Below are 524,760 nucleotides of genomic sequence, written 5' to 3' on the forward strand. Positions count from 1 at the left end.
ATTCCTTCAGGGCCTGTTAAGTTGTGAGACTATCTCCCCCTCACTAATGGGGTCCTGGGCTGCAGCACCTTCATAGCTCTATCAGTTTTGTACTGTTATTCATTACCTAGTATCTGTTATTTCTTACTTTTAAAAATCATTCACTTACCACCTTATAGCATGGAAATTGCCCCACTAAAAGAAACCAGGGCCTCTTACAGAAATGAGTCATTCCAGATCTGGGGATGGAAATGTACAACATGATCCTGGAATACCTCTTTTTTTTTTTTTTTTTTTTGAGACAGAGTTTCGCTCTTGTTGGCCAGGCTGCAGTGCAATGGTGCAATCTCAGCTCACTGCCACCTCTGCCTCCTGGGTTCAAGCAATTCTCCTGCCTCAGCCTCCTGAGTAGCTGGGATTACAGCCACCCACCACCATGCCCAGCTAATTTTTTGTATTTTTAGCAGGGACGGGGTTTCACCATGTTGGTCGGGCTGGTCTCGAACTCCTGACTTCAGGTGATCCACAAACCTCGGCCTCCCAAATTGCTGGGATTACAGGCATGAGTCAACGCACCCAGACTGGAATACATTTTATACCAGAAAGCAGGGAAGCCATCAAAGACTACTGGGGTTGGTTAAAAAAGGACTCAGAAGCTAACATGGAGAACCTCCTACTTGCTAAAAGGAGGATAATTTGAGCATCAATAGGCTAAAAACATCAATGGATGAAAGTATATTAAGTGTATTTAACTCTGTGAGTTTATAATGTTACTAAAAAAAATTTTATCAGTCACCACTGAAGCATACTAGGAAAGCACCTAATTATTTTTAAAAACTGGTCATTAAAGAGAAAGAATCAGGTATTTATTTTCTTTTCCCTTTGTGATCTGTTCCAAAGGTACCTAAATAGTTGAAGGAAAAGTTCTCTTGGAATATGAAGTATTCTAACTACTAAATGGAAAAGAAATGGTAGAATGAGAACATCGCCGATTTGCAATCCGTAATGATTTATGGGTGTGGCAATGATCATAAACAGTTGTTAATATCACAAGAAAGACCATCAGACACTGGATCCTTCAGATAGCAGTAAACACCACCCCCGAGAAGTTTCTTCGTCTCTTCTCCCACTGTACTGCACAGACAAAATAAAAAACTCCGAGTCTAACCAAGCCTCTAGGTCCAATGAAGAATTTACAGGAAACAGACGAGGGACATGCTAAACAACATCATGAGCTGCAATAACAAAACCAAGGCTATGGCAAACTCACAGGCAAATGACCCGATTTCTTCAACAAAATATTACATGAAAAAAAAAGAGATGGAGGGAGAGCCTGTAAGTAAAAGAGATAAAATATATAAAACACATAAAAACACAGGGCAATGTGAATATTATTTGGATATTTGATGATATTAAAGAATTAACTATTTTAAATTTAGGTATGATCGTGGTACTGTGGTTGTGGTTTTAAAAAAAGGAGTCCTTGGCCAGGTGCAGTGGCTCATGCTTGTAATCCTAACACGGTGGGAGGTCGAGGCAGGAGGACTGCTTGAGCTCAGGAGTTTGAGACCAGTCTGGGCAACATAGCAAGATCCTATCTCAACAAAAAATTAAAAATTAGCCAGACGTAGTGGCATGACCCTGTAGTCCCAGCTACTGGAGAGGCCAAAGCCGGAGGATTACTTGAGCCCAGGAGCTCAAGGCTACGGTGAGCTATGATCACACCACTCCATTCTACCCTAAGCAAACCTGTCTCAAAAAAATAAATAAATAAAAAGGAGCCTTTACTGGTTAGAGAAACGTGCCAAAATATTTACAAATGAAATATGATGTTTGATATTTGCTTTAAAATAATGTGAGGGAGAAGGAATATGACAGGCAAGTCTGGCTTTGTGTTGACAATAATTAAAGCTGGGGCAAGTTCATCTCATTTTTCTGTTTTCTCTACCTTTGAAAATGTTTGAATTTTCTTTCCTTCTTTTTATCTTTTTTTTTTTTTTTTTTTTTTTGAGAGCGTCTTGCTCTTTTGCCCAGGCTGGAGTGCAGTAGTGCAATCACAGCTCACAGCAGCCTTGACCTCCCAGGCTCAAGTGATCCTCCCACCTCAGCCTCCCAAGTAGCTGGAACTACAAGCATGGGCCACCACATCTGTCTATAACTTTTTTTATTTTTTGTTTTCTTTGTCTTTTAAAATTTCTTTTTCTTTTTTTGTAGAGACAGAGTCTTCCTCTGTTCCTCGGGCTGGTCTTGAACTCCTGGGCTCAAGCAATCCTCCCACCGTGGCCTCTGATATGGTTAGGCTTTGTGTCCCCAGCCAAATCTCACCTTGAATTGTAATCCCCATAATCCCCACACTCTCCATGTGTCAAGGGAGAAACCAGGTGAAAGTATTTGAATCATGGGGCTCAACAGACAAACAAAGAAAAAATTAGCCAGGCATGGTGGGGTGCACCTGTAGTTCCAGCTACTTAGGAGGCTGAGGTAGGAGGTGGGAGGGTCGCTTGAGCCCAAGAGGTCAAGGCTGCAGTTAGCTGTGATCACACCACTGCACTCTAGCCTGGGTGACAGAGCAAGACCATGCCTCAAAAAAACAAAAACGAAAACAAAAAACAAAAATAAAACTTCCTGAAGAGTAAGGTTTTTGGGAAAAGAGGAATTCCACCTCACTACTGGTAGGAACAGAAGTGGATGTAGCCTTTCTGGAGAGCAGTTTGGTAGTACTAAACACCTGCAAATGTTTATATTCTTTTTAATAAGTAATTCTACTTTTAAAAGATTTTCAAGAATGTGTATAGCAACAAATTTTTAGTGAAAATAGAGCACTGATTAAGTAAATGTTAGAAACTAAAATACCATTGCAAACATTAATAATAATATTTTAGAATGTTTAATGACTAGAAAAAATATTATCTTTTTTTTTTTTTTTTTTGAGACGTAGTCTCGCTCAGTCTCCCAGGCTGGAGTGCAGTGACCGGATGTCGGCTCACTGCAAGCAAGCTCCGCTTCCCGGGTTTATGCCATTCTCCTGCCTCAGCCTCCCGAGTAGCTGGGACTACAGGCGCCCGCCACCTCGCCCGGCTAGTTTTTTGTATTTTTTTAGTAAAGATGGGGTTTCACCGTGTTAGCCAGGATGGTCTCGATCTCCTGACCTCGTGATCCACCCGTCTCGGCCTCCCAAAGTGCTGGGAAAAAAAATATTATCTTAAGAAAGCAGGCCAGGCGCAGTGACTCACACCTGTAATCTCAGCACTTTGGGAGGCCAAAGTCAGCAGATCACTTGAGGTCAGGAGTTCGAGACCAGCCTGGCCAACATTGTGAAACCTTGTCTCCACCAAAAATACAAAAATTAGCCAAGTGTTGTGGTGGGCACCTATAATCCCAGCTTCTTGGGAGGCTGAGGCAGGAGAATCGCTTGAACCTAGGAGGTGGAGGCTGCAGTGAGCCAAGATTGAGCCACTGCACTCCAACCTGGGCAACAGAGAAACTCCATCTCAAAAAAAAAAAAAAAAAAGGCAGATTACAAAACAATATTCCCAGCTGGATTTCTATTGTACATATTATTTAAAAGGCTCAAAGGATATACTATAAAATGATAATAGTGATTATCCCTGCAGAGTAGGATTATGGATAATTTAAATTTTCTTCTTGTACTTTTCTGAAAATTCCAACTGTCAGTTGAAAACTTGTAGAGCATTTTATTTATGAAAAAATTCAGACTGCAGGTGGTGGCTCATGCCTGTAATCCCAGCACTTTGGGGGGCTGTATTACTCCGATTTCATGCTGCTATCAACAACTGCCTGAGCTGTTATAAATTACTGGGTAATTTATAAAGGAAAGAGGTTACATTGACTCGAAGTTCGGCATGGCGGGGGTGGCCTCAGGAAACTTACAATCATGGCAGCAGGCAAAGGGGAAGCCACGCACCTTCTTCATAAGGTGGCAGGAAGAGGCCGGGCGCGGTGGCTCAAGCCTGTAATCCCAGCACTTTGGGAGGCCGAGACGGGTGGATCACGAGGTCAGGAGATCGAGACCATCCTGGCTAACACGGTGAAACCCCGTCTCTACTAAGAAATACAAAAAACTAGCCGGGCGAGGTGGCGGGCGCCTGTAGTCCCAGCTACTTGGGAGGTTGAGGCCGGAGAATGGCGTGAACCCGGGAGGCGGAGCTTGCAGTGAGCTGAGATCCGGCCACTGCACTCCAGCCCGGGCAACAGAGCGAGACTCCGCCTCAAAAAAAAAAAATAAATAAATAAATAAATAAGGTGGCAGGAAGGAGAAGTGCCAAGTGAAAGGGGAAGAGCCCTTTATAAAACCATCAGATCTTGTGAGAACTCACTCACTATCATGAGAACAGCATGGAAGAAACGCTGTTTATAGAGATGGGGTCTCACTGTGTTGACTAGGCTAGTCTTGAACACCTGGGTTCAAACAAACCTCCTGTCTCAGTCTCCCAAAGTGCTGGGATTAAAGGCATGACCCACAATGCCTGTCTTGGAAGTTTTTGTTTTTGTCTTTGTTATTGTTTTTTTGAAACCACTCCCGGGCTGGAGTGCAGTGGCACTATCTCAGCTCATTGCAACCACCGCCTCCTGGGTTCAAGTGATTCTAGTGATTCAGCCTCCCAAGTAGCTGGGATTGCAGGCATGTGCCACCACAACTGGCTAATTTTTTATTTTTAGTACAGAGGGAGTTTCACCATGTTGGCCAGGCTGGTCTCAAACTTCTGACCTCAGGTGATCCACCCGCCTTGGCCTCCCAAGGTGTTGAGATTACAGGCACAAGCCACCACACCCGGCCTCCTGGAAGTTTTATGTTTGCTCTGTTTAATAATAAGGTAAGGCCAGGCACGGCGGCTCACACCTGTAATCCCAGCACTTTGGGAGGCCAAGGCGGGTGGATCACGAGGTCAGGAGATCGAGACCATCTTGGCTAACAGGGTGAAACCCCATCTCTACTAAAAATACAAAAAATTAGCCGGGCGTGGTGGTGGGCACCTGTAGTCCCAGCTACTTGGGAGACTGAGGCAGGAAAAGGTCGTGAACCCGGGAGGCAGAGCTTGCAGTGAGCCAAGATCGTGCCACTGCACTCCAGCTTGGGTGACAGAGCAAGACTCCATCTCAAATAATAATAATAATAAAAAGAAGAAGAAGAAGAAGTTAAAAGACCAATTGATAAGTGTGCTGGAGCCAGTCAAGGCTACCTTTGAATTCCGTTAACTGTGTGATACTGGGAGAGTTACTTAAGACCTGCGGACCTGTTTCCTCATCTCTAAAAAGAGTAACACTGGGAGATCATGGCCATTGAATAAGATCATTAATATAATGATATATTATCTGTAAATGCCTTAGCACAGGGACTGGCTTTGTAATTGTTATCTATAATTATCAACAACACCATTATATTATTATATCATCCCGTAGAATAAAATTCATAGTTTTGTGACAGTTATTTTCCTTTTCATGAAGAGGACTTTTTACGTGCTTCTGCAGCCCAGCCAGTATTTAAGATAGCTTATGGATAAGTTAGGATGCTTTCAGAGGTCACAAATAACAGAAACCCGAAGTTAAACTGATATAGCTGCAGCACTTAGGAAGTAAGAAGGACTCAGACATTCTCTGACTCTGTTCTTAGTGATTCTCTTGGCTCTGCCCTTCTGAGTGTTGTTTTCTTTTTCTTTTTCTTTTCTTTCTTTCTTTTTTTTTTTTTGAGATGGAATTTCACTCTTGTTGCCCAGGCTGGAGTGCAATGGCACAATCTCAGCTCACTGCAACCTCCACCTCCCGGATTCAAGTGATTCTCCTGCCTCAGCCTCCCGAGTAGCTGGAATTACAGGCACCCACCACCACGCCCAGCTAATTTTTTGTATTTTTAGTAGAGACAGGATTTCACTATGTTGGCGAGGCTGGTCTCGAACTCCTGACCTCGTGATCTGCCCTCCTCGGCCTCCCAAAGTGCTGGGATTACAGGCGTGAGCCACCACCCCTGGCCTTTATGTGTGTGTGTGTGTGTGTGTGTGTGTGATGGAGTTTCACTCTTGTCACCCAGGCTGGAGTGCAATGGCCCGATCTCGGCTCACTGCAACCTCTGCCTCCCAGGTTCAAGTAATTCTCCTGCCTCAGCCTCCCAAGTGGCTGGGATTACAGGCGTTAGCCACTATGCCCGGCTAATTTTTGTATTTTTAGTAGAGACAGGATTTCACCGTGTTTGTCAGGCTAGTCTCGAACTCCTGACCTCAGGCGATCCGCCTGCTTCAGCCTCCCAAAGTGCAGGGATTACAGGCATGAGCCCCTGCACCCAGCCGTGAGTGTTGTTTTCAACCCTACACTAATGTGCCTAGAATAAGGCAGCTGTTGACAGCACCTAAATTTACATGCTTTTCATTCATGTCCAGGTGGAAAAAGAAATCTTGAGATTTCTACTGATTGGGAAAATGGTTTTGTTCCGTTTTAGGGTTTTCTTTGTTTCTTTGTTTGTTTCTTCATTTGTTTTTGGTGGAACTTAATTAGCTGATTCTAAAAAGGATCAGGACAAAACACTATTGAATAAGGAGAACAAGGTGGGAGGACTTACTGTAACAGGAACAAAAGAAAGAGCCCTCAAACATACCACCAATACATGACGTTTGCTGCCTAACACTTGCTACTTGACAGAGGTGGTCTGCAGATGAGTGAGGAAAGAACAGGCTTTTTAATAAATGGTGCTGATAAAATTGAGCATCTATGTAGAAAAAATTGAAATTGCACTCAGTCCTATATCAGATCATGCACAATATTCAATTCCAGGTGGAAATGACCTAAGTGGAAAGGAAAAACTGTAAAGCTTTTACAAGATAAGACCTCAGGACAGGGAAGAATTTCTTAAACAAGACACAAAGAGCACTAACTACATTGGAAAAGATTCATAAATTTGCTTACTTCTGAATTAAATTTTTTTGTTCATCCAAAGATACCACTGGGGCCAGGCACGATGGCTCACACCTGTAATCCCATCACTTTGGGAGGCCAAGATGGGTGGATCGTTTGAGGTCTGGAGTTCGAGACCAGCCTAGCCGACATGGTGAAATCCCATCTCTACTAAAAATACAAAAAAATTTGTCAGGCATGGTGGCAGGCACCTGGAATCCCAGTTACTCGAGAGGCTGAGGCAGGAGAATCACTTGAACGTGGGAGGCAGAGGTTGCAGTGAACTGAGATAGCACCATTGCACTCCAGCCTGGACAACAAAAGCAAAACTCCATCTCAAAAATAAACAAAAACAAAAGATACCACTGGTAGAGTAGAAAGTCAAGCAGAGTAGTAAAAGATATTGAAATAGATAAAAAACAACTCAGTACCTAAACAATGTGAAGAATTCTCACAACGCAACAAGAAAAAGTCGTATAACTCAGTAGTAAATGGACAAGAGGCTTGAACAGGAATGTCACAAGAAGGAAATCAAAGGTGCTCCTCCTTATCAGTAACCAGAAAAATGCAAATTAAAATTGATGCTGTCATTACATACCAGGGTAAAAGTTTAAAAGATGAGCATATCAAGTATTGGAGAGGTTCTTACTGGAGGTGGGAATGTAAACGGAATCATCCACTTTGGAAAATGGTTTGGCATATCTGTAAATATGCAGGTAAACATACCCTGTGCTTCAGCAATCCACTCCTAAGTGTGTACCCTAGAGAACGTGATGCACACATATTCCAAGCAGCATTATGCATTTGTAACCTCAAATTGGAAACAGCTCAATGTTCATCAAGGGCAGAACAGATAAAGCCTTGGACAGGTTAACCATTCTCAACTCTAATAAAAATAAATGAATAATAATATTATTAATAGCTAACACATAGGGCACTTACTATGTGCTAAATACTATGCTAGGGGTTTAATATATGACTATTAATATGTATAACATATTAATGTATAAATAATTATTACAAATACTAACACAGGATTTACTATGTGCTAGGTACTGTTCTAAACATCGTTCATGTCTGTGGTCATTTTAGCTTTACTCTTAACCTATGAGGAAAGGACTGTTATTATCCCCATTTTTCAACTGAGGAAATTGAGGTCAAGAAATTAACTAGCCAGGCACGGTGGCTTACGCCTGTAATACCAGTACTTTGGGAGGCGGAGGTGGGCAGATCACCTGAGGTCAGGAATTCGAGACCAGCCTGCTCAACCTGGTGAAACCCCATCTCTACTAAAAATACAAAAATGAACCAGGCTCGGTGGCAGGTGCCTGTAATCCCAGCTTACTCTGGAGGCTGAGGCAGGAGAATCGCTTGAACCCAGAAGGTGAAGGTTGCAGTGAGCTGAGTTGTGCCACTGCACTCCAGCCTGGGCAACAGAACAAGACTCTGTCTCGGGGAGAAAAAAAAAAGGAAGTTAACTAGGCCATGAGGCCAGGCGCAATGGTTCACACTTGTAATCCCAGCACTTTAGGAAGCCAAAGTGGGAGAATCGCTTGAGCCCAGGAGTTCAAGACCAGCCTGGGCAACATAGTGAGACTCCATCTCTACCGGAAAAAAAAAAAAAAAACCCTAGTGATATGGTTTGGCTGTGTCCTCACCCAAATCTCATCTTGAATTGTAGCTCCCATAATTCCCACATGTCATGAGAGGGACCGGGTGGGAGGTAATTGAATCATGGGGGCGGGTCTTTCCTGTGCTCTTCTCATGATGGTAAATAAGTTTCACAAGCACTGATGGTTTTGTAAAGGGGAATCCCCCGGACACACTACCTTGCCTGCCGCCATGTAAGACGTGACTTTGTGCCTCATTCGCCTTCCACCATGATTGTGAGGTCTCGCCAGCCATGTGGAACTGTGAGTCCATTAAACCACTTTCCTTTATAAATGAACCAGTCTCGGATATGTCTTTATTAGCAGCATGAGAACAGACTAATACACCTAGCTGGGCATGGTGGTACGTGCCTGTGGTCCCAGTTATCTAGGAGGCTGAGGTGGGAGGATCACTTGAGCCCACGAAATCGAGGCTGCAGTGAGTCATGATGGTGTCACTGAACTTTAGCCTGGGTGACACAGTGAGACCCTGTCTCTGAAAAAAAAAAAAAGAAAAAACAATTTTTTTTGGCCAGGCACTGTGGCTCATTCCTGTAATCCCAGCCCTTTGGGAGGCTGAGGCAGGCAGATCACTTGAGGACCGGAGTTCGAGACCAGCCTGGCCAACATGGTGAAACCCTGTCTCTATTAAAAACACAAAAATTAGCCGGGCATCAGGGTACACGCCTGTAATCCCAGCTACTCAGGAGGCTAAGGCATGAGAACCTCTTGAACCCAGGAGGCAGAGGTTACAGTGAGCCAAGATCACACCATGCTGCTCCAGCCTGGCAACAGAGTGAGACTCTGTCTCAAATAATAATAATAATAATAATTTTATAAATAAATTAATTAACACACTATTAAACATTTTAAAGAAATTAAGTAAAGAGAGGCTCATGAATTTTTGTTGTTGTTGTTTAGATAGGGTCCCGCTCTGTTGCCTGGGCTGGAGTACAGTGGTGCGATCTCGATTCACTGCAGCCTCTGCCTCCCAGGTTCAAGCAATTCTCCCACCTCAGCCTCCCGAGTAGCTGGGATTACAGGCATAACACCACACATGGCTGAATATTTTTTTAAAATAGAGGAGAAAGAGGGAAAAGTCCATGGTGATTCCTGGTTATCTTAGGGGTAGTCGGAGGAAACCTGGAACAGATAGATATATTTTTAAAAAACAGATTTTTTTTTTTTTTTTTTTGAGACAGAGTTTTGCTCTTGTTGCTCAGGCTGGAGTGCAATGGCACGATATTGGCTCACTGCAACCTCCGCCTCCCGGGTTCAAGCAATTCTCCTGCCTTAGCCTCCCAAGTAGCTGGGATTACAGGCATGTGCCACCACGCCTGGCTAATTTTGCATTTTTAGTAGAGACAGGGTTTCTCCATGTTGATCAGGCTGGTCTCAAACTCCTGACCTCAGGTGATCTGTCTGCCTTGGCCTCCCAAAGTGCTGGGATTACAGGCATGAGCCACTGCGCCTGGCCAAAAAGCAGATGTATTAAGATATAATTCACATACCATAAAATTCACCCTTTCAATGTGTAAAATTCAGTGGTTTTTATGATTATTCACAGAGTTGTACAACCATCACCATTATATAATTTAAGAACCTTTCAATACTCCAAAAAGAAACTCCCATCCACTCACTGTTCACTTTCTCAGTCCCTGCTTCCTGCCCCACCTCACCGGCCCTATCCCCAGGCAACTGCTAATCTGCATTCTGATGGTTATGCCTATTGTGAACAATTCAAATAATGGAATTATATAATATCTGGTCTTTGTGACTGGCTTCCTTCACTTAGCATTATGTTTTCAAGGTTCATGTAAGCTTATCCCATATCAATACTTCATTTCTTCTTATTGCCAAGTAATATTTCAATGTATGGATACACCACCTTTTGTTTATCCATTCATCAATGTGTGGTACATTTGAGTTGCTTCCACATTTCAGCTATTATGAATAATGCTGCTGTGAGTATTTGTGTATAAGTTTTTGTATGAACATATGTTTTCATTTCTCTTGATAATATTAAGAGTAGAGGCTGGGAGCAGTGGCTCACACCTATAATCCCCCTCAGTACTTTGGGAGGCGGAGTTTGAAAGATTGCTTGAGTCCAAGAGTTTGAGACCAGTCCAGGAAACATAGGGAGATCCCATCTTTACCAAAAATTTACCAAAAATTAAAAAAAAAAAAAAAAAAAAGCCAGGCATGGGGGTGTGGGCCAACTACTCGGAAGGCCGAGGTGGGAGGATGGCTCCAGCCCAGGAGGTTGAGGCAGCAATGAGCTGTGATTGCATCACTGCACTCCAGCCTAGGTGACAAGAGTTAGACTCTGTCTGAAAAAAAAAAAAAAAAAAAAAAAGAATGGAATTGCTTGGTCATATGGTATATTAAGAAAAGAGGTTTAACTGATTCACAGTTCTGCAGGTTTAACAGGAAGCATGACTGGGAGACTTCAGGAAACTTACAATCATGGCAGAAGGCAAAGGGGAAGCAAAGCACCTCTTCACGTGGTGGCAGAAGAAAGAGGGAGCAAAGGTGGAAGTGCCACACACTTTTTTTTTTTTTTTGAGTCGGAGTCTCACTCTGTCGCCCGGGCTGGAGTACAGTGGCCGGATCTCAGCTCACTGCAAGCTCCGCCTCCCGGGTTCACGCCATTCTCCTGCCTCAGGCTCCCGAGTAGCTGGGACTACAGGCGCCTGCCACCTCACCCGGCTAGTTTTTTGTATTTTTTTAGTAGAGACGGGGTTTCACTGTGTTAGCCAGGATGGTCTCGATCTACTGGCCTCGTAATCCGCCCGTCTCAGCCTCCCAAAGTGCTGGGATTACAGGCTTGAGCCACCGCGCCCGGCCGCCACACACTTTTAAACCATCAGCTCTCACTCACTATCACAGGACATCAGAACTCACCATCATAGAACAGCAACCGGGAAATCCACCCCCGTCATCAAATCACCTCCCGCCAGGTCCCTCCCCCAACATTGGGAATTACAATTCAACATGAGATTTGGGTGGGGACACAGAGCCAACCCATATCATATTACGGTAACTCTCTGTTTAAAGTTTTGAGGACCTGTCAAACTGTTTTCCAAAGTGGCTGCACCATTTTACGTTCCCACCTACAATGTACAAGCATTCCAATTTCTCTACATCCTCACTAACTCTTGTTATTGTCTATTTGGTTATAGCTATCCTAGTGGGTAAGAAGTGGTATCTCAGGGTTTGGAGCAGAGTTCATGACTGTAGATTGGATTTCTACCTTGAACTCCACAAATAAAGTCCCTTTCATCCTCAACCTTCACCCAGCCTCTGCCAAGTCTCTCAGATCCCGGGTGGGAATGGGCTTCTGTCTGTGAGCAAGGATAGGCTTAAGTCAGTTCCACCTGTCAGACCCAGGCCTGCTCTTTCCCCTGTGGGATATCCTCCAAAAAAATCAGGGGTGGGGGTCTTAGAATCTACCCACTATGAAGGAAATTATTTTTCCTATGAACTCAGCCTGGCCCTGCCCATTTAGACAGGTTTCTATCCTTGTGTTGGAAGGAACTAGACTCATTCTCCCTCAACTTTTCTGGATTCCCTCCAGAGAAACACTCTCACCTATGGCAGCTTCTCTTTATTGCCCTGGGAGGAATTTTTAATTGGTCTTTGTTATAAACAGGCATTTAAGGGTGGTTCATTTTGTACATGGGCTGTAAATTCCACCTGCCACACTGACTCTGACTTCTATTTTAAAACTAACATATTCTCAGCTCTTCATCTGAAGGAATAGCCCTGTGTTATCATTGGTACATAACTGGGTGATGGGTGTAAAAAGTCCTACTTTAGGAGCCTGTGTTGATGGCATTTTGAGGGGTGGTCCCCAAGGTACATGTATGTCTGGTGAGCCAAGAAGAGCCTAGAGATGTGAGTGCCACTAATATATGGAGGCTTGGCCATCAACTGGGTTCAGTTATCTTTCCTCTGCCAGTGATGAGATTGCCAGAGACACCATCCCCCTTGAGAAGGGGCCTGGGTAGGAAGTTCAAGGTCAGGTGAATAGATCAAAATCTCCCAACTTATTTTATATTTTATTTTATTTTTTTGAGACAGAGTCTCACTCTGTCACCCAGGCTGGAGTACAGTGGTACGATCTCAGCTCACTGCAACCTCCACCTCCTGGGTTCAAGCAATTCTCCTGCCTCAGCCTCCCACGTATCTGGGATTACAGGTGCCGCCCCCATGCCCGGCTAATTTTTGTAGTTTTAGTAGAGACAGGGTTTCACCATGTTGCCCATGCTGGTCTCGAACTACTGATCTCAAGTGATCCACTTGCCTTGGCCTCCCAAAGTGCTGGGATTAGAGGTGTGAGCCACCATGCCCGGCCAAAATCTCCCAACTTTTAAATGTCTGGAACTAATTCAAAAGTTTTAAAGCATGTGAAGGACAAACAGAATATGTATGGGGGTCAGATTCAACCCGCAAGCCCCAGCTCTACCAGCCCACTGGTTTTGGTTTTTTGTTTTTGTTTTTTGAGATGGAGAGTTTCACTCTTGTTGCCCAGGCTAGAATGTGATGGCATGATCTCGGCTCACTGCAACCTCTGCCTCCCAGGTTCAAGCGATTCTCCTACCTCAGCCTCAAAAGTAGCTGGGATTACAGGCACCCGCCACCATGCCCAGCTAATTTTTTGTATTTTTAGTAGAGATGGGGTTTCATACGTTGGCCAGCCTGGTCTCGATCTCCTGATCTCATGATCTGCCCACCTTGGCCTCCCAAAGCACTGGGATTACAGGTGTGAGGCACTGCACCCGGCCTAGTCCACTAGTTTTTAGGACAAGACTATACAGTCTTTAACTTTGAATTCCCCCAAATTAGTACAGGGTTTAGTACAGAGAAAGAACTTGATACATTTTTATATACTTTTGAAGAATAAATTGATATTTATTTAGTACTCACTGTCAGCCAAGCACTTAAACACTTTACATTCATTACCCCCATGGCATCCTCATAGCCTTCTGAGGTAGAAAGACTTACTGAAGGTTCAGTAAAGTGGGGAGGAAGGCACGACTTGAACTCAGGTCTGTCTGACTCCAGATTTCTTAGAAAGGTAGAATCTTTCACTTGGGAGACAGTATGGTTAAGATCATGTTCTCTGGGCTGGGCACAGTGGCTCACATCTGTAATCCCAGCACTTTGGGAGGCTGAGGCAGGAGGATTGCTTGAGCCCAGGAGTTCAAGACCAGCCTGGGCAAAATAGTGGGACTCCATCTCTGCAAAACATAAGAAAATTAGCTGGGAGTGGTCGGCCACACCTGTAGTCCCAGCTACTTGAGAGGCTGAGGCAGGAGGATATACTGAGCCCAGCAAGTCAAGGCTGCAAAAGAGTCATGATTGCACCCCTGCACCCCAACCTGGGTGATAGAGTGAGACCCTATCTCAAAAAAAGAAAGAAAGAAAGAAAAGAAAGAAAGAAAGAAAGAAAGAAAGAAAGAAAGAAAGAAAGAAAGAAAGAAAGAAAGAAAGAAAAAGAAAGAAAGAAAGAAAGAAAGAAAGAAAGAAAGAAAGAGAGAGAGAGAGAAAGAAAGAAAGAGAAAGAAAGAAAGAAAAAGAAAGAAAGATCATGTTCTCTGGGTTTAAGTTCCAGATTAGTCACTTTCTATGTGTCATCTTGGGCAACTTACATATCTAAGCCTCCATTTTCTTTTCTGTAAAATGTGGATAAAAAGAGTTAACTACTCACAAGGCTGTTACAAGGGATAAATGGGATAAATTGGCACAGAGGAGCTAATCAGTAACTAATAACCATTATTATTATCCCAGTGTTTATCTCCTTAGGGTTATTAAATCACCACCTTAGCCTACAAACAGGCATATTCTAGTGGAATATCTTGTTACTAGAGAAGAGAGGGAAGAAATGTAGGCAGTCACTTCAGCTATCAGATGGCTGCCTTCTGGGCCAACAGCACGTTTGATAGGAACGAAAATGATCAAAACAAATGACAGGGCTCAGGGCAAGGGGCAAACTGTTCCCCTGCCAGGCTGTTTGATAGAAAAAGGAATGGTTATCTTGGTTCTAAAGCTTCAACCACACTGGATCCTTGTGTTTTCACAACCCTTAAGGTTAGAGCCAACTTTCAAAAAGAATAATTAAATCGGGAAAGAAATGGGGTCAGCAGGTTTCGTAGTGCTTTTAAACAGAAAGTCTCAGAACTCATGGAGGGAAGTAGCTGACAGCAAAACTGCTTTCCTACTCATCAACCCAAAGAACTGCTTAATTCCAGAAGACAGAGGAGCACGTCTCACCAAACACAAGTTGACCCTAACTCTTAAGCCATCTACAGCCAAAAAACTGATTCTGTACCTGGTTGATCATGCCTGTAAAAAATAAAAAATAAAAAAATTGATTCTGCCTATAAAATGACTGACATGTTTCAAAACATTTTCGGCTTGCTTAATAAAAATTACTGTTCTATTTAGTAATCACATAAAAACAGAGATTGCATTCATGATTTTAATAATGAAATGCCAAAATTAATATCCTGAAAGATGTGTACAATCTACATAAAGACAACTTCAAAATGTTATTAAAAGATATGAAGGAAGATTTTAATAAGTTAAAATCTAAACAGTGTTCCCGGCCAAAAGCGGTGGCTCACGTCTGTAATCCCAACAGTTTGGGAGCCCAAGGCAGGCAGATCACTTGAGTTCAGGGGTTCAAAACCAGCCTGGCCAACATGGTGAAACCCCATGTCTACTAAAAATACAAAAATTAGCCAAGTGTGATGGTGCACGCCTGTTAATTCCAGCTACTTAGGAGGCTGAGGCAGGAGAATCGCTTGAACCCAGGAGGCAGAGGTTGTAGGGAGCCAAGATCATGCAACTGCACTCCAGCCCAGGCAACAGAGCAAGACTCCATTACACAAAAACAAAAACCAGTGTTCTTGAGAAGACATAAAATTGTAAAGATATTGGCTCTCTCAAAATTAATTTATGGACAATTCAATGCCAACCAAAATGCCTATAGATATTTTTCATAGAACGCAACAAAATAATTCTAAATTTCATGTGGAAAAAAAATGAAGAGATACTATATTATACTTTTTATTCACTTATTCATTTTATTACTTTTGCATTTTACTTAACTTTGCTTCTACAGCTTTATTGAAATGTAGTTCACACATCATAAAATCACCTTATTAAAGTATGCAGATTAGTGGTGTTTAGTATATTCAAAGTTGAACAACCATCACCACTAATTTTTCAACCCTCCCCCAAAAGAAACTCATACCCATTAACAATTATTCACCTTTCCTAACACCCCCACACCAGCCCTAGGTAAATACTTTTTGTCTCTATGGATTTGTTTATTCTAAACATTTTATATAAAGGTAATAATACAATATCTGGTCTTTTGTGACAGGCTTCTTTCATTTAGCATAATGTTTTTAAGGCTTCTGTAATAACAAATTTAACCTTGTCCAAAGAGAGATCTGGCTTTGCAGTGGCCGGATCTCAGCTCACTGCAAGCTCCGCCTCCTGGGTTCACGCCATTCTCCTGCCTCAGCCTCCCGAGTAGCTGGGACTACAGGCACCCGCCACCTCACCCGGCTAGTTTTTTGTATTTTTTTAGTAGAGACGGGGTTTCACCGGGTTCGCCAGGATGGTCTCGATCTCCTGACCTTGTGATCCGCCCGTCTCGGCCTCCCAAAGTGCTGGGATTACAGGCGTGAGCCACCGCGCCCGGCCGTGTCCTTAACTTCTTGGAAGTAATCTCTAAACTCCTGAAATGTCATGTCTAATAGGAATGTCTTTGTTTCCCTGAAGGTCTTGGGACTTTTCACTTTCTTGATGATGTCCTTTGAAGCACAAAATCTTAACTTTTTATTTAGTCCAATTTCTCTATGTTTTCCTTTGTTGCTCATGCTTTTGGTATCTTACCTAAGAATTCTTTGCCAAATCCAAGATCATGAAGATTGACTCCTGTGTTTTCTTCTAAGAGTTTTACAGTTTTAGTTTTCACATTTAGGTCTTTGAGTTATTTTGAGTTAATTTTTGTATAGGGCGTAAAGCAAGGGTCCAACTGCATTCTTTTGCATTTAGACATAGAGTTTCCCAGCACCATTTGTTGAAAAAACAATTTCAATAATAGTTTTAGATGGTCTTGGTACCCTTGTTAAAAATCAGTTCACCATAAACATATGGGTTTATTTCAGGACTCTCAATTTTATTCCATTGATCTATGAGTCTATCCTTATGCCAGTACCACACTTGGATTACTATAGCTTTGTAGTAGGTTTTTGAAATTGAGAAATGTGAGTTCTACAACTTCGCTCTTCTTAAATTTTTATTACAAAAATTTTCAGGGCTGGGTGCAGTGGCTTATGTCACTTTGGGATGCCAGGCAGGAGGATCACTTCGGTCCAGGAGTTCAAGACCAGCCTGGGAAACATAGTGAGACCCTGTCTCTACAAAAAATAAAAAATTAGCCAGGCATGGTGGCACATGCCTATAGTCCTAGCTACTTGGGAGGCTGAGGTAGGAGGATCACTTGAGCCTGGGAGATTCAGGCTGTAGTGAACCGTGATCATACCACTGAACTTCAGCTTGAGCAACAGAGTGAGACCCTGCCTCAAAGAAAAAAAGAGTTAATTTTCATATATACATATAAAGTTGAAACAATAGTTCAGTAAACACCTATACAGTCCATACTCCCTCATCTAGGCTTAAACAATTGTTAACATTCTGCTTTCCCTTTCATGCTCTCTCACACTCTCTCACTATAAATACACACACACACACACACACTTTTTTTTTTTTTTTTTTTTTTTTTTTGAGACGGAGTCTCGCTCTGTCGCCCAGGCTGGAGTGCAGTGGCCGGATCTCAGCTCACTGCAAGCTCCGCCTCCTGGGTTTACGCCATTCTCCTGCCTCAGCCTCCCGAGTAGCTGGGACTACAGGCGCCCGCCACCTCGCCCAGCTAGTTTTTTGTATTTTTAGTAGAGACGGGGTTTCACCGTGTTAGCCAGGATGGTCTCGATCTCCTGACCTCGTGATCCGCCCGTCTCGGCCTCCCAAAGTGCTGGGATTACAGGCTTGAGCCACCGCGCCCGGCCTACACACACATTTTTTGTTGTTGAGATAAACTGTTTGAAAGTAAGTTGAGGCTGGGCATACTGGCTCATGCCTGCAATCCAAGCACTTTGGGAGGTCGGGTGGATGGAGGACCTGAGGTCAGTAGTTCGAGACCAGCCTGGCCAACATGGTAAAACTTTGTCTCTACTAAAAATGCAAAAATTAGCCAGTTATGGTGGCAGGCGCCTGTAATCCCAGCTACTCGGGAGGCTGAGGCAGGAGAATCACTTGAACCTGGGAGGCAGAGGTTGCAGTAAGCCAAGATTGCGCCACTGCACTCCAGCTTGGGTGACAAGAGCAAAATTCTGTCTCCAAACAAAAAACAAACAAAAAAGAAGAAAGTAAGTTGACACATTTCATCCCCAAACTCTCTGGCATGCATCTCCTAAGAATAAGGACGTTCTTCTACTTAACTACGATGTCATTAATACTCCTAAGATATGTAGCAAAAATTCCATAATGTAGTCTATCACCACTCCATATGCAACTTTCTCCAAATGTTCCACGAATATTTTTTATAGTTTTCCCCAACTGAACCAGAATCCCATCAAGGTTTACTAATTTTATGTGGCATGTCTTTTCAATCTGTTTTCATCTATTCTATTGACATCCACTCCATGACATTGACATTTTGTAGAGTCTCAGCCAGTTGTCTTGTAGAATGTCTCACATTCTGGATTTTTCTGATTGTTTCCTCATGCTTTTAAACTTGTTACTCTATCCCCTGAATTTCTTGTGAACTGGAAGTTAGGTCTGGTTTGGTCAGAAAATTGGGGAACTTCCAGCCAGGGGCAGTGGCTCATGCCTGTAATCCCAGTACTTTGGGAGGCCAAGGTGGGCGGATCACTTGAGGCCAGGAGTTCAAGACTAGCCTGGCCAACATGGTGAAACCTCATCTCTACTAAAAATACAAAAATTAGCCGGGCGTGCTTGCTCATGCCTGTAATCCCAGCTACTTGGAAGGCTGAGGCAGGAGAATCACTTGAACCAGGGAGGCAGAGGTTGCAGTAAGACGAAATCACACCACTGTACTCCACCCTGGGCAACAGAGGAAGACTCGGTCTCAAAAAAAAAAGAAAGAAAACTGGGGAACTTCCTATTAGAAGCACCTAGTGTCAGACTGTTCCACTGTTAGTGAAGCAAAAGTGATGGCAGCCAAGTCTCTCCATCGTAAAGGTATGTTATTTCTTTCGCAGTTCCTAAGTAATCATTGACTCTAGCCTTTTTAACTATACTTTAATGCAAACCAATATCTTAATTTTAAAAAAGTGATTTTTTTTTTGAGACGGAGTCTGGCTGTGTTGCCCAGGTTGGAGTGCAGTGGCCGGATCTCAGCTCACTGCAAGCTCCACCTCCTGGGTTTACGCCATTCTCCTGCCTCAGCCTCCCGAGTAGCTGGGACTACAGGCGCCCGCCGTCACGCCTGGCTAGTTTTTTGTATTTTTTTTAGTAAAGACGGGGTTTCACCGTGTTAGCCAGGATGGTCTCGATCTCCTGACTTCGTGATCCGCCCGTCTCGGCCTCCCAAAGTGCTGGGATTATAGGCTTGAGCCACTGCGCCTGGCCAAAAAAAAGTGTTTTAAACATTGAGAGGGCATGCAAAACACATCCAAAAAGTAAGAACAGTGAGGTGGGGCAGCTCTACTTTTTATCAGAGAATGATTATAATAATATAGCCATAATAACTAAAGCATAATGGCATCAGAGCATAAAGTACTGGCATTGAAATACATTTAAACATACATCCTATAGTAGAAAATGTTAGTTGGAGTGTACCCCAGAAATAAAATTGCGTTCAACTGCCTCACTTTGCAGATGCAAAACCTGAACCTTAATAAATTTTATTAAGGCCAATTCATTAAGGTCAGAAAGCATAAGTAATTTTTGAGTGCTTATTCTATGCTGGGCATTGTTCTAAGCACTTCACATGATTAACTCATTTAATCCTCCCAATAGTTTTATTGAGGATAGGTTATACTGATTCCACGCCCCCTATCTTTTTTTTTTTTTTTGGCCAGTGAGAAAACTGAGATGGAAAGAAGTTAAGTGACTCATCCAGGATCCACAGCTCATAAATTAGGGAGCTGGGCTCAGAAGTCAGGAAAGCTGACTCTAGAATCTGTGCTTAACTGGTCCTCCCTATCACCTCACAAGCTATATTACTTGTGGCTGCATAGCCACACCTACTTAGGAATCAAATTAGGCCCTAGATTCTCCAAGAACAATTCTACTCTCTATCCAGAATTCTAAGACTGGAGTGAATTGATTGCTTCTTGCAACCTGGCGCATTACTGATTCCAGCATGCACTGGGCTCTCTATATGAGTAGGCCGCTGCTAATTACCTACGATAATGAGGGATGGATAGGCACTGAAGATTCAGCATAGCTGAACACCAAACCCCCTCCCCCAAAAAAACAAAAAGAAAGCACTTGGCCTTTGGGTATAATATTGTATCACGTTTGTAGTAGATTTGCTTTCTTAATTATGTTTTGATAGGATTGCTATTAAAGTCAGTTTCTATTCTCTACACACCCCCAAAACAGCGAGGGACTATGACCGGTGGAAATGTCTTGCATGATATGCCTCTGTGGAAAATGAGAGTGGATTGCAAAAGCTCTTCTCCACCCTGTTCTTTTCATCCTGCATAGGTCTTGGTCTATGTCTTACTGATTTCCCATGTTAATTATTTTAACCTTGTCCTCAGTAGCCTCCTTTGTCTCTCATTGCCATAGAAACCCATTCTGCCTTAAGAATGTCTTTCTTGCCTATTCCTTTGACCCAGGCCCTCTACTTAAGTCCTTCTTCAGCTGCAAATCACCTGCTGAATTAAATCTAAGCTCCTTGATCTTGGCTTCCAGGACGTTCTATAATTTGCTTCTCTGTTTTTCTCCTTTTACAAATAATACATTCCTGGAGCAGAGGTTAAAGTAGATCACTGTCAACCAAAATATTAACTGTAATAACTAACATATTTACATAGAACTTAAGAATTAAGTAAAAACATATCCACCTACATTACCTCATTTAAGGCTCATACTCTGCTGTATTATATATAATTATTTTACATTTATATAAATATAGATAAAGCAGATAACATGATCAGCATTTTAAGTTCAATAAAACCGGGGCCCAAATAAATTAAATGACTTGCCCTATAAGAATTTATTGGTGCTATGGGTGCTGACGAGTTGGTGGGTGCAGCACACCAACATGGCACAAGTATACATATGTAACAAACCTGCACGTTATGCACATGTACCCTAAAACTTAAAGTATAATAATAATAAAAAAATTAAAAAAATTACAGCTACGAAAAAAAAGAATTTATTGGTGCTGAAGCTACATCTTTCTTTCTTTCTTTTTTTTTTTTTTTGAGACAGCATTTTGCTCTTGTTGCCAAGGCTGGAGTGCAATGGTGCAATCTCAGCTCACCACAACTTCCGCCTCCTGAGTTCAAGCGATTCTCCTGCCTCTGCCTCCTGAGTACTGGGATTACAGGCATGCACCACTATGCCCGGCTAATTTTGTATTTTTAGTAGAGACAGAGTTTCTCCATGTTGGTCATGCTGGTCTCGAACTCCCGACCTCCGGTGATCTGCCCGCCTCCGCCTCCCAAAGTGCTGGGATTATGGGCACAAGCCACCATAACCGGCCAAAGCTACATCTTAAACTCTAATCTTCGGGCTCCCAGGCCATGCATGTTATATTACACAATGTGATGAATAATCCTGTATTTACCAAAAGTTTTTTTGGTTTACATGCTGTGGCAGGCAGAATTCCAGGATATCCTCCAAGATCTCCTCCTCACCCCACCCCCACAGTACATGACCTACATAACCCCTGGGGCCGTGACTATGAAGAGAGATCACTCCCCTGATTCTGTTATGCGGTGTGGCAGAGTTGATCTTTTTTTTTTTTTGGAGACAGAATTTTACTGTCATGCAGGCTGGAGTGCAATGATGCCATCTCGGCTCACTGCAACCTCCACCTCCTGGGTTAAAGCAATTCTTGTATCTCAGCCTCCCTAGTAGCTGGGAAAACAGGAGCACACCACCACACCCAGATCATTTTTGTATTTTTAATAGAGACAGAGTTTCACCATGTTGCCCAGGCTAGTGTGGAACTCCTGAGCTCAGACAATCCGACCGCCCCGGCTTCCCAAAGTGCTAGGATTACAGGTGTGAGCTACCGCGCCCGGCCAAGAGTTGATCTCAAAACAGGGAGATTATCCAGGTGAGCCTGATCTAATCACATGAGCCCTTTAAAAGCAGAGCATTTTTCTCCAACAGTGGCAGAAGAGGAGACAGAAAGATGTGCTTCAGCTGGCCCGGGAGCAAGCAAACATCCATGTTGTGAACTACCAATAAATAGGGTTCATGTGGGAAGGAGTTGAGAGTGACCCCTAGGAGCTGAGGGTGGCCACCACTAGCAGCACACAACAAAACAGGGAAGTCGATCCCACAACCGCCAGGAACTGATTTCTGCAAACAAGAATGAGTGAGGAGATGGATTTTTCTCCAGAGCCTCCTATGAGATTTCAGCCTTGTCATACCCTGGGCAGGGAACCCAGACGCTCGGTAAATTACCAAGGATTACAATATATCTCCCCAGGAGATTGTTTTGGGTGGTAGGAGGATACGGTTTAAAGAAAAGTTTTGAGTATGAATGTTTTCAGAGTCCAAGAACTCTCCATTAGCCAGTCTCACTATTATCTATCGTTTTAAACTCCCTATCACCCTTTCACTTACAGTAGCTGTCCCGGGGAAGCTTTTGTATTTTGTACCCTTTCTGGGGGAATGGGGCTGAGTAAGGAACGTAATAAAGTGGCCTAAACAGCATCTCCCTCTATCTTTGATATTTTGCCTAGAGAACGCCCTATCATGTCGCATATAAGCGATCGAGTTATGTATTTGTTGCTAGCTGAAGAGATTATTCCTTGATAACCGCTTGGTCCGGTCAGAATAGAAACGAATGGTACTCCCGTTCAAAGAACTACAAATCCCAGAAGGCCTTTCGGCCAGAGCGCCTGCGCATCGCGCGCTCCTTCCTTTCCGCTCCTCATCATCTGGAAAGACCCGCCCCGCGGTGCTGTCGCTCGCGCTGGAAGAAGCGGAAGAAGATGGCGCTCACCAGGTGGGTTGTTGATTGGGGTCCTCGATACGGAAGGGTCTGGGAGTACCAATCTTTTTCATTTCTCTTCCCATACTCTTGGGGCGGTGACCTGACCCGGGGCACAGAATGACGTGGGCCAAAACTACGGCTACGTCCTCCCGCTGGCCGCCGCTACGACTAGGCCTAGTCGAAGCTGGGGTCTTTCAGCGGTTTCCCGGGTTTAGTTCACCCCTCACCAAGGCCGAAAGCCGCGGCGTGGCCTCAGATACTGAAGACTGCATTTTTCGCTTAAGCATCTTGAGGGGAGCGAACAACGCTCCCTCAGGTCCGCGGCTCGGGCGAACAAGAAGGGGTTGGGGACGGTAGTGGCTTATTTGGGCGGAGTGAAGCGCACGGGCTGCGACTGCGCGGCTTTCCGGCCGTCTGCCTGTGTCCCGAAACAAGGATTCCTGAAAAAAGGGACCCAGAGCTTGACAGAGATTTAAATGAGCCACAGTAGTGGCAGCTGTCTGCTGATATGCGCCACTGCTCCGCACTTTAACTTTGGAGCTTAGAATTTCTTCCGTAGATAGAACCACCTCAGAGTTTTGCTGTTTCCGGTTACCTTAGTAACTGTCTGTAAAGTGCTCCTTGCCTTTAAGAAAAAGATGCTTTTCAGTGGGAGAGTCCGAGAAGTTACGCTACCCCTGCTAGTCCCCAACCTTGCTGCCTCACCTTAAGTGGGAAAACTTTCCATGCGAACTGAACAGGAAAAGTCTAGTGTTCAGGAAGGTTGTAGAGAAAGTAGTCCTTTTAGGACATAAACTTGAGCCCTCCTAACACCCTTCATTCTCCTCACGCATGTTTTTTTGTTTTTTTTGTTTTTTTCTGGGCGATGACAGTATGAATCCAAAAAATTACTTTGGGAATTACTGTTGGTGCTTTGCTCTGTCCTGGGGATTGTGTACACAGAAGAAAATCTGTCTTTGGCAACAGGGAAGATGGGGTACAAGGTATACAGACATAAAACAATCACAGAACACAAAATGCACATTTGTGTTATACTAACCTTAGTGCAAAAAGAATTAGATGGAATAAGTTGTGTGGGCTGCAGAGTTTTCTTTCCCCTCTCCTTTCTAAAAATTTTTTTGCCTTTTTTTTTAAAAACTATTTTTTTGAGATGGAGTCTCGCTGTGTTGGCCAGGTTGGTCTTTAACTCTTGGCCTCAAGCAGTCCTCCTGTTTCGGCCTCCAAAAGTGCCAGGCGTGAGCCACCATGCCCGGCATCTGAATTTTTTTTTTAATAAAAAGCTAGAAATGGGGTGTCACTGCGTTGGCCAGGGTGGTCTTCAACTCCTGGCCTCCATCAGTCTTCTCACCTAGGCTTCCCAAACTGCTGGGATTGCAGGCATGAGCTACCATGCCCAGCCAAGAGTTTTTTCTTTAGTAAATGTTACAGGCAGCAAACATTTGAGTACCCTCCAGGTGTGAGACACTGTGTCATAGACTAGTAAAATTATGAGGGGAGACTTCGTGGAAAAGGTGGAATTTGAAATGGACACACAGGAAAAATTTCTAGAGATGTGATGGGTATTTTTTTATTTTATTTTATTTTTTGATGCAGGGTCTCACTCTTGCCCAGGCTGAAGTGCAGTGACCCAATCACAGCCCACTGCATCTTCAACCTCCCAAGGCTCAGGTGATCCTCCTGCCTCAGAGTAACTGGGACTATAGACGCTTGCCTTGATGCCCAGTTAATTTTTGGTTTTTTAGTAGAGGTGGGGTTTTGCCATGTTGCCCAGCCTGTTCTTGAACTGGGCTTAACTGATCCACCCATCTCAGCCACCACATCGTGTGGCCTGCAATGGGTATTGTGTGCTTAAAATTGCAATGGCAGAATGCAGTATTCAAATGACCAGTCTTGGGGACTCCAGAGCTTTCCATACCTACCATCTGGGGTTCCTCAGTATTCTTTGTAACATCCTTTAAACCAGTAAACGCATTTCCCTGAGTTCTGTGAGCTACCCTAGCAAATTAGTTGAACCTGAGGATGAGGTCATGGGAACCCTGGTTTGTAGTCAGTTGGCCGGTGACCTGGACCTACTATTGGCATCTGAAGTAAGGGCAGTCTTGAGGGACTGAGCCCTCAACCTGTGACATCTGACACTATCTCCAGGTAGATAACATCAAAAATGAATTGAATTAGAGGACACTTGATTGGTGTCCAGTAAACAATTGATAGCTTGCTTGATACGTGGGGAAAAACCATCATGTATCTGGTATCAGAAGTGTTGTGTGTTGTTGATTGTTGAGTGAAATAATAGGAGAAACTGAATTTGTTTTAATTTTATACTCTATCCACATGGAGCTTACATTCTACTGGGATAGAAAGACTATGAGTAAAATCATAATGCAATTTCAGGTAATACACGCTAGGAATAAAAGAGGGTTAGAGGGTGACTCAAAGTTTGGGGTGAAGTGGCTATTTTGGGTAAGATGGTCAGAAAACAGCTCTAGAGAGAGGTAACTGAGCAGAGACATGAGTGCTAAGATGCAAGCTGTTGAAAGATCTGGGGCTACTCTAGGCATACTGCCTATGGGATAGCCCTGCTCCTCAAGGAGCAGTCAAAAAAGAAGAGATCTGGAGAAGAGTTTTCTATAAAAGCATACGAACGTTTGTTCTGTGTTTTCATTTTTGTTTTTTTGGTTATGTTATGTTTGTTTTGTTTTTTGAGGCAGAGTCTCACTCTCACCCAGGCTGGAGTGCAGTGGAGCAATCTCAGCTCACTGCAAACTCCACCTCCCAGGTTCAAGTGATTTTCCTGCCTCAGCTGGGATTACAGGCATCCACCACCATGCCTGGCTAATTTTTGTATTTTTAGTAGAGACAGGGCTTCACTATGTTGGCATGGCTGGTCTTGAACTCCTGGCCTCAAGTAATCCACCTGCTTTGACCTCCCAAAGTGTTGGGATTACAGGTGTGAGCCACCTCGCCCAGCCGGAAAAATTGTAATTGATTGAGACAGACAGATTTTATGGCAGAAAGAATAGCCAGTGTAAAGATCCTGAGATGGCTTAAGGAAAGATAAGAAGGCTATAGCGAAATGAAGATGGTGAGTGCCGGGGAAGACTGTATTTATTTCTCCTACAGCATTTAAGGAGCTCCAGCTGTGAGGTTAAAAGTCTTGGAGCATTAGGGATGAAAGAAGTATAAGGTGTGATTCCCACAGAGCTGCTCACAGTCTTGTGAAAACAGAGTAGATAAATGAGTAGATGATTGCAGTACAGTAAGATAATGTTGTAGTAGTGGTATATAGAGGGTTGTCCCTACAAGAGACGGGCATGTAACCCAAACTGGAAGAGTCATGGTACAGCCCTAAAACTATCAAACATACGGAACCTGTATTGAAAGTGCCTAGATACTATGCCAACAGGTTCATGGATTTCTCTCATTTAATATTTATAAGAACCTTATGAAGTAGATACTCTTATGAACTATTATTACAGATGAGAAAACAGATTCAGAGAGGTAAGTAGCTTATCCAGGTTAGTAAGTGGCGTAGGTCAGATCTGAATTCTAAGCCTAGCCATCACTTACCGCCCCGGACTGGATTAGATCCCTATCATGTAGACTCATAGCATCTGTATCTTAACATCATAACTTAACATGTGTAATTATAGATTTGTGTGATTTTTTTTTTTTGGTCTCTGTCTCTGCAAGACTAAGCTGTCTTTCTCCGTTTATAGTCTCATGCCTAGCATAGTGCTTGAACCCAAATAATAAATATTTTTGAATAATTAATAAGCTCTGCTACTTAGATATGCTTACTATCCAAGAATCACAAAGGAACTAAGGTTGTTTTCTCCATATTCAGCCATCAGGATCCTTTTGTAGTACTTTAGAGTATCACTATAATACTTTAACACTTAAAAGTTGTTAAGAACAGTTTAGTAGAAAGGTTACCTTGACTAAAGAATAAGCTGCATCTTCAGGGCTTCTGCTTTGATTCTTTGGTCTCTAAGTTTTTTTGTTGTTGTTTGTTTGTTTTAGAAGGAGTTTTGCTGTTGTTGCGCAGGCTAGAGTGCAATGACGCAATCTTGGCTCACTGTACCCTCCACCTACCGGGTTCAAGTGATTCTCCTGCCTCAGCCTCCCAAGTGGCTGGGATTACAGGCACGCACCATCACGCCCGGCTAATTTTGTATTTTTAGTAGAGACAGGGTTTCACCATGTTGGTCAGGCTGGTCTTGAACTCCTGACCTCAGGTGATCCACCCACCTCGGCCTCCCAAAGTGCTGGGATTACAGGTGTGAGCCACCATGGCTGGCCTGGCCTCTAAGTTTTAAATTTCATTCTAGATTCCCTTGGCACTTAAATATACAACTTGTGTTTATTTTATCTACCTCTTTGTTCTAATCCTAGTTCTTTTGTATTTACACTGAAGTAGTTTAAGGAGCATAAGGGTAAAAATGTTAAAAATAAGGAGTAGCCAGGCATGGTGGCTCATGCCAGTAATCCTAGTACTTTGGGAGGGTGAGGCTGATGGATCACTTGAGGTCAGGAGTTTGAGACCAGCCTGACCAACATGGGCCAACATGACAAAAACCTGTCTCTACTAAAAATACAAAAATTAGGGGTGTGGTGGCACGCACCTGTAATCCCAGCTCCTTGGGAGACTGAGGCATGAGAATCACATGAATCCAGAAGACAGAGGTTTCAGTGAGCCGAGTTTGCTCCACTGCACTCGAGGCTGGGCAACAGCACGAGACTCTGTCTCAAAAAAAATAAAAGGAGTATAAGAATAGCAAGTATATACTGGACAGTTTATCCCTGGATTTTTAGGAATGTTTACTTGCTTGTTATAAGAAATATGGAAACAGGCTGAGTGTGGTGGCTCACACCTGTAATCCTAGCACTTTGGGAGGCCAAGGCAGATAGGTCATCTGCGGTCAGGAGTTCGAGACCAACCTGGCCAACATGGTGAAACCCTGTCTCTACTGAAAATACAAAAATTAGCCAGGTGTGATGCCGCACATCTGTAATCCCAGCTACTTGGGAGGGTGAGGCAGGAAAATTACTTGAACCCGGGAGGTGGGGACTGCAGTGAGCCAAGATGGTGCCACTGCACTCCAGCCTGGGTGACACAGAGAGACTCTGTCTCAAAAAGAAAAAAAAAAGACAAATATGGAAGCGTGGCCAAATGTGGTGGCTCACGCCTGTAATTCCAGCACTTTGAGAGGCCGAAGTCAGCGGATTACTTGAGGTCAAGTTCAAGACCAGCCTGGCCAACATGGTGAAACCCCATCTCTACTAAAATTGCAAAAATTAGCGTGGTGTGGTGACACATGCCTGTCATCCCAGCTACTTGGGAGGCTGAGGCAGGAGAATCACTTGAACCCAGGAGGCAGAGGTTGCACAGAGTGGAGATAGTACCACTGTATTCCAGCCTGGGCAACAGAGTGAGACTCTTTCTCAAAAAAAAAAAAAAAATGGGAAATACGGAAGCATAAATGCTTAAGAGTTTGTCTATTATATGAAATATATGTTAATTTTTTATTCTGGACATCATTTGCTATTGTCCTAGTCAGATGTTTTTACTGTGTGTCTTTGAGTACTTCTGTCTTCCACATGTTATAAAATGACTAATATTGAGTACTACCATAAATCATTGAAAAATCGGCTGTTTCGCTGAAAAGTAAAAGCATTGTAGGAAAATTTGTCTCTGTGGCCAAGTTGCAGTGGTCAAATTAAACATAAGCGTTTTTTAAATTTCTGACTTTTATTATCTTTGCTTATAGCTTTTTACCTGCACCTACTCAGCTATCTCAGGACCAGCTTGAGGCTGAAGAAAAGGCAAGATCCCAAAGATCGCGGCAGACCTCACTGGTCTCCTCCCGAAGAGAGCCTCCCCCGTACGGATACCGGAAAGGCTGGATACCTCGGTTATTAGAGGTACATATGGATCTTAAGTTTAAATTTATTAAGTTGTACTGAAATTTATAGCACACTATAACATAAATTTAAATGTTAGGACCTCTGATTATGAATGTCAGTGTGATAGAAATTCTGGTTATGCGCTCTCAAGATGTATATTTTGCTCAGAAGATGTATCATTTTCTTTTTGCTTATTATCTGTCACTGCTTTGTGGTCACTAGAGAATTGTACTATTTGTCTATTCCTATACCAAACTATTAAATATTTACAAGAAAACTAACATTTTGTAAATCCAGGAATTACAGCATATGGAAAATAATGGGAAGGTTTTAAAAAGATAAGAGAGATGAAAGTGGATTTCATGTTTGGGCTCCTCCTCCTCCCGTCCAGTAATATCACATAACCCTGAAGAGAGAACTTTCCTTCAGGGAAAACTGCAGTAGCACTTCCTTTGCTAATTTCTTTCTCTTCACTTGTTTTCTTATCTTTAATTTGAGAATGTTAATATATATATGATATATAGGTTAAATATGTTTTTGTGGGTATAAGAGACAAAATTTGGTTGATTTGAAGGCAATGAGGGAGAAGGAACCATCTGGAATAGCCCTTTCTATTGCTAGCTTGTTGCCAAAGAACAAGCCTCCTGTCGGGCGCAGTGGCTCACACCTGTAATCCCAGCACTTTGGGGGGCGGAGGCGGGCGGATCACCTGAGGTCAGGAGTTTGAGATCAGCCTGACCAATATGGAGCAACCCCATCTCTACTAAAAATACAAAATTAGCCAGGCGTGGTGGCTCGTGCCTGTAATCCCAGCTATTCCGGAAGCTGAGGCAGGAGAATTGCTTGAACCTGGGAGGCGGAGGTTACGGTGAGCCGAGATCGCACCGTTGCACTCCAGCCTGGACAACAACAGCAAAACTCTGTCTCAATAAAAAATAAAAATAAAAAGAGCAAGCTTCCTTGGCAGCACCTATTCTAATTACTCAGGATCCTTTACATTAATTAATTAGTTTTATTTTTGGGATGGAATCTCACTGCATTTCCCAGGCTGGGGTGCAGTGGTGTGATCTCAGCTCACTGCAACCTCCGCCTCCCAGGTTCAAGTGATTCTCCTGCCTCAGCCTCCCAAGTAGCCAGGATTTTACAGGCACAGGCCACCATGCCTAGCTAATTTTCTGTATTTTTAGTAAAGACAGGGTTTCACCATGTTGGCTAGGCTGGTTTTGAACTCCTGACTTCAGATGATCCACCTGCCTCGGCTTCCCGAAGTGCTGGGATTACAGGCCTGAGCCACCGCACCTGGCCTACATTAATTTAATACATATTCCTTTCCCTGATTCTAGGGCAGCCTTCCCATGCTTGACCACTGTCTTCACTAGGGAGAAAAGCAAACATTTGAGACACGTATTTCCTCCTCAGGACTCCCTCCACTTTAATCAAGCCTTTTCCTTCTCTCTCAGTATTCCTTCTGATTCCTGCATATTTTGCTTCTTCATGTCCCAACAAATATATCTGCCCTATTAAAAATCTGAAGTGCCTATATCATTCCCAGTTATTTTCGTTTTATCGCTTTTCTTTTCTTTTTTTTTTTTTTTTTATTTTAAAGACAAAAATCTCGCCCTGTCACCCAGGCTAGAGTGTAGGGGTGCGATCTCAGCTCACTGCAACCTCTGCCTCAGCCTCCCAAGTAGCTGGGATTATAGGCGCGCATCACCATACCTGGCTAATTTTTGTGTTTTTAGTAGAGGCAGAGTTTTGCCATGTTGGCCAGGCTGGTCTTGAGCTCCTGACCTCAAGCAATCCACCTGCCTTGGCCTCCCAACGTGCTGGGATTACAGGTGTGAGCCACTAAGCCCAGCCATCACCCCATCACTTTTCTTTGTTCTGTCCTTACTGGTTATGATTTTTACTTCGCAAGTATGAAGGGCTCATGCCTTTTTTCACATGCCTTCAAGTAGTGATCGTAGTATCCACTGAATTGATAGTTGTAGCTTAGAGTCCTACCAGAAGCCATCTGTATTCTCAATCTCTTCCATATCTCAGTCCCCTGGCTACCAGACTTTTTTTTTTTTTTTTTTTTTTGAGACGGAGTCTTGCTCTGTCACCAGACTGGAGTACAGTGGCACAATCTCAGCTCACTGCAACCTCGCCTCCCGGGTTCAAGCAGTTCTCTGCCTCAGCCTCCCGAATAGCTGGGATTACAGGCGTCCGCCACCTCGCCCGGCTAATTTTTTTGTATTTTTAGTAGAAACGGGATTTCACCATCTTGGCCAGGCTGGTCTTGAACTCCTGACCTCGCGATCCACCTGCCTCGGCCTCCCAAAGTGCTGGGATTACAGCTGTGAGCCACCGCACCCGGCCCATACTCTTTATTAGAGTTTATAAGAGGAACACCCAACTAGATCATATCTTGTCCTATGTATTCCAAAAAACCCACATGTAGGTTTTTTTGTTGTTTTTTTGTCAGCTTTCCTCTGGTCCTTATGAATGCTGGTGTCTGAAGGCCAGTCATATTGCAATTATTAAGGGATTTTTGTTGCTTTTGTTTTCTCTGATAGTGTAATTTGTGGGAGGCAGAGCAAGATGAAAGATTATCAAGGAGTCTTACCTGGGGAAAAAAAGTAGTGATTGGCGGTGTCATCTAATAGAGGAGTTGAGTGTCTCTGTTGAGGCATTATAAATATTGTTTGGTCTGTCAATAGGTTGCACCATGAGGGTGACAGGCATCACCTTACATAGAATGGAAATCTCATCCATGCATTTCAGCATTACGATACTTGGTTGCTATTAGGTTTTTAGATTCCTACTTGACTATTAGTGGTTTCATATATCCTGGTGGAACAGAACAGTTTATTTGAAAATCAAGTTGAAATGGCCAGCTAATCTGGAAATGCTATAGATGCTGCTTGAGGGGAGTGAATGTTCTGTGGAAGAAGGCATTTTATTCTAGTTTTCAAAATAAAAGCTATGATTTTCTGGCAATCTTAATGACCACATAATGCTACGTCTACAGTTCTGAAGTGCTTATTATAGTTGAAAAACTCTAGCAAATCCAAGCATGTGTCAGATTGATGGCCTGGGTATGGGAAGCACTTTTCTTAGGAATGCTTTAACTCTTTCTCATTTACAAGAAAATGTCTCTCAGCGTTATTCTCTTGGTTTTCAAAAACTTCAAACATCTCTTTAGCAAATAAGCATATTGTACTTAGGAACTCATATATCTTAGATCTAATGGAGTATTACTTAAAGAGGTCTTGTAAAAGTGAATATTTTTTTTTTCTGTCAAACCCCCTCTAAATGATTAAATTTAATTTGTGTTTTCTATCATTTCTTAATAGTACTGGTTTGGCTGTTTTGAGCTAAAAGGTATTTCATAGTAGTAGAAAATACAAAGCTTTTCGGAGTTTCAAACGATCTGGTTCAGGTGCTGCATATAATACCTGCGAGATCTCAGGAAAACCGCTTAATTTTTCTAAACCTGAATGTTTCCATTAAAATACAATGATGTTAAAGAGTTACAAGGATTAAATGAGATAATACAAGTGTGAATCATGTTTAAAGTGTACTAAGCAAATACTGCTAAATTTTTTAACACTACTTAAAAATTATACTTGATCCTCATGTTTGCTTGATAAACCTTTTCAAAATATTACATTTCATCAGCAAACTTTATTTAGGTTGTTCTACTTTAGCAGTCTCAGTTCTCTCTCCTAAATAATTATGTATAATCACTAGTAGAAATGTAGTAAACTCATTTCTGGATCCTTCCTGTTGTATTCATTTGCTTCTCACATAACAATGAATAAATAATATGTTAATAAAATCTGATTCCGAGAAAAAATCTTTTATATTTCTGCCCCAAATGTAGCTTTACCTGTTCCTCACTAAAATATGTATATATATGCTAAAATATATGCACATATATTTTGCCTTGTCCTAGCCATTTTGCTTAGTTTTGTCCTGCATATATGAAATCCACATTGTCTTGCTATATTCTGTAAGTCCCTTCATGATCTGGTGTTTTTTACTCATATAACTTGTGCCTCAAGCTCTGCTGTCCTTATTAAGCTGTTAGCCCCACTGAATTCTCATTTCCTAAAATATGCCAAGCTCATTCTTGCAGCAGGGCCTTCACATTGGCTATTTGATCCGTCTAGAAAATGCTTTGTGTGTGTGTGTGTGTGTGTGTGTGTGTTTACACACACATCTTCCCATGACTGCTTTCTAATCATTCAGGCTTTAGCTCACATGTTACTTCTTCACAAAGGCTGTCCCCAACCACCCTATCAAAAGTAGCCCCTTTTCCCAGTCTTGATCTTTATGTTACCTTCATGGTACTTATCACAAGCCAAAGAATGTTTTTTTTTCTATCTTTGCCTACTAGAATGTAAACTCCGCAAGAGACAGGGACCTCTGCTGTATCTCTAGCATCTAACATACTAAGGACTCAACAATTACTTGTTGAATGAATGAATATATCTTGAATGTCAAATGATGATTAACTATTTTATTTAACTTCTAATGTGTAGGATTTTGGAGATGGAGGTGCCTTCCCAGAGATCCATGTGGCCCAGTATCCACTGGATATGGGACGAAAGAAAAAAATGTCGAATGCACTGGCCATTCAGGTGGATTCTGAAGGAAAAATTAAATATGATGCAATCGCTCGACAAGGACAGTCAAAAGACAAGGTAATCCTCTCATGTTTTTCCCTCAGTGATATTTTAGGAAACATTTTAAATTTTGTGGACATGATGAATCTCTTGCTGTTTGAATTATGTTAAAAGTAGCAATGGCTGGACCTGGTGGTTTGTACCTATATTCCCAGCTACTTGGGCGGCAGAGGCAGGAGGTTTGATTGAGCCCAAGAGTTTGAGGATACAGCGAGCCACTGCACTCTTGCTTGGGTGGCAATACCTTGTTTTAAAAGGGGGAAAAAAGTACATTTTAAAACAGTTACTTTATATTACTAGCATTCTAAAACTGCCAGTAAATTTTTTAAAATCTGCAATCCCAGAGCCTTACCATCAACTTTTAATTTCTCCTGTAGTTTCTTCTAGTTTTTTCCTGTAGTCTTTACTGATTTCCTCCATGTACTTAGAGTACTTAGGTATTTAATAGTTCATTTGAATATAATAAATTACACAAACTTCCTTTGCCCTAAATTAAATACAAAACTAGCATTTGCTATCCAGATTTAGGATGGCCCTGCTACGAAGTAATCCATAGGCCAAAAATAAAATTTGCTTAAAATAATCTCATCACAGAACAGCTACACTCAGGGCCAAGGAACTATTTTTAAGAAGACCTAGTTTTTTTTTTTTTTTCCTTGTAAATAAATACTCAAGATAGAAGTGAAAGATTTCTTTAGAACTGATGATGTTTGGAAAAATACTTGAGAGCTTTCAGTACCTATCATTTGCCTCTCTGTCCCCCGCAAACTTTTTCAATTTACCCTCTAAAATAACACTAACAACCCATCCTTTTCTTCTGCATCATGGCTGCTGAGCTTTGGGGGAAGACAATTATGCAGTCATGCAGATTTATATCTCCTGTTTCAGCTCAGCTCCCTTGGTACTCCTGCCAAACTTTAATTCCTAATCCTCTCATCCCATCTCATTCTTAGCAGGTGACTCCCCCATCTATTTGGATATAAAGACTATTGGAAGAAAATTGTCAATTTTCTTCATCCTGCACTGTGTTTTTTCTTTGACTTTTACTTTTGTTTTTGCATGAAATGCCTTCTTCTGTCTAAGCCTAATCTTTTTTTTATTTTTATTTTTTGTTTTTTTGAGACAGGGTCTTCTTCAGTTGCCCAGGCTGGAGTGCAGTGATCATGATCATGGCTCACTGAAGCCTCAACTTCCTGGGCTCAAGCAGTCCTCCCACCTCAGCCTCTCAAGTGGCTGAGACCCCAGGTGTGCACCACCATGCCCGGCTAATTTATTATTTTTTTGTAGAGGTGGGATATCCCTATGTTGCTCAAGCTGGTGTTGAAGTTTTGGGCTCAAGCAGTCCTCCTGCCTCCACCACCCAAAGTGCTGGGATCACAGGCGTGAGCCACTGCACCTGGATCTACACCTAATCTTGCCATATGTGTTCTGGATCTCAATCCCTTCCCTCTTTCTTTAGGAACTTTACCTACTAGTTAATCTCAACAGTTCTTCACCTCTCCTCTTCTAATGGCTCTTTCCTGTTAGCATTTGAATGTGCTTGTTTTTCTTGTCATTTGTTTGTTTATTCTTTTTTAAATTGTAGTACCATGGCACCCTCATAGCTCATTGCAACCTTGAACTCTTGGGCTCAGGCGATCATCCTACCTCAGCCTCCTGAGTAGCTGGGACTACAGGCACGCACCACCATGCCCAGCTAATTTTTTTATTTTTAATGGAGAAGAGGGCTCACTGTTTTGCCCAGGCTGGTCGTGAACTCCTGGGCTGAAACAATCCTCTCTCCTTAGCCTCCCAAAGCACTGGGATTATAGGTGTGAGCCACCATACCTGGCCTTTGTTTTCTGCTTTATTTTTGCTTCATAACAACCACCTCAGTAAAGCCATAACTTTGCTAAACAAATGATCATGGCTTTAACTTAATTTTATTTTTTTGAGATTGGATCTTCCTCTGTCTCCCAAGCTAGAGTACAGTGGTGTGATCATGGCTCGCTGCAGCCTTGACCTACAGGGCTCAAGTGATCCTCTCACCTCTGCCTCCCAAGTAACCGGGACTACAAGCACACACCACCACACCTGGCTACTTTTTTTTTTGTTTTGGAGACAGAGTCTTGCTCTGTATCCCAAGTAGCTGGTACTATAGGCGCCCACCACCATGCCCAGCTAATTTTTTGTATTTTTAGTAGAGATGGGGTTTCACTGTTAGCCGGGATGGTCTCAATCTCCTGACCTTGTGATCCGCCCACCTTGGCCTCCCAAAGTGCTGAGATTATAGGCGTGAGGCTGCCTGGCCTTTCTTACCTTTTGAAAGATAGGCTTTTCCCTGAGTACCTACTCTCAGTGTTCCCTCTAGCTACCACCTAATTTTCTTCACTTTTTTCAGACTTCTTTCAGGAGTTGTTTTTGCCCTATTCTTCACTTTCCTTTCACTCTTCAATTCACTACAAAATGGCCTCACCTAAACCAGTTTGATGAGGTGCTCCCTGGCAAAGGTCTCTTAACACATTTTTTTACAGCCCATTCTCTTTATATATATATTTTTTCTTTTAATCATTCTGTGACTCTAACCAAAAAACACAGCACATTCTCTTTAACTAATGTAATTTGTTTGCCACTCATATGCTGATAGACTGTTCAATACTGTCCAGCCCAGTATTCTCTGCTGGGCTGTAGGTCCTTATATCTTACTGTCTACAAGGGCAAGTGTATCTGCATTTCCCTAAAGTGCTACTTAATCAAATCCAAACTTAAATACATAATTTTCCATTTAATCTACCTGCTATTTCTCTAACTCAGTAAATGATAGTGGTATTTTCGTAATTGTTTATGCTGAAAGCCTGGGAGTCATTTTTTCTTACTATCATATTGATTTAAAAAAATTATACAAATAGGCCAGATGCAGTGACTCACGCCTATAACCCCAGCACTTTGGGAGGCTGAGGCGGGTGGATCACCAGGTCAGGAGATCGAGACCATCCTGGCTAACACGGCGAAACCCAGTCTCTACTAAAAATACAAAAAATTAGCCAGGCGTGGTGGCAGGCACCTGTAGTCCCAGGTACTTGGGAGGCTGAGGCAGGAGAATGGCATGAACCCAGGAGGCAGAGCTTGCAGTGAGCTGAGATGGAACGACTGCACTCCAGCCTGGGTGACAGAGCGAGACTCTGTCTCAAAAAAAAAAAATTATGCAAATAATATATTATGATAAAAGATACCATAAGTATATGTCACAAGTATATGCAGTCCTGCCCACTTTTCTCCTATTTTACTTCCCAGAGGTAACTGCTGTTAACTACAGTGATGCATATAAGTCCACATTTTTGTTATGGATTTAGATATTTATATCCTCATTTTACATATACATACACACTTAGAAACTTTTGTTTACATGAATGGGATTCTAATGCCCATAACTTTCTTTGACTTGGTTTGTTTTGTTTTGTTTTGTTTTGTTTTTTTGCTTAACATATTTGACAATTTTTTTAGTACATATAGGTCTACTTCATTTTTTTTTTTTTTATTAATCTGTATAGGATTCCATCATGTGGTTATCTGCTAGTTTTGTTAAGCATTGGTGGTTTTTAGTTTTACAGACAAATATATTCAAGATCCACATACATCTTGTTGAACATGATTATTTGTTTAAAATAAATTCTTAGATGTGGACTTACTGGCTCAAAGGCTATTCAGATTTCACATGTGACACATACTGCCCATATGTTCTCTCTGCTTAGCAATCATTCTGGTTCTTGTTTCCCTCAGACCTTCCATCTATTTAGTCTCTGTAAACTATCGTATTTTCTTAACACTTCTCAAGTATATTCCCCCCTCTACTACTTAGTTCAGGCCGTTTTCATTTCTTGCTTGATTTACTGCAGCCTGGAACCATCTCGTTGCCATTTGTCTTGCTGGCGTGAACAAACAAATTCATCCATGTCTGTTTCTTTCTCTCTCATCATGTATATACACATACACGCAAGTGTGCACAATTAAAATCTTTCTATGGCTTCCATGGGTAAGGACTAAGCTGCTGTGGCATGCTTGACCCCTTACTCACTTTTCTGGCCTAGCTTCAACTCTCATCAGAATACTGAAATCCAGAAATAAACAGTTCAGTTTTAGCCATTCTGTTTGTTTTCACTATAAAATAAATACTATTATACGTGTTCTTGTTTGTTTTCAAGACACAGTCTTGCTCTGTCACCCAGGCTGGAGTGCAGTGGCGCAATAACGGCTCACTGCAGCCTTGAACTCCTGAGCTCAAGTGATCCTTCCACCCAAGCCTTCTGAGTAGTTGGAACTACAGGTGCACACCACCACACCTGGCTAATTTTTGTATTTTTTGTAGTGACAGGGTTTCACCTTGTTGCCCAGGCTGGTCTCAAACTCCTGAGCTCAAATGATCTGCCTGCTTTGGCCTCCCACAGTGTTGGGATTACAGTTGTGCACCACTGCACCCAGCCAAGGTGGTTAAGAAGAAAAAAACTTTTTTTCTGAGACCGAATCTCACTTTGTCACCCAGACTGGCGTACAGTAGGGCAATCTCAGCCCACTGCGACCTCAGCCTGTCCGGCTCAAGCAGTTCTTCTGCCTCAGCCTTCTGAGTAGCTGGGATTACAGGCACTTGCCACCAGGCCCAGCTCATTTTTGTATTTTTAGTAGAGATGGGTTTCGCCATGTTGGTTAGGCTGGTCTTGAACTCCTGACCTCAAGCAATCCACCTGCCTCAGCCTCCCAAAGTGCTGGGATTACAGGCGTGAGACACTATGCCCAACCAAGAAGAAAAAATGTTCAGGCATTCCCTGTAAATGTTTGCCATGAGGAACTACTTGTAGCTCCCATAATATGACACATTCTCTCTTGAGACTTCCCATGGATATTCTTTTTCCTAGAAAATTCTACCCTTATTCATTCTCTGACTTAATTCTATTGCTTTCCGTTCTCAATTCATTCTTCAGTATTCCAGGGTGTTGTCTTGGACCTTCCCTGGCTAGACTGAGTGTCCCTCTTCTCTACTCCCAATGTTTATCATAGCAGTCATCACCTTTTGTTGTAATTGTATGTTCACTCATAATCTATATCATTTGACTATAATGGTTTTAAGGGTAGGGATTATATATTTATATTTCCCTCTTTGGTGCCTTACTGCCTGAAAGTTTGACACATACGGCATCCACCAGTGTTGGTTCAGCGAATAATAGTGGTTTTCATTGTATAACACAAAACCATTTCTCCTGAAGCCAGTGAGGAAGTGTAGTCCACTCCTGCAAAAGGAAAATTAGGCCCCTATACGTGGAGAACATATACTGGAAATGTACCCTATATCATGGAGGCCTTCACTTCACTTCAGTTGCCTTTGTTTTGGTGCATCTCTCCTTGGGGGTAATCACTCTTCTTTATTGGTATGTGCTACCTCTCCAGTCCCATTTGGTAGCAAAAAGCAACATCTAAGGGCAACAATTTGGCATTGGCAGGTTGTGTTATTTTGAATGAAATACAGCTTTGGTCCATTTTGCATTATATTTCAAGGCTAGAAACCAAGAGTTTTATCTGATTTCTAGGGAATGATGTTTAAATCACTGTCTGTATTGGTGATTATTTTGTATTCGAAATAGAGTAGAACTGTTCAGACTGAACTGTTTATTTTTGGAGTTTAGTGTCTTGGCCAAATAAGGTCTCCAAAGCATTGTTCCTTTTTTTTTTTTTTCTTTCTTTTTTTTTTTAAATTTATTTGTTTGTTTGTTTGTTTTTTTTGAGATGGAGTCTTGCTGTGTTGCCCAGGCTGGAGTGCAATGGTGCAATCTTGGCTCACTGCAACCTCTGCCTCCCAGGTTTAAGTGATTCTCCTGCCTCACCATCCCACATAGCTGGGATTACAGGCGCATACCACCACGCCCAGCAAATTTTTTTGTATTTTTAGTAGAGACAGGGTTTCACCATGTTGGCTGGGCTGGTCTTGAACTCTTAACCTCAGGTGATCCACTCACCTTGGCCTCCCAAAGTGTTGGAATTACAGGCATGAGCCACTGTGCCCGGCCAGATCATTCCTTTTGTCTATAATGCAGCCACTAGAACCCCAAACTGGGACCACTTTCAGGTTTATATCTTTTTGTTTGTTTGTTTTCTAGAAGTGGATAGATTCATGCATGAAGTTTGGAATGCATTGAATAATTCAACATTAATTGAGTAATTATTACATGCCATTGGCATTGGGGGAGCACTTCTTTTTTTTTTTTTTTTTTTTTTTTTTTGAGACAGAGTCTCGCGCTGTGTCACCCAGGCTGGAGTGCAGTGGCGCGATCTCGGCTAACTGCAAGCTCCGCCTCCCAGGTTCACGCCATTCTCCTGCCTCAGCCTCCGAGTAGCTGGGACTACAGGCGCCTGCCACCACGCCCGGCTAGTTTTTTGTATTTTTAGTAGAGACGGGGTTTCACCATGTTAGCCAGGATGGTCTCGATCTCCTGACCTCGTGATCCACCCGCCTCGGCCTCCCAAAGTGCTGGGATTACAGGCTTGAGCCACCGCGCCCGGCCTAGGGGGAGCACTTCTTGATTGTTTGGGACTGTCTTTAGCATTGTACAGTGTTTAGCATAAGTGGCACAACCTATAAATCCTAGTGGTGTCCCCATCCTACCCCCATTGTCTTAACTAGAAACACCTCACACATTTACAAAGGCACTGGGAGAGAGGAGTTAGAGGTGGCAGTGATGCCCTGTTTGACAATCACTGATTTTCCTGTTTTAGAAGAAATAGAAATGGGCTGCATAATATATAAAATAGGATTTTAAAAATTTGTTATTCCTGAGACTGAACAGATTATTGGATTTCTGAATTTGGACCAAGATTTCTGATTTACTTCCAAGAGGTCTGCTATTCTTCAGAAACCAGGGAGTTCTCACTGAAATATTAACAGTGAATGAGAAAGAATGGAAAATGCTAGGTGGTAGGTATACGAGGTGAGAAGAATCAGTGAGGATTCTAAGACATAATATTCTAGGACAAGTCTAAGGCAATTGATCTCTCTACATGGGAAATGAGTACTGTGTATACGACTTATTAGTAATGCAAAATTGGGAATGAAAAAGTTTTTTTAGTGTAAAGCTTGATACAACCAAATGTTTTTTTTCCTAATTATGATTTGAGTGATAAATCTTTTTTTTTTTTGAAATGGAGTTTTGCTCTTGTTGCCCAGGCTGGGGTGCAATGGCCTGATCTCGGCTCACCACAACCTCCACCTCCTGGGTTCAAGTGATTCTCCTGCCTCAGCCTCCCGAGTAGCTGGGATTACAGGCTTGCACCACTACGCCTGACTAATTTTGTATTTTTGGTAGAGACAGGGTTTCTCCATGTTGGTCAGGCTGGTCTCCAATTCCCGACCTCAGGTGATCCGCCCACCTTGGCCTCCCAGAGTGCTGGGATTACAGGTGTGAGCCACCGCACCCGGCCAAGTGATAAATCTTGAAATAAAGGGCTTGGTGTATGTATTTTTCCTTCTGAAATAGTTATGTAAGAAATATTACATACGGGACAAGTGCATTGGCTCATGCCTGTAATCCCTGGACTTTGGGAAGCTCGAGGTGGGAGGATCATTTGAGGCCAGGAGTTTGAGACTAGCCTGAGCAATATAATGAAACCTTGTCTCTTAAAGAAAAGAAATGTTACATACTATACCCAAAAGAATGCCTTCAACGTATTACCCCTAAAAAACTGTAACAACTTTAAACTGACCCCATGATAAATTACATGTTGTTTGTATGATTTCACACAGTAGCTAAGCTAGATAGCGTTTTCTTTCTACCTCACATAGTGAATGTTTTGACAGGCTTATCCTTTTAGTCTAGTTATTTGCCTGTTTTCTGTAATATCTGTTTTACAGATGAGTTACTACTTTATCTTGTTCACAAAGCTTATTTGTGCTTCTGATACCTTCAAGAGTATATTGAATTTTTCAGATAATGCTCCCCAGCCCATTTGCCTCCTGGAATGTACTCAGTTTCCTCAGCACATTTAATTCTCAGACTATAAAATTTGGGGTTTCGGCCAGGTGCCATGGCTCACGCCTGTAATCCCAGCGCTTTGGGAGGCTGAGGCGGGTGGATCGCCTGAGGTCAGGAGTTCGAGACCAGCCTGGCCAATATGGCGAAACCCCATCTCTACTAAAAATACAAAAATTAGCCGGACATGGTGGCATGCGCCTGTAATCCCAGCAACTTGGTAGGCTGAAGCAAGAGAATGGCTTTAATCCGGGAGGCGGAGGTTGCAGTGAGCCGAGGTCACGCCATTGCACTCCAGCCTGGGCAACAAAAGCAAGACTTTGTCTCAAAAGAAAAAGAAAATTGAGGCCGGGCGCAGTGGCTCAAGCCTGTAATCCCAGCACTTTGAGAGGCCGAGACGGGCAGATCACGAGGTCAGGAGATCGAGACCATCCTGGCTAACCCGGTGAAACCCTGTCTCTACTAAAAAATACAAAAAATTAGCTGGGCAAGGTGGTGGGCGCCTGTAGTCCCAGCTAGTCGGGAGGCTGAGGCAGGAGAATGGCGTAAACTCGGGAGGCAGAGCTTGCAGCAAGCTGAGATCCAGCCATTGCACTCCAGGCTGGGCTGAACAAGACTCTGTCTCAAAAAAAAAACAAAAGAAAAAAATTGGGGGTAGGTTTTATAATTAATTACTATGGAGGAACCTTGCTCTTCAGATGTCCTTCACTGAGCCTTGTGAGATGCTAGAATCTTACTGATGTTCATTTGAAGGGTTATTAACTTTGGAATGCCCAAATAAGGAGCAGCAAATGACTCTTGTATGCTAAATTAGTATTGACACTTTATGTTGAACACACATGACTAGCAGGGAGCCATTTACTTAGAATCCTTTGCTTATAACGATTGCTGTGGAGAAGTGATAAACTCTTCATGATTAACTCTTCATAGAATTGGTATTTTTTTCTAGTATTGTTATGTAATTTTCAGCTTATGGTTGTATAGGTTTTTCCATGCTGAGAGGAAATAAGACTTTTCAGGCAGTTAGTAGCTGTATGATCTTAATGTACTGAACCTCACTCTTTTCAGTAGAGTGAGCTTTTATGGTCCCTTCCAAAATCAACACTCTTAGAGTATGGTGACACTAATAACTCACGTATCAGTAGTACATGTTTTTTGCTAAATCATCTTAGGCTTTCTTACCTGATCCCTCTTCTCATTCCTGAGAAAAACAAGCTGGAGATTTTAGTGTATAGCCATGAGATAGTTTTTTCTGGGAAATCAGTAGCTTATAGAAAGTTCTGTAGGGCCTAAAATATAAACTTATTTATTTATTCATTCATCTATCCATTCTTTAAAATAGAGTTGGATCTTGCCGTGTTGCCCTGGCTGGTCTCAAATTCCTGGGCTCAAGCTATCCTCCAACCTTGGCCTTCCAAAATGCTGTGATTCACTGTTCCCGGGCGTGAGTCACTGTTCCCAGCCTATAAACACCTTGCGTGTAACAGAATATCTCTAAAATTCATTTATTTATTCACTTGTACAAAAAATATTGATCAAATATCTCCTGTGGACCAGTCATTATTATAAGCACAGGAGAGACTTTTTTTTTTTTTTGAGACAGAGTTTTGCTCTTGTTGCTCAGGCTGGAGTGCAATGGCATGATCTCGGCTCACCGCAACCTCCGCCTCCTGGGTTCAAGCGATTCTCCTGCCTCAGCCTCCCATGTAACTGGGATTACAGGCACCCACCACCATGCCCAGCTAATTTTGCCATTTTTAGGAGAGACAGAGTTTCACCATGTTGTTCAGGCTGGTCTTGAAATCCTGACCTCAGGTAATCCACCCGCTTTGGCTTCCCAAAGTGCTGGGATTACAGGCGTGAGCCCCCGCTCCCAGCCCTGTTTTTATTGTTTTAATAGGGGAGACAGATAATAAACAAGTAGATAATTTCATGCTGTGAACGGTCTTGATCACAGTAAACAGTGCTATGGAGCAAATGGTTGGGTCGGGAGGGATTGCTACCAAGGCAATCAGAAGAAGCCTCGGTAAAGGAGGACCTTCTTTGATCTGAGACGGACAGATTGAGAGCTTACTTGAAGAATGATAAACAGAACTCTGTAAAGGCCTGGAATTGGGGAAAAGTATGTTATATTCAAGAAACAGAAGGTGAGCTAGTGTGACTGAAGCATAATTAGTGAGAAAGTGAGAGTTGTAAGGGGAGATTGAAGGCATAGGCAAAGTCAGGTCAAGTTGCATAAACCATAAAGTGGCTCACACTTTTTTGCTCTGTTGTTTGGAGTAGAAAATTAGAAATAGCATGCATTTCCTTTAAATTGTTTTAAAGAATGATGTATGATAGACTTATTAATGTAAGACTTTGGCAGTGGTAAACAATTCTACAAAAAATAATTTGTTGAAAATCTCAAGTGCCTATTAATTTCATTTTCTTTGATATTCATAAGTTGTCCTTTCTTTTTATGTACCTCAAAGAATTTCTGATGAAAGCATTAAAGGTAGAATGCCTATTATTTATTGAATTTTCTGTATCTCTCTTTTTTTTTTTTTTTTGAGGCGGTTTCTTCCCCTGTCACCTAGGCTGGAGTGCAGTGGTACACTCTTGGCTTACTGCAAGCTCCACCTCCCGGGTTAAAGCCATTCTCCTGCCTCAGCCTCCCGAGTAGCTGGGACTACAGGCACCCGCCACCACGCCTGGCTAATTTTTTGTATTTTTAGTAGAGACCCGGCTTCACCATGTTAGCTAGGATGGTTTCGATCTCCTGACCTCATGATCCACCTGCCTCAGCCTCCCAAAGTGTTGGGATTACAGGCATGAGCCACCGCATCGGCTCCTCTGTATCTCTTTTTTACTTTAAAATATGCCATGTAACTTTTTATGAAAATGTTTAAGAAGTATAGATGGACCTGAAAGTAACCAATATTCTATTTGTTAAGAGCCTGCCACATCAGTGTCAGCCTAATAGAAACAATGTTGGGCCTAGTAGAAGTCATGTAACAGGCCTCAATTTGGATAATGGATATAAAATAAGTTGTATATATAGAATATATTTTTCTTTTACTTTTTTTTTCTTTTTTCATGGAAGAAAGCGTTCTGGGTTTTTTAACTATGGCACTTGTTTATTTTCTTAGTCTATAAATAGAGTTGATGGCATAAAAGAGAAGCATTATAAGTAGGATGAGGTCAATAAAATTTTCCAGGCCCAGTGAATTTGGAAATTATTTGGTAACCTGACTTAAATTCTGATGAGTGTGTAATCCAAGATAATGGTGCTATAGGTAATTTATATTATCATTAATTTCAAGTTCTAGTGATCATCGATGCACGATTTTGTTGGCATGGTTTATTTGGATACTGACTTGATTAGAAGATCTCAAATAATTTAAATGGATGAGGTCAAGGGAAAATTATTGACTTACAGCCAAGGTAGCAATTTGTGTATATATTTTTAACTTCCTTGGTTTTAAAATCTAAAAGATAATATCTGAGTGTCCTAAATTTTTAAGTGTGCTGAGAGAACATGTTGACATCTGAAATGGCTAATGAGGTTCCTTTTCATTGTTTGCTTTTCTTAAGCCTGCTTGTGTTTGAACATTTTAGGTCATTTATAGCAAATATACTGACCTGGTTCCAAAGGAGGTTATGAATGCAGATGATCCAGACCTGCAAAGGCCCGATGAAGAAGCTATTAAAGAGGTAACTGGGAATTGATATATTCGATGACTGTTTACATCCTGATTAACTTCCAGACTCTCAATGTGACATTTCCTATTTCAGATAACAGAAAAGACAAGAGTAGCCTTAGAAAAATCTGTATCACAGAAGGTCGCCGCAGCCATGCCAGTTCGGGCAGCTGACAAACTGGCTCCTGCTCAGTATATCCGGTATGAATCATGCCTAGAAGACTTAGTTTCATTTTGAACTTGATTCAGCTTGGGGGTTCATGGTATTCTTTCACTAACCCACTTAGCAACCATTATGAATGCATTGTTTTGAATAATGACTTGAAGCCTGTATACTCTCTTTGCAGACAGTTGAAAGCAGAATTTTTTAAGGTGTCCACTTTGGTTTTTGTTTGTTTTCTGAGATAAGGTCTCTCCGTTGCCCAGGCTGGAGTACAGTGACACCAACATGGCTCACTGCAGCCCCCACCTCCTGGGCTCAAGTGATCCTCCTGCCTTGATGCCACCATGCCTGGCTAATATTTTAATTTTTTGTGGAGACAGGGTCTTGCTGTGATGCTCAGACTGTTCTTGAACTCCTGGGCTCAAGCAGTCCTCCTGCCTTATCATCCCAAAGTGCTGAGATTACAGACTTGAGCCACTACACTTGGCCTCTTTCTATGCTTTTTTTTTTTCTTTTTTTTTTTTTTTTTTGAGACAGAGTCTTGCTCTGTTGCCCCAGCTGGAGTGCAGTGGTGTGATCTTGGCTCACTGTAACCTCTGCTTCCCAAGAGAGTCTTCTGCCTCAGCCTCCCGAGTAGCTGAGATTACAGGTGCCCACCACCATACCTGGCTAATTTTTGTATTTTTTTTAGTAGAGACAGGGTTTCACCACGTTGGCCAGGCTGGTCTCGAACTTCTGACCTCAAATAATCCATCCTCCTCAACCTCCCAAAGTGCCGAGATTATAGGCGTGAGCCACTGTGCCCAGCCTATGCTCTTTTCTTTCTTTCTTTCTTTTTTTTTTTTTTTTTTGAGATGGAGTTTCGCTCTGTCACGCAGTCTCACTCTTTCATGCAGGCTAGAATGCAATGGCACGATCTTGGTTCACTGCAACCTCTGCTTCCTGGGTTCAAGCGATTCTCCTGCCTCAGCCTCCTGAGTAGCTGGGATTACAGGCTTGCACCACCATGCTCAGCTAATTTTTGTATTTTTAGTAGAGACAGGGTTTCACCACGTTGGCCAGGCTGGTCTCAAACTCCTGACCTCAGATGATCCACCCACCTCGCCCTCGCAAAGTGCTGGGATTGCAGGCATGAGCCACCCGGCCTGGCCCTATGCTATTTTCAAATTATATTTTTTATTTTTAGAAATTAACAATTACTTGTGGTATATGACCTAAATCACAAAGTATTATTTATAGGTAATAGATATCTTTATAATACTTCTAAATTTTGAGACGTTTCACTTGACTAAATCTGCATAGAGAGATGAATTACATACAGATATTAAGGGAAAATTCAGAGTTGGTAGGGCTTCTGTCATTGTTTTTTCTCTGTTTTATAACCTATGATTAATCAAAAACTACTAACTGTAAGTTGCCTGCTGGGATTATTATGAGTATTTTTTCCTCAGATGCAGGCATACCAAATAGGTACTATTTTCTAGACTGCTTGTCTGTGAAACTGAACTCTGCACCTTCCATGTTGGAAAACATATGAGGATGGGTTATCTGCAAACTAATACCACTCAAGTTTTTTACTGTAACTCGTAATTTATGTTCTTTTATCCCTCTTGCTGTCTGCTTTGTCTAAATATTGTGTTAATTTTCTGTTAATACTTTGCGAAAGGAATTGAAAATGTAGTCTAGCTTAAGATTGTAATAGAAGGAAAATACCTACTGAAAGCTTGAACTAATTACACCTTTAGTTTTTATCTGCTTTCTTCAGATATACACCATCTCAGCAAGGAGTGGCATTCAACTCTGGAGCTAAACAGAGGGTTATTCGGATGGTAGAAATGCAGAAAGATCCAATGGAGCCTCCAAGGTTCAAGTAAGTAAAAAGAAATAGGCTACTAATACACACAATAACATGGATGAATCTCAAAACGATTATGCTGAGTGAAAGAAGCCAGACGAAAACAAGTACATACAGTATGATTCCATTTATATAAAACTCCAGGAAATGCAAACTAGCCTGTAGTTACAGAAGGATCAGTGGTTGCCTCTGGGGAAGGAGGTAGGGACAGAGAGGAGATGAGAGGGACAAGAGGAATAGGCAAGGGGCAAGCAGAAACTTTTGGGGATGATAGACATGTTCACTATCTTGCTTGTGATGATGATTTCACAGGTGCATATTTGTGTCAAAATTTAATCAAATTATATACTTTAAATATGTATAGCTAATAAATGTCAATTATCTCAATAAACCTGCCTTTTTTTTTTTTTTTTTTGAGACAGAGTCTTACTCTGTCACCCAGGCTAGAGTGCAGTGGCGCCATGTCAGCTCACTGCAAGCTCCGCCTCCTGGGTTCATGCCATTCTCCTGCCTTGGCCTCCCAAATAGCTGGGACTACAGGCGCCTGTCACCACGCCCTGCTAATTTTTTGTATTTTTAGTAGAGATGGGGTTTCACCGTGTTAGCCAGGATGGTCTTGATCTCCTGACCTCAGGCGATCTGCCCACCTCGGCCTCCCTAAGTGCTGTAATTACAGGTGTGAGCCACCGCACCCAGCCTCAAGATGCTTTTTAAAATGGAAAAAAGGTATATTACTCTGCAAAATGACAGTAATGTTGTGGAGGTGGGGTGAGTAACGATTTCAAAGTTGGCCAAGTTTTATTCATTGTAGAAGTGGAGTGGTAAGTGTATATCATTATACAATCTCTGTTTTTGTCTATGTTTGAAACTTTTATGCAAGAAAAAGGAGGGGAGACTTGGTATGATGACTAAATGGGAGGAAACTATATCACTGTGTGGTTGTGTTTTGATTTATACTTCAGGATTAATAAGAAAATTCCCCGGGGACCACCTTCTCCTCCTGCACCTGTCATGCATTCTCCTAGCCGAAAGGTATTCTTTGCTGTAGTCCAAAATCTTTTTTTCTACTTATGGTTATTAATTTTATAGATAACTTCCCTATGCCTGTACAGGTGCATGTCACCACATTGACTTGTAGTTTCTTTTTTTATTTTTCAAGATGAAGTTTCAAGAATGCTTATGAGAATGTATATAACATGTTAGCTGTACGTTTTGTTATTAGTAACCCAAACCCTACTTTTAATGGAATGGACAGGGTCTGCTGTTTCAGTTAAAGGATGTTATTGGAAATGAATATATGGGTTTATTAGGTCCCTGATAATTTGAGTGACTTTTTAAGATATATTTTGTTAATCAAAAGAACAATTTTTCATCCAAAAGAAGTCACATTGGCCAGGCATGGTGGCTCACGCCTGTAATCCCAGCACTTTGGGAGGCCGAGGGGGACGGATCACCTGAGGTCAGGAGCTCAAGACCAGCCTGACCAACATGGAGAAACCCCGTCTCTACTTAAAAAAAAAAAAAAAAAAAAAAAAGTTAGCCGGGCGTGGTGGCGCATGCCTATAATCCCAGCTACTTGGGAGGCTGAGGCAGGAGAATCACTTGAACCCAGGAGGTGGAGGTTGTGGTGAGCTGAGATCGCACCATTGCACTCCAGCCTGGGCAACAAAAGCGAAACTCCGTCTCAATAAAATAAAAAAAAAAAAAGAAAAAAGTCGCATCGCTTTAAATATGGAAAAATACTAGCCAACATTTGTAACTATCAAGAATAATTTCTAGATTACTTTCCATTTTTCCCAGTAGTTCAAAGGTATTACTAGAATTATATGGTAAACTAGTGCTAGCAAACAAATGGACTGTTGGCCTTTTACTATGTCTGTGCATATATCAGTGTATATGGAGCTATCTTTGAAGATAAAGATTATACTTAAGATTTACTTTGTAGACTATAAATCTAAACCTGTCTCTTCTTTCACTCTTCTCTCAGATGACTGTAAAGGAACAACAAGAGTGGAAGATTCCTCCTTGTATTTCTAACTGGAAAAATGCAAAGGTAATTAAGTTGTCAAATCAGTCTCTGTTAGTATTATAACCTACTGGAAAATACCAATAAAACAACTACAGCCTGCGTAACTGTAGTTGAAACAACACATGGCCTAACTGAGTATTTTCAAAAAGGAATGCCCAATTTGGTGACTTTTTTAATGTAATAGAAATGTTAGTATGCCAGGCACATGAATACCGTGGAATACCGTGTCAGTTCTTTTTTTTTTTTTTTTTTTTTGAGATGGAGTCTCACTTTGTCACTAGGCTGGAGTACAGTGGCATGATCTCAGCTCACTGCAACCTCCGCCTCCCAGGTTGCAGCGATTGCCTTGCCCCAGCCTCCTGAGTAACTGGGACTACAGGCGCATGCCACCACGCCCGGCTAATTTTTTGTATTTTAGTAGAAATGGAGTTTCACCCTGTTGGCCAGATGGTCTTGATCTCCTGACCTTGTGATCCGCTGGCCTTGGCCAACCAAAGGGCTGGGATTGCAGGTGTGAGCCACCGCATCTGGCCCCATATCAGTTCTTTTAGTGAATTGTAGCTAGCAGAAACACATAGAGAAGGAATAAGTATAATAAAGTGCCATATAAATACAAGATGGTATTTAGAAAACTCAAATTTATGTCTAAAAATGGTTTCCAAAAGAAAGTAAACTGGTGTAAAAGATTATATGACAAGAACAGAGTAAATGTTTGGATACTTTAAGTGCTTTTATATTCAACTACTTGGCTCTGTAGTAGTGAAGGCTTAAGCTATATGTCTCTAATAATCGCCAAAGTTTCTAGGAGTTGTTAAGAATCTGTTGATTGTGGGATAGATTCCCTAATTACTCTTTCCTCTTCCCTGAATCATAGTTCATGGTTTTACTTCTGATGGATAAAGAAGGCCATTTCAGGTTTCTTAAGAGAATTTATGTACTCACCCTAAACAAAGAGGTTGTTGACTGGTCTGATTCGAGTTCATGAATATTATGTAACTGGATGGTATCTTGAGCTGGTTCTGTAACGCTTCATTTTTATGAAACCATGGACTTAAAGGTCAACATTTGAGAGACTAGTTAGGTATCTGGAAAATAAAACTAAGCCTGAAAATTACATAGATATTCAAGTATAGTTCTTGAGTTATTGAAATGGGATGCAAAGTTTTAGAATGTAGAATGTCAGTGGTTTAGCAAACGGTTTTTTTCTTTTTTCTTTTTCTTTTCTTTTCTTTTTTTTTTTTTTTTTGAGACAGGGTCTCGCTCTACTGCCCAGGCTGGAGTACAGTGGTATGATCATGGCTCACTGCAGCCTAAACCTCCCACGCTCAGGCATTCCTCCCATCTCAGCCTCCCAAGTAGTTGGGACCACAAGTGTGCCCCACCGTACCTGGCTACTTTTTTGTATTTTTGGTAGAGACAGGGTTTCACCATGTTGCCAGGCTGGTCTTGAACTCCTGGGCTAAAGCAGTCTACCTGCCTTGGCCTCCCAAAGTGTTGGGATTACAGGCTTGAGCTACTGCACCCAGCCTTTTTTTTTCTATTTACTAAAACTTCAGGGTTTTAAGAATATAACAGATCATTAAGAGAGTACAGCAGATTTAACTTCCTATAGATGCTAAGATTATAGTGATTTATTCTGCCTTTGTTTGACTGTTACATTTATTTGAGGAGCAACTGTTGAACTGTTTGACACTGATTTCCTTTTATTAAAATCCACAATTATCAGCACAAGTATCTATTTTTCCAGAGGTTGGGTTCTGAAATCCTACTGTCTGAGTTTAAATCCTAGTCGTCCACTTATTTTAACGGTATGACCTTGGGGATGTTACCAAAGCATCAGTGAAATGGACACAATAATGTTAGAAGCTTTATAGAGTTATTATGAAGGTTAAATGAGACCATAGATGTGTTTGATCTTCTGCATAAAGCACTCATTGATAGCTGCTGTTATTTTGCGTCGTTGTGAACAAAGATATAAGGAAAAAGAACCCCAGTTAAGTTTAAGTGGGTCTTAAAATGTGGGCATATTTTAATTTAATTTTAGCCAGGCTTGATGGCTCGTGCCTGTAATCCCAGCACTTTGGGAGGCCGAGGGTGGATCACCTGAGTCAGGAATTCAAAACCACCCTGGCCAACATGGTGAAACTCCGTCTCTACTAAAAATACAAAAACTAGCTGAGTGTAGTGGCGCACGCCTATAGTCCCAGCTAGTTGGGAGGCTGAGGTAGGAGACTCACTTGAACCCAGGAGACAGAAGTTGCAGTGAGCCAAGATGGCACCCCTGCACTCCAGCCAGGGTGACAGAGCCAAGACTCCAGCTCGAAAAAAATTAAATTAATTTAACTTCAAATAATTAATTGAAGCACTTCTGTGACTGGGTTTTCTGTCTGCTTTCACCCTAGGGTTATACAATTCCATTAGACAAACGTCTGGCTGCTGATGGAAGAGGACTACAGACAGTACACATAAATGAAAATTTCGCCAAACTGGCAGAAGCCCTCTACATTGCTGATCGGAAGGTTGGTTGGTTATAATTTGTTTAATGCTCTTGTTACTTTTAAAATCCATTCTTGGTTACCTAAGGTACTGATAATTTAACTATAGTACCAAGCACCCAGAGAGAGTCTCACCCATGGTACGTGTGTCAGAAATGGCAGCTGCTAGTTGGCAGCTCTCTGCATGCTCCTAGCCTTTGTAGATGTGTACATACACCCCACAATGGTGATCCGGCTCCCTCACAACATGCCAGAATAATGATTTGCTGGGGATGATCCCATTTTGTGAAGACTGCTAGGTTTCGTAATTCTTGATTTCAAATTTTCCTGTATTTTAGATGTAGCTGTCCCACAAAAAGGCAGTTGCAGGCAAAGACAGATAAACATTCTGATGAATTGAATGCTACATAAAATGGCGTTCATAGCATTGGCCATCTATTAATATTGCATAATGTATTAAATATTATGAAATTAGGCCAGGCACAATGGCTCATGCGTATAATCCCAGCACTTTGGGAGGCCAAGGCTGGTGGATTCCTTGAGATCGAGAGTTCAAGACCAGCCTGGCCAATGTGGTGACACTCCATCTCTACTAAAAATATAAACATTAGCTGGCGGGCACCTGTAATCCCAGCTACTTGGGAGGCTGAGGCAGGAAAATCTCTTGAACCCAGGAGGCGGAAGTTGCAGTAAGCCAAGATCGCACCACTGCACTCCAGGCTGGGCAGCAGAGTAAGACACTTCATCTCAAAAAATATATATAAATATAAATATTATGGAATTAATAAATGATACTGAAGTTCACATGCATCATAGCATGTGTTTAGAACATAAAAAAAAGTCTTCTGTATCACAGTGAGTACCCTTATAAAAATTATCTAGCAGATATAAGTTAAGATTTTATCTTGAGTTGACTTGATTCATTTTGAAAATGTAACCAGTCCCTTTTTTATTATTGATTTATTTTGAGATGTATCTCACTATGTTGCCTAGGCTAGTCCCAAGCTCCAGAGCTCAAGCAGTCCTTCCACCCTGGCTTCCCATAGTGCTAGGATTACAGGAGAGAGCCACTATGCCTGGCTTTACTTTTGTTTTTTAGATTGTTTCTGAGAAAGCATTAGTGAAACACTTGATTTACAAGAAATTAATTGGGGTCACTATAGTTTCAATCACTAAAATATTCCCAGAGAAGAAAGCTGACCTTGCAGTGTCTTCCAGGCAGGATATCTTTTAGTGGACAAGATTCTTTGTTTTAATTAGCAGTAACAAATCTGAATTCTGTATGATTGCTCTTACCAGCCAGATTTTAGGGAGCTGGATGACAGCCATAAATATTTATCCCATGATAGTGTCCTGTTTAACATGTGACTTTACTAACAGGCTCGTGAAGCTGTGGAAATGCGTGCCCAAGTAGAGAGAAAAATGGCTCAGAAAGAAAAGGAAAAACACGAAGAGAAACTTAGAGAAATGGCTCAGAAAGCCAGGGAGAGAAGAGCTGGGATCAAAACTCACGTGGAAAAAGGTATGACATTCTCATTACTGAATTGAATTTTACTTGGTGAACAAAATACATCTATTTTAGAAAATCTTTTTTTTCCTACTGCATATAAAGTTAGGTACATCTAAACAAAATTTAGATACTTCAGATATAGTGTAGAAATGGAGACTAATCTCTGCCTTAGTAAACTGAAGCAACAGGAGATAATAAAAAAGTGGGTCTTCAGTTTGGGACTGTACCAGAAGTTTTTAAACTTCTGAGCAATGTACTTTTAAAAATTGCATTATTACTCAAATGATAGTCTTGATTTTCTCTTATTTTAATCTCAAAACTTAAGAGAAGTTAGGTATCTAACTGAATAATTCCACTCCCTCATATGGTGAAATAATCCGGAGTTTTTCTACCTTGTAGGCTCTAATGCATTTCTCATCATTAAATCTGCCAGTATTTTCTCTCTGACTTTACTTAGTGGTCTACATTGGTGTATTAATTCAATTAGAGTGGGAAGTCGAGTCCTAATTATAATTCAAGAAATTCTGTGAGGGTGGTTTTTTTCATTACTGAATTCTTACCTGGTACGTTTATTCATTCTTTCATCTATTTAGTTCATATTGAGCATCTGCTGTGTGCAAGGTTCTCTTTTAGACACAAGGTGTTTTTGCTAGACAGTGGGTAGGGGGATGGGATATAACAGTCAACATTCTAGTGAGTGTAGACAGACAAAAGTTAATGATGTAGTATAGTAAAAGGTAATAATTGATATGGAAGAAAAATAATACAGGGAAGGAGGATATAAAATTGCTGGAAGGTGAGAGTGGTCAAATAGCCCTCGCTTCTGAGATGGTACTGTTAGCAGAAATACTTGAAGGAAGTAAGGAAGCAAACCATGTGGATTTCTGGGGGAAGAGCATCCCACACAGAAGGGCCAGCAGGTACACGACTGAGATGGAAGTATGCCTAGTGTGGCTCAAGGAAGAGCAGGCAGGCCAATGTGACTGGATTGTATGAGAAAGAAGGGGATAAGCAGGAGATGAGGTGTCAGAATATTTAGGGCAGATGGGAAGAGTAGTGGCCAGATCATGTATGGCCTTTTAACCTAAAGATAAAGCTTTTACGACAAGTGAAAAGGGAAGCAATTGCAGGGTTTTGAGCATAGTGATGTGACCTGACATATTGTTTTCCAGCCTTATTGTGGTATAATTGACAAAAATTGTATAAAATATACAACATGATGTTTTAATATACACTGTGAAATATTCACCACTGTCAAGCTAATTAACTTATCAGTCATCTCTTATAGTTACTTTTTAAATGTTTTGGTGAGAACATTTAAGATCTACTCTCTTAGCAAATTTCAAATATACAATGCAGTACTGTTAACTGTAGTTACCATACAGCATTTTAGATCTCCAGAAGTTACTCATCCTGCGTAAATGAGATTTCGTACCGTGTGACCATTTCCCCAACATATATTTTTAAAAGACCTCCCTGGCTGCTGTGTTAAAAACAGAATACTGTGGAGTGGGCATGGGCTAATGCCTTCCAAATAAACTGTAAGAGAGATGGTAACAAGAGGTAGCAAAAACATGGTCCCATATTGGACGTATTTCGGTGGTAGAGTTGACAAAATTTGCTTGTGGATTAGGTGGAGATACAAAAAAGAAGTAGGAGTTAAGGATGACTCCAGAACTTTTATCCTAAGCAGTTGGGAGGGATTAAATTGCCAACTTCTCAGGATAAAAGTAAATATTACTTTTATTTACTAATATTGGGAAGACTGCAGGAGGAACATGTTTGGGAGGGAAAGAGGAAGAATTTAATACAGTTAAGGATATGTTAAGTTTAAGATGGAGGTGCCAGATAATTGGTTACAGGAGTCTAGAGTTCAACCATAGGGAAATAACCAGAGTTTTAAGTAGTGAGCTACTTCCCTCAGTTATATATGAATGACTTAATAAGGTGAGATATAAATACCTGCCTGGTTGTATACCTAACCATAGAATATAATTAGAAGTAAAACTTACTGCATCTGAGTTCTCTAATAAGAAAACAACAACAGAATGGTTCTCAAGAAATTAAAAATTTTAATGAATCTCTTGCCAGATAGTAGTAAAAACTAACATTTATCAGGTGCTTATTATGGTGGGCACCACTCTGAGTACTTTATTTGTATTATCTCTTAATCCCTGGGGTGACCCTATGTAGCGGTACTATTATTGTGACTGTTTTACAGAGCAGGAAACTGCAGGAAACTAAGGCTCATAGTGATTAAGTAATCTGCCCAGGTCACATGGTTAATTGGCTATAGAACCAGGATTTGAATCTAGACAGGCTTGTTCCAAATCTTATGCTGTTAACTGTACTCCATTCCCTCAGACAGACGAGGGTAGAAAAAAATGAAGATAGATATAAACGCAGTGGAAATCAAGATCCAGCCAGCCCCTAAGGGAAATAAGCAGACAGTTCTTTATTCAATAGAATCTTTGAAAATATAAGGGAAACATTATGCATAATTCTTTTTTTCTGATTTTTAAAGTATTATTATTATTATTTTGAGACAGAGTTTCGCTCATGTTGCCCAGGCTGAAGTGCAATGATGCAACCTCAGCTCACTGCAACCTCCGCTTCCTGGGTTCAAGCGATTCTCCTGCCTAAGCCTTCCAAGTAGCTGGGATTAAAGGTGCCCATCACCATGCCCAGCTAATTTTTTCTATTATTAGTAGAGATGGGGTTTCACCATATTGGCCAGGCTGGTCTCAAACTCCTGACCTCAGGTGATCCACCTGCCTCAGTCTCTCAAAGTGCTGGGATTATAGGCATGAGCCACCGTACCCAGCCTTTCCTGACATTTTATTATGAAAATTTTCAAACATACAGAAAAGCTGAAAGAATTATATGATGAACACCCATATCTCCTGCCACCTAGATTATACACTTAATTTTTTTTTTTAAACAATTAACATTGCTCCCATGAAAGAAAAGCTTTAGGACTTGACAACTTCACTGCTGAATTCTTCCAAACATTTAGAGAACTAAATACCAGTTCTACTCAAGCTATTCCAAAAAATTGAAGAGAAGGGAATGCTTCCAAATCCATTCTACAAGGTCATTATTATCCTGACACCAAAACTAGACAAATATACAACAAAAAAGAAAACCACAGGCTAACATCCCTGATAGTCATAGATGCAAAAATCCTTAACAAAATTCTAACAAATAGAACACATTTAAAAAGATTTAACAACACATTAAAAAAGATCATTCTTCATAATCAGCTGAACTATCCTTCATCCCAAGGATGCAAGGATGGTTCAGTATATGCAAATCAGTAAGTGTGATACATCACAATAATAGAACCAAAAATAAGAACCATAGCATCATTTCAATAGAAACTGAAAAAGCATTTGAAAAAAGTCCACATCCCTTCACGATAAAAACTCTCAACAAAGTGAGCTTAGAAGGAACATAACTAGGCCGGGCGTGGTGGCTCACGCCTGTAATCCCAGCACTTTGGGAGGCCGAGGCGGGCGGATCACAAGGTCAGGAGATCGAGACCACGGTGAAACCCCGTCTCTACTAAAAATACAAAAAATTAGCCGGGCGCGGTTGTGGGCGCCTGTAGTCCCAGCTACTCGGGAGGCTGAGGCAGGAGAATGGCGTGAACCCGGGAGGCGGAGCTTGCAGTGAGCCGAGATTGCGCCACTGCACTCCAGCCTGGGCGACAGAGCGAGACTCCGTCTCAAAAAAAAAAAAAAAAACACAGAAGGAACATAACTAAAAATATTTAAGGCTATATATGACAAACCCACAGCTGACATTATACTGAATGGAGAAACATTGAAAGTCTTTACTCGGAGATTTGGAACAAGGCAAGGATGCCCGTTTTCACCACTGTAATTCAACATGGGACTGGAAGTCCTTGCTGGAGGAATTTAGGCAAGAGAAAGAAATAAAGGGCATCCAGATTGGAAAGGAAGGTTGGTCACAGTGGCTCACACCTGTAATCCCAGCACTTTGGGAGGCTGAGATGGGCAAATCACTTGAGGTCAGGAGTTCCAGACCAGCCTGGGCAACATGGTAAAACCCTGTCTCTACTAAAAATACAAAAATTAGCTGGGTATGGTAGCGTTCACCTGTAATCCCAGCTATTCTGGACGCTGAGTCACAAGAATTGCTTGAGCCCGGGAGGCAGAGGTTACAGCGAGCTGAGATCACGCCACTGTACTCCAGCCTGGGCAACAAAGCAAGACTCCATCTCAAACCAAAAAAAAAAAAAAAACAAAACAAGGAAGACATCAAATTATATTTGATCAGAGACAGTATGAATCCTATATTTAGAAAAACTTAATGACACCACCAGAAAACTTAAAACCAATAAACGAATTCAGTAACATTACAAGATACAAAAGCAACATACAAAAATCTGTAGCATTTCTATATACAAATAGCATACCCAAGCTGAAAAACAAGAAGACAGTCCCATTTATAGTAGCTACAAAAAAACTACCTAGGAATAAATTTTTTGTTTGTTTGTTTGTTTGTTTTTTTGAGATGGAGTCTCACTCTGTCGCCCAGGCTGGAATGCAGTGGCGTGATCTCAGCACATTGCAACCTCCGCTCCCCGGGCCTAACCAATCCTTGTGTTTCTGCCTCCCGAGTAGTTGGGACAACAGGCGCACACCACCACGCCTGGCTAATATTTTTCTTATTTTTAGTAGAGATGGGGTTTCACCATGTTGGCCAGGCTGGTCTCAGACCTCAGATGGTCTGCCTGCCTCGGCCTCCCAAAGTGCTGGTATTACAGGCATGAGTCACTGCATGTGGCCTCCTAGGAATAAACTTAACCAAAGAGGTGAAAGATCACCACAAAGAAAATTATAAAAGACTGATGAAAGTAACTGAAGAGGAGGCTGAGCATGGTGGCTCACACCTGTAATCCCAACACTTTGGGAGGCCAAGGCAGAAGGATTACTTGAGGTCAGGGGTTCAAGACCACCCTGGGCAACATAGTGAGATCCTATCTCTTTTTTAGAAAAATAAAATTAAATGTTAAGAACAGAAATTGTAGAAGACACACAAAAAATGGAAAGATAGCCCATGCTCATGAATTGGAAAAATTAGTATTGTTAAAGTGTTCATACTACCCAAAGCTAGCTATAGACACAATGCAATCCCTGTCAAAATACCAATGACATTCTTCACAGAAATAGAAAAAACAATACTAAAATTTGTATGGAACCACAAAAAAACCCAAATAACCAAAGAAAACTGGAGGCATCACACTGCCTGGCTTCAAAGTGTACTACAAGGTTATAGTAACCAAAGCAGCATGGTACTGCCATAAAAACAGACACATAGACCAGTGGAACAGAATAGAGAACCCAGAAATAAATGGATTGGCTGTAAATGCATGGAATTTTTGATTGTTTGGAGACAAGGTCTCACTCTGACATCCAGCCTGGAGTGCAGTGGTGTAATCTTAGCTCACTGCAACCTCTGCCTCTCAGGCTCAAGCTATCCTCCCGCCTTGGCCTCCCAAGTAACTGGGTCTAAGGCATGCACCACCACGCCTGGCTAATTTTTGTATTATTTGTAGAGACAGGGTTTTGCCATTACACCCAGGGTGGTCTCAACCTCCTGGCCTCAAGTGATCCACTCGTCTCGGCCTCCCAAAGTGCATTACAGGCATGAACCACCACCATGCCCAGCCAATGCGTGGATTTTTAACACTGATGCCCAAAGCATACATTGGGGAAAGGATAGTCTCTTCAATAAATAGTGCTGTAAAAACCGAATAGTCACATGCAAAAGAATGAAAATAGACCTCTATTTCTTACCACATACAAGAATCAAATCAAAATGCATTAAAGACTTAAATATAAGGCCTGAACTATGAAACTACTAGATGAAAACATTGGGGACATGCTTCAGGACATTGGTCTGGGCAAAGATTTTTTGGGTAAAATCTCAAAAGCATAGACAGCAAAAGCAAATATAGACAAATGGGATTGCGTCAAGCTGAAAAGCTTCTGCACAGCAAACAGTCAACAGACTGAAGAGGCCACCTACAGAATGGGAGAAAATGGTTGCAAACTATGCATTTTAGAAAGAATTAATAACCAGAATGTACAAGAACTCAATAGCAAAGAAACCAGATAATCTGATTTTAAAATGGGCAAATGATCTGAATAGACAGTCTCAAAAGAAGACATACTTATGGCCAACAGGTGTATGAAAAAATGTTCAGCATCACCAATCATCAGGGAACTTCAAATCAAAACCACGGTGAGATACTATGTCACCCCAGTTAAAATGGCTATCACCAAAAAGACAATAACAGATGCTGGTGAGGATACAGAAGCGGGGGGAACTTCCACTAGTACATTGTTAGTAAGAATGTAAATTAGTACAGCCACTGTGGAAAACAATATGGCAGTTCTTCAAAAAACTGAAAATAGAACCACTACACAATCCAACAATCCACTGCTGGGTATATATCCAAAAGAAAATCAGTATATCAAATCAAAAAGGGATATCTGCACTCCATGTTCATTGCAGTGCTCTTTACAATAACCAAGATACACAGAATATGTCCAGTGGGTGAGTGGATGAAGAAAATGTGGTCTATATACACAATGGGATGTTACTCTGCCTTAAAAAAGAATGAAATGTAATTTGCAACAATATGGATGGAACTGAAGGTTATTAAGTGAATAAGCCTGGCACAGAAAGACAAATACTGAATCTTCCCACTTGTATGTGGGAGCTAAAAAAGTTGGTCTCAGGAAGGTAGAGAGTAGAATGGTGGTTACCAGTGGTTGGGAAGGATGTTAGGGATAGGGAGTGAAGAGAGATTGGTTGATGGTACAAAAACACAGAAAGAGTAAGTTCTAATGTTCCTAGTACAATGGGGAGAATAGTTAATGATAATTTATTGTATATTGCAAAATAGCTAGAAGATTTATGTTTCCAACTCAAATAAATGTTTGAGGTGATGGATATCCTAATTACCCTGATTTGATTATTACACATTTTATTGATGTATCAAATATATATACCCCATAAATATGTATAATTATATATCAAATAAAAATAAATTTTAAAAGCAATTAACGTTGATAAATTTGCTTTATCACATATTTGCCCATCTGTCCGTCTATCCATCTGATTTACTGCATTGCATTTCAAAGTAAGTTGAAGATGGCAGTACGTTTTGCCTTAAATATTTTAGCTGCATGCTTGATTCTAGAATTTACATTCAAAAATTAATATTATTTATTAGACTTAAATTAATTGCAAGTAAGGTTTAAAAGGCTGAATGTGACTACAAAGAAGTTTGGAATATTCTCTTTTTCAAAATATTGGCTGGGCGCGGCGGATCACTTGAGGTCAGGAGTTCGAGACTACCTTGGTGAAACTCCATCTCTACTAAAAATAAAAAATTAGCCTGCATGGTGGTGCGCGCATATAATCCCAGCTACTTGGGAGGTTGAGGCAGCTGAGAAGCAGAGGTTGCAGTGAGCTGAGATCACTCCACTGCACTCCAGCCTGGGCAACAGAGTGAGACTCCTTCTCACAAAAAAAAAAAAAAAAAGGCTGGGCGCAGTGGCTCACGCTTGTAATCCTAGCACTTTGGGAGGCTGAGGCGGGCACATCACCTGAGGTTGGGAGTTTGAGACCAGCCTGACCAACATGGAGAAACCCCGTCTCTACTAAAAATACAAAATTAGCTGGGCGTGGTGGCGCATGCCTGTAATCCCAGCTACTTGGGAGGCTGAGTCAGGAGAATCACTTGAACCCAGGAGGCAGAGGTTGCAGTGAGCTGAGACCGCACCATTGTGCTCCAGCCTGGGCAACAAGAGCGAAAGTCCGTCTCAAAAAGAAAAAAAAAAATTAATGGGGCTGAGTGCAGTGGCTCACACCTGTGACTGACTCCAGCACTTTGGGAGGCCTAGGTGGGAAGTTCACTAGAGCCTGGAGTTTGAGACCAGCATCGACAACATAGAGGGACCTCATCTTTACAAAACATTAAAAAATTAGCCAGGCATGGTGGCACACACCTGTGGTCCCAGGTACTTGGGAGGATGAGGCAGGAGGATCACTTGAATCCAGGAGGTAGAGGCTGCAGTGAACCATGTTCATGCTACTGCACTCCAGCCTGGGTGACAGAGTGAGACCCTGTCTGTTTTTAAAAAATTATATACACACATGTACACATATGGACACATATAATAGATATTACAGTGAAGTACTTTTCAACTGTTCACAACAGAGGATGGGGAGGCACGTGAGAGGGATGAAATCCGGCATGACAGGCGAAAAGAGAGACAGCATGACCGGAATCTTTCCAGGGCAGCTCCTGATAAGAGGTAGGTGTTATTTAAGATACGTACCAATCATGGAGGCTGGGCGCGGTGGCTCACCCCTGTAATCCCAGCACTTTGGGAGGCCGATGTGGGCAGGAGATTGAGACCATCCAGGCTAACATGGTGAAACCCCGTGTCTACTAAAAGTACAAAAAATTAGCCGGGCGTGGTCATGGTGGGTGCCTGTAGTCCCAGCTGCTCGGGAGACTGAGGCAGAAGAATGGTGTGAACCTGGGAGGCGGAGCTTGCAGTGAGCTGAGATGGCGCCACTGCACTCCAGCCTGGGCAGAGTGAGACTCCGTCTCACACAAAAAAAGATAGGTACCAATCATGAAGAGTGGCCTTTTTGTACCTTTTAGAGCAGAGTTTCTAGTCCACTAAGATCAGTTTTGCTTCTCTCCCTTTCTTCTTCAGTTTGATAACTTAATACATTAGCACTTAATTTTCTTATACTTAACTTTGTCTTAGCTCTAGTTGACTGTCTTTGGAATTAATCTTTTCTTCCATCACTTAAGTCAGAATTGAGAATGATGGGAATATGGAAAATAGAATTGAGATCAGATTTTTGAAAAGGATGTAGTAGTGGACTGTTATAGTCGGTTCTTTTCCTACCTTAAATGGTGAGACAAATGGATTATGTGCCTCTTTAGACGGGAAATAAGCTGTCACGCTTTTACTGAGATCATTTTATATGCATAGTACTTTATATGCATCTAGTGCAATTGAGAAGAGCAGTTTTGAAAGAAGTGAAAATCAGCTCATTCTTAACAGAAGTTTAACTTACAGTTCAGAAAGACAGAGCTATCCATAAAATAATTTGAGAAAATTTGCAAAGCACTTTTAGTAAATATAAATGTGTGGAACAAACTAAATACATATACGAGGGCATAAAGTACAGATTGGGGAAGTTTATGGCTCACCAAAGGCTGAGGACTTAAAGTTCTGAAAAGTAGAGGAAATGCTGCAATACAAAGGTAGAATTCTGAGTGAGGGTTAAATGCAAATATAAAATATTTTCTTCCCAAAGGAACAGTGTTCTATGCTCTGATCATCCCATGAGCCTAATACATTTTTCAAGTCATATTTTAAACACAAAAAAGAGGCTGGGCACGGTGGCTCACACCTATAATCCCAGCACTTTTGGCAAGCCAAGGCGGGCGAATCACTTGAGGTCAGGAGTTCATCCAGCCTGGCCAACATGGTGAAACCCCCATCTCTACTAAAAATACAAAAATTAGCTGGGTGTGGTGGCACATGCCTGTAGTCCCAGCTACTCGAGAGGCTGAAGTGGGAGAATCATTTGAACCCTGGAGGCGGAGGATTCAGTGAGCCAAGATCGTGCCACTATACTCCAGCCTGGGTGAGAGCGAGACTGTATCTCAAAAATAAAATAAGCATTAAAAAGATTCCTGCTGGTGTTAATTGGCATATTTCATCTCCCTGGATAAATGACGTCATAGAGAAGCAGAGACTCTTACTCTTGAGTTGAGGGTAACGTACATGTAGAAGGAGGAGCAAAGTGTGAAAGTGTTTAATTAATGACAGTCTTGGTTAGTAATTCCTAAGTTGTAAAAGTTACAATGGCTCTGTGGATAAATTGGGCCCTCAAAACCAGTAAAGTGGCTATCAGAATTGACAACATAGAAAAGCTGTAAAATTGTAACTGGATGAAAATCAAATAGCCTGTAGAAATCATTTTGTGACCTGAGTTTTTAGTAAAATAAGTAATGACAGTTACCATGGTTTCATTGGGATATAGATTGCATGTATAATGAAACAGCCAGGAAACCAAATTAATTTGAATGTCAAAAATCATACTAACTATTTCAGTCATTGACATGTTTTCCTCAAAATTCTAATGGGATAAAATTACTAAATGTAGTTAGATAAAAGAGCTGTTTCTAGCTTATTTAAAATGATTCCTGTGCTACATCTAAATTGTATCCACTTCCCCAACCCCCAAACCATCATATGATAGTAAATATAGACCATAGCAATTTTATATCTCAGTATGGTTGTAAGGTGATTGCTTATATTAAAGAATTCCACGTCAACGAATCTGTTAGATGTTCTTTTGAGCTAACAGGATGTCCTAATTGTAAAACTCTTCCCTCTAATCTGAAATGCTTTATAAGGGCTGCCAACTTGATTATGTATTATCAAGGAATATACGTTCACAAGATGTGAATGTGACATATTCATGTCCTTTGCTTCTGAGATTGGTTGTATTTCTATTGAACATACTCAGTTTGTCTATAAAGAGTTTTCAGTTAGTGATGTCGTATTTCAAAATAGGTCGAAACTTCAGAGAAATGAAAATCGGGATATCAGTGAAGTCATTGCTCTCGGTGTTCCTAATCCTCGGACTTCCAATGAAGTTCAGTATGACCAAAGGCTCTTCAACCAATCCAAGGTACAAGTTTAGGAACAGCATATTGTTGTGTTGATGTGAATACCTATCCTCAGGGAAACGAAAATTACCATACTTCATATTTGGATGTAAATGCCAGCATGATGACAAAAAAATTGGAAGTTGTATGTTGAAACTTGAGACAAGAAAGATGAAACAGTTCTGATTTTAACTTCTTACAGTGGACTGAAATTTGAGACACTAGGAGAAGAAAGAAATTAGGTGATTAAAAACTTGGTGCTGTACTCGGGAGGCTGAGGCAGGAGAATGGCGTGAACCCGGGGGGCGGAGCTTGCAGTGAGCCGAGATTGAGCCACTGCGCTCCAGCCTGGGCAACAGAGCGAGACTCTGTGTCTCAAAAAAAAAAAAAAAAAAAAACAACTTGGTGCTGTGGTATGTCAATCTTTTGTTTTTAAAATAGAACCAGGGAGGCCAGGCACGGTGGCTTTTGCCTATAATCCCAACACATTTGGAGGCCGAAGCAGGCAGATCACCTGAGGTCAGGAGTTTGAGACCAACCTGGCCAATGTGGTGAAACCCCAGCTCTACTAAAAATACGAAAATTAGCCAGGTGTGGTGGTGCATGCCTGTAATCCTCACTACTTGGGAGGCTGAGGCACGAGAATTGCTTCAGCTTGTGGTGAGCCAAGATTGTGCCACTGTACTCTAGCCTGGGTGACTGAGACTCTATCTCAAAAAAATAAAATAGAGCCAGTGTCCTACAAAAGTGCCTCTTGGGTTTTTTGTTGTTGTTGATTTTTGGGTTTTTTTTTTTTAATGCTATAGAAATATGTCAATTTGGGAATCTTTTAAAAATGAAGCTGTAAAACTGGATTAAAGTACTAGGCTGGCTGTCAGGAAATCTGATTTCTAGTACCAATTGCCATTAGCTAACTAGGACACTTTAAGCCTGGGAAAACACAAGGCGGGTGCGTGCGCGCACACACACGCACACGGTAAGAATACAAAGGTGTAAGTTCTACTGGAAAGTGGAGTGGGAAACTTTATGACTTGGAGGTTTTAAGTAAGCTCTTCTAAGTGATAATTTATTAGGTGCATTTTATATTCTTGGCATTGTTCTAAGTCTTGTTATTATCTCAATTCTTACAAAAATCCTTTGAAATAATACTATTCTCTCTTATAGATGAGGAAATTGAAACACAGGTTTACCTTGTGACTGATGGAATTAAGATTCAAGTCTTGATTTCAAAGCTTTATTTATTTATTTTTTTTGAGATGGAGTCTCACTCTGTCACCCAGGCTGGAGTACTGTGGCGCCATCTTGGTTCACTGCAACCTCCACCTCCCAGGTTCAAGAGATTCTCCTGCCTCAGCCTCCTGAGTTGCTGGGATTATCACAGGCACATGCCACCACGCCCGGCTATCTTTAGTAGAGAGAGGGTTTCATCATGTTGGGTCAGGCTGGTCTCAAACTCCTGATCTTGTGATCCTCCTGCCTTGGCCTCCCGAAGTGCTGGGATTACAGGCGTGGGCCACTGCGCCCAGCGCATTTCAAAACTTTCTTAACCACTATACAGTGGCAGCTTACCAGCTGAGCAAAGGGATCTAGGGGTGAAATTTCACGTAAGTAAAATATTTTCAAGATAATCACCCGTTAGAAGCTTAAGCTTAAAACATTTAAAAATTGTGATGAAAATATTTCTGGCTGGGCACTGTGGCTCACACCTGTAATCCTAGCACTTTGTGAGACCTAGGCAGGCAGATTGCTTGAACCCAGTTTAAGACCAGCCTGGGCAATATGGCAAAACCCTGTGTACAAAAAATTAGCTGGACATGTTGGCACACACCTGTACTCCTAGCTACTTGGGAGGATGAGGTGGGAGGAACACTTGAGCACAGGGAGGTTGCAGCTCCAGTGAGCTTATATAGCGTTTTGTGAGACCAAGGCAGGCAACCACCTGAGGTCAGGAGTTCAGGACCATCCTGGCCAACATGGTAAAACCTTGTCTGTCCTAAAAATACAAAAATTAGCCGGGTGTGGTGGCACGTGCCTGGAATCCCAGCCACCTGGGAGGCTGAGGCAGGAGAATCGTTGGAACTGGGAGGCAGTGGCTGCAGTGAGCCAAGATCACACTACCGCAGTCCAACCTGGGTGACAAAGCAAGACTCCGTCTGAAGAAAAAAAAAAAAAAGAATCCAAAGTTATGAAGTTTATGTGCTAGCAGTTTTTTAATGAAGACCTTTAATTTGCAGTTCAGATTGTTGAAAATGTGAGCTAAATTAGCAAGGGTTTACTGTAAACATGTTATGATTCAGCTTTTGATAAAGTGTTTACACTTTTATTTAATGTCATCCATTTTTCCACAGGGTATGGACAGTGGATTTGCAGGTGGAGAAGATGAAATTTATAATGTTTATGATCAAGCCTGGAGAGGTGGTAAAGATATGGCCCAGAGTATTTATAGGCCCAGTAAAAATCTGGACAAGGACATGTATGGTGATGATCTAGAAGCCAGAATAAAGACCAACAGGTACCAATCCATACAACTCAATTTCAGTGTTTACACTGGTGAAAGCAAAGTAGTTCATAGTCTTTTCTCTTTTTCCCTAGATTTGTTCCCGACAAGGAGTTTTCTGGTTCAGACCGTAGACAGAGAGGCCGAGAAGGACCAGTTCAGTTTGAAGAAGATCCTTTTGGTTTGGACAAGTTTTTGGAAGAAGCCAAACAGCATGGTGGCTCTAAAAGACCCTCAGATAGCAGCCGCCCCAAGGAACATGAGCATGAAGGCAAGAAGAGGAGGAAGGAGTAGACACAGGTCTCTTCATAGTGAATGAACTATTACCCATTACCCTAATGATGCAAGTCATATGGGGGAACACTTTGTAAATGGTCAGGATAAAAAACAAATCTGGGTGTCAGATCCCAGCACTACTTTTTATTACTGGAGAATGGGGGGGGATAGAAAATTCTACTTTGAATTATTTAGTTTTTTTAAAGAGTGGGTTGTGTTTGTGCTTTTCCCACCTTTCAGCATTTATAGAACATGCTGCCCCACATACAAAGTCAAGACCACTTCCTTTTGTGTGACACTAGTAGTTTGGGGTTAATATTTTGTGTAAGAACAGCTGCATATGAGTAAAGTTACCCCAACCACAGTGAGGAGGATGTTCACATACTGGAACTGTCCTGCCAAATAAATTTTGCCCCTGTTGTGCTCTGTTTTAATTTGGAGTGGGCAAAGTAACCTCTTGCTTGGTGCAACTGTTTGTTTCAAATAAAAACATTTAGACAAAATTCTCAGTTATGTTAACTTTATTAATAGGCTGCGGTCTCAAAAATCTTTCTCTTCATCATCAGATGTCAGCAGAACTTTCGGCTTTTGAGCTTGAACCTGGACCTGAAAAAAATAAGCACTGTAAGGAAGGAAAGGCAATGTTTGCAAAAACATTCAAACTGAAAATCACTTTTTTATTAGGGAATCAGTATGAATAACTCAGGCAGTTTTTATTTGTACCTTGTTCTTTTGTTTTCTCCTCAAATTCCTTTTACCATCTTTCTTGATATTATGACTCCCTAACCCTCAATTAAAAATTGTAAATCAGGCCAGGAGCAGTGGCTCAGGCCTGTAATCCCAGCATTTTGGCAGGCTGAGGCAAGAGGATTGCTTGAGGCCAGGAGTTCAAGACCACCCTGCAACATAGCAAGGCCCTGTCTCATTAAAAATAAATTTAAAAATAAAATAGTAGATCAATTTGGCCCAAGATCACATGGTGGGAAAGCCAAGATTTCAGCCCCAGCTTGCCTGACTTGAAAGGTAGACTGCTGGCTGGGTGCGGTGGCTCATGCCTGTAATCCCAGTGCTTTGGGAGGCCGAGGCGGGTGGATCGCCTGAGGTCACGAGTTCGAGACCAGCCTGACCAACATGGTGAAACCCAATCTCTACTAAAAATACAAAAAAAATTAGCTGTGCGTGGTGGCACATGCCTATAATCCCAGCTACTCAGGAGGCTGAGGCAGGAGAATCACTTGAACCCAGGAGGCGGAGGTTGCAGTGAGCCGAAATCACACCACTGCACTCTAGCCTGGGCAACAAGAGCGAGACTGTCTCAAACAAACAAAAAGAAAAAAGTAGACTGCTATGTCCACTGTGTTATATAAACTGGTTACTCTACCACCCCCCATTCTTTTTCTTTTTTTTTTTTTTTTTGAGATGGATTTTGCTCATTGCCCAAGCTGGAGTGCAATGGCGCGATCTGTCTCCCGGGTTCTTCTGCCTCAGCGTCCTGAGGAGCTGGGACTACAAGCATGTGCTGCCACCATGCCCGGCTAATTTTTTTTGTATTTTTAGTAGAGACGGGGTTTCTCCATGTTGGTCAGGCTGGTGTCAAACTCCTGACCTCTAGTGATCCCCCCACCTCAGCCTCCCAAAGTGCTGGGATTACAGGCGTGAACTACCGCACCTGGCCTACCACCCCATCATTCTAACAAGCATTAAGGTAGCTTCAGTTACAAATATCTCAAAAGTCCCCATCATTCCACATTTATGATCTATTTGATACATAATTAAATAGTACCTACATGTATATCATACATATGTCTGGTATAGAAAAACAAATTTACCTTCACTCCATCTATAATATGATATTCCTGTTGTAGTGCATTCTGAAGTTCTTCTTCTGAAGAAAACTGAACCCAACCCAAACCTCTGTGAAAGCCAGTCTCCTTGTCCTAAAAATTCAAAATATAGGAAAAGATTAATCATGAACTTGAGAAAGTTTCCATGAGCTCCAAATCAAACTACCAACTTTTTCATCTGCCAAAAATCAGATTTTTTTTTTTTTTTGAGGCAGGGTCTTGCTCTGTCACCCAGGCTGGAGTGCAGTGGTATGAGCCGGACTCACTGCAGCCTCAACTTCCTGGGTTCAAGCAATCCTCCCACCTCAGCCTCTTCAGTCGCTGGGATCACAGGTACATACCACCATGTCTGGCTCATTTTTTATATTTTTTGTAGAGACAAGGTCTTGCCATCTTACCCAGGCCGGTCTCAAACTCCTGGGCTCAAGCAGTCTTCCCATCTGGGCCTCCCAAAGTGCTGGAATTACAGGCATAAGCCAGCATGCTCAGCCAAAAATCGATCAGACATAGGTGTCAGTAACCTTGCTTTACACCCTTCCTGATTACCCAAAGCTAAATCCTTGTTGTTAAACTTCCTGTTTTCCTTGCTGCCATTAGAGAAGATATGGGTCATGAGCTTTCTGTATCATTCTAGATGCAAACCATACTAACAGTAATAGCTAAGGGAAATTTTGATCAGTACTTTTGTTCTAAGCCTCGTTTCTGGAAACTAGAAAATTAAGCCTCAAAGGCTTGTTGCACTTATTTCTGAATCCAGTCACCCTCATCACCACCATGACTATCATATGTTCCTAATGAAAAACAAGAAAAGATAATATTTAGCCCTTACTTAGCCTAGTTATAGACTTCGGGTTAATTTAAACAATTTTGCTACTTTCCCTTGTGCAAAAGTTTCAACCTATACATCACATACGGAAAACAGATTCTAGAGTGCTTGGATGTACCCTGCCCCTCCAGCCCTTCAACAGAAAACAAGTATTAAGATGTCTAGTCCCTGTAGATGACAAACTGGTCCTCGTTAGTCTCATTCAAGTTATGCTGTGCTTTGCCGAAGAAAATCAAAATCTTACAATTGCTCCTATACTTCAAGGATAACTTTATAAGGAATAACCTAGAATACAAGAGAAGTTTCTGGTGATGTCCCAATGATCCATTCATTGTAGATAAGACAATTTCTAAAGCATTCCTTTACTGTCATGTGACCACTTCCACAGTCAAAGGCATTAAGAAATTTGTTTATATTAAAACAGGCCAGGTGCAGTGGCTCAATCCCAACACTTTGGGAGGCTGGGGTGGGTGGATGGCTTGAAGTCAGGAGTTCGAGACCAGCCTGGCCAACATGGTGCAACTCCCATCTCTACTAAAAATACAGAAATTAGCCAGGTGTGGTGGCACATGCCTGTAGTCCCAGCTACCTGGGTGACTGAGGAAGGAGGATCACTTGAACCCGGGAGGCAGAGATTGCAGTGAGCTGAAATAGCACCTCTGCACTCCAGCCTGGGCGACAGAGCAAGGCTGTCTCAAAAAAAAAAAAAAAAAAAAAAAAAAAAAAAACTCAGTCCAGGTGCAGTGGCTCATGCCTCTAATTACAGCACTTTCGGAGCTAAGGTGGGTAGACTGCCTGAGTCCAGGAGTTGCAATATGGTGAAGCCCAATTTCTACAAGGAATACAAAAAACTAGCCAGGTGTGGTGGCACATGACTGTAAGTCCCAGCTACTCAGGAGGCAGAGGCAGGAAGGATCCCTTGAACCCAGGAGGTCAAGGCTGCAGTGAACGTGATTGTGCCACTGCACTCCAGCCTGATGACAGAGTGAGACCCTGTCTCAAAATAAGGAACCAGGATTTCCAACTTGAGTACAATGAATTTAACAAAAAATTATTTTTTGTCATATTTTATTTTGTTTTATCAACATCAAAGCTGCCTTTTATTTAAATCTAAGATCTATTCTTTCCAGGTCCTGTTTTATTTATGGACCAAGAAAAACCTATTAATTTTTTTTGCAAGGAACTTTTAAATGCTCTTGAAAAAACTGAAGTTTTCATGCTTATAGAAAACATTTCATGTCCATAATACATGTGCCCAACTTTTCTATTCAACTATATAAAATTCCATTGCATCAGTGACTTAATATCTAATCAATCCCAGTGATGAACGTTTAGGTTTTTTCTTCTTACTTGACATTAAGCAATGCTGCTTTGGAATATTCTTGACCACACATTTCTGTAGGATAAATTCTTAGACAAGTAACTGCTAGATCAAAGCAAATATAAATTCTTAACTTTGGTATTTTGTCAACTACACATCAGAACTGAAGGTACCAGCTGAACTTCTCAACAACTTGAGTGCCAGATTCCCTACACCTTCACTGGTACTATATATAATTAATCTGTTAGTCTTTGGGAGTCAAGTAACATTAAACCAAGAATTAAGAATTTAAGTTCCTTTATGTTTTTATTTTACTACAGCCCTTATAGTGCTGCAAGGAAAAAAAGGTTTCAGTCAAGTGTGTGTAAACTATATACTCACATCACACCCTAAAAAAGCCCACAGAAAAATACAGTCTAGGATAAATTTATAGGCTGATTTCTAGACCCTCCCAAGAAAGCAAAGGAAATGTAATTAATATAAAAATACTGTTTTATTAGTTATAAATCTAAAAAAGAAAATGGTACTCAATGAAGATAAAACTTAAAATATCCTCTGCCAATTATTAGAAATCTCAAATCCTTATTAGAATACTGTAGTAGGCAGAATTCTAAGATAGGCCCTATGATCTCCATGCATTCCCCATGTCACACCCTATATAATTCCCTCCCCTTGAGTGTAGGCAAGACCTGACTTGCTTCTAACCAAAAGAACACAGCGAAAGTAATGGGATGTCACTCCTGTGATTACGTTCAATGTAAGATGCCATCTTAGCATACTGGAGAAGCCCTTGCTGGCTTTAAAGAAGCAAGCTGCAATGTTGTAAGACAGCCTACAGATAAACCAGGTAACAAGGAACTGCAGGGAGTTCCTAGGTGAGAGCAGCTCCCAACTCAGAGCCAAAGGTCAGCAAGAAAACAGACCTCAGTCCTACAGTTAAAGATGAATACTGGCCGGGGGCAGTGGCTCACACCTGTAATGCCAGCATTTTGGGAAGCCCAGTGGGCGGGTCACTTGAGGTCAGGAGTTCAAGACCAGCCTGGCCAACAGAGGGAAACTCCATCTCTACTAAAAATACAAAAATTAGCTGGGTGTGGTAGCGCGTGCCTGTAGTCCCAGCTACTCAGGAGGCTGAGGCAGGAGAATGGCTTGAACCCAGGCAGCAGAGGTTGCAGTAAGCCGAGATTGCGCTACTGCACTCCAGCTTGGGCAACAGAGCAAGACTCCATCTCAAAAAAAAAAAAAAAAATTTTTGTCAACCACATGAGGGAGCTTGGAAGTCAGTCTTTTTCCCCAGTAGACCCTTTGATGAGATGCACTACAGCCCCAGCTGACACGTGGAATATATAGCTATGTAAGACCCTAAGTAGAGGACCCAGCTAAACTGTGCTCAGCTGTGAGATATGTGCTGTTTTGAGCCATTATGCTTGTGGTATTTTGTTACACAACAATAAAAAAACACAAATACCTATGATAAAGCCTTTTCACTTTTTAATCGGTATCACTCAAAATGTTATCAATGGACTGTAGGCCAGGCATAGGCCTGTAATCCCAGCACTTTGGGAGGCCAACGCAGAAGGATTGCCTGAAGCCAGGAGTTCAAGATCAGCCTGGGCAACATGGCAAGACCCCCATCTCCATAAAAATAAGCCAGTACAGTGGCTCGCACCTGTAATCTGAACACTTCGGGAGGCCGAGGTGGGCAGATAGCTTGAGCCCAGGAGTTTGACGAGACCAGCATAAGCAACATGGCCAAACCCCATCTCTACAAAAAATACAAAAATTACCCAGGTGTGGTGGCACATGCCTGTAGTCCCAGCTACTCAGGAGGCTGAGGTGGGAGGATCACCTGAGCCTGGAAGGCAGCGGTTGCAGTGAGCCATGATCGCATCACTGCACTCCACCTGGGGTGATAGAGCAAGACCCTGTCTCTTAAAAAAAAGAAAATGAAAAAATTTTCCACCCTGGGTAGTATGGCAAAACCCTGTCTCCATTAATACCAAAAAAGTTAACTGGGCATGGTGGCACATGTCTGTAGTCCCAGCTACTCAGGGGGCTGAGGTGGGAGGATCACTTAAGCCTGGGAGGCAGAGGCTGCAGTGAGATCAGGCCACTGCACTCCTGCAGGGGTACAGAGCAAGACCCTGTCACAAGATAGATAAATAAGAGTTTTTTAAAACACTTTAAGCTTTTTTTTTAAACAATTTTTGTGAGTGCATAGTAGGTGTATATATTTACAGAGCACATGAGATATTTTGATATAGGCATGCAATATAAAATAAGCACATCATGGAGAATGTGGTATCTATCCCCTCAAGCATTTACCATTTGACTTATGGGGTATCCAAACCCTCAGGCATTTATCCTGAGTTACAAATAATCCAATTACACTCTTTGAATTATTTTAAAATGTAAAATTATTATTGACTATAGTCACCCTGTTCTGCTATCAAACAGGTCTTATTCATTCTATTTTCTTGGTACCCATTAGCCATTCCCACCTCCCCCTACTTTTTCTTAATACTTACAAAAGGTACAATACACCTTTTTACATGGCCAAACTGTGCAAAGTATTCTTTCAGCTCACCTGTGTGGCAGAAGAAAACGTATTAAAAGCAGTTACTATATTTTGGATTCTCTTAGATTGTAGAAAGAAACTAAAAGTGATCCCACGGTCACCAGACTTCTTGTGGACAGGAACTACTTTGCATTTCCCTAAAGGCTTAAGATTTAGGAAGCAGCTATGGTACTGACTATAAAGTCACAATGTACCAGACTTGGTGGTGAGGAGGGTAGATGGACAGACAAGTTGTTGAATTGGCTGCAGTCTCCATCCTCAGCAAACATCAAGTGTTTTCATCATATCAGTTACTGTGCTATGTGGACTATGATCCCTGTGAGCAGATCACAAAGAAGAAAAAGACCAATTACAGTCCAGTGTGTTTCCAGGTATACTGAAGATTTCCAAATAAAATCCCAACTTACTGGTCCTTCACAATTTAGTAAAATGAGTTGACCTCACCTACTCTTCCTGCCTTATTTCCCACTGCTGGTCCCTAGTTACTCTCTAGTACAACAAATTGAATTATCTGTATCTGTCCTGCGGATTACCCTCTGCATATGTTGTTCTCTCCCCTCTGTATGCTGGTAATCCTATCTCCCCCTGCCTAACTTACAACTATAACTATTCTTCAAGACCCAAACCAAATACATCCACTGAGTTTTATTTTATTGGGCTCCTATCACAATATAAGACAATGTACTAGCCCTGTAGGACTTCAAAGATTTGGAGTATATAAAGACTAAAAACTACACGATCTGTTTCTCTTGTGAACTACAGTGCCTGTACTTCACTGAATTACTTTTTATAATATCTATTTAGTTCTCCTAGTTCACCAAAACCTCACTGGTTCAACAACTGCCTATATTTGTTCTAAGTCTCTTCATCCCCACCACTACTACACTGTAAGCTCCCTCAGCATATAAACCACCATGTTTACCGTGACCAATAAACAGTAGGGCCTCAATATTGGCTAAATGAGTAAGTAAATGTCCACTAATCCTTCCAACAATCCACAGAGACTAAATTTTTAAGGGATCTAATGTTTAAGTCAAACCAACTGGCAAGATCAAGGTCTCACAGAATATGATACTGGAGAACAAAATAATGTTAAACATATGTTTTACACCAGATAATTAAAGTCCTAGAAGACACTGATTTCAAAACAAACCAGCTCTGGAAGGTAACCCTCTTCCTAAATTGCCTAAAATGTTGAAGGAAAAACAGCTGTAAGCACCAATAAGAATGCCTACCACAGAATAGATACTCAAATAAGTATTTGCTGAATCAATGTAACAACCAAGAGAAACTGTTTCGAGGTTGTACATAATGCTCACTCTTTTTAAGGGTTTTAAACTCGCCCTTTATTGTCTGGAAACTTGCATCCTCAAGATGCTAATGAAACTCCTCAGCCTTTCCATAAAGTTTCACAGGGCCTACGGGAGACTTTACTGGGCTTGGTCTTCACCAACCACATGTTTAAAAGATGGGGCACAAACCAACCTATTTCCCATTCTACTACTTACATCTGAGCCACAAAAACTAAAAAGAAACTAAATCTTGCTCCATTTTGTTTAAAGGGGCTGACCTGAAACATGAATATCTACAAAAAAAGTGACCACGAATGTTTATATGTTGGTAAGCAAATATAAAAACCTCATCTCAAAACTGCAACTGACAAAAATTGAAGGTGGTGAAAGATTTCAGAACTAATTATTCCAACCTTTATCTCAAGACTAGGCCTCTCCTGTAAGTTTCAATTTTAGCTATCGTGAAAATAACTATCATTTGCTGAGTACTTACACTGTATCTAACGCAAGTCTAAGAAGTTTGCATATAAACTCAATCCTCTCAACAATCCTATGAGCTGGGTATTATTGACTACATTTTATCAATGAGTAAACTGAGGCCCGGTTGTGAGTCATTTTCCCATACTAACTTCAGTTATTCAGGTGATACAACGATTAAATGGCCAAGCTGGAATTCTAACCTCAACAGTCTAGTTTCGGAGTCCACTTCTCAGCCACAATGATACACAACCTCTGTTCAATTGCCTGACAGAAACTTCACAAGTTTCTCAAACTCAACACATTCAAACTTTACTCACCTTCTCTTGGCCTGCTCCTAGCTTCTAAACGAGCAATTCACCAATGCTAAAAACCCAGAAATCATTCCTCCCTTTCCTTTATTCCGTACACTTTCCCATTTAAGCCATCACGAAACGGCATCTAATTTGCTTTTAAAACATGAATGGATCTGACCACCATCCTTCTACCATCGCCCTAATTCAGGTCCTCACCTTTTAAGTAAATTAATGATACTGCTTTTTAGCTCCTCTCCAAGCCTACAATCTTGCCACCTTGAATCCATCCTCCACACTACAGTCAAAATTATCCCTTCTAAATTGTAAATCTTGGTTACCAAGTAATAAGTCTTTACACCAAATCACTCCTAAAGGCAAGAGCTGGTGCATTCGTGACCCCAAAAGCTCAAGGGACATCCCTAAACGGTTAACTGCAAACAAAATTTCTTTCTGCTCACTTGCATGCTCAGGAGCAGTCTCCTAATTCAGCCACCACGCTGACTTAAGTACCCTGCAAAAAGCAGAAGCTTTGAGGATCGCTTGGACCTAAAAATTCCGCTACTCCCACATCTCCCTCACTCACTCGACGCTGCAGTCCAAGGAATTTTTCTCACAAAAGCAACCGGCCGATCGATATTTCTACGCAGCGCCACAGCACCTCTCGCTACTGAGGCCGCCATCTTTAGACTAAAGGACCTCCTTGAAGCGAGGCCGCGGCCCCGGAAAAATTTTCCGGATCCGGAACACGAGAGAATCTGCTTCCGGATCAGAGGGTACAGACCGCGAAATGGGGAAGATGGCAGCGGCCGTGGGATCTGTAGCGACTCTGGCGACTGAGCCCGGGGAGGATGCCTTTCGGAAACTTTTCCGCTTCTACCGTCAGAGCCGGCCCGGGACCGCAGACCTGGAAGGGGTCATCGACTTCTCGGTGGCCCATGCAGCCCGTGGCACGGGTCCTGGTGCCCAAAAGGTACAGAGAGAGGGGCGGCACGCGTCTCTCCATCGCTTTGCGCCGCTTCTTGGAGGGACTTCCGTGTCTTCCTCGCTTCTTTTCACCTCCAGACCGGTTGTTGTTGAACGATTCCTGTCCTCCTTTGGCGGCAGAGTCGAACTCCCCGCTGTCACACTAGCAGTAACGCGTTGAGATGCTCGTTTCTTTAGGCGGCCATTCCTGGCAGGGGGGCTCAGTCAGAAGAGCCTGGGAATCCGTGTTTATTTCTTACTGTAACTGTCTCCTCACATTTCTGTTTGGGTTTTGTAAAACCCCATAGAAAGTCTTCGTAGACGGTAGGGTAGCGTTCTGCTGCTTGAAAAAATGACTCCCGAGGAATCCCAGAACTGACAGATGTGGCGCTGTTTGTTAAGCCGCTGTGGGTAAAACTAGTCCCTGTCTTCTCCCCTGGGCCTTTTAGAAGGAGGTCATTGAAGGATTCTGATAATCCCTCCGTGTTGAAAATAAATGGCAAACAAGTATATATGGAATACAGGCATCGTTATTTCTCTCTACTTTTCCCCCATGGAGATTAAGAAAGGGAACACAGGCCGGGAGCGGTGTCTCATGCCTGTAATCCCAGCACTTTGGAGGCCATGGCGGGTGGATCGCTTGAACCCAGGGGTTCGAGACCAGCCTGGGCAACATGGCAAAACCCCGGCTCCACCAAAAATACAAAAAATTAACCAGTCTCATAACCTGGTCTCAAGTAAATAGATTTTTAAAAAAAATTTTTTTTAAGGGAACATAATAGACAAGAGGGAAAACTGGGAACCAAAACTGTAGTTCAGTATACATTTTCTTTCTTTACAATCCACTTTAACGTTGAGGATATGCAGCCCCTTAATTTGCTCTTGGTGTTGTCCACAGATGTCTAGATGAGGCATCCTTTCCAAGCTTCCTAACAGCTCTGATAAAATTGGGATGCTACAGTATTAACTATTAATGATTGCATACTTGAGCTCAGCTTTTCAGCACCTTCATTTGTTAGGAAAACAATGGTCTTAGAGTTGTCAAAATACAGAAAGTCCACACCCCAAGAATAATATACTTTTTCTTTCCAGAGCCCTTCAGACTCTCATTCAGCTCCTTTTACCCGCATTTTACCATAATATGTACATGCTTTTTAGAATGTCAGCCATCAGAGAATGAGCCATTATGTGTCTAGTACAGGACCTAAAACAGTACTGAGTAAGTACAGTATGTGTTGAGTACATGAAAGCTTGGGTGTTTTGTTCCCCAGCTCAAAGCACATTAAAGTAGTAATTAAGAGAAGTTAACTATTACAAGCCAGCTGATGAGACTAGTGGGAAAGTGGTGGTTAACAGTCTGGCAAGGGAGGAAGCAGAAAACTTTTTATGAAAACCTTATATAAAAAGCGATGTGGTTCAGTTTAGCGTATGATAGAATAGGTCCACTAACATCACCTCCAAGAGTGTGTTAAATTATAGTGCAGTATTAAGTATGGCCTATTTAAGAAATCAAGACAAAATGCTTGAAAGTGTTTTATCAGCCCCTAGGTACCTGGAAAACTCAGCTGATCAGTACTCTCAGAGGGTTTGAGATAGCCCTTTTATTATAGAGACATGAGCCAACTTTTGGTATTTTGTCCAGGAATCTCCACACTTGGAGAAGTTGATAAAATATCATTCTCTTTGAAAGAGAATGTTTCATATTCTATATATATATATATGTGTGTGTGTGTGTATATGAGATATATACATTTTTTTTTTTTTGAGACAGTGTTTCACTGTGTCATCCAGGCTGAAGTGCAGTGGCGCGATCTCGGCTCACTGCGACCTCCATCTCCTAGGTTCAAGCAATTCTTCTGCCTCAGCCTCCCAAGTAGCTGGGACTACAGGCACACGCCACCATGCCTGGCTAATTTTTGTATTTTTAGTAGAGATGGGGTTTCGCCGTGTTGGCCAGACTGGCCCCAAACTCCAGACCTCAGGTGATCTACCTGCTTTGGCCTCCCAAAGTGTTGGAATTACAGGCTTGAGCCACCGCACCCAGCCTGTTTCATGTTTTAAGGCAAGGCAGATCCTAGGTTTATTATTCAGGGAAGAATAAAGGTTTTTTCCGTTAATGTTTTGACGTCAGTGACTGCATAGTGGGTCTCTTAACCAATGTAATGAGCCATCCATTAGCCACTCATGTACAAAGAGAACTTCAGCCCCTGAAATACTAAATTCATTTCTAAGTAATTTACAGAAGCAGAAGTTGTAGTGTCAGTTGGACATTTCATCTAGAAGAGGGCAAACAGGATTTTTTAGCTTTTACTTTTAGCAAACAGGATTCCCAGTGTCTCATTGAAACATTTTTTCTTTCTGTTTACAGCACTCTTATTCTCTCTCTTTTTTTTTTTTTTTTTTTTTTTGAGACAGAGTCTTGCTCTGTTCCCAGGCTGGAGTGCAGTGGCGCAATCTCAGCTCACTGCAACCTCCACCTCCTGGATTCAAACAATTCTGGTGCCCTAGCCTCTCAAGTAACTGGAATTTCAGGCACCCGCCACCACACCCAGCTGATTTTTGTATTTTTAGTAGAGACGGAGTTTCACCATGTTGGCCAGGCTGGTCTCAAACTCCTGACCTCATGATCCGCCTGCCTTAGCTTCCCAAAATGCTGGGATTACAGGCATGAGCCACTGCGACTGGCCTTCTCTTTTCATTCTCTCACCCTGCCCAGCTTGGTGTTCCTTATAGCTCCGTTTAAATACCAGCTCTATACAAGTGTCTCAGAAGCATTACTGTTAGCCCTAACTGAAGTAAATAGCTTTGTGACTCAGGATATTTCAGTACACCAAGCACCTTTCATGATGCAGTCCCATAAGAAGTTGCAAAGGTATGATATCGTAGGAAAAAGTAGTTCTGAAAGCCAAAATTAGCCTGCTTAAATTTTCTTCTTACCATTTTGCCTCAATTTTGGGTACCTCTACTATTACTATATAGATGAGAAACTGAGGCTCTAAGACATTAAGTTACTCATCTAAAATGCCTAGATGAAGTAAGCAGTACAACTAAGATTAACCCCAGACTTAATACTCTTTGCTTTGGCCAGGCACAGTGGCTTATACCTATAATCCCATTGCTTTGGGAGGCCAACACCGGAGGATCACTTGAGCTCAGGAGCTTGAGGCTGCAGTGAACTATGATCAAGCCACTGCACTCTAGCCTGAGCAATAGAGCAAGGTTCTGTATCTTTAAAAAACGCAAGAATCCTAACTTTGCCTTATACAAGAAATATCTTTGGAGGTTTGAGGTTCCCAGAGTTGACCTGCAAAATAGATTTAGCCCTTTAACTTCTGTTTCCTTCCTTTCAGGTGGTCAAATCTCAGCTAAATGTGTCTTCTGTCAGTGAGCACAATGCATATAGAGCAGGCCTTCAGCCCGTCAGCAAGTGGCAAGCCTATGGACTCAAAGGCTATCCTGGTGAGTGTAACTGACCTCAGAGAAGGCAATATCACTCAATCATTTGTGTTTTCATATCTTCAAAGAAGGTACTGTGAGCAAGTAAATAGACAAAGGATACACATAATAAACAGATAAGTGTTTCATTTCCAAACCAATTCTATACTGTACCTTGTCTAAGATGTCCGTTTCCAAAGGATAGAACAGGAGTCAGCAGTGCCTGCAGATGTGGCTGAAAGTGGCATGACCATTGAAAAAATAAGGACATTGCCTCTGGGCTCCCTGCCACAACTCTGAACATCTGATTTGGCAGAAATGCTGTAAAGAATAATTTATCATTATCATTGTAATAAATGTCATATAATAGTTATGAATAATTCATAGTTGTCCCTCTAGTCACATTCTCAAATGGCATAACAACTTAAAACTTGTTGCTATCAAGGCTGAACATATTTAATAAAGAATTACAATTAATGACATCAGAAGTCCTCGCTGAGTACGGTGGCTCACACCTGTAATCCCAGCACTTTGGGATGCCAAGGTGAGTGGATCACCTGAGGTCAGGAGGTCAAGACCAGCCTGACCAACATGTTGAAATCCCATCTCTACTAAAAATACAAAAATTAGCCAGGCGTGGTGATGCATGCCTGTAATCTCAGCTACTTGGGAGACTGAGACAGGAGAATCGCTTGAACTGGGGAGGCAGAGGTTGCAGTAAGCCGAGATCGCGCCATTGCACTCCAGCCTAGGCAATAAGAGGGAAACTCTATCTCAAAAAGAAAAAAAGGCTGGGCGCAGTGGCTCACACCTGTAATCCCAACACTTTGGGAGGCCTAGGCGGGCGGATCACAAGGTCAGGAGATTGAGACCATCCTAGCTAACAAGGTGAAACCCCATCTCTACTGAAAATACAAAAACAAAATTAGCCAGGCATGGTGGTGGGCCCCTGTAGTCCCAGCTACTCAGGAGGCTGAGGCGGGAGAATGGCATGAACCTGGGAGGCAGAGCTTGTTGAGCCGAGATGGTGCCACTGTACTCCAGCCTGGGCGACAGAGTGAGACTCCGTCTCAAAAAAAAAAAAAAAGAAAGTCCTAATAGGGGACAGGTGAGGTGGCTCACACCTATAATCCCAACACTTTAGAAGGCCAAGGTGGGAGGATCACTTGAGCCCAGGAATTTGTGACCAGCCTGGGTAACATAGTAAGACCCTGTCTCTACCAAAAAAAAAAAAAAATTTTCCCAGACAGAGTCTCACTCTGTCACCCAGGCTGGAGTACAGTGGCACAATCTCAGCTCACTGCAACCTCCACCTCCCAGGTTCAAGTGATTCTCCTGCCTCCCGAGTAGCTGAGACTACAGGTGTACACCACCACACCCAGCTAATTTTTGTATTTTTAGTAGAGACACGGTTTCATGCTGGCCAACCTGGTTTCGAATTGCTGACATCATGTGATCCGCCCGCCTTAGTCTCCCAAAGTGCTGGGATTACAGGCGTGAGACACCTCACCTGGCCAAAAAAAATGTTTTTAATTAGCCAAGTGTGGTGGCATGCCTCTGTAGTCTCAGCTACTCAGGAGACTGAGGTAGGAGGATTGCTTGGGGTGCAGTGAGCTGAGATCATGCCACTGCACCCCAGCCTGGGTGACAAAATGAGACCCGTCTCAAGCAATTCTAATAGACTTGTCTGCAATTTTTAATTTAGTAATGTTGGATAGCTGGTTTTACAGAGAATGAAATTCAGAAAATAATGAAGAATATTTTCTAGGCTCCTGGGGCCATAGTAAAAGTTAACATTGCACTTGTGATTTCAAATATGGGTTAAAAGTAAGAGAAATCTTTAAAAAGAAATGTTAGTTTTCATTGTGCCAATGGCCAGGACTCTATGGCTCTGTGGTACAGCTCTGAAGATATAACAGCCTGGCTCCTCTTGAGCTTGGGTAAATGTAGAGCCTGCGTCACCAATAGTCTTGTTCTTGGAGGCCACTCTTCACCTTTCAGCTCTAGCACCTTTTTTTTTTTTTTTTTTTTTGAGACAGTCTTGCTCTGTCGCCTAGGCTGGAGTACAGTGGTGCGATCTCTGCTCACTGCGGCCTCCGTATCCCAGGTTCAAACAATTCTCCTGTCTCAGCCTCCCACGTAGCTGGGACTACAGCTGCCTGCCTGTGTTTTTAGAGACAGTGTTTCACCATGTTGGTCAGCCTGGTCTCAAACTCCTAACCTCAGGTGATCCACCTGCCTTGACCTCCCAGAGTACTGGGATTACAGGCGTGAGCCACCATGCCCAGCCTCTAGTACCTATTTTTAAGGCCATGATTCTCTGTTACTCTAGGCTTTCTCCCCTTAACAGATTGTTCATGCCACAAACTTAACCCCACTTGAGTTTTAAATTGTCTAAAGTGCTGTACTTACTGTCTGAGGCTTTCTAGGATTTACTGCTTAATTAAGCCACATCTTTTGGGTGGATGTCTCATATCCTTGGAGAGTTTATTCTGTCTCTTCTGCCATTATAAGCTGTGTTTGTTTATTCATTTATTTATTTATTTTTTACTTACTTTCCCCCATAAGCTGTATTTAATAGAAATATAATGTCCAAAATATGGGAGAGAACAGTCTCTTCTTACTCTGAGTTGATCAAAAGGATTTTGTTTATTTCTGGATCTGACTTAATCTGAAGGAAGCTGAGTATACTACAACCTGTCCTCACACTCTGGTGTGAGGACACATGATCCTCTTGAACAAGAGAATAATAGGCCTGGAAACCAGAAGCAGAATCTAGGGAAGAAAAGACTTATGGGGGAACATCACAGCATTAAACATTGAAAAATTATCCTGCACAAGAAGTGGTGGGAAGCAGTGCACACCAGTGGTTAAGGCATAGGTTCTGGTGCCAGGCTACCTGGGTTGATATCCTGGCTCTGCCATCTACTAACTGTAAGACTTTGGGCAAGTTTTTTAATTCTTTTGCCCTCAGTTTCATCATATGTAAAATGTATATAAAAATAGTACCTACTTCATAAGGTTCTTATGAGGATTAAATGTTAATGTATATGTTAACTGCTTAGGTCAGTGCATTTATCAAGCACTTAAAAATGATTTGGGGTTGCTCTAGTTGTCAGAACCCAAGACCAGTGACTGAAAATTACGGAGAGGCAGGGTTTTTTTGGGTTTTTTTTGTTTGTTTTTTGGTTTTTGGTTTTTTTTAAACCTGGAAAACATGCAGATGCAAGATAGGCAGATTTTGGTTTTGTTTGTTTTCTTGAGACAGGGTCTCATTCTGTCACCCAGTGGGGTGCAGTAGCACAATCACAGTTCACTGCAGCCTTGGCCTCCCAAGCTCAAACGTTCCTCCCACCTCAGCCTGCCTCGTAGCTGGGACCATTGGCTTGCACCACCATGCCCAGGTAATTTTTTTTTTTTAATTTTTTGTAGAGATGGGGGTCTCACTATGTTGCTCAGGCTAGTCCGGAACTCCTGGACTCAAGTGATCCCCCTGCCTCGGCCTCCCAAAGTGCTGGAATGACAGACCTGACCCACTGTGCCTGGCTGGGAGGCAGATTTTAACCCAATAAAAAGAAGACAACCGTTGTCTGAAATGGACTGCATAAAGAGATACTAAATTTCCTGTCATCATTCAAGCTTGGACTACACCAGAAGTATTATTCCTTTAGTCTGATATGTTTGGGAGTATTATAATACTCTTTATTTCATGAAATTGTGATGATAGCAGATGGTAGGTTGTGGAGGGGAGGGTTCCTATCTTTTTCCAAAATGTTGATGATCCTATCATTCTCCCAAATTATTTGGAGAATTGTACAGATAAATGAAACACAAAATCCAAATGTATTTTGGAGCTACTTTAGAGGACATGAAAAATCAGATTACTGGTAAAAATCTTTGTCTGTATGAGGTTTCCTTGATGCCAAAAGCCCATTGACTTTGATCATTAGGTTTAGTTTTGAGTATATGCTATTGATAATATTAAATGGTGGAACAGGATTAATCAACAATAATGAGGAACCAGGGCCGGGCGCGGTGGCTCAAGCCTGTAATCCCAGCACTTTGGGAGGCCGAGACGGGCGGATCACGAGGTCAGGAGATCGAGACCATCCTGGCTAACACGGTGAAACCCCGTCTCTACTAAAAATACAAAAAACTAGCCGGGCGCGGTGGCGGGCGCCTGTAGTCCCAACTACTCGGGAGGCTGAGACAGGAGAATGGCGTGAACCCGGGAGGCGGAGCTTGCAGTGAGCTGAGATCCGGCCACTGCACTCCAGCCTGGGCAGCAGAGCGAGACTCCGTCTCAAAAAAAAAAAAAAAAATAATGAGGAACCTGTCCACATTGAATATCTCTAAGCTGTCTAGTTTTTTTTCTATATCTGCAAGAATCTAGACAGAATTTTAAGTGCTTTTAGTAAGATTTAGTATGGTAGAGGAATCTTCAGGTTATTTTCTATGTATTTCTATGACGGCATAACCTCCTTTCAACTGAACCACATGTGGTTTTAAATCTCTTTGAAATTCTGATAGTGGACCATTGATGATATTGTTCAGGGATTCATTGGTTAGAGCCTAGTATTTATAATGCAAAGAGCATAGGTTTGTTGCTTGGATGGGCTTACTGGTTTTGCTTGTTCCATGGCCACAAATCCAGCTTTGTTTGTTGTACCCCAGATTGTTCGTTTGTCTTATCCCAAATGTGTGCTAGCCTTGTGATGAGCCAGGAGAGAGGGATGAATCAGTGAAGTCATGTTACCCCTCTGAACTTCTGTTCTCCGACCTGCAAAACTGGATTATTAATTTCCTTATGGAGTTACTGAAGATTAATGAGATGGCATAAGGTTGCTAGCACAGTGTCTGACACTTGTAGGCATCTAGCTATTTTTAGCAGCTACTATAATTAATGACTTAGGAATAAACTTATTTATTGTTAATTGCTGTTATTAAACTTTATCATTATTCTATGTCTAAATTATATGCCAAAGAGAAGAGAGGAAGACTAGTTAAGTAATAACAAAGTTGTTTCTGTTTTAGGCTCTCAGCCCAGTGTCTTTACTGTCTGCTTTCATAGTAATTCTCCCTAAGGATATTTTCATAAAATGTGTCGTTATTGTTAATAGTCCACACCAGGAATTGGCAAACTAGTTTTATTATAAACACAGTTTATTGGAATACAGCCACACCTTTTCCTTTACTTACTGTGTATGGCTACTTTCTGGCTACAGTGACAGAATTGAGTGCTAAAGAGACCAAATAAGGGCTCACGCCTGTAATCCCAGCACTTCGGGAGGCCAAGGCAGGCAGATCACTTGAGGCCAGGAGTTCAAGAGCAGCCTGGCCAACATGGCGAAACGGTGTCTCTACTAAAAAATAAAAAATAAATTAAAATACAAAAATTAACCAGGTGTTGTAGTCCAAGCCTGTAATCTCAGCTACTCAGGAGGCTGAGGCAGAAGAATCACTTGAACCTGGGAGGTGGAGGTTGCAGTGAGCCTAGATTGTGCTTGGGAGACAGAGTGAGACTCTGTCCCAAAAAAATAAAAAATAAAATAAATAAAGAGACCAAATAATTGTCATAGCCTAAAGTCTTTACTGTCTAGTTCTTGACAGAAAACGTTTGCTGACCTATGATATAGACTAGATCTGGAGTTCAACCAGGAACTGAAGACCTTCAAATTATTGCCAGCATTTAATTCAGAAGTCCTTAAGTTTTAGTCTGTTCATCTGTTTTTAAAATCCTTTTGCAAGGGGAAGATTACACTAATATATGATGCTTGGCTTTTATATCATTGCTTGGATTCCTTCTTGTTCCTCAGGACTTGTCCAACCATGCTTACTCTTGCTGAGATGACCTTGCTATTTATGTTATTGGGAAAACAGCCCTTCAGGCACAAACCCTTTCAGCCTTCAATGGCCCCCACACTTATAAGCAAATATTCTCATTTCTACCATCCAGTCGTAGAGAAGGAGGAGTACTTTTAGTTCAAAGCCAGTCTCTACCTTCTTGATCCATCTCACCTTCTTAAACCTCTTCCAGCTTTCAAGACCTTGCTCTATTTCTTTCCTCTCTTTTGTTTCCAACTGGCTCTTCCCTGTTGACTCTTTCTTCACAATCTGTAAGCATACTTAGGTCTTGCCAGTCCTTAAAAACCAAAAACTGCCCTCTTAACTCTTTGTTTTTCTATGACTGTGCCTAAGCTTTTATTTTCTTTCATAGCTGGTCTTACAAAAAGGAGTTTAACTTGTCTTTATTGCCCCCTCTCCAGACAAGGTTTTTTATCTCTTTATCTCTAATTCTTTTTTTTTTTTCTTTTGAGACAGTCTGTTTTTGTCACCCAGGCTGGAGTATAGTGGTGCAACCTCAGCTCACTGCAACCTATGCCTCCTGGGTTCAAGCGATTCTCCCACCTTAGCCTCCCAAGTAGCTGGACTACCTGTGTGTGCCACCACGCCTGGCTAATTTTTGTATTTTTTCTAGAGACAGGGTTTTGTTGTGCTGCCCAGGCTGGTCTCAAACTCCTGAGCTCAAGTGATCTGCCTGCCTCAGCCTTTCAAGTGCTAGGATTACAGGCGTCAGCCAAGCTACCATGCCCGGGTTCTAATTCTTTTTTTTTTTTTTTTTTTATTACAGCAAATGATTTTATTTGTAATTTCTACCCCTCTCAGTGCCTCCTCCCAAAAAACCTGCACATGAATTTACAAACATATTAACATATAAATAATGAGAAACATCCTAACCAGGGTCTCCTGGTTGTCTCTGCTGGAGATTAAGACTGGAGAGGGCGCTATCTTCACACAGACTTCCAGTGACATCAAGAGTCTCTTGGTGGCTGTTTTGGGCCCACAGCTGGCTTTTTCAACACCTCCAGGTTCAACCACCAGTCTGTGTGCTGTGCCCAAGGTAGAGCCCAGGGACTGCGAGCATGTGCAGCTCCATTGCCCATCATTGTTCCAGCTGAGCTCATGCTAGAAGGGATGCTTCCTCTCCTGACAGAGCTTCATGGTGGCCAGCCCCCTCCTGCTGGCACTCAGAGCCTCAGTACCGGGCCACCTGGCAGCACCCACAGATGTTGAACTCCTGGAGCTACTTCTCAATCACTGTGCAGGAAGGGTAATGCTACTATAGTAGGTGTAAGAATTCAACTCTTCCCCACATCTCCATTGGTGTTATAGTACCAGGTCACAGTTAGGACAGGTCACTGCTCTTCTTTGGGGTCCATGGTAAGCTGCTGAATTGCAAGCCAGTGCAAGCTTTGCTCTCTCTTCTGGAGGTTTCTTTGGCTTTGGACCACCAGCCCTACAGCACCAGCTACAGGTTGTCTGGGTAATTGTCCTCAGTGAGGGCATTGAGATGTACCACCTGGATCCCAGGGGTCATGCTGCTTCTGTGCTACCACAGCAACTCATGAAGAAGTCTTCCCAATCCTCTTCCTCAGTGCTTGTCAAAAGCATTCCTGAATATCTTAGTACCATTTCCATCTGCATCTACTTCCATTTGGGCCTCAGAGGAGTACCTCTCCACCAGCAGGATATCTTTGCGCATCTGTCAGTGTATTCAGTCTTTATCTGACTGCATACTGCCTCCACTACTCTCTCCTACCAGAAGCTACAGCCACTGGTGACAGGAACAGAGCTCTCATCGAGGGTAAGGTCCCTGGCTGGTGCAGCTACACAAGGGGCTCCCTCCCAGCCACTGAGCTGAGCTGTGTGATGTCCAGTTTGAAGTCAGTCATGGCCAGGCCTATGCTCTCAGCCAGCAGTGCCACTCCCATGGGAGACGGGTGCTGGGGAAAGGCCAGGGCTAGGGTCAGGCCAGGCAGGCCCTCGGTAGGACAAGACTGGGCCCAGCTTACCTTGTGTCTGCCAGACCTGCCATGCACTGACCTCTAATTCTCAAGAAAGTGCCTGGTACAGACCAGCCTGGCCAAAATGGTGAAACCACGTCTCTACTGAAAATTTTAAAATTAGCTGGGTACAGTGGCAGGCACCTGTAATCACAGCTACTTGGGAGACTGAGGCAGGAGAATCCCTTGAACCCGGGAGGCAGAGGTTGCAGAGAACCAAGATCACACTACTGTTCTCCAGCCTGAGCAACAGGGTGAGACCCACATCTCAAAAAGAAAAAAACAGGAAAGAAAGTGCCAGGTACATATTGTGTGTTTGATGAATGAATGAATCTTTGCCATGAATAGGATTCCGGTTAAATATTATTATTAATCTTTTGTTTTTGAGATGGAGCCTGGCTCTGTCGCCGAGGCTGGAGTGCAGTGGCGTGATCTTGGCTCACTGCAACCTCCGTCTCCTAGGTTCAAGTGATTCTCCAGCCTAAGCCTCCTAAGTAGCTGGGATTACAGGTGCCTGCCACCGTGCCTGGCTAATTTTTGTATTTTAGTAGAGATGGTTTCACCATGTTGGCCAGACTGGTCTCAAACTCCTGACCTTATGTGATTCTCCTGCCTCGGCCTCCCAAAGTGCTGGGATTACAGGTGTGAGCCACCACGCCTGGCCTGTTATTAATCTTTTACCGAGAAAAATGAAGTTAGATTGCTGTCAAAGTCACAAAGATCTTTAACACACATGCTGTAGTTGTTTACAAACACAGATATTACAGAGACACTAACTGCAGGAATTTGCAAACACTGAGATATTACAGAGATAGTAACTGCAGGAAGCAACTATCACCCCTACAGCTGGGAGGAAGAACAAAAGAGCTTGGGATTACTACGTTGAGAAGCTTGGAAAAGGGACTACATGGAACCTGGCGCTTAGACTTCTGAGGAGAGGACATAATGAGGCTGATTCTAGTGATGTGGAAAAACTACATTAGAACCAACTTCTGCCCTCCAGTCTTCCATTAGTGACCCTTATAGGCACAGGTTAGCAGAGAGGCAGCTGGCAAATAAGAAATGTAGTTGGCAGGGTCTCAGCCCCATATTATGAAGCTAAGTATAGAAGAGTGGATTTGAAACTGAGAGAAAATAGACCAATAATCAGCATGCCATTCATTAGATGATGACTTTCAAATCTATGTTTTAGCTAAAATTCATTATAAGATTTCATATAATCATGCCTGTAATAAAGGAAATAGGGAGGTAAAGAAGTCTTGGATGACTCTAAGTAACAAGAGCTGATAAGAATTAGAGGTGTACTTTTGCCACTTTCAGTTCTAAAGTTTGCTTTGGGATAACACAGTTAACCTTGTGGAATATGTGTTTCTCTTGAGAATACCCAGAAAACCAGACGCATTTGCATAGTGGTAGATGTCAAATGTTCATCAAAACCTACCTGTTCGTTAACTTGAAGCATGACCAAAAACATAAGGGGAGTAAGTAACAAAATAGTGAGTATAAAGATGTCAAAATTATTTGAATAACTGATGGAGAATTTCCCCCTCTTCTTTTTTTCCCACCCATCTTTTGTATAGGGTTTATTTTTATCCCAAACCCCTTCCTCCCAGGTTACCAGTGGCACTGGGTGAAACAGTGCCTTAAGTTATATTCCCAGAAACCTAATGTATGTAACCTGGACAAACACATGACTAAAGAAGAAACCCAAGATCTGTGGGAACAGAGCAAAGAGTTCCTGAGGTAAGTCTTGTCAATCAGAATGAAGTGTTAATACTTAGCTCAGATCATCACAAGTCTTTGCAGGAACTGTTCTGTAACAACGCAGTAAAAGTGACTGGCTGGGTTTTTTTTTCCCCTCATTGTTTCCAAGCAAAAACAGCACAATTGTATTCTTTCCCCAGGAACATTTGGACAGATGCTTTGACAGTTACAGTAAATTGAGATCCATTTTAAAGACTTGCTTATCATAGCTTAGATAATTGAGTTCATCCTCATTAATCATCGCATGATCCATTTCCATTAGCTTCAGCCATTGTTTTCTACTTAAAGTGAGTTCCTTTGAAGGCTTGTGGTATCCTAGGAAAAGTAACATTGAAAGCTCTTTGCTTCTACCCTCCTAGATGGGTTCAGTGGTGCTAGCCGTTTTGTGATAGGTCAGTTGTTCCTCATGAGAAGAACTAATATTTTCACCTTCATGCTTCAACATTCATTCATTCATTCCACAAATATTTAGTGAGGGTCAGTAGTGTGTCAGGCATGATGCTAGGCATTGGACACACAAAGATAAAGGCACCCTGCCTGCACTCAACAGTACATAGTCTCTGGCAAGAATGTGTTACCTGTGGGAATAATTATTGTAGAGCTCAGAAAGTGTTATGATGGGGTTTAGAAAAATACTGTGGGAGCATAGAGGAGGAAATAATTATTCCAGGCATGGTAGAAGTGTGAAAGAAGAAAGAATGATTTTTTATTTGTTTGTTTTTGTTCTTTGAGACAGTCTCACTCTGTCGCCCAGGCTGGAGTGCAGTGGCGTGATCTCAGTTCACTGCAACCTCTGCCTCCTGGATTAAAACGATTCTCCTGCCTCAGTCTCCCAAGTAGCTGGGATTACAGGCACCCGCCCCACCACTTTTTGTATTTTTAGTAGAGATGGGGTTTCGCCATGTTGGCCAAGCTGGTCTCAAACTCCTGACCTCAAGTGATCCCCCAGCCTCGGACTCCCAGAGTGCTGGACTACAGGCGTGACCCACCAAGCCCAGCCTGAAAAAGTGATTTTGTAATGGGTTATCCTCTTTTCACTGTCCATTTGAACTGATCTTCAAAAATGAGTAGGGGTTTACCAGTCAGAAAAGTAAGAAGTCTCTACTGAGTAGAGAAAGCAGCCTGAGGAAAGATACAATATTTAAGACAGAATAAATTGTCCTGTGAGACAAGAGCATAGGATGCGTACTTTCTTATGTTTATTCAATAGGTATCTATTGAGTTTCTGCTGTGTGTCAGACACTGTGCTTGAGTGTTAAGAGATTCAAAGGCAGATTAAAAAACAGTTCCTGTCTTCAAGAAATTTGTACTTTAGTTATGGACAAAAACATAGAAACAGATAATTAGATACAATTTGGGTCTGGGCTTGTTGGCTCATGCCTGTAATCTCAACACTTTGGGAGGACAAGGTGAGAAGATCACTTGAGGCCTGGAGTTACCAGCCTGGGCAACATAGCAAGACCCCACCTCTATGGAAAAAAAAAATTTTTTTTTTTGAGACGGAGTTTCACTCTTGTTGCCCAGGCTGGAGTGCAATGGCATGATCTTGGCTCACTGCAACCTCCACCTCCCAGGTTCAAGCGATTCTCCTGCCTCAGCCTCCAGAGTAGCTGGGATTACAGGTATGCACCACCACACCCGGCTAATTTTGTATTTTTAGTAGAGGTAGGGGTTTCTCCATGTTGGTCAAACTGGTCTCAAACTCCCGACCTCAGGTGATCCGCCCGCCTCGGCATACCAAAGTGCTGGGATTACAGGTGTGAGGCACTGCGCCTGGCCCAAAAAAATTTTTTTTAATTAGCTGGGCATAGTGGTGTGCACCTGTAGTCCTAGCTACCCTGCCGGCTGAGGAGCGACTGTCTCTAAAATACATACATACATACATACATACAATTTGGTAGATGCGGGGATAGACATTTTAGGATGTAATGGGAATGGTCACTTAAGTAGCTAGGTTGGAGGTAGATTATAGAAAATGCTTCCTGGAAGCCATGGGTAGACAGAATTGGTAAAATATGAAGGAGGAGAGGTGGATTTGGGCCAGATGGTAAAGGGTTTAGTGATGTAGAGCAGGGGCCAACAGACCCAACCACGTGACCCAACAGTGCCTAACCACAAGGCCGCAGACCTAGACAGCCGAGCATTACTGCCTGAGCTTCGCCTCCTGTCAGATCAGCAGCAGCATTAGATTCTCATAGGAGCGCAAACCCTGTTGTGAATTGTACATGCAAGGGGTCTAGGTTGCGCACTCCTTACTGAGAATCTAATGCCTGATGATCTGAGATGGAACAGTTTCATCGCCAAACCACCCCCCATCCCCACTCCATCCGTGGACAAATTGTCTTCCATGAAACTGATCCCTGGTGCCAAAAAGGTTGGGAACCACTAATGTAGAGCACCAGTTCTGGAGTCAGACTGTGTTCAGATCCCAACTCTACCACTTAATAGCTGTGTAACCTTGAGCAAGTTCCTTCACCTTTCTGTGTCTCATGACAGTCCTTATTGAATAGTATGAGAATTAAACAAGATAATACGTGAGAAGTCCTTTAAAGTGCCTGTTAAAACCATTTTACCAACTTTATGTCCTGTTTGATGTTATGTGGCCTCATGTTGTAGTTTTCAGAAACTGTCATGCCGATTCTAACAGAGTAAAGAGAAGATTTTCTTAAGGGGAAAGAAGTAAAATTCTGTGGTTTTTCTTTAAACCTTGGTCTGTAGGTTATGGTATTGACAGGAGCAGTGAGGAAAACTCTGTCCATAAGCTTTTAGTAGTGTCTTCTTCACAACTGAGAGCAAGGGAAAGGAAGATCATGGTTGAGTGAAATTAGTCCAAGAGAACCTACTGCTATTAAACCAGCCTGTGTTTTCAAGTAATTGATTTTTTTCTTTCTGATATATGACTCTGCAGAAATCACAGCTGTCTTTTAAGATAGCTCAGATGAATCTCCGTAATAAATCATCCTGTAAACAATGGTGAGATACCTTTTTTTGTCTAATAAATTAGCAAAAATAAAATATTTGATGGTCATACCTTATGTTGTCAAGGGTTGGAAGAAATTGATATGCTCAGACATTGTACTGGCAGTATTGAAAATCGATTAAGGCTAAGTTTCCATTGTGTCACTATGTGATATGTGCTTCAGTTTCCTCATGTGAGAAATGAAGGTATTGGACTGGATAAGCCATTCAAGGTAATTGAATCATGGGCAGTCAGGGTCATGTGGACAGTACATGGCAGCTCTCCCAACTTTGCCAGTCTCTCAGAATGGGAGAGAGTCTGTTATTCAAAAGAGATCCCCTGGAGGTTTTGATTAGGTTTCATAACATCCTCTGACATTGAGAACCACTGAAGTAAAGGACCTCTAAGATCCTTTTGGTTTTAATTTTCCAGAATTCTGTGGTCAGGGAAGAAAAAACTTTAAATAGAAAATGAAGAAGAAATACTTGAACTTAAGCAAAAGCAAAAATTATTTTAAAAAATACTTGAACTTAAGAACTGTTCAAAAACTTAGGGTACCTCAATTCTATGGTTTTTTCTTTTTTTTTTTTTTTTTTTTTTTTTTTTTTTTTTTTGTTGAGACGGAGTCTCGCTCTGTGGCCCAGGCTGGAGTGAGTGGCGCCATCTTGGCTCACTGCAAGCTCCGCCCCCCGGGTTCCCGCCATTCTCCTGCCTCAGCCTCCCGAGTAGCTGGGGTTACAGGCGCCGCCACCTCGCCCGGCTAATTTTTGTATTTTTAGTAGAGACGGGGTTTCACCATGTTAGCCAGGATGGTCTCGATCTTCTGACCTCGTGATCCGCCCGTCTCGGCCTCCCAAAGTGCTGGGATTACAGGCTTGAGCCACCGCGCCCGGCCGAATTCTATGGTTTTTTCAAAGTGAATAGTGTAGCTAGAGATTGTTGTACAAGTGTACAAGAGTTATGTGCAGGCTGGGCATGGTGGCTCATGCCTGTAATCCCAGCACTTTGGGAGGCCGAATCGGGCAGATCACCTGAGGTCAGGAGTTCGAGACCAGCCTGACCAACATGGTGAAACCCCATCTCTACTAAAAATACAAAATTAGCTGGGCATGGTGGTGCATGCCTATAATCCCAGCTACTCAGTAGACTGAGGCTGGAGAATCACTTGAACCCAGGAGGCGGAGGTTGCGGTGAGCCGAGATCACACCATTGCACTCCAGCCTGGGCAACAAGAGTGAAACTCGGTCTCAAAAAAAAAAAGTTATGTGTAAACATCTTCCTTGTGACATTGTTTATAACAGAAAAAAAAATTGTGAAGCAGCCTAAGAGTTCATCAGCAGGAGACCAGATAAATCTAACGTGACATAAGTCTAACATGACATATCCCAGACATAGAATGCAGCCACTGTGCAAGGATTAAAAAAACTTTAAATGCAACCCTCTAGTATATATCCCAGACTTCAAAGCCAGAATAAATTCAGTCATTTCTCACCATCTCCATCACAAGTGCCTTGGTCTAAGCTGCCATCATCTCTTATCTAGAGCACTGCAGTAGCCTAACTAGCCTCCCTTCTTAGCACAAACTCAAGTGTGGTTCCAAGGGCCCACCTTGATTAACAGTGACACTTTTATCACTCAGGAAATTTCAAGGATTTAGAATCTCCCTAGCAGGAGCCAGGGACAAAAACCAGTCAAATTCTTTGTTACATAACATCATCACATTTAGAAAAAATCCAGAATTCTTAACCATGGCTGTAAGGCCGAGAAGACCTGGCCCCCAACTACCTCTCTACTCTCATTTCCTACCATTCCTACCTCATTTCCTTTTCATTTGTTCTTTCCCACCATGTTGACTTCCATTGCTACCCTTAAACACATTAGGCATGCTCAGATTTTTTTTTTGTACAGGCTGTTCTACCTAGGAAGCCCTTCCTTTAGATCAACAGTGTCTTGCTTCCTTTAAGTCTTTGTTCTAATATCATCTTAGAAGAAAGTCTTCCCTTATTATTCAGTCAACAAGAATCTCCTACTTCCCATCATTCTTTATCCTCTTGCTTTGGTTTGTTTGTTTGTTTATTGCTACTTTTTTTAGAGATGGCATCTAGCTATATTGCCCAGGCTACCTTGAACTTCTGGGCTCAAGCAGTTCTCCCACCTCAATTTTCTGTCTTATTTTTTGTTTTCTAAATTATTTTGCTTGATTTTTTTTTTTAATTCAGTGCAACATAGTTGCCAAATAACAACTTAGCTTTATTTGTTCTGTAAATTAGCTTATGAAATACTCTATTTTTATGTATATGAAAGGTTTTTTCCCACTGATAACCTCATTGTGGAAGCAGAATTAATCCTCTCCTCTTTCTACTTCTTTAAGACTGTTTATAATGCTAGTATAGCATTTATTCTAGTGAATTGAGTCATCTATCCCTCTCTCCTTCCATTGCCTTCCTCTCCCATCTTGAAAATTTTGTAGCCTTGATTCTTACCACAGTTCTTTGTATATATTAGAAGGTGCTCAGTAAATATTATTTCAATTAAATTCATATTCCCTCTTTATTAGTCTAGTAAGAACAATGCTAAATTTGAGAAGGATCATTTAAAGACTATATAGTTTTCTTATTTTCACTAATTTATTAAATAATGTACATTTGTGGCTTAGAAAATATGTGATGCTAGGATAGCTATGAAGAAGAATAAAAGCCAGTGAGGGAGGGACTGTTAAAGGAGGAACCCAGGTACTTAAATAAGGAATTTACAATACCAAAGCATGTATACTTGAATAGAAGTTGCAGGGTGCTTTGGGGGAACAATATAGGAACTGGCTAGGAGAAAGACTTCCGAGAAGAAGTGAGTGTAAACTGTGTATGAAAAAACAAATTGGAAAAATCTGCTAGGCTGAGAGTGGAGTAGAGCATTTCAGTAGAAAAAACTGTATAGTCAGAGGCACGGCCATGAAAAACGGGGAGAATAGCATACCTTATGGGAAATGCTTGGAGATGAGACTAGAAAGGTTAGTTAGAGCCAGAATATAAATGGCTCTGCATGCCATATAAGAGTGTGGACTTTGTCCTATTAACAGTGGGTATTTATCAGGATTAATAACAGATTATTCCCTTCAGAAAAATAACTCTGTGGTAGTGGAGGAAATGGACTGAAAATACAGTGGTTGCAAAAAGCACAATTAAGAATTTAGGCCAGGTGCGGTGGTTCACGCCTGTAATTCCAGCACTTTGGGAGGTCGAGGCGGGGGGGATCACCTGAGGTCAGGAGTTCAAGACCAGCCTAGCCAACATGGTGAAACCCCATCTCTACTAAAAATATAAAAAATAGCCAGGCATGGTGGCAGACGCCTGTAATCCCAGCTACTAGGGAAGCTGAGGTGAGAGAATCGCTTGAACCCGGCAGGTGGAGGTTGCAGTGAGCCAAGATCGTACCGCTGCACTCCAGCCTGGGCAACAGAATGAGACTCCGTCTCCAAAAAAAAGAATTAGGCTGGGTGCTGTGGCTCACACCTGTAATCCCAGCACTCTGGAAGGCTGAGGTGGACGGATCACGAGGTCAAGAGATCAAGACCATCCTGGCCAACACGGTGAAACTCTGTCTCTACTAAAACTACAAAAATTATCCAGACATGGCGGCATGCACCTGTAGTCCTAGCTACTCAGGAGGCTGAGGCAGGAGAATCCCTTGAACCTGGGAGGCAGAGGTTGCAATGAACTGAGATCACGCCACTGCACTCTAGTCTGGCGACAGGGCAAGACTCTGTCTCAAAAAGGAAAAAAAAAAATTTAATCCATGCAAAAGATGGTAAAGGCCTCAAAAAGATGTTGTCTACAGAGCTTAGTTACCAAGCAATTATAAAAAGTGAGAGAAAAGAAAAAGTTAAAAATTATCTACAGATTTCTACATGGCAGTGAGGGTAATACTAAGGCTTGTAATGGAAGTAAGTATTGAAAGAAGAGAAGAATGAGCAGAGACTATCCTTAGTGTAGTTGGGGCCATACTGTTTTTGAAATGCCTATAGGGTATCCAGGTGGAGATGTCCAGCATGATTTTGGAAATACAGAACTGAGCTTAGGAGTAACGTAAGGGTGAGAGGGATGCGGAGAGAAAGAGATGAGATGAGGGAGTTACACATGAAGGCCATAGTGAAGCGCTGAAAATAGATGTGATTTTCTTTCTTCCTTTCTTTTCACTTTTCTTTCTCATCTATAGAAAAGATGGCTGTTGGCCCCAGGAAGCATCAGCACAGGGTGAAGAAAATAGAGCACGAAAAGACACCAAGCAGCCAGAAGGATATGAGGAAAAACAGAAGAAATGCTGTTAGAGGCTAAGACAGGAAAATGTTTCAGGAAGAGAAGGGCCAGCCATGTCAAATAGGTCTAGGATTTGACAGTTAATTGGTGTAATGAAACTGAAAAACTAGATTCAGTAGTGGTATAAACAAAATTCAGATTACGGTGAGGGGGGAGAGTGAGGAAGGCAAATGTTGAATTATTTAAAAGTTTAATTATAAAGGGAAGGAAAGATGGATAAGGGGTAGAAGGAGATGAGGTATAAGCAAGGTAGCTTGCATAAATGACAGAGAAAATGTTTTTGTTGTTTGTTCTTAAGTATGTAGGAATATTAAACATGTTTGAAGGCCAAGAGGAAAAAAACAAGTTCGGAAGAGGACTTGAAAGTATGAGAAGAAACATTCTATTAATGGAGAAAGGCCTTAGAGGCTGTGTCAGGGAAATAGGATATAGTATAGGTAGAGAATTAGCTTTGGAAGAAAGAAGTAGGACCACTTCTGAAACCAGGAGGAAGGATCAGGTGAAAATTTAGAGAAGTTTAGTGGTGTGGGAGAGGAAAGTTGAAATTGTTCACTGGATCATTTGAGCAGGCTTCTGTTTTCTCACTGACGTAGAAGGAAATAAAAGCAAAACTAAGGACTTGAGATGAATGGTGAAGGTTTAGAACAGAAGATGGTTAGATAAGACAGTTTAGAGGGTTAGAGAATACTGAATATTTGCAAGATAGCAAAAGGATGTTAGCAGTTACGGTGGCGTTGGATGTCCATTTGCAATGAGTGACTGGGAGTGTCAGGTTGAGAAGGGAGAGAAAACTGAAAGCACTCAAACCCTGAAAGAGTGGAGTGGCAGGGCATAGTGGCTTACGCCTGTAATCCCACCACTTTGGGAGGCCAAGGCAGGTGGATCACAAGGTCAAGAAATCGAGACCGTCCTGGCCAACATGATGAAACCCCATCTCTACTAAAAACACAAAAATTAGCTGGGCGTGGAGGCACGCACTTGTAGTCCCAGCTACTAGAGAGGCCCAGGCAGGAGAATCACCTGAACCCAGGAGGTGGAGGTTGCAGTGAGCCAAGATCACAAACACTGCACTCCAACCTGGCGATAAAACGAGACTCCGTCTCAAAAAAGAAAAAACGATTGCTAAGAAAAATGCCAACACTTACACAAGGCGCTTACCCGTGACAGAAACCAAGCAAACTGCTGTATGAGCACATTCACCAGGGGAGAAGGTGGCCAGCCCACCCATCCATCATCCTTCTGCTAGTGCCTGGAGAAGGCAGCAGGGAGCATAGCATGTTTCTTTTTTAGTGAGACCCAATAATTAGGGTAATGGTTGCTTGAAAACATTCTTTTGGATAATTGGATAAAGATGTATTAGGTGCCAGCATATTTCCTGCATTCTTCAAGGTGAGAGTTGTATTGGTACTGATCCTTCTTGACCTCCTTTTGGATAAGTCAGGTTTAAAAAGAGAACAATCCACTCCCTTCAGTGATTCTCTCAGTATTTTATGCTTAAAAATGATCCGGAAGCATGTTAAATGGTGTTGGCCTTACTGTTCACAGTGTTCAAGAACAAATCTTTGAATTTTCATTACCCAAGAGGCCCATGGTTAACCAGAGAGGTCCCTAAATAGTACTAAGACAAGAAATGTTTAGTGCTGGCCAGTCCTGCTCTCACGTATTGAAGGCAGATATTAACAGTTGTTGCTACTTTCCTTTCAGAAAATACAAAGGCAAGAATTGAAACCAAGTTTTCATAAGAGGATATAAAATGAGGGTCTAATGCACTTACATGGGTCTAATACTTTACAAAAATATTTATGTCATTCCCCCCAAAATGGCATAGACACTCAAAGATCAGAATTTTTCTTGCAGTAAGCAAGTTTTTAAGCTATTCTTTTTTTCTTTTTGTTATGAGGACTGAACTTAATGCTTTTCAAGGTAAGACTCAACTCTGCCTTATTTTACATCCTTGAACCAGTCCTCCTCTATAATATAACTCAAAAACTTAAAGCCCTTTTTTTTTTTTTCTTCTGAGACAGGGTCTCACTCTATTCCCAGGCTGGAGTGCAGTGGCACAATCTTGGCCTACTGCAACCTTCTCTTCCCAGGCTGCTGCCTCAGCCTCCCAAGTAGCTGGGACTATAGGCGTGCACCACCATGCCTGGCTAATTTTTTGTGTTTTTAGTAGAGATGAGGTTTCACCATGTTGCCCAGGCTGGTCTCCAACTCCTGAGCTCAGGCAGTTCACCCACTTCAGCCTCCCAAAGTGCTAGTGTTACAAGCGTGAGCCACCATCCCCAGCCCAAAGCCTTTCTTGTAATCACACAGTTAGAGTACTTTGGTTTTTTTAAGATGGAGTCTCACTCTGTCACCCAGGCCGGAGTACAGTGGCATGATCTTGGCCCACTGCAACCTCCTGGGTTCAAGCAATTCTCATACCTCAGCTTCCCGAGTAGCTGGGATTACAGGCACCCACCACCATACCTGGCTAGTTTTTGGTTTTTTAGTAGATACAGGGTGTCACCATGTTGGCCAGGCTTGTATTGAACTCCTAACCTTAAGTGATCCGCCCACCTCAGCCTCCCAAAGTGCTGGGATTACAGGCGTGAGCCACCGTGCCCAGTGAGAGATGTTATTTTGGCTTCTTAGAAAAGGAACTAAATTAGAAAAGGTGTATTACAGGATGATTCTGTTCATGCTGTCACTATAATTTTGATAATTTTTATTGTTAATAACATAAACCTGTGTTAATTATAATAATTATTATATTACTCTGTTCTTGAATATTAGACTAAATCTTTTGGTGGAAAAGCAGTTTGCTGCGGCCATATCAGATGTCTAAAATACTGTCACCTTTTGAATTATTTCCAAAGCTGCGTTATTGTTACGTTTATTGTTTCAGATCAGTCTGACATTGATATGATAATATGGATTCTTCATAAAATGAGGCTGGGCACGGTGGCTCATGTCTGTAATCCCGATACTTTGGGAGGCCAACGCCAAAGGACTGATTGAAACTAGAAGTTCAAGACCAGCCTGGGCAACATAGAGAGACCCCGTCTCTACAAAAAAATTAAAAATTAGCTGGGCATGGTAGCACACACCTGTAGTTCTAGCTACTTAGTAGGCTGAGGTGGGGAGGATTGCATGAGCCTGCAGCAAGCTATGACTGTTAGGAGGCCGAGGTGAGTGGATCACCTGAGGTCAAGGGTTCAAAACCAACCTGGCCAATATGGTGAAACCCCATCTCTACTAAAAATACAGGTGGTGCATGCCTGTATTCCCAGCTCCTTGGGAGGCTGAGGCAGAAGAATCACATGAACCTGGGAGGCGGAGGTTGCAGTGAGCTGAGATCGCGCCATTGCACTCCAGCTTGGGCAACAAAAGCAAAACTCAGTCTCAAAAAAAAAAAAAAGAAAAAGAATAAAACAATCTGTTATTGAGCTAGAAAGAAATGGAAGGTATTGTGTTTTGTTTTTTAGTTTGGGCTAGAATAGTGTTTTTCAAAGTGTAGTTCCTGGACCAGCAGCATAAGTATCATTTGGGAACTTATTAGAAATGCAGTTCTCAGGCCCCACCCCAGACCTGCTGAATAAGAATTTGTAGGCCTGGACCCAGCCATGTGAGTTTCAACAAGCCTTCTAGATGATTCTGATGTACATTAAAGTTTGAAAAACACTGGGCAAAAATTAAGTGGGATACAGACAGGTTCTGTCAAAGGCTTTCTGTAGAGCTCTTAAGACTCTTTGCGCCTTTCAGCTGGAACTGCCATCTTCCAGTCATTTGCCAAAATGACAAACACAAAGGGAAAGAAGAAAGGTACCTGACTGATGTTTTCTAGGCCTTTTAGAAAACAGTTGTTCTTTTGGCCATGTATATGCATATCTATAAGAAAGATGATATTGTCGGCTGGGCGCAGTGGCTCATGCCTATAATCCCAGCACTTTGGGAGGCTGAGGCGGTTGGATCACCTGAGGTCAGGAGTTCAAGACCAGCCTGGGCAACATGGTGAAACCCTGTCTCTACTAAAAATACAAAAATTAGCTGGGTGTGATGGTGCATACCTGTAATCTCAGCTACTCGGGAGGCTGAGGCAGGAAAATCGCTGGAACTTGGGAGGTGGAGGCTGCGGTGAGCCGAGATTGCACCACTGCACTCCAGCCTAGGCAACAGAGCAAGACTCCATCTCAAAGAAAAAAAAAAAAGAGGAGGATGATATTGTCGACATTAAGGGAATGGAAATGGGTACTGTTCAAAAAGGAATGCCCCGCAAGTGTTGCCATGGCAAAACTGGAAGAGTCTACGGTGTTCCCCAGCATGCTGTTTGCATTGTTGTGAACAAGTAAGTTGAGGGCAAGATTCTTGCCAAGAGAATTAATGTGCGTATTGAGCACATTAAGCACTCTAAGAGCTGAGATAGCTTCCTGAAGCATGTGAAGGAAAATGATAAGAAAAGGAAGCCAAAGAGAAAGGTACCTGGGTTCAACTGAAGTGCCAGCCTGCTCCACCCAGAGAAGCACACTTTGTGAGAACCAATGGGAAGGAGCCTGAGCTGCTGGAACCTATTTTCTATGGATTCATAGCATAATAGGTGTTAAAATAAAATACCCCTGGACTGTTTTTTTTTAAAAAAAAAAAAAAAGACTGCAGCTTGGTGTGGTGGCTCACTTGGCACCCTGGGAGGTCAGGGCAGAAGGATTGCTTGAGGTAAGGAGTTCAAGATCATCCTGGATAACATAGTGAGACTACATCTCTCTATTTTTCTTTTTTGTTTTAATTAAACAATAAAAATAGGCCAGGCGCAGTGGCTCACACCTGGAATCCCAGCACTTTGGGAGGCTGAGGCGGGTGAATCACCTGAGGTCAGGAGTTCGAGACGAGTCTGGCCAACAAGGTGAAACCCCGTCTCTACTAAAAATACAAAAATTAGCTAGGTGTGGTAGTGCATGCCTGTAATCACAGCTACTTGGGTGGCTTAGGTAGGAGAATCACTTCAATCTGGGAGGTGGAGGTTGCAGTGAGCCAAGATCATGCCACTGCCCTTCAACCTGGGTAACAAAGCAAGAAGCTGTCTCCAAAAAATAAAATTTTTGAAAAGACTCTTTGCCATTTAGATACTCAGGGTGCCATCTATTTTGAGTTCTGGATTCCAGTCTCAGATGACCAACTTCTTTCATCTTTTTCTACCACTTCTACCATCTATCTCTCTTTTTCCCCTTCCTCAAAAACACATAGATTCAATATTCATATGATCATCATCATCCTTTTCTTCAACATCATTTTCTTGTATCCTAGAGATTACCTTAAAATAAAGAATTGGCTACAAAGTAATATATTTGAAAGAGAGATAGAATGGATCGCCTCTGTAGGGTGCTTATGTAACTCTGGAACTACATCTATATTGCCATTAACCACAAAGTCCACATGAGTCATACTTATTTTTCTGTCTCAGGCTACTAAAATAGAACATGTTCTCTAGAGGAGAACATCAGGAAATTCTTTGATTTGTACCTTTAGCTGAATAAACATTGGTAGACCTCAAGTTGTGTTAATAACTACATTACATTTTTTCATTTTTCAGTTTTTATGCACAAATATTAAATAATATGTGATTGTTATCCATATTGTAATTGTTCAAATCAGCTAGTTGCCGTCAGTGGCCAAGCCTTGTGTTTTTCCCTAAATTATTAGTTGTCTGTCTCCTGTTGTGTCAGGGAGTCCCCAAAACCACACCCAAATCTGATGGTTTGTCAGGAGGACTCAAACAGGACTCAGCATACGGTCATACTCACAGATGAGATTCATCACAGTGAAAGCATACAAAGCAAGATCAGCAAAGGGAAAGGGGCCTAGAGCAAAGTCCAGGAAAAGCCAGGTGTGTGCATCCAAAAGTCCTCTCCCAAGGAAGTCACACAGGATATGACAATGGATTGTAACAAAATCTGTGAAATGTCTACCAAAGAAGCTCAGTGCCTAGGTTTTTACTAGGAGCTTGTCATGTAGGCAGCCTCTGCCTGACACATGCCAAAGTCACAAACTCCCAGAAGCAAAGCAGGTGTTGACCATGAGCCATATTGTTTGCACAGGTTAGGTGCAATAAGCCACTCTTAACAGTTCCAGAGAATTGTGTGAACCTTGCCAAGGACCATCTTTGTAAGCAGACCATCAGTCAAGTCTGCTATGTCTCTTTTCTGCACACCTGTCCTAAATAAATCAGTGTTCGTCCATTCCTTTTTATCTGCTGGTCTTGATGTATGTATGTGTCATGATGTCCTTCTTAGAATGTAAACTCTGTGAGGACAGATAGCTTCTATTACTCTTTGTCAAACATCAAGATGAGTGCCACTTAACAGTGTGGGCCTCAGTAAATCCTTTGCTTTTGCTTGTGCTGTGTGCCTATATTGCCTATTGCATCACTCCCTGTTTAAATGCTGCCCGTTCTTCAGTGCCGTGCTCAACTCCCCTCTGCCAAGAAGCTGCAACTGATTTGACAGCTGACTTTGAGCTCTCCTCTGTCTTAATTTCGTGCCCCTCAAAGTCTGCTATTTACTTTAGTACTAGATTTTATACTGCATTCAGTTTCCCTCTAATTTCTCCTTAGACTTTCTATTCTTATATTTGTCATTTCCTGTCACAATCAGATTCCTTTAAGAAATATGATATTTTCCTTTTCTAAACAGCCATAGTTTTTGGACAAAAAAAATTTGATCAATGATCTAAATAACAGAGAAAAATTAAATCATCAGACCTACCATTCTCATATTTTTAGATATTTGGAGGTGAGCCAAACAAGCTTCCTCTTTAGAAAAGGAGTAGTGGGCCGAGCACAGTGGCTTACACCTGTAATCCCAGCACTTTGGGAGGCCAAGGCAGGCGGATCACCTGAGGTCAGGAGTTTGAGACCAGCCTCACATGGAGAAACCCCGTCTCTACTAAAAATACAAAATTAGCCGGGTGTGGTGGTGCATGCCTGTAATCCCAGCTACTCAGGAGGCTGAGGCAGGAGAATTGCTTGAACCTGGGAGGCAGAGATTGTGGTGAGCCGAGATCGCACCATTGCACTCCAACCTGGGCAACAAGAGCGAAATTCCATCTCTAAAAACAAAAAAGAAGAAGAAAAAAAGAGTAGTTAATCACATAGATTCGATCAGACAAGATGTAATTGCAGAAAGAGCACCTCTCATTTTTACAGAAACCTCCTGTGGTTTGAACAAGGGTATGTCAGAAACCCAATCAGTTACAGTGTTGCCTTAATTGTTAGCTAAGCCTCGGTTATCTAAGCTATGTTATACAGAGTTAAAGAAGTCATGTTAAACCAGTTATTTTTTATTGTACTATACACTATATTTTGCTAAACTTTTTTTTCCCAACCTGCAATTCTGGGACGCCACCATCATTATAGAAACATAGAAATCATTGTGATTAACCATACCCTACTTTTAGCAAACCAAACTGAAAATGTTCTGTAAGTCATATTTTTGGTTGCCCATAGTGCTCTTGGTACCATTTCGCATGGACTGGTAAAGACATTTCTATTGTCATTGTTGTCATTCTTTCTTTATCGTTACCGAGATGCTGGAGACTTGTGATTTAAAGTTGACCCCATTCAGCAGCGGATTTAGAACGAAGAAGTATAAATTGGAAGTGCTAACATGTTTTTCTCTGTTAATGTATTTGTGGTCTACTGATTTGTCTCTTCTAAATTCTCCTACTGAGTCTTGGCTAACAGCTTATACCATGTAATACTAAATTTAACTCCAGAGCCTATACAAACGGCTATTGCTGCAATTTTACATGAATAAATGCTCTTCTGTCACCAATCTTTGCAGGTATAAAGAAGTGACCAAACGGAGACCCCGAAGTTTACTGGAGAAACTGCGTTGGGTGACCCTAGGCTACCATTATAACTGGGACAGTAAGGTATTCAGGTTTTCTTAAATCTTTTGTTTTCTGTTTATAGGCTTCTTTAGCCCACATAGTTGTATTTCTTCCTGGCCACGCTTAAGATATCAAGATTATACATTTGTGGGAGGATCTCTTTCTTTTATTTCCTTAAAAAAAGTCTCAACTGGGCCAGGTGCCGTGGCTCACATCTGTAATGCCAGCACTTTGGGAAGCTGAGGTGGGCGGATCACTTAAGGTCAGGAGTTTGCTGCCAGCCTGGGCAACGTGGCACAACCCTGTCTCTGCAAAAAATACAAAAGTTTGCCGGGCCTAGTGGCACACACCTACAGTCCCAGCTACTTAAGAGGCTGAAGTGGGAGGATTACTTGGACCCAGGAGGTGGAGGTTGCAATGAGCCAAGATCACACCACTGCACTCCAGCCTGGGCAACAGAGCAAGACTCTGTCTCAAAAAAGAAAAAAAAATCTCTCTTTAAGTATCTCAAGAGGAATGAATTTTATTATCCCATCAGATTGACCAGTCAAATTGCCACTAAGCCATGTTGCAAGCTGAAAGGTCCAAAACCAAACTGCCTATAGTATTTGAGTTGCCTTTTTATAAATTAACTTTTTAGTTTAGGATAGTTTTAGATTTTACCTTTGTCTCAAATAGTTAACCAATAGTAATACATTACTGTAATAGCAGCATTTGTACTTCATTTAGATTTCCTTAGTTTTTAGCTAATATCTTTGTTCTTATATCTAATTTTCTAATATCCAGGATCTTACCCAGGATACTACATTATATTTAGTCATTGTGTTTCCTTGGGCACCTCTTGGCAGTGACAGTTTTGAGTTGCCTTTTTACCCTAACAGAACTATCTCATTTACAGATAGAGTATACTATACTAACTAGAGGGTGGTAGAGTAATTGCTTCATGTATAGACTCAATGCCGTATATAGCACAGTGCCTGTTATATAACAGTGCTTGGGTTTTTGAATGATTCATTATTAGATCATTGGATACCTCAAGAATGGATGGTGGCTTATGTCTGTAATCACAATGCTTTGGGAGACTGAGGCAGGAGGATCGTTTGAGACCAGTCTAGGCAACATAGGGAGACCCCGCCTCTGCCAAAAAAAAAAAAAATTAGCCAGGCATGGTGGCACGCACCTGTGGTCCTACCTACTTGGGAGACTGAGGTAGGAGGATCACTGAGCCCAGGAGGTCTAGGCTACAGTGAGCCATGATCACACCACTGGACTTTAGCCTGGGCAACAGAATGAGACCCTGTCTTTAAAAAAAAAAAAAAAAAAAAAAGATGGTTAGATAATGCTGTGTTAATATGTTAATGTGACTTTGTAAGATTAAAGTGGTAATTAATCTTATGCCACAGTTTCCTATATTCCTGAGATCATTGTTTATTTTTCTTATTCTCTCTACATTTACCAAAGAAATACTCAGCAGATCATTACACACCTTTCCCTTCTGACCTGGCTTTCCTCTCAGAGCAAGTAGCCACTGCCTGTGGATTTCAGGGTTTCCGACCCGAAGCAGGGATCCTGAATTACTACCGCCTGGACTCCACACTGGGAATCCACGTAGACAGATCTGAGCTAGATCACTCCAAACCCTTGCTGTCATTCAGGTGAGTTAGTTCCAGGGATTTGGGATTACTTTTTATCATTTAATTCTTTTTTCTAAGGCATTTTACTCTAAACTTTTTAAAAAATGGCTGGACTATAATCTTCCACTTCTGGGAATTTTAACAAATTATAGTTACTATCTCTGTTTAAGACACATGGAACTGCCGGGCGTGGTGGCTCACGCCTGTAATCCCAGCACTTTGGGAGGCCAAGACGGGCGGATCACGAGGTCAGGAGATCGAGACCATCCTGGCTAACACGGTGAAACCCTGTCTCTACTAAAAAATACAAAAAACTAGCTGGGTGAGGTGGCGGGCGCCTGTAGTCCCAGCTACTCGGGAGGCTGAGGCAGGAGAATGGCGTGAACCCGGAAGGTGGAGCTTGCAGTGAGCTGAGATCCGGCCACTGCACTCCAGCCTGGGCAACAGAGCAAGACTCTGTCACAAAAAAAAAAAAAAAAAAAAAAAAAAGACATATGGAACCTACCTTTTGTTTTATTTTTATTTTTTATTATTTTTTTTTTGAGACTGAGTCTCGTTCTGTCACCCAGGCTGGAGTACAATGGCGTGGTCTCGGCTCACTGCAACCTCCACCTCCCGGGTTCAAGCGATTCTCCTGCCTCAGCCTCCTGAGTAGCTGGGACTATAGGTGCACACCACCATGTCCAGCTTATTATTTTTTTTTTGTATTTTAGTAGAGATGGGGTTTCACCATGTTGCCCAGGCTGGTCGTGAACTCCTGAATCCGCCCACTTTGGCCTCCCAAAGTGCCGAGATTACAGGTGTGAGCCACCGCACCTGGCCATAGCCTACTTTTTATAATGAAAGGTATTGTCAGTGCTCTGTGGAATAGACAAGTGGAAGGCCATAAAAGCAAAGTGAGTGACCTTTGGAATAGAAGAGCAAAATATAGAGCAAAGCACAAAAGCCTGAGTGGTTTATTCTCCTTGTCTCCCTAAAAGTAAGTTTAAATTTGTGCCAAGTTTTGCACCTGTATCTCAGCAAAGTGCCTTTTATTAATTGCCTTATCTTTAAAATGAAGAATGGTAAACATAGTAAAGAACTCAAATGATTTTATTGAAAGACTCAAAGACACATCAATAGGCTGGGCATGGTGGCTCATGCCTGTAATCCCAGTACTTTGGGAGGCCGAGGCCAGTGGATCACTTGAGGTCAGGAGTTTGAGACCAGCCTGGCCAACATGGTAAAACCCTGTCTCTACTAAAATACAAAAATTAGGCGTGGTGGCACATGCCTGTAATCCCAGCTACTCCAGAGGCTGAGGCACGAGAATCACTTGAACCCAGGAGGCTGAGGTTGCAGTGAGCCGAGATCGCACCACTGCACTCCAGCCACTCCAGCCTGGGTGACGAAATAAGGCTCTGTCTTTAAAAAAAAGCATCAATAAAGCTTAAATGGATAATGTTAAAGCTAAGTTCTTCATTTGCTTTTTTAACTGCATCAGATTTTATTTTGCAGCAGTTCTGTGGGCTGTTGTAAGTATAGGTAGAAGGTCATGAGTTGGTCACTTACAGACACAAGCCAGAAGAGAAGGATCTTAGCACAGTTTTAAAAGGAGGATTTGGGAGCAATAAATATCAAGTTGAAATTAGAAAATAACACAGTTGGCAGTAACTTTCCCAGTCATAGTTAATAAACAAAACTTACTCTTGCGTGTTGTTTTTACTTATTTTTTGTAGCTTTGGACAGTCTGCCATCTTTCTCCTGGGTGGTCTTCAAAGGGATGAGGCCCCCACGGCCATGTTTATGCACAGTGGTGACATCATGATAATGTCGGGTTTCAGCCGCCTGTTGAACCACGCAGTCCCTCGTGTCCTTCCAAATCCAGACGGGGAAGGCCTGCCTCACTGCCTAGAGGCACCTCTCCCTGCTGTCCTCCCCAGAGATTCAATGATAGAGCCCTGTTCTATGGAGGACTGGCAGGTGTGTGCCAGCTACTTGAAGACTGCTCGTGTTAACATGACTGTCCGACAGGTCCTGGCCACAGACCAGAATTTCCCTCTAGAACCCATCGAGGATAAAAAAAGAGACATCAGTACAGAAGGTTTCTGCCATCTGGATGACCAGAATAGCCAAGTAAAACGGGCCAGGATAAACCCTGACAGCTGAGACTTGGAGATCCCATTCTTTTACTCAGGCACCTGCTTACCATAAATGACCATGTTATTGCATATTGCCATGGACTTCAGCACCCAGACAAGCCAAAAACAGAGACAGGGAAGAACTCATTGATGATCACACTGTTGCCTTGGAACCCATGCAGAAGTAAACTCATTAGCCACTTTGCTCAGAGAAGTGTTTGACATGGTCTCATCCTCGTTACATGTTGGCTGTAATGTTGAGAAGTCAGTCCAAGGGGGTATGTTCTTCCACGACAGCCTTCTCAGCCTCTGCCATTGCCTTTGAGGAAGGTAGAAGCGAATTTGTATGTCTGCAGAGTCTTTAAATACCTCAGATTTTATTAATGGGAAATACAGTACCTCTCCCTCCACTGCATCTGGTAATTTATGGTAAAATTGTGGTTCCGTGAACCAGCTATTAGTCTCATCTTCTTAACTCCCTCCCATCATCAAATTCTTTGGTCTTCTCTGGCTCTCACAGAAGAATTCTTTACACATGAAAACAATGGAACTGGAAAATCTTGTCTCTTAGAAAAGAAATTAATCACAACTATCTCTCTTGCCTAAAAGATAAATGTATGTAAACCCAAGGAAAGGGGAATTTAGTTTCTCCACATGTCATTTCGGTCTCCAAACTCCCTGTTGGCTTTTTAATGCAATTTTAATTGTTGAAATAAAAAAGTCCCAAGGGTGTTTTGTTACTGTTTTCTCCATGAATAAACTCACTTGATTTTAAATTAAAGATCTATATCTGTCTTTGGGGTTTAGTGTATCTGGGATTAGGGTTTTTTTTCTGTTTTTCTTTGCTGTATTGTTCATGCTATTGAAGCCCTCTAACTGTTTCTGCCCTACACCACCCTGCTCTGCCCTAAGTATTCTTTGTGGCTGTCTCACAGAAGAGAGAACATTTCTTGATATTCCAGTCACTGCTGTTTTGTCTGAGGGTAGGCGGCTTGGAAAATGTAGGCAACGCCAAGTTTTAATCTTTGTATCCCCAACAATTTGACTCACTATATTGTGGTCCAGGTTACTTTACAGTTCTCTGGACCTCGGTTTCCTCATTCACAAAATGAAGATATTATTGACTACCATCTTCAAGCTAAAGGGATATTGGTATTTAAAAGAGAATTAAGTGCTCCTTTCTAGAAACATGATATGCCAAAATTGTTTTATTATATGGGCTCTTTGAAACATCCTAACTTCCTTGTGCCGAGGACTGGCTGGAAGCCAGTTTGGTACCTACTGTTTGCAATGCGTATTATTAAATTTACATGTCTCCTCTGTCCTGCCCTCTTTTTAAATTACTGGCATTGAATATTGAGTTCATATGGTAATAGAGTTTTTTAAATGAGTGAAAATTATGGATTGATCTCTTATGTGTAAGCTAGGTTCTTTTTTTTTTCAGACAGAGTTTCACTCTTGTTGCCCAGGCTGGAGTGCAGTGCAATGGCACAATCTCAGCTCACTGCAACCTCCACCTTCCGGGTTCAAGCGATTCTCCTGCCTCAGCCTTCTGAGAAGCTGGGATTACAGGCATGCACCGCCACACCTGGCTAATTTTGTATTTTTGGTAGATATGGGGGTTCTCCATGTTGGTCAGGCTGGTCTTGAACTCCTGACCTCAGGTGATCTGCCCGCCTTGGCCTCCCAAAGTGCTGGGATTACAGGCATGAGCCACTGTGCCCAGCCTAGGTTCTAAATTTAATGTATAATAGAAATCTTACATAATTAAAAAATACCACTGGGTAAGATTACCACTGTTAACCTTAAATTTTCTACAATGTATGTTAAATGTGACCTACAGAAACCAACATACTGTCATTTAGTAAATCCAACAGACAGTCTAGCATTAAGACAAATTATTCTTTCTTCAGTTGCTTGTCAGATAAAGGCATTGGTCTGTGTATAGGAACCATGTTGTGCAAAAAACACATATCCAAATTGTAAACTCACACTCGATGAAGTGAGACGTTTATGCTATGAGAAGCAGGTAGAAACAGGCCAGCCAAGAGAATAACACATTCCTGTCTCCTGGGATGGTGAACAGATCATTCGCACAATTAAATATTCACACTCTCTCTCTCCTACCTCATCTCTCTCCTCCCTCGAGCCGTCCCCACTTCCTCTGGCTGGCTCTCTACTTTTATTTGCGTATTTTTATGAAGCACATGATTGAAGATGTATATAATGTAACTCAGTCTCTGGCAGTAAACAGAAAATTACGTAATCCGGTAAAAAGGAAAAATTGGTTGTTTTTTTACAGGAGCGTGATTGCCTAGGGTTAATTGTCTAAAATACATTTTCTAAGTTAGAGGTCATCAAACTATGACCCACCTCCCATTTTTGTAGTGCCCATGGGCTAAGAATAGTTTTTACACTTCTGAACTGTTGTGGAGAAATCAAAAGGATATTTTGTAACACATGAAAATCATAAAATTTAAATTTCAGTGCCGATAAATAAATTTTATTAGAACACAGCTGCATTAATTGATTTCCATATCTCTGGCTATTTTCATGCTGTATTTTAATAGCAGAGCTGAGTAGTTGCAACGAGACGTATAGCCCACAAAGCCTAAAGACATGATCTAGCCCTTTATGGAAAAAGGCTGTGGGCACCTAGAAAGGAACCTAGACCCCTAGAAAGGACTCTAGAAAAGAACCTGAAGCCAAGAACTGGGACCAAGGGAAAGATTTTCTTCCCTCTGTCCCACCCCTGTTGAGACGGGGTTTCACTCTGTCACCCAGGCTGGAGTGCAGTGGCGCAATCACAGCTCACTGTAGCCTTGACCTGGGCTCAAACGATCCTCCCACCTCAGCCTCATGAGTAGCAGCTGGGACTACAGGCGAGCACCACTATGCTGACCTTGGCCTCCCAAAATGTTGGAATTACAGGCATAAGCGTAAGCCACTCTGCACCCAGCCTTTTTCTTTTTCTTTTTTTTCTTTTTTTTTTTTTTTTTGAGACGATGTTGCTCTGTCACCCAGGCTGTAGTGCAGTGGCATGATCATGGCTCACTGCAACCTCTGCCTCCCAGGCTCAAGCAGTCTTCCTGCCTCAGCCTCCCAAGGATCTGGGACTACAGGCGTGCACCACACACACAGCTAAGTTTTGTATTTTTTGTAGAGATGGGGTTTTACCACGTTGCCCAGGCTTGTCTCAAACTCCTGAACTTGAGCGATCCACCCACCTCAGCCTCCCAACATTTTGGATTACAGGCACGAGCTACTGTGCCAGGCCTTATTATTTTATACTAAAGGAAGAAAAAATGTTAGGTTTGATCTAGGACGTATATATATATAGCGTCAAGAGTAGGCCAGGCTTGCCCGGGCGCGGTGGCTCACACCTGTAATCCCAGCACTTTGCGAGGCCAAGGCGGGCAGATCACGAGGTCAGGCGATCAAGACCATCCTGGCTAACAAGGTGAAACCCCGTCTCCACTGAAAAATAACAAAAAAATTAGCTGGGCGTGGTGGCGGGCACCTGTCGTCCCAGCTACTTGGGAGTCTGAGGCAGGAGAATGGCATGAACCCGGGAGCCGAAGCTTGCAGTGAGCTGAGATCGTGCCACTGCACTCCAGCCTGGGCGACAGAGCAAGACTCTGTCTCAAAAAAAAAAAAAAAAGAGTAGGCCAGGCGCAGTGGCTCATGCTTATAATCCCAGCACTTTAGGAGGCTAAGACGGGAGGATCACTTGGGCCCAGAAGTTCAAGGTTACAGTGAGGTACGATTGTGCTACTGCACTCCAGCCTGGGCAACAGCAAAAACCTGCCTCTAAAAACAGGGCTGGGCGCTGTGACTCATGCCTGTAATCGCAGCACTTTAGGAGGCAAAGGCGGGTGGATCACCTGAGGTCACAAGTTCGAGACTGACCTCACCAACATGGCAAAACCCAGTCTCTACTAAAAATACAAAATTGGCCAGGCGTGGTGGCTCACACCTGTCATCCCAGCACTTTGGGAGGCCGAGGCTGGCGGATCACTTGAGGTCAGGAGTTTGAGACCAGTCTGGCCAACATGGTGAAACTCCATCTCTACTAAAAATACAAAAATTAGCCAGGCATGGTGGCCGGCGCCTGCAATCCCAGTTACTCAGGAGGCTGGTGCAGGAGAATCGCTTGAAACTGGGAGGCAGAGGTTGCAGTGAACTGAGATTGTGCCATTGCACTTCAGCCTGGGTGACAACAGCAAGACTCCATCTCAAAAAAAAAAAGTAAAGTCACAGATATTAGGCCCAGAGAAAGGGGTTCTCTAATACTCTGTTAGTAGGGATGTAAATTGCGATAGTCCCTAAGGCACAATTTGGCATCATGTAATGTGTGACTTTTTATCCTACTTTGACCAGAGTAGTCCTGGATCTCCTTTTCCACTCAGAAGTGGTCTCTCGTTCAATGATAATTTCTGTGGTCATCCTAATAATGTTTTCAAATGTGTACCCTTTGTCCCAGTAAATTTCACTTCTAGGAATTGAGTCTGTGGAAAGTAATCAGAGCTGTCCAGAAATCTTTTTGTGTGAGAATATTTATAATAGAGAAAATTTGAAATATGCTCAATATCCAGCAACAGGGAGTTAGTTAAATTCATGTACTTTTTCAGCACATGGCTACTAAGCACTGTTCTTTAGCTGCACAAGTACTTGCCTTTGTGGAGCTTGTATACTGGATATGCCATAACCCTATGTAGCCTTTAAAGGCCATGTTTTAGTTAGAATAGTTAAGAGATAAGGGGAAATGTTTATACTGTATTTAGGTGAGAAATCCAATTATAAAACTGTCCTTAGTAACCTAATTTTGTATAGAATGTTGATATTTTTATTTTATATTTTTTTGCTCAGACCTCTCAGGGGTGAAATGTTTACATTTTTTTAAAAACTGGAATCATGTGAATACCAAAACATGAATGATGGTGGAATTACAGTTGATACTTATTTGTGCTTTTCTGTATTTCTGATTTTTAATTTTTTTTCTCTTTCTGCATGCCCCCCTCCCCCACCCCATCTACTGGGCACCAGAGTTATTTGATTTTTTTGTTTTGTTTTTTTGAGACAGGATCTGACTCTGTTGCCCAGGCTGTAGTACAGTGTACAACCACGCCAGCCTCAATCTCCTGGGCTCAAACAACCATCCCACCTCAGCCTCCCAAGTAGCTGGGACTACCGGCACCACCAGGCCTGCCTGGCTAACTTTTCTGATTTTTTTTGTAACGACAGGATTTCACCATGTTTCCCAGGCTGGTCTTGAACTCCTGAGCTCAAGTGATCCACCTGCCTGAGCCTCCCAAAGCTCTGCGATTACAGGCATGAGCCACCGTGCCCGGCTTGTCTGATATTTTTGACATTGAAAATCTTTTTATGGCCGGGCGCGGTGGCTCAAGCCTGTAATCCCAGCACTTTGGGAGGCCGAGACCGGCGGATCACGAGGTCAGGAGATCGAGACCATCTTGGCTAACACGGTGAAACCCCGTCTCTACTAAAAAATACAAAAAACTAGCCGGGCGAGGTGGCGGGCGCCTGTAGTCCCAGCTACCCGGGAGGCTGAGGCAGGAGAATGGCGTAAACCCGGGAGGCGGAGCTTGCGGTGAGCTGAGATCCGGCCACTGCACTCCAGCCTGGGCGGCAGAAGAAGACTCCGTCTCAAAAAAAAAAAAAAAAAAAAAAATCTTTTTAAAACATTTTTTTAAGGTTGGGCACAGTGGCTCGTACCTATAATCCTAGCACTTTGGGAGGCCGAGGCAGGCGGATTGCCTGAGCTCAGGAGTTCAAGACCAGCCTGGCCAATATGGTGAAACCCCATCTCTACTAGAATACAAAATAATTAGCCAGGCATCCTGGGACGTGCCTGTAATCCCAGGTACTCCGGAGGCTGAGGCAGGAGAATCGCTTGAACCTGGGAGGTGGAGGTTGCAGTGACCAGAGACCACGCTACTGCACTCTATTCCAGCTTGGGTGACAGAGTGAGGCTACGTCTCAAAAAAAAAACCAAAAACCTGGTTGTTTTTGAGACAAGAGTTTTGCTCTTATCGCCCAGGCTGAAGTGCAATGGCACAGTCTCAGCTCACTGCATCCTCCACCTCCCGGGTTCAAGCGATTCTCCTGCCTCAGCCTCCCAAGTAGCTGGGATTACAGGCACCTGCCACCACACCTGGCTAATTTTTGTATATTTAGTAGAGACAGGGTTTCACCATGTTGACCAGGCTGGTCTTAAACTCCTGACCTTGTGATCCGCCCACATCGGCCTCTCAAAGTGCTGGAATTACAGGTGTGAGCCACTGCATCCAGCCAAAAAAAAAAAAAATTATTATTATTTTTTTTTTTTTGAGACGAAGTGTCGCTCTTGTTGTCCAGGCTGGAGTGCAGTGGCGCGATCTTGGCTCACTGCAACCTCCGCTTCCTGGGTTCAAGTGATTCTCCTGCCTCAGCCTCCTGAGTAGCTGGGATTACAGGCATGTGCCATGATGCCTGGCTAATTGTTCTGTATTTTAGTAGAGATGGGATTTCACTATGTTGGCCAGGCTGGAAGAAGTTTCTCTGCATTTCCTCTTATTTTAAAATATGTCTGGTTAAGGTGGATCCACTCACTACTCTCTACTTATTATTTCGGTAGAGCCTCTTGCCTGTTGCCCATTTTTTGCACCCCATGTCTGGTTTTTCCTAGAAGGGTGCCAGGGCCTCAGACATAGATGTCCTGCCGGACAGGACAGACTCAACGAGACTTGGCTTTCCAGTGTGTCTCAGTTCTTTGGTCACTAAGATAAGCTGGTCTTACCCCATTTCTCTTTTCCCTTAATGTAAAATCTTGGTTTATTAGAGTAAAAAAAAAAAAAAAAAAAAAAAAAAAAGCTACCCTAGGTGGATCCAGTAAGGCAGATTAGAATGGTAATGAGGCAGAAGGGAACCCTTGGGGTGACTTGATCTCAACATGATTGACAGGAGGACCTAGACGGAAAGACACCTCACCTGTTTTCTCCTGTTTCCAAGGTCACAGGAGAAACGATGCAAATCTAATGCCGTAGCCTGAATGGTAAATTTCTACTGATTTTCCTTTTGATCAGCTACCTATAGAAATTTGAGCCCTCCTGGAGATGGGTTTGTTGGCTCTAATTTTATTGGTAAGACAGATTTCTGGCCGGGTGCAGTGGCTCATGCTGTAATCTCAGCACTTTGGGACTTCAAAGCAGGTGGATCACGAGGTCAGGAGTTCAAGACCAGTGTGGCCAAGATGGTGAAACCCCGTCTCTACTGAAAATACAAAAATTAGCCGGGCATGGTGGCTGGTGCCTGTAATCCCAGTTATTCAGGAAGCTGAGGCAGGAGAATCGCTTGAACCTGGGAGGCAGAGGTTGCAGTGAGCCAAGATCGGGCCACTGCACTCCAGCCTGGGCAACAAGAGTGAAACTCCATCTTAAAAAAAAAAAAAAAAAGACTTCTGATTAAGATAAGATGGTACAGTAGATGGAAAGTAACATTGAGTGGTTACCAGAAAAGCTAATTCCAGTAAAAATTCCAACACTTAGCTGTGTGACCTTGACTAAATCTTCAGCTGAGCCTCAGTGAACCTTTTTGAGCCCCAGTGATCTCATCCAGAAGGAGCTTGCCAAGTAATTCTTCTGTTACCTACCACCTCTGCAATGCTGTATTTCTAAAATGAGAAGTTAATCTCACAGAGGTTGGATAAACAGCAAACAAAAGTTACCCTATGAGCAGCAAGATTTTTGGTAAGGAAATGAAGTGTTTTTTTGTTTTTTGTTTGTTTGTTTGTTTTGTTTTTTGAGACGGGGTCTCGCGCTCTCACCCAGTCTGGAGTGCAGGGACCGGATCTCAGCTCACTGCAAACTCCGCCTCCCGGGTTTTCGCCATTCTCCTGCCTCAGCTTCCTGAGTAGATGGGACTACAGTCGCCCGCTACCACGTCCGGCTGGTTTTTTGTATTTTTTAATAGAGACGGGGTTTCACCGTGTTAGCCAGGATGGTCTCTTGATCTCCTGACCTCGTGATCCGCCGGTCTCAGCCTCCCAAAGTGCTGGGATTACAGGCTTGAGCCACCGCACCCGGCCGGAAATGAAGTGTTAACCAGGTAAAACTAAAGGAGAACTAAGCAAAACTGGAAGTGTTCTGAAGAAAACAATACAAATAGCCAATAACCATCTAAAAAGATGCTAACCTCACTAGCAGATAGAAATGCAAATTAAAGCAATAGATGTACACTTGTTCCCATTTATTTGGCAAAATTAATTACATTATCTCTTGACTCTCTTTCACTCACATTCTATTTTTTTTTTTTTTTTTTGACTCTCGCTCTGTCACCCAGGCTGGAGTGCAGTGGTGCTATCTCTGGTCACTGCATCCTCTGCCTTCCGAGTTCGAGCAGTTCTCCTGCCTCCACCTCAAGTAGCTGGGATTACAGGCGTGCGCCACCACACCAAGCTAATTTTTGTATTTTTAGTAGAGATGGGGTTTCACCATGATGGCAAGGCTGGTCTTGAACTCCTGACCTCAAGTGACCCACCTACCTCGGCCTCCCAAAGTGCTGGGATTACAGGCGTGACCCACTGCACCCAGCCCACTCACATCCTACTTCTAATCCCACAGGAAATGTTGGCTCTACCTTTCGAGTATCCAGAGTCTAACCACTTGTGTTTACCTCACTGTTACTGCCCTGGCCCAAGCCACTATCATCTCTCAACTGGGTTATTACAATAGCGTCCTAATAGCTCCTCCTTCCATGCTTGGCCCCCCTCTCTTCCCCCATATTTTATCATCAACATAGCAGCCAGAGTGAGGCTATTAACACCTGAGACAGATCATGTCACTTTTGTGCTCAAAACTCTTATGTTGCTCCTCACTCTAAGTACAAGCCAAAGTTCTGTCAATTGCCTACAAACCCCTACCCATCTGGTCCCCCATTTTCCTCTTGGTCCTCTCACCCACTCTGTCTCAACCACAGAGTGAAACTCTGTCTTGTTTCACTTCTGAAGATGCCAAGCACATCCCTACCTTGAGACTTTCACACTGAACTCTTTCCTTTGCCTGGAATGCTCTTCTCCCAGAGATCTGCACCCTCACTGCCTTCCAGTCTTTGCTCAAATACCACCTTGGTGAGACCTTCCTTGACTACCCTCATTGAAAGTTTCAATTCCGCTGCCATTCCTAGTTTTCTTTACAGAGTATGGTAAATACTCTGTTTTTTCATAGCATTTCTGATAGAACAGTCTACCTAATTTACTAAGGAAATAATCCTTTTAAGGAAATAATGATAAATAATTATTGTCCCCTTCCACTAGACTGTAAGTGCCACAAGGGAGAGACGTGCCCTGGTGTGTACTACAGTACCTGGCACATAGTAGTTACTCAGTATATGTTGAATGAATGGATATTCACTGTAGGTGTGGATGTGTGGAAATGGGCACTCATGTACTACCGTGGGAATGTAAATTGGTAAAGCTCTTTGGAGGCTAATTATCAGTGTTCACATGAATTTTGACCTAGCAATTCTACTTTCTTAGTAACTTCCCTCTGGAAATACATGGACACAATATGTGTAAAAAGATATTTATCACAGTGTTGTTCATAACAGTGAAAAACTGGAAACAACCCAAATGTTAATCAGTACTAAAAAGATTAAATTACGGTTCATACACACTATGAAATATTATGAATATGTATTCCTTCACAAGAATGTACTGACAGACACCAACAAGACTCCAGGATATTTTGGTTGGTAAAAACAAGTTGCAAAATAATAAATACAGTGTAAAAACATGTAAAACTATTATATATGTAAATATATATACAAACTAATATGTAAAAACTAAACAAGTCTTTTTTTTTTTTGAGTTGGAGCTTCACGCGTATCGCCCAGGCTGGAGTGCAAGGGCACAGTCTCGGCTCACTGCAACCTCCACCTCCCAGGTTCAAGCGATTCTCCTGCCTCAGCCTCCCAAGTGGCTGGGATTACAGGCACCGGCCACCATGCCCAGCTAATTTTTGTGTTTTTAGTAGAGACGGGGTTTCACCATGTTGGCCAGATTGGTCTCGAACTCCTGACCTCAAGTGATCCACCCGCCTTGGCCTCCCAAAGTGCTGGGATTACAGGTGTGAGCCACCGTGCCCGGCCTAAACAAGTCTTATCTATATATGCACATATGTTTGTAAATGCATGGGGGGAAAGGATATGTCCAAGGGTAATAGTGGGGAGGAGAGAGATTAGAAGATTATAGAAGGTACTTTCTGCTATGTGATTTTTGGCCTTTGATTTTTTTTAATTTTTTAAAATTTACGTTTATTTATTATTTATGAGATAGGGTCTCACTCTTTTGCCCAGGCTGGAATGCAGTGGTGGTATGATCTTGGCTCACTGCAGCAGTTCTCTTGCCTCAGCCTCCCAAGTAGCTGGGATTACAGGTGCACACCACCATGCCCAACTAATTTTTGTGTTTTTAGTAGAGACGGGGTTTCACCTCATTGCCCAGGCTGGTCTCAAACTCCCGGGTTCAAGCAATCCTCCTGTCTCAGCTTCCCAAAGTGCTATGATTACAAGCGTGAGCCACCATGCCCAGCCCGGTGTTTATTTTTTTATGAGAATTATTCACATGTTACTTATATATTTTTAAATTATTTAAGTCATATGTAGCAAACTTTAAAGAATCATGTGCAGTAATAAAAAATTGAGGAAATTTATCTTTCTCCAAACTCTTAAAGTTTTTGTGTTGTTATAAATAAGATCTGATAGTGGCTTAAATCGTGACTTAAATCACGGGAAAAGCAGCTGATTTTGGCTGCGATCATAAACACTAGTTCTGGTCTCTGAGTTGGATTTACCATGGGCTGGCCAGAGAATGTTCGATTGTACCTCTCCAGGCAAGAGAAGCAGCCCCTTACCTTGTTTTTCTATATCCTAAATTCATGTTCATTGCTGTGCTCAGAAACCCTAATAAAAATAGGAGGCCTTTGTTGCTAAGGCAATAGATAGTCAACCTTAAGGTTGAACCACTTGTGAGGGCTATAGTCCTCTGAAAAAGGTTACTGTATTCTCCTAGGGACATAGCTGAGCAGATAGCATTGATATCCACAGGGCCCTATGGTATATTATTTCTGTTTTCTCTGTGGCGATGGCACAAGGCAGGAGTGGTGGAATCTGCTGTTTTTGGCACACTGAGAGGTGTTTGTGCAGATGTACACTGTGTATTCCCTTTTCTTATTAGGTATTAATTGTCCTATCCCCCAAAGTGAGCGCAGGCCTACAAGTGTGGTCACCAGTGGCTGTCTGCTTCTGTCTGCTCTCATCCACAATAATCAAGCACTTCCTGAGAGCCACTGGATACTGGACCTACAGGCTTCACATCTTCATTTTTAACAGCTGCTCAGCAGAAGGGCTCCAAGCTCAACAACAGGAAAAGCATGAACAAATTGCGTTTCTGGCTATGGAAGATTTTTCTCTGTCTTTTATGTCTGTGTTATTAACCAACTCTTCTTGCCTTTGGAAGGTCACATAGTGTAAGAATTGCCTAAAGGAGTGAAATACACATCAGTATTGCTGCTGTCAGTGAGGTATCAAGCCCTTGTTATTCATCCAGCAACTACTGAGCATCTATGAAGTGAATCACTGTGTTAGGTGAATGTAACAGGCATTGTTTCTGCCCTCGGGTCCTTCCATGAGTGGGAAAAACACCTACGTAAGTAGGGTTGCCATAAAAGTATGCTCCCTTGGGCCAAGTACAAGGTGCAGTGGGAGGGGCATTTAACCCAGATCTGGCAATGACAAGCTTCGTGTAGGAAGTGACATAAAAGCGGATGAAGAAGGAGATAGACTTAGCTTCACTACCCTCCTATTTGGATAAATCCTCTTGTATCATTGGTCTTGTGGGAAAAAGAGCAACTGGAAAATTTTGAAGACCTTTTTAGCCTTAATAGTTTATGATTCTGTATGACTCACATGATAAAAATCGTTTATTTTGTTCATAGCCCTTAGCACTATCTGCTATTATATCTTCTGTTTACTCTTTATTATTTGTATCCTCCAAAGAAAGGCAGGCTTTTTCCTTTTTTCTTTCTTTTTTTTTTTTTCTGTCTTGTTCTGCACTATTTCCCTGACACTTAAAATTGTTCTTGGTACATAGTAGCTGCCCAATTAAATATTGTTGAATGAAAAACATTTCGTCATACTCTTAATGTGACATATATCACAGAAGTCCTTTGCAAATAATTGGCTGGAGAAGGGGGACAGCATCATTTTAAGCATTTGCACGTATCTAAGCAGCCTTTTTTTCTAGGGATTCACTGTTTATCCTGAGTGGGGATGTGGCTCCGAAAGGCACTGCTAGCATCACCAGCCAAACCTAACCCAAATACTCCTAATGCCTTAATCAGGAATCATTCCACTACGAGACACAAACTCACTAAATTACAAAAAACCACCAAGGGCAGGAAGTGCAGCCAAGCCTCACTGGGAACTGGAATTGGTAAAAACATCAGGACCCACAGCAGCTGCCATATTCCACTCTCCCCCACTCTCCCCTACTCTTCCTCCCTCTCGGTCTTAGTTTTTTTCTGCCTGCATGCTTCCTTCTTATTACAACCCTCTTTGTTAATTTTACTTGCACAGGGCTGCCCCTACATGGCACCTTCAGTCCCCAGTTTTCCATGTTGCTTGCATATAGATGACCTAAATCCAGATTGCTGGAAGAAAATCAGCTTGGCATTTTTTGGATCAGTTGTCTACCCCAGATCAGTTACCTGTGGCCCTGATGATACAGAGGACTTAACTCTTCAAAACCAAACAAAGAAAAATGGATGGATGGAAAGGAAGTAATTAGTGGAAGAAATGACTGGCAACTCTAATGGCATTATCATACACATTTTCCTTCTGGAATGAAGTGCTAGGTCACTGGACCAAGAGATGATAAAAGTGGAGTGTGTCGGTGGCTCTCTCCAGCCCCCTTCACCAGACACTACCCTCAGGTCCCAGCCCATCCCCAACAAACAAAATTCACCGGTGCCACCCGTGCCATCACCCCTGCTTATCGCCTCTTGGGCTTTGTCAAAAGGTTGGAGACAAGGGTGAGGCATCTGGTGCCCCCACGGTCCCATTGCTTTGGAGACCAGAGGCAATTGAGGTGCTTTCAGCCAGAAAAATATAATTTAAGGGCTTGGCATCTGGCTGGGAGCAGAGAGCTATGTTGCCATGGCAATGCCTCGCTTCATTTAACAGCAGCATATCCCCGAGTTTGGTCACATCCACACTCAGGCACATATAGCACCCTGTCAGCAGCCTCTGTGACGTGCACACACTCACCTCGGGCAGAAATCCCTCTGCAAGATGCAAAGCCCATTCCCTGCATCCTCCTCTCATCATAGACACCCACACTCCCTCATATCCTTTCCTACAACACCTTGGCCACTCAGGTAGATTCCAAAAACACTTCCAGACAGCACAGAACGCTCCAGGGAATTTTGTTTTGTTTCGTTTTGTTTTGTTTTTTCGAGATGGAGTTTTGCTCTTGTTGCCCAGGCTGGAGTGCAATGGTGGGATCTCGGCTCACCACAACCTCCGCCTCCCAGGTTCAAGCAATTCGCCTGCCTCAGCCTCCCAAGTAGCTGGGATTACAGGCACCTGCCACCATGCCTGGCTAATTTTTTTGTACTTTTTAGTAGAGACGGAGTTTCACCATGTTGGCTAGGCTGGTCTCAAACTCCTGACCTCAGGCGATCCACCCACCTCAGCCTTCCAAAGTGCTGGGATTACAGGTGTGAGCCACCACGCCCAGCCACTCCAGGGAATTTAGAGTGCTCTATGAGTGCAAACCCTCTTAAACAGGCCCACACCACGAAGGCTGCTGGGGTCCACGTTCTTCTTCAGCATCTGTAACATGCAGCTGTAGCTCCGTCTTCCTTTATAAATCGTTGTGTGTCATCTCCAGTCCTTTAATAATGCCCAAGAGGATGGTAACGAGGGAGAGGAGCAGTGGTGGCCAGTGGTGCACAAATCTCTGTTTTCTTGAGAGCAGAGGTTAGCCTCTAGGGGTCAGGTACAAGGATCAAATCCCTGCAGTAATTACCCAGAAGCCCCCAAGAGCCTACTGATATTCTGTTTCTGCCCCTCCCTTAACCCAGGCAGTGATAAACAGGATGGATTAGAGCAGAGAGACTTGAAAGCATGAGATCATTTATTACAATGCTATTTATAGTAGTGAAAAAATAGAAATTGCCTAAATGTCCATTAACAGGAACTAGCTAAATACAGTGTGGCGCATCTATATAATGATGGACCCTATGGGGTTTAAAAGAATTATGCAATCCATGTATATCATGTGAAAATATGTAAGTATGTAAAGTGTGATACCACTGATTGTTTGTTTGTTTGTTTGTTTGTTTTTCTGAGATGGAGTTTCGTTCTGTCGCCCAGGCTCGAGTGCAGTGGCACGATCTCAGCTCACTGCAACCTCCACCTCCCAGGTTCAAGCAATTCTCCTGCCTCAACCTCCCAAGTAGCTGGGACTACAGGCACACGTTGCCACGCCCGGCTAATTTTTTGTATTTTACTAGAGACAGGGTTTCACCATATTGCCTAGGCTGGTGGCGAAATCCTGAGCTCAGGCAATCCTCTCGCCTTGGTCTCCCAAGATTTTTTTAACTTTAGTATATACACATGGATATTGATAATGTGAAGAAAAAGGTCTGAGAAGGCTGGACACAGTGAGTGGCTCACACCTGTAATCCCAACACTTTGGGAGGCCCAGGTGGGAGGATCACTTGAGCCCAGGAGTTTGAGACCAGTCTGGGCAACATAGCAAGACCCTGTCTCTACAAAAAAAATAATAAATAATAAATTAGCCAGGTGTGGTGGCACACACCTGTAGTCCCAGCTACTTGGGAGGCTGAGGTGGGAGGATTGCTGGAGCCTGGGAGGTTGAGGCTACAGTGAACTATGATCATGCCACTGCTCTCCAGCCTGGGCAACAGAGCAAGACCCTATCTCAAAAAAAAAAAATTAATTAAATTTAAAAAAAGAAAAAGGTCTAAGAAGAGTGGGATCGAGAGAGGGGTGATGGTGACAATTTCAGTTGTCTTTGCTGCATGACAAACTTAGAGGATCAGAACAACAATAACTTTTTATTTTTCCTGATTCTGTGGGTTGGCTTGGTCGCTCCTCGACTCACTTCCCCCGAACTCACAGATGCAGCTGCGTTCACCTAGTGCTGGCTGCCAGCTGGGCTTCCCCAGGTGCCCACATGGCCTCTCATCACCCAGGCGGCTAGAGTGGCTTCCGTGGTGTCCCAAGACAGCGTTCCTTCTGAGACCACCAAAGCAGAAGCAGCAAGAGTCCTGAAGGCCGAGGCGCTAGAACTCAACAATATCATGTCTGTCATGCTCTGCTGGTCAAGGCAAGTCAGAAGTTAGCCCGGTTTCAAGGGATGAGGAAACAGACGGTACCTCCTGGTGACATGCATGGCACAGGTACGTTGCCAAAGGGCCTGTGGATTGGAATAGGGAAAATCTGTAGCCACGAAACAAACAACCATTGCGAGCACCTCTCACTTTTTACTCTGTGCAATTCTGTACTTTGTGTTCAGGGTTTCCTTGTGTAAATTTGAAGAAACAAAAATAAGTGGAAGAGTGAATCTAAGAGAGATAGGGAAGAATGGTGAGGACTTTGTAGACACATAATTTAGACAGAAATATCAAAGATGACCTAAAGGCTACCGGTCTGGAATACTAACTCATAGCAAGCTTTTTGTTTTTTAAATCAACTGTGAAGAAGAGAAGATTGGAATATCCAAGGCTGGAGATGTGACAACATTGACTAGTGATTCAGTGTGCGAATTTTAAAGAGCAGAAGAATAGCTATTTCACTGGATTCCCATTTTACAGGAAATAAATGTAATCAGCCTTTGAAATAGCTATACATATGCAGAAGATGTATATATTATCAGCAAGCTATCAAAATGGATGGCAGGTTTTTCATTTTGTGCTGGCTCACTGCCTCTGCTTCCTGGACATTAAGTAAATTCCAGAACCATGTTCCCACCCATAAAACGAAAGCATCTTCCCTTAGAAAGTATTTGGGTTTTTTTTAAGTGAAGATTTCACATTTATACAATATTCTTGCAAAGTTGGTTTGTTCCATCAGCATGGATGATTTAACAAAACAGTGCCTCAAAGGCTTGGACAAAGATGGCCAGGAAAAAAGAAAATGAAACCTTATTCTCAAAATAGCAAGTTCGTTGGAAGCATCGTGATTTCTCCCTGTGTCCTGAGTGAGGGCCTCATCTACATGCGGCACCATGGAAAGCCCCAAGTTAACAGAGAGCTCCCAGGACACAGTAGGGACAGGTAGAAGAATAAGACTATCAGAAAAACACCGGGGACGCAGAAGTCATCTGGGCCCTGATCCCACAGGGAAGAAAGATGTCGCGGGCGGAGGACAGGACCACCGATGTAAGGAAAGGATATGATGGGGGAACCGTCTTCCTCATTTCTGATGTTTCCTTCCTGCAAAGGAAGCTTAATGGGTGGAACTTCTGGAACTGTCTCTGCCCCACTGCTCCCTCCTCCCCTGGTGGATGTGGTGGGGAGCAGTGACTGCTCCCACTGGTTTTTTGGTGGGGAGGGGAGGAAGGTTGTTTGTTTGTTTGTTTGTTTGTTTGTTTGTTTGAGACAGGGTCTTGCTTTGTTGCCCAGGCTGCAATGCAGTGGCACCATCATGGCTCACTGCAGCCTCCGCCTCCTGGGCTCAAGCAATCCTCCCACCTCAGCCTCCCAAGTAGCTGGGACCACAGGCGTGCACCACCACACCCAGTTAATTTTTCTATTTATTGTAATGACGGGGTTTCACCATGTTGCCCAGGCTGGTCTCATACTCCTGGGCTCAAGCAATCTGCCCACGTCAGCCTCCCAAAGTGCTGGGATTACAGGTGTGAACCACCACACCCAGCCTGTTCCCACTGTTAATTTTGAGAAGAATACCTGGGTATCTTTGGCTCAGATCCATACTCTTGTCTCTGTTGGGCATGATTCCACCTGCTGAGTAGAAGTTTTTTCCCCTTCTTCATGCTTCTACTCTGCAAGGGGAGGTCTCTGCTCCACCCAGGGTTCCTTGGGTCTGTGTGGGTGTCTACCTAAATTCTGGGGTTTGGGATTGTCAGGCTCCATTGACTTAAGCCACATCCTGCAATTTGGTCTCTTATCACCAATGAAAGTGATATTTCACCTTCCACATTTGCTTTTTGTTTTATTTCTTGGCTGCAAAACCCAGGAAGAAAATAAGAGCGTGTCCTCTTGAAGCCTGTATCAGTTGTTTATTGCTGGAAATATGGCCAAATTTACTCAAAACGGTAAATCTTTATGTTCTCACACAGTGTCTCCGGGAGCAGTTTGCCTGAGTGGTTGGTGAGGCTCAGGGAGGCTCAGGAGGTTACAGGGAGGACATTGGTCCAGGCCGCAGTCGTCTGAAGCTTGATGCGGCTGGGGCATCGGCTTCCAACCTGGCTGAGGGCAGAAGGCCTCAGTTCCACACACGTGGGCATCTCCACAGAGCTGCCGCGTGTCCTCATGACATGGCAGGGGTCCTCCCTGAGCAATGATCCAAGTGAGAAAGAAGAGGAAGTTCCAGTGCCTTTTGTGACCTAGTTTCTACAGTTGCACACCATCACTTTTGCTTTGTTTTTAGAAGCCAGTCTCTGAGTCCACCCCAGGGGAGGAACTCCCGTCTTCAGGAGAGCAGCAAAGAACTTGCAGATCTTTCTTAAAACCACAGAGACCTCGATAAAGGAAAAGTAACTGGGCTCTCATACAGGAAGCCGGTCCAGAGTTGGAGAAAGAGAAGCCATTCATTCAAACAGCTCTTACTGAAAACCCACTAACTGCTCAGCTTTGAGTGGGACGTTGCCTGTGAAGGCAGAAATACTACAAGATTCTTTTGCTTGAGGTCTAAGCAAGAGAGCACATCCTTGAGAGACACTCTCCTTTTCTCTAGCCCTCCCTATCCGCACAAGGGAAGCGCCTGTCCAGAGACCTTGGCCCCCTTGTGCTCTGAGGACCCAGGACCCCAACATCCTCTTCCCGAGTGGCCCCAAGCCTGCTTCTCAGCCTCTGCAGCCTCATCCTCCAGTTCACCTTCCAACCCATGTACACACCCCTAGGCCCAGGGCAGCTCTTGGTGGGAATTGGCCAAAGCTTGGCCCTGCAGACTGGGCTGTGGAGTGTGCACACTCATGGTGTGGGACTGAGGCAGGGCAGGAGGAGAAGGAGGCCTCACCTCCCGGAAAGGAGATGACGCATGGAGGTCTAGGTCTCCACAGGACATCGAGGTGTTCCTTTCCTTCCTCCTCTCATCTGTAATCTAGCAGGTGTGCCCAGCCTGCTGTGAGGGGCTGCATGCCCCCTCACAGCCCAAGAGTAGCAGCCCCTCAACAACAGGCGGGTGTGGCGCCACTTCTGAGCCCAGACCTCCCTCTAGTGACCAGTTGGGAGACAACAGCCAGAGGGTCTTTGCTACTCTCCTGCACCTCTTCCAGAACCTGCTTTCCAGAACACAGATCTGATCCTGTTGTTCCTGGCTTAGAAACCTCAAAAGCAAATCGCCCAAGCTCCCTGAGTTCCCACAGCCTTCAAGCCCCTTAGCCTGCTTTATGTTACCCCAAGGTCAGCCAGGAGGCCCTTCTAGGTTTAAGCCAGCCTATATCTCCAGCTCAGAGCCAGCTTCCAGCACACACACACACACACACCCCCCTCCCTCCATCACCTGTTAAACACACCCCTCCCACTACCACCTGTTACACAGATATACACACGTGCACACACCTCCCTCCACCACCTGTTACACACACACACCCCACACCTCCCTCCACCACCTGTTACACACCCACCTCCCTCCACCACCTGTTACACACACACACCCCACACCTCCCTCCACCACCTGTTACACACACACACTACACATCATCTCTGTTACATACAAGTGCACACACACACGTTTGAATTCTGCAACCCCTCTCCCACCTGCTCTGCTACACACACACACACACACACACACAGCCATCCTCCACTGCCACACTGCTTGCTGTAGCGAACACACCATAGATTCCCTGCCTCTTTCTTTTTTCTGTTTTTGTTTTTTGTTTGTTTGTTTTTTGAGACAGAGTCTTGCTATGTCACCCAGGCTGGAGTATAATGGCATGATCTTGGCTCACTGTAACCTCCGCCTCTTGGGTTCAAGCAATTCTTGTGCCTCTCTTTTGCTGACAATAAACCACCCACCTTTGTCCGTCAATCAAACAAACCTTGACTCCTCCACAAAGACTCACGTAACAGCTTCCTTGTGGCTTGCTCCAGCCCCTGTGAGAGTTAACAGCGGCTCCTTGCTGGTTCCTGAAGCACTTTTGTGCAAAACAATCACTAACATCTTTTGAGCCCTTAACGCCAGCTGAAGGCTCCACAGGGATTACTTCATGTGGTCTCAGTAACCTCAACGCCAAGCGCTGCTGTCATCCTTGTTTCACAGATGTGGCAAAGGAGAAGAGAGGGGCTAAGTCATGGGCCCGAGGTGACCCGGAGACCAAGAGCTGTGTGGTGCCCACGTGCTCCCTGGGCCAGGGCTCTTCAGCAGGCGCCTTTGCTTCCTACCCACTGAGAGCCCCTTCAGAGAGAGGCCTGTTCTCCTGCCTCTGAATGCCCAGCATGAAGCATCATAGCCCTGCGCTTGGAGCCTACTAGACCCACCACGCATTTCCTGAATTGAATGGCAGACAGGAAGGGCTAGCTCTGCCTACTACCATCTTTCTCAGGCCCTTTAGGTCTGAACCCTGATTCTAAATCTCCCACCAACGGCCAAAAATCTTGTTTCCCTGCACAGAGCCAGTCAGATATACTTAGCAAATGAAGGCAGAAGATGTGGGCACAGTTTGCAGTGTAAGGACGGGGTATAAGTTGAGGCTAGTTATCAAAACAGATGATCCTCCATTCCCCACCTCTAACCTCATTCACCCCAAACCTGCCAGGACAATCGGAGGTGGCGCTCATCCCCAGGTGCTCCCTCAGGACTCCAGAGTGTCCCAGAGGGCTGCCTCCCTGACCCAGGTCCCTGGTCCCTGTTGCCCTTCCTCCTGCCACTGGGGGGACAGCCTACCTTCATCCCCCGTCCTTACTTCCTTTCTCGCCGCTTTCCTGTCTTCTGTCTTCACTCACTTTCCTTTAACTTAGGCAACACGCATTAAATAAACTCCTTTTTGGCCCACCTGGAGTGCTCATTTGCTAAGTTGCATCTGTTTCCTCCTTTTCTTTTTATTTATTTATTTATTTACTTTTGAGATGGAGTCTCGCTGTGTCGCCCAGGCTGGAGTGCAGTGGTGTGATCTCGGCATGGCAATTCTCCTGCCTCAGCCTCCTGAGTAGCTGGGACTAGAGGCGCCCACCACCACGCCTGGCTAATTTTTGTTTTTTTGGTAGAGATGGGGTTTCATCATGTTGGCCAAGCTGGTCTTGAACTCCCGACCTCAGGTGATCCACCTGCCTCAGCCTTCAAAGTGCTGACATTACAGGCATGAGCCACTGCACCCAGCCCATTTCTTCCTTTTCTTCAAAGTGAAAATATGAGGTCTCTTTGTTCTTCCTGATTGTGAAAGTACTATGGTCCACTTGTAAAAAATTCAAACACGCCGTCCATTTTCCCATCAGCCAGGAAGGACGTTGTTGTTGAGGCTGGCTTACCTATCAAGGCGCTGTTGTTGAGGCTGGCGTACCCATCAAAGACAGTAACTACCACAGCTTCTGGTGCTTTGACAAAACCCCAGATGCGTGGCCTTCTGGCCAAGCGCCTGTGCTTTCATCTTGTTTGAGAACTCATTGTATCTGTGGGGGTTGCAGCTCTCTATAAGTAAGCTGTAACTGAACCAAGAAAAAAGTCATACACAGATTTCTACAGTAATTGTGAGTTCAGTGAAAGATTTTGAGGAGATGAGGAAGGCTGGTATCTTTCAGAGTGTGAAGTAATTTGGAAATATAAAAAATTTATTGGGGTTGAATTACCTAGAAGTTTGTCACTGACTTGTGTTTTTGAACTAGAAACATGAACGTGTGGGCTAGGAAATAGCTTCTCTTGATAAAGAAACAATTAACATATTTTTTAAAAAATCGAAACACAGGCAAGGTGCAGTGGCTCACGCTTATAATCCCAGCACTTTGGGAAGTCGAGGCGGGCGGATCACCTGAGGTCAGGAGTTTGAGACCAGCCTGACCAACATGGAGAAACCCCGTTTCTACTAAAAATATAAAATTAGCAGGTCGTGGTGGCACACGCCTGTAATCCCAGCTACTCAGGAGGCTGAGGCAGGAGAATCACTTGAACCTGGGAGGCGGAGATTGCAGTCAAAGAAATCGCACCATTGCACTCCAGCCTGGGCAACAAGAGCGAAGCTCCGTCTCAAAACAAACAAACAAAACAAAAAAAATCCCACAAATGTTTAAAGTAGAAAGTGAAAGTGGCCAGCCCTCCCACTAGAAGATAACCAGTGTTTTCGCTTTGGTTTATAGCATTGCAAATTAGCATGTGTGTGCATGAGTTTGTCATTTTACAGTTTTTGTTGTTGTTGTTGTTGTCGTTGGAGATAGAGTCTTGCACTGTTGCCCAGGCTGGAGTATGGTTGCAGGATCTTAGGTCACTGCAACCTCTGACTCCCAGATTCACACAATTCTCCTGCCTCAGCCTCCCGAGTAGCTGGAACTACAGTCATGTACCACCAGGCCTGGCTAATTTTTGTATTTTGGTAGAGACAGGTTTTGCCACATTGGCCAGGCTGATCTCCAACTCTTGACCTCAAGTGATCCATCTACCTCAGCCTCCCAAAGTGCTGGGATTACAGGTGTGAGCCACCGTGCCTGGTCTAGTTTGTCGTTTTACTTTAATTTGAATCATAAATGAAGATATATCTCTCTCTCTCTCTCTCTCTCTCTTCTCTCTCTCAAGGTAAGTTTATTCCAGCAGTCCTAGATTGAAATCACAATGCCGCCAGAAGGTCTTGGTCAAAAGCCACCCAGATTCATTCCGACAGAACGCTCTGGCTTCAGCTGGGGAGGAAAAAGACAAGGGAGTATTGGAACCTTTCCTTCCAGAGGGCTCCTAAGGTCCTTAGAGCAACTAGTCATAAAAGCTCTACATATAGGCCAGGCGCGGTGGCTCACGCCTGTAATCCCAGCACTTTGGGAGGCCAAGGTGGGTGGATCACCTGAGATCAGGAGTTTGAGACCAGCCTGACCAACATGGTGAAACCCCATCTCTACTAAAAATACAAAAATTAGCCAGGCGTGGTGGCAGGTGCCTGTAATCCCAGCTACTCAGGAGGCTGAGGCACAAGAATCGCTTGACCAGGGAGTCGGAGGTTGCAGTGAGCCAAGATCGTGCCACTGCACTCCAGCCTGTGAGACAGAGCAAGACTCTGTCTCAAAAAAAAAAAAAAAAAAACTCTACGTATAAAATGACCTTTACTAACCCATGGGAAAGTCTTTTTACACCATTTCCCCAGAACAAAACTTCTACTTACTCATATTTACCAAAACTAAGAGATCCGCTGGCATCACGTTTCCCCCTGTAATAATGAAATATCACCACACTCAGGTAATTTGCTGGCTTCCCTTCAGGATGAAGCAGAGGATGGCAGGGAGGCAGCGGGAACTCACTTTAGCAGGCGTTCATTTATTCATTCCACAAGCATTGGCTGAGGAACAATGATAATACGCGGTTCCTGCTCACAGGCTATGGGAATAATCTGTCTCCTCCACAGAGTGCTAGCAGCATCAAGGGTAAAGTACTCAATAGAGGGTAAAATGCCAGACATGGGTAAAGCGATGATTACTGCGACACGCTTCTAGACTCATGAGAGCTTGATGCATAAAAACCGGGGGAGCAGTTACATGGTTTACTAACAAGAGATACAACTTTTTTTTTTTTTTTCCCAAGATGTAGTCTCGCTCTGTCACCAGGCCTGGAGTACAGTGGCACGATCTCGGCTCACTGCAACCTCTGCCTCCTTGGTTCAAGTGATTCTCCTGCCTCAGCCTTCCGAGCAGCTGGGATCACAGGCGCCTGCCACCACGTCCAGCTAATTTTTGTTTTTTTTTTTTTGAGACGGAGTCTTGCTCTGTCGCCCAGGCTGGAGTGTAGTGGTGCGATCTGAGCTCACTGCAAACTCCGCCTCCTGGGTTCACGCCATTTTCCTGCCTCAGCCTCCCGAGCAGCTGGGACTACTACAGGCGCCCACCACCACGCCCGGCTAATTTTTTTGTATTTTTAAGTAGAGACGGGGTTTCACCATGTTAGCCAGGATGGTCTCGATCTCCTGACCTTGTGATCCGCCCGCCTTGGCCTCCCAGAGTGCTGGGATTACAAGTGTGAGCCACCTCGCTCGGCATAATTTTTGTATTTTTAGTAGAAATGGGGTTTCACTATGTTGGCCAGGATGGTCTCCATCTCTTGACCTCGTGATCCACCCGCCTTGGCCTCCCAAAGTCCTGGGATTACAGGTGTGAGCCACCATGTCTGGCCTGGAGATACAACTTTATAAATGGGCCAGGCATGGTGCCTCACACCTGAAATTCCCAGCATTTCAGGAGGCCAAGGCAGGAGGATCGCTTGAGGCCTGTGGTGGGCCAGCCTGGGCAACATAGTGAGATCCCAACTCTACAAAAAATTTAAAAATTGGCTGGGCATGGTGGTGCGTGCCTGTAGTCCCAGCGACTTGGGAAACTGGATTGGGAGGGTCACCTGAGCCCAGGAGCTCCAGGATACAGTGAGCTATGATTGCAGCACTGCACTCTGGCCCCGATGACAGAGTAAGACCTTGTCTCAAAAAAGAAAAAAAATATTGGCTGCTTTTGTTTACTGATCATATTCTCTCCCGCAGGTTTATAATTACAAATGAGAATAAGAACGTATGTAATATAGTGATAATAAGAGTTACTTTTCATTGAGTGTACACTATGTGCTAGGTACTGGGCTGAGCCTGTTATCTTCATTTTCTTGTCCAAGTCTCTCTACAACACTATGTGGTGGGTACTGTTTCTTTTTTTTCTTCTCTTTTCTTTTTTTTTTTTTAATATTTATTTATTTATTTATTTATTTATTTATTTTTGAGATAAGGTCTCACTCTGTCACCCAGGCTGGAGTGCAGTGGCTCAATCTCGGCTCACTGCAACATCCATCTCCCAGGTTCAAGCAATTCTCCTACCTCAGCCTCCCAAGTAGCTGGGACTGCAGGTGTGCACCACCACACCCAGCAAATTTTTGTATTTTTTGGTAGAGACAGAGTTTCACTGTGTTGACCAGGCTGGGTGGGTACCGTTTCTTCCCCACTTTGCAGATGGGGTTCAGAAATGTTTAAGGCAAATAAGTTGAGATCCAGAATTCAAACTCAGTTCTGCCTGCCACCAAGACCCAAGCTCTGAATTGCTCACTTATTGTAACTCTCTTCCCTTCTGGGAAACCAGATTGTAATCTGGACTTGGAAGAAGGGACATTAAATTAGGTAGAGATTCTTAAACACAACTCAGATGTAACTGAGCCTTTTTGGAGCCAGTCTCAACACAACAATGTACCACAAACAAAGCACAAATCTGACTCCCAAAGCCTCTGTGCCAAAAGTCTATTTTCCCAAAGGTTTTATGAAAGAAAGAGCCAAGAGGTTACACATCACAAAACATCCTAAGCATTTCGTTTCAACATGTTTTCCCCCAAAGTCCTCCTTCTTCTAGCAGCTGTCCACAAGCCCTTCCTCTACTTTCTCTCTACTTCATCCCACTCATTTCTACCCTTTTTTTTTTTTTTTTTTAAAGACAAAGTCTAGCTCTCACCCAGGCTGGAGTACAGTGGTATGATCCTAGCTTACTGCACCCTCAAACTCTTTGGCTCAAGCGATCCTCCCACTTCAGCCTCCTGAGTAGCTGGGACTACAGGCATGTGACACCACGCCTGGCTAATTTTCTAATTTTTGTATTTTTAGTAGAGAGAAGATTTCGTCATGTCACCCAGGCTGGTCTAGAACTCCTGGCCTCCTGTGATGCTCCCGCCTCGGCCTCCCAGTGTGCTGGTATTATAGGTGTGGGCCACTGCACCTGGCCCATTCCTTCCTTTTGAATTCTTCCTCTGCTGCTCCTGAGACTTCTCCTCCCTCCTCCAGAATTTTACCCTTGTTACTATCTCAGAGATTACAGACTGATAACTCGAAACACAGCCCACAAAAGTGTTTTGTTTGGCTGTTACCGCTCTTGGAAGTGGGGCAGGTGCTTCAGTTAATCACTGGATCACTGTCCTCCCTTCCCTATAGCCTGTGGACTGTGTGGCTGAGGGTCACTTGCTCTTCGTCATCCTCCTAACCCATGTAAGTAATTGGCCTGACCTCTCGGATCTCGGATTTCCAATTATTGGCCTGACCTCTTGGATTTCCAAGCCCAAGCCCTTTTTCTTCCTCTTTCTTTTCTTTCTTTCTTTTTTTTCTTTTTTTTTTTTTTTTTTTGAGACGGAGTCTCACTCTGTCGTCCAGGCTGGAGTGCAGTGGTGCAATCTCGGCTCACTGCAAGCTCCGCCTCCCGAGTTCACACCATTCTCCTGCCTCAGCCTTCTGAGTAGGTGGGACTACAGGCGCCCGCCATCATGCCTGGCTAATTTTTTGCATTTTTAGTAGAGACGGGGTTTCACCATGTTAGCCAGGATGGTCTCGATCTCCTGACCTCGTGATCCACCCGCCTTGGCCTCCCAAAGTGCTGGGATTACAGGCGTGAGCCACCGTGCCCGACCTCTTTTCTTTCTTTCTTTCTCTCTCTCTTTCTTTCTTTCTTTCTTTCTTTTCTTTCTTTCTTTCTTCCTTTCTTCCTTCTTTGCTTCTTCCTTTCTTCTTTCTTCCTTCCTTCCTTCCTTCCTTTTCTTTCTTTCTTATTTCTCTCTCTCTCTCTCTGTTTATTTCTTTCTAGACATGGCCTCACTCTGTCACCCAGGCTGGAGTACAGTGGTATGATCTCAGCTCACTGCAAGCTCCGGCCCCCAGGTTCAAGCGATTCTCCCACCTCAGTCTCCTGAGTAGCTGGGACTATAGGTGTGTGCCACCACACCCAGCTAATTTTTGTATTTTTAGTAGAGATGGTGTCTCACCATGTTGCCCAGGCTGGTCTTGAACTCCTGAGCTCAAGCGATCTGCCTGTCTCAGTCTCCCAAAGTGCTGGGATTACAGGTATGAGCCACTGCACCTGGCCTCTACTTTTTTATTTGTAACCACAACTTGATAACTAGTGCAGCTAGACTTTGGAGATGACCTTGGGATGGATTTATCTGCCATGTCTATGAGTGTATTTGGACACCTTGGAAATGTGTCACTGATTAGGAAGACTGTAGCTCTGGTTTGTTTAAAAAATTCCAGGCCTGGGCACATCTGGTCATATGAAATTACCCAAGTGGGTGCACAGTGAAGTGTATGCACCCTGCCCTCAATTGAATGCTGATCAAAGTTCAGGCGTATCATCTAGGGACCCACTCTTATCACAGATTAAGAGTCAATTGTGCAATAAAAATGAATGCTTATCATATCACATGGTGATAAATAATACAGGTTGTTTTAATACTCATTTTAAGATTGGATGCTTGTAGTCTAACTTATGATAAGTAAGAATCTCAGGGCTTAGGGATTCAACTTTGAAACAAACTTTCTCCTTTTCCTTTTGAGCTTGGAAATTCATTTACATAGAGACTTCTTAAGATTGCAAGGTTAGCTTTTACATTTCTAACAACTTTTCTGTTACTGCAGATTTCTACAGTATTCTGCTGTGGTAGACTCTATTGTTGTTTATTCTTTTTCCTTCCTTTTCCTTCCTCTTTCTTTTCCTTCTTCTTCCTCTTCCTTCCTCCTTCCTTCTTCCTTCCTTCCTTTCCTTCCTTCCTTCCTTCCTTCCTTTCTTTTTGATTACTGAAGTCTCACTCCTGTTGTCTCAGGCTGTAGTGCAGTGGCATAATCTTGGCTCACTGCAACCTCTGCCACCTGAGTTCAAGCAACTCTCCTGCCTCAGCCTCCTGAGTAGTTGGGACTACAGGCATGCCCCCACCATGCCCAGCCAATTTTTGTATTTTTAGTAGGGATGGGGTTTTGCTGTGTTGGCCAGGCTTGTCTCGAACACTTGACCTCAAGTGATCCTCCTGCCTTGGCCTCCCAAAGTGCTGGGATTACAAGCATGAGCCACCATGCCCAGCCCTCTCATCTGCTTTCTTGAATAGGATTGTATTTCCTTGCTTGTTGACATCAGGCTTTGACCATGTGATTTGTTTGGGCCAAAAAATGTGAGCAGAGTGATGTGTGTTAATATTAGAGCCAGAGCTCTAAGAGCCAGCAGTGGTTTTACATGGTTCTCTCTTCCCTCTGGCACAGCAAGGACAGCCAGGCCCTGGCAGGAGGGCGACCTGTAGCAGAGCTGCGGCTGCCCCACATGGACACAGGGCATGAGTGAGAAATAAACCTTTGTTGTTACATGGCACTGAAATGTTGGGACCATTTGTTATAGCAGCATAACCTCACCTATCCTGACCAAGATGTATACAAGCAAACCAAAACTATTAACGCTGATGCTGAAGCTGACAGGACAGGAGATTGCAATAAACCCAGTTTCATTTTTCCCTACTCAATAACATGATCTAATTGTTCTCATTGATTGAGAAGTAAGTGTTGTAAATTTAAACTTATGAAATAATTATAGACTAACAAAATTATATATATAATATGATACATAATATATTCATACATATACAAATATATAGTAGTCCCCCCCTTACAGTTTTGCTTTCCATGGTTTCAGTTATTCATGGTACGGTTACTCGTGGTACAGTATAGTAAGATATTTTGAGAGATGAGAGAGAGAGATGGAGAGAGACCACATTCACTTCACATTCACTATAGTATATTGTTATAATTGTTCTATTTTATTATTAGTTATTGTTGTTAATCTCTTACTATACCTAATGTCAAAATTAAACATTATCAGAGCTATGTATGTATAGGAAAAAACATAGTGTATATAGAGTTTGGTACCATAAGCAGTATGAGGCATCCTCTGGGGGTCTTGGAATGTAGCCCCAGGAGATATGGGGAGGACTACTGTATACACACATATACATATATACAGTCTCTGTAAATTTTTTTTTTTTTTTTTGAGAGGGAGTCTCACTCTGTCGCCCAGGCTGGAGTGCAGTGGCGCGATCTCAGCTCACTGCAACCTCCACCTCCCAGGTTCAAGAGATTCTCCAGCCTCAGTCTTCCGAGTAGCTGGGACTACAGGCATGTGCCGCTGCATACAGCTAATTTTTTTTTTTTTTTTTTTTTTTTGTATTTTTAGTAGAGACAGGGTTCCACCCTGTTGGCCAGGCTGATCTCCAACTCCTGACCTCAGATGATCTGCCCTCCTCAGCCTCCCAAAGTACTGGGATTACAGCATGAGCCACTGCGCCCAGTCAGTCTCTGTAAATTTTTGAAAAAAAAGTTCTGCTTGTAAAAATCATAAAATTCTCAGGACAAAATTCTGGTGTTTATGGGGCAGATCACCCCCAAGACAAAGCTCAGATGAGAGCTGTCAATGTTGGCTTTTTTGGTATCTCCTTTTCTAAGCATTTGTTGCCAGTCAACCCCTTGCCAATGAACTTCTTTCTTGAAGAAGGTCCATAGCGTTAATTCCCCTACCATGTCAAGTACTACAAACCTGGAAGCCATTCTACCTCTTAAACATAGATGTGTATCTCTGCTCAAATCCACTATGAGTGAAATATTTTAAAATTATTGCAGTAATACATGTACATAGCAAAAAAGGCATACCAGAGATACATGATAAGTAAATTATCTCTCCCTTCCCTAAACCGCAGTGCCACTTCTCAGAAGTAATTATGTGAGGAATTTCTTATCAGGGCCGGTTTCACAGGAGTGTTACCGATACAGTCATACAGGCGCCCCACTCAGAAGGACCGTGCGCACTTCATTTAATGCTCTGCCATAACCATCTTGAATTTTTTTTTTTTTTTTTTTTTTGAGATGGAGTCTCACTCTTGTCACCCAGGCTGGAGTGCAATGACATGATCTTGTGATCTCGGCTCGCTGCAAACTCCACCTCCCAGGTTCAATGGATTCTCCTGCCTCAGCCTCCCAAGTAGCTGGGATTACAGGTGCCTGCCACCATGTGCGGCTAATTTTTGTATTTTTAATAGAGACGGAGTTTCACCATGTTGGCCAGGCTGGTCTCAAACTCCTGACCCCAGGTGATCCGCCCGCCTTGGCCTCCCAAAGTGCTGGGATTACAGGCGTGAGCCACTGTGCCCAGCCAATTTTAGAAATGTTTTCATCATACAGATGTTGAATTCATAATTTAACTCATTGTGAGTGCTTGGTAGAAAATCCACATAGCCTGTGAGTTATGACAGCCTGAGCTATGGGTGTCACTTATAGAGCTGGAGAGCTTATTTTTTGTTTGTTTGTTTGAGACAGAGTCTCACTTTCTTGTCCAGGCTGGAGTACAGTGGCACAATCACGGCTCACTATAGCCTTGACCTCTCAGGCTCAAGGGATCCTCCCACCTCAGCCTCAAGAGTAGCTGGAACCACAGGTGCACACCACCATGCCCGGCTAATTTTTGTATTTTTTGTACAGATGGAGTTTAACTGTGTTGCCCAGGCTGGTCTTGAACTCCTGGGCTCAAGTGATCCTCCCGCCTCAGCCTCCCAAAGTGCTGGGATTACAGGCATAAGCCACCACACCTGGCCCTTCTCAACTTTTCTGTCACTAATTCACTGTATTAAATGTCCTCTGTTTCAAGTGCTCAAAGTGGTTTCTTCTTTCCTGGTTGACCCCTGAGTGATTCTCTATATCATTCTCGCAGACATTACATGCACTATGATATATCTAGCTATAGTCACTGCTAATACAGTGTGCTGCATATGAAACTCATTCTAAAAGTAGGCTGACTGGAGTTTGAATCCTGACTTCAACCATTGCCTAGCTGTGTGACATTAGTCTTTCTAAGCCTCAGTTTCCTCATCTGAAAAATCAGAATAATACTAAAATCTACCCCGTAGGGGAAATCATGCTTGAAACATACTTAGCATAGTGCTTGACACGGAGTAAGTGTTCAGTGTTAGCTAATGTAACAGGAGAAAGATCAGAGGCCTGTGAGAAGCTGACAGTGTCAACCATAATTCCTGGACTGTTCTCATAATTTATGGTGTGTGTATCGTACCGCATTGTAAGCTCTTGTGTAGCATCCTAGAAACTTGTTTATAATCCCCCACCATGCCCAGAACAGTGATTAGAACATACGAGAGCCTCAGAAAGTTGGCTTGTTCTTGATTTTGTAATTACCACAGAACACCTTACATTAGGCCTCCCCTTTTTCTATACTGCTTAAAGCTGACCCTGATCTTTTCCTTAGTTTCTGGGCCTTTGTTTTTGAGACAGAGTCTCGCTCTGTCACCCAGGCTGGAGTGCAGTGGCACGATCGTGGCTCACTGCAACCTCTGCCTCCCATGTTCAAGTGATCCTCCCGCCTCAGCCTCCTAAGTAGCTGGGATTGCAAGTGTGCACCACCACACCCAGCTAATTTTTGTATTTTTAGTAGAGATGGGGTTTCACCATTTTGGCCAGGCTGGTCTCAAACTCCTGACCTCAAGTGATCCACCCGCCTTGGCCTCCCAAAGCACTAGGATTACAAGTGTGTAATCCCACTGCACCTGCCAGTTTCTGGGCCTTTAACCAAAAGACTCCAGTATCTGTGGAGTCCTGTCTCCTCTCCTCACTCACCCCTCACATACCCGTCTCAGACCCCAGCGTTTAAAACCAAAAGAACTGCTGAGAACTCCAGACCAGAAATCCGCAAACTTTTTCTGTAGAGGGCCAGATAGTAAAGATTTTGGGTTTTGCAGGCCACTTATAGTTTCTCTTGTAACTACTCAACTCTGCCTTTGCAGTATGAAGCAGCCATTCACGCATGAATGTGGTCGTGTACCAATGACACTTTATTGCTGAATACTGACATTTGAATTTTATATAATTTTCACACTTCATGAACTATTACTATTCGTTTGACTTCTCTTTAACCATTCAAAAGTGTAAAGACCATTCTTAGCTCTCAGGCTGTATGGAAACAGGCAGCAAGCAGGATTTGGCTGGCAGGTCATAGTTTTCGGTTGGCTTTTGCTCAAGTCCCTGTCTTCTTTTTGTTCCCCTCTTTCTTTCCTTCTTTGCTGTGTGACACTAAGTTACTTAGCCTCTCTGGACCTCGGTCCTTTGCCAGTAACTCTGGAGTGGCAGTAGATGAGTGTTTTTCAAAACCAGATCATCAGTAAGAATGGGATGGAGAGAGGAACAGGAGGGAAACTGTTGGTTTTGTAGTTTTATTGTTTTTCATCTCTTTTATCTGTTTAGGCTTACAGGTAAAATTCTGTTCTTTTTTTTTTTTTTTTCTTTTGCCCAGGCCGGAGTGCAGTGGTATGGTCTCAGCTCACTGCAACTGCCTCCAGGGTTCAAGTGATTCTCCTGCCTCAGCCTCCTGAGTAGCTAGGATTACAGGCACCTACCACCACACTCTACATTTTTAGTAGAGATGGGGTTTCACCAGGTTGGCCAGGCTGGTCTCAAACTCCTGACCTTAGGTGATCTGTCAACCTCGGCCTCCCAAAGTGTTGGAATTGCAGGTGTTAGCCACCGCACTCAGCTCAAAATTCCATTCTTACACACACACACACACACACACACACAGATTTATTTATTTATTTATTTATTTGAGACAGGGTGTCACTCTGTTGTCCAGGATGGAGTGCAGTGTCACAACCACAGCTCACTATAGCCTCAAGTTCCTGGGATCAAGTGATCCTCCTGCCTTAGCCTCCCGAGTAGCTGGGACTACAGGTGCACACCATCACACACGGCTAATTTTTAATTTTTTTCTAGAGATGAGGTCTCCCTTTGTCACCCAGGCTGGTCTCTAACTCTGGGCTCCAGCAATCCTCCAGCCTTGGCCTCCCAAAGTGCTGCGATTACAAGCGTGAGCCACCGCTGCCAGCCTTAAAATTCCATTCAAACAAAAAGTACCCTTCCTACAAATACTTTTGGAAAATTGCCAATCGGTCCGGGGGTTCAACCGTTTTTCCTGCCTCCATCAGTAACATTTCATGTGGCAGAGGTGAAACAGGTGTAAAAGTTACTGTCCTCCTTGAGCAACCCCTTCCTGACCGTCAGCGCATTTGTTTGTGTCTTGAGTCCTGTCAGCTCCAAGTTTCATTCGCTTATTCATGATGGAAACGTTTGCTGAGCGCCTCCGGTGCGCGGGGCCGGGACTGGACGTTCTGCTGCGGACGGCTCAGGCGCAGGAGTGGCTGAAGATGCCCGCCCCGAGCGCCGCGGCCTGAACCACCCAGGAGCTCGGGGAAAGAGGGATGGGGGGAGGGAAAGCTGGATCCAGACAGACCCCAGCTCCTGGGTTCCCAGAATTGTCCGGCTATTCCTCCAAAGCCCCCGCTATCTTGCTTCCGACTTCCTTCCGGCGCTTTCTGCAAACACATCCTTCACTTTCCCGGGCTAGACTCTCGCCAGCGCATCCTCCCCGCCCTTGGCTCTTCCCAGCACACGCGGAGCGGGGAAAGAGGGTGGAAATCACGCCCTTCCCATGCTTACCCCGGCTCCCGCTCGTCCTTCTCGGAATGGCTCCGTGCCCACACCCTCACCGCCCTGCGATCCTCCAGCGATCCTTATCAGGGTTGGCCGCGTGGAAACCCGGCCATCCTCAGGGCGACGTTCTGGCCTCCAGTACAGTTTTCTGATCCCCGTGGGGAACAAGGATCGAGGCCGACCCCAATCTGTTTCAGTGACCTTTTTCTAGAGAGAAAGATTGTTGCCAGCTATTGCCGGGAACACACACCAACACAGTTCTCTTTGGGACTTCAGCCTAAAATAAAGCAGATGGCCTGATTTTCACTCTTTGGGCGGGAGAGGAGGGAATGGGGGATGGTCTAATCCTACCCAGTGTTTCCTCAGTGACAGCTTTTCTTCTCTAGGGCCACTCCTTTCCTTCCCTATTTCTCTTCTCACCACTTCCTCATTCCTCATTCAAAAAAAAGCCTTAGGAGATTGACTTTACTTTTTTTTCTTTTTTCTTTTGTAATGAGTTAGGGCCTCACTCTGTTGCCCAGGCTGGAGTGCAGGCGCACGATCTCGGCTCACTGCAGCCTAGAACTCCGGGGCTCAGACGATCCACCCACTTTAGCCTCCCAAGGACGAGCACAGGCGCACACCACCACGCCTGGCTACTGTTTTGTTTATTAGCTTGTTTTGCTTTTTGAGACAGGGTCTCACTCTGTCACTCAGGTTGGAGTGCAGTGGTGCTGTAACTCTCCAAGGGTTTACCTTGCCCTCTGCCTACAACAAAGCGGATTCATCAAGACAAGGGAATTGCAATAGAGAAAGAGTAATTCATGAGGCGCAGGCTGTGCAGGAGACCAGAGTTTTATTATTACTCAAATCAGTCTCCTGGAGCATTCGGGGAGCAGAGTTTTTAAGGATATCTTGGTGGTGGTGGGGGCGGTTTGGAGCGGGAAGTCAGTGAGCCAGGAGTGCTGACTGGTCAGGGATGAAATCATAGGGACTGGAAGCTGTCTTCTTGGACTGAGTCAGTTCCTAGGTGGGGGGGCTACAAGATGAGATGAGCCAGTTTATTGATCTGGGTGGTGCTGGCTGATCCATTAAGTGCAGGGTCTGCAAAATATCTCAAGTACTGATCTTAGGATCAGTTTAGGGAGGGTCACAATCCTGTAGCTTTCAGCTGCATGACTCCTAAACCATAATTTGTCTTTTTTTTTTTTTTTTTTTTTTTTTTTTTGAGATGGCCAGGCTGGAGTGCAGTGCTGCCATCTCAGCTCACTGCAAACTATGACTCCTGGGTTCAGGCGATTCTCCTGCCTCAGCCTCCCGAGTAGCTGGGATTACAGGTATGAGTCACCACTCTTGGCTAACTGTTTTTTTTTTTTTTGTATTATTAGTAAAAACGGGTTTCACCATGTTGGCCAGGCTGGTCTGAACTCCTGACTGCAGGTGATCCATCTACCTTGGACTCTCAAAATGCTGGGATTACAGGCATGAGCCACCATGCCCGGCCTAAACCATAATTGCTAATCTTGTGGCTACTGTTAGTCCTAAAAGGCAATCTAGTCCCCAGGCAAGAAGGAGGTCTGCTTTGGGAAAGGGCTGTTACTGTCTTTGTTTAAACTATAAACTAAGTTTCTCCCAAAGTTAGTTTGCCCGCAAATGAACAAGGACAGCTTGGATGTTAGAAGCAAGATGGAGTCGGTTAAGTTAGATCTCTTTCACTGTCTCAGTCATAATTTTGCAAAGGCAGTTTCAGTGCAGTCTTGGCTCACTGCAACCTCCACTTCCCGGGTTCAAGCAATCCTCCTGCCTCAGCCTCCGGGGAGCTGGGACCACAGCATGTGCCACCGCACCCAGCTAATTTATGTATTTTTTATAGAGATGGGGTTCTGCTGTTGCCCAGGCTGGTCGCAAACTCCTGAGCTCAAGTGATCGACCCACCTCAGTCTCCCAAAGTGCTGGGATTACAGGTGTGAGCCACATGCCCAGCCTATGGCTACTGTTTTTGGTTTTGTTTTTGAGATGTAATCTCGCTCTGTCTAGCTCAGGCTGGAGTGCAGTGGCAGAGTCTCCGCTCACTGCAGCCTCCGCCCCCCAGGTTCAGGCAATTCTCCTGTCTCAGCCTCCCAAGCATCTGGGACTACAGGCATGCACCATCACATCCAGCTAATTTTGTATTTTTAGTAGAGACGGGGTTTATCATGTTGGCCAGGCTGGTCTCGAACTCCTGACAGGTGATCCACCTGCCTCTGCCTCCTGAAGCACTGGGATTTCAGGCGTGTGCCGCTGTGCCCAGCAGCTATGGTTTTTGTATTTTATTTTTTGTAGAGACAGGGTCTTACTATGTTGCCCAGACTGGTCTCGAACTCCTGAACTAAAGCAATCTGCCCACCTTGGCCTCCCAAACGGTGGGATTATAGGCTTGACAGAATCTTGACTTTTTTTTTCTTTCTTTCTTTTCTTTCTTTTTTTTTTTTTTTTAGATGGGAGTCTTGCTCTGTCACCCAGGCTAGAGTGCAGTAGCGTGATCTCAGCTCACTGTGCTCACTGCAACCTCCGCCTCCCAGTTCAAGCGCTTCTCCTGCCTCAGCTTCCGGAGTAGCTGGGACTACAGGCGCCTGCCACCATGCTTGGCTAATTTTTTGTGTTTTTTGTAGAGACTGGGTTTCACCATGTTAGCCAGGATAGTCTCGATCTCCTGACCTCGTGATCCAACCTCGTGAACTGCCTGCCTCAGCCTCACAAAGTGCTGGAATTACAGGCATGAGCCTCTGCGCCCGGCCAGAATCTTGACTTCTTAATTGAGGAATTTCTTAGCTACCTCCTACCTACCTCTTACCTCTCTCAGCTTTCCACTTGCTGTTAGAATCGGTTCCTTCTTGCCAGGGGCAGTGGTTTATGCCTGTAATCCCAGCATTTTGGGAGGCCGAGGCAGGTGGATCACTTGAGGTTAGGAGTTCAAGACCAGCCTGGCCAACATGATGAAACCTGTCTCTACTAAAAACACAAAAATTAGTCGGGCATGGTGGCATGCACCTATAATCCTAGCTACTTGGGAGGCCGAGGCAAGAGAATCGCTTGAGCCAGGGAGGTGGAGGTTGCAGTGAGCCAAGATCGTGCCACTGCACTCCAGCCTGGATGACAGGGCAAGACTCCATCTCAGAAAAAGAGAAAAGAATCTGTTCCTTCTTCTCAAGCTTAATGTCCCCTTTCCACCCACTCCCTAGCATTCCTAACCTGACTCATCTCCCTTTCTCTCCGCCTCATGAAATATAGTAGACACTTTAGGGTTATGTTTTAGACCATGCATGCCTTTTCTCTGAGAATTTCCTACACACAGACGCATACTCTGCATGGGATGGGCCCCGGGCAGCTATGTTTGGGCGTGTGACTTTGCGCCTATGACATTAACTGGGACAGAGTATACATGACTCACAACTGGGTCAAGCATATTCTCTTTTGTGGAATTTAGAATTAGGCTTGAGAAGCTGGCTGCAGCCTGAGTTGGTTGGTCTCTTGGATGCAGAAACGTAGATAGGGAGGGATTTGCCATGTGAATATTGGATTGGTGAAAACTGGTCTGTAGAAAGTCCAAAGGATCCAGATTCCCAGAAGCACAGATGAGGCTGGAGGAAAGAGGAATTCCTTAGGGGTATGACTGCTTTCTAGTTACTGCCTCCTGATCTTCAGGAAGAGCTGCCCTTGGGTTCCTTGAGACTCACAGTGAATGTGTTATAGTCTGTAGGAATTAAGATGTACTTGCCTGAAAGTTAGAAAATCTAAATAATAGTGACTTGAACCACTAGCACATGTTGTTTCCTTAAGAAGTCTGGGCTGGGCACAGTGGCTCACACTTGTAATCCCAGCACGTGGGGAGGCCAAAGCAGGAGGCTTACTTGAGCCCAGGAGTTCAAGACCAGCCTAGGCAACATAGAAAGAACCTGTCTCTACAAAAAATAATAATAATAGTAATAGCCAGGCGCAGTGGTGGGCACTTGTAGTCCCATCTACAAGGGAGGCTGAGGCAGGAGGATTACTTGAGCCCAGGAGGTCAAGGCTGCAGTGAGATGTGATTGCACCTTGATTGCACCACTGCACTCCAGCATGGGCAACAGAGCAAGATCCCATCTCAAAGCAAAAACAGCCTGGAGTTAGGTAGAGCCAGGGTTTCTTCAGCTCAGTTATGTCATCAAAGACCCAGGCTCTTTCCATCTTTTGGTCACTCAGCATGTTGACTCTTCATTCTTTTGCTTGTTGCTTCATGGTCTCAAAATAGCTGCCATGGCTCCAGACATCATGTCCTCCATTCATTGCATCAAGTCATTGGGAAAGGAGCAGGAGTAAAAGGACTCAATTTTTGCTAAAGAAAAATCTCTCATTTTCAGAGACCCCACAGACTTCCTTATCTCACTGGATAGAACTGTGTCACTTATCTACATTACCTGCAAGGGAGGTTGGAAGAGTAAGTGCCTGGCAAAGGAAAATTGGGTTTCCATGATTACCTTAGACCAATTATGATTCATGGGGCTGGCAGGACATCTGCTTCTCTGAAATCAGTGAATTTCCTCCCTGCCCCTGAACAAAATCAGGAGGGAAAGAGGGGAGAGGGGAAGGGGGAGAGGAGAGGTGATACATAGAAAACAGTATCTGCCACACCTTTCCAAAACTTTCTATTCCATTTAAGCTAGTTTACTTGTATTTGTCACTCTTAACCAAAAGAATTTTGACTAAGGATTCCGGTTAAAGAGAAATGACTCAGCCAGGCACTGTGGTTCACACCTGTAAACCCAGCACTTTGTGAGAGGCCAAGGCAGGTGGATCACTTGAGGTTAGGAGTTCAAGACCAGCCTAGCCAAAGCAGTGAAACCATATCTCTACTAAAAATACAAAAAGCAGCTGGGCATGGTGGCAGGTACCTGTAATCCCAGCTACTCAGGAGGCTGAGGCAGGAGAATCGCTTGAACCCAGAAAGGAGAGCTTGCAGTGGGCCAAGATCACACCACTGCACTCCAGCCTATGTGATATAGTGAGACTGTCTCCAAAAAATAAAAAAAAAGAGAATTCCCTCTTTCCATGTTTCTCAGGCTCACCTAATCACTCTTGACCTCTGCCCAATGCCTTTCTTCTCACCAGAGAGTTGGGTGGGGTGCCTGGTTGGTGTGGGACACATTCCTCCACTGGATAAGAATGATCTATCAATGATCCTGGATTGGAGGATCTGGTCTCTTTCTTCTTTTCTACCAGGACAAGTGGAAGAGCAGCATATGTACTTGCTGGGTTTCAAATTTTCTTTTAGATGTGCTTCATCAAGGTCTAGTCTGGAGATCAGAAATTAACCTCACACTCAAACCACCTTCTCCCAGATCACTTATACCCATAATAAAGATGACATTTTATCAGGTGACATTTTTGTCTGCACTTAATTTGGGGAATCCAGTGCAAAATAAAAATTACAAAGAATTTCAAGATGGCAACAACAGAGCATTAAACCAAGTGCAGGGCCCTATGCAACTCACACAGGTCCCATGCCCATGAATTCAGCTGTGCACTTTAGTTCTGCATATGCTGATCCTTTTGTCTTATTTCTCTCTCTCTCTCTCTTTTTTCTTAGTTGCAATTAAAGCCTATGTCTTATTTCTCAATTGTTTCATAACTATGGTTGTTACAGTAGGTAATTGGTCAGACATGAACAGGGCAGGAGAGGGCTTCTACCAACCAGTAATGTCAGGAGACCATTGGATGTTGGTCAGGCAGTTGTTAACTGTCTCTCTAAAATAATAATTGGTCAGAGCCAGCCCAGGGAAAGGTAGTCTCCGGATAGATAGCAACACCTGAAACTGGTGATCATCAGCTTCCCAATAAGACCTTGGGAGTTGGGTGAGCGGGCTCAAGCATGTGCACACATGTACCCAGAGGCAAAATGGTGGAATTTAACTGGTATATGACCTTCCTCTAAGAACACTTCTAGGAACAAATCAGACATCGTCATCAATAGGAGAAAGCCAAGGGAAACTCCAGAGGTGGCAAGTGAAATTACAAATTTCCCTTTTGGGTTCAAAAACTTCCTACTCTATGCTAATCTCCTTCTCTGAGCAACTCTCCAAATTCTGTCGGGTAATGGGGACAAATGGCACACCCCCTCCAAAAGAAAAGATTCACATTTATTTGGAGCAAGATGGGTGCCTACTTAATACTTACCCAACTTCTGAATTCATCTTTCTCTTTAATAGCCCTATGTCTCATAGAAAAGCTACCTAAATCTTTAACCAATAACTTTAACCTTGTCAGTTCTACCTTTGGGGTTTAAAAACAGCCCATACTTACTCAAACAAGCCCGAACAAGAAATCTAACTGAGCAATTACTTTAGTAGGGGATAACTTCTACCATATATAGGTAACCTCCTTATCTGCTCCCACTTCACAGGACTTGCACAGCAACAAACCATAACTTCCTAACAGAAAGAAAATGATTTTTGTCTAATTCAAAATTTATAAAGGTAAAGAGGTATTTCTGGTAAAGAGTGTTACAAGAAAAGAGATTCTGTATGAAAAAGGATCTTGTATGGTAAATTCTTGTCCTAAAATAAAATAACTGGTTGTTTAAAAAGACAGATATTTAGGACAAGTCAGAAAGTCGAAGCATGTCATAGATGGTCTGTGTAAGCCATGAAAAGATTCGTGAGAGGAATTTACAACTTGCCTTCTTTAAAGCCATTAAATTCGGCTGGGTGAAGTGGCTCATGCCTGTAATCCCAGCACTCTGGGAGGCTGAGGCGGGTGGATCACAAGGTCAGGAGTTTGAGACCAGCCTGGCCAACATAGTGAAACCCTGTCTCTTCTAAAAATACAAAAAATTAGCTGAATGTGGTGGTGGGCACCTGTAATCCCAGCTACTTGGGAGGCTAAGGCAGAAGAATCACTTGAACGCTAGAGATGGCGGTTGCAGTTAGCCGAGATCGTGCTACTGCACTACAACCTGGGTGACGGTGTAAGACTGTCTCAAAAAAAAAAAAAAAAAAGAAAAAAGTCATTAAATTCTAGGTAAGGCCTGAGCACATACAGAGTTAGTCATGCCCCCTGACTATGCTGGAAAACGTCAGACCTTATCTGCACTTCTGTTTAGTGTCCTAGGCTCCAAATCTAGTAGGTAACTAGAATTGTTTTCTTACCAGGTTTTTCAGAAAAAGTAAATGTTGCTAGGAGTTAACAATGTAGGCCAATATGATGAAACCCCGTTTCTACTAAAAATACAAAAATTAGCTGGGCCTGGTGGCATGAGCCTGTAGCCCTCGCTACTCAGGAGACTGAGGCAGGAGAATCGCTTGAACCTGGGAAGCAGAGGTTGCAATGAGCTGAGATCATGCCATGGCACTCTAGCTTGGGTGATGGAGCAAGACTCTGTCTCAAAAATAAAAGAATAAAAAAGAGTTAACTGTGTAACATTCACTTAAGACTACTGGAGAAAACAGTTTTTCATGCAAGTTGTATAAGAAAAGTAGAATGTGCTTTTAGTAAAAGATTATAAGAAGGCACAAGAGCCAGGTGCAGTGGCTCACGCCTGTAATCCTAGCCTTTTGGGAGGCCAAGGCAGTTGGATCACTTGAGGTCAGGAGTTCAAGACCAACTGGGCCAAATGGTAAAACCTCATCTCTACTAAAAATACAAAAAATTAGCCAGGCATGGTGGTGCACACCTTTAATTCTAGCTACTTGGGAGGCTGAGGAAGGAGAATCACTTGAACTTGGGAAGCAGAGGTTGTAGTGAGCTGAGATCATGCTACTGCACTCCAGCCTGGGCAACAGAGCAAGACCCTGCCTCAAAAAAGCAAAGCAAAACAAAACAAAATAAGCAATAAAAAAAAAAAAGGAGGCATGAAATGTGGATTTTTTTTTTTTTTGCCTCGTTTAGAGGGTTAAAGGATAGTTTTAAGTTGAAATAAAGCTGAAGGTTTGAGCAAGTTGTGAAAGGATTGCAAAAGATTAATCTGTATGTGAATATATTGGCTAAAATTAAAGGGGTATATTATTCAGTTTATCCGTAAATTGAACATTTGGAATAAAAGCATAGGCCAGGTGCAGTGGCTCAAGCCTGTAATCCCAGCACTTTGGGAGGCCGAGATGGGCGGATCACAAGGTCAGGAGATCGAGACCATCCTGGCTAACATGGTGAAACCCTGTCTCTACTAAAAAATACAAAAAAACTTAGCTGGGCGAGGTGGCAGGCACCTGTAGTCCCAGCTACTCAGGAGGCTGAGGTAGGAGAATGGCATAAACCCGGGAGGCGGAGTTTGCAGTGAGCTGAGATCCGGCCACTGTGCTCCAGCCTGGGCGACAGAGAGAGACTCTGTCTCAAAAAAAAATAAAAAATTTTAAAAAAAGCATAACATAGTTTTCTTAGAGCATTGTTCTGCTCTTTAACAGAAAATTATAAAGGGTCATAAAAGTTTTATGATAATCTTATCTATGGTTAAATGGATTAAGATTGGATAGATTTGTCTACAAGGATTTATTAAGAATCGGGTTTAACATCAATAGTACTCCAATGCAAAGGTAAATTTTGGCTTTCTTTGAACTGTATTTGTATAAGCAAGTTGTTGGTATGTGTTCCAAAACTGTGTGAAACTCTTGTAATTCTGATATAACTTAGTATATGTTATCAGTAATAATTATAATTGTTATGTTAAATTATTGTGTACCACAGAGGTAACACATTTCCTTGTCAATTGCATCTTTGACTGTGGTGGCCTTAAGACTTTTCGCCATCCACAGACAATCATCATCTTGTTTTAACCCTTTTTAAAAGGTGGGTTTACAGGCTGGGCATGGTGGCTCATGCCTGTAATCCCAGCACTTTGGGAGAAAGACTGAGGCAGGAGGATCACTTGAGTGCAGGAGCTTGAGACCATCCTGGGCAACATGGTGAAACCGTGTATCTATAAAAACATAAAAAAATTAGCTAGACGTGCTGGTGGGTGCCTGTAGTCCCAGCTACTCAGGAGGCTGAGGTGGGTGGATGGCTTGATCCTGGGAATCAGATGTTGCAGGTTGCAGTGAGCTGAGATCACACCACTGCACTCCAGTGTGGGCTACAGAGTGAGACTTTATCTCAGAAAAAAGGTGGTTTTATAATAAGCTGTGAAACAGGTGCTCTTTGGAGATTTTGACATTAAAATGAAGAGGAAAGAACTTCCAAGACTCTCTTGGAAAACTAATATGTTCATAAATATCAAGCAAAACTGGAATTGAGTGAAGTAATCTCTTTTACCTTTTTGCTTAAAACATTGCTAATCCTTTGTTTTTCAAAGCCAAGAAAACTCTTCTTTTGAGCTATTTACAGCTTTGAAAATTGAGTACTCCTGTAAACAAAATGTGGAGCATATTTGTTTCTCTCTACCTGATTTCTCCAGAATTTGGAAATGATTTGTGAGTATTCTTAACTTATGGCAATATAATTATTTATATAAGTGCAGTAAGAATCTGTTTCTTTTGCAACAGGACACAATTGGAGAAACTAGTTATTTTATCAAGGCTTTGACTGGAATGTCATGCTTTCCTTTAAGGAATCAAAATTGACTTAGAGAACCAATAAAGCCCCTTGGTAAAACAGGCCTCATACCTTTTCTCACAGTCCTTGTACAGGATTCTTGACCTGTGGTAAGTAAAGAATGTCACTTTCTAACAGGCCCAGGAGCCCCAAATTATCTTGCAACTTCAAGAGGAGAGAAGTTCACCCAACTCACACAGGTATTTACTGTCATCAACCCATGGCTGTCTTAATGCTTTAAAAAGTCTTATCTGAAGCTGGGCACAGTGGCTCACACCTGTAATCCCAGCGTTTTGGGAGGCCAAGGCGGGCAGAGCACTTGAGGTCAGGAGTTCGAGACCAGCCTGGCCAACATGACAAAACCCCATGTCTACTAAAAATACAAAAATTAGCTGGGCATGGTGGCGCACACCTGTAGTCCCAGATACTTGGGAGGCTGAGGCATGAGAATCACTTAAGCCCGGGAGGCAGAGGTTTCAGTTAGACAAGATCATTCCACTGCACTCCAGCCTTGGTGACAGAGTGCGATTCTGTCTCAAAAAAAACAAAAAGTCTTATCTGAGATTCCTTATGGAAGGAAATTCCATCAAAGTCAATTTAAAAAGGAGCCTATATGTCAAATAATTATTCTTGCTGTGCTTTGTGCAAATAATCTGGCTGAGTATAAAAGACTAAAGTTTATTTTGCAAACAAATCAGTCATATCATGATATGTTATTAATGAAAACAAGAACTGAAGAGAGAAAAATTATGTTTCAAGAACTATGGTACACCTGTTATTATATTCTAGTGTCATCAGTTGCTTTTGAGTTTTTGTCTGTAATTTAGTTTAACTCTGCTTATTCCTATGAACCAACCAGTGATCTCTGGCTGTAGCTCAGAAAAAAACAGAGGAATGGGTAATGTAAAAATCTTGATCAATATTCTAATTCTGGGCTGGGCACAGTGGCTCACACCTGTAATCCCAACACTTTGGGAGGCCGAGGCAGGTGGATCACCTGAGGTCAGTAGTTTGAGACCAGCTTGACCAACATGGTAAAACCCTTCTCTACTAAAAAATACAAAACTTAGCTGGGCGTGGTGGTGGATGCCTGTAATCCCAGCTACTTGGGAGGCTGAGGCAGGAGAATCACTTGAGCCTGGGAGGCAGAGGTTGCAGTGAGCTGAAGTCGTGCCATTGCACTCCAGCCTACGCAACAGAGCGAGACTGTCTCAAAAAAAAAAAAAAAAAATTAGGCAAGCATGGTGGCAGGTACCTATAATTCCAGCTACTCAGGAGGCTGAGGTAGGAGAATTGCTTGAACCTGGGAGGTGGAGTTTGCTGTGAGCCGAGATCACTCTACCACTGCACTCCAGCCTGGTGATATATATATATATATATATTTTAAAATATATTTAATATATATATAAAATATATATATATTAAAAAATATATATATATATAAAATTCTGAGCACATATTGGAATTTGTTAGCAGTCCCATGCACCTAAATCTTAGCAGGCATGACTATATCCTCCAGTTACCTGGGCATGTCAGCAATCTTGAGATATTTTGGAGCTGTCCACACCCCTTATTTCCATTTGACATTCTTCTAAATCTAATAACCTGATTTGTCTCCTCTGGCCTTCAAGCCACAAAGCTCCAGATGATCCTCAGTGAGGGATACCATCCTCTCAATAGTCAAGAGTCACCGTTGGCCAGACTTGGTGGCTCACGCCTGTAATTCCAACACTTTGGGAGGTTGAGGCAGGCAAATCACTGAAGGTCAGTAGTTTGAGACCAGCCTGGTCAGCATGGCAAAACCCTATATCTACTAAAAACACAAAAATTTAGCCAGTTTTGGTGGCAGGCACCTGTAATCCCAGCTACTCGGGAGGCTGAGGCAGGAGAATTGCTTGAACCTGGGAGATGGAGGTTTCAGTGAGCCAAGATGGTGCCACTGCACTTCAGCCTGGGTGACAGAGTCAGATTCATCTCAAAAAAAGAGTCACCCTTCTACAGAGGACCCCTTGATTGCCCATTAGTGGGACACAATAGAGGCAAAATCCTTCCCCTGTCTCTCTTGAACCTGGATGGACACTGCTTTCATTAATCCACGGAGCCATCCTGCCCTGACAGCTAGCAAGAAGCCAAGACTCACAGAACAACCACCACCATCCCTCTGTCAGCAAGAAGCAGTTACAGAAGACTGACCTTCATTCATTTTCCTCAAATAATTGGGGTCTTGGACTCTTGAGGGGGGAAATGTTATAGTAGGTAATTAGTCAGACACGAGCAGGGTAGGAGAGGGCTCTTCCTGTGACCAGGAATGTCAGGCAACCATCAGGTAATGGTCAGGCAGTTGTTAAACTGTCTCTCTAAAATAATAATTGGCTGCAGCCAGCACCAGGGAAAGACAGTCTCCCAATAAATAGAAACACCTGAAACTGGTGATAAGCAGCTTCCTGATAAGATCTCAGGAGGTGGGCGAGTGGACTCAAGCTTGTGCGCTAAGAGGCAAAATGGCAGACTTTAACTGGTATATAACCTTCTTCTAGGAACAGCCAACTGGTAAGAGAGGAACACCTCAAGTGAGCATGTATACAACTTCAGTAAACATACCACACATTTGGCCCCTCCTAAGTGCTAGCAGGCCACTGCAATGTGGATGTCTGACCCCAAGGGAAGAATCAGGGGAGATGTAACTCAACCCTGGAAGCATGCTAATATATAAGACTCCAAGTCAAAGGTCAATTTGCACACTTGAATCTCTCAAGTTGCCCACTTGGCCCTCTTCCAAGTGTACTTTACTTCTTTTTATTCCTGCTCTAAAACTTTTTTTTTTTTTTTTTTTTTTTTGAGACGGAGTCTTGCTCTGTCACCCAGGCTGGAGTGCAGTGGCCGGATCTCGGCTCACTGCAAGCTCCGCCTCCCGGGTTCACGCCATTCTCCTGCCTCAGCCTCCCGAGTAGCTGGGACTACAGGCACCCGCCACCTCGCCCGGCTAGTTTTTTGTAATTTTTAGTAGAGACGGGGTTTCACCGTGTTAGCCAGGATGGTCTCGATCTCCTGACCTCGTGATCCACCCGTCTCGGCCTCCCAAAGTGCTGGGATTACAGGCTTGAGCCACCGCGCCCGGCCTCTAAAACTTTTTAATAAACTTTCACTCCTGCTCTAAAACTTGCCTCAGTCTCTCCCTCTGCCTTATGCCCCTTGTTCAAATTCTTTCTTCTGAGGAGGCAAGAATTGAGGTTGCTGCAGACTCATTTGGATTTGCCGCTGCTAGCATAGTGAGGAAGGAAGTGTTATTTATTTGGTCCTTTTGAACCCCCAAAATATCATAATCATATCAATGCCTTCCTTTTTCATCCTCCTTCCCTCCTTCTATTCCTTTTGCATATCTTCTTTGGTGTAAGGTCTATTCAATTCTTTTGTCCATTTAAAAATGGGGTTATTTATCCTTTCATTATTGAGTATTGTAAGAGTTTTTGTGTATCCTGGATACAAAACTCTTTTTCTTTGAGATGGAGTCTTGCTCTGTCACCCAGGTTGGAGTGCAGTGGCGCCATCTCGGTTCACTGCAAGCTCCACCTCCCAGGTTCACACCATTCTCCTGCCTCAGCCTCCTGAGTAGCTGGGACTATAGGTGCCTGCCACCGCGGCTGGCTAATTTTTGTATTTTTAGTAAAGACTGGGTTTCGCCATGTTGGCCAGGATGGTCTCGATCTCCTGACCTTGTGATCTACCCGCCTCGGCCTTCCAAAGTGCTGGGATCACAGGTATGAGTCACCGCACCTGGCCCTGGATACAAGACTCTTAACAGATATATGATTTGTGAAAATTTTCTCCCATTCTCTGGGTTATTGTTTCATTTTCTGATGTTGTCCCTTGAAAAACAAATTTTTTTCATTTTAATGAAGTCCAGTTTTTCTATCTTTTCTTTGGATACTTATGCACATCCAAAATTGCATTGATTGGTGAAATATCTCAAAACTATTGTCCAATCCACAGTCATGAAGATTCATACCTATGTTTTCTTCTAAGGATTTTAAAGTTTTAGCTCTTACATTTAAGTCTTTGATCCATTTTGACTTAATTTTTTTTGTGTATGGTATGAGGTAGGGGTCTAACTTTATTCTTTTGCATGTAGAGATCCAGTTTTACAAGCACCATTTGTAATTAAGATCATTCATCGTCCTCTTTAATTTTCTTGGCATTCTTGTCCAAAACCAGTTTAATATAAATCTTAGGGTTTATTTCTAGATTCTCAATTTTATTACATTGATCTATATATCTGTCTTCATGCCAATAACATACTATCTTAATTACTTCAGCTGTGTAGTCAGTTTTGACATTGGAAATGTGAATTCTCTAACTTTATTATTTTTTTATCAAGATTCTTTTGGCTATTCTGAGTCCCACATTTCCATATAAATTTTAGGATCAGCAATGTCTCCAAAAAAGGCAGGTTGGTTTAGATAGAGATTTCATTGAATCTGTAAATCAATTTGGGTAGTATTGCCATCTTACAACATTAAGTCTTCCAATCACTGAACATGGAATGCTTTTCCATTATTTAGATCTCTTTTAATTTTTCAACATTATTTTATACTTTCCAGTATACAAATCTTGCACTTTTGTTAATTTTTTCCTATTTTATTATGTTTGATGCTATTGTTAATTGGATTGTTTTCTTACTTTCATTTTCAGAATGTTTATTGTTAGTGTATAAAAATATAACTCCTGGCCAGGCGCGGTGGCTCAAGCCTGTAATCCCAGCACTTTGGGAGGCCGAGACGGGCGGATCACGAGGTCAGGAGATCGAGACCATCCTGGCTAACACGGTGAAACCCCGTCTCTACTAAAAAATAAAAAAAAAAATTAGCCGGGCGAGGTGGCGGGCGCCTGTAGTCCCAGCTACTCGGGAGGCTGAGGCAGGAGAATGGCGGGAACCCGGGAGGCGGAGCTTGCAGTGAGCTGAGATCCGGCCACTGCACTCCAGCCCGGGCGACAGAGCGAGACTCCGTCTCAAAAAAAAAAAAAAAAAAAAAAAAAAACTCCTGGCTGGGCACTGTGGCTCATGCCTATAATCCTAGCACTTTTGGAGGCCAAGGCGGGTAGATCACCTGAGATTAGGAGTTCAAGACCTGCCTGGCCAACATGGTGAAACTCCTGTCTCTACTAAGAACACAAAAATGTTCTGGGCATGGTGGTGTGCACGTGTAATCCTAGCTACTCGCAGGCTGAGGCAGGAGAATTGCTTGAACCTGGGAGGCGGAGGTTGCAGTGAGCTGAGATCGTGCCATTGCACTACAGGCTGGGCAACAGGAGTAAAACTCCATCTCAAAATAAAATAAAATAAAAAATATAAATATAACTCCTTTTCGTTTATTAATCTTGTATCCTTTAACCTGTTTAATTTGATTATTAGTTCTAATCATTCTTTTAGTAGATTCTTCAGGAGAGTTCATGTATAAGATTATGTTATCTGTGAGTAGAGATCATTTCACTTCTTCTTTTTTAATCTGGAAGCTTCTTATTTTACTTTCTTCCTTACTAGCCTAGTATAATGTTGAATAGAAGTGGTCATCCTTGTCTTCTTCCTAATCTTAGAAGAAAGCATTCAGTCTTTCACCATTTAGAATAATGTTAGCTGTACATATTTTGTAAATATCCTTTGTCAGGTTGAGGAACTCCTCTTCCCCTCCTAGTGTGTTGAGCACTTTTATCACAAAGAAGTGTTAGTTTTTTTTTATCAAATGCCTTTTTTGTGTCTGTTAAATGACTGTGTAGTTTTTGTTCTTAATTCTATTAAGATGACATATTAGGTTAATTGTTTTTGGATATTGAAACAATCTACAGTCTCACCCTGTTAATTTGAGGTTTTTAATTATTATAATTATAAACGGATACCTCATTTAAAAAACTGGGAAGTATCAAAAGGCAGGAAGACATCGAACCATTTACATCCTGAACACAAGATTTTCGGGTCTGATTCCTTGGGTTACAAATATCAGGTTCGTGCAAATGTAATTGTGGTTTTTGCAGTTGAAAGTGATGGTGATGACTGCAAACACTTTTGCATGAAACTAATACATGAAAAGAAAAGATACATAAATAACCCCACGGGAGTAACTGAGCATGTTTCACTAGTTCCTACTTAGTGTATGAGAAAACAAACACAATCAGGTACACTAATAGCTTGAATATAAAATAGCACATATTGAGTGCTATAATCTCATTATGGGACTGCAGAAAGTGGACTCCCCCTCTAGGACTCTGCTCAGGAGTGGTGTGCTGTCTGCCTACTTTTGAGGTTGTTTTATTTCTTGGTCACTGCTCATCCTGTTCGCCTTCCCTAAAATTTTCTTTTCCTTTTTTTTTTTTTTTGAGACGGAGCCTCGCTCTGTTGCCCAGGCTGGAGTGAAGTGGCACAATCTCGGTTCACTGCAATCTCTGCCTCCTGGGTTCAAGCGATTCTTCTGCCTCAGCCTCTCGAGTAGCTGGGATTACAGGCGTGCGCCACCGCACCCAGATAATTTTTGTATTTTTAGTAGAGATGGGGTTTCACCATGTTTGGCCGGGATGGTCTCGATCTCTTGACCTCATGATTTGCCCGCCTCGGCCTCCCAAAGTGCTGGGATTACAGGCATGAGCCACTGTGCCTGGCCTACTCCTAACTATTTAACCAAGAGAAATGAAAGTTTATGTCCACAGAATGATTTGTATACACACACACACACACACACACACACACACATATATATATTTTAAGACAGAGTCTTGCCCTGTTGCCCAGGCTGGAGTGCAGTGGCGCCATCTTGGTTCACTGCAAGCTCCATCTCCCAGGTTCACGCCATTCTCCTGCCTCAGCCTCCCCAGTAGCTGGGACTACAGGCACCTGCCACCATGCTTGGCTAATTTTTTTTTGTAATTTTAGCAGAGATGGGGTTTCACCGTGTTAACCAGGATGGTCTTGATCGCCTGACCTTGTGATCCGCCCACCTCGGCCTCCTAAAGTGCTGGAATTACAGGCATGAGCCACCGCGCCCAGCCTGTACACACATATTTATAGCAACTTTATTTGTAATAGCTCCAAACTAGAAACAATCCAAATGTCCATCAATTGGTGGATAGATAAACTGTGTGCATCCATACAATTAAAACTACTTGACAATGGCCAGGCGCGGTGGCTCACGCCTGTAGTCCCAGCACTTTGGGAGGCCAAGGCGGGTGGATCACGAGGTCAAGAGATTGAGACCATCCTGGCTAACATGGTGAAACCCGTCTCTACTAAAAATACAAAAAAATTAGCCGGGTGTGGTGACGGGTGCCTGTAGTCCTAGCTACTCAGGAGGCTGAGGCAGGAGAATGGTGTGAACCCGGGAGGCGAAGCAGGCAGTGAGCCGAGATCATGCCACTGCACTCCAGCCTGGGTGACAGAGCGAGACTCCGTCTCAAAAAACAAACAAACAACAACAACAACAACAAAAACTACTCGGCAAAAAAAGGAAGAAAGATACAAGCAACAACATGAATGAATCTCAAAATATTATTCCAAATGAAATTTTCCAGACAAAGAAAGAATATACTACATTATTTCATTTATATAACATTTTCGAGAATGTTAACTAGTCTATAAGACAGGAAGTCTGGGAGAACAGTGAAGGAGGAGAGGGATTCCAAAAGGACACCAGGAATATTTTGAGGATGATGGATATGTTCATCATTCTGATTGTAGAGATAATTTCACAGGTAGATATATATATATATATGTCAAAACTCATCAAATTATACACTTGAATATATGCAGTTTACTATTAATTATACTTCAATAATGCTGTGAAAAATATTGTACTGAAGGATTGTAATAGTTAAGGTGCTTTAAGTTCCAATTTTTAAAAAACACAAAACTTCAACCAGCATAAACAACTAGAGAGAATTTCTTGACTCAGCGTAATTGAAATGTCTAGTGTGGGCCTCACGCATGGTTTGATCAGAGCACCAGCTCCGTGTGTCTGTGAGCTTCTCTGCTCACTTCCTGATGCTGCTTTTATTCTTAGTAGGGTTTTTCTCTTGGTAACCAAATGGCTGTAGCAGTTGTAGGTCTCACATTCACATACCACACCTTCTGGGAAAACAGATAGGTTTCCTTCCCCCAGTCATTGAACCAAAATCTCCAGTCGTAAGTATGATTGAATCAACTACACTCTTGTGTCTGTCCGTAAACCACTCCCTGTTGTCAGGGCCTGGGAAATAGTCAATCCTCTAATAAATGACTGCTCACCAGTGAAGGAAGAGTGGAATAGATGCTGGAGAAGCAACCACCTGAAATATGGACCAGTAGATAAGGATGGGGTGGTCAGCATGGGAAAGGCCAGTTTGGATTAAAATAAAAGGTGACTCTAAAGTTGTCATTTATGCCTTAAAATATGCTGTTGATATAATAGAGAAATGTACTATATGTTGAAATATTCAAAGGTCAGGCCTTAAAGTCGATACAAGAAAGCTCCTGGCAGGGAGGGGTGGCTCACGCCTGTAATCCTAGCACTTTGGGAGGCCGAGGCAGGTGGATTACCTGAGGTCAGGAGTTCAAGACCAGCCTGGCCAGCATGGTGAAACCCCATCTCTACTAAAAATACAAAAATCAGCCAGCCATGGTGGCAAGTGCCTGTAATCCCAGCTACCCAAGAGGCTGAGACAGGAGAATCGCTAGAACCCAGGAGGTGGAGGCTGCAGTAAGCCAAGACTGTGCCCACTGCACTCCAGCCTGAGCAACAGAGTGAGATTCTGTCCCCCCCCCCCAAAAAAAAGTTCCTTTCCCTGTCAACTCTTTTTGGCATCCCTGTTGCATTCCCATTGCCTACTCTAATTCCCATACTTTTCAGGACATTTATTGAAAGAACCTGTCATGTGGCTTTAGAGTCATTGGGAGCATAAACATCAGAATAGTCTTCTTCTAGATATAGGTTAAAATGACCCCCCAAAATATTAGGCACCAAAAATTATTGGTTTTGGAAGTGGTACAAGATAGAGAAAAAATGTGAGAAAAAGTTAGCAAAATATTGAGAGTAGAGGAAGAACCCCAAAGGCCATTTTAAAAGAAGTTATGTTGTCCATGAATATGTAACATTGCAAAGTAAATATAAAGAAAGTGATGGGGACAATAGCTAAATCTTCTAAGGGTTCTATGATGAAGTGGAAAAGAATGACAGTTTTACCTTCCACTTACTCTGTTTAAATATGCAAATTCCATTACACCATTGAATGCATATGTCACATTGCCTAGGAACATATGCAATTTCTTATTTATGTCTTCTTTTTTTTTTTTTTTTTTTTGAGACGGAGTCTCGCTCTGTCGCCCAGGCTGGAATGCAGTGGCCGGATCTCAGCTCACTGCAAGCTCTGCCTCCCGGGTCCATGCCATTCTCCTGCCTCAGCCTCCCGAGTGGCTGGGACTACAGGCGCCCGCCACCCTGCCCGGCTAGTTTTTTGTACTTTTTAGTAGAGACGGGATTTCACCGGGTTAGCCAGGATGGTCTCGATCTGCTGACCTCGTGATCCGCCCGTCTCGGCCTCCCAAAGTGCTGGGATTACAGGCTTGAGCCACCGCGCCCGGCCTACGTCTTCTTTTTTTAAAAAAAAGCAATTTTTTTTTTATGGAGATATACTTCACATTTGGTGCAACTCAATTTTTGCCATTCACAATATATAACATTCAGAGTTGGTGGTATGTTGTCTTACGAGTCCTTTATTGCTCTTTTTTTGGGGGGGTGGGGACAAAGTCTCACTCTGTTGCCCAGGCTGGAGTGCAGTGGCACCATCACGGCTCACTGCAACCTCTGCCTCCTAGCTTCAAGTGATTTTCCTGCCTCAGCCTCCTTTGTAGCTGGGATTACAGGTATGTGCCACCATGCCTGGCTAATTCTTTGTATTTTTAGGGAGATGAGGTTTCACCGTGTTGCCCAGGCTGGTCTTGAACTCCTGACCTCAGGTGATTCACCCACCTCGGTCTCCCAAAGTTCTGGGATTACAGGCGTGAACCACTGTGGCCTGCCCTTTATTGCTCTCTTAGAGAGTTAATTCTCTGTCTGTATTTCTATTTTTCTTATACAACTACATATACAAAGAATGTTTAATAATGGCTTTAGGATAATGATTTGATGAAGATGAAGATATCAATGACTTAAATCAGTTAAGTAAACACACAGAACAGACAGTGACCATAGGGAGCGATTAATTTGAGATACATTTTGTAGGTCGGATTTGTGGAGAGGGAGAGTTGAAATGCAGTGTTCCTAGTAATATCATCTGAAAATGTTGAGACTGTCCGAGGCATTCCTACTTCCTGCTTCTTACTGTCGTAATCATATGTAACATGATCAGTGCAATGGACATCTGTGACTTATGCCTACTCAGTACCGTGTTTTCTGACAACAGCATCCATCTTCTCCCATTGGAAAACCATTGGTCTTCCCTTCTCTGAGCCTGTGGCTCAGAATTGGTGGAATGGGTGGGCACAAGATTCAGGCCTGGCCAATCAATTCAACACTCACCTGATGCATGTGACCCAAGCTGGGCCAACAGGAGTCTACTTAGGAATCTCGAGAAGACTACAGAAAACAGGCAGTGTCTTTCGGCTGAAGTTTTAAAGCTGACTGAATGGAAGCTTGCCCACCACAAGCCATCTTTGCCATCACATGGTGGCAGCCTTTCTGGGAATAAAGCTAATTCAGAGGGACCCCAAGCTGGGGATGGAGATAGATTTCTTTCCTTTTTTTTTTTTTTGAGCTAGGTTTCTGATGATATCATTTGAGTACCTGGTCCAATCAGATCTACCCTTAGTTTTTGGTTATGTGAGTCAGTAAATCATCTTTATGCTTAATCCAATTTAAATTCGGTTTCAAAACTTGCAACTCAGAGTCTTGGCTAACACCACCACCATTATCATAATCTACATCACCATCCTCTCTCCTCCCTCTTGAAGCCAGAAGCAAAAGTCCACTTGCTTCCTGAAGCAGAACCTGAAATGACTGCAACATTCAGTCAGGTGAGTGCCCACAGGAAGTCCAGGGTGGCAGTGTGGGGTGTGGTGGAGGAAGCTCTCAGGTGCTTCTAGAGCAGAGGTAACTCAAGGCCAGAGACCTGCCATTGAGACATAGGCTCTGGCTGCCTATTCCTGAAGTACTCATCTGTATTATTGCAGAACTCCCATTGCAAATGCTTTGTTGGGTACAGATTAAAATCTCTACTAAGTGCTCAGCTGGCACCCTGGAGGTGTATAATCAGAAACCATCATTCCTCTTAAAGCTTCGTGTTTGCATGCAAACATTCATTTAAATAGCTCAGGCCTCAAGATCATAATGCAATTCTAAACTCTTGTCCCAGGACCTGCCCTGGAGTTTTGTGGATGCAAATATTGCCACTGAAAATAATCCAAAAACATTATCCAAGATTTTCCAGCAAAAGTAGGGTCAGAAACCCAGGGAGAGAATTAGTCTATTTCACTTACTCTATTAGATTAGGAATAATGAAAGGGGAAAGAGCAGATGCATTTCTTGTAAATCAAGACTGAAACCTCCACAAGCGCAAAGACCATGTTTCTTTCTATTTATCATTGTATTTGTGACACCCAACATGATGGCCAGCAAAAAATACTTGTTGTGCGATTGGCCTAATAGATAAATGAATGAATGAAGCATGAAAAGTTTGAAAAGGAAAGACCAGGCCAGGTGCGGTGGCTCATGTTTGTAATCCCAACACTTTGGGAAGCCAAGGTGGGTGGATCACTTGAGGTCAGGAGTTTGAGACCAGCCTGGCCAGCATGGCAAAAACCCATCTCTACTAAAAATACAAAAATTAGCTGGGCATTGTGGCAGGCGTCTGTAATTCCAGCTACTTGGGAGATACAAGAATCACTCAAACCCAGAAGGCAGAGATTGCAGTGAGCTGAGATTGCACCACTACACTCTAGCCTGAGCAACAGAGTAAGGTTCCATCTCAAAAAAAAAAAAAGAAAAAAGAAAAAGAAAAAGGAAGACCAAATGATGCTCTCAGAGTCAGGTTCAAATAATATTCTGCATTGTCTATCTCTGGTTTTTGTGCAAAAGCAGATTACTTCTGAAGGGCCCTTTCCATTCTATCTTGTGGTTCTTCTTTTTTTGTTTTTTCTTGAGATGGGGTCTTACTATGCTGCCCAGGCTGGTCTTGAACTCCTGGGCTCATGTGTTCCTCCTGCCTCAGGCCCCTAAAGAGCTAAGATTACAGGTGCATACCAAAATACACAGCTCTATCTTGTGATTCATCTGCAGCATTAACTGATATAAAGGACATTGGCCATTTTTGCCTGCCCAGTGTCCATTCCCTTTTTCTATTAGGTCCCCCATTTCCTTTTAGGAAATCATCTGTTCTCATTTAATGTACTCTTCTTAAGAGGGTGCGTCTTGGTAGGCACCTCCCACCATGAAAGGTGAAGGAAACTTTTTTCTTCTGTTTGCACCTGTAAGGACCAATGCGACCTAAACTCAAGTGAGCAGATATTCTCTCCAGTATTTGACTCTCGACCAAGTGACCCAAGAATGGAAGGGATAGTTGGAAGTCATTTATTTTGGCAGGGGTGTTGCTAAGAGAAAAAATTCAAAGAAATTAAATTTAGGCGGGGCACAGTGGCTCGCGCCTGTAATCCTAGCACTTTGGGAGGCCAAGGTGGGTGGATCGCCTGAAATCAGGAGTTCAAGATCAGCCTGGCCAATGTGGTGAAACCACACCTCTACTAAAAATACTAAAATTAGCCGGGCGTGGTGGCAGGCACCTGTAATCCCAGCTACTTGGGAGGCTGAGGCGGGAGAATCGCTTGAACCCAGGAGGTGGAGGTTGCAGTGAGCCGAGATCACGCCATTGCACTCCAGTCTGGGTGACACGAGCAAAACTCCATCTAAAAAAAAAAAAGAAAGAAAGAAAGAAAAGAAAAAAAGAAAGAAATTAAATTTAACAGAATTTAACTGAGCAAATAATAATCCTCAAATTGGGCAGCCCCCATTCAGAATCAGAACGTTCAGAGAGATTCCAGCACTGTCACATGGTCAGACAGGAATTATAAATAGAAAAAGGAAAGAAACATACAGAAAACAGACGTGAGACACAGAAACAGTTGGAATGGTTAGAGCTTGGCTTTTGCGTTATTTGAACACTGAACAGTTGGCTGTCTGTTGAGTGGCTGAAGTATGGTTTCTGTGATTGCCTGAGGCTTGGCTACTTGTTTGGGTTTTTTTGTTTGTTTGTTTTTGTTTTTGAGACGGAGTTTTGCTCTTGTTCCCCAGGCTGGAGTGCAATGGCACGATCTTGGCTCACTGCAAGCTCTTGCCTCCCGGGTTCACGCCATTCTCCTGCCTCAGCCTCCCGAGCAGCTGGGACTACAGGCGCCTGCCAGCATGCCCGGCTAATTTTCTGTATTTTTAGTAGAGACGGGGTTTCACTGTGTTAGCCAGGATGGTCTCGATCTCCTGACCTCGCGATCCGCCTACCTCGGCCTCCCGAAGTGCTGCGATTACAGGCATGAGCCACCGCGCCCGGCCCTAAATGCTTTTCTTAATTCTCCAACTCTATGAGGTACATCCCATTTTACAGATGAAGGAACTGAGTCATGGAGAGGTTAGGCAGCTTTGCCTAAATCATAAGGATTCTAAGTGCCGAAACTGGTCTTCAATTATGGTATATCTGACTGCAGAGCTCTTGCTTCTAAGCATTGTGTGTAACCTCCCTCTCAAAGAATCTCAAAGCAGTGTGATATATGCTTACACAGGTGTGTATAAAGTTCACAGAGGAGAAAGCAACTAATTTTGTGGGGAGGTTGGGGTTCAAAATAGGCTTCACAGTTGAAGAGGTTTGAGTAATCTTGAAGGAAGAGAAGGGTTGTCTTCCTGGTGCCTAGGATAGAACTTTGCATATGAACACTGTAAAATGATGATTAAGCAGCTTATGCTTCTGGAAGGAGTTGTTTTCCTGTTTACATGGAGCCTGGGGTGTTTCCTACTGCCTACTGCAGCATCATTTTTGTGATTTAGCAATGGCATGTGAAGTAATCAGATCATCTGTATATCACCGATGCTCACAGAAGCCTGTAAGGTAAGTAGTACACGTATACACTTTGTAAGATGAGTGAGGAAACCAGGGCTGAGTTTGCATGATTTGTCCAAAACTATACATGGTGAGTAAGTGGTAGAACAAGACAAGGGGCCAGCCCCCTGAGGAGGGATTGGCTAACAGGATTCCTCTAATCTAGCCAGACTCCTTTACTCCTCTTAGCCTGCAGTTCAGGCTTTGCTCTTTCCAGACTTGGCATCTGAGTTTCTGAAGGTTTCCTCAGAATACCTTCCCCATCCTTCTCAGTTCCAGCTCTCCAAGTACCACTCATCTTCCAAGATCTATCTCATTGCGCATCTTCCTCGCAAGCCTTCTCTAAATTCATTCAGCTCACTCCTTAAGCTTCAGTTAAATCCCTTAGCCTTGCTTCCATCCAGATTCCTGCTCTGAAAACTTTCTACATGGTTAGACTCATCACTGCCATTCAGCTTCCCTCATCAGAACTCCTGTTGCCAAATCTCTCCAGCCTTAGGTTGGTCTTTAACTGTTGTTTTCTTGTCTCTCACTGAAATGCAAGCTCCATGAAGCACAGCCACATGCTCCTTTTTTAGCCTTATACACTCAGACGTATATTCACTTTAGGATCAATAGTGTTTGTCAACTCAAATAGGGTGTGTGGGATGCATGATCCCACCTTCTGTTAGATTATTCAGCTCCTAAGTCATGCAAAACCCATACCTTGTGGACCTCCTTTCTAAAGCTCCTGCAGGGTGGGGGAAGAATGCACGGATTCTCATAGGTGCATTTAGCAATTACTAGTAACCAGCACTTAATGAATGCTTACTAATTGCTAGGTCCTGTACAAAATACATTACATACATAAACTTATTCAATCTTCATGACAACTATTATTATCCCCACTGAACAGATGAAGACACATAGAGGTCACTCAGCTAGTAAGTGGCGCAGCTAGGATTTAAAACCCAGACCGACTCCAGAGTCCATCCTCTTAATTATGACACTAAATTCTTTTTTTTTTTTTTTTTTTTTGAGACGGAGTCTCGCTCTGTCACCCAGGCTGGAGTGCGGTGGCCGGATCTCTGCTCACTGCAAGCTCCGCCTCCCGGGTTTACGCCATTCTCCTGGCTCAGCCTCCCGAGTAGCTGGGACTACAGGCGCTCGCCACCTCGCCCGGCTAGTTTTTTGTACTTTTTAGTAGAGACGGGGTTTCACCGTGTTAGCCAGGATGGTCTCGATCTCCTGACCTCGTGATCCGCCCGTCTCGGCCTCCCAAAGTGCTGGGATTACAGGCTTGAGCCACCGCGCCCGGCGACACTAAATTCTTTATGGGTAACAGAAAGCCTCTAATTGTAATGTAGATCAATTTCCTTGCTTTCTAACCCAATGGGAAGATGCAACTAAAAGGGTGAGAAAATAATATTTATTATACTCCTACTATGAGTCAAGTATTATAAGAGGTGCATAATGGGTTAATGATATAATTCTTGCAATAAGTCTAGGAAGCAGGAAGTATTAACTCCATTTTAAAGAATTTGGCTTCTAAAGTGGTTAAATACAGTGTTCAAGTTTTAGCTTCCAGTTATGGGCAGAGCTGGAATTAGACCAGGTTTTCTAACTTTGAAGGAAAGACTTTAAAGGAGACTGTATGGAAAACCCTGCCAAGGGCAAATGTGAAGGGCACGTGAAAAGACATCTGAATTATTACTTATAATAATTCAGAAATAGTCAATGTGTGGCGCATATTGAAGAATGGTGAGAGATTGTCAAAAAATCTATTCTGTAAATACTCACAGAGGAATAAGCTAATTAAATACGGGAGCTGCGGGTCTTGGGCTAGGACATAAAGCCCAGAACTTCCCGTGAGGCAAATGCACCGACTGCGCCACCTGTCCTGGAGAACCTGGGAACCCGCTCTAGAGACTTGGGCTCAGCCCCTTTTCTTTCCTCACACTCTAATTGGCTACTTTTCCCTGGGCTCCGCCTCCTTCTCTGTCTGGACCATTAAACAGGCAAGCCCTACCCAGGACCTGGAAGCGGCCTCCAATCAAGTGCCAGGCCCTGGAATCCCTCTAGAGAAGCCCCCTCTCCGGCGAGGCGCTTTGCTCTCGTCCGTGATTGGCCAGGCAGCAGCATGGGGTCCGCCTCCTTCTCTTCCAGATAGGTCAGCGGTCTTCAGGACCACATCCCTTTCGGCCGGTCCCTGCCGCTCTTTCCCTTCGCTGCGTGGCCTTGGGCGAGCCCGGTCCTCTGCGGAGAGCGCCCCGCCCTCTGTGAAGGCCCGCCCGGGAATTGGCGGCGGCGCTGCAGCCATTTCCGGTTTCGGGGAGGTGGGTGGGGTGCGGAGCGGGACTTGGAGCCGCCGCCGCTGCTGCCGCTGCCGCCGCCCACAGAGCCTGCCTTGCGCCTGGTGCTGCCAGGAAGATGCGGCCGGGGCCCGGAGGCTGCTGCTGTCGCCGCACGGTGCGGGCGAATGGCTGCGTGGCGAACGGGGAAGTACGGAACGGGTACGTGAGGACCAGCGCCGCAGCCGCAGCCGCCGCCAGCCAGGTACGAGGGGCCCGCGCGGCGGGGCCGGGGTGGCGGTGCGGGCTGGCGGAGGGGCAGCCGGGCAGGGCGAGGTCTCCTGGCCATCCGCTGGGCAATCCGCCGGGTTGGCGCCGCTCGCAGGTGTGGGCGGCAGTGTCCGGCCGCTGGCCCGACCTCCACGAGCATGGAGGCTCAAGGACGACTCGGGGGCTCCCCACGTCCCCGCGCCTGGAGGTCTTCCTCCCTTCCCCCCGGAGCTCTGGGTTCTGCTCAGAGCCCCGGGTACCTTTCTCTGACCCATCCTGCCAGAAGTGTATGCCACCCCCAGGGGAAGCAATGAGGGACCCCTCGGACTCCAGTGGGAGCCACCCAAGGGCTCCCGAGGGTCCCTTCAAACCCCCGAGGTTGTTGCTTCCTCTTAAAGTCCTGTAGCCTTCCAAAGAAAACCACCCATGGGGTCCTTAAGAGGCAAAGAAAGTTAGGCGGTGGTGTCAGATGGAAGCACACCCAGCCTCTCCCAACCATATTCTGGACTACCACGTTCGCTCCCCAAGCAGGACATTGGTCCGTAGATCTGGCAGGGAATCCAAGCTGGTCCCTCGAAAGCATCGTTCTCTTAACTCTGCCCGTGGTGAGACTCTACCCCAGGCTCCGGGTTGAATTGGGTGGCCCCTTCGACCCTTTTCTGAACACGAGTGCTATCACACAAGGGGATTGTTTAGCTTGGTGGTGACTTGCGATGACTCCGTACTAATTAACCATGCTGAATCATCAACCAAGTTCAGGCAGTTCTAAAATATTTTGAAAAGTTCTAAATTCAAGACAGTGCTTATTATCAACCTTACAGTGCTCTAGACTGACAAGTATTCTGTTGAAATGTGTTTTTAAAGATGAGCTGGTTAAAAAGATGCAAGATCGGTGTTCCTGGAAGAGAGTGTTGGGATAATTTCCAGTTGACTTTAATACGTTTAAGTCTTGTACAGATACTCAGGAACACTTAGAAAGTACCCTGTTCCCCTTTAGCAGGAGTGTGATAGGATGGTGATCTTCATTTGGCTTTAACAGAAATATCTGGCAGGCTCCACCCGAGATGAGTAGTTATGATGGATAGATCTGTTACTGTTTGGTGTGAAGCAGAAAATAATGCGTTTTTCCAGGTCGTGTGAGATATTGAGACTGAGAGTTGAGGGGAAAAATAAGTAAAACAGACTTGACCTCCCCTGAAGTTGTAAGTTGTCAAAGCGAAGTAATACACAGATCAAAAGATTTGTTTTCACTTTTAAAGAAATAATTGTGTGAGGGAGGAAGTGATAACAATGAGCTCATTATAAGCAGTGGAATAGTTTGTCGTTTTCCTAGCAATGTAAACGACTTATAAGACAAAATTGTTGTGATATAGAATGTAATAGGGAAATTTAACGGGTAGGAGTTAGAAAATACATTGTAGGTGAATGAGTGAGGTATTTTTTTTTTTTTTTTAATGGAATTTCGCTCTTGTCGCCCAGGCTGGGGTGCAGTGGCGCGATCTCTGTTCACTGCAGCCTCCACCCCGTGGGTTCAAGCGATTCTCCTGCCTCAGCCTCCCGAGTAGCTGGGATTGCAGGCGCCCGTCACCACGCCCGGCTAATTTTTGTATTTTTAGTAGAGACCATGTTGGCCAGGCTGATCTCGAACTCCTGACCTCAGGTGATCCGCCTGCCTTGGCCTCTGAAAGTGCTGGGATTACAGGCGTGCCCGTCCGAGGTATGATTTTTTTTTTTTTTTTTTTTTTTAATGAAAAAGGAAGTCAAGAGAGGTGTTCATGCTTCAGAGGTGCTTTGTGTTAAAATGCTGCTTTCAATCCCTGTGAGTTATGTTCTGATTTAGTAGGAAATCAAGGACCTTTCTCCCATAATCTCTAACAATTTAGCATTTGTAGAATGATATTTCTTCAGAGCTTGTCAACTAATAAGGTGAATAAATATCAAGGTACTAACATGACATTTTAAAATCTGTATAAATAACATTTGGTTGACTTTTGGGGACATGTTTTATAAAAGTTTCACTCAAGGCACATTGGTGGCATTTAAAAGAATGGTCTGTTGGAATGCTGTGAGGGCTGCAGTATCCCTTCTAGAAAACTTACTTCTCACCAGTATTTTTTTTTTTTTTTTTTTTGAGACAGAGTCTCGCTCTGTCGCCCAGGCTGGAGTGCAGTGGCCGGATCTCAGCTCACTGCAAGCTCCGCCTCCCGGGTTCACGCCATTCTCCTGCCTCAGCCTCCCGAGTAGCTGGGATTACAGGCGCCTGCCACCTCGCCCGGCTAATTTTTTGTATTTTTTAGTAGAGACAGGGTTTCACCGTGTTAGCCAGGATGGTCTCGATCTCCTGACCTCGTGATCCGCCCGTCTCGGCCTCCCAAAGTGCTGGGATTACAGGCTTGAGCCACCGCGCCCGGCCCTCACCAGTATTTTTTAAACAGACTTCAGATCTGGAGCTTTCTACACTCTCAGATGAAGGAATATTGTCTGTGAATTTTTTTCTTTCTTTTTTTATACAAAAGAGAGATCTTGGTAACTACATGAGAGCTATACAATATCTTAACATTTTTTAAAAGTTGTTTTCATTTTAATTAAAGCGATGTGCCTGTGCTCCAACCTCTACCTGTCTTTCCCATTTTTCTGAGGGAAATGTTGCCAACTGTGCCATCAAAAATACGCGTACAGCTGTGTGTCATGCTTTTACTAGAATATGAATTCAGAGTATAACATGGTTGAGATGTAAATTATTTTCCTCACATCTCCCACCATGTCTTTTAATGAACAGGAGAGAAGTCAGAAACGTCTAAGATCACTTTACACTCTCGAGTATGTTTCTATGCTTGAAGGCATGAATGAATGTATATAGTAGAAGAACAACTCTTGGATTTGGGTTTAGAATTTGATTAGCTAGATGCTGTGTTAAGGAGTTATGAAACAATCAGACGTTGCTGTTTAGTGATGACAGTAGACACACAGTTTTCACAATAGTAGCAGCTGAACAATAAAGCAGTAATTTTTCCTCTTTGCTATTCAGATGAGTGGGAGGAGCACAAACCTTTATTTGAGGTAAAGTGTGGCAATTTGCCCAAGGGAAACTTTTACATTAGCATTGGAAAGAACCTTTGAGAGTTTATGTAATTCAGTCCTTTATCTCTTTGTAGGACTTTATTAAAATCAGTCCTGATAGAAAATTCTATGCAGTTTTTTTTTTTTTGAGACAGAGTCTTGCTCTGTCGCCCAGGCTGGAGTGCAGTGGCCAGATCTCAGCTCACTGCAAGCTCCGCCTCCCGGGTTCACGCCATTCTCCTGCCTCAGCCTCCCGAGTAGCTGGGACTACAGGCGCCCGCCACCTCGCCCGGCTAGTTTTTTGTATTTTTTTAGTAGAGACGGGGTTTCACCGTGTTAGCCAGGATGGTCTCGATCTCCTGACCTCGTGATCCACCCGTCTCGGCCTCCCAAAGTGCTGGGATTACAGGCTTGAGCCACCGCGCCCGGCCAATTCTATGCTGTTTTTAAAGATCTCCAGGGGATTTGCAGCAAGTTTTTCTCTATAGCAAATTGCATTATTCCGTGATCTTAATTACCAGATTTCTTCCTGTGGATTTAACATTTGATTAAGTAAATGCCATGTTTTGGTTGTCCGTGAAATACAATAGTTTGTTCGTGTGTTTGTTTTTAAAACTCCATGTTAACAGCTCTTTTTAAAAGAGCTTCCATTTCTGTATAGAACTTTGGAGATTTAGGTTTTCATTTTACTTTCCTCAATTAGTTAATAAGTATGAAAAAAATTAACTACCTTTGAGACAATTTTGACCCTAACTTTGTTCCCTTTGGGCATAGTGTTTTTTTTTTTTTTTTTGAAACGGAGTCTCGCTCTGTCGCCCAGGCTGGAGTGCAGTGGCCGGATCTCAGCTCACTGCAAGCTCCGCCTCCCGGGTTCACGCCATTCTCCTGCCTCAGCCTCCCGAGTAGCTGGGGCTACAGGTGCCTGCCACCTCGCCCGGCTAGTTTTTTGTATTTTTTAGTGGAGACAGGTTTTCACTGTGTTAGCCAGGATGGTCTCGATTTCCTGACCTCATGATCCGCCCGTCTCAGCCTCCCAAAGTGCTGGGATTACAGGCTTGAGCCACCGCGCCCGGCCTGGGTGTAGTTTTAATGAGATATTAGAAGGATGAGAGCTCTCTGGCTGTCAGAATAAAAAATTCTATCTCGAGGAATTGGGGCAAAAGTTATGTTCTTTTTTTTTTTTTTTTTTTTTTGAGACGGAGTCTCGCTCTGTCGCCCAGGCTGGAGCGCAGTGGCCGGATCTCAGCTCACTACAAGCTCCGCCTCATGGGTTTGCACCATTCTCCTGCCTCAGCCTCCCGAGTAGCTGGGACTACAGGCGCCCGCCACCTCGCCCGGCTAGTTTTTTGTATTTTTTTTTAGTAGAGACGGGGTTTCACCGCATTAGCCAGGATGGTCTCGATCTCCTGACCTTGTGATCTGCCCGTCTCGGCCTCCCAAAGTGCTGGGATTACAGGCTTGAGCCACCGCGCCCGGCCAAAAGTTATGTTCTTATGTTAAATAATAAGACAAGCAAAGTAGAAAGAACAAAGTGTTAGTCTTGCTTCTTAGGAGGAGGCAAATAAATAACTAATGAAAGCTGATTAGCTTTTAACAAAAGCTACTAGCTTTTGTTTCCACTGAGGGGAAACAGTAACTGGGGATTTAATGTGATAGTTAAGGAAAAGGAGAAGATAGTTATGAGGCCGTAACAGTAGAAATAGTTAGAATGGTCATATACCTGTTTAGATTTAGCAGGTTCTGATAAGATACCTCAGATTCCTCAAGGTTTTTCAGAAATAATGTAATTACAACTTGCAGGACAACATTTTCGTTTCAATTTTTGCTCTGAGGGGAAGCATATCTTGATTTTTACATAACTGCAGCTGAAGAATTCCAGTTATTTGAGGTACTTAGGAATTTTCTTTAACAGGAATTCTTGGGAAATGTGTAAGCAACTATGTTCTTAAGATAGTATTTTAGAACTAGGATGTTCAGAAAAGTCAGACTTGCCCACTTTTTAGGGTTTGCCCAGGTGCCATAGAAACTTGCAGTGCTTTGAGCAAGACAGTTAATTGGTTGGTTTAATTAGATTCAATTTTTGAAAGAAAGAAGCAGTGTTTATTGGTAGAATAGGCAATTCAGAGGGATGGGTAGAGGCAGTGTTTGCATTCTGAGTGGGTGTGCCACACTTGATTAAATAAATGGTTTGTGGACTCAAAGGCAGTTCCCTTCTGGGTAGTTTCTGAGAAGCTTCTGTAATATAATTCACAATTTGTGACCGATTAAAAAGTAAATCCTTTGCTCTTGACCCATTTACTGTTAGAAAATTTATCTTAAGTTTGTCTTTAAGACTACTTTTTATTACAAAGCTTGACGCGTCTATTTTTCTTTTTTTTTAAAAAAATCATTTTTACTTCTCATTATAGAAATAATACGTTTAATGTGGGATTGTAAAGCATTGGGATAATCTCTGTGTTAGGTTTTTTTTTTGAGATGGAGTCTCACTCTGTCGCCCAGGCTGGAATGCAGTGGCGCCATCTCAGCTCACTGCAACCTCCACCTCCAAGTTCAAGTGATTCTCCAGCCTCAGCCTCCCGAGTAGCTGGGATTACAGGCATACACCACCAGGCCTAGCTAATTTTTGCATTTTTAGTAGAGACAAAGTGGAGGTTTCACCGTGTTGGCCAGGCTGGTCTCGAATTCCTGACCTCAGGTGATCCACCTGCCTCGGCCTCCCAAAGTGCTGGGATTACAGGCATGAGCCACGGCGCCCAGCTGGAGGTTTGTTTTTTAATGTGGTCTATTGTAAATCGGTCTGCTACTTTCTGATAATTTCTTTTTTGTTGTTTGTTTGTTTTCTTTGTTTGCGAGACAGGGTCTCACTCCAGCCTGGCCTGTGATGGTGCAGTCATAGCTTACTGCAGCCTCAACTTCCCGGGCTCAAGCGATCCTCCCGCCTCAGCCTCCCAAGTAGCTGAGTCCACAGGTGTGCACCACTACAGTGGGCTAATTTTTTTATTTTTATTTTTTGAGATGGAGTCTCGCTCTATCACCCAGGCGGCTCATACCTATAATCTCGCTCTGTCACCCAGGTGGCTCATACCTATAATCCCAGCTACTTGTGCAGCGGCGCGATCTCGGCTCACTGCAAACTCCACCTCCTGGGTTCACACCATTCTCCCGCCTCAGCCTCCCGAGTAACTGGGACTACAGGTGCCCACCACCACACCCGGCAAATTTTTTTTTTGTATTTTTAGTAGAGATGGGATTTCACCGTGTTAGCCAGGATGGTCTCGATCTCCTGACCTCGTGATCAGCCTGCCTCGGCCTCCCAAAGTACTGGGATTACAGACTTGAGCCACTGCGCCTAGCCTTTTTTTTTTTTTTTTTGGGGAGAGATGGGTCTTGCTGTGTTCCCCAGGCTAGTTTCTTTTTTACTTAAAAAAACAAACAAACAATAAATAAATAAATATAAAGGAGAGGGAGACAGAGAGAGAGAGGGAGACAGAGTCTCACTGTGTTGCCCAAGCTGATCTCAAACTCTTAGGCACAATTGATCCTCCCACCTTGGCCTCCTGAAGTGCTGGGATTATAGGTAATAGCCACCACACCCAGCCCCCCAGGCTGGTCTCAAACTCCTGACCACAGGCATCCTGCTGCTTCAGCCTACCAGAGTGCTGGGATTACAGCCACTGTGCCAGACTATTTTGTGATAATTTCTAAGTGCAGTGAAATATGCAGTTGTACAGAGACTATGGGTGTGATCCAGTCTTACTCCAAAAGATACATATTAAGGGCCAGGCACAGTGGCTCACACCTGTAATCCCAGCACTAAGGGAAGCCAAGGTGTAAGGATTGCTTGAGCCCAGGAGTTCAAGATCAGCCTGGGCAACATGGCGAGACCCTATCTCTATTTAATTAAAAAATATTAAGGTATATGACCAGACACCGTGGCTCACGCCTGTAATCCCAGCACTTTGGGAAGCTGAGATGGGTGGATCACTTGAGGTCAGGAGTTTGAGACCAGCCTGGCCAACATGGTGAAACCCCGTCTCTACTAAAAATGTAAAAATTAGCCGGGTGTGGTGGCGCATGCCTATAATCCCAGCTACTCTGGGAGTCTGAGGTAGTAGAATCGCTTGAACGGAGGAGGTGGAAGTTGCAGTGAGCCGAGATGGTGCCACTGCACTCCAGCTTGGGCGACAGTGAGACTCTGTCTCAAAAATACAAAACTAAACAAAACCACAGTGAGATACTATTTCACACCACTAGGATTGCTAAAATAATAAACCAGGTATTAAGTGTTCATGAGGATATAGAGAAATTAGAATCCTAATACATTGCTGGTGGATTTATAAAATGATGCAGCCACTTTGGGAAACAGTTAAACATAGAGTTAGCATGTGGACCAGTAATTCTACTCCCAAGAAAAATGAAACATATGTTCCGACAGAAACTTTTATATTAATTCTAATAGCAGCATTATTGATTGATTGATTCAGGGTGTTGCTGTTACCCAGGCTGGCATGACATGGCTCACTGCAGCCTCCACCTCCTGGGCTCAGTCAGTCCTCCCACCTCAGCCTCCCAAGTATCTGGGACTACAGGCATATGCCACCATGAGTGGCAATTTTTTTTTTGAGACAGAGTCTCACTCTGTCGCCCAGGCTAGAGTGCAGTGTGACTCACTGCAACCTCCACCCGGCCGGTTAAAAATTCTCCTGCCTCTGCCTTCCGAGTAGCTGGGACTACAGCCACACGCTACCACGCCCAGCTAATTTTTTGTATTTTTAGTAGAGACGGGGTTTCACCATGTTGGTCAGGCTGGTCTCGAACTCCTGACCTCAAGTGATCCACCCACCTCGGCCTTCCAAAGTGCTGGAATTACAGGCGTGAACCACTGTGTCTAGCCCAGCATTATTTATAATAGCCAAAAAGTAGAAACAATCCAAATGTCTATCAACTGATGAATAGATAAAATATGGTATATCCATATAAAAGGATATTATTCAGCAATACTATTGAAGGAATGCAGTACTAATACACGCAGGAGAATACTACCTTGTTTATGGCCATATGTTTGTATAGTAAAAGTATTTAAAAATGCAGGGGAATGATAAACATCAAATTCCCAATTCCTCTGGGAAGGAAAGGATATACAGTATTTCCCCAGGACAAACTTCTTAAAAGGATTGGAGAACTACTTAAACATGTCAGATCTTGACACTGTCCTGATGTCCAGGATGGCCTCCTGTCACTGATAACAAAATCCAAAATAGGGTTTACAAGGCCCGCCATGAACTTTCCCATCCCTCTCTGACTTCGTATCCTGCCAGGTCACTGCTTTTTAGCCAGTCTGGGCTTTCTGATGTTCCCCAAACACGTTGCCATCAAGCACACCTCCCTGGGGCCTTATTATTATTGTTATTATCATTATTATTATTATTTTGAGATGGAGCCTCAATCTGTCACCCAGGCTGGAATGCAGTGGTGCAATCTCGGCTCACTGCAATCTCCATCTCCTGGGTTCAAACGATTCTCCTGTCTCAGCCTCCCAAAGTGCTGGAATTACAGGTGTGAGCCACCATGCCTGGGGTCCCTGGGACTTTAGCCTTTACAGTTACCTCAGCCTGGAAAGCTTTTTTACAGAGTTCTCTTCCCTACTCCAAGTCCATCTGCTTACACCTTACCTCCACCCTGTTTAAAATGCTCTTTTTCCACGGTTTTATTCTCACTGAAGCAGTGTGACCTGATACGGTGTATCTGTTTGCTTATCTAATGTCTGCCTCTCTGACAGGAGTGTATTTCTAGTGCTCGGATCATGCCTAGCTCATAGCAGGGACTCAATAAGTGTTAAATGAATGAATGATAACTTCAGTGTTTTATTTAATGGAAAAAAGATCTAAAGCATATAAGCTAAATCTTAAGTTTTGATAAAGCTAGATGTTGAGTACAGTTTTATTTCTATTTTTTGATGATAATTTTTGTGTCGTATTTCATACATACGCTCCTGGTTGACAAAAACTAGCTCCCTAAAATAATGTTATAGACATAAGAAAGAAATGAATTGTGGTGATACGTAAGCCGTTAAAGAAACCCATAGCCTCATTTATAGTATATCAGGTTTGCAAGTGGTTTAAAACAATAGCGGTTTGCTGAATGTTCTTACTAGCATGAGGGGACAGCTTGTGAGAAATAGGAAGAGGCCAGAGAAGGTCCCGGGAGTCTGGCACACTCTGGTATACTTCATCACCTCTCCCTGAGCTCTCCCTACAGGGCAGTGGGGCCAGTGGTGACTTCTGCAGCACCCTCTCCATTGTCTTACCTAGGGCTTCAGCTATGAGACGCCGGCTGGTGCTACAAGGAAGGGGAAATGCGTCAGCTCTTTTCTCTGCTCTTTTCTCACATTGATTTCAAACGCCAAGAAGCTGGGCTGAGAAACTGGGCCTGTGATCCTGGTTGGACTGCAGTCCACCATGTGCTGAAGAACTCCGCGGGTTGTGCTAAAGGGTAGTGTCTTTATTGCCTCCTGTATAAGCTTGACTTTTATATAGGCAAGCAGGTTATTTCCAGGACAACTAAATTAGTTGGTGCCAAACCTCATTTCCTAGAAACAGACATTTTCTTAGTAGAGGAAACGCATAGAACCGTCTGTTTCCATCTAAGTGTAGCTAATAACATGAATAACAAAAAGAGCTAATTATTTAACTAGCAAAAATAAGTATGGAAGATGAATGTGAAGTAAAATTCTAATATTAAGCCACTGATTATTTTAAAACAATCCGATTAAATTGTTGTACCTCTGAAATAATTAAAGGAAAATTTGATTCTTAGAACATCTCAATTCATTGGAAGGCCATGGAATTAATAAAATAAAAAAAGAAAATCTCAGGCAATATAAACTAAGGAATGGCAAATGGAATATGTATTGATTGGTGCAAAGTAATTACGTTTTTTGCTATTGAAAGTAATTACTTTTGCCATTACTTTTAATGGCAAAAACCGTGTAATGTCAGTTACTTTTGCACCAAACTATAAATAATTGGACTCTAGTTCCAACTTCGGTATTTAACTTTCCCACAACTGTTGACAAATTGCTTAATCTACTTTCCTTGATTTTGTCAGTCAAGTGAAGAGGAAGAGACAGCTTGAGAAACATTTGTAAGAGAAATGCTTATTACTTTGTATGTGTTTTTCATCTTGCATATTAAATATCAATTCCTTTAGGCGATATTCTTTAAAATGATTTCCTAACTCCCGTTTATATTTACACCCATGTTCTCTTTAAAAAAAGAAATACTGCACAATTCTTGAAGACAAGGATTACCTCTTATTTGTATCATCAAATATAGAGTACAGTTTTTTTGTTTGTTTGTTTTTTTGAGATGGGTCTTGTTCTGTCACCCAGGCTGGAGTGTAGTGGCGCCATCATGGCTCACTGCAGCTTCAACCTCCTGGGCTCAAGAGATCCTGCCACCTCAGCCTACCCAGTAGCTGGTACTACAGGCATGCACCACCACATCCAGCTAATTTTTAAACATTTTGTGTAGAGATAGGGTTTCACTGTGTTTCCCAGACTGGTTTTAAACTCCTGGGAGCCAAGCAGTCCTCCCGCCTTGGCCTCCCAAAGTGTTGGGATTACAGGCATGAGCCACTGTGCCCAGCCTAGAGTACGGTTCTTGACGTATAGATAGAAATTAAGTATTTGTAGAATGAGTGAAAAAAAAAAAATGAAATGATTATGTTGATTTTGAGTTTCTCAGTGGAATAGGGCTTTGGGTTCCTAGAGAAACTTTAATGTCAAAAAATTATTTTGTAGTTTTGAAAATGTTAAAAAATTGAACATGAGAAATCTCCACTTCTCTGGGCACGTGAAATTAAAGGGAGGGATGATCAAGTTGTGAGAGATTGCCTAGAGTAGCAGTGCTGATGCAAGAAGGTGAACATGTAGACTGCTGTATTCTGTACCCCCCCCCCCCCCCCCCCCCGCGCCACACACACACAGAGTCCCCTACCTCCTGGGAAAGCGAAAGTTGTTATTGTTTTTTGAGACAGAGTCTCGCTCTGTTGCCCAGGCTGGAGTGCAGTGGCGCACAGTTTCGGCTCACTGCAACCTCTACCTCCCAGGTTCAAGTGGCTCTCCTGCCCCAGCCTCCCGAGTAGCTGGGATTATGGGCGTGTGTCACCATGCCTGGCAAATTTTTGTATTTTTAGTAGAGACAGGGTTTCACCATGTTGGTCAGGCTGGTCTTGATCTCCTGACCTAGTGATCAGGAGTTCAAGGGAGCCCGCTTTGGTCTCCCAAAATGCTGGAACTACAAGCGTGAGCTACCGCGCCCGGCAGCAGAAGTTTTTGACGATTTCTACACAATGTGTGTAAAGACCTTTAGACTCTAAAGTTAATGTTTTTGCCTTTTGCAGTCTTAGGCAGATACAGTGAGGTGTAAAACACCTCTATCCAAACACCTGAGTTGGACTGGGCTGAAGATTTAAGTCCTTCAGTTCAGTGTAGTATCTCAAGGGTGGGATCCATTGTATGTTTGTTACAGGCCACTCCCTCTAGCTTTATCTGCTAAGCACTGTGAGATTGTGCTTGATTTCACTTTGCCTTTCTAGTTCAGGCCTCCAGCCTCCCCAGCTGGAGGAAAATGTCCTGTGTAGAAAACTGGTCATAAATTTAGGGCTCTTATGGAATTTAGTCTGTCATGCCAACCCATACAGCTGTCAAAAGTTCTGCTGGTTTTTCCTTCTCTTGGAGTTCTGCCTATGGCAAGCCCCAGTTATCATCACTCACGCTGAAGCTCTGCAAGTACCACAAGGAGAGAGAAAATGGCTGGCACTTTCAGCTCACCTAGAAAGGGCTCTTCCCCTGTGGAATTTTAATTCTGCTAGTCCTCTTTGCTATGCATAGAAGACAGCTCTTCAATCTTTAAAGCCATTTATTTATTTGAATAATCTATATGGTTTATCTAGTTGTTACTGTGAAAGCAATAGCTTTCCTCTCTCTATTAAAGCTAACCTAGAAGTGGAAGTCTCATTGTTTTTTGAATTTTTGTTTTCTTTTTTTTTTTTTTTTTTTTTTTGAGACGGAGTCTTGCTCTGTCGCCCAGGCTGGAGTGCAGTGGCCGGATCTCAACTCACTGCAAGCTCCGCCTCCCGGGTTTACGCCATTCTCCTGCCTCAGCCTCCCGAGTAGCTGGGACTACAGGCGCCCACCACCTCGCCCGGCTAGTTTTTTGTATTTTTTAGTAGAGACGGGGTTTCACTGTGTTAGCCAGGATGGTCTCGATCTCCTGACCTCGTGATCCGCCCGTCTCGGCCTCCCAAAGTGCTGGGATTACAGGCTTGAGCCACCGCGCCCGGCCTGTTTTTTGAATTTTTGTTACCACAAACATGACATAAGAATAAATTTGTTCTGGGCCAGGCATGGTGGCTTATGCCTGCAATTCCAGCACGTTGGAAGACCAAACTGGGAGGATTCCTTGAGGCCAGGAGTTCAAGACCAGCCTGGGCAACATAGGGAAACCTCATCTAAAAAAAAATCACCCAGGTATGGTGGCAAGCACTTGTATAGTCTCAGCTACTCTGGAGGCTGAGGTGAGAGGACTACATGAACCCAGGAGTTTGAGGTTACGGTGAGCAATGGTTACGCCACTCTACTCCAGCTTGGGCAGCAACAGAGTGAGACCTTGTCTCAAAATAAATAAATAGGCCAAATGTTTAAAGTAGGAAGTCAAGGTGGCCAGCCATTCCACTAAAGATAACCAGTGTTTTTAATTTGGTTTGTAGCATTCCAGATTAGCATGTGTGTACATGAGTTTGTCATTTTACCTTTTTTTTGAGGAGGGGGGGAGACAGAGTCTTGCTTTGTTGCCCAGGCTGGAATGCGGTTTCAGGATCTTGGCTCACCGCAACCTCCATCTCCCAGGTTCAAGCAGTTCTCCTGCCTCAGCCTCCTGAGTAGCTGGGATTACAGGCATGCGCCACCACACCTGGCTAATTTTGTATTTTTAGTAGAAATGGAGTTTCTCCATTTTAGTCTGGCTGGTCTCAAACTCCCGACCTCAGGTGATCCGCCCGCCTTGGCCTCCCAAAGTGTTGGGATTATAGACGTGAGCCACTGCGTCTAGCCGGGAAATAGTTTTTAAAAATTTCTTGAAACTCTTAAAGTTAACAGGCTCTGCTAACATGATAAATACCCAATAAAAATGTAGAAAAGAAGTTCTAAGAGATTTTAATATAGAATCTCTGTCTGTTAACTTTTTTAGTTGAGAGTAACAGAAACTGACTCTGGTTAAACTAAGCAAAAAGGTGATTTATTGGAAGGACGATAGGTATGCAAAAAAGGGATGGGGGATGAAATTGAACAGGTCTCAGAAAGGCAGGAATTGGCACAGATCTTCGGACCTCAGCGGCAGGAGTTTGTGAACCCTTTCTTCAGGACATTGGAGACCCACTGCCCTTCAGACTCTCTCCCCACTGACATTTTAAATCCCCATAAAAGAGGGTTGTTGGATATCTTTTGGCAGAGGTGTCAGTGCTGTGTCCATCAGTTATGGTCCAGGAAATATGATCACAAAGTGTACACGTGACCACCAGGGGCCCATCCCTACGTATCAGGGAGTATTTCCAGAGAAGGGAAATTGACACAAACCAGGTTGCCTTTCCAGTGGTGTGCACCACAAAACCAGATTGGAGCACGTGGAGGGGGCAGAGTGGAGGGTATGGTATTACAGGCTCAGAACATGTCAGCAGTGGAGGAGAGCTCAGATGAAGATGCAGAATTTGTGGCAGAGCTGCGCTTGTACTCCAGTCTTCCGGCTCTTGCATCTCTTACACTGCGATGCTTATCTAGAGATGGAAAAGTGTTACAGCAGAGGCTTGGGTGGCCAGTGAGTGTGATAACTCCTGGGCAGACATCGGTGCCCAGTGTATACGGGATACCACTGAACTGAAATGGAAATGTTCCACTCCATATGTGCTTGAAGATCTCCTTTTGGGGGTTTTCAATAGGAAAATGATAATGTCAAAATATAAATGTGTTTCACAGCTAGTTTTGGAAACATTTTTCATTCCATTCCGCATGAGATACTTACTAACAAAAATTAAGAAATTTATGCCGATTACAAGAAAAACTGGACTTCCTCCTTTTCTAGATTTCCTTGCTGAAAAAAGGAGACACTTCTGAACATACACATTCAGAGCATGGTATAGCCTATGTGATTTGTGTAAAGCTCCAAACTGTTCTCTTTAATATGTGTGGTATGCAGTAGGGAGAGGCCAGTACATTTCAGTAAAATTCCAAGAAAGGACAGTTTCAGCAGAACGGATTTTAAGGAGCAACAGGAACACACCACTTGAAAATGAGTATGGTTCGTTTAATGGACAAAGCATGATAACAGTTCTTTGATTGCTGAAGAATAATGGGTGGTTCACATTAGACATTAAGTTTTTAAAAATAATGTTCCAAACCATTCACCAGCTAGGCAGGTTCTGTTATCCTGCTGTAGCATGCAGCTGGAATGTGCTTATTTGCTTAAGGAAATCATGCTTTTGTGATTTTGTATTCATATCAGAAATGTGTGCTTCTGTTTCCTAATAATTACTTCGCCATTACTGCATCGTAACATAGTTACTCCCTGCCCTTTCGTGGGATTCTTGAAACCTTTACTCAGGATCATTTCTCCTAAGTCAGTTTACAGTGCACTAAACACTTTTTTATTTTAATTGTTTAAAATAAATTTTTCCTGAGACTTGAGAAAGACAGAAGGCAACATATAATCCAGGGTTTTCTTTTGCTATAGAGGATATCATTAGGACGTTTGGCAAAATCTGAATAAAGTTGTAGACTAGGCTGGGCACAGTGGCTCATGCCTATAATCCCAGCACTTTGGGAGACCAAGGCAGGAGGATAGTTTGAGCCCAGGAGTTTGAGACCAGCCTGGGCAATGTAGTGAAGCCCCCTCTCTACAATAAATAAGTAAATAAATAAGCTGGGCATGGTGCCACTTGCCTGTGGTCCCAGCTTCCTGGGAGGCTGAGGCTGGAGGATCACTTAAGCCTGAAAGGTAGAGGCTGCAGTGAGCCATGATTGCACCACTACACTCCATCCTGGGTGGCAGAGTCAGATGCTGTCAAAAACAAAAACAAAAAAACAACTTTCTACCTCCTTAAAATTCTCTTGTGCCCCACAAGAAGCTCTTGGACTGAAGCACAGAAAGTCATTACTAATTCTATCTGGAAGCCAGAAAATAAGGTGGAGCCAAAGATGACTCCAAACTTGGGAGACTGGGTAGACTGGATAGTGATGCTGTTGACCAAAATAGGTAATAGAAGAGGAGTGTCAGGTTTTCACTGAGAGGGAGGGTTAGGATGGTGAGAAGTTCAGCTTTAGATTTGTTGAGTTTGAGGTGCCCATGAAGTCTAAGTGGAGCTATATAGGAGGCAGGTGGAAATGTGAGTGTGGAGTTCTGGAAAGGAATCTGGGATTGCAGTGTAGGCTTGAGCTTACTCGTAGCATGGAAGGTCTAGCTGAGAACTCATAAGTAGATGAGAATTCACTAGAGAGGCTATCGATAGTGAGGTGACTGAGGTTGTGATGATAGGCATATTTTGCTTTTATTAACTCTGTTTTAGTCCAAATGGTGAATTAAGTCAATGACAAAATTTAGTTTAAGCATTAAAAAAAAGGGCAAGTAAAAATTCAGTAATACATACTCGTAAAAAACAAGAAGAAGAAAAATCAAACCAGTTTAGAAGGTTATGAACAAAAAATATGCCTTCTTTTCCCACCCCACTCCTTACCCCAGTTTCTTGTGTCTCCTTCCAGACAATGTTAGTCACATGGAAATATATGTATTACGCATATGGCTTATCTTTCATTATACTTTCCTATTATTGCTTTGGTTAGGAGTACCTTTTCAGCTGCTTAATAAACATAGTTGACAACCCACAGGCATGTGGACAAAATGGCTCATTAGTTTGATTTTTTTTTTCCTTCTCTTGTTCTGTAAAGTGTTTTACGGTGGTGTGCTTGTAGTCTTGTCTGAAAAAAATTTATTCCTTTGCGTTTGTATTTTCTTCAACAGTAATATTACCGTTCAAGCAAAGATTTCTTGATATTCCTAAATCTTTCCTTGATTAATAGTGCTAAGATAGTGTCACATTCTTCTTTGCTTAACGTGAGCAGACTGTGAACAGACTGATACGAAATGTTATTAAGTGTTAACTATTTATTAAGACTTCATAAATACCACCCTGGGTGCTAGATGTGCAATGATGAGCAAAACAGACCTGGTGTTTTTCCTCAAGGATTATTACCTATGTATAAGAGAGCAATACCATTATTATTGTTTGAATCATGTGAAAGATACGATTTAGCATCAGTTCTTAAAGGTGAAGTGATTTTATTCTCTCAGAGTTTAAAGACTTTTCACCTTTGAGAGACCCGTGTGTCAGTTGGCGTGCCCATCCGTGCCCCCCCCCCCGCCCCCCCAACATCAGTCACTCTGTTTTGACTGAAACCACATTCCAGAGTCACTTCTTTTCACAGGTTCTAAAGGTGGAAAAAAAGAAACCCCACCCACTTCCTAGTTGAACCTTAATTCTTTAAAATACATTTAATTTTGAATAAGGCTTTGGTAAAATCACACCGTTCTTCATAATGGTTTAGCATCCTCCTCCCTAGAGAGTCCAGCCTACGGTATGAATTGACTTGATCCTGCCCGTGTGAGTGTGCCTGAAATTAAGGCGGATATCTTTCAGAGACCCACCCACAGCATTCCTGACCTGTAAACTCGCTGCACGTTGGTTAGAGACTGCAGGGGGGCTCTGTGATTTCCAGGCTTTTTAATGATATGAACAGTTGAGAGTACATAGTTTAAATAATTTCATAGTTAGGGAGAGTTTGGCACTGGTATTAAACAGAGTTCTTAAGGCAAAATATTTTCAGATACAGTTTTTAAAGAGATGATCAGAATGTTAATTTTTTTTGTCTTTTAAATTGCTTTTCATTTTGCTTTGTCCGGCTTAATAACTTTTTTATATTGTTATGTTGTAAATTTTTAAACAATTTTCTGTCTTCAGATACTGGCTCAATTTTAGCTATTCTGTTCTAAACACATTACAACCTTACTCCCACATAAATGTTTAAGTATTAAATATTGACACCAAACTTTCTCCAATGTGGAAGAGATTGATGAAGACCTAAATAAGTTTGTGAATAGTTTTCAGAAGTTATTTAGATCATCAAGTTGAACCAGTACCAACAGATTCCATCCATCTGCCATGCCTATCTGAATGCCTGTCCTTTGTCACATACAACTGTGTCTTTCCAAACTGTTCCAATTTGTAACACTGAAGCAGCTTTCCAAAACTAACATTACCAGGATAGGATATTCAAATATCTTTACCCCTTGGATGTGTATAACAATTGATTGTATAGTTATGTAAATTTCACTAATTTGTTTTTATTTGTTTATATCATATCTCTGATCAGATTGCCTGAGAGGGCAAGAAAGGATCTTTTAGTTCTTTGGGACTTTTCATGATGCTTAATTGACAATATGCCTCCGGTAAATTTTGATTAACCATCCTCACTGCAGTTGTTCCAAAGTTAAGATTAAAGTTAACACACAAACTTGTCTAGCAGATTTCTTCTATAAAGCAAGATTTCCATTAAAATTGACCAAGAAGCAAAAAGTTATCATCTATGAGATCAAAAGTAAAGTAGCTTGGTTTTTGTATATTAAAGTCCAAGTGTCCCAGAAGTTAAAACAAGGGATAATCTCACAATTTTTGGGAATGAATACTTAAGATGAATGGGGACAGAAGAATTCACGACGGTTACTAATAGTTTTTCCCCTTGTTTTGGGTTTCACTTTCTTTTTACTTTTATATAATGCTGGACCACACTTTGGTTTTTTTTTGTTTTTGTTTTTGTTTTTTGAGACAGGGTCTCACTCTGTCACCCAGGCTGCAGGGAAGTGGCACGATCATGGCTTACTGCCGCCTCGACCTTCTGGGTTCAGGTGATCCTCCCACCTGTCTCCTGAGGAGGTGGGACTACAGGCATGTGCCACCTTGTCCAACTAGTATTTTTTTTTATTTTTTTTTTGTAGAGACAGGATTTTACCATGTGCCCAGGCTGGTCTCAAACTCCTGGGCTCAGGTGATCTGCCCACCTAGGCCTCCCAAAGTGCTAGGATTACAGGCATGCGCCAGTGCACCCAGCCTAGACCACACTTATGTAATATAACATCTTAGTTTTTTGCGTGATTTACTTGTGTTATCACTACCGACAAAGGTTAATTTGAACTACGTGTTTCTACAGGGGCCTACTGCTGATAATTATTTGGAATACTATGGCTGGGTGGCTTTGAGAATGTGTGGTAGTAAAACATTTACAAATATTTTACATTCTAAAGCTGAATTTACTTTTGAACTTTTGATCTCTTCGTCTGTAAGCTAATATAGTACTTTTCTTGGGATAGGCTTTCTCTTGTTGATTTACGTTTTTTGCTTTTTTTATTAGAACAAAAGAAATTACGCTAGCATTTTAGGATCCATTTAAGAAAATCAAATAATGGTAAAGATCAGTATTAGGTGGTATTCTTACACAGCCCTTCTTGCTCCCCTTCCTTTACTGTTCATCTGAAATGCATATAATTTATAAATTATTTCTATTGAAAACAAGTAGCCCAGCCGGGCTCGGTGGCTCACGCCTGTAATCCCAGTACTTTGGAAGGCCGAGGCGGGCAGATCACAAGGTCAGGAGATCGAGACCATCCTGGCCTTGATCCAAAAGAAAACAAGTAGCGTTTTCTTTGGGATCACCTCTTAGTGTTACATTTGACTATCACTTACAAAATTCTTTTTTTTTTTTTTTTTTTTTTAATTTTTTTTTGAGATGGAGTGTTGCTCTTGTTTCCCAGGCTGGAGTGCGATGGCGTGATCTCGGCTCATCGAGATCTCTCCGTCTCTCAGGTTCAAGCAATTCTCCTGCCTCAGCCTCCTGAATAGCTGAGATTACAGGCATGCGCCACCACACCCGCCTAGTTTTGTATTTTTAGTAGAGATGGGGTTTCTCCATGTTGGTCAGGCTGGTCTTGAACTCCCAACCTCAGGTGATCCTCCCGCCTTGGCCTCCCAAAGTACTGGGATTATAGGCGTGAGCCACTGTGCCTGGGCTAAAATTCTTTTTTTTTTCCTTGTTTCCAGTGAGGTTGGAACTTAGAAAATTCTTTTTTTTTTTTTTTTTTTTTGAGACAGAGTCTCTGTCACTTCAGGCTGGAGTGCAGTGGCCGGATCTCCCGCCTCACTGCAAGCTCTGCCTCCTCGGTTTACGCCATTCTCCTGCCTCAGCCTCCTCCCCGAGTAGCTGGGACTACAGGCGCCCCACCTCGGGCCTGCTAGTTTTTTTTTTTTTTGTATTTTTTAGTAGAGACAGGGTTTCACCTGTTAGCTGTGATGGTCTCATCTCCTGACCTGCGGATCCGCCCGTCTCGGCCTCCCAAAGTGCTGGGATTACAGGCTTGAGCCACCGCGCCCGGCCAGAAAATTCTTAAGGTATAATTCAGCAAATCTCTGAGGACCTAGATTTTAGGTAGGAATGTTTTTCTTACCATGATGGAAATAAACATATTTAACCTCTCTTTTAGATCCATCATGTTACACAAAATGGAGGACTATATAAAAGACCGTTTAATGAAGCTTTTGAAGAAACACCAATGCTGGTTGCTGTGCTCACATATGTGGGGTATGGCGTACTCACCCTCTTTGGATACCTTCGAGATTTCTTGAGACATTGGAGAATTGAGAAGTGTCACCATGCAACAGAAAGAGAAGAACAAAAGGTAATTATTAGGGAGTTTTTGATTCTGTAAATGAAAGCCTTTTATAGAAATCTTAGTATTTTTGCACAAAAGTTTTTTCTTGGAAATTTGGGTACACATAAAAATTAAAATATTCCAGATGTAGTTAAATGAAAACATTCTACAAAGAAAGCTGAAAACAAGGTTAAAGATATGAAAGCATTCAACATGTGTTTAATCAAGAAGAACCTAAGGAAGTAGGCAGCAGTATCCCTATTTTATGGATTAGAAATCAAAAAGTCACAAGTTAAATAATATTTCCTAAGATGCCTGGTGTCAGAGCTGCTGTGTGGACAGAGGACTGTGAAGTGAAAAAGCCATGCTCTTTCTATTCGTACCCCTGTGCTGAATCCCAGGTTGTGTTTACAATTTTCTGAAAAGGTTGTATTATTTGGAATTAATAATGTGTTTTCTCATAGATACATTATACATAGTTGGGTGATTCACACATCAACTCCTCTCCCCAGACAAACAAGCTGTAATACAGAATGTGGCCAGCCAATTCTATTTACAGTAAAAAACACTCTTATTTTAGGAATGGTAAACCTATGAGCATGGTTGTCTCTGGTGAAAAGGGCTTCATTCACTTCATTTTTCTCTGCATGTTCCTTTGTACCTCTGAAGGGTTTTTTGTTTTTTTAACTTGTTATTGACTTGAAGCTCACTTCTGGAGTTTTATACATTATTGTTGTGTTACTTAATCTCCATAAATAAATAAAATGAGGGTTAACGATGCCTGATTTTACTAAAAATAAAACCTCTGTGTTGTTGGCATGTCCCCCATGGCAAAAGGTTGTCTTTTAGCCCAGGGGAATGTACCAGATTAGAGAAGGACTTAAGACATTATAGTTTTTTTGTGGTCCCTGTGTGTCTAAGGAAAAGAGGCAGGTGTGGGGTGAGCACAGTCACCGATGAGACGAGCCAGTGAACATTGATTGTAGAAGAAACAGTTATTCAGGTAATGGATAGTGGTCATGTGGAAATGGGAAGAGTGCATCAAGAAAACATTGTCAGTTACTAGGAAGACAAAACCAGTCAGTAGATATATGGATTCAAAAGTGGCTCCTGGGAGAACTCAAGACTAGGCATTCTTCCTTTCATCTCAACCATCTTGTACTGCATCTGAGCCCCAGCACAAGTTGGCCATCCTACTCATTGCCTTGCAAGTTAATTTACAAACAAGGTAAATAAGTTTTTTGAATACCTAATGCAGGCAAAGCCCTGCATTCAGAAATTGGTCCAGTGGCCCTAACTAATTTTTATCTTTTAAAACCCAAACACATTTTTAACATTTTTTATTTTATTTTAATATTGTTATTTTTTAGACAAGAGTCTTGCTCTGTCGCCCAGGCTGGAGTATAGTGGTGTGATCTCGGCTCACTGCACCCTCTGCCTCCTGGGTCCAAGCAATTCTTATGCCTCAGCCTCCCAAGTAGCAGGAATTACAGGCATGTGCTACCACTCCCCAGATAATTTTTGTATTTTTGGTAGAAACGGAGTTTTACCATGTTGGCCAGGCTGGTCTCGAACTCCTGACCTCAAATGATCCACCCGCCTCGGCCTCCCAAAGTGCTGAGATTACAGATGGGAGCCACTGTTCCCAGCCCACATTTTTAACACTTTTTGATCCCCCTTCTACCCCTGAGCTTGTCCACCCAGAGTGCATCTACAGTACGTTGATTTTGTGTAGCCCTCAGTGACAGCTTACCATACCCTTCCTAGGTTGTGCAGTATTACAGTTACTTGTTCACAGGCCTATATCCTCCTACTAGATTGAGTTGATGGCAGTTACGACCGATGGTAGCTGAAGTTTTATTTATATATTCAAACTAAAAACTCCATCTGCAAGGACCTCTCCTAGTGTAGATGCATAGTCGAAACTTAATAATTGACATGTATAGCTAGCTGGTGGTGAGGCAAGTGCTGATTGTGGTGCAGACAGCACATTCCTGGATGAGGGGATAGGCAAAGGCATGAAGAATGTTTGGGAGAATCTAGAATGCAGATAGAAGAGAAATTGTGTTCTGAAAATCAAAGTAAGAAGTTTGGTAGGCAATGAGGAGTAGTCTTTTTGTGTTTTGTTTTTAAATGGAGACAGCTCTCGCCATGTTGCCCAGGCTGGTCTCAAACTCCTGTACTCAAGGGATCCTCCTGCCTTGGCCTCCCGAAGTGTTGGGATTACAGGAGTGAGCCACCATGACCCCAAGGGCAATTTTTGATCAGGGGATTGTCCATAGAGCTTGCACAGCTGGTGCTCAAAGTGTGATGAATGAATGAAACCAACAAGATGCATCTGAATTACTTTGTTTGTGAGTACATTATCTTTGAAACTTGTTTCATGTTTACAGAAAGTAAATTGGTGGTGTAAGTGTTGGGAGCTGCCTGTGTATCCTTTGTGTGAAAGAATTAGAACGCACAGATTTCATTCTTAAGTAGTTTCTAATTTTGTTGAGGAAACAAACATTTTAAATAAGTTATGGGCCTTTGCAAAACCATTATACAAATAAATAATGCTTAGATTATATGAAGATATAGAACAAAAAAATATCTGAGTAGCGTAGGGTTAATCAGGAAACAGTTTTTGGAGGAAGTAATACAAGGAAATGTGGGGGTGCTGAGGAGAGCATTTGCCTCTGCAGGTTATGGAGAGGATTGTATTAAATTATTCAAATTCATTTCAATAGAATATTCCCAGTAGATAACATTAGCAGTTAAAACAGCCAGCTTCTGCCATTTTCTTACAAAAATTCAGCTCGTAGAGGGAAAGGGAATGTCATTCCTTTCCTGTGACAGATCATGTTTGTTTTCTAATGCTGGATTAGGTATGGGGAAGGAGGGAGGCAAATTAAGTGTTAAACTGGAAAGAGGTGAGGGAAAGTGGTTGCTTGGGATCATAAAATGCAAATATAATGTTGCTACTTCCTCATTTCACCGAGAGAGTGGTATCCATAACCACATCCTGGTTTTCTTCCTCATTTCATTCTAAAAGAGAGCCCAGTTTAACTATGTTAATTCTTTGTTGCAGGGAAATACCGTGTGTTGCTTTGAATACAACTAAATCACATGGTCATACCAATAAAGATGAGTTACCATGAGTCTGTTCTATTTTATATAAATTGCATACAATTCTTGGAATTTTTTACCCCTTAATCCTCTGTTATTCGTGGTGTTTTGGATGAGAATGTTGTTTTTCTCAGTCTATGGTTTATTTCTTTGTGATGTGAGGTGAAGCTAGTAGTTCAGAAACATGTACGTGACAGATAACAGCAAAAGCTTGAATTAATAAAAATGTTCCAGGCTGAGGTAGGAGGATCACTCAGGGCTAGGAGTTTGAGACCAGCTGACACAACATAATGAAACATCTCTACAAAATGAAAAAACTTAATTCAGAAAAAAAATTCTAATATTTAGATAGGAAATTGCTAGGAATGTAAGGAGTAAATTATGGTAAGTAGTTACCACACACTTACTACATTTTAAACTAACATTTTGCCTCCACAGCTTGTTCATGATCAGATACTTAAAAGTGGGAGGACCAAATACCATGCTCTCACTTATTTTTTTATATTTATATATATGTATGTATATATTATATATGTATATATGTTATATATGTGTGTATATATTATATATATATATATATTTTTTTTTGAGATGGAATCTCACTCTGTCACCCAGGCTGGAGTACAGTGGTGTGATCTCGGCTCCCTGCAGTCTCCGCCTCCACGGTTTGAGGGATTCTCTTGCCTCAGCCTCCCAAGTAGCTGGAATTACAGGCATGCACCACCACGCCCAGCTAATTTTTTGTATTTTTAGTAGAGACGAGGTTTCACCATGTTGGCCAGCCTGGTCTCGAACTCCTGACCTCAGCCTGCCTTGGCCTCCCAAAGTGCTGGGATTACAGGAGTGAGCCACCGTGTCCAGCCTGTTCTCACTTGTAAGTGGGAGCTAAATGATGAGAACACATGGATGCAAAGAGGAAAAACAACACTTGTGGTGGGTAGGAAGAGGGAGAGGATTAGAAAAAAGTAACCCATTGGATGCTAGGCTTAGTACCTGGGTGACTAAATAATCTGTACAACAAACCCTTGTGATGCGAGTTTACCTGTACAACCTGCACATGTACCCCTGAACCTAAAATAAAAGTTACTAAAAATAAGTAGATAAAAAATGGGAGGGATAGGATACAGGGAAGGGACATTATATGTCTATATCCCAATATGCTTATTTTCAAGATACAAAAGAAAGAAATTAATTGAAATACATTACTAGGAATTCCCAGAGGGATTTTATTCTTGACCTCCTTCAAAAAGTAGCATACAGCCAGGGCAGTGGCTCACACCTGTAATCTCAGCACTTTGGGAGGCCGAGGTGGGCGGATCACCTGAGGTCAGGAGTTCAAGACCAGCCTGGCCAACATGGTGAAACGTCATCTCTACTAAAAATACAAAAATTAACTGGGCATGGTGGAGGGCACCTGTAATCCCAGCTACTCAGGAGGCTGAGGCAGAAGAATCGCTTGAACCCACAGGGTGGAGGCTGCAGTGAGCTGATATCTTGCCACTGCACTCCAGTCTGGGCAACAGAGCAAGACTGTGTCTCAAAAAAAAAAAAAAAAAAAAGTACTAAGAATATTCTGGTACCTGTCATTTTAGCAGCATCCTAGTAAACTATTAATGTAGTATAATTGCTTGGTGCATTAAGCTAGGGGATGGATCATTTGGTTTGTCTTCTTTAATTCTGTGTGTGATTTTACATTTAAAAAGAACACTACTGGCCGAGCATGGCAGCTCACGCCTATAATCCCAGCACTTTGGGAGGCCGAGGCAGGCAGATCACCTGAAGTCAGGAGTTCAGACCAGCCTGACCAATATGGTGAAACCCCGTCTCTACTGAAAATACAAAAATTATCTGGGGCGTGGTGGCACATGCTTGTAATCCCTGCTACTTGGGAGGCCGAGGCACGAGAATCGCTTGAACCAGGGAGGCAGAGGTTGCAGTGAGCCGAGATTGCACCATTGCACTCCAGCCTGGGCAATGGAGCAAGACTGTCTAAAAAAAAAAAGAAGAATAAAAAATAAATAAAGAGCACCACATTTGTTTTGTGTTAGTTGGGCTCAGGACAGCAGTAGTGGTTTTAAGTAATTGACATATCATAAAAGTTACCTATTTAAAGTGTACAATACAATGGTTTTTAGTATATCTACAGAGTTGTGCAGCCAGCACCACAGTTTAATTTTGTAATGTTTTTCTCTTCTGAAAAAGAGAGAAACCCTCTCTCTTGAGTTTTTCTCATGAACCTATTAGCGGTCATTCCTTCCTCATCCACCCTCCCCACCCTCGGCAGCCACTAATCTACTTTCTGTCTCTATAGATTTACCTATTCTGGACATTTCATGTAAATGGACGTTTCATATAAATGGGCTCATACAGGGTATGTTCTTCTGTACCTGGCTCCTTTCACTTGGTGTAATGTGTTTGAAGTTCATGTTGTAGCGTGTATCGGTACTTCATTGCTTCCTATTGTTGAATAATATTTCATCACATGGAGCAGTCATCTCTATTTACTGTAGGGATTTCTCACTGGTAAGAAACGATACTCAAACCTTTCAAAGAAGTTGTGTAGTAGGTTTACCACTGTATCCATTTGGACTAGTGCCAGTGTTAGGTTTGCAAGAGTTTCCCTGTAACCTGTTTTCCCTGTTTTTCATGCCAGGAAAGTTTTTCCTTCAAATAGTCCCTGGCTAGCTCCCTCACTTGCATTTTGTCCTCTGTTCTACCCAGGGCACCCCAGCTGATTTGCAGCATGACTCCCCCTTTCCTGCTTGCTTTTGTTTCTGTTAGTATTTGTCACTGTCTAGCATACTTTATTTATTTTTATTTTTATTTATTTTTATTTTCTTGAGAGAGAGTCTTGCTCTGTTGCCCAGGCTGGAGTACAATGGCACGATCTTGGCTTACTGCAACCTCTGTCTCCCAGGTTCAAGCGATTTTCCTGCCTCAGCCTCCAGAATGGCTGGGACTACAGGCATGTGCAACCACACCTAATTTTTGTGTTTTTAGTAGAGACAGGGTTTTGCCATGTTGGCCAGGCTGGTCTTGAACTCCTGGGCTCATGTGATCTGCCCACCTCGGCCTCCCAGAGTGCTGGGATTACAGGTGTGAGCCACTGAGCCTGGACTAGCAAACTTTATATTTTATATGTTTATCTCTTCCACCAGAATACAAATTCCAAGAGGGCAAGGATTATTACCTTTTTGTTTACTACTCTATATTTCAGAGTGCTTGGCACATATTAGACACTCAGTAAATGTTTAAGATATGAGGCCAGAGGCCAGGTGTGATAGTTCACACCTGTAATTTCAAGCGCTTTGGGAGGCTGAGGTGGGATGATAGCTTGAGCGCAGGAGTTTGAGACCAACCTGAGCAATGTAACAAGACCCTGTCTCAACAAGAAAATTTGAAAACTTAGCTGGGTGTGGTGGCCCACACCCATAGTCTTAGTTACTTGGGAGATTGAGGTGGGAGGATCACTTGTACCCAGGAGTTTAAGGCTGTTGCAAGCTGTGATTGTGCCACTGCACTCCAGCCTGGGTGACAGAGACCTTGTCTTTTTTTTTTTTTTTTTGAGATGGGGTCTTGTTCCGTTGTCCAGACTGGAGTGCAATGGCATGATCTCGGCTCACTGCAACCTTTGCCTCCCAGGTTCAAGTGATTCTCATGCCTCAGCCTGAGTAGCTGGGACTGCACGCATGTACCACCACACCCAGCTAATTTTGTGTGTGTGTGTGTGTGTGTGGAGACAGAGTCTCGCTTTGTTGCCCAGGATGGAGTGTAATGGAACGATCTTGGCTCACTGCAACCTCTGCCTCCTGGGCTCAAGCGATTCTTCTGCGTCAGTCTCCCAAGAAGCTGGGATTACAGGTGTCCGCCATCACTAATTTTTGTATTTTTAGTAGAGACGGGGTTTCACCATGTTGGCCAGGCTGGTCTTGAACTCTTTTTTTTTTTTTTTTTGAGACGGAGTCTCGCTCTGTCGCCCAGGCTGGAGTGCAGTGGCGCGATCTCGGCTCACTGCAAGCTCCACCTCCCGGGCTCACGCCATTCTCCCGCCTCAGCCTCCGAGTAGCTGGGACTACAGGCGCCCGCCACCACGCCCGGCTAGTTTTTTGTATTTTTAGTAGAGACGGGGTTTCACCATGTTAGCCAGGATGGTCTCGATCTCCTGACCTCGTGATCCACCCGCCTCGGCCTCCCAAAGTGCTGGGATTACAGGCTTGAGCCACCGCGCCCGGCCTGGTCTTGAACTCTTAACCTCAGGTAATCTGCCAACCTCAGCCTCCCAAAGTGTTGGGATTACAGGCGTGAGCCACCGTGCCCAGCCATTGTCTCTTTAAAAAAAAAAAAAAAAGTTTAAGATATGAATGATATTGTGAGTGGTGGTAACAATGACAATGTAAAGGATTTTGAAGTATTTGTAGTTGGGGTGGGTGTGTACGTACACACATGCACACGCAAACATGCAAATGGCCGTTTTAGATGTAGGAAAAACCATTGTTTTTTATCTTGAAATCTCATTCTACACTTTCATGGACAGCACAGAAGTAGCGAGGAAGTGGCTTCCTGTTTTTAACATTAAAAACAGGAAAGGACAGACAGTGGTATGACCAATATGAACAGTAAGGAAAGTTGGTAATTAACCATGGTTCAAGGGTTTAAAAGTTGCAGTCTGAAAACCTTTCACTGAGTATTTTACCTACTTTTCTTCATTAAGTAGAGGTAAAAACAGAATTGTTGGTTTATAAAATAAATACTTTTAGAATTTAAAATGCTTTCTCTTTTCTTTTTTTTTTTCTTTTCTTTCTTTCTTTTTTTTTTTTTTTTTTTTTGAGACAGGGTCTCACTCTGTCACCCAGGCTGGAGTGCAGTGGCACAATCTCAGCTCACTGCGGCCTCGACCTCCCTGTGCTCAGGTGATCCTCCCACCTCAGCCTCCGGAGTTGCTGGAACTACAGGCACGTACCACCATGCCCTGCTAATTTTTGTATTTTTTTTGTAGCGACTGGGTTTTGCCACGTTGCCCAGGCTGATCTTGAACTCCTGGGCTTAAGTGATCCGCTTGCCTCAGCCTCCCAAAGTGCCGGCATTATAGGCGTGAGCCACTGTGCCTGGGCCAGATTTTTTTTTTTTTTCTTTTCTGAGACAGGATCTTGTTCTGTTGCCCAGGGTGTTGTGCAGTGGCACAATCTCAGCTCACTTTAACCTTTGCCTCCCACGCTCCAGCGATTCTCCCGCCTCAGCCTCTTGAGTAGTTGGGACTAGAGGCGCACGCTACTGCAACTGGCTAATTTTTGTATTTTTTTTTGTAGAGACAGGGTTTCGCCTTGTTGCCCAGGTTGATCTTGAACTCCTGAGCTCAAGCGAGCCACCTGCCTTGGCCTCCCAAAATCCTGGGATTGTAGGCATCCGCCACCGCGCCCAGCTATAATGCATTTTAACCATGTGATGACTCCATTTTCAACACTTCCTCAGGTGGGGATTATTTGGGATTTTAAAATGCTTAATTTAAGTTTTGAAACAACTTTGTCATGTTTCAGTTATTTCTAAATCTATCTCATGAGGCTGTTTCCTTCTTTAGTAGAAAATACATTTTCCAGCTGGGTTGTGGTGGCTCATACCAATAATCCCAGCAGTTTGGGAGACAGAGGCAGGAGGATTGTTTGAATTTAGGATTTTAGACTGGCATGGGCAACAGAGAGAGATCTTGTCTCTACAAAAAATTTAAAAATTAGCCAAGCATGGTGGTGTGCACCTGTATGTAGTCCTGGCTACTTGAGAGGCTGAGGTGGGGAGATAGCTTGAGTCCAAGAATTTGAGGCTGCAGTGAGCTATGATCATGCCACTCCTCTCCAGCCTGGGTTACAGAGTGAGACACTATTTCTAACAACAGCAGCAACAACAACAACAACAACAACAAAAATAAAAATGTTGCCCAAATAAAAAATTCAAAACGTTACAGATTTTTTTTTTTTTTTTTGCTATCTTGTCTTTGGTATGCAATATTATGTTTATAATGAAATGTCTTGAAATCTTTCAGTAGTACTATAGTACCAGCAAACAGCATTAGTTGTTATTATTATTATTATTATTTGAGACAGAGTTTTGCTGTTGTCACCCAGGCTGGAGTGCAATGACATGATCTCGGCTCACTGCAACCTCCACCTTCCGGGTTCAAGCGATCCTCCTGCCTCAGCTTCCTGAGTAGCTGGGATTACAGGTGCCCACCACCACACCCGGTTAATTTTTTGTATTTATAGTAGAGACAGGTTTCGCCATGTTGGCCAGGCTGGTGTTGAACTCCTGACCTCAGGTGATCCACCCGCCTCGGCCTCCCAAAGTGCCAGGATTACAGGCATGAGCCACCGTGTCTGGCCTTCCTTCATTTTTATAATAATGGATATTGAGGCTTTTTTCATTTTATGTCAGTGATGAATAAAACTACTATAAATGTTCTGATAGATGCATTTCCTGCATGTAAATATGCGTTTCTCCAGGGTTGGAATTATTGGGTTACAGAGTTATAGAGTATGCATGTCTTCAGTTTGGCTAGATAGTGCCAAATTGTTTTCCAAAGTGATTGTACTGGTTTGTACATCTACCAGCTGTGTTTGAGAATTCTTTTTTTTTTTTTGAAACAAGTGTCTCGCTCTGTCACCCAGGCTGGAGGAGTGCAGTGATGCAATTTCAGCTCACTGCAAGCTCCGCCTCCTGTGTTGACACCATTCTCCTGCCTCAGTCTCCCGAGTAGCTGGGACTACAGGTGCCTGCCACCACGCCCAGCTAATTTTGTTTTTGTACTTTTAGTAGAGATGGTTTCACTGTGTTAGCCAGGATGGTGTCGATCTCCTGACCTCGTGATCTGCCCGCCTCAGCCTCCCAAAGTGCTGGGATTACAGGCGTGAGCCCCCACACCCAACTGAGAATTCTTGTTCCACATCTCTTTACCAACACTCAGTATTGCCAGAATTTAACTTTTTTGCCAATTCCATTGGTATATATGTACTAGTATCTCATTGTGGTTTTAATTTGCAATTCTGTATTGCCCAGTGAAGCTGAACAGCTTTTTATATGTTTAATGACCATTGGAAGTGCTGATTTCATGAAGTCCCTGTTCAAATCTTTTGTCCGTTTTTCTACTGGGTTTGTGTATTTTTCTAAGTGGTTTTTAGGAAATACTTATGTATCCTAGAAGTATTTTGCATCTGCAGTCCCTCTTTTGTGACTTGTCCTTCACTTAGCGTAATGTTTTCAAGATTCATGTGCCGTTGCAGCAAGTAACAGTACTTCATTCCCGTATCACTGTATACTATTCCATTATGTGGATATACCACATTTTGTTTCCACCTTTTGGCTGTTGTGAATAGTGCTTCTATGAACATTCACACACAAGTAACTTGTTTGAGTGTCTGTTTCCAATTGGTATGTACCTAAGAATGGAATTGCCGGGTCACATGGAAAGTATATATTTACCTTTAGAAGAATTTTTTTTGGCTGGGTGAGGTGGCTCACACCTGTAATCCCAACACTTTAGGAGGCCGGTGTGGGTGGATCACTTGAAGTCAGGAGTTTGAGACCAGGAGTTTTCACCAACATGGTGAAACCCTGTCTCTACTAAAAATACAAAATTTACCTGGACGTGGTGGCACATGCCTGTAATCCCAACTACTCGGGAGGCTGAGGTATGAGAATTGCTTGAACCCAGGAGGTGGATGTTGCAGTGAGTCTAGATTGCACCACTGCACTCTAGCCTGGGTGACAGAGCAAGACTCCATCTCAAAAAAAAAGAAAATTTTTTATCAGGTTCTTCATTGTCAAAGTTTACATGTACCTTTGAGAAACCAACACACTTTTCCACCTTGGCTGTGCCATTTTACATGTCCACCAGCAATGTATTAAGGTTTTTCTGAGTCTTGTAGTTTTATATTTTACATTTAGGTCTGTGCTCCTTTTGAGTTAATTGTATAAGGTGTGAGGTTTAGGTCGGGTCATTTTTTTGGCCAGTGGATGTCCAGCTGCCTTAGTGTCTTTAAAACAAGTATAGCATTTAAAAGTAATCTGTGAAGGTTTATAGTTTTGTAGATTTTAATTTTTCTCCCACTTTTTCCTTTACTTAGCAAGTTTTGAATAGAAGTAAAGCTGAAATAAATTTGTCCCTTAAAGACTGCTAGAGTTGGTTTACTTGTCCCAGGTTTTTTTCCCTGCACCGGATGCATAGGTCAAGGGTTGAACTTTAAATCATCCTGACCTTGAGAAGACGCTGAGACAGTTCTAAGCATGTTTTCCAAGCTTTTTATCCTAACATCAAAGCAGTGATTGTTTGCCTCAAATGCTCATGTTTGAGAGAAATTTTGCCTTTTGTTATGTTGAGATTAGTGCCCCAGACTCTAAAATAAGTAAAAGTTATTAAATTAGAACTGACATTGAGAATTCTTAATGGAATTAGTAGTAGCACTACCACTAATAGTGTTAGTTTGGAATAATACTAGAGTTTCAGTTTTGGCTTTGTCACTGTATTGTTATGTGACTTGGACAAATAATTTAAATTTTATTCAGTGAATCTGTAAAATACAGCTAATAAGTTATTAAACATCTGTTTCTCAACAATAATTACAATGACCGTGTTGTTGAAATCGTCAAATTTTTGGTAGAGTTACCAAAAACACTGTAGGTCATTCAAGCAAACAGGGAATTAGGCATTTATGGCTTTGTGGAGGGGCAAGAGCAGTGAGGTTAGGGCCTCCCTCTCCTAACTAGGCAGCTGCCCCAAACTAGGAAACTGCTCCTGCTGTGAGTACTCTGAGTGCTGGCATCACAACTGTCGCACTGCCAGAGGCTGGTGAATAGGTAGTGGCACATAGAATCACGCTGGTGCCAATCCAGCACCAAGGTCTGCGGGGGCTTGCCCTCCTACGCTGGTGCAAAGCGTGGCCCCTGCCATCCAGCTCTTGTATGTGCTTCTCACTGGTAGACACTGCATCACATCTACAACCCGATCACAAGGGTGTCCAGGAAATACAGTTTTTAGCTTTCCAGCTCCTAAGAGTGTGTGTGTGTGTCTATGTGTCTTGTAGGGGGTTTGTAATGTGTGTGTTGGTCATATGCAGAACATAGGAAAAGAATGGGAAGGACAATAGCACAGTGGTCTTGAAGTGCTTTGAACACTATCAAAGTATTTCAGATTGATTTAGTAGCATCACCAAATGAGAGGCAGTGTGGCATTGGGGTTAGGAGCCCAGAGTAAAATTAGAAGGCCTGGATTATCAGTTCCTGGCTCTGCCTCTGGCTGCTTTCCTAAGTGGGAAAGCCATTTAGCCTTTCTGAAAGTGTAAGAAATGATATCTTCTGTAAGAATGTGCAGAGTATGTATATTTACATACTTACATATATAAGTATATAAATATAGGTGCATATAAAGCACTTGGCAAGTGCCTGTTATGTCATAAATACTCAGTAGATGGGCATTCTTGCTGCTGTTGTGATTATTCATCATCTTTATCATTATCATGTAAACATATTTGGCTATCTGTATTGGAGCAGAATGATGCTTAACAAAGGGACAGTTGTTAGAAAGTGGACTTCAGAAAGTGATAGCATCCAGCTTTGCCCCCTGTGTTCTTAATGCCTGTATAGGCACTAGAATAGGTGGTACTCATGTATATTATATTAAACAATATAGGATATTTTATAGAAGGCTCACCTTAAATAGGCTTAACTAGTAAAGAATATTTATTGGCTTGTTATTGAGATGTCCCTAGACTACTTTTGGTGAGGTCTTCATCAGTCTCTAAGCAGCAAATCCAAGAGTTGAAATTGTTCTCTTCAGTTGAGAAGGTTCTTAAGTGAGGAGTGTTTCAAGCCCAGTGATACAGCATTTAGTCGCAAGTAGGTGTTGTTTTTCCTCCACTTACATGTGCTAGGATATGGGATTTGTGAGGATCTTCAGGAAGAATGTTTATGAGTATATCCTTAAGACTGCTTGAACTTGACTTTATCGTTGTCACTCCCTTATCAGTTAGGTATTTGCTCCTTCTCTGGACAAACACCCTTTTTTAGTACTTACTATATTGTATTTATTTGTGTGTTTCTCCACTACACTTAAGAGTTCTTAGGGAGTGTAGAGGTTGTTCTTACTCATTTTTATTCCCAGTGCCCAGTTTAGTGCCTGGAAGGTACTGCTCAGTAAATGTTTGTTCAGCGACTGAGTATTAGGTCAATGATGATGAGTAAGCCTTAACTAAAGTCACTTCACAGTGACCAAACTGAGGAGGAGGAAACGAGTGGTGGAGATGGGGGAATGAGGGTTGGAATCGTGGGGGTATTACTCTGCAGAGAGAACTGTCTTATTCTTTAATGTATCCTGAACGTCTAGCATACAATCCGGTATGTATCAAGTACTCAGTAAAATATATTTGAATGAATGAATGAAAAGATACCCGCGCCCCCCCCCCCTCCCCCCAGTTTAACTGTGGTCTTAGAATATTTGAAGTTAACCTGATCTTTTTGGAAATACACTCCCATTGCCTAGAACTGGAACTGCAAGTAGTGACGCCTCCCCCTCCTTTTTCTCATGGCTAAGCTACGGGGAGTTTGGTTTGCTGCCCTTCGCGTCTTTTTAAAAATTATTTATTTATTTAAGTATTTATTTATTTATTATTGAGACAGCTTTTCACTCTGTTACCCAGGCTAAAGTGCAGTGGTCCGATCTTGGCTCACTACAACCCCAACCTCCTGAGCTCAAGTGATCCATCCACCTCAGCCTCCTGAGTTGCTGGGCCTACAGGCACGTGCCACCACACCTGGCTAATTTTTGTATTTTTTGTAGTGACAGAGTTTCGCTACATTGCCCAGGCTGGTCTCAAACTCCTAGGCTCAAGCGATCCATCTGCCTTGGCCTCCCAGAGTGCTGGGATTACAGCATGAGCCACTGCACCCAGCCATGCCCATCAGATCTTTCTGCTGAACCTACTGACTGAGATCAGAGCTACCACCCTGGAGCTTAGCTAAGGAGTAAAGGGGAGCGGAGACTTCGGCCATGAGTCCCTCTCTCCTACCATTCTATGCCACCTGCTTTTGGTCTCTAACATCCCTCATTGTGACAGCTTCTCCTCCTTTACCCTGTGCTAATGTGACTTAAATCATTTGTTAAGGAGAGATGGAAATGCGTGACCATGACAGGCACAATTCTTTGTTCAGGAAATTGGAACTCATTGCTTCCTTCCTAACCCCAGACAACTGTGCCTCTGGTTTTCTTTGTTTAACTCAAGGCTGAGGGGTGAAGCTCTACTTCATTCGGTCCTGCAGCCTTTTCTCTATCTTGGGGTTTGATAACCCCTCTGGCATTTGGAGCAGACTCTAAGATTTTTCTGTTTTGTATAGTAAAAACAAAAAAATATTGCTTTTGTTGCTAAATAGAAATTTGTCTGTAAGGAAATATTTCTCTTAATATTGGAGTTAATACTTCGAACATTAATGTGCAGTGTTTAGAAAGGTTATAAAGAAATGAGATCAGCCACACGCCGTGGCTCACGCCCATAATCCCAACACTTTGGGAGGCTGAGGCAGGCGGATCCTTTGAGGTCAGGAGTTCAAGACCAGCCTGACCAACATGGTGAAGCCCTGTCTCTACTAAAAAATACAAAAATTAGCCGGGTGTGGTGGCGGGCACTTGTAATCTCAGCTACTTGGGAGGCTGAGACAGGAGAATCACTTGAACCCAGGAGGCGGAGGTTGCAGTGAGCCGAGATCACACCATTGCACTCCAGCCTGGGTGACAGAGAGCGACTCTGTCTCAAAAAAGTAAAAATAAAAAATAAAAAAAAACAGAGAGAGATGAGATAATCAGTACTGTCATTTCCTTCGTTAGAAGGATTAGTACTGTTACCCTTTTTGATGTGAATGAAAAGGATTGAAGACTACTTTTTGTTTTTTTTCCTTTGGGAAATAAATGCATGGGTAATAACAGCCAAAGAAAAAGTTTTAATTAGAATTGGATATCTCTATTCCTATTTTAATTCAACCAGTATACTTGTTGGAAGGCTATCAAAACAGACATACCATTTAAATGAAAAATTTCCAATTGTGATAGACATGTTATTTATGGATATTTTCTGTCCTGAGGAAAATTAACTATTAGAACCAGTTGTAAGAGAGATGGCGGCTGGGCGCGGTGGCTCACATCTGTAATCCCCGCACTTTGGGAGGCTGAGGTGGGTAGATCGCCTGAGGTCAGGAGTTTGAGAGTGTCCTGGCCAACATAGTGAAACCCCGTCTTTACTAAAAATACAAAAAATTAGCGGGGCATGGTGGCGGGCACCTATAATCCCAGCTACTCAGGAAGCTGAGGCAGGAGAATAGCTTGAACCTGGGAGGCAGAGGTTGCAGTGAGCCGAGATCCCACCATTACACTCCAGCCTGGGCAACAAGAGTGAAACTCTGCCTCAAAAAAAAAAAAAAAAAAAGAGAGAGATGGTATCAGGTACTGCAGATTCTTAGAGTAGCTTCTGACTTTGCTCAGCCTTATTTATAAGATTTATCTACTGGGAGGCTCATTTAGTAGGCACTTGAGAGTCTGGTGTCATAGAAAGTGGTTATAATCAGAGTTATATGTAGCCTTCTTTAGCAATGAAAATCTTTTACAGAATAAGACTTAAGCTTTTTCAATGTTTTTGACTAATTTAGTTAACAGGTTAATTTATATTGGCACCAAGCCTAGATCTGATGGCTGTAAACTTCAGTAGTTGGCTGATACAGTAAAACTGTAGTTTCGTTTTCTTGTTTGGTTTCCCCTTTACATTCAAGAGTTTAAGTAGATCTCGTGTGGTCTGGTCACATGTGTTCTGAGTAGTGGTCATACCACACCAGGCATAGCATTTCTGCTCCACTGTGACTTGATTTTTTACAGACTTAAGTTTTATTTTAGTACAACTTAATCTCTCAGAGCCTTTAAGTTCCTGAGCATAGGAATTCATTTTGGGAATGTGTTTTCTTTTCTTTCTTTTTAAAATTTTTTTTGTAGAGACAGGGTCCCACTATATTGCCCAGGCTGATCTTTAACTCTTGGACTCAAGTGATCCTCCTGCCTTAGCCTCCCAAGTGTTGGGATTATAGGCGTGAGCCACTGTGTCCTGCCTTCTTTTCTTTTTGAGACAGGCTCTCGCTCAGTTGCACAGACGGAGTGCAGTGGTATAGTCACAGCTCACTGTCACTTCAGATTCCGGGCCACAAGCGATCCTTCCACCTTAGCTTCCCAAAGTGTTGGGATTACAGGCATGAACCATTGTACCTGGCCTCTTTTTTTCCTTTCTTTCTTTTTAAAAAAATTTCTTTCTGAAGAGAAAAGAACCTAAGGTGGGTGGCTTCCTATAACCCTTTTTTTTTTTTGAGATGGAGTCTCACTCTGTTGCCCAGGCTAGAGTACAGTGACCACGGCCCACTGCAACTTCCGCCTCCCGGGTTCAAGCGATTCTCCTGCCTCAAGCCTCCCGAGTATTTGGAATTACAGGCCCACACCACCATGCCTAGCTAATTTTTGTATTTTTAGTGGGGACGGGATTTCGCCATGTTGGTCAGGCTGGTCTTGAACTCCTTAGACTTCAAGTGATCCGCCCGCCCACCTGCCTCAGCCTCCCAAAGTGCTGGGATTACAGGCGTGAGCCACCACACCTGGCCCCTATATCCTATTTCATAGTGTTTCTTGTTTATTATTTTCTCTTTGGATTTGTTTCATTTTGATCCTTGACGATATGCAAAGGATGGAATCTTAATTTGGGAATTATTTTTCTTGGTTGAAATTGGAATTATAGTGGTTTTTAGGGCATTCCTCCTAATCTTTTAATGTGGGGGGAGGCTTGTGGGGAGGGAGGAGTGGTCTTTTTGAGATTATTAGGAAGGGAAACCATTTAATGACAGAATGGTACATCTACATTTTATTTTTATGAGGACTACTTTGTTAATTTACATTCATTTGCTCTACATTCATGAAGTCAGTTGTTTGAAACCATGTAATGTATGTCAGCTATCAAAGTTAAGTGACTTTTATCTGATAAGAGTTGTGTCAAACAGAGAATTGATGCCTTTCCAGATGTTTTAGTGATACATCAGGGTTTTTATTGTTGTTGTTTTTGTTTTGAGATGGGGTCTCTGTTATCCAGCCTGTAGTACAGAGGTGCCATCATAGCTCACTGCAGCCCCAACCTGCTGGGCTCAAGGGATCCTCAGGCCTCAGCCTCTCTAGTAGCTGGGACTACAGGTGCACTGCACCTGGCTAATTTTTGTTGTTGTTGTTGTTGTTGTTGTTGTTGTTGTTTTTGAGATGGAGTCTTGCTCTGTCGCCCAGGCTGGAGTGGAGTGGCGGATCACCGGCTCACCAAGCTCCATGCCTCCCAATTCATGCCATTCTCCTGCCCCTCAACCTCCCGGATAGCTGGGACTACAGGCCACGCCACCTGGCCCGGCTAGTTTTTATGTATTTTTAAAGGCGTTGGGGTTTCCACCGTGTTAGCCAGGATAGTCTCGATCTCCTGACCTCGTGATCCACCCGTCTCGGCCTCTCAAAGTGCTGGGATTACAGGCTTGAGGCCACTGCGCCCGGCCACCTGGCTAATTTTTAAAATGATTTTGTTGAGACAGGGTCTTGCTATGTTGCCTAGGCTTGTCCCAAACTCCAGAGCTCAAGCAATCCTCCTGCATTGGCTTTCTAAAGTCCTGGGATTACAGGTGTGAGCCACCAAGCCTATCCTGATTTAGGAGTTAATTAAATATAAGTGGCCTCTCATTCTCAGGTGCTCTTACAGTATGAAAATGGAAGTTGTAAAGATTGTTTTTAAAGTAACTCAGTGGAATGATAGACAGTGGAGACTCAGAAGGGTGAGGGAGTGAGGGTGGATGATGAGAAATTACTTAATGGGTACCATGTGTGTTATTTGAGTGATTGATACTCTAAAAGCCCTGACTTGTCCATTACACAATCTTGAACATAATGAAATTGCTCTTGTGCCCCATAAATTTACATAAAGAAAAAGTCATGTCATCTGTTAAAAATTTTTAATAAAGTAACTCAGGTAAATTTATGGTATGTCACCATTTCTTGGCAGGACTTTGTGTCATTGTATCAAGATTTTGAAAACTTTTATACAAGGAACCTGTACATGAGAATAAGAGACAACTGGAATCGGCCAATCTGTAGTGTGCCTGGAGCCAGGGTGGACATCATGGAGAGACAGTCTCATGATTATAACTGGTCCTTCAAGTGAGTCTTGGTTGGGAAATTATTTCTTGACAACAACTACAAAAGGGTTTCTTCATTTGAGAAAATATGTTATTGTAAATTGAGTATTCTCTCAAAATAGGAGTAGCAGCTGAGGATACAGTACGATTGGTTTCCTTATTCTTCATTGTTGAGCTTTTAAAGATACATCTTTCTATTACATTTGATACTGTGTTGGATTATAGTTCAGAACAAAATTTGGCTTATCTATGTATGTATGTATATTTTTGAGACGGAGTTTTGTTCTGTCGCCCAGGCTGGTTGGAGTGCAGTGGTGTGATCTCATCTCACTGCAACCTCCGCCTCCCAGGTCCAAGCAATTCTCATGCCTCAGCCTCCCAAGGAGCTGGGACTACAGGCACACATCATCACACCTGGCTAATTTTTGTATTTTTTTTAGTAGAGATGGGGTTTCACTATGTTGGCCAGGCTGGTCTTGAACGCCTGACCTCAAGTGATCCGTTCCCCTCAGCCTCCCAAAGTGCTGGGATTACAGGTGTGAGCCACCGTGCCTTTCTTGGCTTATTTATTTTTAAAAATAACTCCTGTTGATAATAAATAGTGTACAAAAGCTTAGTCTGTTTTATTTTTGGTCTTATTTTTTTTTAAAAAAAAGGAAGAAAAGCTCTCCTTTCCATTATGCCACTTATCAGAATTAAGTATCTGAATTTATTTCTGGATATTTTGATTTTTCAAATGATTAAGGATGATATGCAGAGTGTTTTTACTTAAATGGATTGAATGGTTTGGAAAACTTTTTGTATTTTTAACATTGTATTGGTTTGTTTGTTTGTTTATTTGAGTCGGAGTCTCACTTTGTTGCCTAGGCCAGAGTGCAGTGTCACGATCTCAGCTCACTGCAACCTCCACCTCCCAAGTTCAAGTGATTCTCCCACCTCAGCCTCCCTAGTAGCTGGGACTACAGAGATGCACCACCACGCTCAGCTACTTTTTGTATTTTTAGTAGAGACGAGGTTTCACCATGTTGGCCAGGCTGGTCTCGAACTCCTGGCCTCAAGTGATCTGTCCACCTTGGCCTCCCAAAGTGCTGGGATTACAGGTGTGAGGCACTGTGTCTGGCCTTAACATTGTATTGTTTAGATTGCACAAGTATTACATGATTGAATTGCCATTATAAAAAAAGATAAATAATACAGATAAACTGTTAGTTCCCATGACAGCTAACCCCATTTCCTCTGCACGTCCACCCCCTTGCAGATCCTCCTTCACTCCCCAGAGGTGACTGTTGTTATCACTTTATTTTGTATTGTTTTTTGTATTGTTTTTCAAGATCTTTTCTGTGGGGATAGAGTGACACTCTATGTCAAAAAACAAAAATTTATTTTACAGCTTGCCTTCTTTTTTTTTTTTTTTTTTTTTTTTTTTTGGAGACAGAGTCTCGCTCTGTCGCCCAGGCTGGAGTGCAGTGGTGCCATCTCAGCTCACTGCAAGCTCTGCCTCCTGGGTTCATGCCATTCTCCTGCCTCAGCCTCCCGACTAGCTGAGACTACAGGCGCCCATCACCACGCCCAGCTAATTTTTTGTGTTTTTTTGGTAGAGACAGGGTTTCCCCATGTTAGCCAGGATGGTCTCAATCTCCTGACCGCATGATCCGCCCGCCTTGGCTTCCCAAAGTGCTGGGATTACAGGCGTGAGCCACCGTGCCCGGCCTACACCTTGCCTTCTTAGCTTGGTCACATATTGGTGACACCCCTTCTCATGTGTATATTCACAGCACGTTTACTATTTGTAATGCCTACATCGTATTTTACAGTATAGATGTGCCATGGTGCGACAGGTTGGGCTGTATTAATAATCTCAGAATCTCAGGGAATTAAAACAGTGACAGTTTATCCTTGTCCATACTTCATGTTCATCCTAGATCGGTGGGGCCCCTGAACCATTTAGTCCTTAGGGGCCCAGGCTGCCTCAGCTTCCATTGTATGAAATGTCACTGGTCCCTGTACCTGGGAACAGATGTGGCAAATTGTGCAGTGACTCTCAAAGGATCCTCATGTGTATATATGATCATGTACGGGAGTCACTGAGCCAGAGTATGTATATCTTTTAATGGATAAGTACTGCCAGACTGCCCTCCAAAGAACGAACAAGAGAAAACCTGATATTCTTATGTACAGTGTCCTGTAAGATAAGTGACTGTCCTGGCCAACACTGGATATCATTAGTATTAAAATCTTTATCACTATTAATAAATGAAAATTGGTTATTTTAACTTCCATTTCCATAATTGGTAGTGTGTTTGAGATTTTTTTATATAGACTTTGTTCTCTCTGCTTCCTTTTGTGTTACCAGTGGATTTGCTATTACATTTAAGTACTTTTTTGCTCATGAGTTTCATTGTTTTATGCTGTTGATACACAGGTATACAGGGAATATAATAAAAGGTGTTATAAACATGGGTTCCTATAACTATCTTGGATTTGCACGGAATACTGGATCATGTCAAGAAGCAGCCGCCAAAATCCTAGAGGAATATGGAGTTGGAGTGTGCAGTACTCGGCAGGAAATTGGTAAGTGAAAGCTATATTTGGCCAGCTGCTGTTTTTGACCTCGTTTTAGTCAGGAACAAATAATAGTGATATTGACCTAAAGTATTAAGTATCCACACTTTGTCATGTCATTTAGATAAGGTGAAGAATGGTTTGTTTTTCTGAAGTGTGATGGATGATTTTAATGCCTTCAACACATTTGGAGATGTGTTTATCTTTCCCAATGTGTTATACTTATAGATTGTCCCTCGAAAAGTCCTGCCACTGTTTGTTTCATTTATAACTGTGATGTTGATTTCATTGGCTTTTGCAAATGTTAGTGGTTAAGAGTGCCACTTATTAGGATGTTGGGCATATGAGAGTTAATCTGCTTTCATACTGGTAAATTGGGGCTAATAATAATTGCTGCCTGATAGAGCTCTTTTAAGACTTACATAAGCTAATCCATGTAGAGCACTTGGAACATAGTAGACAATAAATATAAACTCTTTTTATTATTGTTTTAAATTTATAAAATATAGAAGAGTAATAGCTTTATATAAAGAGATTCAATTTATTTTATTTCAGAGGAAGATTTCAGATTTTTCTAATTCGTTTCAGAGAACTGATAACCCTAGAAGTTACGAAAACTTTCCAAATACCTATTACTGTGAATATCCCTAAGCACAGTAGATTGAAAGGACAATTCATTGTTAGTTATTTCTCAGGGTTCTAGGGATTGGCAAGCATAGTTGGGTGGTTCTTACCCAAGGTTCCTCTCACGGTTACCCAAGGTCCTCTCCAGGCTGTATGGCTGGAGACATATGAAGCCTTCTTCGTTCACTTGTTTCACCTAGGCTGGGGTGGCTGGAGCTCTGTGTGGCCTCTCTGTGTTTCTTACTTGGGCTTCTTCATACCATGGTGGTCTTGGAGAGTTGTTCATCATGCATGGCAGCAGCCCTCTAGAGCAAGCGTGCAAAGATACCTGACTGAGGCCAGGCACGGAGGCTCATGCCTATAATCCCAGCACTTTGTGAGGCCAAGATAGGAAGATCAGCTGAGGCCAGGAGTCCGAGACCAGTCTGAGCAACATAGTGAGACCTGGTCTCTACAAAAAATAAAGATAAAGTAGCTGAACATAGTGGCCCAGGCCTGTGATCCTAGCCACTCAGGAGGCTGAGGCTGGAGCATCCCTTGAGCCAAGGAGTTTGAGGCTGCAGTGAGCTGTGATCGTGCCACTGCACCCTAGCCTGTGACAGAGTGAGACATTGTGTCAAAACAACAAAAACAAGGAGCCCTAGTTAAAAGCTGGAAGGCTTTTCAGGCACTAGCTGTACAGGTCCAGAATATCGCTTATGCCTCTTCCTGTTGGTCAAAGTGTCACTAAGGTCAGCCCAGATTCAAGGGTTGTGGGGATTGCCCTCCACCAACTCCGAATGGGAAGAGTAACAAAGAATTTGCATCCTTATTTAATCTTCCACGACAACTCTGTCAACTCAGGAAATTTAAAACAAAATGAAGAAAGGAAAAAGGAAAAACAAAATTGTGCAGATTTTTATATCTATTTATTTAAATAGATAGATACATGGATTTATAGATAGATAGATGCAGGGTCTCTGTTGCCCAGGCTGGAGTGCAGTGGTGCAATCATAGCTCACTTCAGCCTCAAACTTCTGTACTCCAGCCATCCTCCCACCTCAGCCTCCTAAGTAGTTAGGACTATAGGTGCACCCCACCATGCCCAGCTGATTTTTTAAATGTAATTTTTGTAGAGCTGGGGATCTCTTTCAAGAGGCTATGTTCCCCAGGGTATTCTTGAAATCCTGGCCTCAGGTGATTCTCCTAACTCAGCCTTCCAAAGCACTGGGATTATAAGTGTGAATCACCATGCCTGGCCCCACCATCTGTTTTTAAATATTTTCATTCCTCCTAAAAGAAACCCTATACTCAGTAGCATTCATTGGATACTGTTTCCCTTCCCCCTACAAGTCCTTGGCAACCAGTAGTCTACTTTTTGTCTTTGTAGATTTGCCTATTTTGGACATTAAATATAAAAGGAATTCTATAACATTTGGTCTTTTCTGTCTGGCTTCCTTCACTAGCACAGTATTTTCAAATTCATCCATGTTGTAGCATCTAACAGCACTCCATTCTTTTCTATGACTGAATAATAATCCTTTGTGTGAGGGTGCCACATCTTGTTTATCCACTTATCACTTGATGGTCATTTGAGTTGTTTCTGCTTTTTGGCTATTGTCAACATTGCTGCTGTGAACGTGGGTGTACAAGTTTTTGTATGATGTATTTTTGTTTCTCTTGGGTTTATACTTACTAGCAAAATTGCTAGGTCATATGGTAACTCTGTGTTTGACCTTTTGAGGAATTGCTAAACTGTTTTCCAAAGAGACTGCACTGTTTTACAATCTCTCCATCAATGCGTGAGGGTTCCTGCTCATTTTTATATCGTCTTCCCGTCATCTTGTATGTAGCCCAACTTTAACCCTTGCTTACTTTGCTGCCTGTTCCCTCCAGTTTTTAAACTTCTCTAGGGTTCCATACAGTGAATTTACTTGGTTTTCAAAGAATTCCACTCTATAAGGGCATAGATATTACCTTCTTCTAACTCTGTCATTTTCCAGTTGTATTAGTTTCCTGTGGCTGCTGTAACAAAATATCAGAAACAGAGTGACTTAAAACAAAAAAAAGTCTTGTCTCATAATTCTGTGGGTTATAGGTTTGGGGTCTAGGTGTCAGCAGGGCCATGCTCTCTGACGCTCTGGAGAATCCTTCCTAGCTTCTGGTGTTGCCAGCAATCGATGATGTTCCCTGGCTTATAGTGCATCACCCCACCACATGGCTGTCTTCCTGTGTGTCAAACATTGTCGTCTTCTGGTTGGGCACAGTGGCTCATGCCTGTCATCCTGGCATTTTGGGAGGCTGAGGCGGGTGGATCACTTGAGGTCAGGAGTTCAAGACCAGCCTAGCCAACGTGGTGAAACCCTGTCTTTACTAAAAATACAAACATTAGCCGGGCATGATGGAAGGTGCACGCCTGTAATTCCAGCTACTTGGGAGGCTGAGGCACGAGAATCACTTGAACCTGTGAGGCAGAGGTTGCAATGAGCCGAGATCACACCACTGCACTCCACCTGGGCAACAGAGTGAGACTCTGTCTCAAGAAAAAAAAACAAAAAAACAGCATTGTCGTCTTCTGTGTTCCTTCTGTGCATCTCTATCTCTGTGTCCAAATTTCCCCTTTCTATAAAGACATTAGCATCCCCCTAATGGCCTCATTTTAATTTGATTACCGCTGGAATGTCCCAGTTTCCAAAGAAGGTCACATTCTTCTGGGAATGAGGACTTCAAAATATCTTTCTGATGGGACACAATTGAACCCATAACACTATCCTTCTATATATTTTCCATTTTCATTAATTGTGTTCAGAATTATAGATGTCCACTAATTAATAAAAAATTGAGCTTTTTGCTTTTATTTCTTGGTTATCCAGCTGTTTTGTGATGATTTTCAAGAGGAAGATGGGAGTAGAACATTTTTATTTCCCCCATCTTTAAAACGGAGTTTCTAACTGGCACTCCAGAAATGACAAGCCTTTTGATCTAATCCTGTGGTTAAAGGAGCATTGTGCAGTGATGGCATATAGTAAGGATACCTTATACCTTTATGGCATTTTATATTTTATAAAGTACTCGGCTGGGTGCGGTGGCTCACGCCTGTAATCCCAACACTTTGGGAGGCCGAGGTGGGTAGATCTCTTGAGGTCAGGAGTTCGAGACCAGCCTGGCCAACATGGTGAAACCGTGTCTCTACTAAAAATACAAAATAGCCGGGCGTGGTGGCGTGCACCTGTAATCCCAGCTACTTGGGAGGCTGAGGCAGGAGAATCGCTTGAACCCAGGAGGCAGAGGTTGCAGTGAGCTGATATTGCGCCACTGCACTCCAGCCTGGGCAACAGAGTGAGACTCTGTCTAAAAAAAAAAAAAAAAAAAGCTCAAACATGTTATCTCTTTTGATCCTCACAACAATGTCATTAGGTAGATAGGGCAAATTATTACTGCTATTTAGAAGTATTTAGCCCAGAGACTTCCTAAGGGCTTTTGATTAAGCAAGCCGTAAGGACACATAGCATCCAAGTTTAGCAGTCTTCTTTCCCAGCGTCTTTTCTCTCTGTAATATCATTTAGTCCTTAAAGATTTGAGTACCAATATAAAATTGCAGTACAAATTTGCCAGTCAGTTCACAGTGAGGGAAGAAACAACTTTTTTTTTTTTTTTTTTTTTTTGAGTCAGAGTCTCTCTCTTTTGCCTAGGCTGGAGTGCAGTGGCACGATGTCAGCTCATTGCAGCCTCTGCCTCCCAGGTTCAAGTGATGCTCCTGCCTCAGTGCCCGAGTAGCTGGGATTACAGGCACCAGCACCACGCCCAGCTAATTTTTGTATTTTGAGTAGAGATAAGGATTCGCCATGTTGACCAGGCTGGTCTTGAACTCCTGACCTTAGGCAATCCGCCCTCCTCGACGTCCCAAAGTGCTGGAATTGCAGGCGTGAGCCACTGCACCCTGCCGGGAAGAAACGTTTTTACCTATCTCTTGCTGTATAAAAGCCATCTCAAAACTTCGTGGTTTAAAACAGCAACAGATTTATTTGCTCATGATTCTGCAATTTAGGGAGGGCTCAATGTTATCTTAGCTCCCTGTGGTATTGGGTAGGCAGTTATGACTGTGTACAGAGGATCCAAGATGTCTAAACTCACATGTTTGACACCTCAGCTGGGTGGCAGGAAGGGCTAAGGGCTGGCTGGGCATCTCTGTTTCTCTTTCTCTCTCTGTCTCCCCCTCTCCTTACGTCTTTCTCTCCTCCTTCCATAGTCTCTTATCCTCCAGTTCCCACCCCCCGCCCATGTTCTGTTTCTGCAACAGGCCAGTTCGATTGTTTTATGTAGCAGCTGACTTCAAAAGTATAAAAGCAGATTTTGCTAGGCCTCCTGAGGCCTAAACCTGGAACTAGTATGCACAAACAGGAATGGGAGAAATTATTGGCAACCCCCTTTGGGGAGATTCCACTGCAGGTGCTGAATCAGATTTTATTCAACTATTGTGTTCTTTATGAGCGCATATTATTCTTCACAATATTTTGAAGAATATTACTCTTCATAATATTGACTCCTTCATAGATCTTAGTGTGAAAAGGACACAACACATACACTATGATTTCTTTCAATAAAGTGATGAGTAATTCTTAAATTCAGGATTTTGTGATACTGACTTTCTTAACTTCTTCACACAGGAAACCTGGACAAGCATGAAGAACTAGAGGAGCTTGTAGCAAGGTTCTTAGGAGTAGAAGCTGCTATGGCGTATGGCATGGGATTTGCAACGAATTCAATGAACATTCCTGCTCTTGTTGGCAAAGTAAGACACTCTGTCATTTATGAAAACTCACTCATGTATATCTTCTTTTGTTTTGAAAAGCATTCAGAGTGAGCTAAAAGCTGTTGTAAACTTCAGACTAAACATAGTTGAGCCAAAGATATCTCTACCACAAATTGTTTTTCTTTCTTTTTTTTTTTTTTTTTTGAGATGGAGTCTTGTTTTTTCGCCCAGGCTGGAGTGCAGTGGTGCCATCTCAGCTCACTGCAACCTCAGTCTGTCAGGTTCAAGCGATTCTCCTGCCTCAGCCTCCCAAGTAGCTGGGACTACAGGTGTGTGCCACCACGCCTAGCTAATTTTTTGTATTTTTAGCAGAGGCGGCATTTCACCACGTTGGCAAGCCTGGGCAACATAGTGAGGCCTCATCTCTATTTTATTTTTTAAATGAAAAACAATTTGTGGCTAGGCGCGGTGGCTCACACCTGTCGTCCCAGTGCTTTGGGAGGCCGAGGTGGGCGGATCAACTGAGGTCAGGAGTTTGAGACCAGCCTGTGTTTATATATTTATATATACGTATAATATACATATTATATATGATATATATAATATATATATATGGTGATATACATATTATATATAATATACATATTACATATGCATATTTTATATATATATCCCCAAGTGGGTAGCGCGTGTGAGAGGGCACAATCTGTATGTAAATGTAAATTATGTCTCAGCAGATTGGTGCTCTCATCCTGAAAGGCCCTTTGAGGTTATTTATTTTCATGTTTAACATGACATCTAGGAATGGTATATTGAAAATACGGTGGATTAACTCAAGCAGGAGAATTGAGTTTTTGTTTTTTGGTTGTTTATATGGTCACTCTTAGCTGTGTGACTGTGAGCATGTCAAATAATCTTTCTGATCCTCCACATTTCTTTTGTAAAATGAGGTGGTTGAGCTAGATTAACTCTAAAGTCCTTTTTAGTTATGCAGTGTATGGGTCTGTAAAGCACAGGTGGGACAAATAGAAAACAAACAGCAAGATAGGAGATTTAAACCCATCTGTATTGATAAACATTAAATATAAATGGTTTATACATTCCAAGGAGAAGACAAAGATTGTCAGATAAAATTAAGTAGGTTTCCTAATATAAAATAGCAACTTATGTTAAATATGAAGACACAGGTTGAAAGGAAAAGGATAGAAAAATATACAGCATGCAAATAGTAATCAGAAGAAATTTGAAGTGCCTGTATTAATATAAACAAAGATTTCAGAGCAAGAACTATTCTGGTGATAAAGAGGAACATTGTGTAATGATTAAGGAATTAATTCATCAAGAGAATGTAATTTTAAATGTATAGGTGCTTATCCCGTTTATGCCTAATGTTCCATTATTGGAACGCTAAGCATGTGGGAGTTATTTATATCCTGCTGCTCAAGGTCATCGCCAAGGTCTGATTTTGCAATTCAAAAAATTGTAACCTCTGGCATAAATGGTTTATGAACAGAGCTTCAAAGTACATGAAGCAGAAATTGATGAAACTAAAAGAAGTAGACAAATAGAAAATTGTAATTACAGACATTAACTCCTCTCTCTCTTTTTTTTTTAATTTTTATTTTTATTTTTTGAGACAGAGTCTTGCTCTGTCGCCCAGGCTGGAGTGCAGTGGCGTGATTTCGGCTCACTGCAAGCTCCGCCTCCCGGGTTCACGCCATTCTCCTGCCTTAGTCTCCCAAGTAGCTGGGACTAAAATTAGCCACCACGCCTGGCTAATTTTTTGTATTTTTAGTAGAGACAGGGTTTCACCATGTTAGCCAGGATGGTCTCAATCTCCTGACCTCATGATCTGCCCACGTTGGCCTCCCAAAGTGCCGGGATTACAGGTGTGAGCCACTGCGCCCGGCCCTAACCTCCCTCTCTCTTAATTGACAGAAGAATGAAACAGAAAATCAGTAATGATAATAGAACATTTGGAAAACACTGTCAATCAGTTGACCTAGTTGAGAGTCTTGAAACACTTCACTCAACAACAGCAAAACATGTACTACCAAAGACCATCTTCTAGGCCATTAAGCCAGTTTTAGTAAATTTTAAAGTATTAAAATTATTTAAAGTATGTTCTGTGATCACAGTGGAATTTAAATGAGAAATTAATAACACAAAAAGATACCTGGAAAATCTTTGAATATTTGAAAATTAAACAACATACTTGCAAATAACCCATGGGCCAGAGAAGAAAAAACAAGGGAGAATAAAAATATTTTGAACTAAATGGAAATGTAACCTATTACAATTTGTTGGATGAAGCTAAAGCAATGCTCAGATGGAAATGTATAGCATTAAATATTTATACAGGTTGAGCATCCCTAATCCCAAAATCTGAAATCTAAAATGTTTCAAACTCATAAATATTTTGAGTGTCATCATGACAGCTCAAAGAAAATGCTTAGGGGTGCTAAAGCAGTAAATATAATGCAAATAATCCAAAATCCACAAAAATCTGAACTCTGAAACACATCTGATCCCAAGCATTTTGAATAAGGGATATTCAACCTGTATTAGAAAAAAGTAAAGCTTGTAGCTTAAAAAATTAGGAAAAGAAGAACAAATTGAACCCAAACTAAGCAGAAAGAAGAATATAATGAAGATAAATGTAAAAATCAATGAATTAGAAAATAGATAATAGGGAAATTAGTGAAACCAAAGCTAATTCTTTGAGAAAATGAATACAGTTGGTAAATCTCTAGCCAGAATGGTCAGGATAAGAAGAGAGAAGATTCATATTACCAGTAACAGGAATGAGAGGGGGGACATCACTACACATCCTATGGACATTAAAGGATAATAAGGGAATATTAAGAACAACTTCATGCCAATAAATTCAACAACTTAGATAAAATACACAAAATTCCTTGTAAGACATAAATGTATGGCTCTTTGACTTCACATTATAATACGTTGCTGTCCTGCATTTTGAAGTACAAATCTGAGATTCTTCTTTGTTAGAATTTTTAACACTAGAGGATTAGAACATCTCATCTTGCTCTTCTCTCTGTATGCCTACAAACTCTAACAAAGGATTATCTAGAATTAGATGTTTTCTACACAGACCTGGAAGATACAACCATAAAGATTTATATTCCAAATCAGACTATAGTTGAAATATTATTAAATATCATTTAATCTGTTAAAGACAGTAACTTACCCAGTTTTAATGATCCTTTGAATCTGATACCGAATTTCCATGTGAGGTGGTTAATTGCTCAGTTTAATGGCAGGATGGGGCAGTATATTGATTAAGAGCATAGGTTCTGGAAGCAGACACTTGTCTTATTTAATAATTATTTTGTGGCCGGGCGCAGTGGCTCACTTTGGGAGGCCGAGGCGGGCAGATCACGAGGTCAGGAGATCGAGACCATCCTGGCTAACATGGTGAAGCCCCATCTCTACTGAAAATACAAAAAATTAGCTGAGCATGGTGGTGGGCACCTGTAGTCCCAGCTGCTCAGGAGGCTGAGGCAGGAGAATGGTGTGAACCGGGAGGTGGAGCTTGCAGTGAGCAGAGATCGCACCACTGCACTCCAGCCTAGGTGACAGAGCAAGACTCCATCTCAAAATAATAATAATAATAATAATAATATAATTATTATTATTTTGTTACTGTGCTTGTGACCTTGAGCAAGATTTTAAACTCCTGAACAAGAGTTTCCTCATATGTGAAGTGGGAGTGATAATAGGGTCTATTACATAGAGTTGTTGTGAGGATTACAAGTAATAATGCTTTTAAATCTTTTAACATCATATCTGAAACATTTAAGCACTTAGATGTTAACTACTAGTGTGAATATCTATTTTATTTTTGAACCAAATATTTAATAAAGCTTTTCAGAATAAGTTCTAAAGGAAAAAGACAGATTGATACATTGAAATGGTGAATAAGGCTGTCTAAAAAAGACTGTCTAAAAAGAGTTCCTTTTTGCCAGAAGAAAAGAACATAATGCTTTTGCAGGTTTGCCAGAAAAATATTTAGCTGGAAAGAGGAGAAAATAAAATTTTGTGTGGAGGGGAAGGGAAGGGAGGATACCTTTTCAGATAGAGTTGATTGCCAAGAGTGGTAAGTAAAGAATTTGAAGACTTGCTGAAGAGAAATCTGACCTCTCCTTATTTCCTCCCCCAGTTTCACTTTTTCAATTTTAACACGTTTTTTGAAACTTAAATTTAGACTTACAAAAAGAGTTACAAAAGAGTACAGAGAGTTCCTGTATACCATTCATTCAGCTTCCCTTTATGTTAACATCTTGAATAACAGTGGAACCATTTCTTACAGCTTAGAAATTAACTGTGATACAATACTATAACTAAAGTACAGGACGTATTTGGTTTTCACTGATGTCCTTTTTCCGCTTCAGGATCCAGGTGAGGATCCACATTGCCTTTAGCTGTTGTAGCTCCTTGGTCTCCTCCAATCTGGAATAGTTCCTGTCTTTCTTTGTCTTTCATGACCTTGATACTTCTGAAGGATACTGGTCCCTTATTTTGCAGAATGTCTCCAATTTGGGTCTGTCTGCTGTGTTGTTATGGTTTGATTGAGCCCATGCATTATTGAGAAAGCTACCACGGAGGTGGTACCCTTCTCAGTGAATCATGCGAGAGACTGTGGTTTCAATACGTATTACTGATGATGTAAATCTTAATCACTTGGCTCAGGTGTCAGCAGGGATTTTCTGCTACCAACGTACTGCTTTTCCCTTTGTAATCACCATATATTGTGGCAGAGATACTTTGGGACTGTATATAGCATTTTGGATTAAACTTTCACCCACTAACTTTAGTAGGCGTCTCTGATCTTGCCTGTGGCAGTTATTACCTTGGTGTTCTAATGGTGGTTTTTCTATTTTTCTCATTCCTTCTATACTTACTAATTAGAATTTTTGTGTAAGGAAGAGTTCTTGCTTCTCCCTTATTTATTTATGTAATTATGGGTTTGTGAATATTTTTATTATTTGGCTTATAATTCAACACAATTGCTTCTTTTTTGTTGCTGGACTTTTAGTTTTGGCCATTGGGAGCTCCTTCAGGTGGGTACCTGTGTCCTTGGACTATTTAATAACTTTTTTTTTCTTTTTTAAGCATTCTCATACTTTCTGACATAATAAAATGCTCCAGGATCATCTTATGTTTTCCCTATCCCAGTTTTGGAATTAACCAGTTCTCCAAGAAGCCCTGATTCTTTTTATTGGAGAATGGTATTTAGAAACTAAGGTCTGGGAACTAGGTGTGTGTATTGCTGCAGGAGTGTCACTGCTTCTCACCTCTCAGTGACTAGAGCTAGAAAATGTATGTATGTATGTATGCTAACTCATGCATACACGTGTGCGTGTGTGTGTGTGTGTGTGCATGCATAAAGATTTGAAAGCCAGGAGTCTATATTGATACTGCCAACTCTGCTTTTCTTCTCCTCCTTCTCCTCCTCTTCCTTCTTCTCCTCCCATCTTCTGTCTTCTCCTCCTGCTCCTCCTCCCCTTTTTTTTTTTTCAGACAGAATCTCCCTCTGTAACCCAGGTTGGAGTGCAGCAGCACAATTTTGGCTCACTGAAACCTCTGCCTCCTGGGTTCAAACAGTTACCCTGCCTCAGCCTTTTGAGTAGTTGAGATTACAGGTGCCCGTCACCAAGCCCAGCTAATTTTTGGGGGGTTTTCTTTTTGTTGTTTTTTTTTTGTTTTTTTTTTTAGTAGAGATGGGGTTTTGCCATGTTGGCCAGTCTGGTCTCAAACTCCTGACCTCAAGTGATCCACCCACCTTGGCCTCCCAAATTGCCAGGATTATAGGCATGAGCCACCATGCCTGGCCACTTCATTTTTAATCTGTATATTTTTAACCAGGGTAGCTTTTTTATCTTAATAAATACTACGTGCTTAATAAAAATTTCAAACACAACTACTGTTACAAGTTTAAGTATTCCTTTAAGAATATTCTGTAATAAATAAGCATGTATATATATATATAGTTGACCCTTGAACAACGTGGTTTGAACTATGCAGGTCCACTTATACATGGATTTTTTTCAACCAAATATGGATCAGAAATACAGTATTCAGCCAGGCACAGTGACTCACGCCTGTAATCTTGGCACTTTGGGAGGCCGAGGCGGGTGGATCACCTGAGGTCAGGAGTTCAAGACCAGCCTGGCCAACATGGTGAAACCCCATCTGTACTGAAAATACAAAACTTAGCCAGGCATGGTGTCAGGCACCTGTAATCCCAGCTACTTGGGAGGCTGAGGCAGGAGAATTGCCTGAACCTGGGAGGCAGAGGTTGCAGTGAGCCAAGATTGCACCCACTGCACTCCAGCAACAAGAGTGAGACTCCGTCTCTCACACACACACACACAAAACATAGTATTTATGGAACACAAACCCCAAGTATATGGAGGGCCTACTTTTCCTATAAGCAGGTCCCACGGGGCTAACTGCAGGACATGAGCATGTATGGATTTGGATAAATGTGGGGGTGAGGCAGTTCTGGAACTGAGTCCTCCTGTAGACTGAGGGACGACTGTGTGTCTGTGTATCTTCTCTCTTCTTTTTATTCTCATGGGAGCATGCTAGATACTTTCTGCACCTTTTTCATCTACTTGGATATTTTGAGGCCATTTTTGACAGAGAAAAACCTGTTTCTGGGTTCCGATCTGACAGGTTGAAGGGCCCCCTGAGAGATGGAAGAGTAAGAACTGCAGTGAAAAAAAAAAGCCGAGACCTTCAGCCTTGTTGCCTTAGCAGAAACTGATGTTTGTGTGTTAAAGCAAAGCTTGTTTGGAGATTTTTAGGATAAAACTGAAGCCTACAGTCCGTGTTATGTGGGGAAAAGGTTAATAAGTAGGATCTTCCAAGTAGGTTCTTCCCTGGACTCTGGATATGAGTAGTAGTGAGAGAATACACCATTTCCACAGACATGGCCCCATCAGCTGCCATTTCCCACAGATGAACAGAACATCATACTAAAACTACATGGAATTCTCTCACGTAAAGAAACCAAAACGTTTTAGAGACTGATGTGTCATGTTTTAAATATGAATAAAGACCTGTTGCCATATATCTGACTATTTACCTCAGTCATGGGACTGAAGATATTAAATTAAAAGGCTAGAATTTTGCATCTACTTTTAAGGTATCTTTACAAAAAGCAAATGATCATGTATACTTTTTTCCTCTTCTTAAAATTGATCACTGCTGTTGTGCACGATTTCCTTAATAAGATACAGCTATTAGTGCGTGTGGCATTTTGTGATTTGTGTAACTAACCCTTTCCCTTCCGGCTTCTTACCTTTCTGTTCCTGTGATATTGCAGGGTTGCCTGATTCTGAGTGATGAGCTGAACCATGCATCACTGGTTCTAGGAGCCAGACTGTCAGGAGCAACCATTCGAATCTTCAAACACAACAGTGAGTTTGCTGCGGAATTCACTCCTGGCCTTGGTGTTTATTATTCTTTGGATCCATGGTGGGAATTAACATGAGTTATATTAGCAGTTGAAAATATAAATGAAGCCAAAGTAGCAACATTTAAAATGTTCTTCTGGTCCAGTCTTTTAAAATTAGAGGTTGAAGGAAGCCTCTTGTACAAATACAATACCATTCTTTTATTTGACCATTAAGTTTTCCATCCCATTTCGTCGTTTACAGATCCCTTACTCAAATACATTTACTCGATGCCTATAGTGTATCTTGCCATAAGACTAGCGGCGTTTAGATGAATAAATCAAGGTCTCTGACTGGTTAATGAAGAGACTTAATAGATAAGCCAGTGTTTACAATACAGCAGACAGGTGCTGAAGTACAGCCATGAATAGATGCTGTGGGAGCATGGAGGAGGGTGCCCCTGAGCCAGACCTTTCCTCCCTAAGTGGAAATATCTTTGCGTGTTATCAAAATGATTGTTTAGAATAAAAATGTATAACTTTCATAGTTAAAACACACACATAGGGAGAAAAGATAACCCAAATGTATGTTTAATATCATCTTTTCCCAGAATGTGTGCAGGCACAGACAGGTTTGGAAGAATGTATACCAAAATGTTAGGTGTGTACCCCTGGATGGAAGGATCATAGATGATAACATCATTTTTGCTTTTGTTTTTGTTTTTGTCTTGTCTAAAATGTTTTACAGTGAGAAATGAGATCTTATTGAATATCCCTATGTAACCTGTTATTTTCTTTCTTTCTTTCTTTTTTTCTTTTGTGACAAGAGTCTCGCTCTGTCACCAAGGCTGAAGGGCAGTGGCTCAGCCTTGGCTCACTGCAACCTCTGCCTCCCGAGTTCAAGCGATTCTCCTGCCTCCACCTCCCGAGTAGCTGGATTACAGGGGCACACCACCACACCTGGCTAATTTTTAGTATTTTTAGTAGCGACGGAGTTTCACTGTGTTGGCCAGACTGGTCTTGAACTGACTTCAGTTGATCCTCCCGCCTTGGCCTCTGAAAGTGCTGGGACTACAAGTGTGAGCCATCACGCCTGGCCCCTTTTTACAATACACTGTGATTGTTGTTTGTCATTACATGTGACTCTACCTCATTCTTAAATGCCAGTGTGGCAGTCAGTGCCTGGATGTGCCTTCATTTAATTGCTCCCTCAGTTGGACATCAGGGCTGTTTCTAAATTTTTCTACTGGGAACAGCACTACACTTACAGTTTTGTACAATCATCTGGTTAGTGCCTTAGGATAAATTTTTAGTAGTCTCAGAATGCATGGTTAAAAGAGTATACATTTTTAATAGTTTTCCGAATTGCCTCTAAGCATTATATGAATTCTTTTTTTCACTTTTATTTTAGGTTCAGGGGTACATGTACAGGATTGTTATATAGGTAAATTGCATGTCTCGGGGGTTTGTGTACAGATTATTTCGTCACCCAGGTAATCAGCCTAGTACCTGATAGGTAGTTTTTCGAACCTTACCCTCCTCCTCCCCTGCCTCATCCTCAGGTAGGCCCCAGTGTCTGTTGTTCCCTTCTTCGTGTCTGTATGTACTCAGTGTTTAGCTCCCACTTACAAGTGAGAACATGTGGTATTTTGTTTTCTGTTCCTGTGTTAGTTTGCTTAGGATAATGGCTTCTAGCTGCATCCTTGTTACTGCAAAGGACATTATCTCATTCTTTTTTATAGCTATATAGTATTTGATGGTGTATATGTACGTGTGTGTGTGTATATGTATTATAAAATATATATAAATATGTAATATAAAAATATAAAATTTTATAATATAAAATAAAAATATATATATATATAATATATATTTATAATTTTATATTATAAAATTTTATAAATATATATATGTATTTTTGAGACAGAGTCTTGCTCTGTCACCCAGGCTGGCATGCGTTGGCATGAACTGAGCTCACTGCAACCTCCACCTCCCCAGCTCAACCGATCCTCCCATCTCAGCCACCATAATAGCTGGGATTACAGGTGTGTTCCACCATGCCTGGCCAGGGTTTTTTTTTTTTTTTTTTTTTCTCTTCTGTATTTTTTGTGAAGATGGGGTTTCACCATGTTGCCCAGGCTGGTCTTGAATTCCTAGGGTGAAGCAATCCATCCACCTTGGCCTCCCAGTGCTGGGATTATAGGCATGAGCCACCGCACCTGGCCCCACACTTTTTTAATCCAGTTTACTGTTGATGGACATTTAGGATGATTCTGTGTCTTTGCTATTGTGAATAGTGCTACAATGAACATACACATGCTTGCGTCCTGTATGAATTTTACTCAACAGTGTGAGATTGACTGTTCCTACTCACTGGCCATTCACTCAGTGAATCATTTTAAATCTTTCCAAATCTAATGAGGAAATATTATGTTAGTTTTTATTTCATTGCTTATTAGGTATAGAGCAACTTTTTACATTTTTATTGTATTTTTATATCTGTTTTTTAAACCCTACTTGTAAGTTAATGTGTTTGTATTTCCTTATAAATTGGCCATTTTCAAATTGTTTCTATTTTTTACTGATTATAAGAGCCCTTTATATGAATTAGCTTTTCCTTGATGTTGCATTATTTTATTAATTTTTTTTTGAGACAGGGTCTTGTTCTGTCACCCAGGCTGGAGTGCAGTAGCACAACCACGACTCACCACAGCCTTGACCTCCTGGGCCCAGAGGATTCTCCTGCTTCAGCATCCCAAGTAGCTGGGCCTATAGGCATGCGCCACCATGCCGGGCTAGTGTTTTTGATTTTTTATAGAGACAAAGTCCCTCTGTGTTGCCCAGGTTGGTCTTGAACTCTTAGGCTCAAACGATCCTCCTGTCTCAGCCTCCCAAAATGCTGGGATTACAGGAGTAATTCACCATGCCCAGACTGCACTATTTTTATATTTTTGACTTTGTTTCCAGTGTCTTCTTGTGCAGACTCATTAAAATGTTTTTGTTGCCACACTTACTGTCTTACAACTTTTGGATTTTACACGGTACCCTCCTCATTCTCAGATCATAAGATGATTCTTTCATGTTTTCTTCTGGAAATTCTGCGATGTATTTTTTATTTAAATTTATGTGGATTTTGGGGGCATAACATTGGAGAGAGGTTGAATTTTTTTTTTTTCTGAGTAGATAATACGGTTAAGCATTCTGTTGTAGGTATTTCTTTTTTTTTTTTTTTTTTTCCTGATACAGAGTCTTGCTCTGTCACCCAGGCTGGAGTACAGTGGTATGATCTCAGCTCACTGCAACCTCTGCCTGCTGGGTTTAAGCGATTCTCATGTCTCAGCCTCCCAAGTAGCTAGGATTACAGGTGCCCACCACCACACCCGGCTAAGTTTTTTTGTATTTTTAGTAGAGATGGGATTTTGCCATGTTGGTCAGTCTGGTCTCGAACTCCTGACTTTAAGTGATCCACCCACCTCGGTCTCCCAGAGTGCTGAGATTACAGGCGTGAGCCACCACACCTGGCTGATATTTCTTTTATCTAAAATTTTGACCAGTATAATTTTTTCCTCCTTCTGTATATAAGCATAGAAAACTAAAATAATTCATATGTTTTTACTTGTCTTTAACTGATTGCCATACATTGCTCTCTGCCTAAGAACTGGAGGCTTTGCAGGACTTGGGGAGGCCGAGGCGGGTGAATCACCTGAGGTCAGGAGTTAGAGACCAGCCTGGCCAAAATGATGAAACCCCGCCTCTACTAAAAATAAAAAAATTAGCTGGATGTGGTGGCACACACCTGTGATCCCAGCTACTCAGGAGGCTGAGGCCGGAGAATCACTTGAATCCGGGAGGCAGAGGTTTCAGCGAGCAGAGATCACGCCACTGCACTCCCACCTTGGCAACTCTGTCTCAAAAAAAAAAAAAAAAAAAAAAAAATGGAAGTTTTGAGTCAGGACATAATTTACTTCTGTAGGGTACATGTGCTGAATCTTGATTAGGTCATATGCAGATTTTTTTCTTAAAAATTACTGAATGCGTAAGCACAATCACAACCATAGGCTATCTTATTTGTGTTTGTGTTCTTTGTTTTTATTACCTTATTTCTTTTTCTGTCAAAATTGTTTTCTGCAAAGAGCAAAATCATATGCTTTTATAACCCCTTCCTCCAGTGACAAGCAATACAGAATACAAAATCAGATTTTATGATGGGGCCAGGCTTGGTGGCTCACGCCTGTAATCCCAGCACTTTGGGGGGCTGAGGCAGGCGGATCACTTGAGGTCAGGAGTTCAAGACCAACCTGGCCAACATGGTGAAACCCATCTCTACAAAAATACAAAAATTAGCCTGGCATGATGGCGGGTGCCGGTAATCCCAGCTACTTGGGAGGCTGAGGCAGGCAAATCGCTTGAACCTTGGAGGTGGAGGCTTCAGTGAGCCGAGATTGCGCCATTTTACTCCAGCTTGGATGACAGAGGGAGGCTCCATCTCAAAAAAAAAAAAAAAAATGATTTTATGATAGGATGTCTCCCATCCCTGTTAAGTATTCCCCAGACTTAATGTTGCTTAAATTTGGGGGAGTTTTTTTTAAGGACTTCATTTCAGGGCAGGTACTTTAAGTATGAAATCTGTAGTGTGGCAACAATGGTCTTCAAAGCAGTTGTCTTTAACAGGGAAATTGTGATCATCATTAATGGCAGTAGCAGCCAAGTTGTTTCCAGGCCCATTAACCACCATGAGAACCACAAGAACTTGGTTGTTAATAGACAACTGATGAAGTCAAACATGGAACAATTTCAACCAATTGTCAGGCTTGCTTAACACACAGACTTAAACATGCCCCAGACAGGTGTATTTGTAACCCAGTACCAAAACAGAGCTCTTTAACAAGCATTTATTGAGTACGTCCTAGGTGAAAGGAAATGGAGCATACACTGTGAAGTTTTTTTACCCCTTGCATTTGTTTTTTTAGGAGGTGTATGTATCTGTGGTGGTTTATTCACAATCTCACTCTGTCTTTTTTACGCATTTATTTCCGAATGACTCACTAGGATTAGAGATACAGTTTGATTCTATATTTTTCGATAAACACAGAGAAGCTAACTTAATGGCAGGGTACTTAACATGAGACACTGGTCATTTCATAAGCAAGCTAATGAACTGAATCAACCACCATAGTCCTTCAGTCAAGTTTTGATGGTTTTGAACATTTGTCACGTTTTGGATTTCAATTCAAGGTGGCAATAATGCACCTATTTTGCCCTGATTTTTTCTGCCTAACTCTAATTATGTCCTTTGCTATCTGAGGCATACTTTCCAAATGAGAAATATATCTCTGCATTTCCAGAACAAAGTTAGGAAAGAGGAAGATGTGGTATGACTCTGTTCTTTTTTGTGTGTCGTAGATATGCAAAGCCTAGAGAAGCTATTGAAAGATGCCATTGTTTATGGTCAGCCTCGGACACGAAGGCCCTGGAAGAAAATTCTCATCCTTGTGGAAGGAATATATAGGTAATCCTACTTTATTATTCTTACCTTTATGACTTGGCCCCATGAAGTCATAGAATTTTTTAACTGAAGGCAACATTAGTCTGTCCCCCTCTGGAAACTAAGGAGACAGTGTTTATAAATCGCTAAAATACCTGGAAACAGAGTCAGCATTAGAACAGAAGTCTTTTTATCTGGTTCGTCATTATTCTTTCCATTATACTACATGGTCACCAAATTCCCTTTCTCTTTGGGTCTTTTATTTTTCTAGTTTGTAGAGGGAACGTATACGTAAGGGCAAGAATTGGAATATATATTTTAATATGTCAAAACAAATTATACATCATTTAATTTTAATAAATATTTTGTTTTAGGCTGAGTGCAGTGTGTCACGCCTGTAATCCCAACACTTTGGGAGGCCAAAGTGGGAGGTCGCTTGAGGCCAGGAGTTTGAGACCAGCTTGGGCAACATAGTGAGAGCCTGTCTCTATAAAAAATAAATAAAAATTAAAAAGAAATATTTTATTTTGGTTAACATTTACAGCTTTTGCACGTATTTTTACCACCTAATTTTTTTTTGTTCTTTTGTGTCATTCTCATTGCCTGTGCAATGTGATGCAGTCTCATGTTGCCTGTAATTACAAGCTTTAGAAGAATCTGCTGTGATCTTAATTCTTTTTGTTGTGAATTAAGATTGCTTGTGTTTGGTGCTTGTTTTTTGTTTTTTGGTGGTTTTGGTGGGCTTTTTTTTAAGATGGAATCTCGCTCTGTCGCCCAGGCTGGAGTGCAGTGGCATGATCTCCGCTCAATGCAACCTCTGCCTCCTGGATCTCCTGCCTCAGCCTCCCGAGTAGCTGGGATTACAGGTGTGCGCCACCATGCCCAGCTGATTTTTGTATTTTTAGTAGAGATGGGGTTTTGCTGTGTTGGCCAGGCTGGTCTCAAACTCCTGACCTCAAGTGATCTGCCTACCTCAGCCCCCACAAAGTGCTGGGATTACAGGTGTGAACCACTGTGCCCAGCCAGTGCTCGTTTTTAAAGTCCTCTTTTCTTTCCCCTAGTCTTTTGCCTCACCGTTGGCTTCCTCTGCCTTTGTCAGTTTAAACCACAGATACAGTGGTCAGACCATTTAAAACCCAATAAATTCAGCCGGGCATGGTGGCTTATGCCTGTAACCCCCAGAACTTTGGGAGGCCAAGGCGGTGTATCACTTGAGGCTGGGAGTTCGAGACTAGCCTGGGAAACATGGTGAAACCCTATCTCTACTAAAAATACAAACGTTAGCTGGACATGGTGGTGGCAGGTACCTGTAGTCCCAGCTACTTGGGAGGCTGAGGCACAGGAATCGCTTGAACCCAGGAGTCAGGGATTGTAGTAAGCCGAGATTACGCCACTGCACTCCAGCTTGGACAACGGAGCAAAACTGTGTCTCAAGAAAAAAAAAAAAAGCAGTAAACTCAATAATAACAAAATGCCAAACTCCTAATTTTGATTTAAAAAGTCTCAGTGTACATGCGTATATATATTTTTTTCATGTTTTGCCAGCATGGAGGGATCTATTGTTCGTCTTCCTGAAGTGATTGCCCTCAAGAAGAAGTACAAGGCATACTTGTATCTGGATGAGGCTCACAGCATTGGCGCCTTGGGCCCCACAGGCCGGGGTGTGGTGGACTACTTCGGCCTGGATCCTGAGGATGTGGATGTTATGATGGGAACATTCACAAAGAGTTTTGGTGCTTCTGGAGGATATATTGGAGGCAAGAAGGTAAACGAGCCGTGAGAATGAGCAATTAGAGATAAAATCACTGGCAACTAGATTTGGTACCTCAAGCCTAGCAGATGGGGCCCTGAACTGGGATGTCCCCAAATTTGCCTGTGGTTTAGGCTCTAATACCAGTGAGTGATTCTGATGTCTCGTCACTGAACTAAAGGCTGGTTCTGTTCATTGTTTGTTGTTTTCTTATTTGAGCTTCTTTCTAAGCTACATGCTGATCTGAGATCTAGAATACCCTCTTGTGTGAAAGAACACACAGTGGTGCTCCCTGCCCGCCCCAGCCTTCTGTTGGGTTTGCATTGTGCTCACAGTTTCAAAAACAGTGGGGTTGTCATGGGAGCGCATGGGAATAGCAGGTCACCTTGCTCTTGGATACAAACGTATCATGAGTGAACATGGAGACAGGAAGGAAAAAAGTTGTGTCAGCGGTGGGGTACTACAAAGCATTGTATTTTCAATTTTTTAACGACGTAATTGCCTTTGCTGGGTCTTTGTAGTCAGAAAAAAATCATATGGTGAATTTTGATGTAGGTAAGAATCTGTGGTGTGGTGGAAGTGGTCAACCATAAGGACACAGGCCTGGGTCTGAATGTTTCTCTGCTTACTTTGTTAGACCTCAGGGAAAACATTTAACCTCCCAGTTTCCTTGTCAGTAAAATAGAAGTAAATATGCCTAGCTTGTAAGATTGTAGTAAGGGTTTAAAAAGTAATATATGTCCATGCTACAACGTGGGTGCACCTTAAAAATATTATGGTAAGTGAAAAAAGTTAGTCACAAAAAGTCACATATTGCATGTTTTAAAATATGTGATATCTAGAATAAGCATAGAAACAGAAAGTAGATTAGTAGTTGCCGGGGGCGGAGGGGATGGGGAAATGGAAAGTGAATGCTAATGGGTATGAGGTTTCCTTTCAGGGTTATGGAAATGTTCTAAAATTAGTAGTAAAAGTGGCACAACTCTGGATATACTAAAAACCACTGAATTGTACTTTAAAACGGTGAATTCTGTGGTGTGTGGCTTATATCTCAACGAAGCTGTTATTTTTGAACACTGCAGTGTTAGGGAAAAAATAATGTATGTATGTCAGGTGTTTGTATATGACACAGAGGAGGTGCTCATAAATGTTCTTAATTTTGCTTCAAAACTCAATATTGGGAGTCTTAAAGAATGTTTATGCTGGGCACAGTGGCTCACACCTGTAATCCCAGCACTTTGAGAGGCTGAAGTGGGAGGATTACTTGAGCCCAGGAGTTCAAGACCAGCCTAGGCAACATAGTGGGACTTCATCTCTACAAAAAAGGAAAAAAATTAGCTGGGTGTGGTGGCACATGCCTGTAGTCCCAAGTACGTGGTAGGCTGAGATGAGAGGATTGCTTGAGCCAGGGAGATCAAGGATGCAGCGAGCCGTGAGTATTTATACCACTGCATTCCAGCCTGGGCAACAGAAAAAGACCCTATTTCAGAAAAAAAGGTCATTCGTTTAATAATTGATTGTCTTTTAGAGAGACCTCATTTTCAGTGACTTTTAATCAGTTTTGATAGATTTTTTTTTTTTTTTGAGACCAAGCCTGACTCCATTGCCAGGCCAGAGTTCAGTGGTGCAATCTTGGCTCACTGTAACCTCCACCTCCCGGGATCAAGGGATTCTCCGGCCTCAGCCTCCCAAGTAGCTGGGACTACAGGTGCGTGCCACCACGCCCAGCTAATTTTTTGTATTTTTAGTAGAGACAGGGTTTCACCGCCGTGTTGGCCAGGGTGGTCTCGATCTCTTGACCTCGTGATCCGCCCGCCTCGGCCTTCCAAAGTGCTGGGATTACAGGCATGAGCCACACCGCCCGGCCAGGTTTGATAGATTTTTTTATCTCAAATTTTCCTTTTTGTTAATGAGACAAGGCTCACTTTGGAGAGTTTGTTGTTTTTTAGTAAACTTTGTGACTGTGAACCAAAGGATAGAAAAATAATACTCTGGGAGATCATTTAAGTACAATATATTTGTGCTTTTGGTTTTTTTAGTACAATTTTTAATGTTTTTGAGATGAAACTGTTTTATATCCAAATTTGTGTCTCCCTAATTTGTTCTGGTACATAAGCTTCTTGTACGTACATTTAAAAGATTTGGTGAAATTAAAAGATATCAGAGAATAGGGATATACAATTAATTTTTTTTTGAAATCCTTGTAAATGACAGTTTTACTTTATTCGGTGAGATGTCATTGGCATTTTAATCAAAGACCTTATACATTTCTATTTTATTTCACATTTGTATCATTTTGTACATTTCTGCATATCTGGAGGAAGTTCTAATGCTCTTAAAGTTTATGTTAGAGAACTGTTACTTAGGGTTGGAAGGATGGGCTTTACAGGCACAGAGAGCTGCAGATGACATTTTCTATGATACTTGGAATTAAATCATTATATGTAAAAAGCAATCCAAACACCAATCAGCAATCCAAACAAAGGCTGTTTAACTCAGCCTTGTTCATTTATTTTTAACTTTTTTTTTTTTTAAGATGGAGCCTCACTCTGTCCCCCAGGCTGGAGTGCAGTGGCGCCATCTCAGCTCACGGCAACCTCTGCCTCCTGGGTTCAAGTGATTTTCCTGCCTCAACCTCCTGAGTAGCTGGGATTATAGGTGCCTGCCTCCACGCACAGCTGATTTTTGTATTTTTAGTAGAGATGGGGTTTCACCATGTTGTTCAAGCCAGTCTTGAACTCCTGACCTCAGGAGATCCACCCACCTTGGCCTCCCAAAGTGCTGGAATTACAGGCATGAGCCACCATGCCCGGCCATATTTCTAACTTTAAATGATACATTCTCCAAATTTAGAAGGATTGTTTTAAAACTAGTTTTTTTCCTATGTTGTTCCATGTTTAAAAAACAAAACCAAACCTAAGAACTTTGCCATGTTTCTGACCCAGTTGTTGCCAGCAGTGTGCTTCGACCATGTTGGTTGACCTTGCATCTCAGATTAGTGTCCCTGTTCCAGTGCCATTGAAACAAGGAGTCCTCTAGAACTTAGAAGGAAAGCACTGACATTGCCAGTGAATGCAAGAATTGTCTCTATTTATCTGCCTCTGTGAACTTCCCAGGAGCTGATAGACTACCTGCGCACACATTCTCATAGTGCAGTGTATGCCACGTCATTGTCACCTCCTGTAGTGGAGCAGATCATCACCTCCATGAAGTGCATCATGGGGCAGGATGGCACCAGCCTTGGTAAGTCTTTCTTTTCTTGAAACATTGCATAAGTCCACCTAGCGGCCAAACATGCTGTTTTTCTTGAGCTTTTTTCCTAAAATAAATAGTCAGGTTTACTGATAGGCAGAGCTGGCTGGTGTGTGGTTTCCGTGGACACTTTTTTTTTTTTTTGAGACCAAGTCTCGCTCTGTCGCCCAGGCTGGAGTGCAGCAGCGCGAGGATCTCGGCTCACTGCAAGCTCCACCTCCTGGGTTCACGCTGTTCTGGCTCAGCCTCCCGAGTAGCTGGGACTACAGGTGCCCACCACCTCGCCTGGCTAATTTTTTGTATTTTTAGTAGAGATGGGGTTTCACCGTGTTAGCCAAGATGGTCTCGGTCTCCTGACTTCATGATCTGCCCACCTCAGCCTCTCAAAGTGCTGGGATTACAGGCATGAGCCACCGCACCCGGCCTCCATAGACACTTTTTTAGTGTGTTTGATACATATGCCATGAGAACGACCCTGGCTCACTTCCTGTGGAATTTTCTTGTTTATAGATGGGAGGCTTTACTCTTACTATCCTACATACCCTCTTAACTCAGAGGTAATATGCCTTTGGGGTTTTTCTTGAATTGCATAATTTTATGTGATGGTGTAATTCACCGTTAGTGATGTTTCATTAACAGCATGGTTTAGAGCTGCTGTTTTCATAAATTAGTATTCCTGATTTAATGCCTTTATAAAGAGTTTCTAATTTCATATACGGGAGATAATAAATGACATCCTGAATCTGTTTATTTTGTCTTTGATGGGATTTGTAGTCCCAACTAGATGCCTTGATTTAAACATACTACTGTGAACAATAAAGTGCAGTGTTCACTTTCTGACATTTGACTTTTATTCTGCAACACCAGAGGGCAGTATTGACTGCAGAACAGTGATACTAAAAGGGGAGCAACTGGGTGTCTGTTTTTACTTTAAAAAATATTTTCATTGCATGTATAAGACAATAATTTCACTTGTTGCTTTTTTAATTCTTATAAAGTCAGTTTGGCATTTGTAAAAGATTTCACATTATCAGCCATGAGCTCTCCACTCTACAGTTATGTAATACTTTATTGTAAGATTGATTTGGCTTGCATCGAATAAAGTGGCACATCTGATTTTGATTGGTCTAAGACTGTTTTCTTGGTTGTTGTTTTTTTTGGGTTTTTTTTCGGTTTTTTTTTTTTTGGTTTTTGTTTTTGAGACAGAGTCTTGCTCTGTCTCCCGGGCTGGAGTATAGTGGTGCGATCTCAGCTCACGGCAACCTCCACTTCCCAGGTTCACATGATTCTCGTGTTTCAGCCTCCCGAGTAGCTGGGACCACAGGAGTCTGCCACCACACCTGGCCATTTTTTTTGTATTTTTTGTAGAGATGGGGTTTCACCATGTTGCCCAGGCTGGTCTTGAACCCCTGGGCTCAAGCAGTCTGCCTGCCTTGGCCTTCCAAAGTGTTGGGATTATAGGTGTGAGCCACCATGCCCAGCTGACTGTTTTCTTTTTTTTTGAGACGGAGTTTTGCTCTTGTTGCTCAGGCTGGAGTGCAATGGTGTGATCTCGGCCCACCACAATCTCTGCCTCCCAGGTTCAAGCAATTCTCCTGCCTCAGCCTTCCCGAGTAGCTGGGATTACAGGCATGTGCCACCATGCCTGGCTAATTTTGTATGTTTAGTAGAGACCAAGTTTCTCCATGTTGGCCAGGCTGGTCTCAAACTGCCGACCTCAGGTGACCCACCTGCCTCAACCTCCCAAAGTGCTGGGATTACAGGCGTGAGCCACCGCCCCCAGTCGACTGTTTTCTTAAATCGGAATTTTACATTAACATTTTTTCTGATCTGTGCTAGATCCTTGTTATCTCTAATGAGAGATTTTTGGAAATAGTGAAATGTGATCATTTTCAGTTTTGCGAATTAATTTCTTGAAGAAGTCGTCTTATTAATGTTGCAAACACATTGTGGAGCCTGTGAGTAGCTCCCTGTTGATAACAGCTATAACTATATCTGCTCTCCTTCTGATGTGGTGTTAGTGGAAACTGTGTGTGTGAATCTGAGAGACAGACATATACACACACATATGTATACATATAGCTATCATTTCTCTAGGTACTTCACATAGGCACACTTACCTTAACTGATTCAGCACACAGGTTTAGGTGACTAAGAAATGGCTAAGAGCTATCAAAGTTAACACTGGATAATTTATTTGCCCTGTTCTAGAACATGGATCTGTGTGACACATTACCCCCAGATAAATGACTTACCTGTACTAAATGATAAAATCTGGGCTGTGCTGGTAGTGAGAAAATGAAACATGGTGATTATATATAGACTTTGGATCAGCACCCGTTTTCTAGTTTTTGCCTCTAGCCACCCGCCAAGCTTAGTGGTGTGACACAACAGCCATCTGATTATGCTCACAGGTGCCACAGGTCAGGAATTCGGTCAGGGCACAGCAGAGATGACCTGTCTTTGCTCCGTTGTCTGGGGCTGGCCTGGAAAACTCAAGTGTCTGGAAAGATTGAGATAGCTGATGGTTGGGATCACCTGGAGGCTTCTCCACTCGTCACCTGGGCTGGAGTGACTTGGAGCCAGCCTCAGCTGAGGCTGTTGACCAGAGCACCTTCATGCATGTATCTTTTCCATGTGGCTTAGGCTCCTCATAACATCGTGACTGGGTACCCAGAAAGAACGCTTCAGAGAGCAAGCATTCCAAAGAACCTGGCGGAAACCGCATGACCTTTTCTGACCGGTTGTTAACAAGCAGGTCACTAAGGCCATCCCAGATTGAAGGGGTGGGGAACTAGATTCCACCTCCCCAGTGGAGGCATGTCAAAGAATTTGTAGCCTTTTTTGGTTTTGTTTTGTTTTGTTTTGTTTTTGAGATGGAGTCTCATAAAAGGGGGGGAAGTACCATGCTCTTTTAAACAACCAGATCTTGGGAGAACTCAGAGCGAGAACTCACTCATTGCCCAAGAATGGCAGCAAGGCCTTCATGAGGGATCCTTCCCATGATCCACACACACACCTCCCACCAGGCCCCACCTCCGTCGCTGGGGATCACATTCCATCCTGAGATGTGGAGAGGACAAACATCGAGACCATGTCAGTGAATGTATTACTTTTATCATGAAAACTTTGTTATTGTTGGGATTCCAGAGTACATTAAGCACCTGGTATTGAAAGTAAGGCTTAACACATACATAGACAGTATGTGGTTGCTTATTGTTAAATGTTTTCATCTTTTTGTGTGAAGAAATGTTGCTCTTTGGTGAGAGTACAGAGCCTTCAGAAAAGCTGCAGCATGCAAGGGAAGGTGAGATCCAGTTTCCACACGACTTTGTGAGCGAAGACTCCTTTCCCCTTCCTCCCAACTTTTTCCACATTTCTCCTCCAGTCTCTATCCTTTTCCCAAGGAAGAACAGGACATATGACTAGGTTGACCGATATTGCAAGGCAACTTCACTAGGATTCCAGGTGAGGTAATAATGAATGGGAATTGTGCTGCCAGGTTGCCTGTACCTGGAGTGGGAATACTGAGTTAGCATAGGCCAGGGAGTAGAAAAAATGAGGCCTAGGAAATTCTGGTAAATTCCACTAGACATTTGAAATTCTGACTTTTACTTTACACATCACTAATCCATGTCCACTAACGGAAATTCAGCTGTAATATCTACGTACGAGTCAAGGCAAAATGTTTGACCAAATCAACTAAAATTTTGCTTTTCCATTTTCCAGAGCTGTGCTTTGATGTATTTTATTTCTGTCCAAAGGTGTAGTTAATAATAACATGCATAGCACCCAGCTTAGTGTGTGACATCTAGGATCCTTTCAGTAAATTTATTGAATGACTGAATGAATGCACGCATGATTGGAAATACCAGAAAATCAGTGGGTTCTTTAAGTACTTTATTGTAACATTGCTTAAATAGTTGAATGTTGAGCCAGAATGACCAAATTATGGAACCAAATTAACTAGATAGATATATTTTAATAGATAAATTTTTAAATAATGTCAGAACACTTTATAGAGTTTTATACTTCTTTGTTTTGAAAGGAACTGGACCCATGCAGGCAGCTACTGATACAGGAGAAAAAAGACTACCCTGAGCAGATTGAGGTTTAATTAAAACTAGGTTTGGCTCATTTGAATTAATTCCAGTAATAGACTTGTTAATGAAGTGTTAAATGATCACCTTGAGAATACCAGGGAACTGTCAAAAACTAAGAGAACTGAGATACTTAAAAAAGACATTCCAGGACAGTGCGGTGGCACATGCCTGGAGTCCCAGCTACTCGGGAGGCTGAGGCGGGAGGATCGCTTGAGCCCAAGAGTCCTGGGCTATAGCACACTCTGCCAGAGACATGTCTGCACCAAGTTCAGCCATCAGTATGATGACCTCCCGAAAGTAGGGTACCACCAGGTTGCCTAAGGAGGGGTGAATTGGCCCAGATTGGAAATGGAACAGGTTAAAACTTCCCCTGCTGATCAGTAGGGGGATTACGCCTGTGAATAGCCACTGCACTCCAGCCTGGGCAACATAGTGAGACCTTGTCTCTTTGGGGAAAAAAGAAAAAAGCTTTCCAAGATTCCCGTGCTGAAGGGTTAGAAGTGTTGAAAAAACGCAGCCTTTCTAGGAGGGGGTCATAGAGACTTCCCTTTCTGTCTTCGGGGCTGACAGCTTTTAACTCTTCCATCAAGCACCATGCTTCCTGAGCCTAGGAAGTTTTGGGTATTGACTTTCTTCTTTGTTGTGCTTTAAAGTAATTTATTTCACTATTAGAAATTCATCGGAATGAAAATTAAGTTTTCTGGTAAGCACTGTTTTGTTCTTACCCACAGTACAGTTTAGCAGTTTATCTGATGCCAGGAATCAGACTAGATTCCTCCTGTTTTGTGACTTTCTGCCTAGAATGCTGTTGTTTGGGGGGAAAAAAAACCAAAAAACTTGTTTTAGCCTGGCGCAATGGCTCACACCTGTAATCCCAGCACTTTGGGAGGCCAAGGCGGGTGGATCACCTGAGGTCGGGCTTTCAAGACCAGCCTAACCAACATGGAGAAACCCCATCTCTACTAAAAATACAATAATTAGCCGGGCATGGTGGCGCATGCCTGTAATCCCAGCTACTCAGGAGGCTGAGGCAAGAGAATCGCTTGAACCCAGGAGGTTGCGGTGAGCTGATGTGCCACTGCACTCCAGCCTGGGCAACAAGAGCCAAACTCCATCTCAAAAAAAAAAAAAAGTGTGTCACCATTTGTTAAACATTTATCAAGCAACTACTATACATAGTGGTAGATATGCTGTGTGGGAGATGCAGAGTTGAACAATAGTTGTTCTCTGCCTTTGAAAAAACAGTCCAGTAGTAGGGGTAAGATTCCTGGGAGGAACTAGTCTCAGAGCCACAGATAAATTCTTCCTTTGTTCAGCTTGTCTTTTCTCAGTTTCCTCCTCCATTCCCTTCTACAGCCTCCTCCTTCACTCACTCCCACTCCCCTAAAACCTTCAACTTCCTTAAAACCAGCTAATATTTTGAAGCAAACTCATATTTTAGGTTTCTTATATAATAACTTTCTATATAAATGAAATTTTTCTGTGGATACTGTCACTCTAGTAAATTATCAGCAATCAAAGAAAAAAAAAAAGATTTTCCTTTTGTGAGGTAGCTGCTTCATTATTGAGCACAAAAGGCCTTTTAACCAATGGCTTAAGCCTTCTGAAATCAGCAAGCAATATGACCACTTTACAGGTGGAGAAGTTTGGGCTCACGTATGGGACACGTTTCCTCAATATCTTGTCTCCAACTAGAATGTGGCTTTTCTAACTCCATCTGCTTCTTCTGAGGTTGCATGATGATAGTTAGCATTTTGTTAAAACAGACTATTTTATAATCTCTAATTTTTGCTAATTTTCCAAATCTGCTAATTTTCCAAAGTTTAATTGTGAGTAATCAGCCCAGAAAATGAAAGCCCTTTTGGGCATTTGCCTCCGGGTTTTCTCTCCATGGATCAGAAATCGATTCCGAATACTCAAGAGCTTTTGCAACATGGTATGTCTATTTTTTCTTCCACTGCTGTCTCTTTCTTCCAGATCCAAATGCTATTAAAAGTTTCTTGCAACAAGAGCATTCTCTCCTTTTGTGTCTTGTTTCAGAGTTAGTTTGAAGCTAGCTATTAGGATGCCCAGCATCTATTGTTTGTTGAAGAATAATTCTAACTTTCTAAACCTTCACATGATTGGAATTGCTTCCCCCCCCCCCCCCACCCCGCCAGAATTATGTCTGAGGGCTTTATTTTTCATCAGATAGACTTGATCCTAGCTGTTCCCCAACTTTATAGCAGGTAGTTAATATATATAAACAAGTGACCTAATAGATGGAATCTGCTCTCAGTAAGAACGTGATACCCCGCCGGGCGCGATGGCTCATGCTGTAATCCCAGCACCCTGGGAAGCTGAGGCGGGTGGATCACCTGAGGTCAGGAATTTGAGACCAGCCTGACCAACATGGCGAAACCCCGTCTCTACTAAAAATACAAAAAAATTTAGCCAGGCATGGTGGTGCCTGCCTGTAATCCTAGCTACTTGGGAGGCTGATGCAGGAGACTGGCTTGAAGCTGGGAGGTGGAGATTGCAGCGAGCCAAGATCATGCCATTGCACTGCAGCCTGGGAGAAAAGAGCGAAACTCCATCTTAAAAGAAAAGAAAAGAAAAGAGCCTGATCCTTCTAAGAGCTTGCCAGATTTGAAAGCTTTCCAAAAAGGAATTGATTTTTTTAAATTGTCACCTATGGTTTTTCTAATTATCTAAATATTTTATTTGTATCTATCTCCCTGCCATCTACTTTGGCAGTAGAGTGAGGTGTTAAAGAAAAAATTATTCCTGGCACTTGTGAAACATGATAAGACAGACTTCCTTCAAGGGGGCCATGATAATAAGCATAGGGACCACTGCAATGGGGTCTTCCAGTGGGGGAGAGGGTGGGCTGTAGTCTGACTCCAGTAAGGACAGGTGAGAATTTACAGCCAGGGAACAGGGTGTGAGTGAGTGGATAGAAAAATACTCAGACAAAACATCAGGGTAAGGGGGATGGTTGCCTTCAGCATTCTTGTTGAAGGTAGGCCAGGGTGATAAGATACCAGGGGTAGTCATACAGGGGATTTTCTCTAATCTGACTTGGAAGGATTATTGCTCAAACTGGATTCTACAAGAATGGAGAAGGAGGCCCAAGGTCTCCTTCTGATAAGGAGCCCTTACCAGAAAGGACTCCAAGAGGAGCCTGACTCAAGTTTGGTCAAAGGAGAGAGTCTTTGTCAGAGGTTCAGAAGGACCTCATTAACATGAACTCTTTGAAGCCCTGGTTCTCAAACTTTGTCCATGGACCACCTGCATCAGCGGTACTTTTAGTACAGTGGTTCGTACCTTTCTTACACATAGGAAAGCTTAAAAAAATAGTGCCAATGTTAGAGACCTTCTGCAAACCCATCGAATATCTCAAGGCGAGGCCTCCCTGCCATGGCATGGTATTATTTAAAAGCACCTCGGATGCTTCTAATGTAAGGCCCCAGTTCAGAACCATTGCTGTTCGTTAAAAATGAAGATTCTAGTTTGTTCCACCCACACTACTGAGTCTTGGTCGATGAGGCCCTAGAATATGCATTGAAAAGAAAACCTTAGGCTGGATGTGGTAATCCTAACATTTTGGGATGTAATCCTAACATTTTGGGAGGCTGAAGCTGGAGGATCACTTGAGGTCAGGAGTTTGAGACCAGTCTGGATGACATAGTGTGAGACTCTGTCTCTACAAAAAAATTCTAAAAATTAGCCAAGCATGGTGGTGCATGTCTGGAATCATAGCTACTTGGGAGGCCAAGGCGGGGGGATTGCACAAGCCCAGCTATGATCACGCCACTGCATTCCAGCTTGGATGAGGACTAGAAGAAGAAAAAGAGGATTGTCTTTTTGACAACTCTCTTTTTTCTTTTGTTTACCTCAGAGAGAACCAAAGCAACTCTACTGATTGATGGTAATTGAAAAAGGAAAATAAATTGGATGTCAAGATATAAATGAGGGAAATGTTTGGCTTGTAAGACAGGCATTTGGTGGCAGAGCTAAGTTGCTGGTTGTTTCTGGAACTCTAAATGCCTGGGATGCTGACACTCCCTTCCGAACAACTGATGATTCTTGCTGATTGAATCAGTGGCATAGGTGGAGAAGTTAGAAACCAGTTAGGTGCAGGAAGAAAACAGAACTAAGGAATCAGAGATCTGTGGTCATGGTTCCTAAGGCTAGTTGGAATATAACTAACAAAATAATTATTTTGTTTTACTTGGTTTTTTTTGGCTACTTGTATTTTTATAACCTATTAATCCTCAAATTCTTTAGTACATAACCTACAAATGGCCCTGCCCACTATAAAGTTGTTAAAATGTTTAGTGTTAATTGTTTTGTGAAACTCTGATTGTCTTATTGTCTTGCCTTCTACCTCTAAAACTGTTCATTTAAATCCAAGCCAAGCCTTTACCAGAGATTACATTTATTTGCTAGCTGTCTTCATCTGTGGGTAGATACATTACTACAGTGTTCACATTCCTTATCTCTTTGTCTCAGAGTAGCCTGTGATATGTTCCAGCCCCAACAGAGGACAGTAGAATAGTCTATTAAGACTTTCTGAGGCCAAGATGGGCAGATCACTTGAGATCAAGAGTTGGAGACCAGCCTGGCCAACATAGTGAAACCCCGTCTCTACTAAAAATACAAAAGTTAGCCGGGCGTGGTGGCGCACGCCTGTAATCCCAGCTACTCAGGCGGCTGAGGCAGGAAAATCACTTGAACTCGGGAGGTGGAGGTTGCAGTGAGCCGAGATCGTGCCACTGCACTCCAGCTCGGGCGACAGAGTGGGACTTGGTTTCAAAAACAAACAAAAGACTTTCTGTCCTGCCTGTGGGTTGGCACCCGTTAAAACTCAGTTCCTTGATCTTTCACAGGCACTTGGTCTCTTTTCTGCCTTTTATAGAGGGCGCTCTGTTTCTGGCTGTGCATTAGCAACCGTTCTTTTAAACTTCTGATTATATTGAACCAGCAGTTTTAAGCTTGGCCCCTGCTGCTTGTTGTACATCCTGTGGCAGTCCTCAGGAAATCCTAGTTTTTGGCATTGAAATGAATTAAAGGATTAAGCCACAAGAGGGTGGGGGTGATAAACCGTGCTTTTGAGAGGAATTTACTGTGCAGTACTTGGTGTTAGCAAAAGCAGTTCTAGTTCTTACAGGGAGATAGGAAACCAGGGGCTGCTTTAGAACAGTATCCCTAGGATATGAAGAGGCAGATCTGTCGGCTTGGATGTTCTTTAGCTTGACAGTGGCCCTGGCTGAGCACTTTGATATTTGTCGCCAGTCTAGCAAAATAGGGGTTGTGTCTTGGAGATGGTAAACCTAGTTCCCATTATTTTGCTTCAGTGTTAGAAAATTACTGAACTCTTGCTTCCTGGAAGTCCCTTATAAATCTCCCTTTTACAAGACTGTTCACTGGGTCACGAAAATGCCTTCGCTTGTAAAGAGCCCGTTGAAGGTCCATTTATTCTCCTTTTCTTAACAGAAAGATTTTCCAGTGCCTTTTAATTAGGACTTACGGGAAACGTGTTGTTAAAATCAATCTGTCCTGTCTTTTAGCTAATATTTCTTTTATTTTCATTTTGAGCTTTTAGATAAGATTCTTTATCTTTCTCTGAGATAATGTGAGGAAAAAAAAAAACAGAAGAAATAAATTCAAATACCAGTATACTCTGGTTTTTAAAATATCTTCATTGACTTTTTTTTTCTTTACATGCTCTACTCTCCCTCTTACCCTGCTTCCTTCTTCACTTTTCACTTGGTACTTTAAGATATTCTTTGTGGGGTTTTTTTTTTTTTTCTTTTTGGACACAGAGTCTGTCTCGCTCTGTTGCCCAGGCTGGAGTGCAGTGGCACAATCTTGGCTCACTGCAACTTCCGCCTCCCGGGTTCAAACTATTCTCATGCCTCAGCCTCCTGAGTAGCTGGAACTACAGGCGCGTGCCACCATGCCTGGCTACTTTTTGTATTTTTGGTAGAGATAGGGTTTCTCCATGTTGGCCAGTCTGGTGTCAAACTCCTGACTTCAGGTGATCCACCCGCCTTGGCCTCCCAAAGTGCTGGGATTACAGTCATGAACCACTGCACCTGGCCTAGATATTCTTGGATATATTCATGATACATCCCATCTAGATACTTGCGACGAGTATATAATTTACTGATCTGGAAAGTATGATGACAAGAGTTTAAAGTGTTATCTACTGCCTTCTCCCCCCACTTTAGAGCTGTTCAAAGAAAGTGACAATTGGTCATTTTAAAAGATGATCAAAGGAAAGACTGCTTCTTTTTTAAAAAAGAAAATTTGGCGGCCGGGTGCAGTGGCTCATGCCTATAATCCCAGCACTTTGGGAGGCCAAGGCGGGTGGATCACCTGAGGTCAGGAGTTCAAGACCAGCCTCAACATGGAGAAATCCCGTCCCTACTAAAAATACAAAATTAGCCAGACGTGGTGGTGCATGCCTGTAATCCCAGCTACTCGGGAGGCTGAGGCAGGAGAATTGCTTGAACCTGGGAGGCGGAGGTTGCGGTGAGCTGAGATCGCGCCCCTTCACTCCATCCTGGGCAACAAGAGCAAAACTCCATCTCAAAAAAAGAAAATTTGATTACTTAGTGTTAGAACACGTTTCCACATGGACCCCACCCCTTCTAAATGGGTGGATATCCAGATCATCCAGTCTGTGTACATAGAGTCCTTGCATTTCTAAGTTCAAAACAGTAATTTAAATGAAAGTAGGCCATCATAAGGCATTGTTAAGAAGAGGTTACTGTTGATAGATGAATGTGCTGCTTTTGGTAAGAATTAGTTTGTTACTTATATTTAAACTGTTTTGTAGGCCAGGCCTGGTGGCTTACGCCTGTAATCCTAGCGTTTTGGAAGGCCAAGGCGGTTGGATCACTTGAGCCCAGGAGTTGAGACCAGCCTGGGCAACATGGTGAAACCCTGCCTCTACAAAAAAATAAAATAAAATAAAATACAAAAATTAGCCGGGCGCGGTGGCTCATGCCTATAGTCCCAGCTACTTGAGGTGCTGAGACAGGAGGATCACTTGAGCCTGGCAGGTGGAGATTGCAGTGAGCTGAGGTCGCACCACTGCACTCCAGCCTGGGGGACAAAGTGAATAAAAAAAAATATATAATGTTTTGCAAACATACCATCTCAGTACAGTTACACTTTGCCTTATTCTTAGATTTTATATGCTACACATATTTTTGGTTCTGTGAACAGATTATCTATGGCCCATTTGTAATTCTAAACTACTTCTGCAACTAAACATGCGTTATCACTCATTTCCCCTCTCAGTGGAACTGGTTTATATGGACTTGTGCCAGAATTAAATGTTAGCAATGAGAGAACTCTACCTTTAAAATAATAAAGTGTGCTGGGTATGGTGGCTTACGCCTATAATCCCAGCACTTTGGGAGTCTAAAGCGGGCGGATCGCTTGAGGTCAGGAGTTCGAGACCAGCCTGGACAACATAGCGAAACCGCATCTCTACTAAAAATACAAAAAGTAGCCAGGTGTGGTGGCGGCTGTCTGTAGTCCCAGGTACTCGGGAGGCTGAGGCACGAGAATCGCTTGAACCCGGGAGACAGAGGTTACAGTGAGCCAAGATCGCACCACTGTACTCCAGCCTGGGCAACAGAGCAAGACTCCGTCTCAAAAAATTTTTAAAATTTAAAAATTAAAAATAAATAAAATGTATTTCAAAATCAAATGGAGACCATTTCTTGATGATCTGGGCTGCTGTGCCTTCCTCTTCCCACATATGCACAGCTAATTGAGAATGTGGTGTTAAATTTGTTTTAGTAGCAGATAAGAACTCTGTCCATTAATTTTTTTTTGTATGTTTGAGACCTTTTAAGGTATATTATTCCTTTATTGCTATCTGATCTTCAAAACATATCCAGAGGGACCTTCTTATTACTTTCATTTGATTCTGGTTTGTTTTTTCGTTTGTTTGTTTGTTTTGTTTTGTTTTTGAGACAGAGTTTCACTCTTGTTGCCCAGGCTAGAGTGCAATGACATGATCTCAGCTCACTGCAACCTCCGCATCCCGGGTTCAAGCGATTCTCCTGCCTCAGCCTCCCAAGTAGCTGGGATTACAGGCATACATCACCATGCCCGGCTAATTTTGTATTTTTAGTAGAGACAGGGTTTCTTCACGTTGGTCAGGCTGGTCTCGAACTCCTAGCCTCAGGTGATCCGCCTGCCTCAGCCACCCATAGTGCTGGGATTGTAGGCATGAGCCACCTTGCCTGGCTTGATTCTGTTCTTTTATTAGTTCAAGCCACAATTAAGAAGTTTCTTCAACCAGCAATCTTTGACTACTTACCATGTGCTAGCTACAAAAAAATGACACAGCTTCAAAAGCCTCTTAAGGGGCTGGGCTCGTTCCTGTAATCCCAGCATTTTGGGAGACCGAGGCTGGCAGATCACTTGAGGTTAGGAGTTTGAGACCAGCCTGGCCAACATGACAAAACCCCATCTCTACTAAAAATACAAAAATTAGCCAGGCATGGTGGCGGGCGCCTGTAATCCCAGCTACTTGAGAGGCTGTGGCCAGAGGATCACTTGAGCCCAGGAGCCAGAGGTTGCAATGAGCCGAGATCACACCACTGTACTCCAGGTTGGGCGACAGGGAGACCCCGTCTCAAAAAAAAAAAAGCTTCTTAAGGTAAAATGTTCATTTTTTTGAATTCTCAGAGTAAACAACAGTTTCTTAGTGCTAGATTCCAATTATTTCTTAATACCACTTAGATCCTTCTATGTTTTTTATTCATTTTTTCTCTTTCCTTTTTGGTATCTGAGTGGGCCTTAGAGTTAGAAAAAAACTGTCTCCTGTTGGCTTGCCTTTTCTCTTTTTCCTCAACATCTTTAATATCTCCCTAGAAGATAAAAAGGATATATGCCCATTTAGTTCTGTTTTTTCCCAATTTGATGATAGAAGAATAGGCCTTAAAATAGATAGGTCTTGTTATAGGTAAAATAACAAAAATAGAAAATAAAAATAATAATATAAATGATCTTACATATGTAAATATAAAATAATGAGTTTTTAAAGACCATGTGTTTAAACATTTCAATAAGTGCTTTAATGGAGTATCCCATTTTCTTAAAACAACCTTGTCAAGTAGGTAGTTATCATCGTCATCGTCATCATCCCCATTGCCATTCCCATTTTATAGATGAAGAAACCAAACTCAGAGGTTAAGTGACTTGTCCATAGCCATACAGTTACTAGATGCTCAAGCCAGGATACAAACCTGGATAGTCTGACTTTGGAAGTTTATATACCACAGGCTGGGCACGGTGGCTTATGCCTGCAATCCCAGCACTTTGGGAGGCTGAGGCGGATGGATCACGTGAGGTCAGGAGTTTGAGACCAGCCTGACTAATGTGGCAAAACCCCATCTCTACTAAAAATACAGAAATTAGCCAGACGTGGTGACACATGCCTGTAATCCCAACTACTTGGGAGGCTGAGGCACAAGAATCGTTTGAACCCGGGAGGCAGAGGTTGCAGTGAGCCAGGATCAAGCCACTGCAGTCCAGCCTGGGCAACAAAGCAAGACTCTGTCTCAAAAATAAATAAATAAATAAAAGTTTATATACCACCAAAGAACCAAATTAAAGTTAATAATAAGTGAAATTTAGGAAGATAGTGGAATTATTAGTTCTCTCTTTCTTTCTGAGAACTGCATTACTGCTTTGATGTATGACATCCAGAGTGACTGTCTTATTGTTTCAAGTTAAAAATGTCCTCCGTGCAAGCATATCTCTATGCCTATTCTAGATTATTAGATGTGAAAATAAAATTAGCTCAGGTAGAGATGGGGTTCCATCCCTGTTATGATGGGGTGTGCATGAGTGGTAGTTTTCAGAAAAGGAGGATGTCTGCTTTCCATCTTGAACCCTCAGATTTGCAAAGGTAATTTGCCTCACCTGGGTGATAATTACTGGGAGATGTGATGGTAGAGATATTCTAAATTGGAGAATAAAGGAAAACCTCAAAAGCTTTGGAAAGTTCATAGCATTGTAGAGGGTAAAATATATGAAGCTTGTTTATAAACTGTAAATCAGAGCGTTAGAGAATGAAGTGATTATATGTTAGTAAAGTTAGCTGTGTCCTTGTGTTACGTGTTAGAATTAATAAGAGTGTGCACAGGAAATAGAAAATGGAGAACTAGAAACAACAAGGGAAGTAAGATAGTTGTTCATTTCATTTTTCAAAGTTAAAGCTAAGCCAAAGGGTCAGAACATGTTGTATGGAAGATACGAATAGCTTGATTTTAAGGGAAGAATACATAAACAAGTGAAATAACAGTGGCCATTTATTATCTGCTTACCATGTAGTTAGCACTGTTCTAACTGCTTTTCATTAAATTCTCAGAGCAAATATTAAACGTTGGGCCGGGCGCGGTGGCTCAAGCCTGTAATCCCAGCACTTTGGGAGGCCGAGACGGTTGGATCACGAGGTCAGGAGATCGAGACCATCCTGGCTAACACGGTGAAACCCCGTCTCTACTAAAAAATACAAAAAACTAGCCGGGCGAGGTGGCGGGCGCCTGTAGTCCCAGCTACTCGGGAGGCTGAGGCAGGAGAATGGCGTGAACCCAGGAGGCGGAGCTTGCAGTGAGCTGAGATCCGGCCACTGCACTCCAGCCTGGGCGACAGAGCAAGACTCCGTCTCAAAAAAAAAAAAAATATATTAAACGTTGAACATTATTTTCCCCCTTTTACAAAAGGAGGAAACTGAGAGGTTAAGGAAACAAAGAGGTTAAGTTGCTTACCCAAGGACACATAGTTACTAGTGGTGGAAACAGTTTGAACTCTTGGATCCAGTTCCAGAATGCTTTTTGTGTACTCGATATTTACTAATGTATTAGATGATTGTTTGCCTTAATGTAATTGAATATATAGGTCATTTTGCTTTGTAATTTAAATTAGTTTGAATACATAAAGTGTTTTCATTTTCCCAGCATATTTCAACTTGGCTTATCTGCTCAGTATTCTTGGGGGAGGTACTAGGGAAAAAAATATAACAGTATTTGTCCTCAGAGTTTGAAGTTTGTTCTGGCAACACTAGACCACACATAAACGGCATAAGTACAGTAACAGGAACTTATAAACAAGAGCAAGTTAATGAATTACAAAGTAGAGACATGTCTTAAAATGTGCCATAGGGAATCTTTCCATAACTTTTTTTTTAAACTTGTGCCCTTTATCTTTCACAGTGCTCTTTGGTTCCTTTGGGGTTTTTTGAAGATAAGAAGTACATAGGCCAGGTGCAGTGGCTCACGTCTGTAATCCCAGCACTTTGGGAGGCTGAGGCGGGTGGATCACGAGGTCAGGAGTTCATCAGCCTGGCCAACATGGTGAAACCCCATCTCTACTAAAATTACAAAAATTAGCTGGGTGTGGTGGCAGGCGCCTGTAGTCCCAGCTACTCAGGAGGCTAAGGCAGGAGAATCACTTGAACCGGGAGGCAGAGGTCACAGTGAGCTGAGATTGTGTCATTGCATTCCAGTCTGGGCAACAGAGTGAGACTTTGTCTCAAAAAAAAAAAAAGGAAATACATAGACATTGGTAGAAAATAACAAAAACAAAATTTAAATTTAAAAATTGCTTGTGCTTATTGATTTGCATGATTTTAATCTAAACTGCAGAAAATTGTCCACAGGAGTTTTTACTAGTAGTATTTTATCTTTACCACTGATCTAATGGTAGAAAAATAAATAGAGCTCTAAGAGAAGTTTTTTTTTTTTTTTAAGTTATCACTTGTCTTTTGTTTACACAGAAAAGTGTGGCTTTGCAATAAATTATATTACTCGCCCTGCCTCCCACAAAAGTTTTGCTTAAACCCGGCCTATAGGCTGGAAGGACTGGGGTGAAAAGGGGGATTGCTAATGGGTACTGGTTTCTTTTTGGGTAATGAAAATATTCTAACATTTATTGTCATGAGGGGTGCAGAACTCTATACTAAAAAACATTTAACTGTATGCTTTAAATGGGTGAATTTTATGGCGTGTAATATATATCTCAATAAAGCTATTTAAAAAAAAACACCTGGTGACATGAATCCATTGGTCAAAAATAAAGAGAAAAAAAGCTACCTGACTTACAGTGAGCAAACAGTGTCACCTATAATAGATAACTTTAAAACTTTTTTATTGTGGTAAACATATATAACAAAATTAACAATTTTTACGTACATACAATTCAGTGGCATTACATACATCCAATGTTGGGCAGCCATCATCACTATCCATTTATAGACCCTTTTCATCATCTCAGAAAATAATTTTTAATATTCTAGTTCAAGTTTGGAAGCAGTAGTCTTGACCTACTGCATTTCAAATTCTAGGCTCTAGAAATACTTGCTCCACCAAAATTGAGTTGTGTCTCCACAGTTTTTAGCCTTTCTGCTTGTTTCCCCTCAAACCAACTTTTTCTTTCGTGTTTCCTATCTCAGGTAATGGCATCACTATTCATGAAGTTGTCCAAACAAGAAATCCCTGTCATCTTTTCTCTCTTTTATCCCCTGTATTTAGTCACCAGTGCCTATGGATCATGCCTCCTTAGTCTCTTTGAACCTGTCTACTTCTCAGTATCTCATTGTTATTTGCTTGACTTAGATTTCTGTCTACTTTCACCTGGTTTTAATAGCCAGCCAATCATAATAGTAGAGGAATCAGTCAAGCAAAAATGCTTTGGAAGATTTAAATAAGCAATGCTGAAAATCCAGAACTGTAGATATCCATGCAGAGAGTTCCAGTAAAATTTTATGAGTCCATGACCCCTTTCCTAAGCAGTCTGATCCATGTTGGTCTCATCCCTCATATGCAGGATTCATTCACTCATTAAATATTTATTTCATACCTTGTTTGTAACACTTCTGTCTGCCTTCTAAATGTATCCTCAGTCCACTTTCTATCACTTGCTACCATGTTCATCCAAGCTACCATCTTTCCTCCTGTGGTATCTCTGCTTCCCTCTTTGCATCTGTTCTAAATATAGATAGCTCTCAGTGTGATCCTGATGGGAGATCCTGTCTATCTTCTGTTTAAGAACGCTCCCAGAGGCCTTCTTACCTATGGGCCCTTGTTGACCTCCTCTGTCCCACTCTTCCCCTCACTCACTGTTTCATATTTCTTGCATATGCTGGGTGTGCTTTTTGCTTAGATATGCTTGAGTGTGCTTTTTGCTTCTGGGCCTTGGCACTTTATAGAAATAGCACTTGGGGCTGGGTGTGGTGGCTCATGGCTGTACTCCCAGCACTTTAGAAGGCTGAGGCAGGCAGATCACCTGAGATTGGGAGTTCGAGACTAGCCTGACCAACATGGAGAAACCCTGTCTCTACTGAAAATACAAAATTAGCCGGGCGTGGTGGCACATGCCTGTAATCCCAGCTACTTGGGAGGCTGAGTCAGGAGAATCACTTGAACCCAGGAGGCGGAGGTTGCAGTGAGCCAAGATGGCGCCACTGCACTCCAGCTTGGGCAACAAGAGTGAAACTCCATCTCAAAAAAAAAAAAAAAAAGAAAGAAATAGCACTTGGCTGCATCAGGTCTTTCCTGAAACATTTCTTTAGTGAGTATTAATTTTGTTTGTTGTCCGTCTCCCACACTGGAATGTAAGCTGCGTGAAGTCAGGAGTTTTGTCTGTTTCATTTGCTGCAGTATGTCCAGGGCCTGGAGCAATATCTGGTGCATCGTGAGTACTCAGCATACGTTTTTTTTTTTTTTTTTTTTTTTTTTTGAGACGGAGTCTCGCTCTGTCGCCAAGGCTGGAGTGCAGTGGCCGGATCTCAGCTCACTGCAAGCTCCGCCTCCCGAGTTCACGCCATTCTCCTGCCTCAGCCTCCCGGGTAGCTGCGACTACAGGCGCCCGCCACCTCGCCCGGCTAGTTCTTTGTATTTTTTAGTAGAGACGGGGTTTCACCGTGTTAGCCAGGATGGTCTCGATTTCCTGACCTCGTGATCCGCCCGTCTCGGCCTCCCAAAGTGCTGGGATTACAGGCTTGAGCCACCGCGCCCGGCCCTCCGGAGAGGGGTCGGAAGGTTTCACTTCCATGGGGAGACGTGCGTGCTGCCCACGACGGGGCGAGGGCGGACACCCCACAGGCGCCTGGCTAATTCTTGTAGTTTTTGTAAAGATGGGGTTTCGCCGTGTTGCCCAGGCTGGTCTTGAACTCCTGGGCTCAAGCGATCCTCCCGCCTCGGCCTCCCAAAAGTGCTGGGATTACAGGCATGAGCCACTGTGCGTAGCCTATATTTATTCTGAAAGAAAGTAGAGGTTATAATGGGAATTTAAAATTCAGTTGGCACCAGCAAACCCCAGAGACTTAGGAATATTTTTTGTTACTTTTGGTATCAAATCTAAACGTTCATTTGCCCAACCCACTTCCCCTTTCTTGAAAGAAGTAAAAATTACTTTTGGAAATCTGATTTCCTCAATAAATGGAGTCGGGAATCCCAGCAGTTCTTACTGTTAAAGGACATGCTTGCACACGTAAAGAATGGTCTGTTTACCTAAGGTTTATTTAGCTCAGGAACACCGTAAGCCCTGGTACAAGTCCAGCCTTCCCGAAACTGTCTGCTTGCATGTACACTCCCTGCTCAGCTTCGCCCCTTTTAAAATGAAAGTCAAACATTCTAATTTGGTAAAGGTGTTAGGTCCTGAGAAATTATTACTTTGTCAATATTACCATATTTGCTTTTCAGAATTTCAGATTCCAGTCATCCTAGAGAGCATATTATTTCTACAAAAACTGTTTTAGGACTTTGTTATACGTTGCTATTATACTCACCCAGAGACATTTGCTTTTCTTTTTTTTGTGTGTGTGACAAAGTTTCGCCCTTGTCCCCCATGCTGGAGTGCAATGGCACAGCCTTGGCTTACTGCAACCTCTGCCTCCCGGGTTCAAGCAGTTCTGACTAAGCCTCCCAAGTAGCTGGAGCTCCAGGCGCATACCACCACGCCCGGCTAACTTTTGTGTTTTTTTAGTAGAGACGGGGTTTCACCATGTTGGTCACGCTGGTCTCAAACTCCAAACCTCAGGTGATCTACCCACTTCGGCCTCCCAAAGTGCTGGGATTGCAGGCGTGAGCCACTGTGCCCAGCTGACATTTACATTTTTTAATCTGAAATCGACCTTTTCTGTTAACACGAAGCATTTGTTCATGCTTTGCTACTATGGTGGTGTCATTTTAACTTTGCTGAATAATTTTGTACTCCATTGTACCCTCATAATTTCAGTTGTCCCGTAGCCCTCCAAAAAAGGCAGTCAAAATCAGATTTTTATATTAAGTTGCTAATTTTTTGTGCCAGCCGTCCATCAGCCTCCCCATCTTGGCAGGGTATACAGAAGAAAAATCTAATAGCAAAATATCTAGGGAAAATGTCTTTGTGGGAATTAAAGCAAATGCACAGATAAAAAATGGATATTTTTATTATCAGGATTTTCTATTCTGTGTATTCATTCACATGAGCATTTAAGAGAGAAGGGAAAAGAAAGGAAGGCCAGCTTTCATTTCTCGCCTCAGGACATTTAAGTTTGAAGTGCTGTTTTCCTAACACTTACCCCATCGTACAAATTCCTGAAATACCCAGCACCGAAAATTTCAGTATTTTTCCAGATTTGTCTTAAAACCGAAGGCTAAGAGGAGAGTTCCCGAGCCCACACCTATACTATTTAGATGGTTCTGTTTTGTTGTTGTTTTTTAGTAAAAGCAGTATTATTAAGTAGTAGTTGGCTCTATTTAAAATCTTGAATAGAGAGATGAGAAATTTAACCTCAATTCCATTTTTGTTTAACTTTGGGTGATTTTCCAAGTATTTTAAATTTTATTTTTATTCTTATTGAAGTATTGACATTCATACAATGAAGTGTACAGATCTTAGACTTACAATTTTCATAAATAAATATACTCATCTAATCACCACCCAGATTGCAGTATAAAACATTCCAGGCTAGGTGCAGTGGCTCATGCCTATAATCCCAGCACTTTGGGAGGCCAAGGTGGGCAGATCACCTGAGATCAGGAGTTCAAGACCAGCCTGACCAACATGGAGAAACCCCGTCTCTACTAAAAATACAAAATTAGCTGGGCATGGTGGCGCATGCCTTAATCCCAGCTACTCAGGAGGCTGAGAGAGGAGAATCGTTTGAACCCAGGAGGTGGAGGTTGTGGTGGGCTGAGATCACGCCATTGCACTCTAGCGTGGGCAACAAGAGCAAAACTCCATCATCAAAAAAAAGAAGAAGAAGAAGAAGAAAAAGTCATAGCCCCTGTGAGGAAATAACTTTCAGGGCCTATGGTAGTTCTCAGTCAACCAGGAAGACTACCGCCTTCCTGAGAAGCATGTGGAATAGTCTAGAGGTATTTTTGGTCACAGACTAGATTGCTGTGGCACTATTGGCATGCACAGCCCAGAGGCCAATGATGCGAAATGTTGTGCAAGGCACTAAACAGCCTAAACAACCAAGAACTGTCCCGCCCAAAATGCCAACAACAACCTTACTGAGAAACACTGGAAATGGTTGACTGAAATTTTGCAGGGTGCCCTCTTTTGAACATGCAGGATGGCAGAAATCCTAGATTAAAATGGGGAAGGAGAATGCAGGATGGAAGGAAATCTGTGGGCACCACCTCTTTCCCTGGAATGCTGCACGATGTAGTAGAGCCGGAGAGTGAAGGAGAAGCAGTGTGATGTGGCGGAGGCAGTGTTAGGGAAGAATTCACAGTAGGTAGATGAGTCTCAACAGGGTGAGCCAACATGCACTGTCGATTATGTGTAGTGAAACAAAGTTTCTCACTGGTTCCTCTTCTAAATTCCTATGTTAAGTACTTAACATCCCCTTTTAGTCAATCCTAGCAATACAGGAGCTAGAGTACATCATTGAGTCACGGTTAAGAGTCCAGTCTTTGAAACCAGAAGAACCAGGGAGTCAAGTCTTGGTTTCTCTACTTTAAGATATGTAACCTCACTGAGCATCAGTTTAGTTTCTTAGCTGTAACATAACTCTGAAATATGCATTGTTTCTAAAAGGGAGAGGTAGAAAAGCCTACTAAGTCTGTTCTTCCTCTCAGAAGTTACTTATATGGTGTATTGAAAGATCTTGCGGTTTAGGCCTGGTGGCTCACACCTGTAATCCCAGCACTTTGGGAGCCCGAGGTGGGTGGATCACTTGAGGTCAGGAGTTCGAGACCAGCCTGGCCAATGTGGCAAAACCCTACCTCTACTAAAAATACAAAAATTAGCCAAGCCTGGTGGCGTGCACCTGTAATCCCAGCTACTCAGGAGGCTGAGGCACGAGAATTGCTTGAACCCGGGAGGTGGAGGTTGCAGTAAACTGAGATCATGCCACCGCACTCCAGTCTGGGCAACAGAGCAAGACTCCATCTCAAAATAAATAAATAAAATAAAATTAGAAAAAAAAAAAAAAAGGATCCTGTGGTTTAAACGTTGAGCGTGATAGAAATTTGAAATGTTTTTAGCCTAGGTTTGGTTACCTTTTTTTGAAAGTGTTACCTTGATTTCATCTGAGATTTTCTACTATGCACACTATTTGGAGTTCTTGGAAATGATGTAATAACAACAGTCACTCCTGTCTCCTCCTGCACGTAAGTCCAAGATACCTCCAGTTAAGATGAGATTAAGCTGTTGTTCTAACTTGTGGAGTTAGCTGTAGCACCATAAATGCAAAAGAATGCTTAATTTAAATTAATATAAATCAACATATTCTTTCTTTTGTTTATGATAGACTATAAAGTACCATCTTATCAGGAGATAAGGCAGGCTAGTAGTTGACTTAGTAATATTTAGAAATGTAGTAACCAAAGCAAAGTGTAATAGTCCACTGTTTAAAAATTGCTTTATTGGGCCGGGCAAGGTGGCTCATGCCTATAATCCCAGAACTTCAGGAGGCCAAGACAGATGGATCACATTCGCCCAGGAGTTTGAGACCAGCCTGGCCAACGTGGTGAAAACCCATCTCTACCAAAAATAAAAAATTAGCCAGGCATGGTGGTACACATCTGTAATCCCAGCTACTTGGGAGGCTGAGGCATGAGAATCTCTTGAATCCAGGAGATGGAGGTTGCGGTGGGTGAACATTGCACCACTGCACTCCAGCCTGGGCGACAGAGTGACTCTGTTGCAAAAAAAAAAAAAAAAAAAAAAAAGAAAAGAAATTGCTTTCCTGGAAAAAGTGAAAAGAACAAACATTAATTGGGCCTAGCACTGTGCTTTCTATTTTCTTTACTCACTTTGCTTAAAGGGAGTCAGTACTAAGACCTTCCATAATTACTTTGGTAATAGCCTTTGAAAATATAGTTTGCTTTGACTTACCTGATGTTATAAACACTTGTATAAGAGGTCTTTAAAATATAAGTTCCAGTTTTAGATTTCAATATGGACACACTCACAACACAGGCGAAGTTAAACATCAAGGTTATGTAAGTGTATTTCTACATACTTTGTCATGTCCTGGTTTCAACTGTCCTAGAAAAGGCATATTTGTTTAAAAAAAAAAAATGTTTTCAAAGAGAAACATCACAGGAATGAAATGTGTTCCTTCTCTCTCTATAGTATAATCCATCCAAAGTAAAATATGAGGAACGGTATAGAATTCTAAATAACAAAAATAAGTCTGGGCACGGTGACTCATGCCTGTAATCCCAGCATTTTGGGAGGCTGAGGCAGACGGATCACTTGAGTTCAAGACCAGCCTGGCCAACATGGTGAAACCCTGTCTCTACTAAAAATACAAAAAAATTAGCCGGGCGTGGTGGCAGGCGCCTGTAATCTCAACTACTCAGGAGGCTGAGGCAGGAGAATCTCTTGAACCCGGGAGGCAGAGGTTGCAGTGAGCTGAGATCGCACCATTGCACACCTGCCTGGGCAACAAGAGTGAGACTCTGGGCCGGGCGCGGTGGCTCAAGCCTGTAATCCCAGCACTTTGGGAGGCCGAGACGGTTGGATCACGAGGTCAGGAGATCGAGACCATCCTGGCTAACATGGTGAAACCCCGTCTCTACTAAAAAATAACAAAAAACTAGCCGGGCGATGTGGCGGACGCCTGTAGTCCCAGCTACTCGGGAGGCTGAGGCAGGAGAATGGCGTGAACCCAGGAGGCGGAGCTTGCAGTGAGCTGAGATCCGGCCACTGCACTCCAGCCTGGGCGGACAGAGCAAGACTCCGTCTCAAAAAAAAAAAAAAAAAAGAGTGAGACTCTGTCTCAAAAAGCAAACAAAAAAACAACAAAAATAAGACCTTTGAAACAGATAGTTAAAGTAAAAGGTTGACAGTTAGATTCAATTCTTATCATAAATTATTAAATGAGAGAGATATGAAACAGCCTCGGTTTGCTATTATATATTAGAGCTAGATGATGGGTAATATTTTTCCATATTTTATCCTGCTTTATGTCTGTAATTCCTAGTTAATGCTGAAAACTAATCGAAACCATTCTTGGAGCTATCCGTTTGTGGGACGCTGAACTGGTATAGAAAACTTTTACCTGCTTTGAGAATATAACCTTTAAGAAGAAAAGGGGGGTGCTGGGTGTCATGGCTCACGCCTGTAATCCCAGCACTTTGGGAGGCTGAGACGGGCAGATCACCTCAGGTCAGGAGTTTGAGACCAGCCTGACCAACATGGAGAAACCCCGTCTCTACTAAAAATACAAAATTAGCCAGGCGTGGTGGTGCATGCCTGTAATCCCAGCTACTTGGGAGGCTGAGGCAGGAGAATTGCCTGAACCCGGGAGGCGGAGGTTGCAGTGAGCCGAGATTGCGCCATTGCACTCCTATCTGGGCAACAAGAGCAAAACTCCATCTCAAAAAAAAAAAAAAAAAAAGAAGAAAAGAGGGATGGGGAAGTTCTTCAATTTCTAACTCTTTCAGTGCACCGTAATTAATTGGAAAGTGTAAGTTGGAGGAGTAGCAGTGATTTTATTTTCCCCTGGAAGACAGATGACAGACAGCATATTCAGAAAATCTAAGATTAGGAGCTGTGTAATGAAGTATAATATGAGTTAGCGGATCAGCTCTGGCCTACATCCTTAATAGTTGTGTCCTTTATTTTGAAAGATTTCAGTTAACACCACAAATGTTATTTTTGAAGCTGCAGGCTCAAACATGTTTTTGTTGGTTATGGTATAAGTTGTATAAAAGCTCATCAGCTAAACTGGAAATCATATTACTACTTAAGCAGATGAGTACACACTCTATTCTTTGAAGTATAATGCTAAATAGTACTAGTTTAAGACAAAAATGTCTGCTGCCTTTATATCTCTTACTTTATTACATGGATCTTTTCCTGGTTTCCAAAAAAAAAAAAAACCGTTTTGAGCATACAGAAAATTTATAGAACACTGTCTGTTCTAAGTGATACCTATCTAGGAGGGCGTATGGAGTTTATTTCAGTAATACTGTAGTAGTTCCTTCTAACCTTAAGATTATATGCATGGCTGAGAATCTTGAGAAATTTGGATTAAGACTTGATAAAGTATTCCTTTTAAAAATAACTGAAATGCAATGGCTACACCTTAAATCTGTTTGGCAGTGATTAATAAAGATAGTTCTCTAAATCTAACTCTGTTTTGTAAACGTGATTGAAGGTTATCAATATCTAGTGGTGACCAGTAGGTAGATAATTGTGGTGCTCCTTCAACCTCTACCCTCCATCCTTTTTAAGGCCTTCTAGTTCCTTAAAAGAACTAAATCTAGGCCGGATGCGATGGATCACTTGATGTCAGGAGTTCAAGACCAGCCTGGACAATAAAGTGAAGCCCTGTCTCTACTAAAAATACAAAAAATTAGCCAGGCATGATGCTGTGTTCCTGTAATTCCAGCTACTCAGGAAGCTGAGGCAGGAGAATCGCTTGAGCCTGGGAGGCAGAGATTGCAGTGAGCTGAGATGACACCACTGCACTCCAGCCTGGGCAACAGAGTGACACTCCGTCTCAATTAAAAAAAAAAAAAAAAGAGACCGGGTGCGGTGGCTCATGCCTGTAATCTCAGCACTTTGGGAGGCCGAGGTGGGTGGATCATGAGGTCAGGAGATTGAGACCATCCTGGCTAACACGGTGAAACCCCATCTCTACTAAAAATACAGAAAATTAGCCACGTGTGGTGGTGGATTCCTGTAGTCCCAGCTACTTGGGAGGCTGAGGCAGGAGGATAACATGAACCTGGGAGGTGGAGCTGGCAGTGAGCCAAGAGCACGCCACAGCACTCCAGCCTGGGTGACAGAGTGAGACTCTGTCGGAAAAAAAAAAAAAAAAGAACTAAATAATCTAATGATGCTGTTACAGCCTATTGATCTTTTATATCTGTTCCTTCTTTCCTGAGAATAAAATTTATTGTAAAGAGGTTGAAGACTAAAAATGACCTATTAAGGTTATCTGCATTTTCTAAGAAATTAACTACATATTTACTTTTCTCTCTCTCTTGCATGCCAAGCTGTAGATTTTTTACAGTAGAGTTCCTAAAAATAGTTGTATTCTAACAAACCATATTGAAGAAGTCCAAAAGGACAGCCACACAGTGAAGTTTATTTGTAAAGTTCAAGAGTCAGTACAGATTTTTCTCCTCCAAATTGCTTTTATGCTTTTTATCACCCTTAAAAGTAAAGATTTATGTTTGAAAAGTAGGAAAGAATTCTGACCTCTTATATTTCCATCTGTGTTCTTTCTGAGCCAAAGATAAAAACCTTTTAAGAGTTAGTATTTTTTTAAACAATGCGAAACTTTCTTCTTTGTTTCAAGTCTGTATTAGACCAGATACTTGCTGAAACTCTGCAGTGAAAAATCGTTAGGACTGAGCTACTAGATTGGCGTTAAATAGCAATTGGTCTTCTTGCATAAATATTAACTGGTATTTTATATGATATTCAAGTCAAAGTGGGTAACTGTGTTGTCTGTTAAGATTCAGTTTCACTTCAAGAGCAAGGGATAACTATTTTCTAACATGTGTAAATGCCAGGGCTTACTGATTTGTCTACATTTATTTTACTACTTTTATTTTCCTGTTACTCTCTTTGAAATTAATAGGTTAAACTGTAAGAAATTGCCTGTTTTAAGGTCAAAAATGGTAGCATATTGGCAGTTTGATGATTCAGCCTAGCAATTTTAAAGGATAACAGACCACTTTATTTATTTATTTATTTATTTATTTATTTACTTGAGATGGAGTCTCACTCTGTCACCCAGGCTGGAGTGCAGTGGCATAATCTCAGCTCACTGCAAGCTCCGCCTCCCGGGTTCACGCCATTCTCTCGCCTCAGCCTCCCGAGTAGCTGGGAATACAGGCACACGCCACCACGCCCAGCTAATTTTGTTTTTGTATTTTTAGTAGAGCTGGGGTTTCACCATGTTAGCCAGGATGGTCTCAATCTCCTGACCTCGTGATCTGCCCGTCTCAGCCTCCCAAAGTGCTGGGATTACAGGCGTGAGCCACCGAGCCCAGCCCTTTTTACATTTTTTTTAATTTTTCTTTTCTTTTTTTTTTTTTCGAGATGGAGTTTCACTCTTATTGCCCAGGCTGGAGTACAATGGCGTGATCTCGGCTCACAGCAACCTTTGCCTACCAGGTTCAAGCGATTCTCCTGCTTCAGCTTCCCGAGTAGCTGGGATTACAAGCATGTGCCACCATGCCTGGCTAACTTTGTATTTTTAGTAGAGATGGAACTTCTCCATTTGGTCAGGCTAGTCTCAAACTCCTGACCTCAGGTGATCCACCCACCTTGGCCTCCCAAAGTGCTGGGATTACAGGCATGAGCCACTGTGCCTGGCTAATTTTTCGTAAGTGACAAGAGTCTCACTATGTTACCAAGGCTGGAGTGCAGTGGCTGTGTACAGGTGCAATCATAGCTCACTACAGCACTGAACTTCTGACTCCAGAGATCCTCCTGCCTCAGCCACCCAAGTAGCCAGAATCACACCACTGTGGCTGGCTTTCCTTTTTGTAAAAATTGATACATAATAATATTTATGGGGTACGTATGATATTTTGATACATGCATACAGTATCAAATACTCTGATCAAATCAAGTATTTAGGATATGCATCACCTCAAACATTTATTATTTCTTTGTGTTTAGAACATTTCAGCTCTTCTAGCTATTTTGAAATACACGGTAAACTACTGTTAACTGTAGTCATCCTGTGCTATCAAATGCTATAATTTATTCCTCTTATTTAACTATATGTTTGTACCCATTAACCAACCTCTCTTCAAACCTCCTTTCCCTACCCTTCCCAGACTCTGGTAACCACTGTTCTACTCTCTACCTCCGCGAGATCAACTTTCTTAGCTCCCACATGAGTCAGAACATGCGACATGTGTCTTTCCGTGCCTGGCTCATTTCACTTAACATCATGACCTTCAGTGCCATCCATGTTGCGCAAATGGCAGCATTTCATTCTTTTCATGGCTGGATAGTATTCCATTGTGTGTATCTGCCACAGTTTCTTTATCCATTCATCTGCTGATACTTAGATTGATTCCGTATCGTGGCTATTGTGAATAGTGTTGCAGTAAATACAGCTGTGCACATATCGTTTTGATACACTGATTTCCTTTTATTTGGATAAACAGCAGTAGTGGGATTGCTGGATTGTATGGTAGTTCCATTTTTAGTTTGAAAAAACTTTTTTTTTTTTTTTTAACAGAGGCTAGTTAATTTGTGATTCGATAGCTAAAAGGTTTGTGATTTTTTTAAAAGGTGGTGGCTGGGCAGCATGGTGGCTCACACCTGTAATCGCAGCACTTTGGGAGGTCAGGCAGGTGGATCACTTGAGCCCAGGACATCCAGACCAGCCTGTGTAACAATGGTGAAATTTCATCTCTACAAAAAATAGAACAAAAAATTAGCCGGGCGTGTTGATGCACACCTGTAGTCTTAGCTTCGGGAGAATAAGGCAGAAGGATCTCTTGAGCCCGGGAGACAGAGGTTGCAGTGAGTCAAGATTGTGCCACTGCCCTCCAGCCTGGGTGACATGGTAAGACCTTGTCTCAAAAAAGAAAAGGAAAAAAAAAAAGGGTGGTGAGTTGTAAAATGGTAAATTGGATGCAGAAAAAATTAATGTACACTCAACTAATAAATTCCCTGAGTTTTGACATATATCCAGTCTTTTTATATTTTATTTTATTTTAGTTATGTTATGTTATGTTATGTTATGTTATGTTATGTTAGAGACAGAGTCTCCCTCTGTCACCCAGACTGGAGTGCAGTGGGGCGATCTCAGCTTACTGCAACCTCCACCTCTCAGGTTCAAGCAATTCTCCTGCCTTAACCTCCCTAGTAGCTGGGATTACAGGCGCCCACCACCACGCCTGCCTAATTTTTGTATTTTTAGTAGAGATGGGGTTTCGCCACGTTGGCCAGGCTGGTCTTGAAGTCCTGAGCTCAGATGATCCACCTGCCTCGGCCTCCCAAAGTGCTGGGATTACAGACGTGAGCCACCACGCCCAGCCCCATGTATCCAATCTTATAACCATGCCACAATCAAAGTTAGAATATTTTCATCGCCTCTCCTGAAAGTTCCCTCCTGCCCCTTTGCTATTAGCCTCCTTCCCATACTTTCTGGCAACCATGAATCTGTTTTCTGTCATTAGAGTATGTCTTTTTAGAGTTTCATACAAACAAATTCATACAGTATGCAGTCTCATGTCTGGGTTATTTCAATGAACGTTATATAAGTTTTGAGATTCATCAGCATTGTTGCCTTAGTAATCATTTGTTCCTTTTTATATATTTCTCTCCTCATGTTTCTTCTACCTTTTTGAACATATAGATCATATTTATAATGGCCTTTAACATCCGTATCTGCTAACACTCTGTTATTTCTGGTCGGTTTTTATTAACTGACTTTTCCGCTGGTTGTACATCATATTTTCCTGTTTCTTTGAATGCCTAGAATTTTAAAATTATATGTTGGACATTGTTAATTTTACATTGGTAGATTCTATATCTTGTTGTTTTCCTTTAGGTAATGTTGGACTTTGTTCCTGGAATCAACAGGATCCTTGCAAGGCTTGCTTTTAAGGTTAGGGTGGGTTCAGACCAATTTTTAGTCTAGGGTTAATTTGTCTCCACTACTAAGGTGATAGGAGTGGAGTCCCCTTCTGAGGACTCTGTTAGATAACCCACATATTATAAGATCTTTACATTTTGGTGGATAAAAATACAAACTATTCCCAGCTCCATGTAAGTGCAGGATTGTTTGGCCTATTGCTTTCTGATGGATCTTTTCCCCAGCCTCTGCTAGCTTCCCTTCGTGTGTATACAAATCAGTACTCTTCCCAAAGTTCAAAGGGACCCCTCTGCAGATCCCTAAAGCGCTCTCATCACACCCCCACTCCCTGCTCCTGTACACTGCCCAGCAAATTCTAGCCCCCGCAGCCTCCCCAGCTCTGATCTCAATGGACAGCTCTCCACTCCAATCTCAGATGTCCTCAGCTGGCAAGACTGGGCCCTCCTTCCCTGTGCAGCAGCCTGTGGCCTGCCTTCAGGCAACGCAGTCTGGCACTCCCCGTGGCTCAGTGTCTAAAAGTCATTGTTTATGTACTTTGTCCAGTTTCCTATTGTTTACAGCAGGAAGGTAAATCCAGTCTCTAGTACTCCATGACTGAAAGAAGTCTCATCTTCTAAATGTAGATTAAGCATGTATTGATATTTCTAGGGGGAAGTTAGAGTACTTGACTCATCAGTTCCCAACATACTTAAATATAACACACTTTAATATCTGCTTTCTTCTTTGTAACTTAAACGATGACATAAATGATGCTCCAGTGTTCACACGAGGCTAATCTAAGCTTGAGTGTTTTTCTCTGATCAACTTGAAATTATCTGCATAAAGAGTATTAATTTTGACTTATTTGTGGCCAACTTATCTAGAGTAGCTTCCCATGAATGATGGATATGTTAGTATTCCAATTCTAAGGACATTTGTTAGCTATCTGTATGTCTGGCTAATTTGTCATAAGAACTTATGTATCATGTTTGGATTTTTAAAAATAAGAACTTTGGCTGGGCATGGTGGCTCACGCCTGTAATCCCAGCACTTTGGGAGGCCAAGGTGGGCAGATCACAAGGTCAGGAGATTGAGACCATCCTGGCTAACACGGTGAAACCCTGTCTCTACTAAAAATATAAAAAATTAGCCGGGCGAGATGGTGGGCACCTGTAGTCCCAGCTACTTGGGAGGCTGAGGCAGGAGAATGGCGTGAACCTGGGAGGCGGAGCTTGCAGTGAGCCAAGATTGCGCCACTGCACTCCAGCCTGGGCGACAGAGCAAGACTCCATCTCAAAAAAAAAGAAAAAAGAAAAAAAAATTGCTGATTTTATAATCTATATATGAAAATTACTGCAGCCTTTTTTATTCATGAGTATTTATGGTTGAGAAGATTCTAAAATAGTTCTTAGCCTTTTACAAGTGGATCTTTTAAATTTATTGCATTGCTCTGTATAACAGAACAATTATTTGGATATCTTTTCAAAGATCAACTTACCATAATGTCAAAACTTGCCCAATTATTTAGTCAGTTCGCAATTACAGAAATGTGCGTTTTAATCCATTTGTGTTTTAGGGAAGATGAGCACAATAGGATTAAAGATATGACTTTATACTATTACAAATATGCTACTGCTGTCTGATAAGAGTTTTAAGGAAACAGGCAGGGTGTGGTGGCTCACGTCTGTAATCCCAGCACTTTGGGAGGCCAAGGTGGGCGGATCACTTGAGGTTAAGCGTTCAAGACCAGCCTGGCCAACATGGCGTAACCCTGTCTCTACTAAAAATACAAAAATTGCCAGGCGCGGTGGCTCAAGCCTGTAATCCCAGCACTTTGGGAGGCTGAGACGGGCGGATCACGAGGTCAGGAGATCGAGCATCCTGGCTAACATGGTGAAACCCCGTCTCTACTAAAAAAAAAAATACAAAAAACTAGCCGGGCGAGGTGACGGGCGCCTGTAGTCCCAGCTACTCCGGAGGCTGAGGCAGGAGAATGGCGTGAACCCGGGAGGCGGAGCTTGCAGTGAGCTGAGATCCGGCCACTGCACTCCAGCCCGGGCAACAGAGCGAGACTCTGTCTAAAAAAAAAAAAAAAAAAAAAATTAGCTGGAAGTGGTGGTGTGCGCCTGTAACCCCACCTATTCAGGAAGCTGAGACAGGAGAATCACTTGAACCCGGGAAGCAGAGATTGCAGTGAGCTGAGATCGTGTCGTTGCACTCCAGCCTGGGCAACAGAGCAAGATGCCATCTCAAAAAAAAAAAAAAAAAAAATGTAAGGAAACAACAAAATGAAACTCAGAAGATGAAAATTTGAGGGCCTAAATTGCTTCATCTCTGGTCTCATGCATAAAATGTATTTGCATCACAATTGATTGGAATGAATCTTAAAGTTAGAAGACGTAAATTCTAGTTGAAGCTGTGCCACTTGCTACTTGTAATGTGGCACACACTGTTGTGCAACTGTAGGCATGTCACCACCTTGGTGAGAGTCTCCTGACCTATCATATGAAGATAATCATAAATACCCTGCCTACTGTCAAGGGATTTGTGGAGTGCTCAGTGAGGGGGTATGGCTGAAATTCTTTGAGGATGCTAACGCTCCATTAAATGTTTTTTACATTATTATAACTTCTGCTGTTAACAGGTAGAATGACAGAATACAAAATGAGACATTTTACATTTATAGTCCTTTCAGTTTACTGTGTGAAATATTTTATGGTGAAATGGAAAAAAACAAAACAGAACTGATTAGGTAGAATGGAGATAGAGGAGATTGCTGTCTTTTTTTCCATTCCTTTTTACTTAATATTATTTTGTTTTCTCTCACCACGACTTTGCAGGTAAAGAGTGTGTACAACAGTTAGCTGAAAACACCAGGTATTTCAGGAGACGCCTGAAAGAGATGGGCTTCATCATCTATGGAAATGAAGACTCTCCAGTAGTGCCTTTGATGCTCTACATGCCTGCCAAAATTGGGTATGTTTTGTTGCAGATCACAGACTAGTCTGTCCTTATACTTATCTGTGATGTGAGACTAGGGCTTATGTATTTTGTTAGGGAAAATGGTCTTGTCCTTATTGTGTTAACCTTCATTTGGTACATATGCCATAGATCAAATAGTGAATTCCAAATTGTTAGGTATGTTAATTTGTTGTTCTTTCATTAAACATTTGAGTTTCATGTACTCTCTAGGGGCCTGGGATAGATCAGTGAATAAAATACAAACATCTCTGTCCTTGTGGAGCTTACAGTCTAGTAGGGGCAACAGTCAGACAGACGTAATAAATGAACTGTGTACTATGTTAGAAGGTGTCAAGTGCTATGGAAAAAAATAGAGCAGGACCTATATGGGGAGTTGAGAGTGCCCTGTGGGCGGGCAGATAACACTATTAAATAGCGTGGTCAGGGTAAGTAAGCCTCCATGGGAAGGAAAAATGATTTGAAGGAGTTGACAGTTAACCATTGGAGAAAGAAGCATCTGTGCCAAGGCCACAATGCAGGAGCGCGCTTGCTTAGGTGACCTAAGAGTAGCAGAGAGGTCCCTAGAATTGCAGCACAGTGTTCCAGGGGGAGCAATGGGCCATGAGGTCAGAGAGATTTTATCAGACTGTGTTTGTTACTGGATACTTGCCAGGTGTGCAGATTACACCAGCTTCTTTGGTTTGTACGAGGCATACATGATGGAAAGTCTTGCCCTACGATAGCTTTCAATGTATTTGAGAAGTCCAGATATATAATGAAACCAGAAGACATTTGAAAAGCAAATGAACAGTAATTATACTGAACAAATTTTATTATATGCAAAGTGGCCCTGCAGATGTAGAATAAAGGAGTGACCTGCTGAGTACAGGCTCAGTAAGAAAGGCACATCTCGTTGGATGGGTGAGTTTTGAGCTAGATCTTAAAGCATTTCTCCAGTTTGAACTCATTGAAGGAGCAATTTTTAAAAATTTTTTAATCCCCCGTGTCCACCACAGTCTCCCACACTCAGTAAGTGTTTACTGAAATGAATATGGGAGAGGAAATTAAATCAGGGAGCCTGGAAGTAATGTGATTCAAAGAAAATGAAAGGGAAGTAAGGAAAAGGTGCTCCCTGAGAGAAAAAGAGGAATTCGGGTTTCAACATGAAGTCATATGGGTAGTTAGTATTATGGCTTCAGAGGGGATATGGGGAAGGATTTTCTTCATTCTTCTTTAAGTGGAATTCTCATAAACAAACACGAAGTGTTATCAGATCCAAAGGACTCAGTCTAGAGCTCTCTCTTTAAAGAAGGCTGTGTCTCCTTTATTCTATATAGGTGCAACTGACTGTGTATACTTTAATTAGGAAAGATTTAGAGAAGGTGAAGAAGAATTAGAATAAGGCACTAGACAGTTTGGGAGCCTGTGCTGAAGTTACAGGGCACCCAGGTTCATGCTGACACAAAGGAGGTATGTTGAGGAAGATGTACTGGTACTACAGAGAGTGGGAAAAGGCTGAAAAGGCTGGCATTAATGTAATGCCAAATGTGCAGGATCTATATTGCCCAGGCTGGAGTGCAATGGCGCGATCTCGGCTTCCTGTAACCTCCACCTCCTGGGTTCCAGCAAATCTTGTGCTTCAGCCTCCCCAGTAGCTGGGTTACAGATGTATGCCACCACACCTGGCTAATCTTTGTATTTTTTAGTGGAGATGGAGTTTCACCATGTTGGCCAGGCCAGTCTCCAACTCCTGACCTCAGGTGATCTGCCCAGCTCAGCCTCCCAAAATGCTGGGATTACAGGTACGAGCCACTGGCCCAGCCAGATTTTTTAATTCTCAAACAAATGCTGTAAATAGTTTAAAGGAGAAGTTAAAACATAAGGGAGGTCAACAAGAGGAAAAGACAAAGAACAACGTAATTTGGGCCTGGTGCAGTGGCTCACAAGGTCAGGAGATCAAGAGCATCTTGGCCAACATGGTGAAACCCCGTCTCTACTAAAAATACAAAAATTATCTGGGTGTGGTGGCGCACACCTGTAATCCCAGCTACTCGGGAAGCTGAGGCAGGAGAATTGCTAGAACCCGGGAGGTGGAGGTTGTGGTGAGCCGAGATCGCACCATTGCACTCCAGCCTGGCGACAGTGAGAGACTAAAAAAAAATAATAAAATAAAATAATTTAGTAGACAAAATTAAATAAAAGTTAGAATGTGTTATTTAGACAAAACACAGATGTGGAGTAAGGCCACAGTCCTCCAGTTTGGCTTCTGGTAGGGGTGGGGGATTGTGAAACACGAATTGTGTGGTCTGAGTAATCGGTTGAAGCCAGCAGGTGAACTGGCCTTACAGACACCAAAGGAAGCCCTGAATTCTGAAGCAGTGTTATTCCCAAGACAATCAAAGAAGTGCGTGATCTGGAGAGCTCATGCCATTCAGCCATTCTGCTAGAAGAAAAGATGTGCCATGTTATAGCAGATCCCCCACAGCTGCAGAATCCTCAGAATTTGAGGACTCATGTTAAACTGCCAAGCTTAACATTTCAAGGACCAGATTTTAATTAAATACAGGTTCATTTTGAAGCCTCTGAACCACTATTATATATATCAGGGACACTTTTTTTTTTTTTTTTTTTTTGAGACAATCTTGCTCTGTTGCTCAGGCTATCGCTCAGGCTCAGTGGTGTGATCCTGGCTCACTCCAGCTTCTGCCTCCTGGCTTCAAGAGATTCTCATGTCTCAGCCTCCTGAGTAGCTGGGACTACAGGTGCCTGCCACCGCACTCAGCTAATTTTTGTATTTTTGGTAGAGACGGGATTTCGCCATGTTGCCCAGGCTGGTTATTTCAGTTTTGTGAAGGACACCATATAGGAGAAGACTGCCTCCGGATTGACTTTAAACGTATTTGTGAGCTATCAATTTTAACTTTAAAAGAAGTTAAAAGAAGCTCTTATTAGAAGTCTCCAATGCCTGCATCACCAAAAAGTTTAAATCATTGGGGACAGCAAGTCGTCTGCAATGAGAGCTTTCTTACTCCTCCTGCCTTCTGTTTCTCGTTTTCCCCTTTGCAGCGCCTTTGGACGGGAGATGCTGAAGCGGAACGTCGGTGTCGTTGTGGTTGGATTTCCTGCCACCCCGATCATTGAGTCCAGAGCCAGGTTTTGCCTGTCAGCAGCTCATACCAAAGAAATACTTGATACCGTAAGTAGGCACTTTCACCTTGATATAAATATGCCTTTTATTAAAAGGGCCTGTATATTAGATGAAATTCATAATATATTGACCTTGATGTTCTTGTGAGCATCTAAGATATTTACTAGTAAGACAAAGGAGGTGACAGTGCTACTGAAAACGTTGGCATTTACAAAAACACTGTCACCGGAATCATCAGAGCTCTGGAGAATTTTCCGGCTGTGTCTTGCTCCACTGTCTCCCTCACTATGGACTCCACAGTTCTCTTTCCACTCTACCTATTTCTACACGAAGCTTTCTCGTATGTTGTTCTGTCTAAAATTTTCTCTCTTGAGCTTTCTCTCCCCTCTGCCTGGCTGACTGTCACTCATTCTTCAATCTCCACGTAAAGGAAAATTGCTCAGGGATGCCCCACACTTCTTGCTCTGTGTTCCCTTGGAATCCTGAGAGTCTCCCTTACTAAATTCTTCACACCTATAATTACTTAATAGCAGTCTTCTCCATTAGATAAATATTGAGGATAGGAACAAATCTGTTTTACTCATTCTATATCCCAGCACCCACCACACTGCCAGGCATCTAGTTGGGGATCATTATTAGTGAGCTTAATTATTTATAATCTCAATATATTCTCATCGCTATATATTCTCTTAATATGTTATTGTTTCAAATCTAAGATTGCAGAGTTTAAATCAGTATTGCCCTCTGGGAGTTTACAAAGTTTTAGAACATGACATTTGCATAAAATTGGTTGCTAGAAATATCTATTAATGAGTTAGAAAACTACTACTTTTATTTTTCTTTTTTTTTCTTTTTTGAGACAAAGTTTCACTCTTGTTGCCCAGGCTGGAGTACAATGGTGCGATTTCAGCTCACTATATCCTCCACCTCCTGGGTTCAAGCAATTCTCCTGCCTCAGCCTCCCGAGTAGCTGGGATTACAGGCATGTGCCACCACACCCAGCTAGTTTTGTATTTTTAGTACAGACGGGGTTTTTCCGTGTTGGTCAGGCTGGTCTCGAACTCCCAACCGCAGGTGATCAGCCCGCCTCGGCCTCCCAAAGTGCTGGGATTGCAGGCGTGAGCCACCGCCTGGCAAGAGCTACTAATAAAGAACATTATGAATGCTTCTTTATAAAAGTTCATTGTAACAGTTTGATGGACATTTTATATTCCTGAATAGCCGAAGACTTTTGACTTTTTCTCTATTTCTACACAGCAAAATTTCTACGACTATAAGTGTATTCCCTTTTAAAAAAACAAAATTGTGCTAAGAACACTTAACATGAGATCTATCCTCTTATCAAATTTTTCCATGTAGAATACAGTACTGTTAACTATAGGCACAGTGTTGTGAGCCTATTCTTAATCACATTCTGACAATATCCAATTACATTTGGCTTTTTGATATTGTATCTTTTTTTTCTTTATTTTGATGATGCCTGTCAGATTTTTCCAATAGATTTTTCTCATTTCTCAGAAATGTTACTGGTGAATTTCTGCTTTTTTTTTTTAACCTAGAGATTTCAGCTTTTCTTTCCTTCCTACTCTATTGATGTTTTAAGAGTTTTCTTTTTTCTTTCTCATGTTCACCTGTTAACTCAGAGTTTCAACGTGCCTTTAAAAAAAAAGTTCATGTAACTATAAGCAGCGTCTATGGCAGTAATCCATGCCTTCTGACAACAACTTTGACTCCTGAGAACTGTATACATTCATGAAGGAATTTAGATGTAACCAGGATATCTCCTTAGGATATCTAAGGAGATTTCTGTTGCCAACAAATATGTTTGCCAACTGAGAGTTCTAATCCTTTTCGTAAGATTCACTTGAGGGATTGTTGGGCTTTGCTTCCCATTTAGTTTTTAAAGCATAAAGTGCATTTTTTGAAACCATGGATTTGTTAAAGTTATTTTGTCTTATGATGTTTCATGGAACTAACATGAACTAGACCATTATGAAATACAAATTAATTTTCATTTAATAATGGGCCCCATGACATGATTCTGTATATAGAAAGTGCTATAAAATACACACGCACGCGCACACACACACGCACGCACAGCTAGAGCTAATAAATGAATTCAGCAAAGTTGCATGGTAAAAGATCAGCACACAAAAACTTAGTGATTTTGTGCACCAGCAATGAAGAAATGAAAATTTCTTTTACAGTAACACTCAAAAGAATAAAATACCTAGTAATAAACTTAATCAAGAAAGCCTTTCCGGGCTGGGTGCTGTGGCTCACGCCTGTGATCCCAGCACTTTGGGAGGTCAGGCATTTGAGTTCAGCCTGGCCAACATAGTGAAACCTCATCTCTACTAAAAATACAAAAAATTAGCCGGGCGTGGTGGCGGGCGCCTGTAATTCCAGCTACTCGGGAGGCTGAGGCAGAAGAACCGCTTGAACCTGGGAGGCGGAGGTTGCAGTGAGCCAAGATCGTGCCATTGCACTATAGCCCGGGCAACAGTGCGAGACTCTGTCTCAAAAAAGAAAAAGAAAAAGAAAGAGAAAGCCCTTCCCTTGTCCACTGGCTAATTTACACTTGCACACTGTATGTTTACATGTGTATATTGAAAACTATAAAACTTTGCTGAAAGAAATTAAAGAAGACTTAAAGAAATGGAATGATATCCTGTGTTCATGGATTGGAAGATTTAATATTGTTTTTGTTTGTTTGTTTGTTTGTTTGTTTGTTTTTTTGAGACGGAGTCTCGCTCTGTCGCCCAGGCTGGAGTGCAGTGGCCGGATCTCAGCTCACTGCAAGCTCCACCTCCCAGGTTTACGCCATTCTCCTGCCTCAGCCTCCCGAGTAGCTGGGACTACAGGCGCCCGCCACCTCACCCGGCTAGTTTTTTGTATTTTTAGTAGAGACGGGGTTTCACCATGTTAGCCAGGATGGTCTCGATCTCCTGACCTTGTGATCCGCCCGTCTCGGCCTCCCAAAGTGCTGGGATTACAGGCTTGAGCCACCGCGCCCGGCCTGGAAGATTTAATATTGTTAAGATGGCAGTATAGCAACCTGCAGATCCAGTGTTCAGCATTTCTCAGAAAAAAATGGACTGGGAGACCCTAAGCCACTGGCCCTTTTTTGCAGAAATTAAAAGGCTGATCCTCAAATTCATATGGAACTGGGAGGGAATAGCTAAAATAGTATTGAAAAGGGAAACCAAAGTGGGAGGTCTCACACTTCTTAATTTTAAAACAAAGCTAATTACTACAAAGCTACAGTAATTACAACAGTCGAGTACTAGCATAAGGATGGACATATAGACCAGTGAAGTAGAACTGAGATTTCAGAAATAAAGTACAAGCATCTATGGCCATCTCCCTTTATTTTCAACAAGGGAGCCAAGACCAGTCAATGAGAAAAGAACAGTCTCTTCAACAAACAGTACTAGGTCAGCTGGATGCAGAAGAAGGAAGCTTTGACCTTATAGCATGGATAAACCTTGAAAACATTAGGCCAAATGAAAGAAGCCAAAACAAAGACCATGTAACTTACGATTCCATTTATGAGAGATGTCCAGAACAGGCAAATCCATAGGGACAGACAATAGATTGGTGGCAGCCAGCCTGAGAGGAGGGAGGAGTGAGTATGGGGTTGCTTTTTAGGGTGATAAAAATACTCTAAAACTAGATAGTGACAAAAGTTGCACAACTCTCGGAATATACTTAGAAGCAATGAATTGTATACTTTAAAAGTGAATTTTGTTGAATATGAATTGTATCTCAAAGCTGTAATTTTGTTATTTTTTAAAATGGGAAGCGCAAGGATATTGGCTCAGGGGAGCGGCAGGATGGCTGTCCTAGAGGATTGGGTTACTCAGCTCTGTAATGAATATATGTTTTTCTCCTAGGAACCCACCTTACCTGTGATCTAGAGGTTCTGTGTAGACTATTTGTTAATGAATGGCGATGCATGTACTGGCTCCCTGTCCTTAACATACCCACACACCCCACACAAGAGTCAGCACTTACTAGAATGGCATCTTTTATTCACATGATACTGATTTGTCTGAAATATTTGGTGTGGGATCAGAGGAAATCTTGTAATCTAGATCCCCTTGGGCTACTGAGGAATTTTTTTTTCTAATGATTACTTTTCTACATTGATAAAAAATTTTAGATTCTTCTGAAGTCAGAGTTTATAAATGCCCATTCCTTTGTGATCATGTGCACTTTTGTCTTATTATGATTTTGAGGTAGGGTCTCGCTCAGTCACCCAGACTGGAGTACAGTGATAATGATCTTGGCTCACTGCAGCCTCCACCTCCCGGCCTCAAGGGATCTTCCCACCTCAGCCTCCAGAGTAGCTGGGACTATGCCTGGCTTTTTTTTTTTTATTTTTAGTAGAGACGGGGTTTCTCCATGTTGGTCGGCTGGTCTCAAACTCCCGACCTCAGGTGATCCGCCCACATGGGCCTCCCAAAGTGCTGGGTACTGACATAAGCCACTAGGCCCAGCCAGCTTTGACTTTTGTCTTAAATTAATAAATCTTATCACAGAGGTCAGGTGAATAAATGGTCAATGGGTTCTCCCAGCTTAATTTCAGACTTAAATTGTTTCCATATGGAGCTTTCACTTACACCTCTTCTCAGCGGTGCCGCTGTTGTAATAGCGCATTGAAGTTCAGCTCTTATTTGCTTTATATTTTTCACATTTCAAAATGAAGAATATTTTTTCTTGTGCTGGAATATATCAGTAATACTGTTGGTGGTTTTCTCTCTCCAAATACTGATTTTTTTAAAAAATGAAGTTTAAGACGCCCAGTGTAGTGACTTACGCCTGTAATCCTAACACCTTGGGAGGCAGAGGTGGGTGGGTAACTTGATGCCAGGAGTTCAAGTCTAGCCTGGCCAACATGGCAAAACCCTGTCTCTACAAAAATTAGCTGGGTGTGATAGCACGTGCCTATAGTCCCAGCTACTCAGGAGGCTGAGGCAGAGAATCTCTTGAACGCAGGAGGCAGAGGTTGCAGTGAGCTGAGATGGTGCCACTGTATTCCAGCCCAGGTAATAGAGCAAGACTCTGTCTCAAAAAGAAAAAAAAGTTGCTGGGCTCATTTGCTCACACCTGTAATCTCAGCACTTTGGGAGGCCAAGGTGGTGGATCACTTGAGGTTGGGAGTTTGAGACCAGCCCGGTCAACATGGTGAAACCCCATCTCTACTAAAAATACAAAATTTATCTGAGCATGGTGGTGGGCACCTGTAGTCCTGGCTACTTTGGAGGCTGAGGCAGGAGAATCACTTGAACGTGGGAAGTGGAGGTTGCAGTGAGCTCGGATGATGCCACAGCACTCCAGCCTGAGCAACAGAGCGAGACTCCATCTCAAAAACAAAAGGGAGAGATGACAAATTTTAGTCGGTTTTGTGCGTTCAGAGTGCATATAACTTTTTCTACCAAGCATATCATACTTTGAATTATAGCCTTTATTCTGCATACCTGGCTATTCACAACCCATTATTCATGGTGAGCTTGAAAGCCTTGTTCAGAAAGCAGGTCCTTCCACAGCTGTATTGTAGTCTGATCTTGTAAATGCACTAGACCTAAGTCCTGCTGAAGGATAATCTTGCCATGATTGTTTTTAGCAAAGTAAAACACCAGGCATGCCTGCATCCTACTGGCTCTGACAGACCTCTACTTTGTCTTGCATATTTTAGGCTTTAAAGGAGATAGATGAAGTTGGGGACCTATTGCAGCTGAAGTATTCCCGCCATCGGTTGGTACCTCTACTGGACAGGCCCTTTGACGAGACAACATATGAAGAAACAGAAGACTGAGCCTTTTTGGTGCTCCCTCAGAGGAACTCTTCCTCACCCAGGACAGCCTGTGGCCTTTGTGAGCCAGCTCCAGGAACCACACTTCTATGGCCATCTCATGTGAAAGACATTGCCTCAACTACTGAAGGTGGCCACCTCCACTCTAAATGACATTTTGTAAATAGTAAAAAACTGCTTCAAATCCTTCCTTTGCTAAGTCTCACCTTTAAAAACGAAGGTGACTCACTTTGCTTTTTCGGTCCATTAAAAAAGCATTTTATTTTGTAACCATTCTACTTGTGAAATCACACTGACCCTAGCCTGTCTCTGGCTAACCACACAGGCCATTCCCTCCTCCCCCAGCACCTCGCAGACTTGGGCCCATCAAGAGCTACTGCTGGCGCTGTCTCCACAGCCTGGAGACTTACCTGGCTCTCCTCCCTAGGGAGCAAGTGCCTTCCACTTACTTCCCATCCAGGTCTCAGAGGTGGCCAGCCTTGAAATCCTTATTTAACCATTCAAGTAATCAATAGAAGTATTCACCCTTTAATCTTAAGTTTAGCCTTTTAAGAAAAACAGTAAGCGATGACTGCTGAAAGGCTTATTGTGTAATCTCCCAAGGGTTTGGTCTTAATCCATTTTGTTCTGGTCACCAGATGATTTCTTCCTTTACCATCAAATATTTCTTCATAATGGTCACAGTCTGAGGATGTGCGCAAATTCTGGTTCTTGCCAGGCTCCAGCCATAACACGTCCCACCCCGTTTTTTTTAAAGCACTTACTGTTTTCAAAGCACCCACATGCCGCGCTGGTTAGAAGGCCACTCTCACATCGGAGTGTTGGGTACAAAGCCGCTCCGTAGAGTGATGTGCACTCCCGGTGGGTGAGGGCCAGGGGCCGTGTGGAAACAATTGATTACTCCTTGCAGAGTCTGTGGCTTGCATTTCCTACTGATTTCTACGTTTGAAAATTATGACAGTCTCTGGCTGGGTCTGGGTCCAGATTAGGATTTAAACTGATAAAGGAAAATGGTGGTAAATCCTCTGCTCAGAAATCATTTATCATGTTCCTATTTAAGGATTAGATTTATTAATTTAGGCCTTTTGGAAGCTAACCCACTTAAATATTACTCTTCTGAATGCTAGTTCTCTTTTATTCTTGATGTCCTAAGACAATTGAATCTGGCCTCTGGGGCTAGGGTCTGCCTGTCTACATTTTTTTTCTTTTTTTTCTGAGAAATTCTGAACACATAGATCTCTTTCCTAAACTGACATTTTCTATTTTGACTGTTTTCATACTATAACCAGGTAAAGGGACTTTTTTCAGAGAGCTTTATACTGCCTGACCAAAGAACAAATCTGAAAATCACCATTTTAAAGTTCTTTTTTAGTTGAACCAAAGTGTAAGTGAAGCGGACTTTTGGCATGGTTATACCCAGGATCCGCTTGTCCTTTTGTATCCATCAAGTGTTACAGGAGAAGGATTGGGAACAGAATGGAAAAGCAGTGTATGAAAGTCATGTTACATACAGGCTGGGTGCGGTGGCTCACGCCTGTAATCCTAGCACTTTGGGAGGCTGAGGCAGGTGGCTCACTTGAGGTCAGGAGAATCGAGACCAGCCTGGCCAACATGGTGAAACCCCGTCTCTACTAAAAATACAAAAAAATTAGCCAGGCATGGTGGCAGGCGCCTGTAGTCCCAGCTACTCGGTAGGCTGAGGCAGGAGAATCGCTTGAACCCAGTAGGCGGAGATTGCAGTGAGATGAGATCATGCCACTGCACTCTAGCCTGGGTGACAGAGCGAAACTGTGTCTCAAAAAAAAAAGTCATGTTACACATTTTAGTTTTTGAAATTGCTCCTTTTATTGGTAAAGATTATCAATCCAAATTCTCCTGGGTGTCTTGTCATCAGCTGTGGTATGTTTGTGTACATTACATGTAGCAGAGGATGTAAGCAATATTATTGTTTGTGAAGTTTTGTTTTTAATGTCTTGAGTATAAATTTATTCACTGTCAGCATCCGCGAGCTTTAATAAGCCCCTGAGATATTCCAAAGTTTTATTTTACTTTTTTAAAGAACAGAAAAAGATGAATGAAAGAACCAAGGAGAGATGCAGAGACTATATTTAGCATGTATAGGTTAAAGTAAGAAGGAGGTTGTGGTAACTAAATAAGGAGTCCTATAAAATCAAATACATTGTCAACCATTCCTGCACATCTAATTTCCTAGCATAGAATCCCACTGGAATACAGATAGCCTTTGCACTGCAGTTACTATTTAATAATGTAAATGTAGGGTTTTTAAAAGTCACAGACTTATAAGCAATGAACTTAACCTGCTGGTCTTTTTATTTTGGCTTGCATGAAGTCACTGCAAAACTTTGTTGGTACAAAGTTACTTCAAGATAAGTGTCATTTTGTTACAAGTTTATTTTGAAGAGACAAACCTCCTGTGATCTATCCAGGACCTCTGTACTTTCTAAAGAACAAAATGTTATGTATACATTATACATGGTTGGTTGTCTCTTCTTGAAACTGTAATATAAATCTAGGGTCCAGTCATATCCTAGGTATCATCATTTATCCAAGTACTTGGAGGAATACAAGTGTATATATAAATACAGTCATTGAGAATAAGTCGAGATTTGGGGCATACAATAATAGTTTCATACACAGTTTAACATGGCCTGATTCAAGACTCTGGTAGGATTCAAACAGATGTCTGTTAACCATAACTACCAAAACCGATCATCTGAGTCGATTATAGAGGTGTGACTAGTTCTGAGCACTTTTTCTCATTCCTCTTTTAATTCAGCATTGCTGTTACCTATTTCAGGTTTATAAGACCTCTTTCAGCAGATCACATCAGAAGCCAGGAAATGTATAGCTAGGAGACATCAAAAGCCCACATGAAGAGTGGGCCAAGCAGCAGTGGCAGTTTCTTCTCGCATCTTTTTTTAAAAAAGCTTTAACTTAGCAGGGGAATGGACTTTATAGCACTTTTTCAACTTTTTGCTTTGCTTTGGATAAGACATCCTTACCTTTAAAAAAAAGCTTCTAGTCTCCAGAACCCCCAAAGTACTGCTTATTTGTTTGAAGAATCCAGCCATCGTAGTGCTTTAGTCACTATCTTAAACATTCATGATAGGGCGAGGATTTTAAAACAGGATTCTTGCTTCTGTAGTCAAGGTGAACAGAAGCATCCTACACAACTACTAAGGGCTCTATGTGTCATGCCTCTTCAGACACCAAGGAGTTGAACATGTTTCCAGTGATTTGTCTCCGTAATGCCTTCCTCCTTTACTTGGCCTTTCATTCTTTCTGTACCTTCAAGTTCTTGATTTTTAAAATTCCAACTCTAGAGAAAACCAATATATGGTGGTGCTGGGCTTTGAAGATAGCATATCAGACGCCTTGGTTCTGTTTGTACACTTAGCCTTACATTTCAGGAGGAGGCTTTTCATTAGGGGCTTAAGCTAGCTCCTTTGGCTTTAAAAAAAAAATTTTTTTTTTTTTTTCAAATTTCTTCATTACCTAAGGGAGCCTGCATCTAAATTCCTCAACTAGCTCAGCCTAGCTGAATCTTCTAGTGTGTAATACCCTTTGCTTCCTTCTTACTGGTGAAAACCAGGGGGATGAGTGGCTTCCATGGAGAGATTTCCTGATTTCTCAGGGAGGAAAAAGTGATGACATTTACCACTACTTTTCTGTTTCTCCCCTTTTTCCAAATTGATAAGGATTTCCGGTTCCTAGTGATCCGGGATTGGGTAACAGTGCAGAACTGCCGGTCATGCCGTAGGCCATGAAGAAAGAATATGGGTAACTGTTGAATAAGGGTAACTGTTGTTTTGCAAGAATTTGTAGGGTTATGGGCAGTTGTTGTCTTGTTTGAAGCATTGCTATGACCTAATTCCCAAGGTGTCTTTCCTCTCTTGGTGTTCTCAGTAAGCCAATGAGTTTTAATCTCTACTTGCTATAATCTCTACTTGTGCTTAGAAAAAGAGATGAGAGTAGTGGTTTTCCTTCAAACTGTCCACATTCATGAAGATTATGAATCTTCATGATAGACCCTGTCTCTACAAACATTTTTTTCTATATTAACCGGGCATGGTGGTGCCTGCCTATAGTCCCACCTATGTGGGAGAATCACTTGAGCCTGGGAAAGTCAAGGCTGCAGTGAGCCATGATTGCACCGCTGCATTCCAGCCTGGGTGACAGAGTGAGACCCTGGCTCAATAAGAGGGGGAAAAAAGAAGAAGAAGAATTGTTAGGAGCTGGGTGTAGATGCAGCCTGCAATCCCAGCTACTCGAGAGGCTGAGGCAGGAGGCTTGCTTAAGCCCAGGAATTTGAGCCTAGCCTGGGCAACATAGCAAGACCCCATCTCAAAAAAAAAAAAAAATGTTTTTAAAATCAGCTTAGCCCAAAGGGGTTGTGAATGGGGGAGGTATAAAAAGCAAAGATTGTTTTTTGGCTACTAAGCCAAAAAGAACTTAAAGGGAACTTAAAGGGATTTTTTTTTTCAGTCCCAGAACCTACAGATACACTGCTATTTGCTTCATGTGGATGCTCAGTGCCCAGCAGCCATCTTAATCCATTAAGCCAGTTTAAAAAATACCTTCTACGTGGAGAAAAGCATGTCTTTTTCTTGCCTCGACTTTATCCACATGAAATATGTGCCCGTGGCTGGGCGCAGTGGCTCATGCCTGTAATCCCAACACTTTGGGAGGCTGAGGCGGGCAGATTGCTTGAGGCCAGGAGTTCAAGAACAGTCTGGCCAACATGGCGAGACCTCATCTCTGCTAAAATTACAAAAATTAGCCGGGCGTGGTGGCGCATGCCTGTAATCCTAGCTATGTCGGCAGGCTGAGGTACAGGAATTGCTTGAACCCAAGAGGCAGAGGATGCAATGAGCCAAGATCGTGCCACTGCACTCCAGCCTTGGTGACAGAGGGAGAATCTGTCTCAAAAAAAAAAAAAAAAAAAGTGTGCCCAGGCCCCTAGCCATTGCCATGTGCCCAGCCAGAGAGCCAAATTAGAGGGCTGGCTTCCCTTATCACACAGAAGAAATGCTAGCGCTAGCCAATGATCCCTTTGCTTTTAATTGTATAGAAAATGCTGTTGTTCCTTTTGTCATTTCCAGTGACATCTGTTTTCCAAGCAGCTCTTTTCTAGGGAGGAAACCAAGGGGCTAGTTTCAGCCCCTAATAGAAATGTTTTTTCTAATCTCTGGTGAGTGTGGAAGTGTCACATTCACAGTCCACCCTTGGGAGTGGCTTGGTGGTGGAACTGTGGACAAGGTTTTGTTTACTACATAGTACACATGATAAATGGCCTTAAACTGTGATTCTTTCTGGTAGGATAGGTTATAATAAACTGACCCTAAAGAATGCAATGGCTTTTGAACTGCAGTTACTGTATTCTTAATGAAGCAATACCCAAAGCTCTGTTCTTTTGGAGCACTTGAGGGGAAGTTAAATGAAAGGTGCACATAAGAGCAGTACCTTGATCTTACGCTTTCTGAGTGTCCTGCCTTGTTGCCATCTGCATGGATGAGTGAATGCTTCCATGCACGAGGAGACTTTTTCCAACACTATTCCCAGATTTCTTGTGCAAAACTTGGTCATTTGGCCCAGGTCTTCCTGGAAAGTGGAGTGCACGTCACTGACTAGGGTGGCGTGGTGTCTTTACCCTTAAGTCTTGTTATCTCAGTGATGTGAAGTCGATGGTTGGAGTTATAAAAAGCATCCTTGCTGGTTCTTCACAGGACACTGGAAGCCACCCTGTCGCTTCAGCCAGTAGGCCCGCACAGTCTTGATGATCCCTCTCTGTAATAGCCAGCTAACATTAAGAGAAGGGGGAAAGAGAAGAGAGCAGTAGCTTATAGGAGAGCTGAGATCTTATTTCATTGGCCCATATTTTCCCCTGACCAAGTTACCTGTAAACGGGAATTTGCAAGGGGGTGCTGTGATGATAACCACTTTCTATTGCTGTAATGTTCATATAACCTGGGAAACTGAGAGAAGGGGATGTGTAAATAAAAGCTTAAACATTTTAGTAATGTGTTAAAATGCCACTCTCTCCCTTTTCCCTTTTTTGCCAGATGATGATTTTTTTTATTTTTATTTTGTACTTTATTGGATGACTGAAGCGATGAGTATTGGGTTGGGGTAGGTGTGTTGATTTTGAGAGTGCATGTTAAGAACTGAAGGGGAACTAACTACTTGAGATGACTTAAGAAGCATCCCATGCAAATATCTTGTTTTGCCCTAATAAAATATTCAGAAAGATACATCTGCCTTTATTCATTCAACCAATACATATTGAGTGCTCTCTCTCTGCCGGGCAGCACACTGAGCTTTGTGGTTCCCACTTGCTAGTAAACAAGCACATGAACATACATGTCATTTTACAAACTGTTAAGTGCTGTGGAGGAAAAGTAAAGAGCTTGGTAAAAGTAACCAGGCTGGGCGCGGTGGTTCACGCCTATAATCCTAGCACTTTGTGAGGCTGAGACAGGTGGATCACTTGTGGTCAGGAGTTTGAGACCAGCCTGGCCAACATGGCGAAATCCCATCTCTACTAAAAATACAAAAATTACCCAGGCATGGTGGTGCGTGCCTGTAATTCCAGCTATTTGGGAGGTTGAGGCACGAGAATCGTTTGAACCTGGAGGCAGAGTTGTAGTGAGCCAAGATTGCACCACTGCACTCCAGCCTGGGCAACAGAGCAAGACTGTCTCAAAAAAAAAAAAAAAAACAGTAACCACTATCTGGTTTAGACAGGGATGAGAGAGAAACCATCAGTGGAGGATCTGAAATAAAGTATAGTTGGAGCTTAATTAAAAACTCTATGGTGAGGTGAGGTAGTAGGGAGGGTGTAGAGGCAGACTCACTGGGCTTTGTAGGTCTTGGTGAGGTCTTTCTCTTATGCAGGGGGTGGGGGTCAGACCAGTGAAAGGGTTGGGTTTTTAAAAATTTTTTTCATTATTACTTAAAAGTGGAGACAGGGTTTCACTGTGTTGCTCAGACTGGTCTCAAATTCCTGGCCTCAAACAATCCTCCCATCTCAGCTTCCTGACATGCTGGGATTACAGGCATGAACTGCCATACCCAGCCCAGTGAGGAATTTAAAGTATGGAAACCGGTAACTCTTAGCATCTTTTTTTGTAGACATGGACAATTTGATAAAGTTTATATGGAAATCTAAAGGACCTAGAATAGTCAAAACAAGTTTGAAAAAGAATTTACACTGCCTGATTTCAAGACTTTCTGTAAAGCTGCAGTGATCAAGACACTGTCAATGGCATTAGGATAGTCGTGTAGACAGTAAAACATACTAGAGTCCAGAAATAGACCCACACTTAGAAGGCTGGTTGATTTTCAACAGAGTTGCCAAAGTAGTTCCAGTGAGGAAAGTACAGTTACTTCAACTAATGGTCCCAGAACAACTAAATATCCATATAGGCAGAAATGAATTTCAACCCTTAACTCACAGATATACAATAATTCAAAATAAATGATACATCTGAACACAAAAATTAAAACTATAAAACCTCTAGAAGAAAACAGAAAAGAAAATCTGTGACTTTAGGAATGATTTCTGAGGACACAAAAAGCATTATTATTGATAAGTTGGACTTGATCAAAATGAAAATTTCAAAAGACTGAAAATGAAAAGCAAACGCCAGGCTGGAATAAGATATTCAGAATACAGGTATTCCATAAAGGCTTTCTATACAGAACATCTAAAAAACCCTTAACACTTAGTAATCTATTCATAAAAATAGGTAAAAGATGGAAACGACATTTCACAAAAGAGGTATACAAAAGTCCCATAAGCACATGAAAAAATGCTTAACATAATTAGTCGTCAGGGAAGTGCAAATAAAAACTACAATAAGATTCTACCACCCCAGTCTGGGCAACATAGCAAGAGCCCGTCTCTACTAAAAATTTGAAAAATTAGCCGAGCATGGTGGTGCATGCCTGGAGTCCTAGTTACTCGGGAGTCTGAGGTGGGAGGATCCCTTGAACCCAAGAGTTGAAGGCTACAGTGAGATATGATCACACCACTGCACTCCAACCTGGGAGACAGCAACACACTGTCTCAAAAAAAAAAAAAAAAAAAAAAAGGCCAGGTGCGGTGACTCACGCCTGTAATCTCAGCACTTTGGAAGGCCGAGGCAGGCAGATCATGAGGTCAGGAGATCGAGACCATCCTGACTAACACAGTGAAACTCCATCTCTATGAAAAAAATACAAAAAATTAGCCGGGCGTGGTGGCGGGCGCCTGTCGTCCCAGCTGCTCGGAAGGCTGAGGCAGGAGAATGGCATGAACCCAGGAGGTGGAGCTTGCAGTGAGCCAAGATTGCGCCCACTGCACTCCAGCCTGGGCAACAGAGCGAGACTCCGTCTCAAAAAAAAAAAAAAAAAAAATTCTGCTACCACTCCCACCAGAATCGCTAAAATTAAAAAGAATTACAATATCAAGTGTTGGCAAAGATGTAGAGCAACTGGAGCTCTCACCGGTTGCTGGTGGGAATGCAAATGGTACATCCACGTAAGAAAATAATTTGGCAGGTTTGAGACAGCAATTCCACTCATAGATAAATTTAAATTTTTTATTTTAAAATATTTATTTATTTTGAGACTGAGTTATGAGACTGGCTAATTTTTGTATTTTTGGTAGAGACAGGGTTTCACCATGTTGGCCATGCTGCTCTTGAACTACCAGGCTCAAGCAGTCTGCCTGCCTCAGCCTCCAAAAGTGCTGGGATTACAGGCGTGAGCCACCACACCCGGCCCACTTATAGATAGTTAAGAGAAATGAAAGCATGTCTGCATGAGGACTTACACTTGAATATAGTCACTAGTCATAACCAGAAACAATTCAAAAATCACAATGGTGAATGGATAAACACATTGTAGTATGTGCATATAATGGATATTACTCAGCAATGAAAAGGAACAAATTACTGATACCTACGAGATGGACAAATCTCAGCCACATGCTGATGCTTGTGCACGTGGTGTAAGGGGGAAAGAAACAAGATGAGAGAAAGAAGCCAAAGAAAAGAATACATAAATATTATTCCATTGATAACGAAATTCTACAAAAGGCAAAAATATTCTATGGTAACAGCAGGATCAGTGGTTGCCAGGAGCCAAGGATAGGAGGAGGTAGGGATTAACTATACAAAGGGACTATTAAAACGTAATTTTCCAAAAAGCATGAAGTCGGCAGGGCACAGTGGCTCACACCTGTAATGTCAGTGCTTTGGCAGGCCGAGGCAGGTGAGTCACCTGAGTTCAGGAGTTCAAGACCAGCCTGACCAATATGGTGAAACTAAATCTACTCAAAATAATAAAAATTAGCTAGGCATGGTGACGTGTGCCTATAGTCCCAGCTACCTGGGAGGCTGAGACAGGAGAATCACTTGAACCCTGGAGGTGGAGGTTGTAGTTAGCCAAGATCGAGTCACTGCACTCCAGCGTGGATGACAGAGCAAGAATCAGTCTCGAAAAAAATAAAAATCAAAAAATAAGCATGAAGTCATGTCTCTCATGGATATAAAAATGAACACGTTTTAGGCCAGGCCCTGTAGCTCACTCCTGTAACCCCAGCTCCTCAGGAGGCTGAGGCAGGAGAATCACTTGAACTCAGGAGCCGGAGGTTGCAGTGAGCAGAGATTGTGCCATTGCACTCCAGCCTGGGCAACAGAGCAAGAATCCATCTCGAGAAAAAAAAAAAAAAAAATGAACACCTGTTAAAGATTTTACTTATTAATGAGGAAACTGGCATTAAAACCAGTTCGAAGGAGATATTGAAAAACCAACATGTATAAATCAGGAATATTGAAATTAATGTCCAAATGAAGGCAAACTTGTTTCTTCCATGCTGGGAGAAGGAAGTCAATCGAACTTCTACAGGACAGGCAGACTGCATGTTTCTATGGACAAGAATTTTGTTTTTACTACCAGTTACCTACAACCTGCAGAGCAGTAGCTCAAAGGCAATGAAAGACTAGACTCAAACAGCCTAGAAGTATCTGCACTATGTACACAATGCAGTTTTCCACTGATGCACAATTTTTTTCTACAGGACACAGAAGGAAATTGGAATGGTGGGAAAGTTCTACATCATGATCGTGGTGGTGATTACACAGATGTACACGTTTATGAAAACGAAATGGCTCAATTAAAATGGGCATGTTTTATTATATGTAAATTATATCTCAATGAAGGTTATTTTCAAAATGAAAAATAAGCCGGCCAGGCACAGCGGCTCACGCCTGTAATCCCAGAACTTTGGGAGGCCGAGGTGGGCAGATCACCTGAGGTCAGGAGTTCAAGACCAGCCTGGCCAACATGGTGAAACCCTGTCTCTACTAAAAATACAAAATTAGCCAAGCGTGGTGGGGCACGCCTGTAATCCCAGCTAGCTCAGGAGGCTGAGGCAGGAGAATCGCCTGAACCCCAGGAGGTGGAGGTTTCAGTGAGCCGAGATTGCGCCATTGCACTCCAGCCTTGGCAACAACAGCAAAACTCCATCTCAAAAGTAAATACATAAATAAATAAACATACAAATAAACTAGCTGGGAGTGGTGATGAGTGCCTGTAATCCCAGCTACTAGAGAGGCTGAAGGCAGGAGAATCGCTTGAACCCGGGAGGTGTAGGTTGCAGTGAGCCAAGATCACGCCACTGCACTCCAGCCCGGGGTGACAGAGCAAGACTCCATCTTAAAGAAAAAAAGAAAAGATAATCAGCTTCATGGGGAGTTGGGGAGGGTAAAAACAAGAGTGGCTGCAGCAGGACCAATTAGGCTATCTGCAGTTGGGGGCGTGGCTTGAAGTCCAGTGGTGACTGCTGGTCATGGAGACAGGTGCTCATGAATGAATGAACTCATTGTCTTCCAAGTCTCCTCTGATCTGGTGGAAGGTGTAGGAGTGTGGTAAAAAGACAAAATAATCAGCAGGATGTAAAAATATCTATACAGCCCCCCAAAAAAAAAATCCTGAAAAAGAACAAGGTGACCTTGCATTTAGTCTAGTAAATGCAACATGGTCTAGCAGGTGGTCATAAACAGGGTTTCTTTAGGCTAATATTTGAGTATTTACCATGTACCAGGCACACTATTAGGTTGCACCATATGAAATTGCCAATATTCGACCTTTTGAACAAAACATGGCAACTTCATATGGTTCATTCTAATACAAATTCTCAACATGGAAGCATGGCTTCTCATTTACTCACATTTACTTCTCATTTACTCACACTTATCACACTTGGTGCCCAGGTGAGATGGGGAACCCCTCCTGCTCCCGGGCCCCCACACCTTTACAGAGGACAAGAGCACGAAGACGTCAAATAATTTGTCCAATAATATCACCTAGTTGGTAAATGGTGAAAGACTCCAATCCCCATGGCCGAATTCAGACCCAGGTTGTCATCCCTGTGAGGCACCATTCAAAACCCTGCAGCTGTGCCCCTGGAAACAGCAGTAGTTCCAGAAAAGCACAGTCCCGCCCCCAGTCTTACTCTAACTTGACCCAGACCCAGCAGTTTACGCCAGTAGCTGGGCTTGCTGTTCATCCTCTCTAACACTCCTGGGGATCCACTAATCCTGCCCTGAAACTTGAGTCATCCTTCGTGCGCCCTGCTATGGCCCCTGGGTGGGCATGTCCCCAATGCCTTGTGACTGCTTCTTCACCGACCTGTCCCAACCCCTCCCCCTACCTGGTGTCACTTCGTTCACATTCCCTAGCTGCCCCATGCAGGCTGTAAGATTGGCACTGCCTCTCAGAGTTCCTGATCTTTGCCATAAGCCAAGGTTTTGTGTCGGTTGCTCAGAGGCAGTTCATCTTGGTGACCCTGCTGGCCTACGTGAGGATCCCTGCACCAAGGGTCCCACTGGAGGAAGTGGGCAGTTTCACTCTTTCACCCAGGATACCACTAGGCGACCCCAGACTCCTGGCTGTCCTTTTGGGACTTTATCCTCACATCTGAGTCTCAACTTTCTCCTGTTTTGTTTTCTGAGACAGGGTCTCACTCTGTCGCCTAGGTTGGAGTGCAATGGTGCAATCTTGGCTCACTGCAGCCTCGCAGATTCAAGCGATTCTTCCACCTGCGTGGGGGCCAGGTGCGCCGGACCTCGGGGGTCCCACCCGCTGGGACAACGAGTGCGCGCCGCCACGCCCGGCTAACTTTTGTATTTTTAGTAGAGACGGGGTTTCAACATGTTGGCCAGGCTGGTCTCAACTCCTGACCTCAAGTGATCTTCCTGCCTCGGCCTCCCAAAGTGCTGGGATGACAGGCGTGAGCCACCGGCCGGCTCTCCGGTTTTCAAAAATGCTCTGAGAACATTCCGAGGACACTGGGCGCAGACTGGCAGGTGCTGGCTTGTGCCTCTGCTCTGGTCTCCACCTCCGGCAGTAGACTGGGAAGAGCCCTGGCTTCCCCCCAGCAATTCTTCCTCCTGGCGCAACCAAACATCTGCCCGGCATCCGAACACGCGCACCACTCTCGCGTCCGGCTGCGCCTCCCTCGCCCGCGCGGCACCGCCGGTCCAGGTCGCAGTCGGAGCGCGGTAGGGGAGGGCAGAGGTGGCGTCGGACCCTCAGGGCCCCGCAGGTCGCAGCGAGGGGCCGGAGCGCGCCGGGCCGCAGCTTCTCGCCAACAGGAATTCGCTGGGGGCTGCGACCGCGACAGCGGCGGGGACTGAGGGCGGGGAGGCGGCCAGATCAAAGACAGCCGCCCGCAGGGCCCAGATGGGTCGGGGAGCGCCGAGGGTCCCCTCCGAGGACAGCAGGGGACGTCCAGGTGGGCTGACCCCAGAGCTGTGCGGACGCCCACGCGAGGCGCAGGGGCCGGAGAGGCTGTGCTAGCTGCGCGTCCCCCGCCCCGCGCGCCCCTCAGGATCCCCAGGTCCCGCCCCCGGAGGAGGCGAGGCGGTGCGCGACTGGGTTCGCGGCCGCGGGCAGAGGCGCAGGCAGAGCGGCCTCGGGACCGAGACGATGCGTGCGCTCCGCAACCGAGCCGGGCTGCTCCTCTGCGTGCTGCTGCTGGTGGCGCTGCTGGCCGTGGCGCGAGGGCTCCCCGCGAGGAAGCTGGGGCGCGGCGGACCCGGGCCTGGGAACCGCACTAGGCTGGCGGAGGTGAGGGGCGGCGGCACCGGGCTGCGGCGCGCGCGGTCCCTCCTCCCCGACCCGCCGGCTCTAGCCGTGCGGGAAGTGGGACCGGGACATACACAGGCTGCGACCCCCCGAGGGAGAGAGAGGGGCCAGGGCCGGCCGGAAGCTCCCGGACACCGAGCGCTGGCCAGGTGCGCCGGACCTCGGGGCTCCCACTCCCTGCGCATGGCCGCGAGACCTGCTGCTGCGGACCAGCCGGGGGACAAGTTTGACTTCTGTGCGGAGTGAGGTGGCCGACCCTCCGCGGTGGCCAGGCTTCCTCGCCCTGAGCGAACCTTGCCTGCAGCCGCCTGTCCAGGTGCTCGCTGGCTTGGAGGAGAGTCCCGCCGGTGCGAGGAAGCTGGCGCTTTGCGGAGTGGCGGGCCGGGGCCGCTGAGGTTCAGACGGTCAGGTGAGACCCTTCCATGAGACAAGCGGAGGCACAGTGGGGCTCTCCAGCTACTGGCAGGGGTGGCCAGCCCGAGACTGGCGCTGTCGTCGTGGACTGTGGGTGGGCGTTGGGGTATAAAACAGTAATGAGATGGAAGAGTGGTGTTGGCCATGGAGAGGAGCCATGGTCTGTCAAACCCCGTGTCTTCCAGTCACTGAGGGGTCTACAGTCCAGCTTATTGCCCCGTGGAATGCAGCGGACATTCATTCCCATGGGCACAAAGACAGCCAGACTTGTATTAGGGTATGCAGGAGTAGGCCTGTGTGGCAGGTGGCCTTCGGTCTTGGGTCCTGGGTCCTTCCATCTACTGAGCTGTAGGAGGCCAGAATAGTTCTTCCCATCTTGCCATTTTTCCTTCCTTCCTTCCTTCCTTCCTTCCTTCCTTCCTTCCTTCCTTCTTTCCTTCCTTCCTGCCTTCCTGCCTTCCTGCCTTCCTTCCTTCCCTGGTTTCCCTGGTTTCCCTTCCTTCCCTTCCTTCCTTCCTTTTCTTTCTCTCTCTCTCTCTCTTTTTTTTTTTTTTTTCCAGACAGGGTCTGTCTTTGTCACCCAGGCTGGAGTGCGGTGATGTGATCATAGCTCACTGTAGCCTCAACCTCCCAGACTCAATCGATCCTCCAGCCTCAGCCTCTTAGGTACCTGGGACCAGAGGCATGCACCACCACACCTGGCTAATCCTTTTGTTTTTTATTTTGTAGAGATGATGTCTCACTCTGTCTCCCAGGCTGGTCTTGAACTTCTGGGCTCAAGCAATCCTCCTGCCTCAGCCTCCCAAAGTGCTGGTATTTCTGGCATGAGCCATGGTGCCCGGCTATTCTTCCTTTTTTTTTTTTTTTTTTTTTGAGACAGAACCTCACTCTATCGCCCAGGCTGGAGTGCAGTGGCACGATCTTGGCTCACTGCAACTTCTGTCACCCGGGTTCAAGCTATTCTCCTGCCTCAGTCTCCTGAGTAGCTGAGATAACAGGCGCCTGCCCCCGTGCCTGGCTAATTTTTGTATTTTTAGTAGAGATGGGGTTTCACCATCTTGGCCAGGCTGGTCTTGAGCTCCTGACCTCATGATCCACCTGCCTCAGCCTCCCAAAGTGCTGGGATTACAGGCGTGAGCCACCATGCCCAGCCGAATTTTTTTTTTTTTTTTTTGACCTGGAGTCTTGCTTGATCTCGGCTCACTGCATCCTCCACTTCCCAAGTTCAAGTGATTTTCCTGTCTCAGCCTCCCAAGTAGCAGGGATTATGGATGCCTGCCACCACGCCCAGCTCATTTTTGTATTTTTTCAGTAGAGATGGGGTTTCACCGTGTTGACCAGGCTGGTCTGAAACTCCTGACCTCAAGTGATTCATCTGCCTTGGCCTCCCAAAGTGCTGGGCTTACAGGCATGAGCCACCACGCCTGACTTCCCCATGACATTTTAATACCACAGATATATTGTCTGTTTATGTATTATGGCCCTTTGGAATGTCACAAACCATTGTAATATCTTAAGACTTTTTGGTCTCTCACAAGATCTGCTTATTGCCCCTATTGAAAATGCATCCTTTAGGCCGGGCACGGTGGCTCAAGCCTGTAATCCCAGCACTTTGGGAGGCTGAGACGGGCGGATCACGAGGTCAGGAGATCGAGACCATCCTGGCTAACCCTGTGAAACCCCGTCTCTACTAAAAAAATACAACAAACCAGCCGGGCGAGGTGGCGGGCGCCTGTAGTCCCAGCTACTTGGGAGGATGAGGCAGGAGAATGGCGTAAACCTGGGAGGCGGAGCTTGCAGTGAGCTGAGATCGCACCACTGCACTCCAGCCTGGGCGACAGAGCAAGACTCCGTCTCAAAAAAAAAAAAAAAGAAAAGAAAATGCATCCTTTAGACTGGCTCTTCTCAGCCTCAGCACCCTTGTCATTTTGGGCCATATAATTCTTTGTGGTAGGGGCTGTTGTCTTATGCATTATAGAATGTTTAGAAGCATTCCTGGCCTCTACCCACTAGGTGCCTGTAGCACTCGCTTCCCCACCAGGACCAGACACTCCATGTGCTTCCTGTAGGACACCCCATCCCCACTGCCCGTAGTGGAGAATGACTGTTGTAGACAGATGAGGCCTCTCGCCAGTCCCTCCTCCCACATAGAGATGACAGTGATAATAAAATTAACTAAATTGGCATTGTTTCTGCTCACTTGGCATGAATACTTTCTATTTTAGTAGTTACTGCTTTGTACTGTAATTATTTTTAGCATGTTTGCCAAATCTTCCCCTAACAAGAACACCCTAGAGGATGAGTTATTTCAGAGCCAAAATCATATCCTCAGCTCCAGTACAAAGCCTGGCAGAGTCATCAAAAACATGTGAAAACAAATTAGTGTCACAACGAAAAAGCAGAGCTTGGAGTCTAGGGCTTGGAGTTCTGATCCTAGTGGGTCATGAATGCACGTGTGACTCACCTCGGATGATTTCTCATATTTAAAAAGAGGGGCCTGCACGGTGGCTCACACCTGTAATCCCAGCACTTTGGGAGGCCAAGGGGGGAGAATTGCTTGAGCCCAGGAGTTCAAGACCAGCCTGAGCAACATGGCGAAAACCCATCTCTACCCCCACAAAAATACAAAAATTAGCTGAGCGTGATGGTGCGCCCCTGTAGTCTCAGCTACTCAGGAGGCTGAGGTGGGAGGATCTCCTGAGCCCAGGAGGTGGAGGTTGCAGTGAGCTGAGATGGTGCCACTGCACTCCAGCCTGGGTGACAAAGCAAGACCCTTTTTCAAAAATAAATAAATAAAATGAAAAAAGAGAGCCAAGAGAGCCTAAGTCATCGTTGTGGTCCTGTCAAGTTCTGACATCGTTCCATGAGTCTGCATGATTTGCGTTAAAGCTGTCTATGGCAAAGGTGTTAGTTTAAGGAGTCATGTTGAGAGAATGCAGATTGCTATTCTAGGGACTTGGGTGGTGTGTCACAAATAACTGACCAGGCTGGGCGCAGTGGCTCACACCTGTAATCTCAGCACTTTGGGAGGCTGAGGAGGGTGGATCACTTGAGATCAGGAGTTCAAGACCAGCCTGGCCAACATGGTGAAACCCCATCTCTACTAAAAATACAAAAATTAGCCGGGCATGGTTGTGGGCACCTGTAATCCCAGGTAATCGGGAGGCTGAGGCAGGAGAATTGCTTGAACCCAGGAGGCAGAGGTCACAGTGAGCTGAGATTGTGCCACTGCACTCCAGCCTGGGAGACAGAGTGAGTCTCCGTCTCAAAAATAAAAAAAAAAATTAAACAAGAAAAAAGAAATAACTGACCAGCCCAAAGACCTTAATGAAGAAGCTAAGGTGGCTGAAAGGGAAGTGAGCGTTCTCTGGGCCTTACAGAGTCCGTATGAATTTCTTAACATGAGACTATTTCATTGTTACACCACTTTGACATGGGCATTATCTCCATTTTCCAGATGAAAAAATCGAGGCACAGAAAAGTTAAGCCTAGCCAGGAGCCAGGTCTGTCATTAGAAGGAGCTATGCTGGGGACCTTATTGTACAGCTTTGCATGTCATGCTCCAGTCTGCTCATCTGAAGTCTTGAAAAGAATCATTAGGCTGGGTGTGGTGGCTCACACCTATAATCCCAGCACTTTGGGAGGCCAAGGCGGGCGGATCACCTGAGGTCAGCAGTTCGAGACCAGCCTGGCCAACATGGAGAAACCCCATCTCTACTAAAACTACAAAAATTAGCCGGGCGTGGTTGTGGGTGCCTGTAATCCCAGCTACTTGGGAGGCTGAGGCAGGAGATCACTTGAACCCGGGGGGCGGAGGTTGCAGTAAGCTGAGATCATGCCAATGCACTCTAGCCTGGGCGACAGAGTGAGACTCCCTCTCAAAAAAAAAAAAAAAAAAATTATTAGCCTTGTGAACAAAATGTGGCCCCCGTTTCTCTGGGCAGGCCTGTTGCTGAGCCTCAGTTTACTCCCACAGTAAAATAAGAACCCATTCTCTCAGATGCAGTGCTGGATGAAAAAGCACCAGACATGTGGATGGTGACATCGCCATAAAAAGAGGCTGGGGGCTGGGCGCAGTGGTTCATACCTGTAATCCCAGCGCTTTGGGAAGCCAAGGCAGGTGGATCACTTGAGCTCAGGAGTTCAAGATCAGCCTGGGCAACATGGAGAAACCCCGTCTCTACTAAAAATGCAAAAATTAGCCAAGCGTGATGGCACGCACCTGTATTCCCAGCTACTGGAAGCTGAGGTGGGAGAATCGCTTAAGCCCAGGAGTTTGAGGCTGCAATGAGCCATGATTGATTGCACCACTGCACTCCGGCCTGGGTGACAGAGCAAGACCGTCTTCTTTTTTTTTTCTTTTTTTGAGATGAAGTTTCACTCTTGTTGCCCAGGCTGGAGAGCAATGGCACAATCTTGGCTCACTGCAACCTCTGCCCCCCGGGTTCAAGCGATTCTCCTGCCTCAGCCTTGCTGAGTAGCTGGGATTACAGGCATGTGCCACCACGCCTGGCTAATTTTGTACTTTTAGTAGCCATGTTGGTCAGGCTGGTCTTGAACTCCCGACCTCAGATGATCTGTCCCCTTTGGCCTCCCAAAGTTCTGGGATTACAGGTGCGAGCCACCGCTTCTGGCCAACCCCGTCTTCAAATACATAAATTAATTAAATTAAAGAGGCTGGGCCAAGCCAGGCATGGGTGGTGCATGCCTATAGTGCTAGCTAGTTGGAGGGTGGGTGGGAGGATCACTAGGAGTTTGAGGCTGCACTGAGCTATGAATGCACCACTATACTCATCCTGGGCAACAGAGCAAGACCCTGTCTTAAAAAAAAAAAAAAAAAAAAGGCTGGGGCCAGTTTGTTGAGTGCTGGTCAGGCACAGAGTGACCCAGCTCTGTCCTGGGTATTTTCTGTTCTAGTTAGGATGAGAACACCACTCAAACAGCCGCCATGTGTGTTCCTTGTCTTGTTATCATTTTAGAGATGAGGAAACTGACAGCAGGCCCAATAACTAACCCAAGGTTAGTATGTGGTGAACCGGGATCCCCACTCAGTTTTGCTTAATTCCAGAGCCCCTGGGCACCTAAACCTGGCACCCACCACCTCCCTGGCAGGCAAGGGAAGACCTTGGCATGGGAGAAAGAAGAGCTGGGGACTTGGTACCACAAAGGGGTTGAGGGGGTAGAATTAGGCAAGAGAGGCTGGGCGTGGTGGCTCCCGCCTGTAATCCCAGTACTTTGGAAGGCCAAGGTAGGAGGATTACTTGAGGCCAGGAGTTCACAGCTCCTGTAACCTATGATTGCACCAGTGCTCTCCAGCCTGGGCTACAGAGTAAGACTCTGTCTTTATTTAAAAAAAAATTAAATTAAATTTTAAAAAAAGGGCTGGGCAGTGGATCACACCTGTACTAGCACTTTGGGAGGCCGAGGCAGGTGGATCACCTGAGGTCAGGAGTTCGAGACCAGCCTGGCCAACATGGTGAAACCCCATCTCTACTAAAAATAAAAAAATTAGCAGGGCTTAGTGGCAGGTGCCTGTGATCCCAGCTACTTGGGAGGGTGAGGCATGAGAATCACTTGAACCCAGGAGGTGAGGTTGCAGTGAGCCGAGATTGTGCCACTGCAACCCCAGCCTGGGTGACAGAGTGAGACTCCATCTCAAAAAAAAAAAAAAAGCCAGGCACGGTGGCTTATGCCTGTAATCCCAGCACTTTGGGAAGCCAAGGTGGAGGTCAGGAGTTGGAGACCAGCCTGGCCAACATAGTGAAACCCTGTCTCTACTAAAAATACAAAAAAAAAAAAATTAGCTGGGCATGGTGGCAGCCACCTGTAATCCCAGCTACTTGGGAGGCTAAAACAGGAGAATCGCTTGAGCCGTGGAGGCAGAGGTTGCAGTGAGCCGAGGTCGTGCCACTGCACTCCAGCCTGAGCTGCAGAGTGAGACCCTATCTGTATTTAAAAATAAATAAATAAATAAACAAACAAACAGAGGAGAACTGAGAGAGGACTGCTGTTCCAGTCTGCAAGGACTGGCCCACCTGGGGCGGGATGGGGGTGGTTCATGCTGCCGCAGCAGGGGTTAAATGGCCGTGAAAGAAGCAATTGTTGAGGGTATGGGCTGAGACAGAACTAAGGGCAGAGGAAGGAGCCTGGGGTCCCTGAGAAAGCTGAGGCAGTGTCATGCACATGGTGGGGGTGCCTGCCCAGCACTTCAGTCCTGGTCTGTTGTCCAGCCAGTTGCCTGGAAGCAGGGGCTGGATTGCAGGAGAGGTGCAAGGTCTCACCCGCCAGGTGGGTGGCAATGAGAAGGATGTATTTCCTAAAGGCTGACTTTATTTGGTTGCAGGGTCTTTCTAGCCCAATCAGTGAGTGAGTGCCGGGGAGAACTAGAACCTAGGTCTGTGTGGTGCCAAGCCTGTGGCCTCACCTGCTAGCCTTCTCCTGCAGCTGACCGCCTCCCTGGACCTCAACTATGGCCTTCCTTATACCTCCAGACCATTCTGTCTCTAAAGGGTTGGAAACCCCAGGGAGGGAGAGAGGGAAAGACAGGAATGGGGCCTGGAAGCTTGGCTGCTCAGAGGCCCCAGGCAATTCTCCAGCCTCTCCAATCTCAGTCTCAGGTTGTTATGAGGATTAAAGGGAAGGATGGATGTGGAGAGTTGAACATCCTGTATAGTGTTTTGTTCATCCAGCACATTCAGCACTGCAAAGCAGCAGGCGGCAAACCAGAAGGTGCAGCCACTGCCTGGAGTTAGCAAAGCACAAGGCTTAAGAGCACAGACTCCAGCCAGACCACTGACATCAAATCCCACTCTGCCAGCCCCTAGCTGTGTGACTCCAGGCAAGTTACTTTACCTCTCTGATCCTTGGCTGTATTGTCTATCAAGTGATGATGATGCTCATAGCTACCTAAAGTGTTGTTGTGAGAATCCAGTGAGTCTGTACATATAGGGTGATCAGCAAAACTGGCTACTTTTTTTTGGTTTACTTTTCTTTCTCTTTCTTTTTTTATTGCCTTTACCTTGGAAAGCCAACTGGCCATATTTTTTGTGGGGCCCAGTACCGAATGAAAACATGGGGTTTCTTGGCTGGGCACGGTGGCTCACACCTGTAATCCCAGCACTCTGGGAGGCTGAGGCGGGCAGATCACGAAATCAGGAGATCGAGACCAGCCTGGCTAACACGGTGAAACCCCGTCTCTACTAGAAATACAAAAAATTAACTGGGCGTGGTGGTGGGCGCCTGTAGTCCCAGCTACTCGGGAGGCTGAGGCAGGAGAATGGCATGAACCTGGGAGGTGGAGCTTGCAGTGAGCCGAGATCACGCCACTGCACTACAGCACTACAGCCTGGGCGACTCAGTGGGACTCCGTCTCCAAAAAAAAAAAAAAAAAAAAAGAGAATAGTACTTACCAATCAGGAAGGTAGTTGAGGGAGAATGAAATCCAGCCCTCTTCCCCTGCCTGTGGCTAAAGAGGCCTGACTACAGAGGCAATTGCTGTTGTATGCGGGGTCTCAGGCCTGGCTAAAGAGGCAATTGCTGTTGTGTGCTGGGTCTCCAGCACCTCCCGCCAGCATGACTTAGTGTGCAGCCCGGCTGTCTGTGGTTGGGTCCGGGCTTCAGCAGCTAGGGCTACGGGACCTGCATTTGGTGACTGAATTTAATTATCCAAAACAAGTTTCTGGCCCCTGAGGCACAAAGGAGAAGGGAGAACAGGGAACTGTGAAGGGGCTGAAACAGGTTGGCAGGCGGGCTCGTGCAATGCAGTAAGGGTCTGTGGGGATCGGGACTCTGTTGTGTTAACTGGAAACACATGGGTCAGGGGCTGCCTGGCCAAGCCTGGGAAAGTAAGCTTAGGGGTGAGAGAGAGAGAGAGAGAACTGGTGAAGATGTGCCTCAGGATGTATCTCTATTTGGGCAGTGACACCACCCCCCAAAAGAATGGCCTTGTGTGTTTGGACATGCATGCAACTCCACATGTCAGCTTAGAAGATGGAGAGACGTGGTCTAGTGAGATAGGGCTAGAGTTCTTCAACAACCTGGAGCCTCAGAATTCCCCTCAGAATGTCGTGAGAATACACCTGCCGAGTGATTTTGCAGCAGTGTTCGGGGGATCTGAATGAGGTGTAAAGAACTGGCACATTGCCTGGCAAGGGGGGTGCCCCCGATGGCTCCTGTCTGCCTTCTGAGTACCATCTATCGCCACCTCTGGGTAACGTTCTTTGCGTGCTCACCACCTACAAGGTACTATTCTAATTCAACAAGCCTATGAGACAGGCGCTGGTGTTTCCCTGAATTACAAAGGAAGGAACTAAGGCAGATTCAGTAACCTGCCTGAGGTCACGCAGCTAGTAGGTGTATACGTTGGGATTGAACCCGGTCATGTGGACTCCAGCCTGAACTCATTTCCACCACATTCAGCTGAGATGATGAAAGTGGAACTGCTCTGTGAAGACAGAAGTTGGTGGCCCACGAGGGGTTACTGTCCCCAGTGTCTGTCCACGCATGCATGGTGTGTACCAGTGAGCAGGTGTTGAGATCAGGCCAGGCTGAGCTGAATCCTAGTTCTCTTATTGTAACCTTTAAGACCTTACGTAAGTCCCCTACCCTCCCTGAGCCTCCATAGCCTCATTTTTTTTTTTTTTTTTTTTTGAGACGGAGTCTTGCTCTGTCCCCCTGGCTGGAGTGCGGTGGCCGGATCTCGGCTCACTGCAAGCTCCGCCTCCCGGGTTCCCGCCATTCTCCTGCCTCAGCCTTCTGAGTAGCTGGGACTACAGGCACCCGCAACCGTGCCCGGCTAATTTTTTGTATTTTTTTAAGTAGAGACGGGATTTCACCGTGGTCTCGATCTCCTGACCTTGTGATCCGCCCGCCTCGGCCTCCCAAAGTGCTGGGATTACAGGCGTGAGCCACCGCGCCCGGCCTCATAGCCTCATTTTTAACATAAAGATGATCACACTCGCCCCTCAGGGTTGCTGGTGTTCATTTGTTTACGTGGCAGTGATTTCTTGAGCTCCTATAATGTATCAGGCACAGTGCTCAGCACAGTATCCCACAGTGAACAAAGCAGACAAAATTCGTGTCTGCACAGAACTTACCTTCGAGTTGGAAAAAGTGACAGATGGTACAGAAATTGCGTAGGAAGGCCTGGTGTGTAAGATGTGCCCGGAGGTTGGCTATGGGCTGGGCCTCTGGATGCCCGGCCCTGATCCCTCAGCCCTGCTGGGAGCTGTACGTGGCTCACTTGAAGTGCCTGGAGAGCAGATCCTCCCTTCTAGCCCCAGAGCCTTTAACCCAGGACTGCTGGAGTTGCCAGATAAATCCCCAGCTCTGTCCCTGCTCGAGGGGTATCAGAGGAGCCTGGGGGAATTGGCTGCAGATGCCCATCACGGTCGCTGCTTGACTGCATCCTTGACTGTCACCTCCCCTTCCCTGTCTCCCTTCCCTACCTTCTTCTGGCATCTCCTGGGGCCACTTTCCAATGTCCCCAGATGAGAACCACTGCATAACCACTGTACCACCTGCCACAGGCAGGCCCAGCCACCATCAGGCTAGGGTGTCCCGATCAGCCAAAAGGCTGCACAACCCTGAACACCTGCTGCTCTGAGACTGCCTGTCTCTATGCCCCAGAGACTGCAGACAGTGGAGATGCCGAACAAAGTCACAGGTACAGTTAGGGCTTTGGTGGAATTGTGGGTGGGAGCTGCCAAGAAGCCAGCACTCGGGGATGCTCCAGGCCTCCCTCATTGGTCAGTGAAGGGGCTGAGTTGTTCCATTACTCACCGTTCCACCTTCCACTCATCCACCCTGCTGTCTAGACTAGAGGGCTTTGACTCAGCAAGAGACTCCAGGCTGGGGCTGAGATGGGCCCACGGCTGCCCTGGGACCAGGCGTTTATTGCAGGGTCCCTGGAGCCAGATGTTTGGACACCGCAGAAGGGGAGGTGAGAGAGGGAGAGACAGAGGATTCTGAATCTCTTTCCAAACTTTCAAGAAGAAAAAGTCAGTGACAGTGAGAAACTAGGCTGATTAAGCCCCTGATTTTTGAAGGGGATGCAATACTATCACTTTATAGCATGCAGGTTAAGGGCTTTAGGCCCAGACTGCCTGGCTTAAATCCTGGCTTTATTGCTAAATGTCTGTGCAACCTCAGGCAGGTTACTTGCCCTCTCTGTGCCTTAGTTTCCATTGTAAGACAGGCATGACCATGAGGATGTAAGACAGGGAGGATGAAATGAGTGACGCAGTGTTTAGAATAGTGCCTGGTGTGCAGTAAATGCTGTGGAAATGTTTGATAAATAAAATTCTCACAGTCCTTGCAGGGAAGAATGATTATCCTCAATCTGCAGACGAGGATATTGTCAAGTTGAAGAAGTTAGTAACAGGCAGAGCTGGGATTTGAACCCAAGCTTTTCTGGCTCTCAGAACCAGTGTTTGTCAGCCATAGCATACTGCCCAGGTATGAGACGGGAGGGGTGGCAATGGTGTGGCCTGAGTGAAGCAGGGTCCACAGGTGCCAGGCCCCGGAGACTTACCAGGCAGCTCTGGGAGGTGCTCCTTCTGCCCTGGCATAGAGACCTGGGCAGTGGCTATAGCCTGGAGGCAAGTGGCAGCCACTGAGCCCCCAGTGCCCCACTGTCTGGGCAGATGAATGCTGGAACAGGAGTCAGAGATGACATGGATCTGCTTTTCCCTTACCATCTGATCTGAAGCAAGGACTGTCCCGGTGAGGACACCATGGCCAGTGGCTGTTGGAAGGGATGAACTGGCTGAGTCAGCCATGCCAGTAGCCTGGAGTACAAACAGGAGCCAGGCCCCAGGCAGGCAGGCGGAGGAAGGTAACTGTGGTCAGAGGCACCGAGGAACGCAGCCCTCATGTGGATGGCCTGGGCGGGGCTGAGTGGACAGGAGCGGGCTGAAGGGAAAGGCCAAGGCCTGCTCCACTCCCCGATACGACCAGGCGCATCCCTGAGGGCCTTTCTGCTCTGGCCTGTGAGGGCCCTGGGGAGTGGGAGGCACATTGTCTGCAAAGGGCACCACTCTCTGAAACAACTGTCTCCCCTTCTTGGGCCTCCGTTTCTTCATCTGTGAAATGACCCTCCTTTTCTTGCCTCACACTGGCATCTGCTATGGAAGTGCTTTGTGGACATAGTCCACTGTCTGACCAGCTACACCCTCACTTACCCATTGAGGGCCTTAAGGCAGGTGGTGTGAAGATTTTACATGACAGAGACACACTCCAGAGAGGTGTAAATCACAGGGTGAGTTTATGACCCAGTCAGACCCCAGGGCTCCTGGGTCTGCCTGGCCAGCCTTTTCTGGGTCCCCAAGGGGTGAGCCCTGACCTGTTACCTCACCTTCCCCCTCTCTCCCTCAGGCCTCAGCCTCCCCAGATCCTAGGCCTCTGAGGGAAGAGGAGGAGGCACCACTGCTCCCCAGAACCCGCCTGCAGGCAGAGCCACACCAGCGTGGACACCGGACTGTCACTGAGCCAGCAGCCCTGACCCCAGGCAATGCCACCCCTCCCAGGACCCCGGAGGTTACTCCCTTGCTGCTGGAGCTGCAGACGCTGCCGGGATCGGCCAACACAACCTTGAGTACCCCTAACCCTGATATCCAGGTGAGAACTGCAGAAGGGCCAGCAGCTCCTGCAGACACCCAGAGAGGAGCAGGGCTGATAAGGTGGGCTCAGGGTTCCCTGCATCCTGGACTCTGTGGAGGGTGGGGCTGCTGTGTGGGGTGAGGGCAGGCTCCCCATGCTCTCCCTGTGGTGTAGGGGACAGAGTACCTGCCCCTCTAGTTTCTTCTAGCTGTGGGCCTCGGGCAAGTCTTTTGACTCTTTGAGCTTTTGTTCTCTAGACCATGGCAAGAGACAAACAGTACCAACCTAGCAGGGCTGTGTGAGCACCAGTGAGTGGGAAATGCTTTGTAGGCTACAAGGGATCCCAGGAATCTAAGGAGGCCTCCTGGAAAAGACCTGCACGTCTGATCCCCTAAAGAAGGGGTTCAGTATGGAATGGAGTGGGCTGGTGGCATGGGGTACAGCCACCTGAAGGGCTTTATAGGAGAGGAAATGAGAGCAGCTGGCAGAATTATAGTTTCAGGCTCCACTGCCTGGGGTGAGTCCTTCATGATAATAATTCTGCATGTTTGTTTAGCAGCTACGGTTTACAAAACACTTTCGTCAGAAGGGGAAAAAATTATAAAACACAATTCTAAAATTATTTGAAAGTGTCTGTCTTCTTTTCTCTACTTACCTACACATACACACACACACATACACACACACAAAAAAAAACTGGAAGGTTTTCTGTCAGTGAAAGAATATAGGTGACTTTCTTTTTTCTTTCTTTTTTTTTTTTTGAGATGGAGTCTCACTCTGTTACACAGGCTGGAATGCAATGGCATGATCTCAGCTCACTGCAACCTCTGCCTTCTGGGTTCAAGAAGTTTTCCTGCCTCAGGCTCCCAAGTAGCTGGGTGCACCACCACACCCGGCTAATTATTGTATTTTTAGTAGAGACGGGGTTTCACCATGTTGGCCAGGCTGGTCTCGAATTCTTGACCTCGTCATCCGCCCACCTCGGCCTCCCAAAGTGCTGGGATTACAGGCATGAGCCACCGAGCCCAGCCAGAATATAGGCGATTTTCATTTTCTTCTTTATAGTTTGCTGGTTTTTTCCAAATTTTGTTCAGTGAACCTGATGTTACTTTATTGAATAGCCAAAAATAATGTTTCCGAAGTTCAGTGTCACATAAATGATTTTATTTTACTTATTTCCCATCCATAATGTGGTGCAAGAGAGCTCCTCCGAGGGCTGCTGTGTCGGGAGCGCTCAGCTTCCAGCCCTACCATGAGGAATTGGAGGCTCAGAACTGCCCAGGGCCAGCAGCTGCATGCTGGCAGAGCCGGGATTCAAAGCCAGCTTCTCTTAAGCTAGTGAGTGTCAACCCTGGCACGTGTTAGAACCACCATACCTGGCCCCAGCCCAGACCAGTTCAGTCCATACCTGGCGTCTGGGAATTAGGAGTCCCCAGGTGATTCTAATGCACCTCCAGGCCGTAAGCTGTGATTCTTGTGCCCTAAGAGGCCAGGAAGGTTAGCCAAGAATGTCAGCCAGTAGAAGACAGCTGGTTTGAAGGAAAGATTGGGTCTCTCGCCTCTGACCCTGACCCCATCATCCCCCCTCTCCTTGGAATGCAGCTTTAAGACCTCCCTCACTGGCCGGCCTGGCCTGTCTCCTGCAGGTGACCATCGAGGTGGTGGAGGACCCCCAGGCCCAGGTGGAGATAGACCTGTTGGCTGAGCCCAGCGATACCCCGCCCAAGGATACCCTTAGCTGGCTGCCCAACCTCTGGTCCTTCCTCTGGGGAGACTACAAAGGAGATAAAAAAGACAGGGCCCCAGGGGAGAAGAGGGAGGAAAAGGAGGAAGACGAGGATTATCCTTCAGAGGAAATCGAGGGTGAGGACCAAGAGGACAAAGAGGCAGATGAGGAAGAGGAGGCGTTCTGGTTCAATGGAACTACAGACAACTGGGACCAGGGCTGGCTGGCCCCCAGGAATTGGGTCCTCAAGGATTCTGTCAGCTACGGTGAGCACCCCCATCTTGGCATCCCCAGGTACTGAGTGGAAATGGGGGTGGGGGAGAGGGTGGAGGCTTCCCAGGCAAGACCATCTGAGGAAGCCAGGAGCCTAGGCCTTGTTCAAACACCATCATCAACTCAGAAGTAACATTGCCAATAGCTTGCAGAGTTTTCCTTTTTTTTTTTTTTAAAATTTTTTTTTATTTGAGATCAAGTCTTGCTCTGTTACCCAGGCTGGAGTGCAGTGGCATGATCATGGTTCACTGCAGCCTCAAACTCCTGGGCTCAAGCGATCCTCCCACCTTAGCTCGGGAATAGCTGGAACCGCAGGTGCATACCACCAGGGCAGCCTAATTTTTTTTTTTTTTTTTTTTTTTGAAGGCGGAGTCACCAGCTGTCGCCAGGCTGGAGTGCAGTGGCGGATCTCCAGCTCGCACAAGCTCCGCCTCCTGGGTTCCGCGCCATTCTCTGCCTCAGCCTCCCGAGTAGCTGGGACTGGCTCGCCACCTCGCCCGGCTAGTTTTTTTGAATTTTTTAGTAGAGACGGGGTTTCACCGTGTTAGCCAGGATGGTCTCGATCTCCTGACCTCGTGATCCGCCCGTCTCGGCCTCCCAAAGTGCTGGGATTACAGGCTTGAGCCACCGCGCCCGGCCTCAGGGCAGCCTAATTTTTAAATTTTTAGTAGAGATGAGGTCTCCCTACGTTGCACAGGCTGGTCTCAAACTCCTGGGCTCAAGCAGTTCTCCCACCTCGACCGCCCAAAGTACTGGGATTACAGGCATGAGCCACTGTGCCCAGCCTTTTTTTGTTTCTTTTTTTCTAAACAACATTTGACTGTCACAAAAATCCCTGATATCCTCTAAGCAAAAGACATTTGTTACCATTATATTTATTTACATCTGTGAGTTTCCAAGGATTGAGAAATTATAAATTCCATCACTCACGACTGACCTTATTTTCAGATTGTGTGTGTGACTTTGACTCCTAGCTGTGTTGCTTACCAGCTGAGTGACCTTGGGAAAGATTCTTCAACTCTCTGTGCCTCAGATCCTTCCTCTATAGAATGGGGAATGGTATAATCTTTTTTTTTTTTTTTTTTTTTAGACAGAGTCTTGCTCTGTTGCCCAGGTTGGAGTGCCGTGGCGCAATCTCAGCTCACTGCAATCTCCGCCTCCGAGGTTCAAGCAATTCTCCTGCCTCAGCCTTCTAAGTAGCTGGGATTACAGGTGTGTGCCACCACACCCAGTTAATTTTTGTATTTTTAGTAGAGACGGGGTTTCACCATGTTGATCAGGCTGGCTCAAACTCCTGACCTCGTGATACACCTGCCTCGGCCTCCCAGAGTGCTGGGATGACAGGCGTGAGCCACCGTGCCCTGCTGGTATAATTTTTTTGTTGTTGTTGTTGAGACACAGTCTCGCTCTGTCACCCAGGCTGGAGTGCAGTGGCCGGATCTCAACTCACCGCAAGCTCCGCCTCCCGGGTTTATGCCATTCTCCTGCCTCAGCCTCCCGAGTAGCTGGCACTACAGGTGCCCGCCACCTCGCCCGGCTAGTTTTTTGTATTTTTTTAGTAGAGACGGGGTTTCACCGTGTTAGCCAGGATGGTCTCGATCTCCTGACCTCGTGATCTGGCTGGTATAATCTTTACTACATGGAGTTGGCTGTAGAGAGTACTGAGTTAAGACATATACAGTACCACCATGGAGTAAAGAATGTATTGACTATTTTTATTATTTTTGTTAGAAAAAGACGTAACAACAGCACAAACTGTTCAGAAAATATTACCTTAAGCCTACCAGCCTCTCATGATGACAGATTTTTTTTTTTTTAATTTTTTCGAGGTGGAGTCTCACTCTGTTGCCCAGGTTGGAGTGCAGTGGCACAATCTCGGCACACTGCAACCTCTGCCTCCCTGGTTCAAACGATTCTGGTGCCTCAGCCTCCCAAGTAGCTGGGATTACAGGTGTGGACCACCATGCCTGGCTAATTTTTGTAGTTTTAGTAGGGACAGGGTTTCACCAACTTGGCCAGGCTGGTCTCGAACTCCTGACCTCAAGTGATCTGCCCACCTCAGCCTCCCAAAGTGCTGGAATTACAGGGGTGAGCCACCCTGCACCCGGCCATGATGATGATTTTTATTTTTGCATGTTGTGGTTCAGGTTTCCTCTGGGTGCAGACATGTTTTATGCATAGTTGCAGCCATTTCCCTTGGAGCCCTGGTATCTTGTCAACGGACAGAGGTGCCTATGATTAAGACTAGGTTGTGACAGCTCTTCCCAGTTCACTAAAATAATGTAAACTCACAGAAAATTTCCATGATTGGCCGGGCACGGTGGCTTATGCCTTGTAATCCCAGCACTTTGGGAGGCCAAGGCAGGTGGACTGCTTGAGCTCAGGAGTTCATGACCAGCCTGGGCAACATGTTGAAACCCTGTCTCTACAAAAAGCACAAAAATTAGTTGGGCATAGTGGCGCCTGCCTGTAGGCCCAGCTACTCTGGAGGCTGAAGCAGAAGGATCACTTGAACCTGGGAGGTCAAGGCTGCGGTGAGCCGTGATTACACCACTGCACTCCAGCCTGGGTGACAGAGTGAGACCCTGTCTCTAAAAAAAACAACAAAAAAGGAAAAATTTCCATGTTTTTCAGCTTTTCTCCCATTAGTTTTCCTTAAACTCTTGGCACCAGTGCTGGCCTGTCTGTGAAGTGTGGAACCAGCTCTCAGTATTTTGGGGGTTTCACAGAAAGCACTGGGTCTCAGGCCCTGCACAGCCTGAGGATATGGGCCCAGCCACAGTGTATTTCAGCTCCCTCAGATCAGAAGTGGGTCCCTATTATGGGTAACAGGGAAATTCTTTTTTTTTTTTTTTTTTGAGACAGGGTCTCACTGTGTGTGGAGTGAGACACAGTGGCTGTGGCTGGAGTGCAGTGGCATGATCACAGCTCACTGATCACAGCTCACTGATCACAGCTCACTGATCACAGCTCACTGATCACAGCTCACTGCTGCCTCAACCTCCCTGGCTCAGATGATCCTCCTGCCTCAGCCTCAGCAGCTTTTTAAAAATTTTTTGTAGAAGTGGGGTTTTGCCATATTTCCCAGGCTGGTCTCGAGCTCCTGAGTTTAAGTGATCTGTCTGCCTCAGCCTCCTGAAGTGCTGAGATTACAGGCATGAGCCACCATGCCCAGCCTGGAAAATTATTAAATATCTCCAGTTCAAGGGAAACATTGTCATCCTTGGTTTTGATTGACATAAAAACTATAGCTCAGGCCAGGTGGGTGGCTCACACCTGTAATCCCAGCATTTTGGAAGGCTGAGGCTGGAGGATCGCTTGAGCCCAGAAGTTCAAGACCGGCCTGGGCAACATGGCGAAACCCTGTCTCTACAAAAAATTTAAAAATTAGCCAGGCTTAGCCGGGTGCAGCGGCTCACACCTGTAATCTCAGTACTTTGGGAGGCGGAGGCAGGCGGATCACTTGAGGTCAGGAGTTTGAGACCAGCCTGGCCAACACGGTGAAACTCCATCTCTACTAAAAATTAGCTGGGCATGGTGGTACACGCCTGTAATTTCAGCTACATGGGAGGCTGAGGCAGGAGAATCACTTGACCCTGGGAGGCGGAAGTACAGTGAGCTGAAATTGCGCCACTGCACTCCAGCCTGGGTGACAGAGTGAGACTCTGTCTCAAAAAAAGAAAAAATTAGCGAGGCTTAGTGGCACGTGCCTGTAGTCTCAGTTACTAGGGAGGCTGAGGTGGGAGGATTGCTTGAGCCCAGGAAGTCAAGGCTGCAGTGAGCTATGATCACACCATTACACTCCAGCCTGGGCAACAGGGTAAGACCCTGACACAAGAAACAAGTAAAAAATCTATAGCTCAGAGATGTAGAGGGACTTGCCCAAGGTCACACCAATCGTGGTCAGATGGCTCCCAGCCCGAGGTATCCTTTCCTGTTTATTGCTGTGTTGGCACAGAATAGGTGACTAGGGCTTATACTGTCTCTTCAGGGCCACCTGATACATTTGCACAGGTTGTTCACGGCAGAAGGGTACCCAGTCGAGGGAGCAGGTGGAAGCTGAAATCCAGCCCAGCTTCATTCGTGAGGCTGGAAGCCCTGGCGTGGGCTGCATCCACCTGAGGAAAGGGTGCCCTGTGCTGATTTGTACCGATTTGCCCTGTGGGCTGTGTGCACTCACCCCCAGCTCCCTGTCTTCACCCAGACTATGAGCCTCAGGAGGAGTGGGGTCCCTGGTCTCCCTGCAGTGGGAACTGTAGCATTGGCAACCAGCAGAGGACTCGGCCCTGTGGCTTAGGCTGCGTTACCACCCAGACCCGTACCTGTGACCTGCCCAACTGTCCTGGTGAGAGGAGCCCCTACCCCTGCATAGGAGTGGCTGGTGTGGCTTAGGCTGGAGGCTTGGTCCCCTGGGAATGTGAGTGGGCTTGGGAGACGGGATGCAGGAAGCTCACAAGCATGGTGGTCCTGCCTTGTCCCAGGCCTATTTTGGCTGCTGTGGGTACCGAGAGCCTTCTGAGGTGGGGGGGGGGGGGGGGCGGTTTCCCCCATCGGGGCACTGAGGTGCCCTGCGGAGCCACCAGCCTGGCCTCCTTTCTTCCCAAAGGCACTGAGGACAAGGACACCTTGGGCCTCCTTGAGGAGTGGCAGCTCCTAGCCCGCAATGCTACGGACATGCCTGACCAAGGTGAGTGGGGAGCTAGGCTTGCCCCCTGGTGGTCTGGAGGACAAGCTCTCAGGGGAGGGTGGGGTATTATTCCACGGCAGGAACCTGGCCTCTCTCGACAAGGCGGAGAGCACAGCTTCCATCTGGAAGGCTTGCTTCCCCAACAGGGGGCCCTGGCATTTCTGAGCCAGCCCATTGGCCTTTCCTAGGCTGGTATTTCTACTGGGAAGGTCTTAATGGGAGCAGCAGAGCTTAGAGATCATCTGGTGGGGCATATCCTATCCTCCCTGGCAGCAGGATGGGGTGGGTACGTTCTGCCTTCCATTCCTTGGTCACTCTTGGAGGCTCCTGGGCAGACTCTGTCTGGGGAGGAGGATACAGTGCAGTCAGAAATGGGTCAGCGTTCAGAACTCCAGCACTGCTCCTCCAGGCAGCTGGGCGTGGGCCAGGCTTCCAGCTGCACACTCTGAGTCTGTGTCTCTTGGTCTCACTTGCACCCTACAAGGAAGGCAGGGAGACCCACCTTGCAGATAAGGCTTGCACTCAGCACAGCAAGAGCCTACTGAGCCCGCATCATGTGCCTGGCCACGGTGCTGGGGCAGGGGATGTCAGCAGCCTGAGGCCTAGTCCCTGTTCTCAAGGAGCTCAGGTCCCATGAGGGAAAGACACACATAACCCATGTGAGCACTGCACTGCAAAGAAGGCCCTAAAGATTTGGGAGCAGAAAGAAAGGAGCAATTTGTTTCCCAGAGCAGGGGTGGGCCTGGGAAATGCGTGTCTCTTCCCCTCTCCCGTGGTACCGTTTCCCAGGCTCCTCTTTCACTTCCAGTCAAAACCCAAATCCCAGCATCTGGATCCCGGGCAAGGTTGCAGTCCCTTGGGGATGTCCAGGGCCTCAAACTATCAAAATCAGTGCCCCAGTGTCCGGGGCTGGACAGCTCATCCCATTAGGTTGAGGGCACAGAAGGGAAACGAGAAACAAGACCCAGCAGTTAACAGCACCCACTCAGGCAGATTCTGGGGAGTGGGGAGCAAGGTTCTGCACATTCCCTCATGGCCAGCTCCCCAAGGCCATTTTTCTTCTGTCTGCTGTTCCTTGGTGACTGCAGTGTTTTCCCCTTCCCTGCTCGCTGCAGGGCTCTGGTGAGTGTGGGGGGCATCTCTTTCTGGTTTATGAAGGCTCCTGGCCTCTGCTGTGCTGTGCCATGGGGACCAGGTGAAACGGTGAGACAGAGTCTTGCTCTGTCACCCAGGCTGGAGTGCAGTGGTGCGATCGCGGCTTACCGCAACCTCCACTTCCTGGGTTCAAGTGATTCTCGTGTCTCTGCCTCCCAAGTAGCTGGGATTACGGGCATGCACCACCACGCCTGGCTAATTTTTGTATTTTTTTGTAGAGACGGGACTTCACCATGTTGGCCAGGCTGGTCTCGAACTCCTACCTCCTGCCTTGGCCTCCCAAAGTGCTGAGATTACAGGCGTGAGCCATCGTGCCTGGCCCCTCAGCTCTTCTATTTAAGAGAACCTCAGACAGTTGTACTTTAGCCTTAGATTTTTGTTGAGGGATATAATTTATTTTAAAATTAAATAAAAATATAATTTTTTTAAAAAAGGCCACGTTTCCCGAGGTGGAGATGGGGAGGATAGCAGCATAGACAGAGGGGGCCACAGGAGGCCAAAGCAGCCAAGTGACTCACCCCAGGCCAGACCGCCTGAGAAAGGCAGCGTTCAGAACAAGAATGGGCCAGTGTCTAAAATACTGAAACCTTCTTACCAGTTGGTTAAAAGTTGCTGTCCCTGTCTCCACCCACCCCAGATCCTTTTCCAAGATCTCAGGATCTTTCCCATCATTCAGCACCTAAAGATGTGACACTGGCACTGCAGAGGACCTCTGGGTCACTGCTCCAGCCCCTTGGCCCGTGTCTGTTCTGAGCAAGAGCTTTTTGCTTCAGGTTGTCTGGGTGGTGTGGGGTAGCCTCTCTCTGTCCCCAAGGCCCTACCAAGCCACACCTCTGCACCAGCTGGAGCCTGGGCCTTCTCTCCCCATGCACTGGCCCTTAATCAGTCCCCACCCAACACCGGCCTAGCTAGCTCTCTCACCGGCTTCCCTCTTGCACTTTGTGGCCCTCTGCAGATGTGGACTACTGTGAGAAGTGGCTGAACTGCAAGAGCGACTTCCTAACCAAGTACCTGAGCCAGATGCTGCGGGACCTGCCCAGCTGCCCGTGTGCCTACCCACTGGAGGCCAGGGACAGCCCTGTGAGCCTGCAGGACGAGCATCAGGGCCGCAGCTTCCGGTGGAGGGACGCCAGCAGCCCTCGCGAGCGCCTGGACATCTACCAGCCCACGGCGCGCTTCTGCCTGCGCTCCATGCTGTCTAGGAACAGCAGCACGCTGGCCTCCCAGCACTGCTGCTATGATGACGACAGCCGGCTGCTGACCCGTGGCAAGGGCGCCGGCATGCCCGACCTCATCAGTACCGACTTCTCACCTGAGCTGCACTTCAAGTTTGATACGACGCCCTGGATCCTGTGCAAGGGGGACTGGAGCCGCCTCCACGCTATGCTCCCCCCCAACAACGGCCGGGCCTGCACCAACAACCCCCCGGAGGAGGAGTACCTGGCACAGTTGCAGGAGGCCAAAGAGTACTAGTAACGGGGCTGCTGAACAGACATTGCAGGCAGAGGGCAGGCGGCTGCTGCTGCTGCTGCTGCACGGGAGAACTTTCCTGGGAGGGCCCTCACCCCGCCCCTGCCCAGACAGGGTGAGGAAAGGGCTCCCTCAGCGAGGTCGGTCCGAGGCTGCGTGCCTTCTGCAAGTGACCCCGAGGCAGATATCTCAGTGGGGTTAGTGAGAAGGTTGAAGGGTATGTAGGGCCCAGGGTGGGTGTCCCTGGGAGTCCTGGAAATGTGCATACGTGCCTGTGTCTGCCAGGGCCTCCCTCTGCTGCCTGCTGGGAGCCTGGCCACTCATTTTTCTCCTCCTTGGGAGCTGGACTCTTCTGCCCTGGCTCTGCACATAGGTGTAAGCCAGCAGCTCCAGAAACATCCCGATTCTCGGGATCTGCCTTGAGTGTCTCACACCCGCCCCTGGTGGCCAGCAGAGGAAGTGCCACTCTTCTCATGGGCATAGCCACCCTTTGCCAGGGGGGCATCCAGCCCGGGTGGCCACCCCTCCTTATCTCTGGGTGGTGCACATGCCCTTCTTTCCCCACTCCCTGACACGAGCCACTGCACAGGAGGCTATCTGTAGCCCCAAGCTGCCTTTCTGTTGGACACCACTTTAGTCTCGGGCTGCAAGCCATCCCAGCTGAGGTGAAGTGGACTCCAGGCAGGAAATGGCTTGCCCAGTTCCAGTCCCTTTCCTTTGCTCAGCCCTCTCTGTTCTGCTGATCGTAGGGATGTGCAGGGCTGGGAGCTGGCACTCCCCGAGTGGGGAGGTGACAGCTTGTCACAGTAGCCAGGCTTGGGTGGGTTCAGCACTGGCTCAGGACTGTGTGTCACACATCTATAGTAAACCAGTTCTCTGGGAGGGAAAAAAAAGCCCTGATTTGTTGCATTTGGGCAGCTTCTATGGTGTAAATTCTCCCAGCAGTGGCCCATGTCATACTCCCAGCATTGCTGAATGCACTGAACTCAGAGTTGGGAAGAGATGCACATAATCACTCTCCTGGTACACCTCATACCTCTTCCCTGCCTCCCCATCCCTGTAGCTACACTTGCTTGCCTTCTATGGGGTTGAAATGTTGAAGTCTCAACTGTCTCTGTTCACAAGAGCCACCAAAAGGTAGGGGACTTCAGTCCTAGCCCCTAGATGGCCGCCCTGAAGCTCTCTGGGATCCTCAACAATAAAGCACCTTATTTTCAAATTCTGCCTGATGAAGATTTTTGGGCCCTGGCAGAGCGGAGGAGTGTAAGGAACCCTTGCTTATGGTCCAAGTCAAGCTCCCTTGGGTGTGCTTGTAATTTACCTAACCCACAGCAGGCTCCTTTTCATTTCCTGGACCAGCTGGGCAGGCAGAGCTTGTGGCATGTAGGGGTTAGACTGTAAATATCAGTTATCCTTATTCACACTGCCTTGGAGATGGGCGAGGAGCTGGCTGGACCTCAGGGGCACATTCACTCTGAGCTTTGTCAGAGAGGTAAATCACGTTTACTGCACCAGGAAGTAATTTGCTGTGAGGGGATCCAACAAAGACTTGCCCAAAGAACTACAGCTGTAAGATGAGATGTGGATCTGTGCTCTGCCTCAGTTGGCACCCCAACTAGACACTCCACTGTCACTCCTGACATGTGGGGAAGGACAGGGATGTGTCAGGAAGCACAGTAAAGGAAGATGTGTCCAGAGCCGCTACTGGAGACAATCGGAGAGTCAGACGTTTCCAATGACGATCACTCCCAGAGGTAAGTATATTAGCCTGTCCTGAACCATAGTCTAAAAATACTGTATCTGCAACTAGAAATACGAGAGGGTTAGAGAGGGCAGTGTTTCGGGCCACCAGATGGGAGCCATGCTCACTCCCTTTCTCTTGTCTAAGGAATTCAATAAGATTAATTATTATTATTATTTTGAGACAGAGCCTCCATCCGTTGCCCAGGCTGGAGTGCAGTCGCGATCTCGGCTCACTGTAACCTCTGCCTCCCAGTCTCAAGTGATCCTCTCACCTCAGCCTCCTAAGTAGCTGGGACCACAGGCCCACACCAGCACACCTGGCTTTTTTTTTTTTTTTTTTTTTTTTGTATTTTTGGTAGAGACGGGGTTTCGCCCTGTTCCCCAGGCTGGTCTCAAACACCTGAGCTCAAGCAGCCCACTTGCCTTGGCCTCCTAAAGTGCTGGGATTACAGGCATGAGCCACTGCACCCAGCTTGAGGCTAATTATTTTTCAGCAGAAACTTTTAAAAGTAACAAGACAGAGTAATCCCAGAGTCTGCTTTCTAAGGAAACTGCTAATTCCCCTCCTTTCTAATATAACTCACCTTGCCTCTTAAACATACTGTCTTAATCTGTATCTAATGGTTTTCTATCACTCATACTGAATTTAGCCAACCCCATTTTAAATCTGTACGTTTAAAGTGGCATGCTAAATTGCTACCATGTCAGGCCACAGATGAGAGAAGCTAAACAAAAGGGGCTGGGGAGTGGGTCGGCTATGAAATTATGTTTATTCAAGCAATGCAAAGGAGAAAGACACTGCGCAGGTGGTAACTGGCTTTAGGAGCACCTGTGTGTGAGGAGCAGCGCCAACGGCGGGAGCAGTGAGCCTGATGAAGGGAGGGTTTCCAGAGCAGCTGGTATCAGAGCCCAGAGGAAGCCCATGAAACCAGAGAGGGTCCCTCCACTCCGTTCTTTTCTGGTGTCAGTCACATCACTGGCTTGACTAGCTGTTCTTCCTGTCCCCAACACCAAGAGTTCATCCGTGGTCATGAATCCAGCATGAATACCACTGACTGTTTCTACCTTAACAGCTACCCCAGCAACCAAGATGGTTTTGCCCAATTTTTCCCCCTCTGGTTTGCCTCACAAACGGCCCTAGGCTACGCAAGGCTGGTCAGATTGAATTCTTCCTAGAGTTTTAGGTAACCAACAGTAGGAGTCTGCTGACCTCTGTCTCTTGGAAGACAGAATGATTAGATCCTTAGTTGCAAAAGGGACACAAATGTGCTGCTGTGCCTCCCTCTTTACAATGAAGTTTACTTCACATGTTGAGGTGCTTCTCAAAGTGCATCCCTGATATTAGAATCACCTGGGATATTTATTAAACTCTGTTTATGAGCCACGCCCCACACCCACTGAGTAAGAATCTCTAGGAGTGGAGTCGACTTTTGTGCATTGTTCTTCCTCTCAGGCAGGCAGAGCTCTTAGCCCAAGATATGCAATTTGGACTAAATTAGCCAGCTTTTCAAAATAGCATTCTGACTTAAGGGAAAACACTTGGGCTTTTGAATGGACTCAGCAGGGACTATTTGCTAAATGACACCAGGTGCCAGTGTTTCCACATGTATCATCTCGAACACTCTCACAAGGCACCTATTATACGCATTCTACAGATAAGGATGTTCACCCAATTTGTTAGGAAGTGGGGAACTTTTACTATTCAAACACAAGTCAAAGTCCACAGTTTTATTTCTAGCTATACCATCTGCTTAAAAGGTTCAGATGGCTAACCAAAATGTTATCAGTAAAATGGCAATGGTAAGAATTGAATAGCCATCAATACTGGCATGTAATGGCAATTGCACATGTCACATGGCAGGCACTTAGCCTGGTGCCTTGGGTTTAATGAACGTATTGGTCATCTCTACTTGATTGATTCTAAGTGTTCTGGAACTGATAACTTTCCATCCAGATGTGTATGAAAAGCCTTATTTTTTCTTTCTCTTTTTCTTTTTTTTTTTTTCATTCAGACGGAGTCTTGCTCAGTCGCCTAGACTGGAATGCAATCAATGGCATGATCTTGGCTCACTGCAACCTCCGTGTCCTGGGTTCAAGCAATTCTCCCACTCAGCCTCCTGAGTAGCTGGGATTACAGGCACCTGCCACCGCACCTGGCTAATTTTTGTATTTTTAGTAGAGATGGGGTTTCACCATGTTGGCCAGGCTGGTCTCGAATCCCTGACCTCAGGTAATCTACCCACCTTGGCCTCCCAAAGTGCTGGGATTACAGGCGTGAGCCACCACGCTTGGCCGAAAGGGCTCTTTTTTGTTGTTGTTTTTGTTTTGAGACAGAATCTTCATCTGTCGCCCAGGCTGGAGTGCAGTGGCTTGGTCTCAGTTCACTGAAACCTCTGCCTCCCAGGTTCAAGCAATTCTCCTGCCTCAGCCAGTAACTGGGATTACAAGTGCCTGCCACTACGCCTGGCTAATTTTTGTATTTTTAGTAGAGATGGGGTTTCGCCATGTTGGCCAGGCTGGTCTCGAACTCCTGACCTTGTGATCTGCCTGCCTCGGTCTCCCAAAGTGCTGGGATTACAAGCGTGAGTCGCCGCGCCCAGCCAAAGGCTCATTTTTTAATGGTCTCTGTGTTAGGAGGGGTCTGTTAGGAAGGGCCTATTGATTTGATTCAAGCTAGAGTCCAGGTTCTTCAGCAAAAGGTGTCATTTTGGACCCCTAGGCGGCAGATGTAATGTCAAACTAGATGTAGATTAGTTCAGACCAGCACTCCTATAATTCAAGCCAAAGATGGCTTTGGGAAATGTAAATGAACCAGATCTTGAACTCTGCTTTAACTAAACAGTTTTAGCCTGCAAGGTCTTGCTGCCACCCAATAAAACAGGCAAAAAATAGACAAAGGAAATAGCTGTAGCTGTAGGAGGTAGTGTCTGGCTTAGAGGGCACTGACCCACGCTGGGGTGCAGGAAGTCAGGGTGAGGCTTGTCCAGGAGTGACTCTCCCTGTTCAGGTACTGTTACCTCTTCCTGCAATGTGGCAGTCTGAATCCACTATATCCCCAACACTTGGCTCATGGTCAGTGCCCAGCAAACTTAACGGTACCACATATTGTTAAATAAACAATTTCCTGAGTATGGGCTCTGCAGTTACAGTCCTTGTTGCAGTTAGTCCTTGTTGCAAATCTCAACTCTTTGCTTAATTGTTCAGTCTGGGTGTTAAGAAATCCAAGGCTCACCTGTAGCAAATATGTAAAGTATTTATTTTTTTAATTTTTTGAGACAGTCTTACTCTGTCACCCAGGCTTGAGTGCAGTGGTGCAATCTTGGCTCATACCTTCTGGGCTCAAGCAATTCTCGTGCCTCAGCCTCTAGAGTAGCTGGGATTACAGGCGTGTGCCACCACATTGGTTAATTTTGGTATTTTTAGTAGAGATGGGGTTTCGCCATGTTGGCCAGGCTGGTCTCAAACTCCTGGCCTCAAGTGATCTACCTGCCTCAGCCTCCCGAAGTGCTGGGACTATAGGCCTGAGCCACTGCACCTGGCTATATGTCAAATACATGTATTTAAAAGCCAAGACTTAAGTTCTTGTAAAACAAATGACCAGAGTACCTACTTCATATCATGGAGATCAAATGAGTTAATGCAAGTAAACAGTGTAGTGTCTGGTACTCAGTAACTATGCAACGTAACAGAAGCTGCCACAAGTTAGGAATCTCCTACCTTTCCATATCCCAAAGCAGCATCTGGTGATCACTTATCCTTGCAAGAGGGTAAGAGGCTATGGGCAGTGCAAAGTGAGAAGTCAGCTGCACTGGCAGTAGAGGTATAGTGTTTGTTAGCACTCTCTACCCAGGTACCAACCCTCCCCTACTTTTATGGGTAAAAAGGCAGGAACTATTTACCAGTAAGAAAGACTAGCTCAGGAATGCCTGGTAGTGAGAAGCAGGTGCTGTGCCTCTTAATTACCCACACTTATCCAGAACAGAGACAAGGCCATCCACCCCGTCCTTTACTGAATTCAGAACCTTTGAGGGAGCTCTCAATATCAGCCACTCAATCAACACAGGTTCCAGACACGCATGTTTTTTAAATTATGTTTATTTAGCATATGTACACATAAAAGAGAAATTGCCCTCTGAACCCACCCAGAAGAAAACATGCACAAACCCAAGGTATATGTGGAGGGGAGGGGCCCTGGCCCCAAGTTAGCGGCTGGGACGATGCAATCCTGTGAGTCGCAAGTCCCAGTCAGGAGAGGGCTGGACTGAAGTATCCAGGAGGCTGAAGTCCCCTGCCGCTGGCCCTAAAATAAGCGTGCGCCATAGCCAAAGGTCTGTTTAATGCCCTCAAAGTAGTACCGCTGCCAGCCCTGTCGCGTCCGCTCTTCCTCAGGAGCAGGGATGCCTCGACCTTCCATGCACAGCTCAGTCTCTCCATTCTTGTCGATGAAGGTCAAGGTGATGGTGGCAAAGTGCCCTGGGAAAGGCAGAGGGGATGGGGTTTCATATCTAGGGTTTCCATCTGAGTTTAAGACTGGGGCAACCTGGCTGGGTGTGGTGGTTCATACCTGTAATCTCAGCACTTTGGGAGGCTGAGATGGGCGGATCACCAGAGGCCAGGAGTTCCAGACCAGCCTGGCTAACATGGTGAAACCCCATCTCTACTACAATTACAAAACTTGGCTGGGTGTAGTGGCACGCGCCTGTAATCCCAGCTACTTGGGCAACCTGTAATCCCAGTACTTTGGGAGGCTGAGGCAGGAGGATCACTTGAGCCCAGGAGTTCGAGACTAGCCTGGGCAATGTAGTGGGACCCCATCTCTACAAAAAATGTAATTAAAAAAAAAAAAAAGCTGGTGTGGTGGTACACGTAGTCTCAGCTACTTGGGAAGCTGAAGCAGGAGGTTCGTTTGAGTCTGGGAAGTTAAGGCTGCAGTTAGCTGTGATTATGCCACTGCACTCTAGCCTGGGTGACAGTGAGACCCTGTTTCCAAAAAACAAAGCAAAAAAAAAAAAAAAAAAAAACTACAGCAAAGAGAAAAAGTTCTGGGGGTAATGGCAATATATATGTTTACTTACCCTCTGGCCAAGATTTAAACCTCCACTTCATCACAATATGTTTCTCAGGGACCTAAAATAATCAAACAGCTCAGTCTACATTATATACTACAACGCACCCAGTCCTAGCTAGGATCAGTCATCTGCCCTTCATACGGAGTCCACCATCTGTGCAATTGTATTACTTGCAAGAGAGTTCAAATCACAGCCTTTTTTTGAAAAACAAAATGTTTTATTAACCAAAGAGATCAAAGCCTTAAACTTTACCTATAGAGTTGAGAAACAAGAGAAATGTCACTCAGCTGACCAGACAGATGCAACAACCCAAGTCTAGGGCCGGCAGGTACTCACCAGATCAGTAAATTCCCCAGAAACGTTGCCATCTACCATGTGGAACTTTCCACCTCTGTCTGCTTCTAATGTTGCGGGAGCATGGGTAAAGGCCTGCACCAGCTGCAGGAAAAAAAAAAAGAGGCAGAAGATACGTGGCTCTCAGTGGGACCCGGGGACAAATGCCAGCTGAAGGCTGCATGTCTCAACTCTCATTTCCGCCAGTCTGCCCCACAGGCGGGTCCAAGGTGTCCCTCTATTCTGTTCTACTACCAGCCAGGACTTGACTTCGGGAATTCTTTCTGATCCGATGATGCCATTACTTTGGACCCATTTACTTTCATTTATGTGAAATAGTATATGGTTCAGAAAGATATGAGAATGAGCTTATGAAAGAAAATTCTCAAGTAAATGTCTGAGACTTCTATTTTCGTTTCTGAGAACGTGTCCCAAAGTAGATCTATGCCATACTTCTTTTTTTTTATTTTTTGAGACGGAGTCTCACTCTGTCACCCAGGCTAGAGTGCAGTGGCATGATCTCAGCTCACTGCGACCTCCGCCTGTCCACGTTTTAAGCAATTCTCTGCCTCAGCCTCCGGAGTAGCCGGGATTACAGGCATGTGCCACCACGCCGGCTAATTTTTTGTTTTTTTAGTACAGACGGGGTTTCACCATCTTGGCCAGACTGGTCTTGAACTCCTGACCTCCAGATCCACCGGCCTCGACCTCCCAAAGTGCTGGGATTATAGGCATGAGCCACCGTGCCCAGCCCTTTTATTTTGTTTTTGAGATGGGTCTTGCTTTGTTGCCCGGGCCAAAGTGCAGTGGCATGATCATGGCTCACTGTAGCCCCAACCTCCTAAGCTTAGGTGATCCTTCCACCTCAGCCTCCTGAGGAGCTGGGACTATAGGTGTGTACCACCACACCAGCTAATTTCTGTATTTTTTGTATAAATGGCTTCACCATGTTGGCCAGACAAATCTCAAACTCCTGGGCTCAAACAATTCATTGGCCTCAGCCTCCCAAAGTGCTGGGATTAGAGGTGTGAGCCACTGTGCCTGGCCTACTCCATATATATCAAATCAGTATCATTTTGCTGTGTTCGATTACTCAACAGTGCCACTTTTACTTTTAAAAAGGCTTTACTATTTTTTTAAGTAGGTAATACAAATACATGGTAAAAAATTAAAAAGGAACAGAAGGTTAAAAATGTCAGGAATCCTCCCATACAAAAGTATTTTAAAACTCTGAAAACTTTAGCTAGTTTGGAAGAAGAGATTCAACTGAAGTCTGTGTCCATTTAACTGCTTCTCCAGTTCTTGGTTTTCTAAGGGGGACAGAACTATCATGAGAGTATTTTGAGTGCAGGCACACAGACATACTAACACCCATATACTACATGGTACCTCTTAATTTATGGCTGTATTTGCATTTTTGTTTAAAAAATAAGATCTTGGAATTTTGTCCTAGAGTATGTGGGAACTTCCACGTATCCTAACCACCTTTACTATCAGATAATAAAGCTGAATACAGTCATGTTTCTCAACTCCACACTATAGCAGCAGAATGGTACAAGTCAGCTGTGCAACAGAAAGAAGCCAGGAATTCTTCTGTGCTACAGAGTAACCAAGAATGGCCATTCACTTTTCTGATAAGATTCACTCAGTGATTTCTACTTATATGACCCAAAACTAGAACAGGCATGGTAATGTGCACCTGTAATCCCAGTTACTCAGGAGGCTGAGGAAGGAGGATCGCTTGAGCCCAGGAGTTCAAGGCTAGTCTGGGCAACATAGCAAGACCAGGTCTTTTGTTTTTAAAATAAATAAATATGGCTGGGCACAGTGGTTTGCGCCTGTAATCCCAGCACTTTGGGAGGCTGAGGTGTGGGCAGATCACTTGAGGTCAGGAGTTTGAGATCAGCCCATCTCTACTAAAAAATATGGTGAAACCCCATCTCTACTAAAAAATATAAAAATTAGCTGGGCATGATGGCGTGTGCCTATAGTACCAGCTGTTTGGGATGCTGAGGCAGGAGAATCGCTTGAACCTGGCAGGCAGAGGTTGCAGTGAGCCGAGATTGCGCCACTGCACTCCAGCTTGGGCGGGTGACAGAGCGAGACTCCATCTCAAAAAAAAAAAAAAAAAAAAGAATAGAGGGAGGGAAACTTCACTTTGATGAAGGCCTCATGGCTCCAGCTGTGAGCACCTCTTCTGCACACTCAGGGCAGATGGCACGAGGCCTGAAGGACAAGACTGACTTACCTCTTGGGTGGTAAACACTCTATAGAGCTCCTCTGGTGATGTCAGGAAGGTTTCCTTAAGAGTGATCTTACAAGTGGGGATTTTGACTCCAACAGGTCTGGCCTGGGTTTTTGAAGGAGCAGGCTTAGCCTGTGAAAGTGGCAGTGAAAACGGTCAGTACAGAGTAATGATACAACCTCAATCAGCGTGGCTTCAGAGACAGTTGTACCATTCATTCTCATAAAAATTTTCACCTCCAAGGCTAATTATTCCAAGGGGTTTGAAGGGAATTTGAGTGTGTAGGTGTTTTAGTCATGAGGGTCATGTTTCTGGAAACATCCTCAATTCCCAGTAAAAATAACCACTCTACAAGGAAGACCCTGACAGTCAAATAACAAATCAAATCATTGAGATATTTTTTAAGAGCTCAGTGTAATTCTCAAACAATTTCTATGCTTAAATAGCTGGAAGCAGTTTTCTCCCCACTTCCAGAGTACCCACTCTACTATGCTGACAAAAGAGCAACAGGGCTCTAAACCAAGTGCTGAGCTTGAACCACAAACTTCCATCTCCAGATAAAGTACTTGCTCACCCTGTAAACTGGAGAGACTGGGTGAAGACAGGGATGTAACTCCATTTCCTGATGGGACCTCTAAAATCAAAGTCTGAGATATCAACATACCAATTAGGCTGAAGACTTATATAGATGAAGACCATCCTTTGTTCATAACCTCCTAATTGGTGCTAAATGCAATCAAGAGTCAGACTTTTAACTGTCTGATAGCTTCTACTTGCTCTAGGGGTCTGCGATAAACAAATTAAAACCAGGTTAAAGATGGGTGAATGAATGCATATTGCAGGGACTCTAAAAAAGCACCATGAGCAGATCACAGCTGCTCTGGCTTAGAGGTTAGGGACACAAAGAGCTGACATGTGGAATTAAGAAGGCGGTCTCCCAAGTTCCTTTGCAGACAGTCTCCCACCCCGGGGGAAAACCATTTACCTTGAGCTCCTCAGTTTTCAGTGCTGGCTGCCCCACTGGGTCTACTGACTCTCCATTCACTGTAGGTAAGATCATGCCCTGGGTGAACTCTGAAAAGATAAAATTCCAGCTCATGGAAGTTATTTCTTAGTAGCTGAGATCTGGAGTTTCATTATAGCTTGACAAACATAGCCATCCTACTACAGAATGAGGTTATGACCAGAAAAGGAAGAGGTTATTTTTACATCTTTACTTTTGGTCTATGCCAGACTGGTATCAGGGTATATGCTATAGAATATAGTATGTTCACTGGGATTATCTTTTGTTTTTTTTTTTTTTTTAGATGGAGTCTTGCTCTGTCGCCAGGCTGGAGTGCAGTGGCGCAATCTCAGCTCACTGCAATCTCCAACTCCCTGGTTGAAGCTATTTTCCTGCCTCAGCCTCCTGAGTAGCTGAGATTATAGGCAAGCGCCACCATGCCCGGCTAATTTTTGTATTTTTGGTAGAGATGGGGTTTCACCATGTTGGCGAGGATGGTCTCGATCTCCTGATCTCGTGATCCACTGGCCTTAGCCTCCCAAAGTGCTGGGATTACAGGCATGAGCCACTGCACCCAGCCACTGGGATTATTTTTAAAAGCTTATCCTCCTGACTCAACTGGAAACATTGTAACATATTAAGTGCATGTGAGGTCTACTATGGAAGGATGGCATGAACGCTGTGGCACTTTGATGACTTCAAGAGTAGGTAATCTACCCAGCACCCATGGATGCATGGTTAGTGTCTTTCCTCCACTCTGCCTTACCTCTGTAGAAAAGCCACAACTAGTTATGGCACTGGAGTACTGGTCCTCCCCCAAAAAGGTGTCTATCACCTTCTATCATCTTCTTTGATGGTTATTATACATTTTCCAACACCAAGATCAGAACACACTGGCAGAAATGGAATCCCAGGGGAAAGCTGAGCTGACTTCTATTCTAACCATCTAAATATCCCTGGAGAATGCATATCAAAGATAGTCCAGACTGTATTTAAGTAATGAGTCCCGCGATGCCAAGTCTTTAGATTAGCGCTGTCCATTAGAAATATAATGTGAGCCTCAAATATAATTTTTTTTTTTGAGACAGAGTCTCACTCTGTTGCCCAGGCTGGAGTGCAATGGCATGTTCTTGACTCATCGCCACCTCCATCTCCCAGGTTCAAGCGATTCTCCTGCCTCAGCCTCTTGAGTAGCTGGGATTACAGGCATGCGCCACCACGCCCGGCTAATTTTGTATTTTTAGTAGAGATGGGGTTTCTCCACGTTGGTCAGGCTGGTCTTGAACTCCCGACCTCAAGTGATCCACCCAACTCGGCCTCCCAAAGTGCTGAGATTATAGGCGTGAGCCACCGCACCCAGCCCATAGTGTAATTTATACTCACAGCACATCTCTTGTGTTTTTTGGTCATCCAGGCTGGAGTGCAGAGGCATGATCTCAGCTAGCTCAATGCAACCTCCCTGCCTCCTGGGCTCAAGCCACTCTCCCACCTCAGCCTCCCCAATAGCTGGGACTACAGGCGCCAACCACCGCATCCAGCTAATTTTTGTATTTTTTGTAGGACGGCATGTTGCCCAGGCTGGTCTCGAATTCCTGAGCTCAGGCAATCAGCCCACCTCAGCCTCCAACAGTGCTGGGATTACAAGTGTGAGCCACTGTGCCTGGCCCTCACAGCACATCTCGGTTTGGTCTAACCACATCTCAAATGCTCAACTGTCAGTATTAGACAACACAGCTCCAGATCTTTCCCTTACTCCGAGCTTATGGACTGACTTTAAGATGAAATAAGCCCCCTCCCCACAAATCTTTACCCATCTGCCAAAGAAAGGACTGTCCAGGCCCTTAACCACAGTCTAACAGGTGGAAACTACCTCCTTAAGGCATATAGAACTACTCAAGGGATACCTGTTTTGAGGGTGCTGATGTAAATTCCCATTGCTTCTCTGAGAAGTTTCACCCCTTCTTCCTTCATTAAGGCCACGAGATTTGTGTCAGGCTCATCTTTGGCAAGGCTCACACTAATCTGAGTGAAAGATGAGAAGTAGGTGGTAAATAACTTGAGGGGCACCCTCATTATGGAATGTGGGGGCTGAGCAATCACGTAACTGCTGACATTTCCAAAGGAAATGCATGAGTACTGCGATATTCGTACAATCCCCATTAGTGTTCCTTCTTGAGTCCTCTCTGTCAAATGGCTAATGTTAGTTGGAACCCATGTTACTAGCTAAAGTGAAGAGATTAAAGTGCAAATTGCTCTGGAAGTTTCCAGTGGCACCATACGCCTAGCAAAGTATCTGCAGACTCGGGTTCTGAATGCTTGGACCAAGCCTGCGCTATGAATCCTCAATGACAGGTCACTTTTCTCATCTGAGAATAAGAGGATATAGAGGACTCGGATTAGGAGTTAGGAAGCACGAACCTCTACTTCATCCACGCTGTTTTCATCAGACAAATTGGGGATCTCCACATGTCCTTTGTACTGTACTCCTGACTTAGAAGTACCTGTCAAAACCAATGCAATGTCATTAGTCCACTCCTAGGCAGGAAAGGTCTCTGCTCCAGGGTCCTAACTGCGACCTCACTTCTGCTGCTTTTGGATGGCTGAACTGATCCTCTTTATTCTGAGAATGCCACATGCCAGATGCAATCAACACCCGCACCCCCAAAAGAAATGTCTTTTCCCCACCAGGTTACTGGAAACCAACTATGTTATTGGTACTAGCATGAGTTATACCATGAGAACTTGGGTCAAAAGCCAGTAGTTCTGCTAGACACTTCTTTTGAAAATATCAATTTATTTCAGTGCAACTGAGATATTAGGGAGCAATTTGATTATAATGAGAAGTTCACATTTGCTTATATGTGACTCCATCCATGAGAAACACTAGGTGAATATGGAAAGCCTCACCCAACTACATAGGATACATAAAACACACATATCTCAAACACCTATCTGCCAATGACCTCGGTGTACAGCGTGTATTGTGAGCCGTACCCATCCTCATCTACTGTAATGTTCCTTCTGATTGTAGATGACTCTCCTTCTACCATTCCAAAGTAGTCCTCAAGCTGCAACCCTTCTGATGCCCACTTTTTTCCCCCCCAAGACAGCTCTGTCACTCAGGCTGGAGTGCAGTGGCACGATCTCGGCTCACTGTAACCTCCACCTCCCAGGTTCAAGCAATTCTTCTGCCTCAGCCTCCCAAGTAGCTGGGATTACAGGCGCGTGCCACCATGCCCGGCTAATTCTTGTATTTTTTAGTAGAGACGGGGTTTCACCATGTTGGCCAGGTGTGTCTCCAATTCCTGACCTTGATCCACTTGCCTCAGTCTCCCAAAGTGCTGAGATTACAGGCGTGAGCCACCGTCCCTGGCTCTGATGCCCACTTTCACAAGTAACCTTCAGGTCTTTTTAATGGTAAAGCACCATATTTACTGTAGTATTCATTTATTTCTTTTCTTTCGAGATGGAGTCTCAGTCTGTTGCCCAGGCTGGAGTGCAATGGTGCGATCTCAGCTCACTGCAACCTCCACCTCCTGGGTTCAAGCAGCTCTCCTGCCTCCGCCTCCCGGGTAGCTGGGACTATAAGCACGCGCCACCATGCCCGGCTAATTTTTTGTATTTTTAGTAGAGACGGGGTTTCACTGTGTCAGCCAGGATGGTCTCAATCTCCTGACCTCATGATCCACCCGCCCTGGCCTCCCAAAGTGCTGGGATTACACGCGTGAACCACCGTGCCTGGCCTGTATTTATCTATTTCTTACCATTTAATGTGCACAAAACTATGCTACCAATTTTTAGTCCCTGTATTTTAAAAAAAAGTGTTGGCCAGACACAGTTCGAGACCAGCCTGACTAACACGGTGAAACCTGTCTCTAATAAAAATACAAAATTAGCCGGGCGTGGTGGCAGGCACCTGTAATCCTACTTGGGAGGCTGAGGCAGGAGAATTGGTTGAACCCAGGAAGTGGAGGTTGCAGTGGGCGGAGATCGCGCCACTGCACTCCAGCCTGGGTGACAAGAGTGAAACTCCGTTTCAAAAAAAAAAAAAAAGGTCTGGGCAAGATGACACCAAAGATTCCTTCCATACTACTATGCTTCAAGTGTACTTTAAAAACAAATTAACAAAAATCAAGAACAGATAATCTACTTTCACCCTTCTTTATGATATGACTATTCAGAAATGTTTATCAAAGCACAAATTTCATGCTTTGCCCCATACACACAGTAGCTATCTCATACTCCTTTAACTTTATTGCCTTTTTACATTCAGGCTCTCAACAGTCAGGACTGTCCAAAACGGGCATACGCATGACCTCAATTTTTTCCTAATGTCATACAGAAGGGACACAAAACTAGAAGAGAGATAAAACAGCCCCAAATTACTGTCACACACAAGCTTCATTTTAATTTGTTAGATTCACACTGAGGAGAGTAAAAAAAAAAAGATCAAGACCAAAACAAAAAAACAAAAAAACAAAACACCTCCTTCCTCCTTTTAAATCACTCACAAGATACATGTAGCTAGTCTGAAGAAATATCACCTTAGGTGTTCCAACAAAAACCAAGGCCCAAACATGCAGTGGCCCAGCCACTTCATGGGTGGGACTGATGAGACCCAGAGAGAGGAAATCCATTTAGCATCCCACAATGGCAAAGAAATTTCAGTACCCAATACTGCTTTACATAGGACTCCAAAGCAGCAACATCTGTCTTCTCCCTTCAACGTTTGTAACTCCTCAAAACTGTTCTCTCCAGCTACTTAACAGGTTAAACAAAACACAGTTAATCTCTCTGACAGCCCAGCTTAGACTTACCTGTCCAGTTTAGTTTGACGCTCCATTCGTAAAAGAAGATAAGTTTCCCTTTGCGATTGTTAATGGATGCCTCTCCATCAAGCTTACTCACTTCCGTCACCTCACATTTGCCTTCTTCATTTTGAACCTGCACTGCCAGGAACAGTGTTTTCAGCTTATCCGTGGACCAATTTGAAGCATCTCTCTCCGTCCTGCAAAGCAGAAACAAAGCTATGAACTAGCAGTCAAATGGAGGATATACTGCTCTATGCAAGAGAATACGAGGTTAAAGGAGGCCTGACAAATAGTTTGAAAGGAACACAAAAACTCCCAGTCCCACTCCAGTATGTCCACAAACATGTCACCCTTTTTTAGGAAGACAAGGGGTTGCACACTGTCAACAAAGACAGCTGCTGTAGAGAATAGTATAAACTCAATGGAAAATTATGCTCTCCTTTCTCGGCATGATGGTGCTGGAGAATACTTGATACTTTAACATGGCGCCCCCATTTGACCAAGTGGAAAACTGCACATATTGCTCTGATCAGGAACACAGACTGGACCATGGAAGAATAGTACTTAGCTAAAAGGCCCAGAAAGGATTACACCAATAACCCTGACCTCACTGGCACAGTGTTCTGACCTATCAGATTCGCACTTGTATTATAAACTTCCTACACATTCACTGCCCCCTTGATGGCCACAAAAACGTTAAGACAAGGGCTTCAAAACAACAAAAATTAGGTCAAGTACTCTGCATGTTAGAAGAGAGAACACAAAGTGAGATATGGAAAAGAAACATCACTATCTGCCCTCCTGCTTATCAACTATTAGAGAAAACAACGGCAAAGAAAGCTGCAACAAAGTAACGGTACAATACAAACATTATGAACAGAATTCAGTGGAATTCAAAAGTAAGGAAACATTACTTTGGGAAGATTTCATGAAGCGGGGCAGTATTTTAAGAACGGACAGGTTATAAAACCACGGCTGCTCGGCAACCTGGAGTTCCAACACACCTGACCTGACAGTTCCGGGTGAGAGGCCGCAGCTATCTGAGCTCTGAGCACCTGCACAACACGTTCTCAATCTCCCGCGGGACTGCTGCAGCGGTCCCCTATGAATGACTTTTAATTTTACTGCAAGCCGCAAAACAGGAATTACAGACCCCTGGCCTTAGGCCTTTCACAGCTGTCTCCCAACACAATCAAAAGAGGTTCCAGTCTCAGTGACTCCTCTGGCCACGTGTAGTGAGCACCTCCCTGCTCGGGCTGGATGCAGCAGCCAGGGCGTTATCTCCCAGTCTCTCTGACAACCTTCCTCTGGGGCGCTGCCCTCCACGTCCATCTCCCTCCCCTCAAGCACTGAGAAGGTGGCCGGGGAGTGGAGAGGCCTGGGGCTACGGACCCCTGCCACAGGAAGGACCCGCCCCCATCTCCGGACAGGGTTACTTCAGCCCCAGCTCTGTCCGCTCCGAGGTTCCAGGAACCCTGGAACCCTGGCCCGGCCGCAGGTCTCCCAAGGCCGGCCTGCTTTGCTGGCCCTCACCAGTGCCAGTTATTGACGTTGGTGGCGTCCGCCCGCTCCTCCACGATCCAGCGTGGGTCTCCCTCACCCCACTTGGCCATCGGCTCTCCTATCGCGGCGCCACCAGCTCCGGAGCTGCCGCAGCCACAGCCTCAAGACCGCTTAGTGCCAGCCGCCCGGCAGCGCCTGGAAACTACTAGAAGCGGCCGCAAGCACCTCCTGGCTTGCTTTTCCCTCCACCCCCTCCCCTTCTTAACTTCCGGCTCCTCCCCACTTCCACCGGCTACTTCCGTCCCAACTCGCCGCACCGTGGGTTCCATCTGATTTAGTGTTCCTTCGGACTCCCTCAGGTTCTCCCCAAAAAGGGTCCCGAAACCCAACTGCTCATACAACCATTCCTCACCCATAGGAAAACAAAGAACACGTCTCATTGTTTCCCTGGACCCTAAATCGGCCTTGCTGAGCCTCATGGGACTTGTAGTCTTCTTACGTGACCCGCTGGATTACCGCGGAAGGTTGCCCTGAAGGGAGAGGAAATGACCTAGCCCAGTGCGTGGGGTTTCTGGGGGCTGTAGTCAAGAAGCCTTGTGGTTCATCGGGACTGCGCCTGACAGCAGAGGCAGAAGAAACTACAACTTCCAGCATGCCCTGCGGCCTCTTTATTCGCGTTTTCTCCCCGCCCCGCGATTATTCCTTTCTGCCCCCTTCTCTAAGCTGCACAGCCTGAAAAGAGAGGCTGTTCCAGCGGCGGCGGAGGCTGACGCTGTCCTGAGAGGGAGGGCTCTGTGCGTAAGAGGTGAGGGTGTCCCAAGCCCCTTGGGTCGCTTATCTGGCTGAGTCCAGCCTCTCCGCATCTTGATCTTTTCCCGTCTTCTAGGAGGCATACCTACATCCTACGACCACAGGCCTGATTCTCTTCTTTCAGTCAGGGCGACCCTTGGGCGCTGGAGTACGCTTGGGAATGGGGCTGCGAGTAAGCACCAACGATTGGTTCGGAAGCGGACATTTGGTTCAGAAAGAGCATTTAACTCTGCCAGGGATCCGCTGGGCTCTGACGACTGCGGTAGATCCATGGCTTCCTGGATGTTCACCCGTAGAGTCATCCTAGCTTAACTCATGTTCCCTGGTCTCAGTTCACAAGCCTCACCTGTATCTTCCTGGCTCGGAAGATAATTGAAACCAAGTCTGACTTTCTCAGAAGCTGGTTTTTGGAGTTTTCTGAGGCAGGGAGGATGTTGTGGTTTTCTTGCTGATCCTTCTGTTTTCTTTTGTAAAGTTCCTGTTCTCCCCTGAGATCCCTCACCCTGCCTTGTGGTCTGTCAGTAAACAGGAGACGACAAAGATAAACCTCTGAAGTGTTTTAAATCATGTTGAAGCACCTGTCACTCTTAAGATTGTACCTGATTACTTATAACTCTGGAGCTATTAGATCATTATCTATACTTGTCAAGTAAACCTAGCTTCTCATTTGGCGTTATAAATACAAATTGATGGCAGGTGTCTACTGCCATTGCATGGTTTAAAAGATTTCCAGAAATCCTCTGGCAGGTTATTGTGTTTGTTAGACATATTCTATGTCTATTTGTAGATAACTACTATAGTGAAGGAATGATCTCTAGTTTTCCAGAAAGTGAAAAATAGGTAGAAGGACCATGCAGGACACTAGAAATGGTCTAGAAGCCAGAAAGCCTGGATTGTAATTTGAAATAGCACGTAACAAGGTGGCTTTGATACTGAACTCTTTTGTGCCTCACTTTCCCCGTGAGTAACATGGAAATGGAATCTCCCAGGCCTACCTTACAAGATTGTTCTGAGGATCAAATGAATGACAGATTTATGAACTGACATGTGTGCCAGAGACATTTATATGTTCTGTGCACATCTTCAGCATTTGTGGCCACTCAGAATTTTTGTATTTTTTTTAATTTTTAGGATTGCTAAAAAATATTTTCTTTTTTAGCTTTTCCCAAGGTACTATGATGATGTATTAATAATAAAAGTTACTACTGAGTGTTAATTTTGGGTCGGGCACTAAGCACTTTATATGTATTAACTGGTTTACTCCTCATAACCATTTCTAAGGTAGGTCATCTGTTATGCCCATTTTACAGATGGGGAAACCAAGACAGAAAAATGTCAGTATGATATTCCATATTAAAAGGAATTAACATTTAGTATTTACTTTCCGCTAGACACTTTTATAGGTGTTCCCTGCAACCCTGTGAGATAGGATATAATTTTCTCCAAGGCTTAAAAGTAAAGTCATTTATCCAGTTTGCTCAGAATTAAGAGAAACCAGGATTTGAACTCAAGGTTGCCTGACTTCAATGTCTGTGTGGGATGATTTCATGGTGTCTGCCAGCATTTTTGGTTTATCTCCCTAAAATTAAATACAGAAAAGGATTTTTAAGCAACACTTCCAGTAGAAATCAATTAGCAATGTCTGCTGTGGGAAGGAACAAGATAGAAAATTCCCACAATACCCTTGCTATCCTTATATCCCCTGAGTTGAAAACAGAGTCAGGAAGTAACAGTAGAATATCTTTAAGGGCCATCAAAAGCCTCAACAGGACTACCATGATGAGGCTTTTCTCAAGCTTTTATTGATGAAGGTGCTATTAAAAGGAAAAGCAAATGGTTCTTTTAGAACTTGATGCTGTTTAGCCTTTACAATTATTTTTGGTGCTGTGGGAGTTTTAGTACCTAGTCCTTGGCTTAAATCATAGTTTTCATTCTAATCCAGTTGGCATTGATAGTTTAGTTTGTAATTCTGTTTCCTTATTTAGAGACAGGGAGGGTCTCACTCTGTCACCCAGGCTGGAGTGCAGTTGTGTGACCTCAACTCGTGGCAGCCTCAACCTCCTGAGCTCAGGTGATCCTCCACCTCAGCTCCCAAGTAGTTGGGACTACGTCACCATGTCCGGCTGGTTTTTTGTTTGGTTTTTAAATTTTTTTTTGTAGAGACAGTTTTACTGTGTTGCCCAGGCTAGTCTTGAACTTGGACCTAGGCAATCCTCCCACCTCAGTCTCCCAAAGTGCTGGGATTACAGATGTGAGCCACTGTGCCCTGCCTAGTTTGTAATTCTAGGGCAAAACTTGTTTTTGCAGGGCAAAATTGAATTTTATAGTAGTTGTAACAGGGACTTGTGGTCTTTTGACTACTTCTTTATATACTTGCTTTTCTTGGCCATGCCCTCATTTCCCAAATTTTGGCCAACAGTTGTTAATCAAATAGTCATAATTTGAAGATTTAGGTGAAATAGTTCTACTTCTTTTAATTGCTTTGCTTTCCATTCTTTCAGGCATTTATGAGAGTGGAATATTTGTCAATTTTATTCACTGTAGTATTCCCAGAACCTAGAACAGTGCCCCAGAGATGGTACTCAATAAATATTTGTTGAAAATGCGAATGCAATTTTTGTCTGTTTTGTGCATGTTTTGATTGCTCTTCCATGTGTATTCAGCAAAGTTTTGTAATGGATTCTTACAGCATCTGCCTGCCTTGCACTGTTGCCTGTTGCTTTTAATATATACCTATGCTGAATGCCCTGGCTGTGTTGTAGGGTCCTTCAGAAGTGGGACCGTGTCTGACACTTTTTTTTTTTTTTTTTTGAGATGGAGTTTTGCTCTTGTTGCCCAGGCTGAAGTGCAATGGTGCAATCTCGGCTCACCGCAACCTCCGCCTCCCGGGTTCAAGCGATTCTCCTGCCTCAGCCTCCTGAGTAGCTGGGATTACAGGCATGCACCACCATGCCCGGCTAATTTTGTATTTTTAGTAGAGACGGGGTTTCTCCATGTTGATCAGGCTGGTCTCGAACTCCTGACCTCAGGCGATCTGCCCGCCTCGGGCTCCCAAATTGCTGGGATTAAAAGCCTGAGCCACTGCACCCAGTCTCTGGCACTTTTTAATATACCTTACAACACCTGAGAGAGTGCCCTGGACAAAGTGGATGCTCTAAGAATGGATGACTACTTCTGGGTAATTAGAAGATTAGAAGTATGATTTGATCAGTTGGAGACCCAAGAATGTGGTTTAATATGGCAGGTTCAATATTTGTTTTACCAGATCCTTTTCTGCATCCTTGATTTTTGGGAGCAGTTAAAGCTTTGGAACTCTTTAGGGAGAGACCCAGAAAGAGACGATGTATGTCTTCCTGTCACTGTAGATGAATCGGACAAAGGGTGATGAGGAGGAGTATTGGAACAGCTCCAAGTTCAAGGCTTTCACCTTTGACGATGAAGATGATGAGCTTTCACAGGTAGGTCAACTGCTGAAGTTTGTACTCTTTTCCACAGTGCCACTCTAAAATTCCTTCCTCTTGCAGTCTGGGTAACTTGGCTTTTGACCATGTCTTCATTATGCTCAGGAAAGAGCCAGAAGGATTGTAAAATCCAGCTTACTGCCTTTTTTACTTTACCTTTTTAAGGTGATTTCTTCCTTTCAGTTTTTTTTTTCTTTTTAAAGAACCTCAAGTCTTTTATCCATGTGATATATATTTTTTATTTTTGAAAGATGAACTGGATTGGAGGATTTATTTTTGTTGTGTCTATTTTGCAATTGGGGAAACATTTATTTTTAGAGAGGTGAATAAATTCACTCAGGTTTACATAGCAAGTCACTGCCAGGAATATGATGAGAATTCAAAAGTGACTTTGATTCCTCCTAATTCTTTTACCGCTGGACTGTAGTGTTGGCTAAAAATCAGTTTGTTTTCTTGGCAGATATCTAGTATGCTAGGCTTTCGATTGCACAGGGTGAGCGTTGGCCACCTTCAGGCCCCAATTCCTCAGCCTTCTTGATTGTCGGAAGAGAGGTGGGGAATGATGATTGCCTGAGCGCCCTGGCCTTGTGTCCCTCTGCAGTTAAAGGAGTCCAAGCGGGCGGTGAACAGCCTCCGAGACTTCGTGGATGATGATGATGATGATGACCTGGAGCGAGTCAGCTGGAGTGGGGAACCTGTGGGAAGTAAGTAGAAGAGGCGGGGATAGATGTCCAGGATTCTTATCACTAATGAAGGCTGTACTTGTTTGTCTCTTCAGTGCCGGTATGGAGAGGGAATGAGGTAAGACTATTTTCAGATGAGCACACGTCTGGAAACTGAACTCCAGGAGAAGATACTTGGGAAATCCAGCAGGCGTTCCCACATGGCCATATAGGTCTGCTCTTCAAGGGTTGAGGCTTGGCTGGCTATTTCATTCTCATTTGGGGTGCTTGTTAAAATGACATACTCCTAGGCTTTATCCCAGAGATTCTGTTCATTAGGTCTTCTGCGGAGTAGTAGGGGAGCTCTCAAGTTTTAATAAACACTGCAGGTGATTCTAATTTGTAGCCATATTTGGGAACTACTGACTTAACTCAGTATACTCATAACTGATTGACAGAACGGACTTCCTTACCCACCCAGTCTCACTGCTTAGCTGTGTACTTAATACTTTCTCAAAGTCCATTTGAATTTTTTTTTTTTTTTTTTTTTAAGATGTAGTCTTACTCTGTTGCCTAATCTGGAGTGCAATGGTGCAATCTTGGCTCACTGCAACCTCCGCCTCTGAGGTTCAAGCGATTCTCATGCTTCAGCCTCCCTAGTATCTGGGATTAAAGGCACCAACCACCATGCCTAGCTAATTTTTGTATTTTTAGTAGAGATGGAGTTTTACCCTGTTGGCCAGGCTGGTCTCGAACTCCTGACCTCAAGTGATCCGCCTGCCTTGGCCTCCTAAAGTGCTGGGATTATAGGTATGAGCCACCGTCCCTGGCCCACATCTGATTTTTTTTTTTTTTTTTTGAGATGGAATCTCGCTCTGTCACCCAGACTGCAGTGCAATGACATGATCTTGGCTCACTGCAACCTCCGCCTCCCGGGTTCAAGCGATTCTTTTGCCCCAGCCTCCCGAGTAGCTGGGATTACAGGCACACACCACTACACCCAGCTAAGTTTTTGTATTTTTAGTAGAAATGGGGTTTCACCATGTTAGCCAGGATGGTCTCGATCTCCTGACCTTGTGATCCACCCGCCTTGCCCTCCCAGAGTGCTGGGATTACAGGCATGAGCCACCGTGCCCGGCCTACCACATCTGATTTTTAAGAAATATTTTTAATTAAAAGTTTTTAAAAAATAGGCCATACTATAACATGACTAAAGATTTTTAAAAATTAAAGGTATACAGTGAAAAGTTTCCGTTCCATATTGTTATGTATCTTCTCAGTTTTCAGTTCCTGTCCTCCCAAAAAACAATCGTTATTGCTTGGTTCCTGTGTATTCATCTAAAGACTCTTTTTGCATTTGGAAATGTATATAGAAACATGTATTCTTATCCCTTTTTTATGCAAGCAGTAGCATACTTCATACCTTGCTCTTTTTATGTGTTAATATAGCTTGGAGATCTTTCTATGTCAGTATATAAAGGGTGTTCTCATTTTCTCTTTCTTTTTTTAAATAGCAGCATAGTATTGTATGGATTTACCATCATTTATTTAGTCAGCCCACTGTTGAATTTTAGATTTTTCAGTCTTTTGCTCTTTATATTTCTATCAGTGACTTTGTATTCTGACCCTAGATGAATAAACGGAAGAGCAATTCTTAGAGTGGAATTACTCACATAGGATGTTTGCATCTGTATTGGGTAGATATTGCCAAATTGACCTCCACAGAAGTTGTACCAATTCGTACTACCACCAGCAATGGAGGAGGGTTCCAGTTTCCCTATAGCCTGGCCAACACAGGGTATTATCAAGCTTTTGGATCTTTCCCCATCTTAGAGGGGACTAATGGTTTCTCATTATATTTTTAATTTGTAGTACTCTTAGCAAAGCTGGGGGCACGTGGTGTGTGCCTCTGGAGGTGGTGGTGATGAATTGCTTGAGGCCGGGAGTTGAGGCTGACGTGAGACATGATTGTGAGATATGATTGTGAATAGTCACTGTACTCCAGAGATCTGGCAACGTAGTGAGACCCTGTCTCCAAAAAAAAAAAAAAAAAAAAGAAAAAGGAAAAAAAAGAGTGAGGTTGAGCATCTTTTCATATGTTTAAGAGCCATTTGAATTTTCTTTTCTGTGATCCACTTATTCATGTCCTTGGTCCATTTTTCTGCTGATTATTCTATTTGATTCTATCTTTTCTCCTTGCCCCAAGTTGGCCAAGGGACCAGGGCTTCTGGTGAAAAGCTTTTAGAGTTTGTTGAATGTTGGATGTCAAGGATTTATTGTGGATGAGAATTGCTGATGTAGTTCTTACTATCTCACAGGTATCTCATGGTCCATCAAAGAGACTGCTGGTAATAGTAGCTCCAGCCATGAGGGGCGTGAACAGCTAAAGAGCCGAAACAGCTTCTCCTCCTATGCACAACTACCCAAGCCTACTTCTACCTACTCCCTGAGCAGCTTTTTTAGAGGTAAAGAGATATGCTTAAAGAGACAGGGAAGTCCTCCTTCTCTTTTTTCAGAAAAATCTTAGGCCATAATTTTCATCTACTTTGTAAGAAAAAGATTATTGAAGGATAAAGCATTCTCATTGGAGCTGGCAGCTGGGTGTCAGGAGCAGGAGAAATGAGAGAAATGCAGAGGGGTTGGACTGGTTTTCTAGAACACGATGAATGAAATTGACATTAACCGTGTGACTGGTACTGAAGAAATTTGCCTGGATCAAAATTCCTCCCTACTCCTTGCGCATTGCTATTAGAAAACCTTGTTGGTAGGAATGCCAAATGGTGCAGCCACCGTGGAAGACAGTATGGTGGTTTTTTTAAAAAAAATTAAACATAGAATTAACATATAACTGGCCAGGCATGGTGGCTTACACCTGTAATCCCAGCACTTTTGGGAGACCGAGACGGGTGGATCACCTGAGGTCAGGAGTTCTAGACCAGCCTACCAATATGGTGAAACCCTGTTTCTACTAAAAATACAAAAATTAGCCGGGCATGGTGAGGGGGCGTCTGTAATCCCAGCTGCTCAGGAGGCTGAGGGAGGCAGATTGCTAGAACCTGGGAGGCAAAGGTTGTAGTGAATCGAGATTACACGACTGCAGTCTAGCCTGGGTGACAGAGCAAAACTCCGTCTCAATAATAAATAACATATGATCTAGCAATTTTACTTCTAGGTATATATCAAAAAGAATGGAAAGTAGGGACTTGAATAGGTATTTGTACCTCCATGTTGATAGAAGCATTATTCACAATAGTCAAAAGATGGAAACAACCCCAATGTCCATTGATGGATGAATGGATAAACAAAATGTGCCATATACATGCAGTGGAATGTTACTCAGCATTAAAGAAGAATGACATTCCGATACATGCCACAACATGGATGATCCTTGGGGACATGATGCTAAATAAAATAAAGAAGGCACTAAGGGACAAATATTATATGACTCCATTTATGTATGACCTAGAATAGTCAGATTCCTCGACACAGAAAGTAGAATGGTGGTTACCAAGAGCTGGGGCGGAGGGAAAGGAGAGTTATTGTTTAAAGGGTATAGAGTTGGTTAAAGGTAGAGAGTCTCAGTTTGGGATGATGAAAAAGTTCTGGAGATGGATAGTGGTGATGGTTGTACAACAGTGTGAATGTACTTAATGCTACTGACTTATACACTTAAAAATGGTTAAAATGGTAAATTTTGTTACGTGCATTTTACCATAATTAAAAAAAATTTTTCTCCCTGCTCAATTTTTTAATGGCACTTCAGATTTCTACAGATGAATGAAACGTTTTTTACGGCTTAAGTTCCTATATTGCATTATAGAGCTCTGTATACATTGTGTCTTTAACCAAGTCTGGATGGCTCTGACTTAAACTGTTGACCTTTTCCCTCTTGTGTTCTTTACCTTTAGGTAGAACTAGACCTGGAAGTTTCCAGTCCCTTTCTGATGGTAGGCATTGAACCCTCTTTTAATTGCTGTGGGAAATGTTACTGCTCTGGTACAGTCTGGGGAGTTATGGGGACAGGTAGTAATTAGATGACAAGATGAACTTTCTTCTGCATCTACTGTCATTATTAGAGGAACTTTCTGATACTGACTAAGGAGGTAGAAATCATTCTGGCTACAGGGGCAAAGGTGACTTCTAGGGATGCTGTCTTTGGGGAAGAACGGTGATCTGCTTTTGGCCACAAAGTTAACATTGGGAGCCCAGAAGTCAAAAAAATGTGAGAAGGAAGCAGTAGAGAGAAGGAACGACAAGCAGGATTCATGGTGCCCTTCTGAACCAGCTGCTTCTTTTTCAGCTCTGTCAGACACACCTGCCAAAAGCTATGCTCCAGAGCTGGGGAGACCCAAAGGGGAGTATAGGGTGAGTTACAGCATACACTGGTGTGACAGTTTCCACAGTATAAAGTACCTTGACATATGTTACCTTGCTTGATTTTCCCAACTATTTGAGCAGAAATTTTTTTAACCCTCTTTTATAGATAAGAAAACTGGGCCGGGCGCGGTGGCTCAAGCCTGTAATCCCAGCACTTTGGGAGGCCGAGACGGGCGGATCACGAGGTCAGGAGATCGAGACCATCCTGGCTAACACGGTGAAACCCCGTCTCTACTAAAAATACAAAAAAACTAGCCGGGCGAGGTGGCGGGCGCCTGTAGTCCCAGCTACTCGGGAGGCTGAGGCAGGAGAATGGCACAAACCCGGGAGGCGGAGCTTGCAGTGAGCTGAGATCCGGCCACTGCACTCCAGCCTGGGCTACAGAGCAAAGACTCCGTCTCAAAAAAAAAATAAAAAATAAATAGATAAGAAAACTGGATTTCTAAACATTAGGGCTTACCTGGGGTCTCACAGCTAGGAAAGGGTGCAACTTAGACTTATAATCTCTATATTCTGACTCAGCCCTGCCATACTTTGCTTACTCATTATGCTCCCACTTGAAGGCTGTACTTTGAAACCCAGTGATCATCACTGCAGTGTGGAAGCTTGGTAGAGCTCATATTCCCATGAAGCAAATAAAAAAGCAAATGGATTCATAAGGAAGAAACTATATATCCTAAGGTCAGAAAAGGAACATGTCTCCAACGTCTCTCTCTTTCCTTCTGTTGGCCAAAGGCATTAATTGTTAGAATCCTAAAACGTGATTCTAATTGCATCTAGAGGTTGCAGTCCTGAACCAGTAGGCATGGGCCACTGGCTTTGTCAATTGGCTCCTCCCTCTTTGATCCATCTCCTCCTACCTATATTGCCCCTGCTCTAGTTCCTTCAGAAACTCAGAACAAAACTGTCCCGTTTCTTCATTTTTTTTCACATCCATTCCCTCCCACAAAGTATTTCCCCCTTAGACACTAAGACTGAGTTTGAGTTGAGGAGTTGGTACACTGATAACTTTGATTCCTTAACTTCCTGGGATTCATGTATTGCTAATATTCCAGGATTACAGCAATGACTGGAGCCCCAGTGATACAGTGCGACGCCTCCGGAAGGGAAAGGTAAGGACAGAGAATTTTTGTGAGGTTCTTTGGGAAGCTGGGCAGCTTGTTCACACAGGGAAGATTTTTTGACCTCTCTTCAGTTCTCATTTGTTCAATGAATTTCAGGGGGAAAATAAGTCCACTAAGGTTGAAAGTCGGCGGCAAAATTTCTGATTCTCCGTTACTGTTGCTTTGATGGGGTAGTGGGGAAAGAGTGATGGATGAGAGGGAAAAGTACATTGAAGAGTGAGAGGCCTGGGCTGGGGGCGGTGGCTCACGCCTGTAATCCCAGTACTTTGGGAAGCTGAGGCAGGTAGATCACGAGGTCAAGAGATCAAGACCATCCTGGCCAACATGGTGAAACCCCGTCTCTACTAAAAATATGAAAAACTAGCCAGGCATGGTGGCAGGCATCCGTAGTCCCAGCTACTCGGGAGGCTGAGGCAGGAGAATCACTTGAACCCAGGAGGTGGAGGTTGCAGCGAACTGAGATTGCACCACTGCATTCCAGCCTGGCGAGCGAGACTCCGTCTCAAAAAAAAAAAAAAGTAAGAGGCTGGGCGCGGTGGCTCACTCCTGTAATCCCAGCACTTTGGGAGGCCAAGGCAGGTGGATCACCTGAGGTTAGAAGTTCTAGACCAGCCTGGCCAACATGGTGAAACCCCATCTCTACTAAAAATACAAAAAATTAGCCGGGCATGGTGGCATGCACCTGCAATCCCAGCTACTTGGGAGGCTGAGGCAGGAGAATCACTTGAACCTGGGAGGCAGAGGTTGTAGTAAGCTGAGATCGTGCCACTGCTCTCCAACCTGGGTGACAAAAGTGAAACTCCACTTCCCCCACCCCCCAAAAAAAGAGTGAGAACAATCTTTTATGTTGGATCTGTGATTCACTGAGTTCATGTTTGCATATGGTGTGATGTAAGGGTTTGAGTTTCATTGTTTTCCCCATATAGATCTCCATTTGTTCCAGCACTATTTGTTGAAAAAACTATCCTTTCCCCTTTGAATTATCCCGCTGATGCCTTTGTTGAAAATCGGGCCAGTTGCAGTGGCTCACACCTGTAATCCCAGAACTTGGGGAGGCCAAGGCGGGAGGATCTGTTGAGCCCAGAAGTTCAAGACTAGCCTGGACAACATAGTGAGACCGTGTCTCTATAAAAAATAAAAAAAAATTAGCCAGGTATGTGGCCGGGCGTGGTGGCTCACGCCTGTAATCCCAGCACTTTGGGAGGCCAAGGCAGTCGGATCACCTGAGATTGGGAGTTTGAGACTGGCCTGACCAACATGGAGAAACCCTGTCTCTACTAGAAATACAAAATTAGCCGGGCATGGTGGCACATGCCTGTAATCCCAGCTTCTCAGGAGGCAGAGGCAGGAGAATCGCTTGAACCCAGGAGGTTGAGGTTGTGGTGAGCTGAGATTGCGCCATTGCACTCCAGCCTGGGCAACAAGAGCAAAACTCCGTCTCAAAAAAAACCAAAAAAACCCAGGTGTGACTAATTTATAATATAAATGTATATTATAATTTATAATTATAAATATATAAATATAATTTATCATTTTATAGCAGGATATGTTTTTAGTCACAGTTACTTGATGAAAGGATTGCTTGAGCCCTGACGGTCGAGGCTGCAATGAGCTGAGATTGTGCCACTCCATTCCAGCTTAGGCGACAGAGCAAGACCCTGTCTCAAGAAGAAAAAAATAAGAAAATTAATGATCATATATATGTAGTCCTATTTCTGGACTCTTTATTCTGGTTCATTGGATTATTCTTAAGCTAATACTACAGTCTTGATTGTTGTCTAAATCTTGAAATCAAGACACTTCAACTTTGTCGAAGCTCTCAACTGTCAACTTTTTTCTTCTCTTGTTTTGGCTATTCTAGATCCCTTATACTTCCATATCGATTTTAGCAGCAGCTTGGCAGTGTCTACAAAAGAGTTGCTGAGATTTTGATTGGGATTGCCTTGAATGTACAGATCAATTTTGGTAGAATTGGCAATGATCATAATAATTAATGGATCAAAATGGATCATAGTGCCAGGTGTGTGGCTTGCGCCTGTAATCCCAGCTACTCAGGAGGCTGAGGCGGGAAGATCAATTGAGCCCAGGAGGTTGAGGCTGCAGTGAGCTATGATTGCATCACTGCGCTCCAACCTGGGCGAGAGAGCGGAACCCTGTCTCTCAAAAAGAACGGATAAAATGGATCATACTTCACAGGTTCTAAGGATTGGGAATGAAAAAATAAATTTAAAAAATGGATCATAGACCTAAATGTAAATTAAGTGTTAAAACTATAAAACTTCTAGAAGAAAATATAGATGAAAATCTTTATGATCTTGGCTTAGGCAAAGATTTATTACGTAGGACACAAAAAGCATGAACTATAAATGAAAAAATTGATAAAATGAACTTCATCGAAATTTAAAACTTTTATTTTTTAGAAACCACTGTTAAAACCATGAAAAGACCACCATAGCTCAGAGAAAGTAGTTTCAAAACACATGTATTATAAGGGACTTTCATCCAGAATATATATAAAACTTTTCTTTTTTTTTTTTTTTTTTTTTTTTTGAGATGGAGTCTCCCTCTTTCACCCAGACTGGAGTGCAGTGGCGCGATCTCAGCTCACTGCAACCTCTGCCTCCCAGGTTCAAGTGATTCTCCTGCCTCAGCCTCCTGAGTAGCTGGGATTACAGTTGTGTGCCACCATGCCCGGCTAATTTTTGTATTTTTAGTAGAGATGAGGTTTCACCATGTTGGCCAGACTGGTCTCAAACTCCTGACCTTAGGTGATCTGCCTGCCTTGGCCTCCAAAAGTGTGGGATTATAGGCCTGAGTCACTGCACTTGGCCAGAATATATATAAAACTTTTATTAAACCTGGCAATATAGCAAGGTCCCATCATTATAAAATAAAAATTAGCCAGGTGTGGTGGTACTCACCTATGGTCCCAGCTACTTAGGAGGCTTGAGGTGGAAGGATTGCTTGAGCCCAGGAAGTTGAGGCTGCACTGAGCCATGATCATACCACTGCCCTCCAGCCTGGGCAATACAGTGAGACCCTGTCTCAAAAAAAAGAAAAAAAAGATAAAACTCTTAGCTCAGTGATAAGTAGACAGTCTGATAAAAAATTGGCACAAGAGTTGACCAGACACATCACAGAAGAAGATTCATGAATGACCAATAATCATTTTTAAATATACTTAAAATTATAGTTATTAAGAAAATGTGAGTTGAAACTATGAGATACTGGCCAGGCACGGTGGCTCACACCTGTAATCCCAGCACTTTGGGAGGCCGAGGCTGTCGGATCACAAGGTCAGGAGATCCATGGTGAAACCCCATCTCTACTAAAAATACAAAAAAATTAGCTGGATATGGTGACGGGCGCCTGTAGTCCCAGCTACTCGGGAGGCTGAGGCAGGAGAATGGCGTAAACCCGGAAGGCGGAGCTTGCAGTGAGCTGAGATCCGGCCACTGCACTCCAGCCTGGGTGACAGAGCGAGACTCCGTCTCAAAAAAAAAAAAAAAATCACTGAACTATATACTTAAATAGGGTACATTCTACTGTATGCAAATTATGATGTAAGGGTTCTTTAAAAAGAACAAGTGATTTCTGTTGACTTTATCAAGACTTCGGGACATTAGCTTCTTGTAGGGCAGCAGGCTGAACTAGAACTAGAGAGGGTGGTGGGAACCTACTGTTTTATAAGTTATGGGGACCCTAGTGTAAAAATAAAGAGACTCTCCTTGGGGACATTTTGTTTCATTATTGCTCATTCTTTAGTGTCCAGCGACAAAGGAATAAGGAAAACTGTCTTCTTTTGTGCTAATTCTAGTGTTATTCTGCCAGGTCTGCTCACTAGAGAGATTCCGCTCCTTACAGGACAAACTACAACTCCTAGAAGAGGCAGTAAGCATGCATGATGGAAACGTCATTACGGCCGTGAGTTGTCAAATTTGTTGTTGTTTGTTTAATTATTGTTTTCACTAGTTTCTGAAAATCCAATCAAACAGACTAACATTTCATGTTAAATGTTAAGTAAAGATCCTGGATTCCCCTTGGAGGTGTAGGATTCTAAGTAATCTGTGCTTTAAGGGCTTAACTGGTGACACATGCACTAAGTGTGGAACCCTGTGTTTTTTTGTTTGTTTGTTTTGCTTTTTTTTTTTGGTGACAGGGTCTTGCTCTGTCGCCCAGGTTGAAGTGCAGTGGTGTGATCATGGCTCGCTGTAGCCTTGACCTCCTGAGCTCAAGTGATCCTCTCACCTCAGCTCCCCGAGTAGCTGGGACCACAGGTGCATACCACCATGGCTGGCTAGTTTTTTTTGTTTGTTTTTTTTTTTTTGAGACGGAGTGTCACTCTGTCACCCAGGCTAGTGTGCAGTGGCACAATCTCAGCTTATTGCGTGATACTCCTGCCTCAGCCTCCCAAGTAGCTGGGATTACAGGCGTGGGCAACCAAGCCAGGCTAATTTTTCTATTTTTAGTAGATACGGGGTTTCACCACGTTGGCTGGGCTGGTCTCAAACTCCTGACCTCAGGTGATCCACCAGCCTCGGCCTCCCAAAGAGCTGGGATTATAGGTGTGAGCCACCGCGCTTGGCCTTGCCTGGCTAATTTTTAAATGTTTTTGTAGAGACAGGGTCTCACTATGTTGCCCAAGCTGATCTCACACTCCTGGGCTCAAGTAATCTCCCTGCCTCAGCCTCCCAAAGTGTTGGAACTATGGGCATGAGTCACCATGCCCAGCCTATGTGAAACCCTGGATTATAACCAAGACACAGAAGGTTGGCTACTGTGTGTTATATGAAACAATCTCAGGGAGGAGAGGTGTGAGCATATCCTCTTTCAGAGGGAGGTGTCTCTCAGCAGCATGGGCACGGGCATGTGGTCTCCCAAGACACAGCTCAGTTCCAGATATCCATTGGCTTTCCTTCCATCACATACAGAGCTGGTGGCTGTACCTGCAGAGATTGCTAATGAGTTGCTGGCCCCGTGTCTGTAGTGCTCAGGGCACGACTCTGTGTTGGAAGGTTTGCACAGTCTTTGTTCTTTTCTCCCGTAGGTTCTGATTTTCCTGAAGAGGACACTGAGCAAAGGTGAGAATGGCTTGCAGGAAATCTTCAGTCAGCAAGGTGTCTGCCACATTCGAGGGGAGAATGCCATGTGCCTTTCATACCAGAATTCATTAGTCAAGTCTATTTCAGAGACAACTGGGGTGGCCTGAGACTTCAGAGCACACATCACATCTCTGAGGGCATCCGTTAGGGTGATGACTACATTAACCACAGAACCCCCTCAGATGGCTGTGTTGGTTTGAAGAAGTCAGAATCCATGCTAAGTGCCTGCTGTTTGGGTTGGTGTGAAGTGCAAAGCTGACTCAATGGCTATGAGCTGCCCAAGACCATAGAGTGTGTTGATGGTGAATTAAGACGTAGGGGTAAACCATTCTTAGTTTTGTTAGGCTTTGATGAGATATTGTTTGGAATGTGTGAGTAGGGAGACCAATTTCACACTTGACTAATAGGCTTTAATCTTTCTCAACCTAAATCCTGACTGTCTGACAGAGATCCTCTTCCGAGAGCTGGAGGTGCGACAGGTTGCCCTGAGACATCTTATTCACTTCCTTAAGGAAATAGGGGATCAAAAGCTGCTTTTAGACCTCTTCAGGTAAGAACCGATCGTCTGGTCTATAAAGTTTAGTAAGTACTTGTTTCAAAGCACTCTGAGGGATACAAAGGAACAGAAGACACCAACTGCCCGACAAGCTATTGAAGTGTGAGGAGATAACTAGCAGTACAGCACAGCTTATGAGAAGGTGCAAGCTGGTTAAGAACCAGGCTTTGGAGTCACACGCACTTGGGTTGAATGCTATTACAGATCTCCCACATCATTCATAGAGTGACCTTGGCCAAGTTATCAGCCCTCTTCGTGAGGTTTTCACATCTCTCACATGGAGATGATGACTCCTACGCACAGGGTTATTATGAAGATGAAGGGGTAGTATGTGAGCCAGCACTTAGCCTAATACCTAGTTTGTAGTATTAATATTTTTTTTTATTTAAAAAGATGTAGAATAAAGTTATCTTTTATTACTGATTTCTAAGTGATACCAGTGGGAAGTACAGTAGAAGAGAAGAAGGAAATATTTTCAGTCAGGATACCCAAGTAAAGCCTCATGGAAGTGATTAGATTTGCATGGGCCTATAAAACTAGGTAGGATTCTGATTGGTGAGAGAAAGGCATATCTGCTGGGGGTAAAGAGGTCTAAGGTCTTTTATCATGTTTTTCTTCCCTCTAATTCCAGTCAGTAGGGACTATTTCCCACCTTTGGATTAAAATATGTGCATATGATGTCCTTTCTTCAGTGTCAGGGAAATGGTTAGAACCTCTGTTTAGACTGACATGTGGCCCAAGGTGACTCTGATTACCCAGTGACTCCAGCACAGCAATGAGCTCCCCAGAAGACTGAGATGGGGAAAAGCAGGTTACCTGGTTAGGGTCAAGATTACAGGTGTTAGCCAGAAATTTGTAAAAGAAGACATGGTCACAGAGGCTGGCTGCTTCCTCCATTCCTCCTTCCCTCCTTTCCTCTTTCCCAACGAACAAGGCTTTATCAGGCATCACCTCCAAGCCAAAATGGTAATGTTAATTATAGTGGTCTATTCAGAGTAAAGAAGAATCAGAAGACAAAAGTCCTGGTGCTCCAAGGTTTTACCTAAGCCTTTGGGGGAGGCAAAACACATTGTACTCTGTCTGTGAAAACAGTAAAGAACACTATAGAAAATATGTTTTCAAGATTGTATGGACAGAGAATAGTGCTTTAATCTTAGGGAAAACAAAAAAACAACCAAGTTTTCTGTGGGCCCGAGTAGGTGGCTCTGAGCTTCCCTGTCAGACCTGTTAACAAAGTTATTAGTTCCTTGCAGTACCTTCTTGTCCTTGCTTTTTGATCAGCCAGAGAGACCAGGGGAACAATGATACCTGATCAACCATTTATCTTGTGTATAGAGGGAAATGAGTCTGAACTGTGTTTCTCCTAGAGGAGGCACTCTATTTTGTGAGGTTATACTGCCACACATCAATAGATACAAATGCCCTGCTCCCTTCTGCTTCTTCCCAGGTTCCTAGATAGAACAGAAGAGCTGGCGGTAAGTGTGGCCTTTGTTTCAGTTGGGGACCAGTTTAACAGAAATCTAGGCTGGGCACGGTGGCTCACACCCGTAATCCCAGCATTTTGGGAGGCTGAGGTGGTCGGATCACCTGTGGTCAGGAGTTCAAGACCAGCCTGGCCAACATGGCGAAACCCTGTCTCTACTAAAAATACAAAAATCAGCCGGGTGTGGTGGCGCACGCCTGTAATCCCAGCTGCTTGGGAGGCTGAGGCAGGAGAATTTCTATAACCTGGGATGGGGAGGTTGCAGTGAGCTGAGATCATGCCATTGCACTTCAGCCTGGGTGATAGAGCGACACTCTGTCTCAGAAAAGAAACAAACCCAGAAATCTAAGCCAAACCTCAGCCTCCAAGATCCCAGACTGATTGAGCTATTTTCTTTGATATTGATTATATACAGAAGAGAGAGGCACCTGGAAAACCTGAAAACTTAATCTGAATGATGTATTTTTCTTTTTATATGCTCTTTTGGTTGGGCTTATGAATAAGTTTTAAAAAATAAATATGTGAAAATTGGCCTGGTCAATTTGTAATTTGTTTTTCAGTTGTTTTCAGGTCCTGGTTGGTAGGAGTTTTGGGGTTTTGGCTTCTCACAAAGAAAGTGTTGAAGGCTAAGAGGCTAAGAAATCAGATATGGGTCAAGAAGGAAGATAGGTCAAGTTGATGAAACACCCAACATGTTTTGGCTGAGAATTCAATGGCCAAGTGTTAAGATTGAATTTCAGCAGATTTTCACAATCATAGAATGAACTCCTGGAATATAAGAATAAATCTGAAATTTTACCAAAAACTCAATTGTATTATTAAAACTTCAGCAATTCATGTTAAAAAAAAAAAAAAAAAAAAACTTGTCGTTATAATGCAGCTATAAGAATTTCTAGCCAAGCATGGTGGCTTATGCCTGTAATGCCAGCACTTGGGAGGCTGAGGTGGGAGGAACACTAGAGTCCAGGAGTTGGAGACTAGCCTGGGCAACATAGTGAGATCCCATCTCTAAAAAAATTGTAAAAATTAGTAAAGCATGGTGGCGCATGCTTGTAGTTCCAGCTACCTGGGAAGCTGAGGTGGGAGGATTGCTTAAGTCTGGGAGGTCATGTCTGGGCGAAAGAATGAGACCTTGTCTCAAAAAAAGGATTTCTCAGCACTGTTGATGGCAGGATTGCTTTTTTAGTTACTGTACAACACATTCAGTTGGCACATTAAGTATTGTTAACCTTTGAACAGCATAATTACAATATAATACTGAAAATGCTTTTCAGAAACATGGGGTTTTTTTTGGGTTTTTTTTGTTTTTGTTTTTTGAGACGAGCGTCTCGCCTGTCGCCCAGGTTGGAGTGCAGTGTCGGATCTTGCTCACTGCAAGCTCCCCGGTTCACGCTTATTCTCCTGCCTCAGCCTCCTGAGTAGCTGGGACTACAGGTGCTCCGCCACCGCCTGGCTAGTTTTTTGTATTTTTTTTTTTTTTTTTTGAGACGGAGTTCTTCTGCCTTCAGGCTGGAGGTGCAGTGGCCGGATCTCAGCTCACTGTAAGCTCCGGCCCCGGTTCGGCTACACCATTCTCCTGCCTCAGCTTCCTCCCCGGTAGCTGGGATTACAGGCGCTCGGCCACTGCTCGCTAGTTTTTTTTTTGTATTTTTAGTAGAGACGGGTTTCACCGTGTTATCCAGGATGGTCTCATCTCCTGACCTTGTGATCCGCCTGCCTCGGGCCTCCCAAAGTGCTGGGATTACAGGCTTGAGCCACCGCGCCGCCTTGTATTTTTTAGTAGAGACGGGTTTCACGTGTTAGCCAGGATGGTCTCTGACCCTGACCTCGATCTGCCCGCCTCGGCCTCCCAAGCGCTGGGATTACAGGCTTGAGCCACCGCGTCTCGCCAACGGGTTTTTGTTTTGTTTTGTTTTGAGACAGGCTGGAGTACAGTGGTGCATGATCATGTATTTTACATATAGTTTACTGCAGACTCCCAATTCCTGGTTCAAGCCTCAGGCTCCCAAGTAGCTGAGATTACAGGTGCACATGACCACACCTGACTAATTTTTTAAAATCTTTTTGTAGAGATGGGGGTCTCCGTTTGTTTGCCAGGCTGGTCTCAAACTCCTAGCTTCAAGCTGTCCTCCCACCTTGGCCTTCCAAAGTTTTAGGATTACAGATGTGAACCATCTCACCTGGCTCAGTAACATGTTTTCTGAAAGGAACTTGTACTTCATATTCAAAGCATGAGACAATCTGAAAAATCCTTTTTCTTAATCAACTGAAAATGATTGGTAGCCTGTAGTAATCACTGAAAAGCTGTTTATATTTTTAAATCTCTGTAAGTTCAAAACTATAAGGATTTTTCTTCTTACAGCATTCTTATAAACTTTTTTGTTTTGAATTTGATTAGTGAGAATAAATGTGTTTTGGGTAACTCATTTTAATCTAAAACTTTATTTTCTTTATACTCATGTTTGAATTGAAGATGATTTATCATGCATGTTGTTGTATATAGATTTTGAATTTTTCAACCTTGTAAACTTTGGAAGTGGCAAGGCTGATAGTACACTTTTAGTGTATGTCCACAGAATATGAAGGTTTCCCAAGAAGAACTTTTCTTGAAAGACCTAAGGCTGAAATGGAATTGAATAACAAAAAATTAACTGTACCTCTTAAAGATTACTTTCTTTAATATTAGGAATGATTGTACACCAACTATTTTATATGAAATGTTTTACAAAGATTGGATTATGATATATAATTTCTGTTATTCTGTCTTATTTACATTTTTACATTTACATTTTTATATACAGCTGTTGGCTCAATCTGTGAATATTTATGAACAGTGAGTCAGAATGACATGCCCTATTTATATTACTGATGCTAATTGTTAGATGTTGACATGATCATACTACCATTGATCATGTACATGGTCAAGGGTGCCAAAAATAACACTGAAATACGCATTTAGCTCTTTGACTTTTCAAAATCTAAATCTGAAGCAAAATATTCATTTTCGGTTAAATACTGAGGCTAAAGTGAAACTTAAAGGTAAAGCTCAGTACTGTATCTACTCAGTGCTTCATTATATAGATCAGCACTGGCCAATAGAACCTTCTACGATGATAGAAATATTCCATATTTGGGTCGGGCGCGGTGGCTCACACCTATAATCCCAGCACATTGGGAGACCAAGGTGGGGTGGGTCACCTGAGGTCAAGAGTTCGAGACCATGATGGTGAAACCGTGCCTCTACTAAAAATACAAAAATTAGCCAGGCATGGTGGTGGGTGCTTGTAATCCCAGCTACTTGGGAGGCTGAGGCAGGAGAATCACTTGAACCCAGGAGGCAGAGGTTGCAAGAAGCTGAGATTGTGCCATTGCACTCCAGCCTGGGCAACAAAAGCGAGACTCCATCTCAAAAAAAATATATATATACATATTTATGTTGTCCAATATAGTAGCCCTGGTCACGTGTAGCTATTGAGTTCTTTAAAAGTAGCTAGTGTTAACTAAGGAGGTGAATTTCTACTTTAATTAATTTAAATTTAAAGAAACAGTTGTAGCTAGTGGCTTTTGTATTGTACAGTGCAGTTATAGATAAACCTACTAATGATATGTAGTCACTCTTTGCCTATCCCCCCGCCCGCCCCCCATAACCATTTATACCAAGAAATGAAGAATTTGGTTTTTTTTAAAGCATGGGAAGTTCAGTTATTTAGCTAGCTCCCTCATCTAAGGAGACAAAATACCTCAAAGCCTTTTTCTGCTTTTTGTAGCTATCTCATTATCGAGAGCATTTGAACATTCAGGACCCTGACAAACGAAAAGAATTTCTTAAGACCTGTATTGGGTAAGTATGGGGGAGAAATGATTTTAAGTATCAATACCTTTACCCAGAAGGAATGAAGAAAATTAAAAAGGGTGGAATGGATAGGCAGGAAGGGAAGGGCTAACAATGAATCATACCAGCATCATTCAGGGTCGCCTCATGCAGTGGTGTTCACACACTAGTCCCCAGCAGAGTTTCCACTGCTTAGTGGTAAACTGAGAAAAAAAAAAAAAGACAAATGTCTTTTTTTTTTCCCAAAGCCAAATTTATTTAATTTGAAATGTTATCTTTTATTGTCCTCACTTTTCTCCTCTTATTTGGTACCAAAATGCGTTGTACCTTTTTTTTTTGTGACCTTAGGTAATAAAAAGATAGAATACTTTAGGGACCTGATGCATTTTTTTCAGTGTTACTGGTCCTTGAAACCCCAAAGTCCAAGAACCACTGATCCAGGGCAAGCTTTCATCCAGAATTTAAATTATTACAAAACCCAGCTCTGCATATTCCTGTGACAGGGTGCCCGTTGCTCTTGAAACAGCTCAGTTTGTTTTTGAACAACCTTCATTGTTGGAAAGTGCTTCCTTATGTTAAGCTGAAACTTGCTTCCCTGTATCTTTCAAGACAGGTGTAGCGTCTCCCAAGTAGTCCTTGCTTCTTTAGGTTCAGCACTCATGGTTGTTTCAACCATTCCTCGTGTGACATGATTTCCTGGCTTCAAGTTTAGAAATTCGATTATATCAGCGAAATCCATTTAATGTTACCAAATACTGAGATATGTTATATGGCCTCTGGAAAACAAGGAGAAAAGTTAAAATAGTGAAGTAACTAGAATTTAAAGCATCTCTCTAATTTATCTCTTCTAAAAATTCACTGTGGCTAAAACTTATCTGGAATAGTGCAATTAAAACTCAGAGTTCTTCCTGGAGTGCGCAGAGTACGGGGAATAATGCAGTACTTTTTAAAAGATAGACCTGTGAACTGGGCATTTAAAATCTGACTTCTGTTCCTGGCCTTCCCCATTGACTGACCGCATAACTTTTTGGCAAGATGCTATCCCTTAGCATCTTCATGTATAACAATAATGCGGCCGGGTGTGGCGGCTCACGCCTGTAATCCCAGCACTTTGGGAGGTTGAGGTGGGTAGATCACAAGGTTTGGAGATCAAGACCATCCTGGCCAACATGGTGAAACCCCGTCTCTACTAAAAATACAAAAATTAGCTGGGTGTGGCAGCATGCGCCTGTAGTCCCAGCTACTCAGGAGGCTGAGGCAGGTGAATTGCTTGAACCCAGGAGGTGGAGATTGTAGTGAGCCAAGATCACTCCACGGCACTCCAGCCTGGGCAACACAGAGAGACTCCATCTCAAAACAAAAAGCATAATGCAGTGTTGAAGATAGGACCCTTGACATTTGTGATATTTGTCAATCTATAAACATACCACCATGCCATGTAATTTAATTTGCCTTTTGTACTCTGCAATAAAATAATGGCTAACAAATCTAGGTGTCCCCTCAGTAAGTTAAGCACAAGCCACAGAATTTCACTGGGATGTGGATGATGGGCAGTTGCCTAGGCTCACTCATTAGCTTTGTGACTGGTTCACCAAATATTCCAGCTTCCAAAATGAGAAGATCCTAATTCATTTATCAGCAAAATTATGAGTGACTATAAGTATTTTGTGGACTTTCAGGATCCCTCTTGAATTGGCAAAACCTTTAATATGAAATTCACGCCATTCATGCTATGTCTTTCTTCCTCTAAGGGACGCTCTAAAGGTGAACTGAGATCAGACTTGTGAGGCACCATGAGCCTCTTATACTTATGCTGGTGATTTGGTTTAGTTGGGTTTGTTTCCTTTTTCGAATAGAGAAAAATACTAACCTTCTGGCACTCTACCAGCTTGCCATTTTCAGCAGAAGATTCTGCACACATACAGGACCATTACACGCTCCTGGAACGCCAGATCATTATTGAGGTTAGACTCTTCATCTCCACATCTTCTGTGTCAGTGCCAAGGCTCTCAGTGCCATTCAGCATCTAGGAGATTTCTATACTCTGCATGTGGGTCATTTCTTGTTGGTTTCTAAAAGCCTTTCATTTTCTGCCTCTATACAATAGCCCCCTTCCTCCATTGTTTTTAGGATCCTTTTTCCTCTTACCAGTTGTTAACCTGGAAGTATTTCTTCTTCATCCCAAATCTCCCATGTCATCACCACTTCTATTTGTTTCCATCCAACATGGATCCATGATCACTTTATGGATTTTAAACTACCCTGGGGATCTCCTAGGCAATTTCTTTCTTTTTCTCTTCTTTGTTTTCACTCCTCGGGTGGGAAACACAACTGCTGTAATATTAAAAGACTTTTCTCCTGCCTCTACTCCATGGACATTGTTTTTTGTTGTTGTTGTTTTTGTTTTTTTGTTTTGTTTTGTTTTGTTTTTTACTTGGCTCACTCTACCATAGGCAAATGATCGCCATCTAGAATCAGCAGGACAGACTGAGATCTTCCGAAAGCACCCCCGCAAAGCTTCCATCCTCAACATGCCACTAGTGACAACGCTTTTCTACTCCTGCTTCTATCACTACACGGAGGCTGAGGTACAGGCAAAATATGGAAGATTCCACAAAAAACATAGTTCAAATCCAGTACTTTTATGTACTCTATTAATAATGGGTATGTATAGTTCTCAGAAATCCACCTGGAAGCTTTCCTGGCCCTCACCAGGGATAAGAGGGTCTCATCTGGCCAGGAGGGAAGAGGTTTGTAAGGTTTGTGGCTTCAAGTGAGCTGGCATGCTAGCATAAAAAGTTCTATCCCTGGTGCTGTTACCTGTAGAAGTCTCTGTTCAAAGGTCCGTGATTTCAAATGGATTAGCATGGTGTGGAGAAGAGCAGCAGGGCAGCAAGTAGCTGTGGATACTTTTTTTTTTTTTTCTGAGATGGAGTCTTGCTCTGTCACCCAGGCTGGAGCACAGTGGTGTGATCTTGGCTCACTGTAACCTCCGCCTCCCAGGTTCAAGCAATTCTCCTGCCTCAGCCTCCTGAGTAGCTGGGATTACAGGTGTGTGCCACTACTCCTGGCTAATTTTTTTTTGTATTTTTAGTACAGATGGGGTTTCACCATGTTGGCCAAGCTGGTCTTGAACTGACCTCGTGATCCACCTGCCTCGGCCTCCCAAAGTGCTGGGATTATAGGCGTGAGCCACTGCGCCCGGCCGTTCTTTTTTCTTTCTAAATTTTTCGAAGAAGTTTGGATTCCATGATAACAGGCAGACAATTTTCCCCTTATTTGGATTAGCAGAAAATGGGAAAAAGCACCATACTTATTAATCCAGTTCCCGATAAGCCAGCTTATACTGGTATCTGACTATTCCCAATGGAGCTTTTCTCTGAAATTAACTTCTGTGTTTAAATGGCAACAGAGTAAGATGTAGAAAGTCTCTGTAGTGGGAGAGAAAATGAGAGCTTGGGTGGTACATGGGAAAGTCAATATCACTAAAGTTCCTTTTTCGCTTTCATCCTAGGGGACATTCAGCAGTCCCGTCAACCTGAAGAAGACATTTAAGGTAGTTACAAATTGGTCAGTGTTATGAAAGGAGTGATCAGGGTAACTACATGGAGTGGATGTTGCTTTGTAACCCTGTGTAGTATGTCCTTTGATATTCAAGGTTGAAGGTGGAAAGGAATGAGTTTAGGAAAATGAGAGAAGACTGAATGCCCTGTAGCAGTGGTGGGGCTTGGGAATTAAGAAGTTCTTGAACTGAGAAATGTTTTGATTTTAAGAGCAGAGTCAATATCAGGAAATATTTAATGTCTGCCTTTTCTAAAATTCTCAAGCACCCCCATTGATGTATTTCTACTTCCTCTTAATTTTTCTTGGTCTCTGCTTTCCAGATCCCAGACAAACAGTATGTGCTGACAGCCCTGGCTGCTCGTGCCAAGCTTCGAGCCTGGAATGATGTAGATGCCCTATTCACCACAAAGGTGTGTGCCCTGGAACTGTTTAGTGCTGCTGAGGCCTTGGGAGACAGAAGGGTTCTATCATGTTACAAGTTCTGCTTACTGGTGTACATTTTTCCTCCAACTTTTTATTTTCCAAAATTTCAAACCTAAAGAAAAGTTGAAAGAATGAATTTTATAGTTCATATAATAATCAAATATATACTATAATAGTATAATAGTCTTTATCCACATCACTAATTTATTAACAATTTTGGCCGGGTGCGGTGGCTCACACCTGTAATCCCAGCACTTCGGGAGGCCGAGGAGGGTGGATCACGAGGTCAGGAGATCGAGACCATCCTAGCTAAAACAGTGAAAGCCCATCTCTACTAAAAGTACAGAAAATTAACCGGGCATGGTGGCGGGTGCCTGTAGTCCCAGCTACTCGGGAGGCCGAGGCAGGAGAATGACATGAACCTAGGAGGTAGAACTTGCAAGGAGCCAAGATTGCGCCACTGTACTCCAGCCTGGGCGACAGAGCGAGACTCCGTCTCAAAAAAAAAACAAAACAATTTTGCTATGTATGCTTTCTCTTTTTCTATACCTATGTGTTTTTCTTTTCTGAATCATTTGAAAGCTGTAGACATCTTAACACCTCTCCTTTAATACTTCATAAGCACAATATTGGGCCGGGCATGGTGGCTCACGCCTATAATCCCAGTACTTTGGGAGGCTGAGGTGGATGGATCACCTGAGGTCAGGAGTTTGAGACCATCCTGGCCAACATGGTGAAACCCCATCTCTACTAAAAATACAAAAATTAGCTGGGCTTGGTGGTGTGCGCCTGTAATCCCAGCTACTTGGGAGGCTGAGGCGAGAGAATTGCTTGAACCCAGAAGGTAGAGGTTGCAGTGAGCCAAGATTGCGCCATTGTACTCCAGCCTGGGCAACAAGAGTAAAATCCTGTCTCAAAAAAAAAAAAATTACATATATATAGATATGTAATTATCACTAAAAAAATTTAACATTAATATAATATATATTTAATCATGGTCCATATTTAAATTAGTTCTTTATAGCTGGTTTTGGTTTGCTTCTGTATTTTTTTCTATCAGGATCCAATCAAAGACCTTGCTTTGAGTTTGGTTGTCATGTCTCTACTGATTTGCCTTTTTTTAAATTAATTTTTATTGTATATATTTAAGGTACAACGTAATGTTTTGATCTACATATACATAGTGAAATGATTATACAGTCACACCAATTAACATCCATCATCTCACAGTGAGCCATTTTTTGTGAGTGTGGTAAGAGCCCCTAAAATTCACTCTCTTAGCAAATTTCCAGTATACACCACACTATTATTAACTGTAGTCCTCATGCTGTACATTAGATTTCTAAATTTATTCATCCTGCATAACTACAACTTTGACCGACATTTTCCCGTCTCTGGAAACTACTTTCTATGTGTCTGACTTTTGTAGATCCTACGTATGAGTGAGATCAGGAAGTTATTTTCCTTTCTGTGTCTGGCTTGTTTCACTTAGCATAATGTCCTCCGGCTTCATCCATGCTGTCACATGTCAGGATCTCCTTATTAAGTTCTGAATACATTCCATTGTATATATGTACCACAATTGGTTTATCGATTCATCCATCAGTAGACACTTAAGTTATTTCCATATCTTCGCTCTTGTGAATAATGCCACAATAAACATAGGAGTGTAGATGTCTCTGTGAGATGCTGATTGCATTTCCTTTGGATATATACCCAGTAGTGGGATTTCTGGATAATATTTTAGTTCTGTTTAAACATTTTTGAGGAACGCCTATACTGTTTTTCATGATGGCTGCACTAATTTACATTCCCACCGACAACAGTATACTGGGGTCTCTTTTTGCTACACCCTTGCCAGCACTTGTTATCTTTCTTCTTTTTTTTAAAGATAAATGTTATTATATATTGTATATATTTAAGTTATACAATAAGATGTTATGAGTTACACGTAGATAGTAAAATGGTTACTACAGTGAATCAAATCAACATATCTATCATCTCAAATTATTTTTTGTGGCAAAAGCAGCTAAAATCTACTCATTTAGCAAAACTCCTGATTACAGTACAATATTATTAACTACAGTCCTCATCTTGTAGTTAGATCTCTAAAGCTAATGTTCCAGCATGTATGTATATATATACCATAGTTCCATAGTTTCTATATCCATTTGTCTGTCAATGAACACTTAAATTGTTTCCTTATCTTGGCTGTTTTTTTGGGGGGAGGGAATTATTTATTTGTTTATTATTTTTGTAAGTTATAGACATTTAAATTCTCAGCAATAACTTATAATAGTTACATTTCATGAATAGTTAACATCTCATGAATAGTGTTACAGTGAATGTGGAAATGCAAGTATCTTTATGAGGTGATGATTTCATTTCTTTTGGGTATATACCCAAAAGAAGGATTGATTACTGGGTCATATGGTAGTTCTATTTTTATTTTTATTTTTATTTTTTTGAGAGAGGCTGTCACTCTCACCCAGGCTGAAGTGCAGTGGCATGACCGTAGCTCACAGCAGGCTGTTATCCACATTGGCTACCCCAGTCTACATTCCCACCAACAGGGTACAAGAGTTCCCTTTCCCCGCACCCTTGCTAACACATCATTTGTCTTTTTGATAACAGCCATCTTAACAGGTGTGATGTGATGTCTTACTGTAGTTTTGATTTGCACTTCCTTGATGATTAGTGATATTGATCACCTTTTCATGTACCTCTTGGCCATTTTCATGTTTTCTTTGGAGAAATGTCCATTCAGGTCTTTTGCCCATTTTTTAAATCTGGTAATTTTTATTTCTGCTATTGACTTGTGCAAGTTCTTTATATGTTTTAGATATTGATCCCTTATCAGATATGTGGTTTACAAATATTTTCTTCTAACCCATAGGCTGCCTTTCATTTTGATTGTTTCCTTTGCCACGTGCAGCTTTTTAGTTTGATGTAATCCAATTTACTTTTTGCTTTTGTAGTCTGAGCCTCTGGTGTGATATCCAAAAAATCATTGCCAAGGCCAATGTCAAGGAGCTGTTTCCCATGTTTTCTTCTAGGAGTTTTATGGCTTCAGGTCTTATGCTTAGATCTATTATCCATTTTGAGTTGATTTTTGTGTATGGTGTAAGATAAAGGTCTAATTTCATTGTTTTACATGTGGAAATCCAGTTTTCCCAGCACCACTTGTTGAAGAGACTATCCTTTCCCCATTGGGTCCACTTGGTGCTTTTGTTGAAAATTAGCTGACCATGTATGCTTGGGTTTATTTCTAGGCTCTCTATTCTATTCCACTGGTCTATGTGTTTGTTTTTATGCCAGCACTGTACTGTTTTGATTACTATATATAACTTTGTAATATAATTTGAAATCATGAAGCATGTTGCCTCCTACCCCTACCCACCCCCCTTTTTTTTTGTTTTGAGATGGAGACTTGCTCTGTCACCCAGGCTGGAGTGAAGTGGCGCAATCTCGGCTCACTGCAACCTCTGCCTCCTAGGTTCCAGCTAATCTCCTGCCTTAGCCTCCCAAGTAGCTGGGATTAAAGGCATGCGCCACCATGCCTAGCTGATTTTTGTATTTTTAGTAAAGATGGGGTTTCACTGTGTTGGCCAGGCTGGTCTCGAACTCCTAGCCTCAAGTGATCCTCCCACCTAGGCCTCCCAAAGTGCTGGGATTACAGGCATGAACCACCGCACCCGGCCTTCATTTTGTTTTTCTTTAACATTGATTGCTTTGGCTATACGGGATCTTTGGTGATTCCATATGAATTGGTTTACATTTTTAATATCTGTTTTTCCATTGTAGGTTTGAAATTTTTTCTGTTTTTCCCATTTGTTAATTATTTAATTAGTTGTATTAACAAAGCAATACATGTCTGTTGTCAAAATCAAACACTGTATTAAAGTATAGAAAGAGTGAAGTTCCTTTTTCATTTTCTACCTACTCCTATCTCACCCCCTTTCTCAAGGCAAACACTGTTAAAAGTTTAGACCTTCCCTCATGAATTTGCAAATAAACATCTATACTTATAAAGATATGGAAGATGGAATTATTTTCTACATTGATAAGTTCATACTACAAATATTAAGTAAGTTACTTACCCCATTTAGTAGTATTTCAAGACTTTTCCCTGCATTCGTTTCTATAGATCTAAGAAGTTATTTCAAACCTGATTCATTTCCACTTTCTCAAATCGCTTGATTTTTCTGAAAAATTCATTTCTCATTATTTCTGTATCCTTCAGCACCTCCACCCACCCACCACATTATTCTGGTCTGATCATAAAACATAGACTAGCCTAGAATGTGTTGAGTGTGCCTGGCCTACCTACCGCTGCCCCATCTTCCTCTTTCAGAACTGGCTGGGCTATACCAAGAAGAGAGCACCCATTGGCTTCCATCGGGTTGTCGAAATTTTGCACAAGAACAATGCCCCTGTGCAGGTAATGGTTCCTAAAGAGAGTTGGGTACAGGATATTCTCGGATACCTAACTTTAAGCCTCTTACTGGTCAGTGATGGGAAACCCGATCTGCCCTTGTTTTCCTTTAAAGGCAGCACAATGGTTGCAATAGGCCTCAAGATAGAAAAGGCCAGGGATTGAAATTCTCTCCCTTTCTCCCCTTTAGAAACAATTCCAAACTGTCCTCTCTGAGTAGCATCTACTATGTTAGCCCAAGTGGAATATTGATGTACCGTTCAAATGATAGAGAAGCGAAGCAGAACTCGTGGAGAAAAGACATCAGGGAAAAAGGAGCAGGGCACTGGATCAGATCTAGAGCACTGTCATTGCTGGCGTGTGTATCTGGCTCTAGGATCAGGAGAAGTGCGCTCTTTCCTGCTTACTGAGGCAGCATGGAAGTACTGTGTAGCATTACCTCATTCCCATTGCAGAACTAGTCCTATGGTTGATGACAGGAATTGTAAACATTCGCTGTTGAACTCTTTTGCTGTCTTCAGGACTTTCTTTTGTACCTTGTATAGCTCTGTGCCTTATGGGTCTTTGAATCATTAATCGGAAGTACCTCTTCGCACAGATATTACAGGAGTATGTCAATCTGGTGGAAGATGTGGACACAAAGTTGAACTTAGCCACTAAGTTCAAGTGCCATGATGTCGTCATCGATGTGAGTCCCCAAGAAATGGGAGTCCTCCGTTAGATCCTCAGTGGCGGGGGTGCAGTGGTGGGGATTATAATATTCTCTGTCCAAGATCCTGAGGTGCTCCCACCAGTTTTCACTGAATGAACAGAATAATCTGGCAAGAGTTCGTTTGGAGACCAGCATTCCTGTATTATTTTCCCAGCCCTCTGACTAGTTTCTCTGTGTTTTTATAAACTTGTCATACTTAGAGAATTCATAGAACTAAATCAAGCTACATAAGCTGTGTAGTCTTCTCTCCAACATGGAGTTCTGTAGGCATTGGACCCCACTGTCATCCCACTATAGCCTCTTAGCCTCTCTTTGAGCCTTGGGTCAAAGTGATAATGACAAAAAGAAATAAGTCCTCATGTGGGCACAGTAGCACACACCTGTAGTTCCAGCTACTCAGGAGCCTGAGGAGAGAGGATTGCTTGAGCCCAGGAGTTTGAGACCATCCTGGGCAAAAAGAACCCTGTACAGAAGGCTGATTGGAGGTTTGTATTGTTTGTTTTGATGCACAGACCTGCCGGGACCTGAAGGATCGTCAACAGTTGCTAGCATACAGGAGTAAGGTAGATAAAGGATCAGCAGAGGAGGAAAAGATTGATGCTCTTCTCAGCAGCTCGGTGAGCAGCTACAGTTTATCCCTCCAGCAGGCTCAGGAGACAGTTCACAAAACAGTACCAAGTATATGTTCCCAAGGCCTGGAAGGATTGCAGTTGGCTAATCCACATGGATGTAAGGCTCTCCTCTGGCCACAATGTCAAAAGCACTGCTTTGAATAGCAGAAATTACTCCTGAGATGCGGTATGATAGGGGGCTAATCTGGGGACCTCAAGCTAAGACTTAACTGTAATACTCTGATAATAGTTAAACCTAGCAGGTAGGAGAAACTAAATATTGAAAGTATGAAAACATGTTTCAGATTCAGAATATCCAAACTGTATGGTCTCATGGGGATGGATGGGACCTACCTGTTGAAAATAAGAAGTGGGTGAAATAGATGTTAGCTATCTGGGGAGCACAGCTGGTTCATCTCTCACAGCATGAAATTACTGAGCTTTTTGTTAATATGAAAGTTAGTTCCCTGTTAGGCATTTTGGGACCTACCTTAGAGTCAAATGACCAAAATTAGGCTTGTAAAATACAAAATAGGTGTTTAATGCATCTTTGAATAAATGAACTCCCCCACATATTTTTAAAAGTTTCTCAACATCCCCTACCTCCCGATCTGATTCTACTTTTTCTTTTCCTTACATTATCTAGCTATGAGCCTTGTTTTGTTGCATTTTCTCTGCCTTGCTATAGGGATAAGTGAAAACTGATCATACACCTTCATTGTTTCCTCTTTCCACAGCAAATTCGATGGAAGAATTAAGTGGCATTGACTACCCTGAAACCTGCCTCATTTCCTCCTTTCCTGCCTGTGAAAGTAGAGAGAGCTCCTGTTTGAGAGAGCTGCAGCATCACATCGCTTGGGCCCATTATCAACAGGCAGTGCCAGCTACTCTTGACACAGATAACTTCAGACTGAACTTCTGTCCAAGGAACATCATCTGAGGATTGAGATCTAAAGCTTTGACTCATGAGAATGATTCTCTCCACCTGGTGCTCATATGAAGGTGGGAGTGATTTCTAGATTGGGCCCCTACTGGGTAAGATCTCACTTGGTCTGAGAAAAGTGACTGCTCCAGAAAGGAAGAAGTACAGGTGTCATAGGGTGACCACTCCATTCCACTCAGCTAATTATGATCCAGGACTTGGTGCTGGACATTGGCAGTTCTGCTCTGAATGAAGTCAGAACAGAACCAAAATGGCCTCAGGAAGGAATGTCAGTGTTTCCCAAGACCTGCTGGAGATGCACTCACACCAGACTGCATAGACCCCTCCTCATTATGCCACACATTGCCTAGACGTTGTGTTTCCTCAGCCATTTCCCCTCTGCTGCCCAGTTTACTCTGTCCAAAACCCTAAGGTTCTTCTCTCACTTGAACACAGATGACCTTGCTTGGGTGATGAGACATCCCCTTTATCTCTTCCTCTACTGCTAGCCCAGACCTGTCACTTTCTAAGAAGCTCAGATGCAGCAGTGCTGGAGAGCTCTCTATGCAAAAATCTCATTTCACCAGGAGCTTTCGGAAGTTTCACCTGGGCTAAACTCAGCAGCATTTCTGTTAGGATATTTAGATGGAGGTTTTATTTTCACACTTGGATTCTTCCTTTGTACCAATATTTGCCTCCTTTTCTGTGACTGAACTGGGTTTTTCTGACATGCGTAGACTCCTAATAAAAGTATTTCTTCCTTGGTGCTTTCTCTCCTGCTCCTGGTGGTTTTGTGCAGAATTATGAAATAATTGCTCAGGATCTTAGGATTATTACAAGTCTTCCTCAATGACTGCATTCAGCAGCCTGTCAGCACATGTCAGGTTATAGAGTAACAGTGCTATGGCAAAGCAGGGCTATGTGGTTACCAGAAGCCTGACTTTTTCCAACTCTACCACTAACTAGTTATGTGATGCTGGGTGAGTCCCTTTCTTTCTCTGGATTCATTAGATAATCTAAAATTTTATAGAGTTAGTTTGTTTGTGAGACTGAGTCTCGCTCTGTCACCCAGGCTGGAGTGCAGTGGCGCTCTCAGCTCACTGCAACCTCCACCTCCCAGGTTCAGATGATTCTCCTGCCTCAGCCTCCCGAGTAGCTGGGATTACAGGTGCCTGCCACCACGCCCAACTAATTTTTGTATTTTTAGTAGAGACGGGGTTTCACCATGTTGGCCAGGCTGGTCTTGAACTCCTGACCTCAGGTGATCCTCCTGCCTTGGCCTCCCAAAGTGTTGGGATTACAGGCATGAGCCACCGCACCCAGCCTGTTTTTAAATAGACATGGTCTTGCTCTGTCACCCTCATGGCTCACTGCAGCCTTGACATCCCAGACTCAAGCAATCTTCCTGCTTCAGCCTCCTGAGTAGCTGGGACTACAGGCACGTGCCACCACACCCAGCTAACATTTTGTAGAGTTCTGTGCTCCTGTGACTGTGGAGTGGGTGAAGTCACAGAAAGAAAAGAGAAGATGCTCTTACAGAGGCACATACCATGCTTTAAGGCAATATGGTTCTCAACTGGAGGCAGTTTTGCCCCTCAAGAGACATTTGGCAATGTTCGAAGTTGCTTTCTGTTGCCACACTAGGAGTGCTACTGGCATCCAGTGGGTAGAGGTCAGGGATGCTGCTAAATGTCCTACAATCCACAGGACACCCCACAACAAAGAATTATCCTGCCCAAATGTTAGTAACACCAGTGTTAAGAAACTCTGCTTTAAGGGGATCAGACTCCAGCTTTTGCTTCTCCACTTTGCAGTTCCAGGTAACCTCATGTTTAATTCCTTTCTTGATCATCCTTCTTGCTATTGAAGAAACAAGAGTTTAATTTGCTAGATTGTACTAAAATTATTGGTTCATCTTCAAACAAATAGTGGTTACTTTATTAACTGGTATATTGGTTAGAGTTCATTTAGAGAAGCAGAACCATTGGGCATATATATGCATTATCTAATCTAATCTATATATGCAGTTTGTTAGAGACATTTGACCTTTCTCTGACCTGTTAGAGAAATTGGATGAGAAGTACTGAGGAGTAGAGCCTGTCTTTTCTGTTTGAGTACTTCCACTCAAGTATGGCAGCTGGAGGGTCTGCTTAAGGTAGTTGTCTTCGTGTCCAGTGGTAGAGCTTGAAATCCATAGGGAAGGCCGTGAAGAAGGGAAGATCATTATAAAGTGAGTGAGCAGGGACTAGGACCCATGTCAGTTCTCATAGCCCCCAACCTTCATGAAGTGGGTGTCCTGCTGCTGGAAAAGCTAGTGGCCTTTGTCATGGAACCGAAAAACACCCAGCCCAGGAGTGAGCAACTGAAGGAGGAACCAGGGAAGATGTAGCAGTTACAGGTCCAACTGTTGCCCCTCACCAGCAAGGTACCCAGCAGATAAACAGCAACATGTGTGAACTACAAAAGTACTTCCCCTGATTATGCACACTGAAACACAGGTTGGTTGCTGTTCATTTCCACCCTCCTGGTCTTGCACAGAAATATCTCCGGTGGTCCACCTTAACCAGAAACATACAGGGAAGGGAATTCTGGAAATTGCAGTTCAGCCTAGCCAAGGTGACATGATACAAAACAGTAACAACTGATCCCTACTTTTGAGAATGCATAAGTAAAGGATAGGCCTAGAATTCATGTCTGTACAACTTGTATGCTGCATTGGTCGTACTGATCTAGGAGGTTTTGAGCTTCTTTTTCCTTTGGAGAAGGAAGCATTACTTGGCAACATTAGGATGACCTACTGACTGTTTTGGTGTAAGGAAGTGTTTCTTGGATTTGATGAGAACTTCCATGCCCCACATTTCAAGTGTAGAGGCTTTGCTTTTGTTTTATGTTACTTTATTTTTTTTGAGATGGCGTCTCGTTCTGTCGCTGAGGCTGGAGTGCAGTGGCACAATCTCTGCTCAGTGCAACCAACCTCCACCTCCCAGGTTCAAGCAATTCTCCTGCCGCAGCCTCCTGAGTAGCCAAGATTACAGGCATGTGCTATCACACCTGGCTAATTTTTGTATTTTTAGTAGGGATGGGGTTTCACCGTGTTGACCAGGCTGGTCTCGAACTCCTGACCTCAAGTGATCCACCTGTTTCAGTGTCCCAAAGTACTGGGATTATAGGCATGAGCCACTGTGCCTGGGTGAGACTTTGCTTTTAAAGAGATTGTGTCACATAACAGCCTTCCTATAAAAGGGATTAGAGAAGCCAGACACAAAAGGTCACATACTGTATGATTCCATTTATATAAAATATCTGGAATAGGTAAATCCATCCAGACAGAAAGCAGACTGGTGGTTCCAGAGGCTGAGGGTGGGGAGGGATATGGAGTAACTGCTTGATGGGTGTAGGCTTTCCTTTTGGGAATATGAAAGTATTTTGGAACTACATAGAGGTGGTGGCACAACATTCTGAATGTATTGATGAATTATTCACTTTAAAATGGCTAATTTTATGTTATGTGGATTTCACCTGAAAAAAATTTTATTGGTTTCTTGAACACAAAAAGGAGTTGTAAACTAACTCAAGTAGTGCTAAGATCTGTAAGATATTCTAGTCTGCAAAAAAAACCCCTAGAAATCCAGAATCTTCTTTTGGGAAAAGGAGGGTCTCATACTGCTCTAGTGTGGTACTCCTAGAAGTAGTGGAAGGAACTCATGTCCTGATATTCAGCTCAGGAAAACCTCTAAGTGGGGCTGGCCCCTTTAAGACTCAGAGACTGTAATCTGGTAGTTAAGGAGTCATAATCACAAGTTTCTTGGGTAATTCTCCTTAGAAATGTAGTTCTTACCTTCCAGGATCAGAAGTACTGAGGAGCAGAGCCAATCTTCTCTGTTTGGTGATAGATATATGTAGATGGGTTTATATGACTTTGAGTTTAGTTTATAAAATTTAGATGTCCCTGTCCTAGACAGGGGACAGTGATATTTAGTTTGGGTTCTTTTCTACCCTGTGGAGAACAGAGTTCAGTGAAAGGGAAGCATTTCTTTGAAATGTGGTTCTATGTGTTCAGTCCTATTTCCAAAACGCAGGAGGGAATGGAAGGGAAAACGTCCTGGCTCAAGAATACCTGTAAAACTCAATTGCTGTTGTAAATTCATCTGCCAAAAACAGTGCCTGTAACCCGTGTGGAGAAACAACACTTTGGGTTTCTGTACAGATTTTTCATGAGTCCAGGATTCATGGGCAGCCAGTGATTAGGAATCCTCAAACACTCACACTCTAGAGTGTGAATTCAAGAGAGGTGAATTCCAAGTTCAGAATTTGGGAGTAGAGAGTTGCTGAAGCCCACCAGCATGAGTGCTTGTGACCTGGGCACACATACCATCATACACACACCTCCTACATAGACCCTTCTTCTACCAGGACAGGGAGCCAAACTGATTAGTATCTATCACTGCAGGAAATAGTGGCTTGGAAATGGACATGCTCCAGGACCTTGAGTCCCTGCAGTTTGAGTATGGGGTTCCAGAGGAAGATCGTATCTGGCTGTATTTGCAGGGCCGTTCTCGGGGACTGATGATAGAAGCTTGTGCCCATGCAACCTTCTTCTGCAAACTATTATATAATTTGAGGTAAGCTGAGTATCCAAATTGAGGAAGTTGGACAAGAATCTCACTGCTGAGAATTCAAATGTCTTACATTTTTTTATATCGGAGGGTAAGTTTGGCTGGTGGATTGTCGTCCTATCTTTTCCAACCCAGAGTCAATGACTCCTGGTCTGAAAGGACAGGAAAATCTATACCAGGGTCCCCTAGCTGTGGTTACATAATAAAGCATGGACTAGTAGTGATTACCTTTTAGTGGATGGATTGATTTAATGATCATTTGTTCGTCCATTCACTCACTCATCATGACCACCAGCTTGCCCTCCACAGTTGCTAATGTCTAGCCATTCCTTATCTATTGGCAAGGAGTGCAAATGGAATCAGTTCTTTCTTTTGGGGCTGAGGTAATAGTGGAATGCTCCCTTACAGGAAGGCTACCCAGGCCTTCACAGGTCCTGTGCCAGTGACTTCCTTGAAACCAGGAATATTGATTTGCAGAAAAGCTCTCAGTCCAGTCTTGATTCTGATATCAATATGGCTTCAGACACTTAAATAGGAAATGTGTGTGAAGCATGTACCTATAATTAGGCTCCTGAATTCTGCAACTCCAGGTCACTCTGGGAGCATATGTCACCTCCTCACTCTACTTCTTAGTTTTTCTCTGAAGTTAGATTAATTCCTGGATGGTGGGACCAGATTTGAATTAAACATGTTTATAGATACAGCATATATCCAAGGAGGCAGGCTGCTCAGTGAATTTATGGATTGGCTTACTGATAAGGATGCATAAACCTATTGGTGGTACTCAATATGACTGGTGAGGAAACAATACATGAAACTTGCAGGTGGCATTTTATATTTGGAAGGATCAGGCACTAAGAGAAAGTGCTCTTTCAACCAGGAGAGAAGGCTTAAATAGAGTGTGACTTGTGTTGCTTAGAAGCAAAATCCAGAGCTTTAAGACACTGGTTTTTACAGAAATGCAGAACAAATATAAGGCTGTCATATAGCAATGAAAGTATACCTTATGTATTCAGAAGTCTGACTTTGTTAATCTTGGGCCGAGGAAACACATCCAGCACCAACAGTAAGTGGACCTCTAAAAATAGTGGTCTGAAATCTTCATCCTTAGTTTCTCAGTTCTGTTCCTTTTTGTTTTGTTGTTTAAATTTGTACCCTGAATGAACAGTTTTGTTTTTATAAACCATTTATGTTTATAAGTCATAACCTTCTTAAAAAGCCAAGTTATCTGGTTTCTCAAGTCTGCAGATTTGAAATAGCAAACTAGAAAGAGTGGGCGTATCATACGAAAGGAATGCACTCACATCTAATAGCAATAAAAATTGACAGCTGTCTTAGACAGTGGTATCATTGACAGTGGTATCAGTAAGATGAAGAAATAGGAAGCTCCAGACTTTGTAACCTTGAGACACTAACTTAACAATATATGGTCCAAAAGCCTTTATGAAAACTCCAGCAAGCACTTAAGAAATTGTAGTGCCCCGGAGAGGTACAAATCCAAGAATAGCTGCATTTACAGGGATAAGAAAAGCTATTGCAGTTCACCTAAGATATTCCTTTCCTCAAGCCAGCCTCAGGTGAGCAGGAGAAAATGCCTAATTTGTGGCTTCTCCCTTGGAGGGAAAAAAAAATGGAATGTTTGTCCACTGTTCTACCTTTTGGGGGGCTGTCTAAGGGATTGGTTTCTGTCTCACATGACTTGGAGCATCGATGAGGAACCAACATATTTTGGATGAAAACAAAGGATCACTCAGTGACTTATTGCAGTACAGAGAACCTGCAGTACTGCAGATAGATACCAGAGTGAGGAAAAGATTATGAGTCCCTGCAATAGAAACAGGCAAAACTCTTTAACTGGGAAATTCCAAACCCCGGCCCAGAGAAGACTCATTCCTGGAAAGATTTGACAGGCCCCAGAATCTCTAGTTGGGCTGATTGGGAAAGATCTTCCCCTGTATGGTGCCAGTCTGTAAAGATTGGGAGAGACCTGACTGTTCTTTCAAAAGCCCAAATCCAGCAAAAAATAAAAAGGCAATATTGCTCAACCATAGGAACAAACTACTGCAGAAACCAGCCCTAAAGAAACAGATCTATGAGATGCCTAACACAGAATTCAAAATAATAATCTTAAAGAGGCTCAGTGAGCTACAAGACACAGAAAAACAACTAAGCCGGGCACAGTTTACAGATTAATTTGTAATTACAGGCCTGTAATCCCAGCAATTTGGGATGCTGAGGTGGGAGGGTTATTTGAGCCCAGGAGTTTGAGACCAGCCTGGGCAACATAGTGAGACCCTGTCTCTATGAAAAAAAAAAAAAAAAAGTGATGAAATCAGGAAAACAATACATGAATAAAATAATATCATAAAGAGAAACAAAGAACCAAAATTTGGAGCTGGAGAGCACAATAATTGAATTGAAACAACTCACTAGAGTGGTTCAACATTAGACTTGATCACACAGAAGAAAGAATCAGCAAACTTGAAGAGCAATTATTTGAAATTATCAAATCAGAAGAGCAAAAGGAAAATTAAGAAAAGTGAAGAAAATCTAGAGGACTTATGGGATACTATCAAGCGGGTCAATATATGCCTTATGGGAATGTCAGAAGGAGAAGAGAGACAGGGCAAGGTGCAAAGAGCTTATTTGAAGGAATAATGGCCAAAAACATCCCAGATCTGAGGAAGGAAATGGACATCCAAATTCAAGAAGTTCAGAGGACTCCAATTTGGATGAACCCAAAGAGGACTACACAGAGACACATTATAATCAAACCATCAAAAGTCAAAGGCAAAGAATACTGAAAACTGCAAAGAAAAAGCAACTTATCACACACAAGGGAGTTCCCAGAAGACTATCAGTGGCTTCTCAGCAGAAACATTACAGGCCAGAGGGAGTGCTTGATGTATTCAAAGTGCTAAAAGGGGAAAGAAAAAAAAAAACCTGTCAACCAAGAATACTATATCTGGCAAACCTGTGCTTCAAAAATTAAGGAGAAGCTGGGCACGGTGGCTCATGGCTGTAACTCCAGTACTTTGGGAGGCCGAGGTGGGCAGATCACCTGAGGTCAGGAGTTCAAGGCCAGCCTGGCCAACATGGTGAAACTCTATCTCTACTAAAAATACAAAAATTAGCTGGGCGTGGTGGTGGACACCTGTAATCCCAGATACTTGGGAGGCTGAGGCAGGAGTATTGCTTGAACCCAGGGAGGCAGAGGTTGCAGTGAGCTGAGATTGCACCACTACACTTCAGCCTGGGTGACAAGAGCAAAACTCCATCTCAAGGAAAAAAAAAAAAAAAAGGAGAAAGAAAGAGCTTCCCAGATAAACAATAACAACAAAAAACCTCATCACTTCTGGACCTGCCTTACAACTAATGCTGAAGGGAATCCTTAAGTTGAAATGAAAACATGCTAGTCAACAACACAAAAGTATACAAAAATAAAAAGCTCTCTGGCAAAGGTGAATATATAGCCATATACATAATACTGTGATGGGTGGTACATAAATCATTTTTAATTGTGGTATAGGATTTAAAGATAAAAGCTGGCCAACTGTGATGGCTCACACCTATAATCCCAGCACTTTGGGAGGCCAAGGCAGGAGAATTGCTTGGGCTTAGGTGTTTGAGACTAGCCTGGGCAACACAGGGAGACAACATCTCTTAAAAAAAAAAATTAGCTGGGCATAGTGGCACACACCTGTGGTCTCAGGTATTTGGTAGTCTGATGTGGGAGGATCGCTTGAGCCTGGAAAGTTGAGGCTGCAGTGAGCCATGATCATGTCACTGCACTCCAACCTGGGTGACAGAGTGAGACCCTGTCTCATAAAAAGATAAATAAAATATATATATAAATGTAAACGATATAGAAATAATAAAATGTAGAAAATAAAATTATAACTATCAATAAGTATAAATATAAATAAATAATAAAAATTAAAAATAGGCTTGGCACGGTAGCTTACGCCTGTAATCCATCACTTTGGGAGGCTGAGGCAGGCAGATCGCTTGATTCCAGAAGTTCGAGACCAACCTAGGCAATGTGGTTAAATCCTGTCTCTACTAGAAATAACAAAATTAGCCAAGTATGATGGTATGTGCCTGTACTCCCAGCTAACTGGGAGGCTGAGGCGGGAGGATCACCTGAGCCCAGGAGATCAAGGCTGAAGTGAGCTGTGTTCACGCCACTGCACTCTAGCTTGGGCCACAGGGTGAGACCCTGTCTCAAAAATAAAAATACTGAAAAAAAACTATTACTATAAAACCATGCTAATGGATAAAAAATATCCAAAAGATATAATTCGTGAGATAAATAACAAAAAGCAGAGGCAGGGAAAGATGAAGTAGAGTTTTTGTATATGATTGACGTTATCATCTTAAAATAGGTTGTTACAACTATTTTTATGATTTTTATGCAATTTCCTATGGTAACTACAAAGAAAATATCAACAGAAAAAAAGAAAATAATATAATTACAAAAAAAAAATCAGTGAAACACAAAAGAAAGCAGCAGGAGAGGAAAAGAGGAACAAAACTGCAACACATGGAGAAAAAACAAAATGGCAGTGATAAGTCTGTCTCTATCAGTAATTATTTTAAATGTAAATGGATTAAGCCCATCAATCAAAAGATACCAAGTGACTGAATGGATTTATTTATTTATTTATTTATTTATTTTATTTTATTTTTTTGAGACGGAGTCTCACTGTGTCTCCCAGGCTGGAGTGCAGTGGCGTGATCTCGGCTCACTGCAAGCTCCGCCTCCCGGGTTCACGCCATTCTCCCGCCTCAGCCTCCCAAGTAGCTGGGACTACAGGCGCCCGCCACCGTGCCCGGCTAATTTTTTGTATTTTTAGTAGAGACGGGGTTTCACCATGTTAGCCAGGATGGTCTCGATCTCCTGACCTCGTGATCCACCCGCCTCGGCCTCCCAAAGTGCTGGGATTACAGGCTTGAGCCACCGCGCCCGGCCTGAATGGATTTAAAAAAAAAAAAGATTCAACATATATCTTATCTTCAAGAGACTCACTTTAGATGTTAGGACACAGACTGAAAGAGCATAGAGAAAGATAATTCCATGTAAATGGTAACCAAAAAGAATAGGAGTGGTCATACTTGTATCAGACAAAATAGATTTTAAGTCAAAAACTGTCATGAGAGACAAAGAATGACATGATGATAAAAAGATCAATTCACCAGGAAGATACAATTATACATGTACCTAACATCAGAACATCCACATATATGAGGCAAATATTGACAGAACTGAAGGTAAACAATTATAGCAGAAGATTTTAATACCCAACTTTCAATAGTGGATAGAACAACCAGACAAAAGGTTAGTAAGAAAACAGAAGACTTGAACAACACAATACACCAATTAGAACCTAACAGACAAGTGCATAACACTCCACTCAACAGCAGCAGAATACACGTTCTTTTCAAGTGCACATGGAACATTTTCCAGAATAGATCAACGTTAGGTCACAAAACAAGTCCTAACAAATTTAAATAGATTCAAAACATACCAACCGTCTTTTTTTTTTTTTTTTTTTTGACCATAATAGAATGATACTAGAAACAGCAGAAGAAAAACTAGAAAATTCACAAATATGTGGAAGTTAACACAACTCTTGAACAACCAATTGATCAAACAGGAAATCACAAGGAAAATTTGAAAATATCTTAAGTGAAAATGAAAACGACATACCAAAACGTATGGATTGCAACAAAAGCAGTACCATGAGCAAACTTTATAGGAGTAAATGCCTACATTAAAAATAAGAAAGATCTCAAATCAACAGTGTAACTTTTTTTTTTTTTTTTTTTTGAGACGGAGTCTGGCTCTGTTGCCCAGGCTGGAGTGCAGTGGCCGGATCTCAGCTCACTGCAAGCCCCGCCTCCCGGGTTCACGCCATTCTCCTGCCTCAGCCTCCCGAGTAGCTGGGAGTACAGGCGCCCACCACCTCGCCCTGCTAATTTTTTTTTTTTTGTATTTTAGTAGAGATGGGGTTTCACCGTGTTAGCCAGGATGGTCTCGATCTCCTGAACTCGTGATCCGCCCGTCTCGGCCTCCCAAAGTGCTGGGATTACAGGCTTGAGCCACCGTGCCCGGCCAGCAGTGTAACTTTTTATAGTTCAAAGAACTAGAAAAAGAACAAACTAAACCCAAAGTAAGCAAAAGGAAGCACATAATTAGATTAGAAATAAACAAAATAAGACTATAAAAACAATGGGGAAAAAAAAGTCAATGAAAATAAGAGCTAACAGCCCTTTCCTAGACTAACTGGCAGAGAAGAGAGAAGAATCAAATAACAAAATCAGAAATGAAAGAGGAAACATTAAAATTGATGCCACAGGCCAGGTGTGGTGGCTCACGCCTGTAATCCCAGCCTGGGAAACAAAGCAACGCCCTGTTTCTATAAACACAAACAAACTGATGCTGTCGAAGTAAAAAGGATCTTAAGAGTAAGAGTCTACTATGAACAATTACATGCCAACAAATCGGATAACTTCAAAGAAATAGAAAAACTCCTAGAAACATACAGCCTACAAAGACTGAATCATGAAAAAAATTTTAAACTCTGAACAGAACTATAACTAGTAAGATTGACTCAAAGATAATAATACACTCCCAAGAAAAGCCGCAGGCCTGATGACTTGACTGGAAAATTCTACCAAACATTTATTTTTATTTTTTATATATTTTTAGACAGAGTCTCGCTCTCTCACCCAGGCTGGAGTGCAGTGGCGTGATCTCGGCTCACTCCAACCTCTACCTCCCGGGTTCATGCGAGTCTCCTGAGCTGGGATTACATGCGCCTGCCACGCCTGGCTAATTTTTGTATTTTTCATAGACACGGGGTTTCACCATATTGGCCAGGGTGATTTCGAACTCGTGACCTCAGGTGATCTGCCTGCCTTGGCCTCCCAAAGTGCTGGGATTATAGGCATGAGCCACCACACACCTGGCCTTACCAAACATTTAAAGAAGAATGAACAATCCTTCTCAAACTCTTTCAAAAAAAATTGAAGATGAAGGAACACTTCTGAACTCATTTTATGAGGCCAGCATTACCCTGATACCAAAACCAGACAAAAATAATGGAACTACAGACCAATACCCATAGTGAATACAGATGCAAAATTCCTCAATAAAATACTACCAAACTGAGTCCAATAGCTTATTAAAAGATTTATATGGCAAGTGCAATGGTTCATACCTGTTGAATTCCAACAATTTGGGACGGTGAGGTGGGAGAATCACTTGAGCCCAGGAGTTTGAAACCAGTCTGGGCAACAATATGATGAGATTTTGTCTCTACAAAAAATTTTTAAACATTAGCTAGGTGTGGTAGCATACACCAGTAATCCCAGCTACTTGGGAGGTTGGGGTGGGTGGATTGCCTGAGCCTGGGAGGTCTAGGCTGCAGTGAGCTGTGATTGTGCCACCACACTCCAGCCTGGGTGACCAAGCGAGACCCTGTCCCAGAAAAAAAGAGAAAGGATTATACACCATGACCCAGTGGGATTTATTTCTGGAATGCAACAGTGATTCAACATGCAAAATCAATCAATATAATGCATCACATTAACAAAATGAAGAACAAAAATCACATGATCATTTTAATTGATGCAGAAAAGGTGTTTGACAAAATTCAACACCTTTTCATGATAAGAACCCTCAGCAAACTGGGAATAGAAGGAAATTATCCCGATATAATAAAGGCTATATATGAAAGGCCCACAAGTAACATCATATTCAATGGTAAAAACTAAAAGCTTGCCAGGCGTGGTGGCTCATGCCTGTAGTCCCAGCACTTTGGGAGGCCGAGGAAGGTGGATCACGAGGTCAGGAGATCGAGACCATCCTGAATAACACGGTGAAACCCCATCTCTACTAAAAATATAAAAAGTTAGATGGGCATGGTGGCGGGCACCTGAAGTCCCAGCTACTCAGGAGGCTGAGGCAGGAGAATGGCGTGAACCCGGGAAGCGGAGCTTGCAGTGAGCCGAGATCACGCCACCGCACTCCAGCCTGGACGATAGAGCGAGACTCCGTCCAAAAAAAAAAAAAAAAAAAAATCAAAACTCAAAGCTTTTCCTCTAAGATCATAAACAAGGCAAAAATGCCTACTTTTACCACTTCTGTTGAAGTACTGGAAATCCTAGTCAGAGCAATTAGGCAAGAAAAAGAAATAAAAGACATCCAAACTGGAAAACAAGAAATAAAATGGTCTGTGTTCACAGATGACATGTTTTGTTTGTTTGTTTTTGAGACAAAATCTTGCTCTGTCCGCCAGGCTGGAGTGCAATGGCATGAGCATAACTCACTATAACCTTGAACTCCTGGGCTCAAGTGACTCTCCTGCCTTAGCCTCCTGAGTAGCTACACTACAGGTGCACACCACCACACCCAGTTAACTTAATTTTTTTGTAGAGACAGTGTCCTGCTATGTTGCCCAGACTAATCTCTAACTCCTGCCTTCAAGCAATCCTCCCACCATGGCTTCTCAAAGTACTGGGATTGCAGGCATGAGCCACTGTGCTCAGGCTAACATGATCTTACATGTAGAAAACCCTAAAGATTCCATTAAGAAAAAAACTGTTAGAAGTAGTAAACAAATTCAGCAAAGTTGCAGGATACAAAATCAACATACTAAAATTAGTTGCATTTCTGTACACTAATGAACAACCTGAAAAAGAAATTATGAAATTCACATTTACAATAGCCTCCAGTAGAATAAAATACTTAGTAATAAACTTAATAAGGGCATGAAAGATTTGTACACTGAAAACTACAAAACACTGTTAAAAGAAATTAAGGAAGACACAAATAAACTGAAAGACATCCCATGTTTATGGATTGGAAGACTTAGTTTTAAAATGTCCATACTACCTAAAGCCGTCTACAGATGCACTGCAATCCTTATCAAAATCCCAATGACATTTTTCATGAAGATAGAAAAAAAAATCCAAAAATTCATATGGATGAAGCTTGAGGACATTATGATAAGTGAAATTAACCATGTATAAAAAGACAATACCACATAATTCTACTTATATGAGATATCTAAACTAGTGAAACAAAGTAGAATGGTAGTTTCCAGGGGCTGGGGAGAGAGAAAAATTGTATAGAGTTTCAGGTTGGGTGCAGTGGCTCACACCTATAATCCCAGCACTTTGGGAGGTGGAGGTGGGCGGATCACTTGAGGTGGGGAGTTTGAGACCAGCCTGGCCAACATGGAGAACCTCATCTCTACTAAAAATACAAAAATTAGCTGGGCATGGGGTGTGGTGGCATGCACCTGTAATCCCAGCTAGTTAGTAGGCTGAGGCAGAGAACTGCTTGAATGTGAGAGGTGGAGGCTGCAGTGAGCTGAGATTGTGCCACTGCACTCCAGGTCAAGCAATGGAGGCAGACTCTGTCTTGGAAAAAAAAAAAAAAAAAAAAAGCATATAGAGTTCCAGTTTTGCAAGATGGAAAGGTTCTAAAGATCTGTTGCACAACTATATCTGTATCTATATCTGTCTGTCTGTCTATCTATCTATCTATCTATCTATCTATCTTTTTTTTTTTTTTTTTTTTTTTTTTTGAGATGGAGTCTCGCTCTGTTGCCCAGGCTGGAGTGCAGTAGTGGATCTCGGCTCACTGCAACCTCCACCTCCCAGGTTCAAGAGATTCTCCTGCCTTAGCCTCCTGAGTAGCTGAGACTACAGATTTACACCATCATGCTGGGCTAATTTTTATATTTTTAGTAGAGACAGGGTTTCACCATGTTGGCCAGGCCAGTCTTAAACTTCTGACCTCAAGTGATCCACCCACCTTGGCCTCCCGAAGTGCTGGGGTTACAGGCATCAGCCACCATGCCTAGCGACAATGTGCGTATAATTAACACAACTGTACTGTGCACTTTAAAAATGGTTATGATAGTAAAGTTCATGCTGTGTGTGTGTGTGTGTGTGTGTGTGCTTTTCCTGAGACAGGGTCTTGCTCTGTCATTCAGGCTGGAGTACAGCGGCACGAGCACAGCTCACTGCAGCCTCAAACTCCTGAGTTCAAGCAATCCTCCCGCCTCAGCCTCTGGAGTAACTGGGACTACAGGTGTGCGCCACCATGCTTCGCTAATTCTTGTATTTTTTGTAGAGACGAGGTCTCACCATGTTGCCCAGGCTGGTCTCAAACTCCTGAGCTCAAGTGATCTACCTGCCTTGGCCTCTCAACGTACTGGGATTACAGATGGGAGCCACCGTACCCAGCCCGTGTTTTTTAACCATGATTTAAAAAAAAAAAAAAAAATTGACAGATGTCTGCACAGAAACAAACAAAACATGAGGGGACTGGCCCACAGTGTGTTATAGACATTACAGTATGCTGTATGATAGTGACTGTTCACAATGGTGTACTGAGCCAGTGAAATGATTAAATATTCAGACTGTTTAACCAGACAAGCATAATACATGTAACAAAGTATGTTCATTTAAAACATTTTAAATTTTGGTCCCTTGAAAAGGGTTATACTTTTGTTTCTGGAAAATTAACTCAGGAGGAACATTTCATTCCCTAGTGAGGCTGGATAAATGACACACAGTTGAAATGCCTTATCTCCGAAGTACTTAAGGTGCCACCAAGCACCTTAAATGACAAAGCAGAAATCATCAGAGATTGACAGTTAAGAAGAACTAGGCTGGGTACGGTGGCTCACGGCTGTAATCCCAGCACTTTGGGAGGCCAACGTGGGCGGATCACGAGGTCAGGAGATGGAGACCATCCTGGCTAACATGGTGAAACTCCGTCTCTACTAAAAATACAAAAAATTAGCCAGGCGTGGTGGCGGGCACCTGTAGTCCCAGCTACTGGGGAGACTGAGGCAGGAGAATGGCATGAACCTGGGAGGCAGAGTTTGCAGTGAGCCGAGATCACCCCATTGCACTCCAGCCTGGGTGACAGAGCAAGACTCTGTCTCAAAAAAAAAAAAAAAACTACAGTGTGTGCACGTATTTATGTTATGTATGTGTCTGTGTGTTCATTCTCCAGAGCATCATTAAATGAGAATCAAAGTTCCAGACATCTCTCAATTGACTCCCTTAATTCAGCCACTCCTGAAGAGTTTAAGGTGGGCATCATTGGAGGTGGCCACCTTGGGAAGCAGCTGGCTGGCACACTGCTGCAGCTCGTCCCCATCCCTGCTGAAAGCCTGCGGATCTCCACTCGGAGGCCAGAGGCTCTGGGTGAGCAGCGGTGTGTGGGAGAAAGGGGGCTTGGTTGTGCTGTGTAGGTGTCAACAAAGCCATTTTGAAAGGGTCCTCCAAAGAGGAGTCCTTGCATACAGCGTGTGGAGTTCTCAGCTTGCTAGACCTAAGAAAGGTTAGAAGCATGACTTTCTCTCTTGTTCTTTAAAGCAACTTTTTTTCTCCATGTATATGTTTTATATCCATCTCTCCTCCCTGTGCCCTTGGTGGTGAATTATCTTTCTGGATCTTTGATACAGGGAAGCTTTCCATACAGAGTTCAGATCTTCTGACTGAATCAGTTAGGGTCTGGTTGGGTGTTATACAGTTCCAGGCATTTGCAGTTGGCCTTATGTTTTTAAAAATGACATTTACTGGCTTTTAAAAAATGTTTTGTGGTCGGGCGCGGTGGGCACACCTGTAATCCCAGCACTTTGGGAGGCCGAGGTGCGTAGATGACAAGGTCAAGAGTTTGAGACCATCTTGGCCAACATGGTAAAACCCTGTCTCTACTAGAAATACAAAAATTATCTGGGCGGGGTGGCGCGTGCCTGTAGTCCCAGCTGCTCAGGAGGCTGAGGCAGGAGAATCGCTTGAAGCCAGGAGGCAGAGGTTGCAGTGAGCTGAGATCACGCCACTGCACTCCAGCCTGGCGACAGAGCAAGACTCCGTCTCAAAAAAAAAAAAAAAAGGTTTTGTAATGATTCCATTTATGGTGATAGAAATCAGAACAATGATTTCTTCTGGGGAGATGGACTGAGAAAGTCCCAAAGGAACTTTTTCTGGGGAGATGAAAATGTTCTATATCTCGAGAGAGGTATGGGTTAAATGGGTGTATGCTTTTGTCAAAACTGATCAAACTATATACTTCATATCTGTGTGTTGCATTATATGTAAATTATACTTCAATAATAAAAAATGTAAAATAATATGCATATTATAGAAAATTTGTCTATAAGGAAGGGTACAACTACCTATAATCTACTCAGGTTATCATTTCTTTCCCATGTTTTCTTTTCTCTATATCAGTAATTGACACTATATATAGTTGTTTGTATTCTGCTTGTTTTACATAATGTATCATGAGCATATTCTCATATTCTTTTAACATTTTTTGAAATAATGATTTGCCCACGTCTGTAAGCCCAGCACTCTGGGAGGCCGAGGTGGGCAGATCACCTGAGGTCAGGAGTTTGAGACCAGCCTGGCTAACATGTTGAAACCCAGTCTCTACTAAAAATACAAAAATTAGCCAGGTGTTATGGTGGGTGCCTTTAGTCTCAGCTACTCAGGAGGCTGAACCCAGGAGGCGGAGGTTGCAGTGAGCTGAGATCGCGTCATTGCACTCCAGCCTGGGCGACAGAGTGAGACTCTGTCTCAACCAATCAATCAATAAGAAATAATGATTTTAAGCCCCTCCACTTTCCCACAGTAGCAGGTTACCCCAGCAGGCTTTGAGCACACTCCCTTGCTTCTCCCTAGCAGGGTGTGCTTGCTGTACCTGGTGTTTGGATGCACAGACTTTGTAGTTGTGCCCAGCAGTGGCTGAGACCACCAGACACCCTACACCATTCTTCCTTGCTCTGTTTTCATCTCAGGATTTAAAATGTTAATTATATTAGTAAGAGATTAATGTAAAAAAAAAAAGATTTTAAGGTTGTGTAGTATCCCAAAGTATGGATGTACTATAATTTATGTTAACTGTACCTTATTTAGTTGAACTTCCTTGTACATAATTTTCCAAATAAAGTTATTAGGTCAAAGAATTGGTACAGCTTTATTAAATTTTTTTTTTTTTTTTTTTTTTTTTTTTTTTTTTGAGACTGAGTCTCACTCTGCCACCAAGGCTGGAGTGCAGATTGTGGAGAGCACAGTGTTAGCTCACTGCAACCTCTGCCTCCCAGGTTCAAGCAATTCTCTTGCCTCAGCCTCCCCAGTAGCTGGAATTACAGGCATACACCACCATGACTAGCTAAATTTTTTTTTGTATTTTTAGTAGAGACAGGGTTTCACCATGTTAGCCAGGTTGGTCTGGAACTCCTGACCTCAGGTGTTCTGCCCACCTCGGTCTCCCAAAATGCTGGGATTACAGGCGTGAGCCACCGCGCCCGGCCCTAAAATATTTCTATACAATAAATGGCACACAGTTAAAAGTGTACAATTTGATGTTTTGGCACGTATACTCCTGTGAAACCATCACAAGGTAATGAACGTATCCCATCACCCCTAAAAGTTGCCCCTTGTCTTTGGTAATCCCTTTCTGTCCACTTCCCTGTAGCTCTCCACCCAGGAAACCAACAATCTGATTTCTGTCACCATAGATTAGTTTGCATTTTCTAGAGTTTTATATAAATGGAATCATACAGTTTATAGTGTTTTTTTAGTCTAACTTCTTTCACACTGCATAATTTGTTTGAAATATATCTAAGGTTTTTTTTTGTTTTTTTTTTTTTTTTTTTTAGACAGAGTCTCACTCTTGTCGCCCAGGCTGGAGTGCAGCGGCACAATCTCGGCTCACTGCAACCTCCGCCTCCCAGGTTCAAGTGATTCTCCTGCCCCAGCCTCCCAAGTTGTTGGGATTACAGGCACGTACCACCATGCCCAGCTAATTTTTTGTATTTTTAATAGAGACGGGGTTTCATCATGTTGGCCAGGTTTGGTCTCTAACTCCTGACCTCAAGTGATCCTCCCACCTCAGCCTCCCAAAGTGCTGGGATTACAGGTGTGAGCCACCATGCCCAGCTGAAATATATCCAAGTTTTTTTATGTATCAATATCCTTTTTTATTTCTGAGTAGTATTTCCTTGCATGATTATTCCACAGTTTATTCACTTGGTTTACTTAAGCTGTTTCCAGTTTCGGCTATTACAAATAAAGCTGCCATGAATACGTGTATATGAGTGTTCATGTGGGCAACTACTTTCATTTTTCTTGGGTAAATACCAGGCAGTGAAATGGCTGGGTCATGTGGTAAGTATCTGTAATTTTTAAAGAAACTTCTAATGTATTTTTTCAAATTGACCTCCCAAAAGGTTTTCAGGTATACTTTTTTACCAACATTGCATAAGAATACCCATTTCACTACACCCTGGTCAGTGCTGGGATCATTTTTAACATCACCATTTTAATATGCTTTACATTATTTTCTTGTTTTAATATGTCTTTCATTAATCACTAGAAGAGTTTTATTTTCTTAGGTTTTATTACTATGTCATATTTTCTTGAGGTGCTTTTGACCATATTTTCTGTTGAAGTACCCATATTTTTCTTACTTTATTTATGTATTTATTTATTTATTTATTTTGAGACACAATCTCACTTTGTCACCCAGGCTGGAGTATAGTGGCATGATCCCGGCTCACTACAACCTCCCTGCCTCCCAAGCTCAAGTGATTCTCATGCCTCAGCCCCTCACGTACCTGGGATTACAGGCACACACCACCATGCTCAGCTAATTTTTGTATAATATTTTAGTAGAGATGGGGTTTTGCCATGTTGGCCAGGCTGGTCTCAAACTCCTGGCCTCAAGTGATCTACTCGCCTTAGCCTCCCAAAGTACTGGGGTATAGGTGTGAGCCACCATGCCAAGGTTTATTTTTCTTATTGATTTGTAATGTTTTTTTCTTTTTTGGTTTTATAAATAGAGACAGGGTATCACTGTAATGCTGAAGCTAGTCTTAAACTGCTAGGCTCAACCAGTCTCCCCTGCCTCACCCTCCGAAAGTGCTGGTATTACAGGAGTGAGGCCACCACACCTGGCCATTTTTTTTTTTTCCTATATTCCTAAGGAAACTAGAAAAAAATCTTACCAACTGGGCATGGTGGCTCACGCTGGTAATCCCAGCACTTTGAGAGGCTGAGTCAGGTGGATCACTTGAGGCCAGGAGTTTGAGACCAGCCTGGCCAACATGACGAAACCCCATCTCTTCTAAAAATACAAAAATTACCCGGGCATGACGGCACATACTTTCAAATCCCAGCTACAGGGGAGGAATGAGAATTGCTTGAACCCAGGAGGCAGAGGTTGCAACGAGCCAAAATCGCACCATGCATTCCACCCTGGATGACAGCAAGACTCTGCCTCAAAAAAAAAAAAAAAAAAAAAAAAAAAATCTTACCAGTCAAGGTATATTTATCCCATCAATAGGACTAATATATGTGATATTTCAACAAAGTACATATATTCTTTGCAAAGCAATGTATTTATTAGAATAAAATTATAGTTGTAAAATGTCAGTGTGTGTTGTGTAAGGAAACAAGAATTCAAAATGCTCAACATCAGCTTCTATGCACATGAAAAGAATGAGAACAACACATGAGAGAATGATAGATATGCCTGTTTTGTAAACTTTGTCCTGTTGTATTAGTCTGTTTTCACACTGCTATAAAGATACTGTCTGAGACTGGGTAATTTATAAACAAAAGAGGTTTAATTGACTCACAGTTCTGCATGGCTGTGGAGGCCTCAGGAAACTTACAATCATGGTGGAAGGTGAAGGAGAAGCAAGTACCTTCTTCACAAGGCGGGAGGAGAGAGCACACAGGGGAAACTGCCATGTTTAAACCATTAGCTCTCGTGAGAATTCCCTCCCTATCATGAGAACGGCATGATGGAAACTGCCTCCATGATCCAATCACCTCACACCAGGTCCCTCCCTCGACACATGGGGATTACAATTCCAAGATGAGATTTGGGTGGGGGCACACAGCCAAACCAAATCATCTTTCTTCCAGGTTTATCAGTATCTAGATAACCGCAGCATTACATTTGCCATGTACTCTCAGTGGTTAACATAAGAAGTCACTCGCCAATGTCTGTTATATTCTGTTTTCCAATGACATTTACGACATATCACCAGATGTGAATGTACACTTTAGGTTTATACTTTTGAAAATCCATATTGCCTCACGCCCATAATCCCAGCACTTTGGGAGGCTAAGGCAGGGGGATCGCTTGAAGCCAGAAGTTGGAAACCAGCCTGGATAACATAGTGAGATCCCATCTCTAGCCTAAACAAAAAAAAAAAAAAAAAAAAAAAAAAAAAAATGAACTACCAGTAAGTGTTTTTATGCAACTACATGAGTTGCCAGTCTTTCTTCATTTATAAATATCCTAATAAAATTAATTTGTATATACTTTACAGAAACTGTTAAATATTTGCAAACTCCTCTCAGCCTCTGATTTATACCTTCCACTCTCCTAGTCTTTTCCACCACTTCAAGCCAGCAGCTCTGTAACTTTGGAAAAGTCACATGATTTCTTGAATCCTCAGTCTCCTCATCTGTAAAATGAGACTGCTACTCATTTCTGCTTCATAAGGTCCTTGTGGGGGTTACACCTTAGACACTGTAAAGTACTTTGTATATTATCTGACACATGGTTATCCTGCAGTACATTGGAGTAAAAGGCTTCTCTGAAATTTTTTTTTCTTCCTAAAAAAAAAAAGTCTGGGCAGCACATGGTGGCTTATGCCTGTAATCCCAGAACTTTGGGAGGTGGAGGTGGGAGGATCATTTGAGTCCTGGGGTTTGAGGCCAGCCTAGGCAACATAGTGAGACCTTGTCTCTACACAAAATAAAAAAATTAGCTGGGCATGGTCACACTCACCAGTGGTCCCAGCTACTTGGGAGGCTGAGGTGGGAGGATCCCTTGAGCTCAGGAAGTTGAGGCTATAGTAAGCCGTAATCACACCACAGGTGACAGAGCAAGACCCTGTCTTAAAAAAAAAATCGGAAATATTCTAGCACTTGATCTAAAAGTAAGACAAAGATGAATTGTAGGCCAGGTGTGGTGGCTCACACCTGTAATCCTGGCACTTTGGGCAGCCGAGATGGGCAGATCATCTGAGGATGGGAGTTCGAGACCAGCCTGGCCAACACAGTGAAACCCCAGCTCTACTAAAAATACAAAAATTAACTGGGCGTGGTGGCACGTGCCTGTAGTCTCAGCTACTACTGCTGCTTTAGTACTAGAGTTAGGGCATTGCTGCATGGCTTTTAGAAGTCCTGTAGGAAGGAATATCTTCTGATTTATGGAGCAACAAGACTTGGGTTGATTTACTGAGCTAAAATAATGATCACCCTCTCCCCATAGTTGATGTTCAGGTCAAACTCCTTAGTACTGTGCTCTTTCTGTCTTCCTTTTTCCCTCCCAGGTGAGCTCCAGAAGCTGGGAATCAAATGCTTTTACCATAACGCTGATCTGGTGAGTTGGGCCGACGTGATATTCCTCTGCTGCTTGCCATCTCAGCTGCCTAATATCTGCGTAGAAATTCACACCAGCCTTGAGAAGACCAGCATTGTGTACAGCTTTGTAGCTGCTGTCCCACTACCCAGGTATCTTGTTAGGGTGAGAACGGAACTGGCACAACTGTTCTGTCTCCCTATCTCTGACTTCTGCCTCCCACCTCCACTGTAGCCCCTACCTCTTAGAGCTGGTCATTTCCAGTAATAAGGGGGAAGCAACTTTATCTGTAGAAGAACATAGTTAGCCAATCTTCTTTGTAACTTCCCTGCTTACCCACAAATAGTACCCACAAACCATTTTTGTTGCTGTACAAAGGTTTACAATTGCAATAGAACATTTATTCCCATTACTTGAACACTGAAGTATTCTCCTTATGCATCAGTGAGAAGAGAAATCATCAGTCAATAACATGAAAAGTTACTGAAAGTATGTGTCAAGTATTATTTCTGCACACTTAGTTTCTAGCCCAGTGCCTGGCACATAACATTCAATAAGTAAGGATTTGTTAGGTGGATGAACAGTCCAATTAATTAGTGTTCTCAGCACAGACCCAGACCCGCATTTATCTCTGAGCTGTGTGGGGGAGTCTGTTTATGGGTTGGATGTAAACACAGTGGGTTATGTGGTCATTTATTCCAGTCCTGGCATTGCACTCCCTGTCTTGGCTTTACTTCCAGGCTGAAACTACTGTTGAACCACACCAATATCTTGCGGCCTCAGTATCAGTATGGTGAAGATTCTGTCAGCATCTGGGGGGCCAATAAGAAAGTCATAGCTGCTCTCCAAGATCCTACGATTCTTCAAGCTACCTGTCCCTACAGTCCTGCTGGTCATGGCTCAACATATTTCTGGCATTCTTTTGAAAATTACTTTCCTTTTGGCCCATTGCTGTCTTATTAAATCTCTCTCTCTCTCTCTGTGTGTGTGTGTGTGTGTGTGTGTGTGTGTGTCTGTGTGTGTGTAAGGCACAAGGTACTGCAGGAGAGCTACTTAGGAAGAGCTGAGAAGCCTGATCATTTGGACTTGTTAAAGACAAACTAAAAACCAAAAGAGGAGATAGCTTATTTCAATAGGAGGATGTAATGTTGGACTAAAATGGCTTTTCCCTGTTCTAATCTTGCAGTTTTCTCCAGTTCCTTCTCCTTATTAGCAACGACTATTCTAGAGACACTTTTTACCATTAGCAATGTCTACATTAGTTGTATCTGTCCGCCTTTGGGATGGTCAACACATGATGTGTTATAAAGGGCACAAGTAGGGCTTGTGGCTCAGGAAGGCGTGTTTATCTTGTGGTTCATATTACCAACCTGTCTTGGAAAAAAGGTGGCTATTCAAAAAGGTGGCTATTCACTGTCAGGGGTTTATTCTAGGTTCTGTGCAACCATTTTTGGTGGTGCTAACTGGTATTTACCTTCTCATTGATGTGTAGGGGGAATAATCCTCAAGATCAAGTGGTTGGAGGGAGTGTTTTATGCGGCCCTAAACATATGCACAGCAAGAAACATGGCCCACTCCCAAGTGCTGCAGCTTCTGAGTGAACTCTTTCTCTCCGTGCACTTTGAAGACTGTGGGAAAGACACAGCATCTTGCCCAAAGTTTCAAATAACAGATTTTGTCAGCAAAGCCTATGGCAAGAACTTGTCTCAGGAAAGGTAAGGGCATCAGACAGCTGGCCATTCTCATTTCTCCCAGACTCTGCTTAGTTAATGCTTTTTTCTTTTATCCTTTCATGTTCTCTTTAAACACTGATAAAAATCATACCTTGCTGTAAAGAATTTCAAAGAGTGGAAAAGTAAATGTCGTCCTTTGCCTTCCAAATCCTGTTTCATAGATTTCACCTCTAACAGTTTTTATATTTTTATCTATGCATTTACAAAGATTTATATTGTTATAATGTATATGCACATCTATTCCTATATATACAGTGTTAGACGCATGGGAACTATGTATTCTGCTTTTGTACTTACTGTATCACAGCTACCATTCTATGTTAGTACAATCATAGCTACTTCATTTATGAGCAGCTACCTAGGTGTCCACCAGACACATTTATTTCATTAAATTTATTCACCCTGTCTCACTTGATAGAGATGTAGTTCCTCGTCCTATCCCCAATTTTGCATTACGGGCTACTTTTACTTTTTTTTTTTTTTTGACACAGTCTTGCTCCGTCACCCAGGCTGGAGTGCAGTGGCGCAATCTCGGCTCACTGCAAACTCTGCCTCCCGGGTTTAAGTGATTCAAGTGCCTCAGCCTCCCGAGTAGTTGGGATTACAGGAGTGTGCCATCACGCCCGGCTAATTTTTGTATTTTTAGTAGAGACAGGGTTTCGCCATGTTGGCCAGGCTGGTCTCCAACTCCTGACCTCAAGTGATCCGCCCGCCTTGGCCTACCAAAGTGCTGGGATTATAGGCGTGAGCCACTGCGCCCGGCCTGCTTTGAACATTCCTGTACTTTGCACACTTGGACCAGTATTTTGGTGGCATATGTGAAAGAATCTCTGGGTCAAAGGTTATACGTATTTATATTTTATATTTGATAGGTATTCCCAAATTGCTTATAAAAAATGTGGTACTTGTTTACATTTCTACCAACAACATATGAGGGTGCCACTTCTCTATTTGATAACTATCAAATAAATATTTTTGATCTTTGATAATCTAATATGCAAAGATTATTGCTCTTATTACTAGTGACTTCCATGTCACTAGATCCACTGGATGCTTTAAACTCTTTTTCTTCCTTAATTATTGAACATGCCATCCTTCTTGAAGCAGTCTCTCCTCTAGGCTGCCATGATCCCTCCCGTTCTCATTTTCTTCCTGACTCCCCGGCCCCTCCTTTACTAGCTCCTCCTCTGCCTCACCCTTAAATCTGGGTGTTTTCAGGGCTCTATCCTAGGCCTTTTTCTTTTCATGCTGTACTTCTTTTCATTCTATACTTTGTTCCTGGTGATCTTTTCCACTTTGGGGACTTAGGTTGCCATCTTTACACTGACCATCTCTAGCCTAAATGTCAGTGCTATGCCTAGGTAACTGTGTATTCACCATCTCCACTCAAACTCACCACGTCCAAAAACATACCTGCTCTTATACCTGCTCTTCTAATGTTTCTTACCTAATTATATGCTGCTTCACCAAGTTGTTCAAGTCAGAACCCTAGAAGTAATCCTAGATTCTTCTTCCCCTCTTATCTTTTGTATTCCAATCAATCATCAATGGACAGTTTATTTTCTATGCCTGTGATTCACTTTTGGCTTGGAGATTTTTCTTTTTCATTATCCCAGGGATTCCCCTCACTTTTCTGTTGTATTGGATTTCTTGTTTCCTGTCATGGAAACATCTCTTGTTTCTCTCTCATGAATTACTTCTTAATTTGGGGGAAACATATCCTGCAGTACCTTCCTGAGAAAGGGTGCATTGAAATAATTTTCACACTCTTTGAGATGTTTTTATTCTAAACTCCTATTTTATCGAGAACATAGCCAGGTATAGAATTGTAGGTTGGAAATAATTTTCCCTTAGAATTTTGAGGCATTGCATCTACAGCCATACCACCCTGAATGTGCCTGATAGCATCTGATCTCGGAAGCTAAGCAGGGTCAGGCCCGGTTAGTACTTGGATGGGGGAATTTTGAAGCATTGTTTCATTGTCTTTCAGCTTCTAGAGTTGCTGCTGAGAGTCACAGTGCCATTCTAATTCTTAATCTTTTGTCTGAAACCTGTTTCTTTCCTTTCTGGAAGCTTATAAGATCTTTTGACCTCAGTATCTTGAAATTTTATGATGTGCCATGATGTAGGTCTATTTTAATTAAATGTTGAGCACTTGGTGGGCCTTTTTTTTCCATTAACTTTTTTGTTTTTATTTTTATTTTTTTGAGACAGGGTCTTACACTGCTGCCCAGGCTGGAAGGCAGTGGTGTGTAATGTTGGCTCACTGCAACCTCCACCTCCTGGGCTCACATGATCTTCCCACCTCAGCCTCCCGAGTAGCTGGGACTACAGGCACACACCACCACGCCTGGCTAATTTTTGTATTTTTAGTGATAAATCTATCAAGTGATATAGTGTCTGGGATTGCCTTCAAAATAATCCAGCAGATGGGGGTAAAGGAGTAGAGGTGGGATTTTGGATGAGACAAGATTAGCTATAAATTGATATTGTTAAATCTGAGTGATAGGCACACAGAGTTTTGTTATACTATTTTTTGTTAAATTCTTTTTTACTTAATACTATTCTATGTTTCATTCTATTTTTGTTTTAAAATTTCCATAATAAAAACAAAAAGTTTCCTTCTATTAGTTTGTCAGCCCTAATTTACTCATTCTAATTTTACTCTTCTCAAGTTTTAAGAAAACCTATGTCAAATTTTATCAGTTTCCCTTTTAAGCATTTAATGAGATTTTTGTTTCTCCTCTCCTTTAAGATTGTAATATTTAATTAATGTTGTAAACTATATAGTTTTCCTGTCAAATTTTCCTTGTTTTTTTTTTTTTTTTCTGAGATGGAGTTTCACTTTTGTTGCCCAAACTGGAGTGCAATGGTGCGATCTTGGCTCACTGCAATCTCTGCCTGCCGGGTTCAAGCGATTCTCCTGCCTCAGCCTCCCGAGTAGCTGGGATTACAGGTGTCCACCACCACACCCAGCTAATTTTTTGTATTTTTAGTAGAAATGGGGTTTCACCATGTTAGCAGGCTAGTCTTGAACTCTTGACTTCAGGTGATGCCTGCCTTGGCCTCCCAAAATACTGGGATTACAGGCGTGAGCCACCATGCCTGGCCTGATGTGTAGCATCTTTTCATATGCTTATTGACCATTTGTATATTGTGTTTGGTGAGGTGTCTGTTAAGGTCTCCAGCCCATTTTTAAATTGGGTTGTGTTCCTATTGTTGAATTTTAAGAATTCTTTGTATGTTTTGGAAAACAGTCCTTTATCTGTCTTCTGAAAATATTTTCTCTAGTCTGTGGCTTGTGTTTTCATTCTCTTGACAGTGTCTTTCACAAAGCAGGGGCTTTTAGTTTTAGTTATTTAATTTAAATTATTTAATTATGTTCAGCTTGTCAATTATTTTTTTCATGGATCATGCCTTTGGTGTTAACAACTATAAAGTCATTGCCAAACCCAAGTTCAGCTAGATTTTTTCCTATGTTATCTTCCAGGAGTTTTATAGTTCTGAATGTGACAAATTTTGACTTAACTTCTGTGAAGGGTGTAAGGTTTGTGTCTAGATTCATTTTTTCTTTTTTGCACGTGGATGTCCAAGTGCTTCAGTACCATTTGTGAAGAGACTGTCTTTTCTCCATTATATTGCTTGTGCTCCTTTGTCAAAGAGCAGTTAACTATATTTATGTGGGTCTATTTCTGGGCTTTCTATTCTGTTCCACTCTATTTGTCTTTCACCAATACCACACTATCTTGATTATTGTAGCTTTAATGTATGTCTTGAAGTTGAATAGTGTTACTCCTCTGACTTTGTTCTTCCATTTCAATACTGAGTTGGCTATTCTGAGTCTTTTTTGTCATTGAGACAAGGTCTTGCTCTGTTGCCCAGGCTGGGGTGCAGTGGCACAATCATGGCTCACTGTAGCCTCAACCTTCTGGGCTCAAGCAATCCTCCCACTTCAGCTTCCTGAGTAGCTAGAACTACAGAACTACAGGTGCACACCATTTTGCCCAGCTAATTTTTTATATTTTTTTGTAGAGATGGGAGCTTGCTATGTTGCCCAAGCTGGTCTCAAGCTCCTGGCCTCAAGTGATCCTCCTGCCTCAGCCTCCCAAAGTGCTGGAATTACAGGCATGAGCCATCACACCCAGCCTGTTCTGAGTCTTTTGCTCTTCCATTTAAACTTTTTTTTTCTTTTTTTGAGACAGAGTCTCGTTCTGTTGCCCATGCTCCATGCAGTGGCACCATCTTGGCTCACTGCAACCTCTGCTTTCTGGGTTCAAGCAATTCTCCTGCCTCAGCCTCCCTAGTAGCTGGGATTATAGGCACCCGCCACTATGCCCAGCTAATTTTTGTATTTTAGTAGAGATGGGGTTTCACCATGTTGGCCAGGCTGGTCTCGAACTCCTGACCTCAAGTGATCCACCCGCCTCAGCCTCCCAAAGTGCTGGGATTACAGTTGTGAGCCACTGCACCTGGCCCCATTTAAACTAGAAAGTCAATTTTTCAATATCCACAAAATAATTTCCTGAGATTTTGATTGGGACTGCATTGAATGTGTAATTCAGTTGGGAAGAACTGACATCTTTATAGTATTGAGTCTTCTCCATGAACACGAAATCTCTATATTTATTTCATTGTTTTTTGATTCCTCTCATCAGTTTTGTAGTTTTCCTTATATAGATCTTGTACATATTTTGTTTGATTTATACCTAAGTATTTCATTTTGGGGGGTGCTAATATAAATGGTAATGTGTTTTTAATTTCAAATTCCACTTGTTCATTGCTGGTATATAGAAAAGAGACTTACTTTTGCATATTAATCTTGTATCCTACAACTTTGCAACATACATTTAAACATTTGCCCTATTGTTTCACTAAGCCATTCTAAGGCATAACAGACTGTTCCTGTAAATTATGTATTCAGTAAAGGGCTTATCAAAAACTCAAAAGAATAAAACCATTTGTCTCTTATCTACCTATGACCTGGAAACCCCAGCCCCACTTCAAGTTGTCCCACCTTTCCAGACCAAACCAATGTACATCTTACATATAGTGATTGATGTCTCCTGTATTCCTAAAATGTATAAAACCATGCCGTGCCCCGACTACCTTGAGTACATGTCATCAGAACCTCCTGAGGCTCTGTCACAGGCACATAGCCACAACCTTGGCAAAATAAACTTTCTAAATTGACTGACACTTGTCTCAGATACTTTCTGGTTTACAGTGTTATCTGTTAGATCAATTAGAAGTAAGAAAAACTAAAGTTATCTTCACTTGTTCCTTCTTCAGTGCTCTGCTTTTCTTTATGTAGATCCGTGTTTCTGACCTATATCATTCTCCTCCTCTCTAAGGAACTTCTTTGAACATTTCTTGTAAGCCAGGTCTACTGGCAACAAATTCCCTCCATTTTTGTTTGGTAAAGTCTTTATTTCTCCTTCACTTTTGAAGGATAACTTTGCACAGAGTTCTAGGTTAGTGATTTTTTTTTTTTCCTCCTGCACTTTAAATATTTCACTGCACTCTCTCCTTGCTCACATGATTCTCAAAATCAGCTTTCTTCTCTTTGTTTTTCTATGGGTACGGTGTTTTTTTCCCTCTGGCTTATCTCAAGATTTTTTATTTTTGTTTTTCGGTAGTCTCAAAATGATATGTTTAGGTATAGTTTTCTGTTTGTTTTTGTTATTTATCCTGCTTGGTGTCTTCTTGAGCTTCCTAGATCTGTGGTTTGGTGTCTGACATTAATTTGGGGGAAATTCTCAGTCACTATTGTTTCAAATATTTCTTGTGTTCCTTTCTCTCCTCCTCCTAGTCTCATTATGTGCATGTTACATCTTTTGTAGTTGTCCCACAGCCCTTGGATATTTTGTTCGGTATTTTTCAGTCTTTGTTTTCTTTGCTTTTCAGTTTTGGAGGTTTCTGTTGAAATATCCTCAAATTCAGAGACTATTTCCTCGGCCATGTACAGTCTACTAATAGGGGCCTCAAAGACATTCTTCATATCTGTCACAGTGTTTTTGATGAGTAGTATTTATTTTTGGTTCCTGGAACTTCCTTCTTTCTGCTTCCGCAGTCTAGCTGTTCTTGCCGTCTACTTTATCCATTAGATCCTTTCACATATTAGTCATATTTTATTTTTTGAGACACGGTTTTGCTCTGTTACCTAGGCCAGAGTGCAGTGGCATGATCACTGCTCACTGCAGCTACAATCTCCCAAGCTCAAGTGATCCTCCCACCTCTCCCGAGTAGCTGAACCACAGGCACATGCCACCATGCCTGGCTAGGTTTTTTATTTGTGGAGACTGGGGTCTCACTTTGTTGCCCAAGCTTGGATTCCTGGGCTTAAGCAATCCTTCCACCTCGGCCTCCCAGATTGCTGGGATTACAGGAGCGAGTCAGCTTGCTTGGTCTCATAGTTATTTTAAATTCCCAGTCTGATCATTCCAATATTCCTCCTATATGTGGTTCTGATGCTTGTTCTACCTTTTCAAAGTGTGGGTTTTGGTGTTTTTTTGTTTTTTGGCTTTTACTATGCCTGTTAACTTTTTCTTGATAGTCAGACATGATGTACCAGGTAAAAAGAACTGGTGTAAATAGGCCTTTTTTTTTTTTTGAGACGGGGGGAGTCTTGCCCTGTCACCCAGGCTGGAGTGCAATGGCGCGATCTCGGCTCACTGCAACCGCCGCCTCCTGAGTTCAAACGATTCTCCTGCCTCACCCTCCTGAGTAGCTGGGATTACAGGTGCATGCCACCACACCCAGCTAATTTTTGTATTTTTAGTAGAGATGGGGTTTCTCCATGTTGGCCAGGCTGGTCTCAAACTCCTGACACTGTGATCTGCCTGCCTCGGCCTCCCAAAGTGCTGGGATTACAGGTGTAAGCCATTGCACCCGGCCTGTAAATAGGACTTTAATAATGTAGTAAGGAGTCGAGGAGGGGAGGTGTTCTATAGTCCTATGAGTAGGTCTCAGTCTTTGAGTGAGCCTGTGCTCTGGACACTTCACACGTGTTTCTCAGGGTTTTTTTCCTTCTTCAGTGGAACAGGATGGCTAAAGTGGGCTGGAGTTGAGGAGCCCACTCCTTCCACGTGGAAGGGCAGACCTGACTGGAACTGGCTATTTCTCTTCCCCCAGGTCAGTCAGGCTCAGACAAAACCCCAGAAGGTTTGGCTCTGGTTAAATAGTTTCTCCCAAGGGCAAACCTTGCTAAGATGGCATATTTCAAAATGGTTCCTTTTCCTCTCCCTCTGATGGAAGCACAAGGGGCTTCTTCTCAGATATCACTGAGAACCTGGCTGAACTCCTAGAAGTAAAAATCATGTGTGAGGGTCCCCAATAACTGGGTCCCCCTGACATTTTTATTCTCAGACTTGTCCACTCTGAACCTCCAGCAACTTGTCAGTTACAGTTCCGGGTTCCCTATCTTGGCACTGGGTTCCCCTAGAGGTTTCAGCCCATGAGCTTCTCCTCTAGCAAGCTAATTCTGAGCATTTGCGTTCTGGTCCCTGCAGTCTTAGGGAGAGTAGTTTGCTCTTGACCCTACCTTTCTTACACATCTAAAAGAGTTATTGATTTTTTAGTTCAGCTTTTTAATTATTGTTAGGATAGAGTGGCAACTTCTAGCTTTTTACTTGTTGGACCAGAAACTGGAATTCAAGATTTTTTTTTTTTGAGATGGAGTTGAGCTCTGTCACCCAGGCTGGAGTCAGTGGTACAGTCTCGGCTAACTGCAACCTCTGCTTCCCAGGTTCAAACGATTCTCCTGCCTCAGCTTCCTGAGTAGCTGGGATTCAGCCAGTAAGCCTGGCTGATTTTATTGTATTTTTAGTAGAGACAGGGTTTCACCATGTTGTCCAGGCTGGTCTTGAACTCCTGACCTCAAATGATCCGCCTGCCTCAGCCTCTGAAGTGCTGGGATTACAGGTGTGAGCCACTGCACCCAGCCAAGATATTTTTTTTTTTGAGATAAATACAGAGTCACATGAAATTGTTAAGAAATAATAGTGAAATCCCATGTACCCATTTACCCATTTTCCATCCATGGAAATAGATATTGCAAAACTGTAGCACAATATCACAGCCAGGATATTGACATTGATACAGTTAAGATATAGAACAGTTTCTTTCACTAACAAATTCTTCATGTTGCCTCCTCACAGCTGCAAACCTGGTAACCACTAATATGTTCTTCATTCCTATAATTTTGTCATTTCAAGAATGTTATATAAATGGAATCATATGTATGCCACCTTTTGAGACTGGCTTTTTTCATTCAGCATAAGTCCCTGGAGATTCATCCAAGTTGTTATGTGTATTAATAGTGGCTTTTATGGCTGAATAATATTCCATGGCATGGCTATATCACAATTTGTTTAACCATTCACCTGTTGAAGGACATCTGGGTTGATTCCAGTTTTTGGCTATTATGAATAAGGGTGTTATGAACATGCCTATACAGGCTTTTGTGTGAACATAAGTGTCCGCTTACCTGGAATGAATGACCAGGAGTGTAATTATTGTCATTTGGTAGTTGCATATTTACTTTTTTAAGACACTGCCAAATTGTTTTTCATAGTAGTACCGGTGTATATTATCACTAGCAATGTATAATCCAGTTTCTTTGCATCCTTACCAGCAACTGGTGTTGTCAATAATTTTTATTTTATGATTACATCTATAGATCAATTTTTGGAAAACTGACATTTTGTTGAGTTTTCCCACGCATTAATATAGTATGTCTCTCTATCTAGATATTCTTTGATTTCATCAGCATTTTATAGTTTTTATTATGCAAGTCTTGTACATGTTTTATTGGATTTACATCTAAGTATATTATTTTTTGGAGTGACAATAAATGAAATAACATTTTCAATTTTGGTGTCCACATGTTTATCACTATTATATATAAATACAATTGATATTTATATGTTTATTTTATATCCTGCAACCTTGCTGAATTCATTAGTTCTAGGAGGTTTTAAAAATAGATTCCTTGGGCTGAGTGCAGTGGCTCATGCCTGTAATCCCAGCACTTTGGGAGGCCAAGGCAGGTGGGTCACCTGAGGTCAGGAGTTCCAGACTAGCCTGACGAACATGGAGAAACCCTGTCTCTATTAAAAATACAAAATTAGCCAGGCGTGGTGATGCATGCCTGTAATCCCAGCTACTTGGGAGGATGAGGCAGAAGAATCACTTGAACCCAGGAGGCGGAGGTTGCGGTGAGCTGAGATCGCACCATTGCACTCCAGCCTGGGCAACAAGAATGAAACTAATCTCAAAAAAAAAAAAAAAAAAAAAGATTCCTTGGAGTTTTCTGCATAGATAATAATGTCATGTATGAATAGAGACAGTTTCATTTCTTCCTTTCCAATGTCCATGCCTTCTAATTTCCTTTTATTGCCTTATTGCATTGCCTAGAACTTCTGTCTAGTACTGTGTTGTATAAGACTGGTAAGAGCAGGTATCTTTGCCTTAGCCTTACTCTTGATCTTTTTTTTTTTTTTTTTTTAAGAGACAGGGTCCCACTATGTTGCCCAGGCTGGCCTTGAACTCCTGGGCTCAAGAAATTCTCTTCTCTCAGCCTCCTGAGTAGCTGGGACTACAGGTGCGCACCATCGTGCCTGGCTCTCCTGATCTTTTGAAAAATATCGAAACCCTATGTCTTAAGGCTTTTTTTTTTTTTTTTTTTTTTTTTTGAGATGGAGTCTCGCTCTGCCGCCCAGGCTGGAGTACAGTGGCTGGATCTCAGCTCACTGCAAGCTCCGCCTCCCGGGTTCAAGCGATTCTCCTGCCTCAGCCTCCTGAGTAGCTGGGACTACAGGCGCCCGCCACCGCGCCCGGCTAACTTTTTGTATGTTTAGTAGAGACAGGGTTTCACCGTGATAGCCAGGATGGTCTCGATCTCCTGACCTCGTGATCCGCCCGTCTCGGCATCCCAAAGTGCTGGGATTACAGGCTTGAGCCACCGCGCCCGGCCATCTTAAGGCTTTTTAACTTGAATTACACTATAGACTAATACTTAACGTTGCCCCGTTAAGTATTCATTTGCATATTAACTTTCCTCTCTCTCTGTTTTTTTAGAGATGGGGGTCTCACTCTGTAGCCCAGGCTAGAGTGCAGTGGTGTGATCATAGCTCACTGCAGCCTTGACCTGCTGGGCTCAAGCAATTTCCCACCTCAGCCTCCTGAGTAGCTGGGACTACAGGTGTGTCCCTCCACATCCAGCTAATTTTTTTTTTTGTTTTAATTTGTACAGATGGGGTCTCACTGTGTTGTCCAGGCTGGTCTCAAACTCCTGACTTCAAGTGATCCTTCTGCCTTGGCCTCCCAAAGTGCTAGGATTACAGGCATGAGCCACTGCACCCAGCCTACTTTTTAATCTATACAGCTAAAGAGGCTATCTTAAAAGCAATAAGACTTCTTCCTTGCTTAATGTCCACGATCTTCTTATGTTATGTTCTTTCTAAATTCAAGAAAAATATTCTGCAAAGGGTGTCAATGTCAATATTACAATAATTCTCTATGAATTCCTCTCCAAACACACTTAGAGAAATGTACATAAGTGTGATAAATCACCATTAAGTACACTTAAATCTACACATTGACTAGTTCTAGCTGAATTTCTAGTTTATGAAAAGGTTATGAGGAAAACTTTCTTTAAAAGATGTGTTTGACAGCCAAATCAGATATACTGAACAGACATAAAAAAGTAACAATTTTTCTTTCACCTCAGGCCTTTCCCCTGGTTTGATCTGACTGCTGTGCAACTCAAGGAAACTCCGTTTAGCCAGCATCTCTCAAGCAGTCCTGTTCTCCAAGACCACCTTACCCATCTGTACTGTGCTTCATTTGGCATCTCCCTAACCAAAGAACAGCCAGTTGTTTCCACAGGCTCTCCATCCCAATAAGAGAACTCGGGAATCAGGATTTTTTCCCACTCACAGATTTTCCCTACAATATCATGCCCTGATTATCACAATTGACTGTGGGAGTCTTGTGACTGTATTGTGTTTGCCACATGATAGACATCAGGAATTAGAAAACTGTACTGATGAGGAAAACGTAGAATAAAACAAGTGGTCCTATCCATCAATATGTATCTGGCTTTCAGAAGCAACTAGTGAAACTATACAACCTAACTTAAGTAAGCTGCTCCCGCAGAAAAGCCTTATTAATACAAATTATTTCTCTTCTAAAATCCAAGAAGTTATAATGTTATAAGTTTTAGACAATTACATACTGCAGCTTCTTTTCCAATAAATCAAATTTCAATCCATTTGCCAGCAGTAGGTAGCTGGAAAAAGATATAGTTTGATTTTCTCACAATTTTGGATAGGGAAGTGAAGGTATGGTAAACCATCTTAATTGAATTATGGCTTCTCTCATGCTTATTTTGACTATATATGATTGTTCTTGTACTAGCTTATTTACAGCTGTTCCCATTTAAATCATTTTAAAAACTGGTATTTAATGGCTAAAACTAACTTTGCAAAATATAGATCTGTATTGCAAATTTGTTGATTTCCTTTATGTTTTGCAAATACTTTTTGTCAATTATAAGAGTTGAAAACAACAGGGATGTCACTATGCTCTGTCATAGAACATAACTGCTGTTTGCTAAATGCTAAACGGCTTTTGAACAAAACCTTTCGCTATATATGTAAATCACCATGGTCTTAGGTTAATCATTTACATTTCGTTTTTTACATAATCGTGAGCCAGGCAAATACAATGGTATGGTGTTAGAATGGTTTCTGATAAAATTTTGTTAGTCCAATTTGGGAAAATATTAGGTTCATCATCAAATATTAACACTTGGCATGAACGTTCATTTGAGGCACTCTTGCTTCTGTCAGTGGAAAAACAGAAAAATATCTCTTTTACTATTCATTCAGGTGTAGGGAACTGGAGGTTCATCACTGTCCTTTAGGACTGTTGTTAGCCCACAGTTGTTTTCAGGATTAAAATGTGAGTTCAGGAAGAGAATGAGCAGTTAAATCTGTAAAACTAGAGGGGAACTGGAGCCATTCAGGTAACGAGAAATATTTTATAATTTCGTTTTTATTTTTATTTATTTATTTATTTTGAGATGGAGTCTCGCTCTGTTGCCAAGGCTGGAGTGCAATGGCGCAATCTTGGCTCACTGCAGCCTCCACCTCCCGGGTTCAAGTGATTCTTCTGCCTCAGCCTCCTGAGTAGCTAGGATTACAGGCACATACCACCACTCCTGGCTAAATTTTGTATTTTTAGTAGAGACGGGGTTTCACCATGTTGGCCAGGCTGGTCTCAAACTCCTGACCTCAGGTGATCCACCTGCCTCGGCCTCCCAAAGTGCTGGGATTACAGGCATGAGCCACTGCGCCCAGCCTATAATTTCTTTTGAGAAGTGCAGTCATGGGTAGACTCTAGCCTAAATTTTATATTATAAAGACCTGGAAAGTACCACATGAAAGAGTCTGTAAGCAAACCACAGAACCTATTTCATAGTGGTAAGCCATGTTTAGATATTTACATATTTAGATACATACATAGCTAAAAAAAATTTTTTCTTTTAAATTTTCCCTGATGCCAAAAGGAAGAGAGAACTTCCCCACTTCTTTTTCGTAAAACATTTCCTTTAGGCCGGGCGCAGTGGCTCATGCTTGTAATCCCCACACTTTGGGAGGCCGAGGCAGGCAGATCTCTTGAGGCCAGGAGTTTGAGACCAGCCTGGCCAACATGGTGAAACCCCGTCTCTACTAAAAATACAAAAAAATTAGCTGGGTGTGGTGGCTCATTCCTGTGATACCAGCTACTCGGGAGGCTGAGGCAGAAGAATCACTTGAACCCAGGAGGTGGAGGTTGCAGTGAGCTAAGATCACACCATTGTACTCCAGCCTGGGCAACAGAGTGAGACTCCATCTCAAAAAAATAAACAAAAAACAACCATTTCCTTTAAAGAACTTGTCACCATAAATCCTTTTACTATGCCCTGGAGATGTATGTAAATCTTTTTAAAAAGCTGAATAAGTCTCTAGCATTTTACACTTCAGGACATACTCTTTTGGGATGCCATGGAGACATCTCTTTGAAATGTGAGCACTGAGGAGGTTGGTACTTTGTCTCCCTGTCTCTGTGGGAGTTTAGCCTAGGTACCTGGCTCCAAATAGTAACTTCTGCTTGTTGTCAAGACAGAAGTTTTATTTTTCCTTTGGACACAGATAATTAACATGTATGTCATGGATTGTATCTGCTCTGCCATCTAAAAGGGTGAGATTTGTCTTTGCAATCTCTTTAGCAGCTTGCCTGTGATGTGCATCATAGTTTAATGCTTATTCAAGAATAAAAATGTTTCTTTTCTGCATTTGTGGAGAGAATTCTCTCTCTGGAGTTGGCAGGAGATTTTATTTTTAATTATATTTCCCCAACGTGTTCCTACTACAAGGTGCATTACTAGAATTTTCAGGAATTTTGTTTTGCTTTGTTTTCTTTGTTTGTTTTAGAGTCTTGCTCTGTCACCTAGCTTGGAGTGCAGTGGCACGATCTCAGCTCACTACAACCTCTGCTTCCTGGGTTCAAATGATCCTCCTGCCTCAGCCTCCTGAGTAGCTGGGACTACAGGCATGTGCCACCATGCCCAGCTAATTTTTGTATTTTTAGTAGAGATGGGGTTTCGCCTTGTTGGCCAGGCTGGTCTTGAACTCCTGACCTCAGGTGATCTGCCCACCTCAGCCACCCAAAGTGCTAGGATTACAGATGTGAGCCACCTTGTCCAGCTCAGGAATTCTTATAATTACCCAGAAAGATAAGCGTGACTATCTTTGTTTTAACAAGGGGTTAAATTGCAAAAACAAAGGGAAGGTAACATAAGTCAGAGACACAACTAGGAATGAAGCCAGCAGTTCTAACTCTGATCTTAATGAAAAGGAGGAAAAGGGCCAGGTGCAGTAGGTCACGCTTGTAATTCCAGCACTTTGGGAGGCCATGGCGGGCAGATCAACTGTCAGGAGTTTGAGACCAGCCTGGCCAACATGGTGAAGCATCATCTCTACTAAAAATACAAAAATTAGCTGGGTGTGGTGGTGGGTGCCTGTAATTCCAGCTACTCAGGAGGCTGAGGCAGGAGAATCGCTTGAACCTGGAAGTTGCAGTGAGCTGAGACTGCACCATTGCACTCCAGCCTGGGCGACAGAGCAAGACTCTGTCTCAAAAAAAAAAAAAAAATGGAGAAAAAGAAAACCAAAAAAGACCATACCTCTTCCCGCAAGTAATTTAGTTTGATCTTTCAAGCTCTGTGAAGCGGCTTTCTCCTATGGTTCAGTGCAAGGTAATTCCTCATTCTCTTCAGGGGCAGTTATTTCTGGTGCATAATCCTGTAATCCTGCTGCTTTGACAAATTCAGATAAAGTCAAGGCATCAGATTTTATCCCCGTATGACCTTTTTGCTCTAAATACAAGCCGATAATATCCCTATAGGGAAGGCTGATGGAGCGTTTGAATAATGGTTCTTCAATTTCCAGGAGCTCCCGCGTATGTCGAGAAATTGCCTGAAATGCAAGGGTAATTTTTTAATTAGACTAACCTGAAAACACAACCAGATCAAAGAAGATTTATTTCGTTTTCTAAGCCTCTTGAATGTGAACTCCTTATTTCTTTCTTTCTTTCTTTTTTTTTTGAGATGGAGTCTTGCTGTGTCTCCCAGGCTGGAGTGCAGTGGCGCGATCTCGGCTCACTGCAACCTCTGCCTCCTAGGTTCAAGCAATTCTCCTGCCTCAGCCTCCTGAGTAGCTGGGACTACAGGCGTGCACTACCACGCCTGGCTAATTTTTGTATTTTTAGTAGAGATGGGGTTTCACCATGTTGGCCAGGCTGGTCTCGAACTTTTGACTTCAGGTGATCTGCCCACCTCAGCCTCCCAAAGTGTTGGGATTACAGGCATGAGCCACCGCACCCCACCAACTCCTTATTTCTATGGGGAAATAAAATAAATTCACAGACTTACTAGCCTAACCTTACCAAAACCAATTTCTTAAATGTCACATGATTTATTATCCTTTTCAAAGTACCATTTAAGATATTTCTAGGCCCTTGCATCAGATGGCCATGGATGGGTTCATTTCTTTGTTTTTGCTGAGCAATTTGACTAAGCATAAGAGCAGATAATATGTTGAGATTAGGAGTCATGACTATCTCTGGGAAGGTTATTAAATAACTTGTCTATAAGGGGCTCATTTAGTGTGCAACTAAGAAAAAAAATTATAACTCAGAGCCGAGCGTGGTGGCTATATAAATACTATATAAATATATATAAATATATTTAATACTATATAAACACTATATAAATATATATAAATAAGTATATATTTATATAACACTATATAAATATATATAAATAAATATATATATTTATATAGTGATTGCCTTTCAAATTCTAGTTTTAATCCTAGGTCAGTTATAACACCACTGTTTGAATTCATAGTCTGCCTCTGGATGAGAAGTCCATGAAATTGCTGCTAGATCACAGCCAAAGGGTATTTGGAATGGACTTTTTTTTTTTTTAATGTAAAGCTACTGGTCAGAGTTGAAAGACTGTAAAATTCATGCCACATACAATGCTAAACCTGATATAAAACTGCCCATTAGCAGTGCCTTTTAGATAGGCAAGATACCATGTTTCTCAGATCTTACTTGAACTGGTTTTGTTGACTCTAGAGATGGTTTATGGGTATAGTTGCCTTGGCATTCCCAGTAAGGATTGTGTTTTTGTTTTTGTTTTTTTTTGAGATGGGGTCTTGCTGTGTTACCCAGGCTGGAGTACAGTGGATATGCACAAGCACAATTATAGTGTACTACAGCCTTGAACAACTGGGCTCAAGCCATCCTCAAGCCTCAGCCTCCTGAGTTGTCCAGTGAGAATTCTAATTGAGATCTTTATCAGTTGGGGCTTCTAAGAACTAAGATCCAAATTACTACAAAGGCCAGGTGAGGTGGCTCATGCCTTTGGGAGGCCGAGGCGGGTGGATCACCTGAGGTCAGGAGTTCGAGACCAACCTGGCCAACATGGCAAAATCCTGTCTCTACTAAAAATACAAAAATTAGCTGGGTATCATGGCACACGCCTGTAGTCCCAGCTACTTGGGAGGCTGAGGCAGGAGAGTCGCTTGAACCTGGGAGGCAGAGGTTGCAGTGAGCTGAGATCGCACCACTGCACTCCAGCCTGGGTGATGCAGAGAGATTCCATCTCAAAAAAACAAACAAACAAAAGCAAATTGCTACAGAAAAAAAAAAAAAAAAGCCAGTTGTGAAGTTGCATGCCTGTAGTCCCAGCTACTTGGGAGGCTGAAGTAGGAGGATCCTTTGAGCCCAGGAGTTTTGAGGCTGCAATGAGGAGCCATGATCATGCCACTGCACTGCAGCCTGGGTAACAGAGCAAGACCCTGTCTCCAAAAGCAAACAAAAACACACACACACACGAACAGGTGGCTTCTAAAACTTCTTGTTTGTGATGCATGCTTCTACATGTGCACCTTTTTTGGTAAGCATCTCACCCTGATTCTCTTTTAGTATATGTGCCGCCAAAGCAAGTACCCTGATTCTCCTTTCCAATGCCCCGAACAGAAAAGGTTACTTCACAAATTCCCTGAGGTTCACAGATGGTGTTCCCAGGAGGTACACTGCAGTCATATACACATGATTAACAAAAAGAGCTATGTGCCCACTGTGGGCTGAGAGGGTTCACTACTGTTTTGTACAATATTGTAATGCAGAAATTAAAAGTGTCCTCGACACATTCTTTATCTATCAAGACAGGTAGGTCTTGCTCTGTCATGCAGGCTGGAGTACAGTGGTGTAATGATAGTTCTCTGTAGCCTTGAACTAGACTCAAGCCATTTTCCTGCCTCAGCCTCTCAAGTAGCTGGGACTACAGAGGCAATGACACCATAACCCTGCTTTTTGTTTGTTTGTTTGTTTTTGTTTTTGGTAGAGATGGGGTTTTGCCATGTTCCCCAGCTGGTCTTAAACTCCTGGATTCAAGTGATCCTCCTACCTCAGCCTCCAAAGTGCTAAGATTACAGGTGTGAGCCAGCCGCTCAGCCACATTCATGTGTTTTTGGAATTTTTCTTTGTTTTGGGAAGGGAGTATATATATAATCTACTCATATTCCCTTTGTGGGCTATAACAGCAAATGATATGGGTTTTTTATGGCTGTTGGTGCTTAGGGTTTCTTAATAAAAATAATTTCATAAAAAAGTGTTAGAAAGCTGTTCATTGCACAGCACTGAAATCAATAAATACAATCTGACTATCCCTCTTCCTATTCAGTGATTTTTAAGCGTGTCTGAAGTTCATCAGTGAAACAAGAAGTTCCTCTGACAAGTGACAGATTGAACTAAAACTGCAATTTCTTTCTTCAGTTATTTATTTTTTTTTTTTGAGACAGGGTCTTGCTCTGTCACTCAGGCTGGTGTGAAGTGGCACGATCATAGCTCACTGCAGCCTTGACCTCCTGGGCTCAAGTGATCCTCCGACCTCAGCGTAGCTGGGACTACAAGCATGTGCTACCACACCTGGCTAACTTTTAAAATATTTTTTATAGAGCTGGGATTTCACTATATTGCCCAGGCTGGTCTCGAATTCCTAGGCTCAAGCGATCCTCCTACCTCAGCCTCCCAAAGTGCAGGGATTATAGGCATGAGCTACTGTGCCCAGCCTCTTTAGTTCTGATGAACAAACAACAAGTAGTAGAGTTTATTTTTGCCTAAGACTTAGAGCAACTTACTGGTAAATTACTTGAGTTAGTAAGGATTATTGGAAATAGGTATTTGTGAGGATGATTAGTTTTCTAAGGATTCGTAATTCTACATTCTAAGGTGGCATGGCAGAACACCTACTTCACATGGCCTCAACCAGTTACCTGCAATGCCTGCAGTTTTCAAGAAGATTATTACTACTATATTATCATTGTAACTTATGTTGATCATTGTTTTCAAAGGCTGCTGTTCTTTTATTTGTAAACTACTGATGGTTTTGCTTCATCACCAATTTATTGTGTATTGTTTATTACCTCATAGTATGTAACTTTGCATATTTGTATAATTGGAACCTATAACTTATATGATCTAAACCTAAGGACAAAGACAGAATTGTTGTGGTTAAAATATGAACCATCTATACCACTATTATTATTATTATTATTTCAGAGATGAGGTCTCCCTCTGTTGCCCAGGCTGGAGTGTAGTGGTATGACCATAGCTCACTGCAGCCTCAAACTCCTGGGCTCAGGCATTCCTCCCACCTCAGCCTCTGGAGTAGCTAAGATTACAGGTCTGAGCTGCTGCAGCCAGCCTATACCAGCATTATTAAAGCAGATGTGTAGTCTCCTTAAACTCTGCTTGTTGATTCATCTAACAACATGGATTAATCTTAAACGCATTTTGCTAAGGGAAGGAAACTGGACCCAAAGAATATGCATTATTTGATTCCACTTATGTGACATCAAAAACAGATTGGGGATTAGGGTAAAGGGATGGGCTGACCACAGAGGGAAATTCTAGAGTAACAGAATTGTTCTGTATGGTTCTTTGGTGGTGGATACATGACTGCATGCATTTGTCAAAACCCACAGAACTACACACAACAAATAATGGTTTTACTGCATGCAAACTTTTAAAAAGCCAGGAAGTGAGGGTGCAGTGGCTCATGCCTGTAATCCCAGCACTTTGAGAGGCCAAGACAGATGGATTGCTTGAGCGCAGGAGTTTAAGACCAGCCTGGGCAACATGGCAAAACCCCATCTCTACCCCCTCAAAAAAGTATGAAAAGTTAGATGGGTGTGGTGGCATGTGGCTGTAGTCCCAGCTACCTGGGAGGCTGAAGTGGGAGGATTATTTGAGCCCGGGAGGTGGAGGTTGCACTGAGCTGAGATTGTACCACTGCATGCCATCCTGGGTGACAGAGCAAGACCTTGCCTAAAAAAAAAAAAAAAATCCAGGATGTTGGGATGGAGTAAAGGCTGTGGACAAATGAATCTGACTGTATTATAGAGTAAGACATAATCTCACTGAAGGGGGTGGGGAGGAAAGGAGCTGACCTGTAACTTTAAGAAAACAGTGCTCTGTCTAGATACTGAAAGGCTAAAGACAGAAACAGTTGTACGCAAACACTGAACTCTATTTGGTAAATCTGTTTTTCACAGAGAAACATATTTACATATAAGGAGAGCCAAGTTTCTCAATGTCAGAAAAAGTAGTTATAAACAGACAAGGGGGTATAATCCCAACACTTTGGGAGGCCAATGCGGGCGGATCACCTGAGGTCAGGAGTTTGAAACCAGCCTAGCCAACATGGTGAAACCCTGTCTCTACTAAACATACAAAAAAATTGGCCAGGTGCAGTGGTGGGCGCCTGTAATCCCAGCTACTCGGGAGGCCGAGGCAGAATTGCTTGAACTTGGGAGGTGGAGGTTGCAGTGAGCCGAGATCGCGCCATTGTACTCCAGCCTGGGTGACAGAGTGAGACTCCATCTCAAAAAAAATGAGCAGAATTTGTAAAGGGAAACACAGTAACTTTATAATGAGGAAACCTGACAGACAGCACCTTAACCAAGTGATGAGGTTAATGTTTCCAGCAGTAAATCATGTTGCTATCATGTACCTCCTGATATGATGAGATGGGAGGGGCTCATCACCTCTGTGACTGGTTTCCCCCAAATCCATAACTTCAGTCTAATAATAGGAAAGATGAGACAAGGTAAAATTGAGGGGAATTTACAAAATACTTGATCACTACTCTTCAAGAAAAGTGTCAAGGTCATGAAAGACAAAAATAAAAAAAACTGCCACCTTTTGGAGGAGACCCACGAAATATGACAGCTAAATGCAAATCCTGGATTAGATACTGGAACAAAAAACCATTTATCAGTGGGAAATCTGCAGAAATCTGAATAATGTCTATAGTTTAATAATACTAATAATACTGATATTAATTTATTAGCTTTGATAAATGTACTATTGTTAACTAAGATGTTAACATAGAGGAAACTGGGTTAAGAGTATACCAGAATTCAGCTGGGCGTGGTGGCTCACGCCTGTAATCCCAGCACTTTGGGAGGCCGAGGTGGGCGGATCACGATGTCAGGAGTTCAAGACCAGCCTAGCCAACATAGTGTTTAATGTCTCTATTAAAAATACAAAAAATTAGCCAGGCGTGGTGGCGGGCACCTGTAATCCCAGCTACTAGGAAGGCTGAGGCAGGAGAATCGCTTGAACCTGGGAGGCGGAGGTTGTGGTGAGCCGAGATCATGCTATTGCACTCCAGCCTAGGCAACAGTACAAGACTCTGTCTCAAAAAAAAAAAAAAAAACAAACAAACCAGAATTCTCTGTACTATCTTTGTAACTCTTCTGTAACACTGAAATTATTTGAAAATTAAAAGGATTTTTAAAAAGAAAAAATTTTAGTCTAATGATACTCAACTGCTGACTGGTTGTTATGAATCTGTGCTATTTAAATAGTTTGCAACAATGCAAGTGTAGTAAAACTGTTGAGATATTGTAAAGCATATAAGGCTATACCTTATACTATAAAATCATGCATACAACAGGAATAAGTAACTCATCAAGGTTCTTCAGATATTTATCACAAAATTCTTTTGTTCATCTGATACGGTGAAGAGTTAAAGTATTTTAAGAATTATTTTCTAAGCGAAAAATGAAGCAAGTGTAATGCTAGCTCGTCTAGCTTGTCCTTAGAATAACTGAGATTGACTTTCTCTCTCCTTTTACCAAGCTAAACGTATCACTACGAATGGGAAAGACAGGACAGTGGATTCAAGCGCTTCCTTGGCTGGTGGGGAAAGGAGAATTAGTGCTTCTTTTCTCCTGCAGTCCTCACCAGTCTCACACACATATTTTGCTCTTCTCTGGTTATCTTAATATGTTGCACTAAGGACAAAGGGACAAGTAAGTTATTTCTACAGGTGAAGCATGAGTAATTCAAAAATTAAGGAAGTAAATGCGGGCTTTGAAGGTAACAGAAAATGGCCATAAATTAGCTGCAAGGCTTGTATAGGAGGTACACAGTGGCAATATTGTTCAAATTCTTAGCAGCACGTCCAGAATTCCGTACTCTCAAGCAATCTGCTCTTTCTTCCTTCCTTCTATTCTCCCAAAAGTCCATAAATGATGATATGGGAGAGTCAGCATGAAAAAGATAACTATACTATTTAACTGTTGTCATGGGATAAATTGTGGGTGTACTAGGTGCTATAAGTACAACGGAGACATTTTAAAAGCTTTCTATATCAGTAAGTCTAAAAGACTTAGACTATGCTTAGTCTATGAACTAAGCATACTTGAGTTCATGTATGACTTCCTAGAAGTTATGTGTCTTAGAGCATAATCAGTTTTTTGTTTGTTTGTTTGCTTTTGAGATTGAGTCTCGCTGTCACCCAGGCTGGAATGCAGTTCATGGAGAGCACGATCTCAGCTCACTATAACCTCCGCCTCCCGGGTTCAAGCTATTCTCCTGCCTCAGCCTCCCGAGTAGCTAGGACTACAGGCACGCAACATGCCTAGCTAATTTTTGTATTTTGTATTTTGAGTAGAGAAGAATTTTCGCCATGTTGGCCAGGCGAACTTCTGACCTCGGGTGATCCACCTGCCTTGGCCTCCCAAAGTGCTGGGATTACAGGCGTGGGCCACCAGGCCTGGCCATAATCAGCTTTTTCATATGGGTCTAAGTGTCAAGCAAAGCTTATCTAACATACTTTGAATGTCTTGGTCTTTATGTTACTCTAGTGACCTCAAGGGAAGGCCACATTTGTCTGAGGTGACTGTGATAATAAGTATCTCAAAGTTTGCTTATTCAAATTTCTTAGATATAAGGACAGACCACTGGGTTCATCATTTACTCTTGAGGATTTCAGAAGATTTTTAAAACCTCTTGCATCTTGCAAGATAAGAAAAAGCATAATTAGAGTTTTTATTATTGCATGTTGATATTGTACTTTTGGAATTAGAAAGCCAAGGGAGCTGAATGAATTGTCTGACTCTTAAAAATGCCTTCTCATGATAAAAAGCTGAAATTCTTGGTACTTAAATGTTCCAGGAATTTGACAGGTTACTATTTTGCTAATTCTGTTCCTTATTATTACTTTTAAGCGAAAGCAAGTTTATTAAGAAAGTCAAGGGCTATGGCTGCTCCACAGGCAGAGCAGCCTGTTCCTTATTTTTATCTAGAAAATTCATTATACCTTAAGTAGAAATTAGAGTTCATAAACACAGCTGTGTCATCTTTGAACATAAAAAGAACACAATATTTATCTGGCAGTAGTTGGTAGTTAAGTGAGGGCATGGTTGGAAATACAAATATATAATAAATGATCCAGGCCGGGCATGGTGGCTCATGCCTATAATCCCAGCACTTTGGGAGGCCTAGGTGGGTGGCTCACCTGAGGTCAGGAGGTCAAGACCAGCATAGCCAACATGGTGAAACCCTATCTCCACTAAAAATACAAAAATTAGCCAGACATGGTGGCACGTGCCTGTAATCCCAGCTACTTGGGAGGCTGAGGCAGGAGGATTATTTGAACCTGGGAGGCGGAGGTTGCCATGAGCTGAAATCGAGCCACTGCACTCCAGCCCAGGTGACAGAAAAGACTGTCTCAAAAATAAATAAATAAATGATCATTTCCACATCATAATGTTTATAGTACATAGAAGTTTATGGTAACAAAAATGTGCACTTAGAGAGGCAACACAGTATAGTGGTTTAAATAGAACATGGATTGGGAAGTCACACAAGATGGACTTAAATCCTGGCTCTTAAACTTATTATCTGAATATAAGTCAGGCGTAGTGGCTCACGCCTGTAATCCCAGCACTTTCGGGAGGCCAAGACTGGCAGATCACTTAAGGTCAGGAGTTTGAGACCAGCCTGGCCAATACCATGAAACCCTGTCTCTATTAAAAATACAAAAATTAAGCCAGGCACAGTGGCTCATCCTAGCACTTTGAGAGGCCAAGGCAGGCAGATCACGAGGTCAAGAGATCAAGACCATCCTGGCTAATGTGGTGAAACCCCATCTCTATTAAAAACACAAAAAATTAGCCGGGCATGGTGGCATGCACCTGTAGTCCCAACTACTCGGGAGGCTGAGGCAGGAAAATCGCTTGAACCTGGGAGGCAGAGGTTGCAATAAGCTGAGATCGTGCCACTGCACTCCAGCTTGGGCAACAGGGCAACAGAGCGAGACTCCGTCTCAAAAAAAAAAAAAAAAAAAAAAAACAAGAAAAAAAAATTAGCTGGGCATGGTGGCACACACCCATAGTCCCAGCTACTTGGGAGGCTGAGGCAGGAGAATCGCTTAAACCCAGGAGGTGGAGGTTGAAGTGAGCCAAGGTCACACTGCACTCCAGCCTGGGTGACACAGTGAGACCCTGTCTCAAAAAAAACAAAACCAAAACAAAACAAAACAGAAAAATCGTATTATCTGAATAGCTTGTTTCACCTTTCAGGGCCCCAGTTTTCTCTTCTGTAAAATGATAATTAGTGAAATAATACATATAAGAGGCCACAGTAAGCTCTCAGCAAAGGATAGCTATTAGCAGAATTCAAGAAAGTAAACGCTCAGTTAGGACTATATGTTTAATAATTTAAAAAGCTTCCTTATATCTTGTTGCTAGTAAAAGGACTCGGGTATTCACAAGTGTAGTTTTCTTATTTCTAAACCATATGACTTATGGAATTACAAGATTATAAAGCCAGTTGAAGAGTCATCTAGGGAAAAGATTCCAGGGCCTACCCAGCCCTAATGAATCCAAATTTCTGCAGGATGAAGGCTAGGAATGTATCTTTTTCAAAAAATCTCATTTGATTCTGAAGACGACCCAAGTTTGGAAACCACTGAGGTGGAGCATTTCTGGGCATGGGTGTGCTGAGAAAAACCATGGTTATGCCAAGAACTGTTCATTCTTGGAGGGTTATTGGGGTGAGGTGCTAAAGGAGAAGTTACCCGTGAGATTGTTTGTGATGCTTTGTAAATTGCAAAGCACTACAAATGGAGGGTACTGTTATGCAAAGGAGTATAATCATGAACTGTTGGTGCTGGAGATTTTAGAAAATTGAGGCTCAGAGTGGTTAATGTAGCTTGTTTCAAAGTTAGGCAGCAAAGCAGGCAAAATACATATGGTGTTATATAAGTGCCAAATGGGTGTCAGAGACACAAAATGTCATGAGAACTCGGGATGGGGGCTACTGTGGGCTGGGAATATTATGAAAGACTTCTTGGGGAGATGCAAATGAGGAATTGGTCTTGAAGGATGATTAAGATTCATATTAGTAATACAGAGGATGGGGGAACTGAGCAAAGACAGAGAGAAGAATGCATCAGGCAGGTTTGCGAAGGTGTGAGTTAGACCTGGTGGTAGGCTGGAGCACAAAATTCATGTGGAGGAGTGGTAGGGGAAAGAACTTGTGGAGGGCCTTAAATTCTAAACTAGGGAGCTGAGACTATCTTGGTAAGCAGAAGGGATCCAAAGAAGGTTTCTGAATAGTACATAAGTAGGTGGAAAGTGAGAGCATAAAAGCAGGGCCCTTGAATCCAAAGGGCCCACGGAGAAAGGCTAAAAGCAGGAGGCCACTGTGGTGTTCTAGGCATGAGGCCATAAGGTTTGAAAAGTGGGAAAGAAGAAAGCCAGATGGTGTAAGTGCCACAGGAGCAATGGACAGTTCTTGGAATATTTATGGGGATCAAAGGAGAAAGAGGAGGCAACCGCTGTGAACCTGAGGGACTGGAATTATGATGACACCACTGACAGAAATGGGAGCCCAGGCTGGAGGCAAAAAAGGTTGGTTTGAGACAGATGGTGGCACTGTTACAGTGCTCTGTAGGGAAACTTTGGACACAACTCACCTTCATGTCCTCGAAGTTTGTTATCCCCATCTGAGGGAGGTTTGAGCAGTTGACGTGAATGAGTTTTCGGCCACTGATGAAGTTTGTGATAAAACATTCCTGTCAATACAAGGACATCACTTTAAAAATGCACTGCAAATAGAAGGAAGAAAGGAGGGGAAGAGAGAGGAAGGGAAGAAATCATGTTTGTTCTATCCTGAGAAAAAAACATTTTTTCTTTTCTTTTTTTAGAGACAGGGTCTTGCTCTGTCATCCAGGCTGGAGTGCAGTGCCGCAGTCATAGCTCACTGCGGCCTCGAAGTCCTGGGCTCAAGCAGTCCTCCTGCCCGAGCCTCCTGAGTAGCTTAAATTTATTTTCTATCCCAATAATGGCACAATTTGTCCATGTAAGCTCTTTATTAAATTTTACACTGCTCTTTAACCTTTTTTTTGGCATGGTACAACTAGTGCTTCTTCATGTCTCAATTACATTTGTAAGTATAGTAGGTACAAAAGGTTTCAGATCTTGTTGTTTTGTGGTAGCCTTAAACCTAGTTGGCATCAGTGAAATAAGAGGTTTACACTGTCTTTTTATTAAAACTATTTTTGGTTAACTGGCTGACTTGAATTAATACACTTATGTGCTCATGATACATGTGACATTATTTGGGGCCGACACTTGAAAGAGTAATGGCACAAGTTCAAAGTAAGGGAGCTGCCACTAAAACAACTTGACAAAGTACCAAAAAGCCTACCTTGAACAAAATCTACTTAAAAATACAGTTTTCCAGGAAAGGAGGTCTAAGGCGGGAAACGGTGGCCCACGCCTGTAATCCCAGCACTTTGGGAGGCTGAGGCTGGCAGATCATGAGGTCAGGAGATCGAGACCATCCGGGCTAACACAGTGAAACCCCGTCTCTACTAAAAATACAAAAAATTAGCTGGGTGTGGTGGCGGGCGCCTGTAGTCCCAGCTACTTGGGAGGTACTGAGCAGGAGAATGGCATGAACCCAGGGGAGGTGGAGCTTGCAGTAAGCCAAGATCGTGCCACTGCACTCCAGCCTGGGCGACAGAGTAAGACTCTGTCTCAAAAAAAAAAAAAAAAAAAAAATAGAAAGGAGGTCTATATACTCTTCTCGGTCTTTTATTCAAGGATTGCAGAGAAGTGTAATCACTGGAAGAGGAAAAACAAACAGATGTGACCCTCCCTTCCTCTCCCAAAATACAAATATACATAAGTGGCAAGGCCAAAATTAAAATCCAAGTTACCTCTACCACAGTCCAGGACTTTTTGATACTCCTTCCGGTAAAGAGGTAAGAGCTCAAGCCAGGTTAAAAGGAATAAGAGGTAGACAGATGAGAGCATGTGATTTCAAAAAATCTTATTTTTGTATACCTTGTATTGAGGGAAGCCTAGCTGGCTAATCCACTCTGCAACTTTCTCTGGATCCCAATTAAGATGCTCAAATTGTAACACAGTCCCTTGTTTTGACTGGGTTTCATCATCTTCAGAGACCAGTTCCTTCAAGTCTTGGGACAAATCTACAACTTCCTTTTCATGAACGAACTCGCTTAATTCTGTCAGAGACTCTGAGGGATCTGAGTATGAGCATACTTCACTGACATCAAACGATTTTTGGAGTGGTTGTGAAAACTCATAATGTGTACCAACTGATTCTTCACTTTCTCTGATAGATCCTAATGCGTAGTATTCTTTTTTAAATTCGTCACTTAGTGACCACTTTCCTCTTTTAGGCTCACGGAGCTCTAGCTCATCCTTTCCTACAGAATACTTAGACTTGATTGGTTCTGGCCTGTCTTCCTTGGGAAATTCTACATGTGTCTCTCTTGGTTTGGTTTCATCTGGTAACTCTAGATTTTTCTCCTCAGTTGGCTTTGTTTGTGTTTTCTCTTCAACTTGTGGGTTGATCTCCTGTGGTAGCACTAGACCAGTCTCCTCTGGTGGTTGTGGATTTTTTTCCTCATTTGATTTTCTTATCTCTTCTGGACTTTCTGGTTTCATCATTTCCGATTGTTCTAGAATTGTTTCCTCATTTGGTTTTCTTGATTCTTCCTCGGGAAACTCTAATTTGATCTCTTCTAGTGGCTCAGGGACGTTCTCATCAGTAGACTTTCTTGACTTGTGGTCTAGAAGGTCTGGTTTAGTCCGCTCAGGTAGTTCTGTCCCTTTCTCCTTAGTTGCTTTTCTTTGCATCTCCCCTGGAACCTCTGGTTGAGTCTCTTCTGGAGGCTCTAGACCTGCCTCCTCACTAGACTTTCTTGGTTCCTTCTCTGGAAATTCTGGTCTAGCTTGCTCAGGTGGCTCTGCCCTTTTCTTCTCAGTTGACTCTCTTTGTGTCTCCTCTGGAATCTCTGGTTTGGTCATCTTTGGTGGCTGAAGATCTGTCTCTTCAAGTGATTCTCCTGGTTTCTCACTTGGAAAATCTAGTTTGGTCTGCTCTGGAGGCTCTACACCTGTCTCTTCATGTTGCACTCTAAGTGATTCCTCTGGAACCCCCAGTTCCGTCCCCTCCTCTAGTAATTCTAAATTTCTCTCTCTGACTGTGGCCCCTGAAACCTCAGACATGGTTTCCGTTGGTGGCACTGGATCTGTTTCCATAGCTGACTCTAGGAACACATCCTCTGTAACATTTAGTTTAGCCTCCTCTGGTGGCTCTAGGTCTGACTCATGCGTTTCATCCATAGGGGCCTCCAAATCTTTGAAAAACTCTCCCATCTCTCTTTCCGACTTTACCTCTTGGGGAATCCCTGGTTCAGTTTCGCTTGGTACGTCTCTCTTGGACTCCTTGGCAATGCCTTCCAGGGACGTCCCGCCAGGTTTCAGCTGCACGTTCTTAGCACTCTTTGGCTCCCCCTCTCTGAAGTCCTCTTCCTCGGTCTCTGGCTGTGGCTCGTGATAAATCTCTGCTGGTAGCTTCGAGTCTGCCTCTGCCATGGTGTCTCGTTCGGCATTTTCATATGATTTATGAAGTTCAGGCAGTTCAGGCCTCTCAGACTCCGGCTCTCCATCTTCATCTGGGCCGGAATCGTAATCCTCCGGGACTTCAGCCATTTGCAGCTTAGCGGACGCGCCGCGGCTTCCTAGCAACCCCAACTTCCGATAGCGTCTCTATGGATACCACGATTTCCGGCAGTGTATTCCTGACTCTTCCCCAGATTTTGTTTGTTCTTTCAAGCCCTGACTTTAAAAATCGGCTATCAGAAGCACGCGGTAACCTTCCCCGTGGCCGCATCGCCAGCCTCCGCGGGCCGGAGCTACTGCGGCCGCCCCTGGGTCAGCTAGATTTTCAAGCGGCCGCCGCACCGCTTCTTCCGGCCTGCAGGCTGCGCTCGGCTGTGCCCGGCGCTCGCTCGGCCTTCGGCTGTTTCCGGAGCCACTCGCGGCTGGCAGAGGAGAGCTCCGCGCGCGGGCTGCAGATGTCTGACCTGCAGGCGGCTGAGGGGCCGGGCTCCTGGAGCCCCACAGCCCGCCGAGGGTCGGCTGGCGGCGTCGGGGACTGCCAGGGAGTGGAGGGGAGCCAGGCGGCCGCCTCAGGTACGCAAGGCCGTGGCGCTGGCGGGTGGGTGCTCCCCGGCCTCAGGGCCCCACGCCACGGCGCGAGCCTCCGCGGCGCTCTGTCCTGGGCTTCCCCGCGGAGCGGACCCATCTCGGGAGCCCCTTCGCGCGCGGGGCCCCTTCCCCGCCGCTGCCACCACCCGGGCCCAGGGCTCGAGGTTATTCTCTGCTCCTGTTTCGAAATGCCTTGATTCCTGCCCCGCTTCCTTTCTGAGATCTGCCCAAATGGTAGTGATAGGGTGGCTCTGCCCCTGGCGCCTCTTCAGCTTCAGTTTCAGCTTCAGCCGGGGTTCGGGTCCCACCTCCATCTGTTGATCACATCCAGACTGCCGATCTGAACCCTATTGGCCTCGCCGCCCCCTGCTTCCAGCTCCCCACCCGATCCCCACCTCAGTCCTCTGTCCCAGCCTTCTCACGCGCCTCTCTGCCCCCATCCGGGTTGGCAGCCTTGCCTTCCTCTGCCAGAAGCCCACTTCGCCCTAGCCTCCCTGCACATAGGCCCCCTGGCCTTGCTGCCATCCTCTCCATCGCTCAGAGGCAAAAATGAAAAGCAGAGTGGAAATAGGTAGTCTTTGGGGTCTTTTGATTGAACACAGTAGCCAAAGCAAGAGCAGGGATTAAAAATTGGGGCGACCTCCCTCGTTCTCAAGACCCTCATCCTCTTCTTGTCCAGGACGACGTCTCCATTTCTACCCACGCGAGTTCCTCCGTGTGTATGATTTCAGTGTCCAAAGACAAAAGAGTCCATCCATCACACTCTCTTCTTTCAGCCTCCTGAACACCACACACGATGCCACTGAAAGGATGCTCTTTTGAAATACGAAGGGTAGAGGGGAGAGAACTGGTCTTATTAAGTAGCAAATATAAATTAATTTTCTAGGTCTGAAATTAAAATAGACACCATAAAGTACAGTGGTTGAGGCACTACCGTGGAGCCAGGGTGCCTGGATTGGAGTCTGAAACCTCAGTTTCTTCATCTGTAAAATGTGATTACTAAAAGATACCTGCCTCATAGGATTATTGTGAGGATTACTTGAGCCGTTTTGTCTAAGGCATTTGGTGTGGAGCCCATGGTACACACTATACTCGTCTCATCCATTGTGACAGTGAGGTCTCTTTTTGTTCAGTTGAACTTCCTGTGCTGCCAGAGGTGTTCCTGGATGTATGGCTTCCAACATGGTGCCCTTTTCTCTCTTCTACTCCGATCCCAAGTATCTTCCCTCTCATAATGCTGCTCTACTCAAACACACACAACTCACCCAGCTCTTTCCCATGGCTTTATATTCTCTTACTTTAAAGCATCTAACAAAATTTGCCTTTTTTTCTTACAAACTCTGCTTTGTATTAAATTAAAAATCGCTGGCATGTATTTAAGATTATAGCAGTAGAAATTCTAAGCATAATTTCTAAAAGACTAAGCAAATAAACAGAAAGGTGTGTAAGTCTTACAACGCTTGTCCCTTGCATGCGCCAGTATTTATTAAAAAAAGGCATGTTTTTACTTCCCCTTTAGGTTCTCATGTGTTTATGGCAAACATACCCACGCGTTTTAGATAGATGAGTGTTTTTTTTTTCCCCCAGACATCTGATTCATTCCTGCATTGAATTCCTCCCAGGACATTGGTAGAGATGCTTACTTTCCTTCCTCTTACCCTCAGAATGCAGGGTGATAGTTTTTTTTTTTTTTTAATGTCATGTAGGAGTTTATTATAGTAGCCCAGAGCAAGCTCTTCCTCTTGAGGTAGGATTCATTGCTAATAAAATAATAGTAATGATAACCTACAGGTATTGAATGCTTATTCTGTGCCAGAGGTGGAAAAAAATTTACTTATATTTTCTGATTTAGTCATGTCAACAATCATTTTCTCCCCGTTTTACAGAGGAACAAACTACAGCTGAGAAAGGTTAACTTACCTGTTCGAGTTAGCACAGGTTTTTACTGTCTATATGAAATTGTCATCTTGTTACGATAAAGTCTATAATTGATTGTTTTTATTGGCCATGAATCAAGTATTGGTACTCACAGACAAGTTATGGTCTTTGTCCACAAGGTGTTTTCAGTTTGATGAGATGAGAGATCCATTTCAGGGGAAAACAATTAACAATTCAAAACATTATATAATTGGGCGTCTTTTATTACAATTCTTTATCTAAGAAACCTCCTTGAAGGTAGGAACAGAATCTCTCTTGCTTGTTTATCTAGAGCCCTTGATGTTGTGTTTTAGAGGTTTCACAAATAGTTGCTGAGTTTGATGGTGAGAGAAAGTCTCTATGCAGAGATTTGGATGAGCACCTAATGAATGTGAAGAATTAGGGTTGAGATAACCAAGAATGTTCCTTGGTTGAGAGCAGTGGTTCTCAACCAGGTATGATTTTGTATCCCCAGGGCATGGCAATGTCTGGAAACATCTTTGCCCGTCACAACTGGTTGCAGCTATTGCTGACATCTAGTGAGGATAGGCGAGGGATGTTTGCTAAACATCCTGCAATGCACAGGGCAATCCCCATAACAAAGAGGCATCTGGCCCCAGATGTCAGTAGTGCTGCTTTTGGGAACCTTGTGTTAGAGTTAAGCTGGGCTTCCAAAGCAGTGTGAAAATATTATATTTGGCCTGGACCAGAGGCTTGGGAGTAAACCCCTAAAAACTGCTTTAAACTTGGAATTTGTTTGATTGGATCCTTGTGCCATCTTTCTCTAGAAAATGATACAATGAGTAAGCAATAGAGCTCTAAGAAAGAATGAAATTGAATGAGATTTCTCTCACCCTCTCAGAGAGAAAACAGCAGTAAGAAATGGAATTGGATATTCAGGTGTTCTGTTTGTCCATTGGAATACCTGAGACTGAGTAATTTATAAGAAAAGAGTTTTAATTGGCTCATGGTATTGCAGGGTGTACAGGAAGTGTGGTGTTGGTAGCTGTTTCTGGTGAGGGCCTCAAGAAGCTTACAGTCATGCTGAAAGGGGGAACAGGTACCTCACATGGCGAGAGTCAGGAGAGAGAGAGAGAGAAACCAGAGGAGGTCCCAGACTCTTTTAAACAACCATATCTCAGGTGAACTAGCTGAGCGATAACTCACTTATCATCAAGAGAATGATGCCAAATCATTCATGAGGGATTCATCTCCACGATCCAGTCACCTCCCACCAGCCCTCACCTAACATTGGAAATCACATTTCAGTGTGAGATTTGGAGGGGACAAACATCCAAGCCATATCAGGTATTATTGGATTAAGGGTTTTGGTTTTTCGGTGTATCTTATTCCTTCAAAGCAGGAATGTGTCATTCTCCAGAATAACCATAACTTGTTTTTTAAAAGTGTTCTCTGCCGAGAATACCTATTGAGTGTCTTCATGTTTGTTAGCTGAGGTTTTGGTGAAAAGGAAGAAAAGAATTTATGTTCTTATGAACTAAGCTCTCCAGTGGTCATGGTGTTCTTATTGTTTTATACATTGTAATTGTTTTTAATAGTCTTTTATTTGAGGCACCTGGGTTCTTCAGTGCCCAAGAGGAGAGATGAATCGTTCTTTAATTATGAAACTCTCTGAGGCATACTTGTTGCATCACTTAAAGGCAGGTTTTTTTTTTGTTTTTGTTTTTTGAAGTTTAAAGGAAAATAAAGCTCTATAGTGATCCTGAAGTCAGCAGTAGAACTTAGTTTGGTGTGTATGTCCCCCAGAGCTATCAATCCATTTAGATGCTGAGGATGGAAACAGGTCAGGTAGATTTGTTCATGGTTCTAAGTTAGGAGTTAGAATATTACAATAAGTCTTTTTGCGGTGATGAAAATATTTCATATCTGTCCCAGCTACTCAGGAGACTGAGGCAGGAAAATCGCTTGAACCCGAGAGGCGGAGGTTGCAGTGAGCCGAGATAGCACCACTGCAGTCCAACCTGGGCGACAGAGGGAGACTCTGTCTCCAAAAAAAAAAAAAAAATTCTGTGGCTATTTCAATTTACGTGAATTAAAGTTCAAAATTTGGTGGCTACCATGTTGAATGGTAAGAATCATTGTGAGTCTATGACAAACAGCCTTGATGTTTTTTGGTTTTCTATTGTGGTTTTATGTCATAACGTTAACATTTTGTCTGCCTGTGGCTTTCTTTTTCTTACAGTCATTGTGTTTTTAGTGTCCAGATAGTCGATTAGTCAGAGAGTTGATTAATCATGTCATGATTCAGTCTAAACAGTATAACCAAAGGTGCACAATCTGAGTGGCCACTCAGGAGCATGTCCCACTCAAGAGCTGAAGAGAAATTGGATCACATGGTCATTAGATTTGGTTGGAACATAAGCTCACTTAATTTGTTTTCATTTAAGCCTCTTGAGTCTGTAACCACATAGCCTGCTTTTAGTTCCTCTGCACTGGAATCTAAAATGACAGGCTAATTATCTCTTTGCAGCCTGTTTACTGAGGGGGAAATCCTCTGAGGCCTGTTCTAAAGAACCCTGACCTGATATTCAAATGCTTTTGAAAAAAACCTGCTTTTTGGTTCTCCTTGTAGGGAAAGTACGACGTACACAGTAAGTTTGAATCCCTAGCATGATCAGAATGTCTGAAACTAGACCCTTTGGTAACATAGAAAGAAAATGCACATTTAAAAATTGTCAAATATAAAATAAGTTATTTTAAGGAAGTTCCTTTTTTCTCTCTCACCTTCGCTTTAGTGGCCATCAGTGATAAATTAAGTTATTGTTAAGCTTCCATTTTCCCTCCTTCGTTCATTGTTTCTGAGATTTTGGCCACTGAGGAACCATGGTAATGACTTTGCCACACTAGAGAATACCGTTACAGTATTAGTTATTTACTGTTTTTTCTTGACATTGACATTTAATTGACATTTTAATTGACACTTAAAAGTTTCATTCTAAATAATTCTTATGATATTACTAGTTTGATGTATCCATTTTTCTTAATATATACTAGAATACGTATTTTTAAAAATAAAAAACATTTCCCCACATACCATCTAAATTTGCAAAGTCTGGCCTGATTTCTCAGATCTCTTCTAGGAATACTTTCAGAATTGGCTTATATTTGGCTAATATAATAAAAGCTATACTGTAGGAAAATTGGCTTTTTCTTCTTCATAGTGGCTTAAATTTCACTGAATAACTTCAGGAAACCTAAAAGGCTGTGCTCATAATTCTCTCTCACTGAAACAGGGCTGCATCTCCCACACTTTATACTTCTAGAAATAAAGTTATGTTTTTCTTTCTCCTTTCCTTACTTCCTGCCGCTCTGAATCCAATTATAAGTTGTTTTACCAGTAGTTCTTACGTAATTTAGGGCATTCTTTAAAATTAAAAATAATTTAGGGCATTCCTTTAAAATTAAAAATCAAAAACTCAACTCCTTATGGGATGGAAAGAAAAAAAATCAAAAGCTTGTTTTTTTTCTAGTATACATTAAGTCGTTAAAATGCTAGGAGAAGGGGTGCTTACCATGTGAAAAATGCTCAACCTAACTCATAATAAGGGAATTGGAAATCCTAACTACACTTGGTAGTTTGCTAATTCACTTTGTTGGTCGGTGTGCCGAAGCAGACACTCTCATGCATTGCTGAGATTGTAAATTGGTACAGATTCCATGGAGGGCAATTTGTCGATATCCATCAAAATTACAATATATGCCCCTTTGACTCATTCTTTCCAGGAATTTATCCCATAGATTTATTTATTCTCCTGTTTAATGACATAGATAAAAGGTTATTATGGCATTGTTTGTAATGGTAACAGATTAGAACGAACATGAATGAGTATCAGTAGGAAACTGGGTAAATACATTATGGAATATTCACCCAATGAAATATAATATTAATCAGCTGTAGAAAAGAATAAGGAAGTTTTCATGTGCAGTTATGGAAAGGTCTTTGAGATATAAGTGGAAAGAACAAAGTACACAGTATTATGTCCAGCATGTCCCCCCCGCCTTGTTTTGAGACAGAGTCTCGCTCTGTTGCCCAAACTGGAGTGCAGTGGTGCGATCTCGACTCACTGCAAGCTCCGCCTCCCAGGTTCAAGCGATTCTCCTGCATCAGCCTCCCAAGTAGCTGGGATTACAGGCATGCGCCACCACGCCCAAGCATGCCCATTTTTTGTGTAAAAAAGTGGAAAAGTATGTGTGTGTATACACACACACACATACTTTTTATATGCATAAAACATGTTTCGAAGACCACAAAACTGAATAACATTGATTGCTCTTGGGGGTAGGAACTGACATGGGACGAAGTTTTCACTGTATACTTGTATGCTTTTTGAATTCTGAATAATGTAGATAAATTAACTATTCAGAAATAGTTAATAAAAATAGTCTTTAAAATATATAAATATATGTGTACGTAGATATACATACACACAAGCTTAGCGTGAGACTTCACTATGTTTATGTCCTAAATAAGAGCCTTTCTATAGGTCTGTTTTCTGTTTCTGCTCATCAGGAACTGACATTTTCTAGACCTTTTTCTCTCAGTGAATTTTTTATAAAATAAAGGTTATAAGTCTCCTTAGAGATTAATTTTATGTTATTCTTTAAATCCATTACTGTCTTTCATTATTTTTGTGCTAGTTTCATTTCTGTCTAAAAATTTAACCTTTTTGAAGTCTTCATTATGATCCAAAGGACAGGATAAGCCGAAGGGGGATAGACATACTACTTAGACAAACTGATATTATTAATCAATTAATCAATAACAGAGGGCAGAATTTTTTTTTTTTTTTGGAGACAGAGTCTCACTTTGTCACCTAGACTGGAGCGCAGTGGCATGATCTCGGCTCACTGCAACCTCCGCCTTCTGGGTTCAAGTGATTCTCCTGCCTCAGCCTCGCAAGTAGCTGGGATTACAGGCACACGCCACCACGTCCGGCTAATTTTTGTATTTTTAGTAGAGATGGGGTTTCACCATGCTGGCCAGGTTGGTCTTGAACTCCTGACCTTGTGATCTGCCTGCCTCGGCCCTCCCGCCTCAGCCTCCCTTACAGGCATGAGCCACTATGCCTGGCAGAGGGCAGAATTGTAAAACTTCTATTTTTGTTTCTATTTTATTCACTAAGGTATATTCAGATTGATACGGGTAAATAGGCAATATGGATTTCTGTTGTCAGTAATGGCAGACTAGGTAATTATCTCTCATCGGGGACAATTAGAAAATATGGGTGAAATATAAACATCTGCTGGAAAATACTGGAGAGATAGAAAGATAATGAAGAATTACCTAGCTGTGATCCATGCGAAAGCTATAGAGATCCAAGGACAAGAGTCTATTTTGGGGCTCCTTTGTCCCCTGGGGGTACATGCTGGATTCCTGACTGGGGAAGCTGAGTGACAAGGTCATGAAAAGTGCCTCTTTGAACTAAAGTAACAGGAAATGGATTAGTGTTCAGGACCCATCATGTAAGGGGGAGTCTGGTGAACTCCATTTCCTTTGGGGTAGGGCCATGAAAGGCCATGCCCTAAAAGTAGGTCGTTGCAGGGAGTGCAACTCAGCTTCAGAAACAGCTAAGTTCACGAATGGGGATTTTTGGGTGGCTTTGACAAGCTGGTTCTAAAATACATATAGAAATGGAAGGCCACAAATAGCAAGGACACTCTTGAATAAGAACAACAACATGGAAAGATTTGTTCCATCCAACATCAAGACTTATTTTAAAGTTTTTAAAGAGTAGTCAGGCTCTAGGAATAGAATCAAAAGCTTAGAAACATGGTTATAGGGACACTTGCTTTGTAACAAAGATTGTTAACATAGAGCAGTGGGTAAGAGAAGGTAAATGTTTCTGGGACAATTGAATATTCTAAGAGAAAGGAAAGAAAAGAAACTTAATCTTTACCTCACACATGATACACAAAAAATCAACTCGGTAGATTATAGAACAGTATGTGAAAGGCAGTACATAAGCACCTATAGGATATGGGAGAATATTTTTGGATCTCGGTATAGTGAAAGACATCTTAGACAGGACACACAAAGACTAAGGAAGGAAAATTTGATACATTTTGAATACACGAAAGTACTTTGGTTTATCAAAGGCCACCATTAAAAGGGAAAAGTCATGTCACAGAGTGGAAGCAGGTAATTATAATACATATACCTGACAAAAGGTTTGTATCGAAAACTCCTATAAATAATAAAAAAGAGGCTGGGCGTGAATGGCTCATGCCTGTAATCCTAGCACTTTGGGAGGCTGAGGTGGGTGGATCATGAGGTCAGGAGTTCGAGACCAGCCTGGCCAATATGGTGAAACCCTGTCTCTACTAAAAATACAAAAATTAGCCAGGTGTGGTGGCGCATGCTTGTAGTCCCAGTTATTGGGGAGGCTGAGGCCGAAGAATCTCTTGAACCCAGGAGGTGGAGGTTGCAGTGAGCCAAGACCATGCCACTGTACTCCAACTTGGGCAACAGAGCGTGACTCCGTCTCTAAATAATATAAATAAATAAGTAATAAAAAAGAAACCAGTAATAAAATTGGCAAGAGACTTGGACAGGCACTTCAAAAAAGAAGATTTTTTTAATGGTCAAGAAATACGAATCATCAGTGAAATACAAACTAAATTAGCATATATCTACCAGAATGGCCCAGATAAAAAAATGTTAACATGACCAAGTGTCAGAGAAGGTCCAGAGTAATGGAAATGATGCTACAATGCTGGTAGCATTATATTTGGTACAACCCCTTTAGAAAATAGTTCAGCATTATCTACTGAAATTTAACATTCAAATTTCTATGACTTAACCGTTATATTCTGACATTTATATCCAACATAAATGCATACACCGTAGCCAAGAGACAAGAATATTCATAGCAGCATTATTCATTATAGCCCCAAACTGGAGTTAACCTAAGTATCATCAACAATAGATAGGTAGCTCATGGTAGATTCATGGAATAGTGTACGGCAATGAACGTGAACAAACTGGCTGGGCACGGTGGCTCATGCCTGTAATCCCAGTACTTTGGGAGGCCGAGGCAGGCGGATCACCTGAGGTCAAGAGTTCGAGACCAGCCTGGCCAACATGGTGAAGCCCCGTCTGTACTGAAAATATAGAAATTAGCTGGACGTGGTGGCGGGTGTCTGTAATCCTAGTTGCTCAGGAGGCTGAGGCAGGAGAATCTCTTGAAGCCGGGAGGTGGAGGTTGCAGTGAGCCGAGATTGCGCCATTGCATTCCAGCCTGGGGAACAAGAGTGAGACTCTGTCTCAAAAGAAGAAGAAGAAGAAGAAGAAGAAGAAGAAGAAGAAGAAGAAGAAAGTTAACAAACCTACATACAGTTACATGGATGCATCTTTTGATGGATGCATCAAAATAATGACTGAAATAAGCCAGACCCAAAAGAAAATATTCTGTATCATTTTCCTTTCTATAGAATTCAAAAAACAGGCCCAGTGAAGCAGCACTGTTTAGGAATGCTTACTTAGGTGGCCCAGCTATAAAGAAAGTGAGGAAATAATGTCCATAGTTGGGATAATGATTTTCTTACCTTAGGGAGGAAAGGATCAGGTGATGATTGGGAAGATCATGAGTGGGGCTTCTGGAGTGTTAGAAATGTTCTATTTCTTGGCCTGGGTAGTGTTTGTGATAATTTATTGAGGTATACACTTTTGTGTACTCTTCTACATTTGCGTTATTATTTCACAATAGAAAAGATTTACTTTTTTTTTTTTTTTTTTTTTAAGAGAGTCTTGCTCTGTCACCCAGGCTGGAGTGCAGTGGTGTGATCTCGGCTCACTGCAACCTCTGCCTCCGAGGTTCAAGCGATTCTCCTGCCCCAGCCTCCCATGTATCTGGGATTACAGACACACCACCACGCCCGGCTGATTTTTAGTAGAGATGGGGTTTCACCATGTTGGCCAGGCTGCTCTGGAACTCCTGACCTCAAGCCATCTGCCTGCCTCGGGCTCCCAAAGTGCAGCAGTTACAGGCAGGAGCCACCGCGCCCAGCCTAGAAAAGATTTTTAAAAGAGTCAGTGTATAATGTAGTTAATAAGAGTGCTGGCTTTGGTCTTGGATTGCCTGAGTGCATATCACTTCTATTTGTATTTGCTGGTCATCTTGGGCATCTTGATTTCTCCGAGCTTCAATTTCTTAAACTATAGAAAGGGAGTAATAATAGTATCAACTTCAGTGGTTCTATAATTCCGTGCAATTCAGTGACTATTCAGTATAATGATGCCTACAAAAAGCTTAGAAAATAATTGACATATAGTAAGTGACCACTGATTCTTGATTATAATAACAAAGATGATCAGAATAAACATAGAATAGCTAGGTACTTTAATTACGTTCAGATTTCTGGACCCAGTGAAATTCTATCCAGGAATTTTGGTCAGAGTTCTTTTTAAAAGCCATATAAGTTAATTCTGGCTGCCTGAAGCAGAAAGAGGATTTATTAGAAGGATAAAGGAGGCTCACTCAATTGTTAGAAGGCTGGAGGACTCCAGAGGCTCAGCAGCAAGAACAACTTGGCTGTTTGGCTGCCACTAGATGGATTCTGTCTCTCCTTTGTCCCACTCCTGTTTCACCTGTTAAAGGTGGAAATATTTTAGATTGTGTACTTGTTCCCTGACTTCCTGGTGCTGAGAAGAGAAGGATCTTCCATTTTGACTTCCACTGAGTACTATTGTCAGTGACAGTTCTCCCCACGGAGGAAAAGGTTGAGTATTTTTGAAAGCCAGAAGATTGACAGATGACTGCTATGTCTGGGGTCCTGAAATAACCTGCAAATATAATTGTGCACCATCTTTGAGGGATGTCTGGGACTAGAAATGGACATATATACTAGTTATCCTGAAGGGAAAGAGTGTAATCCAGAATCTGGAGACCATTAAAATTGATCCAGATTTTCAGTGGAATATGTCATTTGAATGTAAAGAAAATATGTGTTGCTAGGAGCCAGCATGGGCAAACTAAAAGCACATTTGACTGCCTAATTATTTTCTAATCGTAGCCTTTCTAGTCTTTCATTACTAGTTAGGTCCTTTCTCTCTCTCATGGACTTCTGCAGAGGCCTCCTATCTGATCTTGTAAAATCCATCTTACCTATGGCTGCCATAGAATTGTACCAAAAAAATACAGATTTGACCATGTCATTTCCTAGCTTAAAATTATTAATCACCTTTGGGATAAAGGACCTTCACACACTTTTTCCTGCTAGATGGAAAACTTCATGAGAGCCAGAACTATGTCTGCTTTTGATATTCTCTCCAGTACCTAGGATGTGGCCAGGCACTTACTAGGAATTTGGTAGTATGGAGTTAAATCACTGGGACCTGTGGCTCTCAGTTCATCTCTCTGCATTTGTGCAATGGCCTCCAGCCACACTGAACTGCCATGGTGGTATTTTTTTGTGTTCTTCGTTTTGTTCATTCAGCTTCCTCTGCCTGCAGTGCCCTTTTTCACTTGACTTGGCCAAGTCCTGGTCATTCTTGAAGGCAGTGCAATTGTCATCACTTTTAGGAAGCCTCCTTTGACACCTTTATTCCCTAAATTAGTTAACTATATGTGTATCTGTGACATCTAGTGCATAATTCTATCCTAAAGGATACCACACTTATATTACAACTGTCTGTTTATGAGTTTATGTTCCTCACTAGGCTGAGGTCCTTGAGGGCACAAAGCATGTCTAATTTAACTGTATATTCCCTGCATGGAATGTACTGCCTGACATATAGCAAGGGCCCAGTAAAGTTCTGTTGAATTTAGGCAAAGTCATTAACTCAAATTTCCCTTTTTCATGTGGTTGCTATATATATAGTATATTTTGATTTTGGCAAAATATTTGGCAGAGTGATATTTGAAGGAGATTCAGTGGGCTGCTTTAAATGCATAAATATCATTGTTGAGTGGAAAAGGTAGGTTAAGTAGTATGTGTGGTCAGAATTCATTTATTAAACAACAAAGAAGGCAACTGATTTTTATGCATAAAAGAGCTTATTTCAGCCATATGAGCTATTAAAGGATGACAAATTAAAACAGTAGTGTTTCATCATGTTCTATCTATAGAATGGCAGCAGTTGTAAGGAATGATTATACCTAGTGTTAGTGAGAATGTGGGGAAATGGTTACACTCATATCCACTCCCAGTAGAAGTGAATTTTGGAGAGAAATTGGGCAATGTGTATAAAATTGTTTATGTGTATACCTTGACAACGTTTTTCAGTCCTGGGGACCTGTCCTATAGAAATGAAGTAAAAAAAGGCTTAGATAACAAAATGCGAGCTGGGGGTGGTGAGGGTGCCTGTATTCTCAACTACTTGGGAGGCTGAGGCAGGAAGATCACTTGAGCCCAAGAGTTTGAGGCTGCAGTGAGCTATGATTATGCCACCAGACTCCAGCCTGGGCAACACAGTGAGACCCCATCTTTATAAAAAAATCATGGCTCATGCTTGTAATCCTAACACTTTGGACGGCCCATGTGGAAGGATTGCTTGAGCCCAGGAGTTTGAGACCAGCCTGGGCATCATAGGGAAACCCTGTCTCTACAAAAATATTTTAAAATTAGCCAGATGTGGTGATGCACACCTGTGGTCCTAGCCTCAGTCTCCTGAGTAGCTAGGAGCTACTCAAGAGGTTAAGGCTGCAGTGAGCTGTGATCGCAACACTACACTTGAGCCCTAGAGGTCAAGGCTGCAGTGAGCTGTGATCGCAACACTACACTCCAGCCTGGGTGGTAGAACAAGATCCTGTCTCAGAAAAAAAAAAAAAAAAAAAAAGTACTCTAATGCATTAAAAAATAAGAGAAGTGCAAATTAAAATTATTATACCATTCTTCACATATCAAGTTCTGTCAATTTTCCAACAGTTTGACAACATACTCTGATGTGCCAGGTGTGGGGAAAGAGGTCCTCATATATTGATGCAGTGAATGTAAAATAGATGATCCTTGTGGAGAATGTGGTTCAGAAATTCCACTCCCAGGAATCTATCCCAAAGATACACTGGCGAAAATATGAAATATGCACAAGGCATTGTAGCACAGTTTGCAATAGTAATAGACTGGAAATAACCCTAATGTCTATCAGTAGGGACATGAGTATGGTGTACATCCACACAGTCAAGTATGCCAGTTTAAAAAGTAATGAGCCAGCTGTGGTGGCATGCACCTGAATCCTAGCAACTCAGGAGGCTGAGGCAGGAGGAATGCTTGAGCCCAGGAGTTTGAGTACAGCCTAGGCAACATTAAAAAAAAAAAAAAAAAAAAAGAGGAATAATGTTAGGCTATATATTTGAGATATTATTATTATTATTATTATTATTATTATTTTAGAGACTGAGTCTGACTCTGTCACCCAGGCTGGAGTGCAGTGGCATGATTATGGCTCACTGGACCCTGGAACTCAAGTGATCCTCCTGTCTCAGCTTCCCAAAGTACTGGGATTACAGGCCTGAGCCACCATGCCTGGCCTCTTCTTTTTTAATGTAGGAATTTATTGCTATAAACATCCTTCTTAGAATTGCTTTTGCTTTTGCTGCATCCCGTAGGTTTTAGTATGTTACATTTCCATTCTCTTTTGTCTCAAGATACGTTTTCTCTTTTGATTTCTTCTCTAAAATATTGGTTGTTCAGGAGCAGGTTGTTTAATTTCCACATCTTTGTGTTTTTCCCTGAATTCCCTCTGTTATTGATTTCTGGTGTTTTACCATTGTGGTTGGAAATAATACTTGTATGATTTCAGTTATAAATTTGTTAAGACTTGTTTTGTGGCCTAACGTCTGATCTGTTCTGGAGAATGTTACGTATGCAGTGGAGAAGAATGTGTATTCTGCTACTGTTGTATGGAAAGTTCTGTGTATGTCTGTTGGGCCCATTTGGTCCCAAGTGTAGTTCAAGTCTAATATTTCCTTATTACTTTTCTGTCTAGTTGATCTATCCATTGTTGAAAATGGGATATTGAGGCCCCCCACTATTTTTGTATTGCTATCTATTTTCCCCCTTCACGTCTATTAAAATTTGGGTTATACCTTTAGGTGCTCTGATGTTGAGTGCATATATATTCATAATTGTTATGTCCTCTTGATGGCTTGATCCCTTTATCATCAAATAATGGCCTTCTTTGTTTCGTGTGACAGTTTTTAGACTTTATGTTGTCTAAGTACAGCCACCTCTGCTCTTGGTTACTGTTTACATGGAATATCTTTTTCAGTTCTTTCACTTTCAGCCTGAATGTGTTCTTAAAGCTAAAATGAGTCTCTTGTGGGCAGCATATAGGTTGGGTCTTAGTTTTTTAAAATCCATTCACCCACTTAGTGTCTTCTAATTGGAGAACTTAATCCATTTACATTCAAACTTATTGTTGATAGGTAAGGATTTACTTCTGCTGTTTTGTTAATTGTTTTCTGGTTGTTTTGTAGGGCCTTTGTTCCTTTCTTCCTCTGTTATTTTCCTTTGTGATTTGGTGATTTTCTATAATGCTGAGCTTTGATTCCTTTCTCTTTATTATTTGTTTATCTGGGGTGGTTTTTTGCTTTGTGCTTACCATGAGGCTTACATAGAACATCATCTTATAGTTAGAATAGCTTATTTTGAACTGGCAACAACTTTAGATATAGAAGGAAATTTACTCAACGTAATAAAGACTACTTGTGAAAAACCCAAAGCCAGTGTCATAGTCAATGTGGAAAAATGAAAACTTTTTCTCTATGATCTGGCACAAGGCAAGGATGACCACTCTCACCACTTCTATTCAACATAGTAATGGAAGTGCTAGCAAGAGCAAGCAGACAAGAAAAAAAAAAGGCATACAGTTAGCTGAATGGTAGAAGTTATATCCATTTGCAGATGACATGATCTTATATGTAAATAACCCCAAAGACTCTACAAAAAAAACTTAGAATTAATAAATGACATCAATAAAGTTGCAGGATAAAAAATCAGTGTACGGGCCGGGCGCAGTGGCTCACGCCTGTAATCCCAGCACTTTGGGAGGCCGAGACGGGCGGATCACGAGGTCAGGAGATCGAGACCATCCTGGCTAACACGGTGAAACCCCGTCTCTACTAAAAATACAAAAAAAATTAACCGGGCGAGGTGGCGGGTGCCTGTAATCCTAGCTACTCGGGAGGCTGAGGCAGGAGAATGGCGTGAACCCAGGAGGCAGAGCTTGCAGTGAGCTGAGATGCGGCCACTGCACTCCAGCCTGGGTGACAGAGCGAGACTCCGTCTCCAAAAAAAAAAAAAAAATCAGTGTACAAAAATCAGTTGCATTTCTGTACACAGTAACAACCTATCCAAAAAAGAAGTCAAGAAAATAATCCCAATTTACAGTAGCATAAAAATACTTAATAAATTAGCCTAGCATGGTGGCCCATGCCTGTTGTCCCAGCTTCTCGGGAGGCTGAGGTGGGAGGATCGCTTGAGCTCTGGAGGTCGAGGCTGCGGTGAGCTGTGATTGTGCCACTGCACTCCAGCATGGGTTACAGAGGCCCTGTCTCAAGAAAAAAATAGTTAAGAATAAACTTAAACAGAAAGATCTGGACACTTAAGACTATAAAACACTGATGAAAGAAATTAAGAAGACACAAACAAATGGGAAGACATCCTGTGTTCATGATTTGGAAAAATTAATATTGTTCAAATGATCATACTACCCAAAGCAATATGCAGATTTAACACAACGCCAATCCAAATTCTAATGACATTCTTCACAGAAATAGAAAAAAACAATTCTAAAATTTGTATGTAACCACAAATACCCTGAATATATAAGCAATCCTAAGGAAGAAAAAGTTGGAGGCATCACACTTTCTGATTTCAAATTCTGTTACAAGCTATAGTAATCAAAACAGTATGATGCTGGTATAAAAACAGACACACAGACCAGCGGATCAGAATTGAGAGCCTAGAAATAAACCCAAGCATATATGACCAACTAATTTTTAACAAAGGTACTAAGAGGACACAGTGGGGAAAAGGCAGTCTCTTCAATAAATTGTTCTGGGAAAACTGGATTTCCACATGCAAAATAATGGAAATGGTCTGGGCATGGTGGCTCATGCCTGTCATCCCAGCACTTTGGCAGGCCAAAGTGGGTAGGTCACTTGAAGTCAGAAGTTTGAGACCAGCCTGGTCAACATGGTGAAACCCTGTCTCTACGAAAATACAAAAAAATTAGCTGGGCGTGGTGGCATGCACCTGTATTCCCAGTTACCCAGCAGCCTGAGGCAGGAGAATCACTTGAACCTGGGAAACAGAGGTTGCAGTGAGCTGAGACTGTGTCACTGCACTCCAGCCTGGGCGACAGAGTCAGATACTGTCTGAAAAAAAAAAAAAAAAAAAAAAAAAAAGGCAAAGGATCTGAATGGATGTTTTTCCAAAGAAGATGTAAAAATGACCAACAGGTACATGAAAAGATGTTCAACATCAGTAGTCACAAGGGAAATGCAAATTAAAACCACAATGAGATATATCACCTCATGCCTGTTAAGATGACTTATCTTTGGTAAGAGATAACAACTGTTAGTACAAATGTAGATGATGCAGCCATTGTGAAAAATAGTATGGAAATTCCTAAATAAAAGTAGAACTACCACATGACCCCGTAATCCCTCTTCTGAGTATATACCCAAAGGAAGTGAAATCACCACCTCAGATATCTGTTCGTTGTAGCATTATTTACAATAGCCAAGATATGAAAACAATCTACGTGTCCGTTGACAGACAAATGAATAAAGAAGCTGTGGTGTGCATACATACACACAGAGGAATATTATTTAGTCTTATAAAAGAAAGAGATCTTGCCATTTGCCACACATGGATGAGCCTAGATGACATTGTATTAAGTAAAATAAGCCAAACACAAAAAGAAAAATACTGCACTATCTCACTTATATATGTAATCTTAAAAAAAAAAAAAGTCAAGTACACAGAAACAGAAGAAAATAGTGGTTACTAGAGGTGGTGGTAGTGATGGTAGAGGAAAGGGAGAGGTGTAGGTCAAAGGATACAAAGTAGAGATACATAGGATGAACAAGTCTAGAGATATAATGTACAATATGAGAACTATGGTTAATATTGTGCTTGGGATTTTTGCTAAAAGTAAATTTTAGGTGCTCTTGCCACACACAATGGCCAACAGGTATATAAAAAGGTGTTCAACATCACAAAAAGAGAGGATATCTGTGGGATGCTGGATTTATTGATTTGCTTGATATGGTAACCATTTCACCATCTATATATACATCAAAACATTATGTTGTACACCTTAAACATATACAAGAAAAAATTTAAAGTAATGAGGAAGATCTGTGTAATCTTTTCCAGACACACCATGAATGGAGTTCCAATCTTGGAATGCCACTTTTTCTGGACCTAACTCTTGAATGACCATGTTAATTCATTCATTTTTTTTTCCTATTATTTGTCATAGTTGTTGAAAGCCAAAGAGCTGCTGCTGAGAGCTGTACATTTTTTCTCACTGTCAGAGTGCCCATGATGATATCATCCTGTACCACAGAACCTGAATTACATTTGAAATTGGCAGATTGAGGTACTCCATTTATCAAAACATCTCCAGATAATCATGTGGATCTTTTCTTTGCAGCTCAGACTCTAACAACAAAGATTTGCCTCCACCTGTGTGTACCAGAGTGGCACTGAAGCCAGGTTTCATTATTCCTTTGATATTCATTAATATTTCTTTTTAAACTGTTTTTTTGATCAAGTAGAAAGCCACTCTTCACTTTTACTTGATAGTGGATATTATGAAAACAACACAGCTCCCCAGTAAATGTCTTCAGGTCATTGTAGGTTGTCCTGGGTAGGTCATGTTGTTTCATCATTGATCTTTCTTTGTGACACTGGGATAAAAACTTGGACATTACTGGGAGACATCTGGAGAATTTCTGCCTGTGTTTACTGGTTTATTGTAAAGGATAAACAGCCAGATGAAGAGGTACACAGGGCGAGGCCTGGAAGGGTCCTGAGTGCAGGAGCTTCCGTCTGCATGGAGTTGGGTTGCACCACTGCTCTGGAATGTGGGTAAATTCACCAACTTGAAAGCTCTTCTAGGCTATGTTGTTAAGTGATAAAAACAAGTTGCAGCCGGGCGCAGTGGCTCATGCCTGCAATCCTAGCACTTTGGGAGTCCGAGGTGGGCATATTGCTTGAGCTCAGGAGTTTGAGACCAGCCTGGGCTACATGGCAAAACCCCATCTCTGCAAAAAATTTAAAAAAATAGCCAGGTGTGTGGTGGCGTGGGACTGTGGTTCCAGTTACTCGGAAGGCTGAGGCAGGAGAATCACTTAAGCTGGGGAGGTTCAGACTGCAGTAAGCTGTGATGGCACCACTGTACTCCAGCCTGGGGGACACAGCAAGACCCTTTCCCCCTCGCCAAAAAAAAAAGTTGCAGAAGAATGTGTATTTTTTTCTAAGATGGGGGCAACATACAACTATATGTATATGTATTTCCTTATGTTTTCAAAAACAAATAATGGAAGATTAAAAGCTAAAGAGAAGAGTGTTATAACATCCATATCTTTAGTTATATTGTTATTCTTAATTAAAACTATTATATTTACATTGTAGAATAAAGCAAATATGTATATATGTGAATATTATTAAGATCCAGGATGTTCCACAACAAGACTGAAAAATACAAATATAGAATTAAAGTTAGGTTAAAATCCTGTAATCTGGGCTGGGTGTGGTGGCTCCCAGGACTTTGGGAGTCCAAGGCGGATGGATCATGAGGTCAGGAGATCGAGACCAGCCTGACCAACATGGTGAAACCCCGTCTCTACTAAAAATACAAAAATTAGCTGGACGTGGTGGCATGCACCTGTAATCCTAGCTTCTCAGGAGGCTGAGGCAGGAGAATGGCAGATCCAGGGCCCGGGCTTTACAGTGAACCAAGATTGTGCCACTGCACACTCCAGCCTGACAGAGCAAGACTGTCTCAAAAAAAAATATATATATATATAAATATATATATATAAATAAATATATATATACACACACGTAAAATGAATTCATACAAATGTACAATTCAGATTACAGGATGTTTTCTTTTAGGGAATGGAATGCTTACACTGACTTGAAGTGCAATGCTTTAATCTCCTACAACCTCTGGGCTTATGCACTTGGCTAGTTTTATTTTTAATAGAAACAGAAATTTCCATGTTAATCCAGAGATATCTCGTCTCCTGACACTCGTGATCTCTGCTGTGGATCTCGATCTCCACCGCGTGGTCTTTCCCAAAGTGCTGGGATTACGAAACATGAGCCGCGACACTTTAGCCACTTACATGTATATTTTTATATATGATATTAATATATGACTATGTCGTGTCATATATATCATGTGCGCTGATTGTACGGTATTTAAATACAATTTGCACCGCAAGGGCAGGTGCTCCCTTTAGGCTGGAGTGCATTGGCACAATCTCAGCTCACTGCAATCTCTGCCTCCTAGGTTCCAGCAATTCTCGTGCCTCAGCCTCCCAAATACCTGGGATTACAGACGTGTGCCACCATGCCCAGCTAATTTCTGTATTTTCAATAGAGATGGGGTTTCACCATGTTGGCCAGGCTGGTCTCCAACTCACCCGCCTCAGCCTCCCAAAGTTCTGGGATTACAGGTGTGAGCTACCGTGCCCAGCCTTTAAATACAATTTCTAATGAAAAAGAACCAGGGCTCCTTAGAGAAATAGTTGATTCCAAGGGAAGGACAGGCATTTATAAGATTTTAAAGCTCAGGACTTATGCTATAAGCAAGACCACTGGTGTCATCTTAAAAGGACACAAGAGCCAACTTTAAGGAGCTCCCACAGGCCAAAATTAGGAAAACTCGAAGCACATAAAATATGTTAAAATTCATGTGTTTCTAACAATACTTCAAAAAACAAATCATTGGTTACCTTTGGAGGTTGTTATGATTCTAACTCAGTTGGTGAAGGATCAAGTCTTTATCCTGCTTTTCTCTTATGCCTGTGTCAGAGTAGCCAAATAGTTGGTGAGGGGAAGTTTTGTTTTGTTTTGTTTTTAGTAGAATTCCAACTAAGAACAACTGTAGAAAGTGCTGGAATTGGAAAAGTCATTTTCTAGTTTTTAATGAAATCCTGTATCTATTTTAGACAAGGATCATCAATGCCTGCTAAAGCCACTAGGTGCAGGGTTAATGAGGAGCTGGATGGTGGATTAGGCTGAAAGCATGAAACTAATCTTTATCATTAAACTTGTGATAACCATAGATTATGTGCCTCTTAGTGTAATACAATAGGAGTTACAAATGTTATTTCTGGAGTATTCTTTCAAGAACAAAACTGAATCTGAATTGAGTCAAGCCGCTAGATCAGCACAGTCCAGTAGAATTGCTTTGACGGTGAAAACGTGCTCCTTGGCAACAGTAACCACTAGCAACTCATGGCTATTGAGTATTTGAAACATGGCTGGTTGAGATGGGTGGACCGAATTTTAAATTATTTTACGTTTTAAATTTAGCCGCGTGTACTAGTAAGTACTATCCTGGACAGTGAAGCTCTACATCTATGACTAGTTTATAGGAATAGAGTGCATAAAATAATCTGTTAAGTGATACCATGAAAAGGCAATCAGCCAAATTCAGAATGTTTGAAAAGTCTGCAGATCAGCTTTTAAAAATTTCAACAAATATATTGTATACAGACCCACGGTGGTGAAGATTAATGTAGATTAACAGATTTATAAGGTAAATTTAGTGTGTGAACCTTATTTGGATTCTGATTCAAACAAACCAGCTCCTAAAAAGAAATTCTGGGAGCCAACTTGGAGAAATTTGAGCATGGGCTGGGTATGAGATGATATTAAGGAACTGCCAATTTTGTAGGAATGATAATGTTGTGGTACCTGTGTTGAAAGTCTTTTTCTTTAGAGATTTATTGTAAATGAATGTAGTGGTAGATACAATGACGTCTGGGCTTTGTTTGAAGTAATCCACTGTTGGTGGGCCAAGAAGGTAGGGCATGGAGGAAAAAAGGCCAAATAAAATCTTGTTGAGAAGATAGGTAGGGTGCGTGAGTCTTTGTTCTACTGTTATATAATTTTGTAATTTTGTATATGTTTAACATTTTCTACAATAAAAAAGGTTTTTAAACAGCAGTAATTAATTAAAATATATAAAGAATAACAAGGAATAATTTACTCAGAATTTGGAACAGGGAATATAGGATAGGAAAGGGCATTGGGCAGGGGAATTCTAAAGTACTAATAATTCACCTAGTTAGTAGCTATGCAGGTATTTGTATTATTAATATTTTAGCTCTGTATCTTCTTTCCATGCAGTCTTTCATATATGTGGTTTATTTCACAATAAAAAGAAGAAAAGAGCTCATTGTTAGTATGTAAGGCTTCTTACAGACTCCAATTGGAGGAACACACTTGAACTTCATGGGGTTACAAAGTAGCCTCTCTGGTCTGTTTCTCTCCTAAAGCCAGAGGTCCCCTTGTTTCTCTTTCCCTTTACTTGAATGCATCATTGTACTCTCTTTGAAAATTATCTTTCTGCTTAGTCATCTGCTTTTACATGGCCTGTGCAGGCTTCTCCCAAAAGGCAGGCTCAGCTCCTAAACTCACAAAGGTTCTCCCCAGCCTGTTTCTGTCTTGGATACCAACTCCAGATTTTACGGAAGAGAATTGGACTGACTTTTGGTCGGGTGCTCACCCAAAACCAATGAACTATGACCAACATAATGTACCTTCATCATAGGAACTACCACTTCCAAGGCTGTTGACGGGGAGGTTCTCAAGAAAGCGTTGTAGATACTGCTAATAGACCATCATTATCTCTAACAGTGAAAGATACAGCATCATTGTCTATAACAATGAAAGATTTGGAATAAGCACTAGCTCTACCAGTAGAAGATTAAGAATTGGTTAAAGAAATAATGGGACAACATATGGGATAATATGTAGCCATTTAAAATTATGATATAGCCCTATCTTTATTGACTCTGAAATATGTTCATTAGAAGTGTTTATTGGCCACGGTGGGTCACACCTGTAATCCCAGCACTTTGGGAGGCTGAGGCGGGTGGATCACCTGAGGTCAGGAATTTGAGACCAGCCTGGCCAACATGGTGAAAACCCGTCTCTACTAAAAATACAAAAAATTAACCAGGCATGGTGACGTGTGCCTGTAATTACATCTACTCAGGAGGCTGAGGCAGGAGAATCGCTTGAACACGGAGGCAGAGGCTGCAGTGAGCTGAGATCATGCCATTGCACTCCAGCCTGGGCAACAGAGCAAAACTATGTCTCAAAAACAAAACAAAACAAAACAGTGTTTAGTGCATGTCCTTTCAGAAATGCACAAACACACACACAATACATATACATACGTATTTGTATGTATATATGTATAAATGTATTTCTCAAGGGATATACATCAAAATGTTAACAGTTGGCTAGGTGCTGTGCTGTAACCCCAGCACTTTGGGAGGGGAAGGTGAGAGGACCCCTTGAGCCCAAGAGGTGGAGACTAGCTTGGGTAACAGAGAAACCTTGTGTCTTTTTTTTGAGACAGAGTCTTCCTGTGTCTCCCAGGCTGGAGTGCAGTGGTGCAATCTCAGCTCACTGCAACTTCTTCCTTCAGGGTTCAAGTGATTGTCCTGCCTCAGCCTCCTGAGTAGCTGAGATTATAGGCGCCTGCCACCGCACTCGGCTAATTTTCTGTATTTTTAGTAGAGACGGGGTTTCACTGTGTTAGCCAGAATGGTCTCGATCTCCTGACCTCGTGATCCGCCCATCTTGGCCTCCCAAAGTGCTGGGATTACAGGCGTGAGCCACCGCGCCCAGCCCTCTTTTGTCTTTTTTTAAAAAAGTTAACAGTGGTAATCTTTGGTTAGTGGGGTTATGGTTAGTTTGTTGTTGTTTTGCTTATCTGTGTTTCCTGATTTTTTTTTTTACAGTGAACAATGGATTATCTGTATATTAAAAATTTATTTTAAAGGAAATAAAGTCTAGAAGGTTACATGCAAAATGTTTTCTTATCTGTACTTACTTTTTTCTACAATGAACAAAGCATTATTAGTGTAATTTCAAAAAGTTAATTTGAAATAAGTAATAGGGTATGTAAAGTCCTGGTTTTAAGTTAAAAAATTATTTTCCAAAAGTCTGTTTTAAAAATAGAGCATAGGAGAGAGTGGGCTTGGAAAAAGTTTATTTTTATAAGCCCTGGAGATCTTGACTGACTTATTTAGGCCAACAGTAAGTTTGCAGTTAAGAAATCTAGTGCCTGGTTAGGGTATTATGTCAAGAAATATTGTGTCCTTTTTAAGAGGTTATTGTCAGTGTAGTCTGCACGGATTGGAACACACCTGGAAAAGTTGTTCATTTTGGCTCCTTTCTTTAAATGGAACAAACTAAGTGGAGCAGCTATAGGGGGCCTGCATGGTCACAGGCTGTGTGGTATGAAGATGACCAGCCTGAGAAAGAACTTGTGGAAATGTGACAGCCAGCTGTCAATATGGGAAAGGATATTGTGGGGAGTAGTGGTCAAAGAATAGAATTTATTAGAAAGCACATTTCACTTATGTCAACATAAGGGAGAACTTTCTCTTTGCATTTTCCCTCAGTTCATGGGCCTCTTTACAGAGTGGCAGAGACTGGGGAACAGTGTCTTAGACTCAGTTTCTTTGTTGGGAGAACAATTGGGTGGCAGGAGCTCTAAGGTCTTTCTGCCTATGAGACTGAATTGACCAAAAGAAAAATAGATCTTGGATGGGCACAGTGGCTTACGCCTGTAATCTCAGCACTTTGGGAGGCTGAGGTGGGAGGATCACTTGAACCCAGGGATTCAAGACCAGCCTGCCTGGGCAACATAGTGAGACCCCCATCTCTACAAAAAAAAAAAAAATTAGTCTGGCATGTTGGGATGTGCCTGTGGTCCTAGCTACTCAGGAGGCTGAGGTGAGAGGGTCGCTTGAACCCAGAAGGTTGAGGTTGCTGAGAAGCTGAGAGTTGTAATTGTATCACTGCACTCCAGCCTGGGTGATAGAGGGAGACCCTGTCTCAAAAAAAAAAAAAAAAAAAAAAAAGAAAGAAAAGAAAAATAGATCTCGCTCACATATAAAACATGAGACTAGATTAGGCTTGGATTAAAAATTTTGCCAGCCATTTTCCCTTTGACTTTGCTACCAAACTCTGAAACTTTCAATGTTTGAAGTTTACATAATTAAGTTGCATTTTGTATTGAGAAGTAAACTTCAGTCTTCAGTGTCTTGCTGTCTTACACAGAGGGAGTTAAATGAGGGGCTGTCTGAATGCACTAAACCATATGCTCTCTGAGTATTCAAAGAAAGACTAAATGAATAGCCCAGAAAACTAAGTAGCATCTGATGTTAAGAGCACAACTGCCTGGATTTGAATCCTGTCTCTATGCCTTAAGTTCTTTACTGCAAAAATGGCTGTGATAATACCAGCCAATCATAGGCTTGTTTTGAGCTTGAGAACATGGCCTTCATTATGCATTTCACCTATATATTCCTTGAGGGCACCTAATTATTCAATAAATCATTGGTAAATGAGTGATTGAATAAATAAATGAAATTACATAACTCCTTTACCTGACCTTGGATACATTGATCTGAGCTTATTGAATATAGAAGTGACACTTTATACTTTGACTCTAAATCCAGTTTATCTTACATCCCACTCTACCCTCTATGTTCTGCCTAATTTAGCCATCTGCTTTCTGATAAATATGATTGATTTCTTTTTATTAATTTTTTTTTAATTGAGATGGAGTCTCGCTCTGTCGCCCAGGCTGGAGTGCAGTGGTGTGATCTCAGCTCACTGCAACCTCCACCTCCCGGGTTCAAGTGATTTTCCTGCCTCAGCCTCCTGAGTAGCTGGGATCACAGGCGCGTGCCACCATGCCCAGCTAATTTTTGTATTTTTAAGTAGAGACATGGTTTCGCCATGTTGGCCAGGCTGGTCTCGAACTCCTGACCTCAAGTGATCCACCCGCCTCGGCCTCCCAAAGTGCTGGGATTACAAGTGTGAGCCACTGCACCTGGCCCTATTTTTTTTTAATTTATTTTTATTATTTATTATTTTTTTTGAAACAGAGTTTTGCTTTTGTTGCCCAGGCTAGAGTGCAATGGTGTGATCTCAGCTCACTGCAACCTCTGCCTCCCAGGTTCAAGTGATTCTTCTGCCTCAGCCTCCCAAGTAGCTGGGATTACAGGTGTGCACCATCATGCCTGGCTAATTTTGTATTTTTAGTAGAGATGGGGTTTCACTCTGTTGATCAGGCTGGTCTCAAACTCCTGATTCACCTCAGCCTCCCAAAGTGCTGGGATTACAGGCTTGAACCACTGCACCTGGCCTTAATTTTTTTTAGAGACAGGGTCTTGCTCTGTTGCCCAGGCTGGTTTTGAACTCCTGGTCTCAAGTGATCCTCCTGCCTTGGCCTCCCAAAGTGTTGGGGTTATAGGTGTGAGCCACTTCACCTAGCAGAAATATGATTCTTAAATTAGGATTAACTTTTTGGAGACTTGTTTTAGAAATGACTTATTTTTTATGAATGAGTTATGACTGAGAATACTTGGATGTGATGACTTGAATAATTTATGTGTTGGGCCTCCCAGAGGATAAAGTTCATACCAGAATATTTTTGGGAAGAATTTGGTTGAAATTGCTAGATTTTATTTTAAAGGTACGAGATAATTATGATTGTGTTCCCTCTCAGATATTGAATTCTTTCTCTCTATGGTTTTCTAGAGAATGAAGATCTGGAAAACTACAAGGATACCTCTCTATTGGCTTCTGCCACTGATCCAGAACCCCGTTCCTCACCCCACAGGTAACCACTTTGAATAGAATACTTTCCGAGGTTTTATATTCCAAGATGAGGAATTGGTGAAAGCAATAGGTAGTGACTTTAAGGGGGAAGACAAGTTAAAGTAAAGAATGTGGGCCATGCGCGGTGGCGCACACCTGTCATCCCAGCACTTTGGGAGGCCGAGGCGGGTGGATCATGAGGTCAGGAGATGGAGACCATCCTGGACAACATAGTGAAACCCTGTCTCTACTAAAAATACAAAAAAAAAAAAATTTAGCCAGATGTGGTGGCGGGCGCCTGTAGTCCCAGCTACTTGGGAGGCTGAGGCAGGAGAATGGTGTGAACCTGGGAGGCGGAGCTTGCAGTGAGCTGAGATTGCGCCATTGCACTCCAGCCTGGGTGACAGAGTGTGACTCTGTGTCAAAAAAAAAAAAAAATAGTGGATAGTTGGCCAGACACTGGCTCACGCCTGTAATCCCAGCACTTTGGGAGGCTGAGGCGGGCGGATCACGAGGTCAGGAGTTTGAGACCAGGCTGGACAACATGGTGAAACCCCGTCTCTGCTAAAAATACAAAAATTAGCCAGGCATGGTGGCTCATGCCTGTAATCCCAGCTGCTCAGAAGGCTGAGGGAGAGGAATCGCTTGAACCCAGGAGGCAGAGCTTGCGGTGAGCCGAGACCACGTTATTGCACTCCAGCCTGGGTGACAGAGCAAGACTCTGTCTCAAAAACAAAAAAACAAACGAACAAAAAACCAAAAAATTTTGGATAGTTTTGTCATGAATCAACCCTCAAGTGTGTTTAGGGGCAATGTCAGGTCTATTTCAGGTTGTACATTTTTCCTTTACTCTCAGAGAATAAAACTATAACAAATAGTCTAGTGTATTGTCCTCATTTATTTTCTCCTGAAGATCATGTTCAAATGTTAAAATATTTGAAGGAGATTCCAAGTGGACTTGCAAGAGAATGCATGTTTGGTTTTATAAAATGCGTACACACATACATGTGCCCTCACAAAAGCAGTTGGAATTTTTTTATTCTGTAATTTTCAGATTAAACCATTTTGATGGCCTTTAGGTTGTCTTTCTTAATTTCCTTCTCTGCCCGTCTCATCCAACCACCATTGTTGATACCAGAATGTATAACAGAAAGAGAAGAGGTGTACTGAGCCCTGGAAAGAGTAGAAACCATGAAGCACTAATAGAATAACTAATGAAAACCTGTATATTGGAGAACCCTGAGCTAGTGAGTATTGTAGTCCAACTGATCAGTTCATGGGACAGTGTTGCCCAGTAATCCTGTGGTCTCCACACAAAATTGATGTCTGGAAGTGGTGGCAGATGTCAAGGTATTTCAAAAATCCGTTATTTCTTGAGTTCCATTTAGAAGCTCTTTCCTCTTACTTTTGCATGTGAAATAATTTGTATGATTAGTAAGTATAATTATAGTTGGTTATAATAGCCTTTTTTTTTTTTAATGTTCCTCTGTAATAATGGTAATGAGGCCGGGTGCGCTGGCTCACGCCTGTAATCCCAGCACTTTGGGAGGCTGAGGCGGGTGGATCACGAGGTCAGGAGATCGAGACCACGGTGAAACCCCGTCTCTACTAAAAATACAAAAAATTAGCTGGGCGTGGTGGCGGGTGCCTGTAGTCCCAGCTACTCGGGAGGCTGAGGCAGGAGAATGGCGTGAACCTGGGAGGCGGAGCTTTCAGTGAGCCGAGATCGCGCCATTGCATTCCAGCCTGGGTGACAGAGCGAGACTCTGTCTCAAAATAAATAAATAAATAAATAAAATAATAATAATGGTAATGAAATAGTTACTTTGTCAGACATTTCTATTTGCCAAATACTGTACTAGGTGTATTTATTATCTCATTTAATTCTCATAACAGCCCTCATGAAATAAATATACCTGCTTTTTTTTTTAAGATGAAGCCAATGGGCCGGGTGCAATGGCTCACGCCTGTAATCCCAGCACTTTGGGAGGCTGAGATGGGCGGATCACAAGGTCAGGAGATTGAGACCGTCCTGGCTAACATGGTGAAACCCGGTCTCTACTAAAAAATACAAAAAATTAGCCAGGTGCGGTGGCTGGCGCCTGTAGTCCCAGCTACTCGGGAGGCTGAGGCAGGAGAATGGCGTGAACCCGGGAGGGGGAGCTTGCAGTGAGCCAAGATCGCGCCACTGCACTCCAGCCTGGGCGACAGAGCGAGACTCCATCTCAAAAAAAAAAAGATGAAGCAAAGGAAACAGCGAGTTCAAGAATTTGCTCAAGTTCACATAGCTTTAGTTTTGTTCAGCTCTATAGCTGATTCTCATAACCAGCCACAGAGTTTTGAGTTCTATGCCTGGAGCTACTCAGCTAATATACATAATAATCCTATAGAAGATGTAACCTCCTTAAGGCTTTGATTGTTTGAGACCAGTCATGTTTTCATCAAATCTCCTGAGGAGAACTCCTTTCCATCTTCTTGCCATCATCCCTTTTCTGTACCTGCTGATTTGAAGGATCTTTGGGTGATGGGTTTGGCACAGAGGTGTTTTTTTTTTTTTTTTAATTTGTGCAAATTCATGGGATACATTTTTTATGTGTATATAATGCACGGTGATCAAGTCAGGGTGTTTACGGTGTCCATCACCAAAGTACACAAAACTGTTTTGTACTTTGGAGGGTCAATAAATTTTTTAAAATAAGAAACACAGAACATCCTTGGACACAAAGGGATTTAATTTTGTTGTTGTTGTTGTTGTTTTGAGACGGAGTCTCGCTCTGTCGCCCAGTCTGGAGTGCAGTGGCGCAATCTCGGCTCACTGCAAGCACCGCCTCCCCGGTTCTCGCCATTCTCCTGCCTCAGGCTCCCGAGTAGCTGGGACTACAGGCACCCGCCACCACTCCCGGCTAATTTTTTGTATTTTTAGTAGAGATGGGATTTCACCGTGTTAGCCAGGATGGTGTTGATCTCCTGATCTTGTGATTTGCCTCCCTCAGCCTCCCAAAGTGCTGGGATTACAGGCGTGAGCCACTGCACCTGGCCTTAATTTTTTTTTTTTTTTGAGATGGATTCTCACTCCATCGCTCAGGCTGGAGTGCAGTGACGTGATCTCAGCTCACTGCATCCTCCACCTCCCGGGTTCAAACGATTCTCCTGCCTCAGCCTCCTGAGTAGCTGGGACTACAGGTGCGTGCCACCACGCCTGGCTAATTTTTGTATTTTTTAGTAGAGACAGGGTTTCATCATATTGGATAGGCTGGTCTCGAACTCCTGACCTCGTGATCTGCTCGCCTTAGCCTCCCAAAGTGCTGGGATTACAGGCATGAGCCACTGCACAGGGCCAGGGATTTAATTTTTAATTTTTGTTTCTAACATTTGCTGAGCAAAGATAAAAATCCAGTAAGTGTGATGCCTGAGGCTCACTTCTTAATGCTTATGTGTCTATTGGAAATGGAAACGGCACAACTTTCTATCTTTTCTAGTGAGGCTGGCCGGCCGGCCAGGCTCTCCCCTCCATTGAGATGGCCTCCCTGCTCCAGGTCAGTACAAACCAGAAGCTTAAAGCAGAGACTTTTCCTTTACGTGGCTTATCACCAGCATTAAGTGATTTGAAATTCATCTTTCCCCAAATACCCTTTTCTAATTCTCCAGAGCATAAAATGCTAATGTGAATATTCAATTTACATGGGTGGCACATATCCTGTTTAACATAATCTTATTATTTAATTAGTTCTTGAGACATAGTCTTGCTCTGTTGCCTAGGCTGGAGCACGGTGAGCAGTCATAACTGCCTGCAGCCTCAAGCTCCTGGACCCATGCAACCCTCCCACTTCTGCCTTGTGAGTAGCTAGGACCACAGGCATGAGCCACCACAGCGAGCCGTAAAATATGTTTTTTAAATAAGCAGAACCATGTTTTTTCAGAGTAGCATGCACAAAGACAAAGAGACCAAATTTTAGATGTCACACACAGTACGTCAGGCTAATGATTCAGATAGCCTGTTGTAGTCTCACCTTTCCAATATTATAAATGATAGTCTGATCCAGAATTTCTCTTTTATTCCCAAGCAAAAATTAACTTGTTCATTTTTTTATTCAACATACATTTTGGGGCTAATACTTATTTATTCAACAGATGTTTGTTGGGAGCCTACCATGTACCTGATACCGTTCTGGGTACTAAAGATACCACAAATGAACAAAAGAGTCTGTCACTGCTCTCAGGGAGCTTACGTTCTAGTGGGGGAAGTGGACAGGAAACAATTACACATCATACTTCATAGACTCTTAAGTTGCCATCAACTGTAAGATGTACTTTCATGTACCACCAAGAAAGGAAGAAACACTTAAGATGGATCGTCTAATAGACACCCCCTTATGGAGCTGGGATACCAAAAGCCTAGACCTTCAGTGAAAATATAAAGAAAAAAATCCCCACACAGAAAAGGACAGCAAGAAAATTTGATTGTCTCCAACTTGACACTGTGTCATAGGAGGAAAAAGTCTCCCCTGAGAATAGGAACCACAAGTTGGTATTAGCCAGTGTCTTGTCTAAATTCACTCTGCCAGGATGATCTAAACAAAACCCTCAACAGAGAACTTAATTTCAAGGCGTCTCAGATTGGTAGCATTCCTAAGTACTGGCAGAAGCAAATGCAAATCTCTTGCGGAAAGACTTGACGTCAGTCCAGGCCCACGGCACTTTTAAGATATCATTAATTTTTAAGACATCCTATCTTTCAGTTGTGTTAAAATCTAAAAGCCAGTGTGCATCTTACAATCAACAAAATATGCTCCACATCGTGTCAGGCAGTAATAGGTGCAATGAAGAAAAACGACAGTGACAAGGCCAGGAAGGGGTAGCCATTTTATAGACAGACCTCTGAGAAACCTCTCAGCAGAAAACCTGCAGGAAGGAAGTCTTCAGTTAACTAAAGAAGAGTTAATGTCCTAGAAGAGTATTCTAGGCAGAGGTTACAGCAAATGCAAAAGCTCTCAAGTGGGAGAGTACTTGGGGTGTTTGAGGACTATCAAGGATTGAAGAGGCTGTTGTGGCTGGAGGGACCAGGGTAGAATGAGGATTCTGGGAGGTGAGGTCAGAGTGCAAAGGGCCTTAGAGCCGGGCGAGGTGGCTCAGGCCTGTAATCCCAGCACTTTGGGAGGCTGAGGTGGGTGGATCACCTGAGGTCAGAAGTCTGAGACCAGCCTGGCCAACATGGTGAAACCCTGTGTCTATTAAAAATACAAAAAATTAGCCAGGTGTGGTGGTGCATATCTGTAGTCCCAGCTACTTGGGAGGCTGAGGCAGGAGAATTGCTTGAACCAGGGAGGCAGAGTTGCAGTGAGCCAAGATCCGAGATCATGCCACTACACCCCAGTGAGCAAGACTGTCTCAAAAAAAAAAAAAAAATTGGCGTTAGAATTCCAGGTGGCAGGCTTGGTTTCTGGTGCTGTGCATACAGAGGCAGTGAGACCCAGTGCCTGCCACCAAGCTTACTTTCTAGTAGAGGAGGCAGATGATACAGTGTCAAGAAACAGAAATGGACTATAATTTCTAGGTTGAAGAGTGTTAAAATAGGTCCACAGCCTAGGCCAGTTTACAGCTCACATTGAATTACCCAAGTGAACCTATAAAGATCAACAGGATCCCACAGCTCTGATTCTTAGAGTGACCTCCTCTTGTCTGTCCTGAGGTAGGCTGGAGTCATTTTAGATATTCCGAAACACGGCTGTTTTATCTGAAGAGGTAACTTGTAAAATAGGAGTGATTTTTCTTGTTTATGTTAAAAAAGGAAAGAAACAAACTAATAAACTCTAAAATAAAGCCTCCTTCTGTTTCCCCCATGAGGTGTATACTACCATTTTCCAGACATTTACTCAGCCTCTTCAAGGAAATGATGCCCTCAAGGAGGGATTCTCAGACCTTTATACTCTTACAAATGATTGAGGACCCAAAGAATTTTTGTTTGTGTGGGTTATACCTATCAATATTTACTATATTAGAAATTAAAACTGAAAAATTAGAATATGGTTATTTGTTCATTTAAAAATAATGAACTCATTACATGCTATATATAAAACATGTTTTTACTTAAAAACAACTAATTTTCAAAGCAAAGAATGTAGTACAAAGAGAGACATTGTAAATCTCTTTAATGTTTGGCTTAATAAAAGACAGTTGGATTCTCAGCTCTGCTTCTGAGTTCATTCCATTGCAATATCACATGTCATATAGTCTCTGGAAAATTCCACTGCACACTCTTGAGAAAATGAGAATAAAAAAGGGGAAATAACATTTTAGTGTTATTATGAAACACTTTGAACTTCGCAGACTCCCCTGAAGGGTTCTGGGGACCCCAAGGGTCCCCAGACCATACTTTGATAATTGTCATTCAAAAAAAATCCATGTCACCTTTTATCGGCAACAGATTTCCAAAAGGCCTGGGTTATTGTGCTACAGACCTGGCACTAATTTTCTAGTTTTTGTGAAGCCAGGGGAAATGGAAGAGAGCATAAATCATTCTCTTGTATCTTTAAAATCAACTATTCACGGCCAAGCACGGTGGCTCAAGCCTGTAATCCCAGCACTTTGGGAGGCCGAGGCGGGTGGATCACCTGAGGTCGAAAGTTCGAGACCAGCCTGACCAACAACATGGAGAAACACCGTCTCTACTAAAAATACAAAATTAGCTGGGTGTGGTGGCACATGCCTGTAATCCCAGCCACTCAGGAGGCTGAGGCTGGAGAATTGCTTGAACCCAGGAGGCGGAGGTTGTGGTGAGCCACGATCACACCGTTGCTCTCCAGCCTGGTTGACTCCATCAAAAAACAAACAAACAATCAACTATTGACATAGCTGTGTTTGAAGCCATTGGGATTGTTGATTAATGTGCTTTAAAAAGGAGAGAAAGTGATGACCGCTAGCACTGACGGGGACAGGGTATGAAATAGACCTGCTGAAAGACTGCCTCATGGATAACTGCACAGAGAGTTGCCTCGATCATCAGTTTGTAGTTTGTTTTGGTGCATACAGAGGCAGTGAGACCCAGTGCCTGCCACCAGGCAGGCCTCCTTAGGCAGGCCTCCTCCTTTTGCTTCTAGCCAGTGGCTTTGTGTGTAGAACTGAGATTCTAACAATTCTTTGGTTAAAATTTTGTGGGTCCCAGAGTGAGGAATAACATTGGAACTCATAGAAGCCGAGGGCAGAATGGTGGTTAATAGGGGTTGGGGCCAGGGGGTTGGATGGGGAGATGTTGGTCAAGTGGTATAAAGTGTTAGAAGGAGGAACAAGTTCTGGAGACCTTTGTACAACATGGTGACAATAGTTAATAACAATGTATACTTGAAAATTGCTAAGACAGTAGATTTTAAATGTTCTCGCCACAAAAAGGAGTATGTGAGGGGATGGATATGGTAATTAGCTCAATTTAATCATTTTACAATGTATACATATATCAAAACAGCACATTTTACGTCACAAATATATACACTTTGTCAACTAAAATAAATAAATAAAAGAAACAACAATGACAAAAAAAAACCAAACCAGCAGTCCATCTCAGATGATGGAGCTGTGTGTTTTCTATGGTTCTCCTGGCTTTTGACCTGGCCTTAGTCTTGGTTTTCACACTGTCAACACTTTACTGTGGACCAATTCAGCCCTGGGCAGTGGTCGGCTAAAGTGACAGTAGAGCTAAACACCAGGGGCAGGTGGGGCTGGGGGTGTTTTGAATGTTGTTTTATTTCAAAGTTTCTCCAGGATGATTGCGTCTTTTCAAAGAGCCCTTGAATTGACATGCTCTCTTCCTCTGAGAGGCCACAGATGGTATCTCCAGTGAGTAAGGATGCCACGGAAGATCTGCGGAAAGCAACTGGTGCCTTGGAGGCTCAGGCTTTGGTGAAACAGGATTTGCTGCCTGCAGACCAGGCCCAGGTCCTCAATGAGGTAGGGGGAGGATTCTGGCTCTTTCTTATGAAGGGAGGCACCAGAATGTGGACACATAGTGGATGGGTTGGAATTAGATAGCACTGCGAGGGTGGTTCCCGGAATTCTCTCTTTGCCCTCTAATTTAGGGCATCTTGGTTTTCATTATTATTTGGAGAATGATTATTTGTATCTTCCACAGGGCCCATCATTGTACTGGCACCCAGTAGGCACCTATTCAGAAAACAAAGTGTTAGAATGAATGTTCATGTGTTCTCTAAAATCCTCTTCATTGAGGAGCCCGAAGTCATTTTGGACTATTTTGCTCTTGCTTTTTTTGTGGTAGATCTATTCAGTATTTATGATAAAGATTCCATAGAAGCTTTTTTTCTTTTTTTTTTTTTTTGAGACAGGGTCTCCCTCTGTTGCCCAGGCTGGAGTGCAGTGGCACGATCTCGGCTCACTGCAACCTCCGCCTCCTGGGTTCAAGCGTTTCTCCTACCTTAGCCTCCCGAGTAACTGGGATTACAGGCGCCTGCCACCACACCCGGATAATTTTTGTACTTTTAGTAGAGGCAGGGCTTCACCATGTTGGCCAGGCTAGTCTGGAACACCTGACCTCAGGTGAACCACCCGTCTCGGCCTCCCAAAGTGCTGTGATTACAGACGTGAGCCATTGCACCTGGCCTTGTTGTTTTTTTTTTGAGACAGAGGTCTCACTCTGTCACCCAGCTTCAGTGCAGTGGTGCAGTCATGGCTCACTGCAGCCTCAAACTCCTGGGCTCAAGTGATCCTCCTGCCCCAGCCCTTCAGGTAGCTGTATGGAAGTGATAGTGTAGCAGCACCCCTGCCGTGGAGGTAGGGGGTGGGGTTGTTTTATCATTTATTAGCATATGTATTAGAATAATGGTTGGTATTAATGTCAATGTAGGCAACACCAGGCGTGATAATTAGATTCGTATAATACTTCACAGTTTACAAGCGTTTGTATGTGTAACACTTCATTTACTCCTGAGAACAACCTTGTGAGATAGGTGCCATTGTGTCTCCATTTAATAGAAGAGGAAACTGGCTGGGCACGGTGGCTCATGCCTATAATCCCAGCACTTTGGGAGGCCTAGGTGGGCAGATCACCTGAGGTCAGGAGTTCAAGACCAGCCTGACCAACATGGAGATACCCTGTCTCTACTAAAAATACAAAATTAGCTGGGCATGTTGGCAGGTGCCTGTAATCCCAGCTACTCAGGAGGCTGAGGCAGGAAAATTGCTTGAACGTGGGAGGCGGAGGTTGCGGTAAGCCGAGATGGCACCATTGCACTTTAGCCTGGGCAATAAGAGCAAAACTCTGTCTCGAAAAAAAAAAAAGAAAGAAAGAAAGAAATGAGGCCGGGCGCGGTGGCTCACGCCTGTAATCCCAGCACTTTGGGAGGCCGAGGCAGGCAAATCACGAGGTCAGGAGATCGAGGCCATCCTGGCTAACACTGTGAAACCCCATCTCTACTAAAAAATATAAAACAAAAGTAGCCGGGCATGGTGGCGGGTGCCTGTAGTCCCAGCTACTCGGGAGGCTGAGACAGGAGAATGCTGTGAACCTGGGAGGCGGAGCTTGCAGTGAGCCGAAATCGCGCCACTGCATTCTAGCCTGGGCGACAGAGCGAGACTCTGTCTCAAAAAAAAAAAAAAGAAAGAAATGAGGAAACTGAGACTGAGGGCTGTTAGAGAGTTTACTACGGCTGTGGAGCTAATATGTTGCAACCTAATCCTTTATTTAGCATTTTAGAAAAGGAAGGATTTGTTCAAGCACACTAGCCAAAGTCTGATTCATTTATTTCTCACAAACACAATTCCAACCTCTTAACTGGATTGCTGACTCACTGATGTGCTCTCCCCTGTGGGCAATAGGTATAGATTTCTTGTTGAATTGCCTGACAACTGTTTGGAGAAGGGGCAGGAAATTAAGGTATAATAGCATGAAACCAGGAACACTAATCTGAGTGATTTGAAGGGAAACTCACCAGGGAGACATTGTAAGCTCCTGCATGGGTTAGCAAGGGCTTTGAGTATCAAATGCCATTTGCATTCTTCCATGTAAGTCAGACGTCTGGCAGCAAATGTACCATTTAAATGCAAGTCCTGGGGCTGGTTTAAGGTGAAATTGTAACTATTGATAGAACACTGTTAGTGACTTCAAGACTGAGACAACCTGTAGCCTGAGGTGGGCTTTGGATGAGAGAAAGACTATAAACCAGATTCTGTCTCTGCAGTGCTTTGGAGAGCTGATTGACAGTAATGTAGAAGTAACCCTTGAGTGGGAACTGTAGCAGGAGGCTGTGTGGCAGAGTGGGAGTCAGACTAAACCCTAGGAGCAAGAGCTGTTAATGAGAGGAGCCACAGGGAAGTACTGTGCAGGTGAGGTAAGACCAAGGCATGGCCCAGAATCATGGTCGATGCAAATACTGTCAACAATCTGCAAGGGTGTTGGCAGGCAAGGACCTTATAAAAGGTTTGGAGCAGGAAAGTTGCAAAAGGTAGGAAACAGTCTTTAAACAATGGAATATTTTGGTGAGTTTAAAAAATTAGTAGAATTTATTAGCAACTCCTATTTGGAAGAAAGAGAAGGAACATTGACTAGTACATTAAGCTTTGAGTGGGGATAGTGGAGATAATAGAGCAGAGGTGGGGCAGCCTTCGTGCAAAAAGATTAATTAGAATCTGCCACTCTAATACTCCTTTAACCAGAGTTCTGTTGTGCAGATGGCCAAGTATCAAGTTCCACAGAGGTCTGGGGACATCGTTATGATCCAATCTGAACATACAGGAGCTATTGATGTTCTTTCAGCTGATTTGGAATCTGCAGATCTTCTGGGGGACCACAGGAAAGGTGAGACCTTTGGGAGTTTAGGAGGTGGTTTGTTTCCAGTAGATACTTAAAGAAAGGCAGGCAGGCAGACAAATGGAAGGAAAGGAAATGACTTGTGAAAGGAAGTCGAAGAAGCCAGTAGAAAGAATGTCTGACTGTGCCAACCTCTCTTAGCAAAATGCCGGGGGTACTCATGTTTCCTCATGGTTTCTCAGTGCTAAGCTGCCTGTCCTTTCAGTCTCCCCACCTCTGATGGCTCCTCCATGCATCTGGACCTTCGCCAAGGTGAAGGAATTCAAAAGCAAGCTGGGCAAAGAGAAGAACAGCCGTCTGGTGGTGAAGCGTGGTGAGGTGGTGACCATCCGGGTACCTACTCATCCAGAGGGGAAGCGTGTCTGCTGGGAGTTTGCGACCGATGACTATGACATTGGCTTTGGAGTTTATTTTGACTGGACCCCTGTAACCAGCACTGACATAACTGTGCAGGTCAGTGATTCCAGTGATGATGAGGATGAAGAAGAGGAAGAGGAGGAAGAGATTGAAGGTAAATTTAATGTTAACATAATTTGCAGTTTTCTGGCTTAACCTAATTTCTGGTGACCATTTCCTGTGTTGTACCAGTCTTCCTCTTCCTTCGAAAGCAGTTGAGGAACTCAGCATTACAAGCTAAGCTGAGTGGTACAGGCCAAAGAGAACGTTGTGATAAGGTTGATACTGCTGCCTTAGTTGAAAGCAAGCCTCTTTTCCTTTCATCAGTACCTCATTGTTTTCCCAACACCTTCCTGAGGGCAGGGATGGGGCGGGAGCAGAGAGAGGGGGAGTCATGCTGCAGTTTAGAGGGATGGTCTTTCAGGTTGCATGTAAGCCAAAGATTATTTTACATCTCTCTTTTAGTTTGGAGATATTCTTGGCCTGGAACCAAAGTGAGTGATTACAGTTTGCTACAGGTACCCATTCTCTCCCTACCCCAGACTCTCATAGCTGGCTAACTATTGGCTACTTCTTTACTTCACGCCCAGAGAAGTTTTATAAGGGTCTTTGGGCTCCATTCCAGTTTTTATCTGTAGTGTCTACTAAGGATGGCCCAGAGGCATTTTTTCAGGTAATTTAAGATTAGGTCCTAAGCATTAGTCCTATTCCTCTTATTCCCTGATTTTCTTACATAATCTTACAATCAGTCCCTTAATGTGCTTCTTCATAGAAAGCTAACACGGTGAAACCCCGTCTCTACTAAAAAAACAAAAAAATTAGCCGGGCGTGGTGGTGGGCGCCTGTAGTCCCAGCTAATCGGGAGTCTGAGGCAGGAGAATGGCGTCAACCCGGGAGGCGGAGCTTGCAGTGAGCCAGAGATCGGGCCACACTGCACTCCAGCCTGGGCGACAGAGTGAGACTCCGTCTCAAAAAAAAAAAAAAAAAAAAAGCAAGCTGCCGGGAAATCTACAGGTCTTTGGGAAAGAGGAGAACCTTGTATCTTATTTGCTGCTTTTCAGGAAGCCAAGTGAAGGTGCTAGGGTCACTTTACAGCATGTTTATTTGCAATTCCTATCTCCATTAGCTAGTCCTTTCACCTATTAAATGAAAGAATGTCAGGATCTTTCCTTCTAAACATCTCTTTCTCCCTCTCAGAAATGTCCAGACACTTCTGAAGCTAGGAAGGCTCCTATCAGGCTAAATCGTTGTTTCTCAGTGGAGACATTATTGGCATTTGGGATAGGACACTTCTTTGCTGTGTAGGTGCGATCCTGATTTTAGCATTCCTGGACCCTTGGGTACTAAATGCAGGTATCACCTGGTAGTCACTGTGATGACCAAAAGATCACCAGACATTTCCAGATGTCTGTAGGACGGCAATAACCTCCCCGCACTGTGAAAGTCACTGGGTCACCTGGTCCTTCCACTCACCTTCAGGCAGGACTTACGCAGTCTCTGAACACATATCCAAACACTCTGCCATTTTGCTCATGCAGAACCCGTTCCAGCTGGAGATGTGGAGAGAGGCTCCAGGAGCTCCTTGCGGGGTCGCTATGGGGAGGTCATGCCTGTGTACCGGCGGGACAGCCACCGAGACGTGCAGGCTGGCAGCCATGACTACCCTGGTGAGGGCATCTACCTGCTCAAGTTTGACAACTCCTACTCCCTGCTGCGCAACAAGACTCTCTACTTCCACATCTACTACACCAGCTGAAGGACTGCTGGGACGGGGGCAGGCTGTATTTGCTGGCTGAAGCAGGCTGCCAGCTGGTGCCTCTTGTTTGGGATAGGCAAGAGCCAAAGGTTCATGTGGGGCTCCTGAGCCTCACACCCTGTCTGGCGTGCCTGACTGTTGGCCCATGTAGCTTTTTCCCCTTCTTGGCTTCTGCAGGTGGTGGTGTAGTGCCCCTGTTCTGTGGTCCCTGACTCATACTCTTCTTGCTTCAGACTCCAGCAGATTCCCTCTTGAAGGCACCCATTGGGCACAAGCCTGAAAGGAAGCAGGGCGTTGTTTTTTAAAAATAGATTCATCTTGGCACAGGTTTATCATTCAGATTGCTGCCCTCACCTCTCCCAGAGCCCTTATAGCCAGTGCATTTAGTGGCACCCACTCTCTTTAACTTTTTGAGGTGCCAGAAGAGGGAAAAGCACATTGTCCATGAAGGAGCCCAATCTTTTGGTTGGAGAAAGCTCTATCCAGCCTGTCACCACTGCCATATTCCTGCCTGCTGGTTATTCTTGGTCTCTGCATAGCTGGGAGACCACACTGCCTTTGGAGGGCTGTTACTATTCCTGATGGTAGACACCTCCTCCTTTCTCTTTCCTAAGTCTATGTTTTTGCCATTACAGCAAGAACTTTCATGCAATCTAAAGTGATGATCAATGTAACCTAAGATCTTGTGGGAAGAAAAACTGCCTCCATTATTTCCTGTTCCAAGAGCTGGTTTCCCTTACCGTGGGCACCGGCAGTCAAAGTGGAGAGAGTGGAAATTGGGTACTGAACTGATGTCAGAACCCACATATTTGAAAGTCAAGTGTTACTATTTTTTTTTTTTTTGGTATAATCAAAGAAGGAATGGTATCATCTGAGAGAGAAGATGAAAAACAGAAAACCACTGCAGAGTCCTCACCACTTTTTTTTGTCTTTAGAGTAGGAGTGCTGTTTAGAAATGTTGCTTTGGAATCAAATGCAGTGAAACCCAATCAGGTTTCCAGAGTTTCTGCATTTAGGTTTCTTGCATTGAGGGCTTAAAGCTTTTGGTGTTCAGAGTCCCTTAGTTTAGGTGATCATGAAGCTTCACTATTGCTGCTGATTGTATTTGTTCTTTACCTGACCAAAGCTTGCATTTCCCTGGTGACAGCATTTCCTACTCTGTCACTCCTGAGGCTCAGGAGTGCCACAGAGTGCAGGTGGTGCTGCAGCCAGTGGTCACCGGAGCACGAGATGCCCGGCCCCCAGGCGGAGAAGGAGTCAGAGGTGAGATGGGACCTCAGCAGTCTCTGTGTTTGTACCTCCCTGTCTCTTACTCCTTGTGTTATGTCTGTTACTGCCTGTGAATTCTAAAGAATAATTAGATTTATTTATTACTATATTTATTTTTTTTTAGCACATTTCATTTTGCCTTTGAAACAGTTTCCATCTGTTTCTCAGAAGGCTTCCCATCTGTTCTGAGCCACTGAAGCCCCCTCTTTTATGGCGTTAAAGATGATATTTTTAGGATAATTTGGGAAGCGATGAGGTTTTATTTCTGCAGGTCAGTCCTGTGACAGCTTTGCAAGGAGTATGGCCCTTCAGAGATGGATGATGCCACCTTACTCCATGTTTGGGGTACAGTCCAGCACTCCCCGTGAAGAATTCTAAGTTGTGAGGGAATCTGACCATTTGCTGGTGATTGAGTGCAGATGAATTGCCTAGCCAATCAGAGATATCCTGTGATTCCAGGATTTCAGAGTCCTTTGTCTCCTCTGAGGAGTCACCTTCTTTGTGATGTTTCCTTTGACTCACTCCTTCATTGTTGGATTCCTCACACCAAGTGTCTGTCCCTGCAGTAGCATAACTCAAGGAACAGGACTCTTCCCAGTGGGTCCCTAGTAGCATCTACATCACATCAAAGGGCAATATATCCTGCACCTGCTCTTCCCCTCGGAGCAAAGCCCCCAGCGGGATGGGATGTTGGGGACTGCCAACCATTCCCATTCTTTGAGCAGCATCATACCTCCATTATTTTATATTTGCAAATGTGTTTTGTAGAGGATTACACTGGCCAAAATTTATATACCTTTAAAGAAATTATTTTAGTGACTGTCTGTTGAGGCAGTGAAGTGCAGATTTGCTGTGTGTCATCCCATTGGATAGCTGAGTGACCGCTCTTGCATCATTGAAGCTGAATCATGCCTTAGCTAACTGAATATAATCTTTGTAAAATAATTTTCTACTGAGCTGTTTTCTAGTCAGCAAAAGCCTTGCTTATTTTTCCTGTTTATTATTAACTTCTGCCTTTCTCTCAAATTGAAACTGTCAGGCCATACACAGCAAGTTCCCAAGGATAACACTTGTTATTATTGATTTTCACCATGAGATTCTCTGCTTATTTTCTTTGGAATCCTAGTTCTGTTGCATCAGGGAAGCCTAAGGGACTTGTTCCCCTCGCCTCTGTGTGCCTGTTAGTGTCTGGTCACTTTTGATGTCCTGGGCATGGTTACATTTCATTCCATACTGGTTTTTCACCAACAGTCGGGGTTTCTGTGTTCCATTAGCACAAAATAGCTAAAGAACATATTTTCACCGTCTAATTCACTATTCTCACGTTACATTTCTGAAATAATTGAACTTTAGGGGCAAGATATTGTTTACTGAAGCACAGGTAATTACTGAGAACCCACAGCCCAGCAAATTCTAAGAGATAGTCATTTTCTCAGCCCCTCCCAGTCCAAATGTATAGACCCAAACAATGAAACAAAAATCGTTTGCTTTGATCCTGATCTTGTTCCCTAGAGCACAAATAAATATTAACAAACAATTGAAAGAAAGTGCTTCATAGTAGGAGATTGGAATTCTCTATACAGAGTGACTGAGTTCTTAAATTTCTTTAGTTTTAGTTCTGCCACTTTGTTGAGAGATGGGGCTTTTAGAAAGGAAGACATGTTTAAAGTATTGATTTTTCCTTCAATGTTTTATTGTGAAAAGATTCAGCAAACAGCTTAAGAGAAATATAAATATATTATAAACCAAAAAGTATCTGAGACAGGTCTCAATATTTTTAGAGGTTTATTTTGCCAAGGTTAAGAGTCTGTGCCGGGGCCTCAGGAGGTTCTGAGAACACGTGCCTAAGGAGTCGGGTAACAGCTTTATACATTTGAGGGAGACAGAAGTTCCAGGCAAAGCCATAAATCAATACATGTAAGGCATACACTGGTTTGGCCTGGAAAGGCAGGACATCTTGAAGATGGGGGTTTCCAGGTCAGAGGTAGATCAAAGAGTACCTGACTGGCAGTTGGTTGAAAGAGTTAAGCTCTACCTGAAAAGATGAAGTCAGCTTAAGTTAAAGTAAGGGGGGCTTGTGGAAGCCGAGGTTCTTGTCATGTAGATGAAGCCTCCAGGTAGCAGGCTTCAGAGAGAACAGATGATGAATATTTCTTTTTAGACCTTAAAAGGTGTCAGACTCTCCAGAAAAGACCTAATAGATTCTCTACAGAATGCAATTTCCCCTACAAGAGACAGCTTTGTAGGGCCATTTCAAAATATGTCAAATAAATATATTGGGGGGTAAATTTCCTTTGGGGCCTGCTGTCATGTGATGCTACACCAGAGTCAGGTTGGGATTTGATATTTTATTGCCACAAAGAGTCTGTTTGGTTAGTCTTAAGATCTCTGTTTTAATGTTAATGCTGGTCAGTGGTATTTAAATTCAAGGGAAGAGGGTAATATGAGGCACGTCTGACCCCCTTCTTCCCACCAGGGACTAGTTTTTCAGGTTCCTTTGATATCCCCTGGGCCAAGAGAGGGGTCCATTCAGCCAGTTGAGGGGCTTAGAATTTTATTTTTGGTTTTCTGTATATATATGTATACACACACTCCCCACATAAATGTAAAAATTTTAAACTACCAATTCTTAAGCAAAGATGACTCTAACATTCTGTTCCTTTTGATAAGTGTCCAATTAGAGAATGTTGAGAATGTCCCCTGCACAGACAACCTCAGCTCTGTCAGAGAGCCCCGGATTTTTAGCAGACCTGTTTCATTCAACAGGGGTTACCCAGGAGGTGGTCTTCATAAAAATGTTTCTTGGAGGCCAGGCACGGTGGCTCACGCCTGTAATCCCAGCACTTTGGGAGGCCAAGGTGGGCAGATCACTTGAAGCCAGGAGTTTGAGACCAGCCTGGCCAACGTAGTGAAACCCCGTCTCTACAAAATACAAAAAGTTAGCTGGGCGTAGTGGCAGGCACCTATAATCCCAGCTACTCTGGAGGCAGAGGCAGGGAGAATTTCTTGAGCCCAGGAGGCGGAGGTTGCAGTGAGCCAAGATCATGCCACTGCACTCCAGACTGGGCAACAGAGCAAGACTCCATCTCAAAAAAAAAAAAAGGTTGTTTCTTGGTCTCCACCTTCCAAAACCTGTGCTATATTTCCCCTTTCCCTCAGGCCATGATCTCTGCTGTTTTCCTTACTAACTGGCATGTCAGTACAGGCGTGATTGTGAAGCTGCTCCGGAAGGGCTTTACGCTAACCTCTGTTGCTTGATGACATGTCCTCAGGACTCTGATATTAAAACTCGATCCTCAGATAACAGGTAGCTTTATCATGGAAGTGGGTAGCAATTTGGAATTAGACCATTCTTTTTTTTCTTAATGAATTGATACATGCACTTTAAAAGAATATTTTTGTTATTTTGGAAAGAAAAACTCAGGCTTTTAAAAAAGTGTATGTTGTCCCATTATAATATGTATATGGAAGAGTGAAATCTGAACACTGTCTTATATTAAGCAGTGGGATTAGGTATTATCATAAAACGTCTTAATCTATAGGAAGTATGTTTATGTTTGAGTCCTGCTCAGTCCCTCTTTGAGAGAATTAGTTGAAACCCAGACTCTAAAGTCTGCTTTTGTATTTGTTAAGACCACTTATCTGCAGAAGGTTGCCTTTTAACCCCAATGGTTCTAAGGTGTGGAGTTGAGTGACCCTAATATTTACATAAGATACTTGTTTTAGTGGAGCATAAGGGAGGGGCGTAAGTTACACCGTTTTGTGCTGCTTGATAACTGTCTTTTAAAATTGATCACAAGGAGTGAAAACAAAATAAAATGAGGGGGCAAAGGGTAGGAGTATCGGGGGAGGGGAGAGCAAAGCTATCGAATGTATCTTAGAATTTTGCTCAGAAGTCACTGCTCCCTCTCAAGTGTTGCATTGTCCCTGCCTAAACCAAGAAGGCCCAACAAAGCCCCTCCTGTTTGAATTCTTAAGGTAAGAAATTTCTAAGCTAGGAAAACACTATAGACTAAAGCCAGTGATAGTGGAGCTCATTTACAAATAGGCATGCCTCACACACTGAGTCCAAAGGCAAGACACTGGCTTTGAAATGAGGCTCATGATCTGATTCCTATTTTATGTACCTGATTTCTTTTAGGCCCCAGGTATGTGGACCAGAGTTAATGTCATGGCTCTTCATTCTAAGATATGATGAAAAGTTGCCCTAGAAATCTAGAGATGCATGTTTATTTAATTCCATAGTTTAAAAAAAATTTTTAAGCAGGTAGTTGTGGCTTATCTGGGGGTAAAATAATATATGTGAAATTACTTCCAGAGGACAAGTATATTTTCTAAAGTTCTGAAATAGGATCATGAACCATTTTGAAGTTTTGGTTTGAAATATTATAGTATATGATATTACCAAAGAGCCCTTAATTCAGAGTTTAAGGGGCTCTCTTCCTGAACTCTCTTCGTCACTCAGGGTTGAATGTGTAATGTTCCTTGCTATTGATTGTTATTGTTGATTCTTAGGATCAGGCCAAGAATCATCTGGAAAACATTATCTTAATTCCTTCTCTCATATCCTAAACAGTACATTTTACTAAGAAATTCCACATGAAAAACTCCACTCATGTCTCCTGAGATTATCCCGTTAAGTGAAATAGCTTTCATTTAACCAAGCTAAATTATTTCCATTTAGCCATGTTAAAGAGAAGTCAAGTCTGGAGAAAGCAATCCTGTACCCCATGACTCTGGCATAGCCATTTTCCCTTAACATAACGGGAAGTGTTTTGAAATTCCCAGAAGAGAGCTGTTTTGTAATCAAAGTGATGGATTATAAGAAAGCCAGACTTTGGAAAAGGATAATTGGAATAAAGGGAGGTGCTTGAAGATTTTCTAAACTACTTTATGCCATTTAGCTTCTATTTCTGAAGGGCTTTCTTTGGTGCCATGTACTCAGATCAATCAGTTGACTGAAAGATGATCATGTTTTCTTTGTAAAGATTTAAGCAATTGGCAACCACAAAGACCTTATTTCCTTACTGTTCTGTATCATGTACTGTTGCTGACATTACAAAAAAGGTCTGGAAGAGAAACTGTGTCACTGTTTTATCTTTTTTCTTTAAAATACAAAAGTATCCCAACTAATCATTTTTTATGGTCAGCTAGTTTTACATGTCCCCTGTCATGAGAAATGCTATCAACATCTGTGATTTCTAAGAGCTCTTACCAAATTGTTAACTTAATTCTTGTGTCCTGCTGAGTGGTTTTTCTTTTAAAATACCATTTTTGTCACCCTGTGGCACTGGGTGTGTGTTACTGCGATTACACTGATGATTCTGAGCTGTGCTTCTTTAAATAGCTCAGTTCTTGTGTTTTATATTATGTAACAGTTTTGTGATGCTTTTGTGCATTCTTTGTCATCTCTTCCGAGTTTTCAAATCTGTCATAAATAAACTTTTTCACTATGCACCTGGTAACATCTGAGTTGTATTTTAATGAACCTGATTTACATTTTAAATTCTTTGTCTTTCATGTATCTTCCTTAAGAAAGGTATTCTATAAACCCATAGGAATTATTTCATAATCTATTAAGATTGTAAAAGTAAAGAAAGACTAAAAAGAAAAAAATTGAGAATAAGATTAATAATAGATCTTTCATCTGCATTTAAATTCATGGCAGAGTATCATGAACTGGGAACTGGGATTGGAAAAACTGGGTTTATAGTGATGATTAGTGAGTTCTGAGTTTTATGTCAGCATTTGGTCCCAGTGAGGCCCGTTTCCCCATGAACATACTCTGTTCAAATTTGGAACCTCCACTTTGGATACCAGGCCAATCATTAACGTAATCTGGGTGATATGAATTCAGCCTGTTTTCATTTACAAAAGTGACACCATAATATATCTTTGCTATCTTTTAAACCACTGCCTCTCCACATCCCTGGTGTCTGTTGCAGAATAAGGACTCACATTTGAGCAGGGAAGGGTAGCATTTAAATATTTCCTTCGGTGATATCTGTGATCCTAAAATGAACCTGTTAGATCATTCTCTGCTTTCTGTTGCAACATATTTTAGAGGTTGAAGCATAAAAGAGGAAGGGATCTGAAACAACTGAGGTAAATGAATGTAATCACGAAACTACCCTACAACTAACAAAAAGCCCAGGCAGATTCCGTGTAGCTGGAGATCATTAATGATTCATGTTTGGGTACGCTGGATGTAATATGTCACTGTCAACACATAATAGATTTAAGATTATTATTATTTTTTGAGATGGAGTCTCGCTCTGTCGCCAGGCTGGAGTACAGTGGCGCGATCTCAGCTCACTGCAACCTCCACCTCCCAGGTTCAAGCAATTCTCCTGCCTCAGCCTCTCCCTTAGCTGGGATTACAGGCACATGCCACCACGCCCAGCTAATTTTTTGTATTTTAGTAGAGACAAGGTTTCACCGTGTTGCTGAGGCTGTTCTCAAACTCTTGAGCTCAGGCAATCCACCCTCCTCAACCTCTCAAAGTGCTAGGATTACAGGTATGAGCCACCGCATCTGGCCTTAAGATTATTTTTTAACTTTTAAAAGCATTCATGTTTCATATCATTGACCTTGACATAGCTCAAGATTACAAAAGGCAGCTCACATATTACAGCTCTTGACATTCAGCCTTGATGTTCTTTAACCTGTGCAGTTGTGACTTAAACTCAGCAGCTATCCTTAGTTCAAAGTATTCTCTGAAAGTAGAATTGCTTGTGACCTTGGAAGCAAGAGCTAAATAAGTTATGTTTAGAAGTAAGAGCCGGCCCAGCTACTCGGGAGGCTGAGGCGGGAGGATCAAGATCAGCCTGGGCAACGCGGTGAGACTCTATCTCTAAGAAAAATTTTTTTAAATAAAGAAAAAAATCTAGGCCGGCGTGGTGGCTCATACCTGTAATCCCAGCACTTTGGGAGACCAAGGCAGGTGGATCACAAGGTCAAGAGATCAAGACCATCCTGGCCAACATGGTGAAACCCTGTCTCTACTACAAATACAAAAATTAGCTGGGCGTGGTGGCGTGGGCCTGCAGTCCTAGCTAATTGGGAAGCTGAGGCAGGAGAATCGCTTGAACCTGGGAGGTGGAGGTTGCAGTGAACCGAGATTGCTCCACTGCACTCCAGCCTGGCAACAGAGTGAGACTCTTCAAAAAAAAAAAAAAAAAAAATCTAAAAGTTAAAAGGAGCCGTATCTTGGCCGGGCGTGGTGACTCACGCCTGTAATTCCAGCACTTTGGGAGGCCAAGGTGGGCAGATCACCTAAGGTCAGGAGTTTGAGACCAGCCTGACCAATGTGCCTGTAATCCCAGCTACTCGGGAGGCTGAGGCAGGAGAATCACTTGAACCCAGGAGGTGGAAGTTGCAGTGAACCTGAGCTCTCACCACTGCACTCCAGCCTGGGCATGACAAAGCGGGACTCCATCCTAAAAAAAAAAAAAAAATTAGTATCTTATGAATATGTGTATCACCTATTTATCCAATAAGTTTGCCACTTTCCTTAATGGATATGTAAAATTTCTGAGGAACACAAGCCTATAATTTTTGCTTTCTTCTCAGGTATTTCCTGACAGCACCTCCCTATTGCTTTCCTCCTACTGAAGTATTTCTGGGAACTTGTTACTTCCTTAGAGTTGGAATTACCAGTATCAGGCCACTCCATTGTTCTTCCTTCACTGTGGCCATTCCCGCTCCGGGAAGACCGCGTATCCAGTCTCCCTGTGGCCTCTAGCATATCAGGATCAGGTGTCTGCTGAGTGTGATATGGAAAGGAAGGACTTGACTTACCACTCAGCCGTTTGAGAGAAGCCCCTACTGGAAAATATTCTGTAAAAAGGTGATGGTCTTTGCTACGATTTAAATGTTTATGTCCCCTCCAAAATTCATGTTGAAACTTAATCTCCAATACAACAGTATTCAGAGGTGGGGCCTTCAGGAGGTAAAGGTCCTAAAAAGTTCATCTCATTTCATCCCCAGAAGCTACCCCAATCTCCCTACGGCATCTCTGCCCGGAGATGGTCCTGGTTCTGCCTGAACACTGCCAAGGATGGGAACTTGCTCCCTCCAGGGCAGCCCGTGGTACACTGGTACCTGCTTTGTCTTCTGAGCTGGCCTGGTCACAGTGCTCCCAGCACCATTTGTGACTGGATTTACCTCGAGTGCCTAATCCTGGGACTGGTCTGGAGAATGCTGGCCCTGAAGATGAGGGACTGGGTTGAGAGGGCCAAATGGCCTCTCAGTACTGGAGTGGAATTTTTTTTTTTTTTTTTAGATGAAGTCTCACTCTATCGCCCAAGTTGGAGTGCACTGGCACGACCTTGGCTCACTGCAACCTCCACCTCCCAGGTTCAAGTCATTCTCCCACTTTAGCCTCCTGAGTAGCTGGGACTACAGGCGCCTGCCACCACACCCGGCTAATTTTTGTATTTTTAGTAGATGGGGTTTCACCATGTTGGCCAGGCTGGTCTCGAACTCCTGACCTCAAGTGATCCACCTGCCTCGGCCTCCCAAAGTGCAGGGATTATAGGCATGAGCCACTGCGCCCAGCCTGGAGTGGAACATTTAACAACAGTACCATTCCTAGCCCTGAGAACTAAGCCGGTCACTAGATGCTTTCCTGCTTCTATCTGTTATCTCCCTGGATCTTGTCTGATTCTTTCAGGCAGGCTTTTGGGCGTATTTCTCTTCATTGCCCTTAGGTCCCATGGGCCAGGCCTGCCACAGGGTAGGCACACAGCTGACTAACTTCCTCTACTGGTCCCGGCACAGGGGATTCCAGCTAGGGACAGTGTGCATCTTCTGGAACCTCGCTCAGTCTTAGACAAACAAGGTAGAGGCCTGGGCTTCAGTTTAATTCACGCCAAATTTCAGCGTGGGCATTCTTGGGAGTCAGACACAACAAAAGCAGATGAGAAAAGGCACACAGGCTTCCCGTGGTGTTATGGTGAGCACGCCAGGCATTTTAATCCACATTCTCATCTCAGCTTCACGACTGCCCCGTCACATAGATAACAGTATTCCTGCCCCACTGCTCCCAACATCTTCCTACCCAACCCCACATGCATTTGACAGATGAGGGGACTGAGGGGGAACAAGTTTCAGCAGGAAGGCAGATCCAGGGCTAAGGTTGGAGTCTCCTGTCTCCTCAATTAACTCACTTGTTTCCAGGCCTCTTCAGCCCACCCAGCTTCTGCTCCTGTGGCCCTGTGCCAACGGGGCAGGATTTGGGAGCTAGGCCCTCAGCTCGGTGGGTGTATCCGGCTGCCGGCAGGGGTGAGTCACCTGGAAGGCCTCCAGGACCAGCAGCCTCTTGTTTATGGAGCTGATGGTAGGGTAGGGGGTGCAATCCACCTTGAATCTGTAGTAGAGAAACACCTGCTAAGCAAAGGTTTTCAGGGACACAGGGAGACTGCCCTGATGCAGCAGGGGGAGCAGAAGGCAGGGCTGGATGAGGTCCAGGGAGCTGTCCAGGGAAGGACGATGGGGCAGCCCTTATTCATAGGAGATGGGTAGGTCTTGTGCAGTTTGGCATCTGTTACCTACTATTCCTATTTCTTTGAGAACCTACTATGTGTAAGGCCCAGTGCTAGGCATTTATATATACAGACTCTCTCTTCCCCCTTGTTGTAAGCTTCTTGGGGGCAGGGAATGTGCCAGACATTTCCATTTCCCTAACGCCTAGCATGATGCCTTCCAGAGAGGTGCTCATTCGTGCCCTACTGAAGGGTTGATGGAGGGATGCAGAGGTAGAGCTCACTTCTGGGCACAGACACACCACATCTGAGGACATCAGGCAGGTGCTCTTGGGGGTCCACCAGGTGAGCCACCTCCTCTTAGGAGCAGGGGCTATCTATACAGTATCATCTGAGCTGTGGTGGGTGTGGTAGGAGCACTGCCCCAATTTCTTCTGCCCTCTTCCAGGCCAAAGTGGCTGTGTGGCCTGGCATGGTGGGCCCCTTGGCTGGTTGGTGAAGAGTCTGCATGAGATGCTACCTCACCAGCTGAGTGGTAACTGACTGTGGGCAGAGCCAGGAGAAGGGAGGGTGGCAGGGCTCTCTCTTACCTTTCAGCATTTGCCACCTGAGGCACCAAGCACAGATCAGCCATGGTCACCTGAAAGAGGGTTGGGTGGGTTCCCATCAGGGTGAGTACCCCAGACTCACTGGCTGGACTCAGTATGTCCACTGCAACTCTACTGGGGGTACCAACAATCTGCTTTGGCTCTTTCACCCATCCCACCCCCAATTCTTGTCTGCCCTAGGCCTGCATGTGTGTCTGTCCCCCAGAGCTGAAGTGCCCTACCAGGTCGTGCTCCAGTTGCCCTGACAACCAACTCTGTGGGTTGAGAAGGCCAGAGACGATGGATTGCCTGGACTGCGCAGACATCATCTAGTGCAATCCCTCAACTGACGCCTGGCCTGCCTCATCCTCTCACAGCCAGTCTTCTACCTTGAGTAACTCCCTCTTGAGATGGTTTAGTGTAGTGGGAGTGAGCTGAGGAGTGCCCCACAGCAGAGATCCCCCTGCAGATGCCTCCTCAGGAAGCTCTGAGCCCCACCTGCCTCAGGGTGTGAGAGATGGCTGTGTCTAAGGGGAAGAGAGTGACAGCCTGGGGTCAGCATGAGGGAGGCAGCCGCTGTGGCTGGGCCTGGGGAGGCCTGGGGACAGCTTACCTCATCTCCTACACAGTATGTGCCTGCTGTGCTCTGTAGGATCTGCTCCAGGGCTGTGGGGAGGCCACATAAACATCTTATGCTAGGTGCAGGAAGGAGACACCAAGCTTTCTGGGCCTTGGCCTCCATAGTTATGAAATGAGCGCCCAACTGAGTGACAGACTGGGCACGGCTGCTGGCGAGAACTGGCAGCCAGGTCTGAAGAGAGCTGCTAGGGACAAGCTTCTGTCTCCTTAGGCTCCGCAGAGCCAGCCACCATTTCCCCCACTAGAGTGGACAAGCCCTGCCATTGGCCGCCGTGGCAGCTCTCACTCTGGTGGCTGGCACTGTGCTGGCCTTGGCTTCCTGGCTGGAGTGGCCAGTGAAGCTGAAGTTGGGCCACCCAGCTATGAAGGGCTGTGGGCTGTGGGTGCAGGGACCAAGGTTCCTGGAAGCACTGGAGCTAAGGTCTGGAGGCCCACCCAGCCCTTCGCTTCCCGAGTCCTGCCCTCACCCATGCAACTGTCAGGACCAAAGCAGCCTGGGAGGGTGGTTCAGATACCCAGGCCCCTGTGTGCGAGGGCCATACCTCTAAGAGGCCACTGTGGGGCAGCTCACAGGGTGAGGACTCACCGTTAAATCCAGAAATGATGGCGTTCTGGGCCCAGGTCAGCTGGAACTCCTCTCCCACTTGCTTCAGGACAGACAGGTTCTATGCAGCCCAAAGAAAGTCTGTGATTGCTCTAAGAGCTGGGTGGGGACTGCCCCTTGGCCAAACCCCTTCAGGGAAGTTCACTTCCCATCTGCCCCTGGCTGGACATATCTATCCCTTCTCCCCCCAGGCTCCATGAGCCCCTTCCTTCTACCAGGGCCCTGAGGCTGGAGGGAGGTAGCCATCCCAGCAGCCACCTTCACAGGCTGCCCCAGTGGCCTCAAAAAGCCATGTAATTCCGTCAGAGATGTGCATGAATCCCTATTCATGTGACACAAGACGCGGCCATGGCTGTGGCAGGTGCGCCTACAACTCAGGCCTGTCTCCCTCACTTCTCCCTTGTGTGGTCCCTTGTGAGCAGACGGAGTGTGATAGAGGATGGGGCTGGGATGGGGGAGGTCCACAGGACTGGCTTTCAGAGATTTCCAGCCTGGCTCCATCTTGGCACTCCTGGAGCCATTTTACCTGTTTCCTCATTATGGAGGAATATTATTTCCTCAAAATGGAGATGTCTGTTTGCTCCAACATCCTTTGTTAAAATGACATGGGAGTGGGGGGCACAGGCATGCAGGGGTCCTGACTTAGTCCCCACTTTGCTAGGACCTACCTGTGGGACTCAGCATAAGTCACTTCACCTTTCTGGGGCTACTTCCTCATTCAGAGTAGAAGCTGGTACAGATAAACTGTTTTTAATACTTATTTGTCTGTTTTAACAGTGACACTTAAAAAATAAAGTCCTACGTGTATCCCAGTGTATGACCGAGATAGCACAGATGAAAGGGAAGCCCCTCTGGTTAAAGGCAGGAGGCCTGGCCTGGGGCCTGCTCAGTGTCTCCCCTGCCATCCTGGCCCTTTCCCCACCTCAAGCACCTGTACATGCGTCCTTAGAAACTAGAGCTTCTCGGAACGCAGTGGGGGACGAGCTGGGACGGCTGATTTCTGAGATTGAGATCTTTGCCCCCTTCTTTCACATGGTCCAGGTCAAAGCCCCTGAGAATCCAATCCCCCTCCCTCCCTTGACGCCCCTGCCCCCATACTGGGCACCCGCCCCCACAATGGGCAGCTCACACAGCCAATGTGTGAATATAAGAGTGTGTGAGGTGTGCAAGGGTGCAAGTGTACAAGTGCCACACCTGCAGGGGCTGGATGCCACCAGCAATGAGGTCAGAAATCATACGCACGCTGGCCCTCTTCTTTGGGTCCTGAGGCAGAAGTCGCGGAGTGGGACGCGTCTCCTCTAGATACTCAATGATGGCCAGCTGTCCAGAGGGAAGCAGTGAGGCAGGGACAGGGCCCAGGAACCCTAGGCCAGAGGGGACAGGGCCAGCAAACTCCTCCTCCTCCTCTTCCAGCACCATCACTACACCTCTTCCCTCCACCTCCTCAGCTCAAGCCCTATAAAGCCATTTTGGACCTTATCCTGCAGAACTTGGTTCTCCATGTGCTTGAATCTTCCCTTATTTTCCTAAACAACCTCCCACCCTCCCCATGAGCCTTGTATTGAGCCTCTCCTATGTGCTAGGCACCCTGACCATACACAGGCGAGGAAGAGATGTCAGGCGCTCTCATTCAGGGCACTGCTCTCACGAGGGCCCTCCCCTAGGCCCTGCACTCACTGACTGGTGAATGGTGATTCCATCAATCTTCAGGGCTGGCACCTGCTTCATGGGATTCAGTGCCTGGAAGTCCTTAGAGAACTGTGGAGACAAGGCCCCGGTGGGCTGGGTGGCCTGGACTGTGTTGGCCAGAGGAGAACCAAGCAAGCCGGAGAACCCCAGGCCTGCCGCCCACCCCCCTCTCCCTTCCCTGGGAAGGCCCTAAATCCTAGGCCCAGGGTAATCCCTGGGGGATCCATGAAGTATCCCAAACCCCAGCGGCTGCTGAGCCATAGACTTCATCCTAACAGCCTGGCTATGGGCTTTTCCCTGCATCTCACACCATGGCCACCAAGGCGGCTCCTACCCTAGTCAGCCTGGACCTGGGCCCTTCCCAGGCCTCCTGCTACTGCACAGCGTGCCACCCTGTCCCACAAGGGAGAGCCAGCAGCCTCTTGCAGTGACAGTCCACAAGACACAGGTTCACTTCTCTGGGGCAGAGCCTCCCCTTCTTCCCCTGCCTAGTGCCTCTTCAAGGCCTCCAATTCCCACTTTGTGGTCTGGGAACAGCTTTCTTACCTGTTGGCCCCCATCCTTTATGAGATTGATGGGCACTGTCTCATAGTCAATGCCTTTCAAGGCCAGAGCTAGGAGAGACCACAGATAGCAGAGTCAGGGAATAGCCTCTGGCCATACTCTTAAAGAAAAGAGCCCTTCTAGGGTGACATAAGGCCAAAGAGGGGGAGGCTTCTTTACACTTCTGGGTGGTCAAGGCTCACCTTGGCACTATCCCCTTCTCTCCAGCTTTCCTTGTTACCACCTGCTCCCTACCCCAGATGCATGATGTTCTGCCTCGCTCACCCCTGAACTCTTAGAGACCTCACAATCTGGACCCCCCAATGGGGCCCTCATGCCCGCTGGGTGGTGATAAAGGTGTGTGCCCCGCCACTCCGTGGGCTCCTGGAGGACAGCAAGGGTGTGTCGTGTTTACCTCTGCTCCCCCAGGCCTTACACAGTGATGACCAGTGTCTTGGTTGGAGACATGCAATTACTCCCTCAAGAAGGCAACTAAGCGCCAAGTGAAGGAGCTCAGGTGGCCACACAGACCACACACAGATGGCACTCTTGTTCTGTTGGAAAAGGATCTCTTCCAATCTATTCTCTCTGTTCTCAGGGCTGTTTACTAGAGATTCCAGACAGGCATTGGGCTCCTTGGTGGCCTTGGAGCGCATTTGCTGTGACTCCAGTCACCAGATTTTCTCTCCATCCCTTTTGATAATTTCCCCTGGCAAGCTGAGGGTAAAAAAACTTGGGTGGGTCAGCACTGGTGGAGAAGACTGCGTGCGTGTGCATGCGTGAGTGTATTATACGCACTTGGGCATTCAAGTATGGTGATGGCCAATCTCAGGGAAGGGCAAAGGAATGAGGGGAGAAGGACCAGACATGTCATGGTGTAGAGACAGCCTGGGCAACACCAGGCTACTCCTAGTGCCGGTCAGCTCCAGTCTGGGGAGTGACAGTGTTTGAGGCTGGAGGAGACACCTGGAGGAGGGAAGGCCAAAGCACACAGGCCCTACAGACAGCACCTATATTGCTCTGGCTTCTGGCTTCTGGCTCAGCCAGGGCAGAGGCACTAGCACCCAGGGATGGGTTCATCTTGGAGGAAAGTTTCTCCTGGCACCCAGTGCTCTTGCTTACTGATCCCAGCAAATACCAGTGACTGCGGGATGGAGGAGGGGTCATGGAGGATAGCTTTGCCTCCACACTCTAGAGGCAAGCTTCTTGGGTTCAAATTTCAACACAGTCACTTGCTAACTGTGTGGCCTTGGGCAAGTAACTTAATAGGCCTCTGGAGCCAGACTATATGGTTTGAATTCCAGTTCTGCCTCTTAGTAGCTGAATGATCTTGGGCAAGTTACTTAATGTTGCCTCAGTTTTTTGTGCCTCAGCTTCCTCCTCTATACAATGGGGACAGTAATAGTACCTCCCTCCTACGGTTGTTGAGGTTTAAATGGAATCAGGCACACAAAAGCACTCGGCACAGGCTGCTTTTCCTCAGTACAGGCTGCTTTTCCTCAGTACAGTACAGCCTTTGCCAAATGCTGTGTTAAGCCGAGGGAGGGAAGGGTCAAAAAAGGACGAGCCACAGGGCCCTTGTTTCTGCTTTTCTGAAGCCTTCAAGGCTGACGCTGGCCCGCTGGTCCATTCTGTTTGCTTTGCCAGTTCAAATAAGATAAGAACTGAGGGAGGCCAGCTGTTCCCCTGCTAGTTACCAGGGGCATATGGATTTTGTGACCCTGCTTTAAACACGGTTGCCAAGGGGCTTTGGAGAGCAGTGTTGGGAGAAGTGTCAGTCCCAAGAAAAAAAACAACCCCCTTCCTCCCACCCTCACCCTGCGTTTCCGGGGTGGAGATGCCATGAAGGGACGGGGGTTCTAGGAGTCGGGGGATGCTGGTTGCTGGGGGTGAGGTCCTTTCTGACAGAGCACCCCTTCCATCCCAGGCCAGCTTCTCCACCCCAGTCCACCCCACTCCAGCACTCAGTCTGGAGGAGGCACAGCTCTTACCAATTCGAACTCTCCATGAGCAGGAGCTTCGGAAATAGGAATAGAGGATGGGCTGAGGAGAGAGGATGAAGGCGCGTGTTAACACATGCTGGGTGGGCTCCAGCTCGGGAGGAGTCAACCGTTTCTTCCTATCCTGCCAGGCCTCCTCTCTCAGGCCTGCATCTGGGCAACTCAGGTCAAGACTCCGAGCTCTCTGAGAGGCTCGTGAGGTCCCTTGGCTCCAAAATTATGGTGGTTTGAGCTCCTGAGGTCCAAGAGGCCCCCAAAGGGGCAGCCAGTCTGTGAGTGCCTTCCTTACCTTGCCAGACTCTGTCATGGTATCGTGGTGACCCTCAGCCTCCCAGGGAATGTCCCCTCTGGCAGAGCTTCTGAGCAGGGAAAGGAAACCTAAAGGGGTGGATTTCAGGAGCCAATGGGGAAGCTGGGCTACCCAGGCATTGGGGGAACTTTGACTCTGGTCAGAAAGGGCATTTCTGGCCAGGCACAGTGGCTCACGCCTGTAATCCTAGCACTTTGGGAGCCAAGGTGGGCGGATCATTTGAGGTCAGGAGTTTGAGACCATCCTGGCCAACATGGTGAAACCCTGCTTCTACTGAAAACACAAAAAAAATCAGCCAGGTATGGTAGTGGGTGCCTGTAATCTCAGCTACTCAGGAGGCTGAGGCAAGAGAATAGCTTGAACCCGGGAGGTGGAGGTCGCAGTGGGCTAAGACCGAGCCACTGTACTCTAGAGCAAGACTGCATCTCAAAAAAAAAAAAAAAAAAAAAAGGAAAGGGCATTTTTTTCCAACTTGCTGGAAGTTTCTTACGCTCCTGCTGGGGCCAGGTTTGGTGTCCCCCCACAGAGCATGGCCTGGTTGTGATGCAGTAGTTTGAGTGGTAGAGCGGGCTGGGAGCTGGCATCTGGTCTGGACCTGGTGCAGGAACCAGCTCTGCATGACCTTGGACAAACCTTGGCCTTCTTTAATCTTCGGTTCCCTCATTTGTAAAACGAAGGGTTGCCCTAAAATGATAGCAGGGATTCCTTCTAGCAATGCAGAAAGACGAGGAATTCTAACTTTTTGATGCTTTGGTGCCTGTCTCCTTCAACCCCACCTCCCAGCAGTCCAGGTTCTCAGCTGTCCCCATAAAAACAGCTGGCAGATATGCTCACTCACCCCAAAGGTGAGGTCAAAAGCTGGCAGCCCACTGGGGCCCTATCTGGCCCTCAGAATTTCTGTTTGCTCAACACAGTAGTTTAAAATGTTTCAGGTAGTTGCCAATGTTTAAAAATCAGGACATTTCGTTCTAGTGTGGTGGGTCATGCCTGTAATGCCAGCACTTTGGGAGGCTGAGGCCAGCAGATTACCTGAGGTCAGGAGTCCGAGACCAGCCTGGCCACCATGGCGAAACTCATCTCTACTGAAAATACAAAAATTAGCCAGGTGTAGTGGTGTGCATCTTAATCACAGCTACCCGGGAGGCTGAGGTATGAGAATTGCTTGAACCCAGGAGGCAGAGGATACAGTGAGCCAAGATAGTGCCACTGCCCTCCAGCCTAGGGGACAGAGCAAGACTCCATCTCAAAATAAATAAAGTAAAATAAAAAATAAAAATCATGATATTTTATATACAACACCTGTTTTTTTCTTTAAAAAATCTGGAGACAGTAGATTTGGGCTCCTAAATACCAACAATTGATGGGAACAGACTGATGGCCCCCATCAACCAGGGTATGCCCTCTAAGGTCTGCCATGGCCTGTATCTGGGCCCACTTTCCTCATTTTTGTTACCTTTGGGCCCTTGGGGGCAGCTGGGTGTGTGATCTCTACTCCAAAGTTTAAGGGGCTCAAAGTTAATTTCTCTGCTACTTCTTGGGGAGCCAGCATTTCAAAGTGGAACCCAGGAAAGACTCGCCAGTGATTAGCACTCATGAATCTTCCCACCAACACGTGTATCCCTATGGATGGGGGAGAACTTGACAGAACTTCTCAGATACCCTGTTTACTACCCCTCTGACTATAGACATTTCACCAAAGCTCCCTCTCCCCTCTGCCACCCCCAGAATATTAAGCTGCTCCCTGAACCTGCTTTCACCATCCCTGTACTACCAACTCAGTCTGCTAGATGGCAAGGGTACAAGTGGGAACCTAGGCCCTTCCAAGGTGGTTCCCAAGCCCAGGAGTCCCAGCCTGTCCTGAAGGTACCTTTTGTGGGGAAAGTAAAGATGGTCCTGGCACAGAAAGCAGGCGATGGGCAGAAAGTGCCTTTCGAAGAGGAGGAATTGGGTGGCCACAACTGGATCTTTCTTATTTGGAGATGCAGTCCCCTTTCCTTACTTAGCCAGGCTACAGGGGCCCTGGGGCCAAGGGACAGGGACTGCTGGTGACCACTAGAGAGTGGCAGATATTAATTGGCTTAGAATCCCTGAAGAAATGCCTTACCTAATGGTTAAATGCCTTTGGATTACACCTTTGGATCTGTACTACGAATGACCAAAAGCATGGTAAACGCTGCTCCCCTCCATCACGACCCACAAGCAGGAAACCTGAAATCTCTTAAGCATTTTCTGCTTTCTCTTACCAGTGATAACTATGCAAACCATCCCCCGTTCCTTTCTGCACTTGTAGAACTAAATTTTAAGCCCAAGTATCCATCTCATCAGCACTCCTGGAAGACTTCTGTTTCCAATTCAAATATGCATTCTGATTACTTTAGCAGATTTTATTTTTAAACCATGTCTTACACATGATTTGAGAAAAAGACTCCTAAAATCCCATTTGGAAGAGGGAGGACTATACATTATTAACGTGACACAAAGTCCCATCTAACGTGCCACCTTCCTTAGTGCCATAAAAGTGGTTCTCAAACTTTACGGCGCGTTAAGACCCATCAGGACCGCTTACAAAAACATGCAGATTCTCGGGCCCGTTCCACCAGAGATGAAGAGTGGCTTTGGAGCGGCCCCCGGGAAGAACATGTGAAAGCCGTGAAGCTCCCCAGGTGATTGTCATGACTGCCTCTCCTCGCTCGGGGACTTTTTTTTTTTTTTTGAGACGGAGTCTCGCTCTGTTGCCCAGGCTGGAGTGCAGTGGCCGATCTTGGCTCATTGTAAGCTCCGCCTCCCGGGTTCACGCCATTCTCCTGCATCAGCCTCCCGAGTAGCTGGTACTACAGCCGCCCGCCACCATGCCCGGCTAATTTTTGTATTTTTAGTAGAGACGGGGGTTTCACCGTGTTAGCCAGGGTGGTCTCGATCTCCTGGCCTTGTGATCCGCACGCCTCGGCCTCCCAAAGTGCTGGGATTACAGGCGTGAGCCACCGCGCCCTGCCCAGGGACTCTTACAATACAAACATTACTGGAAGGCCATCTCCTGCTAGGGCCAAGAGAGGAGCATGAAGGGCTGCGAGAAACTGGGAAGCTTGGGGCGACGTTTGGAAGCCCTAGTGGAGGGGTCTGTTAAGGGGAGCAGGGAGGGCGGGGCAGAAATGAAGCGCGACCGGACAGCGACTCCACCTGGCTACGAACTCCCCACCAGGATCGCCTCCTCCCCCAGCCCAACCCTCCGGGGAATTCGAGACCCAGCGGGCAGCGGGCAGCACGCAGGCGCAGAGCGTGCCCGGCGCAACGCACGGCACGCCGGGAGTCTTTGTCTGCTGGGCGGGCGGAGCAGCTCACCTCTGACCCCGCCCCCCAGGGTCTCCAAGTGTCTAACCAGTTTCCCTCCACCCGGGTGCGCGGCACAGACCTTCCCCGCCTGCATCTGGCACTTCGCGCGACCCCTCCTCTAGGCCGAGAAACTTCGCGCCTGGGACTCGCCAACAACTAAGGCCCAGTGAAACTCGACGAGTCAGGCCCGTAGCTTTCGTCCGGGTAAAGCAAGGGTCTGGATGGACTACAATGATCCTTCCGGTCGCCTCTGGCACGCCCAGCCCTCCTGCCACGCCCCGTACCCGGGGGCTGCTGGGAGTTGCAGTTCCCTGAGCCCGACCCCTCCTGCACAGTCCCCCCTCGGGCCGGCCGGCCCTCCCGGTCCCGACATGCTCTGCGCCTCCTGCCGCCTCCTAGCGGCCCGGGCCGCGACCACGCTGCCCGCCCCGCCCCGAGCCCGGGGCCCCGCACTCCGCTGCCGTGGAAGGGAGTTGCATTTCCCGGGGTACCCCGAGCTGCCCTCCTGTGACTCCCTGGCGGGGCGGCTGGTCAGAGTGTGCCTCTGGGCCGGTGGGCGACCCGGAGGAGGGGGAAGATGCCGCCGGCCACGGGCGGAGGCCTGGCAGAGTCCGAACTGCGTCCCCGGAGGGGCCGCTGTGGGCCCCAGGCTGCTAGGGCCGCAGGCCGGGACGTGGCCGCCGAGGCTGCGGCGCGAAGCCCCAAACGGCCTGCCCGGGGCTCACGGCGCTTCGAGGCGGCCGGCCGGTGGGCCTTGCTGGCCTTGGTGACGCTGCTGTCCTTCGCCACCCGTTTCCACCGCCTGGCCGAGCCGCCGCACATCTGGTGAGTGATGGGAGGGACTCGGTGGCCACCATGGCAACCGCGAGGGGACGCCGCCCTCTGATTGGCCCGAGGGTACGGAGGAGGCGGGATCTACAGAAGGAGGGGCGGGGCCGTGGTGGAGGGGAACTTGAGGTACCGGGTGGGTTGGCCTCTGGCGAGGTGCATTCTCTGGGAGGGGGATCGTTTTGCTCTGGTAGTGGGGCAATGGGATTGTTAGGATCTGAGGAAGCAGCCCTCATGTCTTCCGCGTTATGTTACAGTGCATCACCTGGCTTGCAAATTGTGGCTTTTAAAGGTGCTTTCAACTTTCCAAAGAGAATTGCAAATTCTTGGGTACAGAATTTTCTAAGGCCTGAGTTCCGATATCTGCAGGATTTTCAGGCATCAACAGAGGGGAAAATACCTAACTATGTACCTTTATCTTATAGGGCAAGGACAGTTTGGGTGTTCAGGTATGGTTGCAAAAGGATTTTAAGAGGCAGAGCTCTTCCTGTGAGAAGAGATTTATTTTCTTAAAGGTTTTAGCTTGTACTATCCAGATACTGGATGTCAGAAATGGAACTCTTTTTTTCTTTTTCTTTTTTTTTTTTTTGAGACGGAGTTCTGCTTCTGTCACTAGGCTGGAGTACAGCAGGACGCTGAGCCCTGCTCACTGCAAGCTCTTGCCTCCCGAAGTTCATGCCATATTCTCCTGCCTCAGCCTCCAGAGTAGCTGGGACTACAGGCGCTCTACCACCACGCCTCCTCGCTAATTTTTCTGTATTTTTAGTAGAGACGGGAGCCACCGCAGTTAGCCAGGATGGTCTTGATCTCCTCGTGATCTGCCCGCCTTGGCCTCCCAAAGTGCTGAGATTACAGGCGTGAGCCACCGCGCCTGGCCCAGAAATGGAGCTCTTTAAGCAAAAAGTAGGCAAGAAAACAGACTGTCAGGGTTGCTTTATTTAGAAATTAATAAATTAGCCTGTTATTGTGTCGTGACTGCTGGCAGAAGATGAGACTCCTGGGTTAGAGACAAAGGACCTTATTACGGGAAAGAGGATGCATGTTAGAAGCAGTTTCCCTTGCCATCCAAGTCCCACAGGGTGACGCTATGGGTTTAAATGGATGACTGCACAGGCAGTGGGTTGCATCCAAGTGAAGGAACGACAAGCTTGGAAAATCTGCTGTTTTATAGACGGCAGTACGCAGACCTCCTCTTTGTCCTGGAGTGAGACACTGCCTCTTCTCTCAAGGTTGCATGCTGCAAACACAACCCTGAGAAATGGCCCAAGTGCGTTGCAGTCAGGGCCTTGCATTCTTGGTATACCCAGCATGATGTGTAGAGGCACGAGCAATCTGACAGCCTCTCTCACTCCTCGATTCTGCAGTCTTGGCTTCTAGCAGATTTTCACATGAATATACAACTCCCCTGGCTACTCTGATTAACCTGGCTGACAGAGGCAGGGACCAAATCTTTTCAGTTTGTCCCTTACAGCATTTAATTAAGGTTGTTGTCAATGGGACTCTAAGCAGCAGAATAAGGCCAGCTTACAGGATTTACCTCAACCATGCCCTCCAGAGTCCTGAATTCAGCCACATGTGAATAAGTCCTGGGGGCACCAAGGAATCTTATTTCAGACATCTGGTCTATTAACCACTGTGACCTGTGCACAGGAGTTCAGATTGATCTCTGATCTTTGTAATTACAGTAATTACAATAGCCCTCTACCCTTGTAAAAAAAAATTGTAAGAAAGTAACTACCAGGCCAGGCACGGTGGCTCACGCCTATAATCCTGGCACTTTGGGAGGCCGAGGTGGGCGGATCACCTGAGGTCAGGAGTTCAAGACCAACCTGGCCAACATGGTGAAACCCCGTTTCAACTGAAAATACAAAACTTAGCCGGGCATGATGGCGGGTGCCTGTAATCCCAGCTACTCAGGAGGCTGAGGTGGGAGAATCACTTGAATCCGGGAGGCAGAAGTTGCAGTGAGCAACTTTGCATTCCAGCCTGGGCAACAAAGTGAGACTCCGTCTCAAAAAAAAAAAAAAAAAGTAACTACCATGATTAATGGAAAGATATTTTGTGACCCATTCTTCCTTACACTAACATATTACTTGAAGGAGTGCAGGCCACTCCAGGATTTTTGTTAGATTTTTATTTGGATCACCATCAAATTCGATTACCATTACAGTGGTTTAAACCACATGGGCAGTGTCACTGAATAGTTGCAGCCTCAATCACTAGACAAGGCATAACCTAAGGAAGGCCCCTAGGATCTCAGGAGAAGCATGTGATTTGTATCAGCCGGTTTGATAGAAGGTTGTGCTGATCTGTGTGTTTGCACACCTGTGAGGGAGGTCTGTGTTTGGGAGTTGGTGTTGATGTCATCAGGCACGTGGGAATAGTTCAAGACTGGCCATGTCCATGTGAGTTTTTGTTTTCTTTTTTTATTTTCTTTTTTCTTTTCTATACTGACCTACTAGATAAAGTTTTTTGTTTTCATAGTGAGATGACAAACTCAGCCACAGGTCGGATTGCCAGCCACAGTTGCTGCTTGACTTAGGTGGACCATATGAATGTTTGCCAGGCTTTGGTGCCTGTTAAACAAAGAGAACATTGTTTCCCTTCTCTTTACATCTCCAGGGGCCTAAGGTGTTCCTTCCCCAGATGCCAGGATTGTTTCTTTCCTTCCATTGCTACATAATTAGTGTGTCCTACCCTAGTACCTATAACTTCACCTTTTCTCCATTTATTCAATATCCAGACCTTTTAATACCCAAGGGCATTGTTAGAAAATTGACAGAGGCCCATTATGTCTTCTACCTTGACACATGTGGGCCACTGTAGGGGGACTTTAAAACCACTGTACCCAACCAAATGATCATTAACTTTATGCTGTAGCACCAGGCCATTCCAACAAGGCAATCTAGTGACTGAACTAGAATTAAGTCCGAATTACATAGATAGCCTCCTCCTCCCAGCTGATCTGGGCTTTCTGTAAGGCAAAAGATGAACCATGGCCAGAAATGGTCAGGGAAGAATCTTAAATTTTCAAAATAGGTTTATATAACCCTCCACCCCTTTTTCCTGATCATTACCCAGTTGGTAGGCAAAAGGAGATGAACCCTTTCTGAGAATGGCTGCCTTAGGTGACCAAACTGCTTCACTAAGGTGTGCAGACCGGGAGGAGGTTAAAAACAGAGTCAAAAATCTTTTTGAGTTGATCTTTGAGGGAACTATTCAGTACTTGACAATAACATGCCTGTGGATGGTAGGGAATGTGGGAGGTCCATCGAAATACCTTGGCTATTGACTGTTGACACTGTTGGGTGGCCGTTGTGACAAAAAGATATGCCACTGTCAGACTGTAGATGGTTTGGAAAGCAGAAAACCTGGCAGAGCTTAGTTCCAAGGGCCACAGTGGTATCCACAGCGTCAGATGATTGAACTGGAAAAGCAACATCAGCACTGTAACCTGAAAAAGTATCAGCAGTAGCAAGGTACTGATGAGAGCCTGGGAGAAGGGAACAAAGTCCTAATGTCAGTCTCCCAGGAGCAGGTGGGGTCAGTGCCCCTTGCAACGTGGTTTCCTTTACTGCAAGACAAGCAGGCCAACTTTTGGCAGGAGTCACAAGTCTGGCACGCAGTAGTGGCTTCTGCCTCAGAAACATGTAGTCCCTTACATTGTGCCTGGTCCACGATGGTAGATGTTTCCATACCTGTTGCATGAATCCAGGTGGCTATGGCCGCAGTCTTGGTGGTGCAGGCTGGATCAGCAGTTTGATCCCAGTCAGTCTTATGAGAGTACCTGCCCTTAGTGTGGGCACCTACATGAGTGATCCAGTCTGTCCTCATGGCAGGCAGCCATGATGTGTTCACAGTTCTCACTTTCATCTCTCAGTATTTAGTCTTCCAAGTGGCATACCAAGTGCTTCAATCCTTACTGCCGTCAGCCATCCAGAGTTGTCATTGGGGCTAAGTGCCTGGTGGGTAACATCAGTTTTTAACTCAGTCTAATCATTGGTGAGCCAGGCCTAAGCATTTAGAGGAACCCTTGTGAATCAGGGCCCTACTGAACCAGCAGCTTGGCTTCAGGCAGTGGAGAAGGTTGTTTCTCCCAAAGTGGGAGCTGACACTTCTTCACGGAAAACCAAGATGCCTCTAGGGCCAGCCTGGCTATACTCTTTTTTTTTTTTTTCCTAAAGAGATGAGGTCTGACTTTGTTGCCCAGGCTAGAGTGGAGTGGTACAATCATAGCTCACTGCAGCCTCAAACTCCTGGGCTCCTCCTGCCTCAGCTTCCTGAGTAGCTGGCACTACAGGCACGTGCCACCACATCCAGCTAATTGAAACAAATTTTTTAAGAGATAAGTTCTCACTATGCTGCTAAGGCTGGTCTTGAACTCCTGGCCTCAAGCCATCCTCCTGCCTCAGCCTCCTGAATAGATGGGATTACCAGCTCTATTCTTGAATGTACTATTTCCATGGGATCAGTGAGGCTTGTAAACCCTTCCCTTGTTATCAGTAGATTCCCACTGACCCACTCCAAAGTGGGAATACTAGGCCAGGGAGTCCTGAGGCCTCTATGGGTCTGGCAATCAATTTCAAAGCGTTGAGTAGTTAACTAAGAGGTTAATAGCTACCCTTTTAGAAAGGGTGTGCTTGGTACCTATGTCCAGCAGGTGGCACTGTGATTCTGGTGCATGGCTCTCAGTACGCCAACAGCCAGGAAGTTTTATTTATTTATTTATTTATTTATTTATTTATTTATTTATTTATTTATTTATTTGAGACAGAGGAGTCTCAGTCGCCCAGACTGGAGTGCAGTGGCTTGATCTTGGCTCACTGCAACCTCTGCCTCCTGCGTTCAAGCAATTCTCTGCCTTAGCCTCTTGAGTAGCTGGGATTACAGGCGCCCGCTGTCACGCCTGGCTAACTTTTTGTATTTTTAGTAGAGACAGGGTTTCACTATGTTGGCCAGGCTGGTCTCAAACTCCTGACCTCAGGTGATCTGCCCGCCTTGGCCTCCCAAAGTGTTGGGATTACAGGTGTGAGCCACCGTGCCCAGCTGCCATGAAGTTTTTAAAGCTGTGATTTATTTCCTTTCCCTTCCAGGGATGTGGATTTTTATCTTCTGGACCACCAGGAGAGGACAGGATCACCTGTCTACACACAGCAGCCCTTGCACAGGATAATCCTCTTTGACACTTATGGGATCAGTATCAGCTATACATTTAACACTGGAAGCCACAGGAATAGTACACTGAAGAGGCCCAAAGAGCTCTGCCTGGAATGTCACTTTAACTTCCCTTCCCTACAGGGAGCATGGCTCAAACGTTACCAGTTTAATCTGGACACTTTTTCCCCTTGAACTAATGCGTCTAGAAGGCCTGCATCAGGGGCTATGGTGACAGCAAGCCAGAGATTTTGCCATTTCCCAGTTGGAGAGTGTGGCGGTGCTGGATGCAGGAAGTGAGGAGAAACTTTTTCTCCTCCTTTAGCTGTTCGCTAGGCTCAGCAGCATGACCTCCCCAGTGTTGCTCCCCCAGGGTTAGGACTAAAGCGCTCCCTTTAGTCCTTGTGCACACTGCTACAGCTCTCCCTGCAGTTCTGAGTGTCTGCAGTAACCTCTGTGCCTAGCACATCCTCCCCGCCATGAGACACGGTAGAGTGGAGATGTGGGACCTCATATCCAGCAGAGCCCTGAGTTTGCCCCTCTCCTCCCTGGGGCTCTCCAGCATTGGGGCTCTCCAGCATACTAGGATGGGTGTGTGTGACCTTCAGTCCCCTTTAATCATCTCAGTCTTTTTTTTTTTGAGACGGAGTCTCGCTCTGTCGCCCAGGCTGGAGTGCAGTGGCGCAATCTCGGCTCACTGCAAGCTCCGCCTCCTGGGTTCACGCCATTCTCCTGCCTCAGCCTCCCGCGTAGCTGGACTACAGGCGCCCGCTACCACGTCCGGCTAATTTTTTGTATTTTTTTAGTAAAGACGGGGTTTCACCATGTTAGCCAGATGATCTCGATCTCCTGACCTCGTGATCCACCCGCCTCGGCCTCCCAAAGTGGTAGAATTACAGGCGTGAGCCACCGCGCGTGGCCCATCTCAGCCTTCAAAGCAGCTGCGGTTGTGATAGAGTGGGAGGGATCGTGGGACATAAACTGAGAGAGTGGCTCTGAGCCAGAAAGCAAGGCATATTTGTATTTACTTTTGGCTTGAGTACACAGCTCCCCCAAGGATCTTTCAGTGTTTTCATTTTACTCAAAGTTCTGTCTTATATAGCAGGGTCCTATTGCCGCACCATTTGTTGAAGCGTTGGAGACTTGTTGATTGAGCAGCTGCATCCATATTGCCTTTTGGCAGGGGCTGCTGAGCTTGCTGCCATTGTCATGATCACTCCTCTTCCTCCTTTTGCCCAGACCACAGGGCAATAACCAGGGTGACATTCAATGGCTTGTTTCAATCCTACCTCTTTCCATCAGTCTCTGTAATTGTGGGACAGTGGGGGACTCTCACTACCCCATTGCCGGCCCATGGAGGCCCTCATTCTTTCTCTTACCGAAGACTATGTCTCTCCTCCTCCTATGCTTGTCTCCACATTGTCAGGGGCTGGGGATTTTATCTTAGCTACTTATAAGCTAATAAGTTAGCCTGTCACTGTTGTTTGCATGCCGAAAGAAGACAAAGTCTTGGGTCAGAGACAAAGGACTTTATTTCTCATGGCACAGCAAGTGGGATGTGCATCAGCATGTTGGCATCAGTTTCCTTTGCCCCTAAGTCCCACGTGGTGCTGAGGGACTGGATAAATGCTTGCACATGCAGAAGGTTGCATCACAGCTGAGTAATATTAAGCTTGGGAAATCTGCTGTTTTATGGCAAGCAATAAACAAGACAGCCCTCTGTCTCAGAGAGAGATACTAACTCTTCCCTCAAGGTTGTTTACTGCAAACATAACCTTAGAAATGACCTCGGGAAAGATGGATCGGGACATTGCATTCTTGGCATACCCTGAAAGGCCTGGAGGAGCACAAGAGAGCCATGGAGGACTGTCTCTGCTAACACAAGCAATAAAAGCCAGGAGGAAATATGAATATTACAACTGGTTTTACTTGGGAAACTTTTGAAGTAAAAATCTGGAGCCCAGGCCGGGTGCGGTGGTTCACACCTGTAATCCCAGCACTTTGGGGGGCTGAGGCAGGTGGATCACCTGAGGTTTGGAGTTCGAGACCAGCCTGGCCAACATGGTGAAACCTCCATCTCTACTAAAAATACAAAAATTAACCAGGGGCATGGTGGTGGGCACCTGTAGTCCTAGCTACTTGGAAGACTGAGGCAGGAGAATCGCTTGAACCCGGGAGGTGAAAGGTGCAGTGAGCCAAGATTGCGTCACTATACTCCAGCCTGGGCAACAAGAGTGAAACTCTGTCTCAAAAAACAAACAAAAAACAAAACAACAACACAAAACTGGAATCCTTTTGTTAGTATGTTCCCAAACAGATTTAAAAACTAGGACAGTTTAAATAGAGTCCAGCAGGGATGGTACTTTATAGTCTATAGAATTATTTCACATGTGTTACCTGAGTTGAGCCCTAAGGCCTCCCTGGGAGGTGGGCAGGGCAGATAATATTATTGTCTTTGTTTTGTAGATGAGATAAGAGGAGTAGAGAGAATGAGTGATTTTGCCAGGTTGTGCCATTAGTTAGCAGTGGAGCTGGGACTGGATCTCTCTTTCTGCAAATCAATTTTGTTATGCTGCTTTGAAGTTATTTCTCTCTTTGACCTTACCATGCCAGTGTCCTCATCGCGTGTCAAGCAATGTGTTTAGCAGGTGCTGAAATAGACCTATTCTTTTGCCTATCTTGGACCCACCGAGTAAGATAAGAAAGAACCCTAGATTTTTAGGTAAAGCATGTTTTCCCCTTATGTAGTAGGTCACTAATGACTGCTCATGACCTGGAGAATTGATGACTACTAGAAAGTAACTCTTCTTTTGAGCTGCAGGGAGAAAATAACAAATAGAAAAGGCCAGGCTCTGCTGGATGACTTGGCTGCCTTCCCAAAGCCCTCATGTATGGTGTAGAAAGGTGTATGTGCTTGTATAAAAGAGGACTTTGCATTGTGTTTGAAAGCCTGTTTATTCAAATCGCTTATTTACTTGCAAAATAACTTAAGCAGTGAGGATAGGTTTTAGATGTGGTCTTAATTTAGTAAGAAAACCTTCAACTTTTATATACTAATTAGTATAAGATCAGCCAGATCACAGTTAGCAGCTTACTTGTCACAGGGTTGCTGAGCAAAGTGAGACTCCTGTGACAATCATGGTTTATAGTCTCAACCCTGACCAATAGCCTGACAATGTCGTAATGGACCTTGTAATAGCAAATGTTGTCTCAGAAGTCAACAGACTTGGAAGAAACTTTTTTAATTTAAATTTTTGTTTACACTGGCTACTTGGAAACAAGAAAACTCTTATTTTTTTTATTTTTTTTATTTTGTTGAGATGGAGTCTTGCTCTGTCGCCCAGGTTGGAGTGCAGTAAGTAGCGCCATCCTGGCTCACTGCAAGCTCCGCCTCCCTGGTTCACGCCATTCTCCTGCCTCAGCCTCCTGAGTAGCTGGGACTACAGGCACATGTCACCACTCCCGGCTCATTTTTTGTATTTTTAGTAGAGACGGGATTTCACCGTGTTAGCCAGGATGGTGTCGATCTCCTGACCTCGTGATCTGCCCGCCTCAGCCTCCCAAAGTGCTGGGATTACAGTTGTGAGCCACTGCGCCCGGCCAGAAGAAAACTCTTACTACAAACCTTTCCATATTATGAGAAAACTTCTTGTCCTTTTAAAATAAATAGAAACTCAAGATACAGAGTAAGTATATGTATATTTAACTCAATTGGTAACTGGCTGGTGAATATTTGCTCACCTTTCTCGTCTATCTAAATGAAGACCGGTGGCTAGCTTGATGTCTTTCTTCCTCAAATCACTTGTGTCAAAAGATTTTTTTTTTTTAATCCAAACTTTTGCATTAATTGTTTGAAATGCACAGCCTTTAATTTTAACCATGCTTTATTAAGGCCATTTGGATTTTATGATAATTTTAAAATTCTTGTTTTTCTTTCTGTGTTTCCTTTAGTTGGGATGAGACTCACTTTGGAAAAATGGGAAGTTACTATATCAACCGTACGTTTTTCTTTGACGTGCACCCACCTCTGGGAAAGGTGAGCAGTGTGGTGAACAGCAGCTCTCTGGTCCTGGAGGATCGTTCCTAAGGGCTGGAGCCACATCTTGATTTTGGATTTGGGGCTTGTAGAAAGAGTTTGGGACTTGTAGAAAGAATTTTCTGATGTTTCAGACCAGCTACTTTCATGGAAAATCTTTGGTGTTTTTTAAAGGGTCCTCTGGGCTCGGAAATGGAAAGAGGGCCCATCAGCTGAGGGAGGGATGAACAAAAGTGTGGCACAGCCATACAGTGGAATACTATTTGGCCATATAAAGGGATGAGGTTGTGATACGTGCTACAACATGGATGAACCTAGAAAACATGCTAAATGGAAGAAGCCAGACACAAAAGGTTACATACCCTGTGATTCCACTTATATGAAATATCTAGAACTGATAAATCCACAGAGACACAAAGTAGATTAGTGGTTGCCAGGATCTTGGGGAGGGAGGATTAGGCAGTGACTGCAAATGGGCGTGGGGATTCTTTATGGGGTGATGACATGTTATGGAATTAGGTAATGGTGATGATTGCACAATCTTGTGAATATACTTAAAACCACCCATTGCGCACTTTAAACTGGTGGATGTTATGTTATGTGAATTTGTCTCAATTTTAAAAAAGAAAAAAGAAATAGGAATACACTGCATGAAGCAGAAAGAGCTCAGGAGGCTGATGTCCACGTGGGGCTGACTTCTTTCTCCCTTCCCATGCCCAGCATACACATCGATCTGTTTCTCTCACATGTTTTGCCATTAGAAATTCCACCAATTAGAATTCACTTTACTCTTTTTGTGTTTGTTTGTTTTGAGACTGCCAGTTTGTTTTATGCCACCCAGGCTGGAGTTCAATGGCACAATCTTGGCTCACTGCAACTTCCGCCTCCCAAGTTTAAGTGATTCTCTTGCCTCAGCCTCCTGAGTATCTGGGATTACAGGTGCCGCCACCATGCCCGGCTAATTTTTGTATTTTTAGTAGAGACAGGGTTTCACCGTGTTGGCCAGGCTGGTCTTGAACTCCCAACCTCAGGAGGTCCACCCACCTTGGCCTCCCAAAGTGTTGGGATTACAGGCATGAGCCACCACGCCTGGCCCATTTTAGTCTTTTAAAAACAAAAATCTCTGAGAAAGCTCTCAGATTAGCTCTGGAATTCACGCAAGGCTTTCTTCCTAACTGGAGACTGAAATCTTGGGCACCAAGGGGACAGGAATTTTCCTGTGAGGAAGTGAGGAGGGATTTTGGAGCATATAGTACTTGGGGGATAAAGGTGGGAGCAGGAAAGCCAGGAGGAGGCAGGGATAATAATCTTTTATCAAAGATCACAAAGATCACCTATGGTTGGGCTTAAAGAAGCATGAGAGCAAGGGCCCAACAGGGCGGAGGGGTGGAGAGGGAGGTAGAACAGGTAGCCTATTTCAAAACTGGCTCTGAGCCCAAGAAAAGTGTAGAAAGTATTATGCCTCTTCCTATCTCTTTTATACTATAACAACAATAACTATACTATAACAACAATAACAAGAACAATTAAAAACATTTATTCTGTTCTGGTCACCTTAGAGGCATTATCTCATGTAAGCCTCAGAACAACCTTATAAAGTAGGTATTGTTGCATCCCCATTACACAGATGGGGAACTGAAGGCAGATAAGTAGTTTGCCATAGGGAACCAAGCTAAAAGTGGCAGAATCAAGATTCAGACTGGCGTAGAGCCTGCTCTCTTAATCGTGACACCACACTACCTCGCAAACTTGCCTTGGCTCTCTCCTCAGACTACATCTGTTACTACCATAGAATTAAGCAACAGACGTGTTGAGTATTTGCATGGAGCTCGCCTGGGAACGAGACTTCTGATGAAGATTTTTCATAGGAAACCCAGCCCAGTGTTTCTGTGGGGACAGCTTATTCTTTTTTGGAGTTTTCCTGGTGCTCAGCGCACTGTGGACATGTGCACAGGACTGGCTGATTTGTTTAATTTACCTAAGCCTTAGGCCAGGCGCGGTGGCTTACGCCTGTAATCCCAGCACTTTGGGGGGCTAAGATGGGCAGATCACCTGAGGTCAGGAGTTCGAGACCAGCCTGGCCAACAGGGTGAAACTCCATCCCTACTAAAAATACAAAAATTAGCTGGACATGGTGGCACACGTCTGTAGTCCCAGATGTTTGGGAGACTGAGGCAGGAAAACAGCTTGAACCTGGGAGGTGGAGGTTGCAGTGAACCAAGATCACGCCGCTGCACTCAAGCCTGGGTGACTGAGCGAGACTCCATCTCAAAAAATAAAATAAAATAAAATAATAATATACCTAAGCCATGCCTTCCTCACATCTCCTTGCCCGTGTGAAGGGAGAAGTGTGAGGGTTCTCAGGCTGCCCTCAGGGAGTGCATCTGCACCCCTAATTTATCTCGTGTTCTGTCTGGTTGAAAGAGAGTGATGAGCAAACTGGAAACCTGTGAAAGGGCACAGTAGCTTCTGCAGGTTCTGAGGCCAAGCCAGTCAAGGAATCAAAACCCCTCCAAGTGGCAAGCAGGAATTTTTTTCCTTCGCTACTGAGGCCGAGACCCGCTGCTTCACATTGGCCCCCAGCCCTAGGCATCTGGCAGCTCCAGTCCTACAGGAACTTAAAACATAAAAAAGCCTGCACATAGCAGAAAATGCAGTCAGCACAGAAGGAAGTACGAGGTCAGAAGCCTCCTTCAGAAGGTGTCAGAAGCCACCACATTTCTAGTCCACAGAGGTAACCACAGTCATCTTTGTCAATAGTTTCTTATATTTCTCTAACAATTTTTTATGCAAATAAAAGCGTGTATGTTTTTATAGATGTACATATGAACAACACATATATACACACAATTCTTTTTAAAAACTCAAATGGGATAAGACTATAATTGTTCAGCAACTTGTGTTTGAAACATGATATATCTTCTTTCCACATTAGCATATGAAGATGTGCTTCATTCTTTTTAATGGTCGTGTGTCATTCTGTTATGTAGATGTGCCATAAGTATTTACGCCTCTTCAGTTGGTGGGCGGCATGTAGGTTATTTCCAGTTTGTAGCCATTACAAAAGATATTGCAGTGAACATCCTTGTACATATATCGTTGTATAGTTGTGAAGGTATATATGAAAAATTCCCAGCAGCCAAGCTAAAAAATCAAAGAATATACACATTTAAAATTGAGTTAGATATTGCTAAGTTTTCCCGCAAAGATGTTGTAATCATATATATTCCCACCAACAGTGTATGACAGTGTTTTCTTCCCCACATCATTGCCAGCACTGGTATGATCATACTTTCAAAACTTTGTTGGCCGGGTGCGGTGGCTCATGCATGTAATCCCAACATGGGATTTGGGAGGCCGAGGCGGGTGGATCACCTGAGGTCAGGAGTTTTTGAGATCAGCCTAGCCAACATGGTAAAACCCCGTCTCTACTAAAAATACAAAAATTAGCCGGGCATGGTGGCAGGTGCCTGTAATCCCAGCTACTTGGGAGGCTGAGGCAGGAGAATCGCTTGAACCCGGGAGGCAGAGGTTGTGGTGAGCCGAGATCGCGCCACTGTACTCCAGCCTGGGTGACAAGAGCAAGACTTTGTTTCAAAAAAAAAAACTTTGCCAATTGGAGAGTAAAAAATGACATGTCACTGTTTTTATTTGCATGGCTGTATGAGTTAGGTTGAACATTTTTTCATATGTTTATTAGCCATTTGTATTTTGTTTTCTATGAATTTGCCATATTTTCTAGTAAGTTATTCCTTTTTTTTCTGTTGATTTGAAAGAGTTGTTTAGTTAAGAAATTAACTTGGGGCCAGGCGCCTTGGCTTACGCCTGTAATCTCAGCACTTTGAGAGGCTGAGGTGGGTGGATCATGAGGTCAGGAGTTCAAGACCAGCCTGGCCCACATGGTGAAACACCTTCTCTACTAAAAATACAAAAATTAGCCGGGCGTGTTGGTGGGTGCCTCTAATCCCAGCTACTCGGGAGGCTGAGGCAGGAGAATCACTTGAACCTGGGAGATGGAGGTTGCAGTGAGCCAAGATTATGCCATTGCACTCCAGCCTGGACAACAAGAACGAAACTTCTATAAAAAATAAAAAAACAGCTGGGCGCAGTGGCTCATGCCTGTAAGCCCAGCACTTTGGGAGGCTGAGGTGGGTGGATCACCTGAGGTCAGGAGTTCAAGACTAGCCTGATCAACATGGTGGAACCACGTCTCTACTAAAAATACAAACAAAAAATTAGCTGGGCATGGTGGCAAGTGCCTGTAATCCCAGCTACTCTGGAGGCTGAGGCAGGAGAATTGCTTGAACCAGGGAGGGAGAGGTTGCGGTGAGCGGAGATCGTGCTATTGCACTCCAGCCTGGGGGACAGTGCGAGACTCCATCTCAAAAAAAAAAAAAAAAAAAAAAGAAAAAAAAGAAGAAATTAACTTGGAGCTACTTTGAACCGTAAGGGAACTGAGAGAGAACTGAATTTTGAGTGTCTGCTAAGTGGTTGGTGTAGTGTTAGGTGTTTACTTAATGGCATCACCTCTAATCCTCACGCCCCCGGGAGGAAGTTTTTATTACCTATAGCTCAGAGATATTAAGTATTGTCCGTGATCAAAGAGCTAGAATATAGGGCACTGAGGTCCAAACCATCTGTGCATTTCTTCACCCCAGACCAGCCAAGCAGTCTGGAAATGTATGGTCAGCACCAGGCAAGCTTGTCTTGCGAGATCCCAGGTGAGAAGAGGGATCCATTTATTGCCACTTGGCAGCTTTAGTTCATCTAGGTATTTGGATGACCCTGTCCGGACCCCGGGGTCCCCGCCTTCCTTCTTAAAAGCAAGTCTTTGTTGTCTTTTTCGGCCAAACTTTGGCTTCTGTACCTTGACCTGGAGCGGTAGCGTGGCTCTGTTTAGAACTACTTAGAGAAAATAGTGGGTTGGTTAGTAGCCTAAATCCAAGTCCCACAAGTGTAGCTAAGAGAGACTTTCCCCACACAGCCAGTGTATTCCCTCCCGCAACCCAGCCCGCCAGAGCCCGGGGGGTCAGACTGGAGCAGCCTGGGGCTGTCCCAGATGGTTGGTATTTGCCAGCAGTTTTTATACTTCAGCTGCTTCTGATTGCTTATGCGAAAAATAGAATTTTACAATGTTGATGGCCAAGGAAATATACAGAAGACAGAGCCGATCTTGTCAAAGGTTTTGAAGGGTTCATGACTCACAGTCTCAATTTCTAGTTGATTTGTTCTGGTTTGGGAGGTACCAACGTTGCCCTCCTTTGGAATATTAGGAATGGGAGAAACCAGCCTCTGGTCTTTGGCAGTTTTTCTCTTCCCCTCTGGGCAAATGCATCTGTCTTTGCATTCCTCTTTCTGGTTTTCTTCCCTTGTCTTTATTCCTGGTATGTAGCTCCTTGGTCCCTTTTCTCCCTCACCGTGACTTGGAACCTCACTTTCCTTTCAAAAGGCCAGTTCCCCAGGAATCAGCCTCTGCCCATGACCCAAGAGCTGCCCTGTTTTATTTTATACTATCTGAAGGGAAGCAGAATAAGAGGGCCCCTTACTGACTCTGCCCTTCAAATTGTGGGGCTCTTTTTCCTTCCTAAGTGTTTAGGTTGTGCTGTTCCCAGAACTCAGCCATAATACAAGAGAGGTTTTGTTTCAAGCAGTGAGCTCTATAGACAAAAGATTCTTTGCTCTGTGGCAGCTGCAGGAGAAAATGTCGCATCAGCAACATTTTCTATGGACAGTTGTCAAGGGAACCCAAAGTCTGTGGGTGCAGCTGGAGGGAAGTTCAGAGGACAGAGGAATCTTCTCCTAAAGGCTTCTCATCTTTTTGTTTGTTCTTCTCTCCTTAGATGCTGATAGGTCTTGCTGGCTACCTGAGTGGATATGATGGTACCTTTTTGTTCCAGAAGCCTGGGGATAAATATGAGCATCACAGCTACATGGGAATGAGAGGAGTAAGGTTTCCTGACTTGATATGGACTGATTGAACCCTGGGGCCACACTAAATCAGAAATGTTAATAGTTAACAGCCCTGGAGTGGTGGCAGGTGTAAATACAGGGACTCTGGGTGGTGACGAGAGGGGAGGATGATCAGACCCTCCCCTGTGGTGTAGATAGTCAGAACTGAGGTGAGAAAGAAGGGAAGAGGAGGCCGCAGATAATACAGAGATGACATAGATAGGAGCAAGCACGCATTGTCACCTGCTGCCCTGCCCCGGTGTACTGTCAGACCTCAGGTTGGAGAACAGCCTGGAACCCGGGCAGTCAGGAGTCTCCTGCAGCCCCAGTGGTGCCTCCATGCACTGGCACGCTGCCTGCTCCTCCCCTCACAGGCACAGCTGCTGGAGTGTTGCCTACATCTCGGAGCCTTTTCTGAAGATTTCAGCATGCCCACACCCTGTCACCATGTTCCTGTGTCTTTCCCAATGAAGGTTTCAGGCACACAGAATTTTCCAGCCTTATTTGAAGGGAGGCCAAATGTCTGCTCCAGTCCCTGTGTGTCCTAATTCACAGCACCAGCCTTGGTGGAACATGGCAGGGCCTTAACACCCAACTCTTTGGGAACCCCGAACGTGTGGCTGAATGAAGCCAGCAGAAGCTGACCTCCAGTGTGGACCTCTCAGAGAAGTTTGCATTTACAAGCCCCTTTCCTTGAGGATTTCATAGCATTTTAAATAAATGACTGTGTGCTTATTTGGCCTCATCGTTAGATGATTTGCATGGCCATATTGTGGTATATTAAACAAGGAGTATGTCCTACCCTCAAGTTCATGTTCTTAAGTGATTCTGTGTCTTCCTAATAACTTTTGAACACCACGTGCCATATGTAATTGGATGTAACAACCAGACATAAGAATTTCCCATTATTCTGGCTTGTCTGTTTATTCTGATGGACAGGTAGGGGATAGAAGAGGGCTGGCAGCTTAAAAAAACAAAAAACCAAACAGGCATCCAGGTACTGAAGTATCAAGCAATCCCTTTTTCCAAAATCAAAATATGTACATTGTGTAGATTAAAGACTGGTTTCTGGTGTAAATGAAGAAAAGAACTAGGGGTTCCTTAAAATTCTCTGAAATACCTTCAGAGGGGTCTTTCTCAACTTGTACCTACAGTTGTGTAATAGAAGCTAATGGCTGTCAATTCCTATCTCTGTGTTAATAACACTCATTTGCTTCCCTTCTCTCTATTCCTGGTGTGTAGCTACTTGGTTGCTTTTCTCCCTCTCTCCTACCCACACCTTCCTGGCTGAACTCTGCTGATTTCACGTCAGTGTACAAGTTGCTGCTTAATGGGAACATACATATTGCTTGATTTGGCTCTTCACTATTACAATACTCTTTTCTTAGTTATAGATATCCTAGATGACTTTAGGTCACCAAAGTCATGCCTTCATCAGGTCCCCTGTCTTAAATGTTAGGTTGTACTGAGTCCAGTAGGTCCCTGACCTAGCTCAGCTTGTTACTTGACAGCTTCTCTATTTCTCCCACAGTTCTGTGCATTCCTCGGCTCCTGGCTGGTCCCCTTTGCCTACCTCACTGTACTGGATCTGTCTAAGTCCCTCTCGGCAGCATTGCTCACCGCTGCCCTCCTCACCTTTGGTAAGTTGTCTTAGCCATGCCATGGCTTTTGGGAAATGGACTGCCACTCTGTAAATGTAGCTGAAAATCAGTACGTTCAAGGGTCCTATCTGTGGGTCCAGTTCAATTAATTTTAGGATTGGGTAAAATGTACTACAAAGCTCATTCACTAGTAATACTTAATGTATATCAATAGTTATATATATAACAAGCCTTTATATTTTTGGAGGGGAGAATCGGTATGAGTAATCCCAAGGAATAGATTTACCTCCACGTTATTCACAATTGAGTTTGGAATGGGTAATAAGATAGATTTGTGAGTATGTTTGTTTTTGAAGGAAGCTTATAATTCTAATTTTGCTTCTCTTAGGTTAATATTAGTTTGCATTCCTAAACTAGTTTCAACTAAATATAAAGGTAAATGCAGAAATAGCTGGGTGGCAAGTGATAGCAAAATGGGAACTTGGATAATAATCCTCATGTGGATAAATGAGAGTTCGTCGTAGAAGTTGATCCTGTTGCTAGCTTTGTTCCTATGAAAGTGAATTCATGACCTTGGGGAGCTTAACATTTAAAGAAATCTAGACCAATTTAAATGGGGTACTTTATGGGTTTGCTTTGACAGATATGTTGCTTTGTTTTGACAGATAGATTGCAAGATTATTGGCTTTCTCTATAGACGACTGGTGGCTTTTTCCTTGTATCTTGAATTTCCATCTTCAGTTACTCATTCATTTAGTCATTTATGCACTTTTCATTCAATAGTAATTTCTCAAGCACCTACCCTGCTCCCGGCCACTTTTCTCGGTCTCAGAGGGTACACCAATGAGGCACTCTGGTCTCATTGAGTTTACCCCATCATGGGCAGACAGTAAATAAACAAGTAAATGAATAAGTCTGTCATGTGATGTCCTAAGCCACAAGTGCAAGGTAGAAAATAAAGCAGGGTAAGGGATGGAATAATGGAGATTGTACTATTTTAGACAGGGTAGTCAGGAAAGAGCTTCTGAGAGGGGAGCTTTGAGCAGAGACCTGAGTGAGACAAAGGATCAAGCCCTGCAGAGATCTGAGGGAAGAGCATTCAGGCAGAGGGAAGTGCATGTACTGTAGTTCCGGTGCGGAGCTCTGTGGGTTCAAATCACAGTAAGAAGGCTGGCATGGCGAGGACAGAGTGAGTGAGGCAGAGGGTGCTGGGAGATGAGGTTGGATGGGTAGGGAGACCACACAGACTCTGGCAGTTGTCATGAGAACTTTTTACTTTGAGTGAGATTGGAAGACATTGGAGGGTTTAAGCAGGAGCATGACATAATGAGATTTAAGGATTTAAGTTAAAAAAGAAGATCATTCTGCCATCTGTCTGGAGAATCAACCACCAAGAGAGACTTCATGTAAAATGATAAGATTCTATCATAGGTGTAGATAGTTTGTGGTTACATGAGCAGTGGCAGGACTCCCTTTTTGATGGTGGAAATGAGGAAGAGAACTCGTCTCAGGGCTGGTCTGAGTGAGTGAATGACATGATCTTCTCTTGGGTTGAGGGCCTAGAGGCAGTGTGAGATACTGCTTCTTGTCATTGGGCTTTGATATCTCCCAGAGCTGTGGCCTTCCACCTCCCCGATGACTCAGTGTTGATGTTGACTCTAGTCCTGACTGTACAAGTGCTTACACTCAATTAACTGGCAAGAGGGACTGTTTCCTACTGCTGGGGTGTTTGGTTTTCAGGTGGCCCTTCTCTTACCTCGCCTTTTCACCAGGGAGCTCATGTTTTTCAGACACGGGATGCCTCACTCTGTCCCAGTACATCCTCCTTGACCCCATCCTGATGTTCTTCATCATGGCTGCCATGCTGAGCATGGTCAAGTACAACTCCTGCGCCAACAGGTCAGAAACTCCATCCCCGGGAGGGGAGGGTCGGAAGCTGTGGCAGCTCCAGAACTTCTGTAATGGCCAGGGCCAGGGTGGATGCCCAGAGACTTGTCTTGAAGCTGAGCTTGAGGCAAGCATACGTTTTGTTTGTTTGTTTTTTTAACTTAGATTGTCCATTTTAGATCATAAAAATAGATTTTAAGAAGTTTTCTACAGATGATTTTATTTTTGCCATATTCAAGACTGAGAAAATGTCAGTTGTCTTTTTCAAGCGTATTTTTATCATGTTTACAATGGAGTACAATTGGGTAGGGGTTTTGGGATGTTACGGAGGGATCCTAATGCTTTCCCCACCTGCCTCTCGTAACCAGTGCTGGTTAGGAGATGCCAGGACAGGCCTGTCCTTCACATACTCTGTCCTAGAAGGGAGGGCACCAGGGTAGACACTGCCTGGAAACTCTCTCCCTGCCCTCAGTGGTTGCATCCAGTCCTGACCTAATGATGGGAATAGCGTATATAAAGGTTGGTTTGAATGGCCCATACCAGCCAAGAGGATCCTTCCAGGTCCTGGTCAGTTCTAAAGCTGACCTGGAGGGTCCAGTCTACTTCCAGAATAGTCTTTTCCAGATCATCCTTCTACTTCTGAGAAAGTAGAATAAGTCATTCATTCTATTCAAACCAAAAGAGTTGGCGCCTCCTAGGCTTTTCTGGACGTTAACTTGGCACAGCCAGGCTCATTAAGCTCCATTGTGCTAATCTCAGCCCACTCTGGCTTTGGGTGTTCTGGTTACGCCACATCCACTTCCATCTACCATTTCTTGAGTATATATACTGTGTGCCAGGTACTATGCTAGGAGCTGGATGTACAGAGCTCTGTTGGGCTTGGCTGTTAAGGAATATTCGCTCTGGCGGAGAAGGCAGCCAGAGAGCCAGAGAATCACAGCGTAGAGTACTAGGTGCTATACAAACAGCAAAATGGTCAGGAGCACTAACTTTGACCCAACTGCCTGGGTTAAAACTGTGCCCCACTGCCTGCTAGCTGTATTACTCCACCTCTTTGTCTCTTGATTTCCTCCTATGCAAAAAGAGGTCCTAGTGACATACGATCTGCTGTGGGCTATAGTGACAGCTAGAAGAATTAATGTATGTATTATACTTGGAATGGTACCTGACACATAGTAAGCACTCAGTAAATGCTGCCTTCGACAGGGGCAGAGGTGACACAAAGGAGAGGGCTGCCTGAGTCCAGGAGCACCTAAGGATTCTCCTTTCACTCCTGCCTGACCGGTCACTCGTGAAGAAGGAGCCCCCGCTTACCCTGAGCCCTGTACTTAGCCAGGAGCACTATGGACACTCTCCCCAGAAAAATACCCTGCGCGCTCAGACTGTGGTTTGCCTGCCGTTCCAGAGCTTTCACAGACCGCCTCCTCCCTGGAGCCACGCCATGGTCCCTTGAGGCTAAGAGCCCCCAAGACAGGGCACAGCACAGCCTCTCCAAGTCTGAGAACTGCCCTGTGCCCTGCTGCGCTTGCGTTTTCCTTTGGTTCCAGCTGCCAAATTGAACTCTGTCTTGTTGATTTTCAGGCCCTTCTCTGCCCCCTGGTGGTTCTGGCTCAGCCTGACTGGTGTTAGTCTTGCTGGTGCTTTAGGGGTCAAGTTTGTTGGCCTCTTTATCATCCTTCAAGTGGGGCTGAACACCATTGCAGACCTTTGGTACCTGTTCGGAGACCTCAGTCTTTCATTGGTGAGCACCCAAGCGTTTGCCGTGGAAATGTTTTTGCTCCCTGATGTTGCTGAGTAGGAGCCAGTGGCCTTCTCTGTCTCTGCTGCAGGCGGCAGAGTGGCTGTGTTCTGGGTCCCAGGTGGGCTGGACCCCCAACCCTCCGCAGACAGCAGGACATCAAGGAGTGGGCCTGGCTGAGGATTGGATAGGGTGCAAGGGAGACGATGGATTAACATTCTTGGAAGTCTCCTTTTGCATTTGTTTTGTAATGTCTGCCTTTTTTTTTTTTTTTTTTTCTCTTTTTGAGATGGAGTTTTGCTCTGTTACCCAGACTGGAGTGCAGTGGCTGATCTCGGCTCACTGCAGCCTCCGCCTCCTGGGCTCAAGTGATTCTCTTGCCTCAGCCTCCCAAGTAGCTGGGATTACAGGCACATGCCACGATGCCCAGCTAATTTTTGTAGTTTTAGTAGAGATGGGGTTCTACTGTGTTGGCCAGGTTGTTCTCAAACTGCTGACCTCAAGGGATCCACCTGCCTCGGCCTCCCAAAGTGCGGGGATTACACGCGTGAGCCACCGAGCCTGGTCTGAACTCACAATTTTCATTTCCTGACCCACAGCCTCCATATTTGGAGGCCAGTAAGGGCCTTTACGGTTTATTATTTATTAAGGGCTGATTCTATGCCAGGCACTATGTGAAATGCTTTACCTCCATTATCTCATTTACCCCTCATAATAGTCCTATGAGGTGGGGAGTTATTACCCTGATTTTCAAATGAGGAAATGAAGACGTACAGAGGTAATGACTTCCCCAAGGCCATGGGGAGTGAGAGGTGTATCTAGGAGTCACACCCAGGTTAGGTTGGCCCCAGGCCATCACTCTGCTGTGGTGCTGCTCCATCACCTCCGAACCAACTCCTAACAAGTTTATTCACTTATTCATTCATTCATTCAGACAATATGTGAAGACCATCCACTGTGTGTGAGGCGCTGGAATATACAGATGAATACAATATAGTCCCCATCCTCTGGGGTCAATGGAGAGAGAGAAATAAGGAAGCAGGCAGTTACAGTCAGCCAGGCGTGCTGGGAGAGCACAGAAAAGGGCACTAGGCCAGTCCCAGGCAATCCAGGAAGGCCTCTGGGAGGAAGCTGGGAAGATAAGGAACCATTAGCCATGTGATGGGTTGGGCTGGGACAGCAGAGGAAGCACTGGGAAAGTACAAGGAGGTCAGTGTCCCTGGAACATGGAGGGGACTGGTGAGCAGCTATGTTGCAGATGCAGGCAGTGCCTTGTCCTTGGCACAGTGGCAGGCTAGGGTCTTGGGTGTGGAGCCTGGAGAAGTAGCAGAGGGCTGGCCCATGTTTATCTTGTGTAGTGCTTGGGTGGTGGGTGTTATAGAAAGGCTTAGGGTTTCCACATATTCTCCTCTCCTCTTGGCCATTTTTTATGATTATGACTTACACATTAAAATCTATATATAATGCATGCATAGTGCATAAGGAATAATGAGGTCTCACGTGCCTGGCACCCCCCGCTGGCCTCTGTTTGCAGGTGACTGTGGGAAAACACCTGACTGCTCGTGTCCTGTGCCTCATAGTGCTGCCCCTGGCTCTCTACACAGCCACCTTTGCTGTTCACTTCATGGTGCTGAGTAAAAGGTAGGGACAGAGCCTTTGCAGCGTCTTGCTTCTGGTTTTCCTTTTGCCCTTAAGCCTGTGGAGGGGCTGGGTGATGTTCTGGGTCTGTGGTTAAAATGATAGGAGAGGGACCCAGGGGCTTTTTCCTGTTTCTTTCCCGCTATATTCTATCCTTTGGGTCTGCTAAGGGCTCAGAAAGGCAGCACCCTAACCTGAAGGAAGAAGCTATTTTCCTTATAGCCAAATTGTCCCTTATCTCTAAACAGAGTCCCCTGTACTTAGCAGGGATAGGCAACAATAAGATGTGCAGTAGGAGTGAGGGTAACAATAGCAATAACACCGGCAGCAACAGCTCCCACTTCATGAGTAGCTACTGAGAATTAGGAACTGTGTTCTGCATTTTGTGTACATTATCTCATTTAATCACAATCACTTGTGACTTCTCTGGGTTTCTTTAAATCTCTAGTTTATAAACGACGAACTAAGGCTAAACAGGGTTATCTTGCCCAAGGTCACACAGCTAGTAAGTGGCTGAGTTGGGATTTGGACCCCAATTTCTCCAACTCCATCACCCACCTCTGTCCCATGATCTGATTCTACTTCCCTTAAACTAACTGAGCAGAGCTCTTCCCAGCGCTCCTGGGAAATCACATTTTCACTCCTTTAACTTGGCTCTCTTCTGCTCTTTCTCTTCCCACAGTGGCCCTGGTGACGGTTTCTTCAGTTCTGCCTTCCAGGCCCGGCTTTCAGGGAACAACCTGCACAATGCTTCCATCCCTGAACGTGAGTGTCTCTGGGCCTTTACAAAGGTAGATGGCAGAGGGGCTTCCTGGGAGTTGAATTGGAAAAGACGAATGTGATGGCTTGGGTTATTTTAGCCTGTGATGGCACGGTGGGAGAAAGACCCAGTTAGATCTAGTAAAAATACTCGAGAGTGAATCAGGACAGAGGAGAGGAAGACATCCTGAGCAGCAAGCTCTGTGACCCTAAAGAATGACTTCTCCTTTGTGGCTCTCCAAGCCAGCTCTGAGGGAAGGTCACTCAGAGAGAATCTGGTAACAGCACCAGGCCCTTCAGAGCCAGTTGTCAGTTTCCCGCACCGCTTTCTGAGTGTCGCGTCCATTCGCCTATGACAGATGGTAGTGGAGTGTGTGCTCACCCTCCAGAGATGGAGCCTGGTGTAGGGGAGCTCCACACGGTGTGACTGGAGGCGTTAAGTACATAAAGAGGGAGCACAGCTCTGGGGATTCACAGGCGTGAAGGAGCACGGCTGCTGGGTCGTTGAGGGCATCAGAGGCACATGATGTGGGTTGCCTTGGAGTCAGGCCCTGGAAGGATGTGTGGCTTTCAACAGATAGAGGAGAGGGCATCTCAGACAGGAGGGATGACATGATCAAAGCCAAGGACAGAGTAAAACTCAAGGCACAGGTTATATGCAGAAAACTACTGGAAGATAAATGTGAAAAGTTAGGTTGGGCCCAGACTATGAGGGTTTGAGGTGTCTGGATGAAGTATTTGACTTCCTTAAACAGGCCGTGGAGACCTAGTGGAGGTCTTTGAGCAGCCAGGAGGCCCGGAAGGCTGTGCTGTAGGGAGATGACATGGGTGGGAGAGTCGAGGCTGGCTGGGGAGGGGACAGGATTGCAGGCAGGAGAAGCCCTCTGGGAAGCTATTGCAGGGACCTGAGCTGGACATGGTGGGGCAGCCACAGGGTAAGGCAGATGGGCGTATGTAAGGGAGATCTGGACATAGCAAGGGAGGAAGAAAGATGCCACTAAGGACTTGAGTGCAGGTGATTGCTTCCTGGAGGCAGAGACTGCGTCTTACTCATTTTAGTATTTCCAGGGCTTTGCACAGTGCCTAAAATACAGCAGACTCTCCCAGGCTGGGAAGAATGAGAAATAGGGAAGCAGGAGAAGAAGTTGGGTTGGAAGAGCAGATACTGAATTCCACACTAGAGGGCTTGACAGTGAGCTGCTTGGGGAAATTGGTGCCATGGGGCCAGTGGGCTTTGGGGCTGATGCTTTCAAAGGAGGAATCAGCCAAGTAAAAGGGTAATTGATGCTGTAGCAGTAGCTGTGATTTGTAAGGAAACTGTAGAAAGAGGAAAAGAAGAGGGCTGAGGTCAGATCACTGGGGAATGCAAGCGGAGGAGGAATTAGGAGAGGAGGCTGCGGAGGAGCAGCCCTTGAGGGAGCGTGTGGTCGAGAAGCGGGAACAGAGAGCATTTCAAGAAATAAAGGTGGTCAGCCGTGTGTAGGGCTGCTGAGGTTGGCCTGCCTGAGAACTCAGAAGAACACAACTGTGGAGTTTAGCAAATTCCTGCTCATTATTTAAAGGCCTAGCTCAGCTGTCATCTCTTCGATCGAGTCGTCCTCTCTTTACTCCCTGGGAGAGAATTTGTCCTGTTCCGAGTTCCCACCACTCCCACTGTGTGACACATCGTCATGCCTTTGTGGGGCACTTGCCCACCGTCCTGTACTTGTCAGTGTGTGAAGCCTTGTAGACAGGGCTCTTCCAGGGCCACAGGCAGGCCTCCTCCACCTTTGGATCCACTGTGTAATCAATACATTCTTCTGGTCCACTGAATGAACCAAGAAAAACAGGAGCGGGTCATTCCAGCGGATTGGAAGAGGGGCAATATTAAGGAAAAGAGACTTCTCAATAACTCAGGACCTATAGGAGGAGGGGATGCTCTTGGGAAGTGGTTTTCTGTGTTTTTTGTTTTTTAATTCAGAGTAAAACAAAACACCATTGAACCATATGGTACTAGATTCAAAAGGCACAAAAGAATATAGAGTGAAAAAAACGGTTTGTCAAAATGTTGTATCTTGGAGAATGTTCCAGGCAAAGACAGAAAATGCTTCTTCCTTCTTTATTCCATTGAATCCATGTAGAGACCTTGAGAAGGACAAGTTGCTTTTCATCTTTTGCTGTTACACATGGTGCTTTGATAATGACAGTGTTAACACCAGCTGCTTCTGAAGTCCTCAGGAGGGAGGGGAGTAAGTGGGCCCTGTGGTGAACTCTGTCTTGAGTCGGCTCCGTGGGAGTGAGAAGGCAGCTGGGCTTCAGTCCGGGGCCCAGGGGAGTCTCGCAGAGGGTTAGTGAGCCCTGTGGCTTCCGAGGCTCCTCGCAGGCAGGGGCAGCCTCTAGCACTGTGGCAGCTCACCCCTCTGCTGTCTGTCTTCCTCCCAGACCTGGCCTACGGCTCTGTGATTACTGTGAAGAACCTCCGAATGGCCATCGGCTATCTGCACTCGCACAGGCACCTCTACCCCGAGGGCATTGGTGCCCGTCAGCAGCAGGTCAGTGAACCTTTTGTGCACTTGTACGGCAGCAATGCTGTTCACCATAACAGTTCACTCTCTTGCCTCCTGTCCTTTGCTTATCCCATTCCTCCTGCTTGAAACATTCTTCCTAGCCCTGCACCCTTCTCTTTCTTCTGGCTAACCCCAGGCATCAGCATAGGTGATCTTCAGTGACCACCGTGTCCCACCTCTCTGTGGTACTGGGTGGGGTGCCCCTCTGATGAGAGGCTTGATGGCACCTTCCACATGCCTACGTGGTAAACCTTCTCATATTGAACTGCGCAGGCTTACTTCCTGCCGTCTCTTTGGTACTTGATTGCTAGCTCCTGGAAGGCTCAGTTGCCTAGCACAGTGCCTGCAATGGGATGGGTGATGAGTAAAGTGTGGTAGTTACGAACACAGACCTGGGAACCAGACTAGGTGATCTGGGTGTGAAGCCTGCTTTCATATAGAGTGTCACTTTGGACAAATTCATCTTCTTGTGCTTCAGTATCCTCTTCTTTTTTTTTTGAGACAGAGTTTCGCTCTGTCACCCAGGCTGGAGTGCGGTGGCGCGATCTCGGCTCACTGCAAACTCCGCCTCCCGGGTTCACGCCATTCTTCTGCCTCAGCCTCCTGAGTAGCTGGGACTACAGGCGCCCGCCACCATGCCCGGCTAATTTTTTTGTATTTTTAGTAGAGATGGGGTTTCACCGTATTAGCCAGGGTGATCTTGATCTCCTGACCTTGTGATCTGCCTGCCTTGGCCTCCCAAAGTACTGGGATTACAGGCATGAGCCACCGCACCCGGCCTGTATCCTCTTCTTTAAGTTGGGGAAAATAAGTAGTACCTCTCTCCATCATAGGGCAGTTGTGAGGATTAAATGAGATAACAATGTGAAGTGCTTATGAGAGACTAGCCATGTGAGTATCATCTGAATGAGTGAGCGACACTGTGAAGGAGTGTTCGTGTGGCTGCAGTGTATGATGCCTGAGAGGGAGAAGCAGGATGCTGAAGAGGTTGGTGGGGCCATACTGGGGAGAGGCCTGTGTTATAGTAGATTTGACTTTGCTCCGTAGACATTAGGGAGGCAATAAAAATTATTATGATTATGATTAGATCTCTAGTTTAGAAAGGTAACTTCAGTGGGAATGTGATAGCTCACAAGGAACCAGTTTGGAGGCAATAATTATGACAAAGGACAGTGAACAGAGGCAAAAAGCATGGAATCTTTACAAAGATTTGTACTTCACAAAAAGTTGTGCCTCTCCAAATGCTTTGTTTTTATTTCCCTTTTAGTTGTTAGAAAGTGACAAGGGTGTAGTAGTTCGATTTCACGCTGCTGATAAAGACATACCTGAGACTGGGCAATTTACAAAAAAAGAGGTTTAATTGGACTTACAGTTCCACATGGCTAGGGAGGCCTCACAACCCTGGTGGAAGGCAAGGAGGAGTAAGTCACATCTTATGTGGATGGCGGCAGCCAAAGAGAGAGCTTGTGCAGAGAAAATCCTGTTTTTAAAACCATCAGATCTCTGGCCAGGTGCAGTGGCTTATGCCTGTAATCACAGCACTTTGGGAGGCTGAGGTGGGCAGATCACATTAGGTCAGGAGTTTGAGACCAGCCTGGCCAATATGGTGAAACCCCATCTCTCCTAAAAATACAAAAAAATTACCTGGGCTTGGTGGCACCCGCCAGTAATGCCAGCTACTCAGGAGACTGAGACAGGAGAATCACTTGAACCGGGCAGGTGGAGGTTGCAGTGATCTGAGATTGCGCCACTGCATTCTAGCCCGGGTGAAAGAGCGAGACTGTGTCTCAAAAAAATAAAAAAAATAAAACCATCAGATCTCGTGAGATCCATTCACTACCACGAGAACAGCACAGAAAAGACCCGGCCTCATGATTCAGTCGTCTCCCACCGGGTCCCTCCCACAACACGTGGGAATTATGGGAGCTACAAGATGAAAATTGGGTGGGGACATAGAGCCAAACCATATTACAGGGTATTGGGTTTTAGTGTCAGTTTCTTATCCTTAATTCTCCATTCATGTCTGACCCAGTGGTTTTCAGCCCTGGCTGCACTTAGAATCAACGGAGAGATTTTTAAAAATTCTGATGCCTAGGCTCCACTGCAGAGATGATGATTTCATTGATCTAGGATGAGGCCCATGCATTATGCATTTTTGGTTTGGTTTTAAGCTGTCCAGATGATTCTAAGTCATGTACACCCAGGGCAGAGACAACTAGCTGTACTGTGTTCTCATGTGGTGATAAATTGCTGCAGGTGTCATGTAGAAGACACTACAGTTACAAACGTGGTGACCAGAACATCTACACTGTGCAAAGGGAGAGAAAGGCCAAACTCCGAAAGGCTCTGTTAAGCTAGTGTTACATACTTAGAGCCCATGTGTGGAGGTGTGAGACGTGATGGTGGTATAGGGAAAGTGCATAGGACCAAGGGACAAAAGTGTCTGGCTTTGTCATTGACCAGATCACTTAGCCTTTCAGTCTGTTTCCTCATCTGTAAATTGAGGGGATTGGACTAAATAATTACCTCCAGTGGCCCTTCCTGCCCTGCAGTTTAATGTCTTGTTAACAGGTCTAGATCTCTATTTTAGAATGTTTTTAAAGCATAGCATTTATAAAATTGGAAAATATAGAAAAGTATGAAAAAGAAAACAAAAACGACATGTAATCCCAGAAGATTAAGTGTTTATCTAAATGTTTTAATGTACAACATTCCGCTATAATTGGATACCTGTGTTCTTAGGAAATCTCATGGTATAAAAATCTCCATTGTCAAAACAAACATTTCAATGGGAAAAGGGGCCATGGACTGTACTCATGATAAAGAAATAATTTTTCTTGTAGGAATTTTAATCGTAATTGCTGTTGTAAAACAGACACACAAAGACTGCTCTGCTACCACACATCTACACATTGTAAAACAGACACTCAAATACTACTCTCCTACCACACATCTACACAGAGTACACACATAAGCATCATAGAACCTTAACTTCCTTGAGCAAATCCAGGCTGGATGGACGATATCGAACTTTTTCTCAGGAATGTAGAATTCATTTTAATTTCTTTATGAGCACCAAAACTTTTTAGCTTCTTGTGTATCCTTAATACCATTATCCCTAAGTTTTTTTTTTTTTTTTCCTGAGGAATGAAGCAAATACCACTCAAAAGAAGCAGCCATAATGCAGGCAAAATAATTTTTCCCCTCAATGCTAATTCTGAATCTCGTTGTAAGTACAGTCGTGCATCGGGGGGATACCGTCTGAGAAATAGGTCATTAGGTGATTTGATCGTTAGGTCAACATCGTAGTATGTACTTACACAAACCTAGGTGGTACAGCCTACCACACACTTAAGCTACATGGTATAGCTAATTGCTCCTAGACTACAAACCTGTATAGCATGTTACTGTACTGAACACTGCAGGCAGTTGGAACACAGTGGAACACAATGGTAAGTATTTGTATTAACTTAAACATATCTAAACATGGAAATGGTGTAGTAAAAATATGGTATTATAATCTTATGGGACAACCATCATATATGCAGTTGGTTGTTGACCAAAATGTCTTTATGTGGCATATGACTATAAATTGGTCATATTTTGTCCAGTTGGGGTTATAAAAACTCATTTGTAAGAGTTCTCTACTTGTTTACATAATTGGCATAATTGGATGTATCTAGTCTCTATCCTGGGAGCATTTATTTAGCTGCCCTGGTTTGAATTCTGTCTCCCCAACTCATGAGCTGTGTGACCTTGAGCAAATTACTTAACGTCAGTTTCCTTGTAAGTAATGTGGGGATAACCGTACTACGGCATAGAGCTGTAATGATGGTTAAATGAGAGAAGACTTGCCCAGGCAGGAGCGGTGGCTCACGCCTGTAATCCCAGCACTGTGGGAGGCCAAGGTGGGCAGATCTTGTACAAGGTCAGGAGATCGAGGCCATCCTGGCTAACACGGCAAAACCCCATCTCTACTAAAAAAAAAAAAAAAAAAAAAAAATCAGCCCAGCACAGTGCCTCGCGCCTGTAATCCCAGCACTTTGGGAGGCCAAGGCGGGCAGATCACGAGGTCAGGAGATCGAGACCATCCTGGCTAACACGGTGAAACCCCGTCTGTACTAAAAGTACAAAAAATTAGCCAGGCGTGGTGGCAGGCGCCTGTAGTCCCAGCTACTCAGGAGGCTGAGGCAGGAGAATGACATGAACCCAGGAGGCAGAGCTTGCCGTGAGCCAAGATTGTGCCACTGTACTCCAGCCTGGGCAACAGGGCGAGACTCCATCTCAAAAAAAAAAAAAAAAAAAGACTTGCCCAATGCTTAGAACAGTGCCTGGTAATAAATGGTAGCCATTTTCAGCATCAGCATTTCATGAGTCTTCTCCCATGTTGCTAAAAAAATGCTCTGAAACATTTTTTATGGCTGTATAATATTCTATCCCAGGACATACTATCATGTTAACTATCTTTCTGTTACTAGACAATCATACTGTTTCCAGATTTTTTGTATAAAATGTGAGTTAAATTCTAGGAGAGGATATCTGTGGAGCTTTTTAGTTTCATTTGGCCACATTATAGAAAATATAATAGCATGAATTTTTCATTTAGAAAGTTTGAGGCATGATCTTAATTACTTTTTTTTTTTCTAGATGGAGTCTTGCTCTGTTGCCCAGGCTGTAGTGCAGTGGTGTGATCTTGGCTCACTGCAACCTCCACCTCCTGGGTTCAAGCGATTCTCTTGCCTTAACCTCCCGAGTAGTAGGGATTACAGGCGTATACCACACCCAGCTAATTTTTGTATTTTTAGTGAAGACGGGGTTTTACCATGTTGGCCAGGCTGATCTCAAACTCCTGACCTCAGGTGATATGCCCACCCCGGCTTCTCAAAGTGCTGGGATTACAGGCATGAGCCACCACGCCCGGCTTTAATTACTTTGAAAATGCACTTAAATACTCATTTTGTTTTTGTGCTGAAGTCGATTATATAAGGCCTCATGGTTCCTCCCTCTAGAAGGCTGGATAGAACTTTTAGGACAAGATGCAGAAAGATACAAAGAGACAAAAAGGCTCTTGTGGGACAAGGCCTCTAAATGCAGAAGGAAGGAGAGAATTTCACTCACCAATGCTACATCTGAGCCCCATTGGGAAACATGACCCCTCAGGTTGGTGGCTAGGGATTCTGAAATTGGCTTAAGCAATGTTGGTTTGATGTTGATTGTTCTTGGCCAGCTGTGCTGATAGTGATGGTATTCTCCCTCCTGCCTCCTCTTCCCTCCGCCCCCACCCCCTACCCAGGTCACCACCTATTTGCACAAGGACTACAACAACCTGTGGATTATCAAGAAACATAACACAAATTCAGGTAATGTGGTCAGAGACTGATGCTTCTTGTGCTGTTACTCTCTCTGAGCCCTCCTTAAGATTTCTCATGCCTGCAAAAGAATGATCCTGAGATGGGCTTTGCTAACCATCTTTGACACCTTTACTTATCTCAATTATCCTTTTGATTATTATTTATTAAGCACCTACTGTGTTCCAAGCACTGTTGTTGGCATAGGGGATAAGCATTGAGCAAAACAGGTAAGAACTTGCTCTTAGAGCTGTCATTTTGAAGACAGATAGCAGAGCCCAGATTTAATCCAAGTAGAGGTTACTTGAGCATGTCACTGGGGGCTGGTGAGTGGCCCCACCAGCCACTCACCTGGTTGCTGCTGAGGGCACCTGGCTGCTGCTCTCATTTCTGACATAGAGCACACCAAACATTGCACACTGTAGCATGTGGTGCGGCTCAAGTTGTCTTGATAAGATAGAATTCTGCCCACTGCTCAGCCCTGGCCTGAGTCAGTCAGTTGGAGATCTGAGGGGCTACTAGTCCTGTGACTGGAATTTGTCTAGACTAATTCCTGGGATGTGACTCAATGCCTGCTGATCTGTTCCCAACTGGCCTGGGTGAAGTAACTCTGCAGCACACCTATTGGGTTCTCAGGGCTTTATGACAAGAGTAAGACTGGAGCCAGATCTTCCTTTCTTTGGTCAGACAGCTAGCTACCTGCAGGCTGTGCCTCTGCTGCAGCTGAGGAGAGAACAGAGGGCATCTTACACTCACCTTCCGAGCCTGTCATCTCTGCTGACGGTCTTGTGCCACAGGTATCTCTGTGACTCCTCAGCAAATCCCACCTGGCTTAGCCTATCCCAGCTTAGCTGCTCCTGGGCCTTTGTGGAGAAATGGGCAGCTACTCACCTAAATCCACCTCCTGTTATTGCCATGTAGGCTAGAAACGTGGTGTATACAACCACTTTGCATTCTGCTCCTTAGTAGGATAAATTATGACACCATTGGGCAGAGTCTGTTTCTATACCTTTATAATGGATATTGATTGATTCAGCAGGCCAAATGTGAGTGTTCTATCACAGTGAGGAGTTACGAGGGAAGACCAGTTTTACTTCCATCGTGTGGTCATGAACCGAGTCTTTGACATTCCTAGTCTGTTATTCTATTGTGACTTCTGAGTTAAGATGGTTGCATTTCATCAAAATGATTAAGGATTTTGTGGGAGCTTTATAGACTAGGGTCTTTGTGTTCTTGACGGCTATAAATGCCCCTCCTCACCAAATGCATATGAAATAAAGCCTCACTCCCTATTGACTTATTTGATTTGTCATCTTGCTAATTAATGCTTTTAAGAGACCCTAACAGTCAGCATGGAAATGGGCATCTCTTCAGTTGAGTTCTCTGATTCTCTCGAGAGCCAGTGATTTGCACTGGCAAATTTATCTTTCCTGACCTTGATCTATTTATAGTGTGTTGGTATCTCACTGTTTGGAACAGAAATTTGCAAGGATCCATTCTGTGTTGCTATGATTACTGCCAGCTCCTTTTCCATGTCATCACCTTTCTAGATCCTGATTGGTCTTGACTTTGAGATGATACAGAAGTGTAGTCCCTTAATCATTTCATCATTCTTCGCCTCACATTTAGCAAGTTTATTGCCAAAGACAAGATACTCGCTGGCACAATTGTCAGGGTTTATTTGATTTTGAGGAGAGTTGGGCAAGTGGTCATTTGTATGGAATTACTTTTTAGAAGACTATTATTACTACTAAAGTCTTATTATTCCCAGCTTAAGCTCCAGTGGGGCTTCAGTGCCTATTGGGTAAAGGCCACATTCCCGCCTGGAATATGCAGTCTGGCCGCACTTGTTCATAGCCTCATCTGTTCCCACTCTCCCCCACCCCACCCAGCTTTACGGTATGAAACCCATTTGCTATTCATCAAAGGAGTTTTTCTTCTTCTTCTTCTTCTTTTTTTTTTCTTTTTGGAGACAAAGTCTTGCTCTGTCACCCAGGCTGGAATGTAGTGGCATAATCTTGGCTCACCGCAACCTCCGCCTCCCGGGTTCAAGCAATTCTCCTGCCTCAGCCTCTCGAGTGGCTGGGACTACAGGTGTGCGCCACCACGCCTGGCTATTTTTTGTATTTTTAGTAGAGATGGGGTTTCACCATGTTGGCCAGGTTTGTCTCAAATTCCTGACCTCAGGTGATCTGCCCGCCTCAGTCTCCCAAAGGACTAGGATTACAGGCGTGAGCCACTGTGCCCGGCCAGAAGTTTTCTTCTTTCACACTTCTAGTGCCTTTTCCCCGCTTGTCCACCTGACAAAATCCTCCCTTTCCTTTAGGAGACTTTTGAAGCATTGTCTCTGGGACAGCCTTCTCTAGTCCCCCAAGACAATTTAGGGGTCCTTCCTGTCTGGTCTGAGAGTACCTGGTTATACCTCTAGCAGACACTACATGGTACTGTAACCCTTTACCAGTCAGTCCTTGATTAATACTAGCCTGGTAAGTGATTTTGGATATCAATCCTTGTTTATTTTTGGCAGATCCCCTAGACCCTTCCTTCCCAGTGGAGTTTGTAAGACATGGAGACATTATTCGACTAGAACACAAAGAGTAAGTCTATTTGCAGTTTGGATAAATAAATGGTATGGGCACCAAGGGGAGGCAGTTATTTTAAGAAGTAAACAGAAGTTAGATTTTGATAAGGCTCTGGTCAGTGGAGCAAGGCTGCAGTGCGAGAATAGGAGAAGCATTTTATGAAGGTGATGAAATTGCAGGCCAGCCTTTGCCCCTGCCTACTGGGGACCTTTCAGTTTCCCATTTCCTAGAGGAAAATTTGAGTTGCCCAAGGCTGCTGCTGCTTTTTTTTTTTTTTGAGACAGAGTCTCACTATGTTACCCAGGCTGGCCTCAGAGTCCTGGGCTCAAGCGATCCTCCCGCTTCAGCCTCCCAAATGGTTGCTATTACAGGCATGAGCCATCACACCCGGCTCCCAAAGCTGCTTCTTAAGTGGCTGCCTTTAGAAAGATGTAGGAGTCTGTTTCTGAGAATATGGCAAGCTAGCTTATTTAACCAGTGTTCTCACTGAAAATGACTAAAAATGCTGGAATAATATAAAGACTTCTTAAGAGCATAAAAAAGCTGACAAGATATTAAAGAGTTACCAGGCCAAAACCTAAGTGAAATGAGGAATCCAGAGAAATAAGTGAGACACTGAAGCCACTTTTGCTTTGATCCCACAATCTTGACTTTTGGCTGCCTCCTGAGAGAAGAGGTTTTAAAGTCAAACCTCTAGGCTCACCCAAAGTGGTAAATTTATTAAGTTATCCTTCCCCGTATTTGGAACCCCCAAAGGCTTAGGGTAAGGGTAAATCTGCCCTATGCACCTGTGCCCAGGAAAAATTACTTTAGGACCCAGCTAAGTGTTGGGGGTTGGGTAGTGAACTGTCCTTAGGTCCTGAGAAGTTGGAACTACCATTTGATCCTCACATGAACTTGGGGCTCAAATTCATGTCACCCGGATGATCTCAGAATCTCCAAGCCATGAATTTAAATGAACATGATCCTAGATTGGTCATGTCTCCTAGGTACATGGCTAAAAGCAAATGTAAGCCCTCTTTGGAGAAATTGTCATTCATTCCCATAAATAGTTTTTTAGTGACAATAGTACATGCCCAAAAGTAACAAAGCACACAAGAAAATAGGGCACTGTGTGCAAGAACAAGCTGAAATGACAGAGAGCAGGAGCAGACCCGTAAACATTTCATAGACTGGAATTATCAGATACAAATTTTTAAATATCAAGGGTGTGTGTGTGTGTGTGTGTGTGTAGAGAGAGAGAGAGAAGCAATTAGCTGTGGTTTTTTTCCGAGTCAGCTGGATTTTGAATACTTAAAATTTTTATTTTATTAAATAAATTTCATTTTGTCATTAATAAAAATTTATTGTAATTAAATTTTACTTTTGCAAATTTTCACAAATTTTATAATGAACATTTATTACTCGTTCCAGATAAAAGTGAGAGTTGTTACATAAAACTAAATAAATAAAAGCTAAATTAAACCCCTCTCATCCTCCACAGAAGTCTACTTAAAAAACCTGGTGATGGGAGCAGAAAGAGTAAGTGGCAGTGAGGAGGTTACCTAGCTCAGGCCATGCAGATTACAAGTTTTAATTTTTCCTCTCCTCAAACCTGCCTCCTAAGTCAGGCAAGCTAAGTGCTTCAAAGCTACTAAATGTGTGAAAGTCGCCCCCCACCTCCCTGCCAGCACCTAAAGTTAGCCCCTTTCTTGGCATGCCGTCCAGTGCTCCTACCATCTGTCTCTCCTGGTTTGGGCTCATCTCTTCTCCAGTTCTCATGATATTTCTTGAGAGTAAATAGGAAAAAAGTTCCTGATATGTTGGATTTAATAGTTCAGATTCTAATTTTTCTTATCCTGACAGATGACTCTGAACATCCTTGGTAAAAGAAGAAATGTTGCACATCTTCTTTCTATAGGATAATGACACTTCTCTCTTCTAACTTCTAGAACTTCCCGGAACTTGCACAGTCACTATCATGAGGCCCCCCTGACCCGGAAGCACTATCAGGTCACCGGCTATGGCATAGTAAGTAAGCAACAGGGGTGTGAGCAGGATGTAAAAAGTTATGGGCCTTGGCTCAGGGTTGTGTGGTGGGATATCTCCTCCCCAGAATTCTGGAATGTTCCTCAGGATAAGAGGCTGCACAGGGAGTCTCTTAACATTTGGGAGCTTTTTGGCTAGGCTTGTTGTGGGAAAAGCAGCCTATGAAGTCTGTTTGTCTCCATCTCTCTCCTCACATAATAACCATGCCATTTACATGTTTTGATACTTAATAAATATCAAATATGAATACTATTTGGATCTCTTTTAAAATCACCTTGGACATAGAAAACAAGGACCCACAATATGGCCCCCGACGAACATGTATGTTTATCTTTTGCCAGATCCCAAGTTCTCATTGGCTTTATTTTAAGTATCACTTCCCTGTTCTGCAGCTTTTGTATTTTACTACCTCAAAGAGATGCAGCTAATAGAGTAAAAGCTCTATGAGTACTTAGGGCTTTGGGAGTAACTGAAGACAAAAACTACTAGTGGAAAACTGTATACAGATTCTGGCCTTCAGGTGGATTTCCCAGCCCTCTTTCTGTTTGCTTATCCCACATTGTGCTAGGTCAAGACTGTGAATGTTCTGATCTTCTTTGTGGGCATCTTCTGAGAAGAATTAGACATACACGTCTTAATTTCCAAAGTGCGATAGCCAGGCCAGACCTTTCTGGCTTAGATGAGTGAGTACCTAGATGGCCAAGGTAATGGATGCAAATGGCCCAGATCTGTTTCTGTTGGCTCAGAGTGATGTCTTGAGTTTGATTGAAGGGCAAAGACATCTATTTAGAACTTGAACTCCAGTTCTATGAAGTGAAGAGTTGGACTTCTGGTTCCAGGGGTCATACTACTGTGTTTTGGTTGTAATAGTGAGTTTTGGGACAATGCCAGTCACCTGGGATATTTCTTTGGCCTTCTTGTAACCTCGCCCATCTCTATCATTGAGCCCGATTTGGTCTTTGACCTTCATAACATGGTGGCATCTGAAGGTGGCCATTTCCCTTTCTGACATATTTTCTCTAAAGTCCCCTCACTTTCTTTGTATTTTTTTCTTGGTTTTTGTGGCAGAATGGAACAGGGGACTCAAATGATTTCTGGCGGATTGAGGTTGTAAACAGAAAATTTGGAAACCGGATCAAAGTGCTGAGAAGTCGAATTCGCCTCATCCATTTGGTCACAGGTTGTGTCCTGGGCTCCTCGGGAAAGGTTCTGCCCAAGTGGTAAGTCTCTAGGGTTTTGCTGTCCCAATCAAGGGTCCTGATTTTCCTTTCACTCTACAAGGAGTATGCCAGAAGCTTTTCGTTTTCCCGTGTTCGCCTCCTGTCTGCTTGTTCTTAGTGGCAGATGGAGGGAGAGTAGGCATCGGGTATATTATGGAGCACAGAACTCCAGGGCAGCTTTCGTGTTTTATGTGTTCTGATAGTTCAACATTTTCACATCTGGCTGGTGCTAATAACTCTCTGGGTCTATGTCTCTTTCAAAAATGGGACTACTGTATGCTGGACTATCCTAGGATAGTTGTCCAACATGGAACATGAAGAAATAATGGCCACCAGGTGGAAAAGAGAAGGAGCCTGTGGATTTAAGAGCAGAAGACAGTGCTGCTCTCTGGTGGATTTCAGGTCTTCTGAGAGACATCTGTGACTTCTGCTTTTCACAGGGGCTGGGAGCAGTTGGAAGTTACTTGCACCCCATACCTGAAAGAAACCCTCAACTCTATCTGGAATGTGGAGGACCATATCAATCCCAAGTGTGAGTGAGGTCACTTTCTGGGCTGGCTCTGGAGGGAAACATGTATAAGAAACCCTTATCTTAGCAAAGTAAGCGTTTGTAGACTCTGCTATCCCTTCAACTTGCTGCTGTTTGTTCCTTGTTAACACTCTCTTTCTGGAGTTGTCTGTACCTACATAGCATACTCCTTTCCTTCTCATCTACTCCCTCCGTAAACTCCTCTCTGTAAAGTGGCCAGTGGCCATCTGCAGGTCCATCTGTCTCGTCTGCCTCTGGGCTCCTCTCTCCCCTGCACCATGGGCACCTCCCCAGCCTCCAGGCTTGGAGCAAGCTGGTACTTTCCCTTTATGCCTCAGTGTGGAGTCGCTTCCCCGTCCCCCACATATCCAGCCAACGCTTTTATAGAAAGTGACAAGCACAACCCTAATCTGTGCCCCACTCTCTACACCCAAGCTCCAATTTGATATTTCCACTGCATTGTCAGCTTCAACTCAGAAAGTATTTGGATTCATCATCTGTTTTCCTAAACTACCCACCTCAAGCTTATGTGTGCCTTCATTTTGTTCTTCCCACCCAATCTAGCCAAACCCACTAATCAACTAATTCAACAACTCTTGTATCAAGTATGCCAGGAACCATGTGGGGCCCTGTGGACATATTGGTGAGGAGACAGACTTGGTCCTTGTCCCGACAGCAACTGCTCCAGTGGTCCAGAATGATTCATTCCTCATTCCCAGGCCCTTCAAAGGGCCACAGTGACCGGGGGCTGTGCAGCTGTCCCTTATGCCTAATAGGAGAGCAGCATTTGAGCCAGTACCACAGTGAAAAGTGATGGTGCTGAGAGCTGTCGGAGGACCAAGCAGGTGAAGCCTCCTTGTCTGTTTCCTTTGCATTTCTCAGAATGCCTGATGAGTTCTTCATACAGCTAAGTAGATGATCAAGAATTGGGCCAAGCTTTCTTCTGTCTCTTCAACAGTTGTCAACTTATCAGCAAGGTTGCACTTGTATTCTGGTGGGAATGTGGGTACCATGGACAGACTGAGGAGAGAATGTATGACAAAGGCTTTTCTCCTGCCTTTTTTTCCCCTAGTGCCAAACATCAGCCTGAATGTGCTGCAGCCCAGTTTTCCTGAGATCTTGCTAGAATCCCACATGGTCATGATCCGGGTATGTGTCCCCTTCTCATTTCATGGCATCTCTAAGAGCTTTTGGGCAGCCATGACTTTGGATCACAAGTCAATGCCATGCTACAGATCCATTCCCCCTTGTGGAGGAATTTGAAAGCGTCTTCACTATGGCTTTCCGTGATCCTCAAAGGCATTTCCCTCACCACAGAATGAGGATGGTGGTAATGTTGATGATACCAGTGAATGCTTGTACAGCTCATGCCAGGCACTACGTGAAGCACTGTACATTTATCAACTCATCTGATACTTACTACAATCATGTGGAGGTTGCTGTCATTCCCAGTTACAGGAGAGGGAACTGAGGTACAGAGAGGTCGGGGAACTTGCCCAGGATCACACAGCTAAGTGTAGGAGGGAGATCCAGCCCTCAGAGCCAGGCTGGTAGGCTTTTAGTGTTACTGCTAGTTACCACTACACTCCTCCACCTCTAAGTGATCTGTAAATCTGTCCAAGTGGCAGAGCCCCTGAAAATCATAGTGCTCTTAGTTGAAGATCATGAGATCCTGATAGTTCATTCCATCATACGAAATCAGGATCAGTTAGGATGGATAGCTAATTTGAGTGTGTTGTTTATACGCAGCATGAAATCCCAGCCACAAGCCCACTCATATTCCTGGACAGAAACTGCTTAGGCGGGGCTTGGTTGATTCTTTTTTAAGATTTTCGAAGACATTGTTTGCGCTGTCTATCATTAGTGGCTGACAGCAGTTGTAGCATCAAAGGTTTAAGAAAAATTCAGAGAAGAAATCTTTAAATTGAGGAAATTCTACTCACTAGCTTAAATTTTCCCTGGCTGTCATCCTGCTGTTTAGTGGAAGAGCCCCTTATTCTGGCTTATGGAAAACCTGTGTTCTGCAGGAATAATGTTTAAGAATCACTATCTCAAGCCAGCTCTGTGATTATCCCTCTACCCACAGCACTGCAGGGAGGTGGAGCGCTTGTTATTTTTCCCCTGGTAAGCCACTGTCGAGTGGACTTTCCTGGAAGTGATTATGTAAGCAGTACTCAGGAAATATAGTTGACTTATTTCACCAGATTAAATTTTTAAAATTGAAATTTTGTCATTTTTGCACATTGGGAGGTGATGAGTTGACATTAAGCATCTCTGGGTCACTTCCTCTCTGACTCTCTGCTTGTAGCTGTCACTGTGGCCTGACGGCTTAGCTCTTTTGAACATGTGCCTGTCAGTCAGAATATCATTCTGGGCCTGGGTCAAATTTTAAGACTAAATCTAGGAATTTCATTTTGTCTTTCATCATCTAAGAAGTAGAGTCAGAGAAGAAAAGGGAAATAGGAGAGCTTTCTTATTCGGCCAACAAAGAGTCAGGGAGGGGAAAGAGATGAGAACACTGAGTCCAGACTACAGAAACTGCAGGGGCAGGGCTCTTCTGCCGGCTGAGTAGTGGCCCGGGACCTGGAGGAGAAGGCTGCCTTGCCTGGTGCAGTTGCAGGAATGAGCCCATCCAGATTTCAGCCATAGAGAACAACTTACAAGTACATATGCCTGTGAAGGTTGCAGATTTTTCTTTCCTCTCTCTCTTAGTTTAGCAACAGAGCAGGATTTCTCAGAGTTTAATGTCGTGAATAAGATTCCCTTGGCTTGGTACAGTTCTGACAGGAGTCCTTGGGTTTGGGACCAAACTGTACAACGTGAAGGAACTGGTTTCCCTCAGCAGCTGCTCCAGGGGTCCAGAATGATTCATTCCTCATTCCCAGGTCCTTCAAAGGGCCACAGTGACTCAGGGACTGTGCAGCTGTCCCCTTTGTGTCTGACGTCCCCAGTGCACTTTTGACCTTGGAGGCACAACCTCTCCACCATGCAGAGGCCTGTAAACTCTTCCCATCCCCTTGACAAACTGGATTCCTAAGGCACTGGGTGGCAGTCCACTGAACTTTCTGGATCTTTCTTAGGCTATCCCAGTGGTTCTCAGTTGAGGGCGATTTTGCCTCTCGGGACTTTTGGCTATGTCTGGAGAAATTTTTGGCTGGGAAACGGAGGGGCTGAGGGTAGGAGTGCTACTGGCATTCAGTGAGTGGAGGCCAGGAATGCTAAACACTCTACAATGCACAGGACAGTCCTCACAACAAAGACTCCTCAGCTCGAAATGTCGGGAGTGCTGAGGCGGAGAAGCTCCGGCCTAAGTCATGGCAGCTGACTCCCCTTCCGGGGAAAGGCCTTTCCAGTCTGTCCCAGTGATGAGGCTGACCCCAGTCCTAGTGGTTAAAATCCCGGATCCTGACCCTACTCCTTCCTGTTTTAGCAAAGACCTGGTTTGCCCTGTAGAGACAGGTTAGCAGATGTTCTTGGCTGCTGGATTAGGGAGGCTGTGTCTGGGTCCTTCAAAGCATGCATTGGGGTTGATTTCTCTCCCAGTAGATGAAATGTGTTCTTAGAGGGAAAAAAAAAAAAAAAACCAAACTTATTTTTTATGTATATAGCACAAGTGAGATGTACAGTATAAAGTATTAAAATGTCATGGCGAATGTTTAGGGAAACACTTGTCTAGAAGCGCTCCTGGTAGAGGGGCAGTAGTGGGAAAAAATGGTGGAGAAACACTAGGCTAACGTAACCTCTTCCAAGTCTAGGCATGCATGAGAGTTTCCACTTTTCTATTTGAAATTGGCCCCTGAAGGGAACAAATAGGTAAGCCTTATTTTTAAAAAAATTTTTTAAATTTTTTTTGAGACTGAGTCTTGGTCTTTTTGCCCAGGTTGGAGTGCAATGGTGTGATCTCGGCTCACTGCAACCTCCACCTCTCGGGTTCAAGTGATTCTCCTGCCTCAGCCTCCCGAGTGGCTGGGATTACAGGCACCCACCACTACGCTCAGCTAATTTTTTGTATTTTTTAGTAAAGATGGGGTTTCACCATGTTGGCCAGGCTGGTCTCGAACTCCTGACCTCAGGTGGTCCACCCACCTCGGCCTCCCAAAGTGCTGGGATTACAGGCATGAGCCACTGTGCCTGGCAGTAAGCCTCATTTTATATCCCCTCTCCGATCATTTTCACACCTTGTCCTTGGCTTGGCAGATGGGTATATATTTTGTGCCCATTGTAACAATTTCCTCATTCCCCTTTCCCTTCTTTTTCCCTAGCGTAGAGGGTTGGAATGGACCCCTTATGGGAAATGGAGGCTTGTTTGGGAGAAGTAAAGCAATTGTTGTAGGCAGGCAGACAGTGGCTGCAAATGATCCCTGATTCTTCTCTGCAAGGGAAGGGAAGAAGAGAAGGTTGTGCTCGGCGCTTGGCCCTGTATCAGAGAAACCTGGGCCTCACATTTCTGTCAACCCTCCAGATCTCCGTCTTGACTAGCTTTTCTTTGCTACCTTCATGCAGGGGAACAGTGGCCTCAAACCCAAGGACAATGAGTTCACATCCAAACCCTGGCACTGGCCTATCAACTATCAGGTAGGATCCGAGGCTGGGGCTCCTCCCAGGAAATGGAGCCAAGAACGAGACCAGGGAGACGGGTGGAGGTGGGGGTGGGTATGCTAGGGCAGGCAGATCCTGGGATGGGTTGGCCAGAGGCAGGGCTCTGTTTTCTGCCCTAATTCTGACCCTGCCTTCCCAGAGAGCTCATGTAGAATTTGCATAGCCTGAGCCTCATGTCCAGCCTCCCTATCTGTGAAGGAAGACCATCTTCCTCCCCCTAATGGGTGTGGCCAGGGATGGGCTGGACCTGGGTCAGCAGGGTGATCTCCGTTCCACAGGGTCTACGCTTCTCAGGGATCAATGACACAGACTTCCGAGTCTATCTGCTTGGCAACCCGGTGAGTGCCTAAATATTCCTGGCTCAGGCCCTGGAGCACTTGCCCATGGAGAGTGGCTGCGTTCTCATCTGCCCATTCCCATTTCTGCACAGGTGGTTTGGTGGCTGAATCTGTTGAGCATCGCCCTCTACCTCCTCTCAGGGAGCATCATTGCTATAGCCATACAGAGAGGGGCACAGCTGCCAGCGGAGGTTGCAGGTCAGGTCCCCTGGGGCTCTCCCTCCCCTGACCTGGTGGTAGCAGAGCGCCTGCACCCCTGGGGAGGGCCGGCTGCCTGCTGATGGGCCATCCTTTATGTTTACCACCCCACACCTTCCCTTATCCTTTGCTTTTGAAAGCTAACGACCCCCAAGTACCCAGTGCTGTGTTAAACACTTTACTTCCTCCCAACAACCCTAGAGCGTTGGCAATTATGACCCCCATTTTATGGATTAGGAAACCAAGGAACCATGAGATTAAGAAACTTGTCCCAGGATATACAGCTAGTAAGTGATAGAGCTGAGGCTCAAACCCGTGCAGTCTGACTCCACCGCCCTCACTTTTAGCCCCATGCTATGTACACAGCTGCCCATCTTTTCTCTTCTGTCACCTCCTTGTTCCATGGCCCTGTCCTCTCTGGGCTAGAGAGGAGCCTCCAGGGTTATTGGGTTCCTATCCCAGTGCTGTTCTTGGTAACTCTGGCTGCCAGACCATGGGCCACAGCACCTGAGACAGTCACACAGGCCCTTTTGCCTCTGCAGCTGTCTGTCTGAACAGTCATAGTCCCAGACACCCCCTCACTCCATCCTCACCTGTGACCTCACCTTAGCGCTTGTCTGCCGCTGCAAAGATCTGTGTGGCAGCAAAGATGTGGGAGGTGGAAGTAGGGAGTGAAGCTGTCTGCAGGTGTAGAGGGGTTTCTTTAGAGGCTGGGCTGCCTCCTGCTGGTGCTTGGTGTACCTGCCATTGGTGCCCAGGCCTCACTAGGCTGGACCCTGACCAGAGTTCTCGAGCTCCAGCTTCTCTTCTTCCAGTTTCTGTAGCGTGGTTTGGGTTGGTCCAATGAGGTGATGTGACATATTCAAGGTCACACAGCAAGGAAGGGGCAGAGCTGGACCAGAGCCTGGAATCTCTGCCCACTCCTTGTCTTCTGACCGGGCTGTGCTGCTTGGGCCCAGGGTTGTCCCAGGTCCTGCTGCGAGGAGGCGGCCAGGTCCTGCTCGGCTGGACACTCCATTACTTCCCGTTCTTCCTGATGGGCCGGGTCCTCTACTTCCACCACTACTTCCCAGCCATGCTCTTCTCAAGCATGTTGACAGGTCAGTGCCACCCACCTGGACTTGGGAGACAGAGCAGGTGGAGGGGGGGCCACTGTGGGGCAGCAGTGCTGGGAGTGACTCTCTGCTCCTTGACTTGGAGTGGCTCCTTCTTCTGTAGCCCAGAAGTCATCCCCTGCCTGGCTGACTCCAGGTTTCTCTCCTCTCCTCTGCTCTAGGCATTCTGTGGGACACCCTCCTGCGGCTCTGTGCCTGGGGCTTGGCCTCTTGGCCCCTGGCAAGAGGCATACACGTGGTGGGAATCCTGAGCCTGCTCCTGGGAACCGCCTACAGGTGAGCATCCCTGCACCTCACGTGCCCTCCCAGTGCGGGCTTAGTGGTGCCTCAGCCCTGATGCATTCGAGAATCCCCTGTGGTGCTTTTAACACCACCAGTGCCCATGCCCAGAGGTTCCGCTTCACCCCGGCCCAGGTGGGGCCATGGCTTCCAGAGTCCCCCAGGTGATCCTAATGTGCAGCCAGGTAGGAGAAGCAGGGCTTAATCTGCCTTTTCCCCTTTTGCTGGTGGTTCAGCTTTTGTGCCATCCCAGCACACCTGGAAGGGTACCCCTCTAGTCACAGTGACTCCCTGCCAAAACAGCTCCCAGAGGGGGAGGGTGGGAATGGGGGGCAGGGTACCCCTCTTTAGTCACCATGGCCCCCTGTCGGAACAGCTCTTGGGGTGGGGGGCCACTGGGTGGCAATGGGAGACAGGGTACCCCTCTTTAGTCACTGTGGCCCCCTGCTGGAACAGCTCTTGGCGGGTGGGGTGGGAAGGGTGGGAATGGGGAGTGTGGGGATGAGTGGCTGGAAGGGAGAGTTGTTTGGAAGTCTCCCCGGTTCCCCACTTGGTGCTGGGCCTGTGACCTGCGAGCACGTGCCTGCCTAAGAGGGCTACATTTACATGTTGACAAACACTCCGGGCCAAATAGCCCATAACGAGACCCCTAGAAGGGTTGCCCTCCTGGGCCTCTTGGGAAGAGCCCTTTTCACGATTGTCACTGAGTCAGCATCTACTAAGCTGTCCAGCTACAGTGTGCCCAGCGGGACTCAGACAGACAAGGCCATGAAAGAGAACTGGGCTTGGCGATGGGGAATTTCTCTGGAGCTCCAGCAGGAGGAATGGAATTCAAAGCCCCTCAGCTGAGGCACTGGGGGTGCCAACTGCTTCCTGCTGGTTCTCTCTCACAGCTTCTACCTCTTCCACCCTCTGGCTTACGGGATGGTTGGTCCCCTGGCCCAGGACCCCCAAAGTCCGATGGCAGGACTAAGGTGGCTAGACTCATGGGACTTTTGAGGCCACTGCAAAGATTCCATCCTGGGTCCAGGACTTCCCAGGAGAGCCAGCTGGGGAGCAGTACTGGACCCTTCCAGCTGTGAGGAAGCTGCCTAAGGAGCCTGAAGAATTCTGCCCACCAGGACCCAGCTCTGGGAGTGCAGTGGGAATGGAACCCAGCATTGGAGAGAGCCGGGAGAGAGCCGCAGCTCCGTCCACAGCACCACAGAACCACAGCACCACAGAACCACAGAGAGGACGGCACCTCTCAGGCTGCTCCCTCGTGCACAGCGTGGGGGAGGATGGGTGCCAGAGGGTGGGTGTGGGGGTGTGTGTGTGTATGTGAGGGCACATTGTCCATATCCCTGTGGAATACAGGCCATGTAACTGTGGACAGCTGAGTGTCATAAACTAAAATAGTCCAGGCTACAGTATTTTCTGGTATTTTTTTCATGTTGGATTTCTTTGGTTTTAGTTTGTAAGATCCATCAAAAATTCTTAGACCTCTAAGAGGGCCTTGAGGGCAGAGAATACTGACCTCACCTTGGGATGTCACCAAAGGCAAAGCAGATGGGACTGTCAAAGTTGTGCTGCCCTCCCTCCCACAAACAGATGAATCCAGCGTGGAGAAAGGCGCACCGCCCCGAGCTGGAGGGCCTGGCTCCCACCACGCCCCCAGTGGCTGCAGGTAGCTGGACTTCCTGCCCCTGACGCACAGAGAGCACCGGACTCAGGAGCGTCGGCCTGCCTTAGTCCTTGGTTCCTCGTTTTTTGGGATTGTCACACTGTGAGACTCAGAGGAGGAATGATGTCCTATCCTGGGCTGCTCAGTGTTTCCAGGCCCTGTGTGCCAGAGGCCGGGTATCTCCAAGTGCATCTGGCCTGGCCTGGAGGGCAAGGCAGATGCATTCTCCTGGCTGCTGGGAGAGCCCTTGGGAACCTTGCTTAGCGCCCAAGGTAGATGAGAGACAGGACAGGGAATCTGCGTGGTGCTGGGGTATGGGGACTCTGGCCTTTCCAAACTAATGTTCCTGTCACCTGCTGAGCTTTCCCAGTGTCACTTCTACAGTCCTCCTCTGCTCACCCCTCCCTCACTCTGTGGGCAGTTCCCTTTCTCTCTGTCACTGCTGCAGCAATGAAGACCCACGGCACCTAGAAATGCATCCCAGCTTCCTGCATCTACCACGCTGCAGCTCGAACGAGAAGCTCAGAGCTGCCCCTTCCACTTCCTCCCCGAAAGGGATAAAGAAAACCCTGTGGTAGAACCAAACCACCCAAGGCCAGCCCTTCAGCCTGCCTCCTCCTTCCTGGTGCATGACAACATATTTCTTTTGTCTCAGAGGACTTTGGTGCTTCAAGATTTAATGATGAATCTGCCACACTCCATTTTCCCCCCTCTGTAGCTCCCAACAACTGTGACAGGGTCAGATCTCTTTAAAGCATCTTCAGGAGATGGTTGCCACGGAGACTGGATATTGGTCCCAGGGACAGGCTGTGCTACCTACTGGGTGGTGGGGAGGGAAGCTTCTGGCCATGCTTGGACATTCAAACCAACCATCATTAATGTTAATAGAGGAAATGCAGCAACATCAAAAGCAAGGCAGGTTGGTTAATTAGATCTGGGGCCTGATGACCTCCCTCTCCCACCGCTACAGCCCTTTTGACTTCCCCCAGCAGGAAGCGCTGTCTGTGCGGCTGAGTCTGGGCTGCTTGCTTAATTGCATTTCTGGTAGGGAAGGAGAGGAGGGATGCAGAAGCTCTGCTCCCTGCTTCCACCTCACCATGTTTCCTCCCCTCCCCTCCCTCCCTCTCCTCCCCACAGGCAGAACTGCTTTCTTCTGAGCCGGGTGGGCTCTCCTGCAGGTAGAATGCAGGGATCTGTGCTTGGCTCTTAGCAAAGCAGGTGGCCCACAGTGACCTCCAGGAGGTGGCTGATTTTCCTTTGTGCCTTCTTGTTTCTCAGTAGGAACTTGGAAGGGAGGAGCTCTGAAGGAGCCAGAGGGGCAGCCACCCCGCATGAGGGTGAGGAAGGAGAAGCCCAGCAGCCTCTACCCATCCCTCCCTCCCAGTTAGGCTGCACTGGGGCCGAACGCTTCCCTGGGCTCCCACTGCCTTCTAAGGAGCCAAGGAGAATTTCCTGCCCACTTTCTCTTCCTCCATGCCCAAACTGGCAGGTGCTTCTCTGGGGGCAAGGTCACATGGGTTGATGTAGCTTTGAGTGCTGAGGTTCTGTTTTCTGCAAGATGCTGGAGAAAGGCTGTCAGGGTGCTTCTCTGAATATGGGCTTTAGCCTTAGCACTGGCAGAAACGTGATGTGTCCCACAAACCGCTGGTAGAGGAAGATGTTCGTCAGTCCAACCTCCATCCAGCTTCTTGAGCCTATTTGGTTTAAAAAAAAAAAAAAGGCTTCTAATCAGAAGCCACTGACTTTTATAATAAATAGCAGTTGTTTTGAATGCCTTGTTGTCCTTGTACTTAATTGAATCTGACTTGCCCTCTGGCTCCCAGAAAGGCCTCCCTGAGAAGAATGTTTTGAGTGCCCGAACCACCCTGTGTGTCATGTCTGAGGCTGATCTAATTCCAGCAGAGGCCCTGGGCTGGGCAGGTGAGCCTGATTACTCCAGGGGGCATTTGGACCTCCCCACGTATACAGTTATTTGAGTAATGTTGGTTGTCATTTTGGTATATTTAAACTGACTCCAAAATAAATAGGAAGCTGGACCTCTGATTTGTCCTCTTTCAACCTGCTCACACGGCATAGAAAGGAGTGCAAGAAGAGGTACAGCTGTCCCCTTCCCAGACAGCTGAGTGTCCCAGCACTGGAGCAACTTGCCATTCTGCCCGCATCTTGACAGGGGTCTCCTGTTATGAGGAGTGATGCTAAGGATCTGAAGGCAGCAGGAGCTGACCTGAGTGTTGGACAGAGAGTGGGGGAGGGGAGTAGCACTGTGCTGTGGAACTGGGGGGCTTCTGGACCGCCTAGCCACCCTCTGGTGGGGGCTGGTGGGGAGAGAGGGGTATGTGGGTCTTCAGGAAGTGGAACATGCCTACGACAGGCAGGTTAGGAAGGGACCAAGTCGCTCTTCCTTGAGTGGCACAGCTTCGTTTACAAAGTCTCAACACATCTCTGACATTGAATCCTCATAAAGGCCCAGTGAAGTCGATGATGTTTCTGTGCCCGTTCTACCCTTGAGAGATTAAGTGACTTGCCTTAAGGTCTCGCGATGGGTAAATAGTAGAGCCAGGACTCAGTGCCAAGTTGGGGTTTTTCTGCCTCTCTAGTCTGGTCCTGGGACTAGAAGCACCTTCCCAGAACAGCCTGGCAGCCCTAGATACCCGGGAGAGAAGGCCTGAGCACTCAGCCCGAGGTCCCTGAGCAGCACCTTGCCATGGGCCTTCTGCTTAATGCATCGGCAGCGGCTCATCTAGGGCCCAGGTTTTCCAGGCTCTCCCAGGTGCACCCAGATCAGTGTGTGCTGGTAGATGTTTAACAACAGGTGTTCTGGGAGGAAAAACTGGTGTGTATAGCATTTGCCAATTTCCATGGTGTAAATATTCCCAGTATGTTCTTTTTTAAGCTACCAACTTGATGCCACTGAAGGAGAAGTTGGAAAAAGATGCGTACAGTTGGTTCTTGAAAGCCATATAAATGCTGGCTCCAGCACACTGCTGACCCAGACCTGGTGACCATGGCTTGGTCCGAACTATGGTGGGGCTCTTGGCCACAGCCCATTAAAGCAAGGGAGGCATGGAGGCCTACAGGATGGGAAAGAGAGACTTGAGGTCAAATCCTGGCCCCACTGCTTATTACCTATGTGACCTTGGGCTAGTTATTTAACCTCTTTGCCTCTGTTTCCTGAGCTGTAAAACGAGGGTATGATAAATAGCACCTACTTCGCAGAGTTATTGTGAGGATGAAAAGAGGAAATGAAGTAAGGTGCCCAGAACAGTGTCTAGACATAAATGCCAGCTCTGTATTATTAATGATACATGGACCTCAGTGACCAGCACTGGCTCTGGGACAGTACTTGAACTCTCCTCTAGGTTCTTACCTCCTGGGCGGATGACCCACAGGGAGGAGACTCCTGTGACTTTTACCGAGCCCCTCAAATGTGGGCTCAGACCCTTGGTCTCCTGGTGGGGGGAATACATCACTCTCGTCGCTTAGGCCCATTCAGATTCTCAGGCCTTTCTTGAAGGAACCAGGGATAGAGTGCACTTACCTTGGCTTGTCTTACTTAGCACGTATCTCCTGGCTCTAGGAAGACAAAGAGTGAAGCCATGGTTTGAGTGCTGACTCCACTTACTAGCTAGGTCCATTAACCCCTACTACCTCATCAGACTCCAGACCGTGGCCAGAGGAGAGAGGAAGCAAGATGGGTCCTAAGTGTAGACTGCTGGCAAGAAGCGCAAGCTGGGTAGAGTGGAGTATCTTAGACCAGCCAGGTGGCCTGCACAGAGCACTGAGCATCTGGGCACTGAAGAGTGAAGCTCACCAGTGACACATGGCCTTGCCCTGTGACCTGTTGCACCTGGCTGCAGGTCCACAAGACCCCAAGCTGGAAGTCTAATCACGTCTTGTCCCTTCAACCCCCATCCCTTTGTGCTCTTGCTTGGAGACCTCCTGGACCTTAGGACACCAGCATTTCCAGGCTGCCTTACAGCCTTGCTCTCCTGCTCCAGCCCAGAGATTTGTGAGGAAATGGGAAATAGAATAGGGGATACCACAAACTCCTGAGTCCTTGGAAGAGGGAGAACAGCTACATGGTTTCCTGGGGCATGGCTGGGAGCAGGAAAGAAGAGTTCTGCTGAGGCACTCAGTTCTGATTCAGGGCCAGAAGGAGACATTTTCAAGACCAGAACTCACCACTCCATGTCTAACACAGGGCTGGGCATGGAGCCCCAGCTGTTCATAACCGGGGACTTGGGAACACCCACCTTCTATCCATGGACCCAAAGGAGGTGGACTAAAAGGCCCCAGAGGCCTGGCCACCCAACCCGCTTGCTGCACAACTGAGGAAACAGGCCCAGAGAGGTGTGGACAGACAGAGGAGATAGGCTTGGAGACCCCTGAGGGAATAATGAGAGAGAAATAAAGGTGAAATGGGCTTGCTCTCCCTAACCTGGGCCACCAGCACTGGGCTGGGCTCTGAGGAACTTCTGCTTTGAAACAGAAGAGTTTAGTTCTAATTGACAGTTGGCCAACTGCACACCCTGAGTGAGGAGCATGGATTCTATCATCTGAACTTCTACTGAAAAATTAAACAGTACTTCCATTAAAAAGAAAAAAAAAAAAGATTAAAAATCATGGAAGTGGGGACGGCCCAGGGAGGGGAGAGGTGAAAAATTAAAATTAAAATTAAATCATGGAATGGTAGAATGTTAGAGATGAACTCCCTCAAGATTCCATCCTGGCCAAGCAGAGCTGGGATTAGAACTTGATCTCAGGGATTTCTAAAGATGGAGTCTCAGAAAAACCCAGGCCTGGCTGGGAATGGCTGTGGTCTTGGCCCTGTCCCTACGGCTGAAAGCCCTGGTGGTCCCCAACGTGTGCTGGTGCCCTAGTCAGACCGAGAACTAGGCCCCTAGGCCGCCTCCCAGGCCTGACCTGCAGGCCAGGTGGGTGGCAAACTCAAATGCCTCCAGCAATGCGTGAGTTGAGGGGCCTGTGGAGAGCGGGGCACGCAGCGCCTACCTGAGGCGACCAAATTCAACACAGTGCCCTCGGGGCTCAGGAGGAGAAACTGAGGCCTGGAGAGCTTCAGCGACGTCTCTTACGTTCTGCAGGCCGGGCCTTTTGCAAGCCACCAGGTCGTCGCTGGCCAGAGCGGCTGGCGGAGGGAGCGCGCGCCTTACTGGCCTGGAGGGGGCGGGGGCCGCGGCGGCTTTAAAGCGCCCAGCCCGGGCGTCGCGGGGCGGGGCGGCTCTCGCGGCTGCGGGGCGCCGGGCGCAGCGGCCGAGCGGGGTGCCCGGAAGCACAGCTGGGGTGCCTCCACCTACGGCTGGCCGTGCGCCTCTTCTCTCCCGCGCCAGGGAAGGAGCGGCTGCGGCCCCCGCCGGGCGGAGGCACGGGGGGCGTACGGGGGGCGGAGGGGCCCGTCGCGGAGGAGATGGCGCGGCACGTGAGGTGACGGCGCCCGAGCCCCGAGGGTCCCAGCCACGCGCCCCGCGTCCCCGGGACAGCATGGAGCGCCCAGAGCCCGAGCTGATCCGGCAGAGCTGGCGGGCGGTGAGCCGCAGCCCGCTGGAGCACGGCACCGTCCTGTTCGCCAGGTGAGGGCGGCCCGAGCGCCCGGGGGTGCGGGTGGAGGCTGCCTCGGCGGGAAAGGGGTCACGCGGCAGGACCGGCCCCGAAGGAGGGAAAACTGGCTGCTGCCGGGGCTCTGGGGCGGCTGCCAGATGTGCGCCAGAGGAGCGGGGCGCGGCGACGGATGGCACAGCCCCTCTGCCTCTCTCTCAACCGTGGGCGCCTGTTGCCAACCAGCTCCGCACACCCGGCTCCCAGCGGGGCTCCCCGGGCCGGGCGGGGTCTCCTCCCGCGGATCTCCACACATCTGGGCGGGTGGACCTCCGTCCTCGCGCGGGGCCCCCACCCCGCCTTGTGCCTCCTGCGTGTGACTGCAGGGGTGCACCCCGCTGCAGGTATCAGGGTACTGGGGTGCCCCGAGGGCCGGGGAGGGGAGGTGTGCGGGGCGAGCTCCTGCGCCCATGTGTGAGCTGTCTGGCTCCAGGTGTGTGGATTCCTGACAACCAACAAGACAAACCTTTCCGAGGAAAGAGCCAGAGAGCCGCCGGGGAAGGGGTGACAGATGCGGGAGCCTCACCGCAGGGGAGAAGGGTTGGGGGGTGCACAGGCCCCGGGGGGAAGGGAAGGCCAGTCTCCAACCTCAGCTCCCCGTCTCGGTAACCCCTCCGCCATCACCAACCTAGCACTGCTTTCCTCACCGTGGTGTTCCCAATCCTTGGCACCCTCGGGCAGCCCAGAACTTCTGCCCAGGTTTCCGCAAAACCGCCCCCAATACAAAAGGGGAAAAAATTCAGTTACCCGGTGAGACTTCCCAAATGCCAAGGAGAGCCTCTGCTTCTGCCTCCAGACTCCCCCAGCTCACTTTTTTCTCGGGCACCCGCCGTGGCTCCACTACATCCAAGCTGTGTGACTTTAGACGAGTTCTAGCCTCGCCGGGCTTCTGTTTTCTCCTCTGTAAAACTGGGGTAACAGTTGTACCCACTGCTTAGGATGGTGAGGAATACAGTTAAAACTCCAGCCTGGGTGACACAGCGCGAGACTCCGTCTGGGGGGAGGAAAGAGAGAGAGAGAGAGAGAGAGAGCGCGAGAGCGAGCGCTCTCCACACAATGTAACTCCAGGTTTCTTGTTTGGGGACATCTTCCTGTCCCAAATCACACCCTTCAGCTATTCATCGAGGGGCTCCTGCGTGCCAGAGGCCCTGGGTCACATTTGCCCTTTCTAGGATGCTGCCCAGAGCCAGCAGGTGTGAGGAGGAGGGCACTACCGAAGCTGACTAGGGAGCAGTGCCAGGTGGGAGAGTCTGCTGTGGTTTGCAGCTGAGACCCGGCTCGGCACCCCCGCCCTCTGACTGCAGGACAGCCAGGCTTGCTGGGGCTTGCAGGGGCTCACACTTCAGGGCTAACACCTGGGCCTCACCCCCACAGGCTGTTTGCCCTGGAGCCTGACCTGCTGCCCCTCTTCCAGTACAACTGCCGCCAGTTCTCCAGCCCAGAGGACTGTCTCTCCTCACCTGAGTTCCTGGACCACATCAGGAAGGTGAGAGGGAGGCAGAGCTTCTGTGACCTCTGGGATCCAGCAAAGCACCTCCCTGGTGGAGAATGGGGAAAATGACTTTCTGCCCCAGGCCTAGTTTTACTCCCCTCCTGTTCCCCCAAGCAGGGTATCAGCTCCTTTCCCTCTGGACTGGATTGGTCTGGGACATCAAAATCAGCCTCTTTCCCTACCCTGTGTTCAGAGAGCTGGTCCCAGCCTCTGTCATTGCCTTTGTCCCCTGGCTCCCATAGGTTGTGTTAGCACAGATCCTCGTCATTGGGAACGATCTGCCTTTGAAAACCAGGCTGAGATTTTCTTAGAATCTCATGATTCTCAAAGGGCCTCAGTTTCTCCTTGTCCCGGCAGACAACACTCTCCAGTAGGCGTGTTTAGAGATGTGAATTCCTCAGAGGAGAGAGGCTTCCTTCATGGGTGTAACATTAGTAGTTTGGCCACCATGTATCGTGTGCCCCCTATATGTAGTAGACACAGGCTGCCTTTGACCCCTGATCCTGGAAACTGAGGGTCCTGCTGGTGTCTCTTGCTTTGGGACCCTCATGCCTTGGGCTGTGATTGTGAGAAGATGTGGCTGCTCTGGCCTCTCTGTTTCACTGCTGCCTTGGCCTTGGCAGGTGATGCTCGTGATTGATGCTGCGGTGACCAATGTGGAAGACCTGTCCTCACTGGAGGAGTACCTTGCCAGCCTGGGCAGGAAGCACCGGGCAGTGGGTGTGAAGCTCAGCTCCTTCTCGGTGGGTAAAGGAGCTCTGACTCTCTCCAGAGCTCCTGGCCTGGGGCCACTTCTCTCTCCCAGACTTCCCCTAGCCACCTGTTCTGTCTCCCATTCCCATATCCTTAGATAACCAGGGCTGTGGGCCTGCATCTGTTACCTGCTGTGTGGCCCTGACATGGGCTTGACCTCTCTGAGCTTCCAAGTTCTCTTTTCTGATATGGCTTCTTTTAAAACCATAAAAGTTAAGGAGCCTTTGGGATTAGCTGGTCTGCTTAATTTCCTATTGCTATGTATCAAACAACCCTAGAACTATGACAATGCTTTCCGATTTCTCATGGCTGGGCTCAGCTGGGCAGCTCTTCTGCTCTGCATGGTGTAACTGGAGTTACTTGTGTATTGTGTTTAGCTGGGAGTTCAACTGAGGCTAGAATGTCCAAGGCCTGTCAGCCTTTGAGCTCTGTCCCTGCGGTTTGTTGTCATTCACTAGTCTAGCTGAGCTTCTTTATAGAATGGAAGCTGAGTTCTGAGAGGGAGTTTTTAGAGGACAGGCCCCAGTGTGCAAGCGCCTATAAAGCCTCTGCTTGCGTCACTCTTGCTAATGTCCCACTGACCAAAGCCACTCACATGGATAAGCCCAGTGTCAATGTGGGAGGACCCTAGTCAAGGGCATGAATCCTTGAGGTGTGGCCCACTGGGGGCAACTGATATGACAGTCTACCAAACAGTCCAGTCACCTTGCCAGATGGTGAGCACCTTGAGGAAGGAGCTGTGTTGGTCTTGTCCTCCTCTCCATCCCCAGCACCAGCACAATGCCTGATCTACCAGGGCTACTGTGGATATTCAGTTAATATTTGTGAGATAAATAAACCTTATTTTATTATGAGTAATAATAGCAAATGAAAGCCATTATCTTTATTTATTTATTTATTTACTTATTTATTTTGGGGACAGAATCTTGCTCTGTCACCCAGGCTGGAGTGCAGTGATGTGATCACAGCTCCCTGCAGCCTCAACTTCCCAGGCTCAAGTGATCCTCCCACCTCAGCCTCCCTCATAGCTGGGACTACAGGCATGCACTACCATGCCCAGCTAATTTTTGTAGTTTTTGGTAGAAATGGGGGTTTTGCCATGTTTCCCAGGCTGGTCTCAAACTCCTGGGCTCAAGTGGTCTGCCCACCTCGGCCTCCTAAACTGCTGGGATTATAGGTGTGAGCCACTGTGCCTGGCCTGTTATCGTTGTAGGCTTCCTGTATACAGATGCTGTGCTAAGAGCTTTTTCTGGATTATCCCATTTAATCATCCCAACAGACCCAGGAGGTGGAGCTTCTACTTTCCCTATATCACTGATGAAACAGCTGAGGCTCAGAGAGGTTACATAACTTACTCAAGGTCACCCAGCTGATGAAGAGTGGAGTCAGAATCTGCACTCAGGTCTAACTGGCTCCAGAGCCCAGACTCTTAACCCCATCATTGCTGCTTTGCAGATGAGGAAACTCAAGTCAGGGGGCAATGACTTGGTTTGGTCTAAGCTGGAAGGTCTCAGGCAATGTCTTGACCCCACTCATGGGGTGTTTGCAAGACCAAGAGTGGGGTGAAAAATGTGAGGATATAAAGCCTCACATTTAGAGGGAAAGGTGGGCACAATGTGATACCCAAGGATTTGGGTAGGACCCTGCTCAGGAAGCATGGACTCCGTGCAGGAGGAAAAAAAGGCCCAAGAGCCCTAATCAACCCTAGGCCTCAGTTTTCTCACCTGTGGAATGGACCAGTGCCTTCCTGCCTTTGGAAGTGACAAGGTGCCTCTTGCCTCTGCAGACAGTGGGTGAATCTCTGCTCTACATGCTGGAGAAGTGTCTGGGCCCTGCCTTCACACCAGCCACACGGGCCGCCTGGAGCCAGCTCTACGGGGCTGTGGTGCAGGCCATGAGTCGAGGCTGGGACAGCGAGTAAGAGGCGACCCTGCCCAGTGGCCCCCATCTGTTTGTGTCTGTCTGTTGGTCTGTATCTGTTGTAGCCCAGGCTCTCCAAGCTTCCCTGCATCTTGGTCCTTGTCCCCTTGTCCCCTGGAGAGGTGCTGGGGCAGGGCTGGGTCTCAGTCTCCCAGAGTCCAACTGCAGGAGTGGCTTTTCCTCCAGGAAGGGGCTTCTGGGTGTCCCCTCATCCCCAATAGCCTCTTTCCTGCCTTTTTTTTTTTTTTTTTTTTTTTACTTTTTTGGCACTCCCTCTGGCCCTGTGAGGAATGTTTTGGTGGCAGAGGTGGGATGGAGCTGGAAAGGTATGGGGGTGGGAGGGGATGGGGCTCTTCTGTCTGTCCTGCTTCTTCAGGTGAGTGCAGGCCAAGGCAGGGGTGAGATGGCTGAGCTTCCAGCGCTTTCTATCTTACTTGCCCAGTCCCTTCACTGCTTTCCTGCCCCAAGATGGCTTGCTTTTCACAAATAAAGAGAAAGGCAACTTTAGCCTTCTTGGTGGAATCCCAGGCGTGGGAGCAGAATCAGAACTGCCAGGGAAGGGAAGGGGGACCTGGGTCTCAATAGGGCTCATCTAAGTCACGCAGGCTGTGCAGATGCCCTGACAGGGTTGGTTTCCTTTGGCATCATTCCCTTTCCCTCGTTCAGTACTTCTGCCAGGAACTCCCTGACTATTCCGCTGCTGCGGGAACCCAGCTAGCTGGCCAGGTGGGGAGGGGCTGGGGACTGGCCAGGAAGGAGGGGTGACTTCATCCCAGAGAGACCCAAGTTCCCCCAGCCCTTCATCACCAACCCGCTCCTGCAGGAGTGAGTCTTACCTCCCCGGCCCTCCTTTCTGGCTTAGCCTGCAGCGACTGTGAGGCCACAGCTTCTCAGATTCACTGCCCGCTGTGTGCCGGTACTCAGGCAGCTGGAGAGAAGGCAGCTGCGGAGGCCCTTGCCCTCACCCCAGCCGTCTGCACTTTTACCGTTTGCTCTGTGCTGTCTGTGATCCTATAAACTCATGAGAAATAAACTGGTACTGTGTGCCTCTCGGACCCTCGGGCCTGGTCTTTTCTTGGGTCTTGGCCTGTGCCAGATGAAGCTGCAGGGCAGCGGATCTCAAGGCGGGATGGGAGGATGGAGTCAAGGAGGCCAAGGCCTGGGAGGAAGCTCTGGGAAGCCAGTGGCAGACATCTGTGGGATCTGTGGCCCAAACTGGCTGGCAGGTCACAAACCCAGCTCTTCTTCCTCCTGGGCACACAGCTGGATGTCATGCAGCCACCCTTGCAGTTAGGTGGGGTGTGTGACTGGGCTCTGGCCGCTGGACCATGCAGATGTGTGTGCCACTCCCAGGCCTGGTCCCCCAAAACTCCTGCATGCTCCTCCATGCTCTGTCATCCTTCTGCTGGTGTGATACAGACCTCACAGAGACCATGAGGGCTACGTGTTAAACATGGCAGAGCCACAGGTGAAAGGAGTCCCAACCCTGAATCGCTGCTTGGAGGAAGGTGCCCATTAATCAGAATCACCCATTTTGAGTTTTATATGAAAGAGACAAATTTCTCTTGTGCTTATGCCATTATACATTTTGGGGTTAGTTAAACCCATACCCAGACTGATCCATGGTCTGAAGCAGGTCATTGGTCATGGGCTTGGGACCCCACAGGCTGTGGGCTAGAAAGCCAGCCAGGGATGTAGGGAGGAGGAACTGCGTTGAGTGGGCATGATAGGAGCAGGTTTGGGGTTACCTCCACGTGTTCCAGCCTCAGCAGTGGATCCAGAGCCCACGCATGGCTGCAAGGCCTGTGCCTGGGCTGGCTGTCCTCACCCTAGGCTTCCAGTTTCTCAGTTGACACTGAATGTAGCAGATGCCCATGGGGCCTTGCCAGCTCCCAGATGGGGCCTCGTTTTCTTTAAGCTCAGATGCCAGGCCTGCCAGGCTATGTGATGGCAGGCACTGGGTCTGCAGCGTGTTAGGAACTCCTTGCCCTCTGTGGTGCCCAAAGCATTTTCTGGAGCCCTACAGGCTCCAATGAGGCAGGGCCTCATCTGCTGCATGACCTATTAATGGGTCAGGCTCAGGTGTCCATGTCTGGCCCACAGCTCTTGAGGTGGCCTGGCTTTGGAAAGATCTAATGCCCTCCTCTGACTTGTGTCTGAGTCATCCTAAGCATGGGTGCTTTCACCTTTTCTGAAAGCCACTCTTCTACTTAGGCGTGAGTGCGTGTGTGCATGGGCATGCACTGGTGTGTGTGCACGTGTGTGTGTGTACGTGTGTG

The 524,760-nt window shown here is 43.9% G+C and overlaps 14 protein-coding genes, 1 long non-coding RNA gene and 1 pseudogene across 33 annotated transcripts; 10 read left to right on the forward strand and 6 right to left on the reverse strand.

The window, feature by feature from the left end:
* Positions 1-13,228: 13,228 nt before the first annotated feature.
* Positions 13,229-23,286, reverse strand: LOC101011671. The gene is made up of 3 exons (XR_004184839.1): positions 22,768-23,286; positions 14,866-14,879; positions 13,229-13,774 (listed from the first exon to the last, which is right to left on the reverse strand). It is a non-coding gene; the product is annotated as an uncharacterized protein C14orf178 (long non-coding RNA).
* SNW1 (SNW domain containing 1) lies at positions 22,674-67,078 on the forward strand. 3 transcript variants are annotated; one of them, XM_003902111.4, is made up of 14 exons: positions 22,675-22,770; positions 28,527-28,680; positions 33,192-33,353; positions 44,924-45,019; positions 45,101-45,207; positions 46,935-47,039; positions 47,987-48,056; positions 49,012-49,077; positions 51,456-51,572; positions 52,929-53,070; positions 61,319-61,415; positions 63,708-63,825; positions 66,151-66,314; positions 66,395-67,078. In XM_003902111.4, the coding sequence occupies exons 1-14, from the start codon at positions 22,757-22,759 to the stop codon at positions 66,591-66,593; spliced, it is 1,611 nt and encodes a 536-aa protein (XP_003902160.1). In that variant the 5' UTR covers positions 22,675-22,756; the 3' UTR covers positions 66,594-67,078. The 3 variants fall into 3 exon arrangements, with proteins under 3 accessions (XP_009210308.1, XP_021797134.1, XP_003902160.1); XM_009212044.4 differs by having other exon boundaries at positions 22,674-22,770; positions 66,151-67,078; XM_021941442.2 differs by lacking the exon at positions 61,319-61,415 and having other exon boundaries at positions 22,674-22,770.
* Positions 67,079-75,937, reverse strand: SLIRP (SRA stem-loop interacting RNA binding protein). Its single transcript, XM_003902114.4, has 4 exons — positions 75,793-75,937; positions 73,095-73,153; positions 68,405-68,512; positions 67,079-67,181 (listed from the first exon to the last, which is right to left on the reverse strand). Exons 1-4 carry the CDS (start codon positions 75,887-75,889, stop codon positions 67,116-67,118), a joined length of 330 nt encoding a protein of 109 aa, XP_003902163.2. The 5' UTR covers positions 75,890-75,937; the 3' UTR covers positions 67,079-67,115.
* A 31-nt stretch (positions 75,938-75,968) lies between these two features.
* ALKBH1 (alkB homolog 1, histone H2A dioxygenase) lies at positions 75,969-109,515 on the forward strand. The gene is made up of 6 exons (XM_003902113.5): positions 75,969-76,179; positions 79,523-79,631; positions 89,032-89,194; positions 104,302-104,392; positions 105,812-106,005; positions 107,703-109,515. Exons 1-6 carry the CDS (start codon positions 75,997-75,999, stop codon positions 108,130-108,132), a joined length of 1,170 nt encoding a protein of 389 aa, XP_003902162.1. The 5' UTR covers positions 75,969-75,996; the 3' UTR covers positions 108,133-109,515.
* ZMYND19 (zinc finger MYND-type containing 19) lies at positions 85,515-87,340 on the reverse strand. The gene is given in 8 exon segments (XM_031667759.1): positions 85,515-85,721; positions 86,346-86,607; positions 86,609-86,726; positions 86,729-86,758; positions 86,761-86,874; positions 86,877-87,140; positions 87,195-87,213; positions 87,281-87,340. Coding segments are annotated over 8 exon segments (1,074 nt in total).
* LOC110743810 lies at positions 99,936-101,114 on the forward strand (annotated as a pseudogene).
* A 57,217-nt stretch (positions 109,516-166,732) lies between the features above and the next one.
* On the forward strand, positions 166,733-278,298 carry SPTLC2 (serine palmitoyltransferase long chain base subunit 2). Its single transcript, XM_021941441.2, has 12 exons — positions 166,733-166,947; positions 186,653-186,847; positions 205,018-205,172; positions 207,573-207,721; positions 212,983-213,107; positions 220,423-220,516; positions 225,895-226,000; positions 227,522-227,741; positions 230,843-230,969; positions 262,940-263,075; positions 266,127-266,256; positions 271,910-278,298. The coding sequence occupies exons 1-12, from the start codon at positions 166,822-166,824 to the stop codon at positions 272,027-272,029; spliced, it is 1,683 nt and encodes a 560-aa protein (XP_021797133.2). The 5' UTR covers positions 166,733-166,821; the 3' UTR covers positions 272,030-278,298.
* Positions 278,299-282,689: 4,391 nt separating this feature from the next.
* On the forward strand, positions 282,690-307,723 carry ISM2 (isthmin 2). The gene is made up of 6 exons (XM_031667934.1): positions 282,690-285,163; positions 296,969-297,211; positions 298,840-299,185; positions 303,397-303,537; positions 303,799-303,879; positions 305,990-307,723. Exons 1-6 carry the CDS (start codon positions 285,023-285,025, stop codon positions 306,505-306,507), a joined length of 1,470 nt encoding a protein of 489 aa, XP_031523794.1. The 5' UTR covers positions 282,690-285,022; the 3' UTR covers positions 306,508-307,723.
* Positions 307,724-312,324: 4,601 nt separating this feature from the next.
* AHSA1 (activator of HSP90 ATPase activity 1) lies at positions 312,325-323,639 on the reverse strand. Of its 3 annotated transcripts, none has more exons than XM_017961409.2 (9): positions 323,529-323,639; positions 321,715-321,905; positions 319,316-319,398; positions 318,802-318,919; positions 316,880-316,968; positions 315,898-316,026; positions 313,653-313,754; positions 313,323-313,374; positions 312,325-312,720 (listed from the first exon to the last, which is right to left on the reverse strand). In XM_017961409.2, exons 4-9 carry the CDS (start codon positions 318,866-318,868, stop codon positions 312,548-312,550), a joined length of 612 nt encoding a protein of 203 aa, XP_017816898.1. In that variant the 5' UTR covers positions 318,869-318,919; positions 319,316-319,398; positions 321,715-321,905; positions 323,529-323,639; the 3' UTR covers positions 312,325-312,547. The 3 variants fall into 3 exon arrangements, with proteins under 3 accessions (XP_017816898.1, XP_003902159.1, XP_021797132.1); XM_003902110.4 differs by lacking the exon at positions 323,529-323,639 and adding an exon at positions 323,242-323,482; XM_021941440.2 differs by lacking the exons at positions 315,898-316,026; positions 323,529-323,639 and adding an exon at positions 323,242-323,482.
* Positions 323,640-323,748: 109 nt separating this feature from the next.
* On the forward strand, positions 323,749-356,057 carry VIPAS39 (VPS33B interacting protein, apical-basolateral polarity regulator, spe-39 homolog). Of its 4 annotated transcripts, XM_017961408.3 has the most exons (21): positions 323,749-324,016; positions 326,523-326,599; positions 327,387-327,479; positions 328,084-328,186; positions 330,463-330,609; positions 332,053-332,091; positions 332,445-332,509; positions 333,577-333,633; positions 337,477-337,569; positions 338,693-338,726; positions 339,195-339,297; positions 340,751-340,778; positions 344,554-344,627; positions 346,507-346,582; positions 347,072-347,206; positions 348,133-348,174; positions 348,503-348,592; positions 352,960-353,046; positions 353,639-353,728; positions 354,265-354,369; positions 355,101-356,057. In XM_017961408.3, the coding sequence occupies exons 2-21, from the start codon at positions 326,597-326,599 to the stop codon at positions 355,119-355,121; spliced, it is 1,485 nt and encodes a 494-aa protein (XP_017816897.1). In that variant the 5' UTR covers positions 323,749-324,016; positions 326,523-326,596; the 3' UTR covers positions 355,122-356,057. The 4 variants fall into 4 exon arrangements, with proteins under 4 accessions (XP_017816897.1, XP_021797129.1, XP_003902155.1 ...); XM_021941437.2 differs by lacking the exon at positions 353,639-353,728; XM_003902106.5 differs by lacking the exon at positions 326,523-326,599.
* Positions 356,058-358,395: 2,338 nt separating this feature from the next.
* On the forward strand, positions 358,396-390,139 carry NOXRED1 (NADP dependent oxidoreductase domain containing 1). Its single transcript, XM_009212037.4, has 7 exons — positions 358,396-359,171; positions 359,736-359,907; positions 370,940-371,133; positions 377,289-377,469; positions 378,058-378,209; positions 378,810-379,032; positions 389,780-390,139. Exons 2-7 carry the CDS (start codon positions 359,753-359,755, stop codon positions 389,952-389,954), a joined length of 1,080 nt encoding a protein of 359 aa, XP_009210301.1. The 5' UTR covers positions 358,396-359,171; positions 359,736-359,752; the 3' UTR covers positions 389,955-390,139.
* Positions 390,140-393,279: 3,140 nt separating this feature from the next.
* Positions 393,280-407,026, reverse strand: SAMD15 (sterile alpha motif domain containing 15). Of its 2 annotated transcripts, none has more exons than XM_003902104.5 (3): positions 405,315-407,026; positions 403,940-404,038; positions 393,280-393,572 (listed from the first exon to the last, which is right to left on the reverse strand). In XM_003902104.5, exons 1-3 carry the CDS (start codon positions 406,989-406,991, stop codon positions 393,336-393,338), a joined length of 2,013 nt encoding a protein of 670 aa, XP_003902153.1. In that variant the 5' UTR covers positions 406,992-407,026; the 3' UTR covers positions 393,280-393,335. The 2 variants fall into 2 exon arrangements, with proteins under 2 accessions (XP_003902153.1, XP_017816896.1); XM_017961407.3 differs by lacking the exon at positions 393,280-393,572 and adding an exon at positions 398,530-398,751 and having other exon boundaries at positions 405,315-407,021.
* TMED8 (transmembrane p24 trafficking protein family member 8) lies at positions 407,026-452,946 on the forward strand. 3 transcript variants are annotated; one of them, XM_003902101.5, is made up of 6 exons: positions 407,026-407,474; positions 433,188-433,269; positions 441,059-441,188; positions 443,922-444,048; positions 444,266-444,571; positions 445,995-452,946. In XM_003902101.5, the coding sequence occupies exons 1-6, from the start codon at positions 407,051-407,053 to the stop codon at positions 446,210-446,212; spliced, it is 1,287 nt and encodes a 428-aa protein (XP_003902150.3). In that variant the 5' UTR covers positions 407,026-407,050; the 3' UTR covers positions 446,213-452,946. The 3 variants fall into 3 exon arrangements, with proteins under 3 accessions (XP_003902150.3, XP_021797131.1, XP_021797130.1); XM_021941439.2 differs by lacking the exon at positions 407,026-407,474 and adding an exon at positions 424,394-424,977; XM_021941438.2 differs by lacking the exon at positions 407,026-407,474 and adding an exon at positions 427,036-427,940.
* A 3,481-nt stretch (positions 452,947-456,427) lies between these two features.
* Positions 456,428-467,041, reverse strand: GSTZ1 (glutathione S-transferase zeta 1). Of its 6 annotated transcripts, none has more exons than XM_003902102.3 (9): positions 466,748-467,041; positions 463,020-463,071; positions 461,032-461,099; positions 460,474-460,554; positions 459,991-460,116; positions 458,779-458,857; positions 458,167-458,219; positions 457,557-457,606; positions 456,428-456,851 (listed from the first exon to the last, which is right to left on the reverse strand). In XM_003902102.3, exons 1-9 carry the CDS (start codon positions 466,760-466,762, stop codon positions 456,725-456,727), a joined length of 651 nt encoding a protein of 216 aa, XP_003902151.2. In that variant the 5' UTR covers positions 466,763-467,041; the 3' UTR covers positions 456,428-456,724. The 6 variants fall into 6 exon arrangements, with proteins under 6 accessions (XP_003902151.2, XP_009210298.2, XP_009210295.2 ...); XM_009212034.4 differs by lacking the exon at positions 466,748-467,041 and adding an exon at positions 466,516-466,536; XM_009212031.4 differs by lacking the exon at positions 466,748-467,041 and adding an exon at positions 463,318-463,542.
* Positions 467,042-467,050: 9 nt separating this feature from the next.
* POMT2 (protein O-mannosyltransferase 2) lies at positions 467,051-514,474 on the forward strand. Of its 4 annotated transcripts, none has more exons than XR_004184846.1 (22): positions 467,051-467,493; positions 476,602-476,686; positions 482,527-482,631; positions 484,167-484,275; positions 486,027-486,135; positions 487,705-487,864; positions 489,396-489,502; positions 490,182-490,264; positions 492,680-492,789; positions 498,098-498,164; positions 500,680-500,749; positions 502,666-502,744; positions 503,831-503,982; positions 504,423-504,514; positions 505,584-505,660; positions 509,015-509,086; positions 509,389-509,448; positions 509,541-509,646; positions 509,848-509,933; positions 510,606-510,746; positions 510,923-511,037; positions 511,934-512,452. XR_004184846.1 is itself a non-coding variant. In XM_003902100.4 (21 exons), the coding sequence occupies exons 1-21, from the start codon at positions 467,246-467,248 to the stop codon at positions 512,037-512,039; spliced, it is 2,253 nt and encodes a 750-aa protein (XP_003902149.1). In that variant the 5' UTR covers positions 467,051-467,245; the 3' UTR covers positions 512,040-514,474. The 4 variants fall into 4 exon arrangements, 2 of the variants coding, with proteins under 2 accessions (XP_003902149.1, XP_009210299.1); XR_004184845.1 differs by having other exon boundaries at positions 509,884-509,933; XM_003902100.4 differs by lacking the exon at positions 509,848-509,933 and having other exon boundaries at positions 511,934-514,474.
* A 3,372-nt stretch (positions 514,475-517,846) lies between these two features.
* Positions 517,847-523,536, forward strand: NGB (neuroglobin). The gene is made up of 4 exons (XM_003902099.4): positions 517,847-518,291; positions 519,691-519,802; positions 520,432-520,551; positions 522,348-523,536. Exons 1-4 carry the CDS (start codon positions 518,203-518,205, stop codon positions 522,480-522,482), a joined length of 456 nt encoding a protein of 151 aa, XP_003902148.1. The 5' UTR covers positions 517,847-518,202; the 3' UTR covers positions 522,483-523,536.
* The last annotated feature ends 1,224 nt before the right edge of the window (positions 523,537-524,760 follow it).

This window comes from Papio anubis, chromosome 7, assembly GCF_008728515.1.
Source record: "Papio anubis isolate 15944 chromosome 7, Panubis1.0, whole genome shotgun sequence".
Taxonomy (NCBI): domain Eukaryota; kingdom Metazoa; phylum Chordata; class Mammalia; order Primates; family Cercopithecidae; genus Papio; species Papio anubis.

What these genes read in the sequence shown, in the direction of transcription:
- NOXRED1 (XM_009212037.4), top strand. Translation starts at nt 359,753, where the DNA reads ATGGACATGCTCCAGGACCTTGAGTCCCTGCAGTTTGAGTATGGGGTT. An exon ending in CTGTCCCTACAGTCCTGCTG is followed by an intron (nt 378,210 to 378,809) that starts GTCATGGCTCAA and finishes ATTGATGTGTAG; the next exon opens with GGGGAATAATCCTCAAGATC. An exon ending in AAGAACTTGTCTCAGGAAAG is followed by an intron (nt 379,033 to 389,779) that starts GTAAGGGCATCA and finishes CTTTCACCTCAG; the next exon opens with GCCTTTCCCCTGGTTTGATC.
- VIPAS39 (XM_003902107.5), top strand. An exon ending in TTTCCAGTCCCTTTCTGATG is followed by an intron (nt 332,092 to 332,444) that starts GTAGGCATTGAA and finishes CTTCTTTTTCAG; the next exon opens with CTCTGTCAGACACACCTGCC. An exon ending in ATGGAAACGTCATTACGGCC is followed by an intron (nt 337,570 to 338,692) that starts GTGAGTTGTCAA and finishes TTTCTCCCGTAG; the next exon opens with GTTCTGATTTTCCTGAAGAG.
- NGB (XM_003902099.4), top strand. Translation starts at nt 518,203, where the DNA reads ATGGAGCGCCCAGAGCCCGAGCTGATCCGGCAGAGCTGGCGGGCGGTG. An exon ending in GGCACCGTCCTGTTCGCCAG is followed by an intron (nt 518,292 to 519,690) that starts GTGAGGGCGGCC and finishes TCACCCCCACAG; the next exon opens with GCTGTTTGCCCTGGAGCCTG. An exon ending in TCCTGGACCACATCAGGAAG is followed by an intron (nt 519,803 to 520,431) that starts GTGAGAGGGAGG and finishes TGGCCTTGGCAG; the next exon opens with GTGATGCTCGTGATTGATGC.
- POMT2 (XM_003902100.4), top strand. Translation starts at nt 467,246, where the DNA reads ATGCCGCCGGCCACGGGCGGAGGCCTGGCAGAGTCCGAACTGCGTCCC. An exon ending in AGGTCACCGGCTATGGCATA is followed by an intron (nt 502,745 to 503,830) that starts GTAAGTAAGCAA and finishes TTTTTGTGGCAG; the next exon opens with AATGGAACAGGGGACTCAAA. An exon ending in CTTCTCAAGCATGTTGACAG is followed by an intron (nt 510,747 to 510,922) that starts GTCAGTGCCACC and finishes CCTCTGCTCTAG; the next exon opens with GCATTCTGTGGGACACCCTC.
- ALKBH1 (XM_003902113.5), top strand. Translation starts at nt 75,997, where the DNA reads ATGGGGAAGATGGCAGCGGCCGTGGGATCTGTAGCGACTCTGGCGACT. An exon ending in ATTATAACTGGGACAGTAAG is followed by an intron (nt 104,393 to 105,811) that starts GTATTCAGGTTT and finishes CATTTACCAAAG; the next exon opens with AAATACTCAGCAGATCATTA. An exon ending in AAACCCTTGCTGTCATTCAG is followed by an intron (nt 106,006 to 107,702) that starts GTGAGTTAGTTC and finishes TATTTTTTGTAG; the next exon opens with CTTTGGACAGTCTGCCATCT.
- SPTLC2 (XM_021941441.2), top strand. Translation starts at nt 166,822, where the DNA reads ATGCGGCCGGGGCCCGGAGGCTGCTGCTGTCGCCGCACGGTGCGGGCG. An exon ending in CAGAAAGAGAAGAACAAAAG is followed by an intron (nt 186,848 to 205,017) that starts GTAATTATTAGG and finishes ATTTCTTGGCAG; the next exon opens with GACTTTGTGTCATTGTATCA. An exon ending in CTTGTGGAAGGAATATATAG is followed by an intron (nt 226,001 to 227,521) that starts GTAATCCTACTT and finishes ATGTTTTGCCAG; the next exon opens with CATGGAGGGATCTATTGTTC.
- SAMD15 (XM_003902104.5), bottom strand. Translation starts at nt 406,991, where the DNA reads ATGGCTGAAGTCCCGGAGGATTACGATTCCGGCCCAGATGAAGATGGA. An exon ending in TAGGCTTCCCTCAATACAAG is followed by an intron (nt 404,039 to 405,314) that starts GTATACAAAAAT and finishes TTGTATTGACAG; the next exon opens with GAATGTTTTATCACAAACTT. An exon ending in CAAACTTCGAGGACATGAAG is followed by an intron (nt 393,573 to 403,939) that starts GTGAGTTGTGTC and finishes CTTGCATTTCAG; the next exon opens with GCAATTTCTCGACATACGCG.
- SNW1 (XM_009212044.4), top strand. An exon ending in GCTCCTGCTCAGTATATCCG is followed by an intron (nt 45,208 to 46,934) that starts GTATGAATCATG and finishes TGCTTTCTTCAG; the next exon opens with ATATACACCATCTCAGCAAG. An exon ending in GGCTCTTCAACCAATCCAAG is followed by an intron (nt 63,826 to 66,150) that starts GTACAAGTTTAG and finishes ATTTTTCCACAG; the next exon opens with GGTATGGACAGTGGATTTGC.
- GSTZ1 (XM_009212031.4), bottom strand. An exon ending in CTCATGGAGAGTTCGAATTG is followed by an intron (nt 461,100 to 463,019) that starts GTAAGAGCTGTG and finishes GGTCTCTCCTAG; the next exon opens with CTCTGGCCTTGAAAGGCATT. An exon ending in GAATCACCATTCACCAGTCA is followed by an intron (nt 460,117 to 460,473) that starts GTGAGTGCAGGG and finishes CCCTCTGGACAG; the next exon opens with CTGGCCATCATTGAGTATCT.
- AHSA1 (XM_003902110.4), bottom strand. Translation starts at nt 323,321, where the DNA reads ATGGCCAAGTGGGGTGAGGGAGACCCACGCTGGATCGTGGAGGAGCGG. An exon ending in AACGTCAATAACTGGCACTG is followed by an intron (nt 321,906 to 323,241) that starts GTGAGGGCCAGC and finishes TCTGCTTTGCAG; the next exon opens with GACGGAGAGAGATGCTTCAA. An exon ending in GAGTGTTTACCACCCAAGAG is followed by an intron (nt 313,755 to 315,897) that starts GTAAGTCAGTCT and finishes TTTTTCCTGCAG; the next exon opens with CTGGTGCAGGCCTTTACCCA.
- ISM2 (XM_031667934.1), top strand. Translation starts at nt 285,023, where the DNA reads ATGCGTGCGCTCCGCAACCGAGCCGGGCTGCTCCTCTGCGTGCTGCTG. An exon ending in ACCGCACTAGGCTGGCGGAG is followed by an intron (nt 285,164 to 296,968) that starts GTGAGGGGCGGC and finishes TCTCTCCCTCAG; the next exon opens with GCCTCAGCCTCCCCAGATCC. An exon ending in TACGGACATGCCTGACCAAG is followed by an intron (nt 303,880 to 305,989) that starts GTGAGTGGGGAG and finishes GGCCCTCTGCAG; the next exon opens with ATGTGGACTACTGTGAGAAG.
- TMED8 (XM_003902101.5), top strand. Translation starts at nt 407,051, where the DNA reads ATGGATACCACGATTTCCGGCAGTGTATTCCTGACTCTTCCCCAGATT. An exon ending in AGGCCCAGGTCCTCAATGAG is followed by an intron (nt 441,189 to 443,921) that starts GTAGGGGGAGGA and finishes TCTGTTGTGCAG; the next exon opens with ATGGCCAAGTATCAAGTTCC. An exon ending in AGAGGAGGAAGAGATTGAAG is followed by an intron (nt 444,572 to 445,994) that starts GTAAATTTAATG and finishes TTGCTCATGCAG; the next exon opens with AACCCGTTCCAGCTGGAGAT.
- SLIRP (XM_003902114.4), bottom strand. Translation starts at nt 75,889, where the DNA reads ATGGCGGCCTCAGTAGCGAGAGGTGCTGTGGCGCTGCGTAGAAATATC. An exon ending in TCCTTGGACTGCAGCGTCGA is followed by an intron (nt 73,154 to 75,792) that starts GTGAGTGAGGGA and finishes TCTGCCACACAG; the next exon opens with GTGAGCTGAAAGAATACTTT. An exon ending in AAAGGTGTATTGTACCTTTT is followed by an intron (nt 68,513 to 73,094) that starts GTAAGTATTAAG and finishes TTGAATTTTTAG; the next exon opens with GACAAGGAGACTGGCTTTCA.